Source organism: Engystomops pustulosus, chromosome 3 (genome assembly GCF_040894005.1).
Source record: "Engystomops pustulosus chromosome 3, aEngPut4.maternal, whole genome shotgun sequence".
In the NCBI taxonomy this organism is placed as follows: domain Eukaryota; kingdom Metazoa; phylum Chordata; class Amphibia; order Anura; family Leptodactylidae; genus Engystomops; species Engystomops pustulosus.
In genome coordinates, this window is record NC_092413.1 from 70,466,217 (window position 1) to 70,953,803 (window position 487,587).

A 487,587-nucleotide genomic window follows, 5' to 3' on the forward strand; every position below is an offset into this window, starting at 1 on the left:
GATCATGAGGAAGCCTTATGTTATATATCCGATCCATCAAATCCTCTGCCTCCTTCCACAAGCTCTCTAATGCTGCACACGACCAAAACATATGCCATCCATCTGCCCTCTCTTCTTGACACCTGGGACACCGTGCATCCTCCCTCAGTCCCATTTTCCATAGGACATATGGCGTCCTATATACTCTGTGCAGTAAAAACAACTGAGACCTCCTTTGTGCAACATTCATAGATAAGACACTGGGAGAACCCGTCGCCTCTGCCCACTCATCCTCGGACAGTTCCCCAACTTCCTCCTCCCACCTCCTTTTGGTCTCGGCCATAGGATCTCCTAATACTTTGGAGAGAAGGAAACCATACATCAAGGAAATCACCCCTCTAGTCCCTTGATTTTTGACTACGCTTTCCAACACTCCCATAGAGCTAGTTTCCAATGAACCGGACTCTGCTTGTGTCTGTAGAGCATGTCTCAACCTCAAGTATTGAAAAAACCAAGACTGCGGCAATTCAAACTCATCTTTTAATTGCTGATAAGACTTCAATACCCCATCAGAGTACAGCTGATAACACACCCCTTTACTACCCCACCTTTGCATATCCTCCAGCATAAACACTTCCCCTAAGACGGGGTTGTCCCACAGAGGCGTGTATTTAGTATAGTTTTCTACTCCCAGTTAATCTTTATATACTTTCCACACCTTCTGCAGCAACCCCAACGTCGGTCTAGCCCTAGCCATCCCCTGAAATCTCCTTGCTTCCAGCGCAGCTATCGGGCCCATGTCGCCTCCCAAGTGTAACAGCGTTTTCGGGCAGTCAGTCACCCTTTCCTCCCTGGCCCAACCACTCATATGCTGGCACTGGGCCGCTAAATAATACACCCATGCGTTCGGCAGTGCCAGACCACCCTGGTGTTTGGGGAGCTGCAGTTTCTTCCACACCAAATCCCGAAACAAATTGTGAAATCGGCGGAACCAGTATTTGGGAATCCACAATGGGGCATTGTGCAGAATATAAAGCAACTGTGGCATTAGAATCATTTTAATTAGATTAGTTCTACCATGGGCTGATAAGGGTAACCTATTCCAGACTAATATCATATTTTTAAAAATCCCCAACAATGGTTGCAAATTTAACTCGATATAATCCTCTACCTTCCCGGTAATCCGGATACCTAAATACCTAAATTCCATTACTATAGGAATATCTCCCACAGAAAGGGCAGGCAAAGTCACCTGATCAATCTTCATAAGAGCAGACTTAGTCCAGTTGATCATCAGTCCAGAATATCTCCCAAACCGTACAATCAAATCCAGCACCACTGGCAAGGTAAAGTCCGTTTCCGTCAGGAACAGTAATATGTCGTCCGCATACAACGCTATACGGTCTTCCTTTGCCCCATATTGAAATCCCGACAACTCCTCACTTTGACGGACCATACAGGCTAAGGGCTCAATCGCCAGTGCAAACAAGAGTGGCGACAACGGACACCCCTGTTTAGTTCCTCTCTCGAGGTAGAAGTTGTCTGAAATTACTCCATTGATGCCACCGGCACCAAGTACAGTAACCGTACCCACCTAATAAATACAGGACCAAACCCCATTCTTCTTAAGACCGCCCAAAGATATTCCCATTCAACACTGTCAAATGCTTTGGCTGCATCTAATGACAGTCTAGCTCTTCCCACAGAATTATCAGGGTCTATCTGTAGATTCAGCATAAGACGCCTCAAATTCTGGGCTGTCGATTTAGATGGCATAAAGCCTGATTGGTCAGCATGTACTACTGACCCTATTACTTTAGACACCCTATTAGACAGCACTTTAGCTAGAACTTTCACATCCGACGTTAACAAGGATATTGGTCTATACGAATCCACAAGTTGAGGGTCCTTACCATCTTTAAGCAGTGCAACTATTAAAGCCTTATAACAGGAGGTTGGCAGTCTCTTCCGTTCATAACTATTCTGCAACATCTCATGTAGCTGTGGTAATAATATGTCCGCATACTCCTTGTATACTTCTATAGGAAGTCCATCCATACCAGGCGCTTTGTCATTAGCCATACCCACCACTGCCTGCTCTAACTGCTCCATTGTTATGGGTGCCTCCAACGTCCCCTTCTCATCCACCGTTAACCTTGGGATTGCGATATTCCCCAAAAACTCTGCTAATTGTGTTTGGGTATGAATTGCCCTAGAGGAGTACAAGCTCTTATAGAAGTCCACAAACTGTTGCACCACTCCCGTTGTGTCTGTTATCAAGTGACCCTGTGAATCTCTAATAGCATGCACAAAATTGCTATCTGCCTTAGCCTGCCTCCATTCGGCCGCAGCCTCCTCTGTACCCAGCAAGATATATTGTTCTTCTTAAAGATACTCCCACCTGGTGCGACCTATTTTTCACCCAAGCAATCTCCCCTCTTCATGCCATCCCACAACACATCTCTTGGGACCTCATCCTTATTAATCTCTATATACTCCTGCAATTGAGCCGCGACCTTTCCCTTATCCATTAATTTAAGCCAGAACGCATTCAATCTCCACGGCATCCCTCTCTCGTCCCTAGACACCCTACCTTCAATGTGTAAAAGAATCGGAGAATGATCAGATAACATCCTAGGTAGATAGGTCACTCCCTTCAACATTGGCAGAACCCCACTAGTGCCCAGCACCATGTCTATCCTAGAAAGCGTGCCATGAGTTTGAGAGGCACAGGAATATTGCCTCACTCCAGGATTCTTATTTCTCCACATATCGTGAAAACCTACCTCCTCACACCAGTGAGCTAAAGGCGATAGTCCTCTTCCTACGGCCCCTCCTTCCCCTCTGCTGGAGAACCTATCCATATCCCTGTCCCATACCATATTAAAATCCCCCATCAATATTATAGGCACCTCTGGCAGTAGAGCCAAATTCTCCAGTATCTTGCGAAGCACCACATTTGAATATGGAGGAGGTATGTACACTACCACCAAAATACAAAACCAATGAAATATTCTGCAGTGTACTCCTACAAACCTTCCCTCCTCATCGGTAAAGGAGCTGAAACATTGAAATGGAAGTGACTTATGTATAAGGAGACTAACCCCCCTAGAATATGATGTATGAAAGGAGTGCACTCCGTAACCCACCCATGAACCTTGTAGTAAATGTACTGTATCCCTTGTCAGATGCGTTTCCTGTAATCCCATCACCAGAGCTGTCTGCTCTTTCAAGTACGCAAAGATTGCTCTACGTTTCCTTGCCTCTGCTAGCCCCCTGACATTCCAAGTCATGCATTTAAAACTCTCACCCATTGGTATCCTTGATGCTCACCACACCTCCTCCCTTCTTTAGTGCACATACAATTTCCAAAGCGTGACTAGGCCGGAATAAATCATTCACACCTCCTACCAGGCAGACCAAGGAGTTCCCTACCCCCACCCCACCCCCCGCAACCAAAAACAGAACAAATGTTAACCTCCTCTGTAACCAGAGTCAGGGCTACTACATCTCGTCCGAGCCCCCAAATAATAGGGAACACACGATCAACGCGCATCCTATCTCACATGCATATACATATACACCTCTATATACACACATAACTCAGGAGCATAACCTATAAAACACCCCCAACTATAACCTTAGAACGGCATTCAGTATAGGCCCATCACAGCAGAATCATACAACCTCCCGGGCCGGCAGTCCTAGAAAAGGATCACTCCGCTCCTCCGTCTTCAGCAGGTCTACGCAGTCTCTGCTCGTTAGTGTCCAGCCAATGTAGCGCTGATTGGGGGTCATCAAAGAAACGGGTACTCCCAAACGCCACCACTCTCAATTTTGCCGGATACATCATAGAATACTGTGCAGCAGCATCCCTCAGGCGTCGTTTGATATCTGTAAAGCGCATTCTTTTCCTCTGTACTTCGGCCGAAAAGTCCTGGAAAAAGGCAATCCGCGCCCCGTTGATGGTTATATCCTGCCGCTCCCTTGCTATCCGCAATATTCGATCTCTATCTTTATAATGCAGCAATTTGATCAAGACAGGACGTGGCGGGCGACCCGGTGGTCCCGGCCGGGTTGGTACTCTGTGCGCTCTTTCCACAGCAAATAGCGGCGTTAAATTATCACTGCCAAACACATCTTTCAGCCAATTTTCAAAATACTCATCTGGTCGTGCGCCTTCAATTCTCTCTGGCACCCCTACCAGGCGGACATTATTCCTGCGCAACCTGTTTTCCAGGTCGTCTGCCTTAGCTTGTAGGGCAGCTATTGCACGTGTATGCTTTTGGACATCCTGCCGCATTGGAGGGATAGCCTCTTCCACCTCATGTACACGTCCTTCAATGGCAGTCGCCCTTTCTGACATTCTTTGCATATCATGTCTAAGCAGCAGAAGATCCTCCTTTAAGCCACCTACTTGACCTGCCAGCTTACGTAATACAGAAGAATTTCCCTGCACAGCTCTCAGCACTTCAGCCAGAGTGGGTTCATGTTCAGGATCTTGAGGGTCCCTGTCAGGGCTGCTGCCAGGATCCATGTCTTCCCCCACATCCACCCCCAGCTGCTGCAGGCTCTGGCTGGGAATCCTCCACATCTTCCTCCCCACTGCTCTCCTCCCCCAGCACAGCATACCTGGAGCCTGTGGGGTGCTGTTCCTGTCTTGCAGCGCTCGGGGAAGGGGGCTGCCGTGGTGCTGCAGCGCCATGCTGGCTTCTAGCGAAGCTTCTCAGCCTTGCCGCAGTCTCCACTCTCAGGCCTGCAGAAGAACGCGCGCCACCTCCGCTCCGGGCGCCATCTTGGCCGGACCGCTCAGCCGTCTTACCGGCGACACTCTGCCGCTTGGGGCCTATACCTGCGCGGAATTCAGATACCGGCGCCCTCCGACCCTCCTAGGCCTCCGAATCCGGTATGTTTTGGGGGTCACAGCGCACCTCCACACTGTATTTAACAGGATGCTGGGCCAGAGCTCTGCATCTGGGCCAGAGCTCTGCGGTCACATAGGCAGCTAGGACACGCCCCTCATCTACTTTATAGTTCTGCATCTAGAAATCTCTATCATCTTTCATATTTATCTTATCTTATTTATCATAATAATTATAAGTAATAATTCCTTTACTGATATAGTACATACAGATTACGCAGCGCTGCACAGAACTTGCCTAATTGGTCCCTGTCCCCATGGGGCTCACAATCTAATCACCCTACCAGTAAGTTTTTGGAGTGTGGGAGGAAACCGGAGGAAACCCTCACAAACACAGAGAGAACATACAAACTCTCTTCAGAGGTTGACCAGCGCTGCAAGACTGTAGTACTAACCACTGAGCCACCATGCTGACCGTCAATCTCCCTATCATCTATCTCCTATAAAATTTTCCCATATTACAGTTTGTTTTACCATACTAAAGGGGCCTCTTACTGACTGTGACTGGGCATAAAGTAGTTTTATTTTGGGGCCCCACTTTTAGTTTTGCCTGGGGCCCCACATTGTCTAGGACTGCTATGCTGAGGACTTAAGATATAAATGCAATACTAACCACCTGAACCCGTGCGTTCCTATCATATGGATATTGTTCGTTCTGCTCTTTTATAATTGCGTAGTGCAACTGCATTTAGATTTTTTTTTCTAGCTTCCCAGTACTTTGCATAGAATAATAAATTGTGCTACCAAGAATTACAAATTGCAGTGCAGAAAAAGAGCTTTCATATGACTCTCTAATTTCAACAATAAAAAAAGATTTTGAAAAGCGGAGAGTAAAAACAAAAATGCAAATGTGAAAATTTTCTGCTCTCTTAAAAGGGTAAAGTTATAAAACATTTTCTATGGTATTTTACCCTATTTATACTTTAAAGTGGGTTATTATTTGCAAATAAATGTATCCTCTTACTGTACAATGTAAGTATGTTATTTTTTTTACTAAGCCACAATGAAACTGCCACAAATGAAGAGAGCGATCAAATATCTTTATACACAGCAAAGTTAATGTTTTTATTTCAGTGGAGCTTTTGAAAGAACAGAATAGAGCTCATTTCTACTGTGCAGGAGAGACTGTAACTGAATTCACTATGTATAAACATATGAATCACCACAAGCATCATTTTCCCATCTGTTTTACTTTTTGCCAGAGTTGGGTCTCTCACTTGGGGTCCCTGGGTACAGAGGGTAGTTATTACTACTCGCTGTGACCTGAAAAAAACTTTAAATCAGATAAATTAATCTAAAGTGAAACAAATTGAATATGTTATTTCTACTTGTCAATTGCCCATAAATAGATCTGCTAGGCTGCACATCTGCTTATATTATCTGCTGATTTAAAGGACATCTGCCATTTGCATTTATGCATTATGAACCAAACATACCTTGAGAATGCTGTAGCTAAACTGATGCAGAAACATATCTTGATTAATAACTGAACTGAGTGGTTTTGCTAAAAAAACAATTATAAAATTATGATAATGAGGCAGTGGCTGCCTGGGAGTTCTCCTCACCCTAATTATGCACTGCTCCAGCGTTGTGCTGCCCAGCATAAGCCTAGAATACGTTATCACTGTGTTGTCCCTGATAGGCAGAAGTAATCAATCGCTGCACCATTCCCCAGCTGCTGTTTATGAGTCATCCAGCTCAGGTTGATTTGTCCTGTCTGAACAGTTCAGGCTGCTCCTGTGTATGTGGAAGTAATATGTTTATGTATGGCAGCGTTCTGCACCTTTCCCAAGGTCCTGAATTTTATAATTATTTTCTGAGTTTTAAAAAAAACTGTTTCAGGATTAAACAAGATATGTTTCTGCAACAGTGTTGCTACAGCATTCTCAAGGTATGTTTGGCTCACAATGCATAAAAACAAATGGTAGATTTCCTTTAAGCCAGGTCCAGTATGTAGCGTTTAATACAGAACAATCATGAATAAGTATAATGGGTGACATTTATCAGGGCTTGTATGTCAGTTTTCTGGTGTACAAGCCTGTAAAAATTGTAATGCTTAGTGATCCCCCATATATTGCTATTATTTTTGCCTTTATACTGCATGAAGTAGCGTGATGCATGGAGGAGCAGAGCTGGCGCTGGCTCTGTAGGCTCGGCAGTCACGTGACCATCGGGTCTAAAGGGGTTAATCAGAGCTGTTGGGTACCCAGTACAGCTCTGACCAACATCAGCAGTCACAGGGGGTCATTTCTCCCTGTAACTGGGGCTCTTACAGATACCCCAGTTACAGGGGAAAATTTGTAAAAGGAAATTTTTTTTAAAAAAGAAGGAAAATGTCACCCAGGGGTCAGTGGTCATACACAAAAAATATTAAAAAATATTAAAAATACATTTGCATTTCCCTATATAATAAAAAAATCCCCTGCTACACTACAAAAAAACATCGCCATAGTTATGACCGAAACAAAATAGGTTACTACCACCACCTCTGTCAAAGATGCTGAACAACACAAAACCTGACCTAGTCGAAAAAGGAGGTGGAATGGACCACCCCACTACCAGCCTGGAAATCCATTCCATATAAATTTGGGGTTTTATTTTTTGTTTTCAAAACAGTGCAGTCGCCCGGTCCCTTTTGCAGAAAACCACCCCCAAAGTATGATGTTTCCACCCCCATGCTTTATGTTTGGGACAGTGTTCTTACGGTTCTACTCATCCTTATCCTTCCTCCAAACCCGGCAAGTGGAGATGATGCTAAAAAGTTTTATGTTGGTCTCATCTAACCACATGACCTTCTCAACTGCCTGCTCTGGATCATCATGGTCAGTGGAGAACTTCAAATGGGCCTAGACATGTGCTGGCATGAGCAGGGGACCTTGCAAGCCCTGCATGATTTTAATCCACGACTATGTAGTGTGTTACCTTTAGAGGGCACCTACCACCACAAATCTACCTATAAAGGTAGATTGGGTGGTAGGTGGATCAATGGGACGTGAGGATAGCCCTTTTAAGGGCTAATCCTCACGTCCCCACACTTTTTTGATAACTTTTATTACACATATATTCAAATTTACTTATGTGGCTAATGGGGCGTGGAGTAGCCGCATCTGAGGTTACACGAGGTGGCTACTCCACGCCCCGGTAGCCACTTTACCCCTCCTACTCACCCTCCTACTCACCCATCTCGTGTAACCTCAGATGCGGCTACTCCACGCCCCAGTAGCCGCATAAGTAAATTTGAATATATGTGTAATAAAAGTTATCAAAAAAGTGTGGGGACGTGAGGATTAGCCCTTAAAAGGGCTATCCTCACGTCCCATTTATCCACCTACCACCCGATCTACCTTTATAGGTAGATTTGTGGTGGTAGGTTTCCTTTAAGACTGTTCCCAGCTGACTTCAGGTCATTGACTAGGTCCTCCTGTGTAATTCTAGACTGATTCCTGACCTTTCTCTGAATCTTCCTTACACCACCAGGTGAAATCTTGCATGGAGCCCCAGATGAAGAAGATTCATCTAGTATTTCTTACATTTTCTAATTGTGCCAACAGATATGTCTTCTCAACCTTTATCCTGCCTATTGTCCTTTAGGCCTTCCAAGCCTCGTGCAGGTCTGCAAATTTGTCACTTTTGTCTATAGAGAGGTCTTTGGTCTTGCCCATGGTAGCGAGATTGGAGCCTTATTTAGTGAGTGTGTTGACAGGTGTCTTTTATGCAGGAAATAAGCTCAAACAGGTGAAATTAATACAGGTAATGAGTAGCATTGAGGGTGCTGTCACACGTCGCGTTTACCGCATGCGTTTAAAAACGCATTGCAATAGCTGGAGAGTGATTTGCCTAATTAAACAGCTGCTAACACCTGTGTTTACAAAACGCAACCGTTAACGCATTGTTAACGCATGCGTTAACATCGCGGTTAACGCATGCGGTTGTTAACGCATTGTTAACGCATGCGTTAACATCGCGGTTAACGCATGCGTTTTGTAAACACAAGTGTTAAGAGGTGTTTAATTAGGCAAATCACTCTCCAGCTATTCCAATGCGTTTTTTAACACATGCGGTAAACGCGACGTGTGACAGCACCCTGAGAGAGACAAAATTATTGCTCGTTGGTAAGGATCAAATACTTATTTAATGCAATAAAATGTTAGATAATTATTTAAACATCGGTGTGCCTTATAGTCCAAAAAATACAGTAATTTATATGCCTTATTACCAGCTGACTGGCTCTGGTCACTAAAATTAAGTTTACCATCGAACAATACCCCCAAGTCTTGTTCTGCTGTAGTTTTATCCAGTAATTTAATGTTTAAAACATAGTTGTACTTAGTGTTTCCTCTGCCCAAGTGCACACCCTTACATTTATCTAAATGAAACTTAATTAGCTAATTATCAGTACAGGCCTCCTCTTGTCTGCTTTGTATTCAGCACCTGCTGAGGAACAGCTGGTGACCTCCATTGGCTTGCCTTACATCTTCTACTTTGCTGAGGAGGCAGTGAGTAGGTTCTTCTTAGTTGTCCTCCTATTTAGCTGTCCAACTGCCAATCTCTTCCTCATGACTGACCACTCCTCCTGGCACCTGCACCTCACAATATTCTACCCCATCCCAGACTGATCATGCACACATTATATGCCTCTATATGTAGCTCAGATTTCACATGGACTCTTTTGCTCTTCTGCAGCTTCCTCGTGCCAGCTCCTGATCTCCTGATATTTCATCTATATAAATGGTCTCTTCATAAGAGGGCACAATGCATCATGTAAAGTAAGGGCAAAAATAGGTATAGTTCTAGGATAAACATAGACCCTGCCCACTTCTGTCCTGCTGAGGAAGATTTATGAGCAAAAAAAGCCATATCTTTGGAAAGAAATGGGTAAATCACAATATATAGGAATTTTTCTGTTTGTTTTGAAAGGAGGAATCAGATATTATAATATTTTTAAAATTATAATGACATTTAAGAAACACTACTTCAAAAAAAAATTCCTACTTCAAGGAAATCTACCATCAGGAATCTACTTTCTGTAGTAGTTCCTGTAGTAGATTCCACATCACTGGGCCATTCTTTAACACTTTTTAGCTAGTCCTTTTATGAAGCCCTTAGGATTATAAACTATATTTTATCAATATGCAAATTACCTGCAGGAGATTCTGGGTGTGGATTAGCCTCTGTGCACTACTATCTGCCCATCCTTGTCTAATGTGAATGCACAAGTCAAGAGAACCCTGCTCCCAGTGTCTTACCAGCATAGGAACAGGAGCTACAACGCTGCCCAGAAACCACAACACCTGAGCAAGCACAAGCAGGTAGGCAAATCGCAGAGGCTATGGTTGTGTGGAGAAGCCCCCAGAGCTCACAGAGACTACTCCACGCTCCCAGTAGCCCCTGTAGGTAATTTGCATATTGATAAAATAAAGTTTGCAATCCTAAGGGCTTCATAAAAGGACTGGCTAAAAAGTGTTTGGGGATGGTGCAGGGAGGTGGAATCTACCACGGAACTACTTCAGAAACTGATGGTAGATTGCCATCCAAGTCTATGTATAGTTAATACATAAACTGCTTTTCTTACTTAAACTGAACTTTTGTTTTCCTCAAGTTCAAATTCTTTAACCATCAGTTTTCAATTACAGCAATTTTATTTTTATACTAAGATTTAAAGCTGTCCTTATGAGTTACATAATAAGAGTCCAGAAATGCTTTTATAATTGTTTGTAGTCATGAAGCAGCAAAATGTGACCATTGAACACTAAATTGTGGCCACGTAGAACTCATTCAGAAATATTGTGATATCACATAAAATAAAATAAAAAATATTGCAAATAGTTCTTATTAAAGATATTATAATGGGTCAATTTTACAAATTTCCATGGTTACAGGACTAAAGTGAAACAGGTTTGTGTGAGATAATTTAATTATATTGGATTTCAAGGGCCATTCCCAAAACGTTATGCTCATGCTGCAAATGATGAATGAACAGTAATTTACACACAGAACAGTGTATACATACTTCCCTAGGAATGTAAAATTGGTAAGCAAATACATTTTTCGTGCGTTAAACATTGGGACCTATTATGCCATCTGGGAAGGTAGCTCCATATAAGTCACCTATTCAACCATTCCATTTCCCTAGTCATGGTTAAAAACTCTTTTAAGAGCATACTAATAGTGGCAGATTTATCAGGGCTGGTACACCAGTCTTCTGGCATACAGGCTAAGAAATAGTCAGAATTCCTTGGCGTGGAGGGGCATAAAGGGGGCCATGCTGGGAGCTGGAGTGAGTCAATGCAGGGTGCTCCTGCCCTGTGCCTGCCCATTATCTATAGCCTGCACCAGGAACTAGTGCAGACTATAGCGCAATCCTACTCCAGACAGGAACTGGCATAGAGCGCAGTTGGCTTCTGTATTTATCTGGAAGCCAAAGCCTCCTGATGGTGCGGTAACAGGGGCAGGTTTTAATCCAACACTATTTGCCAGCATTTGATAACACCCCCACAGAGAACATTTTTTCAACAGCAAGTAGAGCTAAAGTTAATTGTCAAATACTGTAGTTCTGGGAAAATCTGACTCTGTCCACAGTCTCTTTGCATTGGTTAAACGTCCTTTTTACGTAGCCATATTTGTCTCGTGTAAAAGAGCTTATTATGAAACAAAGCTCTGTACTAAACTAATATAATACTATCAAGCCAGAAATGACCTTTGGAAGTTATTTTGCACTGTGGTTTTGGGAGGGTTGTGATAAATGGTTCCAGTGTCATTAAATTATTTGCAGTTGTACAAGTGATAAATTAGTTGAGTTTAGTTCAGTCAAATCATGCTGTGGAGTATAGGGAAACAACATTTGACATCTGCAGTCCTGGAATTTCACTTGGCTCACCTCATTATTTCTACTTGTGAAATGGCCAATGCCCATTTTTGCCAGGTGTTATGTCATTTTATTAAGGATGAGTATCTATCCTGGGCTTTTCGGCATAATTGTTTAATTTCATTACTGTAGAGAGCAAAAGTCTTTGGCTTCAGGTGGTGGAAAATAATAACTTCTGTAAAAAGTACTGTTGATAAAACAAATACTGGTTTATATTTATTGCGCTATGCAAGCTTCCATGTTACATTATTCCTTCCAATAACTTACACTCACCGGCCACTTTATTAGGTACACCATGCTAGTAACGGGTTGGACCCCATTTTGCCTTCAGAACTGCCTCAATTCTTCGTGGCATAGATTCAACAAGGTGCTGGAAGCATTCCTCAGAGATTTTGGTCCATATTGACATGATGGCATCACGCAGTTGCCGCAGATTTGTCGGCTGCACATCCATGATGCGAATCTCCCGTTCCACCACATCTCAAAGATGCTCTATTGGATTGAGGTCTGGTGACTGTGGAGGCCATTTGAGTACAGTGAACTCATTGTCATGTTCAAGAAACCAGTCTGAGATGATTCCAGCTTTATGACATGGCGCATTATCCTGCTGAAAGTAGCCATCAGATGTTGGGTACATTGTGGTCATAAAGGGATGGACATGGTCAGCAACAATACCCAGGTAGGCTGTGGCGTTGCAACGATGCTCAATTGGTACCAAGGGGCCCAAAGAGTGCCAAGAAAATATTCCCCACACCATGACACCACCACCACCAGCCTGAACCGTTGATACAAGGCAGGATGGATCCATGCTTTCATGTTGTTGACGTCAAATTCTGACCCTACCATCCGAATGTAGCAGCAGAAATCAAGACTCGTCAGACCAGGCAACGTTTTTCCAATCTTCTACTGTCCAATTTCGATGAGCATGTGCAAATTGTAGCCTCAATTTCCTGTTCTTAGCTGAAAGGAGTGGTCTTCTGCTGCTGTAGCCCATCTGCCTCAAAGTTCGACGTACTGTGCGTTCAGAGATGCTCTTGTGCCTACCTTGGTTGTAACGGGTGGCGATTTGAGTCACTGTTGCCTTTCTATCAGCTCGAACCAGTCTGCCCATTCTCCTCTGACCTCTGGCATCAACAAGGCATTTCCGCCCACAGAACTGCCGCTCACTGGATGTTTTTTCTTTTTCGGACCATTCTCTGTAAACCCTAGAGATGGTTGTGCGTGAAAATCCCAGTAGATCAGCAGTTTCTGAAATACTCAGACCAGCCCTTCTGGCACCAACAACCATGCCACGTTCAAAGGCACTCAAATCACCTTTCTTCCCCATACTGATGCTCGGTTTGAACTGCAGGAGATTGTCTTGACCATGTCTACATGCCTAAATGCACTGAGTTGCCGCCATGTGATTGGCTGATTAGAAATTAAGTGTTAACGAGCAGTTGGACAGGTGTACCTAATAAAGTGGCCGGTGAGTGTATAGTGACGTTAGATTTCATTATAATTAGTGATGAGCGAACCAGTTGAATTTTGACTTGGTCCGAACTTGGACTTAGCTTTATTTTTAAATTAGAAACACCCATGGCACAATTCTCCTCAAAATGGCGCCACCGGCAGGTTAGTGCCATTGCGTGTGGCTATGGGTAATTTAAATTCAGCTGGGTTTTAGCAGCATTTAACAAGGGAGTTGAACTGAACCTGGCCAAGACCTTTTTAACGAAGTTCGGGGTCTGGTACAGGGAACCAAACCTGCAAAGATTGTTACGAACCCAGTTTAGTCCACTAAACACTAAATATAATAAATGTCAACAGTTACATTATAATATTCAACTAAATTCACTCTCTCTTAGACTTAAATAAAAAACTTTTATCAATTAACAGGCCTCATTATGATGTTGTCATTTCTGTGAACCATCCTAAAAATACACAATAAATTGTGCCTAAAAAAAGGAAAATGCACTGTGTGCCAAATTGTCTTACTGTTGTTATACTTAGAAAAACATGAGAAATAATTAGAAATGGGCATTGTATTTTTCTACTGCTGCAGCATTTGCTTTAGTATAGACAACAGTCCCAGTTGGACAATTTTACAGTTCAACTAGAGAGGAAATGCACAGTTGATCACATCTGAAACTAAAACCAACAAAGATGTTTAGAATGGCTTCTAACAACATGTTCATTGCACAACAGTTTTGAATTTTTCTTAGCCCCTAATAGTTTGCAATGGAGAAGATACAGTAGGTTCTTATATCCAAATCTGGATCAGAAATAGTTAACTTCAGTGATTTGTCAGACCCTCCTGTACTGCAGGAACTTTCTGATCATTGGGGCCTACAGCACAAGACAGAAAATGAATTACTGTAATTAACTCTTTTCTACATAGCTGCACGTCCAAAGTTGCAATGAAAAATTGTGCCTGGAGTTATAATTGCAGGACCCCGGGGCTGAAAGGCTACTCCTGCTCCAACAGTAGCATAAAATAGTTAGGGTAACAAAGGGGTCCTTCTCCATCAGCACACCTGAAATGTGAATGCAGGATGCAGATGGTTGTAATGGCAAATGGGAACCTTAAAGAGAACCTGTCACCACAAACCTCCAATGATTCTTTTGAGGTTTCTGTTTCTGATTCCGCTATGCCATAAAAACATCTTTTATTCTTTCTCAGTTGACTCCTGTATCCAGTCAAGGAGGCGGGGAGAGCTCTTGGATCCAGGCAAGCTCACTCTGTCTCCTCTCTGCCGGCTAGACACCTAAATGCACCGCCCCTCTCCCCTGCCCTCTTCTACACGTCACTATGTGCCCGCTCTTAATGGCAGCGCATGTGCGGTATGCATGTATCTTTGAAGCCAGCCGGCTCATCCACGCTTACCTCGCCGGCGCACTGCGCATGTTCACAATGTTGCACAGCTGACAAACTCTTTATAGCAGTGTGCAGTTTGCACACATTATAGGTGCACCACACTTGCTGACATTAGGAGCAAGTGGGTAGTGATGAGGGAAACAGGGTGATGTACTTAGGGACGAGCAGACTGGCTTCAAAGATACAGGTGTATCACGCATCGACCACCATCAGGAACGGGCAGATGTGTAGAAGAGGATAGGGTGTTGGTGCATTTAGTGGCTAGAGGGCAGAGTGGAGTTGGGAAGAGCTTGCCTGAATCCGCAAGCTCTTCCCATCTCCCTAACAGGATACAGGAGCCAAATGATAAAGAATACCGCAGACTCATACAGAAACATCAATAGAACCATTGGAATGCCTGTATCCCTGTCTCTAAGATATTTTTATAAGGTTTATAAAGGAGGTTTGTGGTGACGGGTTCTCTTTCAAGAGCTTCCATAAGTAAAGGCTTAGCAAAGGACCTAAATCAGTTACATCTGACAGTTTATACTGTATTTGTATATGCAGGGGTGAACCAAGCCTTTCTGCTGCTCGAGGCGAGCCATAGAGAGATGCCCCTCTATATGTAATGTATCAGGAAGTGTCAGGACCACATCCATCCTATTGGTTTGGTGTAAAAATAAAGCAATGCAAAATGCATACAGCATACTGTCATGTAGTATAAAATACATAGAGTACCGCCATGTAGTACAAAATAGATACAGCCAGGGCCGGATTAGGGTTGGTGGGGGCCCCTGGGCGCAAAATCTGGTGGAGTCCCCTATTGAATGTAGTCTAGACAGGGAACAGAAATACCCCCCCCCCTCCCCAGCAATCAATCACTGTATACAGCATCCCAGCAATCGCTATATAAAGCCACTAGCAATCACTATATACAGCCCCCCAGCAATCACTGTATACAGCTCCCCCAGCAATCAATATATAAAGCTCCCCCAGCAATCACAATATACAGCTCCTCCAGCTATATATATATATATATATATATATATATATAAATAAAATTATTACATGTCATACTTCTATATACACACACATACATTACACCTATATATAAAGCTATTATATGTCATACCTCTATATATACCCACATTACACCTATATACCCAGCTATTACATGTCATAATTTTATATACGCACACATTACACCTATATATACAGCTATTATATGTCATACCTCTATATATACTCACATTACACCTATATACCCAGCTATTACATGTCATACTTCTATATACACACACATCAAAACTATATATATAGCGATTACATGTTATACCTATATATATATATATAGCGATTACTTCTATATACACATATTACACCTATATATAAAGCTATTACATGTCATACCTATATATACAGCTATTACATGTCATACCTCTATATACACACACACACATTACACCTATACACTCACCGGCCACTTTATTAGGTACACCATGCTAGTAACGGGTTGGACCCCCTTTTGCCTTCAGAACTGCCTCAATTCTTCGTGGCATAGATTCAACAAGGTTCTGGAAGCATTCCTCAGAAATTTTGGTCCATATTGACATGATGGCATCACACAGTTGCTGCAGATTTGTCGGCTGCACATCCATGATGCGAATCTCCCGTTCCACCACATCCCAAAGATGCTCTATTGGATTGAGATCTGGTGACTGTGGAGGCCATTTGAGTGCAGTGAACTCATTGTCATATTCAAGAAACCAGTCTGAGATGATTCCAGCTTTATGACATGGCGCATTATCCTGCTGAAAGTAGCCATCAGATGTTGGGTACATTGTGGTCATAAAGGGATGGACATGGTCAGCAACAATACTCAGGTAGGCTGTGGCGTTGCAACGATGCTCAATTGGTAGTAAGGGGACCAAAGAGTGCCAAGAAAATATTCCCCACACCATGACACCACCACCACCAGCCTGAACCGTTGATACAAGGCAGGATGGATCCATGCTTTCATGTTGTTGACGCCAAATTCTGACCCTACCATCCGAATGTCGCAGCAGAAATCGAGACTCATCAGACCAGACAACGTTTTTCCAATCTTCTACTTTCCAATTTCGATGAGCTTGTGCAAATTGTAGCCTCAGTTTCCTGTTCTTAGCTGAAAGGAGTGGCACCCGGTGTGGTCTTCTGCTGCTGTAGCCCATCTGCCTCAAAGTTCGATGTACTGTGCATTCAGAGATGCTCTTCTGCTTACCTCGGTTGTAGCGGGTGGCGATATGAGTCACTGTTGCCTTTCTATCAGCTCGAACCAGTCTGCCCATTCTCCTCTGACCTCTGGCATCAACAAGGCATTTCAGCCCACAGAACTGCCGCTCACTGGATGTTTTTTCTTTTTTGGACCATTCTCTGTAAACCCTAGAGATGGTTGTGCGTGAAAATCCCAGTAGATCAGCAGTTTCTGAAATCCTTAGACCAGGGCTTCTGGCACCAACAACCATGCCACGTTCAAAGGCACTCAAATCACCTTTCTTCCCCATACTGAAGCTCGGTTTGAACTGCAGGAGATTGTCTTAATCATGTCTACATGCCTAAATGCGTTGCCGCCATGTGATTGGCTGATTAGAAATTAAGTGTTAACGAGCAGTTGGACAGGTGTACCTAATAAAGTGGCCGGTGAGTGTATATACAGCTTTTACATGTCATACCTCTATATACACACACATTACACCTACATATATACAGCTATTACATGTCATACCTATATATACACACACATTAGACCTATATATACAGCTTTTACATGTTATACCTCTATGCACACACACATGACATGTTGTACACATATATACATGACAAAACACATATACACAGGGACACATACATGTACACATTACACTTACCTGATATCCAGTAGTAGTCCAGGAGAGGCAGGGGATACATCATGGAGACCAATGGAGCTGTCCACCTCTGTGCTGCAGGCTCGAGCTGGTGGGCGGGGCTTCTCCTCTCAGCCTTGCCGGGGCCTGCACCTTCAGGAAGTCGGGCCACAGGTTTCAATGTGGCGCTCCTGCTCCCCCTCCTCCTCGCTCCAACAGGCTGCTTCTGCAGTAGTGACACAGCAAGCGCTATCAATCGCTTCCTGTGTCACAGGCACCGCACAGGTCATTTTCCGCGGTGCTGTAAGCAATAGTACTTGCATCTGAATGATGCAAGTACTACCGTTAGTATAAAACCAAAAAAGAATCAAGAGTATCCAGGTCCAATTAAATCAATACTTAATAAGAAAAAAGACATAAAAATAAATATTAATAACACACATTTTAAAAAACATCAGTGATGGTATTCCAAAATAGACTCTATTGCCATCTATACCGATTAGAACCCAGGAAATATGTTGCAGAACAAAGTGCAAGTGCATAATATATATAAATACTAATGGGTAAACATATTACTCTTTCAACATAAAAATCATTACGGCACCATGGCCATGTTGAAATACATCAACATATAGAGATTAGTTACCCATTCAAGAAAGACTCCTGAGTAATGGGCTGTGGTCAATATCTCCCCAACGCAAGTTTCGAGTTGTTGTCACTTCCTCAGGACATCCAAAAATTGCTGTAAAACGAAAGTGTGATAAAATTGCCCTGACAAAAATAATAGCATAACATAACATAACATAAAATAAATAATAAACAAAATTTTTTTTTAAAAAATAATAAAAGGATGTCAATGTCATTGTGCTAGAACACAGTTTAAATATTGATAAGTGGAGGGGGATCATAAAATGAGGGGGAGAGGAGAAGGCCAAACTATGAGGTTGGAGATTAGAGGGAAAGATCATAGAGGCCCACACTATTAGAGGGATATGAGAGGGGCAATACTATGAGAGGGAAGATGAGAGGGGCCAACACTATGAGGGTGGATATGATTGACCACATTAAGAGCAAGACCTAAGATGGGTTCACAATAAGAGGGGGGAGATAAGAGAGGGCCCACAATAAGAGCGGGGAGATGGGGGGGTCCACAATAAAAGGATGAAGATGAGGGGCCAAAATAAGAGAAGTGGATAAAAGGAGTCCACAATAAGAGGTATACGAGAGCTAAGAGGGGGGTGCAGAGAGGGATAAAATAGATAAGAGGGGGGTGCAATATGAGATTAGAGGAGGGGGCCACAATATGAAAGGCAGGTGAAGGGCCACAATATAAGGGTGGATGTGAGGGGCCACAATATGAGGGGAGATGAGGAGCTAAAATATAAGGGGGGGGGGGTAAGAGCGGCCACAATATGAGGGGAGATGAGGGGTCCACAATATGAGGATTGAGAATGGGTCCACAATATGAGGGGAGATGAGAGGTCACAATATGAAGCGAAAATGAGAGGAATCAAAATATGAGGGGGGGGGGGGGTGAGAAGTCCAAAACAATGAGGGGTAGACGAGAGGAGCCACAATATGAGGTGGAGATAGGGGAGGCACAGGTTGCTTTTTAAAATCAACAATGGACTTTATTAAGGGAATCATTGAGATATAAGATACACATTAAATAATACATGTAAGGATTGGTCTTGCAGGACCCAATGAATAAGGAGCAAAAAGGAGCATGAGTCCAAAATGAGCATGCATAGACCATAGCAAACAGGGGTAACAGGTGTAAATGTCCTCAAATTTGAGCGCAGAAAAAAAAGAACAGGAGTAGCTTTCAGACTGTACATTGAAAGAAAATAAACATAACAAGCAATGGTATGAACAAAAAAAGAACAAACAGGTTATACCACCATGCAACTACATCCCACCGCTGCCTCAAGGTTCAGCTCCGACAATAGCATTCAATGCAGATGGCAGAGACTACAATTGAGACTTAACTGTGTGACTTAGTAGGAATTTGAGGGGCAGCGGTATATGGCAATTCCAGCTATTTGTCCCAGATAGTGTGGAATTTCTTTTCCTTTCCTTTCCTGTGGACAAATATCCACTTCTTGAGGGGAAGAGAAGCATTAACTCACTTAATCCAGTCACAGAGGGTGAAGTGATGGACAGCCCGTCCAGAATCTGGCCACCAATTTCCTAGCACGGTACAGGACTTTAATAAGGAAAGTACAGACCAAGGTAGAATGGAACAGTTCTGGGTTTACCAGAAGTTGGCATAACATAGGGTCCTCAGAGACTGCTACACCCATCCTGTCAAACAGGAATTTACAGACTTGCCCCCATTGACCCTCAACCACAGGGAAGGACCACAGTAGGTGTAGGAAAGTGCCTGAGGTTGCAGAGCACTTATGGCACATATCTGGGAAGACAGGACATAATTGAATAAATCTGGGAATCGTTACATATCGCCGGTGGAGTATGTAGATTTGACACATTCTGTCTCCCGGGTTAGGGGTAACCATTTTATACGTAGAGAGAGCAATATCCCACTCCTCATCTTTCAGTGAGCCAAGCTCACTCTCCCTGAGTGCCCTTGCCGGGAGAGGTGTTTGACGTCCAGGTCCAGTATAGACAGGAAATAAGGGCTTCACCGAGGGCCTGTTGTAGAAGGAGAGGGATGGGGAAAGCATTGTCTACCAAGTGTTTCCCTGGGAACTGGGCATTTATGGCATGCCAAAGCTGAAGGTACAATCAGTGGAAGGAGTTTGGTAGGTCATATGATTCTTTCACTTGTTGGAACACAGGTTGCCAGTTGCTTTTAATAAGAGGTTCTACCTAATGCTGGACCTTAAGGTTGTGCTCATAAGATGCAATTGAATAGCATCTCTGCTAGAGATGTGTTTAGAGCTAAATCTTTGTGTTCAGTAAATGGTGCATTTGTTGCTGTGCTAAAAAAAATACTTGTTACTACTTACCAGATGCAAGAATTTAGGTATAAATTCAATGAGGAGTTATTACGGAAGCACTTGAAACTCAACTCTGTGTTTTAACCATCAATATTAATAAAAATGTGTTTTGCTTGATGTGTTTGCAATGCATTTCAAAATGCCTAAGATGTTTTATAAAAGTCTAGTCTAGGGAACTTTTAGGGTTTTTACTATTTTTCACAACCCTTAAGGTACTTTAGCCATAGGTGGTCTGCTCGATCCTACTATATTCTACCATGCAACAATAAAGTGTTACATGATCTGTTACAATGTGCTACCAGACATTGTAACAAATTTTCAGAAATAACAAGTCCTAGAGGCTGTTGTGGCAAACGATTGTCGCTCTCCAATCTAGTCACAGGGAACAAATATCACAGGAGAAATTATTTAACCACCTGTCCATAATCACAGCAACCAACTTTCCCTACTTCCCTGAAAAAAAGCAACCATTCATTTTGGACTTAGGCCCCTTCCACACTTGCGTTGCAGATCACGTCAGAGTTTGATCAGGGTGCGATCAGGGTTTGGTCAGTGAAAAACGCACATTTTGCATCAGAGTGCAATCAGTTTTCAAAGTTTGTTCAGTGTCTCAGTTTTTCATGCGCATTTTCAATGCAATTTCAATGCGTTTTTTACGTGCAGAAAATGCGCGTGAAATGGACTCAGGACTGAGCTCTATCTTTTCTATGGCAATTGATGCGTGAAAAACACATTGCACTTGCATTGCACTTGCAAGTGTCTCAGAGTGCAATGCATTTTTGATGCATCTCCATAGACTTTTATGGTGCATTTTTCAAGCGCGTGACTTGCAAAAGTAGAGCATGTCGAGATTTAAACGCGCGTTAAAAATAACGTGCGTGTGTGCGTGAAAAAAGATGCAAGTCTGAAAAGACCAATTGGTTACAATGGGTCAGAGTGCAATGCAAGTTCTGCACGTCAAAAGCATGTACAGAAAACGTGCGTGAAAAACGCAAGTGTGAAAGGGGCCTTATACAGCAGGGCCACATGTCCCTCTTAGCCAATTACACCCATGCTAAATGTGGTTGCTAAGGGATTGCAAGTTTTATGGATAAGATTATTTTAATTGATAGGATTAGTCTATCTCAACATCCAAGAGCCCAGGTAGGAATACACAAGGCTATTTTACCATCTTTCGTGTTAAAGAGAGGCACTGGACAATTATTCCTGGCTTGGACTCAGATAGGTATACATGGCCCCAAATTTGCTAATGTTTTTTATAAACATTAAGGACTATATTAAATTGAGCATTTCCTCTTTCTTATATGAACTTCGGCTTCTCTATCACCAAAACGAATGGAAGTTAATTAGTTAAAATTAACATTTTAATGTTAGAGATTTTTATCTAGGGCGTAAACTGCCCTTACTTCATGTTGTACAGGTGACTTTCAAATTAACTCTTTTATGGTCAAAAAATGGCTCCCTGGTACCAGGAGGAGAACAAACCTAGACACATCAGTCTCTAGTGTATGTAGAAATCTTCTCTCAGTTTATTAGTCTCAGCTGCATATATCAAAGAAGAAAAATCAGCATAGATGGGCGTGGAAAAGGTGATAAGATGCTTAGATGCTATAGGCTTAGTTTAAATGTACTACAACCGCCCCCCCCCATAATACATTCTAACAAAAGGTTAATAAATTGTGCTGGGTTCTCAGGGACCTTGTTTATACTAATTTCCCTGAGAAGAAGACTCAAATCAAAACAAGAGATAAGCTGGTGCTAGAGCAGAAATATATAACAAGGACAGACTGGCTTCTCATTAAATGTCAAGGGAATTAGCAGACAGGCAAGAAAGCAGGTTACATAAAAAATGAAGTCTGAATCATGACCTTAGCTGGACAGTGCTTGACCCTCGGCATGACCCCCCGCTAATACTTAAAATGGCTTCTGTTTGGTTCTCTTGCTCCAAGATGGCCGCCGTAGAAGAATATATCATTGACATTACCTAGATTCCTTATTTTTTTTCTTTCTGACATGGCTACCAAAGAAACGACTTCCACTTTGAGATCCATTGTAGGCAACCTGATTTAGTATCTATCTCCCTTTCTGACTGTCTCTGAAGGTATCTGACTCTAAGTATCTCTGACTGTCTCTGTCTGTGTCTATCTGTCTCTGTCTCTGATAAATCTCCCCCTATCTCTCCATCCCTATCCACCTCACACATTAGCTGTCTTATACACATTGTCAATAATAACCAAACAAAGCTCAGAGTTCATATTACTGACCTGTGGCAGAATAGCAATGAATCAGTGCTCAGCTTCTGACTGCCACAGCAGCAGCAGACAATGGCTTTTGTGTATGGTGGTTAATACGTGTATTTTGGAAACAAAAAACAAAATAGAATGGGTTAACAAAAAATATTTTATATGTATTTATCTCACTCTCTCTGACTGCCTCTGTGTCTCTCTGACTGCCCCTGTCTCTGACCTTCTCTTTCAGTGACTGTCTCTGACAGGGGCGGACTGGGAATTTAAAATGGCCCTGGAAAAAAATATAAAAGTGGCCCCATTTAACGGGCGGAGTCAAAACAAGTGGGTGTGGTCAGATAAAGTGGGTGGGGTTATAACAGACAAATTGTTGGTAGATGGCCTTAATGCAAAACAATAACATCTTTTGCTAGTAAGTGAATCTAATGTGCAAAGAATGTGACCTGTCGATTAGTAAATGATGCAAACACACAACCCGATAAGCCTTAAATAGCTTTCCCCTGTGCCATACATGTACAATTCAGAGAAATAATATATTGATACTGCCTCCTATGTACATGAATAATGCTACAATAACACATTCAATCCTGCCTTCTATATACAAAATAAAGCTACTACAATACCTTCTCCCATATACAAGCCAACTACTATAATACTGCCCCCTATGTGCAGGAATATAACTACTATAATACTGCCCCTATGTACAAGAATATAACTACTATAATACTGCCCCCTATGTGCAGGAATATACTATAACACTGCCCCTATGTACAAGAATATAACTACTATAATACTGCCCCCTATGTACAGGAATATAACTACTATAATACTGCCTCTATGTACAAAAATATAACTACTGTAATACTGCCCCCTATGTACAAGAATATAACTACTATAACACTGCCCCCTATGTACAAGAATATAACTACTATAATACTGCCCCCTATGTACAAGAATATAACTGCTATAATACTGCCCCTATGTACAGGAATATAACTACTATAATACTGCCCCATAATGTAACACCCCTACCCCAGACATATAATTAAGGGCCCCAGCCTACCCCAGACATAGAATTTATGCCCCCAACCTACCCCAGACATAGAAATTATACCCCCTGCCTGCCCCAGACGTATAATTAATGCCCCCCTGCCCGCCCCACACATATAATTAATGCCCCCTGCCCGCCCCAGACATATAATTAATGCCCCCTGACAGCCCCAGATATAGAATAATCCCCCCCACCCCTACCCCAGACGTATAATTAATGCCCCCTGCCAGCCCCAGACATATAATAAATGCCCCCTGCCAGCCCCAGATAAACATTATTGCCCCCACCATATAATTAATGCCCCCTGCCAGCCCTAGATATAGAATAAAGCCCCCCGCCCCAGACATATAGTTAATGCCCCCTGTCAGCCCCAGATATACAATAATGCCCCCGCCACATAATTAATGCCCCCTGCCCACCCCAGACATATTATAATGCCCCCTGCCCGCCTCAGACATATAATTAATGCCCCCTGCCAGCCCTACATATGGACTAATGCCCCCCCCGCCCCAGACATATAATTAATGCCCCCTGCCAGCCCCAGATATAGAATAATGCCCCCCCACCATATAATTAATGCCCCCCTGCCAGCCCCAGATATACATTAATGCCCCCCTGCCAGCCCCAGATATACAATAATGTCCCCTGACCGCCTCAGACATATAATTAATGCCCCCTGCCTGCCCCAGATATAGAAAAATGCCCCCCTGCCATATAATTAATTCCCCCTGCCAGTCCCAGATATAGAATAATGCCCCCCTGCCATATAATGAATGCCCCCCCCCCATATACAATAATGCCCCCCATTCTATAATTAAAAAAAAAACATAATACTCACCTCTTTGGAGCAGGTTTCTTCCTGTCTTCCCTCGGTCTCAGGCGGCTTGGTGCAGAGGCGCGGGATAGTGACGTCACTGCTCCGCGCCTCTTACACCAAGCCGCAGAGCTACACGGAGGCAGGCGACTGGACAGCTGACAGCTGGTAAGTCAGCCTCCTCCACACTACACAGGTCGCGCAATGAAGTCAATTGCGCGATCCGTGTAGCTGAATGTATACACAGACGCAGAAGCAGCAGTGCTGCGCTGCATCTGTGTACTAATTAATAGTACCTGCATCGTACGATCGTACGATGCAGGTACTATAGATTAAATCAAAAGTTGTAGGGAGTGCGGACCGGCCCCGGAGCAACTCTGGACCGGCCCCAGACCGGCCCAGGACCGACCGGCCCACCGGGAAAATTCCCGGTGGGTACAATGGCCAGTCCGCCCCTGGTCTCTGACCATCTCTGTTTCTGACCTTCTCTGTCTTTGATCATCTCTTTCAGTGACTGTCACTGACCAACTTTATCTATTGTATGCACTGCTTCAAAAGACTTAAAGAGTAACTGTAAATGTTTTTTCCCCATTAATCAATAGCTCTTGGGATGTAAAACAAATTAGCTCGCCCAGTGCTGACAAGCCGTGGAGTCCATAGTATAAACAAACTCTATGGACTCCTGGGAAAGGAGGAGTTGCTTCTGAGGAGGTCATGTGACAGAGCGCTCTATGTGTACGTTGCAGATCTGGATGTGTTGAGAGCTGTGGATACAGATGTCTCCAGCAAAGAATAACAAGGTACAAGATCTCCCCTGTTCCCTATCAGTGCCTCCATTCCAGTCTTAGATACTACAGAACAGTCTCTCTCTGCACCTCATGTTGTTCCCTTCCCTCACCTTGTCGTTGGCAGTATCAGCTCTGTGCAGATAAGCTATTAACCCTTAGTGCTCACACAGCACAGGCTATAGGCTTCATGTAACTGTAACATATAAATGTATTTCACTTTACATGTTCCCTGCTCTGTGTGATGGAAGCTGCCAGGTTTGTCACCATATTCATCCTGTATGTGCACTGTGCAGTGTTCAGTGGATTGTGGGAAACTAAATGAATTTAATGCTAAATTACATTAAGAGACAACACAAGGAATCACGGGATCTGTGGTCAAGCTAACTGGCCTCAGTTTGAGGGTACAGACAGACATTAGTCTCCGCCCACTCCGCCCATCCTCTGGTGAGAAAGATTTTTTTCAAACACTTTCAGAACAGAAAATTGCTTGTATATGAAGACAAAATAGAACTCACATAATAATACATAATAACTATACAAAAACATAATTTACAAAGTAAAATAAAAAATAAAAAGTAAAAATAGCCCCATACTCTGGAGACTCAAAAACTTTTTCTGTTATCACTTCAGATATAGACCTGGCCTAAGCTTACATGTACACAGGACATATTATGGAACATAATGGAACATTAGAACATAGATAAGAGGGGGGTGCAATATGAGATTAGAGGAGGGGGCCACAATATGAAAGGCAGGTGAAGGGCCACAATATAAGGGTGGATGTGAGGGGCCACAATATGAGGGGAGATGAGGAGCTAAAATATAAGGGGGGGGGGTAAGAGCGGCCACAATATGAGGGGAGATGAGGGGTCCACAATATGAGGATTGAGAATGGGTCCACAATATGAGGGGAGATGAGAGGTCACAATATGAAGCGAAAATGAGAGGAATCAAAATATGAGGGGGGGGGGGGGGGTGAGAAGTCCAAAACAATGAGGGGTAGACGAGAGGAGCCACAATATGAGGTGGAGATAGGGGAGGCACAGGTTGCTTTTTAAAATCAACAATGGACTTTATTAAGGGAATCATTGAGATATAAGATACACATTAAATAATACATGTAAGGATTGGTCTTGCAGGACCCAATGAATAAGGAGCAAAAAGGAGCATGAGTCCAAAATGAGCATGCATAGACCATAGCAAACAGGGGTAACAGGTGTAAATGTCCTCAAATTTGAGCGCAGAAAAAAAAGAACAGGAGTAGCTTTCAGACTGTACATTGAAAGAAAATAAACATAACAATAAACATAACAAGCAATGGTATGAACAAAAAAAGAACAAACAGGTTATACCACCATGCAACTACATCCCACCGCTGCCTCAAGGTTCAGCTCCGACAATAGCATTCAATGCAGATGGCAGAGACTACAATTGAGACTTAACTGTGTGACTTAGTAGGAATTTGAGGGGCAGCGGTATATGGCAATTCCAGCTATTTGTCCCAGATAGTGTGGAATTTCTTTTCCTTTCCTTTCCTGTGGACAAATATCCACTTCTTGAGGGGAAGAGAAGCATTAACTCACTTAATCCAGTCACAGAGGGTGAAGTGATGGACAGCCCGTCCAGAATCTGGCCACCAATTTCCTAGCACGGTACAGGACTTTAATAAGGAAAGTACAGACCAAGGTAGAATGGAACAGTTCTGGGTTTACCAGAAGTTGGCATAACATAGGGTCCTCAGAGACTGCTACACCCATCCTGTCAAACAGGAATTTACAGACTTGCCCCCATTGACCCTCAACCACAGGGAAGGACCACAGTAGGTGTAGGAAAGTGCCTGAGGTTGCAGAGCACTTATGGCACATATCTGGGAAGACAGGACATAATTGAATAAATCTGGGAATCGTTACATATCGCCGGTGGAGTATGTAGATTTGACACATTCTGTCTCCCGGGTTAGGGGTAACCATTTTATACGTAGAGAGAGCAATATCCCACTCCTCATCTTTCAGTGAGCCAAGCTCACTCTCCCTGAGTGCCCTTGCCGGGAGAGGTGTTTGACGTCCAGGTCCAGTATATGTACATGAATAATGCTACAATAACACATTCAATCCTGCCTTCTATATACAAAATAAAGCTACTACAATACCTTCTCCCATATACAAGCCAACTACTATAATACTGCCCCCTATGTGCAGGAATATAACTACTATAATACTGCCCCTATGTACAAGAATATAACTACTATAATACTGCCCCCTATGTGCAGGAATATACTATAACACTGCCCCTATGTACAAGAATATAACTACTATAATACTGCCCCCTATGTACAGGAATATAACTACTATAATACTGCCTCTATGTACAAAAATATAACTACTGTAATACTGCCCCCTATGTACAGGAATATAACTACTATAATACTGCTCCCTATGTACAGGAATATAACTACTATAATACTGCCCCCTATGTACAAGAATATAACTACTATAACACTGCCCCCTATGTACAAGAATATAACTACTATAATACTGCCCCCTATGTACAAGAATATAACTGCTATAATACTGCCCCTATGTACAGGAATATAACTACTATAATACTGCCCCATAATGTAACACCCCTACCCCAGACATATAATTAAGGGCCCCAGCCTACCCCAGACATAGAATTTATGCCCCCAACCTACCCCAGACATAGAAATTATACCCCCTGCCTGCCCCAGACGTATAATTAATGCCCCCCTGCCCGCCCCACACATATAATTAATGCCCCCTGCCCGCCCCAGACATATAATTAATGCCCCCTGACAGCCCCAGATATAGAATAATCCCCCCCACCCCTACCCCAGACGTATAATTAATGCCCCCTGCCAGCCCCAGACATATAATAAATGCCCCCTGCCAGCCCCAGATAAACATTATTGCCCCCACCATATAATTAATGCCCCCTGCCAGCCCTAGATATAGAATAAAGCCCCCCGCCCCAGACATATAGTTAATGCCCCCTGTCAGCCCCAGATATACAATAATGCCCCCGCCACATAATTAATGCCCCCTGCCCACCCCAGACATATTATAATGCCCCCTGCCCGCCTCAGACATATAATTAATGCCCCCTGCCAGCCCTACATATGGACTAATGCCCCCCCCGCCCCAGACATATAATTAATGCCCCCTGCCAGCCCCAGATATAGAATAATGCCCCCCCACCATATAATTAATGCCCCCCTGCCAGCCCCAGATATACATTAATGCCCCCCTGCCAGCCCCAGATATACAATAATGTCCCCTGACCGCCTCAGACATATAATTAATGCCCCCTGCCTGCCCCAGATATAGAAAAATGCCCCCCTGCCATATAATTAATTCCCCCTGCCAGTCCCAGATATAGAATAATGCCCCCCTGCCATATAATGAATGCCCCCCCCCCCATATACAATAATGCCCCCCATTCTATAATTTAAAAAAAAACATAATACTCACCTCTTTGGAGCAGGTTTCTTCCTGTCTTCCCTCGGTCTTTGGCGGCTTGGTGCAGAGGCGCGGGATAGTGACGTCACTGCTCCGCGCCTCTTACACCAAGCCGCAGAGCTACACGGAGGCAGGCGACTGGACAGCTGACAGCTGGTAAGTCAGCCTCCTCCACACTACACAGGTCGCGCAATGAAGTCAATTGCGCGATCCGTGTAGCTGAATGTATACACAGACGCAGAAGCAGCAGTGCTGCGCTGCATCTGTGTACTAATTAATAGTACCTGCATCGTACGATCGTACGATGCAGGTACTATAGATTAAATCAAAAGTTGTAGGGAGTGCGGACCGGCCCCGGAGCAACTCTGGACCGGCCCCAGACCGGCCCAGGACCGACCGGCCCACCGGGAAAATTCCCGGTGGGTACAATGGCCAGTCCGCCCCTGGTCTCTGACCATCTCTGTTTCTGACCTTCTCTGTCTTTGATCATCTCTTTCAGTGACTGTCACTGACCAACTTTATCTATTGTATGCACTGCTTCAAAAGACTTAAAGAGTAACTGTAAATGTTTTTTCCCCATTAATCAATAGCTCTTGGGATGTAAAACAAATTAGCTCGCCCAGTGCTGACAAGCCGTGGAGTCCATAGTATAAACAAACTCTATGGACTCCTGGGAAAGGAGGAGTTGCTTCTGAGGAGGTCATGTGACAGAGCGCTCTATGTGTACGTTGCAGATCTGGATGTGTTGAGAGCTGTGGATACAGATGTCTCCAGCAAAGAATAACAAGGTACAAGATCTCCCCTGTTCCCTATCAGTGCCTCCATTCCAGTCTTAGATACTACAGAACAGTCTCTCTCTGCACCTCATGTTGTTCCCTTCCCTCACCTTGTCGTTGGCAGTATCAGCTCTGTGCAGATAAGCTATTAACCCTTAGTGCTCACACAGCACAGGCTATAGGCTTCATGTAACTGTAACATATAAATGTATTTCACTTTACATGTTCCCTGCTCTGTGTGATGGAAGCTGCCAGGTTTGTCACCATATTCATCCTGTATGTGCACTGTGCAGTGTTCAGTGGATTGTGGGAAACTAAATGAATTTAATGCTAAATTACATTAAGAGACAACACAAGGAATCACGGGATCTGTGGTCAAGCTAACTGGCCTCAGTTTGAGGGTACAGACAGACATTAGTCTCCGCCCACTCCGCCCATCCTCTGGTGAGAAAGATTTTTTTCAAACACTTTCAGAACAGAAAATTGCTTGTATATGAAGACAAAATAGAACTCACATAATAATACATAATAACTATACAAAAACATAATTTACAAAGTAAAATAAAAAATAAAAAGTAAAAATAGCCCCATACTCTGGAGACTCAAAAACTTTTTCTGTTATCACTTCAGATATAGACCTGGCCTAAGCTTACATGTACACAGGACATATTATGGAACATAATGGAACATTTATGGAACATAAACAATGGATCAGTATCAAGTATGTGAGCTGTATGGTGCGAATACATCCTGTATGTTACCCATATTTCCTCTATATTTGTGATGTCATTGGCTTGTTCTAGTTCACTATTTTTGTTAACTAGAAACCAATTCGCAAATACGGACCGCATGCAGATGAAACCTGCGTGGCATCAGTATTTTTCACAGCTCCATAGACATCTATGGGAAGGCCCAGGTCACAAATACAGACAGGAATAGGACTTACTTTAAAACAAAAAGTTTTTGCATTGGTCTGTCCTTTTATGTGACTACATATTCTGCCTGTATGACACAATGGATTGACCCAAATATAGTAGTGGTTAATTGCAGGGAGGCTGTGAATGCAGGAGCATTACAAAAGCCATAGAAGCTGCTACGGGGCTCATGTTCCACAGGGGGAGGGAGGATTGAAGAAACCAAGCTAGTACCTTTATGTATCTATATTTATCTGTATATATATATATATACAGGTTGGACCCCTTTATTCTGAAAATGGGGCATCGGTGACTGGAGACCAAGAGAAGGCGGAGATACTTAATAGGTTTTTTAGCTCCGTTTATACAATAGAAGAGAGAACCTCTGACTTGGGTGGTGCCAGTGCGGGTCATGCACCATGTAATATAGTAGACTGGCTGAATGTAGGCATTATCCAATCTAAGCTCAATAAAATCAATGTGTACAAAGCTCCTGGACCAGATGGGTTACACCCCAGAGTCCTTAAAGAACTCAGTTCTGTTATTGCTGTACCACTGTCTAAAATTTTCAGGGATTCCGTAATGTCTGGTGTGGTACCAAGTGACTGGCGCAAGGCAAATGTGGTGCCAATATATAAAAAGGGCTCTAGAACTTCGCCAGGCAATTACAGGCCTGTAAGCTTAACTTCCATTGTGGGGAAAGTGTTGGAAGGGTTAGTAAAAGACTACATACTGGAGTATGTGACATCAAATAGTATAATAAGTGACAGCCAGCATGGGTTTACTAAGAATACAAGTTGTCAAACTAACCTTATCTGCTTCTATGAAGAGGTGAGCAGGTGCCTGGATGGAGGAGCAGCTGTGGATATTGTGTTCTTGGACTTTGCAAAGGCATTTGACACTGTCCCTCATAGACACCTGATGGGTAAAATTAGGGCTATTGGTTTGGCAGAAATAATTTGCAATTGGATTGAAAACTGGCTGAAGGATCGTATCCAGAGAGTTGTGGTTAATGATTCCTACTCGGAATGGTCACCAGTTATGAGTGGTGTACCTCAGGGTTCTGTGCTTGGCCCACTACTATTTAATATATTTATTAATGATATAGAGGTAAGAATTAATAGCACTGTGTCTATTTTTGCAGATGACACCAAACTGTGTAGTGTAATACAGTCTATGGAGGATGTTCATAGGCTGCAGGGTGACTTGGACAAACTGAATGTTTGGTCATCCACTTGGCAAATGAGGTTTAATGTGGATAAATGTAATGTTATGCACCTGGGGGCCAATAATCCAAAGGAAAAATATGTCCTTGGGGGAGTAAATCTGGGAGAGTCCCTTGTTGAGAAGGACCTGGGGGTACTAGTAGATCATAAATTGAATAACAGCATGCAATGTCAATCAGCTGCCTCTAAAGCTAGTAGGATCATGTCATGTATCAAAAGTGGAATGGACTCTCGTGATAGGGATGTAATATTACCACTATACAAGGCACTGGTTCGGCCACACCTGGAATATGCTGTCCAGTTCTGGGCACCGGTCCATAAAAAGGGAGCCCTGGAGCTGGAGAGGGTTCAACGTAGAGCCACAAAACTGATAAGGGGTATGGAGGGTCTTAGTTATGAGGAAAGATTAAAACAACTAGATTTATTTAGTCTGGAAAAGAGACGACTACGAGGGGACATGATAAATGTATATAAATATATGAATGGTCCATACAAAAAATATGGTGGTAAGTTGTTCCAGATTAAATCAAATCAAAAGACGAGGGGGCACTGTCTCCGTTTGGAGAAACCAAGGTTTAATCACCGGAGGCGACAGGGCTTTTTTACTATGAGAACTGTCAATCTGTGGAATAGCCTGCCTCAGGCGCTGGTCACAGCAGGGACAGTGGAGAGCTTCAAGAAGGGTCTAGATGCCTTTTTACACCTAAATAACATTGATTGTTATGCTATATAGGATTGTTTCCCCTAAATCCCTTCCTCATCCAATCCCTACCCTTCCTTGGTTGAACTTGATGGACAAGTGTCTTTTTTTCAACCGTATAAACTATGAAACTATGATATATACTTTGGCGTTTTCTTCGGGTGTCTCCTATTAGTCCCGTTCTCATGCACATGCGTGCAGATGTTATATCCAGATCATAACAAAGTAGTGAGTTGACTTCACATATCCATTAGTCAAGTTCTCTGATAGAGACTTCTTTTTAAAATGTTGTGTATACATCCTATTTTTACACTTCTTATATTTTTCGTATTTTTCTGGTATAATATTTTGTCAATTTCTGTGACCCACAGGGAATATTGCATTGTCAATAGTATAGAGGTATACATGTGTTTTAATAATAACAGATGTAATATAATATGTGTTTTTGACATTTAGATTAGAAAATTGGAATTTACAGACAGAGGTCTGATATCCACTATGGTGGTCTATGGTGCCCACATTGCCCAAATGACTGCTGTCATTTTTTTTTGTGGTAGCACATGAGATTGGAAGGTTAAACTGATAAGTGCCACTGAATACTTAGTTCAAACTATGCCAAGTGTTTTGCAATAACTGAGGGGTATGGTGAACCCCAATATACTATTTTGCACTTACTATGGTCCCAGTGACCCCCTCTTTGCTTGATGCTTTAATGAACAAAGGAAAGTGAGATTCCATATTACATAAACAAGCAGAAAGCAGTCGTCAGTACAGATCCAAAAAATGATGCCTGACAGTTTTTAGCAGTAAGATTTCTGACCCACTATGAGATCCAACACAATCTGGCCAGTAGACATCTAACCAGCCACAAGACTACTGTCAGATCCGCTGGAAGGAACACCATGTCTGCTGGTCCTTCCATCCTCCATGCTGACAATGCCAGTGGTCTTCCCCGAGTTTCTGCACGTCTCAGCGCTGGCTCCGCCCCTGTCCTTAACAAGTTACCCTTGCGGCATGCTCAGGGCAGCGGGCATCCAGGACACGTGCGCTTTAGGGAAGTTAAGGCTGTCAATCTTATGAATCAGCCTGGGTTCCTGCTCCTATGGGATTCTGGGGGCGGAGCTCAGGCTACATTAATTGGATCTGGACCTTCCACCTGTGCCAGTGTTTGTCCTTCTGGAACTCCCAGCCTAGCCGGATTCCTAGTGTCCTGTGCTCGCTTAGCGTTGTTGCTTCACCTCGGTATTATATTCACCAGTTAGGTTACTCTTCCTTGTCTAGTGGTTTTGACCTTGACGTACCCTCTAGTGTGTCCCGGCGGTTTTGCTCACTCTTCTATGTTTAGTGTCTGTACATCTTCAGTTCTCTTTTCTTGCGTCTGCTTTAGTTTCTTATGCTGTCTTGAATCACACATGTTTCATCATTGTTTGACCTGTTTTTTCCCTCTACCTAAATATTGTCCAAACGCCCACACTGCAGTTTTCTGTCTGTATCACCTCACTGCGGCTGACAGACCTTTTTGGGTTCCTCTCACCTCCCAGGGCCTTGCAGGGTAGATAGGAGATTCCTGCAGCAGAGGGTCCCTACCTTCAAGGGGGTTTCTGCCTTGGTAGGGTCTAGTCTGTAGATCAGTGCAGGGTTAGTTCTCCCTCTTGCTCCGATCTGTCAGCCTGCACTTAGACTAGTGTCCATTCGTGTGTTTTCCTAACACTATCCTTAACAATGCTTCCACTGTCCCTATGGCCTGTTGTATCCTAGCTCACAGTGTCTTTCCCTAAGCTAAATCAGAAGAGAAATAGCAGAAATGACAGCTGGTGATCTCACAGGGGTTGAGTAGCTGCTGGTTGTCTCTCTAAATGTCTTGACACATGATGTAGTGTTTCCCAGCTTTTCAGCCTTGTGTAAGCCGACATTTTACAAAAACTTTGTTTCAACTACAGGAAATTCACAAATTTCATTTGTGGTTAAACAAAATTTTCATGAAGTTTGGATCGATTTCCACTCCGTCTGAATCCGTTTACTCATCTACTTTTTATTTCCATTATTTCTCAATGTCTTTTATTAGTTGCATTCATAAATGGCTATGGACTCTGTAAGAATCTTTTTTCAGGGTTATTGATTGTATTCGGTAAACTAAGTGACTTTAATTTTGAAGCAATTGTCTTCAGAGTCAAAATGGTTACACACATGAAAAAATCAATGCAACATTTATAATTACATACGTAGAAACTGTGTACTTGTCACGGGTGCTCCCGCGATCCCTGTCACGGATCGCGGGCGCATCCGTGCTCCTTCATGTGCCCCCGCTGCTGCCCGGCGTCTCTTACCTCTCCCGGCTCCTGCACTTCCTCGGAGGCGGGGATGCGCGCGCGGCTCCGGCCGAAAATTTAAAGGGCCAGCGCACCGCTAATTGGTGCACTGGCTGAACACCTCACCTTTAAGAATCTGCCTCTTCCTGTGTTCCTTGCCGGATCTTTGTGCCTCATAGCCTTAGAGAAAGCTTCCAAGCGAGTATTCCTGCGTTCCTGTGTATTCCTGTGTATTCCTGTGTGTTCCCGCTCCTGAGTCCTGTGTTACCTGAGTTCCTCCTTGTTGCTGTGTTCCGTGTGCCTGTGTTCCCGTTCCCACCTGCCTGGACCTCCCGTTGCTGACCCCGGACTTGGACCTGACGTTGCATCTCTGCCGCCTGCCCTGACCCTGTGCCTGGACCTGTCTACGAGATTGTCATCTGCTAAGGTACCTCGACCTCGGCTGCCACCGTGGGCTAGTCACACCTGGGAACGACCTAGTGGTATCCTGCCGCAGCAAGTCCAACCCGCTTTGCGGCGGGCTCTGGTGAATACCAGGTGCCGCTGGGCTCCGGTTCCGGGTGTTGGCTAGTTACATCTCCCGCGGTGGTCCAGTGGATCCACTGATCCTAACAGTAAGATCCGGCCATGGATCCCGCCGAGGCTCCTTCTCCCAGTCAGCCTGATCTCGCCACCATCGTGATCCACCAGTCCCGGCAGATTGCAGCACAGCGGAATCAGCTAGAGCAAGTCACCGCCATGCTACAACAACTACTTGCTACCCAACATCAGCAACAGTTTCCTGAAGCGGCCGCTGCGACCCCTTCTACCCCGGCTTATCTTCCTGCTGCTGAACCCAGGCTACGCCTCTCTTTGCCCGGCAAGTATGATGGAGATCCCAAGATGTACAGGGGCTTCATAACCCAGTGCTCCTTGCACATAGAACTCATGCCGTCGCAATTTGCCACAGAGCGGTCCAAGGTGGCATTTGTCCTCAGCCTTCTTTCCGGGAAAGCCCTGGCCTGGGCTACTCCACTTTGGGACAGAGATGACCCGGTTGTGTCTAGCCTCACTGCGTTTCTGTCATAGTTCCGGTCAGTCTTCGAGGAACCAGCACGAGCCTCCTCTGCGGAGTCTGCATTGTTGAACTTGCGTCAGGGCAACTCATCGGTGGGAGAGTATGCAGTTCAATTCCGCACCCTGGCTTCTGAACTTGCTTGGAACGATGCAGCCCTCATCGCTACATTTAAGAAAGGGCTCTCTGCGCAGGTCAAGGACGCACTGGCAGCTCGGGATCTTCCATCTACTCTGAGTGACCTCATCACCTTCGCCACTCGAATTGATGTTCGGTTTAAGGAGCGAGCTGAGGAACTACGCTCCGAGTATCCCCTAGGCCGTGTTAGACGCATTCCTTGCCTGGCACCAGTCTTCCAAAGGCCGCTCCAGGTCTCGCCTGAATCTTCTGTTGAAGAACCCATGCAGGTTGACCGAACCCGGCTCACTCTACAAGAGCATTCCAGACGACGTCAGGAGAACTTGTGCATGTATTGTGCCAGCCCACAGCACTTCGTCGGGACTTGCCCTGTACATCCCCAACGCCCGGGAAACGCCAGCACCTAGGCTTCTCAGGAGAAGCGTCCCTGGTGTGAATAAAGCTTCTCCATGCTTGATTCTCCCTGTACTCCTCAGCATTGGCACCGGTACTCCGGTCCAGGTTTCTGCTTTCCTGGATTCGGGCTCCACAGCGAACTTTGTAGATGCTGCACTGGTCGCCCTGCATCACTTCCCCGTGGTTCGTCTTGAGAAGCCCTTGTCCATTGCCTCAGTCAGTGGCCAGATTCTCTCCGTGCCTATCTGGTTTCGCACTGAACCCCTGCTCCTTCAAGTTGGTGCATTGCATAAAGAGAGACTCTCCTTTTTTGTGCTGCCACAGTGCACTTCCACTCTCCTGCTGGGTCTCCCCTGGTTGCAGCATCATGCCCCTTTTCTGGACTGGTCTTCTGGGGAAATTCTCCGTTGGGGTCCGGATTGCTCTTCACGCTGCATGACGGTGCCACATCCGCTTCCTGTCAGGACTGCTACCTTGTCTCCCAAGCCTCTGGAGGGACTTCCAGCTCCGTACCGGGACTTTGCAGATGTGTTTTCTAAAAAACAAGCCGAGATCCTTCCTCCACATCGTCCCTATGATTGCCCCATTGATCTGCTGCCTGGATCTTCTCCACCACGGGGTCGGGTGTATCCGCTCTCGGTTCCTGAGACTGCCGCTATGTCGGAATATGTTAAGGAAAATCTGCAAAGAGGTTTCATCCGCAAATCCTCCTCGCCAGCTGGCGCTGGTTTCTTTTTTGTCACAAAAAAGGATGGCTCTCTCCGCCCCTGTATAGACTATCGCGGTCTTAACAAGGTCACCGTTAAGAACCGCTATCCTCTGCCGCTTATCACGGAGCTATTTGATCGTCTGCGGGGTGCAAGAATTTTTTCCAAATTAGATCTTCGTGGGGCCTACAACCTCATCCGCATCAGGAAGGGTGACAAGTATGTGAGACACTGAAGGGGTTAACTGTGGATGGGCGGTATGTTTCCCCTAGGTTTTGCTATTATGCAAGGCCTTAGTGCTGAGGTTGGGTGTCCAGCACCTTGGACACAGGTGATGGGAGCAGCCCAATCAGTCTTTTTTTTAAACCGCTCAGCAGAGCTGGAAGTGTTGTCTCTCTCTGGAAGGAGGCTGGAGAGCACACAGCCCTGACCTCTGTGCCTGGAGCAGCCAAGTGATTTTGTATAGTGGTGAGTTAGTGAACACCTGTATAGTTAGCACCCTGACGGGTAGGATTTTTGTTTATTTAATGCCTGAATGTAAAGGCTGTTTTATTTTGCTGCTACAATAAACGCAGGCGAGACCTGTTTTGGACTGTACTTTGGTGTCACTGTCTTGAACTGCATCACAGCACCCCGCTACCACGGTCTCTACTGGGCCAAATCTCCCACATATGGTGCTTCGGATTGCGGGCAGTTCAAAAAGACACACACCTGAAAGGCTCGCTACATCCTGCAACATTGCATGGCCTGGGTGAAAGCAGCAGGCAAATTGCAGGATAAAGCCAAGATGGAGGACTTTATTAAATACCTGCAAGAAGAGGCCAGGGCTAATCGACAGCTGCAGCAGGCCATGCTCCAGCAGCAGGAGGAGAGGTCCCGCCAGCAGCAGGAGGAGGCCAGAGCTAATCGGCAGCAGCAGCAGGAAGAGTCCCAGGCTAATCGACAGCTGCAGCAAGCCATGCTCCAGCAGCAGGAGGAGAGGTCCCGACAGCAGCAAGCCATGCTCCAGCAGCAGGAGGAGAGGTCCCGACAGCAGCAAGCCATGCTCCAGCAACAGCAGGCAGAGTCCCGAGCCATGCTACAGCAACAGCAGGAAGAGTCCCGAGCCATGTTCCAGCTGATGATGGAAAAGTTTTCTGGCGTTATGGCAGCACCGCAAGCGACGACTACTGAGGGGTCCCATACTGGTTTGCAAGGGTACCCGGTTGTCCAGCATTCCGCACGGGCTGCAGTGCAGAAGGCTTTACAAAAGATGACGGCGACCGACGACGTGGAGGCTTATCTCACTGTGTTCGAGCAAGTAGCTGAGCGAGAGGAGTTACCAGCTGAGCAGTGGGCAGATGTCCTGGCACCGTTCCTGACAGGCGAGTCGCAGAAGGCCTACTACGACCTGAGTGAAACGGAGGCCCGTTAGTACCCCCAGCTAAAGGCGGAGATTCTGGCTCGTCTTGGGGTCACCGTTCAAGTTCGTTCCAGCCGGGTCCACCAGTGGGCATACTCTGAAAAACTACCCCCGCGCTCACAAATGCATGACCTGATCCATCTTGTCAGGAAGTGGCTACACTGCACCCCAGCACAGATGGTCGAGAGAGTGGTTCTTGACAAGTTCACCCGTTCTCTGCCCTCTCGGCTCCAGCGGTGGGTTGGACAGGCCGGTCCCACAAATGCTGAGGAACTCGTGTCCCTAGTAGAGAGATATTGGGCTACGGAGGATCTTCTACTTATCCCTCCCACACGAAGCAGGGCCAGTGACAAGGCCATTAAACCATCTGGTAGGACTGCTACTGCAGAAAAAGGGAAACAGGTCAGGTTGGGAGGGGGTACACTGGGGGGCTTGGATACACAGAAACCCAGTGAGGCTCGTGACAGAGGTCATAGCCGTATCCAGTGCTGGCGGTGCCATGAAATGGGCCATATTGCTGCCAACTGTCCCCTGTCAGTGGAGCCAATGGACTGCAACCAGACCCGGCGAATGTCACTGTTTGCCCGGCCGGTTCTGGCTGCCGAGTCAGTCACGGATGCAGAACCCCAAGTGTGTATGGTCACAATTGGTGGTCACACGGTGGAAGCCTTGCTAGACTCAGGGAGTCTGGTTACCCTGGTGCGGGGAACTTTGGTTGATCCTGGACTGTACAGTGGGCGTAAAGTGGGAGTGTTGTGTATACATGGGGACACTCGCGAATATCCCACTGCTGTCATCAACCTACATACACCTTGTGGTACTATTACCCATGAAGTGGGGGTGGTGGGGACCCTGTTTCATGAGGCTATTATCGGCAGAGACTTACCGGTGTTTTGGGACCTCTGGAGATGAAGACCCACCTCAGGTGCTGTTGCAGATAATGGACGTCAGGTATGTCCGGCCTTGGCCCCGGAACCCTTTGAGGCCGATGTACCCACACCAGCAGTAGGGGTGACCCCATGTGATGAATTCTCTCCCCTAGAGGTCCTAGCTGGTGAGGTCGAGGGCCAAGAGGAGGTGGCCGACATGCCGGACCTTGAGTTTTCCCGTGAGAATTTTGGGGCTGCACAGCTACAGGACCCTACCTTGTTTAAAGCACGGGAGAATGTTAAGGTGATAAATGGGGTACTCCAAATACCAGGGGCTGACAAAATATACCCCCGAATGGTGATTGTTGGGGAGCTGTTATACAGGGTCGACCAGATACGGGGTGAGGAGGTTGAGCAACTTGTAGTACCCCAATCTCACCGTAGGCTGGTGCTAGAGATGGCACACAAACATGTGCTGGGAGGGCACTTAGGTGCTGAGAAGACCCGGGAGAGGATCCTGCAGAGATTTTTCTGGCCCGGGGTGTGGGAGGAGGTAAACCGGTATTGTAGCTCCTGCCCTGAGTGTCAACTTACTGCCCCGGTGTCCCATTTCAGGAGTCCTTTGGTCCCGCTACCAATCATAGAGGTGCCATTTGAACGGATTGCAATGGATCTGGTTGGCCCCATAGTCAAATCCTCAAGGGGGCACCAATACATCCTGGTTATCCTGGACTACGCTACGCGGTATCCCGAGGCGATTCCATTAAGGAACACCTCCTCCAAAAATATTGCTAGGGAGCTGTTCCAGGTATTCTCACGCACAGGCCTCCCCAAGGAAATCTTGACTGACCAGGGTACCCCATTCATGTCTAGGGTAATGAAGGAGATGTGTAAGTTACTGCAGGTTAAACAGCTCCGCACCTCTGTGTATCATCCTCAGACAGATGGCCTAGTCGAGAGGTTTAACAAGACCTTGAAGGGGATGCTAAAGAGGGTGGTCAGCAAGGATGGGAAGGACTGGGATTGTTTGTTGCCCTATTTGATGTTTGCCATACGTGAAGTTCCCCAGTCCTCCACGGGTTTCTCACCCTTTGACCTGTTATATGGCCGTTCCCCACGTGGGCTTTTGGATATAGCCAAGGAGACCTGGGAACAGGAGAGGACCCCCCACCGTAGTGTGATAGAACACGTCTCCCTTATGCAGGACCGCATAGCGGCGGTAATGCCCCTTGTAAAGGAGCACATGACAAGGGCACAAGAGGCCCAGTCTAGGGTCTACAATAGGTCAGCCAGACTCAGGACCTTTAACCCAGGCGACAGAGTGCTAGTTCTGGTGCCCACCGTTGAGAGCAAGTTCTTGGCAAAATGGCAAGGACCATATGAGGTCATGGAGAAAGTAGGGGAGGTAACCTACAAGGTATCTCAGCCGGGGAGGAGGAAACCTGAACAGATATACCACGTGAACCTCCTAAAGCCATGGAGGGAAAGGGAGTCACTGATGGCCGTGGGAGTATAAAAAGCATCTGTCCCCAAGAAGGGGACACCGGAGGTAGGTGTACCCGATGCCAAGGTGCCTGAAGTACGGATCTCGGAGTCCCTCTCCAGGGCCCAGATTCAGGAAGCGAAGGAGTTTGTGCTCCGAAATGTGGATGTGTTCTCTAAGTTACCGGGACGTACTTCAGTCATCAAGCATGATATCATAACCGAACCCCACATCCGGGTACACCAAAAACCCTACCGGGTCCCTGAAGCGCGCCGGCTTGCCATATCCGAAGAAGTCAGGCAGATGTTAGACCTGGGGGTTATCGAGGAGTCTAAAAGTGACTGGTCGAGTCCTATTGTGTTGATTCCCAAACCTGATGGTTCCCTACAGTTCTGCAATGACTTTAGGAAGTTGAACGAGGTGTCCAAATTTGATTCTTATCCCATGCCCAGGGTTGACGAGTTGATAGAACGACTTGGACAGGCTAGATTCTTCTCCACCCTTGACCTGACGAAAGGGTATTGGCAGGTACCCCTTACTGACAGGGCCAAAGAGAAGACCGCTTTTGTTACTCCTGATGGGCTTTTTCAGTACGTGGTACTCCCCTTTGGGCTACATGGGGCTCCCGCCACATTCCAGAGGTTAATGGATCTCGTGCTAAAACCTCACCGGAGATATGCCTCGGCCTATCTGGATGACATCATAGTTTATTGTAACGATTGGGAGAGTCACCTGGCCAAGGTGCAAACAGTGGTAGACTCCCTGAGGGCAGCAGGGTTGACAGCGAACCCCCAAAAATGTGCTCTGGGTCTGGAAGAGGCCCGTTACCTGGGGTACCGTATTGGGCGAGGTGTCATCAAACCCCAAGTAAATAAAGTGGAGGCGATCCAGCAGTGGCCACGACCTATGAGCAAGAAGCAAGTGAGGGCTTTCCTAGGCATAGTGGGCTATTATCGCCGATTTATCCCTGATTTTGCTACCATAGCGGCACCCCTGACTGACCTGACCAAGGGTAGCAGGGCGGTGATGGTAAAGTGGAGTGAAGAGGCTGAGGGGGCGTTTCAGCGACTTAAGACGGTTTTGTGCGAGGGACCGGTACTGATCACCCCTAACTTCACCAAGACCTTTATTGTGCAGACTGACGCTTCTGACGTGGGCTTAGGGGCTGTCCTGTCCCAAGTAGTGGAGGGTGAGGAACATCCTGTGACATTCCTGAGCCGCAAGCTCACACCTCCTGAGAAGAACTACAGTATAGTTGAGAGGGAGTGCTTGGCGATCAAATGGGCTCTGGAATCCCTGAGGTATTACTTGATAGGGCGACAGTTTACACTAGTGACCGATCACTCTCCCCTCACCTGGATGAGTCAGGCCAAAGAGAGGAACGCCAGGGTCACAAGGTGGTTCCTAATGTTGCAGAATTTCAAATTCCCGGTAGCACATCGAGCAGGAAAGCTGCATGGGAATGCCGATGCCCTGTCTCATACCCACTGTCTGATGGCCAAAAGTGTTCGCCCCCACAGGGTCAAACAGAGGGGGAGGGTATGTGAGACACTGAAGGGGTTAACTGTGGATGGGCGGTATGTTTCCCCTAGGTTTTGCTATTATGCAAGGCCTTAGTGCTGAGGTTGGGTGTCCAGCACCTTGGACACAGGTGATGGGAGCAGCCCAATCAGTCTTTTTTTTTAAACCGCTCAGCAGAGCTGGAAGTGTTGTCTCTCTCTGGATGGAGGCTGGAGAGCACACAGCCCTGACCTCTGTGCCTGGAGCAGCCAAGTGATTTTGTATAGTGGTGAGTTAGTGAACACCTGTATAGTTAGCACCCTGACGGGTAGGATTTTTGTTTATTTAATGCCTGAATGTAAAGGCTGTTTTATTTTGCTGATACAATAAACGCAGGCGAGACCTGTTTTGGACTGTACTTTGGTGTCACTGTCTTGAACTGCATCACAGCACCCCGCTACCACGGTCTCTACTGGGCCAAATCTCCCACAAGTGGAAGACAGCCTTTAACACCCGTGATGGGCATTTTGAATATTTAGTTATGCTCTTCGGACTTTGTAATGCGCCAGCCGTTTTCCAGGAGTTTGTAAATGATATTTTCCAGGACTTATTGTACAGTTGTGTCGTGGTGTACCTGGACGACATCCTTGTGTATTCTGCCAATCTGGAGTCCCACCAGTCTCATGTACGGGAGGTTCTCAGCCGCCTCAGGACAAACCACCTCTATGCCAAGCTGGAGAAGTGCCACTTTCATCAGAGGAGCCTTCCATTCCTCGGCTACATAATTTCTGATAGGGCAGATGGATCCTGCCAAGTTATCTGCGGTTCTTCAGTGGCCACGCCCAGTGGGACTGCGAGCTATACAAAGATTTCTGGGCTTTGCTAACTATTATAGGCAATTTATCCCACACTTCTCATCTTTGGTCGCGCCGATGGTGGCGCTTACGAAAAAGGATGCTAATCCCCGTGTCTGGCCACCAGCAGCAGAAGAAGCCTTTACGAAATTAAAAACTGCTTTTTCCTCCGCTTCAGTCCTTACCCAGAAGGGTCCCAGGGGACGAACATTCACTTGTGGTTTCTTCTCCAAAACCTTCTCCTCCGCGAAGAGAAATTATTCCATTGGAGATCGGGAGCTTCTAGCCATCAAGCTGGCTTTGGAAGAGTGGCGTCATCTGCTGGAGGGAGCCCGATTTCCAGTCAGCATTTTCACGGACCACAAAAACCTTCAGTACCTTCAGACGGCTCAGCGTTTGAATCCACGTCAAGCCCGGTGGTCCCTCTTCTTCTCTCGCTTTGACTTCCGAATCCATTTTCGCCCTGCAGAGAAAAACATCAAGGCTGACGCCTTGTCCCGTGCTTCTGATGTTATGGGGGAGGACTCTGCTCCGAGGCATATTGTTCCTCCAGAGAGACTTGTGCTTGCCGCGCCGGTGGACCTCCGGCAGCTGCCTCCCGGCAAGACTTATGTGTGACCTGGTCTCCGAAAGAGGATTCTGACCTGGGGACATTCTTCTCGTGTGGCTGGGCACCCTGGGGTGCAGCGCTCTGTGGCCTTAATTTCCCGATTCTACTGGTGGCCTGATTTGGTCAAGGACGTTCGGGATTTTGTGGGTTCCTGTGCCTCTTGTGCCCGCAACAAGCCTTCACGACTTAAACCTGCTGGTCTTCTGTTGCCGTTACCCGTGCCTACCAGCCCATGGTCTCATGTGGCTATGGACTTTGTTACGGATCTACCGCCATCTTCTGGCAACACCGTTATCTGGGTGGTGACTGACCGCTTTTCGAAGATGTCTCACTTTGTCCCTCTACCAGGTTTGCCTTCTGCTCCATGTCTCGCCAGCCTCTTCTTCCAGCATATTTTCTGGCTTCATGGTCTCCCTCAGCACATAGTCTTGGATCGAGGAGTTCAGTTTGTGTCCAAATTCTGGAGATCTTTGTGCAACCAGTTGCAGGTGAACTTGGACTTCTCTTCTGCCTATCACCCACAGACCGACGGCCAAGTGGAGAGGGTGAATCAGACTTTAGGTTGCTATCTCCGCCATTTCGTCTCTGCCCGTCAGGACGACTGGGCATCTCTTCTACCATGGGCGGAGTTCTCTTACAATTCCCTGGACTCCACTTCTGCCGGTTCTGCTCCCTTTTTTATTAACTATGGACTGCATCCTCGGCCTCCTCTTCCGTTACCTTCGTCTGCAGATGTTCCTGCTGTGGAGGACCTGGTACGTGATCTGAAAGCCATCTGGGAGCAAGTCCACACCTCATTGCTCCGAGCTACAGCCCAGACCAAGCGTCAAGCAGACAAAAGACGCCGACCATTCCCTGTTTTAGCTCCTGGTGACAAGGTTTGGCTGTCCGCCAAGTATGTTCGGCTGAAGATCCCGAGCTATAAATTGGGACCTCGGTTCTTGGGTCCATTTGAAATTCTCAGCCGCATCAACCCGGTGGCTTACAAGTTGCGTCTGCCTCCCAGCATGCGCATTCCTAATTCTTTCCACGTTTCTCTCCTTAAGCCAGTCATCTTCAACCGCTTCAACCGACAAATTACTCCTCCTCCGATACCACAAGCTGATTCCACCGATGTCTTCGAGGTGAAAGAGATTCTGGATACTAAGACTGTGAGAGGTAGACGGTTGTTTCTGGTAGACTGGAAAGGATTTGGTCCTGAGGAGAGATCCTGGGAGCCAGAGGATAACATCCTGGACAAGAGCCTGCTCCAACGTTTTCTCAGGCCCAAGAAGAGAGGGAGGCCGAAGGGGGGGGACTGTCACGGGTGCTCCCGCGATCCCTGTCACGGATCGCGGGCGCATCCGTGCTCCTTCATGTGCCCCCGCTGCTGCCCGGCGTCTCTTACCTCTCCCGGCTCCTGCACTTCCTCGGACTGCCGAGCGCGTGCGTCCCCGCCTCCTAGGGCATGCGCGCGGCTCCGGCCGAAAATTTAAAGGGCCAGCGCACCGCTAATTGGTGCACTGGCTGAACACCTCACCTTTAAGAATCTGCCTCTTCCTGTGTTCCTTGCCGGATCTTTGTGCCTCATAGCCTTAGAGAAAGCTTCCAAGCGAGTATTCCTGCGTTCCTGTGTATTCCTGTGTATTCCTGTGTATTCCTGTGTGTTCCCGCTCCTGAGTCCTGTGTTACCTGAGTTCCTCCGTGTTGCTGTGTTCCGTGTGCCTGTGTTCCCGTTCCCACCTGCCTGGACCTTCCGTTGCTGACCCCGGACTTGGATCTGACGTTGCATCTCTGCCGCCTGCCCTGACCCTGTGCCTGGACCTGTCTACGAGATTGTCATCTGCTAAGGTACCTCGACCTCGGCTGCCACCGTGGGCTAGTCACACCTGGGAACGACCTAGTGGTATCCTGCCGCAGCAAGTCCAACCCGCTTTGCGGCGGGCTCTGGTGAATACCAGGTGCCGCTGGGCTCCGGTTCCGGGTGTTGGCTAGTTACATCTCCCGCGGTGGTCCAGTGGATCCACTGATCCTAACAGTACTTAACCTTAATAAGTACATTGCAGTTGATAGCATGATATTGTGAATAGTGCTTATCCATGTTATGCAATTTGCAACATTACATTTAATTCTGTGGTCAGATGAAAAAGTAACAAATGAGATGAGTGACATCACTTCATTTAAATCTTAATAGAGATGTACATGTAAAAGCTTGGCACACTGAATTCAATTTTCATTTAGTCTAATAAAATCCAGTCACCAGAACTCCAACATCTTAGTAGTGTTCCAAAAACATATCGTATTTTCCGCATTTCTTGGATCGTGGTATTTGATGGAATAGAAACAAAGACAGAAAAGGGGAAGGTTTTGTACTCGACGTAAAGCCAAGAGTGTCTCATCACTGGATCGTATTTATTCTAAGTATTTCAAGTTCAGTTTATTTTGTGCAGGGCACCGTAAGAGCAAAATCAATGTGAGCATGAAATCTGTGAGACAAACTTGTATGAGACAAAATGATTGTAATGACTGTTGGAATGTTCAGTGACGTGTTGATTAACAAATAAGATATATTCAATACAGCAATCTGTCATGTAGCAAAACTGTTAGAACTGTATTTATTGTATTGCATCTGATGCTATGACTTCAATTATAATTAAAAATTATACATTGTGGCATTTTCTATATGATTTAGCATGGACCATATGAGTCCATTCAGGTCATTTCTGTGCATTGACAATAACAATATTCCTTTTTCATTATATGATTTATAAATGTTTTGCAATACAGGCTTTTCCTTGTGCTGGTGGGTGCTGATTAGTTAGCATTTACACTTCAGACAGAGAACAGAAAAGATTCCACTCAAAAACCATTTTACTGGGATATGCTGAAGTTTGCTGGCCATTCCTCTTCTTTCTATATACGACAGTACTACCATATTAAGTATATTTGTATCACATGGTTGCAGAGGTGTATATAGGATGTGCTAATATTTCAGTGTATTGATGAACTTAAAGGAAACCTACCACTTAGAATGGCAGGGGTAAGCTGTAAGTACCGAGCACCAGCTCAGGGTGAGCTGGTGCCGGTACTTACTTTCGTTAGTGTTATCGTGTTAGTGTTATTAGTGTTATCGTGGTTTTAACACTTTTTAAACTTTAGAGCAGAAGAGGCTTCGGCACTGCGTGCGCACGATCGTGCGCGTGCCTACATAGGAAATAGCGGAGATGTTGCGCGCGCGCGGTCGCGCGCAGCGCCGAAGCCCCTTCTGCTCTAAAGTGATACCGTGATACCGCGGTTTATAACACTAACGAAAGTAAGTGCTCGGTACTTACAGCTTACCCCTACCATTCTAAATGGTAGGTTTCCTTTAATATGGAAATTAGTACAACTATAGGTTTCCCAATGTTGAATTGGCTTCCACCACCAAGTTGACCCCACTACCGAAGTGTCCCTTTCTTACCTTTACTCTTAGCTGGACATATCCAAATATGCAATGACAAAATGATTACAAAATTCTCAATGTGTACCTCTATAGTGTTATGAATTTTACTTTTGTGTGCATGCTGCAATATTGTATTTAAATTTGGGAGAAATTGATGGCCATATATCTAAAGTATAGACACCCCTATACTGTTGGTTTCATGGGTGGAATAAGTAACTGCAACATCCCCCACCAGGGCCTAGCCTTTTCTTGGGGCCTGGAGGCAGACAGGGCCCAGAATACCAGAGTGTCTGGCGGCTGCGGCCTAGGCACACTGTCACGGTGCTTGGTATGGGGACCGGAGGGCTGTCCTACAGCCTGGCAGGTCTCCAGCAGGTTGTGTGTGCTAGAAAGATGGAGGGAGAGGCTGATGTACTGCTTCTCCCTGGTGCAACCCCTTAGTGTCTGTAAGATATGTCCTTAGGTAATGGATGGGGAGACCGTGATGGTGAAACAGCCATATCCAGGGATCAGACATAGGCAATGTTATGCAAAATAACTCATGGTTCTTTGTTGGAACAATTGCAGGCGACAGGCCAAATAGTCTTGTTATAGATGCCGGATTGTTGGAGATTCCGGATTACTGGAGTGGTCATGGAGAGTGATCCTCAGGAGTTGGTTCACCAGTCTGGTAGTAGAATCAGGCTGGGTGGTAGCTGTGTCCAATACTGGAAGCTGCAGCTTTGTCCTGGGTGTTAGTTCTATGTGTACCACTGATGGTGTACTATAACTCTCTTTCTTTCAGTGTGTCTTGTGGAAGATGAGCTGGGTTCCAAGATGTGCTCCTGTGTCAGGAGCTGGGGCCTAAGAGACCTTGCCCCTTCCTGTCCAGGGGTTTTGTTAAACCCTGGTCAGGTGGTGGCTCACTCTCCAATCACACTCCAGTTCACATAAAGGAATTCAATTGGACAATAACTTTAGAAAACTTAACCCTTGCCTGCACAGGCAGTATCTGCAGTTGCTAATTACCTTAATTGACTGCATTACCCTAAAAGTGAGTTGATCAGACTCCCCTAGAGGGGTCCTACAGGTAGAGGGCTTTATTCTCAAGCACTACCTTGCCTATACGTCGGTAGGGATGTTGCATAACTATAATGATCTTTTATTAATTCCATATCTTTTGCCTCATTCAGATATTTATTTATTTTATAAGGCCTTTTGTGAACTGCCAATTACAAATGTATAGTGATTGCTGGGACTGAATTATTTTTATTGTTTTGCAAAGGAAAATGGACTTCTGTTTCCCTACCGTATGGAACTACAGTAGATGGCTTAGAATTCTGTGCAGTTACCATTTTCATGGTGACTACTTAGAAAGAAATAATAATAGAGTAAGATAGGATTAGAGTTGTGTGCTCACTGCATCCTTTACAATACACAAGAGGCTATGATTGCATCAATGTTCTGCCAAGGGCCACATATTGGTGGTTACATTATCATTCTTGAGATCACATTCTTCTATAACAACAAACATATGTTATTTGAACATGTCAAATGTACATACAGATGTTATCATTCTACTTTAATGTGGATTCCAATAAATTACAAGGATTGATGGATTTTCTAATCCAAGTGCTTTGTTTGTAATGTAATCTAATAATTATGTAATATGTCTGAAACACATCTATTGTTATATCACTTGCATGAAATAAATAACCACTAACATGTACCAATATATGGAACAATTAGATCTTAAAATGCATATTTAATCCTTTTGACTGCAAAGTCCCCATATTTCAATTCATTCCAACTGTATTTATCCACTCCCCTCCAAGAAAACATAATGCTCTCTGCTGAACAACATTTTGAACTTTTAGGATAACAATTGTGTTTTTTTATTCAGCATCATTTCAACGATTTAACGATTCAACGATTCAATCTAACATAGTGCAGCCACTCAGCAACACAATCAGAACATATGGACATCAGAATACAAAAATATAACTACTATAATACAGCCCCAATGTACAAGAATATAACTACTATAATACTGCCCCCTATGTACAAGAATATAACTACTATAATACTGTCCCCTATGTACAAGAATATAACTGCTATAATACTGCCTCCTATGTACAAGAATATAACTATTATAATACTGCCCCCTATGTACAGGAATATAACTACTATAATACTGCCCCTTATGTACAAGACTATAACTCATATTATACTGCCCCCTATGTACAAGAATATAACTGATATAATACTTCCCCCTATGTACAGGAATATAACTATAATACTGCTCCCTTTGTACAAGAATATAATTACTATAATACTGTCCACTATGTACAAGAATATAACTACTATAATACTGCTCCCTATGTACAAGAATATAATTACTATAATACTGTCCACTATGTACAAGAATATAACTATTATAATACTGCCCTCTATGTACAAGAATATAACTACTATAATACTGCTCACTATGTACAAGAATATAACTACTATAATACTGCCCTCTATGTACAAGAATATAACTGCTATAATACTGCCCCCTATGTACAAGAATAGAACTACTATAAAACTGCCCCCTATGTACAGGAATATAACTATTATATTACTGCCCTCTATGTACAAGAATAAGACTACTATAATACTACCCCCTATGTACAAGAATACAACTACTATAATACTACCCCCTATGTGCAAGAATATAACTACTATAAAACTGCCCCCTGTGTACAAGAATATAACTACTATAATACTGCCCCAATGTACAAGAATATAACTACTATAATACTGCCTCCTAGCTGGGAGACTGAGCTCCTGACGTCTCCTCATGCTTAGAGATAGCCGAGGGTGGGGGCCACCCTAAGTGGGGAAGATCCCCAAACAAGGCCCAAACTCCAAGGCCTTCTCTGGGAGAAAACTCCCAGTCACCAAAACCTGTGGATGCAAAGAGTTTCAGTGGCTTCAGTGCAGCTGGAGTCTGTGATAAATCGTGGTAAAGAAATAAGCATCATCATTGAGTTCCAGTGTGGTGAAACCATCAATGTTAATGTGCAGCAGAAACCTGTGAGTGAGAGGAAAACTCTGTGTTATTCAATGGGGGAAGGTGTCCAGCAGCAACCACCATTACAGACCTCAGATGTGCTGTCTACACCTCCATCATCCAGGCAGAGGAGGACATCTCTGGAGAGTGTGGCAGGGTGGCTGCCACTAGAGAAGCTTTTGGGCATAAAATGTGCATTTTGCCTTATGAAAAGCTGAGTAGAAGACAGACCTGGAAAAGTTGGGTCTGTCTAATTAAGTTGATTAGTTTTCAGCTGGAGGGGCTGCACTAATACATGGGGCAGACTTCACACTGGGCTCCACCCTGGGGAAGAAACAGGCTACGGCAAAGGCCTGTGGAGCGGTGGCAGTGAACTGTTGCTGTGTTTTTGGGGGGGCTGGCAGTAGGCCAGCACCTGGTGAGGTAGGGAACCTCGATGTTTAGTTAGTGCCGGAGAGGCTTAGGTATTATTTTTATGTTTTGAGTTTGTGTACTGCCAAATAAAGCTGGCTGAGGCCAGTCTTAACCTTACTCACATTGTGTGAATTCCCTGTGTGTGCTGGTCGTCTGCTTAGGAGACGACGATCCCCGGAGCTAATCTCCTACATATGGTGGCGGTATGCTGTGGCATGGAAATCAGCACACACAGCGAGATTTAAAGGGCCAGTAACCCTCATGTGAGAGACTGTTGTTCCTGCTGCTGGAGGCGCTGTGGTCACGGAAAGATTTGTCTTGGTGTGAGAGATGTACAGAGACTGCTTGTTTGCTGTGGGAGTAATCACCATGGGTCCGATGGATGAGTTCCAGAGACGCTGGCGGCAGATGATGTGGGAGGACCTTGGAATGCCAGAAGCCATTCGGGTTATGGAGACCCCAACTGCCAAGGCGAGCGGATCCCAGCCGATGGTTCGAGATGTCTGTGATCGGTCTGCAGTTCCTGAGGAGAGGTTGCTATGTGCCGTTGCCGGGGGCAACCGACGGGAGCAGCTTTGCAGATGTCTACGGATGAACCGGTGTGTGGCGGAATGTCCGGCGGCCAAGTGGCCACGTGTTGCAACGTGTATGCAGCAGCGCAAAGATGTGGTTGCTAGGGGCAACCAACGGCGACAGCATGCGGCTGTGCCATGTGAGGTCAGTGCACCTCATTGTCCTCTGGTCAGGAGACCAGAGAAGTTGCCTGTCAAGACCTGTGAGATGATAGTGGGTGGAATCCCGCTGATGGTGGAACTGGACTGTTCTCAGGATGTCTCCAGAGTTAATCCGGACATCTTATTGTTCCTGAAGTACCAGCCAGGGAAGGGTAAGACTGTCTGGATTGACTTTGAAAGTGATATTGCGATTGTGACACATAAGCTGGAGATTTGTGCAGATCTGGAGGTGGAGTTCATCCTGGGGAAAAACCTCCCTTTTTTCTGGGACTTGTGGGAAAGTATTCCAAGTAGTGGGAATAGCTGCTTTTCCTGGGAGACCCCTCTGACATCGGGTACAGTCCCAATCTCCCCAAAGGACGATCTGGAGAAGTCTCAGCGACCTGAGGTGATGGTGGGTGGAGTCTCAACAGGTTGCAGTCTGAACTGTGACCAAGGGGTCTTGATCCCACAGAAGGAGACTCTGCCACTGAGACTGATAAAGTCTGATGGACTATGTGATGATGATAATATTTGTGATGCCTTAATTTCTGAAGTTAAACAAGAAAAGTGAATGGGAGGTTCACATGTGTACGTGTTCGGGGAACAAAAGAAAGTGCCAAAATGGTGATGCCGACCTCCAGGTGTGTTCTGTCTTGATGTGGCACCAGAAGTGTCCTAGGAAGGAGACCAGGCGTAAACCAGACCCCTGTACACCTGCTGATGAACCGCAGAATACGCATGATGGCGTGCTGAATGAAATTGTGTGTGAACAGGGTGGAAGCGCCACTCTTAATCATACACCTACGGATGAGGGGACCCCAGATCCCCAGAAGGTGGTGGAACATGTGATGCACCAGCCCTTTGGTAGTTCTGCCTGCAGTGTGGTGAGTGCAGTCTACAACTCTGTGAGGGAAGGTCGCCCATGCATCCGCAGTGATCGTGATGTTGCTGAGAAGGAGGAGAAGCCCTTGACTGACGTTACAGTGACTGGATCAAGGCCTCTCATAGGCATTCTGGAGCCACCGGTTGCCACAAGTAATGACTTTGCTCGCAAAGGTTTGGGGAAACAGGAGTCCAACCTGGCTTTTCTTCAGCAGCCAACTGGAAAAGCCGTATTGAAGACAAATACAGTGACTGGTGCCCGAGACACTGTTACAGGTGCGACGTCCGATATATTGGGCTGGGAAGCTGGTGCAGGACAAGGCGGTGTGGGTGTGACTAAGTCTGTAGTCTCAACCGTGATGGCCACCCAAGTGGGATCGCTTATAACCAGTAGTCTGAATACAGTCTTGGGAAAATCCGAAGAATGGGTTAATGGTTACCCCCCGAAGACAGGTGAAGAGCTGTCTCAGCCTGCTGAACCTGTGGAGAAGGTTGAAGTGGCGCCAAGTCTACAACAAAGGGACCAGCCGAGTTGCTGTGTACGTATGGAAGCTCTGTCGTCTCGTCTCTGTCATAGTGCATGCCAGCATTCTCTGGGCAAGTGGAGGAATACCCAGATGGGCCCTACAGAGACTCCAGCACAGCTGCACCCAACGGTAGATCTGCCTGATCATCTGAAGAGCGAAAGTGAAGATGGTCTGGATGGTGAGAAGTGCCTTGAAGATATACCGGTGTCTGATATAATGTCAACAGAGCCCTCGAAATTCCTACACAGGAAAGACTCGGTGAAGACTGAGGTGTTGGCCAGCAAGGCGTATGAAGGACTGACCGAGGAAGAGGTCAGCCAGGAACCTAGTGCAAGCCATGAAGAGCTTAAGGCTGCCATTGTGGAAAGTCCATGCCAGGACTTGGGTCCGAAGTCCGAAGTGTTAGCCGGAGGTGATGAGGATGATGCTGATGTTGAGATGAGTTTCACCTACACCGAGAGCGGAGGTTGTGACCTCAGAGGTAGCAAGCGCACAGCTTTGCAGACATGTGACCAGAAGCTCACCAATGTGAATCGTGCCCTGGTTCTGAACGGTAATGCCCCCTTCAATGACAAAGAAGGTGCCGAAGCTGAAGACTGGAAAACGGGCAAACCCGTGCGTGTCGTGTGCAATGCTAAGGGGAAAAAGCACAGTGCATATGCCTCAGTGGGTGGTAACCGGTGTGACGGCATCCACAAGGTGATGAAGAGATGGGGCCTAACCATGCCAAGCCCTGAGGGGTATGTGGAGTCTCCAGTAAAATGCAAGAGAAAGAGGAGAAGAAAATCTATCATTGTTAATAGAGACATGATTGAAGGAAGACATGCTGGGACTAATTTTGAGCTGTCTGTGTCTCCTGCAGTTAAGGAAAAAAGCTGTCATTTTCCAGGTATAGAATATGTAGTAGATAGTAGGGTCTCTACAGTGCTTCTAGGAACCGTAGGGATTAGACCCCAATATAGGAGCTTTGACCCCGGAGGGAGAATTAAGCTTATTGATCAGGCCTACGGCCTTGATCACAGGGGGAGGATATGTGGCAGGGTGGCTGCCACTAGAGAAGCTTTTGGGCATAAAATGTGCATTTTGCCTTATGAAAAGCTGAGTAGAATACAGACCTGGAAAAGTTGGGTCTGTCTAATTAAGTTGATTAGTTTTCAGCTGGAGGGGCTGCACTAATACATGGGGCAGACTTCACACTGGGCTCCACCCTGGGGAAGAAACAGGCTACGGCAAAGGCCTGTGGAGCGGTGGCAGTGAACTGTTGCTGTGTTTTTGGGGGGGCTGGCAGTAGGCCAGCACCTGGTGAGGTAGGGAACCTCGATGTTTAGTTAGTGCCGGAGAGGCTTAGGTATTATTTTTATGTTTTGAGTTTGTGTACTGCCAAATAAAGCTGGCTGAGGCCAGTCTTAACCTTACTCACATTGTGTGAATTCCCTGTGTGTGCTGGTCGTCTGCTTAGGAGACGACGATCCCCGGAGCTAATCTCCTACAAGAGGTAGAACCTGCAGAAGCCTGTACTGACCCAGCCTGAGAGAACATAGTCTGGGAGGGCAGCGAACAAAGGTGTGATATCTGTGGAGGCAGGGCTAGCCCAGCAGGGAGGCCTCAAGATGCCACCAGTGCTGCCCTGCTGCAGAAAAATATTGACTGCGCTTACCCCGAATGACATGCTCCCCTAGACAAAAAAAATGGGACAAAAAAAACTGTAAACATGTTCCTAATGGTAACACTGCAGCAGCATAGCGAAGCTCCAAGGTCACAACTGAGCAGGACCATTGTGACTCTGCTGTGCCGGATATGTCACTAACTGTTGAGACTTCTGTGTCTGATACTGCTGAGATTGTTGATCCCATTGTCTGTATTGGTGATTCCTTGGTGTGTGATAATTTTGCAGCAGGAGAGGTGGCTTCACAATCTATCTGGAATGTTGTTATAAAGCAGTCAGAGCAGTGAATGGAGGCTAGCGACATAGAGGTTGATGGTGGGGAGGGGGTACAATAGTCCATAGCTCCCAACCGTCCCGATTTTGACGAGACTTTCCCGTTTTTCGTACCTCTGCCCCGCGTCACGGGCAGCTATGATATTGTCACGGATTCTCCCCCCAGGTCCCGCTGTGTCCCGGCGCTGTGTCCGCATAGTAAATACTTTGAAAGTCTGAACTCACAGTACAGAATGGCTTCTACAGACATCGGGAGGGAATCCTTTTCAGAGAAGTGTCGGGCTTAGCGGAGAGAGCAGGGACCACGTCATCAGCTTCAGATCAGCTCTGTCCATATATGGTCTCCAGGGCTTCCCCAGACACAGGCTCTTTATATAATTAAATTACATAAAGTTTTGGCCAGGCTGAGATTCGAACCTGGGACCCTGTGCGCCATAGACAGGAGCTTAACTAACTGAGCTATAAGCCCAGTGATACAGAGCTGAGGATTTCTGGTAACTAAGACATGTTATCTGCCATTTACACTGTGACACAGACTAATGCCCTGATATATAGAGAGGGATCTTCTCAGAGATTATTGTAATTATTGAGACTATTATTATTATTATTATAAATTTTATTATTTTTATTATTATGGAGATGATTATTAATAATGGTAAAAATAATAATAATCATCTCAATAATAATAATTAATAATAATAATAATAATAATCTCCATAATAATAATAATAGTCTCAATAATTACAATAATCTGAGAAGATCCCTCCCTATATACCAAGGCAGTATATAGTCATAGTTCTTAGTTACCAAAATTCTCCACTTGTTAATCACAGAGGCTATAGCTCAGTGGGTTGAGGCGCTGTGTTATTATTGTACATGGACACTGCAGGTTCTGGGTTCAAATCCCAATGAGGCTATAGCTCAGTGGGTTGAGGCGCTGTGTTATTATTGTACATGGACACTGCAGGTTCTGGGTTCAAATCCCAATGAGGCTACGCGTGCCGCCATTTTGTCCCTCTTTCCTTTTCACAAATGTTGGGAGGTATGATAGTCTATTGCTCAGGACTTCAACCCTTTCGTTCCTGATGTTGGTGCAGACCGTGATAGTGCAGGTGCTTAGCACCCTCCACAGCACCCCAAGTCACAGCATGGTGCTGGTCCTGACCAGGCCTCTTCTGGTAATGCCTGGAGGCGTGGTACACCATCCTTTTCATCTGGCTCACATTACACCTGTTGGGCATTTAAGAGGAGGAATGTTGCTCTCTAAATGACATCTAAGCAGTGATAAACCTACCAGACCCTCAGGGATATGATATAAATTTCAAAATGATGTGTAAAATGGACAGGTTTGGGCAAATTTCTCCAGTTTTAGAGATTCTGAGGGTTGGAATAAATTCACCTCCATTCCCATTTGTAAGCCAGATACTGTTAATGTTACCATCATCTTCTAGAATGAAGCCGTCCCCCTGCAGGATATTGTGCTCTGGCTCAGGAGACACTGTGACCTAATATCAGAACTTACTAAAACCAGGGATGTTGATGGGATATGCACAGGAGGGCAGAAGGTGCTGGTGAAGTCACACCAGTACCATGACATAACTCAACATCTGTCCAATTCCTTCTTCATTGGCCATGAGAAGGGTGTATGTTTCTATGCAGGTCAACTGCACAAAATGCTGCAAATGTAGTAGGGCCTGTCTTGTGGCTAGTAACTCCCTGATAAAGTGCAGCCTGTGTGGGGACTTTGGTCATGTTAGTCTGGAGAGATGGGGCATGCCCAAAGGGATTGCCCTATTGCCTGGCATAACATCTTTGAGGACAGTCAGCAACTGCTTGGCAATGAAGAGGTGAGGCAGACATCCACTGCTTTGAGCAGTAGGCGGGAAAGTAGAGATGTGGAGAGTTGCAATTGCAAGTAGTCAGGCTGTGCATACTGAGACTGTTGAGGAGAATAGCAGTGACAAGTAAACACAAATCGATGATGATATAGCCGATCGCACTTGGGAGCTGGGTGAAGCAAGGGCTTCATTGTCATCATCCGGAAAAGAGGGTGTCAGCTTGGACATCAGGCAGCAAAGCAGGCAGCAAGCCGCTACTGTAAAAAACCCACATCGCAGGTCCAAGTAAGAAGTGGCACAGGGGCTCAGCAAGGCAGTGGCGTTAGTGGTCACTCAATGCAGAGTGTTGAGTGCAGAGTGTTGCTCCATCTGCCTCCCACCATCTCTACCAGGGACTGGAATTGTCACCCACCTCCACACTCTGTCATTGTGCCACTTTATGACCTCCGGCTGCTGCCGGCACCTCCACACTCTGTCATTGTGCCACACTGTGGCCTACCATGTTGTTGCCAGCTCCATAATTTGTCATTGTGCCACTCTGCGGCCTTCTTATTTCCATAAGATTTCCATAATGCTGTTTTCACCCTCTACCACTCTATGACGTTGCCACTATGTTTGGTTTTCCCCTTCATTTTATGTGTCAGAAGGAATGAAAAGCTTCAGGATTGATAGCCAAAAGTAGGAGTGGATACAGAACACACAGGATATGCAAATATCCCATTTACTGCTCATCTCTGTTTTGAATCAACTCCTGTTTTTTTTGGCTTTAGCAATACTGAGGGATTATTGACCGATTGAAAGCAGACACTGACGGATTAAAAGCAGGGCAAAATGATCAGTGACGTCAATGCAAAATTACTGCCAACACCCTCTCCACTCTTTTGGGGAGTTTCTACATGCATCAGTATTTAACAGAATAGGAAGTGTCCAGAGCACCAATATTCAAGCCCTATAACTGTTGCATGAACTGATTACCAGTAGAGATGAGCGAGCACTAAAATGCTCGGGTACTCGTTATTCGAGACGAACTTTTCCCGATGCTCGAGTGCTCGTCTCGAATAACGAGCCCCATTGAAGTCAATGGGAGACTCGAGCATTTTTCAAGGGGACCAAGGCTCTGCACAGGGAAGCTTGGCCAAACACCTGGGAACCTCAAAAAAGGATGGAAACACCACGGAAATGGACAGGAAACAGCAGGGGCAGCATGCATGGATGCCTCTGAGGCTGCTTAATCGCACCATTATGCCAAAATTATGGGCAACAGCATGGCCATGACAGAGTGACAGAATGAGGCTAGATAGCATCTAAAACATGCAATAATTGACCCTGACACTATAGGGGACGGCATGCAGAGGCAACGGCAGCAGTGGCAGGCTAGAGAGTGTCATGGCGACATACCCTAAATGGACTCAGGCTTCAAACCAATGGGTGGCAGAGAGGAACCAAAGGAGGTGAGCAAGAAGCGCTGAAATGATTTCCTATGTCAACAAAAGGTTGATGGTATATTTAGTCGATAACACAGCATGGTGGCGACATAGTGACCAAGTTCCATAACGTATCTGGTGAAACACCCGAAAAATGAGCCTGACACAGCTCTTTTGATAAGGGGATGACATGTGGAGGCAGCCATGGAGACGACTTCCATGATTAAGAGCGACAGTATGGGGCATTCATATTGCGCTGCTATGATTGCAACTTCAGGTCTCCAGCATGGTTGCGACAGATGGGCCGAGTTCCACTATGTATCTGGTGAAACACCTGAAAATTCTGCCTGACACAGCTCGTTTGATAAGGGGATGATGTGCTGCATATCCTCTCGTGCTCCAGCGTCTGAGGTATAGAGAGTTGAAATGAGACATTGGTGGACGCTGTGGAGGATCGTGGAGGCAAAATGGACAGGAAACAGCAGGGGCAGCATGCATGGATGCCTCTGAGGCTGCCTATGGGCCGAGTTCCACTATGTATCTGGTGAAACACCTGAAAATTCTGCCTGACACAGCTCGTTTGATAAGGGGACCATGTATGGAGGCAGTGAACTAGTAGTAGATTAAAGGTGCTGCAGTTAAAACTATGTTAGTTGGATCTTGGGATGGAGCTGGCGCTCCGCTGCCAGACGAGCTTTGGCCAATCCAAGCCCCTGTCTTTTGGCTACTCCCCAAACAGCACTTCTAAGAACCTTTTGTATAAGATCAAGTGTAGTAGCGTTCTTATAAGTTTGGGATAAGGCGGGTGAGGGGAATGTAAACAGATGCGCAAGAAGCACTGAAATAATATCGGTAAATGATAAAAGTTTGCCAGTATATTTTGTGGATTACACAGCAGGGTGGCGACAAAGTTAACAAGTTTGATGTGGAAGCCATGAAAACAACCCAAAATTCTGCCTGACACAGTTCGTTTGATAAGGAGACCATGTATGGAGGCAGCTATATGGATGACTTTTGGAGGCAGCTATGGCGATGACGTGTGGAGGTAGCAATGGAGACAATTTAATTTGGATAGTGCTTGTATGTGGCAGTCCAAAAAAGTTTTCAAACCAGAGGAGCAGGTAGGTGGTCCTCCAGAAAAATTAAATAAATTGAGTGCCTGTATGTGGCAGTCCAAAAAAGTTTTCAAACCAGAGGAGCAGGTAGGTGGTCCTCCAGAAAAATTAAATAGATTGAGTGCCTGTATGTGGCACTCCCAAAAATTGCTTAAAACAGAGGACCGGGTAGGTGGCCCTCCAGAAAAATTTAATACATAGAGTGCTATAGCTAGAGCCAGTTGGCCCTGGCAAAAAAATAGCCAGTTTCCTCTGCTTTAGTGTACAAAGAGGAGGAGAAGGAGGACAATGAGGAGGAGGAGTGCATACATTATTCAGGTTGAACTTCTTTCACCTGGTGGAGAATGAAAATCTGGAGAAATCCAGGCTTTATTCATCTTGATAAGCGTCAGCCTGTCAGCGCTTGCAGTCGACAGGCGTGTACGCTTATCGGTGATGATGCCACCAGCTGCACTCAAAACCCGCTCGGACAACACGCTAGCGGCATGGCAGGCAAGAACCTCCAAGGCGTACAGCGCCAGTTCGTGCCACATGTCCAGCTTTGAAACCCAGTAGTTGTAGGGAGCTGTGTGATCATTTAGGAAGATGGTATGGTCAGCTACGTACTCCCTCACCATCTTTCTGTAAAGATCAGCCCTACTCTGCCGAGACTGGGGACAGGTGACAGTGTCTTGCTGGGGTGACATAAAACTGGCAAAGGCCTTGTAAAGCGTACCCCTGCCAGTGCTGGACAAGCTGCCTGCTCGCCTACTCTCCCTTGCTACTTGTCCCGCAGAAGTACGCCCTCTGCCGCTAGCGCTGTCAGAAGGGAAATACTGTTTCAGCTTGTGCACCAGGGCCTGCTGGTATTCATGCATTCTCACACTCCTTTCCTCTCCAGGGATGAGAGTGGAAAGATTTTGCTTGTACCGTGGGTCCAGGAGAGTGAATACCCAGTAATCGGTGCTGGAATAAATTCTTTGAACGCGAGGGTCACGGGATAGGCAGCCTAGCATGAAATCTGCCATATGCGCCAGAGTCCCAACGCGCAAAAATTCACTCCCCTCACTGGCCTGACTGCCCATTTCCTCCTCCTCCAACTCCTCTTCTTCTGCCCATACACGCTGAACAGTGAAGGACTGAACAATGGTCCCCTCTTCTGTCTCGCCAACATTCTCCTCCTCATCCTCCTCCACCTCCTCCGATATGCGCTGAGAAACAGACCTAAGGGTGCTTTGGCTATCAACAAGGGAATCTTCTTCCCCCGTCTCTTGTGACGAGCGCAAAGCTTCCGACTTCATGCTGACCAGAGAGTTTTTCAATAGGCCAAGCAAGGCTGATGATGGCGGCATCGCCACTGACCATCTGTGTTGACTCCTCAAAGTTACTCAGCACCTGACAGATATCAGACATCCACGTTGTAGACTTGAGGAAGCTGACTGACCTGACTACCAGTTCTGGTGGAAGTTGACATCTGGCAGTCTACAATCGCTCTGCTCTGCTGGTAAACTCTGGATAACATGGTTAAAGTTGAATTCCACCTCGTGAGCACGTCGCACAACAGTCGGTGAGCGGGCCGATGGAGGCGGCGCTGCGCTGCCCTGAGAGTGGCAGCATCTGTGCTGGACTTCCTGAAATGCGCACAGATGCGGCGCACCTTCGTGAGCAAATCAGACAGATTGGGGTATGTCTTGAGGAAATGCTGAACTATGAGATTTAACACATGGGCCAGGCATGGCACATGTGTCAGTCTGCCGAGTTGCAGAGCCGCCACCAGGTTACGGCCGTTGTCACACACAACCATGCCTGGCTTCAGGTTCAGCGGTGCCAGCCACAGATCAGTCTGCACCGTGATGCCCTGTAATAGCTCTTGGGCGGTGTGCCTTTTATCGCTTAGGCTCAGCAGTTTGAGCACCGCCTGCTGTCGCTTAGCGATGGCACTGCTGCTGTGCCTAGAGCTACCGACTGATGGCGCCATGCCCACGGATGGTAATTCGGAGGAGGAGGTGGAGGAGGGGTGGGAGGAGGAGGAGGCATTGTAGGCCTTTGAGACCTGGACCGAGGTAGGCCCCGCAATCCTCGGCGTTGGCAGTATATGACCAGCCCCAGGGTCAGACTCGGTCTCAGCCTCCACCAAGTTAACCCAATGTGCCAACAGCGATATATGGTGGCCCTGCCCGGCAGCACTCGTCCACATGTCCGAGGTCAGGTGAACCTTGTCAGAAACGGCGTTGGTCAGGGCACGGATGATGTTCTCTGACACGTGCTTGTGCAGGGCTGGGACGGCACATCGGGAAAAGTAGTGGCGGCGGCTGGGGACCGAATACTGAGGGGCGGCCGCCGCCATGAGGTTTCGAAAGGACTCGGTCTCTACCAGCCTATAGGGCAGCATCTCCAGGCTAAGCAGTTTGGAGATGTGGACGTTGAGGGCTTGGGCGTGTGGGTGGGTTGCACTATACTTCCTTTTGCGCTTCAGCGCCTGGGGTATGGAGAGCTGAACGCTGGTGGATGCTGTGGAGGATCGTGGAAGTGAAGATGGGGTTTTCGCACAGGAGGTGTTTGGGCCGGGGTCCTGGGCAGGGGGCTGACTAGCAGATGACACAGGGGAAGGAGCAGTGGTGTGCCCGGCTGGAGGTGAACGGGCTTGGTGCCATTGAGTGGGGTGTTTAGCATTCATATGCCTGCGCATACTGGTGGTAGTTAAGCTAGTAGTGGTGGAACCCCTGCTGATCCTGGTTTGGCACAGGTTGCACACCACAGTCCGTCGGTCATCCGCTGTTTCTTTAACGAACCTCCAGACTTCTGAAAATCTAGCCCTCGCCACGGGAACTTGACTATTGGAAACATTTGGCGCTGATGCACCAGCTCTGGCCCTGCCTCTCCGTCTGGCCCCATCACTGCCTCTTCCAACCTGTTCTGCTATAGGACTCGCCTCCGTCTCAGAAGCACTGTGTTCACCTGGCCTATCAACCCAGCTTGGGTCTGTCACGTCATCATCCTCCGATCCCTCAGTCTGCTCCCCCCTCGGACTTCCTGCCCTGACAACAACTTCACCACTGTCTGACAACCGTGTCTCCTCATCGTCCGACACCTCTTTACACACTTCTTCCACTACGTCAATAATGTCATCATCACCCACAGACTGCGACCGGTGGAAAACCTGGGCATCAGAAAATAGCTCAGCTGCAACCGGACAAGTAGTTTGTGACTGTGGGAAGGGTCCAGAAAACAGTTCCTCAGAGTATGCCGGTTCAAATGCCAAATTTTGCTGGGAGGGGGCAGACTGGGGGGAAGGAGGCTGAGGAGCTGGAGGAGTGCTAATTTTGGTGACATGGGTGGACTGCGTGGAAGACTGACTGGTGGACAAATGGCTAGAAGCATTGTCCGCAATCCACGACATCACCTCTTCGCACTGTTCTGGCCTCAACAGTGCTCTACCACGAGTCCCAGTAACTTGAGACATGATGAACCTAGGGAGTGTAGCTCTGCGGCGTTCCCCTGCTCCCTCATCAGCAGGTGGTGTCTCACCCCGCCCAGGACCACGGCCTCTGACCCCTGCAGTAGTTGGACGCCCATGCCCTCATCCTCTACCCCTAGCCCTCAGGTTAAACATTTTCAAAATTAAAGTGTAAACTTTTCAATTTTTTTTTTGTGTTTATTTATTTATTTTTTTTTAAACAAAACGATGCTATCCTATTGCTATGGATAGTTTCTAACCTACACTGACAGCACACAACTGGATTTTGTGCTGTGCCTGATGACTTTGAGTTATAAAAAGAAATAAACGTAAAAAAAAAAAAAAAAAAGAAGACTGTGCCTAATTCAAATCAAACCCCTAATAAATTGTCCCACTTCGGTGTTTAAGGTGGATATGTGTGTCACTAAGAGCTAAACACAGCGGTCGCAAGTCTCCCAGCAAATTCCTCACAATATGGTACTAGCTGCACTACTAGTGGCAGCAAGCCCAGCCACAAGCAAACCAAAAAAAGTAAAATATAACGCTATTGTAGGCATAAATAAGCCGTTGGGGTTCTCCTATGGCTATTTTCTAGCCTACATTGAAAACACACTGCTTTGCCAGATTACTTTGAGTTATAAAAAAAAATAAACGTAAAAAAAAATAAATCAGCAGACTGTGCCTAATTCAAATCAAACCCCTAATAAATTGTCCCACTTCGGTGTTTGAGGTGGATATGTGTATCACTAAGAGCTGAACACAACGGCCGCAAGTCTCCCAGCAAATTCCTCACAATATGGTACTAGCTGCACTACTAGTGGCAGCAAGCCCAGCCACAAGCAAGCAAAAAAAAGTAAAATATAACGCTATTGTAGGCCTAAGTAAGCCGTTGGGGTTCTCCTATGGCTATTTTCTAGCCTACACTGAAAGCACACTGCATTGCCAGATTACTTTGAGTTATAAAAAGAAATAAACGTAAAAAAAAATAAATCAGAAGACTGTGCCTAATTCAAATCAAACCCCTAATAAATTGTCCCACTTCGGTGTTTAAGGTGGATATGTGTATCACTAAGAGCTAAACACAACGGTAGCAAGTCTCCCTGAAAATTCCTCACAATATGGTACTAGCTGCACTACTAGTGGCAGCAAGCCCAGCCACAAGCAAGCAAAAAAAAAGTAAAATATAACGCTATTGTAGGCCTAAATAAGCCGTTGGGGTTCTCCTATGGCTATTTTCTAGCCTACACTGAAAGCACACTGCTTTGCCAGATTACTTTGAGTTATAAAAAGAAATAAACTTAAAAAAAAATAAATCAGAAGACTGTGCCTAATTCAAATCAAACCCCTAATAAATTGTCCCACTTCGGTGTTTAAGGTGGATATGTGTGTCACTAAGAGCTAAACACAACAGTAGCAAGTCTCCCTGCAAATTACTCACAATATGGTACTAGCTGCACTACTAATGGCAGCAAGCCCAGCCACAGGCAAACCAAAAAAAGTAAAATAAAACGTTATTGTAGCCCTAAGAAGGTCTGGTGGGTTCTTGTAGAATCACTCCTGCCTAACACTATTCTGATAGAACACCCTAACGCTTTCCCTGACCAGCAGCAGCTCTCTCCCTAGCGGCATCCAGACAGAGAATGATCCGAGCAGCGCGGGCAGGGGCTAGTCTATTCCAGGGTCACCTGATCAGGCCAGCCAACCACTGCTATCGACGTGTAAGGGTACCACGTCATGCTGGGTGGAGTGCAGAGTCTCCTGGCTTGTGATTGGCTCTGTTTTTGGCCGCCAAAAATCACAACGGCAGGAGATGCCATTTTCTTGAGCAGGCAAAGTATTCGTCCGAGCAACGAGCAGTTTCGGGTTATAGTAGGCAGTATAGTATTTATTATCTCCCCTAATTTTTGGAAGAACGATATAAAACACAATGCTAAATTAAAAAATGCTAAATTAAAAATCCATCAAAAATTGCATGAAATATACAACAAAGGAAAAGGGTTTTTTTAAAATCAGAAAAGCCTGTAAACCAACATACGTGTTCCACAAACTTCAGTAGCTACATCTGCCATGGAGTGTCTCTATAGCGAAATGTCTCTGTAGAGGAGTGTTCACACTGATCGTGCCTAAATGGCAGCGTTAGATGGATATCAGAGTATCTCTAAGTATGTAACCAGATATTTATCAAGATAGCAGCAATTTTGTTGGTCAAGATAGCAACAATTTGTTGGTCCAGATAGCGACAATTATGGAAACAGCCACGGTTGTTGTAATAGTAGCAATTGTGATAAAGTATCTTTACAGGTGAGATCTTAACTGGTACATGTCTAGAATTTTCTTATGATTAATAAGTGCTCTAAATTCTTTATATATATGCAAGTAATATAAGATCTTTTGTTACTCACGAACTGTGCAATATTGTGTGCAACTTCTCCTACCACACTGGATTTGTGTGTGTTCCCCTTGGCGTCCTACAGGAAAATGCACAAATCACTATATGCTCAGCAGACAAAGGGGGGGGGGGTATAGTGGTCATGGACACTGACTGACAAATATACAATTGCAAAATAGGACTACATACATTAAACTCAAAGGATATCCTACAGAAGAGTTTCAACTGGGGGACTCAATACGTTTTTTTATGTTTTCTCCAACTCTCCTTGTCAGTTTTTTTATGACTTAAGCAGAGAGGATGATACAGTATCATCATTATAAAAGTGTCTGCATTACCATCCAATGTTTCAGGTTCTGATAAGCTGAAATTAACTTGTGATTTTGGTCATATACATATTTTGGAAATCTTTTTGTCCGCATGTTTTGTTTAATATCAATACTCCATTAGAATATTTCAGTTTGTCAGAGCCATTACACAGGCGATCGTGAATAAGAATATATTGCTTCATTTGAAATGTGTTGACTGAATCATCTCCATTGTAAATATGATGATGGATATGGTTTTAATGGAATCAAATTGAGAATGAATAAAGATTGAAAATTTTGATATTACCAACTAGTGCTGGAATCTTTTTGATGTTGATGCTATATCATCCTTCAGCCGCGTACACACGTAGCGTTTGTAAGTGCAATTCAACTTTGTTAACACAAAGTTAACACATTGTAAATAATGCACTGTTAATGCAATACAAACACAGCCTTCAGCATGTAAATAGATAACGTGGCCATATAACTTAAATCACTGATGGAGCATTTATATTGGGTTTAGAAACGCAATGCAAATCCCCAGGGGCGGGGCTTGGCCTGAACACATATGCAAATAAGCCAAGTCCTACCCCCAGGCATTTGCATTGTGTTTCTCACAGCAATTTAAAAAAGGAAAGCTGAGCTCTGGTTGGTTGCCATGTGAAACTAGAATAGTTTTGCTCTCAGACACTTCTGATAACCCCCCCCCCCCCCTCCCTATTAGTGTATTGTAATGTTTAATTTGCAATTATATCTATCAGTGATTTCTACTTAGAATGTTCCCCGTGTATGAGGTGTGTTGCTGGGCCCAAACTTTATACAAAGTTATGTAAAACTGGGCAGTCTATGGAGAAAATCAAATAACAGCAAGGTGACAGGGATACTGAGTGCAAGGAAGTTTCTGAGAGAATCTCCCAAAAGTATCCAACTTCTCCCCATAGAAGTGATTAAAGTATATAAAATATCCTGCACCCCCTGTTATTTGTTAAGGCTCATAGGCTGAAAGACTATGTGTACTTGTGTACAATGTGTACTTGTGAAAGAATAACTAAAGGACAGTATTGGCAGTCAGCTACTTCTAAAGCCAGGAAGATCTTATGCTAAAACATAAAAGGAATAAATAGAGAGATGTAAGCTTAATACACGATACAGAAGATGGAGATCTCAGAGGTAAGATGTAAATTATTCAATTGCTTTCAATGAGAGAAAAGATGTCCAATATTTGACAAGATGCATTTATATAAACTGTCTAAACAAAAAGGATAGTGTAAAGGAGCTTCTTGTAAAATTGTATCAAAGGACAAAGAGGGAGACAGAGGCTTGATATACATGTATGGTAGAATTGTTCCCCGATTCACGTTTTCCCGACGTGTTACCCGAATATTTCTGATTTGCGCTGATTTCCCCTGAATTGCCGCCAGATTTTGGCGCACGAGATGGGATTGTGGCGCATCATTGCTGGCATGCATGCGACGGAAATCGGGGGCGTGGCCGAACGAAAAAAACGGCACATTTTTTTTAAAAAATGTGTCACGGAGCTTGCACTTACCTTCACTAGGAATAGGCCGGTGAACTTGAGTGCGTTCCGATGCTCTTCAGCGCAGAAGCGCCACCTGGTGGACATCGGAGGAACTGCCTTAATGAATCCCGGCCGGACCCGAATCCACCTCAGAGAACGCGCTGCTGGATCGCGAATGGACCAGGTAAGTAAATCTGCCCCATTGTGTCTGAACGTGACAAAGTAGAGAAACACATTTGAGTTTAGAAGTCACTGTTCTCTTCTAATTTTAATAGGTGGACCGCCTCTGATTCTGAAAGGTGGATTGCATGATGGCAGTTGAGCTACAGGACCATCTGGGCTTTCCAGCCTAACCTCTCTGATGCCTAAGATGAACTAAAGAAAATCAAGCCCTTCCACCCTATCTAATACAAATATATAATGTTTTTTTTTTTTTAAAGTCGGTTGTAAATGTTGTGTCTTCCACCCATGCAAATATCAGGCATAGAGTTAGTAGTGCACAACAAGCAAGGCAGTTCCTTAGTTATTATTAAAATAATTCAATCTTTATCAGGCATTATAAATGGATCCTGTTAACTCCTGTTAGGGCATCAGCGGGAGCTGGTCCGGAGTCTGCAGCAATGTCTTTAGGTGCTGCCAGTGGCTCTATAGACTCAGCGGTAATGTCACCGTCGGGTGTAAAGGGGTTAACCAGAGCTGCTGGGTCTAATCTAAAACCAGTACAGTTCTGGTCAGCAAACTAGGGCATCTATAAAAACTTAAAACAGAAAAGAAACAACAGAAAAAATGTCCCCAGGGGTCTTTTATGACCTCATGGGGGACACACAAAGTAAAAACACTATAATCTTGGTAGTCTAAGAAAAACAGCAGCACTCACCATATTGGGGAGATGGTGCAGGAGGAAAGGAATCCACAAGAGCAACAGCCGTTCAAACAAAGTTAAAAAACACATATACAAAACAATTTTCATAAATATTCATAAAAATACATTTGCATTTCCCCATTTTATAAAAAAAATCCCAGGCTACACTACAAAAAACATCGCCATCAACACTAATAATAATTCCTTTAATTATATTGCGCACACAGATTACAAAGAGAGTAACAGAGCTTGCCCAATCGGTCCTTGTCCGCAATGGGGCTCAAAATTCAGTCAACCTACCAGTATGTTTTGGAGTGTGGGAGGAAAACCGGAGGAGCCAGAGGAAACCCACACAACACAAGAACATACAAACTGTTTAGAGATGTTGACCCTAAACATATTATATATCAAAACAACCGAAACAGTATACGGAATACATTAATAATGTTCATTTTGAGTTGTATATTTACACCATGGTAGGGGATAGGGACTATAAAATGTCCTTGCCTCTGACTGTGTTATCCTAGGAACCAGGCAGGTACTGTATAACATAGGCCCTGGGCTAGTTGCAAACTTGGCATCCTCTTCCCCATTAATTGATAGCTGATTGTGCCCCTGATGCCACTCCTTCCCTTGCTAATTTCAGCAGAATGGTTATCAGTGAAAGAGCAGAAATATAAATGAAGAAAACAGCAAGTCAACATTTTCCTCCAAAACTATTTATCAATCTGCTCAGCTTCTTCTGTTATGTAACATGCCTGTTGACAGATTAGAGATATGGTCATTTGTAGATTTCTACTATTGTTTGTTACTTTCCAAGAACTAAAGGGAAACGTCATACTTTCTTCTAGACAAATTAGGAACACTTGGTCTGAGCTGTTGTACTGTAGATCTGAACAAGCTGTATGTTCTCCTTGCATTTATGTATAACTCTCAATCACTTCATTCTTCTGATCAGTAACACTGTGTTCTAAAGCTAGTTGTGTGATTCTCTTATGATCAGTAAGAGAATCAGATTGATCAGATTGAAACAACATGAAGAATGCTGCGGCTTCTGTAAGGTCACGCATGAGGTGACAAGAGGCCTAATAAGATCTGAGTATGACTGTACCTCCTATAGTCACAGCAAAAACCTCCATTCTCCTGAAAAAAGCAACAAGTATAACAAAGCACATTGTACATTTATTTTAATATATACATCTTAATAACATAATTCCTTTATTGTGGATTATAGTGTGGGCACAGTAAAAAATTTAAATAAAATTTGGCACAATATAAAAACTGTAAACATCACCAAAAATTAATGTCAGGGTTGACTCAAAAGATGAAAGATTTTAGAGATGGATTCGTTGGAAAGCTGATTAACTCTTACGATATGTGTTTAGAACATTTAGCTACTCCCCGTAAACACAGCAACTTATGATGATGATGAGGATCTGACACGACTGAAAACATGTTTCCCTTTTGAAATATCTTTATTAATTTTTTATATGTTTCAAATTGTAAATATTAAATAGGATGACATTGTACCAATACATGTCCCCGACGTGTGTTTCAGCGCAAGCCTTCGTCTGGGGATGTTATGTGGATGAGTGCACTGGAGTTTTATGGCAGCCGCGGCCTATGGCGAAAGCTCCCACACACCTGTCAGGAATTAATAGCCCAATCCGAACGGCACTATCGGGCGCACGCCATCCGAGAGGGACACACCTCCCGCCTGTGTCCCGCCCAATGCACATGACCCAACACGTTATGGTGATGCCACGGTGGGACACGTCATGTGGGCTGCGGATCAGGTGACCGGGGGGTATCCCGCATCGGGCCCGTGCGCGCCTGAACGGAGGTTGACAGGTGGGAGGTCGCAGCTATACCATAAGGAACTAAGGGAAGAGCCGGAATTGTTAAAGAAAAGGGAAAAATATGGCCATACATATATAGGACAACTAAGGGGAGATAGCAGAACCAGAAAAGATGGGTCTAATACAAATGTAACGATTATGGCATCCACTGACCTGCACCGTATTTGCACAATACAAAAGCATACAAATTTACAAACAGCGAATGTTAATGGACAAATTTCATGAATATATTACATTGTCATTTAATTATTAGAGATGAGCGAGCACTAAAATGCTCGGGTACTCGTTATTCGAGACGAACTTTTCCCGATGCTCGAGTGCTCGTTTCGAGTAACGAGCCCCATTGAAGTCAATGGGAGACTCGAGCATTTTTCAAGGGGACCAAGGCTCTGCACAGGGAAGCTTGGCCAAACACCTGGGAACCTCAGAAAAGGATGAAAACACCACGGAAATGGACAGGAAACAGCAGGGGCAGCATGCATGGATGCCTCTGAGGCTGCTTAATCGCACCATTATGCCAAAATTATGGGCAACAGCATGGCCATGACAGAGTGACCGAATGAGGCTAGATAGCATCTAAAACATCCAATAATTGACCCTGACACTATAGGGGACGGCATGCAGAGGCAGCGGCAGCGGCAGCAGCGGCAGGCTAGAGAGTGTCATGGCAACATACCCTAAATGGACTCAGGCTTCAAACCAATGGGTGGCAGAGAGGAACCAAAGGAGGTGAGCAAGAAGCGCTCAAATAATATCGGTACATGATAAAAGTTTGCCAGTATATTTTGTGGATTACACTGCAGGGTGGCGACAAAGTTAACATGGAAGCCATGAAAACAATCCAAAATTCTGCCTGACACAGCTTGTTTGATAAGGGGACCATGTATGGAGGCAGTGAACTAGTAGTAGATTAAAGGTGCTGCAGTTAAAACTATGTTAGTTGGATCTTGGCATGGAGCTGGCGCTCCGCTGCCAGGCGAGCTTTCGCCAATCCAAGCCCCTGTCTCTAGGCTACTCCCCAAACAGCACTTCTAAGAACCTTTTGTATAAGATCAAGTGTAGTAGCGTTCTTATAAGTTTGGGATATGGCGGGTGAGGGGAATGTAAACATCTGCGCAAGAAGCGCTGAAATAATATCCGTAAATGAAAAAAGTTTTCCAGTATATTTTGTGGCTTACACAGCACGGTGGCGACAAAGTTAACAAGTTTGATGTGGAATGCCCTGTAATAGCTCTTGGGCGGTGTGCCTTTTATCACCTAGGCTCAGCAGTTTGAGCACCGCCTGCTGTCGCTTAGCGACGGCACTGCTGCTGTGCCTAGAGCTACCGACTGATGGCGCCATGCCCACGGATGGTAATTCGGAGGAGGAGGAGGTGGAGGAGGGGTGGGAGGAGGAGGAGGCATAGTAGGCCTGAAACACCTGGACCGAGGTAGGCCCCGCAATCCTCTGCGTCGGCAGTATATGACCAGCCCCAGGGTCAGACTCGGTCCCAGCCTGCACCAAGTTAAGTGTAGTAGCGTTCTTATAAGTTTGGAATATGGCCCGTGAGGGGAATGTAAACAGATGCGCAAGAAGCGCTGAAATAATATCCGTAAATGGTAAAAGTTTGCCAGTATATTTTGAGGATTACACAGCAGGGTGGCGACAAAGTTAACAAGTTTGTTGTGGAAGCCATGAAAACAACCCAAAATTCTGCCTGACACAGCACGTTTGATAAGGCGGCCATGTATGGAGGCAGTGAACTAGTAGTAGATTAAAGGTGCTGCAGTTAAAACTATGTTAGTTGGTTCTTGGCATGGAGCTGGCGCTCCGCTGCCAGGCGAGCTTTCGCCAATCCAAGCCCCTGTCTCTAGGCTACTCCCCAAACAGCACTTCTAAGAACCTTTTGTATAAGATCAAGTGTAGTAGCGTTCTTATAAGTTTAGGATATGGCGGGTGAGGGGAATGTAAACAGATGCGCAAGAAGCGCTGAAATAATATCCGTAAATGGTAAAAGTTTGCCAGTGTATTTTGTGGATAACACAGCAGGGTGGCAACAAAGTTAACAACTTTGATGTGGAATCCATGAAAACAACCCAAATTTCGGCCTGACACACCTCGTTTGATAAAGGGACGATTTATGGAGGCAGCTATATGGACGACTTTTGGAGGTAGCAATGGAGACAACGTGTGGAGGCTGCTATGGAGACAATTCAATTTGGATAGTGCCTGTATGTGGCAGTCCAAAAAAGTTTTCAAACCAGAGGAGCAGGTAGGTGGCCCTCCAGAAAAATGGAATAGATTGAGTGCCTGTATGTGGCAGTCCAAAAAAGTTTTCAAACCAGAGGAGCAGGTAGGTGGCCCTCCAGAAAAATGGAATAGATTGAGTGCCTGTATGTGGCAGTCCAAAAAAGTTTTCAAACCAGAGGAGCAGGTAGGTGGCCCTCCAGAAAAATGGAATAGATTGAGTGCCTGTATGTGGCAGTCCAAAAAAGTTTTCAAACCAGAGGAGCAGGTAGGTGGCCCTCCAGAAAATTGGAATAGATTGAGTGCCTGTATGTGGCAGTCCAAAAAAGTTTTCAAACCAGAGGAGCAGGTAGGTGGCCCTCCAGAAAAATGGAATAGATTGAGTGCCTGTATGTGGCAGTCCAAAAAAGTTTTCAAACCAGAGGAGCAGGTAGGTGGCCCTCCAGAAAAATTGAATAGATTGAGTGCCTGTATGTGGCAGTCCAAAAAAGTTTTCAAACCAGAGGAGCAGGTAGGTGGCCCTCCAGAAAAATGGAATAGATTGAGTGCCTGTATGTGGCAGTCCAAAAAAGTTTTCAAACCAGAGGAGCAGGTAGGTGGCCCTCCAGAAAAATGGAATAGATTGAGTGCCTGTATGTGGCAGTCCAAAAAAGTTTTCAAACCAGAGGAGCAGGTAGGTGGCCCTCCAGAAAAATTGAATGGCTTGAGTGCCTGTATGTGGGACTCCCAAAAATTGTTTAAAACAGAGGACCGGGTCGGTGGCCCTCCATAAAAATTAAATGCATAAAGTACTATAGCTAGAGCCAGTGGGCCCTGTCAAAAAATAGCCAGTTTCCTCTGCTTTACTGTACAAAGAGGAGGAGAAGGAGGAAAATGAGGAGGAGGAGGAGTGGATAAATTATTCAGGTTGAGCTTCCTTCACCTGGTGGAGATTGGAAATTAGGAGAAATCCAGGCTTTATTCATCTTGATAAGCGTCAGCCTGTCAGCGCTGTCAGTCGACAGGCGTGTACGCTTATCGGTGATGATGCCACCAGCTGCACTGAAAACCCGCTCGGACAAGACGCTAGCGGCAGGGCAGGCAAGAACCTCCAAGGCGTACAGCGCCAGTTCGTGCCACATGTCCAGCTTTGAAACCCAGTAGTTGTAGGGAGCTGTGTGATCATTTAGGACGATGGTATGGTCAGCTACGTACTCCCTCACCATCTTTCTGTAAAGATCAGCCCTACTCTGCCGAGACTGGGGACAGGTGACAGTGTCTTGCTGGGGTGACATAAAGCTGGCAAAAGCCTTGTAAAGCGTACCCTTGCCAGTGCTGGACAAGCTGCCTGCTCGCCTACTCTCCCTCGCTACTTGTCCCGCAGAACTACGCACTCTGCCGCTAGCGCTGTCAGAAGGGAAATACTGTTTCAGCTTGTGCACCAGGGCCTGCTGGTATTCATGCATTCTCACACTCCTTTCCTCTCCAGGGATGACAGTGGAAAGATTTTGCTTGTACCGTGGGTCCAGGAGAGTGAACACCCAGTAATCGGTGCTGGAATAAATTCTTTGGACGCGAGGGTCACGGGATAGGCAGCCTAGCATGAAATCTGCCATATGCGCCAGAGTACCAACGCGTAAGAATTCACTCCCCTCACTGGCCTGACTGTCCATTTCCTCCTCCTCCAACTCCTCCAACTCCTCTTCTTCTGCCCATACACGCTCAACAGTGAAGGACTCAACAATGGTCCCCTATTGTGTCTCGCCAACATTCTCCTCCTCTTCCTCCTCATCCTCCTCCACCTCCACCTCCTCCGATATGCGCTGAGAAACAGACCTAAGGGTGCTTTGGCTATCAACAAGGGAATCTTCTTCCCCCGTCTCTTGTGAGGAGCGCAAAGCTTCCGACTTCATGCTGACCAGAGAGTTTTTCAACAGGCCAAGCAGCGGGATGGTGAGGCTGATGATGGCGGCATCGCCACTGACCATCTGTGTTGACTCCTCAAAGTTACTCAGCACCTGACAGATATCAGACATCCACGTCCACTCCTCATTGTAGACTTGAGGAAGCTGACTGACCTGACTACCAGTTCTGGTGGAAGTTGACATCTGGCAGTCTACAATCGCTCGGCGCTGCTGGTAAACTCTGGATAACATGGTCAGTGTTGAATTCCACCTCGTGGGCACGGTGAGCGGGCAGTTGGAGGCGGCGCTGCGCTGCCCTGAGAGTGGCAGCATCTGTGCTGGACTTCCTGAAATGCGCACAGATGCGGCGCACCTTCGTGAGCAAATCAGACAGATTGGGGTATGTCTTGAGGAAACGCTGAACTATCAGATTTAACACATGGGCCAGGCATGGCACATGTGTCAGTCTGCCGAGTTGCAGAGCCGCCACCAGGTTACGGCCGTTGTCACACACAACCATGCCTGGCTTCAGGTTCAGCGGTGCCAGCCACAGATCAGTCTGCGCCGTGATGCCCTGTAATAGTTCTTGGGCAGTGTGCCTTTTATCGCCTAGGCTCAGCAGTTTGAGCACCGCCTGCTGTCGCTTAGCGACGGCACTGCTGCTGTGCCTAGAGCTACCGACTGATGGCGCCATGCCCACGGATGGTCGTTCGGAGGAGGAGGTGGAGGAGGGGTGGGAGGAGGAGGAGGCATAGTAGGCCTGAAACACCTGGACCGAGGTAGGCCCCGCAATCCTCGGCGTCGGCAGTATATGACCAGCCGCAGGGTCAGACTCGGTCCCAGCCTCCACCAAGTTAACCCAATGTGCCGTCAGCGATATATAGTGGCCCTGCCCGGCAGCACTCGTCCACGTGTCCGTGGTCAGGTGGACCTTGTCAGAAACGGCGTTGGTCAGGGCACGGATTATGTTGTCTGACACGTGCTGGTGCAGGGCTGGGACGGCACATCGGGAAAAGTAGTGGCGGCTGGGGACCGAATACCGAGGGGCGGCCGCCGCCATGAGGCTGCGAAAGGCCTCGGTCTCTACTAGCCTATAGGGCAGCATCTCCATGCTTAGCAATCTGGAAATGTGCACATTAAGGGCTTGGGCGTGCGGGTGGGTTGCACTATATTTGCGTTTCCGCTCCAGCGTCTGGGGTATGGAGAGCTGAACGCTGGTGCATGCTGTGGAGGATCGTGGAGGCGACGATGGGGTTTTTGTGGCAGGGTCCTGGGCAGGGGGCTGACTATCAGCTGACACAGGGGAAGGAGCAGTGGTGTGCACGGCCGGAGGTGAACGCGCTTGTTGCCACTGAGTGGGGTGTTTAGCATTCATATGCCTGCGCATACTGGTGGTAGTTAAGCTATTAGTGGTGGAACCCCTGCTGATCCTGGTTTGGCAAATGTGGCACACCACAGTCCGTCGGTCATCCGGTGTTTCCTTAAAGAACCTCCAGACTTCTGAAAATCTAGCCCTCGCCGCGGGAGCCCTCGCCACGGGAGCTTCACTAGTTGACACATTTGGCGCTGATGCACCAGCTCTGGCCCTGCCTCTCCGTCTGGCCCCACCACTGCCTCTTCCAACCTGTTCTGGTCGAGGACTCTCCTCCGTCTCAGAAGCACTGTGTTCACCCGGCCTCTCAACCCAGCTTGGGTCTGTCACCTCATCATCCTCCGATCCCTCAGTCTGCTCCCCCCTCGGACTTCCTGCCCTGACAACAACTTCCCCACTGTCTGACAACCGTGTCTCCTCATCGTCGGACACCTCTTTACACACTTCTTCCAGTACGTCAACAAGGTCATCATCACCCACAGACTGCGACCGGTGGAAAACCTGGGCATCGGAAAATTGCTCATCAGCAACCGGACAAGTGGTTTGTGACTGTGGGAAGGGTCCAGAAAACAGTTCCTCAGAGTATGCCGGTTCAAATGGCAAATTTTGCTGGGAGGGGGCAGACTGGGGGGGAGGAGGCTGAGGTGCAGGAGCTGGAGGAGTGCCGATTTCGGTGACATGGGTGGACTGCGTGGAAGTCCGACTGGTGGACAAATTGCTCGAAGCATTGTCGGCAATCCACGACATCACCTCTTCGCACTGTTCTGGCCTCAACAGTGCTCTACCACGAGTCCCAGTAACTTCAGACATGAACCTAGGGAGTGTAGCTCTGCGGCGTTCCCCTGCTCCCTCATAAGCAGGTGGTGTCTCACCCCGCCCAGGACCACGGCCTCTGACCCCTGCAGTAGTTGGACGCCCACGTCCCCGCCCTCGTCCTCTACCCCTAGCCCTCGGGTTAAACATTTTGAAAATGAGAGTTATAACTTTAATTTTTTTTTTACCTTTTTTTTGTGTTTTTTTTTTTTTTGTGTGTGTGTTTTTTAGTTTTTAAAACCAAACGATGCTATCCTATTGCTATGGCTATTTTCTAGCCAAGTATGAAAGCACACTGCTATGCCAGATGAGATGACACTGAGTTATGAAAAAAAATAAACGTAAAATAAAAAAGGAAATGGCAGACTGTGCCTAATTGAAATCCAACCCCGGGCCCTAATAAATTTTCCCACTTCGGTCTTTGCGATGGATATGTGCGTCACTAAGCGCAAAACACAGTGGTCGCAAGTCTCACTCCAAATTGCTCACAATTTGCTAGTAGATGCACTGCAGCAACTACAGCCACCAGCAGATCAACCAGAAATCAAATATATATAACGCTACTGTAGGCGTAAGTAAGCCGTTTGGATTCTCCTATGGCTATTTTCTAGCCAAGTATTAAAGCACACTACTATGCCAGATGAGATGACGCTGAGTTATGAAAAAAAATAAACGTAAAATAAAAAAGGAAATGGCAGACTGTGCCTAATTGAAATCCAACCCCGGGCCCTAATAAATTTTCCCACTTCGGTCTTTGCGATGGATATGTGCGTCACTAAGCGCAAAACACAGTGGTCGCAAGTCTCACTCCAAATTGCTCACAATTTGCTAGTAGATGCACTGCAGCAACTACAGCCACCAGCAGATCAACCAGAAATCAAATATATATAACGCTACTGTAGGCGTAAGTAAGCCGTTTGGATTCTCCTATGGCTATTTTCTAGCCAAGTATTAAAGCACACTACTATGCCAGATGAGATGACGCTGAGTTATGAAAAAAATAAACATAAAATAAAAAAGGAAATGGCAGACTGTGCCTAATTGAAATCCAACCCCGGGCCCTAATAAATTTTCCCACTTCGGTCTTTGCGATGGATATGTGCGTCACTAAGCGCAAAACACAGTGGTCGCAAGTCTCACTCCAAATTGCTCACAATTTGCTAGTAGATGCACTGCAGCAACTACAGCCACCAGCAGATCAACCAGAAATCAAATATATATAACGCTACTGTAGGCGTAAGTAAGCCGTTTGGATTCTCCTATGGCTATTTTCTAGCCAAGTATTAAAGCACACTACTATGCCAGATGAGATGACGCTGAGTTATGAAAAAAATAAACGTAAAATAAAAAAGGAAATGGCAGACTGTGCCTAATTGAAATCCAACCCCGGGCCCTAATAAATTTTCCCACTTTGGTCTTTGCGATGGATATGTGCGTCACTAAGCGCAAAACACAGTGGTCGCAAGTCTCACTCCAAATTGCTCACAATTTGCTAGTAGATGCACTGCAGCAACTACAGCCACCAGCAGATCAACCAGAAATCAAATATATATAACGCTACTGTAGGCGTAAGTAAGCCGTTTGGATTCTCCTATGGCTATTTTCTAGCCAAGTATTAAAGCACACTACTATGCCAGATGAGATGACGCTGAGTTATGAAAAAAATAAACATAAAATAAAAAAGGAAATGGCAGACTGTGCCTAATTGAAATCCAACCCCGGGCCCTAATAAATTTTCCCACTTCGGTCTTTGCGATGGATATGTGCGTCACTAAGCGCAAAACACAGTGGTCGCAAGTCTCACTCCAAATTGCTCACAATTTGCTAGTAGATGCACTGCAGCAACTACAGCCACCAGCAGATCAACCAGAAATCAAATATATATAACGCTACTGTAGGCGTAAGTAAGCCGTTTGGATTCTCCTATGGCTATTTTCTAGCCAAGTATTAAAGCACACTACTATGCAAGATGAGATGACACTGAGTTATTAAAAAAATAAACGTAAAATAAAAAGAAACTGGCAGACTGTGCCTAATTGAAATCAAACCCCTAATAAATTTTCCCACTTTGGTGTTTGAGGTGGATATGTGTGTCACTAAGAGCTAAACACAACGGTAGCAAGTCCCCCTGCTAATTCCTCACAATATGGTACTAGCTGCACTACTAGTGCCAGCAAGCCCAGCCACAAGCAAATAAAAAAAAAAAGTATAACGTTATTGTAGCCCTAAGAAGGGCTGTTGGGTTGTTGTAGAATCACTCCTGCCTAACACTATTCTAATAGAACACCCTAACGCTTTCCCTGACCAGCAGCAGCTCTCTCCCTAGCGGCATCCAGACAGAGAATGATCCGAGCAGCGCGGGCAGCGGCTAGTCTATCCCAGGGTCACCTGATCTGGCCAGCCAACCACTGCTATCGACGTGTAAGGGTACCACGCCATGCTGGGTGGAGTGCAGAGTCTCCTGGCTTGTGATTGGCTCTGTTTCTGGCCGCCAAAAAGCAAAACGGAGGGAGCTGCCATTTTCTCGAGCGGGCGAAATACTCGTCCGAGCAACGAGCAGTTACGAGTACGCTAATGCTCGATCGAGCATCAAGCTCGGACGAGTATGTTCGCTCATCTCTATTAATTATATAAAATTTTCATAAAGGTTTCGTACAATTTTTCACGAAAAAGGACATGATGACAGCACATATGTACCGCTGACATATAGGGATTGTATTGCACATATAAATTCATGTGGATGAAGTGCAGTGTGCAAAAAATGCGAAAAAAGTGCTGAATGTGTGAGAATGCTTAGTATATGAAAATGCAGTGAAAAGTGGGACAACAAATGTGAGAGGATGCTGATGAATGTTCATGTGTGCTTGGGGTTTACTTGACTGTGTAGTGTAAGTGCTGTGATGGACAGATGTACAAATAAATATGGGTGTACAAAAAATTAGTATACAATAGGGAAATAAAGTGTGTGTGGAGGGGTGGGGTGATAATGTGTAAAAGGAAAAGTTGGTGACTCGAATATGAGAGGTGTCATAAGAAAATGCTCACTACCAAGAATGGGTGTGAAGTGCAAGTGTGTCACGGAACACTGTAAGAAGTAAATGGGTTAGTGAACCACGTGAGTGGTTAGTGCATATTGTGTCCGTCTTCATGTGGAAAGAGGCACACCCCAGATGTTATTGACCCAGTGTGAACCAGGTCGGAGGTTAGAGGAAAGGTGCATAACTCAGAAACTCGTTTAACCCTAATGGGCTCAAAGTTTTCAGGGTCCAAATCCATTTAGTTTCGCACTGTGCGATTTTTTGTGCTACTGGACCTCCCCTGAGGTTATTTTTGATGTGGTCGATGCCACAAACTCGAAGGTACTTTGGATTGCATTCATGCCTGTCCCAGAAATGTCTGGCTATTGGGAGCCCGTCTGTACAGAATTCTGGACCATGAGCTGCCTTGATGTCACAAACATGTTCGCGTACCCTGACTTTAACCCCTTAACGCTCTGCGCCGTAGAGCTACGGCGCAGAGGTATAAGGGATGTATGAAGAGGGCTCACGGGCTGAGTCCTCTTCATACAGAGGTGGGGGTTTTTGCATTTTGCACAAAACCCCCACCGCTAATAACCGCGGTCGGTGCTTGCACCGATCGCGGCTATTAACCCTCTAAACGCCGCCGGCAAAGTCGCCGGCGGCGTTTAAAAGACGGCGGCGCGCGGGCGCCGCCATCTTTTTTTCGATCGCCACGCCCCCGAACGTCATCGGGGGCGGCGATCGGTTACCATGGTAGCCTCGGGTCTTCTTTTGACACGAGGCTACATGGTTTATGCAGGTTCGTTACAATGAGCCAGTGGCTCATTGTAATGTATGACCTGCAAAAATGCCATATATTGCAATACTGTAGTATTGCAGTATATGGTAGGAGCGATCTGACTATCTAGGGTTAATGTACCCTAGATGGTCTAAAAAATAGTGAAAAAAAAAATGAAAAAAAAAGTTTAAAAAATAAAAAAATTAATAAAATATTAAAAGTTCAAATCACCCCCCTTTCCCTAGAACGGATATAAAACATAACAAACAGTAAAAATCACAGACATATTAGGTATCTCCGCGTCCGAAAATGCCCGATCTATCAAAATATAAAAACGGTTACGGCCGGCGGTGACCTCCGAGGCGGGAAATGGCGCCCAAATGTCCGAAATGCGACTTTTACACCTTTTTACATAACATAAAAAATGAAATAAAAAATGATCAAAATGTCGCACCTCAAAATGAAAGCAATGAAAACGTTGCCTCATTTCGCAAAAAATGACCCCTCACACATCTCCGTGCGCCAAAGTATGAAAAAGTTATTAGCGTCAGAAGATTTTTGAAAATGTATTAAAACACAATAAAACCTATATAAATTTGGTATCACCGCGATCGCACCGAGCCAAAGAATAAAGTAGACATGTTATTTGGAGCGAAGAGTGAAAGTCGTAAAAACTGAGCCCACAAGAACGTGGCGTTTTTTTTTCAATTTTTCCACATTTGGAATTTCTTTTCAGCTTCGCAGTACACGGCATGTTAAAATAAATAACATCACGGGAAAGTAAAATTTGTTACGCACAAAATAAGCCCTCACACAGGTCTGTACACGTTAAAATGAAAAAGTTATGGATTTTTGAAGTTGGAGAGCGAGAAATCAGCCGAAAAACCCTGCGTCCTTAAGGGGTTAAGTTCCCTAGTAGTCAGGCCTACGTAGACCAGACCACAGGGACAGGTAGCATGATATATTACTGCTTTTGTATTACATGTGATGGAATACGTTTTTAAATGAGTCCGTTTGAATAATATTAGGACAAGCCACACATCGGCCGCAGGGTTTGCATCACCATTTGGGGCCTTTGGTGCTTAAGAAGGTACCGTTATTTTTGTTTTAATAGTGGCTTCTGACCAAGAGGTCCCTAAGGTTTTTAGACCTGATTGGCGCTATACCAGGGTGTTCCGGAATGTATTTGTAACGTCCGTGCCTGAATGTCCCTCTATCCGCAGTTGGTGGAATACATGGCGTATCTGTGGCTTAATTCTTGTGTTTGGATTTACTGCGCCACACCCTGCCCCTTGCATTTCTGTCCTGCCCAGCAAGGGTTACTAGCCTGATGGACAGTTCCTCCAGTGTGCTGCTGGAGGCGTGTCCGGGATCGGCTTTAAATACCTGCCCATTCCCATCATACCTTGCTGGTTATTTTGAGTTTGACCTGTGTTTATCTTGCTTGATCTTGATTTTGAGTCTGACCTGTGTATATCCCGCCTGTACCTGTATCCATCAGGCTTGTTGGTTATTTTTAGTCTTGTCCTATCTGTGTATCGAGCTCAGTTTTATCTGTCTCTGATTATCCTGCCTTGTACCTGTATCTGTACCTGACCTGTGTATATCTGCTTGACCTGACCTGTATATTACCCGTTTGATCTTGACCTGACCTGTGTATATCCTATCTGTATCTGGATCTGACCTGTGATTATCTGCCTGAAGTCCTGTATATATCTGTCCCTGTCTCAGTCCTGTGTTTGTATTCTGTGCACCAGTGTGAACACTGGTCTATTCCTGTATTCCGGTTTCCTGTTCTGTCCTGTGTCTGTATTCTGTGTACCAGTATGTACACTGGTCTATACCTGTATTTCCATTACCTGTCCGCTCCACCATCCAGCAGCTGCCAGACGAAGTAAGTGTCCCCTGTCCTGTTGTAGGGTCTCCCAGGGACCGTCAGTTAGGTTCCTGATAGTGGGTTCGCCCTTATCAGGGCGGTTTATCTGCTTTAGGCAGGGCCTTAGCCCGCAGGGACGTCGCAGGGTGAGTACGCCATCACTTACGTAGTCTGACAGCTAGCGCCAAGTCTGGTTGTGGTTGCGCATTTGCTGGACGGGTGCTGACAGTATTTCTGTAAGGTGGAATCAGATCTTAGTAATGGCCAAAATCGCTCCAAAATATGCTTCATCTGTTTCCACTGGGAATGGTAATCTGTGATAAATCTTACCTTTTGGTCTTCTTTTTCTTTTTTTCTCTGGGTAGAGTAGCTCAATACATGATGTCTGTTTGGCTCTATTGTAAGCCTTCCTCAGGGATCTATGGCTGTACCCACGGTTCCTAAATCTTTGTCGCAATTCTTGTGCCCAGTGCTCAAAAGACTCATCTGTGGAGCAAATTCCCCTCATCCGTAAATATTGTCCTATAGGGACTGCCGAGATGGTTTGTGGGGGGTCGAAAGATGAAGCATGCAGTAAGGCATTCACTGCCGTTTCCTTCCTGTGTACATCTGATTGAAGGTATACAAAATTGTCCTTTTCTAAGAGAACATCCAAAAAATCAACCTTATTAGCATAATATTTATATGTAAGCTAAATGTTTACATCATTGTCATTCAATTTATGGATGAATGTATCCAATTGTTGGGTAGTGCCCCTCCAGATGACCAGGATGTCGTCTATGTACCACGCCCAAAAAATGACGCGGTCCATCCCGACATCCGGGTCACCCATAAGGAGATCCCTTTCCCACATCCCCAGGAAAAGATTGGCATATGAGGGGGCACAAGCCGCCCCCATAGCTGTTCCCTGGAGCTGCAGGAAGAAGGACCCCCCAAAAAACGAATGCATTATGGACAAATTCCAATTTTTGGTATTTTGACAAAAAGTGCCTCAGCAAATTCTTTTGAAATCACTTTGTTTGTCACATTTTGTCCCTCAACTGTCACTGGGCTTCAGCCTCATACATCTGTCTCGGCCATAGTACTATGTTCCCCCCCTTGTACGCCTGTTTTATGACGGTATCTTCCAACTTCGCTAGCTGTTTTAGCGCCTTTCGCATCCCTGGAGTTAGATTGTCGCGATATATCTATTTGGAAATGTTCTCAAATTCTGTGGATACCAGTTTCACAAACAGGTCAATGGTGGGACAGGCAGACAGGGTAGGGAACCTACGAGAGCTTGGTCGTACGCATGCTGGTATCTTACCATATGTTGATGTCACATCTCTAGATTCTTCTTCTAGTTCTTCTAGTATGCCTACCGCTTTCTGATCCATAGTAGAAGAGAAGATGTCTCTAGGGTCCTCTACATGAAACCACTTTTTATGAATCAGAGACCTTGCAAATATGTTTAAATCCTTTATCGCTGTGAAAGCATTAAAGCGGGCACAAGGCGAAAATGTTAATCCTCTTTCCTAAACATGGATTTCATCCACAGACAATTTATGATTAGTTAAATTAATTACCTTCAAGGTAATCCAAGTTCACAGTCTTACATATCTCAGTATGGACCAATTCCCAAAAAGTGATCACATGTTTACAGTTCCAGACCATATGGAAAAAGTCAGCATTAGTAAGATCACATTTAAGACATTTAACACTTAGATGTTTTGAAAAAATTAATCAATTTAGGGGAATAGTACAATCTATAAATTACTTTCAATTGTATTAGCTTAAAAGCTTCTGAAACTTTCGGATTTTCGACATTTTAAAAATTTTAGTCCATTGAAATTCTGTTAATGTCACTACATCCTTGCACCACTTTAGCTTGCTGACATGTTGCACATTTCCCATTATATCATTAGACAAAAGTTTATAGATTTTGGATAGGGTTCTACTTGTACCCATTAGTTTCTCCAAAACTTCTAATTTTGAATATTTTTTCACTCTCAAATTTCCTTTCTCTTTAATATTGTTAACCCTATATGCCAACTGAAGATATTGAACATAAAACTTATCCTTTATAACAAATGTTTCTTTTATTTGTGAAAATGTCATCAATCTGCCCTCAATAAATATTTGTGCAATAAGGTTAATACCTCTATCCTGCCAAATTTAGCTCCGTGAAATTGTGTTAATTCCTGTAAGTAAAAATTCTGCCATAACCTTGTGTATGTCGTGCCACAATTAATTACTCTATATACTCGTGTATAAGCCGAGTTTTTCAGCACAAAAAATGTGCTGAAAATCCTCAACTCGGCTTATACATACTATGCACCTGACGGCCGGGAAGACAAGCAAAAGAAGACAGAAGAGGACCCGCGTAGGCATCGGGGCCACTGGAGGGTGAGTATATAATTTTTTTTTTTTTGTGCTGGGCTTGCTGTATACTACTGGGGGCAGGCTGGACTGGATGTATACTTAAGGGGACAGGCTGGGCTGGCTGTATACTTATGGGGGCAGGCTGGGCTGGCTGTATAGTTATGGGGGCAGGCTGGGCTCGCTGTATACTTAAGGGGGCAGGCTGGGCTGGCTGTATACTTAAGGGGGCAAGCTGGGCTGGCTGTATACTAAAGGGGGCAGGCTGGGCTGGCTGTATACTACTGGGAGCAGGCTGGGCTGGTTGTACACTAATGGGGGGCAGGCTGAGGTGGCTGTACACTAATGGGGGGCAGGCTGGGGTGGCTGTATACTAATGGGGGGCAGGCTGGGGTGGCTGTACACTAATGGGGGGCAGGCTGGGCTGGCTGTATACTACTGGGGGGCAGGCTGGGCTGGCTGTATACTACTGGGGGCAGGCTGGCTATCTACTACCGGGGACTTGCTGGCAATATACGGGGGGGGGGGGTCTGTGATCAATGCATTTCCCACCCTCAGCTTATACTCGAGTCAATAGGTTTTCACAGTTTTTGGTGGTAAAATTAGGGGTCTCGGCTTATACTCGAGTATATACGGTAAAAATTTATTTTAAACCACTTCCAAATTTTATCAAAACACTTACATATTGGTATGTGTGCAAGAATTGGTGACCCCTATAGACCGGGTTCTAACAAAACTAAACCATCCCTAGTGTCTAACTCCACTTTTTGTGCTATTGTCTTAATAATTAAAGCATTGTCTCCCATCAAAAACTGCAACATGGCAGCAGCAAAGTATCTAAAAAAATCTGGTAATGCCATTCCCCCTGTACCTCTCCGCTTACAAACATCAACTCATTTGTATATATATATATATATATATATATATATATATATATATATATATATGCATATATATATATATATACCATATATACTCAAGTATAAGCTGAGACCCCTAATTTTAACACAAAAAAATGGAAAAACCTATTGACTTGAGTATAAGCCGAGGGTGGAAATGCATTGGTCATAGCCTCCCAGTATATAGCCTGCCAGCCCCCTCTAGTATATAGCCTGCCAGCCCCTCTAGTATATAGCCTGCCAGCCCCTCTAGTATTTAGCCTTCCAGCCACTCTAGTATATAGCCTGCAGCCATGCCCTCAATATAATGCCTGTAAAAAAAAACCCTCTTCAATCCATAGTGACTCCAGCATCGGCTTTGTGTTCCTGCGCCATCTGTCATCATGACGTCAGCCGCTCACTGACATCATAGTGTGTGCCGATGCCGGTGCACATAGTAGAATGTCAGTGTGCAGCTGACGTGACGATGCCTGCGATTGATGGCACAGGAACACGAAGATTGACAGACGCTGGATTGAAAAGGACCTGCTGGGGGACGTCAGAAGGTGATTACACCTCAAGTATAAGCCGAGTTAGGGTTTTTCCGCACATTTTTTGTGCTGAAAAACTCAGCTTATACTCAGGTATATACGGTATATATGTGTATATATGTATCATATATACATGGTTGTATTCTGGGGGGCCAGCAAATGCTATATGGAAATCCTCCAGCATATAGCAGCAATGAAAAATCACTTAGATGGATAAGATATTTAACTTAGGCCGTAGCGTAGCATGGTGGGCACACAGCCGCACCTGGGAGAAGAGGAGGGGGTGAGCGCTTATCACCCCCACCCCTCTTTATTCCGGGAAGGGTAGGACTTGTCCTATCTTTCTCCCGGGTACCGAAGGGTAAGATGCCGAACTGCTCCCTATGGTGCCATGAGCCCATTGCCGGCCTATGGGGGATGTATATGCGACTTATAAACGTCGGCCATATATACATCCCCCAACAGCCATCTGAATGTAGCCTTAATATGATTCTACCATATCTGAGATGTATATGTAGTAACTGCAATGAGGCCCAGAACACTCTTAGGACTTCCAGACCCTCATTTACATAGTATTCTTGGGATATACAATAAAATATATGTGAATCCAAAATTCGTCAGCACTCCACACAGGTAGATGAAAACCAAGTGGATTTATTTAAAACATACCACATTTCAGCAATAACATGGTGTGTATTCAATGTGTATGTCCCAGAAGTCAATTAATGCAGTCACATGATCAGCTCAAACAATGTAAACATATATCATTTTCCCTTTCATAATTCATTTTACTCTTGTGACAATATTTGTGCATAATACCTAATTTATACATTATAAGATAAATGCAGATATACAGTAGTGAAAAGTGCTCCAGCATAAAGGAGCAGTATTTTTAAGTACCCTTTGGTTACCATAGACATTTATGTGCAGTAGTGACTGATACACACCCCTAGGCAGGAACATGTTACTTGTATGTTTATATACCCTTTATACACTGCATTGTTAATGTACCACTGTTCACTAGTGTATATCTGCATTGATCTTATAATCACTGATCATTTTAATGCATTATTATACACAAATATTGCCACAAGTGTTAAATTAATTATAAATGGAAACCTTGTGTATGTATATTCACATTGTTTAAGCCGATCATGTGACTGGATTAATTAAGACTCACTTCCTATATATATCTTGAATACACACCATGTTATTGCTGTAACGTTGTGATGTGTTTTGAATAAATCCCCTTGGCTTGCATCTACCTGTCTGGAGTGCTGCTGATTTTAATGAGTTAATTCAATTGTGCAGTGCTGCTCTGGACTTTATTCTTTACATATATTCTAGCTGTTGCTCCCGGCTTTGCCCGGGATAGTTAATAACTGTTCTTAGCTGTAACAAAATAGAATGGGTTAATGAAAAATATTTTATATCTATCTATAGACTGTCTCTGACTGTTTCTGACCCTCTTGGTCACTGAACCTGTCTGTCTCTGGAAGTCCCTTTCAGTGACTGTCCGTCTCTGGCAGTCTCTTTCCAGTGACTGTCTCTGTTTGTTATATGTTTTGTTAGACTGTGTAACAGCTAATATAAAAGGAGACTAAATATTACTATTACCCCCATGGAAACCATTTGTCAAGATCTTTGGGCTTAGTAATTTTACACAGCCCACTAAAGCATTCATCAATGTATCAGCTGCCAGACTTCATAGGCTATGCAAGCCTTTATTATGTCATGGAGTAAATGTGCTGGGACACTGCAAATAAATGAACTATCTTGGAATATGAACCATAGAGTTTAAAGATGAAATGTACGGTAACATTTAGACTTTCGGATTTTAAATCCAGCCCAAATTTACAAAGGAATGATTTTCTATATGTAACTAGAATTTGACACTTCAACATTAAGTACAGTTGAGATACCAATTTCTTTTTCATTTACAGCACATTTTCTTTTTGAATTATAGTCCTTGTACATAGCTTCAATGTATGCTCCAGCACTTTACAATAATTTACATACTATGCATAAACATTTTGACTCTTATTTTCAAATGCCACTAGTTGGTTTGCCTGAAATGAAGGTCAAAAGTTCAGGGTTTGCCAAAGTCTAAATTATTTTGCAATTTAGAGATTTATCCATTCTATACAAAATTGATCACTCACATCTACTACTGTTCTGGATCTCCTTGCATATTGATATTTGTGTATATTTTATTTATTTAGTCCCAGCCCTGTTTCCTAATTGTGATGTAATTCTATTGAAATCTAGGTGTCAGAGCTCAGAATTCAGATGCACGGAGTGGGCAGAGCAGCCTGACTGCAGGAGGTGCGGTTACCTGACTGCAGGAGGCGGATTTACCTGATTGCCTGACTGCATCCTACAAAAGAATAAAACATCAGCAACATAAAAATCTTCTAAAAAGACCTCCAAGGGATGTAATTATCACAGAAGAAGGCACTGTTAGAGGGCTTAGAGGCGGGTTGCAGCGGGGGTAGTGTGATGACAGGTTCCCTTTAAGTACCGTATAGTTTTTCCCTAGCCATGCAAGAATTATCTTTATTTTTCCATTTACAGAGACATATGATTGCTTGTTATCTGTGGAACAGATTGTATTTTATAGTAACACCATTTTATATTTTGTATTTTATTTTTGTGTACAGGGAAGCTGGAAAGAAATATTCCCATGGATGTTATTTTTATATCTTTTCCTGTGCATTCCAAATAACAGATCCCCTTAATTCATTGGGTCATTATGATTACAGAGATACCAAATTTGTATGTGCTTTATTATGTTTTAATAATACAAACATTCAAATATTTAGTACAAAAATTAAATTCTTAGTTTTGCCATATTCTGACACCAATAACTTTCCATACTTCAGCGTTCAGAACTGTGTAGGATGTCATTTTTTGCTTGACAAACGGACATTTTCATTGTTACTATTTCGGTTCGGGTAATTCGAATTTTAAGATTTTGACATTTTTAAAAATATTTTAAACTTTTTTTAAATTTTATTTGTACTACTATTTCAAGCCCACTAGGTTACCTTAACCCTTTAGGGTATGATTACTCATATATCACGCAGTACATTGTGAACATACTGTTTCCATATTACAGTTTGCCTGTGCAGTTTCCCAATGACAGTTATGGAAGCCGTTTACAGGTTCCCAGTTATAATGGCAACTGATCGGCACCGTCAAATGATGTCACGGGGTATCAATTGGCCAGCCAAGATGGCAGCTCACAGGTAACCAACTGCTGCAGTTGACGTCAGTTGTAAGCTGTATAATACAGCTAAAACCTGCTGCGTAAGGAGAAGGCTCATCTCTAGGAGGGCTAAAATACAGTACTAAACAAAAATAAAAAAGATAAAAACACACCCATTCCCTAGATCAGATATATAAAAAAAATAACTAAAAAAAAATGTTAGGTATCCTCGAGTTCCAAAGTGCCTCATGAAAATATTTTTTTTACCAGTAGTGAACCCCATAATGGAAAATAGTATCCAAATTTCTGAGCCACCACTTTTAAAAAGTGATTAAAAAGTTGTACAATCTAAAACTGGAAGCAACGAAAACATAATTCAATCCTGCAAAAAAGGACCCTTTATATAGGTTCGTACACCAAAGTATGTAAAAGTTATATTTATCATCGCTTCTAAGACAGTCTTCAACAAGTCATAAAAATGTCAACAAAGAATCTCTTTCTCCAAAAAGTTATTGTATTTTTATTGCCTGGTTATTTCCATTTTAATTAGTTTTATAGTAAAGCTAATTAATGGCATATTTTTCACATTCTCAAAGCACATCATCTCTATAAATCAAACTTTTAACTAAAGACTCTCAGGACTGAAAAAGGCTTTCTGGGAATAGGAAAATATTCTGCAAACTATTTTCCAGACTCTAAGCTAGCACTATAGAGGATGGACCTTAGCAGCCGGCTATCCACTGTGGCAATCCAACTGAAGATGCAAGTACATACAACATGGGCAATAAATACAGTCGTCATCACATTAAGTAGTCATCACATTAAGTATAAATGCCAAATTTCTTACCAAAGATTCTCCAATTTTGACAAATGCTTGAGCTGTTACACATGAGTTAGGGCACTCCACACTAATAACTATATGTTTTAATAAAATGATGATGGCTTAAAAGTAAAACATACTGTGCAAAATGGCACCCGAGGAAACCAGGCAGTGATACGTGTGGGACAGCCTGCCCCTTCTCCCCTTCTACACAGGTGATTATTTAATTTTACTATTATTGGTGCATTTTAGATACTGAACTGTTGTGGCACTTTGCACTTTATATCTTGCAAGATTTATTATTGATTTCACTAAACCAAACAAAAGAGAAGAGCATCACCAGCTCAAAAATAAATAAGAATAAATAATTTTACTAAGCATATATTAAAATTCATAAATGAAAACTATTCCAGAGATGAATACACAATAAAAGTGCTGGGCAACGTACTCATATAATTGAAGTCAATAATAAGAAAAAAACCATAATACAGATAAAGGGATATAGGGGATGACTCATGCTCTTAATAATGTTCCCCTCCTACACAAAAAGACTATAAGGCAACTTTACCAATCTGTGTCAGTCCCACTAACTGAATAAAGAAAAATATATTTTAGAAAATAATCCATTACAAGCGTTTAATGCCTGGCTAAATGGCCTCAATCCACCAGTAATCTATTTAGAATTGCCTACAAAACAAAATAATCCCATTATGATCCCTCAGCTAGTCTTTACATCTATATATAATGAATGACAATCCCAAATGGAATTTACAGCACAATGGGAATAATTCTGCTCTATAAATAAATGCATATAAGAATAATAACAGGTTTTAATGGTCAAATCCGTGATTTACTATTTTTAACACAAATTTCATCACATCTTTGCAAAATCATGCACTACTTCTTTTAGCCTTGAGTAAACTAGTTAAAAGTGGGTGAGGATCTATGCATAAAGATTTGTGTGGTTCAGGAGAAATATAATTGCAGTAGGGATATCATGTTGATCTAGGACACATGGCTCAGAATGAATGCGTAAATGGAGGGTTTCCAACAGCCAAGATTGCAAGTTCCCCTGTCCTTCTCCATATAAATCATGACTTCTGGGTTTCATCCATCCTGCTAGCTATTCTTGAAGTCCCATTTAAGTTAGTGGAGTGCACAGATCGGGCACTTTTATGAAGAAGTGAGAAGCTCCCTAGACGGAGGAGCTGTTGTGGTCTATTCCTACTCAGAATGGTCACTAGTTATGAGTGGTGTACCCCAGGGTTCTGTGCTGGGCCCACTACTATTTAATTCATTTATTAATGATATCAAGGTAGCAATTAATAGCACTGTGTCCATTTTTGCATATGATACCAAGCTGTGTAGTGTAATACAGTCTATGGAGGATGTCAGGATCATAGGCTGCAGAGTGACAAACAGTTATCCACATTGAAACAGAGTGTTCAATATGGATAACTGTAAGGTTATGCACCTGGGGCTAATAATCCACACCTCCCTGGGGGAGTACATCTAGGAGGGTCCCTTGTTGAGAAGGACCTGAGCGTACTAGTAGATCAATAAAATAGCAGAATGCAATGTATCTTGAGATAGGGATGTAATATTACCACTGTGCAGGGCATTGGTTCAACCTCACCTGGAATAGGCAGTTCAGTTCTGGGTACAAGTCCATAAATGGATGCCCTGGAGCTGGAGAGAGTACAACAAAGAGGCACAAAAATGATAAGGGGTGTGGAGGGTCTCAGTTATGAGTAAAAATTAAAACAACTAGATTTCTTTAGTTTCTAGGTTAAATCAAATCAAAAGATACGGGGCCACTGTCTCCTTCTGAAGAAAACAAGGTCTAATCACCTGTGAGAACTGTAAATCTGTGGAATAGCCACAAGATAGGTGACAGTAGGTTGTTATAATACTACAGACAGTGGTATGTTATAATATAGAATTGTTTCCACTAAATCCCTTCCCTTTATTGGTTGAACTTGATGGACATATGTCTTTTTTCAACCATATTAACTATGGTACTATGTAAAAGTTCCTAGCAAGAATTTGCTGCTGAAACCATGAAACTTAAAGGAAACCTAACATCAGGAATACATCAGGAACCAAGGTATTCTTGATGGTAGATACCTTTCTATCTACCTAGCCCTACAGTGCCTTCACCAAAATGTTTAACCATATCTAACTAACTAAAAACTTTATCCTTTATGCAGATTAACTTTAGAGGCTACTGGGGAGGAGAGTAGCCATTACGAAGTGCCTCTGTAGCCTCTGAAATATTACCTCCGTGTCCGGCCCCAGAGCGTTCTTCAGCGGTTTAGCAGTGCCCACGCTTGTGCATTAATTCGTTACTGTGCATGCATGGGCACTGCTGAATAGCTGAAAAGCACTGCCGGGCAGTGCACGGAGGTAAGACTTCAGAGGCTACAGGGGCATGGTGTAGAATTAGCACACAGTGCTCTGCCAGGCTACTCCCCGCCCCAGTATAAATTTTTGGCCCACTGCATATATTTTGCAAAGACTTTACTGGGTAGCACTTTGAATAATAAATGAATAATAAGTAATTGTTTCCCAAGGCAGTGGAACACTTGGTCCCAGATTTCAGAATTTAAAAAAAAAGAATAATCAAGATTAGTGCTGCTGCAGGAGAATGAGGTTTTCTCACTGTTGCTATTCACTTAAACTGAACTGTAGGAAACTGGTATTTTCAGGGAGGCGTTGTGGAGGTGTGCTGAAAGCTGCTAAAGACAGCTTGTACCTATTATGCAGTATGCTAGGAGAAGTCATTCAGAAGTTCTGTACTTGAAGAGTCATCGTCCCTTTAATTTAAATGAAAAGAATTACGGTACATGTAAAAATGATTACGACAGGAAGTAGTGCTCCAAAACTGAAGCATACTTTATGATAGAAAGGCTTCACACATTTAAACAAATAAATTTACAGGAGCATCTAAAGTTATTTGGGGTGATTTATCGTGGTTTGTACGCCAGTTTTCTGGCTTAGAAGCCGCAAAATAGTCGCAATACTTTAGGGGGGACACAGCCAGTGGCGGAATACGAACTTGCTATAGCCTGTGACTGTTCAAGCTGAAGGGTTGCTGACTAATAGCAATTTATATGACGGAGCAGCTAACAGATAGATACGGAGGCTGGAGCCTCCAGATATCTGGTGGCACTGAGGGGGTTCAAGGTTAATCACAGGAGGGTTGATAAAACTTCCCCACTGTCTTTGTTGAGGGTAGTCTATAAGTTGGCTTTGAATACCTTTAAAGTATACTGTACTTAAGCCATCATACATCAAGTAAGTCAAGATAACAGTTATTCTTTTCACAGATCCATTCCATACTGACCACAACACTGCTATAAGGCACATATGGTGACCTTCATCACATTTCTCAAACACTTTTGACAGGTTATCACAGTTTATGCAAATAGTTTGGAATGATCTACAATTCTTTGAGCCAAACAATGAAGAAAATGCTAGACCACATATTGCTTATGTTGTTTTTTACAGCTTGAGAGAGAACGTCTCAAAGTTGCTGACATTTTTGTCTAAATATGGCATCAGATACAAGATGCAGATGTAGATTTGTGGACTTTAATGTTAGTCCAAGATTTATTAGATTTGTTTACTGTACTGAAATTTTCAGAGAAATTATTAGTCTTTGTATTTTTTCGAACAAAATGTAACACATCCTACAAAGCTTATATTTTGGGTTAACTTTTTGGCATGACTACAAACATTTTAAATTACATTTCTAGATAAAGCATTCAAACATAAAATTGCCAACCAGTCTTACACCTTCAATATAAAAGTCTCTCCATTTATTGGTTGATTCACATAAACTGCCCAAATTATTGTGACAGATATTAATTGTTGGCACCTTAATTATTGTCTATATTTAGTGGCATAATTCATGGATTTGGTGTACTTGTTGACAAACCAAAAACTACCAAAAAATGTTATTAAGGGCAATTTACCATTCCTGCTTTATAGTTTTCTTGCGAAAATAATGTAAATTATTGAGCTCAAATTGTGATATTTGGATGCTCTGCACTAAATTGGGTACGGCTTGGGTAGGTTATCACAGAATGGATGTGGCATCCCATAGACAGAGTTACTATAATAGTTAATCTAATATACAAAGCTGAGTGTATGTGTGTGTGTATGTATGTATGTATGAGTCCACGGAAGGAATTTGCACCATCACGTTTAAAGTAATAAAATTTTGCACAGTCGCACTCTGTGACTCAGGGAACGTCACAGACTAGGTTTTGAGCCAAAATTTTCACCCCACGCTTTCCAAAATCTACTTATTAACAACCAAATACAGAAGCCATTGTCTGCCACTGCTGTGGCAGTTGGAAGCTGACCCGTAATTGGTTGCTGTTCTGCCATTAATATGAGCTCTGAGCTTTGATAGGTTACTAGAGGCAATTAGTATAACGCAGCTTATGCTTGAGGTAAGATGTGAAGTAACATGTGAGGTAATATGAGGTATATGATAAGGTAATATGATAACCACCACATACTAGGTGCCATTGTCTGCTGTGGCAATAAGCAACCAATCACAGCTCAGCTTCTATTTAGTCACAAATCATAAATATGAGCTTAGATCTTTGGTAGGCTACTATAGATAATGAGCATAATACAGCTTAGGCTTAGGCGTTGCATTTAGTTTGCGCTAACATATCACAACAGCCAAGAAGAGGAGATTGGCCTAATTACACTGTTGTCAACATTGTGTTTACAAAATGCAAGTCATAACACAATGTTAACGTATAAGTTAACTACTTTTTAACAAATGTATATGTTAACAAAATATTTTTACAACATACACAAAGGAGATTTTTCTTCATTGAAAGTTACTGGTTTCAAAAGGGTTACTACTCCAGCTAGGGGTGACAACAAGACGCACAAGTTACGTAATCGCGAGATGTTTTGGATTTTGAAATTGGACACAAGGATGCCATGGCTTTTAAATGGTAAAACTGACACGATGTATTTATACGAAACAAAATCTGTTTGATTTCCTTCATTATGTGGAAATGTAAAAGTATGGCGGTGGGTGCACGCTCACTGGGACCGGGCCCCAGGTCCTCCAACAATACAATCCAGAGAAGTAAGCAGCACTCCGAGACAGCAATGGTCAGGTGATGAAAAAAAGTGTTCCTTTTATTCCATGCTTCAAAAGTACAGTGAGGTACAGCAACGTTTCGGCTCCAGGGAGACTTTTTCAAGCCTGGATTGTATATTTACATACATATATGTATATATATATATATATATATATATATACATATATATATATATATATATATATATATATATATATATATTTGTAGTGTGAGACACTGAAGGGGTTAACTGTGGATGGGCGGTATGTTTCCCCTAGGTTTTCCTATTATGCAAGGCCTGAGTGCTGAGGTTGTGTTGTCCAGCACCTTGGACACAGGTGGTGGGAGCAGCCCAATCAGTCTGCATAAAGCAGAGCTAAAAGTGTGTTCTCTCTGAAAGGAGGCTGGAGAGCACACAGCCCTGACCTCTGTGCCTGGAGCAGCGACTTATTTTATGTACTAGTGGTGAGTTAGAGAAACTCTGTTTAGTTAGCACCCTGACGGGTAGGATTTTGTTTGTTTAATGCCTGAATGTAAAGGCTGTTTGATTTTGCTGCTGCAATAAACGCAGGCGAGACCTGTTTTGGACTGTACCTTGGTGTCACTGTCTTGAACTGCATCCCAACACCCCGCTACCTCAGACTCTACTGGGCCAAATCTCCCACATATGGTGCTTCGGATTGCGGGCAGTTCAAAAGACACACACCTGAAAGGCTTGCTATATCCTGCAACATTGCATGGCCTGGGTGAAAGCAGCAGGCAAATTGCAGGATAAAGCCAAGATGGAGGACTTTATTAAATACCTGCAAGAGGAGGCCAGAGCTAATCGGCAGCAGCAGCAGGAGGAGGCCAGAGCTAATCGGCTGCAGCAAGCCATGCTCCAGCAGCAGGAGGAGAGGTCCCGACAGCAGCAAGCCATGCTCCAGCAACAGCAGGAAGAGTCCCGAGCCATGTTCCAGCTGATGATGGAAAAGTTTTCTGGCGTTATGGCGACGACTACTGAGGGGTCCCATACTGGTTTGAAAGGGTACCCGGTTGTCCAGCATTCCGCACGGGCTGCAGTGCAGAGGGCTTTATAAAAGATGACGGCGACCGACGACGTGGAGGCGTATCTCACTGTGTTCGAGCGAGTAGCTGAGCGAGAGGAGTTACCAGCTGAGCAGTGGGCAGATGTCCTGGCGCCGTTCCTGACAGGCGAATCGCAGAAGGCTTACTACGACCTGAGTGAAACGGAGGCCCGTGAGTACCCCCAGCTAAAGGCGGAAATTCTGGCTCGTCTTGGGGTCACCGTTCAAGTTCGTTCCAGCCGGGTCCACCAGTGGGCATACTCTGAAAAACTACCCCCGCGCTCCCAAATGCATTACCTGATCCATCTTGTCCGGAAGTGGCTACAACCCGAGGACTGCACCCCAGCACAGATGGTCGAGAGAGTGGTTCTTGACAAGTTCACCCGTTCTCTGCTCTCTCGGCTCCAGCGGTGGGTTGGACAGGCCGGTCCCACAAATGCTGAGGAACTCGTGTCCCTAGTAGAGAGATATCGGGCTTTGGAGGATCTTCTACTTATCTCTCCCACACGAAGCAGTGCCAGTGACAAGGCCATTAAACCATCTGGTAAGACTGCTACTGCAAAAAAAGGGAAACAGGTCAGGTTGGGAGGGGGTACACTGGGGGGCTTGGATACACAGAAACCCAGTGAGGCTCGTGACAGAGGCCATAGCCGTATCCAGTGCTGGCGATGCCATGAAATGGGCCATATTGCTGCCAACTGTCCCCTGTCAGTGGAGCCAATGGACTGCAACCATACCCAGCGAATGTCATTGTTTGCCCGGCCGGTTCTGGCTGCCGAGTCAGTCACGGATGCAGAACCCCAAGTGTGTATGGTCACAATCGGTGGTCACACGGTGGAAGCCTTGCTAGACTCAGGGAGTCTGGTTACCCTGATGCGGGGAACTTTGGTTGATCCTGGACTGTACAGTGGGAGTGTTATGTATACATGGGGACACTCGCGAATATCCCACTGCCGTCATCAACCTACATACACCTTGTGGTACTGTCACCCATGAAGTGGGGGTGGTGGGGTCCCTGTTTCATGAGGCTATTATCGGCAGAGACTTACCGGTGTTTTGGGACCTCTGGAGACGAAGACCCACCTCAGGTGCTATTACAGATAATGTATTTTGCTTGTGGAACTTGTAGTAAGCTGGGTTAATATTTCTTCAGAGTATTACAGTATTACAGATAATGGACATCGGATATGCCCGGCCTTGGCCCCTGAATCCTTCGAGGCCAATGTACCCACACCAGCAGTAGGGGTGACCCCAGGTGATGAATTCTCTCCCCTAGAGGTCCTAGCTGGTGAGGTCGAGGGTCACGAGGAGGGGGCCGACATGCCGGACCTTGAGATTTCCCGTGAAAATTTTGGGGCTGCACAGCTACAGGACCCTACCTTATTTAAAGCACGGGAGAATGTTAAAGTGATAAATGGGGTACTCCAAATACCAGGGGCTGACAAAAAATACCCCCGAATGGTGATTGTTGGGGAACTGTTGTACAGGGTTGACCAGATACGGGGTGAGGAGGTTGAGCAACTTGTAGTACCCCAATCTCACCGTAGGCTGGTGCTAGATTTGGCACACAAACATGTGCTGGGAGGGCACATAGGTGCTGAGAAGACCCGAGAGAGGATCCTGCAGAGATTTTTCTGGCCCGGGGTGTGGGAGGAGGTAAACCAGTATTGTAGCTCCTGCCCTGAGTGTCAACTTACTGCCCCGGTGTCCCACTTCAGGAGTCCTCTGGTCCCATTACCAATCATAGAGGTGCCGTTTGAACGGATTGCAATGGATTTGGTTGGCCCCATAGTCAAATCCACAAGGGGGCACCAGTACATCCTGGTTATCCTGGACTACGCTACGCGGTATCCAGAGGCGATTCCATTAAGGAACACCTCCTCCAAAAACATTGCTAGGGAGCTGTTCCAGGTATTCTCCCGCACAGGCCTCCCCAAGGAAATCTTGACTGACCAGGGTACCCCATTCATGTCTAGAGTAATGAAGGAGATGTGTAAATTACTGCAGGTTAAACAGCTCCGCACCTCTGTATATCATCCTCAGACAGATGGCCTGGTCGAGAGGTTTAACAAGACTTTGAAGGGGATGCTAAAGAGGGTGGTCAGCAAAGATGGGAAGGACTGGGATTGTTTGTTGCCTTATCTGATGTTTGCCATACGTGAGGTACCCCAGTCTTCCACAGGTTTCTCACCCTTTGAGCTATTATATGGCCGTTCCCCGCGTGGACTCCTGGACGTAGCTAAGGAGACCTGGGAACAGGAAAGGACCCCCCACCGTAGTGTAATTGAACATGTCTCACTTATGAAGGACCGCATAGCGGCAGTAATGCCCCTTGTAAAGGAGCACATGACAAGGGCACAAGAGGCCCAGTCTAGGGTCTACAATAGAGCAGCCAAACTCAGGACCTTTAACCCAGGTGACAGAGTGTTAGTTCTTGTGCCCATCGTAGAGAGTAAGTTCTTGGCGAAATGGCAAGGTCCACATGAGGTCATGGAGAAAGTAGGGGAGGTAACCTACAAGGTATATCAGCCGGGGAGGAGGAAACCTGAACAGATATACCACGTGAACCTCCTAAAGCCATGGAGGGAAAGAGAGTCCCTGATAGCCGTGGGAGTAGAAAAAGCGTCTGTCCCCAAGAAGGTGACACCCGAGGTAGGTGTGCCCGATGCCAAGGTGCCTGAAGTACGGATCTCGGAGTCCCTCTCCAGGGCCCAGATTCAGGAAGCGAAGGAGTTTGTGCTCCGAAACGTTGATGTTTCGTTGATAAGTTACCGGGTCGTACTTCAGTCATCAAGCATGACATCATAACCGAACCCCACATCCAGGTACACCAAAAACCCTACCGGGTCCCTGAAGCGCGCCGGCAAGCCATAACCGAAGAAGTCAGGCAGATGTTAGACTTGGGGGTTATCGAGGAGTCTAAAAGTGACTGGTCGAGTCCTATTGTGTTGATTCCCAAGCCTGATGGTTCCCTACGGTTCTGCAATGACTTTAGGAAGTTGAACGAGGTATCCAAATTTGATTCTTACCCTATGCCTAGAGTTGACGAGTTGATAGAACGACTTGGACAGGCTAGGTTCTTCTCCACCCTTGACCTGACGAAAGGGTATTGGCAGGTACCCCTTACTGACAGGGCTAGAGAGAAGACAGCTTTTGTTACTCCTGATGGGCTATTTCAGTATGTGGTATCATAGTATCATAGTATATAAGGCTGGAAGGAGACTCAAGTCCATCAAGTCCAACCTTCAAGAATTAAATAAATGTTTTATCCCCATAACCCGTGATATTTTTTCTCTCCAGAAAGTCATCCAGGCCTCTCTTGAACATGTACATAGAGTCGGCCATAACAACCTCCTGCGGCAAAGAGTTCCATAGTCTCACTGCTCTTACAGTAAAGAACCTTTGTCTATGGTGATGGTAGAATCGCCTCTCCTCTAGGCATAGAGGATGCCCCCTTGTCCTGGTCACAGGCCTAGGTATAAAAAGATCTTTGGAGAGATCCTTGTACTGTCCGTTCAGGTATTTGTACATTGTAATGAGGTCTCCCCTCAGTCGTCTTTTTTCTAAACTGAATAATCCCAAATTTTGTAATCTGTCATTGTATTCTAGTCCCCCCATTCCCCTAATAATCCTGGTTGCTCTCCTCTGCACCCGTTCCAGCTCTACTATATCCTTTTTATACACTGGTGCCCAAAACTGTACACAATATTCCATGTGTGGTCTGACCAGGGATTTGTATGAGGGCAGAACTATGTCTTTATCATGAGAATCTATTCCTCTCTTGATACATCCCATTATTTTATTTGCTTTAGCAGCAGCCGCCTGGCTCTGGTCACTAAAATTAAGTTTACCATCCACCAATACGCCCAAGTCCTTTTCAGCTTCAGTTTTACTAAGTAATTGACCGTTTAGAACATAATTATACTTTTTGTTTCCATGGCCCAAGTGCATAACTTTACATTTATCTACATTAAACCTCATCAACCATTTCTCTGCCCATCCCTCAAGCTTCCACAAATCCCTCTGTAATGCTAAACTATTGACCTCAGTATTTATTACTTTACACAGCTTAGTATCATCTGCAAATATTGAAACTTGACTGTGTAAACCCACTACAAGGTCATTAATAAAAATATTAAAAAGAAGTGGCCCCAATACTGACCCCTGTGGCACTCCACTGGTAACATCAACCCAATCTGAGAATGTGCCATTAATGACTACCCTCTGTTTTCTATCACTAAGCCAATTACTTACCCAGATACACAGATTTTCTCCTATTCCCAGCAGTCTCATTTTATATACCAACCTTTTATGTGGCACGGTGTCAAATGCCTTTGAAAAGTCCAGATATACAACATCCACAGCGTCCCCCAGATCCAGTCTTGAACTTACCTCCTCGTAGAAACCAATCAGATTAGTCTGACAGGACCGATCTCTCATAAACCCATGCTGACGCTGGGTTATAAGGTTGTGCACAGTGAGATATTCCAGGATAGCATCTCTAATAAACCCCTCAAATATTTTCCCCACCACAGCAGTTAGACTTACGGGTCTGTAGTTTCCAGGATCGCTATTTGATCCTTTTTGTATATTGGTACCACATTTGCTATGCGCCATTCCTGTGGAACATAACCAGTCTTCAAATATTAAAAATAAAGGTCTGTCTATCACCGTACATAATTCATGCAGAACCCAGGGGTTAATGCCATCTGGCCCAGGTGATTTATCTATCTTAGTGGTTGCGAGGCGGTGCTGTACCTCTTCCTGGGTTAAACTGTTGACATTATAAAAAGAATTTACATTATTCCACATTGTGTCTTCCACCAGGGGATTTTCCTGGGTAAAGACAGTTGAGAAGGCGACATTCAGTAGATTGGCCCTTTCCTCATCTCCTTCCACCATGACCCCCATGTTATTTCTAAGGGGACCCACACTCTCTGTTTTTAATTTCTTATCATTTATATACTTGAAAAATAATTTGGGATTATTTTTGCTCTCCCTGGCAATATTTCTCTTAGTCTCTATTTTTGCGGCCATTATCTGCTTTTTACAGGATTTATTTTTCTCTCTATAATCCTGTAATGCCTCATCGCTACCTTCACGTTTTAGCACCTTAAACGCTTTATCTTTCTCGCTTATTGCTTTCCTTACAAGACTAGTTAGCCACATAGGCTTTTTCTTGTTCCTTTTATGCTTTTTCCCATAAGGTATGTGTTTCTCACAGGACTTTTTCAGAATATATGATTTTTGGGTGGTACTCCCCTTTGGGCTACATGGGGCTCCCGCCACATTCCAGAGGTTAATGGATCTCGTGCTAAAACCTCACCGGAGATATGCCTCGGCCTACCTGGATGACATCATAGTCTATAGTAACGATTGGGAGAGTCATCTAGCCAAGGTATAAGCAGTGGTAGACTCCCTGAGGGCAGCAGGGTTGACAGCGAACCCCCAAAAATGTGCGCTTGGTCTGGAAGAAGCCCGTTACCTGGGGTAACGTATTGGGCGAGGTGTCATCAAGCCCCAAGTAAATAAAGTGGAGGCGATACAGCAGTGGCCACGACCTGTGAGCAAGAAGCAAGTGCGGGCTTTCCTAGGCATAGTGGGCTATTATCGCCGATTTATTCCCGATTTTGCGACAATAGCGGCACCCCTGACTGACCTGACCAAGGGTAGCGGGTCGGTAATGGTAAAATGGAGTGAAGAGGCTGAGGGGGCGTTTCCGCGACTTAAGACGGTTTTGTGTAAGGGACCGGTACTGATCACCCCTAACTTCACCAAGACCTTTATTGTGCAGACTGACGCTTCTGACGTGGGCTTAGGGGCTGTCCTGTCCCAAGTAGTGGAGGGTGAGGAACATCCCGTGACATTCCTGACCCGCAAGCTCACACCTCCTGAGAAGAACTACAGTATAGTTGAGAGGGAGTGCTTGGCGATTAAATGGGCTCTGGAATCCCTGAGGTATTACTTGATAGGGCGACAGTTTACACTAGTGACCGATCACTCTCCCCTCACCTGGATGAGTCAGGCTAAAGAGAGGAACGCCAGGGTCACAAGGTGGTTCCTAATGTTGCAGAATTTCAAGTTCACGGCAGAACATCGAGCAGGAAAGCTGCATGAGAATGCTGATGCCCTGTCTCGTACCCACTGTCTGATGGCCAAAAGTGTTCGCCCCCACAGGGTCAAACAGAGGGGGAGGGTATGTGAGACACTGAAGGGGTTAACTGTGAATGGGCGGTATGTTTCCCCTAGGTTTTCCTATTATGCAAGGTCTGAGTGCTGAGGTTGTGTTGTCCAGCACCTTGGACACAGGTGGTGGGAGCAGCCTAATCATCTGCATAAAGCCGCTGAGCAGAGCTAAAAGTGTGTTCTCTCTGAAAGGAGGCTGGAGAGCACACAGCCCTGACCTCTGTGCCTGGAGCAGCGACTTATTTTATGTACTAGTGGTGAGTTAGAGAAACTCTGTTTAGTTAGCACCCTGACGGGTAGGATTTTGTTTGTTTAATGCCTGAATGTAAAGGCTGTTTTATTTTGCTGCTGCAATAAACGCAGGCGAGACCTGTTTTGGACTGTACCTTGGTGTCACTGTCTTGAACTGCATCCCAACACCCCACTACCTCAGACTCTACTGGGCCAAATCTCCCACAGTATATATACACTCACCGGCCACTTTATTAGGTACACCTGTCCAACTGCTCGTTAACACTTAATTTCTAATCAGCCAATCACATGGCGGCAACTCTGTGCATTTAGGCATGTAGACATTGTCAAGACAATCTCCTGCAGTTCAAACCGAGCATCAGTATGGGGAAGAAAGATGATTTGAGTGCCTTTGAACGTGGCATGGTTGTTGGTGCCAGAAGGGCTGGTCTGAGTATTTCAGAAACTGCTGATCTACTGGGATTTTCACGCACAACCATCTCTAGGGTTTACAGAGAGTGGTCCGAAAAAGAAAAAACATCCAGTGAGCGGCAGTTCTGTGGGCAGAAATGCCTTGTTGATGCCACAGGTCAGAGGAGAATGGGCAGACTGGTTCGAGCTGATAGAAAGGCAACAGTGACTCAAATCACCACTCGTTACAACCAAGGTAGGCAGAAGAGCCTCTCTGAACGCACAGTACGTCGAACGTTGAGGCAGATGGGCTACAGCAGCAGAAGACCACACCGGGTGCCACTCCTTTCAGCAAAGAACACGAAACTGAGGCTACAATTTGCACAAGCTCATCAAAATTGGACAGTAGAAGATTGGAAAAACGTTGCCTGGTCTGATGAGTCTCGATTTCTGCTGCGACATTCGGATGGTAGGGTCAGAATTTGGCATCAACAACATGAAAGCATGGATCCATCCTGCCTTGTATCAACGGTTCAGGCTGGTGGTGGTGTCATGGTGTGGGGAATATTTTATTGGCACTCTTTGGGCCCCTTGGTACCAATTGAGCATCGTTGCAACGCCACAGCCTACCTGAGTATTGTTGCTGACCATGTCCATCCCTTTATGACCACAATGTACCCAACATCTGATGGCTACTTTCAGCAGGATAATGCGCCATGTCATAAAGCTGGAATCATCTCAGACTGGTTTCTTGAACATGACAATGAGTTCACTGTACTCAAATGTCCTCCACAGTCACCAGATCTCAATCCAATAGAGCATCTTTGGGATGTGGTGGAACGGGAGATTCGCATCATGGCTGTGCAGCCGACAAATCTGCGGCAACTGTCTATGTCTCTCCCCCCTTTTTTAAGCGGTTTGTTGGTAGTCACACAGAGATGAGGACTAAGGACTAAACACTACAGTCTGAAAGGCGTAGATCTGGTGGCTATGGACGTGCAACATGTGACCTTGCGTTTTTAACATTATGAAATAAATTTCTTGGTTTTATGAAGACACTGTGAGTGCTGGAATATCAGTTTTCTTTTGCCTACAAGATTGTTCCTTGCACCGAGAGCTGCACGCGGTTGGATGTCTAACATGCTGGGAACCTACAGTATATGTGAGTGAGCGGATACTTTTTTCTTTTTTTCTTCACTGTTTACGGAATCCTTGTGAGCTGCTCTAAGTGGTAGTGACAGAAACAGTGAACTGATGACAGGTGTCCTTTAACTAATTCTATTTTGTTATAGCTAAAAGCAGTTATTTACTATCCCGGGCAATGCCGGGATTTACAACTAGTTACTAAATATAAGAGAGTGTGTATAGGCAAAATAGCACAAAATCCCTTTATTTTATAATCATGATAAATATACCACACAACACAAGTCAAGGCATTTAAAACACTTAAAAAGTACATAAGTACACATATCAAGAACCATATGTACCACCAAGGTAAGTCTGTACACTGAAACCCCTCACATCAATCAATATGATAGAATAAGATTTCCTCTACGACCAAATATCGAAAAATCACAACAAAGGATGCAAACATGCCCTATTGTCAACCCAACTAGTACAAAAGTATATTGTCCTAACCACAGGTTATAGTAGTGGTAAAGAGAGAACAAACCCTCACACCACTATATTTTCTCTTTATACCACACCACTTGGTATTCAATGCATCGAATCCATCTTTGACCAGGTTATTTTTCTATTTTTGGTTGTCCCATTTGTTCTTTTTTGCCATAATGCACCTTTTTGGTTGTGTGATGTTTGCATATATATAATGATAATTTCTCTCCATAGCAGGTAAGTCTTTGCTGCATATTACCGCCGGGAAAGCTGATCTTCACTCCCTTTGATGTCATTGGGGAGTGGCGATCCGTCGCCATGACAGCCTCGGGTCTACCGATGACCCGAGGCTCTCGTTTTAACCCCATTATTACAATGTCCTATCAGCACATTGTAATGAATGAGGAGGAAAATCCCCAAATAGTGCCATATTGTAGTATGGCAGTATATGATAGGATCGATCAGACAACCTAGGGTTAAAGTACCCTAGGTAGTGTGAAACGTAGTGAAAGTAAATATAAAAAAAGTAAAAAAATAATTATAGTAAAAAAAACTAAAAATTCAAATCACCCTCCATTTCCCTAGAACTGATATAAATATTAATAAACATTAAAAACCTGAAAATGCCGGATCAAAATATAATAACGGTTTTTCACTGTGTTTAACCTCGTAACGGAAAATAGCACCCAATGTCGAAAATGGCACTTTTTTGCCATTTTGAAAAATATAAAAAAAATCAATAAAAAGTGATCAAAAGGTTGCACAGTCCTAAAAATGATAGCAATAAAAACATCATCAAAAGTTGCAAACAATGACACCACCAACAGTTCCATACACCAAAGTATGAAAAAGTTATTGGCGTCAGAAGATGGCAAAATCAAAAAAATATTTTTGTACAAGAGGTTTTAAATTCCGTAAATGTATGAAAACATTATAAAACCTATACAAATTTGGTATCCACATAAGCGCGACGACCCAAAGAATAGAGTAGACATATCATTTGGGGCATACAGTGAAAGCTGTAAAATTCAAGCCCCCAAGAAAACGGCGCAAATGCGTTTTTTTTACCATTTTCACTGCATTTAGAATTTTTTCCTGCTCCCCAATACACGGCATGGAATATTCAATACCATCACTATGAAGTGCAATTTGTTACGCAGAAAATAAGAGTTATAGAGTTTTAAATGTGGGTTGTGAAAAATAGAATTGAAAAAACAAAAAAAGGCCAGGTCGTTAAAGGGAACCTGTCACCAGGAGACCCATTTTTAGCACTCCCCCAGTCCCCACAGAGCATAGTACATACACTGCCAAAGTGTTTTTGTATTAAAAATTGGTTTTACAGAAAAAAAGATATGTTATATTTAGAGATGAGCGAACATACTCGTCCGAGCTTGATGCTCGTTCGAGCATTAGCGTACTCAAAACTGCTCGTTGCTCGGACGAGTATTTCGCCAGCTCGAGAAAATGGCATCTCCCGCCGTTGTGATTTTTGGCGGCCAGAAACAGAGCCAATCACAAGCCAGGAGACTCTGCACTCCACCCAGCATGACGTGGTACCCTTACACGTCGATAGCAGTGGTTGGCTGGCCTGATCAGGTGACCCTGGAATAGACTAGCCCCTGCCCGCGCTGCTCGGATCATTCTCTGTCTGGATGCCGCTAGGGAGAGAGTTGCTGCTGGTCAGGGAAAGCGTTAGGGTGTTTTATTAGAATAGTGTTAGGCAGGAGTGATTCTACGAGAACCCAACAGCCTTTCTTAGGGCTACAATAACGTTATATATTTACTTTTTTTGGTTTGCTTGTGGCTGGGCTTGCTGCCATTAGTAGTGCAGCTAGTACCATACTGTGAGTAATTTGCAGGGAGACTTGCGACCGTTGTGTTTAGCTCTTAGAGACACACATATCCACCTCAAACACCGAAGTGGGACAATTTATTAGGGGTTTGATTTGAATTAGGCACAGTCTGCTGATTTATTTTTTTTTACGTTTATTTCTTTTTATAACTCAAAGTAATCTGGCAAAGCAGTGTGCTTTCAGTGTAGGCTAGAAAATAGCCATAGGAGAACCCCAACGGCTTACTTAGGCCTACAATAGCGTTATATATTTACTTTTTTTTGGTTTGCTTGTGGCTGGGCTTGCTGCCACTAGTAGTGCAGCTAGTACCATATTGTGAGGAATTTGCTGGGAGACGTGCGACCGTTGTGTTTAGCTCTTAGTGACACACATATCCACCTCAAACACAGAAGTGGGACAATTTATTAGGGGTTTGATTTGAATTAGGCACAGTCTTCTGATTTATTTTTTTTTTTACGTTTATTTCTTTTTATAACTCAAAGTCATCAGGCACAGCACAAAATCCAGTTGTGTGCTGTCAGTGTAGGTTAGAAACTAGCCATAGCAATAGGATAGCATCTTTTTGTTTAAAAAACAAAAAAAACACAAAAAAAAAAATTCAAAGTTTACACTTTAATTTTGAAAATGTTTAACCCGAGGGCTAGGGGTAGAGGACGAGGGCGTGGACGTGGGTGTCCAACTACTGCAGGGGTCAGAGGCCGTGGTCCTGGGCGGGGTGAGACACCACCTGCTGATGAGGGAGCAGGGGAACGCCGCAGAGCTACATTACCTAGGTTCATCATGTCTCAAGTTACTGGGACTCGTGGTAAAGCACTGTTGAGGCCAGAACAGTGCGAAGAGGTGATGTCGTGGATTGCGGACAATGCTTCTAGACATTTGTCCACCAGTCAGTCTTCCACGCAGTCCACCCATGTCACCGAAATCAGCAATCCTCCAGCTCCTCCACCTCAGTCTCCTTTCCCCCAGTCTGCCCCCTCCCAGCAAAATTTGGCATTTGAACCTGCATACTCTGAAGAACTGTTTTCTGGACCCTTCCCACAGTCACAAACCACTTGCCCGGTTGCTGCTGAGCTATTTTCTGATGCCCAGGTTTTCCACCGGTCGCAGTCTGTGGGTGATGATGACATTATTGACGTAGTGGAAGAAGTGTGTAAAGAGTTGTCGGACGATGAGGAGACACGGTTGTCAGACAGTGGTGAAGTTGTTGTCAGGGCAGGAAGTCCGAGGGGGGAGCAGACTGAGGGATCGGAGGATGATGAGGTGACAGGCACAATCTTCGCCTCCACGATCCTCCACAGCATCCACCAGCGTTCAGCTCTCCATACCCCAGATGCTGGAGCGCAAAAGGAAGTATAGTGCAACCCACCCACACGCCCAAGCCCTCAACGTCCACATCTCCAAACTGCTTAGCCTGGAGATGCTGGCCTATAGGCTGATAGAGACCGAGGCCTTTCAAAACCTCATGGCGGTGGCTGCCCCTCAGTATTCAGTCCCCAGCCGCCACTACTTTTCCCGATGTGCCGTCCCAGCCCTGCACAAGCACGTGTCAGACAACATCATCCGTGCCCTGACCAACGCCGTTTCTGACAAGGTCCACCTGACCACGGACACATGGATGAGTGCTGCCGGGCAGGGCCACTATGTATCGCTGACGGCACATTGGGTTAACTTGGTGGAGGCTGGGAGCGAGTCTGACACTGGGGCTGGTCATATACTGCCGACGCCGAGGATTGCGGGGCCTACCTGGGTCCAGGTCTCAAAGGCCTACTATGCCTCCGAATTCCTCTCACCCCTCCTCCACCTCCTCCTCTGAATTACCATCCGTGGGCATGGCGCCATCAGTCGGTCGCTCTAGGCACAGCAGCAGTGCCATCGCTAAGCGACAGCAGGCCGTGCTCAAACTGCTGAGCCTAGGCGATAAAAGGCACACCGCCCAAGAGCTATTACAGGGCATCATGGCGCAGACTGATCTGTGGCTGGCACCGCTGAACCTGAAGCCAGGCATGGTTGTGTGTGACAACGGCCGTAACCTGGTGGCGGCTCTGCAACTTGGCAGACTGACACATGTGCCATGCCTGGCCCATGTGTTAAATCTCATAGTTCAGCGTTTCCTCAAGACATACCCCAATCTGTCTAATTTGCTCACGAAGGTGCGTCGCATCTGTGCGCATTTCAGGAAGTCCAGCTGCCACTCTCAAGGCAGTGCAGCGCCGCCTCCAACTACCCGCTCACTGACTGTTGTGCGACGTGCCCACGAGGTGGAATTCAAGATTAACCATGTTATCCAGAGTTTACCAGCAGCGCAGAGCGATTGTAGACTGCCAGATGTCAACTTCCACCAGAACTGGTAGTCAGGTCAGTCAGCTTCCTCAAGTCTACAATGAGGAGTGGACGTGGATGTCTGATATCTGTCAGGTGCTGAGTAACTTTGAAGAGTCAACACAGATGGTCAGTGGCAATGCCGCCATCATCAGCCTCACCATCCCGCTGCTTGGCCTGTTGAAAAACTCTCTGGTCAGCATGAAGTCAGAAGCTTCGCGCTCATCACAAGAGACGGGGGAAGAAGATTCCCTTGTTGATAGCCAAAGCACCCTCAGGTCTGTTTCTCAGCGCATATCGGAGGTGGTGGAGGAGGATGAGGAGGAAGAGGAGGAGAATGTTGGTGAGACAGAAGAGGGGACAATTGTTCAGTCCTTCACTGTTCAGCGTGTATGGGCAGAAGAAGAGGAGTTGGAGGAGGAGGAAATGGACAGTCCGGCCAGTGAGGGGAGTGAATTCTTGCGCGTTGGGACTCTGGCGCATATGGCAGATTTCATGCTAGGCTGCCTATCCTGTGACCCTCGCGTTCAAAGAATTTTTTCCAGCACCGATTACTGGGTATTCACTCTCCTGGACCCACGGCACAAGCAAAATCTTTCCACTGTCATCCCTGGAGAGGAAAGGAGTGTGAGAATGCATGAATACCAGCAGGCCCTGGTGCACAAGCTGAAACAGTATTTCCCTTCTGACAGCGCTAGCAGCAGAGGGCGTACTTCAGCGGGACAAGTAGTGAGGGAGAGTAGGCGAGCAGGCAGCTTGTCCAGCATTGGCAGGGGTACGCTTTACAAGGCCTTTGCCAGTTTTATGTCACCCCAGCAAGACACTGTCACCTGTCCCCAGTCTCGGCAGAGTAGGGCTGATCTTTACAGAAAGATGGTGAGGGAGTACGTAGCTGACCATACCATCGTCCTAAATCAGTGATGGGCAACCTTTTGAGCTTGGCGTGTCAAAATTCGCCAAAAAACCATCCATAACTCGGGAAAAAAAACCCTTATTTTGTGATATTTAGAGTTTAAATAACAAATACGTATAGTTATTTAACTTACCTGCTTAGTGACTTCTTTGTTAATTGGTCAGTTGGTTTCTTTTGTTGGTCTTGCTGTTATTTAACTTGTGTGGGGTGCCATGAACTAAGATAAGTGAGGGTGAGGGGGAATTATTCCAGTGATGGCGAACCTGTGGCAGTCCAGCAACAGTTAGTTTTAAGGACATTTGTGTCCTGAGAAGTGCCCCCCAAAGCAGTGTACATCACAGCCCAGCCCGGCAGAGCTCAACTCAATAAATTAACTTACCTAACTGGCACAGGCTCCAATGACACCACGGACCTCCGTTACTCCTCTTCAGGCCGCTTCAGCTCCTGTGTAGATGTTCCCGCGGAGGCACAGCATAGGTTTCATCTTTGCAAGCTGGGACTGCTCCACTCTGGAGTCATTGGGCGGCCTCCGCAGAGCAGGACTGGAGGACAGGAGCAGCAGCTGCGATCTCTGTTACTGAGATGCAGCCGCTCGCTGCAGACCACAACACCGACCGACGGCCTGACCGGCCCTAGGAAACTGCACTCCAGCAATTTTTCTCCAGCAGCCGTGTGTCACTGAAAATGGCTACGTGTGTCAGTACTGGCTACGCGTGTCATAGGTTGGCCATCACTGTCCTAAATGATCACACAGCTCCCTACAACAACTGGGTTTCAAAGCTGGACATGTGGCACGAACTGGCGCTGTACGCCTTGGAGGTTCTTGCCTGCCCTGCCGCTAGCGTTTTGTCCGAGCGGGTTTTCAGTGCAGCTGGTGGCATCATCACCGATAAGCGTATACGCCTGTCGACTGACACGCTGACAGGCTGACGCTTATCAAGGTTAATAAAGCCTGGATTTCTCAGGATTTCCATTCTCCACCAGGTGAAAGAAGCTCAACCTAAATAATATATGCACTCCTCCTCCTCTTCTTTGTACACTAAAGCAGAGGAAACTGGCTATTTTTTGCCAGGGCCAACTGGCTCTAGCTATAGTACTCTATGTATTTAATTTTTCTGGAGGGCCACCTACCCGGTCCTCTGTTTTAAACAATTTTTGGGAGTGCCACATACAGGTACTCAATCTATTTAATTTTTCTGGAGGACCACCTACCTGCTCCTCTGGTTTGAAAACATTTTTGGACTGCCACATACAGGCACTCAATCTATTTAATTTTTCTAGAGGACCACCTACCTGCTCCTCTGGTTTGAAAACTTTTTTGGACTGCCACATACAGGCACTATCCAAATTAAATTGTCTCCATAGCAGCCTCCACACGTCGTCTTTTTAGCTGCCTCCACACGTTGTCTCCATCACTACCTCCACACGTCATCGCCATAGCTGCCTCCAAAAGTCATCCATATGGCTGCCTCCATATGGGTTGTTTTCATGGCTTCCACATCAAACTTGTTAACTTTGTCGCCACCCTGCTGTGTAATCCACAAAATATACTGTCAAACTTTTATCATTTACCGATATTATTTCAGCGCTTCTTGCGCATCTGTTTACATTCCCCTCACCCGCCATAACCCAAACTTATAAGAACACTACTACACTTGATCTTATACAAAAGGTTCTTAGAAGTGCTGTTTGGGGAGTAGCCGAGAGACAGGGGCTTGGATTGGCGAAAGCTCGCCTGGCAGCGGAGCGCCAGCACCATCCCAAGATCCAACTAACATAGTTTTAACTGCAGCACCTTTAATCTACTACTACTTCACTGCCTCCATACATCGTCCCCTTATCAAACGAGCTGTGTCAGGCAGAATTTTCAGGTGTTTCACCAGATACATATTGGAACTCGGCCCATCTGTCGCCTCCATGCTGGAGACCTGAAGTTGCAATCATAGCAGCGCAATATGGATACCCCATACTGTCGCTCTTAATCATGGAACCATTTCCGAAAAAAAAATTAAAAATAGAACCACTATGCTATTCCATTATTCCTAGGTGAAATATTCAAACGACCCGGCCTGCTTTGAAAATTATAATTTTTTCAAAGTAAACACTTCTGGCCCCCAGGCCCATTTTGGGTGGGGAGGAGCCGAGAGACAGGGGCTTGGACAGGCGAAAGCTCGTCTGGCAGCGGACCGCCAGCTCCATCCCAAGATTAGGCAGCCTCAGAGGCATCCATGCATGCTGCCCCTGCTGTTTCCTGTCCATTTTGCCTCCACGATCCTCCACAGCATCCACCAATGTCTCCATGCGCAACTTTCAACTCACTATACCCCAGACGCTGGAGCACGAGAGGATATGCAGCACATCATCCCCTTATCAAACGAGCTGTGTCAGGCAGAATTTTCAGGTGTTTCACCAGATACATAGTGGAACTCGGCCCATCTGTCGCCGCCATGCTGGAGACCTTAAGTTGCAATCATAGCAGTGCAATATGAATGCCCCATACTGTCGCTTTTAATCATGGAAGTCGTCTCCATGGCTGCCTCCACATGTCGTCCCCTTATCAAAAGAGCTGTGTCAGGCTCATTTTTCAGGTGTTTCACCAGATACGTTATGGAACTTGGTCACTATGTCGCCACCATGCTGTGTTATCGACTAAATATACCGTCAACCTTTTGTTCACATAGGAAATCATTTCAGCGCTTCTTGCTCACCTCCTTTGGTGAAGCCTGAGTCCATTTAGGGAAGTGATGGCGAACCTTTTAGAGCCCGAGTGCCCAAACTTCAACCAAAAGCCACTTATTTATTGCAAAGTGCCAGCACAGCAATTTAAGCAGTAATGTATTTCTCCTTGTTCAATGACAACTTTCAATCCTTCAGACTCCCAAGGACACCAACCCAGTTGAAAGGAGGAGGGCAAATCCGCCTATCATTGTAGGAAGGTTCTCCAGGCAGATTCTTTGAGTTCTATCTGGTGAACTTCATTCTGGGGTGATGGCCCGGGTGCCCACAGAAAGGGCTCAGAGTGCCCCCTCTGGCACCAGTGCCATAGGTTCGCCACCACTGATTTAGGGTATGTCGCCATGACACTCTCTAGCCTGCCACTGCTGCCGCTGACTCTGCATGCCGTCCCCTATAGTGTCAGGGTCAATTATTGCATGTTTTAGATGCTATCTAGCCTCATTCGGTCACTCTGTCATGGCCATGCTGTTTTCCATAATTTTGGCATAATGGTGCGATTAAGCAGCCTCAGAGGCATCCATGCATGCTGCCCCTGCTGTTTCCTGTCCACTTCCATGGTGTTTCCATCCTTTTCTGAGGTTCCCAGGTGTTTGGCCAAGCTTCCCTTTGCAGAGCCTTGGTCCCCTTGAAAAATGCTCGAGTCTCCCATTGACTTCAATGGGGCTCGTTATTTGAGAAGAGCACTCGAGCATCGGGAAAAGTTCATCTCGAATAACGAGTACCCAAGCATTTTAGTGCTCACTCATCTCTAGTTATATTGTACCTCATTAGCATCTGTTGTGTGACTAGGCAGTTGCCTTTTGGGAGGGGCTGGAAAGGAGCAGTTTCCCCCCCACCATTGGGGAACAGCTTCTCCATGTGACCTTTTCAAATATATGAAAACACCCATCACTGGGCTTAGCGAAGCCCCCTGCTCCTCTACAGCCAATCCCGAGTGTTGGGAGTTATTCATATATTTGAAAAGGTCACATGTTTCCCAAGGGTGGGGGGGAACTGCTCCTTTCCAGACCCTCCTAATTGGGAACTGCCTAGTCACACAACAGTTGCTAATGAAAGGTACAATATAACATATCTTTTTTTCTTTAAAACCTATTTTTTATACAAAAACATTTTGGCAGTGTATGTACTATGCTCTGTGGGGACTGGGGGAGTGCTAAAATGGGTCTCCTGGTGACAGGTTCCCTTTAAGGGGATAAACTGCTAAATTTTCATTCTGGCAGAGAGGAAAAGGTAGTTGTAAAACTTTTAAGAAATTTACCAAAAGATGCATGGATCCTGAAAACTAAATCAATAAATAATAAAACATTTTTTATAATAATTATACAATCATTTTTTTTAACAATAGTTTCAAAAATCCTACTAAGCCTGCTATGATTTGCACCATAAATCTTCACCTAGTTACAGTTCAATCTAAGATACTTTTGGTATTCCCAGCATGCTGAGCAAATGTTTGCTCTGGAATTCAATAGGAATAGATATCTCAAGGTTAAGCTGCCAAAAGAGGACATGAAAAGTATTTTCAAGATCCCATACCCTACCTGGTATTATGGTAATGAGGAACAGATGTTGCATGTCAAATAATGTGATCTCAGATGGAAACAATGAATGTACTACTGCATTTTAATTTCCTTTTAAGTAAAGTAATCTAGCTATTTCTTTACTGAAATATAACAAAGACAGTCCGTCTGCTGTCAGTAAGGCAAAAGGTAAGTAGAGTACAGCAAATAGAGCATTTTTTTGATTTATTAAATAACAAGTGCTACATTGAACAAAGTGAAGGAAATGGAACTGGACAGTAATCATTGTTCGGCAAGGGACTTGTGTGAAATGCACATGTCCACCGATAACTTTAATACACTTAAACAATAATGCAACATACCCCCCCCCCCCCAAAAAAAAACTTAAAACTTCAACTTCAACTATTATTCAACTTCAATAATATAACCAGTAGTTGACTGTAGATAGATACATAAAGCACAACATCTTATGACACAATATCACAAAACGATATTATCTAAAAAAACATGACTTATTTTCTGGCCCTGACTGAGGACCTGGCGGAAGCTAAAAAAGAATCTGTCATCCCCACACATAATGCCTTTAACTATTTCTCTATCTCAGTGATTTTCAACCTTTTTTGAGCCGCGGCACACTTTTTATACTTAGAAAATCCTGAGGCACACCACCAACCAAAATAGCACAAAATGACACTAAAACAGTCATAAAAGGCCTCCCTTTACTAATAAAAACCTCTAGCGCCCTCCCTTTACTAATAAAAACCTCTAGCGGCCTCCCTTTACTAATCAAAAGCCCCTAGCGGCCTCCCTTTACTAATTAAGAGCCCCTAGCGGCCTCCCTTTACTAATTAAGAGCCCCTAGCGGCCTCCCTTTACTAATTAAGAGCCCCTTAGGAGGGGTCCAGATGACTCCTACTCTTTATTTTTTACAGGGATAAAAAATAGGGATCACAGGCATACCATATTTATATAGGTTTTTATATAAGTTTTCAGAGATTTTAAAAACTTAAAACCTTTTGTACCAAAAAATGTGTCTTTTCGCCATATTCAGGCAGCAATAACTTTTAACAGGGTGCAGACCTGTGTAATTTCTTTGCAGAATAAGCTGATGCTTTCATTACTGCTATTTTTTCCCCACAAATCAATAGCTGTTTCTGCCTGTGCTGACAAACTCTGGAGTCCGTAGTATAAACAAACTCTATGGACTCCTGCTCTCAGGGGAGGAGGTCATGTGACAGTGCTCTCTCTCTTGGAGATCCTGAGGCAACCCAATATTCCCTAAACTTGGGGTTTTCCCTTAAAGCTCCAGATCCGCTACAGAGGCCTTTCATACGTGACCTGTCACCCCAAAGAAGTGCCTTCTGTGGCAGAGCTCCTCAATTTGTAAGTGCCAGAACTTCCAGAGTGGCCAATGCTGCCAATCCCTGCGGCGCAGGGACTACGCCCACTCCCTTAGACGTGTGCTTGCTTGATAGTTAGGCTTTTTTCCACCTAGGGTAGTGTGTTCAGCTAGGCTGCACACATAATATACACCTCCCTACTCTTGTTGTGGGCTTGGAATATAGCCCCATAGATTCAGTTAGTTCGCTAGTTTCCCTGTTTGCGTTATTACCCCAATTGTTTTGTCTTTTGTGAGTGCAAGTACTTGTCTACATCCAGTTTCCACCCAGTGTCCCTCCTCCTCTCTTCCCCGCTCTTTCATACGCTCTCTTGTACTTCCCCCCTGGGACTATCCACCACCACAGGCCCTCAGCCCTCTTCCCCCCTCTCCACCTTATCAGCCTAGGTTGGTCGCTTCTTGATAACAGCCCGACCACATACATCACATGGCAAACCTAAAGATTGGATCCCTGAATGCCCGAGGCCTGAATGTCCCTCAGAAGAGATCCCAAAAACTTTATGGAATGGATAGGCAAAGAATAAAAGTTTTATTTCTGCAAGAAACTCACTTCAAAAGTGGGCATTTCCCAGAGATCAGAGACAGATACTTCAACATCTGGTTCCATAGCTTCATCCTGATTCACGATCCATGGGCGTCTCCATTCCTATCCACCGTTCACTTCCTCACATGCTCCTGGACCGACTATTAGATGGAGATGATAGGCATGCCTTCATCAAAATACAAATATTTGATCAGGTCTTCACCCTGGCAAATCTATACCTGCAGGAAAATTCTACAGGAGCTAACAGGGGATGCTAATACTTCAATTTCCCCTTTGATGTCAAACCTGACATTTCCCCAGGGAAAAACCATATCCCCCTGCGACAACTGGGTTACCTCAAAAGGGACATGTATAACCTCTAACTAGTAGATGCCTGGTGAATTCTTTACCCTTGGGACAGGGATTATACCTACTACTCACCTGCTCACGACTCATATAGACCTTTTCCTGATACAACATAGGGCACTGACCTGGGAAACCCCAGCGACTATAGGCAACATCGTTCTCTCTGACCATGAGCCAATATATCTGACAGTCACTATCCCTAATATAACTAAGCCCGTGGTCCTGGTACCTCAATGACTATTTACTCAGAGACGCCCTTTGCATAGAGGAAATTAAACACACCATTTAGCACCACTCTCTATTGCTCGACTCCCGCTCTGAGGACTTAGTATTGAAGTGGGAAGCCCTTAAATGCGAGTTACACAGCCTCTTCACCGACCACGGGGTCAGGCTTAAGAGAGAAAACGCGTCCAAACTCACCTTCATTTTGCAGTGTCTATGCAATATCAAGCGTTAGAACTAGATTTCAGTGATACAGGCCATTCAAAACACCCCTGCCAGGAAAAGCCCGGGTCCTGATGGATTCACCTAGCCACAGAAACAATCCTAATATACATGGCATACAGGTGGGCCAGCGCCAGGATAAATTAGCCCTCTTTGCTGATGATCTCATGCTTTATGTCTCACAGCCAAGAATATCGCTCCCATCCCTGCTAAAAGAATTTGAAAGGTATGGCCAATTGAGTAACTTCAAAATTAACTTAAATCTGAAATGTTAAAAATATCCCTACTGCCTGACGACACTAAACTTGTCAAAGAACATTTCCCCTTTTGCTGGCGCCGCACATCCATTAAATATCTAGGAATTCAAGTACCAGTAGATCTATCTAAACTGAACACCCTCAATTATTTACTCTTGCTGGAACGCATGTAAAAAAGCATTTGTGACCATAATAAAACATAACTTTTATTCAATCTTATAAAAACCTAGCTGAGTCCTCATGACTCAATGTCAAGTGGAATGAATGACGCCGCATAACAGAAAAAAGAAAACCAATTTCACCAAAAACCAAGGTAGGTATGTACCCACCTCCTAGTCAGAGCAATGTGGGATGTAAGTATGGCAATAAATGGTGTAAAAAGAGCAACAAGTATCAATATACTGGGTAGGTACACTCTTGTAATAAACCACAATGCATAGAGGTAAAAAAATGGAGCAATCTCACCTAGTCAGGCGCCGGTCAGGTACACATAGTGGAATGGTCCTGAAATCAGTCGACTTGCTGGAACGCATGTTAAAGGACCTGAAGGGGTACAACAGAAAACGACTGGTTTGGCCGAATTAACATAATATTAAAATGGATATACAGCCCCGCTTCCTCTATATCTTCCAGGGAATACCGATCACCCACCACCCCCATCCTCATTCTTCAAATCAATCAGGTCAGCACTCACACGCTTTATTTGGGGTGCTACCCGCCCTCAGGTCGGATGCCGGTTCCTGTTAAAGGCTAAATCAGCAGGTGAAGCGGGTGTATCAGATTTCAAGCTATACAACCAGGCCTCCATATTGGTACAGTTACTTCATTGGCATTACCATTATTAAGCAGCAGGCTATGCCTAGAGCAATATAGCTCCCCAATTCCCATAAAAATACTACCCTGGGTGTCCTCTCAGCATTCTATTCCTAGCCTAAACTTTGAAGAACTCAACCCCTAAAACGCCTAAATCAACCCCTTAAACGCCTGAAATTGCCTGCCTTACTCTCCATGCTCCCAGGGGATATTGGAAAAAAAAATGTAATCTCCTGAGATTCTCTCTTATTTCCGTGCGGTCGGTAATCCCCCGTAAATGGTGCTCCAACTTGTACCCTACCATCTCAGAATGGTCACAAAAATTGCTGCACATCTATCGTATGGAAGAAATTATTGCAGGCACCTCAGAGCACTTCATAAAGCTGTGGCAACCCTGGATATTACTTCGTGAATCTCAGAGATTCAAAGACTTCTTAAGCTCAGACCCCCAGCCAGATCCATAACCATAACAACACCCCCTCCTCCCGGGGCCTATAGCATATAGCTATATAAAATCCACAGGAAAATCTTTTGTTCCCTTTTTTTCTTTTCCTCTGCCCCCCTTCCTCATTGTTCCCTCCCCAATTGCGTCCTATTCCCTCCCCCATGGGTCGACTGAACGTGCTTGTTTGTTTGTCGACGTTTGTCTCCTCATGGCTCCCCTGTAACTATAATTACACAAACACTGCGGACTCACGGTACCATACCTTTCATATGGCAACGCCAAGCAGTATCCTCTCAGCAACCACTTTACAGTCCATCTCGCTTCATGCACATAAGTGGGGCATGACCGCTCCGCCCTCACATCAACTCTAAACTTTGCCACCGAGTCATATCCAGAATCATATGATATTCACAGCACTATGCGCCTCACAAAGTTCACAAATATGATAAACTTGGAAGCCTCATCGGCAACACAACTCTATTATCTGACTATGGAGAGATGCATTTTTTTGTTGATGTTTACAGTTTATACTTGAAATTTAATAAAAAGATTGAACAAAACAGATCTCCCGTGTTCCCTGTCAGTTCCTCTATCTCAGTCTGTGATTCTACAGAACATTCTCTGTATCTCACTGCACCTTATGTTGCTCCCCTCCCCCATCTTGCAGTTGGCACTTTGTGCACTGTGTAGATAAGCTATTAACCCTTAGTGCTCACACAGCACAGAATTCATGTAACTGGTTTACTTATGATTTCTTTCACTTATTACATGTTCCCTGCTCCTCCATGTGATGGAAACTGCCAGGATGGCCATCATATATATCCTGCATGCGCACTGTGCAGTGTTCAGTGGATTTACTTGTGGGAATCTAAATGGATTTAATGCTAAATTACTCTGAAAGAGAACAAAAAGCATGATGGGATTTGTGAGCAAGCTAAGTGGCTTCAGCTTAAGGGCATAGACAGACAGACAGTCTCCACCAACTTCATTTCTGGTAAGAAAGATTTTTGTCAGAAAATACAGAAAATACCATGACTTTGGACAGAAAAGGGTGAGCAGCACAAAGTAGGCATCATTCTGTTTGTTTTTAAAGGGGGAATCACAGATAATATTTTGGTAAAATCATTATAACTTTACAGTTATGCCTTAAACTTTATTTATTGTTATGTTATACTTGAACCCTAGGGGTTTGGTCATTTCTACTATACACTGCAATATATCTGTATTGCAGTAAATGGAGATTGTGCACTAGATGTCCCAGTCTGAATGACTCCATAAAGACTACAGGCCGTAACGGGAATGGATCATCGGCCCCCAATGAGATCATGGGGAAAATTATGATCTCATTAAAATTTGGTTGCATGCACACACCACCAGAATTTTAAATGCCATGTATAAAGAGGGCTATCTTCAAACATCCTTTACAGCATCATGACGCACAGTTACATCATGATGTGTTAAGGAGTTAAAGGGGTATTCCCATCTGGGCATTTACATTTAATTAAATTCATTTGCCTCATGTAAACATTTTTTCAATTGGATGTTAATTAAAAAAATATTCCTGTGTGAAGATAATTTCTCATAAATGTAGTCATGTTGTCCCTTAGAAACCAGATAGCTTCCTCGGATACGACCACGTCACACTCTGGGAGCCGTGGCCAGACTTGCGCTATAAAGTCCCACCGGACTTTTGTTTTTTTGTGTACTCACTCCAGCAGAGGTGGCCATATCCGAGGACGCTATCTCGCTTCTAAGGGACAACATGACTACATTTATGAGAAATTATCTTCACACAGGAACATTTTTTTTAATAACATCTAATTGAAGAAATGTATATATATGGCAGATTAATGAAACTGAATGTGAGTGCCCAGATGAGAATACCCCTTTAAGCCTCAAATACCCATATGATCTTGGAGCTGTAGAAATCATGAATAACATAGTTCCCAAATCTCCCAATTAATATTGTGTGGATGATCAGCTCTATATACAGAATCTGATGGTGCAGAGGGAAATATGTAACTAGTCTACAGTAAAAACAAAAGCATAAACAATTCTTTTAAAGCTTTTTTTTTTTAATAAAGTACACTCTGACCACGCTATCTGCCTGCTTCTTTTTATGGTGTGTTGCTTTTATATATAAAAGTTCTCTATTTGGGGTGTTGTTAAAAATATGTTGTAATGCTGTAGGTGTGTAATACAGAACAAGCTCCTAAGGTCCAATGGGGATAAAAAGTTCTTATTTGCATCTATCACTGTCAGTAGTGGAAGTCTCCTTAGAACAACTGCACTTTCTTCTATCTTTATCAACCCCTTAATGACTTGGCTCTTTTTAATTTTTGTGATGAAATTTTTTTGTTCCCCACCTTCAAATATCCATACAGTTTTTATTTTTCCATGTACAGAGCTTTGTGTGGGTATGTTTTCTGTGTAACAAATTGTACTTTCCAGTGATTGTATCTAAAATTCCATGCCTTTCACTTTTCGTTCCAATTGACACTTCCACTTTATTCCTTGGGTTGGTATGATCACGGGGATATATGAGTTTTAATATGTTTTAATAGATTTTTTAAAATGAAAACCTTTAGTATAAAAAAATATAATAAGTTAATAATAACTGTTTCAGCATACAGATGTGTATGGTTTCCTTTTTTGCGGGATAAAATGACGTTTTCATTGCAATAAAACTGCAGTGCTTATTATTGTCCAAATAGTTATTTTCTTAACTACCGACAGATACAAACCAGTAATTTTCTATGTGTTTTTTTACATATGGTCACGTTGTACAGATTTGTATATATTAGTTTTATTATTATTTTTTATCAATACAACAAATAGAAGACATTTTCAATTGTATGTACAAATGTAAATACAATTTATAAAAAGAAGCAAGGAAAGGGGAAAAAGGAAGAAAAAGAAAAGCCAATAGACAAAAGACAGTCAATAGTATATAAGTGCATCGTAGTCTGACCACAATCCTAAATATATTAGTGTTTCAATACACTTTTATAAGTTGGCCACACCTTCCATTTTCCGTCAAAATCATTCACATTTAATACACAATGTTCCCACATGCATTGTTCTATCCTCCAGTTTTTGTTAACACCACATATTACATCAAAATAGTGGGACACAAAGCAGATCTCCAATTTTTGAAGATAGCTGCCCTAACTGCAGAGCAAATTTTATTTAAAACCCATAGAAATTCACTATGTTTGGATATATTACATGGCTTCCCACTGTATTTTTTAACTTAACTGTCATGATAGAAGAGAGGAGCAGGCCCTTAACTCATCCAAAAACCTTGTCCCCTATCTCCCCTATCTAAGAAGCTTCACAAACGCTGGTGGTTGGGGACTTCTGGTCAATAATCCCTACACTGAATGAGAACACAGGAAAGATAACAAGACATTGAGGGACAACACAGCAAATAATAGACAGACGAGAGATGTCAGGTAGAACCAGGTCAAATTCAAGATGGCTGTGAGGCACAGAAACGAATAGCAAGAGAATAGTCAAATAACATAGAAAGGGTCAGATATGCAGTGCAGCAAAACAATAAACAAAATTCAAGAGAAACTGACAACAAGTGTCAAAAGACTGAATTAACCAGCAATCTGAAATCAGGACTATGTAGATGTATAATGGAGTGTCCCCCAGCGGATGACTGTCTGAACACAAATTGAACTACCCAGCAAAATGACACACCCAGCTTTCCCAGGGAACAGATGTTGAAAAAAAGATGTCAATCAAAAGTAGTCATGGGAGTGGTTTTCAAGCACAAAACCCCGAAACCTGATCCCATACACAGGGTTCTGATATTAACTTCCTGTTTAAAAATAAAAAACGAAATTTTAACACATTAACAGACCAATGTAAATGGCCAAAAGAGTTGCTTGTTAGACACTGTGTATATGTCATGTCTATAACAGCCAATGGAAGCCTAGTTTCTGATTTATTCCAGACAGATAAAAGAAAACACTTGAACACTTGACTTGTGTCTGCACATTGAAATATCTATCTAATTATTTCCATCCCCACATCTGCTGGAGGCTAAGCATTGAATTGCAAGCTGTCTACTTAGTATTTCCACTATCTCTTTTCTATCTTGTTAACAAACAGAGCATTGTGTGAATTGTGAGTGATCTCACTCATTTCCAGTCAGTCACCAAGCTTTGCCTGTAAATGTTTTCAGTTTAAATATAAGGGATTATTATGGAAATAATATTATGACCTTGACAAAGTTCACAAAAAGTAAAAAAAATATATACGGTAATTATACATAGGACCTAATGGAAAAAAATGTAGCTAATAATAATTTCACATAGGAAATATTCAGTATTGCACGATTTAACACTTATTACACCACAACTGTCGCACAGAAGTCCTGAAATGTTCTTCTCCATTTTTGAGGATTTTTATTTTATTTCTTTTTGTATGCACATCTCTTTTTTTTCATTTCATATAACCACTTTCTGAACTTAAAATATTTAACTTACAAATGCACAATGTGTAAAAACAATTTGAACTATGGCACTAGAAGGGGGGATTTATTTAATTACTGATGCTGTTTTGGCCCTTTTTACTATTTATCTAGATGTTTTCTTTTCTACATTATCTTTTCTTTTATTATTGGACCTTTTTATGGATATCCCCATAGACAGTTATTGCGACTCAGCGGCTATTGCGACTACTAGTCTTGAACGGGTTAAAAATCCGACCTGGTGGAATACCACTATAACAAGGCACTAAACTAATAAAACATCGCAGTGGATGTAGTAAAAGGCAAAATGTTTTTTTTTTTTAATCTACAAAAAAGTATAATGTACATAATGAGGCTCATTTACTACTTTTGTCGGACTGTGCGCCTTTTTCAGGGATGCCATGGGCTTGGACAGGTATTTAACAGGTGTTAAATTTTTGGTGGGATTTTGGTGCACACAATCGTTTTTTTTTGGCTCAGCTGTGCTGCCAATATATTTTACAAAGATGTTATAAGGTAAAAAAAAAAAATTAAGGAGATGTCTACCTGGGTACAATTAATACAAGTGAATTTAATTAAGTATAAACCCTCATTAAACTGTGTTAAAATACAGGATGTACATACATTTAAAGAATGCTAGCTGTATTTGCCAAGCAAAGATTAAATTGACTGAAATTTGTTTTAGTAGTTTTGATATATAAACAATAATCACAGTGACAATAGCAAGCCTATGTGGGTGTTAAATTAATCTTGTCTCAGAAAAAGAAATATTCATTTTGGATAATTCATGTTGTGATTTACAGCCACTTCGGAGTCAAGATAAAGTGCAAGCTGTCTATTCTACTGGTTACAAAAAGAAACAAATAGAAAAAAAATAAAACAAAGTGCAAAAGCGTGGATCATGTAAAGCATTAATGAATTTTAATAGTTAAAGAAACATACTTTTCATTTTATGAAATCTGATATGACCTTTACATCATGAGAAAACACAGTAGAATAAAATTCCTTTCCAAAACTAAAATAAGCTGTGAGAAAGTGAGACGTATTGTTTGGAAGGACACGTTTGGAAGGGTGTGTGGTGAAAGCCCTGGATTTGTCTGCCATAACCTATGGGTTAAAGCAGACATATGATAAGCAGGTAGTATAGACCCTTTCTGAAGTCTGCACTAGGCCTAATGGGGTAGGCTGGTAGAGCGATGCCTACTCCATCTGGGTTTCGGTCCTGGGTTTTTGTATAGCTGTCACATGACTTATTTTAGCCTAATATAACCTGCATGTTGTAGCTGTGGCTGGACTGTGTTATGAAGGGCCAAAGATAACTGAGTGCCACCTTATCCTCAGCCTAGAGTGTACATATAGATGCACACTTTTTACTGTATTCAATATATTCAGTGCTCAGCTGAGCAGGATTTGTTTGTTTCTGCCTATGCTGAGGCAAGTGTGCAAATAAGTGTGCAAGTAAAACACTTGATTTGGACTATAGGACAGAGAAAAAGGAAACAGACGCTTCCTGTGTTTTTCCGATGTTGTAAAAAAAATAGGAATTTTTTGCTGCTCACCCTCGATGGTTGTGCGGGCAGGCACCACACTGTCAATTCACTGATTTAGACTATAGCTTGCATGTGTCCCTGCTTCCTTCACTAGTACATTGCATTGCATTGCAGAGCGAATTCTGACACCAATTTATATTTAAAATAGTTTTGAATATGTTATGTATTATTTTGTATGAAATATTCAGCATTCCTAAATATTTTAACCCTTAAAGATGTATTGACCAAGTAAATAGAATAGTACAAAGGCAATATAAATGTATGCATCCAAAGTTTACAAGCAAAACAGGACTCAAACATAAAAACTTCTGCTTTTTTAAAATACTAGCATATACACATTAGTGAGCTTGACATACTGTACTTCAGCCTATGTATTCACATCCTTACCAAGATCCCATTACAAATTAAGTAGAAAATGCTGTTTTCCCACCATGAACATGGGTAGATAATACGATTAATTCTCATTCTAAAATTCTGACATATTAATCCTAATAATTAAATGCAATATTTAATAAATGAGGAAAAAATCTCTTAACACCTTCATAATTTTATAAGTTGACGCTTATCAATGGCCAGGAAAAGAGGATCTTTAATTACAAAATTGCCCTAGGGCAAATGATACATTTGAAGATACTATTATGACTTAAGCATAACTTTTGTCATCCTATATTAATAAACACAACTCAAAGGTAAAATTTGAAGATATGAAATATACCAATGAGAGGATGTTTGTTTTATGGAAAATGTGGCATTTTAATTTCTTACATTCACCGGGTGGCAGTATCTATGACTGGAAGCCACTCCGATCAATGACAATGATAGTAAAATTTACCAGTAAAATTGTAACAACCTTACTTGGTTATGCTGAGTGCATAAGTACTCAAAACAATTTGTGGAGCAGTGGGATGCTTGTTGTTCTAGTCTCAGGTTGTTGTCTTAATCCACTGGATATTGGTTATATATACAGGCAGTCCCCGGGTTACGTACAAGATAGGGTCCGGAGGTTTGTTCTTAAGTTGAATTTGTATGTAAGTCGAAACTGTATATTTTATAATTGTAGATCCAGACAAAAAAAATTTTGGCCCCAGTGACAATTGTAGTTTTAACATTTTTTGCTGTAATGGGACCAAGGATTATCAATAAAGCTTCATTACAGACACTTCACAGCTGATTATTGCAGTCTGGGACTATAGTAAAGCATTCAGAGAGCTTCACCAGAGTTCAGAGGGGTCTGTCTGTAACTATGGGTTGTCTGTAAGTCAGGTGTCCTTAAGTAGGGGACCGCCTGTAAATGGAGAATTCTATCATGCTGCACAGAAGGAAGAGATCAGGACTCCAATCTATTTGACCATATATACACTCACCGGCCACTTTATTAGGTACACCTGTCCAACTGCTTGTTAACACTTAATTTCTAATCAGCCAATCACATGGCGGCAACTCAGTGCATTTAGGCATGTAGACATGGTCAAGACAATCTCCTGTAGTTCAAACCGAGCATTAGTATGGGGAAGAAAGGTGATTTGAGTGCCTTTGAACGTAGCATGGTTGTTGGTGCCAGAAGGGCTGTTCTGAGTATTTCAGAAACTGCTGATCTACTGGGATTTTCACGCACAACCATCTCTAGGGTTTACAGAGAATGGTCCGAAAAAGAAAAAACATCCAGTGAGCGGCAGTTCTGTGAGCGGAAATGACTTGTTGATGCCAAAGGTCAGAGGAGAATGGGCAGACTGGTTCGAGCTGATAGAAAGGCAACAGTGACTCAAATTGCCACCCGTTACAACCAAGGTAGGCAGAAGAGCATCTCTGAACGCACAGTACGTCGAACTTTGAGGCAGATGGGCTACAGCAGCAGAAGATCACACCGGGTGCCACTCCTTTCAGCTAAGAACAGGAAACTGAGGCTACAATTTGCACAAGCTCATCGAAATTGGACAGTAGAAGATTGGAAAAACGTTGCCTGGTCTGATGAGTCTCGATTTCTGCTGCGACATTCGGATGGTAGGGTCAGAATTTGGCGTCAACAACATGAAAGCATGGATCCATCCTGCCTTGTATCAACGGTTCAGGCTGGTGGTGGTGGTGTCATGGTGTGGGGAATATTTTCTTGGCACTCTTTGGGCCCCTTGGTACCAATTGAGCATCGTTGCAACGCCACAGCCTACCTGAGTATTGTTGCTGACCATGTCCATCCCTATATGACTGGTTTCTTGAACATGACAATGAGTTCACTGTACTCAAATGGCCTCCATAGTCACCAGATCTCAATCCAATAGAGCATCTTTGGGATGTGGTGGAATGGGAGATTCGCATCATGGATGTGCAGCCGACAAATCTGCGGCAACTGTGTGATGCCATCATGTCAATATGGACCAAAATCTCTGAGGAATGCTTCCAGCACCTTGTTGAATCTATGCCACGAAGAATTGAGGCAGTTCTGAAGGCAAAAGGGGGTCCAACCCGTTACTAGTATGGTATACCTAATAAAGTGGCCGGTGAGTGTATAATAAAACTACATGTTTAACCAGGGGAGTTACTACAGTGGTAGCAGGCATAGCAGTTGCTAGGGAGCCCACTTTGTAAGGGGGCCCGGCTACCCGACCTGCCGCCCTAACAAAATGGAAGATGTGCACCATTACATACATATTATGCTGCACAATGCACAGAATTATATGTATATTTTCTTCCAGACTACACAGCTGAGCCGGTATCTCAGATAAGAAATGTTGGGGAGGAGAAACAGGATGGCAGGACTAGGAATCTCTCATCTCTACTTCCCTCATGGGATTGGTAACTACTGGGCCCTGGGATAAGGAGACTGCCAGTGACTACATTATATATAAATATATCCAGAAAAGCAGGCAGCACTCCAATTTTCAGTATCAAAGGAGAGTTTAATTCAAGTGTGACAAAGTTTCTGTGTCCAAACCCCTTTGTCATGCTTTGATACTGAAAATTAGAGTACTGCCTGCCTTTCTGGATATATAGTTTGTAGGCCCTGCATGGACGTGCCTAGAACTTAAGCATATTAAATTCCAGCCATGAACGGTGTAAACAAGTGTCAAAACAAGGTTTCATTTATAGATTGATCAATAACTTAATTGTATAAAATATTAAAAATATATCTGAAAATAAGACTCCGAATAGTATTAGAGAGAAACTCAAGCTTTTTTGTTAGGCTAAATGCATAAAACTGTACAGTCATGCCCCAGTCCTCAGCAGTCCCTCCCTGTACCTTTTGCAGAATATCAGTCTGTCCCAGATGTTTTTTCTGGAGAAAAGTGGCTTCTTTGCTGCCCTCCTTGACACCAGGCTTTGCTCCAAGAGTCTCCGCCTCACAGTGCGTGCAGATGCACACACACCAGATGCACACACACCTGTGCAGGTTCCTCTGCACTGCTGGTAGCCGATCCCAAAGCTGAAACACTTTTAAGAGACAGTCCTGACGCTTGCTGGTCCTTCTTGGGCGCACTGGAGCCTTTTTGGCAACAATGGAACCTCTCTCCTTGAATTCCTTGATGATGCGATAGATTGTTGACTGAAGTGCAATCCTTCTCGCTGCGATACTCTTCCCTGTTAGGCCAGTTTTGTGCAGTACAATGATGATTGCACGTTTCTTTAGAGATAACCATGGTTAACAGAAGAGAAACAATGATGCCAAGCACCAGCCTCCTTTTAAAGTGTCCAGGGGTGTGATTCTTACTTAATCATGACAGATTGATCTCCAGCCCTGTCCTCATCAACACCCACACCTGTGTTACTGGAGCAATCACTGAAACGATGTTAGCTGCTCCTTTTTAGGCAGGCCTGCAATGAAGTTGAAATGTGTTTTGGGGGAAAAAGTTCATTTTGTAGGCTTTGCAATTAATTGCAATTAATTGCTGTTAAGCCGATCACTCTTTATAACATTATGGAGTATATGCAAATTGCCATTGTAAAACCTGATGCAGTAGACTTTGTAAAAATTAACATTTGTATCATTCTCAAAACTTTTGGCCATGACTGTAAATGGTGGCTGTAACCTATCCATAAAAATGGCAACTAGCTCACCACTGCCTCTAACTTTTATTATGCATGGTGTGGTGAGCGCACTGTGCCTAAGCCGGGAGGCTGTCCTGCATCCCCTCCAAACTCCACATCCAGTTCTAACTCCCACAGGCTATAAAACTAGAAAGCACGTATTTATGGGATCTTAAGCTTGGAAACCTGCAAATATATTTATTCTTTTAAATATCGGATTGTGTGACTTTAAAAAGGAAATTTGCACAAAAGTTGCAAGAGTAACCCCCTTTAAGCTTTTACCTACGTCTGGAGGAGGAGTTATTTTTGAACAAAAAAATGAAACTTTTTAGATGTCTACATCTGGATTTTAAAGATAAATCAGGTGCAACACAGAAAAGCTCTGTTGCGGCAAAATTTGCAGGGAGGCTGAAAAGCTCACAAATTTTAGCTCAAATCTTCAAATACATTCAAAAAAGTTACAAAAAAAGAGAAAACATACAAAAAAAGGTAAATGACCTCCTATATTAATATATAGTTATTGATCAGTGTATGCATAAAGGTAAAATATAAAGGTATGGCTTTTAAAGGGACTTCAGTCTGAAGGGGTTTTAATCCACTGTATTAAATACTCCAAAACATACTTTTAGGTTGATTAGATTGTGAGCCCCATGGGGAGAGGGTCTGATGTGACAAGCTTTGTGCAGCGCTGCGTAATCTGTGTGCGCTATATAAAGAATTATTATTATTACTGTACACCAAGGAAATGAGTATCAGGATACAGTAGCACTCTATATTCCTTTCACTTTCTAATAATTTCCTTTTCAAACATTTCTGGAATATATTTTTAGGATACCTAAGTGATCTTCCAAAGTGATAATTAAAAAGATGGTTTTTAAAAGACCAAAAAAGTTAATTATTTTTACTCATTATCTGTAATGCTGAAAATGCCAAACATTTCAAACATGTGGTTCGTTTTAAATGAGTGCAGGAAAGTGTTTTGTTCTAGAAAAAAGATGTGTTAACCTTTTGCACAGGATCAGTTTTTTATGTTCCACACCCTGTAAGGGCAGAAAGATGATCTAGGAACTTGCTTGATTATTTTGAGGGGGAGGAGGTTGGGAGGAAATATCCTATAGATTACATTAAATCATAATTTACAATTTTTTAGCTCTAAATTAGCCTTGGTAAAGAATCTTTGAAGGTAGTTTGCCAAGATAAGAGATCCTGGCATAAATCTGTTCAACAGTTAGGTTAGTATTGTACATTCCAATCTGACCTACAAGCCTACCATCAGCCCATCATGGTGTTACAGGACTTTTTGATAGACTGGGAAGATTTTTCTGTGTTGTTACCTTAAAAATACCACTACATACAAAGGTCTTTGTACCAAACAAAGTCAATGCCTTCCCTATCTTTAGCGTGCTTCTTTGGTCCTCTTAGCCGTTGGCTAACTTTGAAAGGATCTTTCACCACCTTTACCAACCCCAATGCTTTAAAAACATTAATGGGCATTGTTCTACAGATTCTGGAAAAGTTGGAATTTTGTTCCTTATCCTCACTGTTCCCAAGTAATAAATGTCATTGATATGGACTCTCTGCTCTGCTGGTGAATACCAGGCATTCCGCTGCAGCACAGGAAAGCCTAACTAGTATAATTTCAGTACCCATCTAACAGTAGAAAGCTTTGTTCTTTTTAGTGGTCTGATTTTAGAGCGCAAAATATTTGTTTATCACTTTTCAGAGCATTTTTAAAGGGTATAAATTAAAAATTATTGTCGCGGGTCGTGGGCTCACCCGTGCCTTCTGTCCCCCGCCAGCGCGCTGCAAGCGCCCCCTATGTGCCCCGGCTCCTGGCGCGTCTGCTTCGGCTCCGGCTGCTGCTGCTCCGTCCTCCTCGGCTGTGTGCGCGCGTCCCCGACACCTAGGGCGTGCACGCGGCAGCTTCTGCGAATTTAAAGGGCCCCCTTAATCTATTTAACCCTGCCTCTTCCTGTTACCCTTACCGGATCTTTGTGCCTTGCGCCCTAGAGAAAGCTGTATTTGATGCCTTGTGCTGTTATTGAGATTTCCCGTTGTGACCCTGGTTCCGTTTCTGACTTCGCTCCTTTGCCGCCTGCCCTGACCTGTTGCTACGACTCTGACTCCGATCCTGTGCTGCCTGTCCTGACCTTCTGCCTGTCCCCGACTACGAGTTTGCCTGCCGTTTCTGTACCTCGACCTTGGCTGCCACTGCGGACAAGTCACGCCTGTGGAACGACCTGGTGGTACCACGCCGCAGCAAGTCCAACCCGCCTTGTGGCGGGCTCTGGTGAAAACCGGGTGCCACTTAGACTCCGGTCCCAGGTAGTGGCTTGTGCCATCGTCTGCGGTGGTCCAGAGGATCCACAACCTCTAAGCCTGACAATTATCTTTTTTTCACAGAGTTTTTTGGAGTTGTTTTTTACGGGGTTCACTCTGCAAGTCCAATAACTATTCTGTTTTATATGCAGATTGGTATCACTGATGTAGCGATACCAAATATGTGGGAGTTTTGTGTATTTTATTCAATTTTACTGAATAAAACTAATTTGGAGAAAATCATGTTCATTTTAGCATCACCGTCTTTTCATAAGCATAACTTTTTTTATTTTTTGGCTGACAAATCTGGTTAAGGGCTTATTTTTTGAGAGAAGAATTCTTCGTTTAGTGGTCTTATTTTATGGTGCGTAACTTTTTTAAATCACTTTTTGGAGCATTTTTTTAAGGTATTAATTAAAAATTTTCTTTTTTTGGAACATTTTTTGCGTTTTTTTCACCCAGAGTTTACCGTGCAGGTCCAATACCAATGCCAGGCAATACCAAATATGTGTGTTTTTGTTTTTTTTTTACTTTATTAAGTGTTCTTATAGAAAAGTGATATTTTAGGGGCTTATATTTTTTATTTATTTTTTATTTATTCTCATGTTTAAACTTTTGTGTTCTTCCCTTTTTTTTACTTCTACAAACTTGAACTTGAACCAGTATTGCAGGGTATTAGCCGTGTCAGCCTATGCACATGCATAGGCTGACACTCTGCTTTTGAAGATGACCTCACAGACCTCACAGACGGAAGGCATGTTAAATGCCGCGGTCACGCTGACCACGGCATTTAACGGGTTAAACACCCGCAATCGGAGCTCACTCCGACCGCGGCTGTTAGCCGGGGATGTCAGCGCTAGATTACCGCTGACATCCCGCGACCCCCGATGCCGGTTTGGCTTCTGTGCAGAGCTGAACCGGCATCGTCTCTGCGCAGTAGCTGTACTTCACTGAGCGCTATTTGCAGGACTCAGCGCAGTACAACTACGGTGCAGAGCGCTAAGGGGTTAAGACAATTGGGCGCTATTTTCTGAACCAGGAATAAGCATTTTTATATATTAATAGATCAATCCTACCATATACTGCCATTCTATAGTATTGCAGTGTATAGTGTTTTTGCACATGATCTGTTATGATGTGCCACCAGCACAGCCACAAGGCTGTCATGACAATGTATCATCACTGGAGGATGGTGACACAGGGACGATCACAGCCGGCTGTTTCATGCTGCTGGCATTTGAGGGGAAAGAGACAGAGAAGAGCATGTATTAGACTTACAAAGATACCCAGAAGAGCAGTGTATACAGTATAAGATATGAGAGATGTCATAAAGAGTTGTGTCTAGAAAACCAGATAGTAAGTACTGCACATTTAATAACATCATCCTCAGAATTCCTGTGGATAGGCTATGCTACATAAGTGGACTATTATAGGTCAATCAGCTGAAAAGGTATAATCTTCTAGAATTTCACAACTAGATAAGAGGCACAGGGGATCCGATTCATAGGGGCAACACCCTTACACGCCGTGGTCATGCTTGACTGTGGCGTATAATGGGTTAACACTCGCGATCGGACTCAGCTCCGATCCCGGGTGTTAGCGTGCGCTGCCAGCTGTGGTATACAGCTGACAGCCACTGCTTCTGGTGCCGGCTCCGTTCATTAGTCGGTGCCAGAAGCTCGACTTTATAGCACGTCGTCTTGCGGGAAGTATCTTCCCCCAGGGACGTACTATAATGTCCTGGTGCACGTAGGGGTTAAATGATGATATCTGTTTAACTGCTTTACATATCATAACAATTTTTAATGACATGTGAGACTTTAACTTAAATAAATAAATAAATAATAATATAATAACAAACTAATTTAATAAATTAAAATAATGAAAAAATTTTTATTAAAAACTATTTTTTTTGTTTATAGAATTAGCAGACAAATAAAATATTTAAAAAAATACACTTTATTTTCATTTTTCCCATTAAAGTTTTTTGGTTAATTGTACAGTATCAACCTGCAATCATTTTTTAGTTTCAGAGACAGATGCATAATATCAAGATTGTGTTTCTATGTGACTCTGGAACTGGAGATATCCACTGTTAAATTTATACTGTTATATAAAAATAAAATTTTTTACTGAATCTATAACAGTAGATATCTCTGGTTCCATGGCACCTAGAAACACAATTTTGATACCATATTAATGAGGTTCATTAGATATAACCATCTGAAGTGGACACTGTCTTGGCATCTATAAATGTGCTGGCTTCATGAGGTATGTGCAATTATAATGTTAATAGCCGTATTACATCCATGAAATGTTACCACCTATTTTGTAAATGCACTAAAAAATGATAAGAATAACTGTTTAGTTTTTCACTTTATTTCATAATAACAATTATAACGTACAATTGTAATACAGATGCCCTTTGACCTTATGAACTTGTCATGCCATTGCCAGCTATCATTTTTTTTAAACAATATACGTCTGAAGCTTTCCATCCAAAGTACATGTTGTTAACTAAAAAGAAAAAAAAAGAAAATCAGAATTTTTGTAGAGAAAACAATGTCAGAAAATGACCTTAGCAAATGAGAAACCGATATGTCACCACATTAAATGTATACTGCTTAGTAAGCATATGAACTACAAGCAATCCATGATTTGGACTCTGATAACCATAATCATAAGTATTTTCAATTTCATTGTTCTATGGATACATATGCCAGTGTTATTTGAATTTATTTAATTATGGTTGTGCCACAAGGTCTTACATTTCATCAATGGAATTCATGCTTTATTTATTTATGCCAATTTTTGCTCCTATAAACAAGATTACAGACAGAGGTCTATGTTACAGTCACCTTACATATCCCTTCCACTCCCTGTAGTACAAATACTGACATTAAAGGACACCTGTCATCAGGTCTCTGCCACTAGTCCTGTCACTACTACCTGTTGGAGCAGCTCACAGGGATCCCATCCCAGCCTTTATCTAGTTATTTCATACATTATTCATTGTAAAATCATCTTTTCTTTATTATGTAAATGAGGCTGGTCACATGGTCAGAGGCAGTGATGTCACCCCTGTTACCCCTCCCCTCTCCTCCCCCTGCTCATGTCTGTGTGTAATGTAGAGTAAAGCATGGCTAGTGTGTGTCCTGCATCTGCTGACATGCTGCATCCTCCTAATACACAGAGACACAGACATCAGCTACACATGAATCTGACATGTTCTGCTGTAACATGGCTGCCTGGAGCTGCTGTATCTCTCCTAAACACACACACATGCACACACAGGCTGCAGGGGGTGTGGCCACCAGCACCAGGAAGCACATCATTATACAGCCTCACACCATTATACAGGCTGTCAGTCATGCACTGGGGGTGTGGCTGTGCCTCCCACTCATGAATAAGATGGACAGCTTGAATATGCTAATGCTTATTTGCATACAGCTTTAGGACCTCATTGCTTAGGTTTACAGGCATGTAGAGGGACAATAAAGGGACAGAGGCAATGCTCTCTAATGGCAGTTTATGAAAATATATTTAGTTTAGGGGGGTTATTTTGCATGACGGGTTCTCTTTAACAAGTTGATTTTCACATTAGCAAAAAACCTTCAGCTTTTGATACTGTGTTTCTTTTAGAAAAAATAGTTTAATCAACACAAGAATCCAGTATCTGGAATCCTAAGTAAACATCTGAGGAGAAAGTGATCAATTATCATGCAATGAAACCACAGAAAAAACAAGGCATCAAAATAATTCAGATGAAAACAGAGATTCTCTAAGAAGCATATCATTGCTCCAGCTAAATGATGAGGTTCCTAAATACAAGCATCTCTCAATATTTGATATTTGGTTAACCAAATAAAGTGGAGCCTTGGATTGCAAGTAACTTGGTCTGCAAGTGTTTTCCAAGACAAATTAGCATTTTTCAATAAATATAACTTGGTTTACAAACAAAATGTTATATTACAAGCACAATGCAAGCCCTTCCTACCCTCTACTGTACCCCCCTCTAGAAAACAACCTAAACAACACAATGGGGCAGATTTACTTACCCGGCCCATTCGTGATCCAGCGGCGCGTTCTCTGCGCTGGATTCGGGTCTGGCCGGGATTCATTAAGGCAGTTCCTCTGCCGGCCACCAGGTGGCGCTGCTGCGCTGAAAAAAATCGGAACGCGCTGGAGTTCATCGAGCCGGGCTGAGTGCAAGCTCCGCGACAGATTTTTTTTTAAATGCGGCAGTTTTTCCGAATCCATCGGGTTTTAGTTCGGCCACGCCCCCCCCCCCCCCGATTTCCGTCGCGTGCATGCCAGCGCTGATGCGCCACAATCCGATCGCGTGCGCCAAAATCCTGGGGCAATTCAGGGGAAATCGGCGCAAATCGGAAATATTCGGGTAACACGCTGGGAAAACGCGAATCGGGCACTTAGTAAATGACCCCCAAAATATTTTTGGTGTGTGAAATGAAGTGTTTTCATTTAAATGATTTCCTATGGGAAAATTTACTTTGATATACAAGGTATTTGGATTAAAAGCATGTTCCCACAATGACCCATGCTCAGAATCCAAGATTCCACATTAATTAGAAATTAGCTTTCTAAACTAAACAAATCCCTTAGAAAAAGTATCACCATGGGTCATCATAAACATTTATACCCTAAAAATACATTGTTTATCAAGCCGATGCCTTTTTTAGTTTTTACTTCCCTTTAAAAATCCATAATTTTTTTCTGTGTACGGAGGTTCATAAGGGCTTGTTTTTTGTGTAACAAATTTTATTTCCTATTGATGGTATTTCATTTTCCACGTTGTGTACTGGAAAGCAGGAAAAAAATTCAAATAAAACACCTTTGTGACATTCTCTTGCGGGCTTCCTTTTTACGTCTTTTACTGTACGCTCCAGATGACACCTCCTATTTATTATTTGAGTTGGGGCAATTACAGGGATACCAAATTTATAAAGGGCCTCATTAGGTTTTAATAGGTTTTTTTGGGCCTTTTGTCCAAAAAAAACCCCATTTCTTCATTTTGCCAGATTTCGATAGTAATGACTCTTGGATACTTTAGTGTATGGAGTTGTGTAAGGTGTAATTTAATGAACGAAGTGATGTCGTTTACGTTGATACCATTTGTGGGATTGTAGGACTTTTTGATCACTTATTATTTACATTTGTATTTACAAAGTGTTGTTTAAGACAGTTGGGCGCTATTTTCTGTTACGGTATTCACCACCAGGAATAAGCATTTTTATATATTAAGAGATCAATCCTACCATATACTTACATACTTTAGTATAGCAATATAAAGGTGTTTTTGCACATGATCTGTTATAATGTGCCACCAGCACAGCCACAAGGCTGTGATGACAATGGATCATCGCTGGAGGATGGCGTCACAGGGATGATCACAGCCAGCTGTTTCATGCTGCCGACAGCTGAGGTGAAAGAGATAGACAAGGGCATGTATTAGACTTACAAAGATACCCATAAAATCTGTGTATACGGTATAAGATATGAGAGATGTCATAAAGTGTTGTGTATAGAAAACCAGATAGTAGGTACTGCACATTTAATTACATCATCCTCAGAATTCAACTGCATAGGCTATACTACATAGTAAAGAAAAAAGTTTACAGAGCTGTCCGCTCACTCACGTGTGCCGCTCTTAGAAAGAGGGTGAGAGTTTCTGCATAGTCCCGGTGCACGAGTCCAATACGGCTTGTCGGAAACCAGTTGAAATGTCCAAGAAAGGTAGAATATGACCGGCACTCAAAATTGCTTTAAAACTCAAGGCTTTATTCCATATCCATTAAAAACGGGGTGTTACATTGCAGATGGCAGATGACCTACGCGTTTCGAACGTAGATATTTAGTTCTTATTCATGGTCTAAGACAAAACTGCAAGTGTTCAAACTTAAAAAGGCAGATAGCAGCTGCAGGGAAGCTGTATAATTAGCGCACGCGCAGAGTGTCCTAAACTCCGACTACTACAGCGCATGTGACTAATTATAGCAAATGACATAATACACAAGAAATATTGGTTTTGTCCGAATACCTGATACACCTTAAAGGCAACAAAGATTACTCTGTATGTGGAAAAAGAGAAGTACATGTAAGCTACCTAATATAAATACATTGTGTCCGTTCTGTGATTAAGTCCTTTAGGCATGCGTGTTTCCATCTGTAGTATCCACAGCATTTCCCTATTACGTAGCTTTTGAGTTCTATCCCCTCCCCTTTTGGGAGCGGTAACCCTTTCAATTCCAGTAACTACCAGGCTCGAAAAATCTCCTGCATGCTTTTGTGAAAAATGTTTGGATAATGTAGGTATATTCTTATCTGTCTGTTTAGTACCATCAGAAATATGTTCTGCAATCCTTTTTTTCATTGATGTAATTGTGCTACCCACATATTGCACTTTGCATATTGTGCATTCCACCAAATATATCAATATATTTCACAAAAGCATGCAGGAGATTTATCGAGCCTGGTAGTTACTGGAATTGAAAGGGTTACCGCTCCCAAAAGGGGAGGGGATAGAACTCAAAAGCTACGTAATAGGGAAATGCTGTGGATACTACAGATGGAAACACGCATGCCTAAAGGACTTAATCACGGAACGGACACAATGTATTTATATTAGGTAGCTTACATGTACTTCTCTTTTTCCACATACAGAGTAATCTTTGTTACCTTTAAGGTGTATCAGGTATTCGGCCAAAACCAATATTTTTTGTGTATTATGTCATTTGCTATAATTAGTCGCATGCGCTGTAGTAGTCGGAGTTTAGGACACTCTGCGCGTGCGCTAATTATACAGCTTCCCTGCAGCTGCTATCTGCCTTTTTAAGTTTGAACACTTGCAGTTTTGTCTTAGACCATGAATAAGAACTAAATATCTACGTTCGAAACGCGTAGGTCGTCTGCCATCTGCAATGTAACACCCTGTTTTTAATGGATATGGAATAAAGCCTTGAGTTTTAAGGCAATTTTGAGTGCCGGTCATACTCTTCCTTTCTTATACTACATAGTGTTGATATTGGACTATTATAGGTCAATCAGCTGAAAAGGTATAATCCTCTTGTGAAGGAAACCGCGATGTTCCGGACCCCTGAAGGGTACGTAAGGTCACTCAGATATCCTTTTACAGACACTCCCAGAACGCACAGGTTCTGGGAGGCGCAGGAAGTGATTTAAAGTTGTTCACACAACTTCCGGATATGGCACAACCCTAAATCAAATCCGTGAATGGCTATAAGATCCCTCTCACTAGCCGCAGTGAGACAGAATATTATCAGCCTTATGCTGCCACCAGTTCTCCTTTAATATAAGCCCGGTCCGTAACGGGATTATATAGGGTGAGGAACCAACCCGGTAGCATGTATATAAGTGAGAAACCCGGATGTAAGATTCGTGATCGAGATAAAAGAGCAACACAGATTAGATTTTATATTAAGGGCGGTCCCAGGAAGCGGCTCTCTGCGCGCTGACCGGGGAAAAAAAACACCTCACACAGTGCGGCCCCCGTATATCCGGCGTATAAGACGACCCCCCACTGTAGCCATTATTTTAAGTGGTTAAAAAGTAGTCTTATACGCCAGTATATACAGTATATACAGTAAACAGAGTACAAATTACACGGGTAGCACTACAAGTCTAAGCAGTTTGGTTAGTTAGTTACCTTTGTGTGTGTGTGGCCTAATGGGGATGGATAGTCCACACTTTTAGATCCTCCCTGCGCTTGGTTGATGTTAGTTTTTTCCCCCAGGGCAAAGACGCCGGCCCCTTCAATGGTGCCCGATTATATCAGGTGTGGACACACCTCTGTCCACCCTAAAGAGGGGTCAATGGTCCCTCCTACCTGATATTACATCCAGAGCCCTGGAGAAGCCACAGCCACCCCATGGGAAGGTCCTGGGGTCATGGCTCTGGCACCATTGGATCCAGTTGAATCCCAGGATCGCATTGACACCAAACCTGACCCACTTGCTATGGTCCTATCCAGAGATATTGATATCTCTGGATCTGAGCATCCTAGAGCCATGAACAATTGGTTGTTATGATTTACGGAGAATAACCAATCCAAAAATGTATTTGGTGTTCTGGTGAGACGGACCATAACTTCATAACTGTCTCTATTCAACCTGGTGATTTGAAAGTTTTAATGACTCTTTGTTTGAGACTTGGGAGGCGAGGGGGGGTGATGCCTGGAGTCGGTTTGTCTGTATAGGTCTTTGAAGCCCGGCCACATGCTGGTTTTGTCAACAAACTGACTCAGGTTAATTTACTGAGGCTGGGGGATGGGGGGGGGGGCTTGATGACCAAGACAATACCTGCAGGTTCCTCACACCTCCCTCCTAAAGAGGGCGCTAAGGGGTAATACCTTTGTGTTTCCCCGTGCGCCCACTCACTACCTCTCTATGCCTGAGAGATACCCAGCTTCAGCATCACGTCAGTCACCCAGCTGTGGCGCTGTTGCACCTCAGGAGGGACCCGGTATGCTGAAAACTGGGATGGGTTTGGTCCCCTGGGTCCATGTGATGGACTGCCAACGGGTTCCTTCCAGGTTGGTTGCTGAGCAACTCCCGGAAGGGGTGAAGGGTTGCCCGCAGCTGGGACCTTTGGTCCGCCCGGGGCTGCTGGCAAGCCTCTACATCCGCAATGGGTTCCTCTGCCCAAACTGGACATAGTACCATTGCCTGTGGGTCACTGGGCCATACCGCTGGTGTACCCTGCTGAATTGTCCTCTGGTACAGTCGCCCTTGGTCCCAGACCTGCTTGGAGTCGGAGTCCAAGGGAGACTCTACCACCTGCTTCTCCTTAATTTTCAGGCAAGCGTCAGCATCTACCGCTGCCGGAAACTCCTGGCTGGACGTGGCAAGAATTGGTGCAACTGCCCCATCTACTGCTGGTTTCCCAGGATCGATCTCCTGGCCTCTGTCTGACTTGGCAGCCAATTGGTCAGAAGGGAGGAAGGCAGTGGACCCCCAAAGGGCCTCGACACTACGCCTGCACGTCACCGCGGCGATGGTCGCCGTGACCACAGGTAGTGTCTGCTTCCTCTCAGCTTCCAAACCAGTCTCCAAGGCAGACAGACTGACCTGGTGCTGTGACATTCCAGTCCAGTTGGGGATGGGCCATGTAGCGAGTCCTTGCCGTGAAGACCTACCTCTCCCGGCACTTTCCCGTCCTCGCTGACAGGCCCTCCTTCCTGAGACCACTGACTCGATGTGAGAGTAGAAGAAACCCCCACGTCTTCTGCCAGTTCCCCCGGATCTGTCCCCTGGCCTCCATCTGACCTGGCAGCCACTTGATTAGAAGGGAGGAAGTCGGCGAGCCCCCGAGGGGCTACAACACTCCGACTGCGTGTCCCAGCGGCGATGGTCGCTGTGACCGCAGGTAGCGTCTGCTTCCTCTCCACCTCTGACCCAGTCGCCAAGGCAGACGGATGGGCTCTGTCCTGAGACAGTCCAGTTGGGCATACGCACTGCACAGAGTCCTTACCTGGGCTCTTCTCTAGTCCCGGTATTTTCCCGTCCTCCCCTGCAAGCTTTTCCCCCGCAGCTGTTAGCCCCCTGTCTCTCCCTACTCTAGGAGTGTCAGAGGACAACGGGTATCCAGAGGATGACAGGCCACTCCGCATAGTAGCCTGACCCTCTGCTTGGATGGTCCCCTCCCCCAAGGGCAAAGTGGGACCCATGACCCTACCCACTCCCACATTCCTGGCAGTAGGTAGGTCACAAACATCAGTATTATCATTGACAATATCAACATCAGAGTCATAACAATCAATCTCAATAACAGTTACAGCGGCCGGCTGCATATTGCTGTCTGAGCGATCAGTCCCTGATGATTCTGGGGTCACATACTGTGACACTAGTCGGCCCAAGTCTGTTCCCAGCAGAACACTCACTGGAAGGTCAGGTGACACGCCCACCTCCCTCATGCCCCTCCCCGCACCCCAGTCCAAATACACCTTGGCAATGGGCAGTGCCGGTTCTGTTCCTCCAATTCCAGAAACCGCGAGGGTTTTCCCAGGTATCAAATCCTGTGGGGACACCAGTTCAGGCCGTACAAGGGTCAACCCAGCACCAGTGTCTCTCAGTCCCATGGCCCTAGCATGGCCTATGGTAACGGGCTGCAAATTATCAGGGGACCTCCCACCACCCCCACCCACAAACAAAACAGGAGATGGTGTCAGGGACGGTCCTGGGCCTCTCTGGCGCTGTGGACACATGGCCTTTAAGTGTCCTGGTTGTCTGCAGAAATGACACAAATGGTTTTCACCCACTGATGTGAAGAGGGGAGCATGGGCAGGTGCCCCCTTGGGTGCAGGGGCAGGGGTAACAGGGATGGTGTTCGTCTTACCCCCTCTCCAACCAGCAGGTCTCCTGGTCTCCAGAGTCCGGTTGTTGCTGTATTCATCTGCCAGGCCAGCTGTTTCCAAAGAATCCTTGGGTTTCCGGTCACGAAGGTGCTGCTGTAACTCCTCCGGACAATTCCACAAAAACTGCTCGATGGCGATTAGCTCCTTCAGCTGCTGGAAGGTGGCAAGTCCCAGTCCTGAGGTCCACTGGTCCACTGCTCGGAGAAGAGCCCTCATGTGATCAGTCCAGCTGTCAGCAGACCCCCGCTGCAAACTCCGGAGCTTCTTCCGGTAAGTCTCAGGGGTCAGGTTGTACTGACGGACCAGAGCCTGCTTGATATTCTCATAGGTCAGGGACAAATAGCCAAATATCTCCAGGGCCTTCCCTCTGAGACGAGGGGTAAGGTACCGAACCCACTGGTCCGCAGGCACATGGTACTGTTGGCAAGTTTTTTCAAAAGCCAACAAAAAAGTGTCCAAGTCAGTACCTTTATCCAGAAGGGGAAAGTCCTCAGTCCGCAGCTCTCTGGCAACACTGGACTAGCAGGAGCAGGCTGTTGTAGCTGGAGCATCTGCAGCTGGTGTTCACGCTCCCGTTGCCTTTCTGCGGCCTCTGCTTCCACTCGCTCCCGCCGTTCTGTAGCCTCTGCTCGCTCTCGCCTTTCTGCAGCAGCCATGAGGGTCTCGTATGCAGCATGGTTCCCCGCCTGTAAACTGGACAAGGCAGCTTGAAAGATGGCCGCCGAGCCCATCAGACCATGTGGGTGGGCGGGCAGTGGGCGGTCCAATGTGGGACTGACCACTAGCGACTGGCTCCTTGGGGAGTCTGGGCAGAGCTCTCCCTCGCCTTGAACAATAGCGCCCCACCTCCTCCTGGTCCAACTGCGGTACTGCATCGTCCTCTGTAATGTCCACAGCACTGGTAGCATTCTTCCTGCCTTTGTTCCTACCGGCCATTATCACAGCTGTTGGTAACTAACAAAGAACTGCAACTTGATGTACCTCACACCTTACTGTAATTGTACTCTGCTTGTGTCTAATGCTGAATTGGTCTTAAGATCCCAACACAAACGCTGCTGTTGGCAATCTTTAGTATTTGAGAGTATGGATTACACAATCAAACACTATTATCTCGATTATCCCACCGCTTGCCACCAATGTGAAGGAAACCGCGACGTTCCGGACCCCTGAAGGGTATGTAAGGTCACTCAGGTATCCTTTTACAGACACTCCCAGAACGCACGGGTTCTGGGAGGCGCAGGAAGTGATTTAAAGTTGTCCACACAACTTCCGGATATGGCACAACCCTAAATCAAATCCGTGAATGGCTATAAGATCCCTCTCACTAGCCGCAGTGAGACAGAATATTATCAGCCTTATGCTGCCACCAGTTCTCCTTTAATATAAGCCCGGTCCGTAACGGGATTATATAGGGTGAGGAACCAACCCGGTAGCATGTATATAAGAAACCCGGACGTAAGATTCGTGATCGAGATAAAAGAGCAACACAGATTAGATTTTATATTTAATTGCCTTAAGGGCACACTAGACAATACAGTACACACAATAGATATATACAGTAAACAGAGTACAAATTACACGGGTAGCACTACAAGTCTAAGCAGTTTGGTTAGTTAGTTACCTTTGTGTGTGTGTGGCCTAATGGGGATGGATAGTCCACACTTTTAGATCCTCCCTGCGCTTGGTTGATGTTAGTTTTTTCCCCCAGGGCAAAGACGCCGGCCCCTTCAATGGTGCCCGATTATATCAGGTGTGGACACACCTCTGTCCACCCTAAAGAGGGGTCAATGGTCCCTCCTACCTGATATTACATCCAGAGCCCTGGAGAAGCCACAGCTACCCCATGGGAAGGTCCTGGGGTCATGGCTCTGGCACCATTGGATCCAGTTGAATCCCAGGATCGCATTGACACCAAACCTGACCCACTTGCTATGGTCCTATCCAGAGATATTGATATCTCTGGATCTGAGCATCCTAGAGCCATGAACAATGGGTTGTTATGATTTACGGAGAATAACCAATCCAAAAATGTATTTGGTGTTCTGGTGAGACGGACCATAACTTCATAACTGTCTCTATTCAACCTGGTGATTTGAAAGTTTTAATGACTCTTTGTTTGAGACTTGGGAGGCGAGGGGGGGGGGTGATGCCTGGAGTCGGTTTGTCTGTATAGGTCTTTGAAGCCCGGCCACATGCTGATTTTGTCAACAAACTGACTCAGTTAGGTTAATTTACTGAGGCTGGGGGATGGGGGGGGGGGGGCTTGATGACCAAGACAATACCTGCAGGTTCCTCACACCTCTAGAACAGTGGTTCTCAACCTTTCTAATGCCGTGACCCCGCTATACAGTGCCCCATGTTGCGGTGACCCCAAATCCTGTACAGGAATATTGTATTTGCACCCAAAACGCGATAAAATCAAGGCTCCGATGGCTTTTTGGCAACCCCTGTGTTTTGGTCGTTCGACTTCTGCCGGGGTCATGACCCACAGGTTGAGAACCACTGCTCTAGAATTTCCCAACTAGACCACCCACCGAGCCTAGGCACCGCCTTACTTCAAGAATTCTGTGGCTGTGTGAATACAATAAATATATTATATAGGCACATAACTGCAAGGTACGAATAAGGCACAATATTTGTGCCTATTTCTAACATTTAACATACTTGTCATATACTGGTACTGACGTCATTAGGTGAAAGGTGTCAGGAATATTCCGCCATTTCTTCACCCATAAAAGTTATATAAAAAGGTCAGGACATTTCTCTGAAAGAGACAGCTTGTTTAACATAAAATGACTCTTCACAAAGCCCTATAAAAATGTAAGCGATGTTAGCATGTAGCGATACAAAACACATTTTTTCCCCAAAAGATTTAAATTAGGAAAAGGAATGTGTCAATGTGTCAATTGGACTGTGCAGAAAAAGCCATAAAAGCAAATCCCACACCATTTTAGATTTTTCCATCTTTCCAGTAGAATGGCAATTTAAATGCTGATAATAGGAAATGTTCTCATACTGCAAGCCCTTATACTCAAATTCTAATTGGAAATGTACAAATATAAAAGCTGAAGTGGGAATGGGTTAAACAGGCAGCAAATTACCTAAACTTTACTGGATCTTTCAAGAGATCAGCAAGACCAAAAGACAAGAAAACCAAACTTAGTAGAGAGAAAATATATGCAAACAGAGCAGATGAAGTCTTCCTGTTTGTAACATTCAACAGGTATGATGAGGCTTCAATTCACAATAATTTCTCATCCAATAAAAGAACACAAGCTGGAATCAGATATCTGTAACCACTCTCATGGATGGGTAGAGAGGCAGTGTTTTACTGCCCTGATTGCTCCTCCTATTTAGGGCTCTGCCCAATAAATTTGACAACAAAGATGTTAAAACTTTACAGTCTAAATTATTTGGAATGGTAAACTCCCTAGAATCCAGAGGAAGACATTATTCACCCCAGGCATATTGGTTGGATTTCCAGTTTATCATCAACTTAAATATTTCTATGCTGCATGTCTAGATAATATGGCTTCTAAATACTAATTTGTCCATATTAACGACAATGGGTTCAGATATGGTTCAGACTAAGTCTGATATATGGTTAAAGCCTCAATAGAGACCCCCATCTTACCTCCGGACTCTCATAATTTTCTCTTTATGTGATTTTATTCTGAAGAGACATTCCCTGAGGTCTCCACATAGATCCAAAGCCACAATCTGTTGCAATCCAGAGTTTCCTCTAGGGCTACAGAAATCAGAGGAATTGTTTTTTATTGGCCTGGAAAGCTAAACATGGTGATATCACAACACTGACAACTCTTGAATATTCATTTAGATCGGCTTTGATGGTGGCAAAATCTCCCTTTTCTACTCTCACTTGACTGATCCTGACAGAAAATTGTTTCAAATGACTCATTGGAAGGGAGACATTAGGATGGAACTTAAAGGGGTATTCCCATCTGGGCATTTACATTTAATTAAATTAATTTGCCATCTGTAAACATTTCTTCAATTGGATGTTAATTAAAAAAATGTTCCTGTGTGAAGATAATTTCTCATAAATGTAGTCATGTTGTCTCTTAGAAACCAGATAGCTTGCTCGGATACGACCACGTCATACTCTGGCAGCGTTGGCCAGACTTGCGCTATAGAGTCCTGCCGGACCACCAGGATTCAGCAATCATTACCACAGGACGGCCATGCGACATGTAGTAACTCCTGGACATTTTATATACAATAACCTTTTGTTTCTTTGTGCAATCCCTCCAGCAGAGGTGGCCGTATCTGAGGAAGCCATCTCGTTTCTAAGGGACAACATGGCTACATTTATGAGAAATTATCTTCACACAGGAACATTTTTTTAATAACATCTAATTGAAGAAATGTTTACATCTGGAAGATTAATGAAACTGAATGTGAGTGCCCAGATGAGAATACCCCTTTAAACTGTCAGATTGGAGGAAGATTGTATTTTCTTTGGGTCAATACTTCTGTGGTGGAGACTCGTTATAAAGTGCTTATAAAGTGCTATATGGTCCCAACAAAACTTTTTCATATGGGATGTTCAAGTGACAAACTTTGTTTCAGGCAATGTGGACAGGAGTGGACTTTTTACTACACATGGTGCGCATGGTCAATAGTGTTATATTTTTGGTTTGATGTGTGGGATTTTGGGGCACTTTTACTAAGAACCATGCGCCAGTTTTCTGTTGGACACTGCATGTTCTTTTAGGTGCAAACTCCTTGCACAGGTATTTAAGAAGTGCCTGCACCACAATTGTGTCGCATGGGCCATTTTGATATCCTAGTCCATATCAATCAGTAACACATCTAGGTCATGTCAGAATAACAATAAGAATAATAAATAACAATAAATTAAGCGGTCCTGCTTTAACCCGTAATAGCACGTCACGGGTCGGCCGCGGGCGCATGGGCCCTCTCTATAGCTGGTAAGTCTTTGCTGCATATTGCAGCAAAGGCTTACCGGTAACACCCGCGATCAGTGCTAGCACCGATCGCGGGTGTTTTCACCTCGATCGCCGCTGGCAATGCTGCCGGCGGCTTCAAAAGGATGGCGGCGCGTGGGCGCCGCCATCTTTTCGAAGGTCGACGCTCCCCGTGACATCATCGGGGAGCGGCGATCCGTCGCATTGGTAACCTCGGGTCTCACGAAGACCCGAGGCTACTTCGGGTTAACCCATGCATTACAATGTGCTATCAGCACATTGTAATGTATGAGTAGTAAAATCCCCATATACTGCCATACTGTAGTATGGCAGTATATGATAGGATCGTGCAGACACCCTAGGGTTAAAGTACCCTAGGGAGTCTGAAATTTAAAAAAAAAAAAAATTATAATAAAAAACCCTAAAAACTCAAATCACCCCCCTTTCCCTAGAACTGATATAAATATAAATAAACAGTAAAAATCATAAACACATTAGGTATCGCCGCGTCCGAAAATGCCCGATCTATCAAAATATGATAACGGTTTTTCACTGCGTTTAATCCCGTAACGGAAAATCGCGCCCAAAGTCGAAAATGGCACTTTTTTTGTCATTTAAAAAAATTTAAAAATTCTATAAAAAGTGATCACAAGGTCATACAGTCCTAAATTTGATAACATTGTAAACCACCCACAGCTCAGTACACCAAAGTATAAAAAAGTTATTAGCGCCAGAAGATGGCAAAATCCCCAAAAAAAATTTTGTACAGGAGGTTTTAATTTTTTTAAATGTATGAAAATATTATAAAACCTATACAAATTTGGTATCCCCGTAATCGCACTGACCCAAAGAATAAAGTAGACATGTCATTTGGGGCGCACAGTGAAATCCGTAAGATCCAAGCCCACAAGAAGACGCCACAAATGCGTTTTTTTACCAATTTCACTGCATTTGGAATTTTTTTCCCGCTTCCTAGTACACGGCATGGAATATTCAATACCATCTCTATGAAGTGCAATTTGTTACGCAGAAAATAAGCTGTCACACAGCTCTGTACATGGAAAAATAAAAAAGTTATGGATTTTTGATCATGGGGAGTAAAAAATGAAAATGAAAAAACAAAAAAGGGCCAGGTCCTGAAAGGGTTAACCTGATCTATCCACCAAAAGTGCTGCGGTCTATCTATCATGGTGTAATCTGATATATTTAGAGATAGGATTATTTTTGTTGGTGATAATCGAACTCAAGTGACTTAAGATTCTTCTTGTATATTGTCTTATAGTTTTCCCCATGTATACTGTATACATGGGCATGCACACTGTGCCACATACGTAACCCTTGTACTCTTGCAATTCAGAAAATGTTTGATGGTAAAAGATTCAAGTTTTGCAGGATTCCCAAAAGTCTTGCTTCTTTGGAAAATGAGGAGTCCATAATTGTCAACCTGGGCCTATTCTCAGTCAGAGATGTGCCACGAAAATGACAAGATGAATAAGATAATCAAACAAATTCCATCCCCTTCGGTATGTGAGTGATGGTTTACCAGTAAGACCTTCGTTAATATCTGGATCAGAGGTAAGCATAGGCCAATATAGATGAAGAATCTTATAGATGGTATCAGCATACGTATCATAGGTACCAATGCACCTGATTACTTATTGTGACGCTTGTTGATGTCTATGCCAAAAAAAAGAGTAGATCTCTCAGTGCTTTTTGCTCTGTAAAGGCACTTCTTAGGGTAAGGCGGATTCCGCTATCCACTGTAGAGGTTATCACCCTTTTTCTTGAAAAATTCTTCATCTGAAAAAGCTTTGAGCTATTAAATGTTGTCTCATAGAAATACATGACTTCAAAGCCTGGGGATGTGAACTTTTCCAATACAGTAAGTTATTAGAACAGATGGGTTTCCAATAAAGTTCATAAAGTTCCATATAAAGTTCTTATATGTCCCTCCAAGTCGATAACAATTTTGATATCCAAGAAGTTAATTTGTGTTTCATGAATTTAAGGCATAAACTTCATTCCGATTTCACAATGATTAAGGGCTTCCACAACTTCCTAAAAAAGAGGTTAGTCAACGCCCCAGTAAATCAGGACATCATCAATATACCTCCCCCAGTAAAAATGTGTTTAATGTATCAGAGGAGGTTGCACAAGTTGCCCCTATAATGGTACCTCTAGCTTGGTGGTAGATGGAACCATCAAAAAGAAAGAAAATTCCTAGTGTGGACAAATCATAATAGTTTCAACATAAAAAGAAACTATCAGTCTACCTGGTATCAGAACATGTTTTTTATGCACCTTCGTTAGTGCATAGTAGTTAGCTATGGTAGGGTAAGCATTAAACAAGACTTTATATTTATCCTCACTCAATAAGTTAGCATTTTCCGCTTCAATGAAGAGTCCCTCAAGTTTCCCAACATAAATTAGTGTGGGGTCAGTGGAAAGGATATTTATATCAGATAGTAATCTTAGCATCATATCTTCCAGATTGTTAGTTTCCATCACCATGGTGTTGCCTCCTTTATCAGAAGGTTTCACCGTCAATTCCTTATCTGACCATAACATATCCAATGCAGTGAATTCATTTTGAGTTATACTGAAATACAGTTTCTTCTTGAACATCTTCAAGCCTTAAACATCTTTTGAGACCAGTTATACAAAAGTCTGAATATTTGGAGAGCTGTAGTGCTAGGACTTCTCTTCTAGCGCCCTTGGAGCTTCCACAGCCTGCGTTTTCCTTTGTTTCATTCTTTACTTCTCAGTTTCTTCCTCTTTATGCAACTTATATAGAACCAACTTGCGAGCAAAGAGGTTCACATCTTTGATCCATAAAAACTTATCACGGTGTAGGTATGAAGGACAGACCTTTCTGTAATAGTGAAATTTTGTGATGTGAAGGTGTTTTAGATGATATATTAATGACCAGGTTGTAAGAGGTCTGTTCATATGAACATTGTTCCATTACCTGCCACTGCACCCCCATTTCTCACGGTCCCTGAGCTGTACCTAAGCGGTCTGTGTGCCTAAGAAACTAAGGTGGTTGTGCAGTTGAAATTATAGTTCGCCGTTGGTTTACTGTTTTTGAGGTAATTGTATTTTGGGAACGCAATGTCACTGAATTGTTTTATCATGAGTGGAGATGATGGAAGAAAAAAAGGGCTGTCCCCCAGATACATTTTATTTGTCACTACACATGATTCAGGTGCTGTATTGTTATATAAATTGTGACCGTTTTTTGTTGGTCTCTTTTAATGAGGTGGTTTGTGGTTCCTGATATTTTTGCATTTTCTGCCACCTTGATAAGATGTCTTAATTGTCACCAAATCCTCTGAACCTAAAAAGTCTCAAGTATAGAGCAAACTGATTCAGTACATCCTATTATCAGGAAGGAGTACAATAGCAAGAGCCTTAAAGTCACCTTCTGTCCATATCCCACAACTCAATGGATAATGATACATGACCGTCTGAGTAGTTTATTGTTGGGACTGAGTAGTTTATTATTGGCCACTACCAATAAATTAGAGAGAGTGTGGGACACGCGGAGTTCGTCCCTACTAGGCAATCTGCAATACGGTACTACAGGAGGGGGGAAAGAATGTTGTTTGGTTTTGGTGACGAGAGCATGAATTTATGTGAGAACGTGAGTAGAGAAAGACCCAAGGTTTGTTTTCTATGTATAGTTTCTGTTTTACTGCTTTATTTCAAAGGATTATGTACATGTTGTTAGCCTGTCTTGTGAAGGTTGCCCTGTTCTTCCCTCTGGATACCTCTAGTCTGCATCATAATCATGACATGATGGCATAAATTTATATTTACTCTATTTGCATATTGCAGACTCAGTTCCCTACATTAAGATTTTGTATGTTTTCATTCACTCTTTTGAGCTGGGACATCCATTTTTTGCTCTTTAAAGAAATAAAAAATGCTTCCCTGTGGAAACCAATAAAAACCATGTTAAAACAAAATACCAAGGGAAAGAAAGCACAAAGCCTTTCCCTCCATGTGGTAATCATGCAGTAAGCGTGATGGAGCCTAATAGGAACTAGTCCCTCTTCTCAACTGGCCACACATTTGTTTCCATAGCTGTTCACTGAATGGCCTTGGATATTCTTTAGTAAAAGAATCATGGCTCAAACCCTATGATATCATTTAATTTACCTATAATACATCTTAATTTAGAAACTACCCTGTATAACTTTATGTAAAATGGATTCATGTCTTCAATAGAACAATGTATTTTCATGGTTTATTAGGAAACACTGTAACAAAGGTTTTCTTCAAAGTTTATACATACATGGCAGAGAAGTTATGTCACCACAGTAACCTATGAAATGTTAAAGATTATGCTATTGCTTTATATTAGTTTTATCTTTTAAATACAAGGTATTGTAATATTCAATCTAGTAGGATATGGAGCTAATAATAATAATAACAATCATGTGGCCAAATTGAATCCATACTTTGTAATCATGATCCACAGGGGAAAAGGTATGAAAGGGGAAGAATAGCAAAAAGAAATGTGTAAATATGGTTAAATATGTATTATTGAGGGCTTTATAAATATGTGTGATGAATCCCCACTTTATAGTGTTTTCACAGGGGTGGGTGCATTCACGCACAAAAATCTGCTGAGCTCAGTGGAACAAGATCTGGCTGCAAAACCCTTGTATAATGATAACAAGTTCAAAGAATTGCCAATACTACAGGTAAAGAGTGGCGGATAGAGGAGCTACTTAAAGTTGAATTTACTGGTGAGAGATGGAAATCTTGCTTGTTTAAAGGTGACCAAATACTTATATTCCACCTTAATTTGCAAATAAATTCTTTAAAAATAAGACAATGTGATTTTCTGGATTTGCTTTAACATTTTGTCTCTCATAGTTGAGGTATACCTATGATGTTAATTACAGCCCTCTCTCATCTTTTAAAGTGGGAGAATTTGCACAATTGGTGGCTGACTAAATGCCTTTTTCCCTCCACTTTATATGTATTACCGGAGGGACTGTATTATCCGGCCCTGTTAGTAAATATAAGAAGTACTGTATGTACTGCTCCTGTAAATAAGTACTTGTCAGCTTTACTGATGCCAGCTGTTGTGTCTGTTCTGGGGTCTCCTCTATTATTGTGTGCTCTTAATTTTATTGCTGGGGTGGTATTTATTGCAGTTTTATGATATTTTATTTCTAGGTTGGAATTTTGTACTGTGCTGTGGTTTTGGTGAATCTAGGGTGCTGGTTATATCCCTTGGACCAGTAACTGTTTCCATCTGGCCTAAATCCTTAGATGAGGAATAGAACAGACATTTAAAGGAAACTTCATAATTTTTCTAATTTATTATATATTTGTGGAGTTAGTTTATTTTATAAAGACTCCGAGTCACTGACTCTGACTTCAAAAGCCCTGTTGCTCGTCAAGTGAACATTTTGCTAATTTTTGCAATACATAGTCACAAACATGTGATCCGCAAAGATAAATGACCCGCAAAGTTAAAGAAAACCTGTCACCAGAATCTTACCCCTTACACCAGTAATACCTGCTGGAAAAGGGTTAAAAGTCCTGCCCATATCGCCTAAAATTATCTGCCACTGAGACACTGTAGCTTAATTTCCGCTGATATGCAAATGAAAGAATATAAGAGTCAATTCTGAAGCAAAGAGTCATGGTTTCTCCAAGCTGCCAGTGAACCACTCTCCCTTCTTTTGATTGACAGCTTGCCAGAATGCTGTCACTCTCACTGCCTGGGGTACTTAGTAGTGAGCACTGGGTGGGAAACTGCAGGTCACTATTTCACAAACCCTGTGATGGGCAGAGCCAACATAAACAATGGGTACAACATCGGGAGAGAAAAAGAACTGGACCGCACATCCACACATCACACAATGATCTACATTATATAACGAACTTGAGGTTCTTAGTTACATTTTGATCAAATTGCATAAGCACACTAACCACTTCATGGTGATCTCTGGGTCCCCGGAGCCATGGGGGCTATGCCTGCCAGTATGGGTGCTGGGGGGCAACTGGGTTCTGGCCCCTGCCGGTGCTGTGCTGCAGTGGATGCCATGTGATGCTGCACACAATAGCAAGGGGACCCACTACAGCAAGCTCACTGTGAAGTGGTTAGTGGGCTCATACAATTTGATCAAAATGTGATTAAGAACCTCGAGTTCGTTATATAAAGTAGCCTAGCGGCAGTAGATCATTGTTTGATGTGTGGCTGTGCGGTCCAGTTTTTTTCTCTCCCCATGTTTATAAACAATGAGTACAGTTACAAAAATCAAGCGCTACAAAGAAACTGTCTCACATGTGGACTGCCCCAGGAAAGTAAGACCAAGAGTCACCTCTGCTGCAAAGGATAAGTTCATCCGAGTCACCAGCCTTAAAAATTGCAGGTTAACAGCAGCACAAATTAGAAACCAGGTCAATGCTACACAGAGTTCTAGCAGCAGACACATCTCTACAACAACTGTTAAGAGAAGACTGTGTGCAGAAGGTCTTCATGGTAAAATAGCTGCTAGGAAACCACTGCAAAGGGCAGGCAACAATCAGAAGAGACTTGTTTGGGCTAAAGAACACAAAGAATGACACTAAACCAAAGCAAATCTGTGCACATGCCTGGGCAGGTCATGTGATCATCACTATGTGCTTGCTGGCAGTCCATTCAGTACGTTACTTTGGTGATGTAATGTACAGTGATGGCAGTTGCACATGATTACTGCATAAGCAGGACAGTCTGTTACCATCACTAGAAACAGAGCCTAAAAGGGAAGAGCTGTTACTGGGAGTTGTAGTTGGCGGTCATCTTGGAGACTACTCTTTAGAAAACCCATAAAAATGTGTTATTTTTAAAAAGCAAACTATTTAAGCTCCATTTTGAGATGCAACTGAGTTTTGTTGTATTCATTTATTTATAGCATTATGGGCTTTTATTTCATATACCCTGAATACCATTTAAAGTACGAACCTAAAGAATCTTGTACATACCCTTGGGACTGTCTGTATTCGGCAATAGCTTCATGGAAAACTAAAAGGTCACATCTAGTATTGGCAGAGACACTTTCCAAAAAGCAAATCACCTTTATCAATGTTATTGAAACTACTATTGGTAAACTAAATACACTCCAATGAACTCCAATACAATGTCGTATCACTTGACATTTAAAAATCAAGTTTACACCATTAAATAAGAAGCATGCGTAAAAGAAAAGTTTTTAGGTTTGTATGGAAAGTTGGCATTGTGATGGAATGAAAAGTTGTTATTAATGTTTATGCATAGAGTACATCTAGATTCTTTTCAGAACCTGTTTCTTTTTAGTCTGTTTATATATGACTTGGTAACAGGAATCAAAAGCACCGTCTCAATGTTTCCGCATTAGTAAATAAAAAGTTTCAGAAAAGCATTTTTTCAGAATTTAAATATTTTACAGGGAACATTTTTGAAAATCTCATGTGACAAGAACAAATGCCACGTTACAAGACAGTACAGGAAATATGTCATTATGCTGTCTCCTTGAGAAGATGCTATGTCTGTCTTTGGAGGTCTGCTGCCCTCAGATTTATTAAAGTGGCTTTTGGCCCTTGATAATTCTGCTGGCAGTGTTCTTATACTGTAGGGGTTGTTTCCATAAAAAGTCGCCACACGTAGACCATGGAGTCACTTTGCGACAAAACTTGTGCCTGAACAGAAAGTCACAATACTTTAATTAAATCCTGTTGTAAAAACTTGACTATGCAAGTTTAAAGGGGTATTCTAGGAATAAGTATAATTCATATTGAAATGGTTCAATAAAATATAAGCTAATATGCAATTACTTGTTATTTAAAACTTTGCTCCCCTTAGCAAAAAAATGTTAATGACATACACTATAATGAAAAAAATAAAATGCTTGTTGCCCCTAAGTGATATATTTACATTATTAAAATGGTAACAAAAGGCTTCTTGTTATCATTAAGGTAGAAAATAAGTCCATTGATAAGTCCATTGATTTTGTCCCTGTGGAAGAGACACAGGACAGAAGATGGCCGCTGGTCACATGTCCACATCACATGTCCTGCACCTGCCTGGGCAGGTCATGTGATCACCACTATGTTTGGATGTAGTCAGTTTTTTGCAGTGCATCCAGTATGGCCAGTCTTGTGGTGAGACGTTATCTCAGGGGGCAATGTGTAGTGTTGCCAGTTACACACACACATCGTTACTTTGTTAACAGAGCAGGTTAGACTTTTAGATCATCACTGGGAGCAGTGAATGAGATGACATTGAATTTTGTTGTATTTATTTATAGCATTGTGGGTTTTTGTATCAGACGTTCATATTCACGGAATACCCCTTTAATGAATTTAGTGCAGGCAGGGTCTATGTCAAAGTGACTTTGCATTGTCCTATGTTCATGTTGCATAATGGAAAGTTGCAAAATAGTAATTGCACCTCAACTGAGCCAAAACAACCCCAAACATAGACAAAAAGAAAATTATACATGACCCCCAGTATGTCTGTCTATGTCCTAACATGACATAAAGCAAAAAAGAAAGTTTGTGAAGGCAATATATGCCTTTACACCTGGCTCTCACCAACAACAACAAAATTAAATTCTCCAACGGTTTGTCTTACGGCGCACAGGAACTAGTCCAGAGCCCGAACAAACATTGAACACTTGTGAAGGATATACCCATTGATCCAGCATGACATAGGCAGTAAAAAAAAATCTTCTTTATTTTCTGATGTTAAAATCAACAAGCATCAAGGACACACAGCTAAGCGTCACACAGTTTTTACGTTTACATTTTTTACTTCCCAACTTCAAAAATCAATAAATTTTTTGCCACGTAAAGAGCTCTGTGATGGCTTGTTTTGTGTGTAACAAATGGCACTTCGTCGTGACGGTATGTAATATTCCATGCTGTGTACTGGGAAGTAGGAAAAAATTCCAAATGCAGTGAAACTGGTGAAAAAAGTGCATTTGCACCATTTTCTTTTGGGCTTAATTTTTACGGCTTTGGCTGTGTGCCCCAAATTACATGTCACCTATATTCTTTGAGTTGGTATGATCAAGGGAAGACTACATTTCTATAGGTTTTATTGCATTTCTTTGTTTTGTCTTTTTCATACTATTTCATGCTGTGTGAGGTTTAACTTTTTGGAAACTGTACGGCTAGAGATGAGCGAGCACTAAAATGCTCGGGTGCTCGTTATTCGAGATGAACTTTTCCCGATGCTCAAGTGCTCGTCTCGAATAACGAACCCCATTGAAGTCAATGGGAGACTCGAGCATTTTTCAAGGGGACCAAGGGTCTGCACAGGGACGCTTGGCCAAATACCTGGAAACCTCAGAAAATGATGGAAACACCACGGAAATGGACAAGAAACAGCAGGGGCAGCATGCATGGATGCCGCTGAGGCTGCTTAATCGCACCATTATGCCAAAATTATGGGCAACAGCATGGCGATGACAGAGTGACCGAATGAGGCTAGATAGCATCTAAAACATCCAATAATTGACCCTGATACTATAGAAGACGGCATGCAGAGGCAGCGGCAGCAGCGGCAGGCTAGAGAGTGGTATGGCGACATACCCCAAATGGACTCAGGCTTCAAACCAATGGGTGGCAGAGAGGAACCAAAGGAGGTGAGCAAGAAGCGCTGAAATGATTTCCTATGTGAACAAAAGGTTGACGGTATATTTAGTCGATAACACAGCATGGTGGCGACATAGTGACCAAGTTCCATAACGTATCTGGTGAAACACCCGAAAAATGAGCCTGACACAGCTCGTTTGATAAGGGGACGACATGTGGAGGCAGCCATGGAGACGACTTCCATGATTAAGAGTGACAGTATGGGGCATCCATATTGCGCTGCTATGATTGAAACTTCAGGTCTCCAGCATGGCAGCGACAGATGCGCCGAGTTCCATTATGTATCTGGTTAAACACCTGAAAATTCTGCCTGATACAGCTCGTTTGATGAGGGGATGATGTGCTGTATATCCTCTCGCGCTCCAGCGTCTGGGGTATAAACAGTTGAAAGTTACGCATGGAGACATTGGTGGACGCTGTGGAGGATCGTGGAGGCAAAATGGACAGGAAACAGCAGGGGCAGCATGCAAGGATGCCTCTGAGGCTGCCTAATCTTGGGATTGAGCTGGCGGTCCGCTGACAGGTGAGCTTTCGCCTGTCCAAGCCCCTGTCTCTCGGCTCCTTCCCACCCAAAATGGGACTGGGTGCCAGAAGCGTTTCCTTTGAAAAAAGTATCATTTTCAAAGCAGGTGGGGGCTACAAACAGCACTTCTAAGAACCTTTTGGATAAGATCAAGTGTAGTACTGTTCTGATAAGTTTTGGTTATGGCGGGTGAGGGGAATGTAAACAGATGCGCAAGAAGCGCTGAAATAATATCGGTAAATGATAAAAGTTTACCAGTATATTTTGTGGATAACACACAGGGTAGCGACAAAGTTAACAAATTTGATGTGGAAGCCATGAAAACAACCCAAAATTCTGCCTGACACAGCTCGTTTGCTAAGAGGACGATGTATGGAGGCAGCTATATGGACGACATTGGGAGGCAGCTATGGAGATGATGTGTGGAGGTAGCAATGGAAACAACGTGTGGAGGCAGCTATAAAGACGACGTGTAGAGGTTGCTATGGAGACAATTAAATTTGGATAGTGCCTGTATGTGGCAGTCCAAAAAAGTTTTCAAACCAGAGGAGCAGATAGGTGGTCCTCCAGAAAAATTAAATAGATTGAGTGCCTGTATGTGGCACTCCCAAAAATTGTTTAAAACAGAGGACGTGTAGGTGGCCCTCCAGAAAAATTAAATACATAGAGTACTATAGCTAGAGCCAGTTGGCCCTGGCAAAAAATAGCCAGTTTCCTCTACTTTAGTGTACAAAGAGGAGGAATAATGTGCATACATTATTTAGGTTGCGCTTCTTTCACCTGGTGGAGAAGGAAATCCTGAGAAATCCAGGCTATATTCATCTTGATAAGCGTCAGCCTGTCAGCACTGTCAGTCGACAGGCGTGTACGCTTATCGGTGATGATGCCACCAGCTGCACTGAAAACACGCTCAGACAACACGCTAGCGGCAGGGCAGGCAAGAACCTCCAAGGCGTACAGCGCCAGTTCGTGCCACATGTCCAGCTTTGAAACCCAGTAGTTGTAGGGAGCTGTGTGATCATTTAGGACGATGGTATGGTCAGCTACGTACTCCCTCACCATCTTTCTGTAAAGATCAGGCCTACTCTGCCGAGACTGGGGACAGGTGACAGTGTCTTGCTGGGGTGACATAACACTGGCAAAGGCCTTGTAAAGCGTACCCCTGCCAGTGTTGGACAAGCTGTCTGCTCGCCTACTCTCCCTTGCTACTTGTCCCGCAGAAGCACGCCCTCTGCCGCTAGCGCTATCAGAAGTGAAATACTGTTTTAGCTTGTGCACCAGAGCCTGCTGGTATTCATGCATTCTCACACTCCTTTAGTCTCCAGGGATGACAGTGGAAAGATTTAGCTTGTACCGTGGGTCCAGGAGAGTGAATACCCAGTAATCGGTGCTGGAATAAATTCTTTGAACGCGAGGGTCATGGGATAGGCAGCCTAGCATGAAATCTGCCATATGCGCCAGTGTCCCAACGCGCAAGAATTCACTCCCCTCACTGTCCATTTCCTCCTCCTCCAACTCCTCTTCTTCTGCCCATACACGCTGAACAGTGAAGGACTGAGCAATGCTCCCCTCTTCTGTCTCGCCAACATTCTCCCCCTCTTCCTCCTCATCCTCCTCCACCTCCTCCGATATGCGCTGAGAAACAGACCTGAGGGTGCTTTGGCTATCAACAAGGGAATCTTCTTCCCCCGTCTCTTGTGACGAGCGCGAAGCTTCTGACTTCATGCTGACCAGAGAGTTTTTCAACAGGCCAAGCAGCGGGATGGTGAGGCTGATGATGGCAGCATTGCCGCCGACCATCTGTGTTGACTCCTCAAAGTTACTCAGCACCTGACAGACATCCACGTCCACTTTTTATTGTAGACTTGAGGAAGTTGACTGACCTGACTACCAGTTCTGGAGGAAGTTGACATCTGGCAGTCTACAATCGCTCTGCGCTACTGGTAAACTCTGGATAACATGGTTAATGTTGAATTCCACCTCGTGAGAAAGTCGCACAAGTCGGTGAGCGGGTAGTTGGAGGTGGCGCTGCGCTGCCCTGAGAGTGGCAGCATTTGTGCTGGACTTCCTGAAATGAGCACAGATGCGGCGCACCTTCGTGAGCAAATCAGACAGATTGGGGTATGTCTTGAGGAAACGCTGAACTATGAGATTTAACACATGGTCCAGGAATGGCACATGTGTCAGTCTGCCGAGTTGCAGAGCCGCCACCAGCTTACAGCCGTTGTCACACACAACCATGCCTGGCTTTACGTCCAGCGGTGCCAGCCACAGATCAGTCTGCGCCGTGATGCCCTGTAATAGCTCTTGGGCGGTGTGCCTTTTATCGCCTAGGCTCAGCAGTTTGAGCACCGCCTGCTGTCACTTAGCGACGGCACTGCTGCTGTGCCTAGAGCTACCGACTGATGGCGCCATGCCCACGGATGGTAATTCGGAGGAGGAGGTGGAGTAAGGGTGGGAGGAGGAGGAGGCATAGTAGGCCTGAGAGACCTGGACCGAGGTATGCCCCACAATCCTCGGCGTCGGCAGTATATGACCAGTCCCAGGGTCAGACTCGGTCCCAGCCTCCACCAAGTTAACCCAATGTGCCATCAGCGATATATAGTGGCCCTGCCCGGCAGCACTCGTCCACGTTTCCGTGGTCAGGTGGACCTTGTCAGAAACGGCGTTGGTCAGGGCACGGATGATGTTGTCTGACACGTGCTGGTGCAGGGCTGGGGCGGCACATCGGGAAAAGTAGTGGCGGCTGGGGACCGAATACCGAGGGGCGGCCGCCGCCATGAGGCTGCAAAAGGCCTCGGTCTCTACCAGCCTATAGGGCAGCATCTCCAAGCTAAGCAGTTTGGAGATGTGGACGTTGAGGGCTTGGGCGTGTGGGTGGGTTGCACTGTACTTCCTCTTGCGCTCCAGCGTCTGGGGTATGGAGAGCTGAACGCTGCGCATGGAGACATTGGTGGATGCTGTGGAGGATCGTGGAGGCAAAGGTGTGGTTTACGCACAGGAAGTGTTTGGGCCGGGGTCCTGGGCAGGGGGCTGACTAGCAGAGGCAGCAGGTGACACAGGGGAAGGAGCAGTGGTGGGCCCGGCTGGAGGTGAACGGCCTTGGTTCCATTGAGTGGGGTGTTTAGCATTCATATGCCTGTGCATACTGGTGGTGGTTAAGCTGGTAGTGGTGGAACCCCTGCTGATCCTGGTGTGGCACAGGTTGCACACCACAGTCCATCAGTCATCCTAGACTTCCGAAAATCTAGCCCTCGCCACAGCAGCTTCACTACGTGAAACATTTGGCGCTGATGCACCAGCTCTGGCCCTGCCTCTCCGTCTGGCCCCACCACTGCCTCTTCCAACCTGTTCTCGTTGAGGACTCGCCTCCGTCTCAGAAGCACTGTGTTCACCAGGCCTATCAACCCAGCTTGGGTCTGTCACCTCATCATCCTCCGATCGCTCAGTCTGCTCCCCCCTCGGACTTCCTGCCCTGACAACAACTTCACCACTGTCTGACAACCGTGTCTCCTCATCGTCCGACACCTCTTTACACACTTCTTCCACTACGTCAATAATGTCATCATCACCCACAGACTGACCCGGTGGAAAACCTGGACATCGGAAAATAGCTCAGCAGCAACCGGACAAGTGGTTTGTGACTCTGGGAAGGATCCAGAAAACAGTTCCTCAGAGTATGCCGGCTCAAATGCCAAATTTTCCTGGGAGGGGGCAGACTGGGGGGAAGGAGGCTGAGGTTGAGGAGCTGGAGTGCTGATTTCGGTGACATGGGTGGACTGCGTGGAAGACTGACTGGTGGACAAATGGCTAGAAGCATTGTCCGCAATCCACAACATCACCTGTTCGCACTGTTCTGGCCTCAACAGTGCTCTACCACGAGTCCCAGTAACTTGAGACATGAACCTAGGGAGTGTAGCTCTGCGGCGTCCCCCTGCTCTCTCATCAGCAGGTGGTATCTCACCCCGCCCAGGACCACGGCCTCTGACCCCTGCAGTAGTTGGACGCCCACGCCCTCATCCTCTGCCCCTAGCCCTCGGGTTCAACATTATCAAAATTAAAGTGTAAACTCTAATTTTTTTTTTTTTCTGTGTTTTTGTTTTATTAACAAAACGATGCTATCCTATTGCTATGGCTAGTTTCTATCCTACACTGACAGCACACAACTGGATTTTGTGCTGTGCCTGATGACTTTGAGTTTAAAAAAAAAAGAAAATGAAAAAAAAAAAAAAAAAGCAGACTGTGCCTAATTCAATCAAACCCCTAATAAATTGTCCCACTTAGGTGTTTGAGATGGATGTGTGCGTCACTAAGAGCTAAACAGAACGCTCGCAAGACTCCCTGCAAATTCGTCACAATATGGTACTAGCTGCACTACTAGTGCCAGCAAGGCCAGCCACAAGCAAATCAACCAAAAATAAAATATATAACGCTATTGTAGCCCTAAGAAGGCCTGTTGGGTTCTCGTATGGCTAGTTTCTAGCCTACAATGACAGCACACAACTGGATTTTGTGCTGTGTCTGATGACATTGAGTTATAAAAATAAAAAGAAAAGTAAAAAAAAAAAGAAAAAGCAGACTGTGCCTAATTCAATCAAACCCCTAATAAATTATCCCACTTAGGTGTTTGAGATGGATATGTGTGTCACTAAGAGCTAAATATAACGTTCGCAAGTCTCCCTGCAAATTTGTCACAATATGGTACTAGCTGCACTACTAGTGCCAGCAAGGCCAGCCACAAGCAAATCAACAAAATATATATATAACGCTATTGTAGCCCTAAGAAAGCCGGTTGTGTTCATGTATGCCTAGTTTCTAACCTACACTGACAGAACACAACTGGATTTTAAGTCACTTTAAGTTTTGAAAAAAAAAACAAAACGTCAGACTGTGCCTAATTCAATCAAACCCCTAATAAATTGTCCCACTTAGGTGTTTGAGATGGATATGTGTGTCGCTAAGAGCTAAATATAAAGTTCGCAAGTCTCCCTGTAAATTCATCACAATATGGTACTAGCTGCACTACTAGTGCCAGCAACGCCAGCCACAACCAAACAAAAAAAAAAAAAAAAAAAATTATATATATATATATATATATATATATATATATATATATATAACGCTATTCTAGCCCTTACAAGGGCTGTTGGGTTCTTGTAGACTCACTCCTGCCTAACAGTAAACTAATATAACAGCCTAACGCCATCCCTGCAGCAGCAGCAGCTCTCTCCCTAACGGCATCCAGACAGAGAATGATGGGAGCAGCGCGGACAGGGGCTAGTCTATTCCAGGGTCACCTGATCAGGCCAGCCAACCACTGCTATCGACGTGTAAGGGTACCACGTCATGCTGGGTGGAGTGCAGAGTATCCTGGTTTGTGATTGGCTCTGTTTCTGGCCACCAAAAATCAAAACGGCGGGAGATGCCATTTTCTTGAGCTGGTGAATTATTCGTCCGAGCAACGAGCAGTTACGAGTACGCTAATGCTCAAACGAGCATCAAGCTCGGACGAGTGTGTTCGCTCATCTCTATGTACGACCTTTTGATCAATTTTATAATAAAATTTTTTATATTTTGCAAAATGGCAAAAAAGTGGCATTTTGCTAATCTAACGTCCATGGGCCCTCTCCATATACCTGTAGCTGATGTGTACCTGATTGATACGTCACACGTCTGTAAGGGGTTAATGAGGAACACATAATTTGGCTTTATGCTGACAAGGGCAATTACACAGCCATATGTATGTTCATAACTCAAGATATTATGTACTGTTGGAACATTCCCTTTATGCCCCTGGCTTGCCAAAAACAGTGGAGGTGGAACTCTGTTCCAAGTCTTACAATATTTAGCAAGTGATAGATAATAAAGTGCAAGTCTCACTGTAACTCCAGGAAATCGGCCTTTACACTGCAACCCCTTGTCTCCGGCTTTCTGTCTGACCGCTACTACAAGCAGGAGGCAAGTGAGATCAGCATGAAATTTGATCATTTGGAAATAACAAAAACTAAAGATTCTGAAAAAAAGACTGAATAACCTGCAAACGAAAGAAGCTTTATAATGCTGAAGGTAGTAATTTTAGGCAATCAGCTGCTATATCATAGCATTTTTTATCGCAAGGCTCCTTGTGATAGTTCTATGACTGCCTTCAGAACTTTAATAAATTTCTTGACAGTGTCTAGAATTTTTCTTTAAATAGTCTCAAAATAAATGCAAGAAGAGTAAACAATTGCAGCATATACCAGGTGGGGTTTACAGTGTCTATTGAGGTTTTTTTTGTGATTTTTCAAAATCTGGCTTTAGAAGGCATTGAAACAGCAGTGGTTCCATGTTTAGACCACTATTTGTGAGGGGGAAATGCCATTGGCAATATACTGAGGCAAAATTGACGATGTAGCTGGCTGTCAATCAATTTTGGCTCACTAGTGTCTTCTATGTAAGAAATCGTTTTTTAGCTTATATTTATGTAAATGTATATTTTTAAGTAAAAATTTTAAGGCCCGCCAGACCGGACATTGGTAGTAGCGTGACTGGATCACACCCGATTCCTGTTGTGCCGGTTTGTACCAATTGATGAAACATTTAGTAACTCACTTTTTAAATTATAAGGATTTTCTGCATCCATCATTAATAAAAGTTTTTCACTCCTCAAACCATTGAGACTCATTGGATATTGCTCCCTTCTCTATCACCCCTCTACCTGAGCCCTGGTCGGGAAAAGAGTGGAGCTGCCAGGTGAGACCCCATATTCAGACGAGAACCTTTGACACGGGTTCATCAAAGACGTTCCGGAATTCAGCAAAGAAGGAGGTAATGTTAGCTGTGACTGGGTCTTTTTTTGTGTTGGCATAAGTTCAATGTGCAAGGAGCACTGGGTGTTAAAGCCCCTGCACAACTTGGGGTCCCAATCATACTTGGACGGCATGGAGAGTCTAATCCTAGGTTCAGTGGAAGGTGGGCTGCTGTAGGAGCTGCAAGAACTTGACGCTGCTGCTGAGTAGCCATTAATTGTGGCAACAATTGGTTGACTTGCCCAAGCAGTGACTTGTCCAAGCTGTTGACCTTGCATGGCAATCTGCTGGGACTGCTGGACCTTGATTGTAAGATCAGGTAGTTCAGGTAGAGATAGGCAGAGAGGTACACGTTTAACTAGGAGTCGTCTATAAGTCTGGTGTCCTTAAAGGGGAACTACCATGTGATTTGATGCAAATCTTGGTTAATCCCTGAGCTGAGTGGATTTGCTGAAAAAACAATTATAACATTCAGGACCTTGGGAAAGCTTGGTCAGCATGGCTGCCTAGATCAACACATTAGACACTGAGCTTGTAATTACAAATGGAGGTTAGTCAAGCATGCCTAATCAACCTGAGCTGGATCACCCATACACAGCAGCTGGGGGCAATTATTCTGTCTGGCAGGGGGAACAGGGATTGCATAATCCTCGCCTGCAGAGTAAAACTCACTGCTAGGAGAAGCGCTCAACCAAGCGCTGAAGGAGCCATAGAAGCGAGTCAGCTTCATTATCATAATGTTATGGTCACCAGTTATGAGTGGTGTACCTCAGGGTTCTGTGCTTGGCCCACTACTATTTATTATATTTATTAATGATATAGAGGTAGGAATTAATAGCACTGTGTCTATTTTTGCAGATGACACCAAACTGTGTAGTGTAATACAGTCTATGGAGGATGTTCATAGGCTGCAGGGTGACTTGGACAAACTGAATGTTTGGTCATCCACTTGGCAAATGAGGTTTAATGTGGATAAATGTAATGTTATGCACCTGGGGGCCAATAATCCAAAGGCAAAATATGTCCTTGGGGGAGTAAATCTGGGAGAGTCCCTTGTTGAGAAGGACCTGGGGGTAATAGTAGATCATAAATTGAATAACAGCATGCAATGTCAATCAGCTGCCTCTAAAGCTAGTAGGATCATGTCATGTATCAAAAGTGGAATGGACTCTCGTGATAGGGATGTAATATTACCACTATACAAGGCACTGGTTCGGCCACACCTGGAATATGCTGTGCAGTTCTGGGCACCGGTCCATAAAAAGGATGCCCTGGAGCTGGAGAGGGTTCAACGTAGAGCCACAAAACTGATAAGGGGTATGGAGGGTCTTAGTTATGAGGAAAGATTAAAACAACTAAATTTATTTAGTCTGGAAAAGAGACGACTACGAGGGGACATGATTAATTTATATAAATATATGAATGGTCCATACAAAAAATATGGTGGTAAATTGTTCCAGATTAAATCAAATCAAAAGACCAGGGGGAACTGCCTCCATTTGGAGAAACCAAGGTTTAATCACCGGAGGCGACAGGGCTTTTTTACTATGAGAACGGTCAATCTGTGGAATAGCCTGCCTCAGGCGCTGGTCACAGCAGGGACAGCGGATAGCTTCAAGAAGGGTCTAGATGCCTTTTTACAGCTAAATAACATTGATTGTTATGCTATATAGGATTGTTTCCCCTAAATCCCTTCCTCATCCAATCCCTACCCTTCCTTGGTTGAACTTGATGGACAAGTGTCTTTTTTCAACCGTATAAACTATGAAACACAAAATCCCAAAACAGAGGTCCAGGTCATTGTGTAGTCCTATGTGAATATATCGTAACATAAGTAAAATAGTAGTGTTTTCAGCTTATTTCATAAATTGTATATGTTCTAAAGCACAGAATAGAAATGTAAATGAGATAATTGTAAAAAAACACTAATAAAAACTAGAGTACACTTTCAGATACCTGCAAGTCATTGGTGTTTTTCTGGCACCTGGTGCTAACTATCAGTTTTCACTCACTTTGCAAAAATGATGTGCCGTTCCCAAGTGATTTAAACCCTCTGGTTTGTCCAGATGCAGGCCAAAGTGGTGACCTCGGCAGCCATAGCAAGAGAAGTTGATTGTTCCAAGTCTGTGATTTATAATAAAGCGTTTAAATGCTTTAAAACCGTTTAAGAACATAACGAAGATAAGCACCGGCACCAGCTCACCCTGAGCTGGTGTACGGCATTTGCTGCCTAGAAGCCCTATCCGAAGTGGTAGGTTTCCTTTAAACCATCACAAACTCCCCCAAGTTCCCCTAGAGGGCTGGTCACTTTTGAAGCACAAATGCAAGAAAGGACAGGGTAATACGGAGAATCTCTATGTGTAATCGTTTTAATACTGCAGCATAAATTGCACACTAGATTAGCACTGAACAGTATAAGGATCTGTTTCATCATTCAGTGTCTCAACGTTTGAGAGATTTCGGACCTTTCCTGAGGAGCATGTTGTTTGGACAGAGGAGAAGTGGTACACAGTTCATTTTAGTGATGAAAGTAGTGATGAAAGTATTTGGATCTGATGGGAAAAATTATGTTCATTGACAAACTGGGAAAATACTGAACCCAAAGTGTATAAAGAAGTCAGTGAAGGTGGTGGAGGAAGTGTCAAGTTTTGGAAATGTTTTAAGAAGCAGAAGTTGGACCTCTCATACAGCTACATGCCAGAGTTAATCCAAGTGTACATCAAAACCTTCTTCAATAACACGTGTTTCCTTCCTTGCATTCTACACTAAATCAGCCAACAATATTTATGTAGGAGAATGACCACTTTCACACAGAACTGTGGAAGAGACTGGAAGATGAGTGGACCAGAATCACATCAGACCAATATGAGAGACTAGTGAAGTGATGTCCTATGGCCTCAGATTTGCTAAAGTCATTCAAAGCAAAGCCCTGTACACATCCTACTAATTTGTGATGTAATCTTCAGAAAATATGATATAATCTTTCATTGTTCTACAGCCATTGCTGTTCTCTGATTATGCTCATCACATTTTTGCATAATAAATCCTTTATGGTAATTTTGTTATTTTCCATATCACTGTTCTAGTCAACAAATGTTGATTAATGGAGATTACATTATTTCTAAAAAAAAAAAAATAATAAAGTGATCATAAACTGTTCTCTAAATTTCAAATGTAGTTAGAGACAGTGATCCAGGAATTTTCCCAACTGTGCAGATGGCTTACTACCAGCCACCTGAAACAAAGGCAAGTGTTTTACTTCACACAAATAATCACTATCCATAAACAGTCTGTTGGTCTCACCATCCCTCTTCTTCCTCTTCTTGTGCAATGAGCTCTTCCTGCTGTATTCTTAGCGCAGAAGGAGCAGAGGGAGAATGAGACAGTGTAAAAGTCTGTAAAGCCAGATCACAGACTACGGTAGACCCTCAGGCTCATTAGCATAATTTTAAAAGGAAGAAGTTCATGGGTAACAAATATTAGAAGATTACAACAGTTGCGGTGTCTGGATTTATAAGTCAATGTCCCTGGTTTCTCAAGCTTGCTTTTGATGGTAGTGTGATGTACAAGGGGGATTCACATGCCCGATTTGGTCTTGTTCATGAAGCCATCAATATCCCTCACTTGCCCCTAGCCCTATCTTGTATAATTAATGAGATCTTGGGAACGTCCTACTACAAAAGCTGCAGAGGGACTCTGGCTCTGTAGGGAGTAGCTATTAACTAACACCTTCGGAGCCTCAGCAATTCTGGAAATCTTCCTCCCTTTTTAAGACAAAAGACAAAGGAAATATTAATATTCCGTTCATGGAGTTATGGTCCATCTCAGCCCAAGGCCAGATACATTTTTGGCATAGGTATAGCCTGTATAGTTATGACTAAATAGGTTCTAGCTTTCTTGGACACAGAGATATAAATATCTCTGAATGGGAATGTAGCAAATGGGTTTGATATTAATGTGATCCAGGGATTCACCCGGATCCATTGAGACTAGAACCCTGACCCTATGCCTTCCCATTGAGACGCTAGAACCCCTCCATGGTCCTGGACTAGAGATGAGCGAACATACTCGTCCGAGCTTGATGCTCGATCGAGCATTAGCGTACTCGTAACTGCTCGTTGCTCGGACGAGTATTTCGCCCGCTCGAGAAAATGGCAGCTCCCGGCGTTTTGCTTTTTGGCGGCCAGAAACAGAGCCAATCACAAGCCAGGAGACTCTGCACTCCACCCAGCATGACGTGGTACCCTTACATGTCGATAGCAGTGGTTGGCTGGCCAGATCAGGTGACCCTGGGATAGACTAGCCGCTGCCCGCGCTGCTCGGATCATTCTCTGTCTGGATGCCGCTAGGGAGAGAGCTGCTGCTGGTCAGGGAAAGCGTTAGGGTGTTCTATTAGCTTACTGTTAGGCAGGAGTGATTCTACAACAACCCAACAGCCCTTCTTAGGGCTACAATAACGTTATACTTTTTTTTTTTATTTGCTTGTGGCTGGGCTTGCTGGCACTAGTAGTGCAGCTAGTACCATATTGTGAGGAATTAGCAGGGGGACTTGCTACCGTTGTGTTTAGCTCTTAGTGACACACATATCCACCTCAAACACCAAAGTGGGAAAATTTATTAGGGGTTTGATTTCAATTAGGCACAGTCTGCCATTTCCTTTTTTATTTTACGTTTATTTTTTTCATAACTCAGCGTCATCTCATCTGGCATAGTAGTGTGCTTTAATACTTGGCTAGAAAATAGCCATAGGAGAATCCAAACGGCTTACTTACGCCTACAGTAGCGTTATATATATTTGATTTCTGGTTGATCTGCTGGTGGCTGTAGTTGCTGCAGTGCATCTACTAGCAAATTGTGAGCAATTTGGAGTGAGACTTGCGACCACTGTGTTTTGCGCTTAGTGACGCACATATCCATCGCAAAGACCAAAGTGGGAAAATTTATTAGGGCCCGGGGTTGGATTTCAATTAGGCACAGTCTGCCATTTCCTTTTTTATTTTACGTTTATTTTTTTCATAACTCAGCGTCATCTCATCTGGCATAGTAGTGTGCTTTAATACTTGGCTAGAAAATAGCCATAGCAATAGGATAGCATCGTTTGGTTTTAAAAACTAAAAAACACACAAAAAAAAAAAAACACAAAACAAAGTTAAAAAAAAAATTAAAGTTATAACTCTCATTTTCAAAATGTTTAACCCGAGGGCTAGGGGTAGAGGACGAGGGCGGGGACGTGGGCGTCCAACTACTGCAGGGGTCAGAGGCCGTGGTCCTGGGCGGGGTGAGACACCACCTGCTTATGAGGGAGCAGGGGAACGCCGCAGAGCTACACTCCCTAGGTTCATGTCTGAAGTTACTGGGACTCGTGGTAGAGCACTGTTGAGGCCAGAACAGTGCGAACAGGTGATGTCGTGGATTGCCGACAATGCTTCGAGCAATTTGTCCACCAGTCAGTCTTCCACGCAGTCCACCCATGTCACCGAAATCGGCACTCCTCCAGCTCCTGCACCTCAGCCTCCTCCCCCCCGGTCTGCCCCCTCCCAGCAAAATTTGCCATTTGAACCGGCATACTCTGAGGAACTGTTTTCTGGACCCTTCCCACAGTCACAAATCACTTGTCCGGTTGCTGATGAGCAATTTTCCGATGCCCAGGTTTTCCACCAGTCGCAGTCTGTGGGTGATGATGACCTTGTTGACGTACTGGAAGAAGTGTGTAAAGAGGTGTCCGACGATGAGGAGACACGGTTGTCAGACAGTGGGGAAGTTGTTGTCAGGGCAGGAAGTCCGAGGGGGGAGCAGACTGAGGGATCGGAGGATGATGAGGTGACAGACCCAAGCTGGGTTGAGAGGCCGGGTGAACACAGTGCTTCTGAGACGGAGGAGAGTCCTCGACCAGAACAGGTTGGAAGAGGCAGTGGTGGGGCCAGACGGAGAGGCAGGGCCAGAGCTGGTGCATCAGCGCCAAATGTGTCAACTAGTGAAGCTCCCGTGGCGAGGGCTCCTGCGGCGAGGGCTAGATTTTCAGAAGTCTGGAGGTTCTTTAAGGAAACACCGGATGACCGACGGACTGTGGTGTGCCACATTTGCCAAACCAGGATCAGCAGGGGTTCCACCACTAATAGCTTAACTACCACCAGTATGCGCAGGCATATGAATGCTAAACACCCCACTCAGTGGCAACAAGCGCGTTCACCTCCGGCCATGCACACCACTGCTCCTTTCCCTGTGTCAGCTGATAGTCAGCCCCCTGCCCAGGACCCTGCCACAAAAACCCCATCGTCGCCTCCACGATCCTCCACAGCATCCACCAGCGTTCAGCTCTCCATACCCCAGACGCTGGAGCGGAAACGCAAATATAGTGCAACCCACCCGCACGCCCAAGCCCTTAATGTGCACATCTCCAGATTGCTAAGCCTGGAGATGCTGCCCTATAGGCTAGTAGAGACCGAGGCCTTTCGCAGCCTCATGGCGGCGGCCGCCCCTCGGTATTCGGTCCCCAGCCGCCACTACCCATCCAGTGACCAATGCCACATTCGAGATTAAGCATTACCTCACATGCGATTCCGATCACGTGATATATCTATTGGAATGCCCTTGTAATTTGTGGTATATTGGGGAAACCACTCTTGATTTCAAAACCCGGATAAACCAGCACTGCTACACAATCAGGGCTGGTAGAAAAGACCTCCCTGTCCCCAAACATTTCTATGAATGTAAACATAGAGAGGGACAACTCAGGTTTCGTCTCATTGACAGGATCCCGCCCCTGAGGAGAGGAGGGGATAGGACGAAACTGTTAAAAAGACGGGAACTGGAGTGGATCTTTAAACTTAATACATTAAAACCTAATGGACTTAATGTTGATTTTAAGACAAGTGGAATTTTCTGAAGTGATTGGTTTGCCTTGTTATGTTACTTACATTCTTGCGTTTTGTTACCCTCGGTATAGGATATGGTGTCTTTACCATATGTTTCTAACTAAAAAAAATTTTTTCTCTTTTTTCCTAGATCATCATATTCACTGTCACATCACTGTACCTTCATCTTCACCGCATGTGGATCTCTCCTCTTGTCTCAATGACCTTTTTTCTTTTTGTTCAATTTTGCATATAATTAATAAAATGATCATAATCATGTTATATTTTGTATACCTTTTTTCTGTGGCTTTTGAAATGGAGTAGCAGATCATACATTACAGTCCTTTTTCTATTTCCTAGGAATTACCCTCTGTGATCTATGGATCTTTCATGGTCCATTGAATAGATTCCCTTTTTCAATATGGCGCTGACATCAATTTTTCTTTGTTTGGCGCATGCGAGACATGCGCATATGATCTGCTCTCCACTATACGTCACAGTGATGCGCAGTCGCATTGTTAGTACGCGACGAGCGCCTGTTTTTGATTTCTGAGAGGAGACTCCCACACAGGTGAGATGGCACATTGTTTTTATTATTTCATTGAATCGTACAACACTTTTTCACTTGATTATAATGATGTATGATCCCTATCAATGTATTATTATATTGATTGCTGTATAATCACTGTAACATGTATGGATTAAGCACAAACTAGTGCACATTGTTTGTTTACTATTTGGATGATGTCATCACAATGTGACTATATATACCTGTATGTAAGTAGACACAAATTGCTTGACAAAGGCTGAACACAGCCGAAACATTGCGGGAGGTGGAATAAACACCTAGTTTTTCACAAGTTTGGAGTGCTGCCGTTTTCTTTGAAGTATATATATAGATATACATATATATATATATATAAAAACAACTCAAATTATTCCATTATTTTGGAGTGCCGTTCGTTTTTGTTTTTCTATATTTGGAAGGACATGGCTGTCCGGTTGCAGCGTGCACCAATCCTTTACTTTATTGCAGTGCCACTAAGGAAATCTTTTCTTTAAGGCAATTAAATATAAAATGTAACCTGTGTTGCTACGGCGCAGAGGTATAAGGGATGTATGAAGAGGGCTCACGGGCTGAGTCCTCTTCATACAAAGGTGGGGGTTTTTGCATATTGCAGAAAACCCCCACTGCTAATAACCGCGGTCGGTGCTTGTAAAGTCGCCGGCGGCATTTAAAAGACGGCGATCTTTGTTACGATCGCCGCGCCCCCGAACGTCATTGGGGGGCAGCAATTGGTTGCCATGGTAGCCTCGGGTCTTCGTTTGACCTGAGGATACATGGCTTCTGCATATCCATTACAATGAGCCTGTGGCTCATTGTAATGTATAGTGTGCAAAAATGCCATATATTGCAATACTGTAGTATTGCAGAATATAGTAGGAGCGATCTGACCATCTAGGGTTAATGTACCCTAGATGGTCTAAAAAATAGTAAAAAAAAAAAAAAGAAAAAAAAAAGTTTAAAAATAAAAAAAAATTAATAAAATATTAAAAGTTCAAATCACCCCCCTTTCCCTAGAACAGATATAAAACATAATTAACAGTAAAAATCACAAACATATTAGGTATCGCCGAGTCCCAAAATGCCCGATCTATCAAAATATAAAAACGGTTACGGGCAGCGGTGACCTCCGCGGCGGAATATGGCGCCCAAATGTCCGAAATGCGACTTTTACACCTTTTTACATAACATAAAAAATGAAATAAAAAATGATCAAAATGTCGCACAGACTTCAAAATGGTAGCATTTCACAAAAAATGACCCCTCACACATCTCCGTGCACCAAAGTATGAAAAAGTTATTAGCGTCAGAAAATGGCAAAAAAATTTTTTCTTTTTTGTAGACATTCGTTTAATTTTTGAAAATGTATTAAAACACAATAAAACCTATAAAAATTTGGTATCACCGCGATCGCACCGAACCAAAGAATAAAGTAGGCATGTTATTTGGTGCGAAGAGTGAAAGTCGTAAAAACTGAGCCCACAAGAACGTGACATTTTTCCACATTTGGAATTTTTTTTCAGCTTTGCAGTACACAGCATGTTAAAATAAATAACATTACGGGAAAGTAACATTTTTTACGCACAAAATAAGCCCTCACACAGGTCTGTACACGTAAAAATGAAAAAGTTATGGATTTTGGACACCTGTCCAACTGCTCGTTAACACTTAATTTTTAAACATCCAATCACATGGCGGCAACTCAGTGCATTTAGGCATGTAGACATGGTCAAGACAATCTCCTGCAGTTCAAACCGAGCATCAGTATGGGGAAGAAAGGTGATTTGAGTGCCTTTGAACGAGGCATGCTTGTTGGTGCCAGAAGGGCTGGTCTGAGTATTTCAGAAACTGTTGATCTACTGGGATTTTCATGCACAAGCATCTCTAGGGTTTACAGAGAATGGTCCGAAAAAGAAAAAAACATCCAGTGAGCGGCAGTTCTGTGGGCGTAAATGCCTTGTTGATGCGAGAGGTCAGAGGAGAATGGGCAGACTGGTTCGAGCTGATAGAAAGGCAACAGTGACTCAAATCGCCACCCGTTACAACCAAGGTAGGCAGAAGAGCATCTCTGAACGCACAGTACGTCGAACTTTGAGGCAGATGGGCTACAGCAGCAGAAGACCACACCGGGTGCCACTCCTTTCAGCTAAGAATAGGAAACTGAAGCTACAATTTGCACAAGCTCATCGAAATTGGACAGTAGAAGATTGGAAAAACGTTGCCTGGTCTGATGAGTCTCGATTACTGCTGTGACATTCAGATGGTAGGGTCAGAATTTGGCGTCAACAACATGAAAGCATGGATCCATCCTGCCTTGAATCAACGGTTCAGGCTGGTGGTGGTGGTGTCATGGTGTGGGGAATATTTTCTTGGCACTCTTTGGGCCCCGTGGTACCAATTGAGCATCGTTGCAACGCCACAGCCTACCTGAGTATTGTTGCTGACCATGTCCATCCCTTTATGACCACAATGTACCCAACATCTGATGGCTACTTTCAGCAGGATAATGCGCCATGTCATAAAGCTGCAATCATCTCAGACTGGTTTCTTGAACATGACAATGAGTTCACTGTACTCAAATGGCCTCCTCAGTCACCAGATCTCAATTCAATAGAGCATCTTTGGGATGTGGTGGAACGGGAGATTCGCATCATGGATGTGCAGCCGACAAATCGGCTGCAACTGTGTGATGCCATCATGTCAATATGGACCAAAATCTCTGAGGAATGCTTCCAGCACCTTGTTGAATCTATGCCACGAAGAATTGAGGCAGTTCTGAAGGCAAAAGGGGGTCCAACCCGTTACTAGCATGGTGTACCTAATAAAGTGGCCGGTGAATGTATATATATATATATATATATATATAGATAAAATGAGAAGAAAGTGAAGAAAAAGTTCTAGGGTAAACAAAGGAAAAAGGTAAGAACCCACCAAGTTATGTGATGCTCAGGAAGCTTTGTGAGAAGTAACTTCAGAGCAACAAAAAAAAGCCATACCTTTGGAATGAGAAAGGAGAGCAACACAATATAGATATTTTACGGTTTTCAAATAGATATTAGATATCACAAATTATTTAGGATCATCAAAAACAGATAATTTTTAAGGTGAATTCTTGATGCCTGGAGAAACAATCATCAAACATATCTTTTTTTTTTTTTTAATCTTTTTTTTAATTTTCTAGGATGGGGGGAACAGATACAAATACATTTTAAGTCATAGTATTATAGTAAAAAGGGTTAGAAAAAGACATAAGTCCATCAAGTCTAATGGCCAATTGGGCTAAAGGAGGGACTACCTATGATCAACAGAAACGAACAAAAAGTTTTATTCCCATACGATGTGATATTTTGCTCTCCACAAAGGCATCCAGGCTCTTGAGCATGTTTAAATTATCAGCCATTGCAACGTTATGAGGCAGAGAATTCCATAGTCTCATTGCTCACACAGTAAAGAACCTTAGTCTATGGTAACAGTAGCACCACCTCCTTTAGGTGAAGAGAATGCCCCCTTGTCGTTGCCACAGACGTAGGTATGAAAAAATCTTTGGAAAGATCTCTGTACTGCCCATTCAGTTATTTGTACATTGTGATAAGGTCATCCCTCAGTCGTCTGACATAGCAAAACTATGTCCTTATCGTTAGAATCTAAGCCTCGCTTGATGCATCCCAAAAATCAGTTTTACCAAGAAATGTATAATTTAACAAATAATTATAATTGTCCTTTCCTTGACCCAAGTGCATATCTTACATTTACCTACATTAAACCTCATCTGCCATTTTACAGCCCAGGCCTCCAGTCTCCACAAATCCCTCTGTAATATTATATATTTTAATATATAATTATTTTACTGAGCTTAATTATCTGCAAATATTGAAACTCTGCATTGTAAACCCTCTATGAGGTCATTAATAAAAAATATTAAAAAGAAATGTCCCTAACACTGTAACTTTAACCCAACTGACAATGTGCTATTAATGAAGACTCTCTGATTTCTATAACTAAGCCATTTGCTTATGTAAATACACAGATTTTCCACTGGTCACAGCAGTCTCATTTTATGAACCAACCTTTTATGCCACTGTATCAAATGCCTTGGAAAAGTTGAGATTCACAACATCCACCCCCTCCCCCAGGTCTAGTCAGACAGGACCAGCCATAAACCCATGCTGATGCTGGCATATAAGGTCATGCACAGTGAGATACTCCTGGATAACATCTCTAATAAACCCCTCAAATATTTCCTAACAACCAATGTTAGACTCCCAAGTCTGTAGTTTCTTGGATAACTTTTTGACCCTTTTTTAAATATTGGCACCACATTTTCTATGTGCCTGTCCGGTGGAAAAGAACCTTTCCTTAATGAATCTTCACATATTATAAATAATGGTCTATCACAGTACAAAATTCATGCAGTTCCTAGCAGTGTATGCCTTCTGGACCCTATGATTTGTCTATTTTAGTGGTGTTGAGGTGCCGCTGCACTTCTTCCTGGGTTAAGCAGCTGACATTTAGTGGCGGATTAAAATTTGTCATCTCCTGTGGGAAAACGACAGCTGAGAAAGCGACATTTCATGTCTCAAATCAAAAAACCAGAATGAAGGGCGAAGCGGATAAGTTGCCCATCTAGTGCAATCTAAGATGTTCTAAACCTCTAATCCATAAACAGTAAAATATCAAACACTACAACAAAATAGGTTTGTCATTCAAACTTAATTTGAACATTAATAGCAAATTATACCAAATTTTTTGGTTATGACAATCGAATATGTTGCTTCTTCTGTATATCAAGACAATTGTTTTCAATGTCCATATATATGAATAGTCCAGGTGTACAGTGGCGTAAAACATATCATGTGATATTTCAGGGGTCTTACCCCCTTCCTCGGACCACACCTGACTATTTATTTAAATAATATATAACAGCTGAACACAATTGATGTGTCTTAATATGTTTTACCAACTTTAGTTTGAGTGACAGGATCACTTTAAATGAAAACTGTCAAGATATTCAAAGTATTCCTTTTAAGTGAATATTTTTGCATTGAGATGCCTAACTAAATCAGAAACATGAATGGAATTTACAAGGACCACACAAAAGAACAAATATATTGTAATAAACATGTTCCACCAAGATTTCTTAATTGCCTTGCAAATGTCAACATTGTTTTTTAGTTGCTATATGGTGACAAGAAATCTGAGACAATTAAGTCATATGCTGTCATCATGGTCACAGAGAAGATATTGAACTATCAGGTTGCAGGCAGATGGACTTTTATGGCTGCTCTATAATAGTCTAAAAAAGTAACAACTAGTAGCTTATTTTGGAGAACACCGTAGGCAGTAAGACGTTGAAGGAGCTTACATTAGCAATATTTAATGTTTAAAATAGATGTTGCGTTGCAGACAATTGGAATTGTAGACAATTACGAAAATATTGATCAGATACAATGGGGCGCTGGCACTCGTGTCCCCCAAGATACATCAAGAGGCATAGGCCTGGCTCGGAGAAGATGTACAGGCAGCTGTGGCATCTTGTCCTTACAGACTGGACATGATTGACAATGCCTTTTTTTCAACCTCATCTACTATAATCAACATGCAGGCTTTGTGCACCGCCAGTATAGAATGTACCTTCTACAGTGGCGGAGCACACCAAGTTTCCAGCTGCCCTGTAGCAGTCTTCACTTGCAATCTGTGCAATATGATGTGTGAGGAAGCACCTTTTGGGACCAAAACATGAAATTGACTGCTATATTTTGTATTTCTACATCTTCTCAGTAAAAAATATGCCTATTTGCATTACAAAGAAGGAGTTGTTACTACAATTTTAAAGTATTGGTGTCCTAACTGAGCACCCTATTGCTTCCACGAAGTGACTGCACTATAGACAGAGATAGGTTGAGTTTCTATTCCTATGAAAATTGAACAGAAATCTATTCTGACATGTACCGATTATAAAATCCTACCACCATTCCTATGTTAGCATTTTTCCCTTTCGACAGCCTACATTTTCTCATACTAGGATATCTAAAAAAATATTTTACATTTTTCTTTTATATAATGCAAGTGATTGTAGTTTCTGTGAAATATTAACCAGAGTTCTAAATGAACTTGATTTGGATTACTGTAGTCTCGGATGATTTCATTTCCTATTCATTAAAAAAAGAAAAAAGAGAAAGAAAAGGAAAACCAAAGAATGCAATGCTTAATTCCTAACAATTATTTTCAATTTCCATTTACTTAAGATTTCAGAGAGGCTTAACTGTTCCCCATGTGCCTGATCAAACGTATGCTCATAGTTGTGCTATGTAATCACCAGTCATTTAATCGCATAACAGAAGCCTAAATCATCAATCACTACTGTTCATTACTTTAGCAGGCTAAGGTCCAAGCCGCAATGTCTTCCATCGAGTATACAATAATGATGTATGACAAATCATCATACGGCACAACATTTAACAGTATGAAAGCAAATGGTTCCTAGGGACAAAACCCAGAGAACGTGAAGTTTGTTTATAGGTACACCCATGGGTGTCATTTTTTTGGGTGATATATTGATTGTTACTACACCACATACAAACATAATGGGTCATTTTAATAAGTTACATATAATGAAACACTGGTATGTTATAATAGTATGCAGTTTACTAAAGATTGCAATAAAACCTACAGCATAGCTATAGCATTTTATTTAGTGTTCAAGAATTCAAAGGTTATTGAGAAGTTGTTTTGGGTGGCCCCGGGGAGCCCCACACTCCTGAGGGTCCATGGCCGCCAAAAATGCTCACAGGAATAATAGGAATCTGCCTTCCGCAGCTATATCAGAACAGTGGCAGACATGTCTATCTGTACAAAAGAAAAAGTGTTTTTGTGATGCACAGCTCCCTATAGGAGCTGCCAAACAGTCACAGATGGATCCCACATCTAGCAATTAGTAAAAATAAAACAGTCTGACCGGAGCTCCTTGTGTGTCCTTTTATATATCCTTTGATAAATCGACGATTTCACTCTTTTCCCAACTATGTTCCAAATTCCTCAGTACACTTCCACACAAACGGTATTTGAATGGGAATAGATCGCTATTCAGACAGTTTTAAGCTGCGTTTTCTTGCATCCTGTAGCCAAATAGTGTACAGCTACTATAGAAGAGATTAAAGGGAACCTACCACCACGAAACTACCTATAAAGGTAGATCAGGTGGTAGGTGGTCAATAGGACGTGAGGATAGCCCTTTTAAGGGCTAATCCTCATGTCCCCGCAATGTTTTGAAAACTTTTATTGCCCCAATATTCAAATTTTCTTATGCGGCTACTGGGGCGTGGAGTAGCCGCATCTGAGGTTACACGGGACGGCTACTCCACGCCCCGGTAGCCTCTTTTCTCCTCCTACCAAAAATCTTCTGCGCGCAGCTCCTCGTAGCTGCGCGCCCTCGTCCGACGAATCTGCTGTCTGCGCATGCGCCTCCGCGGTAACTGCTCCGGAGCCGGAGCTGCACAGGCGCGGACCTGCTGTTATGCGCAGACAGCAGATGCGTCGGACGAGGGCGCGCAGCTCCTCGTAGCTGCACGCCGAAGATTTTTGGTAGGAGGAGAAAAGAGGCTACCGGGCGTGGAGTAGCCGCCCCGTGTAACCTCCTTTGCGGCTACTCCACGCCCCAGTAGCCGCATAAGAAAATTTGAATATTGGGGCAATAAAAGTTTTCAAAACACTGTGGGGACGTGAGGATTAGCCCTTAAAAGGGCTATCCTCACGTCCTATTGATCCACCTACCACCCGATCTACCTTTATAGGTAGATTTGTGGTGGTAGGTGCCCTTTAAGCAGCAGATAGGGTAGTATGTTCAAATATATGGAATTTATTTTCTTAAAACATACTCACAAAATAGAATAAAATCATGCGCATATAAAATCCACCATGTGGACGCCAGACCCGCTAGTTCGCCCGACCCAGGGTTTCGCTACCACGGCTTCTTCCGGGGCGTTGCTGGCTAGTAACCTCTCAATCTTTTTATACCTTACACATAGCACAACTACTGTCTTCCATTCTATTACAAAATAGATACATCGGACCATTTAGCAACTATTTCGTATACATACAATATTAATATATATAAAGCTAACAAGAATGTTCTACCAGGAGGAAAATACAATATCTGTATGCAGTTTACTAAAGATTGCAATAAAACCTACAGCATAGCTATAGCATTTTATTTAGTGTTCAAGAATTCAAAGGTTATCTGTACGTGTGTGGAGCAGGAGAAGGGAGGGTGGGACATAGAAAAACAGCCAGGGCTCTGTGAGGTGTAACTGTTGATCCAGGGCTAAAGTACAGTAAATTACCAACATTCAAAAAGCTTCAGCAGAGGTCACAGTGAAGTGTTCAGCTTGTAACTGGGTATTGTAAAGTAGAGGACATATTAGATATCCCCATGATATAGCATAGATAAGGGAACTTGGTGGGAAAATAGAATATAACATCTATTGATAAAAAAGGAGGGAAAAGTCCAAATGTACAAAAACGCAAAAGAAATGGAATGTTGTCAACTAGAGCTGCCACACTTGTACAAGTACTGCTTCTATGTTCCCTTACATGCTACCACATACGCTGGAAATCACACAATTTCCTAAATTAACAGAAAACATTGAAACAATTAAATGGCCAGCCAGTTCTGATCTAAACCCAATAGAAAATCCTTGGTGAAAAAGTTTTGGCCAAGAAATGCAGAACTGTGGAAGAGACTGGAAGAAGAGTGGACCACAATCACACCAGAGTGTCCACAGAATGTCCTGTGGCTTCAGATGTGCTGAAGTCATTCAAAGCAAGGGCCGGTAAATTTCCTACTGGTGACTGTTGTAACCTTCAGAAAATGTAATTATAATATTTCTCTGTCATTGCTTTTCCCAAATTATGATAAGCAATTTGAAAACCCTTTGCTTTTCACCCAACGTCTGTGTTTGCACCCTTACATGAGGTGAACATTGTTGTTTCTATGTCCTTAACAATGGGTCACTTTCTACCAACAGATAAAGCCAAAGGCATTATGTCTGTTATGCAATACGTATGGAACTATTTCCAGATGTAAGAATGCCTTCTCTATGTACAGACTGTGACATTTTTCAAAGAACAAATGAAAGTAGGAAATGTTCCTGTGAAGAAGAGGACATATTAAAACGTGCAATTTTCCCATTTAGTCTTAGAATCGCCCAAAATTGTCTTCCCCAACTAAATACCTTTGTCATTTGCTTTTTTATAATGTAATTATAGCATGTATTTGTACAATTTCATCAACATAGAAGGCATGTGATATTTTCAGAGCCTTTGAAGAAATTAAAAGCCTTACATTATTGTATTCTCACCAATGACTGATTTGGAAATAATGTGTGTAAAATCTCAAAATATATTTAATGGAAAGTTCTTATGATTTTGAGCACCATAAAATACATCACATTATTCTAGCTTATGAGTTATATAAACAAATGTACTAAACTTAAATAATCCAGCAATGATATTATGATCACTGCTATGAAAACAGCTTACTTTAGTCCACATATCACTATGAAGAATAATTGGTTAAAATGAAAAATTCAAAAAAACTTAATTGAGGCCCATATAAGCAAGCTAGCCTTCCGCACACCCCTTCAACCAGTGTCTTTATGATAGGCAGTCCCTGGAGCTCAGGAGGAACAGGGCAGGAAAAGAGCTGGAGCAGTGCGTGGTACAGGAAGTGCCTAAGACAAGAAGACCAGGAGGTTCTTCCCAAGAAGACAAGATTCTTAAATGTACTCAAGATAACAAATTCTCTAATTCACTGTTAACAAAAATACAGCATTTGACAGATATAATTACGACCTGTCTCTATCAGTCCTGGTGTGCACAATTTTGGTTGCCCCTGGACCCAACCCAGGATCTTCTGACTTTAGGAACAGCAGACATATTTTTCTTCAGTCTAACAATGCACTGAGCTGAGTTGCTTTCTCCCTCTAGCCTCCACCCTTGCATTCCAAGAAGAGCTCACACAGACACACACACTGACTTCCTACCAGTACATGAGAAGACTAAAGCTACAAGCTACAGGCAGATCTGACAGTATGTAATGACTGTGATAGCAGAGGGGAGAATGCCATGTGTAATATACATCTCATGTATCTCATCATCTCTCATCTCTGATTTAAATCTCTCTTTCCAAGTATCAGATACTAATAGAATGCTCATAAGCTAAATGAAAGTGTATATAAACCTGTACCTGTAATCTAAGCACATTTACAGCCCACAAAACTATAAAAATCATGAAGTGTCTGGTTAGAGAGTGATAGGAGGTAAAACAGCAGTGAAACTGGACAAAATTGTAAAGGGCTTTAAATATTTATTGTGTAAACATCACTAGGGGATTGAAATTTGAGAATTTTCTTTTATTGACAAACCCCTTTAACAATGGTTTTTGCTATCCTGGAAGACACAGAGGATTAGGGGGAAAAAAGAGTTGCATGTATTGTAATATTTACTGTCATTTAGGATATTTTGCTAAATTTGATGTGTATGGCCGAAATCCTCTTTAATAGGAATAATCCTTAAATTGGATTTATATGGCAAATCTGCACAGAAATACACATGAAAATCAGATGTATGCACAAATTCTGCACATTTTGTTCACAGAAATTAATGACCTGTTTCCTTCAAAGTACTGGTTTAGTAACACAATCACCTCTTAGTTATGGTTGCTACAGACCTTTTGTTGCTCCTTTTTTAAAATAAATATTTATTACTATTTATTTTCTTTTTTTACATCATATATAATTACTTATGGGGAAAAATCCATTTTTATTTTTTAGCATTTCTCAAGATTATGACTAAAACTTTAATTTAAACTATTTGTGTACTTGCACATGCAATCAATCGATTGACTGTATAATACACTGTAATACATTGTTTTACTCATCTGGCTAGGCCTAATAGGCGTCTGTAGTTGTCATACCTGGAGGCCATGTATAGGCCTACGGCTGCTATGACAATCATCGTGCAGGGGGCCATGAGGAAGATAGAATGAACCCTTTTTCCCTTGCTTATCTCCTTAACTGCTGCAGTCACCATTGATCGTGGCAGCTAAGGGGTTGAACTTCCTTGAACATAGCTTTCTCAGTTCTTGGCAGATTCAGCAGGAGTCACACTGTGCAGTTCAACTGGTGTCCTGCTGCTGATTACACAGGTACATTCACAGCAACCCCGCAATCTGCAGGACAATTATACTCATCTTGAAGCATGAATTCCCGGCTAATCAGAACAAACATATTAACCCCTAGGCCCACCAGGACGTTATAGTACGTCCCTGTGGCTAGATACTTATCGCACCAGGATGCACTTTAACGTCCTGCTTCTGGCACCGGCTCACGAACGGAGTCGGTACCAGAAGCAGTGGCTGTCAACTGTCAAACTCAGCTGACACACGCAATCAGAACCGGCTCGGATCGCGGGTGTTAACCCCTTATGGATCGGATCCCCCGTGCCTCCGATCCTCTTCTGGGCAGCCCCGAAGTCTGCCTAGTGCTCCAGGGCTCCCCGATCTTCTGTGCAGTCAGGCCCCTTCTGGGTCTGACTGTAAATTGTCAGCGCATGCTCTGCATACTCAGACAGTTTACAATGCTCTACAATGAAAAAGTATTGTAGAGCAGTGTATTGGACTTGAACCAGCGGTCAAAGCATCACTGGTTCAAGTTTGAATAAGTAAAAAAAGTGAAAAACAGTAAACACATGAGAATAAATAAAAAATAAATGCATTAAAATATAAGCCCTTAAAATGTCACTTTCCCATAAAAAACACAAACACACAAAAAAAGCCACATATTTCGTATTGCCGCATCCGTAACAATCTTTATAACAAAACAGAATCGTTACTGCACCTGCACGGTAAACGCCAGGGAAAAAAGGCAAAAAACGTTCCGAAAAAAGAACATTTTTAATTAATACCTTTAAAAAAATGCTCTAAAAAGTTAATAAAAAATGTTATGCACTCTAAAATAAGACCCCTAAAAAGAACAATCCTTCCCGCAAAAAATAAGCCCTTAACCAGATTTGTCAGCGGAAAAATAAAAAAGTTATGCATATGAAAAGATGGTGATGCTAAAATGAACAAAATTTTCTCAAAATTAGTTTTTATTCAGTAAAATTGAATAAAATACCCAAAACCCCCACATATTTGGTATAGCTACGTCCGTGACAATCTGCATAATAAAACAAAATTGCTATTGGAGCCGCAAAATTAACCCCGTAAAAAACAACCTCAGAAACGCTCCGAAAAAAAGATAATTTTCAATTAATACCCTTTAAAAAAATGCTCTAAAAAGTGATTTTAAAAAAGTTACGCACTCTAAAATGCGTAAAATGCGACAGCACATTGTAATGAATGGGTTAACCCGAAGTAGCTTCGGGTCTTCGTGAGACCCGAAGCTACCATGGCGACGGATCGCCATTCCCCGATGACGTCACGGGGAGCGACGATCCACGGAAAGATGGCGTCGATCAGCGGTAAAACACCCGCGATCGGGTGTTTTATGCAGCAAAGACTTACCGGCTATGGAGAGGGCTCGTACTATTACGTCACATGTCGGTAAGGGGTTAAAAGTTCAGCAGGTCCATCTAAATATTAGTTTTGGTGATTTTCCCAAAAATTTGAAAAATGCCACCCAAATTCTGAGCCTCATAACATACTAGTAAAATATGTGGAATCTTAAAAACCATGCCAACATAAAGCAGACATTCAGATAATGTAAGTTATGAATTTATTTGGGTGCTAGGACTATCTGCATCAAAAGTAGAGAATAACTAAACACAAAAGATATTATCCAAATTTTTAAAATAATTTGAAGTACAATGTGTCACGAGAAAACTGTCTCAAAATCCCCTGGATATCTTATATCATTCCCAAGTTATAAGCACTTATAGTGACACAGAGCAGATTTGAAAAATAGGACCACATCCTTAAGGCCAAAAGAGGCTGAGTCCCGTAGGGGTTAACCCTACATCACCAAAACATAAACATAGTTACCATCACCAGGGCCGGTTCTAGACAAAGTGGGGTCCTGGGCAAAACTAAAAGTGGGGCCCCAAAATAAAACTATTTTATGACCAGTCACAGTCAGCAAGAGGCTCCCTTTAGTATGGTAGAACAAACTGTAATATGTTAGAATTTTATAGGAGATAGATAGATGATAAATGATCACATTATAGGAGATAGATAACTAGACAGATAGATGATATATAGACATGAGATAGATGTTAAGCATCTTCACCCAGTAATTCAACCAAGGGGTATTAACCCTTTCACTGCCAGGCATTTCTGGATATTTTGTCGCGTTATTGACCAGAGCAATTTTTACAATTTTGACGTTTAAAATTAAAATCGAAATTACAGCAAAAAGAATTAAAGTAAACCCAACAAACCACATATTTCCTGAAAGCAGACACTTGCCCCATTTTCTAAATTGCATTAAAGAGTTTATAGACATAGGCGCCTTCATGCAATTTTGATGCAAACTGAAACATTTTATAAAAAATACTTAAAACTTGACTTTAATGGCAAAAAATGTGCTCCAAACAGAAAATATTTACCTTCACATCTCCTAAATGTAATAGATGGACATGTATAGAGTTCACAAATATCCCATATTGATACATTCAAATAAATGAAATCCACATAATATCACTAAAACTGTAATAACTAGATATCTGCTTTTCAGCTACAAAGTTTAAGACAGTCACAACCTGCAAAATATAGCAATAAAACAGAACAAAAAGTAAAGGCGCCATAATACCAATATAATTTTGAAAGCAGACAACCAGGTGATGCATTTGGCAATTAACATTCAAAATTTCCTATATGTACAAATCCAGATACTTATATAAAGAAAATATAATTTCCTAAAACAGTAAGATGTGAGGAGATCATACAGACCCCACATGTGGATATTCACCAAAAAAATATGCAGCAAAGGGAACGTTACATCCACAGGGGACACCAAACAATTTTTGCAGAAAATTGCACAGATCTATCATTAAATGCTTTCTTACACAATGGTGACCCAAATAAATATCAATATATCCGTAAACTGAGCTAATGAGATAATAAAAGTCATGTTTAGATGTCGCCAATGTATTAGCAGCACAATAACAGAAACCCTCCGCGCTTCATAAGAATTTGAGTGAGAACATCATAACAACATTTCATGGTGGAAAATAAAAACTTCATTCCGGAACATGTGTGTGTTTTAGCTTTATGGACACGTTTTGGTCACGGTGTTGATATATAATAGCAACATTAGGGGAAGAGGATCGAATGTTCATCGTATCAGTCAATTTTCACAAAAAAAAACCCCAAATAAAAGGCAATTAATGAGAAAGTGTGTTCTTAGATAGTTTTGCATAGAGAAGGGTAAAAACATGAATATTAGTTGATATTATCCCTTCTCAAAATGTAGTAACATATAAAGAGAATATTTCCATTATCTGTGAGGTGCAGCAACTCCTGTGTGCAGCAAATTCTCCCTGTAGCCTGATGGCTAAGAATCTGGAGGGGGGACACACTTCAGGGGGCTGTATCTCTGGCTCTGTTATACTTAGAACCTCACTTCTTTTTTCCTATGAAAGAAATCTGAATTTGTGTTTCTAAGTGTCAGGAAAACGGAGATATTAACTGTTAAACTACCATTGGGAGTGATTTTTATATATAAAAATGGAACCTGATATTCTCACTTTAAACCTGCATATCTCTGGATCCCCGGCACCTAGAAACAAAATTCAAGATTCCTTTGAAAGAAGAGATTCTCCCCTTTTAGCGGGCACCTGGCAATTGCCCACTTTGCCTACCCATAGCGCCGGCCCTGACCATCACTTGGAGTTGAGGAAATGCTTTATTTTTCCCAGGTCCCACTGAATAGTGATTGTAGAGTGTAAGACACTGGTACTCATTTACTAAGGGTCCGAATCGCCCGATTTGCTCCGAATTCCGCCAGGATTTTGCCGCACGCGATAGAATTTCAGCGCAATCTTGCTGGGTTGCATGCAACGGAAATCGGGGGCGTGGCCGTCGGAAAACCTGCGGTATTTTTTTTTAAAAAGTGTCACTTAACACGCACTTAAATGCACCAAGAAATGAAGTAAGGTGAACTCCAGCGAACCTCGGCACAGCAGCGACACCTAGTGGATATCGGTGCACGGACCTTAGTGAATTCCGTCCAGACCCGAATCAGCGTCGGAGAACCCGCCGCTGGATTGCGACTGGACCAGGTAAGTATATCTGCCACAATGTGTTCTCTGTAACTTTCTGTTGCTTTTATACAAACCTTTTTGATTTTCATATAATGCATTTAATACATTTTTATACATTTTACATTCCTATGGGAATAGAAATTACAATGTTCAAAATTGATTGATTTTTAAAGAATTTAGTTGCAAATTATAGTGGAAAATAATTATTTGGTCACCTACAAACAAGCAAGATTTCTGGCTCTTGCAGACCGATAACTTCTTTTTTAACCCCTTAAGGACAAGAGCCCCTTTGCACCTTCCTGACTTGGCCCATTTATCCAAATCTGACATGTGTCACCATAAATAGTTATAGCATTTGAACGCTTCAATATCCAGGTGGTTTTGAGATTGTTTTCTTGTGGCACATTTTACTTCATGTTAGTTGAGAAATTTTGGTGATATGTTTTGCATTTATTTATGAAAATAATTGATATTTGTCAAAAATTTGGAAAAGTTCTTGATTTAACTAACATTTATGTTGACGTGGTTTTTTATGCATCCTCTCATTCTCATAGGATGTTATTAGACTTAGAACTTTAGGTTTGATTTTTCACGTTTTCATCAAAAACGCTAAATCATACTATTGATGGACTTGCTCAGCTTTCAATTCACGTTAAAAGTCCTAAATAATAGTAAAACAAGCCAAATTACAATATTTACTACTACACCTCTCAACGTATGTAAAACAACTTTTATGAAGATTGTTAACCCTTTAATTGTTTTACAGGAGTTAAAACACAATTGTGTGCAATTTTGACATTTTCATTTTCTTGGCTAAAGTAATGTGTTTTTTTTATAAAATGTACACATTCCCAGTGGATAAAAAGGAAAAAAGCTCCACATAGTTTGATACCTAATGCCTTTCGATTATTCCAAAACCCTATATGTGGTGGTAAACTTTTTTATATCACTTTTTGGAACATTTTTGTGAAAGGATTTTATGAAAAATGTACATTTTTTTTCAAGTTTTTCATTTTCTTTTACCAAGTTACAGATTATTACAGATGCAGTGATACCAAATGTGTAGGGTTTTTTGTGATTTTGAGGCTTTTGTACTTTATTACATGTGTATAGGGAATGTTGGTGTTTAAGGGACTTTTCCTTTCTTGGATTTTTTTATTAAAACAAACTTTATTGTTTTAAAAAAGAAATTTCCACTTACAGGTCGGCTTGAGTAAGCGATCCTGTGATTACTTGTCTAAGATTTTATTCACCTAACACAGTGTAAGGCTACATGCACACTGCCGTTGCCCGCCGCACTATAGCACGGTGGGCACACGGCAGCGTGCGGGGAGAGAAGGAGGGGGTGAGCTGCGCCCCTCTCCATAGGAACATATGGGCTACGGCGCCATAATACGGGAAAAGATAGGACATGTCCTATCTTTTTCCGGGCTACAGAGCGGTACAGTGCCGTTTGTGTGCTGCACCGTACCGCTCCCGTACGATGCCGAGAATCCATAGATGTGTATGGGGGACGTATATTGGCCGGATATACGCCCCCCATACATGTGTGTGAATGCAGCCTAATAGAGATGAAATACACTGTTTTACATAACAGGCTGAATATGCTGCCTGGAGGGCAGACTCCTGAAACACATCACACAGTGGAGCATCAGACGCCCCCAGTAGTGGCACGGGAGATTCCAAACCATGTCAGTAGTCCATTACAAGCTGTGGTCATGCGAGACCACGGCATGTAAGGAGTGAACACCCATAATCGGAGGAATCTCTGATCGTGGCCATTAAAGGTGGGTGTCAGCAGCTTTTGGCGTTCGGGAGCCGGTGCAAAAAGTGGGATGCAAAGGGGCAAATTTATCAAGCTGTCTGAAAGTCAGAATATTTCTAGTTGCCCATGGCAACCAATCACAATTCAGCTTTCATTTTACAAGTGCTCATGAATATTTTTAATGGGAACTGTGATTGGTTGCCATGGGCAACTAGAAATATTCTGACTTTCAGACAGCTTGATAAGCCCAATGTGTCCTTATATGTCCTAGTTAATGGTCACTGTCGACAGTGCAGTACTATTACATCCTCCATTGTTAAGGGGTTAAGAGACCCCTCTTTCCTCCACTGATTACCTGTATAAATGGCACCTGTTAGAGCTTGTTATCAGTATAAAAGACATCTGTCCACAACCTCAAACAGTCACACTCCAAACTCCACTTTGGTGCAGATCAAAGACCTGTCAAAGGGCAGTGAATATGAAACTTGGCTGGGTTTTTCAGAATGACAATAATCCCAAACACACTGCTAGGACAACAAAAAAATGGCTCGTAAGTAGAATTTCAAGGTCCTGAAGTGGCCTAGTCAGTTTCCAGATCTCAACCCCGTAGAAAACCTTTGGAGGGATCACAGCTCTAGAGGAGACTTGCATGGAGCAATGGGTTACCATACAAGCCACAGTGTGTGCCAACTATGTGAAGACCCCTGAGGAAGCCTGGTGACACAGGCGAAACGCGTGGGGATCACTGCCCCCAGTGCCAAACATTGACATCTCTTATCCAGGTAAACGGTGGCCATTGTTAGCACCCTATATATTGTATACTTGTCTGATTACCTCTCCTGCATTTTGTTGCATGGATGGTGCTTCTTTGATGTACTTTGCAACCTGTTTACCGGTTACTATTTGCTTATTATTGTGCACTGGGGACATGGGTATTAGTATGGCACCTAGGGTGCTTTTTAATTCTTTTTAATTTTATCTTTGTATTTGCAAAATTAATTAATAAAGATTGCTATTTGTATCTATTCATGAACATCCGCTTTTTCTTTAAAATGCCTTAATATTTTTGGATGTTTTATTCTATTCCTGACCCATATTTGCTGGGTAATCCAACTATGTGAAGACTTACAGAAAAAGTTTGACCTTTGTTGTCATTACCAACAAAGATATATGTCAAAGTATTAAGATGAGTGACACCAGAGATCGGAAAGCATGAACGCTGCATGTAAGTTTCCCCACCGTGGATCGGACACCCCTGGTGAGCGTACCATGCCTCAACCCTCATCCCTCGCGGGACCCTGAAGGATAGCGGTATGACAATGCGGCCTGCAGACCGAAAAAGGTGGTACACCTCTTTGTAAATGGAAAAATAAAAAGAAAGAAAAAAATCAGGAACAAAAAAATTAACAATATAAAAATGTCCGAATCACCTATTTTTTTTCCATTTTTACCACCCATAAGAATCGGAATAGGAAATAATAAAAGCTTTTCTTTAGATGTCTGTCGGGAACAGGCGGATTCAACATTTTAACAATTAAAAAAGATGTGCAGAAAAAACTTTCACAAACATTTTCAGTCTTATATTTAATATCAATAGATATCAATCTTGTGGGTTTTTTATGTATTAGGATCCTACTTCACATAGTCCTATTGTCATGAGCCTGATGTAATGCTATGTATATGAAATAAAAAATAATAAAACCTTTTATTCTAAACTATACTATACTACATTTTTATGTAAGACTTTTTTCTCTATTGGTTTAATCATTTATCTGCACTGGTCATGCCACCATATAAGAAAAGCAATTCAATCTAGCCCAAATAAACAGATAAGCATGTATAATCAGAAAGGACCCTTTGTTTCTTGACAACACTGAAAACCATACAATGCTTTGGAATGTGGCCAGTGGCAATATGGTAATCGTCTGTAACATGTTGTTATTTCAACTGAACATTTGATACTCTGCAATGCTGTGATAAAGAAAGGAAATGATGGAATCCAAAACAATGACAAAAATGTAAATAAAAGATAAACAATGATTCCTAGTAATGCAGTCATGAACAGCAATTCACAACCTTGAGTACAAAATAGTTCAGAGCCCAGGGTAAAGTTTCCAATTTTATGCACTTGTTAAAACCTGACGTTTCAGGGAAGATTTAGATTTTTTTTTTTAGCTTTAGAAAAAACAGAAAGAAAAACGTCTAAACTTTAAGGTCATCATTATCAAATTGGTGGCGTATTTACATGGGTGTACCACTCACATTTGGCTGAGGGCTCCTGGTAAAGATTTACTACAGGCCCTGCTTCAAGTTATATCTCTGTCTATAAATGTATAAATTTAACTTGTTTGCAAGGGCTAGACCTGGCATACAAAAGACTCCTCCTTAAAGGGGTTTTCCAACAAATTAAAAATCCACGGAATAGGGCCTAACTTGCTGATCAGTTAAGGGTCTCTGTGCCCCTTGGAACCCTTGTCGCTCTGTTAGATTAATGGAGCAGACAGCTGCGCATGACCGTTCTACTCCATTAATCTCTATGGAGCTGACCAAGATCGTTGAGCGCAGTGCAGCTCCATAGAGATTAATAGAGCAGAACAGTCATGTTCAGCCATCTTCTCCATTAATCTATCGGAGCGACGAGGGGTCTGATGGACCCATCATTCTCACGATTTGTGGGGGACCCCCAGTGATCAGCAAGTTAGGCCCTATCCATAGACAAAGATCTTTTGGTGGCCAGGGCGCCTTAGCGCCAACATCTTCCGGCTGCCTAGCACACCCACCCATCCTCTGTAAAGGCGCTGTGGAAGGATTTGATGAAAAGTCATCTTTGGAAAGTGTTTATTTTCTTTTTTTAATAGTTAATTCACTTTGTAGGTCCATTAATGCTTCAGATTTATTGTGCATATTGTTACAGCCACAGCATTATCAAATATGTAGGGGGGGAGTTTATGATTAAGTGTTTACTTTGATTTTTATATGTATAGGCAGTGTTTGAAGGTCTTTTTTATTTTTTACTAAATCATTTTTTTTATTTATTTTTTACTTTTTTATTTTGCTCTACACTTGGATCTAAACAAGCAAGTTTTTTTTAATGCCCATGAAGAAGGTTAAATAATGGTTTACATTACAAATGCAGCAATTCCAAATATTGGAGGCTTTTATTACAATTTTTTATGTGTTATCACAATTCTTGATACTTTGAAATTTTTTTTTTTTTTTTTTACATGATGCACTAGTACACCGGTTACCTTGATGTACAGTTACATCATATTGCACTTAAAGTTCAAATAATATTATTAAGACTGCAAAGAAAAAATGATATGGACACAAAATAATGTAAAGATACGGTCCATATAAGCGACTAGAATATAGAAAATAAATAAGCTTGTACTTTAAAGCCCAGAATTAAACTATTTAGCATTTTAAAGCATTCTAAATAAAAGTGACTATTGTTGATAAGCAGTGACTATTGACAAAAGACCAGAAATCTTTAAAAAATGTATATAAATTATGAGACTATGCTTAGTACATCAACAATAAAAAAAATACTACCATAAAAGTGTAATTAAATCTCTTAACTAATATTCTTATAAGAATATACTATTATTTCAATCTTTGCAAGGTTAAACATTGCAATGTTAAATGGTTTAGAAAACATCTTTATTTTAGTTGTGGATTTAACATGCTGTGAGCAAAGTCAACATTACATACACATTGCTGAATATAACAGGTTAACCAGTGTTAAATCTGTTTTCCAGATAAACCAAGTAACTTTGGTGTATCTTGGCAGTAGTTGAATACAGTTTAATCCACAACTTCCTGTCTGTGTTGTCTCCAAGGAATATGACCTTATTTAACCAGCTGTGTAAGACGTTTACCTTGAAGTGTCAAATTCAGACTATAAAGTAAAAGTACTAGACAGAATTCCGCACCACCGCTAACCATGATTATTTTTGGTCTTGTAGGAAACCCTAAAGTGGTACTGAATAAAAGATCTTTTGTAATATATTAATTTGGCAGTTGAATGACATGGGCATTATCATTCTTTAACAACTAGAAAAGCTATTTCAATTATAGGTTAATAATGTTTGTAAAGCAAATTATGCCAGGAAAACAGAATGATCACTTCATAGCTAGTTGCTGTGCACTTGGGGAAATTGTTTGACTTTTATAAGAAATTCAACATTTAAGTACTCTCTAAAAAAAAAGCCAATTTTTTAGAGGAATTAGAGGTCCACAGCCTAGGACCTAGTGCTTAAAGTGGTAAAAAGGTCCCTCTGAGATGTAAAATGATGCCAGTGTAAAAAATGAAAGGTAGAGGTGGAACTATTTTATTAATCTTTCCTTTGGGCATAGGAGATAAAAGAAGGAGAAAAAACATGATCTTGGTGAAAATATCATATTTTTACAACAGATACTCCTCAGTTGTGACAATTAAATTGAGACACAGGAGGTATAAATTATGCCTCAATAAAATATTACATCACTAACAATGTACCATATTTTCCCTGATGCACCTTGTATATGAAACGGCAAGAGCTCTGGGCCACGCCAGTAATATCCTTCCAACACCCTGCAAACACTGCAGACGGGCACAATACACCACACTGGTGCCCTGGCACCGCAATAACAACATTGTGCCCCTCCGTGCATCGGAGCAGGGCAGTAGCATGAAGAGAGCCGCAGCCCTGCATGGCCGGCAGTACCAGAGGGGGACTCGGCAGTGACTGGAGGAGACAAGGTGGAGGAGGGCAGCGGACTCTACTTACATGGGTCCCCGCTACCAAAGACGGCCCTTTCACAGCAAATCTCCAGCGGGAACTGAATACCACGCGGGGAGCGAACAACAGACGCCATAGCGCTAACTACGGGGCTTCTTTATCTGCCATGTGCACGGACCCCTTCTAACCCGGTGTCATCTCCCTGTATGACCGCTCACATCTGATCCCTGTGTCCTTGCTGCTGCTTGGGGAGGATGGTGCCAAATACGGTCTGCGGCTATTCGGGATGTCGCTCACATAGGTATGTACTCGGGGTGCTGACAGTCGCCGGGTCACTGCTGTTGAAAGTCACTTTACCAGAGCTGGTGACAGAGCAGGCTCTCTATGCGACCTCTACGCTCGGCATCCAAACCACGCCCACGGAACCCCTTCTAACCCAAGCAGCCACCAGGAAACTGCCTGCGCCTTTGAACGGTGCGCCTTATCATCCGAAAAATACTGTAGACTACTATTTAAAATGTAAATTAAGGTAAATGAGTATTTCACTCTCTACCAACTTATTCAGATGCTGGCATAGCCAAGTCACGTGCTATCCATGCCTGGTTAATCTTATTGAATGTGAGGGTGCCAATGTTGGCTTTGAATAGGTGGATCCTCTTGTTGGTGAGAACACCAACAGTGGTGCTGAACACATGCTCTAACAGCACACTTGCCACAGAGGAGGTCAGCAACTGCAAGGCATAAGGGATAAGCTCTGGCCATGTGTCCAATTTTCCAACAGGGAAGACCGTTCCTTCAGTAACAGGAAAGGTTTAGTCAAATAATCGTCCAACAGCCACAGTCTGCCTCCTGGAACTATGTGCCTCATCTGACAGTGATGGAGGTTATTAGAGTAAAAGATCAATATTTATTGACACACTACATAATGAAAAATACAATAACATAATCAGATAAAAGTAAAATCTGCTGAAACACAGATTGATAGCAGCCTGATGGAATGGCTGTGAAAATACAAAAACCTCCCAAAAAAAACTTTGCATGCTGCCACTTATGTCACTATAATAGAATACTTAGAAAGCAAAAAGTAATGCTGTGGTGAAAAAACACTTGAAAATGACAAGTGATACCAGTTATAACATACTTGAAAGCACCAGTGAAATATATACTTCTCACATATAAAGCAATTGCATGGTATACACTATACATACAATGTGATTCGAAAAATGTTTGCCAGGATCACCCCCAATAAGAAATCATAGAAGGTACCTACATAATGAACTAAATATACAACTTGAATAGTGATATAAAGACTAAAAAAGGGGGAGGCAAACCTTGTGATGGAGACAGGGAGACAGTTTGCAGGGTTAACACTCACTCAAGTGTATAAACAACATGGGAAGAGAGGAGAGAGAGACCAGTCTTCCATCTGGTAGACAGATTTGCCATAGCAACGTAGAAGTAACATTATAACTAAGGGGCACTTAGCAGCCTGTTTCTTAACAAAACTAAGGCGAATTACTTAATGAAGTATATGTTTCACAACACTCCCCCACACAATATTAAAATAATCTAAAATTATGGTTACACGGAGCCCCAACTGCTATAAGAATATGTATTAAGAAACAAGTCAGCACATAATACAAGAATCCATACAAGATCAACCTAGATCATAGTTGGTTTAAAAAGATTTCATGAATATTGCCACATAAACAGCCTATATTATTAATGGATATATAATAATTTCTATGCAATGGTGTTATTTGTCAGAACTGTGCAAATATCAAGGATTCTTTCACTAATGCATTGGGATTTTGTGTGTCAGAGGAAAAATAATGATCTTGGAAAGTAGGAAAGAAAATTGTGTGAATGAAATGCTGAAAATGAAGACATATGTGCAATAGGTCTTCATTTCCGAACCATTTTCCAACAAACGATAGAAGAGAATACAGCTCTTAAAAACAAACAGATGTGAAAATCCACCCAGTAGGCTCCTGCATTATAGAATGTGTTGCTTTCAGCTTTCTATACCAAAGCATCATTTTAGAAGTAGGTGCCAGGAGATTAGTAAAGCATTTGGCAAATAAGGTCACTCTTTGATATATGTGGTGATTCCACTATTCTGTGTGAGAAAGTGTAAGTAATATAACATAGTATAATGGCATCATGGGACACAACTGTGGCAACCAAGCCACACAAGTGCTGGCTTTAAATGAGAGATAATAACATGAAGCTTGTGAGTAAAGCTTTCCCAGAAACTTTTGTGCTGTCCAGATTTATGCATTAACAAATTGTGTTTTGTTTAGTTCGTTTCACACTTAAAATCTACCATCAAGCTGAAGCATGATAAATCAAGGGCACTCACCCTGTTTCCCCTAAAATAAGACATACCTGAAAATAAGACCTGGTAAAATTTTGTTCAAGCTTAGAAATATAAGGCCTTCCCTGAAAATAAGACCTAAAGCTTTACATTAGGATAAGTAGATCATTTAGATACTGCAAAAGGCTGTGACATGGGTGAAGAATTCATGGGATAAAATGAGAACGCTGCATTGCAAATGTGCTACGAGCAGCTACCTGGACAAGGAGGGGGTCACCATTGCTTAACATGATGTCAGGATTCGGAAACAGTGGATCCTCTGGACCACCCCGGGAGATGGTACTAGCCGACACCTGGGACCGGAACCTAAGTGGCACCTGGTCTTCACCAGAGCCCACTGCAAAGAGGGATGGTCTTGCTGTGGCAGGGTACCACCAGGTCGTTCCACAGGTGCGACTAGCCCGCGGTGGCAGCCGAGGTCGAGGTACCTTAGAAGACAGTCTTGTGATCCGGTTCAGGCAGAGGGTCAGGCAGCAGAGATGCAAGGTCAAGTCCAATCCGGGGTCAGCAACGGGAGGTCCAGGCAGATGGGAACGGGAACACAGGAACACAGGAACGCAGGAACACTCAGGAACGCAGGAACATGGAACACAGCATTCAGGAGCAGGAACACACAGGAACATGGGACTCAGGAGCAGGAACACAGGAACGCAGGACTCAGGAGCAGGAAAACAGGAACGCAGGACTCAGGAGCAGGAACACTCAGGAATGCAGGAACATGGAACACAGGATTCAGGAGCAGGAACACACAGGAACACGGGACTCAGGAACAGGAACGCAGGAACACGGGACTCAGGAGCAGGAACACACAAGACCACACAGGAACGCAGGAATACTCAGGCATGTTGTAGGGAAGCTTTCTCAATTGCGTAGGCACAAAGATCCGGCGCTGAAGGAAGGGAGGTGCTGTTTAAGAAAGTGGAGGTGTTCAGCCAGCGCACCAATCAGCAGTGCGCTGGCCCTTTAAATTTCTGACAGCTGGCGTGTGCCCTAGGAGGCTGGGACGGGGCTGTCGGAGTGGGGCACATGGAGGGACATGGGTGTGCTGGATCCGAGACAGGGATCGCAGGAGCACCCGTGACACATGACAGATCAAGGCCAATGATACCAATAGAAATGGCATCACAAGAAATTCGGCATGAACTTCAGAGTTTGGAGAGTTATAAGGATGTTAGAGAAGTTGATTTTTGTTCAACAATGAATGTGAACTTTCCATGGAAAAATAATACATTCCCTGAAAATAAGACCTAGTGCTTCTTTAAGAACATAAATTAATACAGCACACTTATTTTCAGTGAAACACAGTACTCATAGATACAGGCACTGACTGAAATCTTTTTACATTTGTTATCAAATGCCTCCTTCCACCTAACATCAACTTTTAAAATTATCCTTAACAAGGATCTGCTTGTGCTGGAGGAATCTTTAGTTTTTCTTCCGAATTTGATGCTGTTTCGGTGAGCCCCAGATACAATACCCATCACCACTGAGAACCACAGATTTTGCAATACTATCACTTTCTCTCACATGCCTTCTCACCAAATATATGGTGAGGATTGTCAGCACTCAAACTATTGGAAAGCAGTTGGATATTGAATGTACTCCACAAGTAAATGTGTTTCACAAGGTACATTATACTCTAACAAGTAATAAATAGAGTAAATGCATGACTATAATAAATTTGCACTCCTACATTTATTAAAGCATCTATGAAAGAGGTTCACCACTAATACAAAACTTTATTGAGTAAATTTAAGACCCTCACAGAATCACCCATACCCTGGTAAACTTTATGTGTAGTTCATGGGAGCCGTGACCAGCAACAGGGCTTGGCACTTCTTGTGATGTCCTGTGTCCTGAATACTTCCTGCAGATGAAGGAGGAGCACGGGGATATCCTTAGCATTCCTCTCCAACCATTGACATTTGAGTGGATGTGCATAAAGTAATGACTGCTCGATCCCCTTCACCCACTGGAAGTCCTAAGTTATGCAGGTGGTAGATAAAAAGACATGCTCCTGGTGGCTACACAGAACCTTGAGGAGAGTAAGTATGACATGGGTGACCCTATTAGAATCTCATATTTACCCTGGTAAAGTTTTGCATTAGTGGCAAACCCTTTAAAGGAAAACTACCATGTGAATTCATGCATTATGAACCAAACATACCTCGAGAACGCTGTAGCTACACTGATGCGGGCATATATCTTGTTTAACCCCTTAACAACATGGCCCTTTTTTGTTTTTCCATTTCCATTTTTCACTCCCCACCTTCAAAATTTTTTTTATTTTTACACGCGATGTGATGGCTTTTTTTCTACGCAACAAATAGCACTTCATGGTGATGGTATTAAATAGTCCATGGCATGTACTGGGAAGCGTGAAAAAAAATGCAGTGAAAATGCTGAAAAAACGTATTTGCACTGTTTTCTCGTGGGCTTGGATTTTACGGCTTTCACTGTGCACCCCAAATGACATGTCTACAGTTTGTACAGGTTTTATAATGTTTTCAAACATTTACAAACATTAAAACCTTTTTTTTATTTTGCCATCTAATAACTATATCATACTTCAGTGTGCGAGCTGTGGTTAGTGTCATTTTGTGCAAATTTTGATGACGTTTTTAATGCTCTAATTTTTAGGGCTGCACAACCTTTTGATCATTTTTTATTGATTTTTTAAATAGTTTTTAAAATGGCAAAAAAGTGCAATTTTCGACTTCGGGCGCTATTTTCATTTACGGGGTTAAACACAGTGAAAAAACGTTATTATATTTTGATAGATCAGGCATTTTCGGACGCGGAGATACCTAATGTGTTTGTGATTTTTACTGTTTATTTATATTTATGTCAGGAAAGGGGGGTGATATGAATTTTTAGTTTTTTTAATTATAATTTTTTGTTTTTAACTTTCTTTTATTTTTACTTTCACTATTTTTCAGACCCCCTAGGGTACTTTAACCCTAGGTTGTCTGATCAATCCTACCGTATACTGCCATACTACAGTATATATACATATATGGGGATTTCCCCCCTTATTCATTAAAATGTGCAAATCTCGAATTGTAATGAATGGGTTAAAACAAGACAGCCTTGTTCCCCATGATGAAATGACGTGACGGGGAGCAACGATCATCACCAAGATGGCGGCGCTTTGTCTGCAGTTATTGCGGGTGTTACCGTTAAACCCCAGTACAGACACGACAGAGCCTCATTATTATAATTTATAATTGTTTTTTCAGCAAAACCACTCAGCTCAGGGATATGTTTCTGCATCAGTGTAGCTACAGCATTCTCAGGGTATGTTTGGTTCATAAAGCATGAAATAAAATGGTAGATTTCCTTTAAGCGTATAAAGTCAATTATATTGTTTTATATATCAGAGGATTTAAAAAAAAAAAAAAGGTTGTTAGAAGGTTTTAAAAATAGATAAATTCAATACATGGCTATGTAGAGCAGTTCATTTTCTAATTTTAAAGGAAATCTACCACTGAAATACATCATGATAAATCAGGGACACTTACTCGTAGATCCAAGCACCATAGTTGTGGTAATCTTTGTATATGTGCTACCCATGGTTTCATTCCTTTTCAAATCAACATTTAAAAATATGCTAATGAGCCAGAAGTTCTCTGGGAGGGGTGGTACCAGAGCCCATCTGTGCTGCAGATTCACAGGCTGCTAACACTGTGGGGAGCACTCCCTCCTCCTACTGTGTGCCGTCATCAATATAATGTCAGTCATCCCAAGGTCAGATCATGCAATGCTCAAAGTAATAGTCAAAAAGACTAAGAGCTCCATATAAGACACTACAAGTAATTTTAGTGTATTATACTTCTGAGCCTATATCAGTTCGTCAGGAAGCACTCCAAGGATAATGTAGAAACATCCCAATCTTTATTTCTTTCATTTAAAACAGGAGCATAGAAATGGTGGATTCTAACAATGAGCCAATGAGCTGCCTGGTTTGCTCAAATAGATGATGAATCTGAGACTGATAGCTTTATACTAGTGAAGTAAGGCAGAGCTAAAGTGAGGTAGTACAACCACTACATAGAGAACACAATTGTGCTAATGTTTCAGTTATGTGAACTGCTAAACAGTGCACATGATAGGTTATCATCTATTGATAAGTCAACAAAATCTTTAACCCAGGAAACCCCCTTTGAAAGTTAGATTATCAATATACAGATCCCGGAAAACATGTTTTATTTTTCATGGGAGGATTGCACAACCATGCAGAGTCACAGGGGCTTATTTACTAAGGGTCGCGGATTGCACTTTCATCAGTTTGTTCGCTGTTTTCGGGATTTGTGCAGCTTTGACAGGTATTTAACAGGGGTTTGCGCTGTGATTGTGTTGCGCTGTGATTGTGGCGCAGCTGCGCTGGCTTTCATGTGACAGCAATCGAGGGGGCATGTCATCGGACAATCCGAATGATTCGGACTGAGCGTGGGATTTAATTTTCAATTTGTGTTGCAAGATAATGCAATCACATGCACTAGGAAAAAGAAGGTAAACTCTGGCGGACCTGAGCGACACATGCAGGATATCGGGCGCACAATCTTAGTGAATCATAGCACAGTGCATTATCGTCCGACGATGCACTTTCTGTGAAATCCTCGGACTGGGTAAGTATATGTGCCCACTATGTTTCTACCCAAGAAAATCTATTTGTCAGTGTTCGCCTTCTCCCCTCCATGTCATTGCTACAAAATAAGAAAACTGAAGGAGCTCTCAAGCATCAGAACCCTGTAAGCAACAGTGCAACACATATTTCAAGTTCCTGGTCCCCTGTATGATAGAATTCTCTGTGACAAAAATAGGCTTACTTTGCTCCTTAAAATAAATTTTAAATGTCTTTATCACTTGTAATTGTATTGTAAATACACCGCTGCTTAGTCTACCCCCAAATAAATTTTAGAATTAATGAAGTATGCTTGAAGACTTCTGATGCTGGGAGAGCAAATGTCTTCACAATGTGTGATCCCGGAAAGAATGCAAAGCCAATGTTGAGGTAAAGCTAAGATTGATTTTAGAACAACCAAAGCCAACGTTCCATAAAGACAAAATCTAAAGCAGACTTTTCCATATCAATACAAAAAGTGCTTTGCTTGTGGAAAAGAAGAACTGCCAAACACTGAGTGCTCATTTAGTGGGGTATTCATTCAAGACACCAAGCACAATTTAACCTGTGGTTTGTTTAATCCATGAAAAAGAAACATATGTGTTAAAGTTAGCAAAGAATTTAAATAAAGTATTATTCAAGTACATAATATAGCACAATTGTTCTAGGGTCAGGAGCATCAACAAAATGTGATAAAAAGAGAACATACAATTGGCTGTAAAATTAACAGATTCACTGCAAGGCCTTTCTAGAACACACACATCTCTTACAATTTTAAATCTTATTATAAAACTTTACATGCTGAGGCTTCATTTTCAGGAAAGCATATAGGCATGGGATGAAAGACAATAACCACAGCACAGAGGCAGGAAGCTTTAAATAACAAAAAACATATGTTATAAGTGTGATAGAACACAAACTTTACTTTCTAGAAAACTCCAATAAAACAGTTATAGAAAAAGTGCATGGGATATAAGGTAAGTTTTACAATATAAAAGAAACTGTATGTAGTTAAAATGGTTGTCCACTCTCAGGAGATGATCAATATTGTTTTTGTAATGTAAAAATGTACAATTTTCCAATATACTTTATGCCTCAATTCCTTACAGTTTTACATCCTGTGGATGTAAAAAACAGGTCCATCCATAGAAAATAATAAGGAATTAATATAGAAGGGATAATGGACAAGTTGTATAACTTTTAATTTATTTATAGAAATATTGATATTGTCGTTGATGCCCTTATAAAAAAAAAATATAACCAACTAAATTAAAAAGGTGCTTTAATGTTGCAGTGCATAAAACAAAATAAAAATACCATACCTGTCAGATACCTGTCCAGCAAACAGCGCAACCAGACATGGCGCGAGCTGACAGACTGGGTAAGCGGTGGCAAACTCATCCCGCAATGTCCTAGCTACCAACTGAATACAACAAAGAACTACCTAACTAATGAACGTACCTAACTAACAGACCCTGAGAGACCTAGAGACAGGGAAAACATACATCATCTGACAGCTGTTGAGTGATAAAGCAGACAGGTGACAAGAAGTAAGAGACAGACCAGTGGTCACGCTACGACATAGAAATGTGTCAAGGCAGTGACACAAAAAAAAAAAAAGATTCGGGAAAAACGGGGACACACCGGTAGAGAGAAGACAGATACAGACAAACGGACAGAACCGGGTCAAACAGAGGTCGAGAAAACATAGCAGAGGTCAGATACACAGAATAGCAAAGCAATAACTGTCAGGAATAGGGAAAGGTAAAAGGAGACTAGTAGAACCAGCAAGGTTAAGGTATATAAAGGAGTTACCGGATGCCGCGCGGAGAAGCTGTGTGCGTCACTCTGGTAACCCCTGCTGGACATGGCAGGGCTCAATCAATCCCAAGTACAGGAGTAACCTTAGCCACAGTTAACACACGCAAAAGACAAAGGTAAATTTACGCACCTATGACGCACTCTGCGGAAAGAGTTAGACTTTGGCAGGGATATTACAATATCTTTGTTCTAGCATCAGTTGCTGGATACAGACTACTCCTTACTTCAAGCACAGGTCCATCCTGAAACAATTTTACGGCCTCAAGTGGGGACCACCACTGAGGCTACTCATTTCATAAATGACACAAAATAAAGGCATACGAAACTTCTACACCTTCACTTTTTGGTTTACCTAGGACTGCAAGGAAAAGCCACTTATTGTTCATGTACAAATGTGCACAATCCATAGCATAAACACTTACAAAATTCCCTTTGCCACACAGTGAAAACACCCAACTTACAATGTAAAAGTCAATATAGATGTTTGTTTTTTTTTTAATTAAGGACAGTGCTACAATTCTACACTGTTTCTGCACTCTATCTCCCTCTGGTGGCAAGTTTACAGATTGTTTTCTATCATGATTCTGCATTCCGACTCCCTTTGGTGGCGAATATGCAGATAGTTCTCTGGACTCCCTCTGATGGCTGGTGCTCTGCAATGCAGCCCTATCCTCTGCTGGATGGGCTATAAATTTGTTTCTTGAGCTATTTCTATTTGCTCGAGTATAAGGTCTCTACCCGGTGCTCCAGCCCCCTGCCTGCTCTGTGCTATAGTGTCTCCCAGACCTAGTATTTGTGACCACTACCTGCAAACTGTTCCTGGCTCCGACTCTGGATTTGTCATCTGCCTGTCCTTGGCCCCGGACTTGTCTCAGCTACTATCTGTTGACCTTTTACCACCTGCTGCTTCCCTACAAGCTAAGTGTCCTTCAGGACCCTGGTAGCAAAATCCATCCCGCTTTGCGGCAGGCTCTGGTGAAGACCGGGAGGCTTGTAGGTTTTGCACGCTGACACTTATAAGTGCTTACAGAAGCTGGCAAAGCGGCATTACATCCGACCAGGTTAGTCGCTGCGGGGACAGACAGGCTGTTGATACCATGCACAATTTCCCTTTTTAGTCTTGGACTAAAATACATTTCATAAAACTATGGCTCAGAAATTAGTATTTATAGCAATAAAAAAAAAGTACACAATAGCTTGGAGGAGCTCTAGTCAAGTGCATGCTAACAATTTAGTCTTATAAAGAGGATCTGTCACCATTCCTTACTTTCTGATTTAAAAAACTGTTGTAATCCTCATGAAATAACATCTCAAAATCATCACATTGCCAGTTGGGATATCTGTTCCTGCCCAGACTGGTGCTGTCCACTTAATTCTAACAGTGGCAGATACACTAGGAGCTGGTAATGGCCAGTGGACTTTTGAGTGAGTGGAAGAGGCAGTGCCTCGGACCCCCCCTCATGAATACGCCGGACAGCTTTGAGAGCAGTCCGGGGTTTGTAGTGTACAGGTTTCCGAAAACGCTATCATTGTAACACTGCTGTATACGTTTCAACACTAGGAGCTGCTTACTTTAGTAAGCAGCTCCTAGTGCCATTTTTAAGGGTGACAGGTCCTTTTTAAATACTTTAAGCAAAAAGAAAAAAAGAACAAATATAAAAAAAAGTGACACAATAAAAACACTTCATTAATATTTGCATCATAATCTTCTAAAAGCAATATTTACATTATTCTTTAATTTTTATCAACTTTGGCAGGTCCTAATAGAAGATACGGTAAATAATGCCAGACATTAGGGTCATCAGCTGCAGAATATATTGATGCCTTTATAGCCATATGGGGGGTATGATACAGGCATTTTTACTTATAGGAACACTGTAGATGCTATGGATAATACTAACTGCACCATCTAAGGGTAAATTGGACACAATGAGAGTCATTACTGATCATAATAATTATAAATAGTAGTAGCTATGTTTCTTCTTCTAAGATTAAAATTTATATTCTTCATATTCTACATATTTAAATTTGAAAATAAAAAATATATGTGGAAAAAAATCAAATTCACAAAATGATTTGTATACTTTGTAATATTTTGCAGAATATGCGTGATACTGTAATAAATTGCTGTTTTTCCTATTCATTATAAAACTTTACTTAGGCCAACATTTAAGTTTGACAGTGCCAAATGCCAGCAGACCATCAAACAGAAAAGTGCAGATGTGAAGTAATGACAAAGATTTTCACAGGTCTACAAAATGGTCAAGTAAGTACCATTGGCACTAAAGCATTTTCAAGAGGAAAATATTATGAAAAATGCATAAAGAACACAAAATGATTCAAGAAAAAAAAGTGATTGTTGGGAACCCCACTTTTCTACTGTAATTTACATTTAACCACAGCAAAAAAAGTTTAATAACTTCAAATAGTTTTCTTAATGTATGTTCCTATCTTAATATATTTCATATAAAACATAATAACGATTGATAGAATATTCATAATAATTATCCAATTACAACAAAGAAAACTGTAGTGTACTAGCTAGTCATTACTGATAAATAAAAATAAGGAAGAACTGCATATCCTGGATATTGGTATGCACATACTGTAGAGGAATACCCCTTTCATGTGTTAAACTTAACCATTCACTTCAACCTACTATCCTACAATCCTAAGCCAGAGAAAGGTGAAACCCCATGAGATGCTTTGAAGCCATTTTTCCTCATTTTAGGGGAAAAATTCCTTCTAAACTCCAAATACAGCAATAGAAATGATTCATCAGATCAACAAGCAATCTCCATATTTCTAGTGACAAACCTGTAAGGCTTAGCTTACACTAGTATCTGTTAATCTAAGTCATTATGAAAAAATCCCATACACCGAAAAACGTTTCTTTTTACTTACTATCCATTTAAATTCGTTATGATTTGTTATTCACACTGGCAAAAATAGTTCTGCTACCAGAATTATTATTTTACACTAACAGTGGTACTGATCTGGGCCTTATGGACCCATTTATGTATCACCAGGGACGTAACTACAGTGGTAGCAGCCATAACAGCTGCTATGGGGCCCGCGGTGTCTGGGGGCCCCGTCTTCCGACCCGACACACTGAAGAATGAAGGATGTGCACCATTTTATACATAACATGCTGCACATTTTACAGCATAATATGTATATAACATGTACCGCATATACTTGTATATAAGCCGAGTTTTACTGCACAAAAAAAAAAACTTGCTGAAAAAACTGAGCTTATACACGAGTCAATAAAAAAAAAAAACTTGCATACTCATCTTCGAGAGGTCCCGATGCTCGGTGGGTCCACTTCTGTGTTCTCCGCGATGCCCCAGTCACCGCGGCTCCTGTTCTTTCTTCTGGCTGCTGTAACAGCTGGTAAAGCCGGCCGGCAGAGCGCATGGCCGTGCCTCTGCCGGCTGTTACATCAGGGAGAAGAGAAAAGAGGAGCCGCGGGGATGGGAGCATTGGGGAGCTGTGCCGAGCATCGGGACCGCCCTAAGGTGAGTATATAAGGTTATTTTTTTTAAGTACTAGGCAAACTGGAGACTGGCTGTATACTAAAGAGGGCTGGTTACTAAAGAGGGCTGGCTGGCTACTAATGGGGCTGGCTGACTGTCTGACTACTAAAGGGGGCTGGCTGGCAGTATACCACAGGTGGGTGGCTGTATACTAGAGGGGGTTGACTGTATACTACAGGGGGATGGCTGTAAACTAATGGGGGCTGGCTGGCTGTAAACTACAGGGGACTTGCTGGCTATATACTGGGAGGCTGTGACCAATGCATTTCCCACCCATGGCTTATATTTTCGAGTCAATAGGTTTTCCCAGTTTTTGGTGGTAAAATTAGGGGCTCTGGCTCATGCTTGGGTCGGTTTATACTCGAGTATGTACAGTATATGTTTTATATATATATATATATATATGCTATATTTATGATGTGTATATGCTTTATGTGTATGGTGTGTGAATATACTGTACGTGTGTGTGTGTATATGCTGTATGTCTGTATATGGCACTGTATGTGTGTGTATATGCTCTATATGGGTGCTCATGAATGCATAAATCTGTGTAAGTATTTTTAAGTGGGAAGGGGCCCCAATCAGAAGCATGCTATGGAGCCCTGCCTCTCCTAGTTACGTTCCTGTGTGTCACAAAGTTACGTAGTTAATAAGTTGAAAAAAGGTAAAGTATGGCCATTGCACAGTAAATGCAAAAATGTTCACACCCGTTAAATTAGAGTTATGTGAAAAATGAGACCATGATCATTTTAGATTTACTGTAGTTCCACCTTCAATGTGACCTACAGGACACTAAATACTGTGGGAGCATCTTTCCTAATTTTACAGTTTAGACAGAAAGTCAAACTTTAAAGCTTAGACAAAACTGAATTTTTCTAACCACAAGTAGCACCCCTATTTTTTTTCTGAAGAGCAAATAATTTATAGCAATGGGTTTTTAAGAAACATTTACATATTTATATAGAGTTAATCATATCCTTCTTTTCTCCAGACTAAATAAAGTTTGTTTAGTGTAATACTGGTGTTTAGTGACGTCAAAGATGGAAAAGGAAAGAAGAACTCTAAAGCCAGACCCAACCCAGCTGTCCCTATACGGTAGTTGACAACTGGTCAATGTTCCCTCACTGTGCTAAAGTTAAAACAAACAAAACAGGACAAAACCAGCTCAAAAGTATGAGGGTCAGTACCAAGAGGATAAGGTATCCATAAGGTATGCAAGGGTCAGAAGATCAAAAATATGGAAGTAAAGCAAACACTACCAAGCTCTAGAGAAAACCTAAAGCATACACAGGGAATCAGGTAGACAATTGAGTTGTGATATATTAGTCTAGAGAGTGACTGGGCCGAACCCTTGATATCGAGACTAACTAGGCTAGAAGGTGAGGAATCTGAGTGGTAAAGGCATCTGTCCATCACAGCTAGCTTAACAATCTGCAGTCCAAAAAAGAGTCCGAAGGAGACAGACGGGTGTTGTGGGAATAAATTAAAACAGCCAGGTGTGAAATAAGGCATTTTTCAGAATAGTGCAGGACAAATAGCAAAGTACAAAATTACAATAAGCAGCACATCTTCTGCTGTAGTCTACAGGTAGCATGGTGCTGAAGCCCAAATGTTCACAAATATTACATTTAGAAACTTTGATTATCTCTAGTTCTGTGATGTTTAGTTCCCTAATGCTTTACAGAGGCATAGATTAGGACTTTTCTACCCTAGAAGCAATTCCTTTGCAGGTCAATGCAGTAACTACTCAATGGGGCACATTTACTAAGGGTCCGCAGCCGCGAATCAGTCGGGTTTTTCCCGAATATTTCCGCTTTGCGCTGTATTTCACGGGATTGTGGCGCACGCGATCGATTTTTGGCGCAATCGCGCGACAGAAATCGGGGGCGTGGCCACCGGACAACCCGAAGGATTCGGAAAAACCGCAGAATTTAAAAAGCCATTTGTGTCGCAAGATCAAGCACTCACATACACCAGAAAAAAGCAGGTGAACTTCGGCGGACCTCGGCGCAGCAGCGACACCTGGTGAATATCGGTGCACGGACCTTAGTGAATCCCAGCAGAACCCGAATCAGCGTCGGAGAACGCACCGCTGGATCGCGACTGGACCAGGTAAGTAAATGTGCCCCACTGTGTCAAAAGTTCTTTTTGTATCTGAGCAGGGTCAGAGAGCAAGAGTTCTCCATATGGAAACTTTGCCAATTAAGGCTGCCTTGGAGACTTATTGCCATTGATGCTCCACTGGGGAATTCTGGAAAATATGCAAATAAGTTTGCAATGATGGAGCAAAGTAAACAATGCATGTTTTGCTACATTTACACAACCACGTTGAAACAGTGTCATTTACAGTTGGGAATTCTGGAATAGATATACTGTTTTAGTTTAATCCCAAAACATGTCATTAGGCTTACTGAAGGTCATGCTTGAATGACCTGCCCAACAAGGTAGAAAAAGAGGCGTGGTTTTCCTTTTGCCATCCTGAAAAACGTATCTGCATATTTCCCAGAGACATCTCGTGGAGCATCAATGGCTATAAGTTTCCATATGCCTGCAAGGAAACCTTAATTGGCACAGTCTCTGCAAGTAGAACTCATACTTCCTGACGCTAGTTAATAGTCTCTCACTCTAACCAGGTAAACCAGTTCACTACACTGTAATAAAAAGACACAGATATTCTGGAACAGATATATTGGTTTAGTTTTAATCCCACTACATGTCATTAGGCTTCCGATAGTCATGCTTGATGGTAAGGGGCAGCCCTACAAGGTGGCAAAAGAGGCATGTTTTTTTCTTGTCCCTTGTCCTGGAAAATGTATTTGCACATGGTTCAGGCAGCAGGGAGGCGGAAAGCAAAAAGCAGGGGGGCATACAGCAGTGCCTGGACTGCCAAAACAGCAGGCTTGCTAGACCTTGCAGAGCCTCCAGTGATGATTTCTGGGGCAACAGGAGCCTGCAAGGGGTCAGTGTAACAGGGATTCCCCTTGTCAGCGCCAGAGCCTCAGTAAAACTTGGCCATGCTAGATGTCCTGCCTCCAGAGATCCATATTAAGTGGATGTCAAAAAGAATTAACCAGAATAGAAGTTCTTTAGCATAGTAAGGCCTTTAAGTACCCACACATAGAAGGTTTGCTGAATTTCTAACAGCAGTAAAATTATTAGAATTGGAAGTAAAGACTTGGTTTGGATTGCAGGAAACATTTTTTACATCACCCTTGGTAGCCACATACCAGTAAGGCTTGTTACAGAAACATCATTTTATTTTTACTCATTTTGTAGCCGTTATTCATTTCAAAAAGTAAATAAAATACATTATAAGTATCATTTCAAACAAGCACACGGTATTGATAATTACTTTCAAAGTCCTTTATCTGATGCACTGACTTTCCTCAACAACCTTCTACCATCCAGAAACAGTGATGTCTATACTTTGGTGTCATTTGTGTATCAGGTTTGGACTAATTTTCATAATTGTCCCATGGTGAATTGCAGAATTATAAGTCTCCCTTCACCATTGTGTCTCTACAATTAGAAACAATCCCTAAGCTGTATCTAAGATTTTTCACAAAGTAATACAGTAACATGGTAGTGAAAAACGACCCAAAACATGTATCATGTTTTGTATCATGTACCACTACCCATGGTAGTGAAAAACGACCCAAAACATGTATCCACAGCTGTTTACATCCTCCTCAACACCATACTATAGTAGGCTACCACTTAATTCTTTATAGCAAAGCATAAACATATTGAAATGACAAAATTATTTTAAAAGAAGGAACAGACAATGTGAGCTGGAATCTGGCTTTACCTCTGTGTGGTTTCGTCTGCCTGGTAATGAAAATCATTTTGACTGTATAATTTAATCAAATGTTCATTTGTTCTAAACATTCTTTCAAGCGGAAAAAAAAGTGGAAAATATGTCCTATTGTGAACATCTTGGAAATGTGTTTTTGATTCTAATTTTATGTGAACAGCAGTTTATAATAACATTTTTTTCAGCAAGTGGAGACTGCAAATTAAGGGTACAGTCCATTTTGCTGCCAGTATCTACTAGGATCATATGCTGCTTTACTAGGAAAAAGATAAAAATGCTATTATACTGTATGCTGTATTGTTGTTTCACAACATCGATCCTTAAGACAATGAGGCTTCTAAGCAACAATAGAAAATGGGCACATTTATATAATACACTACTTTTTATTATAAAAATGCCATTCATATCTTTCGAACCACATTTAAATATTGTACTGAGTGAAGCAGTTACAGCAAACTGTTAATACTTCCCTTTTAAGCATTGCAGAGAAAAATGGCAAGGCTGCAGGGAATGGAAAAAACAATTAAGCATTAATCTGAGTACCAGAATGCTTTCTAGTGAACTGCAGTAACCTTAGCACTGATACAATGCTATGTCTCCTACACACATTATACCAATAAAACACACAAAATTATTTTAAATTAGTTTGTATGAAAGCAGCCTCAGGGTTCTTGCATACAAACATGTGCAGCCCGTGTAAATGTGCCGCATGGTGGCACAATCCCACGGGCTGCACACGGTTCACTGGATGGGATTCCCTGCATTATATAGAAACATAATGCAAGAAGTGCCCATAAAGTTCTGGACCTGAATAGTCACAGGGTCAAAAAAAAATTTGTCCGGAGAACTACAAAACCTACCTGTTTCGACTTACCTACAAATTAAGCATAAGAACAAACCTTTAGAACCTATCTTTGTAAACCAGGAACTGCCTGTATACACAGTTATTCTACAACTTATTCTGTTAATTTAGTTTAACAAGAAAAAACTATCAAGGTTTGACAGGATTAATGAAAATGGACATCCTTCCCTACTTTCTGTATGTTTTCCAAGGTGTACCGATTTTCCACCCGGCAAGTTTTTTCCGGTCCTTATGCAGTGCTATGCTCCAATTTATTTGGGTGACCCTGTTTCCCAGAGTCAGATGGAAAATATTAATCAGACCAAAATCGGTGGGAGGGGCGGGACTGTCAGACCTAAAGGGGTATTCCCATCTGGGCATTTACATTTAATTAAATTAATTTGCCATCTGTAAACATTTCTTCAATTGGATGTTTATTAAAAAAATGTTCCTGTGTGAAGATAATTTCTCATAAATGTAGTCATGTTGTCCCTTAGAAACATAGCTTGCTCGGATACGACCACGTCATACTCTGGCAGCGGTGGCCAGACTTGCGCTATTGAGTCCTGCCGGACCACCAGGATTCAGCAATCATTACCACAGGACGGCCGTGCGACATGTAGTAACTCCCGGACATTTTATATACAATAACCTTTTGTTTCTTTGTGCAATCCCTCCAGCAGAGGTGGCCGTATCTGAGGAAGCCATCTCGTTTCTAAGGGGCAACATGGCTACATTTATGAGAAATTATCTTCACACAGGAACATTTTTTTAATAACATCTAATTGAAGAAATGTTTACATCTGGCAGATTAATGAAACTGAATGTGAGTGCCCAGATGAGAATACCCCTTTAAAGTTGTACCACCAGGCTGCGATTTTTGCTACGCCTACTATACTAGAGATACCATTCACTCCCCAGTTCTCCTACGGCTTTTACCATGGCTATCCTCTGAGTTGGGCACTCACATCGGCCCTTAGCCAATCTTCTTGAAAGATGCTCTATGCCTATGGAGATCATGTATCCTTTCCCCCTCACACCGATTTTCCGTGATCCGGGCTTTCCCCCGGACATGACCGGACTGTTGTTTCTGGGGTGGAGTCTCCTGGAAGACCCATGAATGTATGATATACTCAAGGGAGCACCTCTACCATCTTTTGTGGACTTCCACCAAAGAGGTGACACTGCTGCCACCTCGTGGTTTGAATACTTTCAGTTGCACCCTTTTGTGTCTAGGGCAGGGTCAGACGCAGCTTATGCTAAATCCCTTACGGCATTTGAGGAAATGTTTTGCTTTGATGACACACCAAGGCACACTATCTCACAGATTTACACCCTTCTTTCCAGTGGCGCAGACATCTCTGAGCTCCCGTAGGTAAAGAGCTGGGAAAGGGAGTTGGAGGCCCCATAGAGGAGGAGGATTGGGAGAGATTTATTCTCTTTACGCATAAAATGTCCTCGGCATGTACGGTGCAGGAAAAGGGGTACAAGGTGGTGTCCAGGTGGTATGGGGTGCCGACGGTGCTGCACAAGGCCTTCCCTTCCATATCAGATTTATGTTGGCAATGCGGGATAGGACAAGGGAAATATGCTGCATGTATGGTGGACCTGTGAGGCTCTTAAACTGTTTTGGGACCAAACATATGATGCATACCAACAGATCTCAGAACAAACAGGCACGTCCTTCCCCCGAGGTTGCACTTTTGTCTATTCTTCCGGGGTCCATAAGTGCTCAAAAGAAATATATTTTAAGATTTTGTCTGGTAGCTGCACAAGCGGTGATACCGCACCATTAGTTTTTTCATGTGGAGCACACAGCAAATGCCCATGAGAGGTTTCTGTAGGAATATTGGACCCTTTTTGGAGGCTAGACTCTTTTGATCATTTATGTTTGTACTCACTCCCTTATGTAGATGTCACCGCAGTTACCCCTGCCTTCTCCTGCCCTGCTCATGTCTGTGTGTAATGTATAGTAAAGCATTGCTAGTGTCTGTGCTTTATCTGCTGACATGCTCTCCCTCCTAATACCCATGTGTGAGACACAGACATCAGCTAGGCATATACCTGACATGTTCTGCTATACACATGTGTGAGACACAGACAACAGCTACACAAGTATCTGACATGTCCTGCTATAAAATGGCTGCATCCAGAAGCAGTTGTATCTCTCATATACACATATATAGGCTGCAGGGGGCGCCAGCACCAGGAAATATAGATAGGAGCCATTACACCATTATACCTCTCAACCTTTATACAGACTGTCAGTCAAGCACTGGGCCTGTGACTGTGCCTCCAACCCATGAATAAGGTGGACAGCTGAATATGATAACGATTTATTGGACATCTCTCAGGTCATTTGCACACAGCTTTAGTACCTGATTGCTTAAGTTTACAGGCATGTAGAGGGACAACGAAGGGATAGGGGCAATGCTTTTTAATGGCAGTGTATAAAAATATATTTAGTTTTGGGGGTTAATTTGCCTGACAGGTTCTCTTTAAAGGGGACCTGCCATCTTGAACAGGCACAATAAAACTTTATCAACCCCACTCCCCCGCACTGTTCCTTTGTTGAAAAGTGCAGTGGTCCCTGCTCAGCTTAAATCTGCCTCCTCCCACCAGTAAAAACGAATGAATGTGAATTTTTGAGACCACATGAGAGGGGCCGAAGCAGAAGAACTGGGTTATAACTTGAGCACCTTCTTTGACACTAAGTGAAGCATCCAGATGAAAAGAAAAACAAATGTTAAAAGATGTTAAAACAAATGTTTTGTTCCACAAGAACAAAAGTGTAAGACATGAATACTGCATTCTATTCATGGGTCTGGAAAATAAATCCACTTGTGTCAGACAACTTTGCTGTAAGTGAAAGAGATTCTGTATTTTTACTTCATAAACAGTCTGGTATTAACATTATCTCGCTTACTCCAACTTATTAAGGGAGAACTCGCCTTAAGCACTAAAATTACCTTTGGTGCACAGGAGTATTTATTTTGGGAATGATAAACTAAACTATTATCCCATTATGTTTAACCACAAACAATTTTTGAAGTTACTGTAATTATATTAGGGAATTGCCTTACAGACAGTAGCGTGAAGCCAGCCAACACTCCATGACAAATCCATTCTGAACCCCATTCAACGAATATAAGACCTTATTGTGCCGATAATAACGGGGATTCAAGTTGCCGGACAAAAATATTTTAAGAATACTCCAATAATACAATAAAAGGGCCTACTCAGTTATCCCATTGCCAAATCCACAATAAAGAGGGGCTCCTACCCTGGCCCCCAAAGCTAAAAAACAAAAGGGGAACAGATGGTGGGTGCTGCCAATCTACGCCCCATTGTACTACGGCTCCACACGCCCACCAACCAGTACTCTCCTGGCTACCTCCGGGCTACACCCTTCATACAGCAAAAGCCGCCTCTGGCTCTGCTTCCAAGACCCCCTAATCTACCATCACTGCTGGAATTTATCACAGGGAACTGATAGACAAACAGGAAGCTGCCCTGTTAGCTAACCCAATCAAAAGATACCTGCAAGCAAGGCCACTGAGAGAGAGAAAGGACCACTAGACCTCCACATGTCATCTGTGATCTGTGGTGTTAAGTACTCCACGACCCATGGGCAATAGCTAAAAGGTACTAATAGGGACTGCTCCCTGCCCCTTCAAACCCCAGGCTGGACACTTTAGATACGGAGGTATTTATGATTATGCTTAAGACTATACTATGATTACTTTTTTGTAATTTATGTTGCTATATTTCTATCATACCTCTCGTGGACTTATACATTATTTGGTTAGTGGGGCTTGTGTAGCACTTAGTTGTGCTTTTTAAATGTTTTTAAAACGACCTTTGTGACTAATAAAGATGTAATTTTCATTTTTGAAAAATATAGTGGACATCCGTCTTTTCTTTAAAACTTGAATATGATATAACTTGGGAGTCTTAAATTCTCCTAAACATAGACCCGCTTATGTAAAAATTGTATAACAATAGCTAAAAGGTTCCATGTTATTTTGCTAAACTCTCTGCCTGATGGTTTGTTTTTGGCGGAAGAGGACAGAAAGGCGCTCCTTTTCTCAGATCTTGTTCCCTCTTCTTGACCTTCCTTCAGAGGTCATTGAAGGCCTCAATGCTCATTACCCAAAAATAGTTTGCAACAGGGCTGTCCACTTTCCCCTCTCCTGTTTATACTCTGCATTGAGCCTCTAGCATCAATAATCAGACCCAAACATACATGGAGTTAAAGTGAGGGACAAGGAATTCAAAATTGCTGACAATATCCATCTCACCTTAACCCAGCCTTTAACCTCTTCCCACCGATGCCCTTTTTCGTTTTTGCGTCTTCATTTTTTACACCCCACCTTCAAAAATCTATAACTTTTTTATTTTTCCATGTACAGAGCTGTGTTATGACTTATTTTCTGTGTAACAAATGAAACTAAGCTTAAGCTAATAACTTTTTCATTCTTTTGTGACTTTTGATGACGTTTTCAATACTACTATTTTTAGGACTCCCTAGGTACTTTAACCCCAGGTTGTCTGATCGAGCCTACCATATACTGACATACTACAGTATGGCAGTATATGGGGATTTTCCTGCTGATTCATTACACATTGTGATGAAGGGGTTAAAACGAGACAGCCTTGGGTCATGGCGACAGATAGTCGCTCCCTGATCCTTGGCAAGATGGCGGCGATTGGCGGGAAAACACTTTACAGGCATGCTTACTACAGTTTGGCCATCATTCTGGGTATAAAGTAAACACTACCAAGACTGAAGCTTTGCCGCTCATTCTCCAGCAGGATATAATGGAACACCTAAAGCCACATTGTATAATTGGAGTGAAGAAACAAACAATCACATATGGACCCCGGGCCTGACTCACAGATCTCACATTCATAAATAGCTAAGTGGGAACGCATAGTGGGGGCTCCTATACCTCAGTAGACATGGAAGCTGATTTGGCAAAGGGCAGCCAAAAACTCTTTGTTTACTACACACAAGGAAAATAAGTATAAGTTGATGTTACACTGTTACCACAGGTCCACCCTCCTACAAAGGTTATCCCTGATACTCCAGATTTGTGTTGGTGCTGCAGTTTAGCCAGAGGTTCCCTACAACATATATTCTAGGCATGCCCTCAGATGCAGCCCTATTGGCAACAAGTTCGGCCTCTTCTCTACTTGTGCTTGCAGTGGACATTCTACTTTCACCCCTGTTGTATCTGCTGAATGTCTCCCCCCGACCTATGGGCTACTAAGTTAAGCTTACACATTGTTACTGCTGCGAGAAGTTTAATATCAAAATTGTGGAAGAGAACAGAAATCTGCAGTATTAGAATCTATGACTGTTTCCCTAAATAATCAGATTCCATTGTTTAATAAAACCTGGGAACCTTGGGATAGGTTCTGGATGGAGGACCTCAGACAAGAAGGAACATAATTGTGGAGTAGCCCACATGGTCCCAGTGTGCCATCCTGTCATAAATAAGAAGTATCCGTGTTTATTAATTTGTTGTGTTAAAGTTTTTTTTTAATATCCTTTGATGATCACTGCCTAGTGTGTATAAAATGCTGTGAATTTTCCGTTTCATGCCTGACGAAGAGAACAAGTATTTTCGGAAGCTCACCATCAAATATAGTCAGCCTCAAAAAGGTATGCCTGATTGTTCCACTCTTCTGCTGCTCTCCATGGCTAACATGGTACAAAAAGTTGTAAAAAGGCTATTCTATTGCTTATGACTACAACTTCTAGCCTAAAAACTTTGTATGCTGCATTTCATGCTAAGTATTGTAGGATTTTTTAAAATAATTTTTAAAATAAAAACATGATTAATTTAAAAAAAAAAATAGAATAAACACAACTTAAAACCAGCCTTATTACTTTGCTAGGGGCTGAATGAGTAAAGAAAGGAGAAGCCTAATTTTATCATCTTCGGCACCACAATCAATATAGATAGCTGTCACAGGTGGTCCCGCGACCCATATCGCAGGTCGCGGGCTCACCCGTGCTTCTCTGCACCCGCCAGCGCGTCACCAACACAGCTTACCTCTCCCGGCTCGCTCCCTTCCGCTGTGCGCATGCGGCCCCCAAATGCTGGGCAGCTTCTCAAAATTGGCAACAAGTTCAGCCTCTTCTCTAAATGTGCTTGCAAAATGCCCCCTATGACAAATCATCCCTAAAGAGCAATTTCTTAAACAAAAGAAGTATACTATAGTCATTTGGCTGATCTGTATATTCCTCCATGTTTACATACCATGTTGGAGTTCCACCATATTGGAAAAGCATATAATTCCTAAATAAGATTGACAGAATCATCCTCTTAAATTCGTGTCACAGTATATACTCACATGTATTACCTACATATTATGGTAGTATGTCTGTAAATGTAAAGCTTGTGAAAGAAACAGTAGTTGATGCAAAGGAGTCATGCAATAGGAGTCATACATATCTTACCTTTCTGTTAGATCTTACCATTTTAAAAATCAATTAAAAGAAGTAAAAAAATAAAAATACTTTAAATATCAGCTTAAAGATACCTGTGGAGATGATGGATGGAATGCTACATTGATGACAGATTCTGAGTGTTCTGGAAGCTTATGCAGGTATGTGCTGGATCGCATTTCATAAATGTATGCCTAAAATAAAATAAGAATACACAAGATGTTCTAAACATAATTTCAAAATGCAAAACATGGTTGGCACATCATTTGTACAGTGGGGAAAAATTAGCAAGTGATACATTGACAATTTTGCTAATTTTCTCACCTACAAGGAATGGAGATGTATGTAATTGGTAACAGAGCCAATGTAAAAAAAAATATCCAGAAAATCACATAGTGGGATTTTTAACCCATTAACGTGTCAACATTAACCTGTCAATTTTTCGTTTTTGCATTTCCATTTTGACTCCCCACCTTCAAGAATCTATAACTTTTTAATTTTTTCATGTAAAGAGCTGTGCGAGAACTTGATTTCTGCATTACAAATTGAAATTCACAGTGGCTGTATTTAATATTCCATGCCATGTACTGGAAAGGAGGTCAAAATTACAAATGCAGTGAAATTGGTGAAAAAATGCATTTGAGTTGTTTTCCTGTGGGCTTGGATTTTACAGCTTTCACTGTGAGCCCCAAATGACAGCTCTCCTTTATTCTTTGAGTCAGTACAATCATGGGGATACCAAATTTATATTTTTTCATACATTTACAAAAATTAAAGCCTCCTATACAATAAAATCTTCATTTTGCCATCTTCTTGCAATTTCAATTTTTAGGATTTTTTAAAATTTATTTTAACTTTTTAAAAATGTTCTTACTATTTTTCAAACCTCAGACATCAACACCTGTGATTGGTGCTATGACTGATTGCGGGTGGTACCGGTGGGTGTTTGCTGCAATATGCAGTAAACACCCAGCATGTATGGAGAGTGCTTAGCCCATGCAGCCAATGTGTGACTTGCTAATAAGTCACACGTCGGTAAGGGGGGGTTAAATAATATTTATCTATTTTTGTATGAAATAAGTGTTTAATACAATAGAAAAACAGATATTAATATTCCATACAGAAACCCTTATCTGAAAATGCATAGGTGGATCCAAAAGATGTGGAGTGTAATTTCCTCAATGGATACCAGATAAAAAAATAGGGACTTCTTCTGGCGCAGCCCAAGGAATCACGGCTATACGTAAAGCTCAATCGTGACTCAATTTAATATTATAATCAGGATAAAATACATACAGATAAAATCGGATGAATAAAAATGACAATGCGTTTCGCGCCACCACCGGGCGCTTCGTCAGGTCTATGTGCACAGTAATAAGCATTTGTTTGGTTTTATAATACACACCAGGAAGTGAGGTCATTGTTTCAAAAAAAATAATCCTATGCCATAAACGACATTCAGAATATCAGCATACACCCATGCTCGCAATCCAACGAGAACAACGAGATAACAAGCACAATATACTCTGAGGTTGAGAACACCATCATCAATTCCCCACAAGTCCCCTTATCAGTACACAGGGCCACATAGACCCAACACCTCCGCAACCAATACAAACCAAAAAGATTGATTCTTTTTTTCAACCCATCCGCCCACAACGAAAAAGAAAAAAGCAAAACGTGGAACACGAGGGGGCCACAAGAAAAAGAAGCCCGCTGATACCATTGTCAGGGCTCAAACCCCCATACAAAATAATACAGTAAAAATCTTCAATCTGACCGACTATGAGCTAACATCCGATGAGATATCACTACTATCAAAAGGATTGTCTTTCTGTCCTAACAGATCGCCAGATGACTTTGAGCTTTTCCTAGACATTAAAACTTCACATTAAAAGAAAAATTGGAAATTAGAAATGATGGGTCTAGTGATGCAACCGGGAATAGCTCAAGAAATCACAACGAACGTCTGATCCTCATACACAACAAGTCGAAATTCTGACCCTTACATAACCAAGGTCATTACATCAAAATGTTTAATGACCTAGTACAAAAGGATTTTAGATCCCTGGCCCAAGCAAAGGGAAAGGAGACTATGAAGAACACAGGAAGCAAATGTAACCTCAGTAGAAGGGAAACTAGAGCCCTCAAGAATCTAGCGGACAATAGAGCTATAGTCCTCCGGCCAGCAAATAAATGGGGGGACTTGTTATCTTACCATATTCATACTACGAACAAGAATCATTACGAATACTATCAGATACACATTATTATACCAAAACCAAAATAAATCCCATACCCACCATAAAAAGTACATATTGGATACAGCGGTTAAACAAAAAATCATTTCCAAAGAAGAATCCAGATTCCTTTTTATTCTATTCCCCACCACATCCTATTTTTATTTCCTTCCGAAAATCCATAAGGATGAGAAGAAACCACCCGGTCGCCCTATTATATCAGGTATTGGTTCAATTACAAGCAACATTTCCCAATACGTTGACCTATACTTACAACCATATGTTACGAAACAATCGAGTTTTCTCAAAGATTCAGACCAACTAATAAGTGAGCTAAGCAATCTTACGCTACCCACTTTGTACTCCTTCCTGACCCTCAGTGCTCTCTATTCTAATATAGAACACAAAAGTGGTGTAGAATGCATCAAAAAATATCTACACAATGACCCCACATTGACAGACAATTTCAGAGGTCTACTGGTTACATTTTTAAAAATAGTATTGGAGAATAATTACTTTACCTATGGGTCAACAACATATCATCAGAAATGTGGCACAGCCATGGGCACACGGTTGGCACCTGCCTATGCCAATTTATTCATGGGCGTTTTTGAAGCCCAATATATACAATCACAACATCAATTCAGCCATTTAATCCATAGATGACCTGTTCCTGATATGGACAGGTACACAAACGGAAGCTGAATCTTTTTCGAAATATCTAAACAATAACGACTGGGGGATTTCTTTTACGTCAGGACACAAAACAACATCCATTACATTTTTAGATCTGAATCTATGTTATAATAACGGCTCCATCTCCACATCAACATTTTTTAAAAAGGTAGACACCAATAGCTACCTCAATTATGGTAGCTCACATTTTAAAACATGGAAGGACAACATACCCTTTAGCCAGTACAAGAGGGTTAGGAAAAATTGCACTGAACAATCCGTCTTTAACCCCTTAAGGACCCATGGTGATTGCACCTTAAGGACCTTGCAAGATTTTGAAAATCTGGAGTATGTGGATACTTTATGGAATAACTCTGCAACATTTTAACATATCCAAGTCATTCTGGTGGGGTCTTTTTTTGTAACATGTTGATTTATCATTTAGTGATAAAATTAAATTCATATGATTTATTCTTACTTTTTAAAACTTGCAAAAATTGGCAATTTTTGGTTAAAAATGCAATTTTCTCCTAAAATTAATCACAATATGTCACATGGAGTAAAGGAAACTGAGAAAATGGTCTTCAAATTGTATTTCACTGTTCCTTCTGTGCCGAAAAATGCACTCAACATGGCCATCATCTGCTTTTTGGACAATTGGCAGGGCCTACAATGGAAGGAGCGCATTTTAGCTTTTCTGGCAACAATTCAGGCTGCAACCAATTCTAGACCCTATCCACCATTAGAAGAGAAATTTGGCAATGAAGATCACAGAAATCCCCCAGAAGTGATCCCATTTTGGATACTGCACCCTTTTTGGTCCATATATATGGGATTATCATGTATTTAGACCTTACCATTTTTTTCAGAATTAATGCAAAGCAAATATGAAAATTAAAAATTTTCATTATTTTCAGCGATATCTCACATTTGGGACAGTTTTTTTTGGCTCAAAATAAAGAGAATGACCAAAATGGTTCCCAGATTTAATATTTTAGTGTCTTCCATGATGAAAAATGCACTCAACATGGCCTTTATCTGCTTTTTGGACAATTGGCAGGGCCTACAATGGAAGGAGCGCATTTTAGCTTTTCTGGCAACAATTCAGGCTGCAACCAATTCTAGACCCTATCCACCATTAGAAGAGAAATTTGGCAATGAAGATCACAGAAATCCCCCAGAAGTGATCCCATTTTGGATACTGCACCCTTTTTGGTCTATATATATGGGATTATCATGTATTTAGACCTTACCATTTTTTTCAGAATTAATGCAAAGCAAATATGGAAATTAAAAATTTTCATTATTTTCAGCGATATCTCACATTTGGGACAGTTTTTTTTGGCTCAAAATAAAGAGAAAGACCAAAATGGTTCCCAGATTTAATATTTTAGTGTCTTCCATGATGAAAAATGCACTCAACATGGCCATTATCTGCTTTTTGGACAATTGGCAGGGCCTACAATGGAAGGAGCGCATTTCAGCTTTTCTGGCCACAATTCAGACTGCAACCAATTCTAGACCATATCCACCATTAGAAGAGAAATTTGGCAATGAAGATCACAGAAATCCCCCAGAAGTGATCCCATTTTGGATACTGCACCCTTTTTGGTCCATATATATGGGATTATCATGTATTTAGACCTTACCATTTTTTTCAGAATTAATGCAAAGCAAATATGAAAATTAAAAATTTTCATTATTTTCAGCGATATCTCACATTTGGGACAGTTTATTTTGGCTCAAAATAAAGAGAATGACCAAAATGGTTCCCAGATTTAATAGTGTCTTCCATGATGAAAAATGCACTCAACATGGCCATTATCTGCTTTTTGGACAATTGGCAGGGCCTACAATGGAAGGAGCGCATTTTAGCTTTTCTGGCAACAATTCAGGCTGCAACCAATTCTAGACCCTATCCACCATTAGAAGAGAAATTTGGCAATGAAGATCACAGAAATCCCCCAGAAGTGATCCCATTTTGGATACTGCACCCTTTTTGGTCCATATATATTGGATTATCATGTATTTAGACCTTACCATTTTTTTCAGAATTAATGCAAAGCAAATATGAAAATTAAAAATTTTCATTATTTTCAGCGATATCTCACATTTGGGACAGTTTATTTTGGCTCAAAATAAAGAGAATGACCAAAATGGTTCCCAGATTTAATATTTTAGTGTCTTCCATGATGAAAAATGCACTCAACATGGCCTTTATCTGCTTTTTGGACAATTGGCAGGGCCTACAATGGAAGGAGCGCATTTTAGCTTTTCTGGCAACAATTCAGGCTGCAACCAATTCTAGACCCTATCCACCATTAGAAGAGAAATTTGGCAATGAAGATCACAGAAATCCCCCAGAAGTGATCCCATTTTGGATACTGCACCCTTTTTGGTCCATATATATGGGATTATCATTAGAGATGAGCGAACACTAAAATGCTCGGGTACTCGTTATTCGAGACGAACTTTTCCCGATGCTCGAGTGCTCGTCTCGAATAACGAACCCCATTGAAGTCAATGGGAGACTCGAGCATTTTTCAAGGGGACCAAGGCTCTGCACAGGGAAGCTTGGCCAAACACCTGGGAACCTCAGAAAAGGATGGAAACACCACGGAAATGGACAGGAAACAGCAGGGGCAGCATGCATGGATGCCTCTGAGGCTGCTTAATCGCACCATTATGCCGAAATTATGGGCAACAGCATGGCCATGACAGAGTGACAGAATGAAGCTAGATAGCATGTAAAACATCCAATAATTGACCCTGACACTATAGGGGACGGCATGCAGAGGCAGAGGCAGCGGCAGCAGGCTAGAGAGTGGCATGGCGACATACCCTAATTGGACTCAGGCTTCAAACCAATGGGTGTCAGAGAGGAACCAAAGGAGGTGAGCAAGAAGCGCTCAAATAATATCGGTACATGATAAAAGTTTGCCAGTATATTTTGTGGATTACACAGCAGGGTGGCGACAAAGTTAACATGGAAGCCATGAAAACAACCCAAAATTCTGCCTGACACAGCTCGTTTGATAAGGGGACCATGTATGCTTACAGTTCATGCCAGTCGCTGCACTGGCTGCCAGTCTCCTTTCGAATACAGTTTAAAATAATAATAACCCTCATCCATAAAGCTCTGTATAATGCTGCACCCCCCTACCTCTCCTCTCTTATCTCAGTCTATCGCCCAACCCGTGCTCTTAGATCCGCCAGTGATCTTAGATTAACCTCTACCCTAGTGCGGACCTCCCACTCGCGTCTCCAAGACTTCTCTAGAGCTGCACCAATTCTATGGAATGCTCTGCCCTGGACTATCAGACTAATACCTAACCTCCAAAGTTTCAAACGTGCTCTTAAAACCCATTTCTTTAGGCAAGCCTATAACACTCATTAACTGCATGAAGTTTTAACTCTTCTACTAACCCGTCCTGTGTCGTCCTCCCATCTGTTATCCAGCAACCAACAGGCACCAGACTTCTCTGCAGTCCCATTCACCCTGGACCTGGTATATAAGATGACGGCTGAGTGGTTCAAGCGACAGCAATTCCATTTATTATATTTTTTTCTATTCCCTAAGAAGAATGGCTTGACCATTAAATATTCTTTTACCTCGTGTTACCCCATCATCTTCATAAACCGTAAGCTCTGGCGAGCAGGGACCTCACTCCTGTTGTTCCATACAAATGTTGTGCTCTGTTACATTACATTTGTATTTGTTTCCTATGATTTGTAAAGCGCTACAGAATATGATGACGCTATATAAATAAAGATTATTATTATTATTATTATGGAGGCAGTGAACTAGTAGTAGATTAAAGGTGCTGCAACTATGTTAGTTGGATCTTGGGATGGAGCTGGCGCTCTGCAGCCAGGCGAGCTTTTGCCAATCCAAGCCCCTGTCTCTAGGCTACTCCCCAAACAGCACTTCTAAGAACCTTTTGTATAAGATCAAGTGTAGTAGCGTTCTTATAAGTTTAGGATATGGCGGGTGAGGGGAATGTAAACAGATGCGCAAGAAGCGCTGAAATAATATCCCTAAATGGTAAAAGTTTGCAAGTATATTTTGTGGATTACACAGCAGGGTGGCGACAAAGTTAACAACTTTGATGTGGAATGCCCTGTAATAGCTCTTGGGCGGTGTGCCTTTTATCGCCTAGGCTCAGCAGTTTCAGCACCGCCTGCTGTCGCTTAGCGACGGCACTGCTGCTGTGCCTAGAGCTACCGACTGATGGCGCCATGCCCACGGATGGTAATTCGGAGGAGGAGGAGGTGGAGGAGGGGTGGGAGGAGGTATAGTAGGCCTTTGAGACCTGGACCGAGGTAGGCCCCGCAATTCTCTGCGTCGGCAGTATATGACCAGCCCCAGGGTCAGACTCGGTCCCAGCCTGCACCAAGTTAAGTGTAGTAGCGTTCTTATAAGTTTGGGATATGGCGGGTGAGGGGAATGTAAACAGATGCGCAAGAAGCGCATGATGCGCATGGAGCTGGCGCTCCGCTGCCAGGCGAGCTTTCGCCAATTCAAGCCCCTGTCTCTAGGCTACTCCCCAAACAGCACTTCTAAGAACCTTTTGTATAAGATCAAGTGTAGTAGCGTTCTTATAAGTTTAGGATATGCCGGGTGAGGGGAATGTAAACAGATGCGCAAGAAGCGCATGATGCGCATGGAGCTGGCGCTCCGCTGCCAGGCGAGCTTTCGCCAATTCAAGCCCCTGTCTCTAGGCTACTCCCCAAACAGCACTTCTAAGAACCTTTTGTATAAGATCAAGTGTAGTAGCGTTCTTATAAGTTTAGGATATGCCGGGTGAGGGGAATGTAAACAGATGCGCAAGAAGCGCATGATGCGCATGGAGCTGGCGCTCCGCTGCCAGGCGAGCTTTCGCCAATTCAAGCCCCTGTCTCTAGGCTACTCCCCAAACAGCACTTCTAAGAACCTTTTGTATAAGATCAAGTGTAGTAGCGTTCTTATAAGTTTAGGATATGCCGGGTGAGGGGAATGTAAACAGATGCGCAAGAAGCGCTGAAATAATATCCCTAAATGGTAAAAGTTTGCCAGTATATTTTGTGGATAACACAGCAGGGTGGCGACAAAGTTAACAACTTTGATGTGGAATCCATGAAAACAACCCAAATTTCTGCCTGACACACCTCGTTTGATAAAGGGACGATGTATGGAGGCAGCTATATGGACGACTTTTGGAGGTAGCAATGGAGACAACGTGTGGAGGCTGCTATGGAGACAATTTAATTTGGATAGTGCCTGTATGTGGCAGTCCCAAACATTTTTCAAACCAGAGGAGCAGGTAGGTGGCCCTCCAGTAAAATGGAAAAGATTGAGTGCCTGTATGTGGCAGTCCCAAAAATGTTTCAAACCAGAGGAGCAGGTAGGTGGCCCTGCAGTAAAATGGAATAGATTGAGTGCCTGTATGTGGCAGTCCCAAAAATTTTTCAAACCAGAGGAGCAGGTAGGTGGCCCTCCAGTAAAATGGAATAGATTGAGTGCCTGTATGTGGCAGTCCCAAAAATGTTTCAAACCAGAGGAGCAGGTAGGTGGCCCTGCAGTAAAATGGAATAGATTGAGTGCCTGTATGTGGCACTCACAAAAATTGTTTCAAACAGAGGACCGGGTAGGTGGCCCTCCAGAAAAATTAAATGCATGAAGTACTATAGCAAGAGCCAGTGGGCCCTGTCAAAAAATAGCCATTTTCCTCTGCTTTACTGTACAAAGAGGAGGAGAAGGAGGAAAATGAGGAGGAGGAGGAGTGGATCAATTATTCAGGTTGAGCTTCCTTCACCTGGTGGAGATTGGAAATTCTGAGAAATCCAGCCTTTATTCATTTTAATAAGCGTCAGCCTGTCAGCGCTGTCAGTCGACAGGCGTGTACGCTTATCGGTGATGATGCCACCAGCTGCACTGAAAACCCGCTCGGACAAGACGCTAGCGGCAGGGCAGGCAAGAACCTCCAAGGCGTACAGCGCCAGTTCGTGCCACATGTCCAGCTTTGAAACCCAGTAGTTGTAGGGAGCTGTGTGATCATTTAGGACGATGGTATGGTCAGCTACGTACTCCCTCACCATCTTTCTGTAAAGATCAGCCCTACTCTGCCGAGACTGGGGACAGGTGACAGTGTCTTGCTGGGGTGACATAAAGCTGGCAAAAGCCTTGTAAAGCGTACCCTTGCCAGTGCTGGACAAGCTGCCTGCTCGCCTACTCTCCCTCGCTACTTGTCCCGCAGAACTACGCACTCTGCCGCTAGCGCTGTCAGAAGGGAAATACTGTTTCAGCTTGTGCACCAGGGCCTGCTGGTATTCATGCATTCTCACACTCCTTTCCTCTGCAGGGATGAGAGTGGAAAGATTTTGCTTGTACCGTGGGTCCAGGAGAGTGAACACCCAGTAATCGGTGCTGGAATAAATTCTTTGAACGCGAGGGTCACGGGATAGGCAGCCTAGCATGAAATCTGCCATATGCGCCAGAGTACCAACGCGTAAGAATTCACTCCCCTCACTGGCCTGACTGTCCATTTCCTCCTCCTCCAACTCCTCCAACTCCTCTTCTTCTGCCCATACACGCTGAACAGTAAAGGACTCAACAATGGTCCCCTCTTGTGTCTCACCAACATTCTCCTCCTCTTCCTCCTCATCCTCCTCCACCTCCACCTCCTCCGATATGCGCTGAGAAACAGACCTGAGGGTGCTTTGGCTATCAACAAGGGAATATTCTTCCCCTGTCTCTTGTGACGAGCGCAAAGCTTCCGACTTCATGCTGACCAGAGAGTTTTTCAACAGGCCAAGCAGCGGGATGGTGAGGCTGATGATGGCGGCATCGCCACTGACCATCTGTGTTGACTCCTCAAAGTTACTCAGCACCTGACAGATATCAGACATCCACGTCCACTCCTCATTGTAGACTTGAGGAAGCTGACTGACCTGACTACCAGTTCTGGTGGAAGTTGACATCTGGCAGTCTACAATCGCTCTGCGCTGCTGGTAAACTCTGGATAACATGGTCAGTGTTGAATTCCACCTCGTGGGCACGTCGCACAACAGTCGGTGAGCGGGCAGTTGGAGGCGGCGCTGCGCTGCCCTGAGAGTGGCAGCATCTGGGCTGGACTTCCTGAAATGCGCACAGATGCGGCGCACCTTCGTGAGCAAATCAGACAGATTGGGGTATGTCTTGAGGAAACGCTGAACTATCAGATTTAACACATGGGCCAGGCATGGCACATGTGTCAGTCTGCCGAGTTGCAGAGCCGCCACCAGGTTACGGCCGTTGTCACACACAACCATTCCCGGCTTGAGGTTCAGCGGTGCCAGCCACAGATCAGTCTGCGCCGTGATGCCCTGTAATAGCTCTTGGGCGGTGTGCCTTTTGTCGCCTAGGCTCAGCAGTTTGAGCACCGCCTGCTGTCGCTTAGCGACGGCACTGCTGCTGTGCCTAGAGCTACCGACTGATGGCGCCGTGCCCACGGATGGTAGTTCGGAGGAGGAGGTGGAGGAGGGGTGGGAGGAGGAGGAGGCATAGTAGGCCTGAAACACCTGGACCGAGGTAGGCCCCGCAATCCTCGGCGTCGGCAGTATATGAGCAGCCCCAGTGTCAGACTCGGTCCCAGCCTCCACCAAGTTAACCCAATGTGCCGTCAGCGATATATAGTGGCCCTGCCCGGCAGCACTCGTCCACGTGTCCGTGGTCAGGTGGACCTTGTCAGAAACGGCGTTGGTCAGGGCACGGATGATGTTGTCTGACACGTGCTGGTGCAGGGCTGGGACGGCACATCGGGAAAAGTAGTGGCGGCTGGGGACCGAATACCGAGGGGCGGCCGCCGCCATGAGGTTGCGAAAGGCCTCGGTCTCTACTAGCCTATAGGGCAGCATCTCCAGGCTAAGCAATCTGGAGATGTGCACATTAAGGGCTTGGGCGTGCGGGTGGGTTGCACTATATTTGCGTTTCCGCTCCAGCGTCTGGGGTATGGAGAGCTGAACGCTGGTGGATGCTGTGGAGGATCGTGGAGGCGACGATGGGGTTTTTGTGGCAGGGTCCTGGGCAGGGGGCTGACTAGCAGCTGACACAGGGGAAGGAGCAGTGGTGTGCACGGCCGGAGGTGAACGGGCTTGTTGCCACTGAGTGGGGTGTTTAGCATTCATATGCCTGCGCATACTGGTGGTAGTTAAGCTAGTAGTGGTGGAACCCCTGCTGAGCCTGGTTTGGCAAATGTTGCACACCACAGTCCGTCGGTCATCCGGTGTTTCCTTAAAGAACCTCCAGACTTCTGAAGATCTAGCCCTCGCCGCAGGAGCCCTCGCCACGGGAGCTTCACTAGTTGACACATTTGGCGCTGATGCACCAGCTCTGGCCCTGCCTCTCCGTCTGGCCCCACCACTGCCTCTTCCAACCTGTTCTGGTCGAGGACTCTCCTCCGTCTCAGAAGCACTGTGTTCACCCGGCCTCTCAACCCAGCTTGGGTCTGTCACCTCATCATCCTCCGATCCCTCAGTCTGCTCCCCCCTCGGACTTCCTGCCCTGACAACAACTTCCCCACTGTCTGACAACCGTGTCTCCTCATCGTCGGACACCTCTTTACACACTTCCACTACGTCAAGAAGGTCATCATCACCCACAGACTGTGACTGTTGGAAAACCTGGGCATCGGAAAATTGGTCAGCAGCAACCGGACAAGTGGTTTGTGACTGTGGGAAGGGTCCAGAAAACAGTTCCTCAGAGTATGCCGGTTCAAATGCCAAATTTTCCTGGGAGGGGGCAGACTGGGGGGGAGGAGGCTGAGGTGCAGGAGCTGGAGGAGTGGCGATTTCGGTGACATGGGTGGACTGCGTGGAAGACTGACTGGTGGTGGACAAATTGCTCGAAGCATTGTCAGCAATCCACGACATCACCTGTTCGCACTGTTCTGGCCTCAACAGTGCTCTACCACGAGTCCCAGTAACTTCAGACATGAACCTAGGGAGTGTAGCTCTGCGGCGTTCCCCTGCTCCCTCATCAGCAGGTGGTGTCTCACCCCGCCCAGGACCACGGCCTCTGACCCCTGCAGTAGTTGGACGCCCACGTCCCCGCCCTCGTCCTCTACCCCTAGCCCTCGGGTTAAACATTTTTAAAATGAGAGTTATAACTTTATTTTTTTTTTTACTTTTTTTTGTTTTTTTTTGTGTTTTTTTTTTTTTTTTGCGTTTTTTGTTTTTTTTTGAGTTTTTAAAACCAAACAATGCTATCCTATTGCTATGGCTATTTTCTAGCCAAGTATCAAAGCACACTACTATGCCAGATGAGATGACACTGAGTTAGTGCCTAATTGAAATCCAACCCCTACTAAATTTTCCCACTTCGGTCTTTGCTATGGATATGTGCGTCACTAAGCGCAGAACACAGCGGTCGCAAGTCTCACTACAAATTGCTCAGAATTGGCTAGTACATGCACTGCAGAAAGTACAGCCACCAGCAGATCAACCAGAAATCAAATATATAGAACGCTACTGTATGCGTAAGTAAGCTCTTTGTATTCTCCTATGGCTATTTTCTAGCCAAGTATCAAAGCACACTACTATGCCAGATGAGATGACACTGAGTTAGTGCCTAATTGAAATCCAACCCCTACTAAATTTTCCCACTTCGGTCTTTGCTATGGATATGTGCGTCACTAAGCGCAGAACACAGCGGTCGCAAGTCTCACTACAAATTGCTCAGAATTGGCTAGTACATGCACTGCAGAAAGTACAGCCACCAGCAGATCAACCAGAAATCAAATATATAGGACGCTACTGTATGCGTAAGTAAGCTCTTTGTATTCTCCTATGGCTATTTTCTAGCCAAGTATCAAAGCACACTACTATGCCAGATGAGATGACACTGAGTTAGTGCCTAATTGAAATCCAACCCCTACTAAATTTTCCCACTTCGGTCTTTGCTATGGATATGTGCGTCACTAAGCGCAGAACACAGCGGTCGCAAGTCTCACTACAAATTGCTCAGAATTGGCTAGTACATGCACTGCAGAAAGTACAGCCACCAGCAGATCAACCAGAAATCAAATATATAGAACGCTACTGTATGCGTAAGTAAGCTCTTTGTATTCTCCTATGGCTATTTTCTAGCCAAGTATCAAAGCACACTACTATGCCAGATGAGATGACACTGAGTTAGTGCCTAATTGAAATCCAACCCCTACTAAATTTTCCCACTTCGGTCTTTGCTATGGATATGTGCGTCACTAAGCGCAGAACACAGCGGTCGCAATTCTCACTACAAATTGCTCAGAATTGGCTAGTACATGCACTGCAGAAAGTACAGCCACCAGCAGATCAACCAGAAATCAAATATATAGAACGCTACTGTATGCGTAAGTAAGCTCTTTGTATTCTCCTATGGCTATTTTCTAGCCAAGTATCAAAGCACACTACTATGCCAGATGAGATGACACTGAGTTAGTGCCTAATTGAAATCCAACCCCTACTAAATTTTCCCACTTCGGTCTTTGCTATGGATATGTGCGTCACTAAGCGCAGAACACAGCGGTCGCAAGTCTCACTACAAATTGCTCAGAATTGGCTAGTACATGCACTGCAGAAAGTACAGCCACCAGCAGATCAACCAGAAATCAAATATATAGAACGCTACTGTATGCGTAAGTAAGCTCTTTGTATTCTCCTATGGCTATTTTCTAGCCAAGTATCAAAGCACACTACTATGCCAGATGAGATGACACTGAGTTAGTGCCTAATTGAAATCCAACCCCTACTAAATTTTCCCACTTCGGTCTTTGCTATGGATATGTGCGTCACTAAGCGCAGAACACAGCGGTCGCAAGTCTCACTACAAATTGCTCAGAATTGGCTAGTACATGCACTGCAGAAAGTACAGCCACCAGCAGATCAACCAGAAATCAAATATATGGAACGCTACTGTATGCGTAAGTAAGCTCTTTGTATTCTCCTATGGCTATTTTCTAGCCAAGTATCAAAGCACACTACTATGCCAGATGAGATGACACTGAGTTAGTGCCTAATTGAAATCCAACCCCTACTAAATTTTCCCACTTCGGTCTTTGCTATGGATATGTGCGTCACTAAGCGCAGAACACAGCGGTCGCAAGTCTCACTACAAATTGCTCAGAATTGGCTAGTACATGCACTGCAGAAAGTACAGCCACCAGCAGATCAACCAGAAATCAAATATATAGAACGCTACTGTATGCGTAAGTAAGCTCTTTGTATTCTCCTATGGCTATTTTCTAGCCAAGTATCAAAGCACACTACTATGCCAGATGAGATGACACTGAGTTAGTGCCTAATTGAAATCCAACCCCTACTAAATTTTCCCACTTCGGTCTTTGCTATGGATATGTGCGTCACTAAGCGCAGAACACAGCGGTCGCAAGCCTCACTACAAATTGCTCAGAATTGGCTAGTACATGCACTGCAGAAAGTACAGCCACCAGCAGATCAACCAGAAATCAAATATATAGAACGCTACTGTATGCGTAAGTAAGCTCTTTGTATTCTCCTATGGCTATTTTCTAGCCAAGTATCAAAGCACACTACTATGCCAGATGAGATGACACTGAGTTAGTGCCTAATTGAAATCCAACCCCTACTAAATTTTCCCACTTCGGTCTTTGCTATGGATATGTGTGCCACTAAGAGCTAAACACAACGGTAGCAAGTCCCCCTGCTAATTCCTCACAAAATGGTACTAGATGCAAATTAAAATAAAAAAAGTAGAACGTTATTGTAGCCCTAAGAAGGGCTGTTGGGTTCTTTGAGAATCACTCCTGCCTAACAGTAAGCTAATAGAACACCCTAACGCTTTCCCTGACCAGCAGCAGCTCTCTCCCTAGCGGCATCCAGACACAGAATGATCCGAGCAGCGCGGGCAGCGGCTAGTCTATCCCAGGGTCACCTGATCTGGCCAGCCAACCACTGCTATCGACGTGTAAGGGTACCACGTCATGCTGGGTGGAGTGCAGAGTCTCCTGGCTTGTGATTGGCTCTGTTTCTGGCCGCCAAAAAGCAAAACGGCGGGAGCTGCCATTTTCTCGAGCGGGCGAAGTATTCGTCCGAGCAACGAGCAGTTTCGAGTACCCTAATGCTCGACCGAGCATCAAGCTCGGACGAGCATGTTCGCTCATCTCTAATTATCATGTATTTAGACCTTACCATTTTTTTCAGAATTAATGCAAAGCAAATATGGAAATTAAAAATTTTCATTATTTTCAGCGATATCTCACATTTGGGACAGTTTTTTTTGGCTCAAAATAAAGAGAAAGACCAAAATGGTTCCCAGATTTAATATTTTAGTGTCTTCCATGATGAAAAATGCACTCAACATGGCCATTATCTGCTTTTTGGACAATTGGCAGGGCCTACAATGGAAGGAGCGCATTTCAGCTTTTCTGGCCACAATTCAGACTGCAACCAATTCTAGACCATATCCACCATTAGAAGAGAAATTTGGCAATGAAGATCACAGAAATCCCCCAGAAGTGATCCCATTTTGGATACTGCACCCTTTTTGGTCCATATATATGGGATTATCATGTATTTAGACCTTACCATTTTTTTCAGAATTAATGCAAAGCAAATATGAAAATTAAAAATTTTCATTATTTTCAGCGATATCTCACATTTGGGACAGTTTATTTTGGCTCAAAATAAAGAGAATGACCAAAATGGTTCCCAGATTTAATAGTGTCTTCCATGATGAAAAATGCACTCAACATGGCCATTATCTGCTTTTTGGACAATTGGCAGGGCCTACAATGGAAGGAGCGCATTTTAGCTTTTCTGGCCACAATTCAGGCTGCAACCAATTCTAGACCCTATCCACCATTAGAAGAGAAATTTGGCAATGAAGATCACAGAAATCCCCCAGAAGTGATCCCATTTTGGATACTGCACCCTTTTTGGTCCATATATATGGGATTATCATGTATTTAGACCTTACCATTTTTTTCAGAATTAATGCAAAGCAAATATGAAAATTAAAAATTTTCATTATTTTCAGCGATATCTCACATTTGGGACAGTTTATTTTGGCTCAAAATAAAGAGAATGACCAAAATGGTTCCCAGATTTAATATTTTAGTGTCTTCCATGATGAAAAATGCACTCAACATGGCCTTTATCTGTTTTTTGGACAATTGGCAGGGCCTACAATGGAAGGAGCGCATTTTAGCTTTTCTGGCAACAATTCAGGCTGCAACCAATTCTAGACCCTATCCACCATTAGAAGAGAAATTTGGCAATGAAGATCACAGAAATCCCCCAGAAGTGATCCCATTTTGGATACTGCACCCTTTTTGGTCCATATATATGGGATTATCATGTATTTAGACCTTACCATTTTTTTCAGAATTAATGCAAAGCAAATATGAAAATTAAAAATTTTCATTATTTTCAGCGATATCTCACATTTGGGACAGTTTATTTTGGCTCAAAATAAAGAGAATGACCAAAATGGTTCCCAGATTTAAAAGTGTCTTCCATGATGAAAAATGCACTCAACATGGCCATTATCTGCTTTTTGGACAATTGGCAGGGCCTACAATGGAAGGAGCGCATTTTAGCTTTTCTGGCCACAATTCAGGCTGCAACCAATTCTAGACCCTATCCACCATTAGAAGAGAAATTTGGCAATGAAGATCACAGAAATCCCCCAGAAGTGATCCCGTTTTGGATACTGCACCCTTTTTGGTCCATATATATGGGATTATCATGTATTTAGACCTTACCATTTTTTTCAGAATTAATGCAAAGCAAATATGGAAATTAAAAATTTTCATTATTTTCAGCGATATCTCACATTTGGGACAGTTTTTTTTGGCTCAAAATAAAGAGAATGACCAAAATGGTTCCCAGATTTAATATTTTAGTGTCTTCCATGATGAAAAATGCACTCAACATGGCCATTATCTGCTTTTTGGACAATTGGCAGGGCTTACAATGGAAGGAGCGCATTTCAGCTTTTCTGGCCACAATTCAGGCTGCAACCAATTCTAGACCCTATCCACCATTAGAAGAGAAATTTGGCAATGAAGATCACAGAAATCCCCCAGAAGTGATCCCATTTTGGATACTGCACCCTTTTTGGTCCATATATATGGGATTATCATGTATTTAGACCTTACCATTTTTTTCAGAATTAATGCAAAGCAAATATGAAAATTAAAAATTTTCATTATTTTCAGCGATATCTCACATTTGGGACAGTTTTTTTTGGCTCAAAATAAAGAGAATGACCAAAATGGTTCCCAGATTTAATATTTTAGTGTCTTCCATGATGAAAAATGCACTCAACATGGCCATTATCTGCTTTTTGGACAATTGGCAGGGCTTACAATGGAAGGAGCGCATTTCAGCTTTTCTGGCCACAATTCAGGCTGCAACCAATTCTAGACCCTATCCACCATTAGAAGAGAAATTTGGCAATGAAGATCACAGAAATCCCCCAGAAGTGATCCCATTTTGGATACTGCACCCTTTTTGGTCCATATATATGGGATTATCATGTATTTAGACCTTACCATTTTTTTCAGAATTAATGCAAAGCAAATATGAAAATTAAAAATTTTCATTATTTTCAGCGATATCTCACATTTGGGACAGTTTTTTTTGGCTCAAAATAAAGAGAAAGACCAAAATGGTTCCCAGATTTAATATTTTAGTGTCTTCCATGATGAAAAATGCACTCAACATGGCCATTATCTGCTTTTTGGACAATTGGCAGGGCCTACAATGGAAGGAGCGCATTTCAGCTTTTCTGGCCACAATTCAGACTGCAACCAATTCTAGACCATATCCACCATTAGAAGAGAAATTTGGCAATGAAGATCACAGAAATCCCCCAGAAGTGATCCCATTTTGGATACTGCACCCTTTTTGGTCCATATATATGGGATTATCATGTATTTAGACCTTACCATTTTTTTCAGAATTAATGCAAAGCAAATATGAAAATTAAAAATTTTCATTATTTTCAGCGATATCTCACATTTGGGACAGTTTTTTTTGGCTCAAAATAAAGAGAATGACCAAAACGGTTCCCAGATTTAATATTTTAGTGTCTTCCATGATGAAAAATGCACTCAACATGGCCTTTATCTGCTTTTTGGACAATTGGCAGGGCCTACAATGGAAGGAGCGCATTTTAGCTTTTCTGGCAACAATTCAGGCTGCAACCAATTCTAGACCCTATCCACCATTAGAAGAGAAATTTGGCAATGAAGATCACAGAAATCCCCCAGAAGTGATCCCATTTTGGATACTGCACCCTTTTTGGTCCATATATATGGGATTATCATGTATTTAGACCTTACCATTTTTTTCAGAATTAATGCAAAGCAAATATGGAAATTAAAAATTTTCATTATTTTCAGCGATATCTCACATTTGGGACAGTTTTTTTTGGCTCAAAATAAAGAGAAAGACCAAAATGGTTCCCAGATTTAATATTTTAGTGTCTTCCATGATGAAAAATGCACTCAACATGGCCATTATCTGCTTTTTGGACAATTGGCAGGGCCTACAATGGAAGGAGCGCATTTCAGCTTTTCTGGCCACAATTCAGACTGCAACCAATTCTAGACCATATCCACCATTAGAAGAGAAATTTGGCAATGAAGATCACAGAAATCCCCCAGAAGTGATCCCATTTTGGATACTGCACCCTTTTTGGTCCATATATATGGGATTATCATGTATTTAGACCTTACCATTTTTTTCAGAATTAATGCAAAGCAAATATGAAAATTAAAAATTTTCATTATTTTCAGCGATATCTCACATTTGGGACAGTTTATTTTGGCTCAAAATAAAGAGAATGACCAAAATGGTTCCCAGATTTAATAGTGTCTTCCATGATGAAAAATGCACTCAACATGGCCATTATCTGCTTTTTGGACAATTGGCAGGGCCTACAATGGAAGGAGCGCATTTTAGCTTTTCTGGCCACAATTCAGGCTGCAACCAATTCTAGACCCTATCCACCATTAGAAGAGAAATTTGGCAATGAAGATCACAGAAATCCCCCAGAAGTGATCCCGTTTTGGATACTGCACCCTTTTTGGTCCATATATATGGGATTATCATGTATTTAGACCTTACCATTTTTTTCAGAATTAATGCAAAGCAAATATGGAAATTAAAAATTTTCATTATTTTCAGCGATATCTCACATTTGGGACAGTTTTTTTTGGCTCAAAATAAAGAGAATGACCAAAATGGTTCCCAGATTTAATATTTTAGTGTCTTCCATGATGAAAAATGCACTCAACATGGCCATTATCTGCTTTTTGGACAATTGGCAGGGCTTACAATGGAAGGAGCGCATTTCAGCTTTTCTGGCCACAATTCAGGCTGCAACCAATTCTAGACCATATCCACCATTAGAAGAGAAATTTGGCAATGAAGATCACAGAAATCCCCCAGAAGTGATCCCGTTTTGGATACTGCACCCTTTTTGGTCCATATATATGGGATTATCATGTATTTAGACCTTACCATTTTTTTCAGAATTAATGCAAAGCAAATATGAAAATTAAAAATTTTCATTATTTTCAGCGATATCTCACATTTGGGACAGTTTATTTTGGCTCAAAATAAAGAGAATGACCAAAATGGTTCCCAGATTTAATATTTTAGTGTCTCCCATGATGAAAAATGCACTCAACATGGCCTTTATCTGCTTTTTGGACAATTGGCAGGGCCTACAATGGAAGGAGCGCATTTTAGCTTTTCTGGCAACAATTCAGGCTGCAACCAATTCTAGACCCTATCCACCATTAGAAGAGAAATTTGGCAATGAAGATCACAGAAATCCCCCAGAAGTGATCCCATTTTGGATACTGCACCCTTTTTGGTCCATATATATGGGATTATCATGTATTTAGACCTTACCATTTTTTTCAGAATTAATGCAAAGCAAATATGGAAATTAAAAATTTTCATTATTTTCAGCGATATCTCACATTTGGGACAGTTTTTTTTGGCTCAAAATAAAGAGAAAGACCAAAATGGTTCCCAGATTTAATATTTTAGAGTCTTCCATGATGAAAAATGCACTCAACATGGCCATTATCTGCTTTTTGGACAATTGGCAGGGCCTACAATGGAAGGAGCGCATTTCAGCTTTTCTGGCCACAATTCAGACTGCAACCAATTCTAGACCATATCCACCATTAGAAGAGAAATTTGGCAATGAAGATCACAGAAATCCCCCAGAAGTGATCCCATTTTGGATACTGCACCCTTTTTGGTCCATATATATGGGATTATCATGTATTTAGACCTTACCATTTTTTTCAGAATTAATGCAAAGCAAATATGAAAATTAAAAATTTTCATTATTTTCAGCGATATCTCACATTTGGGACAGTTTATTTTGGCTCAAAATAAAGAGAATGACCAAAATGGTTCCCAGATTTAAAAGTGTCTTCCATGATGAAAAATGCACTCAACATGGCCATTATCTGCTTTTTGGACAATTGGCAGGGCCTACAATGGAAGGAGCGCATTTTAGCTTTTCTGGCCACAATTCAGGCTGCAACCAATTCTAGACCCTATCCACCATTAGAAGAGAAATTTGGCAATGAAGATCACAGAAATCCCCCAGAAGTGATCCCATTTTGGATACTGCACCCTTTTTGGTCCATATATATGGGATTATCATGTATTTAGACCTTACCATTTTTTTTCAGAATTAATGCAAAGCAAATATGAAAATTAAAAATTTTCATTATTTTCAGCGATATCTCACATTTGGGACAGTTTATTTTGGCTCAAAATAAAGAGAATGACCAAAATGGTTCCCAGATTTAATATTTTAGTGTCTTCCATGATGAAAAATGCACTCAACATGGCCTTTATCTGCTTTTTGGACAATTGGCAGGGCCTACAATGGAAGGAGCGCATTTTAGCTTTTCTGGCAACAATTCAGGCTGCAACCAATTCTAGACCCTATCCACCATTAGAAGAGAAATTTGGCAATGAAGATCACAGAAATACCCCAGAAGTGATCCCATTTTGGATACTGCACCCTTTTTGGTCCATATATATGGGATTATCATGTATTTAGACCTTACCATTTTTTTCAGAATTAATGCAAAGCAAATATGGAAATTAAAAATTTTCATTATTTTCAGCGATATCTCACATTTGGGACAGTTTTTTTTGGCTCAAAATAAAGAGAAAGACCAAAATGGTTCCCAGATTTAATATTTTAGTGTCTTCCATGATGAAAAATGCACTCAACATGGCCATTATCTGCTTTTTGGACAATTGGCAGGGCCTACAATGGAAGGAGCGCATTTCAGCTTTTCTGGCCACAATTCAGGCTGCAACCAATTCTAGACCCTATCCACCATTAGAAGAGAAATTTGGCAATGAAGATCACAGAAATCCCCCAGAAGTGATCCCATTTTGGATACTGCACCCTTTTTGGTCCATATATATGGGATTATCATGTATTTAGACCTTACCATTTTTTTCAGAATTAATGCAAAGCAAATATGAAAATTAAAAATTTTCATTATTTTCAGCGATATCTCACATTTGGGACAGTTTATTTTGGCTCAAAATAAAGAGAATGACCAAAATGTTTCCCAGATTTAATAGTGTCTTCCATGATGAAAAATGCACTCAACATGGCCATTATCTGCTTTTTGGACAATTGGCAGGGCTTACAATGGAAGGAGCGCATTTCAGCTTTTCTGGCCACAATTCAGACTGCAACCAATTCTAGACCATATCCACCATTAGAAGAGAAATTTGGCAATGAAGATCACAGAAATCCCCCAGAAGTGATCCCGTTTTGGATACTGCACCCTTTTTGGTCCATATATATGGGATTATCATGTATTTAGACCTTACCATTTTTTTCAGAATTAATGCAAAGCAAATATGAAAATTAAAAATTTTCATTATTTTCAGCGATATCTCACATTTGGGACAGTTTATTTTGGCTCAAAATAAAGAGAATGACCAAAATGGTTCCCAGATTTAATAGTGTCTCCCATGATGAAAAATGCACTCAACATGGCCATTATCTGCTTTTTGGACAATTGGCAGGGCCTACAATGGAAGGAGCGCATTTTAGCTTTTCTGGCCACAATTCAGGCTGCAACCAATTCTAGACCCTATCCACCATTAGAAAAGAAATTTGGCAATGAAGATCACAGAAATCCCCCAGAAGTGATCCCGTTTTGGATACTGCACCCTTTTTGGTCCATATATATGGGATTATCATGTATTTAGACCTTACCATTTTTTTCAGAATTAATGCAAAGCAAATATGAAAATTTAAAATTTTCATTATTTTCAGCGATATCTCACATTTGGGACAGTTTTTTTTGGCTCAAAATAAAGAGAATGACCAAAATGGTTCCCAGATTTAATATTTTAGTGTCTTCCATGATGAAAAATGCACTCAACATGGCCATTATCTGCTTTTTGGACAATTGGCAGGGCCTACAATGGAAGGAGCGCATTTTAGCTTTTCTGGCCACAATTCAGGCTGCAATGATTACAGGTCCCATCTTCCTGGCAGAGGAATTGAGCAAGTGAATTATAGAAACCCTTCAGAAGTCACATCAGTGTGGAAATCTTATATTCCCAACCTAGTTACTTTTGTGAGTTTTGGGTAAGTGAAGTGAAGTAAGTGAAATGGAACCCAATTTTTACAATCCGCATAATATTCATCTAGAGGTATAATGAGAATTTTAATTTTGAAGTGGCCAATAAATGTGAAGTGGGGGCACGGCATAAATATGTGGACATTTCTGAATGACTAAATAAAAAAAATTTATATTCTAGTGAGGTATGGTATTTGCGGAAACATTCATGAATGCATAGCCCTGGTTGGTCATGGCATGTCATGCACTGATAACCAGTGTCCTTCCTAATCCCATTTTTATAGCAGACACGGCATCTTTTTTGAGGACTGGCCTTTTTTGCAGTTGGTGGGACTTGGGATGGGAAGTGCTGTCCTGCAACTATCCTGCTGGCATCACTTGATGTTGTAGCCCTTGCTTCGCTACTCAGGTCTCCAAAAATTAAATTTTTTATTACTTTTTCCTGGTAGTCCAGGTAAGATCCCTGGTGGCCGGTCTTTTTGTAAATGACAAATGAATTGTACAGGGCCATTTGCACCAGATTAATAGCCAGTTTCTTGTACCAGACCTTGGACTTCCTAACTGCGCTGTAGGGCTGCAGCATTTGATCCGCAAGGTCTACCCCTCCCATGTTCTTATTATATTGTTGTATGCAGAGAGGTTTTGAAGTGGTGGCATTTCTACCACGGACAGAAACAGGGCTGCTCTCATTAGCATGAATGGTGGTTAGCACATGCACATCCTTTTTATTTCTGTATTTTACCAGCAATAAATGATCATTGCAAAGAGCTTTGCATTCCCCGGCTTTTAATTTAAAATTGACCAGTGCCTTTGGAAGGCCTTTTTGCGTCCTCCTGATGGTGCCACAAGCCACAATATTTTTTGGAAAAGGTCTCTAAACAGGGACACACTTGTATAAAAATTATCAACAAACAAGTGATACCCCTTGTCCAACAGTGGGTGAATTAGGTCCCAAACTATTCGGCCGCTAACATTAAGGTTGGGGGGACATTCAGGAGGATTAATTTTTGAATCTTTTCCCTTGTATACCCGAAAATGGTGGGTAAAGCCACTGTTGCTTTCACAGACTTTATAAACTTTCATGCCATATTTGGCTCTCTTGCTTGGGAGATATTGTCTGAATTTTAATCTCCCCTTGAACAACACCAGGGATTCGTCAATTGCCAATTTCTTGTCAGGCATATATACCTCTGCAAATTTTAAATTAAAATGCTTCATGAGAGGCCTAATTTTAAATAGCCGATCATAGCTGGGGTCACTTGCTGGGGGACATAATGAGTTGTCACTGTAATGAATGAAGCGCATTATAGCCTCGAAGCGTTTGCGCGGCATCACGTCCCGATACATAGGGGTGTCGTACAATACATTGGTTGACCAGTATGATCTGATTGTTGGCTTTTTTACAAGGCCCATATTCAAAAGAAGGCCCCAAAATATCAGCATTTCTGCCTGGTCAACTGGCTTCCACATGTTATCACGAACATAAAGTGATTCAGGGTGTGTAGCCAAAAATTGAGCGGCGTACACAATTGTTTGTTGGACTATTAGATTTATTAAATCTTCTGAAAAGAAGAACTTAAAAAAATCTGCCTCACAATAACCTGTGGTGTCTATCTTAACGCCGGGCACAGAAACAAAATCTGGAATTTGTGGGGCATATGATTCTGCGGACAGCCAGTCTGGGTCATTACAGCTAGTACTTGGCTGACTTTCGCTCAGCCTGGAGCGCATTGCTACTGGCTCATCGCTGTCACTAGATGACGATGAAGGAACGAAAAGTTCATCATCAATTTCACTTGCGGCATCTGTGTCTGAACAGATCATAGCATAGGCTTCCTCTGCAGTAAACATCCGCTGTGCCATTCTTTGAGACATATTCACAAAGTGTATATCTATACCTAGAACTACAACTGTATAGCTGTAAAAAAAAAATTATTATATTTTATTCTTTTTTTTTTTTGTAGCTTTTTTTTCTTTTAGGTAACAAACAACAACTAGTAACTAATATTCAGTGACAGGAGCAATCACGGTATCACTGGACACTATATAGACGCTGGTCAGTGACAGGAGCAATCACTGTATTATTACTAGACACTATATGGACGCTGGTCAGTGACAGGAGCAATCACGGTATCACTGCATACTATATGGACGCTGGTCAGTGACAGGAGCAATCACGGTATCACTGGACACTATATGGACACTGGTCAGTGACAGGAGCAATCACTGTATTATTACTGGACACTATATGGACGCAGGTCACTGACAGGAGCAATCACGGTATCACTGGACACTATATGGACGCTGGTCAGTGACAGGAGCAATCACGGTATCACGGGACACTATATGGACGCTGTTCATTGACAGGAGCAATCACGGTATTATTACTGGACACTATATGGATGCTGGTCAGTGACAGGAGCAATCACTGTATTATTACTGGACACTATATGGACGCTGGTAAGTGACAGGAGCAATCATGGTATCACTGGACACTATATGGACGCTGGTCAGTGACAGGAGCAATCACAGTATTATTACTGGACACTATATGGACGCAGGTCACTGACAGGAGCAATCACGGTATCACTGGACACTATATGGACGCAGGTCACTGACAGGAGCAATCACGGTATCACTGGACACTATATGGATGCTGGTCAGTGACAGGAGCAATCACGGTATTATTACTGGACACTATATGGACGCTGGTCAATGACCGGAGCAATCACGGTATTATTACTGGACACTATATGGACGCTGGTCAGTGACAGGAGCAATCACGGTATCACTGGACACTATATGGACGCTGGTCAGTGACAGGAGCAATCACGGTATTATTACTGGACACTATATGGACGCTGGTCACTGACAGGAGCAATCACGGTATCACTGGACACTATATGGACGCTGGTCAGTGACAGGAGCAATCACGGTATCACTGGACACTATATGGACGCTGGTCAGTGACAGGAGCAATCACGGTATCACTGGACACTATATGGACGCAGGTCAGTGACAGGCGCAATCACGGTATTATTACTGGACACTATATGGACGCTGGTCAGTGACAGGAGCAATCACAGTATCACTGGACACTATATGGACGCAGGTCACTGACAGGCGCAATCACGGTATCACTGGACAATGTAACTGGAAGAGCTGGTGAATATGAGGGGGCACACTAAGGGGTTAATCGAACTCTGTGGGGCAAACTGCAACAAAGTTTCGTTCTGAGAGGAGGCTCAGCAGACACAGCTCCGATCTCATCCACAACTCTGACTGAAATGACGAGATCGGAGCTGTATTCCAGCCTCCTCTCACAGGATACAGCTATGATTGGTTGGTGTGACGTCACCAACCAATCATAGCGATCGCCGGACAGGGAGCGCTGTGATTGGTCCCTGCACCGATGCCTGTGACACTCGGCTGTCTATGACAGCCGATGTCACAGTGTAGTCACCGTGTGTTTACACACGGTGACGATTTAAATGGATGACGAAAATGCACGTCCCGGTGCCGGAACGTGCACCCGACTTGGACGTGCATTTTCGTCATTGGTCCTGAAAGGGTTAAATAACAAGCATTGATCCTCAAAAACCGCTTTTTCCATCCCATATTTTAAAACAAGCGTATCAAAAAACTGTAAACCTTTTACAACAAGAATGTCTGTCAAAAAATGCAAAGAAAAAGAACGAAGAATATACCCTGAATTTCATCACTAGGTATAATGACAGATCAAAGGAGATCACCAATATTCTAAAGAAACACTGGCACCTACTGGAAAAAGACCAACTATTAAAAGCCCATATCCCTATGAAAATGGCTCATCTATTTGTTTGTATGTTTTATTAAATGAAAATAAAAAAAAATTCAAATGAAAAAAAAGCCCGTATCCCAAAGAAACCAATAATCACATATAGGAGAGCAGCCTCACTTAAAAATGTATTGGCCCCCAGTCAGATAAAACAGCACCAGCATGAAATCATCAAATCCCTGACAATGGACACGATCCCTAGGATCAGGAGATGTGGCCATAAATTGTGTCTCTGCTGTCCCAGTATTAACAATAACGCCACTCATATAAAATGAAATATCACACAAGAATCATTCCCAATTAAGACCACAATGACTTGCCGATCCAGCTATGTTATATATCTAATCGAATGTCTGTGTGGCCTACAGTACGTCGGCAGAGCCACACAACAATTACATGACCGTATTACCGGCCACAGGGGGAATATCAAGAAGGGCTTTTTAAAACATGGCCTCTCGAAACATTTTGCCTTCAAACACCAAAAAAATGAAAAACAAATACTAATCAGCCCCATAGATCAGATAAATACAAATGTCACCAATCGATACCAAGCCCTATGTCGCAGGTAGGTATATTGGATGTACAAACTACGTACCCTGAGTCCTGAGGGCTTGAACGAAGCATCAGAAGCAGTGGTGTAAGCTGAAGCCCGATGCCAGTTCATCCAAGTTTCATTCACACACGACAGTCTTTTCTCCTCTTTCGGCCACCGTAGTTGATGCGTGGCACTGAACTCCATCCGCTCCAACAGTGCACCGCACCATCATTTCCGCCCCCACAACCACGTCACAAGGTGCCAAAATGCGTCCAAGTAGCGGTCCAAGATTAAGTCAGGCAAGAAGAAATCTAACCTGTCAAAATATGTCTTTTTTATATAATATGCTGTATGTCCAAGTATGATGATTTGGACTGAATATAAGTGTAATGTATGCCTTTATATGTTTACAAGTGGCCCCCACTAAACAATCAAGTTGCTGGGGAAAAAATTAAAAAATATATATATATTTTTTTTTTTTTAAACAATGACATCACTTCCTGGTGTGTATTATAAAACCAAACAAATGCTTATTACTGTGCACATAGACCTGACGAAGCGCCTGGTTGTGGTACGAAACGCGTTGTCATTTTTATTCATCCAATTTTATCTGTATGTATTTTATCCTGATTATAATATTAAATTGAGTCACGATTGAGCTTTACGTATAGCCGTGATTCCCTGTGCTGCGCCAGAAGAAATTGTCCTCCAACATATGATAAGCCTGTGCGGGGACATGGGGCCGATGCCTGAGTGTCGCGGTATAGAAGAGGATCTGCCGGGGGGGGGGGGGGGGAGTCAGGGAATTATAAACTGAGGTGAAAGTTTTTCAGCACATTTTTTGTGCTGAAAAACTCAGCTTATACTCGAGTATATACGGTATTTGGTATTGCCATGTCCGTAACTAACTAAATAAAATTATTACTGCGCCTGTATGGTGAATGCCGTAAAAAAAAAAAGTTTTAAAAATCCAACCTTATAAAAAAAGGATAAAAAGTGACCAAAAAATAAAATTTACCCTGTCATGATAAAAAAGTACAGCTTGTCGTACATAAATGGATCTTAGAACATGGTCGACCACCAGGTCGTTCCACGGGTGCCACTAGCCCGCGGTGGCAGCCGAGCTTGAGGTACCTTAGCAGGAGACAGTTTCGTGGTCAGGTTCAGGCACAGGGTCAGGGCAGGTGACAGAGATGCAAGGTCAAGTCACGGGAAAAGAAATACACAGGAGCACGGGAACAGGAACACAGGAACATGAAAACAGGAACACAGGAACAGGAACACGGGACACAGGAATGTAGGAACATGGGAACTCAGGAACACACAGGAACCAAGGAATATTCAGGAATATTGCAGGAGAGCTTTCTCTAAGGTGTAGGCACAGAGATCCATCAGGGTTTTCAGGAACAGGCAGGCTTTAATAGATTTCCTGAAAATGGCGAGCACCAATTAGTGGTGCGCTGACCCTTTAAATCATAGAGTGCGGGAACATGCGTGGCTGGCTGCCGGAGCAGGATGGGTAAAGTACTGAGGGGAGCCAGGGGCCACGGGGAGGCACCCGAAGTAGGGACTGACAGGTCTGTGCCCAGATAGACCTGAGGTCCTGCACCAACAATTCCACAACAGGAACATCCGAAGGAACGGATAGAGGAAGAGGTGGGCGTGGAATTCGTCCATAGACAATAAAGAACGGGGCTTAACCAGCAGACTCAGAGTCCAGGGAGTTACAGGAGTACTCTGCCCATGGCAACAAAGTGGACCAGTCGGCCTGACAGGAGAGACAAAATGACAAAGGTAAATGCCCAGAGTTTGGTTAATTCTCTCTACCTGTCCATTAGACTGTGGATGGTACGCAGAAGAGAAGTCCAAAATTTACTTGCAGCTGATTACACAGAGATGGCTAGAAGCGGGAGAAAAACTGGACCGCTCGGTCTGAAACTATGTGCAACGCAAGTCCATGTAGTCGAAAGATGTGGGTGAAGAACAGGCTGGCAAGGTGAGCAGCAGATGGCAGACCTGGCAGCGGGACAAAATGGGACATTTTTGAGAACTGGTCGGTTACCATCCAGATTTACCAGAGGAAGATGGAAGGTCCATGACAAAGTCCATGTCCACGGGTTGCTGGGTATCAGCAACGGCATCAGGAAACCAGCGGGTTTGAGGCACGATGGCTTATTACAAGCACAGGAGGTGCAGGAACCCACAAAATCCTGCACGTCCTGGACCAGATCTGGCCATCAATAGTAACAGGAAATGAGGGTTACAGAGCGCTGCACCCCGGAGGCTATCAAAAAGATGCAGGGACGCAAAGAGCTGTCATTCTTAGTCACAAAAAAGAACTCTGCACTGGCTGGAGAGGAGGACCTACGTACAAACCCTCTCTGTAGGTTCTCTTTAATATACTCTGTCATGGCAGCCGTTTTGAGTAAGGAGAGAGGGTACACCCAACCTTGGGGAGGAGAGGTACCCAGAAACAGATGAATAGGGCAGTCATAGGGACGATGTGGTGGGAATGTCTCTGCCGGCTTCTTAGCAAACACATCGGCAAAGTCCCGGTAACATGTAGGTAGGCCCTCTAAAGGCTAAGATGTTACGGAGAAAGCCAAGACGGGCACTGGCCAAGACGCTTCCATACAGCAGGACTGACTCACTGGACCCCAACGAAGAATATCCCCCGTCATCCAGTTGAGAACAGGTGCATGAAGCTGCGGCCACGGAAGACCCAGAAGGAGGGACAAGGTAGAGCGGGGCAGCACGTAGGGGGACAGCCTCTCCTTATGCAGAGCACCGACTTGCAGGGAAATTGGCACAGTGCTATACCTGACCAGATTGGAGAGGATTTGTCCGCTGACCGAGGAGATGACCAGAGGCTTCTCGATAATGGCCACAGGGAGGTTGTGCCAGGAGACCAGAGCGCATCCACAAAGTTCCCCGCAGAACTGGAGTCCAAGAAAGCAGAGACCTGGATCTGGGTGCAGGTGCCAACGCTGAGGAATAGTCAGGCATGGAGAAGCTTTGCTCACACCTAGGGAACCTAGGTTCTGGCATTTCCTGGACGTTGGGGACAGACAGGACAAGTGCTCTGGGTGGGCACAATACAAGCAGAGGTTCCCCAGATGTCGTCTGGAATGCACCTGAAGGGAGAGTCGCGTTCTGTCCACCTGCATAGGTCCTCAGCAGACAATACAGGCGGAAGCTGGAGGGGCTTTTGGAAGACGGGGAAACCGTCTAACCCGGGCTTGTGGGTGCTTAAAGCATAATTCCTCAGTGCGCTGCTTAAACCACACGTCAATCCGATTGGCCAGTGTGATGAGACCACTCGGAGTAGACAGCAAGTCACAAGCAGCCAAAGCGTCTTTGACTTGAGCAGGGAGTCCTTTTTTAAAGGTTGCGGACAGAGCTGCATCGTTCCAGGAGAGTTCCGAGTCCAGGGTACGGAACTAGACAGGTGCAGGTTCAACAATGCAGTCTCAGCAGAGGAGTCCCGTGCAGGTTCATCGGAAATGGACCGGAACTCCGCCAGAAATGCCGTGAGAGTAGCCGTGACCGGGTCGTCTCTGTTCCCAGGGAACACTGGGTTGTAAAGCCCCTGCACAGCTTGGGATCTCCATCATATTTGTCAGGCATAGACAGCCGTAGCCTAGGTTCAGCGGCAGAAAGACAAGACGGGGTAGCAGAAGTTGCAGGAGCAGTTTCAGGAACCTGTTGCTGATGCTGACAGGCTAGCAGCTGTTGCAGCATAGCAGTGACTTGTCCCAGCTGTTCGCCTTGTGCGGCAATCTGCCAGGATTGCTGGACCGTGATGGTGGCAAGATCGTGCCGTCAGGGAAGCGGAACCTTGGCAGGATCCATGGCCGGATCTTACAGGATTTGGGATCAGTGGATCCTCTGGACCACCGCGGGAGGTGGTACTACCCGACACCCGGGACCAGAAACTAAGTGGCATCTGGTCTTCACCAGAGCCCACCACAAAGTGGGATGGCGTACCACCAGGTCGTTCCACGGGTGCAACTTGCAGGTAACAGCTGAGGTTGAGGTACCTTAGAAGGAGACAGTCTCATGGTCAGGTTCAGGCACAGGGTCAGGGCAGGGATGCAAGGTAAAGTGCAATCCGGGTCAGCACCATTTTGAAAACTGTACGAGCTTTTGATCACTCTTTATTCCAATTTTTATGAGTTGCAAAATGGCAAAAAAGCAGTTATTCGGACATTTGAATATGGAGTTCACCATTGGAAATGATCGTCTTTTTATTTTGATAGAGCATGTTTATGATTATATCAGTTCTAAAGGACTTTAACAAGATCCATAACAAAGCTTACTATTATCTGCATTACTGATTTATTAAATTTTGTGAAAAGTTTAGTTACTTTTTACTTACACCGTCTAAAGCCAAAAACTGGTTTAAGTGTTAGTCCAAACATGTCATAAGTCAGTTCAATGGGCTTCTCATGGACAAAATCTGCTCCAAGCAAGTGTAGGTGTTATTCTTGTATAGATAAGTACAAAACATTTGCTCTCATCATTGACTTACAGAAGCTCTGACCTCAGCAAACACTTGGCAACAATGTAGACGAGCCATTGTACATTTTACAAAATTCTTTCTTCTGTAGGTTAACAAGACCATTTAATCATCTTGGCAGACACTACATTGACCTCAATATGCCTACCTTGTGATTTTTCTCATACCAAAATTTCTACTTGACTTAAATTATGAAAAAAAAAATGTTTCCATTGTTAACATTCAAGTTCAATCATCTTCATATTTTAAATACCACTTAATGCTTTTGACTTTGCTTTAAAAACACTAGCAAATCACTTTTACTCATGAATATGCAGTTGTCCTCTCATCTCCTTGGAAGACCAAATCAGGGGCAATTTTTTTTTTTTATCCAACTATTCCATGGATTTGCTTCTGCCTGACTGTCTGATCCTCATTCTGAATCTCTCATATGTCAGAAATTATAAATCACAGTTGCAAAAAAATCCTTTGCAGTTTAATCAAAAGTGTTCAATCCCTTCATTTTGACTCCTAGGATCCTTTTACTATAGAACACAGTGTAATGAACACTTAAAAAATACAAAACATTGGGATGCCAAGGATAGGTTGGTAGTATAAGAAAAGAAAAATTAGGCACCCCTAGTACACATGAAAACTTGTTGGTGTATATGTCTCTAAAACATGTTTATATTTTGTTTAAATTGAAGTGTACAACTAGAGCATGTATTGTTATATGATGGATTTTTTTCCAGTGATGGTATTTACTATTCCATACCGTGTACTGGAAAGTGGAAGTATGAAAACTTTTTCATACTTTGGTGTACGGAGCTTGTAAGGTTTCACTTTTTGCAGGACTTATTGATGTTAACATTGGTACCATTTGTAGGACTGTATGACCTTTTGATCACTTTTTATTTAAATTTTTAGAAATTGCAGAATGACCAAAAATTTCTGCCATTTGGGTGCTATTTTCCTTTACAGGGTTCACCATCCAAAATAACTGTTTTATATATTGATAGATTTTGGGATTTGACGATATGAAACATGATCATGTTTATGATTTTTACTGACACCACTACAATATGCATTATTCCAAATATTCTTTATATATATTTTTTATAAATGATCGCATATCAAATATCGTACAAACCACATATATCTTTATAAGTTCAAAAATGTCCTTAGCAATATTCAGGATATTTTCCTCTTTTCTACTAATCTTCAGAAGATAAGTAAATAAGAGTGAAATATCCTGAATATTGCTAAGGACATTTTTTCAAGATATATGTGGTTTGCACGATATGTGATATGTGATATGCAATATGCGATAACTAATAAGAAGATATATAAAGAATATTTGGAATAAAGTATATTGTAGTGGTGTTGGTAACTTAGCATTGTTACAGAAAACAAGCCCACATACAAGCTCTGTACATGGAAAAGTGTACAATTTTTAAATGGGGGAAGCAAAAAACGGAAAAAAAAAAGAAAAAGGACCAAATCGTTTAGGGGGCTGCAATGGGGGAAAGGGCTGTCATTTAAGATGAATCTATCTTTGGTTTTGTAATACCTAGCAACATGTCTTAATAGATGTCAATTGGAGTTCGGATAATACTTTAAAGATTAGTATTGTGCACCTTTTTTTTCCTAATTTGCCTACTGTATTTATAAAGAGACAAAAATCATTTTACCAACAGGGATGTAATAAAAATTTCCTAACCTTTGTGCTAGGCAGTTTACATGTTTAGCTTAATGGGAAGAAGATGACAGTGAGTCGAGTTTTGGGGTGCTGTGGTGTGGTTACCTGTTTTTTGTTCTTCATGCTTGCTGAGCTATGCATCTATTGAGTAAGTACTGTTTTTATAGTATACCAGTCACTTTCTTTTTGAATGTGGTTATGCTTATATGTAAGGGGAGAAACTCCTTCAAACCTGTGAATTATGTTTTACCATGCCAATCGCCTAGTCTGTTTTTAACTAATTAATAAAGCCTTTTTTATTGTATTTTGAAACAAGCTACAATCCCCTTCACGCTCTGCGACGGGATATATCCGCTGCAAAACTATGAAGGGTGTATGAAGAGGGCTCACGGGCTGAGCCCTCTTCATACAGAGATGGGCTCTGCTGCCTATTGCAACAAAGACCCATCGCTATCACCCGCGGTCGGTTCCGATTGCGGCTGTTAACCTCTTGTATGCAGGCAGCAAAGACGCCGGCGGCACTTAAAACATGGCGGTGCAAGCTTTAAGTCGTGTCTGGTTTGGTTTAATACCCTTAATAATGGGTACTAAATTTCTAAATCAAGTATTCAGCAGAATAGCAATTAAAGACAAAGATTTTTATATATAGTTCTTATTTTAGTTATATATGCTGAGAGAATGTTACAAGATAAAGACTTACACATCTATCTTCAGATCCACAAGCAATGAACCTTCCACAAGGACTCACTGTCACTCCACAAGACTGGTATCGATTTAGGTGACCTTCAAAACGGCGAATACATCTAAAACAATATAAAAAGACATTGAAACAAAGATTATCTGTAACATACACATTGGGGCTTATTTATCAAGGGTCCAACGGATAATTTCGTTGGACTTTGCGGTGTTTTCGGGTTTTGCCCCCCTTTGCCAGGTATTTAACATTGTGTTTACGTGATCAGATTGTAGAACAGCTCTGCTGGCTTTCATGTGACAGAAATCGGGAGGGGGGGACCATCAGACGATCTGACTGGTTCGGACTGAGCGCGGGATTTAACTTTCAAATTGTGTCGCAAGATCAAGCACTTACATGCACCAGGAAGAAGAAGGTGAACTCACACATGCACGATATCCGGCGCATAATCTTAGTGAATCGCGGCAGAGTGCATGATCGTCGGACAATGCACTTTTTGTGAACTTCTCCGGACGGGTAAGTAAATGTGCCATGTACATGGTGCTGTCAATATTTTTTTCCTTTCCTATGCTAACTTGAACAGTATTCAAAGGGTTAACATGGTTCTAAGTAGCAGCTTATATTTATATTTATTGGATATACAAAATCCAGTACTTCTTCTGTTCATTAATTAAAGTTTTTAGGACCTCTTCGTGTAATATTTAAAACTGGCTAAGATATGTGAATACGTATTTTAATATTTCTGGAATTAAAATGCCACAGATATCCTAAATAGGCTTCAGTGTATGCCAATATTATTAGCACAATCAAATTATGAGCAAAGTTCCTTATATTCTTTGCATTTGGTATATTACAATGTAGTATTGGATCAGTTGAAAACTATTATTAGTAAATGACTTTACATTTGAGAACATAAAAACCAAGCACCATTTTAAATTTAGTTTATTATGAAATTATGTAGAATGCATACATGCTTGGTTTTCTCAAGTAATATCATATAGAATCATTTGTTCATTGATTGAAAATGTAAAATATTTTAAAAACTAATACACTTGATGATTTACCAATGCCTATGATCTTTCTGAATTTATAAAAGGGTTTTCCCATGAAAGAAAATTCTCACATTTCAATACCCTAGTGATAAATAAAGATCATTTTTAGCTCCTAACACTCCCTAGGCTGCTCAGTTCAATATCCCAGGATGTGGGCAGGGACTCTCTAAAACACATTATAATCCATCTAGTTTTGTTAGGTGACAATGTGGTTAGATTATCAGGGTACATGTGTATATACACTTTCATCTGGCTTCTGACATTGTACTAGTATCTTACTGTCATGGCGAGGACGCCGCTGCCTCATCATGTGACTTGGGGTACAACTGCACAGATTAATTTAGCCTACTCAAACTTGCGCTCACCTTTCTCTCAGGACACAAATCACACCTTATACAGCTCCAGCACCCCAATTATTAATCCGCTGCCACCATTTATTGCATTTATACTGGGACCAATAAGAATCCCACTCAACATCCACTCTTGCTTCTCAAGCAGTCACCTTGTTACACCACTAGACATCCACAGCTCTCTAGCAGTTACACAGCTAACCACACTTTACAAGGCTATGAGTTCGCTGAGCATACAGGGACCAAAATTAAAGGGGTATTCTGGGAATATGAACATCTGATACAAAAACCCATAATGCTATAAATAAATGACTGTAACAAAACTTAATGTCATTAGTCACAAAATGGAGCTTAAATAGTTTGATTTTATGATTCACAAAATTTTATGGCCTCTCTAAAGTTATCACCAAGATGGCTGCCATTGGAAACTACAAGTCCCAAGATCCTTTAGTTCCCAGTAACTCCTGCTCCCAGTGATGATCTTACAGGTTTTCTTGCTCTGTTACCATAGTAATAATGTGTAACCATCACCAAAACACCGGCCATACTGGATGCGCTGCAACCAACCGACTACAACCAAACATAGTTGTGATCACATGTCCTGTCCAGGGAGGTGCAGGACATGTGATGTGGACATGTGACCAGCGGCCATCTTCTGTCCTGTGTATGCTCTACAATGGACCTTGCAGAGGAAATTAACGGACTGATTAAAGGGCCAGTAGCATTTAATTCTTCGTTACAGTCTATGTCATCAGCATTTTGCTGCTAACGGGAGCAAAATTTTAAAAATAACAACAAATTACATATAAGAGTGAACCCCATTTCCTGGATCTCATATTGTTTTATAAGATCTCTGTTTAGTTCAGGTTTCAAAACCTCCCATTCATTAATTAGTCCACAGGGTCATTCAGGATTGGACAAAGTGTTAATGTGGGGGGAGATTCCAGGAATATTTAAATAATTATTTGTTTCCAAGTCCAAATGCAGGAATGTAGTCATTCTTGGAAACATTAATTATTGTTCATAGTCTTCTACATTGGACATAACTGGTTTCATAGACCGACTGAGACTAAAGGGCATTTTAGCAGTATTTCTCTGAGCTCTACCTTTCATTGTTCTCCATTGTTTTCCTTGATTCTACTTCCCTGTGTATCTGTAGGACACCTTAAGGACACCAGGTCAGCACATAACCTCATGGAACACCACAAACACAGTAGTATTGCAGTATAATGGGAGTTATCTTCCCTTTCGTGTCTGTGTTTTTCAATAAAGATTCGGTCCAGATAGCATAATACCTTGCACCCCCATTTTCCTCTCTTCCCTCTCCCCATTTGTGTTTATCCCGATTTTGTTGTCACTGAATGCACATGTCTTTTTTGTTTGGGCCTGTTTGTTTGCTAGAGTAGCATTGTGTTCTGACATAGAGAGAATGTTATTATCTGTGCTTTGTGTTTGCAATGCTTAGAGTGAAACTAAACTTATTGTGTTTTGCGTCATGGCACACACTGTATGAAAGATTTTCTGTGTGAATCTTGAAATAAAAAAAATGGGAGTGAAGATTGGAATCCAGAATTTGAAGTAAGGTAATAATTCAGCTAGCAGCCAACCATTCTGAATGTCCAACAGATGATGATTCTCCGTTTGTTTTATACAAGGGAGGTTGAAACAATGAATCCCACACAATACAAGCAGCTGATTTTTATTTTGTTGCAAATGGGTTCCATAAATGATACCAGCTGAGGACCAGTTGATCACAAGGAATAAAAATAAAAGTATGGAAATAATCTGATAAATGTCTGCATTCTGGCTACTTTTGAACTCTTTTAGAAGGTTTAAAATGGCCACTAGTAAGTACACCACCAACCAATACAGTTGCATGGATTTGGCTCTGATGGTGGTACAGTGTTTACTTCTAGGGTGTAGAAACCACATGTTCTGCTGTCTTGCCAACTTGTTCCACACTCCTTTTTATGGAGCTACCCTAGATTATAGAATTGGAAGGCCATGAACTATATTCATGGTCCCCCTGGATACTGTGTAAGTGCCAGGAGTGCACTTGGACAATGCAGCCCAAAGATTATTCACTCCACCCACAGAAATCATTTTTGTGGAGAAAAAGAGGAATATTTAGACACACCACATGTTTTAGTCCCAGTACAGCTTGGCCACTAAGGCAAACCTCCTGCCTTTTATGTTGAAATGTTTAGATATAGGTGCTCTTTATCAATAGTTACAAACCAGTCCTCAACCACTGAAAATCAATGATTTCTGCTTTCCTGCAGCTCCAACATTGTTGCTCTAAATCAGTGGACTGCCTTGACAATACATTGGAGCTAAAGGTACAAGCAAATAACACTGAAGGTAAGTACTTACAGCACTTGCAAGTATTTACAACATACCTTTAAATTTGACAGTCTGCTCTTTGTTTTTGTTCTACAATGCTTTTTTATTGAGCAGAAAAATTTGGAACTTGGATATTATCCTTTAATTCCTGAATATACAGGTATGGCGATTTAAACTTTTTCAGACTACTATTTTTAAATTTAAAAAATATGTTTGCATATTTTTAGAAAGTATGCATGCATTCGGCAGGCTCTGTTCCTGCCCACTCTGTGGGCAGCCGCGTCCCTCCACGTCTCCTCCACTCTCACATGGCGTGGAGGTGGCGTAGGCTCAAAAATAAATACAAGGTTTTGCAGCATGCAAGAAATTGCTTTTTTCAGTGCTTCTACACCAGAGAACATTTCCCCTATGCGTTTAACACAAGTCGTGGCCTGAAACAAGTCCTGTATGGATACTTGTACAATACATTTTTTATTTTATTTATTTCTTACCTACGCAGTAAAAATAGAGTACTTTATCTTGTCTTTGTATCAGCTTTCAAGGGACACAGTGTACAAATTGTAACCCATTAAACTACTTAAACCCCTCAGTTAAATTATAAAATATACTTTCTAGGATTTCCTCTTTTATGGGAAATCTCACGTGTTTACCTACAGAAAATCTTCACCAAAGTCATAAGCAACCGACCAGAGAAGAGTCATATTTTAGGGGCTTAGGTTAGTTTAGGGGCTTAGGAGGGAGTGTGACTTCAGACACCCCTATCTTTAGTTCCATAGTAGAATCATCCTTTTGGTGTCAAAGATAGGTACCAGACTAGTGATTCTACAGAACCTGAGATACAGACAGTTAAAGACTTTTCCTGACTATTTCTTTAACTATTTTGGCTACATTCACATGGACATATGAAAACGGCCACATCCGTGCCGTACCGTTTTTTTACGGATTACATACGGCCACATTCATTTGAATGGACAATACTTCCAACCATTTATATTGCCGTTTTTGACACCGTAGCGTATCGTGCCGTATACTAGCCGTATAAAAATATAGAGTGTGTCCTATTTTCTCCTGTATATATTTTCCGTATGCCCTAGAAGTCTATGGGGAAGTATAAAATACGGGTTACATAAGTGCTGCATACGGATGAAAAACATCACTTATATACAGGTATAAAAGGCCCGTAAATACGGGACTGGAGAAAGCATACAGTCATGTGAATGTAGCCTTTACCTCATGTTCTATAGCTTACAGTACCACAAGCCTTGATCTGAAATATGAGATTCTTAATTTAATATGGTACCAAAAACATATTTCTAATCACTACAGGACCGAGGACAAAGGTGAAGTGATAACCCCACCTGCAGCCTCTAAATTTGACTCATCTCATCTTTGTGACTATCACTCTTCTAAGAAGGGTCTAGTTTTCACATAAAGGAGATTGTCTCATAGGTAAACGGGTGAGATTTCACATTAAATAAGGAATTACAGAAATGACATTTTATACCCTACCTAAGGGGACTGGTAGTTTAATGGAGTAAAATCTGGTAATAGAGACCTTTTAAGTATCTTACATTTTTCACACCAGATGTGTGCCTAGACTGGTTTCCTACAGTAAATTTGACATCTGGGACTTATTTCTGAAAGCCAATAACCTTATATATTCTTATACAAAAAGGGAATCAACTTTTTTATGATTCTGTAACTATATTCATGTTTCAACACGTCAACATCGCTAGAACTATAGGATATAGAATCACAATGCTTATTATAATGCAAAGAGTCATAGCTATTAAATGACACCATACGTGCCTCAAGGTGATATACAGAACAAAAGCAGTTTGTAGCAATACCTCCTTGGTTAACTCCTTAATGACTCCCATGTAGCTATATACGTCATATTTGCACATGCCCAGTGCATATACCACGCATATACACGTCATAAAAGTGTCCCACTTCAAATGATCATACATCCTGAAACCTAGAAACGCAATTCTGGTGTCATATTAAAGGGGGAAATTAAAATGGAAAATTCTCTTCTTTAATGGGACATCAGAATTGTTTCTAATTGTTTGAATTGTTTGAAATGAGCCACCACCCAACCTGTCAGCTTTGCAAAAGTACATGCACCGTTTGCCTCAAACAGACCCTTAGTTATAGATAGTGAGAGGTACACAGGTGGAGATATTTGAGCAAAAAGGCCCAGCAAAGCTCCACCCATCACTAGCTACAACATGTAAATAGACATAATGGGGCAGATTTACTTACGCCGTCCTGTTGCGATCCCTGAGGTGCATTCTCCTACAAGGATGAAGTCCGGCGTGATTCTTCAAGATCGTGCGTCCATTTTCCTGCATCTGTCGCTTCCCCGCTGAGGCCACCGGAGTTCACCTTCCTGGTGTATGTGAGTGCATTGTTTTGCGACACAATTTGAATTGTAAATCCCGAACCAGTCGGGTTGTCCGTCGGCCACGCCCCCCCATTTGTGTTGCAAGCAAGTCAGCATGATTGCGCCAAAATCTGATCACTTGCGCCAAAAACCCCACTTAAATGCGGCACAAATCGGAAATAGTCGGGAAACCTGGCGAAAATGCGCCATGCAGACCCTTAGTAAATCTGCCCAATGTATACAAAATAGCAATTGACAAAATACAAAAAAGAATTCAATAATTTAAAATCAAAAGTGCTAAAGTTTTACTAGATCAATTATTTATAGAGTTGACTGTACTGCTTGTGAACTTACTTACTTTGGCTGTACCAGAAGGCGGTTGGGTGTCAGATCCAACCAATACAAATATCTGTAGTGTCTCCAAACATTTGAGATACACTCATGCAGGTGATTTGACCTGCATGAGATTTAATGGTTTGGAAAGAGTTAATAGACCCATGAGAGGAGGAGGCCTTAAATGCCTCCTACTCAACAGGGATGGGTATTGGATTTTGCATTTCTCCAAAAGGCTTAAAACATAAGAAATGATCTGATTTTTAATTATTGAATTCTTTATTGTATTTTTTTAATTGCTATTTTGTTTACATTGGGGGAGATTTATCATTAGGCAGTATTTTAAGCAGTTGTCTATTGGGCAGATTTACCTACCCAGATTCGGGTCCGGCCGGGATTCATCAAGGCAGTTCCTCCGACGTCCACCAGGTGGCGCTGCTGTGCTGAAGTTCCCTGAAATGCACTGAAGTTCACGATCCTATCCTGGATGAAGGTGAGTGCAAGCTCCGCGACAATGCGGCGGTTTTTCCGAATCCGTCGTGTTTTCGTTCGGCCAGGCCCCCCGATTTCCGTTGCGTGCATGCCGGTGCCGATGTGCCACAATCCGATCGCGTGCGCCAAAATCTCGGGGCAATTCAGGTACAATCGGCGCAAATCGGAAATATTCGGGTAACACGTCGGGAAACCGCGAATCGGGCCCTTAGTAAATGACCCCCTATGTGTTAGACTGGCAGGTTTCCATAAGTCTGATCTATTGTCCGGTGTATGTCAGCTGTGAGTGCTCTATGCGTATAGACTGCACATATGTTTAACATCTACTCTATTTCTGACTTTTTGCAATGTTTTTGCACAGGAAATTCTCAGATACCTCAAACATAAAATTGAGCAAAAAACTTCTAGTCTAGTAGCATTGGACCCACATACACCACCTCCTACCGTGTTTCCCCGAAACTAAGACAGTGTCTTACATTCTTTTTACCCTCAAAAGTCCCACTATGTCTTACTTTCGGGGTATGTCTTAGAAAACAAAATGTCGATTTTTGTTTTAACCATAAAAACCACAGTATCCCACACATCTCCCATAGAGTTACAGCCCCATACAGTATCCGCCACATCTCCCATATGGTTACAGCCCCATACAGTATCCCACACATCTCCCATAGGGTTGCAGCCCCTTACAGTATCCCACACATCTCCCATAGGGTTACAGCCCCATACAGTATCCCACACATCTCCCATAGGGTTACAGCCCCATACAGTATCCCACACATCTCCCATAGTGTTACAGCACCTGGTACCGTAATGGCGATCGGATCAATTCCTCTGCGTTGCTGGGTAGAGGTGTGGCTTCTTCTTCCTCGTGCAGGAGCCACTGGTCCAATCAGAGGCAGCACATGAGGGCACGGAGGCTGCGTGTTTCTGTATGCCCCGGCCCCGCGATCTCCAGCCTCCGCCGGCATCAAGCTCCCGCCCACCCTTTGGCCTGCTCCAAACCGCCCCCCACATACAGTACCTCCGCTTTCCACCCCTCCACTCCCGGAACCTGCATCGTGCTCCCGCCCCTGCCTGCCGACATCAGACTGCCGCCAGCAGCCACCAATCCCCCCCCCCGCTCCCGGAACTGCATCGTGCTCTCGCCCCCGCCGGCCGACATCAGACTGCCGCCAGTGGCCACCAATCCCCCCTCCACTCCCGGCTCCCCCTGTTGTCCATGGTCCTGAAGCAGGTACCGTACAATTTGCTACATCTAACTTTCGGGGTACGTCTTACATTAGACGTCCCCCCTTACACCCCTGCTACGTCCTACTTTCAGGGATGTCTTACAATCGGGGAAACACGGAATGTGATGTAGATCCGCAATTAAATTTGCATTCTTTTGAAAATTCTCTGTTGATAAATCTGGTGTTGCACACTCTGTGGTGTATTATTTCTACCATTGCATGACTTTAGAGTTGTGTTTTTTTCTCGCTTAAAAAACGCACAAAAATGATGCGACAATTAGCTACATATAATTAGCTAATGATAAATCTCCCCCATTATGTCTATTTTTGTACATGTTGTAGGCAGGTGATGGGTGAAGCTTACACAAATATCTCTACTTGTGTACCTTTTACTTTCTGTGACCAGAAACGTATCAGAGAGTGAGTTTTGTTTTGATTTCTGCTCTTAACCCATATGTGTACCAGGACGTACTTTAACATGACGTAACCGACATGGAGGCGGCTGTAGGAGGGCAACAACCCAGCAGCTACCTCCACCTTTGTTCAAGGAGGAACAAGAGGAGCACTGCCAGCCATGCAAAATGACCTCCAACAGGCCACTTCATGAGGATGGCATGAGGGCCCAACATCCACAGATGTTAATATGTAATTAATTCAGATCTAGGGTGTGTTATTTGAGGGTTCCCTTTATGAGCAGTGTAGTTGTATTGCAGTGTATGGTAGGAGCAATCAGACCCTGCCAAGGAGCCTTGAAAAGTGTAAAAACAAACTAATTAAAAAAAACTGATATAAAACAACTGATATAAAAATAAAAGGGCTTGCAAGCACAGGCAGAGGAAAAGCTACTTCAGCACTGAGATAATCTGAGGAGTATACCAAAATAACTGCTGGATATAGGTAACAAAGATAATAGGCAAAGTTGTTCTACATCCCATGAGCTAATGATTTGTGAAAAAAACTTTACAGTTCTTTAAGCTTTGTATAAAAAAATTAATGAGGGACGCTCTAATACAGTGACATACGCATTTTACTTCAACATGTCTCTAAGGCAAGATGAACGAAAACTGCTCAGACGAATACAACATTTTTTGTTATCATGAGAGGTATGTGTGTAACTATTTATCTTTTCATCTATCTATCATATATATCTATTTGGACACTTAAAAAAAGAAATAGCATTTTTATCTTACCGTAAAGTTCTTATATCCCATAATTTTAAGGAGTCCCCAATGGCCATGGTAACAAACAGATTATAAGCTTCAGCTGGCTGAGTACTAAATGCAGAACCCTATGTACAAAAAACATTTAAATGATATAAGTCAAAAATGCTGTACCAAGTGGATCAATACAACAATTTTAATGAATTTTTAAAAACACTGATAAATACTGCACACATCTAACCTATCAGTAACTAATAATTTTGGTAAAAGGAACCTGTCCCCACATTTTTCACAAACACAACTAGTGATAGGTTCCCTTAGAGCCCTTTAAACTGAATGCCACACATCTTTTAGCTAAAAATTGTTTCCCTCGCATCCCCATAAAATCAACTTATCATACCTGGTATACAGGTGAAACAACACATATTTGATTAGGTAATTATATAGACCTCCTAACATTGCACCCAACACATATGTGCAGTATGCAGAGATCGCATACATTTTTTTACTCTCAGTATTTCTAAAGAGAATTTTTAGTCAAGGAAGAGTACGTCAAGGAAGTTATAGTAATATGGCGGCTGCACACCAACATGATTGGTCCATAAAAATAGGACTATGTGCTGGTCTAATCCCAATGACAGAGCACAGTGCACTGCATCACTATTCCAGCACTTGTGTTCAGCTGGCCGACCGGTAATCCTAGCATCAAATTTCTTTATGAAGCAAGGAGTCCGGTCCAGTGCACTATGCTCAGTCCATCCACTTTGCAGATAATGGAAGTTGCAGAAGATCAGACAATTCATGTGTGGCTATCCTGCAGCCAAGCCCTATGTGTCTCCTGGCCTAGAACTGCTCTTACATGGGAGGGTTAAGCCCCTTCCACACTGGCGTTTTTCACGCGCGAGTTCTGCGCGTGCATTTGACGCGCAGAACTTGCATTGCACTCTGTCCCATTGTATTCAATGGGTCTTTCTTCATTAGCGTTGGTTTTCACGCGCGTGCTTGCGTTCGTTTTTCACGCCCCATTCAAGTCTATGGAGATGCATCAAGAACGCATTGCACTCGCAATCATTGCAAGTGCAATGCGAGTGCAATGCGTTTTAAACGTAAGGGTTGCTAGGTGACCAGAATAACAGTATTTCCCCTGCTCGAGAACGATCATTTAATTAGAAAAACACAATGAAGAACAGTGAAGAATAGAATAAAAACAGTGAACACAGGATCATTTAAGAGAAAAACACAGTGCAGAACACAGTGCAGAATAGATTACAGATGTTCGGCACATCTGCTTACTTGTCGGGAGATACGTGCGGAACGGTGCGCCCAAAATAGCATGTGAAGAACAATATATATGTGTGAAGAACACATTGCAGATGTATTTAAACATCTGCAATTTGTTCTTCACACACATATATATTGTTCTTCACATGCTATTTTGGGCGCACCGTTCCGCGCGTATCTCCCGACAAGTAAGCAGATGTGCCGAACATCTGTAATCTATTCTGCACTGTGTTCTGCACTGTGTTTTTCTCTTAAATGATCCTGTGGTCACTGTGTTCACTGTGTTCACTGTTTTTATTCTATTCTTCACTGTTCTTCACATCTGCTAACTTGTCGGGAGATAATATACACGGGGAACAGTGAAGAATAGATCGCAGATGTTTGCAACTTATCAGAAGACATTATTTTTCAATTAAATAACACATTTTAATCCCAAACCATGGTCCCTTTGAAAAATGCTCGAGTCTCCCATTGACTCGCGCGTGAAAAATGCGCCGAAAACGCAAAAAAACGCTAACAACACGCGCGTGAAAAACGCAAAAACGCTAATTACTCCAAGGAAAAATGGAACAAAAACGCAGCCAAAAACGTCAGTTTTTCACGCATTGCACCCTGACGTGAAATGCAACGCCAGTGTGGAAGGGGCCTTACCCTGCATTTTGTTATGTATTGAAAACAAAGGATGACAAAATACATGCATTCTGATAAGAAACATTTGCTTGGTAAAATGACTGAAAATCAAAATCAAGCATGATAAACCAGGGACTAATAAATCCAGGCTCCATGACTGTGGTAATCTTCTTATATTTTTTCCATGACCTCCTACCTTTTAAAAATCAATTTTTAGAAATATGCAAATGTGCCTGAGGGGTTCTGGTGGGTTTTTACAGAGACCCTCAGTGCTGTAGTTTCACAGGCTCTTACAATGCGCAGAGCAGGTCTCCCCTCCCCCTGTAATTCTTGTTGCTGCTAGATCAGAAAGGCAGAGGGAGGGGAGAGAGCAGGGGTCACAATCATGCATCAAGCATATTCTAATCATTGTCACAACCTGTGATGCTGCAGCAATGAGGGGCTCATTAGCATAATCGTAAACATTTATATTAGGAAGGAAGACATGGATAACAAATATAAGAAGATTACCACAATCATGGTGCCTGGATCTATGAGTAATTGCCACTGGTTTATCATGCTTCATTTTGTTGGTAGATTTTGTTTAAGTCAATTATGATGCCATGGTAATAATTATGCTGTATACAGCAGCATTTATATCATACAGAGAAAATAACAATAGAGAAAACAAACAGCCTCTTGGTTTGCATTAATACAGTACTGTTTAGTTACGCATCCATTACATTTGTTAAGATGGGCATCATCCCCCTCTCAATTATTACGATTGTTCTCAACTCGTGACCTCCCGAGAGTGCCCTTCAGATTTTCTGAATGGTACCATGTGGTGTATTGATATATGGACCTTCAGCATCTGTGTCATTCTGAGTCAGATGTGCTACTATACATATTTTATATTTCTTAAAAAATTATGCCGTTCTGATGTATGTAGATACTCTGTTCCCTGACTCATCTGTCATTAGTTTGAAAACATGAAATAAGAGAAAGAGGTGTAGACAGAATTGCATCCCGACATGTGTTACAAATAAGCTCTCGTATCGCCTCCCAATATCTTTGCATGGGCAGCACTGCCACAGGCTATGCAAAAGTTCAGAGGCCAGTAATTGCCATTTTGGGCATCTCGTATGGCATATATGGTGTATAATGTATAATGTATAATTGTATAATGAGATTCTCTCCAAAGCTCAGGGCCCATGGTCCCCACCACTTTGCCCTTAAAGGGGCCCCCACTAAATGAACGCACGAATAGCCCAAAGTGTATTTGGGTCCGGGCTCTCTAGGCTATATCCACCAGACATGTCCCAAATACAGTCTATGGCAGAGCAAGAGAACAATAAGTTCCCTTCTCTCCCATAGACGATCAGAGGTAAAACAAGATGGCAGCAGGGCGGCGCCAACTTGGTACACCTGCGATATCCAGTAGTATTGGGGGAACGATGGTAGGTGAGTACAATTCTATTATTTTACCTAGGATATATAGTTATATGGGGGTATATAGCTATATTAGGAGTTTCTATATAGTTAGTAATTATAGGGGGTGTATATATATATATATTGTGAGAAGGTACAAGGGGCCATTATTGATGGCAGATATGTGTCACCGAGGTGCCTGGCCTCAGTGAAGTGAGCCGGTTAATGTTTGGTCAGGAACCTTGGGTTTCTGACAATATTTAATGTAGCAAAGCTGCTTAATGCAGTTGATCCGGGCCGGCTTTCATTGGAGTAGTCAAGAGCAGGGTGGGTGACTACTCCCACATATCCAGGCCAGGTTTTGGCTGACAGATAAAGCCAGGAAGCTCAGGTGAGCTGGGGATGTGTGTTTGCAGTCTGGAAGTCTCTGCTATACTGCATGCAGAGCTGGAGGTGTTACACAGCCAAGGATCAGCAATAGTGACATTGTTTGGTTATGCTGCTGGATGGAGACACAACCTACAAAGGACTGTGAGTCAAGCCTGTTTATATGGACTGTATTTTCTGTTATATGCTGAAGCAAGCGATTCTGTTTCTTTAAACTGTTTTGGAAAGAAATAAAACAGCTACCTGAACTGTTACTGAAGTTGCCATTTGAGTTGATCCCTTACAATTGGTGCTTTGGATGTGGGCATAATCCCCTGGATATATTGTTTGTTTAGAGCAAAGGCTTCAGCTCAGAGCCAGCACACAGCAGCTGCCATGGAGGAGGTGATCAAGCACCTTGTGCAGTCAAACTTGCAGCAACAGAGAGCACATGCTGAGGCTTTGCGAGCCCAACAGGAGACCAACAAGCTCCTTGTCCAGCAGATGGCAGTACTGACAGACGCCGTCCGCATGCAGGAGAGTCCAGTTCTGCCAAACCGAGATGATGGTCACCTTGTCAGAAAGACTGTAAGGGAAGCATTGCAGAAAATGACCCCGGAGGATGACGTTGAGGCGTTCCTCACAGTATTTGAGAGAGTGGCTGACCGGGAGAAGCTGCCGCCAGGCCAGTGGGCTGAAGTACTGGCTCCATATTTAACTGGCGAGCCCCAAAAGGCGTATTATGACCTGGCCCTGCAGGATGCCAAGGAGTACCCCAAATTAAAAGCAGAGATACTGGCACGGCTTGGTGCCACCTTAGCAGTCCGAGCACAGAGGGTGCACCACTGGGCCTATAGCTTGGACAAGCCGCCAAGATCACAGCTGTTTGACCTTTTGCATCTAGTCCAGAAGTGGTTGCAACCAGACACCTGCTCTCCAGCCCAGATTGTCGAACAAGTGGTTGTAGACCGATTTATGCACTCACTTCCCCGTGCCATACAGTGCTGGGTTGCACAGGGTGACCCCCAGAATGCAGATGATCTAGTGGGATGGGTGGAGAGGTTCCACACTATGGAGAAATCCCTGGGAGGGCCAGGGGATATGAAATCCGTATACTGGGAGCCCCTAAAAGATTGGAACTGTCAGAGACTGGGGCCTAAAACCTCTCATGATGGTCGTACCAAGGACAAAGGGGGGTACAAAACAGTGACCAAAGGGATACCCCGGGAGGTAATCTGTTGGAGATGTCATGCCCCGGGTCATATGGCGGCCCAGTGTCCCCTCACCCCAGAGCCCATGGATTGCTATGTGGGTCGCTGCAGTTCCCTTTTTGCCCAGCCTGCATGTAGTGCCATACCAGCCAAGGGGGAGGGACCACAGATGTGTACCCTGATTGTTAATGGGACTCTTGTTTCAGGACTGTTGGACTCAGGGAGTTTGGTCACTCTCATCTCGGCCACTCTCCCTCACATTATGGCCCCTGGGAAAACTCTGGGTGTCACATGCATCCATGGGGACACCAAGGTTTACCCAGTGGCTCAGGTTATGCTTGGGACTGACCAGGGTACTGTGTTGCACAATGTGGGGGTTGTTAAACAACTGATGTATGAGGTAATTGTTGGACGTGATTGCCCTCTGTTCTGGGACCTATGGGCCAAGGCAGCTGTGCAAAGTTCCCCAGAGAACCCAGTCAGCTCTGTTGATGAAAATCCTGAGGAAACATCAGGGTTCCCTCTGAATGTCCTAATAGGGGAGAATGAGGAAGATTCAACTTCAGAGGAGGCAGCTGTCCCTGACTTAAATGTATCCAGGGAAAATTTTGGCACAGCCCAACTCCGGGACATGACCAATTGACTTTGCCAATTATTGAGGTCCCATTTGAAAGAATAGCAATGGACCTGGTAGGACCCTTAGTGAAGTCAGTTCGGGGGCATCAGTACATCCTAGTCATTGTGGATTATGCAACACGTTACCCCGAGGCTGTCCCCCTAAGGAACCCCTCCTCCCGAAATATTGCCAGGGAGTTGTTCCATGTTTTTTCCCGCACAGGGATTCCCAAGGAGATCTTAACGGACCAGGGAACCCCGTTCATGTCAAAGGTGATGAAGGAACTGTGTAAGGTGTTAAAAGTCACCCAGTTGCGCACATCAGTGTACCACCCCCAGACAGATGGTCTTGTGGAGCGATTTAATAAGACCCTGAAAGCCATGCTGAAAAAGGTGGTAGAGAAGGATGGGCGAGACTGGGACTGTCTTTTACCATATCTTTTGTTTTCGATTAGAGAAGTGCCCCAATCCTCCACCGGGTTTTCACCCTTTGAATTACTTTATGGCAGGCACCCCAGAGGTCTCTTGGATGTGGCAAAAGAAACTTGGGAAAGTGAGGTTACACCATATAAGAGTGTGGTTGAGCATGTAGCTCAGATGCAGGAAAGGATGTCCAGGGTGATGCCAATTGTAAAGGAGCATCTTCTCCAGGCCCAAGAGTCACAGGCCAGGGTCTATAATAGATCTGCTCGTGTGAGACAGTTCCATCCAGGAGATCGCATACTGGTGTTAGTCCCTACTGTGGAGAGCAAGTTCCTAGCAAAATGGCAGGGGCCCTATGAGATAGTGGAAAAGGTTGGGGAGGTCAACTATAGGGTCCATCAGCCAGGGAAGAGGAAGCCCTTCCAGATCTATCTTGTCAATCTGATCAAACCCTGGAAAGAGAGAGACCCCCCCGAGGCTTCTTGCCTAGTGACTCAATCGGAGTCAGCCATCAAAGCCGTAAAAATTTCAGAGACCTTATCCCCTTCCCAAAAACAACATTGTAGGGAAATGCTGCAGAGGAACAAGGATCTCTTCACAGAAAGCCCTGGTTGTACTAATGTGATAGAACATGAAATCCTCACAGAGCCTCATGTCAGGGTAAATTTAAAGCCATACAGGATCCCTGAGGCCCGTAGGGAGGTAATCTCCAAAGAAGTCCACAGGATGTTAGAACTGGGAGTGATTGAGAGGTCCAAAAGTGGGTGATCCAGCCCCATAGTGTTAGTGCCAAAGCCAAATGGTGAATGGAGATTCTGCAACGACTACCGCAGACTCAATGAGTCTGGGAAAGTCACCTCATTAAGCTTCAGGCTGTCCGGAATTCTCTAAGAAGGGCTGGATTTACGATTAATCCAAATAAATGTGCCCTAGGAATGGATGAAACCAGGTACCTGGGTTACATAGTGGGAAGAGGGGAAATTAAACCCCAACTGAATAAAGTGGAAGCTATTCAGAATTGGCCCCGCCCACTTAACAAGAAACAGGTCCGGGCATTTCTAGGAATTGTGGGATACTACAGGCGATTTGTCCCCAGGTTTGCAGAGATAGCAGTTCCTTTGACTGACCTCACAAAGGGTACAAAGTCGGCAATGGTGCAGTGGTCTCCAGAAGCAGAGGGGGCTTTTAAAGAGTTAAAGGAAGCCTTGTGTAGTCAACCAGTGTTGATAGCTCCTGACTTCTCCCGTGAGTTTGTGGTCCAGACAGATGCGTCTGATGTAGGTCTGGGTGCAGTTATGTCTCAAGTAGTAAATGGGGAAGAGCACCCAGTAATTTATCTTAGCAGGAAACTGTCCCCAGCGGAGAGAAATTATGCCATCATTGAGAAAGAATGTCTGGCCATAAAGTGGGCACTAGACTCCCTCAGGTACTATTTATTGGGAAGGAGGTTCAAACTAGTGTCAGACCATGCTCCACTAAGATGGATGCGGGAGAAGAAGGGGAAAAATGCCCGGGTCACCCGCTGGTTCCTGGCCCTACAAGATTTTTCTTTCACAGTGGAGCACAGGCCAGGAAAAATGCAGGGAAATGCAGACGCCCTGTCCAGGGTGCATAGTCTGGTGGCTAAAGGTGCCAAAACCCCCGGCTTTTGTCAGAGGAGGGGGGTATGTGAGAAGGTACAAGGGGCCATTATTGATGGCAGATATGTGTCACCGAGGTGCCTGGCCTCAGTGAAGTGAGCCGGTTAATGTTTGGTCAGGAACCTTGGGTTTCTGACAATATTTAATGTAGCAAAGCTGCTTAATGCAGTTGATCCGGGCCGGCTTTGGCTGACAGATAAAGCCAGGAAGCTCAGGTGAGCTGGGGATGTGTGTTTGCAGTCTGGAAGTCTCTGCTATACTGCATGCAGAGCTGGAGGTGTTACACAGCCAAGGATCAGCAATAGTGACATTGTTTGGTTATGCTGCTGGATGGAGACACAACCTACAAAGGACTGTGAGTCAAGCCTGTTTATATGGACTGTATTTTCTGTTATATGCTGAAGCAAGCGATTCTGTTTCTTTAAACTGTTTTGGAAAGAAATAAAACAGCTACCTGGACTGTTACTGAAGTTGCCATTTGAGTTGATCCCTTACAATATATATATATATATATATATATATATATATATATATATAATATATATATTAGTTGTTATATAGTGATTACTGGGAGCTGTATATAGTGATTGCTGGGGAAGCTGTATACAGTGATTCCTGGGGAAGCTGTATACAGTGATTACTGGGGAAGCTGTATATAGTGGTTGCTGGGGGAGCTGTATATAGTGGTTGCTGGGCGAGCTGTATATAGTTGTTGCTGGGGAAGCTTTATATAGTGATTGCTGGGAGTCTGTATGTAGTGATTACTGGGAGCTTTATATAGTGATTGCTGGGGGAGCTGTAAATAGTGATTACTGGGGGAGCAGTATACAGTGCTTTCTGGGGGAGCTGTATATAATGATTGCTGGGGGAGCAGTATATAATGATTGCTGGGGGAGCAGTATATAATGATTGCTGGGGGAGCAGTATATAATGATTACTGGGACCTCTATATAGTGATTGCTGGGGGAGCTGTATAGAGTGATTACTGGGGGCTGTATATAATGATTACTGGGAGCTGTATATAATGATTACTGGGGAGGCTTTATATAGTTATTGCTGGGGGAGCTCTATATAGTGATTACTTGGGACTGTATATAGTCAATACTGGGTGCTGTATATAGTTATTGCTGGGGGAGCTGTATATAGTGAATACTCTGCGCTGTACATAGTGATTACTGGGGAGGCTTTATATAGTTATTGCTGGGGAACAGGATATAGCGATTGCTGTTCCCTGTCTGGACTACATTCAATGTGGGCCCCCACCAGATTTTGCGCCCAGTGTCCCCCACCAACCTTAATCCAGCCCTGGTTATTCAGCTTTCTCTAACAGTAGGATATCAGATTCAGTGAGACTCCTCTCACTATCAAATATTCTATATACTATAGATATAGAGAAAGGTAGCCATGCTGAGGTCTATCCACTTATCAAAGACATTGGTATCAATTTCACTAGCTAAAGTCTGCATGCACAAATTAAAACAACTACAATTGTGCATAATGAAAATATTGGGAGCTGGGAGACCGAATTCTTGCGTCAATTTGAAGAGGGACTCGAGTCTTGGCACTGTCTGGTGCAAGCAATAATCACTTTCCAGGGGGCAAACAGTCTGCTATTCATTTGAGGAGAGAACTCATGATGCTCCAACAGTGGGAGGTAATTGGAGAAGAGCAGTCCAGTGCCGCTATGAGGTCATAAGGGGCCGGAGGGCCTGCTCCAAGTGTAGATTGGACTATCGGTTTGAACCATAAATCAAATCTTGTATGTACCTTCCTAAGCATATCAAATTGTATCTATGTGTATCTGGGAAATGTAGCCCACCGACAGTGATTGGAAGCATCATTTTGCATAAAGCCACTCTAGACCTTCTACCTTGCCATAAAAACCTACCAAACCAGCTATTGAGTGAATTAAGGTCCCTGCGTTTTAATAAAAGGGGTTAGTTTGGAGGGGGTATTGAAACCTAGCAAAGCTGATGATATTCGCCAGGAGTACTCTTCCTGTGAGATCTAACAACAAATGTTCCCATCACCAACAATGGTCGCATCACATAATCAAACGCATTTTTTAAAAATCTAATGTAAGTTAGTAATAACATTTTGTCCACTGGAGCTTCTCTTAGTCCAAAACAGCCAACACTCTCCTAAAATTTGTAAATGACGCTCGACCCTTGACAAATCCTTCCTATGCTGGTGTGATGAGGTATGACAAGATGTGGGCTATACGGTCCACCATTATTTTTTTTAAAGTTTCAGGTCCTGGTTTATCAGCAATATAGGGAGTTATGGACTCAAGATATCCAGTTTCCTGCCTGGTTTAGTTATGATCTTTATATAGGCTAGATTAGCCGCCTGTGGTATTGGAGAGCCCTGGAGCCAGGTGGTAAAGTATTGCCATTAGTGATTTCAGGCCATTGTGCCCTATAAAACTCTGCTGGGTAGCCACCTGGGACCGGGGTTTTGTCATAATGCAGATGTTTAATAACCTTTGGACCTCCTGTTCTTCTATGTCATCATTCAGGTCTGCTAACTACTCCTCTGAAAGTCTCTGTAAATGAAAGGGGGGTTAGATATTGGGCTTCTTTTTTCTGCATCATACGGGGCTGAGTCAGTATCCAAAGATTTATAAAATGCCCCAAAAGCAATTGCTATTGCTCTCGGGTCTGCTGTTTGCGTGGCCCCTTTCTTGTCAACAATTTCCATGTTGGAATAGTGCTTCATAGTATGTGTGGTACATCTATTCTTTCTCCTCAAATTCTGCTTCACAAGCTGTTCTTGCGCAATTCCATTTTTGTAATTTCCCTGGGGAAAGGGTTTACTGGAATGTGTCATATGCCTGTCCCAGCTTTTCACTACATGCAGTACGCTTGGCATTGTTGGTTTTACGAAAGTGGGTTACATAAGACATAATTATACCCCTTATACTTAGACGATTCCCAGTAGAGTGCTATATCACTTTAGTATTGTGAGTGTTTGTATTCATACTCTAGCCACCAGCCATAAAGCAACTGCAAGAAGGCATGATTCTTGGCAAGAAATCCTGAAAAGCGATGCATTCTATCTTGGCCTAACTCAAGCAAGTAACTGTGTATGATCTGATTTAACCAACTCTGAGATGTTACGACGTATTACCATATTGATAAGTGCTGAGTTTACAAAGGTGTAGTCAATTATGACAGGGAATGCTGAGAATGGGAAAAGTGAGAATACTCACAGGTTGGACCTAAGGAAGATAATATATTCCGTCTGCGCTCTCAAGTATCTTGGTGCGTCTGATCCAGGGATCCAACCCTATTTACAGTAAAGTAAAATTGGGACCACACACTCCAATGGGTTTTAACATGCATTTAATGCCTTCAAAATGATACTTGTGTGACTTTTCAGCCACAGGGGCCTTTCTCAAACACAAAAGCTGTCTACCAAAAAGTATCTTGGTGCTGGCGCTTAGTACTGTGCTTGCTGCACACAGGAGGATGCGCTAGCATCTGTTCTTAATTCTTAATCTGTTGAAACACACTACACCATTTGCTGTATGTTCCTCGCAGCAATATCGTCTGACAAGAATCAATTAAGAGACGAAAGGGGAACAAACGCGGTGGTGCTGGTCTGAACTGAGGCATAATTTCATCAGAAGGATCTGTCATTGCTAATGCTGGATTTCATTGAATGGATGTCTAACACTATAGGAGAAGAATTAGAAGAACTCTGGAGCTCCGGCTAGAAGGAAAATTGATTATTTTCTCTCAAAAAACTATTTTACTAATGTGACTTTCTATGGATTTTAGCACTTGGTCACCATTCCCCTACTTGTATAGTAGGCATGGCTCTTGGTAGCTTTGCCCATTTTGACCCGGCTATAGAGAAACAGCATCAGGTCAGGGAGGGGGCTGCACTGCTCGGGGTCTCTGGTGGAAGGAGGTGCAGGGAGCTGTAACAGCCTGTTATGCTACAGCATAACTGTGGTAACGCCTGTGGTAACGCCATTCAGGCTTATTAGCATACTTTTTAAAGTTGCTTTTAAAAGGAAGGAAGTCAAAGATGACAAATATAAAAAGATTACAAGTGGTCTCAAACAGAGGGGGGGCGTAGCCATACGGAGTAATGGCTGCCGGCTCCAGGCTCTGACGGAGCTCTCTACTTCCCTATCCCTATCGCTAAGCCTCGTTCTGCCCCACTCTGCCCCACTCTTACCTGATCGGATGGGCTCGGGGGCGCGTTTAGGGAGGTGTGGTGCCTCTGGTCCGCGGTGCCGGGAGGAGAGGCGCAGGTGACGCGGCCGCGATCGGGGTGGCCGAGACGCTGGCCGAGACGCTGGAGTCTTTCTGACGCGCTGGCCGAGACGCTGGAGTCTTTCTGACGCGCGGCTCGCGTCTCGAGTCTCCTCTGCGGCGGCCGACAGGCATGGGTCGGTGCCGCACATAGCACTGCACGGCGTGCCGGGTGCTAAGGATCTCTGAGGAGAGGTGGTCCGGCGCGGGGTGCGCGAAGAGTGCAGAGCGCCCCCGATGCTGACGGGACACCTGTGGCTCTCTGCATGAAGAGGACGCTGAGGGCGCTAACGGCGACCTGGAATGCAGGAAGCAAGAAGAAGCCGGACCTGGATGCACCTCTGGGTGTCGTAAGGAGAGGAATACTGCCGGTCTCTGCCCTGCTATGACTACAGTGTCGCTAAGTGAGTGAGCGAGCGTCTGGTGAGTGAACCCTGCGCCCTGCAACCCGCACCTTGGACACTCAGAAGAGGGACCCCACCGACAGAAGCGACACCCGGACCCCCAAAGCAATGGTACAGTACAATTTATAGCTATGGAACTCAGCAATTGTTCTTCATTCTATTTGCCCACTGAGGACCCCTGAGTCTACCTGGGGATTTATGATTTCCCCGGCGGCTATTCTGTGCCCTCTCGCTTCATGTCTTGCTGTTTGTAATACTAGCAATAACATAGGAATGTGCTGGACTAACCTGAGGTCTCAAGGCCACTGACTAACCATCTAACGAAACTTCTTCTAACCACTCTCTAACTAACTGCTTACCCTTTGACTAATAACTTACTACCCTGGAACTAATGGACTAGGTAAATGGGAATGTGAATGGAGCTGTCTCTGGAACTAACCTCCTTTTCCTGAAAGTACATTTGACCCTTGAAATGGATCTCACTTATTTCTGCTGTTTCCTTGCTTGATTGGTAGACTGTGAGAAAAGTGTTGGGATATTTTTCAGGTCGCTCTTAATAAGAAATAGCTAAGTGAACTATTACTTGCCATAATGGTTAAGCGGGAAAAGGGTATAAAGGTTGTGTTCTCGGTCTGCCATCTTAAAAATGTGGTGATATTATTGAGAATATTGCTGGGATATTTTTTGGTGCCTATAACCAGAAATAACCAAGTGAACTATTATCTGCCATAATTGTGAAGCGGGAAAAAGCTACAAAGGTTATATTTTAGGTCTACCATTCTAAAAACGTGGTGATACTATTTAATGTAGAAGAAGTGTTTTTTTTTTTTTTTTTTTTTCCTCCTCTTTTCCCCAGCTTGTGGGTATAATGACGAGAGGTAAAAACCTGCTAAAAAAAAATACCCCGCCTAAACTAAAAAACCAACTGACACGTGCCCAAAATAAATCATCGGTACGTGAACCTATTTCGAGTATACCAAAGGGGATTAACTCCTTACGTCTTAATTTTCAGCCAAAACTAACGACCCAAGACTCCACCTCTCCTCAAGCTGATTCCCAACCGACAATTATGGCAACATCTCTGAGAGAGGCGCATTCCGCCTCTCCCTCCCCAAATCCCCAAGCTGTACTTACTGTAGAGGTAATGCAAAGTATGCTAGACAGATTTGAAATAAAACTCTTATCTAGAATGCAGGATATGATGGGGGAATTACAAAAAGAAGTAAGGTCGATTGGAGAAAGGATAGACCAGGTGGAAACTAAACTATCGGAAGTGACAGTGTCTCAAAATAGTTTAATGACCTCGCATACCGAAATGGAACATAAGATAACGGATTTGGAATTAAAAATAGGGGATTTAGAGGACAGATCGAGGAGAAACAACGTTCGCCTTAGGGGCATCCCTGAAGCTGTTCCTGACTCAGCACTTGAGGAATACGCAGGCAAATTTATTTCGGCTATACTACCAGAGGCAAAAGAGTTAGATGTGACAATTGATCGCATCCATAGGATTCCGAGACCAAAACATTTAAAAGCAGATACCCCCAGAGATACCATCTTAAGGATGCATTTTTTTAAAACTAAAAACCTTCTAATACAGGAGACCCGTAAAAACCCCAGGTTTCCACCACCCTACGGGAACATTGAGATTTTTGCGGACCTATCACCAATAACCCTAAAAAAGAGGCGCGAATTCGGGGAAATAACTAAAATCCTAAGAGATGCAGGTATGGCCTATAAATGGGGTTTCCCAGTAAAATTAATTGTGACAAAGGATAAGTCCACCTATACATGCAGTAATGTGAAGCAAGCTGAAAACCTAATGGAAAAGTGGGGCTTGCTAAAATGTAAGGACACTGAAAAAGCTAAAAGTAATATAGATCAGGAGTGGTCCGTAGTAAAATAGGGAATAATGGGGAATGGTAGGGAGACTAACCCCTCATTTTGGAGACACCAAGGGGACGGAACTCTTCCACCTTACATAGGAGGCGGAGTCCCATCTCACTGGTGACTGTTTGCCCCGTATCCAGTATACAAACACTGGATTTGTTTAAGTCTAGGCCGGCTAATATGTTAGCTGGTCAGTTAATGTATTTGTATATTAAATATGTTGTTGTAGTGGTGTTTTGTATTTATGATAAGGCATGCTCTGGGAGGGGCAGTTTAATTGAAATAAATAAGAATGTATTAATAGCATTTAAAACGTGACTAAGATATGGTTATTGAAATAATGTCATTGAATGTTAATGGGTTGAACACTCCACAAAAGCGTACTTCACTTTGGAAAGAAATAATTAACACTCAAGCAGACATAATAGGGATACAAGAAACTCATCTACTTAAAAAAGATGAAGTCCGCCTACATCATCGCGACTTTCCTACGATTATATTTGCAACTTCTAACTCTAAAAAAGCAGGGGTGTGTATGATGTTCAAAAATACTGTTATATTTGATCTTACTAGGAAACTGATTGATGAGGAGGGGAGATACATTATAGTTCTAGGTAAAATAAATGATGTCCCTTATACTTTCGTAACAATTTATGCCCCAAATAGAGGGCAAAAAACCTTCTTTAAAAAAATGGCTAGCCTGTTAGAACAAAATGCAGAGGGGAAAATTGTTATGATGGGAGATTTTAATATCCCTCCAGACAGAGAATTGGACTGTTCTTTGAACATGAGAGGTGGTAGAGAAGACTTAGCACAAATAATAACTGAAGAGAGGCTACATGATGTGTGGCGGTATCAACATGCTGAAGAAAGGGATTATACCTTCTTTTCCACTAGACACCTCTCGTATTCAAGGATAGACTTTTATCTAGTAAATAATTTAGCATTAACATCTTGCTTACTCTCCAAGATAGGTCAAATAACTTGGACGGATCACGCCCCTATATTTTTAACTATTAAGGAAAGCTCCATTGCTTTTACGAATTCTCCCTGGAGGCTAAATAACTCTCTTCTAAAAAATGAAAACACACAGAACTTGATCTTGGAGGTCACAGAGGAGTTTATTAATATTAACGATAATAAAGAAGTTAACGATGAATCCTTATGGTCGTCACTTAAATTACATATAAAAGAAGTCTTTAAGCAGGTAGCAGCAAGGGAAAAAAGAGCAAAAAATATTGAAATTCGCGAAATTTTGTCACAGATAACTTTATTAGAAAATTCTAATAAAATAAATCCCTTAGCTTCCACTAGTAACAACCTCTCCTCACTTAGAACCATGTTGAGAGCACGGATGCTATCAGATTACGAGAAATCATTAAGGAAATTAAAATTACAAAATTACTCACTGGGAGATAGAGCAAGTGGGATTCTTGCTAAAAAAATTAAGAGAAAAATAGCTAAGGAACGAATAAATCTTATACAAGAAAGTAATAATGGGCAGATAAGAGATCCTAGGGAGGTAGCGGAGGCCTTTAGGAAATATTATGCAGCATTGTATAACTTAAAAGATAATAAAGATATACTGCAACCAACTATAGACGAAATCCGCCATTTCCTTTCTTCAGTCTCCCTTCCAAGTATATCAGAAGATCAAGTTGCATACTTGGCAATGCCATTTAATCAAGAGGAATTAAACCGAGTTTTAAAGGGCCTTAAACTTAATTCTGCCCCAGGGCCGGATGGCTTGACAAATATGTTTTATTCTAATTTTGCTCAGGTCCTGAACCCGCTTTTAATAAGAACTTTCAATTTCTGGCAAAATCAGGGCAGGATTTCAAAGATGAATGCTGAAACAATAATTAGAGCAATACCAAAGCAAGATAATCTTAATCCTCTCCCAGAAAATTATAGACCAATAGCATTAATTAACTGCGATTTAAAAATTTACGCTAAGTTGCTGGCAAATAGATTGGAAAGAATAATTCCCAGCTTAGTATCTACAGATCAAACAGGGTTCGTATATGGGAGACAAACTAAAGATGCGACAAGGAGGATGATGGACCTTATTCATCTAGCAAACTCAATGGGAGCCCCGGTTGCATTCCTGTCACTAGATGCTGAAAAAGCTTTTGACAGGGTGCACTGGGGCTACCTAAAGGAGGTCCTGTCCAAATTTGGCATTGTTGATCAAATTCAAAAATCAATTTTAGCTCTCTACTCGGCCCCTTCAGCGCGGGTTTTAATTTCAGGTTTTTTATCTTCACCACTTAACATCTCTAATGGTACCCGCCAGGGGTGTCCCCTATCACCGCTAATATTTGCGTTGATAATGGAACCACTGGCGGAAATGGTGAGGTCTAATTCAGAAATTGTGGGTATTCCAGCGGGTAAAGAAAGACATGTAATCACCTTATACGCTGATGATGTCATCATCACATGCCAAGACCCCGAAAAATCGCTCCCTAATTTGCTAAACACCCTAAAGTTATTTTCACATATTTCATATTATAAGTTGAATATTAAAAAATCGGCTGCTCTCCCAATAAATGTCCCACTCATAGTATGTAGGGATTTGTGTAATACCTGTGGCATAACCTGGAAACCAGAAGGCATAAAATATCTGGGGGTTATTTTGTGCCCAACAACAAATGAGACAATAAGGAAGAATTTAACTAAATTAAAAGCAAACTTGAAAACAGATTTTGATAAATTAGGCAAAATTTATTTATCTTGGGTGGCAAGAATTCAGTTTTGCAAGATGACAGCTCTGCCTAAGATTCTGTATGTCTTCCGATGCCTCCATGTACTAGTTTCTAATAAAGTCTTAAAAGAGATCCAGATAATCCTTAGTAATTTTGTGTGGAATAACAAACCCCCACGAGTAGCAAAGGCGAATTTGCACTTTCCACTTAACAAAGGAGGCATGGCAATGCCAGATATTGCAACCTACTATAAGGCTGTTGCCATTGACTCATTGAGAGAGTGCTGGAACCCGAAAGAAAACCATAAATGGATGAGATTAGAACAGTACATTTTTGGTGGGAGATCTCTTAGAACAGTAATGGAGGCAGTCTATTTGGGGAATTTAACGTTTTCCACTAACATGCCCTCATTACAATATACTTTAAAAACCTGGAACGAAGTAGGTGGCAGCATAGGCTTAAAAAGAGGACAGATGTCTATTCGAGCATTGGAATTACTCGGCCCTAATATGACACTAGAGCTGTGGGCCAATAAAGGCATATACACTATTTCAGACCTTTTTGAGGGTAATACGATAAAGTCTTTTGAAACCCTTAAGGACCAATTCGATTTGCCCAATAAGGTATTTTTTCAATATTTACAAATAAGAAGTATATTAGCAGAAGGGGAAAAGCAAAGCAACACTCACCTGTACCCCCTGAAAAAACTATTTGAGCCCCCTGAGAGAAAAGTAAGGGGTATATCAATTGCATATAATATTCTTAATTTACAGGGGATAACAGACAAGCTGAGCTACATGAAAAAATGGGAGTCGGACCTGAATGCAGAATGGGATGTTGAGCAGTGGGCAAAAACACTTAGATGGACAGCTCAATGTTCGCCATGCATAAACCACTTAGAACAAATAAAAAAGATGCATATGAGATGGTATCTTACGCCAGACAGATTGTCCAAAGGAGGCACATCTTCTCCTCTATGCTGGCGTGGATGCGGTATTAAAGGAGACCAAGTTCATATGTGGTGGTCATGCCCTAAATTAACTTCATTCTGGTCACAAATAGGGGACCTGATTAACACAGTCACACAAGCTCAGAATGTTATTTCCCCACAGCTAGCTCTATTACATTTAGGGACGGATAAATTCCCAAAGTCCCAGAGATGGATTATGACGTATATCCTGATTGCAGCAAGGCAATGTATAGCTGCAAACTGGAAGACGGCACAAAAACTAAACCTAACAGAAGTATGCAACAAAGTAAACATGTATAGCCATTATGAAATTATGATGGCCTCAAATTACACGCATCTTTGCAGAACGAAAGAAAAATGGGATATATGGGAGAAGTCCCCCTTCTCAGTAAAATAGTTTGGCCCTTGAAAGATACCCTAAAGTGCTCAACCCACAATATATTTAATAAATGGTCACGTTTAACTTGAATGGAAAATTAAAAATCTAAAATTCTTGTTACTTCTAAATCTTGAGTTTGAAACGCCGCCCCTCCCAGGATGCAGCTGCAAAAAAAAAAATTTTTTGTGTATATGTCTATTTGTATTGTCTATATTTGTTTATATATTTGTATTTTTGTATAATAAAAAAAAAAAAAAAAAAAAAAAAAGATTACAAGTGCCTTAATTCTCTTTGATTTTTACATTAGTTTGTATATCTACTATATTTCCAAGAAGTATTTACAAGATTTTAGTTCACCTTGAAACTCCAATTACAAAAAATATGTGGTCAGTGACAAATAAAAATCATGGCTTAAAAACACATTAGTGTAATACTGTTATACTTAAAACCCCCAAATACTAAGAAGGATTTAAGTAATGGCTTAAGAGAATCATGCATTCACTAGTAGGTGGTAAATCTACACTGGACAATATTTTCCTTTTCTACTCTTTACCATGAAATTCATCAGCATGCAAAAAATAGAGCAGCTTTCAGGTCAGAATGTTCTTTTACGTAACGTTAATGTATTCTACTTAAACTAAATGATTTATAACTTCCATTAATAGTTTTTTGACTAAAGAAAACAAGTGAGGATTTTCTTTCTAAACCACAGTCTATTCTGTGCCTCCATTTCAGCCACAAGAGATTTCATGTCGGCAGCTTTGACAGCATCCAGTGCTTTACCAGGCCAAAATCACTCAGCTGACTGAGCATAAGACTAGAACACCAGTAGCAGAATTACTGCACACGTGTTGTAAGTGATACGCAAGCATCTCAACACTGTTAAGTATTTTACCAGATCACTCTGTCCATAAGTATATGCTTACATATTCTTAGAACTGTTGAAACAATACCAATTCAGCATGAACTTGAGCTTTAAACAGACATAAAAAATAATGTTCTTTTTAAATGCAATATTTCATTAAACTACCACAAATGATGACTGGTTTAGGTATAATGAAGTCATATCCAGGAAGAATTCAAATACACAGAAGTTTTTATATAAAAAAAATAATATAAAAGCGAAATAACCAACAGAAATATTTAAACCTAAAAACAATCGAACTCTAGCTCTTACTTTATTTTTGTGAAATAAAGTCCACCATTGCAAGTGGGGCTTTAAAACACATAGCTTACCTGATTTTTTTTATTAAAGAGAGCCTACCATGCAACTTAACCCAGCCAAAATAAATACATCATTAAAAACGGTTACTGTTACATTTGCAACATCTACCCCATCTAAGTATCTTATCACATGAAATCACAGAATGTCTCCATGGAGAATAAGGAGGAGTAGAAATCCATGGAAGATGCGGAGGAGTAGAAATACATAGATACATGCTGTGATTTCATATGATGTTGCTAAGGGGTACATAGATACATGCTGTGATTTCATGTGATGTTGTTAAGGGGTAGATGTTGCAAATGTAACAGTACCTTAGATGACATCATCCTGGACACATGACATGCTGTGAAGAGGCATGGGAGATGGAGAGGAGTAGATGGGAGGGGTCCCCGGGCAGGAAATGCCCCCTCTTATGCCAAGTGATATAAGATAAGATTATAAAAGTTGATTTATGGGAATGTAAGGGAAAAAAAATTCCTAAAAGAAGGGTGCTAATAGGAAACCTTTCACTAGCTGTATTTGTGAAAATGTGGAGACAGGATTCCTTGAAGGAGAATTTAACCAGCCTCCTGTTAGTTAAATAATCCCGAGACAAGACAAGCGGATTGGTAAGACTGTCTTGTTTTAGCCCATGTATTACAATGTGCGATTTGCACATTGTAATAGATGATGTGCAACTATACTGTAGTATGGCAGTATATGGTAGGATCAATCAGACAACCTAGGGTTAAAGTACCCTAGGAGGTTTGAAAAAGAGTAGAAAAATAAATTTAAAAAACTAAAAATAACTAAGTCACCTCCTCTTTTAGGGTGAAACACTCGTTTAACAGGTGTGACTTAGAGACAAGACGTGTTTTTATGATGTATTTCTTTACAATGTTTAGAAACTGCTGAAATGTTTTGTGAATTACATATAGTATAAGAAATGGAAAAATAGGGGCAAGCTCTAGATATGTGTTCACCTGTTGAACGATTGTTTCGCCCCAAAAGAAGTGGTGACTGGGTTAAAGCTTTACGCAATTGGGAAGCCGTTTGGATTCAGACTTTACAAACTAGAATTCCCCGTAGCTTAAATCAAACAAATGATGTTATGTACATACAGAAAGTCCCCGGGTTAAGTACAGGATAGGTTCTGTATGTTTATTCTTAAGTTGAATTTGTATGCAAGTCGGAAATGTATACTTTAAAATTGTAACCCCAGTTAAAATTTTGTATATTGATTACATTTACATATGTTTTATGTGATTTCCAATTTTGTGCTCTTTTTTTAATATATCCTCTACTCTCATACAGTTATGTACTTGGAAAAATACAAAAATTATGGATACATGAACGTGAGGTACACGTTTTCCACCTTCCATTTCAATGATTATGGGAGTGTCATCTTGCCTGATCTCTAGTAACAGAAATAAAATAAGCAAATAGTCAATATCATAGAACACACCAAAAATAGCAGTAATGTGCACAGGTAAGGTAGATTCTTGTTGGTACTGCAACTAACAGACTACAGTTCGTCCTTTCTCAAATACCAAAAAATTACCAGTACTGACCACACTAAATTGAAATACCGTATATATAGAAGATTTAATACAAAAACTGAATGACACCGCACAGCCAAGAGGTATATGTTACTCAGTCTAATATAGGACACACAGGGCAAGTGTGTTGCCTACAGTGTAAGTGTGTGGCAATAATAGGATATATAGATGTACAAATAGTTTGCACAAGTAACATTCATGTAGCGAAAACAATCACTGATACAAATAACCACAGCACATAAAAAAAGAGGAAAATTGGAACAATCTCACCAGATCCTGCAGTGTGCTCAGTCAGAGTTCAGTTGATGCGATAGGATAGCCTGAGAAACTGTTCCCCCGATGTCTAAAACATCCCTAGTATAGCTATAGCTATCACCCGATAGAATTGCTCCCGCCCTGACTAGGACGGTCCCACATTTGTCCATAGGGTACAGGAACATATTACATCCCATCCCAACGAGTTCCCCCCCCCCCATTTCCTTTGGGGTTCATCAGGGGATATTGTCTTTAGAAAAACTTTGCAATCTACTGACTCAAAGGGGGTCATTTATCTTTAGTCAGGACATTTTGCACATGTCTTTCTTGTTTTTTTCTGGGTTTTGGACTTGCTTGATTTATCTTAGGGGTTGATATATCACGCAGCTAAGTCTGTGGGTTTTCGCTACTTTTTATTAAAAAGTCACACAAAAGTCTCATACTCTTCTGTAACTTCTTCTAAAGTCAGGAATGGTCAGGACTGGAGTTTGTTTGCAACTTTTTAAACACAATTTGCACCAAAATTGCGACTTTTTCATACCCCCCAACTTTTGAACAAGAGAAAGACAAAGAAAAAAGCCCCTTCCCCTTTTTTTCTAAACCATGCCCATTGTCCCACCCACAAGCATACTATAATATCAACCCATATAATATACCCTCTAATGCAACTCTGCAACATATAAAACATAAAATCCCTCTAAAATTTTATCCTCCCTTTACATGTGGTTTTCCAATCAGTATGTTTGGCATTGTTATACACAGCATAGTCAAACATTTATTTTTTGGTACAAAATTTTTGATAACATCCATTATATTGCATAAAAATGAAAAAAAAGTAAGTTATTTTTTGTTTTTCCCTTTATAAAACGTAAAACACATACAGTTAAATCACAAAAAATGTATTACCTCTTAAAATATTTTATTTTAGAAACAAGAAATTTCGATGTGGACATCTAGTCATCAAAGCACCTTGGCCACAAAAGGGTTAAACCTGTTAAAGGGTTTAAGACTAACCTAAAAGCTGACAGTGTAAATATAAAACTTAGTACAACAAAAATATCACAACAATGTTTTAAAATATTTTTTTACCTTGTTTTGACAGATTTGATGAGGAGCTCTTGGATGGACATCTGGAATTGTTGCTATTCTGGTCCCTATATTCATATCAAAAATTTCTATATCCCGGTTACTTCCTGCAGTAAGTACAATATCTAAAGGATTCACGTTAAGGGCTTGCTTAACTATATATAATGAGAATAACATGTTTTATCTGAACAATCTGCGATAAAGCATTTTAACGATATTATGCTTCATAGATGAAGAAAAAAAAAATCGATTAACTAAGGTCGTAAATCCATTTAAATTACAACACCCATGTACATTATATGCACCATGATTACTATGCCAGATGGCACAATGTAGGAAAGGAATGACAGTTCATTGGGTTGATTTCTTTTGCAGGATTTTATATTTCTTCACTGGACATATACAACATTTAATGAAAAATGGGTAAATTTCCAATAATAACAATAACAATAAATGAATATAGCAAGGTTCAGATTTTTACATATAGCCTCAACAATCAAGATAAAAAAGCATTGAAAACTTTCATCATTTTTAGTTCATTTTAAAACACTAGACAAATTCTTTAATAAATATCTGTCTAGAATAACAACATCTGATGTATATGCAGGGCCGCCATCAGCAATTATGGGACTTCAGTGCCAGAGCCGGCAACTAGATGGGGCCCGAGCTGCAATCCTGATGTCAACAGTGTCAAAGGATCCTCTTCTAGGAGCTTACCGTATTTTTCGGACTATAAGATGCAATAAAAATCCTTTGATTTCCTCAGAAATCAAAGGTGCGCCTTATAGTCCGGTGCGCCTTATATATGAACCTAGATGTTTTAGCAGGCATTTATTGATGGTGCGCCTTATAGTCTGAAAAATACTGCAATAGGTGCACCCACCAACAACCTTTCCCAAATTTGCAATTTTTCTTAAGGCTTTGTTGACATGTCACTTTTCATTTGGATAACGAAACACAGTTTAAAAGCAGATGGGAGGAGATTTAAACATGTGTTTAAATTGAAACGCTTGTGATCAGGATCGCAAAAAATGCAAATCATATGGTCCTTCTTTCTGTTCACAAGCATTACAGTAAAATGCATTTTTTAAAAATCAAATACATTTTTATTGAAAGTTTTATGGTGTTTTACAACTTTTTTTGGTTTCCTCAACAAACAGAGACATTCCCCTTATTCCCATATCCCTACCCCAAATAAAACTTCCATTTTCCCCTCTGATCCGATAGATTGTGATACAGCATGAACAGACTGTTATTAAGGCACCTGCAGAAATGCCTTACTAGCGCACCTCATAGACCTCCCTATGCCACCTAATGTAACCACAATTACACCAACCATAATCAATTGCATTATCCCAACATTTGTACTCCAGACCAATCATCCTATGCACTTCATATAAACCCCCTTTTCCATTTTAATCAGCTGTGATACATTTTAACAATACTGTTCTTCTAGAGATGGTGAAACAGAGCTCAAACATTTGGATGCAATTAGTTTTCCTGCCTGATACAGTACCCTTTAACAGTGAACTTTACATATTCATCACCTGGGACATCATCCACATACCCCAGAACACATCACACCAGGGTCGCTGGGATGCATAGCTGAAAGACCAGATGTGCAAGATCCAGCACATTCCTCGAGAAATGGTCCAGAGAAACACAGCTCTAGAACATATAGATGTGATCCGCTGGCTCAAAACTACATCTGGGACATTCAGCCCAATACCGTGAAGAAATTCAGGATTACTATATACACCTGTCGAGTAAATAGAACTGCGAGATCCTCAGAACCTCACTGGTGGATATCTGAGTAGCATCAGACAGTATTCTCTCCCATTGCTCCTCCAATAAAGGTCCCACATCAAATTCTCCCTTTGTTTGACCTGAAGTGTGTAACTGTAAGTGTGAAATGTACACCTCATGCATGGGAGACAACGGAGGCGAGCAACAAGTTACCTGGCTTTGACATATCAACAAGTCCCCACCAACGTAAATGTCGGAGCTGCAAGGAGATTAATTAGAGCCATGAGTTAGGAGAAGACAAGGCCCCTTAGTCCTTAGAGCATTGCAACATTTTGTATTTAATGTGGGGGAACGCCCTTTTTGCAGATTAGGTCTCTAAATAGTGGCCAGTGGTTCCACTGCTAGGGAGAACAGGTGGGGTGACAAAGTTTAAAAGAGTCCGATAGCACAGCATTGGCTCTAATGCGAGCACTGGAGTCCGTATATAATATTGCTACCCATTTCCTAAAACTTGGCACAAAGCCCATGCTTTCCAGGACTACCTCAAGGTACTCCCACTCAACACTATTAAAGGCTTTTGCCGCATCTAGTGAGTGCACCACCCTTTCCCTGTCATTATCATGGGTATGCTGCAGATTCAGAAACAACCGACGTAGATTGATTGCCCTCTATCTGGCATAAAGCCCAACTGATCCTCATGCACTAAAAGTATCACCACCCCTATTAATCTTTTGGCTAATGCCTTTGCCAATATCTCGACCTCAATTGGCAGGAGTGAAATGCACCTGTATGATTCCGCTAGGTGTGCAGGTTTACCTGGTTTTAACATGAGTACAATTATCACTTCTCTCATGCTTGCCGCTTTAACTTGTCCAATAGGTGTTTTTTAGAAAATCTTTAAGCTCCTTAAATACCTCTGCGGGAAGACTGTCCATAACCTAGGTTGTATTATTTTGAAAAGTGGCTAATGCCTCCTCTAGTTCTTCTAACATTAGCGAGGCTTCCAGTGCCTGCCTCTCTTCCTGTGAGAGATGGGACATTAATGATACTTTCAAGTATTTCTTGCCAATTTGTCATTAATTTTGAGATATATACAGTAACTTCTGATAAAAAAAACCTTAAACTCATCAGAGATATTGTTTGCCATAGTTAACCTTACCCTGGAATTAGAACCTCTTGCTTGTTGATTGCTAGAGTAAATACTACAAAAGGAGTCTTAGGGCCTTGTTCTAGTCTGCCCCACTGGCCTCAAAAGGGAGAAGCAATAAAGGCCCCCTCGTTGTCATCCACCCACTACATCAATGTGCTTTTAAGAGCTCAGGTAAGCTTCTTAGTTCTAAAGATATCCCTCATAAAAATTACCCTCAGATATCCCTTGGCAGAGTCCCAAAGAGTAGCAGTAGAGACTGAACCCACATTGTCTAGGAAAAACACAATTTCTGTTGCAACAGTAGTAGCATTATTAAGCACTGGCAACCATAAGGGTTTAATAACCCGGTCACTAGGGACCTAATTTTCACTAAAGACAGGATGCAGGGTTTGGTCTAATGCCAAGAAACTATCAGCTGCACTGGGCACCCTTGTTCATGTTCCCCTCTGGTCCCACCCAGGTTTGCTCCATCTCTCAGATTTGCAAGATGGTTCATACTGGACCGCCAAGGGTCTAGTGAACATTGCTCAACTTCTTGGGGAGGATGGGGAGGCTCTCTCTGTGGAGGCAATTACATCCGCTTTTGATGTTCCAGATAGGGAAGTCTATCGTTGCCTACAGCTAAGGCACACTTTTCTGGCTCAGTTTCCTCCGACAGAGACTGCTTTCTCCTTTCTCCACTGATTGGAATTCTGCGCTCTCAGGGTCCTAGAGGCCTGGTATCTGTTATCTATACCCACCTCCTTTCTGAGCTGTTGGAGGGTCCCCCTCTGCCAGTCACAGCCCGATGGAAGGCTCTCATTCCCTCACTATCAGATGAAGACTGGGGAGCGGTCCAGGACTCTCACACATCAATACCACTGTAATATAAACTCTGCTTCTCAACACCCTGCAAACCTGAGAGACCTCAATCACACCCCCTACTCTTAACTCGCCCACTACCCATAGGGCAAACAAAGAAAGAAATACTAGTAAACTGAGTTATGTACTACAATCAGTGTCTAACGCAGTGGTAACTCTAGGAGAAAGACAGTCACCTTAATGCAGCATGTTACTCAATGCTCCCATATGGAAAAACATAACATAAACGCACCCACCAGAACTCACCAAAACATCATGTTAAGCAAACACAAATAAAGCCAAACAGAGATGGCGAACTGTCACTCTTAAGTACAGCGCTACATAGATCTTGTCAATGAATCCGCTTAGACCAGCCAAAGGGCTGCATTATGGCTTATACAGTGCTTGTTTAGCGAGCTGGGGAGAATCTTCTTGGTAGCAAACAGAGCTCATTGGCATCAATCCAGAAGGCGTCAACCGCCATCTCAAAAAAATTATGTATATAAAAACAACAAATCTTAACACAGCGCAAGTTGTATGATGATAATAAAATACACAAATATACATTTATATATACATATACGTATGTATATCTATAGTAGTGGCAGAGAGATAAGTGGTAAACGTAAGTGATAAGTGTCTCACCAATCAGATGTTGACTATATCGCCTATAGGCACACCGATCGGATGATGACTATATCACATGTATAAACACAATAAGAGCTGCTGCAGTGAACCTGTCATCCAATACTATTGGCTGTAGTGGATGATAATGAGGGGTTTGGAAGGGTAAAAAACAGGCTGAGGCCGCGCTGCTCAATTTTCCATATTTAATTCAGAATCACAGTGGACTACGCGTCTGGACTACGACTAAGCAGGACGTCTCCTTCATCAGGTCCAAAAATACAATTTCTAAAATTTGATACATAATCTAATAGATAATGACCAATTAAGCATATTTCAAAAAATACACATAGATAAGAATGAATAAAAAGAAGTGACATAAAATCATAAAAAACCATCATAATTGTAAAAAATATATTTCTGCATATATATAGTGAACCAGAGAAGATAAATGTAGAACAAATAAATAAATTAATTTAGTAATTTGACAAATATATGAATTTATAATAAATTAATTAATTAAATTAGTTTAATAAATTAATGAATTAATGGGTCAATAAATTAGTAAATCAATAAATTAGTAAGTGAGTTAATCCCTACCCTATAATTCTCTTTTGGGTGGTCTGCCCCAGATGGATATGGTATGGATACTCAAGCTGTCCTATAGGCTGTGTTGTTTACATAGAGGAAGGAATATAATTAATTAAATGATGAATGTACTGTGATAAGTGATAAGTAAATTCAGACATAGAGATACCTGTAGTATGGATCAGCATTGAATATAAAGGAATCTGAAATAACAGGAGTATATTCAGATTTTTGGATTGCTTAATGTAGCTATATGAGGTGGTAGTAGATGAATGGAGTACTTACATTATTAGGATCGCGAGCCGGCAAGGGCGCTGTGTATCGTGTCCCCGCCGGCTCTGCGGGAGGTTTAAATAGAGACTGAGAGGCACAATGTGCGCGTGCGTGCACGGCGGCGCGCATGCGCGGTGACGGGACTTATGTAATGCATGGAGTGCTTACTGCGCATGCGCGTATCGTAACAGTGCGCATGCGCCTTGAGAGGAAGATCGGACTTCTAGGTAAGAGTGCGATCGTGAGATGAAGTATTCGCTGGATGAGTGGATAGATGAGTAGAAGTTATGGAGCTGTTCCTGGGTACTTAGGACTGACATGGTGTAGAGACAAACATGGTAAGTGGGGTAAATATCATGGATAGGATTAGTAAAGATGGGTACTTTGGATTAATATGAGGCAAGGATAAAAACAGAAATGGTAAATAGAATACCATAAATAAGGATTAGTATGGAGAACAACAATAGTTTGGAGGATACAGAAAATATAATTATAGGAGTGTGATGAGAGGAGGATTCCTCAAGGAATATAATTTATATCGGTATATCAAATACTGATGATGAACGGGACAGTAATATATTGATGTATGAAATTAGTAATAATGACAGAGTCCGTGGTATTTTGTGCTGAAATATAAATTAGATGCGTTCCAGAGATTCGTTAAGTCCATATGGACACATGGTATTCAGCTTGAATATCCAGTAATTTTCTCTTTTGATAAGTTGTAAACTAATAAGTAAGATTAGTTTACATAAAGACATGTTAAACTAGTTTGTCTCTGGTTGATACAGTGCTTTTCTTCTGATGTTCTGCTATGGTGCTGAGACTTCGCGACCTTCTGTACTTGACATGTCACTGCCTGATGGAATCTCTGTTCCTTTGTAACCCGTTTTTCTACCTGTATTCAATAAAAAGAAATTATAAAAAAAAAAAAAACAATCCCTGTATTATTAATATGAGTGCCCTTACTGGCTTAAGTTTAGTTAGTACTGTACTATAGTTAGACACCATTTGCAGCACATTTATTAACATTTTAGACCCTATGGTGACTGTTATGATAAAGTTTTGATCTCTGTAAAATGGGACATTGACTTAGGTTTTCCACAAGAGCCTTAAAATCTGGCATATTTTGCTGCATAAACTAAGCCAAATAGTCTTACACTACTCCAGATATAGTATTCTGCAACAATGCGATATATCTGGTGCTGTATTAGATAGTCTGTATGCTTTACAGTTCAAATGTTAGTTTGGTATTCTTTCAGTTGAGGAGTGTGCCCCAAAAATGATTTCCTGTAGTGGCTCAAGGTATTACAGTCTGAGTATACTTATATAGAGCTGAATTATAGTCTAAAATTAATCTTTAGCCTCTTGTCCTTATCTATCTAAAACCCTACTCAGTCAAGGAAAAGGAAGGACCAGATATATTTTGAATGGTTTAGTTACTGTGCATATTTTTATAATGACTCAACTCTCTTGAGCAGGGAATCAGTTCTTTGTCGTGAATTTCTTTCTTCAACCACAAACCCCTTCTTCCCCAGCATTTACTTATCCTGCATTTATAAATAAGGGCACCTACACTGTACATGAGGGCTGTAGAAATATGTCAGCTCTGAAAACTTCCATTAGCTATAGATGTTAAAAACATATTTCCAATGACCTAAGATATTGCAAGATTTCTTTCTATCACAGACCTATAACTTATTACCTGTGTAAATGACACCTGTCTAAAACATCAAACAGTCTCACACCAAACTCCACTATGGTGAAGACCAAAGAGCTGTCGAAGGACACCAGACACAAAATTGTAAACCTGCACAAGGCTGGAAGGACAGAATCTGCAATAGGCAAGCATCTTAGTTTGAAGAAATCAACTGTGGAAGCAATTATTAGAAAATGGAAGGTATACAAGACCACTTATAATCTCCATCGACCAGGGGCTCCAAGCAAGATCTCACAAATGATAACAAGAACAATAAGCAAAAGTCCCAAAACCACATGAGGGGACCTAGTGAATGACCTGCAGAAAGCTGGGACCAACATAAACATCAGTAACACACTACACTACCAGGGACTCAGATCCTGCAGTGCCTGACGAGTCCCACTACCAGAACAACTCCGGGCCGAGATGTTATTGGGCGAATGTCATATGGTCAGATGAAACCTAAGTGGAACTGTTTGGTAGAAACACAACTCATCGTTTTTGGAGAAAAGTGAATGCCAAGTTGTATCCAAAGAACACTGTCACGGTCACACAACAGAACTAGAAGTCTCTATGGGAAGAGTCCGAAGGGAGGAGTCTCTGGACCAGTGGACCCTCTGGACCACTGCGGCAGATGGTATGAGATCCGCGGTGGCAGCCAAGGTACAGGAAACAGTCCGAACACTGGTAATGCTGGCACAGACTTGAGACACACTGCTGGACTGGAACCCTGGGAGGCACAGTAGGAAGCACGGAGGCAAACTAAAGACTTGACACAGGATGGCAGGAGCACACAGAGGTACACTGATAATGCTGAAGACAGGAACACGGAGGCATCTGGGAACGTTGGGGAAACACAGGAACATGGAGGCATCTGGGAATGCTGGAGACAGGAACACAGGAAAACGTCTTATATAATGAACACAACCGTGTACCTAGAGGACTACGTCCATATAAAGAAGCATCACAGTATCAGGATGACCCGAATTTCCTGGAGAGGTGGAACAGCATCCAATTAACTTGCTCCCTAGAACTTATGCGTCTCGTGTTAAGCAAAAATGAAGAAGAGTATGAACACATTACCTCTGATTTATGCAGAGCCAAGATGAGGACCCGCCTCACGGAAAAGCAAAATGAGACTTTCTACAAAAAACTAGAAAAAAGATTGATCCCTTTACAGGCAGAAATCAAAGAAAGGAAACATGACAAATTTATACGCGACAAAAGCGACTTCGAAATGGGACGCATTTTTAGCTGGCGAACGAAGAAATCTACAAGACGAACCAAACCAAATAAACGCCGTGCCACGGATTTCTGGACGACTGAGTCGGACTCCAGTAGCTCCGAGGAACGAGGTCCCTCCACAATCGAAGGTCGAGACGAGCCTATCACTCCAACAGTAGGAACCCCTTTAGGGGGAACGAATCGAGACGCAGGATCCGGAGGGGAAGATGCAGGAAGAGGCAGAGGAAGATGGAAGCCGAGACAAAAGAGAAAGAAGGTTTCCTGGCGATAGAATCCACCGATCCAACCCCAGATTCTATGTTGGACTGTAACGTGATTAACCTATCCGAAAGAACTCTGGACAGTGTCTGTATGTCAGCCCTCTCTAAAGGCTTAAACTATAGTATCCCTAGGAACTTCCATTAGGAAAACAGCATTGAGAAAGTTGTTTGACAATAAAAACTCTAGGGACACACTTCACGAGAGAAAATTAGAAGGTGAGACACCTTGCATAGGACCATTAGGTTTTCACATCAATAGTCCTCTTGAGAATACAGATTTAATTTGCCTAGACACACTGCATGAGCTTCTGACATAAAACGATGACAACACCTCGGCACACTACGTCTCCAACATCTCCGAATTTAGAGGTGGAAATCGATCCACCTTTTGTCCTCCCTTGCCGGCCGGCTCCCCCATTGACATATTTTACGATCAGGTCTGTAGAGATGTGAAGGCCTTGATCTATCCCACTCAGGCCCCCAATCTATCTACGGAAGAGTGGAAGGCCTTACAAAAACTAAGAAAGGATAAATCCCTTGTTATAAAGCCGGCCGACAAGGGCGGAAACATACTCATTATGCAGGAAGAGTTTTATGTGGCCGAAGCCGAAAGGCAACTTAATGACACCTCTACTTACATACGATTAGCAGGAGATCCTACATCCAAATACTTGTCCCTTCAACGCTCTGTCTTGAGACGAGCAGTAGAGAAAGGGGTACTCTCAGACAAAATGGCGGAGAAATTACTCCCCAAATTCCCTAAAAAACCCTCATGGTATTTCCTCCCCAAAATTCACAAGTCACCGAGCCAACCCCCCGGCCGACCCATTGTCGGGGGGATTGGCTCGGTGACTGAATCATTGTCACAATTTTTGGATTGGTTGCTCAGACCTATTCTAGCTGATATTCCTTTGTATTTGAAGGACACCAACTCGTTACTACGGGACGTCGAGGGCATCCCTTGGCGAGAGGACCTCAAGCTCACATCTATCGATGTTGAGAGCTTGTACACTAGGATCCCTCACCAGGAGGGAGTGGAAGCCATTTGCCTTGTTTTACGTAAGACAAAGAAAAGTGATGCCCTTATAGAATTTGTACGTGAAGCTCTATTGTTTATTCTTACCCACAACTCGTTCCTATTCAATGGTTTAATCAAATTACAGGAACGGCAATGGGCACACCTGTCGCATGCACTTTTGCCAATATCTTTTTGGCTGTCTTCGAGAGTAGGTATATTTTGAGTACGTCCAATCCATTTATTAAATATATACATACGTATTTAAGATACGTGGACGATATTTTTATAGCCTGGTCCGGGTCTGAGCAGGATTTCAATGGGTTGGTAGACTATCTCAATAAGGGGAATAAGATGAATATGCACTTTACCAGCGTCTTCGGTAACACACACCTTGAATTTTTAGACGTTCAGGTAGATGCGGTACACGATCACATCCAAGTAAGTGGCTTCCGTAAATCCACAGCAACCAACGCATTACTGCATTACGATAGCGCCCACCCAGATCATGTCAAGAGAGCTATCCCCTACGGCCAGTTTGTTCGCCTAAGGCGTATTAATGACACACATCAATCTTTTTTGAAACAAGCAGTGGAACTAAGGGACAGACTTAGAGCCAGAGGATACCCCGATGACATCATCGGAAAGGCCTTTGAAAGGGCCTCACACTTAGAGAGGAGTCAACTTATTCATAAGGGACATAATAAGGAACACAAGAGAAATAGATTCACGTTTACCTTCGATTTTGGACCCAATGGGACCAACATCCGAAAAGCCATTCAGAATAACTGGAACATACTAGAAAGAGATCCAGAACTCAAAACACTCACGGCCAACAGACCTATAGTGGCCTTCAGACGCAACCCCACGTTGAAAAACCTCCTCGTCAGAAGTAGATTTGGAGACGATAGAACCACATGGCTAGACAAAGCTACTCCACAAGGCAACTTTCCATGCTACCACTGTAATTTCTGTAAATTCCATATAAGGGACAAGAGTCTCCAGATAGGAGGGGTCACAACCACTGTCAAACACTTCATCAGTTGCAAAACAGACCATGTAGTCTATGTTATCTTCTGCCCCTGTTGACGATTCTACATAGGAAAAACCATCAGACCTCTCTTCATTAGGTTTAGGGAACACCATCGCTCGGTGATCACAGGTAAAGGATCCCCAAGACTGATACAACATGTACACACTAAACATGCAGGCAACCCCGATGTATTGTCCTTTGCGGGGATAGAAAGGGTACCAGTGAACACCAATGGAGGGAACTCCTCCGGTGTGAGGCTAGATGGATCCTTAAGACTGAAGCAGAAGGTCGTGCAGGACTAAATGATAAAAATGACATGGCGGTTTTCCTATAGTTTACTAGGTATCATGTAGGCTGTTTGGCTTATTGTAACTCTCTTTGATATATCACACTGCGAGGAAATTGTTTTTAACTATGTGATACTAATAGGTTGATGTGTTACTTACTTATTTCATTTCCTTTCTTTTTTCTCCCCTTTTTCCTTTTTGTGGGTGTTTTTGTTGGGATGTTGATGCGTTGTGGCGACGCCCACACCGTGACTGGCCAGCTGACGGTCCCGGGCGGGCACCGCCCACGCCTCTACACACACCCCCTTTGTTTTTCCCGATCACATGACTTCCTCGATCACATGATCTCCCCATGAGTGACGTCAGAGGGAGGACGTTTATAATCTCGCCTCCACTGGCGTCCCTCATACGGCTTGACGAAGCGCAGGAGTGCGCGAAACGGCCCGTCGCCGAAGTCTTTCTTGTGCTGCACCTCCCTGTCACATGCATAAAGCAGAATAAAGAAGATTCCTGGGTGAGTGCCGCTATCTTTTGTCTTTATTTGTATGGACCTTCTACCTGGTGTAACAGCAGTGCACCACCCACACAGTCTCAGCTACCCGGCCCCAAGTATTGTGTCCGTGCCTACATTCTATCTTTACAATTGACTTAATGCTGGCACAGACTTGAGACACACCGCTGGACTGGAACCCTGGGAGGCACAGTAGGAAGCACGGAGGCAAACTAAAGACTTGACACAGGATGGCAGGAGCACACAGAGGTACACTGATAATGCTGAAGACAGGAACACGGAGGCATCTGGGAACGTTGGGGACACACAGGAACATGGAGGCATCTGGGAACGCTGGAGACAGGAACACAGGAAAACGTCTTGGAACGCTAATGGGCTTTCTCTTCCACAGGAAGGCTTGGGGAAGCCTGGTATGGAAACCATAGGAGATCCAAAGAGAAGATCCGGCGGGGAGTGAAGGGAGGTGCCGGATTATAAGGGCGAGACGGATTAGTAAGAGCCAATCAGGAGGACGCTGGCCGTTTAAGTCTAAAAGAGCCGTTGCACGCTCGCCCTAGCAGTGGGAGCGCGCGGCCTAGCAAGAGTACAGCTAGGAGTGTGGGGAGGTCCAGGCTGGGCAGCGTGGACCGCGGCACATAGAGGGACGTCAAGGATCTCGGGTGCATCTGTGAAAAACACCATACCTGAAACAATTAATGGAGCCATGTATCGTGAAATTTTGAGTGCAAACCATCTTCCGTTAGCAAGGGCATTGTAGATGAAATGTGGATGGGCCTTTCAGCATGACAATGATCCCAAGTACACCGCTAAGGCCATGGAGATGTGGCTGCGTAAGAAGCATTTCAAGGTCCTGGAGTAGCCTAGCTAGTCTGCAGATCTCAACCCCATAGAAAACCTTTGGAGGGAGTTGAAAGTCTTTGTTGCCCAGCAACAGCCCCAAAACATCACTGCTCTAGGGGAGATCTACATGAAGGAATGGGCAAAAATAGCAGCAACAGTAAGTGCCAACCTTTTGAAGACTTACAGAAAATGTTTGACCTGTGTTATTGCCAACAAAGGATACCTAACAAAATATTAAGACAAACTTTTGTTATTTTGTTATTGACCAAATAAATATTTTCCACAATAATTTGCAAATAAATTCTGGAAAACTATGTTTTCCCATTTTGTCTCTAATAGTTGAGGTCAATTGATGTCAATTACAGGTCTCCCTCATCTTTAAGTGGGAGAACCTGGACAATTGGACAATTGGTGGCTGACTCAATACTTTATACCCCTTACCAACATTGGACGTAGTACTACGTCATGGGCTGCGGGTACTTGCCGCATCGGGACATAGTACCATGTCCTGCTTTTGTCACAGGCACCAGTGGCAGGTGCTGCAGGTGGTCGGCTGTATATTATACAATTTGCAATATGCAATACAGTCCTTCAAGGAGGAACCGGTAGGAGCACTGCAGCGCTACATCATCTCTTGACACACTCTGAGTAGTTATGCACTACCCCAGGTGAGAGCATAACTAACCTGACCTTAGTCACCAGAAATAGGATTTCCTTGAACCAACGGGTGTTTGCCCTATGAGCCCCTTTGTGTCCTTTTATTTTTCCTTTTAGTCTAACAGGCATGACTGTGGCATTTAAGGGCCACGTGTACCGATTTGGACATCCCCCCACTGTGCTTCCCGGGGAGGGGGGGTCTGATGCTTGGATGGCTGCCCCAGGGTCTGACAGTGCCCGGGGCTGTGCGATCTTCTCCGGGAGCATGCAGCATGCTCAGTGTGTTACATAAAACAGTGTGACACATCTCTATTACACTGTGTTATAATTATAAGATGTAGATCTGCAGGTAATCGCTTGTTTAAGCCAACCTTTAAAAAGTAAAAAAAAAGTTTAAACACTTTATAAAAACATTTTTGAATAAAAAGAATTCAATAACATTATAACATTCAATAACATATATAGTATATCTCCGAAAAGATGGCAATACAAAAATAAATGAGATTTTCACATTTTTTCTTCAGTAAAATTGTAAAAATATCTATAAAACTACAGGCAGTCCCCTACTTAAGAACACCCGACTTACAGACCACCCCTAGTTACAAACGGAGCTCTGGATTTTGGCAGTTTACTTAACTTTAGGCTTAGGCTACTATAAACAGTTATAACAGTTATCAAAGGTGTCTACAATTAAGCTTTATTGTTAATCTTTTTTCTTAGGACAACCAAACAAGGCAATTAAAATCTAATTGTCACAGAGACCAAAAACATTTTTTGCTGGAGTTACAATTATAAAATATACAGTTCCGACTTACATACAAATTCAACTTAAGTTTTTGTACATAACCCGGGGACTGCCTGTGTATAAATGAGGCATCACCGTAATCATAGTGATCAATAGAATAAAGATGATACGTTATTTTAATGGTACGGTGTACGGCCCACAAAAAATACAAAAAGAAAGGAGACCTAAATTGCTGATTTTCTTTTCCTCCATACATTCAAGAGTTAATAAAATCTCATCAATAAGCTAATGACCTTCCACAATGAAGTATTTTTAAAGTGCATCGAATGTCGTAGAAAATAAGCCCTTATTGGTCCAAATTGCCAAAAAAAATAAAGGTTGTATAGCCATTAAAAACTGCCAATGCAAATCTGCTCTGAATGGCGTAGTTTCCCTTTGATGCCCTGGCTATTGTTATACTCGGAAGAGATTAGGTATCAAACTTTTGGTATTTTATCCACTGAGAATGTGTACATTTTTTGAAAAACACATTCATTTAACCAAAAAAATGTAAATTTCAAAATTGCTCGCAATTTTATTTTAACCCCTGTAAAACAATTAAAGGGTTAACTGACTTCATAGAAGTTGTTTTACATGTGTTGAGGGATATAGTTGCTATAATTGGGTAATTTATGGGGTTTTACTATTATTTAGGCCTCTTAAAGTGACTTGAAATCTGAGCAGGTCCCTCAAAAGCACATTTTCTGAAAATGTGAAAAATCGCACCTAAAGTTCAAAGCCTCATTCACCTCCTTCAAAAATGAGAGGATGCGTAAAAAGCCATGTCAACATAAAGCAGACATTGTTTTAATGTTAGTTTTTAAGTATTTTTGCTGTTATGAATCTGTGTTGAAAAAGTAGAACATTGTTTATTCATAAATAAACGCAAAACATACCACCAAAATTTTTCAACTAACATGAAGTACAAAGTGTCACGCGAAAACAATTTCAAAATCACTTTGATATGTTGAAGCGTTCCAAAGTTATAACCATTTATAGTGACTCATGGCAGATTTGAAAAAATGGTCAGTGTCAAAGGTGAAGGTGAAAAGTGGCTTCGGCGGTAAGGGGTTAAATACTTAATATTTTCATGTCACTGAGATTTACATTAATCAAACTTGGGCCTCCTAACATAAAAAATACTTACAGATGTTTTTTCTGTATCTCCAATTAAGAAATATGGATACAGGAATAAAAGTCATTCACAGCAGCAAGTCCAGTGATCTCCATTGCTGATTCCATGGAAAGTGTTTGCACTGATTTACATACACTATTTTGCTTGTATCTATGAAAGAAATGATAAAATTAATTTATAAAACTCAAGTCTTCATGCTTTACATGTAGTGTAACGGTACAATAAAAGGAAATGGGAACTTTATTATTTTTAGTTAAAGTTTTAATTGCAGAAATAATTTTTTTATACATTTTCAAGTCACTCCCTTTAGGCCAATCGGACCCTTTTCCTAATAAGAGGCAGTTTGCCTAACACTAAGTGCATGAGCAGTACAGTTTGCAGCAAAGGTTAAACAATCTGTTGTAGAGTTGCTTCCGACGTTCAACCTAATAACAATAATGAATACAATTCAAGTCCTAATGAATACAATTCTACAATTTAAGGTGCGTATTTTGAACAATTTAGTTTGTTTAAATGTGAAACAAAATTATAAGGGAAGGTCACCATAAGGCAAACTTACAGATGACATTTACAGAGATGTTGGACTCGATTTCTTTAAAAAGAAGCTTTCATCTCCCCTGACATGTCTGTTTTAGTGAAAAATTTGATTTAACCGGAAATTACAATTTAGGAACACATGGTCTGAAAACTCTACATCATTCTTTCTATTAGCCCCAATATCAAACCAGGTAGGGGCAAACACCTATAAAAAGGAAAATGGTAAAATTCAGTGGTCAACTTATTCATTTCTAGGTGTGATAACAGAACATAGGCACAGTGACCTCTGAAAATATGCTTCAGAAATGGTATATTATGCGGAATAGAATTTTATCTTCTAAAATAGCAGTGGTGACATGTCAGGAGGGACGACATGGCCTCTTTGAGGGGGTTTTAGGCAATAGTAACAATATTTCAGTTGTCTTAAATTTGTTAATGTAACCCATAAACCATGTAAAACTCTGTCTCTAACACCCTCATTCCAGTGACTGCCTGTCTCTGACACTCTCTTTCCATTGACTGTCTGTCCCTGGCAGTCTCATTTCAGGGACTTTCTGTCTCTGACACTCTCATTCCAGTGACTGTCTGTCTTGTGCACTCTCATAACAGTGACTGTCTACCTGACTGTCACTTTGTTAGTGGGGAGATTTATCAGAAGTGTCTGAGAGAAAAACTACTGTAGTTCTCATGGCAACCAATCAGAGCTCAAGTTTCATTTTTCCACAACTGTTTATAAAATTACAGATGATCTCTGGTTGGTTTGCAGCGGCAACTGGAACAGTTTTACCTCTGTTTTTACATTTCTGATAAATCTCAGGTTATACTCGGGTCTATAAAAAAAACAAAACTTAATAGTTCCCTTTCCGACACCACCCACAGGCCCTCCTCTTCATTGCTGTTGGTGGCTGGTCATGGGTGCTTGCACGCTGGCTGTGTACATACTAAGAGGTCATCTGCGGCTCACATTATAGTTTGTGCACTTTCAATGACAGGTCCTGGTGTGATTGTGGCGCACAAACTATGATGTTATCATAGTGTGTGCATGGCCAGTGCGCAATGACCAGTGACCGGACGCAGTCAGCAATGGAGAAGACGTGGGGCATCGGAAAGGTGAGTATTGAGGCTAGATATATACTGTGAGTAGGGGGCTGGCTATATACAGGGGGACATGTAATGGCAAGATATATGCTGGGGGGCCATGTGCTGGATATGTACTTGGGGCATGAGCTGGCAAACTATATACTAAGGGCCTGAGCTGGCTACATACTGGGGGCAGGGGGTTGAATAGCTATATACTGGGTGGAAGCTGTGACCAGTGCATTTCCTACCTTAGGCTTATACTCAAGTCAATAGGTTTTTCCAGTTTTCTGTGTTAAAATTAGGTACCTCGGCTTATATTTTGGTTGTCTTATATACAGAAATTATAGCTGAAATTGAATAATCTGGATGAGTTTACACCTTTGGATAAGAACGGAAATGAGTTCATAGAAAATAAGTATTCATGGATGACACTGCTGAAAATTCACACCATGTATTTTTCAGTGTGTTGGAGAGCAGGAATTATACAGGTGTCAGTTATATTCACATTGATAACTTGATCCAAACTTTCAGTAAAATAAAAAGAATGGCAATAACCTCTTCTTACAGAGTTATTTATTACACAGTAGTGTAGCAGCATCAGCTGTTTCGCGACTTTTTCCGGCTCCAGTACTGAATACTGAGTATCAAAGTTGAAAGAAGCACAAGTCACAAGTTGGCCGTCACAAGTTCAGACATTAAAAATAGAATTGAGATCAGAAGATGTTCATTACAGTTATGTAACATATACTCTGAGATCACAAGAGTGTCGCTTCCATGGCACACATGTCCAAAGAAAGGGGTAGTGAATGTTATAGCAATCTGAATAGCAGGTGACTATCCCCTACTCCAGTGATGGTGAACGTTCTAGAGCCCGAGTTCCTAAACTACAACCAAAATTCACTTATTTACTATGAAGTGCCAACATGGAATTTTAAGCAGTAACTTATTGCTACCTATTCTTCCTCATCATTTAATCGACCCCCTGAGGCCATTAACCGGTTCGCGTTGCGATGCATGGAGAGGGCTCGCGGGCCGAACCCTCTCCATAGCCGGTAAGTCTCTGCTGCATATTGCAGCAAAGGCTTACCGGTAACACGCGGGTGTTTTCTTGCTGATCGCCGCCGGCAAAGCGGCGATCTGTCGCCATGGTAGCTTCGGGTCTCACGAAGACCCGAAGCTACTTCGGGTTAACCCATTAATTACAATGTGCTATCAGCACATTGTAATGTATGAGGAGTAAAATCCCCATATACTGCCATACTATAGTATGGCAGTATATGGTAGGATCGATCAGACAGCCTAGGGTTAAAGTACCCTAGGGAGTCTGAAAAATAGTAAAAATAAAAAAAAAGTTAAAAAAAAAAAATTATAATAAAAAAAAACCTAAAAATTCAAATCACCCCCCTTTCCCTAGAACTGATATAAATATAAATAAACAGTAAAAATCCTAAACACATTAGGTATCGCCGCGTCCGAAAATGCCTGATCTATCAAAATATAATAATGGTTTTTCACTGCGTTTAACCCCGTAACGGAAAATCGCGTTCAAAGTCAAAACTGGCACTTTTTTGCCATTTAAAAAAAAAAGTAAAAATTCTATAAAAAGTGATCAAAAGGTCGTACAGTCCTAAAAATAATATCATTGAAAACATCATCAAAAGTCGCAAAAGATGACACCACCCTCAACTCCATACAACGAAGTATGGAAAAGTTATAAGCACAAGAAGACGGCAAAATAAAAAAAAAATTTTGTTCATGAGGTTTTAATTTTTGTAAATATATGAAAACATTATAAAACCTATACAAATTTGATATCCCTGTAATCATACTGACCCAAAGAATAAATTAGATGCGTCATTTGTGGCGTGAAGTGAAAGCCGTAATATCCAAGCCCACAAGAATACGACACAAATGCGTTTTTTCACCATTTTCACTGCATTTGGAATTTTTTTCCCGCTTCCCAGTACATGGCATGGGATATTCAATGCAATCACTATGAAGTGCAATTTGTTACGCAAAAAACGAGCCATCACATAGCATTTTACTTGTAAAAATAAAAAAGTTATAGATTTTTGAAGGTGGGGAGTGAAAAATGGAAATGAAAAAACGGGAAAGGGCCCGGTCCTTAATACAGTTGAAAGAAGGAAGGCAAATTCAGAGTCTTGTTGTAGTTTCTCTCCAGGGTCCAGTAGGAGGACCTCCAAAGACATTGCAGTTCTGTCAACACCTTCTCGATTTTCCCGCAGTTCCAGACAGCTACTGAAATGTCGCTTTAAAACAGCGCTGAGAGCAGCATCTACTAAGTTGTCTGGGACTGCAGGTGGATTTGTTCCTATTTGGTGAACTCTGCCCTGGAACGATGGTCAGAGTACCCACAGAAATGGCTATGAGTGCCACCTCTGGCACCCGTGCCATAGGTTTACCACCACTACCCTACCCCCAACAAGAGGATGTAAAATCCTGCATGAGGATTTTTTAGTGGTCCTCTTCGGACCACTACCCTAAACCTTCACATCTCAGGACTCATAAATATATCTATTATAACATGCAATCTTGTATAGCAAAGCCCATGATGCCATTAAAAGTACAAGGTAAAGAATTTAGAAAACCATGAAACAGTGATGACTGATGGCAAGGAATAAAAAAAAAAAAATCATACACGCGTGCTCATTTCCAGTTTGAATCTATTTTAGTATCATTATCAATTTCAGCATTTACAGGCAAAATAGACCACAAATGATTATTTGTGCTAATAACCGCTGTGAAAGCATATCTTTCCAAGTGCGTGCATGGAAAAGAACATTTTCGTCACATTAAAAAATGTTCTGGGCTAGGAGTCTATTCTGGCTGCTTTGCCAATAAAATATTCAAATTACAACCAAGGAAAACATGGAGGTAAGCAATTTTGATAACCTAAACCAAAAGGGACTATTTTAATCCAAAATTTTAGGAATTGCTAAATATTTGTGTATTTTCCAATTCATTCAAACCCACAGAGCAACAATGTTCAGTTTCTTTTCTTTGTTAAAGAGAAATCCTGCTAACTAAAATTTTCACAAAACTGTTCACTGATGTTCTATTTTCTAAGATTGCAGGGTTTCATTACCTGCTCAGTACATGCAGAAAACATAATCGGTACATCATCATTGGCAGCATTACATATATTTTCAAATGAGGAAAAACAAATATAAAAAAAACTGGAGAAACCATAATCGGCTCAGCAAGGGTAAGAAATAAAAGCTTACTTAACTTGCTGTAGCACATCCGTTTTTTTAATACTCAAGTGCCCGGACCCGCTTCCTGTTTCTTCCTTGTTTTTTTGTGGCCCAAGGAGGTTATTCATTAGGTCATTTCAAGTGTTGAAACCCGGAAGTGCAGCAGCGATTTAGGAAACAGGAGGTGGAGCAAGGGTAACTCAGTGGGTTTTACAGGAAACACATCTAATCACCACATTTAATCTAATTGAATTACCTTTTAATCTCATCCTTGAAGTCATCAAGATAATATCTCATTAACTGAATCTCTGCTCCACATGATAACAAAATAAACTTGTCCATATAATAAAACTGAGGAAAATGAGCAGTTCCAGGGAATTTTTCTTTTTCCTGAAATGAAAATACTTCACTTAGGCATTTTGCAAAACTGTGACTTCTTGAGAAAGACCAGCGGGTTGAAACGCGCGTTGGGGATTTTTTCTGACTAGGTAACTTTGAATACAGGGTTCGGTGTACAGCTTTTTATATTGCATATGTCCGTGGACTAGTTTCTGGTCATGGTATCACATTGTTACCGCTGTCTAACCGTCTGGGCACATACAATGCTGTAACTCTATTTTGAGACTGTCAATAGCATGCCTGTTATATGTAATTACTCTTTACCTGTATTTCATATGTCCTGGTCTGTATGAACTTCTGTCTCTCCTGTAGCCATCCTTTTTATCCAGTATGTTTTAAACTCACAATGTATCCAATAAAGTCAATAAATTTTTTCACCTTCAATACATTGTATTTCTTTATTACATTCCCCTTCCCTCTTTGTTTTTTTTTATTGTGTTTAATAGATAACCAATAGTAATTATTATATTATTTTTTGTTAGATACTTCTGTTCACAATGTAGTCCCTTTATTTTTTTCCCGTATTGGAGGTTTATCTTACTGGTCTATAATTAATGGGAAAAATTTTAAAGGGTTGTTTAGGAATCACCAGGAAACACTGGTGGTAGGTCTTTCTAGTGACAGTATTTCATTTTCCATTCCGTGTACTGGTTAGTGGGAGAAAATTCCAAATGCTGTGATTTTGACAAGAAAATGCATTTGTTTAATATTGTTGTGAGCTCTGTTTTTTTCAGCAATTACTGTGCGCTCCAAATGAAACATATAACTTATTCTGTTTCGGTACAATCACAGGTATACCAAATTTATCCCCTTCACGCTCCGTGCTGGATATATCTGCCATGGAGCTATGAAGGGTGTATGAAGAGGGCTCATGGGCTGTTCATACTAATGCACTGCAATAGCCGTGCATTTCAGTGCATTAGAAATGTCAGCCAGGGTCTGGATTGACAGACCCAGAGACATTCATTAGGTCCCTGGTTATCCATAAGAGAAGACCACACCCCAAGAAACGATCATGGGGTGCCGGGAGAAAGAGAGAGGGAGCCTCCTCCCTCACCAGGTACTTAGAACCCGCGGTCACAGCACTGACTTTCAGGAAGAAAAAGATTGTACATGTCTTACCCCAGTAATAGGAATCACACTCCACTGTCCGGGACGGCATCTTCCCGGACAGTGGAGTGTGATTCCTATTACTGGGGTAAGACATGTACAATATTGTAACCTTGTGTTGGGCGTATACCTGTTTGGATATTTATTCGCTTTAGACATGACATCCTCAAATTGATTGCCCACATTCAAGTTTGTCTACACCCCTTTGTACACATATACTTATTATCCCCCATGTGCTGTCCGGTGATGCCCCCTTTTTCCTCCTTTATCATCACCTGATGTTTTACAACAATTTTAATGTATTGTATGCAATAAAGTTTTCTATATTCCTACATACTCTTTAGTTTGGCTTCTTTTTCTTTTTCTTTTTATGTTTAGTTATGTAGCCATAATTCCAGGTGCAATATCTAGGGATCCACAATTGTGTTTAACTACCATATGGTCCCATCTTTCCTGTTCTAACATTGTGTTTCACAGCACTGACTGTTGGATCGGATGTCATTGGAGAAGGGACCCATGCAGAACTTAGGCTAGGCCGATGGGGAGGTGGTTAAAAAACATAGAGCCTCCAAAGGTTGCACATTGGATTGCAAAAACAAACAAAAGATCTCTTGTACGTGGAAGATTCGACTTCCTCTATCCACAGTTCAGAAATCTTCCAAAACCTAGCAACTATGGCTGACTACCACAACTCCTTGTAGATTGTTGCGATGGTTTTATTTTAAACTTTATTCATCTGCTCTCTGATCCACTCCTGCTTCCCCCAGATAAATTCCCCTAACGATCTACCCATTCCCTGCTTTGTCATGTGTCACTCCTGGTGCTGGCTGCCACTATGTGCTTCCTGGTTCTGGCGGCCACTTCCCCTGCAGCCTGCGTATGTATGAGAGACACAACTGCTACAGAAAGCAACCACATGTATAGGAGAACACAGTAGGGCATATTTACTTCCCGAAATATGGAGTGTCTGACTCAAAAGAACTCCGGCACGATTCACAAAGATCGTGTGCCCGATTTCCTGCATCTGCTTCTTCCCAATGTATGTAAGTGCATTGGTTGCGACACAATTTGAAAATTAAATCCCGGGCTCAGTCCGAATCAGCCGGATCGTTCGGTAGCCCCCCGATTTCTGCCGCATGAAAGCCATTGGCGATGTGCTAAATTTTGATCGCGTGCAACACAATCTCCTTTTAAATAGCTATCCCAACTGCGCAATCCCTGAAAATTTCTAAAATCCGACGATCCGTGGGACCCTTAGTAAATAAGCCCCAGTATGTCTGGTACTTGTGTACTTGTCTCTCACATGTGTATAGGAGAACACAGCATGTCAAGCACTTGTGTAGCTGATGTCTGTGTCACAGACATGAGCAGGGGAGGAGAGGGGAGCGATAACATTTGCATAATAAAGAAAATATGTCTTTAGAATGATTAACGTATGAATTAACTAGATAAAGGCTGGGACAGAATCCTTGTGAGCTGCTCTAACAAATAGTGGTGACAGAATTAGTTACAGAAACCTGATGACAAGTGTCTTTTAAGTAAAATATGTAGCACACCAACATATATCTTCAGAACACTAAAAAAGATATAAAAAGCACACAAATTACCAGAACCAAGGCCGAACTTGCATTTTTCACATTCCAAATTCTCAGGGTTCTGTCATCAGCAGTAGAAACTAACCAATTCCTGTCATAGCTCCAACCAAAGCCATTAACTGTACCATCATGGCCTATGAGAAAAACATGCAATTGTAACATGACAATTATTATTATATATGCAAATGTTTTCAGTTTAATATTAATAAGAGATCTTACTAAAACGTTAATTAAAATGATTTTCTTAATGACCTTATTTAGGGTTTGCAGGGTAAAATTTCACTATTTGCTGTTGACACTAAGTTTTATAAAGTAAACATAGTACAGGCATGTTTACTTTATTTACAAGATAGGTTATTTTGGTTGTTCTTAAAGAACAGCTGTAGATGTTGTTTTTTTTTCCACAAATCAATAGCTCTTGGGATGTAGAACAACTTTGCCTATTATTTTTGCTACCTATATCCAGCAATTTATTTGCTATACCCCTCAGATTTTCAGTATTGAAATAGCTCCTTCCTCTGCCTGTGCTGACAAGCCCTGGAGTCTGTCCTGTAAACAAATCTATGGTCTCATAGGAGAGCAGGGGTTGCTGCTCCCTGCTCACAAAGGGGGAGGTCATGTGACAGTGCTCACAGTCAGTGTATGTAGCAGTGCTAGATGTGTTCAGGACTGTGGATACAGATGTCTCTGACACAGAATAGTAAGAAACAAGATCTCCCATTCCCTATTAGTTCCTCCATCCCAGTCTTTATTTCTACAGAACTTTCTCTGTCTCACTATGCACCTCATGCTGCTCCCCACTTATTAACCCTTAGCGCTCCCACAGCACAGTCTATACACTGCATGTAACTGTTTTACTTATGATTTCTTCCACTTATTACTTATTACATGTTCCATTATTACATGCTCCTCCATTTTCTGAGAGCTGACTAGTCACCATATACATCCTGTATGTACATTGTACAGTGGGCTTACTTGTGGGAATCTAAACGGATTTAATGCTAAATTACTTTGCAAGAGAACACAAGGTATCATGGGATCTGTGGACAGCTTGAATTGTACTCAAATTGAGGGCAAGTACAGGAAGAGCTATGTCACCGCCATCCGTGAGTTAAATTTTTGTCAAACACTTTTGGAACAGAAAATGTCATAACTTTGGAAAGAAAATAGTGAGAATCACAATTCTTCTACCCCTGATGAAGTCCACCATTTAGGGGACGGAACGCGTGGGGAGCCCTCCACCTCCTTCACACAAATCATAGCACCCTAAGGCTATCTGACATGGGATGCCGACTGAGACTTCCCTGACGTATACTTGGACATGTAAAGTATTGAGACCAGTTCACACTTAGGACTTACCTTTGCTGACCTTTTATTTTTTCTACATCAGGTTCTGTGTATTGTTCAGGTTTCTACTCAGCATTGACTCTGATTACTAGGGATTATGGGTGCTTTTGGAGTACTGTTATAGTGTAGGAAGTGTTTTGCCAGTTATCCTCACAGGGAATTGTGGCTAATGAATTTACTATTGTATTTGGTACAATTTTAATTGTTTTTAATCTGTCTTTCTTGTCTGTGTCGCGATACAAATAAATTTCATGTATGCCTTTTTGTTACTTCAATAAAGTGATTTTGTATATTGTCAGATGACACATCTCTTTCTCTTTTTGTATATATTGATCCTAGTTTTGATGTGTTGACAGATACCGCTTGTGACAGAATTTGGTGGTTGTGCACAGTCCATTTTTTTAATTTCGAGCATCACAATAAGGGCATGCTTCTCTGTATGTTTTTAAGAGGAATCGCATATGAGAATTTTGTAAAATCATTATAACTTAACAGTTATGCTTTAAGTTGAATTTGTATGTAAATCGAAACTGGTATAATTTTATTATTGTAACTTCAAGAAAAAAAAAAAACATTTTTTGTCACGGTAACAATTGGATTTTCTAAATTTTGGGCTGTCATAGGAACATAGATTGTCAATAAAGCTTAATTACAAATAGCTGATCATTGCAGCCTGGGACTAAAGTAAAGCATCCAGAGGGTGCAGTCACATACAGCATTTAACACATGCATTGCAAAATGCATTGCAACAGTTGATGAGAGATTTGCCTGATTAAACAGATGTTAACATTTGCGTTTACACAATGCAACTGTTAACATATGTGTTAAGATTGTGGTAACAAACACATTCGTTAAGATAATGTTAACATGTGCCTTAACATTATGTTAACGGTTTCCTTTTTTAACCGCAAACGTTAACAGTTGTTTAATTAGGCAAATCTCTCTTTGGCTGTTACAATACATTTTGAAACACAGACAAAATAGTTTATGCATTTTCGTCACATAAAACAAGATATGATTATGTATTAAATTGTAAAACACTGGGTGAAATTAGATTGTAGAGTGTATAAAAAGATAAATAGATGCTCAAGATAAAAATATATTTTTGCCGTACAAGTTTGGTCACTAGCGCATCAGTAGGAGACAGCTAAACTAGATTGAGAGCAAAGAAGGCGTCTGTGTAAATTCAGGGAATTGGTTCATTTGAAAACAAAGATAGGTAGGCAAACTTGGAGTTTGAAAAATGACATTTATTATAATATAACTGTGGGGGCCCTGTATAAGTACAGCTAATATAAGTATAACTAAACTTGGGTATTAATTGAGCTGGGCGTTGTGCTGATTGGGTACCGTATAAAACTTAACTGGGGGGGGGGGGATTGTATTTGGGGCCAGAAGGGGAGCATTTATGGGGAAGGCTGTTATGGTGTACTGTATATATTAAAACTGGGGGCTGCATATAATTAGAATGGGGGTTTTGTCTATAGGGGCCACATTTTAATTACAGGATGGGGGTTGTATGTGGGGTTTTGTGTATAATTAAACGTAGGAGGCTGTATTTAATTAAATTGAGGACAGAATATGAGTTTATTAGTATGGCACTATTTATTAAATTATTAGGTGGTTTTAATTCTGTAAATTAGAGGGAACTATATATGAATTTAGTGGGTATATGCTATAATAATTTATTCAGGGGAATGTAGTATATATTAGAACACATTCTGAGGGCCACACAGTGAATGTTTATAAATGGGGGAACTTTTTAATGTTGTGTAGTTTGTAGTATATATTATTTAGGAGCAAATTGTTAGACATTAGATATAGACAGATACATAGACATTATACTGTAAGTGACTGTGGTATTTTTACGTTTGCAGCACGGTGATGTGCTGCATGAAGCTGAAGACATCTCTCTTCCTGATGGAGAAGATCATCACGTGCAAAGTACTAGATGTCACTATTGTCTGTGTCACTAATATTAGGGTGTGAGACAACTAGTGTCCGCCACAGGGTGTCAGTGATCCGTGGGGCTGTGTGAGGACATTAGTATTGTTGTCAGCATACTTCAATCAGGTTTTAGCTGCTTTTTAAAGATGTGTCATCCAGTGTCAACCATTTTTTTAAGACCCCGGAAATGAACCTGTCTGCTAGTGCTGCATCAAAGTGTTTTTGTGCTGCTGGAGGTACTGGTGGTAATGTGTAAAAGCTGAAAAGGGGGGCATGGGAAAAAAACTTTTCCACTGTTAGACCTCATGCAGAAGATTCAATGAGGTGCATAAAAAAGAAGGAAGAGCACTCCTCACCACTCTCTCCTTTCCATTGAAAGAAGAGTGGCCTGTGCCGTAAAACAGCAAAAAGTAGGACAATTACGGTGAGATAGTGTGTGCTTATCACACCGTGACTGGGTGCATGAGGCCTAATGGCAGTGAAACTATGGAATTCAAATTTTGGAAACTATGGAACTTATGAAATTGTAATTGTTGAGACGATGGACAACTTCAAGATGGGCCTGGATGCCTTTTTTGAAAGGAAAAATATCACAAGTGGGAGCTAATTTCATGAGATCGGACATAAATCCAGGGATTCCATCAGATGGTCATATTGGAACTAGGGTTGTTATGATTCCAGAATCTTAAGTGCAATACAATTCTTGGAAAAGTATCACCATACTAATACAATACTTTTCACGAAAATAAAAGACAGCATTATCTGAATTCAAAATGTTTATTAAAACACACAAAAATCTGGTAGCAGCTGCGGGAGCACACGAAAGCCTTTGAGGCCGCACTCACACACTGCAATGTAAAATATAACTCAAATGCTGCAGGGAGGAGTTTGTACTAATCTCAGCTGCACAATACAGCATTCATGTGACGTCATACAGCCTGCCATTGCTATGACTTCATACAGTGCATAATACAGAATTCAAAATACCATGCAGCAAACAGTATCCATACATCAGACTGACCATCATACAGTGCACAACACAGTAATCATGACACTACTGACACATAGTACCCTGCATATTTACATCACATGAACTCACAATTTTGGTGTGAATTCGGCCATATTAGGCATCCACAGTGATGTAACGCTACAGCTGTGACCAGTGGTGTGGGATATGGCGACAATGATACAAATATTTCACATTTTGGAGTAAATTTGCCATCTGATCCCATGCCATATCACACAACCATTGTACCTGCACCTGATCAGGAGACCACAGCCTTGCACTTGTGACCACACCTTCCAGGGTACAGATCAGCTCATGCAGTTCACTACTCTTCTATGCTCCCCCTTTAAATTTCGGCCACATGACTGTACACTTAGTGCAGAAATTACGCACAACAGGAGCGAGTCCCAGCTATACTCATGCTGTATGCCTGCACATCACACTACTATGAACACACACCAGCCAAAAATATGAGTAAGAGTCACTGTCGTAAAGAGGATGAGTAGAAAGATTGCACTGTTCATTGTCCACCGCCATGGCGACTTCCAGGGGCTCTAGGTGTGTGTGTGTGTGGCGTGTGGTGTGTGTGTGTGTGTTGGTGTGTGTGTGTGTGTTGGTGTGTGTGTGTGTGTTGGTGTGTGTGTGTGTGTCACCGGAAAATTACAGAGGTATAAATATATATTGCACAAAAACACAGTTGTTCGTGGTGCACAGTTTGCCCCTTAAGGAGCTACTCACGGTATAAGACCAGTCCACACAGTCTTTGAAAAAGTCCACAAAAATAGAGAAAAATATTTTCACTATGACCGGAGCTCCAAAAATTCTTCTTCTCCCTCTTCTTCTATCTTAAAATATCGATGAACAGCACCAATCTTCCGTTTCTCCTGCTGAAAGTATGTCACCATTCAGACTAGCACCATCGCACTCTCATTCTCCTCCTTTAATTGTATTGTAACTGGAAGAAAATATGCAGGCAGATGGTGTGGTACGTTCCAATAAGGTTAAAATTTATTTCAGCAGGAGAAACTGAAGATTGGTGCTGTTCATCGAGAATAAGAGGGAGAAGAAGAATTTTTGGAGCTCCGGTCATAGTGAAAATATTTTTCTCTATTTTTGAGGAATATATATTATATATATAATTGGGCAGTTATTATCAAAATTTTTCTTGACTGACCTCCTGTTTAAGCTGTACGATGTTTCTTTTACAAGTATTATGAAATAAAATGTTTTTAGTATTGCTTGTTTTGCAGAATTTGGTTATAGGTTCCATAGTTCTAGGTACCTGCATGTCATAAGAATTTAAATTAAAAAAAGGACCATGTTAAATTCAAATCAGTTTTTTTTAAATTTTTACCGGTGTTTTGTATGCGTTGGAAAAGGGGTAGTCTTATACGGCGAATATATCTTAAACTCTATATTTTATATTCAATACGGTTTATTTAGTTGAAAAGTGTTAGCATACAGTTCAGGAAACAATGTAAAACATTTTTGGTAATAATGACAGTATGCATCATAACAGCAGTGGGACACGCAGGTCCCAATAACGATAAATGTGGATCGGGAGCCTCCGCACGCCGCAAACATACTGCAGCGGGGTGATAACACGCCGAACCTACACAGAAAAAAAAAAAAAGCCTGACTCCATAGACCAATTATGACAAATAATGAATAAGAATAAAAGTGTAACTATATAGTCAGAAGTAATACGTGTTAATATGTTCATGACCTTTAATGCAGGACCGGCTACACAGTCCTCATTGAACTAATAATAAGGGTAGGGGAACTAAGAGTAAAGGAAAAGGAAGCTAAGTGGGGGGGGGGGGAGGAAGGGGGAAACAGGGGGAACCCGAAAGGGGTCAAGAGTAGGGAAGACAACATGATGGAATAGGGACACAGTACAACTGTCACTCGCAGACGGCTCAGGCGAATAGAGCTACATACTCTGGTGTGCCTTTAAACAGGAACCATGGTTGCCAGATTCTAGTGAATTTCTCCATGGTTTGATTTACCTCTGCCGAAAGCTCCTCCATGCGACATATATTAGAGAACTCATGAATCCACTCGAGGAAGGGAGGGGGGGGGGGGGGATCTCCAGTGGCGGGGGATGACTGTGCGAGCAGCTGTGAGGAAGAACCTCAATAGGCCCTTTTTCTGTGACCCTACTGTACCCGGGAGGATGGACAGAAGGCCAATCTGAGCTTGGGTCTCCACTGAGCAGCCTGTGACCTTTTTGTAGGTAGCAAACACTCTGTCCCAGAAAGGTTTGAGAGCAGCACAATCCCACCAGACATGCAACATCGTTCCTCTGGAGTCATGACACCGCCAACACCTGTCAGACACTGTAGGGTAAAATTTGTGTAGGGCTGTTGGAACCCGGTACCATCTTGTCAAAATTTTGTAATTTTTCTCTTGTGCGGAGCATGCAGAAGATAATTTGTGGGTAAAGATAAATATTTTCTCTTTTTCCCGTGGCCCAAACTCAACGCCCAGCTCCTGCTCCCAGCTCTCTACAAATGCCGGGTCTCCCGGATGTAACTCGTCCTTTAAGATAGCGTAAATTTGAGAAATAACGTGCATAGGTGGAGTGGATGATTTGAGCATTTCCTCAAATGCAGTCAGATTAGCTCCAAAAGTTGCCTGATCTCCCTGTGTGCGTATGAAGGATTGTAGTTGGGAATATTCAAGCCAAGAAAGCTGAGTGTCAGGGACCTGGGCACTTAGATCGTTAAAGGAGGGTAGGGATCCGTCCTTGAGGACCAAATGCATGCGTGGGTCATCAGATAGACGCCATATCAAGAACGAATCTCTACCCAGACCTGGGGGAAACAGTGGATTCTTGAACAACGGAGTTAGGGGCCCTAAAGGGCGGGTTAGAAGACCCCGGCGGAGTAACCTTTTCCATAGCACCAATGCGGCCCGAGCATGAGGTGTGTAACCCACTAAGGATTGTGCTATATCTCCCTGGATCCAAGGCACAATTTTCAGGGGTAGGGGTGTAATATTCTGTTCTAAGAGTACCCACTGTTTAGAGGTAGAGTTATACGTCCAGTCCACGAAGCGCATTACTACAGTCGCCCAGTGATAAACCTGTAGGTCAGGTAATCCTGCCCCCCCCGGAAGACTTGGGTCGGGTTAAGATTTTCCATCCCACCCTAGGTCTAGAGGACCCCCACACAAAACGTAGCATTGCTGATCGAAGTTTTTTAAAGAAAAGAGGAGGGGGGAGGAGAGGTATTCCCTGAAAAAGGTATAAAAACCGCGGCAGCACGTCCATCTTAAGGACGTTAATGCGTCCAAACCAGGAGAGCCGTTTTTTATCATATGTGGAAAGGTCCACCAGCGTGCGCTCATGCAATGGGGTGTAATTAAGAGAATAAAGTAAACTCAAATCTGCCGGGATGCGTAGGCCCAAGTATTTAATGGAGTCTGTACGCCACTGAAATGGAAAGTGTGCCATAGTATGTAAAACCTCCGTCTGAGGTAGAGAAATGTTCAAAGCTTCGGATTTCGTATACTTAATCTTAAAATTACTAACAACACTATACCGCTCAAACTCTTGGAGTAAGGATGGTAGCGTAATCTGAGGCTGAGAAACATACACCAAAAGGTCGTCAGCATATAATGCTATCTTGCAATGCATGTCTCCCACTCTCACTCCATGTATATTTGGGTTTTTTCTTATCGCCACAGCCAGGTGTTCCATGACAATGGCGTACAGCAAGGGAGACAGCGGGCAGCCCTGCCGCGTCCCATTATGGATATGTAGGGGGGAAGACAAGGCACCATTTATCCTGACCTGGCCGAAGGTTTAGAATATAAAGCCGCAATCTTACTCACAAACCCCTCACCTATTCCCAGTCTGCATGAACCCCCAATGCACCCTGTCGAACGCCTTTTCGGCGTCAATAGATAGCAGAGAGAATGGCGTTTTGGATGTTTTAGCATGGGAAATCAAGTGTACCGTTTTATTAAGATTGTCCCGGGCCTCGCGACCGGGGACAAATCCTACCTGGTCGCTATGTATCACAGAGGGAAGGAGCGGACCCAGTCTGTTCGCTAAGATCTTTGAGTATAACTTTATGTCTACATTAATTAGCGATATTGGCCTATAGCTAACCGGTGTCGCAGGGTCCTTACCAGGCTTCGGTATAACACTAATTGTGGCCGCTAAGGATTGGGGGGCAAAAGGGACCTCATTGGTGACGGCATTAAATACTTTTGTGAGAAAGGGAGTCAATATTTCCCGTGCAAACTTGTAAAAAGCGGGTGTGAACCCATCAGGACCAGGGCTCTTTCCTACTGGGGTCTCTTTAATAGCGTGATGTATCTCACTTTCGCTTAATGGTTGTTCAAGGAGTTCAATTGTGTCCCCTGAAAGTGCCGGTAGCGCAGTGTTACTAATATAAGTATTTATTCTCTCCTTTTGCTGATGTTCCTCCATGTCTGCAAACCGAGTGTGGATGTTATACAAGTCAGCGTAGTATGAACGGAATACATCTAGAATCTCGAGAGGGTTATGTGTAAGGGTCCCCCCCCGTGTTTGAATTTTGGGGATAAAAGTTGCCATACTGCGTGGATGTAAAAGTCGGGCCAGAGAACGGCCACATTTATCAGCATGGTCATAAAGGTATCTGGAGAACTGTGCCCTGTGCTGTAAGTGTGTCTGGTCAAGTAACGACCTTAAGCTCTCACGCTTCTCTGTGAGTGTGGCTAACACTTCATGATCTAACGTGTCCTTATGTCGCAGTTCTAATTCGCTAATGGCGTGCAATAGTGCAGTGATTTTAGCCGCCTTCTCCCTTTTCAACCTGACGCCATGTCGAATAAAAACTCCCCTGAACTCTCCCTTGAGGGTTTCCCACACTAGGGGGAGGGGGGTGGAGCCATCAGAGTGCTCTTGCAAAAAGCGCTCTGCAGAGGTCTGCAACTCTGCCGCACACAAGGGATCTTTTAGAAGATTGTCATTAAGCCTCCATGCCCATTGCCTGCGTAAAGAGTCTGGGGGTGAAAATGTTATAAAAACCGGGGCATGGTCTGAAAGGACCATATTCCCAATCGTGGCGGTGGGATGCCATCCCAACAGTTTGTGGCTCACCCAAAAGGCATCTATTCTGCTATAAGTTTGGTGGGCAGGCGAAAAATACGAGTAGTCCCTACCCGACGGATGGAGAACCCTCCAGATATCTGTTAAACGCAGGGCGTGTAAGTCCTGATGCAGGAGACGCATTAAGCGCGCAGAGGTGGCAACGTTACCTGAGGTGCTATCAATCTGAGGATTCATTGTAAAATTGAGATCTCCCCCTATGATGAGCATGCCCTCTGCAAACTCCGTCAGAGCTCTCAGAATAGTTCGGCAAGCAGGAACCGGGCGTGAGTTGGGCAGATACCAATTAGCAATTGTATACACAGTGGTATTAATTCTCAATTTAAGGAACAAGTACCTCCCCAGGGGATCCATTTTAGTGTCTAGAACAGAGTGTTGCAGTGATCTGTGTATTCCTATGGAGACCCCCTTTGAGCGTGAATCGGGATTGGTGCTGTGGAACCATATAGTGTAATGGCGGTCCCGTAAGACCGGCACGTGTCCTGTTTTAAAGTGTGTTTCCTGAAGGAGGAGGATTTGCACTTTCTGTTTATGCATCCCATAAGTAATCTGGGATCTTTTTTGCGGGATGTTAAAGCCCCTTACATTAAAGGATCCCAGTTTAAGGGATGCCATGATACCAAGCCTTCCAAAGCGAGAGGTAGTACCAGAGGACAGGGTAACCTAAGACAGTGGACAGAAACACGAAGGGAAATCACAAGGGGAAAGTTAGGCAAGGGATAACTACACAAGGGAAGGGTAGGAATTAGTGCGCTTAAAATAAAAACGGTAAATAAATCTGAGCCTCCGCTAAGAACAGTGGGGTATATACTTTTAAAGCTGCAAACAGACCAGCTGAGCGCAGCACCCCTGAGGAACGTAGAATTGCCAGGGAAGGTGCCCCCGGGTCCCCGGGGAGATCCAACCCAGACACATATAAATCTTTAACCTGATATAAACCTGCTCTTAACCCGAAATCCCACTAAGATGGGGAACAATCACAATATACAATATAATGTTGAACTAACTCACAACGTCCAGTTCCAGAAGATGACAGTCGACCTGCTTATCGAGGAATAGGAGATGCAGGCGGGTGCTTATCCTGGATGCTGCAAATCTGGAGCAATCTGACCCTGGCGTGGATCAGGAGCTGCTCGTTGTGGGCGCTCAAGTGCTGCCTGCTCTGGGTTGCGATGGTCGAAGGAGCGTCTTCGTTGTCTGCGACGGGGATGCCTTTGAGGTCTCGGAGGTGGTCCTCCTGCAGCTTCCGCCAGAAAGGAAGGCCATTCCGGTAGGGTAACCGGAGAGAGGCCAAGTGATTCTGTAAATGCACTCAAATCACCAGGGTGTCGCAGGATGTGCATCCGACCGTTGTGGCGCACTTGAAGTTTAAATGGGAACCCCCAGGAGTACTGGAGGTCTCTTCGTTTGAGAGCTTCTAGTAGAGGACGCAATGCCTTGCGCTTCAGCAGGGTCAGTCTGGAGAGATCCGGAAGGAGTTGTACTTGGTAGCCCTTGAATCTAACGTCTCCTATGTTTCTGGCACTATTCATAATTGCCTCCTTGATCTGGAACCGATGTACTCTACATATTATGTCCCGTGACCAACTCGGGTCTGGAGGTTTGGGACCCAAGGACCTATGAGCACGGTCAAGTTCCAGAGGGGTATCAACAGGGACATCCAAAATTATATTGAAAAGCTCTTGAAGTGTCGAGTGTATGGCAGAAGTTTCTACAGATTCAGGGACGCCCCGAACTCTAATGTTGTTCCTCCTACCCCTATTTTCTAAATCATCCAGGTGGTCAGATAGGGCTTGTAACTGAGAAGATTGCGAGGCCAACTGTGAGGAGTGAACGGCTAACTGTTCATGAACAGAACGTTGAGAGGCCTCCACTGTTGACACCCTTCCCTCCACTTGATATACTTCGTCCCTGAGAGCAGACATTTCAGACCGATAAGATTGTTCCAATCTAGAGATATAAGACTCCATATCATCCCTGGTAGGGATAGTGCGAATATGTGCCCGCAATGCTCTTAGGTCAGATAACACTTCACCATCTAGAGAAGTTTTAGCATAATACATGTGCGCTGATGATGTCTGATGCAATATATCTTCAACATATTCAGCCTGTTGTTCCAGAACAGGAGTGGGGTCCATCCCCTGTGACGAGGGGCCAGGACTGCCTAGCTGTGGGTGCCCCAGGGCCAGCTGCTGAGTTGTCCATACGGGTGCATGGGGGTTAAGCCCCTGGGGTGTTGAGAGCCACAGTGCTTGAGAAAGCTCATCCACAGGGGGTGATGCAGAGCCCGTAGAGGACCCCCAATGAGGAGATGCAGCCAGTGACCTACTGGGAGAGGCCGGGGGTGCTGTTGCCCCTGCAGGGCCTGGACCTACCATGCCCCATGCTGATGGTGTGTGGGAGGTGGATGTGGGCGGTAGGGCTTCCCCTGCCTGGGGAGACATAGTGTCCCGGGGTATCTGCTGCTGTGGGCTACCTCCCAGCCCTTCCCGCTGTGTAGGCCCGTCTCTGGCCTTACCTTCACTCCGGGCCGCCATCTTAGCCTTCGGAGCATCTGGCAGTTGTGCAGGGGCTGGCAGCGCTGCTGATGTTCCTGCTGCGCCGGGGATCGATGTCTTCACCGGCCCCCGTCGCCACCTTCTCTGGCTGCGAGGTGCCTGTCATGCGCACTTGCTGCATCTTCAGGGACGGCGGCGCGCCAGCTCCGCTGCCTGTCCCACACTGCTGTGGGTCTCTGCACCCACCGGATCTCGCCGCCGCCATCTTGAGTCCCGGAGAGGAGGCCGGCGTCATCGGCTGTGGTCCCCGCTCCGTATTCGGGGAGTCCAGAATCGCTCTACCGGGGGAGGCAGCAGACGGAGTGGGAGAGATGTTCGGCCCCGAGGACCTCGGAGGAGCTGTCAGGTCGATGATGTCCGCCATGACAGGCGCGTCGCTCCGATCTTCCCCGCGGCCCGTCCGGTCATATAAGAAGCGATGTGCCTCGTCGAGGAGCGGGTGTGAGTCGTGGCAGTGGCCCCTGCTCCTTTCTTCTTCTTTGCACCCATACAGGTGAGGATTTCAGGTACTTTTAATAGATATCTGGGCTAGTTCCCCGGGTCCAGCGCGGGAGCTCACAAGGAAAGCAGCCTCACGCTTCCATGGCCAAACCACGCCCCCTAAACTCTATATTTTAAACAGGAAAGTAGGGGGGTCGTCTTATACACCAGGTCGTCTTATACGCCGGAATATACGGTAGGTATTTATTTGCTCTACATATCCAGTGCTATATTTTTACATATGTACAGTGGGTACAGAAAGTATTCAAATCACTTTAAAGGGAACCTGCCATCAAAAATTCGTCTAATAGAACGTCCCCTTCACTGTAATTGATATTCCTGCATTCAGGGACATTATTGCTCAGATCTCCTGAAGTCCAGTGCATGAAGTCAATCACATAGGAGGAGCTGTTCAGAGACAGGGAGAGCCTAACTTCAGTGTTAGACTCTCAGCCTCACTGACCTTCTACATCATACTTACATCTCAAAGTTGATGTTCTGAATGATGCCACCTATTTGGCCCATAAAAGAAACATGATCTAGAAGCTGTTCAACTGCTTGACAATACACTGGTAGTGGTTTATTAGGCACATTTTTGATGAAAGGTTCCCTTTAAATTTTTGACTCTTTGTTTCCTTGTAGCCAATTGGTAAGATCAAAAAGGGTTTTTTTTTGCATATTAATTTACACTCTACACCCAATCTTGGCAGAAAAAAAAACAGAAATGTAGATATTTTTGCTAATTTATTAAACTAGAAACACTGAAAGATCACATGGTCATAAGCATTCAGACCCTTGCTAAGTATTGAGTATTATGTAGTATTGAGTAGAAGCACCATTTCAGCTAGTAGAGCCACGAGTTTTCTTGGAAATCATGTTTTTCACACCTGGATTTGGGGACCCTCTGCAATTATTCCTTGCAGATCCCATCCAGTTGGAGTTTGGATAGTGGATACATCCTCTTTAGGTTGGATGGTGAAGTCTCTCCAGAGATGCTCAATTGGGTTTAGGTAAGGGCTCTGGCTGGGCCAGTCAAGAATGGTCCCAGAGTTATTCTGAAGCCACCCCTTTGTTATTTTAGCTATGTGCTTAGTGATTTGGTGGAAGGTGAACATTTGGTCTAGTCCGAGGTCCAGAGTGCTCTGGAGGAGGTTCTCATCCCGAACATCTCTGTACTTGGCAGCACTCATCTTTCCTTCACTTGCAAAAAGTCATCCTGTCCCTGCAGCTGGAAAACAACCCCATTGCATGATGCTGCCACCACCATGTGTCACTATTGGGATTGTATTTGGCAGATGATGAGTAGTGCCTGGTCTTCTCCACTCATAGTGCTTAGAATTGACACCAAAAAGTTTAGACCAGAGAATCTTATTTTTCATAGTCTGGGAGACCTTTGTGTGTTTTTTTACAAACTGTATGGAGGCTTTCATATGTCTTGCACTGTCAGCACACTGCCATAAAGCCCCGACTGGAGTGGAGTGATAGTTGACCAATTGAAGTGGAATGCTCATTTCTCTACTTAATCTCTGGAGCTCAGCCACAGTGATCTTGGGTTTCTTCTTTACCCCTCTCACCAAGGCTCTTCACTAACAATTGCTTAGTTTCACTGGAATGAAATGGACAGTATGTGCGATAAATATGAATGTCACAGCATAGGGTTGAATATTTATGACCATGTGATATTTCAGTTTTTATTGTTTAATAAATTAGTCAAGGTGGGATGCATAGTTTACATTAAAGCGGTATTCCCATATGGGCATTTACATTTAACTGAATTCATTTGCCATATGTAAACATTTCTTCAATTGGATGTTATTAAAAAAAATGTTCCTGTGTGAAGATAATTTCTCACAAATGTAGCCATGTTGTCCCTTAGAAACAAGATGGCTTCCTCGGATACGGCCACCTCTGCTGGAGTGATTGCACAAAGAAACAAAAAGTTTTTGTATATGAAATGTCCGGGAGTTACTACATGTCCCACAGCCCTCCTGTGTTAATGAACGCTAAATGTGGACAGGCAGGGGGCGTGGCTTAGGCATGGCGGAGTAAGGACGCTCTCTGCAGGAGCTCCGTTCTTGAAGGCGCCCTTATCGGTCCCCTAACAGGATCCCCCCCACATACCGGCATGTCCAACAGGAGGGGAAGAAGCACGGCACGTCCGACTCCTGCAGAAGTCCGCGATACGGCACCGGAGCGGAGTCTGGAGCGCTTCAGGCACCAGCCACGTGCAGTGTCCATCCCGCCGGCCGGATCCAACATGGCGCCCGCTCCATCTGCAGCACGTCACCGGACCGGGGGAGCCGGCAGGGGAGCTAGGAGTGGCGCGGACTCAGCGCAGGGAGTCGGCAATCCCCCTGCAGGTCAGGAGACAGCGGAGGAGCACAGGTACCGGGGACCGGGGGCAGGAGCGCAGGGACCTGGCTTACTATCAGAAACTGACATGGCGCCAGTCCCTGTAAGCTACTGCCCTCCAGACACCATTACTGGGAGACAGGGGCATAATGACCCATCCGCCCCACAGGAGAGCCCACACTCCTCACAAGTTGGGGAAGATGCCCAGCCACCAAGCCCTGGATGGATAAGCCAGCAGGCAAGCCCCAGGAGCCATGCTACCTCCTCCCCTCCTCCCCTAGGCGAACACAGAGGAACGATTCACTCTGAACTGCAGCTCCTTAGAGAATTGATTCAGGCTCTCCCTACACGACAGGACTTGGATTCTGTGCTTCAGAGAGTAGAGGCCTCTCACCAGCAGGCTCTTGAAGGCATTAGAGAGGATATTGAAGCGCTCGCTACTCTTACTGGGAACACTGAGAATGCCACTGCCTCCTTGGAAGATAGAGTCTCTGCCCTGGAACAAGAGGCCAGCAGCTCCAGACAACATCTACAGCGTCTGTCCCTCCTCTTAGATGATCAAGAGAACAGAGGCAGAAGGGCCTACCCGAGAATCTTCCTCATGACAATCTCCCAGAGAGGGTAACGTCCATCTTCAACAAACTGCTAGGCCGTCCACCTGACACGGAACTACTCATAGATCGTATTCATAGAGTATCTAGGATGTCAACTGTGGATCCTCCCGTACCCAGAGACATACTTTGCCGTCTCCACTATTTCACGGATAAAGACAAAATTATCCGAGCTGCTTGGTCCGAAGGCACATTCCGGATTGATGGTTCAGAGATCAATGTCTATCCAGATGTCTCCACCCGCACACTCAGCATGAGACGCATGCTACAACCGCTGCTACAACGTGTCAAGGAATTGGGAGCCACCTACCGCTGGGGACACCCCTTCCACTTAATAATCAGATATAATGGGGACACTTTTTTCCTAAGAAAACCGGAAGATTTGCCAGACCTTTTTCTCTTCCTGAACATGGCTCCAGTTATCGATTGCCCTCCCTTTAGAGGCCTGAGAGTCTCTCCCGCTGCAATGGACTGTCCTGGGAGCAAGATCGACCCCCATTGACACTGCAGCTTGACTTTGCCCTGACCCTGAAGGGTTCCAGATATCGCCACACTAGGTCTATGGCATCCGACCTATAAAGGTTCTTTTCTTTCTTTTTCTATCGTTATTTGGGACTGTTAATGTTGGTCTCTCCATGGTTATCAGTGATGATTATTGTCATGCAAATTGCTAGTTCTCATATATCTAATGTTACCATGCAATGCTCCTTGTTGTTTTTTTTTTAAGCCTGTGCCTCCCCCTCTAGCCGGCCATATAATACACTGGTTTTTACGGCCGTTGCTATGACGGGGATGATGTTACTGGACCATGATGTATACTTTATTGACATTTACTGCCTTCTAGTTCGCAAGCTCCGCCTACGCTTTTCTACGCTTCCCACTCACACCAGTTACTGGTGTTCCCTCGTGCGTACACTTGGGAGTTAGGGGAACTCTCCATTCCCCCTCATACTCACTCTTTTCTGTCTGTGCCTCTTCCCGCCCAGGCTTTGCCTCTCCTTCTGTTCTACATAGTTTCCTATCTCAGCCACTTTAGTCTCTTCCCCCCCCCCCTTTTTTTTTTTTTTCCTCCTCTTCTTATTGCTTTCCCCTAACCTCCTTCCCTCATGTCTCACCCAGGGGGCTCCGTGGGCTCACTGACTGTGGGCTCCCTAAACGTGAAGGGGCTTCACAGCCCTGAAAAGAGATCTATTCTCTTTAATCTACTCAAACGCAGAAAGATTCAGATCGCTTTTATCCAAGAAACCCACCTCACTGAATCCAGGCCATACAATTTTAAACACAGGTGGTTCCCGCACGCGTATCATAGCTATACTGACGATGCGAGATCCAGGGGAACGTCCATCCTTGTATCAAGCTCACGTCAGTGGACGTTCATAGACACCCGCAGCGATGGTGAGGGACGCGTTGTCATGTTAAAGGGTAAAATAGTGGACACCCTATTCACCTTTGCATCTCTTTACCTACCGAACACAGGGCAAGCGCAAGCTATCAGTTCATTCCTTGACATGATAGATGAGTTTGCGGAAGGCACTGTAGTAATTGGGGGAGACTTTAATGTAGCGCTCGATCCTCTGATGGACACGTCTACTGGCACCTCAGCAGTCACACATGCCAGTCTACGTAGAATAAAAGGCCTTCTACATGAACATCAGTTGATAGACTCTTGGAGACTATTCCATCCCTCCAACAAAGACTTTACGTTTTACTCAGCAGCTCATGACAACTATTCCAGACTGGACTACATGTTCGTACGACATAGTGACTTAGGCCTACTGCAACAGGCTACTATAGATAACATTACTTTCTCCGACCACGCGCTGATTTCTATTACCATCTCACTTCCAAACTCTTCAGATTTCCAGTGGCAATGGAGGCTCAATGCCTCCCTGCTGGAAGACCCTCTAGTTTTAGAGGACATTAAGAGTTCGATAACTACCCACTTTGCTAGAACTGTGGCAGAGGACATAGACCCATGTATAGCTTGGGAGGGACATAAGTTCAATGTCCGTAGTGTGTTAATCACACATGGTAGCCGGCGTAAAAGAGAGAGGGCCCAGGCCATTGTCTCATTATTGGACCGAATTAAGACATTAGAGCTTTCTCACAAGAGATCGCCTACCTCTGATGTTAGAGTTGCCCTCCTGACAGCTAGAGAATCCCTGCGAACGTTACTGATAGACAAGGCTAAGAGTACCCTTGCAAAATGCAAACAGCATTTTTATGAATACAGTAATAAATGCGGCAGAACCCTCGCCAGGGCGTTGAGAGAGCAAAGAGCCCACACTTATGTTCCCAAAATCTCTTCCCCAACTGGTAGAGTTCTACACCTCAGTCGAGACATAGCAGCAACCTTTAGGGACTATTACCAATCCTTATACAATTTAGAACAGCCGACATCCCCACAACTCAGAGAAGAACTTTGACGCAAAATACGTTCCTCTATAGCGGAGTCCGGTCTGCCTTCCTTGACGGCTGAAGAAGCAGAGACTCTTGAGACACCCATAACGGGAATTAAATTCGCTACTGCCCTTCGGGAAACGCAAACAGGTAAAGCCCCTGGTCCAGACGGCTTCTCGTTTCCTTACTATAAGACCTTTGCGGAACAGCTTGAACCACATTGGACGAAGGCATTTAATGCCGTGGCCTCTGGATCCTCTCTCCCTAGAGAGGCACTACATGCTACCATCACTGTCATAGCGAAGCCGGGGAAGGACACAACCTCATGCTCCAGCTATCGACCGATTTCACTGCTGAACCAGGACCTCAAGCTGTTTTCAAAGGTCCTTGCAACGAGACTGGCCCCGTTGTTAATGCGAACCGTCCATTCAGATCAAGCGGGATTTATTCTAGGGAGAGAGGCCAGGGACAATACCACAAAAGCTATAAATCTCATACATAAAGCGCATTTGAAGAAAATCCCTCTCATGCTTCTCTCTACAGACGCTGAGAAGGCATTTGATAGAGTTAACTGGGCCTTTATGTCTGAAGTACTATGCTATTTCGGATTACGCAACCGTATGCTTGCTTGTGTGCTGTCCCTATACTCCTCCCCTTCGGCGGCAATCCGCGTGAATGGTATCTTGTCAGATAGCTTTTGTATCCAGAATGGTACACGACAGGGCTGCCCGCTCTCTCCATTATTGTTCGTCCTGTCGATAGAACCCTTCTTGCGCAGAATTCGAGATAATTTAGACGTCTCGGGCATCACAACTAGCGGCTCCACGCATAAAATAGCAGCTTATGCAGACGACCTCCTTTTCTTTCTCTCCAACCCGCAGGTATCTCTACCTAACCTTATGAAGGAAATACGCAACTTTTCGCTGCTCTCCAATTTTAAAATTAATTGGGGTAAATCTGAAGCACTCAATGTATCGCTTCCCACCCCTTTGCAGGAGAAGCTTCAAGCCTCTTTTGGATTCAAATGGGCTGCAGATAGCATCAAGTACCTGGGAATTAACCTTCCGGCAGTACTATCCAAGCTGTATCTGCTTAATTTCCCGCCCATACTTCAAAACATCCAGAGGGATTGCTCTAGATGGCCCAAGGGACTTTTCTCGTGGTTTGGGAAATGCGCCATTTTCAAAATGAATGTCCTTCCACGCCTCCTATATTTATTCCAGGCCATTCCAATCCACTTGCCCACAGCCTTCTTTCGCTCTTTGAACGCCATACAGCATGGCTTTGTTTGGGCAGGCAAACCAGCGAGAATCAGCCGCGCAACCTTATTTAGACCTAAAAGAATGGGCGGTCTGGGACTCCCTGATCTTCGGAATTACTATAATGCAGCACATATGGCGAGGGTTCTTGACTGGTGCTGCAATCAGAATTCTAAACCCTGGGCCCAGCTAGAGCAGTCCTTCACTCAAACGCCCCTACAGGTCTTCTAAGACCCTACCTTTGAAACGCCACCCTACTTTTGGCCCTACTTTGTCGATATGTCAGTCTAAGTCAGTTCGAGAGAGATTGCTGCCGCTGAAATCTCCTCTTACCCCGATCCTTGGTAACCCTGACTTCCTGCCTGGTTGTGAAGAAATAGTTTTTCAACAATGGAGGAGGTCTGGGAAGTTCAGAGCGGAACACTTCATTAAGGACACGGCCTGGGCCACAACCCAGGAACTGACTGCGCAAACAGACCCCTGCCCCCTGGACATTTGGGAGAGCTGGACAGCTTAGACACTACTTGACATCCTTACCCCCATGCGAACAATACACAACGGAGAAAACCTCTTTTGAGTGCCTTTGTGCCAATGCAACTGGCCTGAGACATACACTATCTTCGTCCTACTCATGCCTACTTTCAATCCCAAATGACCCAGGCCCTCCTTACCTCCAGCATTGGGAGGAAGATCTAGACATCTCATTGACGGACGAACAAAAAGACAGGATCTATGAACTCTGTCACTACGCAACGATCAGTTCTCGCTACCATTATTAGGAATTATTGGCAAGATGGTACAGGGTACCCACTAGGCTACACACGATTTTCCCTCAAGTCTCTGATATCTGCTGGAGATGTGGCGAGGAGGAGGGCTCTTTCCTACATATGTTCTGGTCCTGCAGAGTTTTAACACAGTTCTGGCTCGATCGATGGCTATGTGGACAGCGAAGGTGAACGATCTGATGTATATGGAAGATCTCACCTCCTCGGTGCATGGTACACATGATAAGTTTCTCAAAACATGGCAACCCTGGATCCAAATTAAGCTATCTCCCGAATATAGGGAGCTACTGTAAAGCATTGCGTGACCCTCATCCTTCCTGGTCGAGACAACCCCGCCCCCGTCCCTTTCCCTTTACTCCCTTCCCTTATCACCTCTCTCTTCCTCCAATACCCTTATTGAATGTTCCCCCCACACCTTTGCCGGCCTCTCCCGGCAAAATGCAGAACTTTTCTTTTATTCTTTTCCTTTTCTACTTCTTATTCTTTGTGCCCCTGGCAGGCCACTATGGGGCCACGGGGGCCTACTGTTCTAACTCTCCCCTCGATGGAGAATAATAGAAGGACGGACAGGCAGATTCAATGTGATTGCACAATTTTTGACGCTGAACCTCACAATAAAGTGCAGAAACCTCTCTCATTATTGTATCCCACAGTCACTACTCATCCTTTGGCATTTAGCTTCTAGATTTTCTTCTGCTTGACAGCTTCTGCTCTGTAAACATTATGTGAACTCATGTTGTTGTAATCTGCTCTGTTGTTCGTCAAATAAAGAAAATTATTAAAAAAAAATGTGGACAGGCAGGGCTCAATAGTGTATGTCTGGGCACTGCTGCCTAAATGTGAGGTGGTAGTAACCGAGGCAGCTATCTCGTTTCTAAGGGACAACATGACTACATTTATGAGAAATTATCTTCCCACAGGAACATTTTTTTGAAGAAATGTTAACATATGGCAAATGAATTTAATTAAATGTAAATGCCCAGATGGGAATACCCCTTTAATGATGTAAAGTGGCCGCAATGAAACAAAGAGTGAAACATTTTAAAAATTTTAAATTTTCCATACTGACTGTATAATAGAATACTTCTGCACTGAAATACATACCGGTAACATAGAAAGTGCCATTTGTTCCCGCCTGCTTTTTAACATGCCCAATGTGCTGCTTTTGCTTTGTGGCCATAGCTGATGGTTTCCTGATTCCTCCTCCTACTCAGCATGATCGGAGAGTGATGTAGTAAGGGATGTGGCCACACTGAGCTGGAAGCATCCATCAGCAGGACATCACTGATCATAAGAAACTGGTGCATGTAGAATGCAGATCACTGGTCACATGACTCTCTATGAGCGATCATGTTTGGCACAAAAGAACCTACTTCTAAATACAAAATCTCCTAAAAACAATACATTTGCAAGAATATTAAAATGCTGAAAATGGTCTTAAATTTGTCACATCTTCTTGAGACAATGAGAAGTGCAAGGAAAATTAAAAAAATATTTAAAAAGTAAATCATCAGAGGAGTAAATATGTAAAAGTGGTTGTCCACTTTCAGCAAATTATTGATATCCTTTGTGTATTGAAAACTTATACAATTATATCCCCAAACCTCTACATGCATTGAATCAGCCAGGAATCACGAGCCGTGGAGAGCTGGTCTGCCTATTTTTTCCTTTATAAATAAAAGCAGTACTTATATTGACAGTAATGACAGCCAAATGTTTCAATGCTGCGAATTCTAGGAAGGAACTTTTGCCCATAATTTCAACTGTTCTATGAAGTTGTCATTGGGTAACAAAATTTGAAAAAAAAACAGCTACAACAAATAAAAATGAGCATTTACAGCCACAGACAGGCTATTGTTGAATAATGAGACATTTATTTCGTAATAGAATAACAATTTTTGGAAATTATTTATCCTTAAATGTTTTAAAAGAATATTAGATGTCTGCTATAAATTAGTATCTTCTATATTAAAACAACATTTAAAACACAAGAAAACCTGAAATATCACATGGTCATAAGAATTCAGGCCCTTTGCTGTGACAAACGCATGCTGTGGATTTCCTTCTTATCCTCTTTGAGATGGTTCTACTCATTCATTGGAGTGCAGCTGTGTTTAATTAAACTGATTGGACTAGATTAGAAAAGGCAAACAACTATATATATAAGACCTCACCACTCACAGTGCATGTCAGAGCACATGAGAATCATGTGGTTTGAGAAACTGCCAAAGGAGCTCAGAGACAAAATTGAGGCAAGACACAGATCTGGCCAATATTACAAAATAATTTCTGCAGCACTCAAGGTTGAAGGTTCCCACAATGGCCTCCATAATGCTTAAATAGAAGAAGTTTGGCACAACCACAGCTTTTTCTCAATCTGGCTGTCCAGCCAAACTGAGCAGTCATGGGCGAAGAGCCTTGGTGAGAGAGGTAAAGGAGAACCCCAAGATTCCGGTGGCTGAGTTTCAGAGATGCAGTAGCGAGATAGGAGAAAGTTCCACAAAGTCATCTCTCACTGCAGGCCGCCACCAGACATGGCTTTATGGCAGAGTATGCAAACTGAAGCCTCTCCTCACCGCAAGATATATAAAAGCATGCACACAGTTTGAAAAGGACTCCCAGACTATGAGAAATAAGATTATCTGGTCAGATGAGATGAAGATTGAACATTTTGGTGTCAATTCTAAGCACTACGTGTGGAAAAAAAAACAGGCACTACTCATCGCCTGCCAAATACAATATCAAATAGTGAAACATGGTGATGGCAGCATCATGCTAAGGGGGTGTTTTTCAGTTGCAGGGATAGGATGACTGGTTGCAATTGAAGGAAAGATGAATATGACCAAGCATAAAGATATCCGAGATGAAAACCAGAGTACTCTGGACATCAGACTGGGACGAAAGTTCACCTCCCAACAAAACAATGACTCTAAGCACACAGATAGAATAACAAAGCAGTGGCTTCAGAACAACTTTGTGGCAATTGGTTGCAATGAAACAAAGAGTTAAAAATTTAAAGGGGTCTGTATACTTTCTGTAACCACTGTATTTATTCATTTGTAATTGGAAATGAATCTTGAGGGACATTTCAAATATGTTTTTAAACCTACAATAAAGAAGGACTGCGTCATGACAGAGTCATGCCGATTACCTCTTTCACACATCTAATATAATATAATTATAATAGCATATAATATAGAGATACACATTGGGGGATGTACTAAGACTGGCGTTTTAAATGCCAGCCTTCATGGTTCCTGCCTACCAGCATACTGCATGCTGGATTTACTTAGAGGCTCCAGCCTTTTAATTAATCCGACATGGCGGTCCTCTCCTTCTTCCTGCTTTTTTCAAGGTTTGACTTGTTTTGAACAATTCACACCTGGTCTAAAAGTCAGGAGTAGTCATCGGCATTTTTAGGTGGAAACTAATGCAACTTTGGGGTGCTGGGGGTTCATGCCCCAGCCCGCTCTATTTCTTCGTGCTAATAGCAAAAAAACAGCTGCAAATCTGGTTTTAATGAGCCTTGTCCAGCAGACAATAAAGTCATCATGCATTCAGAAAAGGTTTTTTTAATCAGTAGTAGGCACATTCTTTTTATATGCAATATTTAACCAGTCTGATCATGTATTTTGTTTTATGAGTGCCATAAATAGCATCCCAGAAAGTGCTGTAAAAATACCTGTAAAAACTGCCGGTTCCCCAGTAAAAGAAGAACTAAACACCAGTAAAGATTTGTCAGCTAATCCGCACGCAAGTTTCATTCCATCACCTAAGCAAAACATAAAAAGAGGTTAATAGCATGCAACTGTATGACATAGCAACCAACTACCAATAAAACTGCACATCACTATTACTGTCCTACAGCCACGTGTAGGCATTTACAAATATATCATTATGTTTATTTACAATAAATGCTGTACATCTGACTGCAAAGCTTACAAGCCTACCAATCCACACTAAACTTATATTTCAGCTATTTCATTGCTAGTACAAAGAGTATGTTGTATTATGGGTGTTTGGATTCTATTACCTTACATGGAGCATTTGGGCTCAAGAGAATGGTATGTGTTTAACATATGGGCATATTTTTACAACCTGGTTATGAGGAAGTCGAGACAAGGGATGAACAGGATGTCTTGTTGTATACAGTGAACATAATGTAAAGTTCAGTTTTTCCTATCCTCAGACGAACCCACCATAGGCTATATTTTATTTAAAATGAATGGAAGAACCTGTCACCTTAAAAACAGTGGTTCCAGATCTATATATTTGAAATGCACGGACAAAAAAGCATTACTTTTAGATGATCTGTATATCCACCAGTCATAGTGTCAGCGATTGTTCCAGTGCTAAAAACATGGCTGAATAGGGCAGGATCCTTAGGAAATCTACCATCAAAATCAAGCATGAATTGTAAAGCGCTGCAGAATTTGATGGCGCTATATAAATAAAGATTATAATAAATCAGGGCACTTCCTCATAAATCCAGACACCAAGACTTTGGTAATATTCTTATATTTGTTACCCATGGTCTCCTTCTAAAATCAACTTTAAAAAACGTTTAAAGATGGCTAGGGGCTACCCTAGACCCTTTGTGACCTGGATTTCCAAGCTGTAGCACTGTATCACCCTTCCCTTGTTCCCTCCGCACTTGTGCTCATAGCAGGAAGTGCTTAATGCAAAGTGCGGAGATATTGAGAGAAGGGTGATAGAGCCTGGAATGCCAGATCACAGAAGCGTTTCGAAATGTTCATTTCCCTGAGGAAGAAAGCCGACGCTTTCAAAACGCGTAGGAAAATTCCTCCTCCTCTGGGTCTGTGGTTGATTATATTGGTAACATTCTACATTTAAGGCCACAAGGAGAAGAGAATGCAAAAAGGGATCAAAAGACTAGTTTGTTGGATGGTCTTAATAGCAGTGAGTTAGGTTTGGGACATACAGTACGACATTGCTGCAGGACACCTATGTGCTGCGTTTTTTAGCTGCAATTGTTCTGCAACTGGGGTGAGAGGTTTGGCAGGAGGAGTTCAATTTCTGCATCTACAGAGACATTAGTAGACATTGGCTTCCACGGCTTGTAGAAAAGAAACTTATATAATCAATCCAGCGCACCTGGCATTGCACGGTTCCAAAAGGCTGAAGTGCTGGCAGCACACAAACAATAGGAGTGGTTTGTTGAAATGAACCAGCAAGTCCACAGGGATTAATTCTCAATGAAACTTTTTCTTTATTTCTTCCTCATAAACCAGTAACAGACAAATTGCCAACATCAGAGAGTAGTAGATCCACACATCTCACACGTTTCGAGTCCTTGCGACTCTTAATCATAGACACTGATACAAAACCATGTAAGGGTATATAAATGCCCAAAAGTAAGAGAAGGAAAAGAAGAAAAAAAAAACCACATAATTTCCTCTTTTTCTATTATAACCCTATTTAGATGCAAAACATATAAAAAACATTAGTATACTAAAATCAAATCGTTTATGACATTCATGCCATGTGGTAAAACACTGTTCAATACTAAAAATCCAGAAACCTTCCCTATTCAAAAGACATATTTTGTCTCCACCTCTTGGTGGGAAAGACACCTTTTCAATGCCGGAAAATTTTAATCCCAGAGTCTCCCCATGGTGAATGGTACGGAAATGATGTGTGGTACTGGACAGGTTTTTCTTATTGGCTTTTGTAATAACATTTACGTTTTCAACAGTGCGTTTTTTAAATTTGCGTGCTGTACATCTGATATAAGATAAAGAGGTGGAAACAAAAGAAGATGTCTTTTGAATAGGGAAGGTTTCTGGATTTTAGTATTGAACAGTGTTTTACCACATGGCATGAATGACAGAAACGATTTGATTTGAGTATACTAATGATTTTTATGTTTTGTATCCGAATAGGGTTATAATACTAAAAGAGGAAAATTGTGGGTTTTTTTTCTTCTTTTCTTCCTCCCACTTTTCGGCGTTTATATACCCTTACATCCTTTTGCGTCTATGATTGCGTCAAAAGGACTTGAAACGCGTAAGATGTGTGGCTCTACAACTTTTTTTGAGAATTCATCCCTGTGGACTTGCTGGTTCTTTTCAACAAGCTTCTCCTATTCCACGGCTAGTGTTAATCACAGACAAAAGAAAGAAAAGAAGGAAAAAGAAGTATTGACCAGAAGAATATTTTTATTTTTCTGACATAAGGGTATCATTTTATAACATGAAAGATAATATCACTTGGTAGATTTATATTTTTGAATGGTTCATTTGTTCATTGTGGCCCATTTTTCTCATCACGAACCCAAGGAGCAGGAGTACGTAGGAAGTCAGAGCACAATGAGTCCTATAGAACACTCTAAAGCAGAAGATGAAGGCTCTACAGTTCCCACATAACTAATTGAATCTTCAATATGCATCATGAAGTGATAACACTCTCCCCATCCTCCTACCAATTAGGATGTTATTTTTCAGATTACCAGGCACTGTGCAAATGTGTATACGCTGTCCCCTGTCTATACACAGTAAGCTATACACTCCATGCCTTACTGGACCTAACAAAATTTAGAGGTGTAAAGGGTTAGCCATCCACTGGTGTTCTCCCTCAGGCCCTGCCAAAGGCTGCAAAGAAAGGGGCAGTGCATATTAGGGGAAATGAACTTTAGACCCGGGGTACAATCCCCAGATCTCAGTTCCTTGCGATACCTCTGGTTTGCAGGAATTGTAAGTCTTTATATGGTAGTGGAAAGGAACTCTATGGAAAGGGGATGTGCTCAGGGCAGGAGTAACATATCCTGTTCTTGCCCTGGCCTCAGCCCTCTACACAGGTATGCAAAGCCACACATACAGCTGTTCAAGTTTCAGAACTGCTCTCTCTGAAGGAGGAAGATTGAGGGAGACTGTTGACTATTAGCACAAGTTCAGAGAATAATCAGGATTGGAGGGAACTGTGGCAGATGCATTAAAAAGGAATGTACGAAGTACTACACAGTCCCTATAATATGCAAAAATATTTCACACAGATATCCTCTTCTGGTCCCATTAGCACAGTGTTCATACCAGAGTACTGAATGCCGCATGCAGATGTTGGCTTGTTGGACAGCGTTATCTGCTTGTGAAAGATGTGGGGTGCTTCAACATCCAGGGGATACTCTTTTCTGGCACCACTAAAAATAAGAGAAAAAAAAATATTTATCATTTCTTACAAGATTTACATGAAATATTTCCTATTGAATGCAGCTAATTTTCAAACCCATATATTTGCATATAAAGCTTTTATAGCTGTGCTGACAAAGCTTGTTATAAAAAGTCTGTCTACTGCATTTTAAAAAATAATTGTAAGGATAACTAAAAAGTCACTTATAGGGCAATCCGGTGACATACAGAACTTGCACAGAACCTGTAAAACATGTCGTGCATGCAGGGGCGTAACTAAGAGAGGCAGGGTCCCATATCAGACTTCTGAATGGGGTCCCTCTACCCCCTTAGCTGCTGATTCATGCTGTGTACTGTACAATGTGCAGCATGTATTTAATGGTGCACAGTCTTCATTCAGTGTGTCAGGTCAGATACTGGGGTCTCCTGAAACTGCGGGCCCGATGTAGTTACGCTCCTGTACTTAGACCACTGTAGTTATGCCCCTGCTGCAAGAATTTATAATGGAATTTAAAGAAATAGACATTCCATTTTTTGTAACATATTCCTTGATATGTTGATGCCTTGATGCCCACTATTCTATACATGAGGTTGTGTACTGAAAACCATCAATGGTGGCAAAGCAAGGAACCACCACAACTAAGAAGTCATTACCTTGAGATCTCCTTCTTTACTTTTGAAAGGGAACTTGTCTTTATATTTGTCTTTGGAGAAAACATTTTCATTCTAAAACAAAGAAAACAAAGTTACTACAGAAAAGGAGTGAACTGGCACTATAATTCACTGCTTGTTACAGGGGACAGATATGTGTATATATTGAGGTCTTTATTTAATAAAAACAGGGTGGGCTCATTGTGTTCATGCTAGCAGTCCCCTATACCTGAACAATTGTTAAAGGAATATACAGGAGGCACCAGTGGCGTTACACCACATACCACAGAGATACTTTTGGAGGGAACTTAGTGGTATTCTAGGTGCTTCTTAGTTTAAGCCTCAATATCTTCAGAGATTAGCATCAATATTCAGCATTGAATACTCTGACAGGGCATCCTGGCCACTGTCTCTCAGATATTTCTCAGCTATTCAGAGATGAGATTAGAGATAAATTTGAGAAGCATAGTGTTCCTATGCTCATATTTCTATCAGTTATTTCAGACATAATAGGATTAAGGTTTAGTTTACACATTGACCCACATTTATTAAAGTGTTTGCACCAGTTTTCTGTCTGACTCTGCACTACACAGAACGTGCAAACTGCTTCCACATGTATTTATAAAGTGTCTGCACTGTGTTCGACAAGACAGAAAAAATGTGCTCCAAAAGGGTGGTGTAAGTGCTTAGTTGGACCATGCACCACAATTGCGTCTGCACCACAATTCTGCAGCGTGAACAAAGAGCAGAAAAAGAAATGGTGCACACTTTCAGAGCAGTGCAGGGGACGCCAGATTCATGAAGAACGAGCACCACAATTCATGAATCTGGCGCACTCTGCACACTTTATGGGCCAGTGTGTGAAATTTCATGGTATAATCCCTTCTCACTGAAATCCATAGGATCCATATAAGTGCTCATACATAGCAACAAATTACAATACAGCTTACATATGAAACAAAACCATCACTGTAATTTATAGCTATGGGCAAAAGACACACTTACTGTATATCACCCCTAATATGTAAACCATACTCCATAATCCTCCAAAATAATACCTACAATCGAATGTCGGTTTTACATTTTGTCAACTAAAATTAGAAAAAAAACCATTAAATAAAATAAAATTAAATTAATAAGACCTCTGTATAACAATTTGCATGACTAGAGGTAATAATATAATGAAGTTATGTATAGGATTGCAACTCAATATCATTGTCCTGCTGCCAAAATAAACACACTTTCTTCCAATAAACTTCTCTACCAAAAGTGAGAAACCTCTAAGATTACATGACAAATTACTGTCTCGGTTGAGGTCAAGGTCACTGGCAATATTACAGTAAATGTTTAGTCTGCAAAGGATCCAAACATTATTCCATATTCTCGGGATATGTAGTACAATATAAGACAGATCACATCTACAAACCACAAATGGAAACTGATGAATGACACCATCTACACATTATATTTAAGAGATGCTTTCTAAAGTAGTTTTTATTGGTTATTTGATTATAAATTTATGGACTTAGGAACATTCAAAACTTCTTCCACAAAATGGACCTTAACAGACAAAATAATCCACAGTGGCCCCATAACTGGAAGTTTCCAGTCAAACATATGTCTCCACCACTTCACAAAGATGATGAGGTCTGGTATGTGAATTACTCAGAGAAGTATAAATTACACTCTGTGCAGCTCAAACATAATTCCTTCAGACTTTTCCCTCAAGATTTACTTTATACAGTCATAGGGTATATATTGTGCTAACTGAAATAAGGTTTCTACCATGATACTGTTTGCAAACAGAAGACAAATCATTGGTTATTTTTGTATATATTATATGTATTTCTTAATATTGTTAAAAATAAATGATGTGTCTAAAAGGAAGAGCAAATTTAGACAAATCTGCATCAGATATGTCAAAGTGTCTCATGCTGAATAAGTAACCTGGCCTAGATTAATCACTGTTTCTGATGCTGGATGATAAATCTAGTCTAGTATAAGACAGTTGAGTCGTACTGTGTACCTCCTATTAGTAGGTCTAGTGTGCTGTGCCAAAATAATAGATTTTTCTGTTGCAACAACTTTTTTCGTACAAGTCAAAGAGCACCTAAAAAAGGTCTGAAACCTCTAATAAATATGACAAAAGGCATGTCATACAAGAAGCCGGCTTCTGGAGATTTCAAGGGCCAGCACGCCACTAATTGGCGCTGGCCATTTTCAGGTAATCTATTTAATCCTGCCTCTTCTTGCAAACCCTGTCGGATCTTTGTGCCTATGCCTTAGAGAAAGCTCCCCAGCGACATTCCTGCGTTCCTGCTCCTGAGTTCCCGTGTCCTGCATTCCTGTGTGCCTGTGTTCCCACAGTACCCTGCCACAGCAAGTACATCCCGCTTTGCGGCAGGCTCTGGTGAAGACCAGGTGCCACTTAGACTCCTGTCCCAGGTGTCGGCTAGTACCACCTCCCACGGTGGTCCAGAGGATCCAGTGATCCTGACATAAACCTCTTATATTCACCCCTCTCCATGCTTCCATTCTGCCATGGGACCGCCCATTTGTATACAGAGGTCTGCATCTGCTGCCACAACCACAGCCATTCTCCAGGCTGTGACTGGCCTTGCACCTGCTGAACGGGAACATTTCAGTTTCCTAGAACTGAAATCTGCAGGAGACTTGGCGTGCAAATATGCCAACCACATGAACTAAGTGACTTCAACTCAAGCATACTTGCATGCTGGCGTGTGCCCCTGATACAAAATCATTCTTCATATAGCTGCAAATGAGCCTTAGGCTACATAAGACACACATGTGCCCGCACAGTGAGCACACGTCGGCGTCAGGGAGAGGAGTAGGAGGTGAGCGCTGCTCACCCCCGCCCCTCTCCATAGGGATATATGTGCCCAGCGCCATATGCCGAGAGAAGATAGAATATGTCCTATCTTTTAACGGCTAAAGAGCGGTGCCACACCTGTGCGACACCGTACCGCTCCTGTAGGGCGCAACCGCACCCATTGCCGATCTATGAGGGACGTATATCCAACATATATCCGTGTGAATGAGGCCTTAGGATCTGCTACTCCGTTGGCTGTTATTAGCTCCCTGGCAGAGTAAGGGAGGAAGTAGGTGGAGTAAGAAGGGGCTTCTGTGATGTACACAGCAGCCCAAGGCTCATTTGCTTTTTCATGTAAAATAAACCATAAACAGCTAAATGAAGAATGGATCCTGTTTAAGGGGACACACACCAGCCTGTAAGTATGCTTGGGTTAAAACCACTATATCCATATTGTGGATTTACTTTAACCTCTTTTATATCACAAAAACATTCACAGAAAGAAACATAGTCCTAGATTCCTCTTGAAGGTTGAAAGGGGAACTATGCACACATCAAATAAAATGAAACCTCTTCCAAAATTTATGTACATGTTTTTAGAGGAAACACAAAGTGAAAAGCCAAATAAACTAACTATTTCACAGACACACATACTGTACATACATACACACACCCTGCTACACATTGCTCTAATTATATAGATGACAGCTCTTGATATTCTTGGTGCATAGTATTGCACATTTTATGCGACAATTGAGAAGGCAAAAGCTCCATAAAAGGGTGTTCAACCCATGCCTGCCATCCATGCTCTAAATAAATAGTATAGTACGGATTGTTCAGCAGTATATTAGTGAGTTGGCCATTTTCTCAAATTTGAATACTTTTTATTCTCGACTTAAAAAGTCAGTTCTTTACATTTCTGATTGACAGTCTTTTGATTGATAGTTTCATAATGGTCTATACACATGGTCTAGATACCTTGGTGCTGTGGTGTAGCCAGAGGACTTGATCTTACAGTGGAAAACAAGTGGTTGGTCCTTTAACTTGGATTTTGGTCCTGTATGGAACAAAGAAAATATAAGTTCATCAAATTTTGACCAACACAGTCACTGGTGTTAAAGATATTATACTGGACTCAGACGCCATCTTACAGATTGTCGGACATTTTAGAGATTCAGCATTATTTCACATAACTTTGTGTAGTGATAACTAAGTTTGGGTGTTTCCCTCAGCACACAAAAGACTTAGTGCCTATGTATGTTGTAGAAAAAGGTCTGCAGTGCCCTCTTGTGAATTGTTGATGTAGTTCAGAAAGTTTGTGATGGTGTTGAGATTAGGTTCATGTAAGTGCGGATAGAATCTGGAAGTTTGCAGAGACAAATTCTGGCCAAATTTACGTATCGTTCCTTCGGGATTGATGCGGCCCCGTGATGCGGAAAGGACAGTAGAGACAAGAGGGACACTGACGGGAATTTTACAGTTGAGCGTTAACTCCTTGATTTCTGAAATATTGTGTGAAGGTCTCTAATTTGTACTTACTGATAGTTAGCGGGGTATTCTGGAGCTGTATGTACGGAGGATATCTATAGCCCTTGAACAAAATCAGGTATTCCACAGATTCCACAAAATGGGTAGTGAGCAAAGTAAGACTGTAGCTGGACACTGCAGACCTAAAAGGCAACTGACATAGTGTCACACAGGAAAGGTAAAGAGTGGGTAAAAGGAAGTTATGAGGTATTGAAGTTTTTGGGTATGTTAGATGATTCCCTGAGTGTGCAGAGGTAGGAGACAGCACTTGATGTAAATGGTGGCTGGCTCAAAGACAAAAAGTGGCACACCCAGGCAGAAGGTTGTTTTGATGTAAGTAGAGAGTTAATGACAAAGGAAAGTGGATGGGGTTGATTACTGGAGACTTAGACCAGTGACTACGGATGGACCAGGACAGAGGGACAGGAATCCTAGAGAGTGCTCATTAAAAAAAAAAAAAAAAAATCTTTTGGAATGCAGACCAGCACCCTCTTAGACTCCACCCCCGTATCTGGGGGTTAGAGAAGATGACACGCCCTACCATTTTTCAGTGGGGCTATCTTAAGACAGTATATTCTTTTCAAGTCCCTGAAAGTTAATTGCCTATAACTCTAAACTGTAGGCTGGTTGTAGGATAGCAGCCGAGTCACCCTTGAGGCATCCTGGCGGACGTTTGAAATAAATGCCGGCAGGTGAATATTTTCACCAATTTCAAACATTTGCTAAGGGTCTTGAGTGTGCAACGCTGTTTGTTTATTTTGTTTATTTTATTTTTAAACTTATTTGATCTTGCAGAAAAATTACTAGAAAAAGTGTTGCAGTCTCTGGTACCTGCTTTCTGGAGTTGAACGAGTTAATCAGGGGGAGATCTCTGTGCAGCTGGGTTTTGCTTTGCCTTATCTGTGTCTGTGAGAAGTGGCCTTGAAGCGCACAGAAAGCATCTGTGTTGAGTGGGGGAAACAGAGCTGACAATCTAAAAGACTTAAAGGAATTTGCTTGTGATAAGAATACAAAGAGACACACTCTAGGAAACGTAGACAGCCCCAACAGGGCGGGACAAGGGGGGTGGCAATGGACAAGGATGTCAGCAAGAACAGTCCCCCTCTTCTGAAAGCCCCCCCCCCCAAATAGAGTTAGTGCATTTCATTGTAGAACTCTTCCCTGTTGGCAAATGTTTTCCTCTCTGTGCCCCTACATGAGGATTGCCAGTACTTATTTGCCTTTACCAGTTCAGTATTCCAGTATATCTGATGTAGACTCCCACAAGGGGGGTAAAACTCCCCCAGCCAGTACTCCATACTACACGGCCCTATAGGGAGTAGACTGGCAGACTAGCCCCTTACTGGATGTTCTCCTTTTCAGTATGCGGAGGACCTACTGTTGTTGTTTGCCAGGATGCATTTATTGACCTTATTTGTTTTCTGTTCCAGAAGGGTTGCAAAGTTTCCTGAGACAAACTCTGGTACTGCCAGGAGAAGGTGGTCTTCCTACGCCACTGCTCCTCAGCCACAGGCAGCTACCTGACAGAGGAAAGAAAGCTGGCAGTCCAGAATATGCCCCTGCCCTGAGGCCCTAAGCCTCTTCACATGTTTCTAGGACTGGCCAGCTCCTGCAGCCTGGGATAAGGTCTGCCTCCAGCCTGATGTTGCCCCTTGATAATTGAATTGCCTCTTCTCCATTTGCCCTTAGTCAGGAGGCAATTGATGCATTCTATAGCCTTAAGGTGGCAAATCCTGTGTGCCCCGGCCCTAGGCACATTTCACTGAATCAAACTTTTGTTTTATTTTGCATTGAGTATCTAGGCCACGCCACAGGTGTCTAGTCCAGGAACGTGGTGGCCTTACCAGTGGCCCACTATTAGGCCCGGTTAGACTCAGTCGTGAGGGGAGCCCCTCATGTGTCAGTAGCTGCAGCAGCAAGGCCAGTGAGTTGATCCTAGATTACTCAGTTACAGTGCAAACCCCACATACCTTGCACAGTGTCCTCACCCAAATACAGCCCAAGCATCTGAGCAAAGGCCAGACAGCTCAGACTCCAGTGTGCACTCCTGATGCCCCAGGATGCACTGATAAGGTGCACAGCTCTGAATCCTTCATTCTATCGTCAGTCTTTCAGGATTCAGAGAGGGGGGGAGAGAAGGGTGAGTAACACAGATGTTGAGTTTTTTCTCATAGATGGCTCCAGGTCTGCAGGAGAAGACAGACGGTTCTACACTGGATATACAGTGGTCAGTGGCGCACATGAGGTAGTACAAGCAGTACCACTCCCTCCACACAGGTCAGCGCAGGAGGTGAAGTGATGGCACTCAGGGAAGCGCTACAGCTGGTGGAAGGTAAAAGGGCAAACATCTATACTCAAGGTATAGTTCTGGGGTCTAAACACGACTATGAACCCATATGGAAGGCTAGAGATTTCCTCACCTCTGCAGGGACCCCCTTTAAGCATGGCACGCTGGTTATAGAGCTCATGGGTGCTCTCTTACTTCCACAAGAGGTGAGGATAGTAAAAGTAAGAGCACACACAATTTGGTAATCCACAAGCCAAGGGCAGGTATGTGGCTGACGGGATGGCGAAGGCAGCTGCACAGATGGAGCCCAGAGACTGTCCTGAAGTCTCAGCGGTGAGTTCTGAGCTAAAAGTTTGATCCACAGGTGTTCCAGTCCCTGGTGGCCCGAGAGTCATCAGAAGTGAAGGGAGTGTGGAGGAAAGCTGGAGCCCAGATGCCTATGGGACCTGGATGCTGGGAGAGAGGGTGTGCCTGCCCGGAGCCCTGCACCCGACAGTAAGTCAAGTAGCCTACGGACACATACACATCCAAAATGGCCATGCTAGTGCTCATAAACCACCAGTGGTTTGCCCCGGGCATTACTACCCCCGTCACTAGACTAGTGAAAGCCTGTATAGTCTGTGCCCGCCACAACCCGGGTAAGGTGGTAAAGACCCCACGGAAGGTGACACCCAAGCCGCTGTATCCCTTCCAAAGACTGCAGATGGATTTTATCCAGCTACCAAAAGTGGTACGTAGGAGTACGTGCTTGTGTGCATTGATCTCTTTCCAGGGTGGCCAGAAGTTTCTCCCATGACCATGGCTACTGCCAGAGCCGCAGCCAAGAAGTTGGTGAGTGAGATTTTTCTGCAGGTTTGGACTTCCAGAGACCATAGAGTCCGGTCGCAGAACCCACTTCACTGGACAGATCCAGACAGAGACCTCAGGACGCATAACCTGAAGCCTGGAGACTACGTGGTGGTAAAGAGACGCACCAGAGAGACAGCCTGGAGCCTCGCTATGACGGTCCTTTCCAAGTCCTGCTGACCAGTGCCACGTCTGTGAAGCTAGAGGGAAGTCAGCACGCTTCCACGCTTTCTATTCCATGCTTACTTATTCTTCTTGCTAGCTGGTCTCTTCTGACTGACTGTAAGCTCAGGGACACCCCAACCATGACTATCACTGTATCTATACGGGTGACCAGGATGCCCCCAGGGTAGGAGACTTTACCTATGGTTGGTGCAACAAGACAATGACCTTCTTTAACATTGACAGCACAGATAACCCTGTATTAGCAGTGTCTGATGTGTACAGGATTTGTGGGGATAGGAGAGTCAGGTCAGGCCTAGAGGCCGGGAAGGTGAGTGTACGGTGATAACATTTGTGCATTCCTTCCTTGTGATCCCCAGGGATAAGTTTGATCGGACACATAAAGTAAAGGTAGAGAATCCCAAAGGATTCTGGAGGTCGGAGAGAAGCACCTAGATGACAACGTTTATATAGATACAGTGGGAGCACCAAGGGGGGTCCCAGATGAGTACAAGGCCCACAATCAGATATGGGCAGGTCTAGAGTCCATTATTCCCCAGATAGCTATGAGCAAAAATGTTGGTTGGGTTAACTGGTGTTATTGTAATCAACAGAGATTTATGAGTTATATCCGAGATGCTTCCCAGAACCGCACGGCTTTGGACATGATCCTTGCTGAGAAGGGAGGAGTCTGTAAGATGGTGGGAGTGGCCTGTTGCATATACATCCTAGATGACATCGCCCCCTATGGATCCATTACCCATGCACTTGAAGAGATTGAAGGACTGTCCAGGGAACTCGAGAGAAACTCTGGGGTGGACACTTTGTCCTTCACTTTGTAGTTGGGGGATTGGAAGGGTTTCCTTTAAGTGGGGGTGATATTGGGGATTGTGATTTTGCTCTCGTCGCTTATTGCGTGTTGTGTGGTCCCCCTCATCAAGTCCACCATGTCCCAGATGGCCGTCCAGGTGGTAAGAACCATGACAGGAGAAGTCCCGGTGTGGAGGATACCGTCTTGTTGAAGAACCAGCCTGTTAATAAACCCATAAACTATGGAAACACAATTAAGTAATTTGAGTATGCAGGCCTGTAACCCCCGAGTGACTGGCCTCCAGGAGATCTGGTGAAGAGTTAACAAGTCCAGCAGGTAAGGGCTTAGCCTACCTGTGGGTACCTGGAGTTTGAGGAGGTCACTCTGGACAACAGTTACAGGCCATGCAAAGCTCAAAAGGGGGGAAATGTTAAAGATATTATACTGGACTCAGACGCCATCTTACGTATTGTCGGACATTTTAGAGATTCAGCATTATTTCACATAACTTTGTGTAGTGATAACTAAGTTTGGGTGTTTCCCTCAGCACACAAAAGACTTAGTGCTCGCTAGCACCACCTAGTGGAAGGTATCCATGTGGACATCTGGACATTTGGTTTATGTGAAGTTTCAGTATTTGCATGTAGCCAATAGTATTAGACTCCTTTGTGTGCTTACATCCAATAGTATTACATTTCCTGGGTGAGAACACCCAATTATAGTTGCTGCTTTCCTACTTACACGCCTTATGTAAAGTACCTTATGGTTTTCTATAAATGTGTCAGTCCCACAATAAAGTAGCAGTCTTGTTGCTAACTTCCTGCAAGGACAGGTCTTGTCTTTTCATTCAAGTTAGTCAAATTCCAGCGCTGGACACAGACTCATTTAATTTGAAAGTCACCTTACAATGATTAGGGGTTTGAGCCCCAGATATAAATCTTTAAGACTGGTAAGGACACAGGATTCAGATATTGATGGACTATACCATCAATTACACATGCTGGAAAAAAAATTAAAACTTTCCTTTCTATTCCCTAGGTTTATATTACAGATTTACCAGACTCTTAACCCCTACGGGACACAGCATCTTTTGGCCTAAAGGACGCAGCCCCATTTTTCAAATCTGGCCTGTGTCACTATAAGTGGTTATAGCGTGGGAACGCTGTGAGATATCCAGGGGATTTTGAGATTGTTTTCTCGTGACACATTGTACTTCAAATTAGTTTAAAAATTTGGATGAAATCTTTTGCGTTTAGTTATGAAAAAAAACAAAATTTGGCAAAAATTTTGAAAAATTCTTTATTTTCAACGTTCTAAATTCTCTACTTTTGATTCAGAAAGTCATAGCACCCAAATAAATTCATAACTTACATTTCCCAAATGTCTGCTTTATGTTGGCATGGTTTTTTAAGATTCCACATATTTTACTAGAATGTTATGAGGCTCAGAATTTGGGTGCCATTTTTCACATTTTTTGTAAAATCGCCAAAACCTGTATTTAGATGGACCTGCTCAGTTTCTAATTGACACTGAGAGGCCTAAATAATAGCGAGACTCGTAAATTACCCCATTGTGGAAACTACACCCCTCAACGTATGAAAAACCACTTTTAAGAAGTTTGTTAACCCTTTACGTATTTTATAGGGGTTAAAATAAAATGGAGGTGGAGTCTGCAAATTGTAATATTTTTTCACAATACACTCATTTTGGGTGGAAAATTTTACATTTGTAATGGATAAAATGAAAAAAGGCTCCACAAAGTTTGATACACAATTTCTCCCGAGTACACCGATACCCTACATGTGGTGGTAACCTGCTGTATGGGCGCACGGCCGGGCATAGAAGGGAAGGAGGCGCCATTCAAATCAGATTTGCTATGTCACATTGTACAGGCTATAATTTTTTTCTTTTTTTTATTGAGGACCTATAGGGGCTTATTTCTTTTGCCACATGAGATGCACTTTTCTAATACATAATTTTGGGGCATCTATAGCTAATTGGTGAGATTTTATTAACTCTTTGTTGGTGGAGGAAATGAAAATCATCAATTTTTAGGAACATTTTTATGTGTTTTTTTTTTTGGCCGTTAACCATACCATGAAAATAGTATATTATTTTTATTCTTTGGGTCGCCACGTTTATGAAAATACTTCATTTATATATATTTTTTTATTTTTTCCCATTTTTACTGAATAAAAAGTAATTTGGCAAAATTGTTGTTAATTTTAGCATCACCGTCTTTCATATGCATAACTTTTTTATTTTTCACCTCAAAAATCTGTTTAAGGGCTTATTTTTTGCAAGAATGATAGCTCTTTTTAGTGGTCTTATTTTAGATTGCGTAACTTTTTAAAATCACTTTTTTAGAGCATTTTTAAAGGGCATTAATAAAAAATCATCTTTAGCAGAGAGAGTTTTTTTAGGTTGTTTTTTACGGGGTTCACTTTGCGGATCTAATAACGATTCTGTTTTATTATGCAGATTGTTACGGACGCAGGGATACCAAATATGTGGGGGTTTTGTGTATTTTATTCAATTGTACTGAATAAAAACTAATTTGGAGAAAATCTTATTCATTTTAGCATCACCATCTTTTTATATGCATAACTTTTTTATTTTTTGGCAGATAAATCTGGTTAGGGGCTTATTTTTTGCGAGAACAGTTGTTCTTTTTAGTGGGCTTATTTTGGAGTGCATAACATTTTTTAAATCACTTTTTAGAGCATTTTTTATAGGGTATTAATTAAAAATTATCTTTTTTCGGAATGTTTTTTGCGTTTTTTTCCTCCGGCGTTTACCGTGCGGGTCCAGTAACAATTCTGTTTTATTATGCAGATTGTTACGGACGCGGCAATACCATATATGCGGGGTTTTTTTGTGTTTTTATGTTTTTTATACTTTATTAAGTTTTTTTATGGGAAAGTGACATTTTAGGGGCTTATATTTTTATGTATTAATTTTTTATTTATTATAATGTGTAGTGTTAACTGTTTTTGCATATTTTTACTTCTACATACTTGAACTTAAACCAGTGATGCTCTGATCACTGGTTTAAGTTCAATACACTGCTCTACAATACTATTTTATTGTAGAGCAGTGTAAACTGTCTGAGCAAGCTTGCGCATGCTCAGACAGTTTACAGCCAGACCCGGAAGGGGTCTGGCTGCCATGGAGACCGGGCAGCTCCGGGGCACATGCCAGTCCTCGGAGCTGCCCGGAAGAGGATCGGATCCCCCGGTAAGCGGCACGGGGGATCCGATCCACAGCGCTAACACCGTTACACGCCGCGGTCATGTTTGACCGCGGCGTGTAAGGGGTTAACACCCGCGATCGGAGCCGTCTCCGATCGCGGGTGTTAGCGCAGGCTGTCAGCTGTACTAGACAGCTGACAGCCGCTGCTTCTGGTACCGGCTCCGTTCGTGAGCCGGTGCCAGAAGCAGGACGTTATAGAACGTCCCCGTGCGCTAAGCATCTAGCCCCGGGGACGTACTATAACGTCCAGGTGCGCCTAGGGGTTAATAAAGTAGCTCTAGCCTAAATAGAAAAATGTTATTTTGGTCTTTTTCATACTATTTTCAGACCAACAAAAATTATTTACAAAATATGCAACAGCCAGGAGGCTGGCAAAATCTCTGCCAATCTTCATTAAAGAGAACCTGTCTGCAAAATTAACCCACCCAAAATAATACCTTAATTAAAAACTATGATTAAAAAGCATTGTTGTTATCCCAAAATGTTTCCTTAGAGTGCATCACTTTTTAGAGCATTTTTTAAAGGTATTAATTAAAAATTATATTTTTTCAGAACGTTTTTTGCGTTTTTTTCCTGCTGTTTACCATGCAGGTCCAGTAACAATTCTGTTTTATTATTGTAAAGTCGGAGAGTAAACGTTGCACTATCCGCAGCTGCAAAATAGATGACGTTTATTTGTGTGTGAACTGTGGCTTAGTGTTTGTGTTTGGATTAACTGAGTCACACCCTGCTCCTTGCATTTCAGCCCTCCCAGAAAGGGTTACTAGTCAGTTTCCCTTAGTGTGCTGCTGGAGGCGTGTCTGGGAACTGCTTATATACCTGCCTATTCCCATCATACCTTGCTGGTTAATTCAAGTCTCACCTGTGTATCTTGCACTCTTGTTATCTTGTTTGGTATTCTGTGTTTTGTCTGCCTGTATCTGGACCTATATATAACCCGCTTGATCTTGACCTGACCTGTGTATAACCCACCTGAAGACCTGTATATAACATTGTTTGTCCCTCAGTATCGTTTACCTCCTAGTGCAGTGATGGTGAAGCTTTTAGAGACAGAGTGCCCAAATTACAACCAAAATCCACTTATTTAGCGTGAAGTGCCAACATGGAATTTTAAACAGTAACTTACAGCTACCTGTTCTTTCAATCGTATCGCCCCCTGAAGCAACCATTACATTTGAAAGGAGGGCAAATTCAGACTATCATAGTTGCTTCTCTCCAGGCTCTCTCTCATACAGGAAGAATGGTGGGTCTAGCAGGAGGACCTCCAAAGACATTGCAGTTCAGTCCACACCTTCTAATTTTACCTGCAGTTCCAAACATCAAATGAAGTGTTGCTTTAAAGTAGCGCTGAGAGCAGCATCTCTTCAGTTTCCTGGGACAGCAGGAAGATATGGTCCTGTTTGGTGAAATCTGTCCTGAGTGATCACAGAAATTGCTCTGAGTGCCATCTCTGACACCCGTGCCATATGTTTGCCACCACTGTCCTAGTGTTATCCCGCTTCCCCTGTCTCAGACCTGTGTTAGTATTCTGTGCACCAGTGTGATCACTGGCCTGCACCTGTATTCTGGTTACCTGTTCGCTCCACCATCCAGCAGCTGCCAGACGAAGTAAGTTTTCCCTGTCATCTTATAGGGTCGCTCAGGGACCGCAAGTTAGGTTCCCGAAGTGGGTTGGCCCTTATCAGGGCGGTTTATCTGCTTTAGGCAGGGCCTTAGCCCGCAGGGACGTCGCAGGGTGAGTTTGCCACCACTTACCTAGTCTGACAGCTAGCGCAAAGCCTGGTTGTGGTTGCGCGGTTTGCCGGACAGGAGCGGATAATTATACAGGTTGTTACGGACGCGGCAATACCAAATATGTAGGGTTTTTTTGTGTGATTGTGTTTTTTATACTTTATTAAGTGTTGTACTGGAAAGTTACATTTTAGGGGCTTAATTTTTATGTATTTATTTTTTATTTATTCTCATTTTTAAACTTTAGTGTTTTTACCTTTTTTTTTACTTATACATACTTGAACTTGAACCAGAGATGCTCTGATAGTTGGTTCAAGTCCAATACACTGCTCTACAATACTGCTCTACTACTAATTTATTGTAGAGCAGTGTAATCTGTATGGTACGCAGACGCATCCGCAGACATTTTACAGTCAGCTGTAATATACAACTGACAGCCACTGCTTGTGGAGCTAGCTCCATTCTTGAGCCGGTGCCAGAAACGGAACGTTATATAACAGTCACGGCAAACGTTTTAGAGGCCGAGTTCCCAGACTGCAACCGCAAACCTACTTACATATCGAAAAAGTGCCATACGGAAATGTAACCCTGAATAGCCTTTAACTTATACAATAGGGAATGAGCAAAACTTGTTTAGTATTGTTAACATGCAAAACATTTGGTGCTTGTTTACGATTGGGGGCAGTTCCTCCCTGTTGCGTTTGAATTCTGTTTCCCCTAAAATAAGACATCCCCCGAAAATAAGACCTAGTACAATATTGATCAGGCTTAAAAATATAAGGCCTCCCCTGAAAATAAGACCTAGCGGCAGTCATTAAAGCAGCGCCTCCCAGAAGATTGTGACATGGGGAAGAATTCAAGGAATTAAATCACTGGTTGTTGTGCTGCAAATGTGATACCAACAGCAACAAGGATTAGAAGGGGTCATTTATGGAAAGTGCTTTTACTAAACATGAGAGATTGAGGCCAATGATCCTAATAGAAATTGAGTCACAAGAAATACAGCATGAAATTCGGTTTGGAGTGTCATGAGGATGTTTAAGAAGTAGATTTTTTGTTCAATCTTAAATGTTAATTCTTGTTCATGGAAAAATAAGACATTCCCTGAAAATAAGACCTAGTGCCTCTTGAGAAGCAAAAATTAATATAAGACACTTTCTTATTTTCGGGGGAAACAGGGCACGTCATCTGAACGCAGCCTAATATTGCTATTAGGATAACTAGAAAACCTGCAGCACTCCTGTGTTAAAAAAAATAAATAGGGAGCTACTAAGTTGAGCAGTGCTGTTTAAGTTTACATGGGACTGCTGGGATTTTTGAACCCCACAGGACTTTGGCGGTCTATCCCTTTTATTTCCTTATATAGGACTGCTGCCTTTTGTTCCATGTCAAACAGTCAGTCATGTGTTAAATGTCATACTTTACACAGAGAAATAAGCAGCAGTCCTATGTAAAATATGGTGCAATAGGATGCAGAAGTCCTTTGTTGGGAAAAAGAAAAAGATAAAGTTTCAGCTCACCATTTGTTGGTTTTTCATTGTGCTGGCTGCTACTCCGGGACCAGGAGGGTTAAATCCAAATATTGTAGAAGAAGAATCGCATGCCGCACCAAAAATTGTAGATAAAAGCATGTAGTTTTATTCCAAAAAAATTTTTCTTTAAAAGACAATCATAAGATAACAATAAGTTTAGCGAGACAGCCTGATTGGCATAGAGTGAAACGGCTGACTGGATCGCCTACGTGTTTCGGGCTCAAAAGACGCCCTTACTCATGGCTGACTTTCAAGTAAATGTGATGTGAATATATAGTCTTGTTCACCTGTCTCACCGGTGCGCTAATGATGAGCATCCGGTGAGAAGGGCAGACTTCTTACCTTAAAAACATACAATAAAACATTTACTAAGAATAAAGCACATAGCAAAAAATACCAACACTTACTTCCTCATGTACATCATATATGTATATACATTTCGTAGTACGAAGAATGTTCGCTTACATGTGAGTTGTGACGCTCGGAAAACCTGACCGGAAATACATCTCTAATTGCATGGCAGTGTGGACAGGAAGTATGGCTCCACTGTTCCCATGACAACGCGAAGCCAAAGTCACCGCGGACCCAGATACAGAAACACCCGGTCCCGTCAACAAAAGTATGGTAAAATCGACATTGATGTTAATTTTGGTGGCCCGGATTTGTTCCGGCCAAATGATAGTAGAAGAATAAATGCTGTGGAAACCGGGTTAGTTACTATAGAGCTAGCTCGCAAGCGACTAGAGAATGAGGGTCAATTATGTAGGGCACTAAGGGGGGAGTGTATACTATATCCTACGCACATTGTTGTGGGCATAATCACCAGACATGTACAATATTCTGGACGTGTGGGGAAGCATGCAGAAGATTGCATTACATCTCCCCACACGTATGTAAGACATAATAGTCAATAGTGGAACATGAACTCCCGTCTGAAGTTCATGCCTTCCGGAAATCTAGTATTAAGAACAAGAATCCAGTATGCCTCCCTGTCTAATAGCATTTTGTGTCTGTCCCCGCCACGTTGGGGCAAGTACACCTGTTCAATGGCGAAGGTTTCCAAAGAAGACACCTCTCCCTGGTGAAAATCTATAAAATGTCGTGCCGCTCCAGAGAGGGATCTCCTCCTATCGATTTGTTGCAGTGCATTAAGTTTATTCCAGTTGCGTATGTCCCTAAGATGTTCTAAAAATCTTTGTTTCAGTTTCCTAGTTGTGCAACCCACATACAGCTGGGTGCACAAGGTACATTTAATTATATATACTACATAGTTTGAGTTACAATTCAGGAATCCTTGTATATCATATGATTGTGTATTTGTATTATCAGAAAAAGTTTTGGTGGGTGTGACATAGGAACAAGTTTTACATGGGTGAGAGCCACATTTAAAAAATCCCTTATGGTGTAACCAGGTTTGTTTATGCCTATTTTTCGTACCAAAATAACTGGGAGATATTCTATTACCTATTGTGGGTAGTTTTTTGGGAATAACTCTGACACCATTGGTCAATAGGTGTGATATTTTTTCATCACTTTGTAAAATGGGTAAGTATTTAATGAAAATATTTTTGATATCGGCAAATTGATTGGAATATTGCAACGTTAGACATGGAGTGTTCATGTTATTTTTAGGTGGCCCACTGTAACCTTTGCGTTTAAGCATGTCTGTTCGGCTCTTCTTACAGACAGCGGCTTCAGCCCTATTTAGCATCCACTGAGGATATTTGCGATCCTTAAGTCTGTTTTTGATCTCAGAAACCTCCCGTCTGTAGTCCATTGTATGGCTACAGTTCCGGCGTGCTCTGTTCATTTCTCCTATGGGGATGGCTTTGATGACATGTGTGGGATGTGCACTGTGTGCATGTAGAATGGTGTTTCCAGCTGTTTTTTTACGGTGAGTACATGTGGATATGATTCCAGACTCATCCGCTTTGAGTTTTAAATCAAGAAATTCTACATATGTCCTATTTGTCGAGAAGGTAAATTTTAGGTTATATTGGTTATCATTGATAAAATCCATAAACACCGGTACGGCAGACACATCTCCGACCCACACCAGTAGCAGGTCGTCGATGTATCTGCCGTACCAGTGCAGAGCATCACAAAAAGGGTTATCAGTGGAAAAAATATATTCCTCTTCCCACATTGCCATGACAAGATTTGCCAATGAGGGGGAGAACTTAGCCCCCATCGAAACTCCCTGGGTTTGCAAATAATAGACATCATTAAATAGAAAAAAATTATGTGTCATCAGGTACCATGTCACTTGTTTGAGAAACAATTGTAACAATTGTAAGAAGTCCTTTGTTAGTTATTTACAGCGTCTTCCGCACCATGTGACTCTATATTCTACACAGGGTTGCTGCAGCGTGCTTCCTTTTTTATTGCGGTTGTGTTTCCCTCCATGTAAAGCAGACATTCCTGTGTAACATGTAAGTGACAGGACGGCCTGATATTTATGGAGGAAGACGTGGCAGTCTTATTTAAGTAAGTTACTTAGGATTGCTGCTTTTTTACAGTCCTGTATAAGTATGATAGTGTTTTACACAGGACTGTCTGCTATGGCTTGGAATGCAGCAGTCTTGTACACATTGAGTGACTAATGACCAGGGATGTTTATAGTGTCCAGTGACACAGGAGACGCATCAAATGGCATGAGGATGAAGCTCACCCGTTCAGTTCATATGACGGCCAGCTTCATCTCTCATCTGCAGCTCATTCCTATAACATGTGGGGATGAATGAGCATACGCTATGATAGCATCCTGCAACAGGGATTCCACCCACACTTAACCTTTGACCTGTGGCTGGATGTCGCTCCTTGCTGAAGTTCTTATGACTGTCAAGCGTCGGCCAGCCTGCAGAAACTTCATAAAGAATAGGTAGTGTGAGAGCAGGAAGCTCAGCTGGAGGTGGCTGGGGCCACTGAGCATGTGCCAACAGAGAGGGTTCTGCGTGCCATAGGTTCGCCACCGCTGTTATTGAATGTCCCCATGTGGGAAGTATCTTCCCGTAGGGACGTACTATAATGTCCTGGTACGCATAGGGGTTAAAGGTGATATTCTCCTGTTTGAAAAACAGATCAATTGTGTTTCCAGGTGACACAGTTCAGGAGATGTAGGCATTTGAAAGACCCCCACCCCCCTCCAGCCTAACAGCCAATGGTAAAATGTAAAAGGAGCTGTAGGAAAGACTTAGCTTACAGTTTGCAACATTCTGCATTTGTATCTAAACTTGGGGAAAGGGTGATAAAATGGTGCTTTACATATTTATAGAATATTTTAGTAAAGGTTTATTCAGTTTCGCTGCTTATTTAAAGAAAACTTTAAATCGATAAAATGACAAAAGAGTAATTTATCTGCCAATTTAAAAAAAAAAATGTAATTAATAAAACTACATTAGCAAGTTAACGTCTCACATGTCATGAAAAAAAAACAAAGTAAAAATTGTTTTGATATGTAAAGCTTTTCCAAATATATTGTTATTCATTTTTAAAAACCAGGGCATAAGAAGCTTAAAGAAGAGCAGATCCTACAAGAGGGGACACACACCAGTATGTCAGTGTGCATGGTTTACAATTCTTCATCCTGGTGGTAGATGTCCTTTAAGGGGGTTTTCCCAAGAAAGAAAATTCTCACATTTCAATCCCCTAAAGATGTTAACACAATACAGATCATTGTCACCCCTTACTTTACAATTTTACTCAGTTTGATAGCTGTTTTAGCTCCTATGACTTGTTGGCTGCTCAGTGCAAAATCCCAGTGTGTGGGTGGGGACTCTCTAAGCAGACACATTATAATCCATCTAGTTCTGTGGGGTGACTTTGTGGTTACATCATCAGGGTACAGGTGTATATACACTTTCATCTGGCTTCTGACATTGTACTAACACACTGACACATAGAAGAGGAGACAGATGAGAGATGATGAGATGCATGAGATGCCTATTACATGACAGACAGAGGCTGACAGACTTTTACACTGTTACAATTTTAGCTCTGCAACATCTCACAGATATGTGCCTGGCTCCCCCTTCCCTTGTAGTTTGCAGCCTCTCTCTGCTCTGTGCTGACAGGAAATGATCAGTGTGAGCTCTGTGCAGGGGGCGTGGCTACAGGCACACAGAAGGGAGACAGAAATCTCATCTGCATGCTGTCACATACAAATCCAAGATGGCAGCCCGACCCCAAGTCAGAAGTTACAGGGTCATGTCTAGGGGCAACTGAAATTGTGTACAGCAGGACTGATAGAGACAGGTTGTGAAATTTTTGTGAATTCGAGAATGTGTTATTTTCTTATCCTGAGTACATATAAGAAACTTGTCTTTGTGGGAATACCCCTTTAACTCCTTTAATATTTTGGTGAATAAGCAAATGCTGCACAGTTCATTACTAGCAAGCAGCTAATAGACTTTGCATGAAATTGGTTGATAAAAATATCTTTTTAAAAGTATGGTTTGCAAAATTGCTTATCACGCACATATTTTAAAACCCAATGAATTTGGTAACCTGCAAAGATACTTACAACATAATTCCCTATGCTTAAATAAGTAGCAGAAATGCCATTTTGTACAATTCCAAGCCGAGCTCGTAAAAGCAATTATGGATTGTCCTGTGGGCAGATAATAGATTGTTTTTCCAGCCGAGCAGAGTTGATGTAGTGTCTCACTTTAATTAAGTGTGAGCATTGATCATCTTAGATGGTCTTTTATGCATACATAGTTCACTGGCAGTGTTGCAATTCATTTTAAGGAGCAAAGGTTTTGGTATCTTGGGCTGCATTTTTGTGGTTAGCTGGTGTGAGCTAGAAGCACGCTCATTTGTATGCCTCATTCCATTTTATGTGGAAATGTGAATGACTTGCTTGATGTGAATGCCTTATAGTTACTTATTTTTAGATCTAAATTCCATCCTTTTAAGTCATCTTCATGATATAAAATACAGACTACCTCATTTTTCTCACCACTCAAAAAACATTGTATTGGCTCTAATTTAACACATGAGCAGCATCCACAGCATTATGCATTATTGTGTGCAATAACAAAATGTAACATAAGATGCAGCATGAGAAAAGATACTTAAAATAGTAAACCTATGCATAGACATCCAGCATTTCATATATGGAAGAGCCACATACAACATTTCATCCACCAAGCTTGCAAAGTAAGTATTAGCATATTCTTTCTGCTGCTCATACTCTGTATAGGTAGCCCTCTGGAACTCTCTCTGATGCCAAGTATCAACCTAAAATGACTACTATAAAATTGTTCACTCATAGATATGGTTTACATGTGATAACTTCCCCCGTAAATTAGTTAATGGTATAAGAATGTTATTCACAGCTTTGCATCAAAATATTAACATTTTAATGAGGTCAATAAATCTCCAAGCTAATCGCTGAAAGAACACATCTCAAGAGCACAATCACTACATAATTTTAGAGTCTGCTGGGGGTCCCTACTAATTCTTTCTTCATACAGTTCATACAATAGCAGAGTTACCATCCAGCAATATTTAATAAACATGTATTTTACTCCAAAATTCAACAATTCTATGCATTATTCTGTAAGTTACATTTAATGTGAACTTGTCACAAGGAATGCCATCTTTATCTGGTGACAGGTTCCAAAATCCTATGTTAATTTTTAAAATGCCTTCGTCAGCATTCTGAATCATTTCAGTAGTTTATATAAGGTTACTTCGCATTACCTGGCTCCCTGCCAGCGGCATATGGTGAGTCCCGGGAGGGGCCAGGTGCCGCCTGTGTGCCTGTGTAGTTCTAATCTCTTCCACACTTATGCAGCTCCCTCACTCCTCCCCACTTCCCATCATGTGCATTGAGCAGGCAGGGGAGCTAGGGGGATGCTCTGGAGTAAAGGAAGATACATGAGGAGACGTCCCCAGGGACTCACCACACACTGCTGACAGTGAGCTAGGTAATTTAAATTTGACTTGCATAAACTACTGAAATGATTCAGAAGGATGATAAATGTTTTTTTAAAAGAAGAACATAGGTTGTTGTAATGGGTCACCAGCTAAAAATGGCATTCCTGGTGACAGGTTCGCTTTAATATAAATTAAGTAGCTGCAAAAGCCATTTCCATGTCATGCATATCCAGTGCCTTCAACCGCTAAAGCTCATCATATGGAGTAAGTCTTTTGGAGACTTGAGGCCAGTGATTGGCTAAAGCAAGTCATATGACAACAGCTGGAACAAAAGAGTTAAGGCATGTTTTTTATTCTAGAAGCTTTTTATTTTAGTTGGACAACCGCTTTCAGAAATACCAGATATATAAACCCCAAAGACTGACTAACACCCATTGTGCTTTTAGAGAAAATGGGCAATTTTCAAAACTATAAGCTTGAATATGGTCTAATATTTATAGCTCAAGTATCCCAGCAAATAAACATGTGAATTCTGAAACAGACCCCGGTTTATAATTCCTTTCAATATAAGCGAAATCTGATCAAGCAGAAGCTACAGTCTCACAAGATTTATGGAATAAGCTGTGTGTGGCTGTTAAAGTCTTTCAATGTAAATTGTGCCAAAACCTGTGGAACATTTGATGTCCAACACACACAGCTCCGACCATTCCAAAGCTTGCCTTTCATACATTCTATATTACTCTCTTCTACAAGGCAAAGTGATTTTATTTCATTCTTGCTAAATGATCTATGAGCTGAAAACATGGCATGGCCAATGAATGTCTTTGTTAAAGTCATTTAGTATGACACATTTCACAGGCTAATAAAACAGAGAAATTGGGATAAAGCTGTTAGAATTTGTAATGTTAAGACAGGCTCTTTATACTATATATGTTATATAATGAGTAGAGATGAGCGAGCACTAAAATGCTCGGGTACTCGTTATTCGAGACGAACTTTTCCCGATGCTCGAGTGCTCGTCTCGAATAACGAGCCCCATTGAAGTCAATGGGAGACTCGAGCATTTTTCAAGGGGACCAAGGCTCTGCACAGGGAAGCTTGGCCAAACACCTGGGAACCTCAGAAAAGGATGGAAACACCACGGAAATGGACAGGAAACAGCAGGGGCAGCATGCATGGATGCCTCTGAGGCTGCTTAATCGCACCATTATGCCAAAATTATGGGCAACAGCATGGCCATGACAGAGTGACAGAATGAAGCTAGATAGCATCTAAAACATCCAATAATTGACCCTGACACTATAGGGGACTTCATGCAGAGGCAGCGGCAGCAGCGGCAGGCTAGAGAGTGGCATGGCGACATACCCTAAATGGACTCAGGCTTCAAACCAATGGGTGGCAGAGAGGAACCAAAGGAGGTGAGCAAGAAGCGCTCAAATAATATCGGTACATGATAAAAGTTTGCCAGTATATTTTGTGGATTACACAGCAGGGTGGCGACAAAGTTAACATGGAAGCCATGAAAACAACCCAAAATTCTGCCTGACACAGCTCGTTTGATAAGGGGACCATGTATGGAGGCAGTGAACTAGTAGTAGATTAAAGGTGCTGCAGTTAAAACTATGTTAGTTGGATCTTGGCATGGAGCTGGCGCTCCGCTGCCAGGCGAGCTTTCGCCAATCCAAGCCCCTGTCTCTAGGCTACTCCCCAAACAGCACTTCTAAGAACCTTTTGTATAAGATCAAGTGTAATAGCGTTCTTATAAGTTTAGGATATGGCGGGTGAGGGGAATGGAAACAGATGCGCAAGAAACGCTGAAATAATATTGGTAAATGATAAAAGTTTGCCAGTATATTTTGTGGATTACACAGCAGGGTGGCGACAAAGTTAACAAGTTTGTTGTGGAAGCCATGAAAACAACCCAAAATTCTGCCTGACACAGCTCGTTTGATAAGGGGACCATGTATGCCTACAGTTCATGCCAGTCGCTGCTCTGGCTGCCAGTCTCCTTTCGAATACAGTTTAAAATAATAACCCTCATCCATAAAGCTCTGTATAATGCTGCACCCCCCTACCTCTCCTCTCTTATCTCAGTCTATCGCCCAACCCGTGCTCTTAGATCCGCCAGTGATCTTAGATCAACCTCTACCCTAGTGCGGACCTCCCACTCGCGTCTCCAAGACTTCTCTAGAGCTGCACCAATTCTATGGAATGCTCTGCCCCGGACTATCAGACTAATACCTAACCTCCAAAGTTTCAAACGTGCTCTTAAAACCCATTTCTTTAGGCAAGCCTATAACACTCATTAACTGCATGAAGTTTTAACTCTTCTACTAACCCGTCCTGTGTCGTCCTCCCATCTGTTATCCAGCAACCAACAGGCACCAGACTTCTATGCAGTCCCATTCACCCTGGACCTGGTGACGGCTGAGTGGTTCAAGCGACAGCAATTCCATTTATTATATTTTGTTCTATTCCCTAAGAAGAATGGCTTGACCATTAAAAATTCTTTTACCTCGTGTTACCCCATCATCTTCATAAACCGTAAGCTCTGGCGAGCAGGGACCTCACTCCTGTTGTTCCATACAAATGTTGTGCTCTGTTACGTTACATTTGTATTTGTTTCCTATGATTTGTAAAGCGCTACAGAATATGATGGCGCTATATAAATAAAGATTATTATTATTATTATTATTATGGAGGCAGTGAACTAGTAGTAGATTAAAGGTGCTGCACTTAAAACTATGTTAGTTGTATCTTGGGATGGAGCTGGCGCTCCGCTTCCAGGCGAGCTTTCGCCAATCCAAGCCCCTGTCTCTAGGCTACTCCCCAAACAGCACTTCTAAGAACCTTTTGTATAAGATCAAGTGTAGTAGCGTTCTTATAAGTTTGGGATATGGCGAGAGAGGGGAATGTAAACAGATGCGCAAGAAGCGCTGAAATAATATCGGTAAATGATAAAAGTTTGCCAGTATCTTTTGTGGATTACACAGCAGGGTGGCGAGAAAGTTAACAAGTTTGATGTGGAATGCCCTGTAATAGCTCTTGGGCGGTGTGCCTTTTATCGGCTAGGCTCAGCAGTTTGAGCACCGCCTGCTGTCGCTTAGCGACGGCACTGCTGCTGTGCCTAGAGCTACCGACTGATGGCGCCATGGCCACGGATGGTAATTCGGAGGAGGAGGAGGTGGAGGAGGGGTGGGAGGAGGAGGAGGTATAGTAGGCCTTTGAGACCTGGACCGAGGTAGGCCCCGCAATCCTCTGCGTCGGCAGTATATCACCAGCCCCAGGGTCAGACTCGGTCCCAGCGTGCACCAAGTTAAGTGTAGTAGCGTTCTTATAAGTTTGGGATATGGCGGGTGAGGGGAATGTAAACAGATGCGCAAGAAGCGCTGAAATAATATTGGTAAATGATAAAAGTTTGCCAGTATATTTTGTGGATAACACAGCAGGGTGGCGACAAAGTTAACAAGTTTGTTGTGGAAGCCATGAAAACAACCCACAATTCTGCCTGACAAAGCTCGTTTGATAAGGGGACCATGTATGGAGGCAGTGAACTAGTAGTAGATTAAAGGTGCTGCAGTTAAAACTATGTTAGTTGGATCTTGGCATGGAGCTGGCGCTCCGCTGCCAGACGAGCTTTCGCCAATCCAAGCCCGTGTCTCTAGGCTACTCCCCAAACAGAACTTCTAAGAACCTTTTGTATAAGATCAAGTGTAGTAGCGTTCTTATAAGTTTAGGATATGGCGGGTGAGGGGAATGTAAACAGAAGCGCAAGAAGCGCTGAAATAATATTGGTAAATGATAAAAGTTTGCCAGTATATTTTGTGGATAACACAGCTGGGTGGCGACAAAGTTAACAACTTTGATGTGGAATCCATGAAAACAACCCAAATTTCTGCCTGACACACCTCGTTTGATAAAGGGACGATGTATGGAGGCAGCTATATGGACGACTTTTGGAGGTAGCAATGGAGACAACGTGTGGAGGCTGCTATGGAGACAATTTAATTTGGATAGTGCCTGTATGTGGCAGTCCAAAAAAGTTTTCAAACCAGAGGAGCAGGTAGGTGGCCCTCCAGAAAAATGGAATAGCTTGAGTGCCTGTATGTGGCAGTCCAAAAAAGTTTTCAAACCAGAGGAGCAGGTAGGTGGCCCTCCAGAAAAATGGAATAGATTGAGTACCTGTATGTGGCAGTCCAAAAAAGTTTTCAAACCAGAGGAGCAGGTAGGTGGCCCTCCAGAAAAATGGAATAGATTGAGTGCCTGTATGTGGCAGTCCAAAAAAGTTTTCAAACCAGAGGAGCAGGTAGGTGGCCCTCCAGAAAAATGAAATAGATTGAGTGCCTGTATGTGGCAGTCCAAAAAAGTTTTCAAACCAGAGGAGCAGGTAGGTGGCCCTCCAGAAAAATGGAATAGATTGAGTGCCTGTATGTGGCAGTCCAAAAAAGTTTTCAAACCAGAGGAGCAGGTAGGTGGCCCTCCAGAAAAATGAAATAGATTGAGTGCCTGTATGTGGCAGTCCAAAAAAGTTTTCAAACCAGAGGAGCAGGTAGGTGGCCCTCCAGAAAAATGGAATAGATTGAGTGCCTGTATGTGGCAGTCCAAAAAAGTTTTCATACCAGAGGAGCAGGTAGGTGGCCCTCCAGAAAAATGGAATAGATTGAGTGCCTGTATGTGGCAGTCCAAAAAAGTTTTCAAACCAGAGGAGCAGGTAGGTGGCCCTCCAGAAAAATGGAATAGATTGAGTGCCTGTATGTGGCAGTCCAAAAAAGTTTTCAAACCAGAGGAGCAGGTAGGTGGCCCTCCAGAAAAATGGAATAGATTGAGTGCCTGTATGTGGCAGTCCAAAAAAGTTTTCAAACCAGAGGAGCAGGTAGGAGGCCCTCCAGAAAAATGGAATAGATTGAGTGCCTGTATGTGGCAGTCCAAAAAAGTTTTCAAACCAGAGGAGCAGGTAGGTGGCCCTCCAGAAAAATGAAATAGATTGAGTGCCTGTATGTGGCAGTCCAAAAAAGTTTTCAAACCAGAGGAGCAGGTAGGTGGCCCTTCAGAAAAATGGAATAGATTGAGTGCCTGTATGTGGCACTCCCAAAAATTGTTTAAAACAGAGGACCGGGTCGGTGGCCCTCCAGAAAAATTAAATGCATAAAGTACTATAGCTAGAGCCAGTGGGCCCTGTCAAAAAATAGCCAGTTTCCTCTGCTTTACTGTACAAAGAGGAGGAGAAGGAGGAAAATGAGGAGGAGGAGGAGTGGATAAATTATTCAGGTTGAGCTTCCTTCACCTGGTGGAGATTGGAAATGATGAGAAATCCAGGCTTTATTCATCTTAATAAGCGTCAGCCTGTCAGCGCTGTCAGTCGACAGGCGTGTACGCTTATCGGTGATGATGCCACCAGCTGCACTGAAAACCCGCTCGGACAAGACGCTAGCGGCAGGGCAGGCAAGAACCTCCAAGGCGTACAGCGCCAGTTCGTGCCACATGTCCAGCTTTGAAACCCAGTAGTTGTAGGGAGCTGTGTGATCATTTAGGACGATGGTATGGTCAGCTACGTACTCCCTCACCATCTTTCTGTAAAGATCAGCCCTACTCTGCCGAGACTGGGGACAGGTGACAGTGTCTTGCTGGGGTGACATAAAGCTGGCAAAAGCCTTGTAAAGCGTACCCTTGCCAGTGCTGGACAAGCTGCCTGCTCGCCTACTCTCCCTCGCTACTTGTCCCGCAGAACTACGCACTCTGCCGCTAGCGCTGTCAGAAGGGAAATACTGTTTCAGCTTGTGCACCAGGGCCTGCTGGTATTCATGCATTCTCACACTCCTTTCCTCTCCAGGGATGAGAGTGGAAAGATTTTGCTTGTACCGTGGGTCCAGGAGAGTGAAACCCAGTAATCGGTGCTGGAATAAATTCTTTGAACGCGAGGGTCACGGGATAGGCAGCCTAGCATGAAATCTGCCATATGCGCCAGAGTACCAACGCGTAAGAATTCACTCCCCTCACTGGCCTGACTGTCCATTTCCTCCTCCTCCAACTCCTCTTCTTCTGCCCATACACGCTGAACAGTGAAGGACTCAACAATGGTCCCCTCTTGTGTCTCGCCAACATTCTCCTCCTCTTCCTCCTCATCCTCCTCCTCCTCTTCCTCCTCATCCTCCTCCACCTCCACCTCCTCCGATATGCGCTGAGAAACAGACCTAAGGGTGCTTTGGCACAAGGGAATCTTCTTCCCCCGTCTCTTGTGACGAGCGCAAAGCTTCCGACTTCATGCTGATCAGAGATTTTTTCAACAGGCCAAGCAGCGGGATGGTGAGGCTGATGATGGCGGCATCGCCACTGACCATCTGTGTTGACTCCTCAAAGTTACTCAGCACCTGACAGATATCAGACATCCACGTCCACTCCTCATTGTAGACTTGAGGAAGCTGACTGACCTGACTACCAGTTCTGGTGGAAGTTGACATCTGGCAGTCTACAATCGCTCGGCGCTGCTGGTAAACTCTGGATAACATGGTCAGTGTTGAATTCCACCTCGTGGGCACGTCGCACAACAGTCGGTGAGCGGGCAGTTGGAGGCGGCGCTGCGCTGCCCTGAGAGTGGCAGCATCTGTGCTGGACTTCCTGAAATGCGCACAGATGCGGCGCACCTTCGTGAGCAAATCAGACAGATTGGGGTATGTCTTGAGGAAACGCTGAACTATCAGATTTAACACATGGGCCAGGCATGGCACATGTGTCAGTCTGCCGAGTTGCAGAGCCGCCACCAGGTTACGGCCGTTGTCACACACAACCATGCCTGGCTTCAGGTTCAGCGGTGCCAGCCACAGATCAGTCTGCGCCGTGATGCCCTGTAATAGTTCTTGGGCGGTGTGCCTTTTATCGCCTAGGCTCAGCAGTTTGAGCACCGCCTGCTGTCGCTTAGCGACGGCACTGCTGCTGTGCCTAGAGCTACCGACTGATGGCGCCATGCCCACGGATGGTAGTTCGGAGGAGGAGGTGGAGGAGGGGTGGGAGGAGGAGGAGGCATAGTAGGCCTGAAACACCTGGACCGAGGTAGGCCCCGCAATCCTTGTCGTCGGCAGTATATGACCAGCCGCAGGGTCAGACTCGGTCCCAGCCTCCACCAAGTTAACCCAATGTGCTGTCAGCGATATATAGTGGCCCTGCCCGGCAGCACTCGTCCACGTGTCCGTGGTCAGGTGGACCTTGTCAGAAACGGCGTTGGTCAGGGCACGGATGATGTTGTCTGACACGTGCTGGTGCAGGGCTGGGACGGCACATCGGGAAAAGTAGTGGCGGCTGGGGACCGAATACCGAGGGGCGGCCGCCGCCATGAGGTTGCGAAAGGCCTCGGTCTCTACTAGCCTATAGGGCAGCATCTCCAGGCTGAGCAATCTGGAGATGTGGACATTAAGGGCTTGGGCGTGCGGGTGGGTTGCACTATATTTGCGTTTCCGCTCCAGCGTCTGGGGTATGGAGAGCTGAACGCTGGTGGATGCTGTGGAGGATCGTGGAGGAGACGATGGGGTTTTTGTGCCAGGGTCCTGGCCAGGGGGCTGACTATCAGCTGACACAGGGGAAGGAGCAGTGGTGTGCACGGCCGGAGGTGAACGGGCTTGTTGCCACTGAGTGGGGTGTTTAGCATTCATATGCCTGCGCATACTGGTGGTAGTTAAGCTATTAGTGGTGGAACCCCTGCTGATCCTGGTTTGGCAAATGTTGCACACCACAGTACGTCGGTCATCCGGTGTTTCCTTAAAGAACCTCCAGACTTCTGAAAATCTAGCCCTCGCCACGGGAGCTTCACTAGTTGACACATTTGGCGCTGATGCACCAGGTCTGGCCCTGCCTCTCCGTCTGGCCCCACCACTGCCTCTTCCAACCTGTTCTGGTCGAGGACTCTCCTCCGTCTCAGAAGCACTGTGTTCACCCGGCCTATCAACCCAGCTTGGGTCTGTCACCTCATCATCCTCCGATCCCTCAGTCTGCTCCCCCCTCGGACTTCCTGCCCTGACAACAACTTCCCCACTGTCTGACAACCGTGTCTCCTCATCGTCGGACACCTCTTTACACACTTCTTCCACTACGTCAAGAAGGTCATCATCACCCACAGACTGCGACTGGTGGAAAACCTGGGCATCGGAAAATTGCTCAGCAGCAACCGGACAAGTGGTTTGTGACTGTGGGAAGGGTCCAGAAAACAGTTCCTCAGAGTATGCCGGTTCAAATGCCAAATTTTCCTGGGAGGGGGCAGACTGGGGGGGAGGAGGCTGAGGTGCAGGAGCTGGAGGAGTGCCGATTTCGGTGACATGGGTGGACTGCGTGGAAGACTGACTGGTGGACAAATTGCTCGAAGCATTGTCGGCAATCCACGACATCACCTGTTCGCACTGTTCTGGCCTCAACAGTGCTCTACCACGAGTCCAAGTAACTTCAGACATGAACCTAGGGAGTGTAGCTCTGCGGCGTTCCCCTGCTCCCTCATAAGCAGGTGGTGTCTCACCCCGCCCAGGACCACGGCCTCTGACCCCTGCAGTAGTTGGACGCCCACGTCCCCGCCCTCGTCCTCTACCCCTAGCCCTCGGGTTAAACATTTTGAAAATGAGAGTTATAACTTTAATTTTTTTTTAACTTTTTTTTGTGTTTTTTGTTTTTTTTTGTGTTTTTTAGTTTTTAAAACCAAACAATGCTATCCTATTGCTATGGCTATTTTCTAGCCAAGTATGAAAGCACACTGCTATGCCAGATGAGATGACGCTGAGTTATTAAAAAAATAAACGTAAAATAAAAAAGGAAATGGCAGACTGTGCCTAATTGAAATCCAACCCCTAATAAATTTTCCCACTTCGGTCTTTGCGATGGATATGTGCGTCACTAAGCGCAAAACACAGCGGTCGCAAGTCTCACTACAAATTGCTCACAATTTGCTAGTAGATGCACTGCAGCAAGTACAGCCACCAGCAGATCAACCAGAAATCAAATATATATAACGCTACTGTAGGCGTAAGTAAGCCGTTTGGATTCTCCTATGGCTATTTTCTAGCCAAGTATGAAAGCACACTACTATGCCAGATGAGATGACGCTGAGTTATTAAAAAAATAAACGTAAAATAAAAAAGCAAAAGGCAGACTGTGCCTAATTGAAATCCAACCCCTAATAAATTTTCCCACTTCGGTCTTTGCGATGGATATGTGCGTCACTAAGCGCAAAACACAGCGGTCGCAAGTCTCACTACAAATTGCTCACAATTTGCTAGTAGATGCACTGCAGCAAGTACAGCCACCAGCAGATCAACCAGAAATCAAATATATATAACGCTACTGTAGGCGTAAGTAAGCCGTTTGGATTCTCCTATGGCTATTTTCTAGCCAAGTATGAAAGCACACTACTATGCCAGATGAGATGACGCTGAGTTATTAAAAAAATAAACGTAAAATAAAAAAGGAAATGGCAGACTGTGCCTAATTGAAATCCAACCCCTAATAAATTTTCCCACTTCGGTCTTTGCGATGGATATGTGCGTCACTAAGCGAAAAACACAGCGGTCGCAAGTCTCACTACAAATTGCTCACAATTTGCTAGTAGATGCACTGCAGCAAGTACAGCCACCAGCAGATCAACCAGAAATCAAATATATATAACGCTACTGTAGGCGTAAGTAAGCCGTTTGGATTCTCCTATGGCTATTTTCTAGCCAAGTATGAAAGCACACTACTATGCCAGATGAGATGACACTGAGTTATTAAAAAAATAAACGTAAAATAAAAAGTAAATGGCAGACTGTGCCTAATTGAAATCAAACCCCTAATAAATTTTCCCACTTTGGTGTTTGAGGTGGATATGTGTGTCACTAAGAGCTAAACACAACGGTAGCAAGTCCCCCTGCAAATTCCTCACAATATGGTACTAGCTGCAAATAAAAAGAAAAAAAGTATAACGTTATTGTAGCCCTAAGAAGGGCTGTTGGGTTCTTGTAGAATCACTCCTGCCTAACAGTAAGCTAATAGAACACCCTAACGCTTTCCCTGACCAGCAGCAGCTCTCTCCCTAGCGGCATCCAGACACAGAATGATCCGAGCAGCGCGGGCAGCGGCTAGTCTATCCCAGGGTCACCTGATCTGGCCAGCCAACCACTGCTATCGACGTGTAAGGGTACCACGTCATGCTGGGTGGAGTGCAGAGTCTCCTGGCTTGTGATTGGCTCTGTTTCTGGCCGCCAAAAAGCAAAACGGCGGGAGCTGCCATTTTCTCGAGCGGGCGAAGTATTCGTCCGAGCAACGAGCAGTTTCGAGTACGCTAATGCTCGACCGAGCATCAAGCTCGGACGAGTATGTTCGCTCATCTCTAATAATGAGCATAAAAGACAACTGGACGCAGCAGTAATCCATAATAATATTTATTGAGGAGTTGGCACTAGCAATATATGCACCACTAACCTAACAAGCACAAAGAGGAAAAATATGCCTTTCCAGAAAAAACTGGAAAAAAGGTGTAGGGGGGGATCAGTTTCTACAAAGCATTCCTGACAATAAGAAACTGGTGCTTCACATACCTGTTGTTTTTGGTTTGTCCTGATTCTTAGGCAGTTTACTCAGTAAAGGAGATGCCAGCGACAGTGGATCACTTGGAAAAAAAATATGTAATATAATTTTAAAATATCAGATAAAATGGTTCATAGAAATAGTTTTTCAGTTTTCGGTACCAACAACCTTAGCCATGTAGTAAAAAGCAAAGTCAATTGTGATCACTTATATGATGTCTGTCTGGCGTGTTGTCACTTTCATACATAGAGAAGACACAACATACAGAGTTCACATCCAAAATAAATGAATCATGATATAACAACAGAACTTTATTAAATATAAATTTTAAAAAAACTGCAAAAGAACATATATAAAAAACCTAAAAGTCCAAATCACTCCCCTTTCCCTAGAATATGAAAATAAACTAATAAAATCATAAACATGGTAGGTATCCAGGTATTCCAAAATGCCCAAATTAATTACCGTATTTTTCGGCCTATAAGGAGCACTGGAGTATAAGGCGCACCTCTAATAAATGCCTGCTAAGACATCTAGGTTCATATATAAGGCGCACTGGAGTATAAGGCGCAGGATCAAATGCAGTACCTAAAAATGACCAGCAGGTGGCAGACCTGTGCACAGTTCTAGCCAGCTACACTTCCCAAGAAACTTGTCTTCAGCGTGTCAGAGAGCTCCGATCTCAGAGGTATGGGCTGCTGGGGGTTAATGCAGGTTGATGCAGCAGGGGTTAAGCGGTCTCCCTCTGCCCCTTCTCCTTCCCTCCTCAGCCAGGGTGTTATTCCTGTGGGGTTCCCTGTGGCCCCTTCTCTTTCCCCTGTTACAGGGCTGTCAGGTATGGGGGATTGTTTACTGATGATGATGATTGCCTCGTGGTCGGCACTATGGCGGCTCCGGTCTCTCCGTGCTAGGGGAGGGCAGGATGGGCACAATGTTAGTTGTGGTGCCAGGGCACTTCAGGAGCTAGGGACCCTGTATACTGTGTGGGAAGGTGCAGGAAATTTCTGGGGATGGAGCTATTAAACACTGGTAAATGTACAGTACATCTTGTCTATAGTACATTTCTGTATAAGTTCATATATAAGGCGCACTGGCCTATAAGGCGCACCTTTGATTTCTGAGAAAATTAAATGATTTGTGGTGCACCTTATAGGCCGAAAAATACGGTAAAGAGTATTCCCGGCGTTGAACCCCGTAGCGGAAAATAGAACCCAAATCTTTGAACCGCCACTTTTTGGCCATTTCGCAACTCATAAAAATTTGAATAAAAAGAGACAAAAAGGTATGGTAGTCCTCAAAATGGTAGCAATGAGAATGTCACCTTGTCCCGCTAAAATAAGACCATACGAAGATCTGTACGCTGGTAGTATATATATATATATTTTTTAAAGTCAACGTCAAAATGAAGAATTTTTTTTTCCATACAAAAGTTTTTAGTTTTTTAGAATCTATCAAAACATATTAAACCCTATATAAATGTGGTATCTCCATGATCATACCAACCCAAGGAATAAAGGGTAGGTGTCATTTGGAAAGAAAGCGGCAAAAATGTGGGTTTTCGTCAATTAAACCACCCGCTTCCCAGTACATGACATGGAATATTTAATACTGACACTGGAAAGAACAATTTGTTACGCAGAAAACAATCCCAAAGACAGTTCTGTTCATGGCAAAAGGGGTTTACAACAAAGAAAATATAAACAGACATGCTCTTATCATTACTGTACCGTTCACAGCTACATTTTAGGACCAGTGGTTCAGATCATACAATGAATATCACCCCTAGTTATTAGTTATCACAATTGCTTGTGACAAACAACCTCCCAAAAGTACCTCACAAAAGTGTGGTACCATACTGTATAGGGTATTGAAACTTTGTCATCAGCACCTGCATCTCATTTTGGGTGATAGTGTACAGAAAAAATGACGCTGTTCTAGTGTTTCTCTCGTGTTCTGCCTCGATGTTGTCCACTGACTTGACCTAAGTGATAACTTCTTGTATGAAATGAACTGATGATTGCAGCCAATGATTGAGCGGACATCTTTTTGCTACATTTAGCAGGACATACGTCAGTGGGGATACTCTTTTTCTCTTTCTGAATCAGCTGAGTAAAGGCATGAAACAAAAGAGAGAGGAGTTGATCGGGTCATGGTCTCCACAGGTTTTACAAATCAAATCTTGTAACGTGTCCCAGTATCTTTGTACTGGTAGGCATTGCCACAAGACATGGAAAAGATCAGAGGCCGCTAGTTAAGATTTTGGACATCTCCTCATACTCTCTGGTTTTATAGAAGATGGGGAGAGATTGAAGGCATACGGTATATCACATTATTGATCATTTTATAATGCGTTTCTCTCCAATGGTTATTTATTACATATAATGGTGTCCCGCAGTAACGCTGACTTCTTTGCCGTATTCAGAAGATTTGTATGAGAACATTGCAGAGTTGCTACAAGATCATTGGGGACCAAAAGGGTTCTTTTAAATGTAGGTTGGAATATTGGTTAGTTCCATGTATCCAATTCCTAAAGTGTCTTCCCAGGCATGCTGGATTATATCTAGTTGTGTTTGGGAAATTTAGTCCTCCCGCACTGATTTGGAGCATCAACTTGCGAAGAGCTGCTCTGACCCTTCTACCCATAAAAATCTATAGAACCTGCTATTAAGGGCATTTATGTCTATATGTTTTAATAGGAGGGACATGGTTTAGAGCAGATATAGCAATGTAGCAAAACTAATCATCTTCGCTAGGTGCACTCTGCCTGTCAGGATCAATGGCAAATTTTCCCATCTCTACAATACTTTATGAATTTTTCATAAAAAGTGGTGGGTAGTTTAGCGTATACAGTGATGCCAATCTGTTGCCTAGTTTGATCCCCAAATATTTGATAAACGAAGGCACTATATTAAAGCCTTGCTATTTTATCACCTATAAGTCCCCAGGCATTAAGGAATCTAAGCACAAAACTTATGACTTAATGGAATTTATAGAATATCCTAACGGGCCAAATTGTGTTATGTGTCTCATTATGCGATATAGGCGATTAGCTGGATCAGAAATAAAATAGCAAGACATCATCTGCAAATAGTGCAGAATTTCTATTTTGAGCTCCTACCATTATTCAATCACATAGTTCCTCCAATTGTAGCCTGCGGGTAAGCAGTACTAGTACAAGTTTAAACAAGAGAGGGGGGGGGCAACCTTGTCTTGTGCCCTTTTGAAGGGCAATGGGGGAGGAAAAATGCTAGTTATGGAAATCACGGCATGCGGGGAGGAGTATAGCGCTGAAATAAAATTATGAATACTACCCATTTTGTTCAATTTGTCTAAGACCTGGCCGAGCCATCGCCAGCAGACATTATCAAACGCTTTTTTAGTGTCTAGCACAGGGGTAGGGAACATATGGGTCGTGAGCCAGATGTGGCTCTTTTGTTGGCTGCATCTGGCTCTCAGACAGATCTTTAATAAATAGTGATGGATGCTGTGTGTGTCTTAGACTGATCACTGGACACATGTTACTGCTGCCTACGTCCTTTGTACGACACAGGTGCCACGCCGCCTTCGTCTAAGCCTGGGTCAGAGAGAGGAGCATGGGAGCAATGAGGAGCTGGCTGCAGTAGGTGAATATTCATTACTTTTTGATGTGACTACCTATCTTCTGGGGGCATGTGCTGTGGCTACCTATCTACTTGGGGGCAAGTGCTGTGGCTACCTATCCACTTGGGGGCAAGTGCTGTGGCTAACTATCTATTGGGAGGCATGTGCTATGGCTACCTATCTACTGGGGGTATGTACTGGGGATACCCATGTACTGGGAGGCATGTGCTGTGGCTACCTATCTACTGGGAGGCGTGTGCTGTGGCTACCTATCTACTGGGGGTATGTGCTGTGGCTACCTATCTACTGGGGTTATGTACTGGGGCTACCTATCTACTGGGGGTATGTGCTGTGGCTACCAATCTACTGGGAGGCATGTGCCATGGCTACCTATCTACTGGGGGTATGTACTAGGGATACCCATCTACTGGGAGGCATGTGCTGTGGCTACCTATCTACTGGGAGGCGTGTGCTGTGGCTACCTATCTACTGGGGGTATGTGCTGTGGCTACCTATCTACTGGGGGTATGTGCTGTGGCTACCTATCTACTGGGGGTATGTACTGGGGCTACCCATCTACTGGGAAGCATGTGCTGTGGCTACCTATCTACTGTGGGTATGTGTTGTGGCTACCTATCTACTGGGAGGCATGTGCATATTGTAGGGCTCTTACGGAATAACAGCCAAAAAGGTTCCTGACCCCTGGTCTAGCATAAGCAATATCCTTTTGTCTGCTGGCGATCACTGGAGTCCCATCTGGTCCAGGACTGCCAATACCCTCCTGACGTTTGTTACACAGCTAAGCCATTGAGGAATCCTATTTAGGCTGGCGTGAAGAGTTTTGGCAAATTACGAACTAGCCAGTCTGCCATTATTTTCACTGCTAGTGTCACATCCTATTAATTAAATTGGGCAATATGAACCCAAATTGTCCAAGCCTCTGTCTGGCTTTGGTATGATCTTTATGTAAGCTAGATTAGCTACCTGTGGTACCAGGGGGCCATGCTACACAATGGTAAAATATTTTGTCAACAATGCAGATATTTGCGGGAGGAACTCCATATAAAATGTCTGCTGGGCAGCCATCTGGGCCTGGGGTGTTATAACACATTGGTGTACATTTATGAAAAACAGTGCAAACTGCACTATTGTGTATAGTGCAGAGTGTGTCAGATTCCGGATTCTGGTACTCCCTGCACTGCCCACAATTTTTTTGGTGCACCTTTAACATGGGGTGTGCAACACCATTCTATCAGTCTTTGCATGTTAAATCTGCTGCATGGTCCGTCTGCGCACGGAAAGGCCCCCTTCTGTACAAAAATGTATGTTGCATGAAGGCTAGTGCAGCCGGAACACAAAAGGGTCTCGTTCTGCTTTATAGGCAGTCCGTTCCTCACTCCTTTTGCTAAAATGCAACAAACAGGTTTCCCAACACTTTACTACATTTAGCATGTTTAGTATTATAGGTTTTACGATGGTGGGCTACATAGGACATTTTTCGTCACCTCACATACATCTTAGTAGTAGAACACATGTCACGGGTGCTCCCGCGATCCCTGTCTCGGATCGCGGGCGCATCCTTGCTCCTCCGTGTGCCCCCGCTGCACCCGGTCTCCTCACTCACCTCTCCCGGCTCCTGCTCTTCCCCGGACTTCCTGTGTGTCTCCGCTCCTGAGTCCTGTGTAGCCGTGTTACCTGAGTTTCTCTGTGTTGCTGTGTTCCGTGTGCCTGTGTTCCTGTTCCCACCTGCCTGAACCTCCCATTGCTGACCCCGGATTTGGACTTGACCTCGCAGGCCAGTGGCGCCTGGGAACGACCTGGTGGTATCCTGCTGCAGCAAGTCCAACCCGCTTTGCGGCGGGCTCTGGTGAAAACCAGGTGCCACTTGGATTCTGGTCCCAGGTGTCGGCTAGTTCCATCTCCCGTGGTGGTTCAGAGGATCCACTGATCCTGACAACACTTATCTTCTAAGTGCTGCGTATATTGATATTTGTACTCTTTTCACCAGTGGCAGAAAAAGCATCATCCTTAGCAAGAAACACCAGGAACGTTTGATCCCCATTTCGAGTGACCAGGTAACCATGAGCACAGGTTTTACATTTACAGCCATGTGAAATGTACAGAGCTAATGTCCAGATCAGTTACTTGACTATGTATATGCAACTGTTATTTCACTGCTGTTAATTACTTGGGCACAATCATTGCTGTAGCCTATTCATTGAAGTCTTGTTATTGGCATGCCTTTTACTTTGTAGCATTTATCTCCTGTGCTTCATAGGCCCTGGTCCACATGAATTTCTGTCTCCTGTAGCCATCCTCCTTTTTATTCTTTGTACATGTTTTTAATATTCACTATGTAATTAATAAAGTCATAACTTTTTCACCTTTACTTAATGAATTTCTAGTCTTCATTTTTCTCCCCTCCCTTTCTATGTTTTTGTTTTATATCTAATAAAAATGCTAAATTCTCCTTAGCCCATGTACTATATACTTTTTTATGTCAGCTCCTCTGATGCGGAGAAGCCCAGATGCCGGAGGACAAGGATTGGGTCGTCAACAGCTATGTCGGACTAACAGGCTCTTCTTGGGGAATAAAGGTGCCGGTATATCTCACAGAGTGTCTTCCACTTTCTAGGGATTCATAAAGACTTGCTGTTTGCCATCACGATAGGTGACACGCAGTGTTGCTGGATACTGGAGCTGGAACTTCAATTTCCTTTGAAATAACTGTGCATATCTTGCTAGTGGCTTTGCGACACCTGGAGAGGTCTGCCAAATAGTTTGGAAATAGTAGTACATTTAAGTCCTCTATCATCAAGGGTTTGGTTAGGCGACAATTGGCGCTTGGCAGAGCTTCTTTCTCGGAAAAATCAAGATACTTAGATATTGTCTTTCTTAGATGTGCTGTCCGCAATCAGCTTTTCTGTATCCAAGGGATGTGCTCGCTCCACTTTGAAGGATCCAAGTATATCTAATGCCTCTTTCAGTTGTATGGAGAATATATGTTGATGGGTAATAGCTTCAGCCAGTCCTGCCAGCCTTAAAGGGAACCTGTCACCAAGGCACTATTTTCCATCTATCACAGGTTCCAAAATTTAATAACATCACAAAAGCATATATGCTTTTGTGATGTTTGTGGGATGTGCAATATCGCCATTATAGTACAGCACCTGGCTCCCTGCCAACATCCACCCTGAAGTCCCGGGGGCTGGGATTCAAATTCAAACGCAGATTTATTGTGTAGCCTATACTTTAGTATGGCAGTATATGGTAGGACCATTCAGACAACCTAGGGTTAATGTACCCTAAGCAGTCTGAAAATTAGCAGAAAAATTAAATAAACGTAAAAAAAATAAATAAAAATAAAATAAAAACTCAAATCATCCCCCTTTACCTAGAACTGATATAAATAAACAGTAAAAATCATAAACAGGTATCTCCGCATTACAAAATGTTCAATCTATCAAAAATAATGGTTATTCTCAGCATTTAACCCTCATAAAATTGCAACTTTTCCACTATTTTGCAACATATAAAAAATAAAATAAAAAGTGATTAAAAGGTGTACTGTAATCAAAATGGTAGCATTGAAAATGTCATCGTATTTCGCAAAAAATGACACCACACACACTTGGTACACTGAAGTATAAAAAAAGTTATTAGCACCAGAAAGTGGCAAAACGAAGAATTTATGTACAGGAGGGTTTTATTTTTTGTAAATGGAGGACAACAGTGAAAAAACCTATACAAATTTAATATCCCGGTGGTCGTACCGATCCAAAGAATAAAGGAGATGTGTTGTTTGGGGCACACAGTGAAATCCGTAATATATCCAAGCCCACAAAAAAAAAAGGTGCAAATGCATTTTTCACCAATTTCACTGCATTTGGAATTTCTTTCCCACTTCCCAGTGCATGGCACGGAATATTAAATGCTGTCACTATACAGTGCAATTTGTTTGGCAGAAAATAACCACTCACACAGCTCTTTAAATGGAAAACTAAAAAAAGTAATAGATTTTTGAAGGTGGGGAGTGAAAAATAGAAACACAAAAACGAAAAAGGGCCTTGGTGTTAAGGGGTTAAACCTTGTGGTAGATTTCCTTTATGGTTCAGAGAGAAAAACAGGAGACACGATACAGGCGCCACATGTGTGAGTCTGAATTTTTAGAAATTGGTGAGATGATTCTTTAAGTGGAGAGGTACTCACCTATTGTGGTTGTACAACCGGTACAACACGAGAGAGTCGCTTTAGGGTTATCTCCAGAGTGTTATTCGGCAGCTATCCTGGCTATCATGCAGACAGATTGTCACATGAGACGAGTGCAGTAATCCAATGGGAAGTTCCAGGACGGTGTCAGCGCCAATAACTCGGTTTAGAGAAAGTTCTTATCTTTGTATAGTTTAATTTTATTGAGCTTACTAAGACGCGTTTCGAGCCCGGACCGGGCTCTTCATCAGTTAGAACAAAGCATGACATACAAACTCTATAAAAAACCACAAGTTTATTGTATGTCATGCTTTGTTCTAACTGATGAAGAGCCCGGTCCGGGCTCGAAACGCGTCTTAGTAAGCTCAATAAAATTAAACTATACAAAGATAAGAACTTTCTCCAAACCGAGATATTGGCGCTGACACCGTCCTGGAACTTCCCATTGGATTACTAGATTTCCTTTATGAAATTCTGCTAAATTTCTAAAAGAAAAAAATAACAATAAAACAATCTGCTAAGTCCCTGTATAGTATGTGTCTAGGGTAGGCTGAATATGGTTTCTCTATCCCTTTTTATGTTTATACAGTGCTGACCAGCGAGTAACTATTTCTGCTCTCTCCCTGGATATACTACTCTATAAACAATACTTTCTAAGTGTTTTAGGTCCTGTTCAAGGCTCAGTACCATGAAAAAGTTCTTTTTGCTCTTAACAGGCAAAGGAAATTAAGCATTTTGGGATTATGATACCTTTTATTGGCTGAAAGAGATACTGAACTGACCTAAGTAGACCTTACAGTCAGTAGCACAGAAGCTGCAGGAAAGAGAAAGAGGAAGAAGCTGCAAGAAGATAGGGCTGACACTTTCCGCAGGCCCGGCGCCAGCACCCGGCTAACCCGGGCAAGTGCCGGGGCCCCGGGGTACTGGAGGGGCCCACCCGGACCCCTGGATCTCCCCAGGTCAGCAGGACATCTGCCCAGCTTGAAAAAGAGGAAGAATAATCCAGCATGCTGCAATCTTTGTTGCTTTATTATGGACTTGTAGTCCGAATATAAAAGGAAACGCTTGGCCGGAGAAGGCTAACCCATACCATCTGCAGTTTCGCTGTGCTGTGACTACGACGGTAGTCGCATTTTTATTACTAACTCCTTTTATATTCGGACTACGAGTCCATAATAAAGCAACAAAGATTTTTACCACCCGGATGCAGCACGCTGGATTTTTCTTCCTCCTTTTCAAGTATTCATTCACGCAGTGGTCCGTGCGGAATCCGTGTCGTGCAGCACTGGCTGGAAGCATTGGGTGAGCAATACAAAAAACGCACAATATTTTTTCATCTGCCCAGCTGCCTGGGAGATTCCTTTCCTCTCTCATCGCGATCTGTGTCCTCGGGTCACAGATCGCGATGAGAGCATTTGCACTCACTGCTTTCCCCGGAGGCTGAAGGACCTTTGATGATGTCATGGTCACATGACCTGCCGGGGAAAGCAGTGACCACACGGAGAGAGAGCTGCATCAGGTGAGGGGAAGACATGACAGGGGCCAGGGAGGGGGGCAGTGTGTATACAGGAGGAGGGGGGAGGTGTGTATACAGGTGGAGGGGGGAGGTGTGTATACAGGTGGAGGGGGGAGGTGTGTATACAGGAGGGGGGCAGTGTGTATACAGGAGGATGGGGGCAGTGTGTATACAGGAGGAGGGGGGCAGTGTGTATACAGGAGGAGGGGGGCAGTGTGTATACAGGAGGAGGGGGGCAGTGTGTATACAGGGGCAGTGTGTATACAGGAGGGGGGCAGTGTGTATACAGAGGGAGTGTGTATACAGGAGGGGGGCAGTGTGTATACAGGAGGAGGGGGGCAGTGTGTATACAGGAGGAGGGGGGCAGTGTGTATACAGGGGCAGTGTGTATACAGGAGGGGGGGCAGTGTGTATACAGAGGGCAGTGTGTATACAGGAGGGAGGCAGTGTGTATACAGGAGGGGGGCAGTGTGTATACAGGAGGGAGGCAGTGTGTATACAGGAGGGAGGCAGTGTGTATACAGAGGGCAGTGTGTATACAGGAGGGAGGCAGTGTGTATACAGGAGGAGGAAGGGCAGTGTGTATACAGGGGGAGGGGAGGAATGTGTACACGGGGATGAGGGTGGGCAGTGTGACTACTGGAGGGCGGCCCACTAGGGCTCTGTCGGCAAGGGGCCCACTAAAACCTGGAGCCGGCCCTGCTTTCCGGATGCACTCTCCACATCTGTTGCTGACCCGGAGGAATGGTGATGGAAGGACGATGTACATATTTTTTACATATTTTGTTAAAGGTTTATTGCGTTTCACTGCTTATTAAAAAAAAACTACTTGAAAAATGACAAAAAAAAATTTTTTTTTTTCATTTTTAGCTAATTGTCTATAAACATGACTCTTGGTCATAAAAGGATTACGGTAAGTATCCACGGAAGCACAAGAACTGCTCTTGTAGAGTTTAATGGGTATTGTTGCTGACCATATCCATCCCTTTATGACCACAATGTATCCAACATCTGATGGCTACTTTCAGCAGGATAATGCGCCATGTCATAAAGCTGGAATCATCTCAGACTGGTTTCTTGAACATGACAATGAGTTCACTGTACTCAAATGGCCTCCACAGTCACCAGATCTCAATCCAATAGAGCATCTTTGGGATGTGGTGGAACGGGAGATTCGCATCATGGATGTGCAGCCGACAAATCTGCGGCAACTGTGTGATGCCATCATGTCAATATGTCAAAATCTCTGAGGAATGCTTCCAGCACCTTGTTGAATCTATGCCACGAAGAATTGAGGCAGTTCTGAAGGCAAAAGGGGGTCCAACCCGTTACTAGCATGGTGTACCTAATAAAGTGGCCAGTGAGCGTACGTGGCACTCAATAAGTGATCAGGAAGGTCCATCCATGCAGCTGCCTGTAGCAAACTAAGTAAGGGCATTCAGGAATATTTTTGATGACAATAAAGTCTATACAGTATTGAACAAGAGGCAAAAAGCAGAACTATATGTAGGCTGGTAATGGACAATAAATGTTACTCAGGAAGTTTTAGAAAAACTGTTACCTAGAAACAATGGACAAATTTGTTCCTGATCCAAAATGATGCAGGCCCCTCCTCTGATGTTGAAAAAAGGCATAAGTATCAATCTCTATCAGCGATATTTTGCATCCAAACATTGAGGCAATTAAGCACTTATCCTGTGAAGGATAAAATGTTGTAAGTAATCTATAAGATCTATAAGAAATATAAACTATTAGTACAAACAGTTTACACAAGGCATGAATGTACACAGTTAGATTAAATAGTCCCATGATGTATCAATTTATTTGATTATCCTGTGATGAAGCTCATAATGGAGAAAGATCATCCCTGAAACAACTCTGTAAATAAATAAATAGAACAGTTATGACTTTTGGATGGTGGGGAGTTTAAAAAACGTTGTTAAGGCATACCTCCCAACATTTGTGAAAGGGAAAGAGGGACAAAATGGCGGCACGCATAGCCACACCCCCAATCACTCCCTGGCCACGCCCCAAATTTTAGCCATATTATAATAATAAAAATCATCTCAATAAAGAAAATAATAATTATCCTCTATGGGATTTGAACCCAGAATCTGCAGTGTTCATGTACAATAATGACACAGCGCCTCAACCAACTGAGCTATAACCTCTGTGATTATCAAGGATTAGAATTTTGGTAACTAAGAACTATGACTACTGTTACATTGTGACACAGATTTAATGCCTTTCTATATAGAGAGGGATCTTCTCAGAGAATATTGTAATTATTGAGACTATTATTATTATTATTATGGAGATTATTATTATTATTATTATTATTATTATTGAGATGATTATCATTATTTTTACTATTATTAATAATCATCTCCATAATAATAAAAATAATAAAATTTATAATAATAATAATAATAATAATAATAATAATAATAATAATAGTCTCAATAATTACAATAATAACCTCTGAGAAGATCCCTCTCTGTCAGTGCATTAGTCTGTGTCACAATGTAACAGTGGCAGATAACACTTCTTAGTTACCAGAAATCCTCAGCTCTGTATCACTGAGAGTGTAAAAACAGAGAGTGTGGGTCCCCTTAGAAATAACATGGGGGTCATGGTGGAAGGAGATGAGGAAAGGGCCAGTCTACTGAATGTACCTTCTCAACTGTCTTTACCCAGAAAAATCCCCTGGTGGAAGACACAATGAGGAATAATGTAAATTCTTTTTGGAATGTCAACAGTTTAACCCAGGAAGAGGTACGGCGCCGCCTCACAAGCACTAAGATAGATAAATCACCGGGGCCAGATGGCATACACCCCCGGGTTCTGCATGAACTATGTACCGTGATAGACAGACCGTTATTTTTAATATTTGAAGATTCACTGAGGACTGGTTATGTTCCACAGGACTGGCGCATAGCAAATGTGGTACCAATATATAAAAAAGGATCAAATAGCGACCCTGGAAACTACAGACCCGTGAGTCTAACTTCTGTGGTGGGGAAAATATTTGAGGGGTTTGTTAGAGATGCTATCCTGGAGTTTCTCACTGTGCACAATCTTATAACCCAGCGTCAGCATGGGTTTATGAGAGATCGGTCCTGTCAGACTAATCTGATTGGTTTCTACGAGGAGGTAAGTTCAAGACTGGATCTGGGGACGCTGTGGATGTTGTATATCTGGACTTTTCAAAGGCATTTGACACCGTGCCACATAAAAGGTTGGTATATAAAATGAGACTGCTGGGAATAGGAGAAAATCTGTTTATTTGGGTAAGTAATTAGCTTAGTGATAGAAAACAGAGGGTAGTCATTAATGGCACATTCTCAGATTGGGTTGAGGTTACTAGTGGAGTGCCACAGGGGTCAGTATTGGGGCCACTTCTTTTTAATATTTTTATTAATGACCTTGTAGTGGGTTTACACAGTCAAGTTTCAATATTTGCAGATGATACTAAGATGTGTAAAGTAATAAATACTGAGGTCGATAGTTTTGGATTACAGAGGGATTTGTGGAAGCTTGAGGAGTGGGCAGAGAAATGGTTGATGCGATTTAATGTAGATAAATGCACTTGGGCCATGGAAACATGGAAGTATAATTAAGTTCTAAATGGTCAATTACTTGGTAAAACTGGAGCTGAAAAGGACTAGGGGGTATTGGTGGATGGTAAACTTAATTTTAGTGACCAGAGCCAGGCAGCTGCTGCCAAAGCAAATAAAATTATGGGATGTATCAAGAGAGGAATAGATTCTCATGATAAAGACATAGTTTTGCCCTTATACAAATCGCTGGTCAGACAACACATGGAATATTGTGTACAGTTTTGGGCACCAGTGTATAAAAAGGATATAGTAGAGCTGGAACGGGTGCAGAGGAGAGCAACCAGGATTATTAGGGGAATGGGGGGATTAGAATACACTGACAGATTACAAAATTTGGGATTATTCAGTTTAGAAAAAAGACGACTGAGGGGAGACCTCATTACAATGTACAAATACCTGAACGGACAGTACAAGGATCTCTCCAAAGATCTTTTTATACCTAGGCCTGTGACCAGGACAAGGGGGCATCCTCTACGCCTTGAGGAGAGGTGATTTTACCATCACCATAGACAAAGGTTCTTTTTTTTTTTTTTTTAACAATTTTTTCTTTATTTTTTCCACAAAGAAAGGGAGGAATACACAATACATTAAGAAGAAGAAATTCTTGTCCAAGATATAAAACAATTTTCTGCTTACAAATATTTTATGAACAAGAAAGTACCATTCCTTTCATAGTCGGTAGGTTCCAATTCTTAAGAAGTGCGAGGCCAACTGGCCCAGAATGTGGGGTAAGATCAGACGTACTATCCCCTACTACATATATACCCAAAAAAGAAATGAATGGTACATAAATATCTCGGCATTTCAATACCTCCAAGGTGCACCCCACCTTATCCCCCCCACCCCACCCGGCTTCGGACGAAGCCCCTCCCTCCCCTGCCGAGAAAGAAAGAAGGGGAAAATATATATATATATATTTTAACTTGTTTCCTCCCTCCATATCTTCTCCCAGAAGTCCATTCTGTTCTGCATTCCGTAATAAAGTTTTTCATACAGCACAATTTTGGCCCGAAGGGCTTCCCACTGTACTATAGTCGGGGCATGGGGTTTCATCCAATTCCTTGCAATTAGAACTTTAGCTATGAGTGTCATTCTGCAAATAGTAGCTCTTTGGGTCTTTGATAGCCCCCTCTTATGTCCTGCCTGTAAGTGATTCAATAGGAGAGTCTCCATAGAAAAAGCAATTCCAAAACCCAACCGGTCCTCAATTATTTTGTGCACCTCTTTCCAGAGGGTGTTAATTTTTGGGCATGTCCAGCTAAGATGTATAATGTCTGCATGTATGTCCCCGCAGCGTCGACATTTGGATTCCTCATATACCCCCATTTTTTTGAGGCGTACTGGAGTATAATACAATCTGCGAATAAAATTAAATTGAATCATCCTATGGTTCGTGTTTAGTGACGAAAGAGCCACATTTTGGTATGTCCCTTTCCATTGATCTTGTGTAAGGTGAATACCATCCAATTCCCACTGTGTGACGTTCTTCAGTACTGTGTCCTTAGTGTTTTCTCTAATTAATATTTTATATATTTTCGAGACCGACATCTTCCCCTTCCAATTGGAGAATATCCAATCTATCAACGTATCTCTATGGATAATAAAGTGATTCTTATCTTGTGTCTTATTAAATGCATCCCAGATTTGTAAATAGTGAAAAAAAGTGCTTCTACCCACCCCATATAGTGTTCCCAATTCTCTATAGGAGAGTAATGTTCCATCTTTAATTATGTGGCCCACCTTCGTGATCCCCAATTCCTTCCAAATTTGTACTTCAGTTAACTTCCAGAATTCCTTCAAATTTTTGTTGTTCCATAATGGGGTGAACTCCAATGACCCCGTCCCTGCCCCCTGCCGCCTAAGGCGCTTCCAGCATTCATTGATAATTTTACAGACCGGGAAATTTTTTTCCAGTTGCCCTAGCAGTTGGCCTGATTCACAGACCTCTGGAAAGGGCATATTACCCCTAGTTTTTCTGAAGATCTGTGTTAGTGCCCTTGTTCTACACCATTTTATCATGAAGCGCACTTTGGCTGCTACAAAATACAATCTAAAGTTAGGTATCATTAATCCTCCCTCTGCGTGTGTCCCGTATAGATAGCTAATTTTCATTCGAACATGTTTTCTCCCCCATATGAGATCATTACAGAGTCGCTCGATTAGTCTGAAGAGTTTCTCTTCCACCCATACCGGAGACGCTGAAAGCACGTAAAGTAGTTGTGGCAATACCACCATCTTCAAAAGGCCTATTCTATCGGCTCTGCTCAAAGGCAGCTTGACCCATACTGATATTTTGGATCTTATTCTTGCAATCGTTGGCACGATGTTCAGTTCAGCGTATCGGCTGAGGTCAGCGGAGATCCGTATCCCCAAATAATCGAATGCTGAGTGAGGCTCCAACACCTGTAGTTCCCCCATGCTCTCAGTTGGAAATACATCAATAGGGAGCAATACTGTTTTTTTCCAGTTTATTTCTAATCCAGAGTAACTACCGTACTCTTGTAGAAGCTGGATTACTTTCGGGACAGAGCGCTCTGAATTTCCCAGGCACAGGAGGATGTCGTCCGCATAGAGTAACAGTTTGTCTGAGCTTCCATTACAGCCACAACAAACTATGTCTGGGTTTGATCTCACCAGAGCAGCCAGGGGTTCCATGAAAATATTAAAAAGTAATGGGGATAGGGGACATCCCTGACGGGTTCCTCTTTGTGGTTTGATTTTTTCTGATAGAACACCATTGGTAATAATCCTAGCCTCTGGATCTTTATATAGCAGCTGGACCCAAGCTATAAAAGCTTCCCCGAAACCGAATTTCCTCATAGCAGCCCAAAGGAAGGGCCACTCCACCCTGTCAAATGCTTTAGCTGCATCTAGTGACAGGATGGAGCGACCCCCAACCCCAGCCCCTAGTTGCATATTCAAGTACAGTCTGTCAAAGTTGTCACTTATGAGGCGCCCGGGGATAAAGCCCGTTTGATCTGGATGGATAAGGTCGTGTATTACCCTCTGGAGTCTCCTAGACAAGATTTTAGCAAGGATCTTTGCATCAGTATTGAGCAAAGATATGGGTCTATAAGACTCCCTCTCTATAGCGTTCTTGCCTTTTTTTGGAATGAGAACAATTGAAGCCTCTCGCATTGACTCAGGGAGCTCACCTTTCAATCTGCTCTCATTAATTACCTCCAGTAAAAGGGGGAGCAGTGTTTTATTAAATCTCCTGTAAACTTCAAATGGAAGGCCATAGGACCCGGGGCTCGTGTTACCTTCAATAGATCTAAGTGTCTCTGTTATTTCCTCGATGGTCAATGGGAGGTTCAGTAACTGTACTTGTGTCTGCGTGAGGGTAGGTAGGGAGATTTTTGAAAGGTATTGATCCGGATCGAGGTCATCCTCTTTAAGTTCGGATGAGTAGAGTGTGGAAAAGAAGTCCACAAAGGCATTACTAATGTCCTGGGGGGAGTCTACTAATTCGCTGTTCTTATTAAGAATCTGGTTTATATGTTGGGCTTCCCTCTGGCACCGAACTATAGAAGCTAACAATTTCCCTGGTCGTCCTGACTCACAGTAATGTTTCTGTCCTTGAAAGAAGGCTTGCTGTTGGGCCTTCTCTCCGAGATATTTTTCATATGCTGTTCTAGCTTTTTGCAGAGCCTCCTGTTGGATCTCTGAGGTGTGCTTAAAATACTCCTCTTGGGCCCTGATCATTGTATTTAATAGTAAATTTTCTTTTTGGTGGAAGGTCTTTTTCTTGGTACGGATCTCCGACTGCCACCACGCTCGCATATGTACTTTCAGTGCGTCCCAGACAACTCCGATATGGGTGGACCCGTGATTGTCCTTCCAAAAGGTGAGAATCTCCTCCTCAGCTCTCTCATCACTAGAGAGAAGAGGTAGCCAATGGGGGTTTATCTTAGGTGGTTTCCTTCTATACGTGCTATCTAGGTTTAACTCCAGCACCAATAGTGAGTGATCAGAGTGGCTCGCAGCCTGGTACCTCATTTTTTTTATATAGGGGAATGCGTTGTCTGAAGCCAGGATGAGATCGATCCGGGACATCACTTTAAGGGAGCTGGAGAAGCATGAGAAGGCTTTCTATCCCCGTATTTCTCCCGCCATACGTCTCTAAGGCCTGTCTCCAGACAAAACTTATAAAGGGGAGAAGTAGCAGACCGCGAGCCACCACTCCTACCGCTTCCCACCCTATCGAGATCAGGGTTCATGGCACAATTAAAGTCCCCGGCGATCCAAAGAGGGCATCTATCCCTCTGATCTCTGAAGACCAACAATGCCTTCATTTGTTCAGGAAAGGGGGGGGGGAACCTTACCCGGCAGGTAGCCCTCCCCCCCCCCACCTCCCATAGCCCAGCCCCTGAATGTATACAGTGTAAACTGAATACTCTTCTCCCCTAGCAATCCCACGAGACCGTCCCCTCCCTCCCCCCCAACCATGCCACTACAACATCATTGGTAATTTTATAGAAAAAATAAGTCATGTCAGCTATCCTATATTCCTTTGGTTTCCAGCCAGTTAAACCCCTCCTCAGGTGAGGAGAAGAAGAATGTCTTCCCCTGAAAGACAACCCTCAACTTGGCTGGATATATCAGTGAATAAGGTAGGTCTTTTTGCACTAGTTTTTTTTTAGCTCTCTAAACTCTTTTCTTTTCATCAGGGTATCTATCCCTTGAAAAATCTGGATATGCAGAAATTTTGGAGCCATTATAGAGCGTTTCTCCCCTTTTTCTGAGCTCTCGGAGAACCATATCCATGTCCCTAGAACAGAGTAATTTGGTCAGTATGGCACGTGGGTATGCTCCGGGCACTGGTTTTCGGCCTGGGACCCTGTGAGCTCGCTCTACCACAAAATATGAGTGAATGTGTTCCTTCCCCAGCACTTCCGAGAACCAGTTGTATATGAACTGCACTGTATCCTCTTGCTCCACCCCCTCAGGGAAGCCCACCAACCGAACATTACACCTTCTAGACCGATCCTCTAGATCTATTATCTTGGCCTGCAATTCTTTTTTTTCTGTCTCCATTCTCGAAATTGCTTTTTGTTGTCTATCTAGTGTTCCTTCTATTTTCGACAGACGTTCGCCCTGGTCCTTGATGCGACCCCTAATTTTATTTAGGTCCTCACGGATTCCCAGTATGTCCTTTCTAGTATCCTCTAACTGATATTTTAACCCCTCCATGGATTTATTTGTTTTGTTGACAGCTTGGAGGATTTCGTCCCAAATGGGGGGGTTGCCTTCCTGGGGTTCCTCTCTGTCCGCAACCAGGGGAGAAAATCTAGAACCTGTTTCGGTCTCTCTAACGGGCTTCGTCTGCTTCCCCGGGGGTGTTTTCAGAAATTTATCTAGCTTAGTATTAGCTTTTTCCTTAGGGGAGCTAGCCCCGGTGGATTTGCGCGCAGCTTTTGGTGGCATATTGCCTGTCAAAGGTAGAAGGGTCCAATGTTTCCACTTCTGTCCCCTGTACCTCTGTTGTATTTTCTTCCAACTGTACCCTTACACTCCCTTGAGCCTTCTAAGTTGTTTTTAGCATTAATTCAACAACATTACATTTAACCGATGTTATGGTAACACATATACATATACAATCAAGGGCAGGGAAGCCAGACAGAGTTCAGAAGGCAAAACACGGATATAAGTCACTTGGCCGTCCTAGTTCCAGGACGGAAATAAAAGCCAGATAGGGCTACTACGAAGTCACGGGATAACAAAGTCTCCAAGGGGGTTCAGTCCTTTATGTTGAGCCCAAGACCGGCTTAGCTCCGCAGGGGAATCTGATGACTATCTGAGCTGCTCTCCCGTGATGAATCAAACAGGTCCCAACTATAGGAGGGATATATGGCTGCACCACCTGCAAGGTTAGCAGCCAACCATTTATGCTCGTACTCCAGGGCCCAGCAAGGCCGTATTCTCCCACACCGACCCCTGTCTTGGTATTGACGGGTAGCAAGTCGCCCTGCAGATTTTTTTTTTCTTTTCTTTTTTTTCTTTTTTTTCTTTTTTTTTTAAATTTTATGTCTCTTTAACCACCATCCAGGTGAAAAGACAGCCCGCTGCCCCCACCAAGTTCAGTTCTGTGGTGATGCGTGATAAAGAGTGGCCAAGAGTACTGTTTTTTTTTTTTTATAGACAAAGGTTCTTTACTGTATGAACAATGAGACTATGGAACTCTCTGCCACAGGAGGTTGTTATGGCGGATTCTATGTACATGTTCAAGAGAGGCCTAGATGCCTTTCTTGAGAGCAAAAATAGCACGGGTTATGGGGATAAAACATTTATTTAATTCTTAAAGGTTGGACTTGATGGACTTGCGTCTTTTTCCAGCCTTATATACTATGATACTATAATACTATGATACTGGGCATATAGCTTAGTTAGTTAAGGCTCCTGTCTGCAGTGCAGAGGGTCCCAGGTTCGAATCTCAGCCTGGGCAAAACTTTATTTAATTTAAGAGCTTGTGTCTGGGGAAGCCCTGGAGACCATATATGGACAGATGCTGATCTGAACCTGATGACGTGGCCGACACTTCTCTGAAAAGGATTCCCTGCCCGATGTCTGCTCTGGGGAACCCTAGGAGATGCAGTGACCATATATGGATAGAGATCTGAACCTGATGACGTGGTCCCTGCTCTCTCCGCTAACTGACACTTCTCTGAAAACGATTCCCTGCCCGATGTCTGTAGAAGCCATTCTGTACTATCAGTTCTGGCTTTCAAAGTATTTACTATGCGGACACAGCGCCGGGACACAGCGGGACCTGGAGGGAAAATCCGTGACAATCTCATAGCTGCCCGTGACGCGGGGCAGAGGTAAGAAAAACTGGACTTTCCTGGCAAAATCGGGACGGTTGGGAGCTATGGTTAAGGGATTAAATGGGTTTTCCGTCAGCTCCATAGAGATGAATGGTGCAGAACGGTCATGCACGTCTGTCTGCTCCATTCATCTCAGGATGCGACAAGGGGTCCGACTGAGATACCTGGGACCCCATCAGACCCAACGTTCTCATGATCTGTGGGGGTCTCATCACTGAGCCCCCACCATGGATAGGGCCTAACTTGCTTGGTGGGAAAACCCCTTTAAGTACGTAGTGAAGAAGAACTGGGGTGGAGGAGCTTAGCGAGAGATCTGGTGATGGAGAAAACATCATAAAATTTTAAATCCTTTGTGTGACCATAGCATTATAGCCAGAGTAAACATCCACAGTTCAGAGAAAAAAGGTGAAGTTAACCTTTGAATTTAGTACAGTATACTGGATTCTACTTCAGCAGCTATAATCTCCACCAAATGTTTCATATACTAACAAGAAAATGTAAGAATCTATATGGACGGAACACCCCTAGTAACAACTAGTTATCAATTTATTTATAAATTTTCATAAGGAATAACCGAGGAATAGAGCTGTCAGAAAAGTTGCTAGAACATTATAGCAAATAATTGTGTCATAAGAGACGACTACAATGCCCTTTCACTGTATATGAGTGTTTTAGGAAAATATGCAAAATTTTCCAGGATGGGATAAGGAAAACCACGCCTCTTTCAACTGCCGTGTAAAGCAGCTCCTTTGACATCAAGCATGACCTACAAAAGGCCTTATGACATAAGGTGGGAGCATCGATGGCTATAAAACTCCACACTCCTACTCGGCAGCCTTTATTGGCAGTCTCCATAAGGAGAACTTTTACTTTAGTCACAAGCCTCTCACTCAGCCAAACCAGTTCCCTACACTGTACTGAGGAGACCCAAACAGCGTTGTCTACAGTTGGGAGTCTGTTCCTTCTGGAATAGATATACTGGTTTGGCTTGATGTCATGGGAGCTGCATTACAAAGGTAGCTAAAAGAGGTGTGGTTTTCCTTATCCCATCCTGGAAAACTTTGCATAATTTCCCAGAATCCCCCTAGTGGACCATCAATGGCTATAATGCTGAACACGCCTATACGTCGGCCTTAATTGGCACTCTCCCTAAGGAGAACTTTTAATTTGAGTGTTTTACGCAGTTATATAAAATTCAACTCACTCACACTAACATCTGCTTAAAGAAATACATACACTACTCCAAAATGTTAGGGATTACTGTGAAAAGTAATAAGTTATCATGAAAGTGGAAACATGCATGGTCATCTGAAACAATTTTTTAAACAGATGTGTTCACCTCCAAATGAAAGTTCATTTCATGGTTAGTAAATAAACTAAAATATCATGTAACCTACCTTTTCTCCATGTTGACTAGAAATAGAGATTGAGCCAGCTAACTGAATGCTTAGGTTGTCATAATCTTAAAAAGAGAAACATGCAAATAATTTAGAAGCCTAACATGGTGGTAACAATCTGTCATATTCTACATATAACTTGAGCATCTCATTTAATTTGATTATATTTCTTATCAGTTATGTGTCTTAAAAAGTCTTCAGACAATATAAAACAATGTCATATTTTATAAAAACACATTTACCTTCTAAATGTAAAACACTTTCAACTTCTGCATTGGCTATATTGACTAAAAGCAGATCAGTGGAACTTCCCACAATCAGCCTTAGAACCTTTCCACATAGTGGCCTGTTAAAAAAAATAAAAATATAATGATAATTATATTAAAATTATAATGATAATAATCTAGATCACGTGATCACCAGATTTTATCCCATATCCATGCCCCTGTGCAGCATTAGCCGGGAGCGCAGAATAGGCGTTTGAGTACCTGGATACTCAACTTCCCTTGCTCCTCCGAAGCAGTGGCAGTCTTCTTCTCTTGTTGTGTGCGGAGCTTACTCTGAAGCCAGATCACATCTGCTAGTGTTGGCGCATATAATGACCGCACACAGGAGAAGACTGCTGCTGCTTGGGGGCTGCGGGAAAATATACATTGGGGCAAATATATGGCAAATATATTTTAGAAATTATATTGATACGATATGCACCTAGGTAAACATCCTGACTCTTTCCAAGGCACTTCAAAATTTGTTTCTTTAAGAAATAAAGACTTATAAGAAAAAAACCCTAGTGCAACCTTATTGTTGCAATACAAATTGATTTATTTTTTACTGAAGAATTTCTAAACTTTTCTCACAGTGAAAAGCCCAAAGACAAGGGGACACTATAGATGTGGCTTACTATGGAAAAAGGGGTATTGTAATGTCCCTTTTCTGTAGCCATCTTATTATTAAAACATTAAAAGGGGGGATACAGAAAAAAGGACAGCTGCAGTAAATGCCACATTATATGGGTTGGGGTTAGCTGTGGACTATATGCGAGGAACACAATTTTATTTTTCAGGGACTATGGTAAGAGGGTTACCCAGCCCGGTACCTGGTAAAAAAAATGTGGGTGTTGCCGGTCCCCTGATACAAAATGGTTGAGGAACACTGACCCAGAGCGGTACACTCTGACTTGAACAGATTTAGCCACTAGCTCGGTCTGCCTTTGTGTTCAGCCCCATCGTAATCTCACCCTTCTAGACCTACCGATTTATTTGGTACCTAAATACCTGAGGTTGTATGTGTTGTTTGACTTCCCATAGTAACTTATAGGAAATCTTCAGCCATTTTAAGGGTGGAGCCTTTCCCATACAGGTACTAAGGGATTACTGCTATGTAGTAGTAGAACATGCAGGTTAAGGAGAACACTTTGTGAAAGGGAAGACATTCAGTTAACTTACATGTCCAATTCTTTATTTAGCTGTGAACATTTCTGTATGTGTAATATCGGAAGGCCAGAATCCACTATATCCTCAAGATTCTTGTCCTTTAAAGAAGGGTTGTTATCTATGGGAAAGAGTGGAAATGTAGAAAAAAAAATCATAATTTATATTTTCACAAGGTAGCGCAACATAGTACACCACAAAGCTATTTCCAATGTAATCTGAAGACTTTCAGTATCATGATTAACCATGGGTTACGAAACTATACATTACAATCTATAACTTTATGCATTAACCTACACTAGAAATCACAATTAGAGAACAATGACCCACATTGTGTGTTAAAGTGTTTGCACAAGTTTTCTGCCTGATTTTGGACTGAATGTGCAAACTGCTTGCTCCAGAAGTGTTTGCTCCAGTATTGTGTTCCGGCTGCACGGTGTCCGCCGCGCCAGAAAATTCTGTGGTTCTGGTACGGATTCAGACCGTGCACCAGGTGCAGTTTGCTCGGCTTTTGATAAATGTGGCCCAATGTATCATACTTGATTCTTTTAAGAAATAATGTAATCTCAATTGATCACCATTTGATGTATTTTTGTAAGGGGTACTCCATGCAACAGTAACAGCGTTTTACAAAATTACTAAAGTATATCAACATAAAGCCTTTATTTAGCAAAAAATGACATCATAATTAGAGAACAATAATAACTATTGTGCAGAGAAAAATTAAACGTTTCTGAAAGTTACAACAGTCACCAATCAGTAGGAAATGATTGAGTGACTTGAGCACATCTGCTTCCAGTCTCTTATACAATTCATAGTATCATAGTATATAAGGCTGGAAAAAGACGCAAGTCCAACCTTTAAGAATTAAATAAATCTTTTATCCCCATAACCCGTGATATTTTTTCTCTCCAGAAAGGCATCCAGGCCTCTCTTGAACATGTACATAGAGTCCTCCATAACAACCTCCATAGTCTCACTGCTCTTACAGTAAAGAACCTTTGTCTATGTTGATGGTAAAATCGCCTCTCCTCTAGGCGTAGAGGATGCCCCCTTGTCCTGGTCACAGGCCTAGGTATAAAAAGATCTTTGGAGAGATCCTTGTAATGTCTGTTCAGGTATTTGTACATTGTAATGAGGTCTCCCCTCAGTCGTCTTTTTTCTAAACTGAATAATCCCAAATTTTGTAATCTGTCAGTGTATTCTAATTCCCCCATTCCCCTAATAATCCTGGTTGCTCTCCTCTGCACCCGTTCCAGCTCTACTATATCCTTTTTATACACTGGTGCCAAAACTATACACAATATTCCATGTGTGGTCTGACCAGGGATTTGTAAAGGGCAAAACTATGTCTTTATCATGAGAATCTATTCCTCTCTTGATACATCCCATAATTTTATTTGCTTTAGCAGCAGCCGCCTGGCTTTGGTCACTAAAATTAAGTTTACCATCCACCAATACCCCCCCAAGTCCTTTTCAGCTCCAGTTTTACTAAGTAATTGACCGTTTAGAACAGTGGTTCTCAACCTGTGGGTCAGGACCCCAGTGGGGGTCGAATGACAAAAACCGGGGGTCGCCTAAAGCCATCGGAGCCGCAATTTTACTGTGTTTTTACTGCGAGTTGCACGGTTTGGGGTCACCACAGCATGAGGAACTGTATTGCGGGGTCACAGCATTAGAAAGGTTGAGAACCACTGGTTTAGAACATAATTATACTTTTTGTTTCCATGGCCCAAGTGCGTAACTTTACATTTATCTACATTAAACCTCTGTGACTCTTGTGGGTTTCTTGGCCATAACTTTGTCTGGCCATTGGATGGCCATTTCATGGTTTCAATGTTTTATATTTTGATGAACTGCTTTACCCGTTTTGCTGTGTCAAAATCGCTGGCTGTTTTAGTTATGAACAAAAAAAAAGGAACCACTTGTTGTTGAAGAAGGTTCTGACACACTTGCATTTACTCTGCCATGTACCTGTATGAGAGGTCCAACACAGAATTGTGTTGCACGCTCTACTCCATCAGTGCAGCTTAGCTGGTCCTCCACACGGGGGATCAGTAAATATCTCACTGGCCTTGCCTCAGGCCCTCAGAATGGGGGCCACTCCATTGCACACACCGGCAAAAGTATCAGAGCCTGGGAAAACCTCCTGCGAGGCTGAGCCGTCGGGTGGATCATTGGTGGGGGAGTCAAAGCTGGCTGTCTAGGCGACCGCAAGTCGCAAGTTAAAAAATAACATCTACTGTGCGTTTCGGCGCTGGACAAGCGCCTTCGTCAGGTTGGAAATAATAAAAGCAATGCATAACCAACAATGCTTGAGCGGTGACATTTATGTTGGTATACGGAGCCTCAATTCCAGGTTGAGAAGTGCGTCAGAATGTTGATAATGGTATGATAGTAGAATTCATCTGTCCATCAGCACCATCCTGACTAGTACACGGGGGATAAAGAAAGACAATGAATAGATTTCATTGTAACACTGATGTTAATCAACGTATGCATGCAGAGGCTTTACTTAAGATAAAAGTAATAATATCGATACGATAACTTTTTAAACAATATTTACAGAATATTTACACAATGGGGCTTATTTACTAAGCCGCGGCCGCACTTTCGTCTTTTTTCTGACATTTCGGGATATACGCCCCTGGGACAGGAATTTAACTAGGGATTCCGTCGCACACGATGAGATTGTGCGCCCCAATATACTGCATGTGTCGCTTTCCCGCTCAGGTCCGCCGGAGTTCAACTTCTTCTTCCTGGTGCATGTAAGTGCTTGATCTTGGGACACAATTTAAAAGTTAAATCCCCTGCTCAGTCGGATCGTCCGACGCCCCCTCCCCCCTTCCCCCTATGATTTCTGTCGCATGAAAACAAGTGCGGTTCCAAAATCAGAGCGCTTGAATTCTTACCTTAGAGATTCGAGCGCTCTGATTTTGGAACTACAAGAACTCAAAATGGATTCAGACTTCCCCTTTCTCATTTTGGATGTCTCGGCTTTCTACTCAAACATTTCACATAACCAGCAGCTTATTCATCTTCTTCACCCCAAGTTATGCCAACTTATTTATGGGGCGGTTAAAGGCCCAATATATTAAAGCCTCCCCCTTCTGGTCAAGAATCAAATTATATAGACAATTCATCAATGATCTGTTCTTTATTTGGTGTGAGAATGAAGCTGAAGCCAAAGCCTTTATTGAACATGTGAAAGATAACCCTTGGGGGTTACAATCACCTCAACATTTGACTCCAACACAATAATTTTCTTAGGTTATTAAAAAATAACCAGTACCAAATCAAAACTAGAACACATTTCAAAAAAGTTGATGGGAACAGCTATTTAAATTATAAAAGTGCCCACTATAGCAAATGGCTGAAGAATATTCCCTTCAACCAGTTCTGTAGAATAAGGAGGAACTGTACCACTTTGGCGGACTATAAAGGCCAGGCCAGAATCATCTATAACAGATTCCTGAGTAAGGGATACCCCAAAACGCTCATCTAAAAAGCAAATACAAGGAACTTATACACATCACAAAAGGAGTGTCTATTCCCCAAAAAACCCACCACTCTAAATCAAAAACTCACACAATTCAATTTCATCACCACATTTGATAGGGGCAATCAGAGACTTACAAAAAAACTGGAAAATCCTTAAGAATGACCCTCATTTGGAAAAAAATTTCCTAATGTACCAGCAATTACATTCATGAAAGCCCAAACCATAAAGAGCATCATTGCACCAAGCAAACTTAGATGAATAATAAAAAAAAAAAAATTTGTAAAAAGTTCCTATAGATGTCACCATAAGAAATGCTTATGCCGTCTAACAATCACAGACAAAAAAACCTTCTTTCATTCAAATATCACTAAAGAAAAATTCTCCAAACAAAGAATGACCTGGGATTCTAATTTTATTACATATCTAATTAATTGTAGTTGCAGCCTCCAACGCGTAGTTGATGTTATGTTTTTAATTGTAATAATAAAAGGACGTGATAAACATGAAGATGTGCTAGTGATGTGGAATACTTCAACTTGCAAATACAGAATACTTCTAGCTATGGGATAAACCGGTGGACGCTTACTCCTCGTGGCCCCGCTCCTCCACAAGCAGTTCTTTGATAAAACTACAGGCTATATAATCAAGACACCTTAAACTTCTAATTCATCCAAGTGAAATCTATGTACCACATGTGAGTCTTTGCGCCATGTGTCCCTTCTTTTATCTGTGATTCAGTGAATCAGTCCATCTCAGATCCCATATGGGCACCAGTCACTGTAAAGCAGCCTTATATGCTGACGATTACTACTATTTGTATCACAACCACAAAAGTGACACCACACACAGCTTTACACTGAAGTATGAAAAAGTTATTAGTGCCAGAACATTTTTTTTGTTTTTGTTTAGGAGGTTTAAAAGCTTTTTTGTAAAAGGCTAAAGATAGTAAAACAAATCCCAAGAAATTTTTTAGGTATATCAATGCAAAAAAAAAATATGGATCAGAACAGGTTGGACCCCTTTATTCTGAAAATGGGGCATCGGTGACTGGAGACCAAGAGAAGGCGGAGTTACTTAATAGGTTTTTTAGCTCCGTTTATACGATAGAAGAAAGAACTTCTGACGTGGGTGGTGCCAGTGCGGGTCATGGATCCTGTGATATACTAGACTGGCTGAATGTAGACATGATCCAATCTAAGCTCAATAAAATCAATGTGTACAAAGCTCCTGGACCAGATGGGTTACACCCCAGAGTTCTTAAAGAACTCAGTTCTGTTGTTGCTGTACTGCTGTCTAACATCTTCAGGGATTCCGTAATGTCTGGTGTGGTGCCAAGTGACTGGCGCAAGGCAAATATGGTGCCAATATATAAAAAGGGCTCTAGAACTTCGCCAGGCAATTACAGGCCTGTAAGCTTAACTTCCATTGTGGGGAAAATACTGGAGGTGAGCAGGTGCCTGGATGGAGAAGCAGCTGTGGATATTGTGTTCTTGGACTTTGCAAAGGCATTTGACACTGTCCCTCATAGATGCCTGATGAGTAAAATTAGGGCTATTGGTTTGGCAGAAATCATTTGCAATTGGATTGCAAACAGGCTAAAGGATCGTATCCAGAGAGTTGTGGTCAATGATTCCTACTCGGAATGGTCACCAGTTATGAGTGGTGTACCCCAGGGTTCTGTGCTTGGCCCACTACTATTTAATATATTTATTAATGATAAAGAGGTAGGAATTAATAGCACTGTGTCTATTTTTGCAGATGACACCAAACTGTGTAGTGTAATACAGTCTATGGAGGATGTTCATAGGCTGCAGGGTGACTTGGACAAACTGAATGTTTGGTCAACCACTTGGCAAATGAGGTTTAATGTGGATAAATGTAAGGTTATGCACCTGGGGGCCAATAATCCAAAGGCAAAATATGTACTTGGGGGAGTAAATCTGGGAGAGTCCCTTGTTGAGAAGGACCTGGGGGTACTAGTAGATCATAAATTGAGTGTCAAGCAGCTGTCAAGCAGCTGCCTCTAAAGCTAGTAGGATCTTGTCATGTATCAAAAGTGGTATGGACTCTCGTGATAGGGATGTAATATTACCACTATACAAGGCATTGGTTCGGCCTCACCTGGAATATGCTGTCCAGTTCTGGGCACCGGTCCATAAAAAGGATGCCCTGGAGCTGGAGAGGGTTCAACGTAGGGCCACAAAACTGATAAGGGGTATGGAGAGTCTTAGTTATGAGGAAAGATTAAAACAACTAGATTTATTTAGTCTGGAAAAGAGACGACTATGAGGGGACATGATTAATTTATTTAAATATATGAATGGTCCATACAAAAAATATGGTGGTAAGTTGTTTCAGATTAAATCAAATCAAAAGACGAGGGGGCACTGTCTCCGTTTGGAGAAATCAAGGTTTAATCACCGGGGACGACAGGGCTTTTTTACTATGAGAACGGTCAATCTGTGGAATAGCCTGCCTCAGGCGCTGGTCACAGCAGGGACAGTAGAGAGCTTCAAGAAGGGTCTAGATGCCTTTTTAAACATAAATAACATTGATGGTTATGTTATATAGAATTGTTTCCCCTAAATCCCTTCCTCATCCAATCTCTTCCCTTCCTTGGTTGAACTTGATGGACAAGTGTCTTTTTTCAACCATATAAACTATGAAACTAAATGTATATAAATATTATAAAACCTATCAAACCTAAATTTGGTATCCCCATGATGGGACCAACCCAAAGAATAAAGTAGATATGTCATTTGTGGTGCACAGTGAAATCCAAACCCACAAGAAAATGTTGCAAATGCCTTTTTTCCCTACATTTGGAACAACAAAAAAGGACTTGGTCGTTAAGGGGTTAATGTATATTGGAAAATGACCTAAAGTCCTGCCCCCCACACTTACACTCATATTAAAAAAAAACATGAGATAACATGGCCAATCCCTTTATCCTGTTAGGTGCAGTGGTTGAAATTGACAGCAGCACCTTAAAGGGGTTGTCTAATGGTATAACAACATGGCTTTTTTGTTCCAAAAACACAGTGCCTCACCATGGTGGAATGGTGGAATGGCGCTGTAATGACCTCTCAGCTGTATAAAAATCAATAGAGCTTAGTACCCATTGTCAGAAGTGAAACTGTATTTAGAAGAAAGCAGCCCTATTTTTCAACCCCTGGACATGACTACGGGTATAAGGAGAGATTTTAAGCATCTGCATGCAAAACTAATTCTAGTTCTAATTTGCTCATTGCATCAGAGCTCAGCTTTCATTTCATAAACTGCTGTTAAAAAGAAAAAGCTAAGCTCAGTTTTACTCTTTTTTTCTCATAAATCTCCCCCTATCACTTGTTAGTTTCACAAATTACAAAGAAGTTGCAGAGCCTTTTAAGTGTGGAAATATTTCTTTGTCAAAGATCACAGAGTTCAACCAAGTTACATTTATAAGGAAATAATTTTCACTTTTACCTAACACTATATATTATAAAATTATCTGATTTCTGTCATGATCTAATATACATTAAATAAGTAACTGTGAATGTTTTCTCTAGTTACCTTAAAAAAGTACTTTTCTGTATAATGTACATTTGAAAAAACAAGTTTAGTCATGCAAAGGAAAAGATTTTACCTCTTTTTCCATTCTGTGAAGTTTTATGAATTATTCTGCAGAATTTCTGTTTCTCTTTTGGAAGGTTTATATGGCAAATACTTCGGAAATGATGTTCCTTTGCCAAACTAAAAACTCTTAACTAGAAAAGGTAATAAATGCAGGTTAAACATATTTAGTTACAGCATTGCAACTACAATTTTAAGCTTTTACCTGAAACAGTATCTGTCACCTCTGTTGACACGTCTGATCCAGTACTTTGTTGTATTTTTCATAAAACAATGACACTGTAGCATCTTTTCATGCTGTAGCATCTTTTACAAGACCAAATGTTTGGGCTTGTACAGTGGATGTCATAATGAGGGCAAATAACTGTGTGAGGACATTTTAAGGTATGGGGTCCTCAGTTCATGATGGTATCTTAAAGTGGGGTCACAATAGGGGGCATTTTTAGGTCTCTAATGGAAAGTATTGGAGCCATATACTGTGTGAGGATATACTATGTGGTTGTTATAAAATGTGGGTGCCACAATAAGGGATCCATGAAGGAGCTGCAGATCTAAACTAAAAGCTTGTGTTTCATAGACCCTTCTAATGTTACAGCAAATACTATGTAAACGTAAAAGCAATGTAATGTAGAAAAAATTTAAAAGCAAATGTGATGTAAATGCAATGTGAACTCAAACATGATGTGAACATTGTTAGCACATATTAAACTTGATGTGAATGCTAATACAATATAAAAGCAATCACAATTCTAGCACAAATGTGGTGTAAACATAAAGTGAATGCAACTGAAATATTATTATTTATAGGGCACATTAATTCCATGGTGCTGTACAATCAGTGAGGGGTTCTCATATATTACATTAAGACAAGAACAAATGCAAGTACAAGATACAAAGCTACAGTGATCAGGAGACAAGTGGGAGGAGGACCCTGTCAATCCATATGGGAGAGAAGATGGAGACACAAGGTAAGGGAACAGGGCAGTGCAGTTATTGCACATTATAGATGATCCTGAACAGGTGGGTTTTCATATTAAATTTAAAAGTTTGGAATGTGGGGGACAGTCTGACACATTTTGGTAGAGAGTTCCAGAGTATGGGAGATGACACCAAGGTAGAAGGAGGAGGTTGGAGCCATGAATTGTGACGGTTTGGTCTGGTGGGAGGAATGTGTTATGTGGAAGAAAGATTATAAATTCTGTTTTGTCCATGTTAAGTTTTAGAAAATGGGAAGAGAAGAGGGAGGGCATGGCTGACAGACACTCTGGAATTCTGGCAAGAAGAGAGGAGTTATCCGGACCGAAATATAGATCTAAGTGTCATCTGTATAGGAGTGGTATCGGAAGCTATGGGACTTAATTAGATGTCCCAGGCCAGAGGTGTAGAGGGTGAAGAGTAGGGATCCAAGGATAAAACCTTAAGAGAAGAGGGAGGGCATGGCTGACAGACACTCTGGAATTCTGGCAAGAAGAGAGGAGATATCCGGACCGAAATATAGATCTATGTGTCATCTGTATAGGAGTGGTATTGGAAGCTATGGGACTTAATTAGATGTCCCAGGCCAAAGGTGTAGAGGGTGAAGAGTAGGGATCCAAGGATAAAACCTTAAGGGGAGCCTACAGAGAGAGGGTGCGGTGAAGAGGTGGTTTGAAAGTGATAGACACTGAACGTCCGGTTAAAGAATATAAGGAGATCTAGGACAGGGCCACGTCAGTGGTACCAAAAAAACATAGCAATTGCAGCAATAGAGAATGGTCAATAGCTTCAAAGACAGAGGACAGATCAAGGAGGAGCAGAACAGAGTAGTGATGTTTTGCCTTGACTTACAGTAGGTCATAAGAGACTTTGGTCAAGGCAGTCTCAGTGGAGTGATTGGGTCAAAAACCAGATTGTAGTTTGTCAAGAAGCAAGTTGGACGAAAGGTAGGAAGATAGTTCTAGATGTTGCTCCAGGAGTTTTGAAGGAAACAGAAGGAGTGAAATAGGACAATAGTTCAGCGGAGTACAAGGGTCCAGAGAAGGCTTCTTTAGGATGGGTGTGACAGTTGCAGGTTTGAAGGAAGATGGAAGAATAACAATGGATACAGAAAGAAAGAGATGAGCTAGGGCTCAGATGAGCACACTGGTGATGTTGGGGATAAGATGCGCACGGAATTGGATCAAGCGCACAAGTAGTAAGATGTATGCTTGACAGCATGGAGGAAAGTTAGTTGTCTTCACATTGTTTTACATGTGATTACATGGGATTTAACGTCGGAAATTGTGTCGCAAGACAAGCACTTACAAGCACCGGGAAGAAGAAGGTGAACTCCGGCGGACCTCGTCGGGGAAGCGACGGATGCAGGAAATCGGGTGCACGAGCTACGTGCATCGCGCCAGACTTCATCTTCGTCGGACCGTCCAGATCGGGGATCGCGACAGGACTGGGTAAGTAAATGTGCCCCATTGAATGTTCATCCCATTTGCAGCTCAATTAAGTAACATTGCGTTTATATAAATGCAATGTTAAAGGGAACCTTTTTTAACAGGGGATATGTTCCCGCAGACACAGGAATGTAGAATCTAAACATGTTTTTAACCCTTTAAAAACTTGGCCCTTTTTTGTTTCCATTTTCCACTCCCCACCTTCAAAAATCCCTTTTTTATTGCACCATGTACAATATTCCATGCCATGTCCTAGAAAGTTAGAAGAAATTTACAAATTCAGAGAAACTGGTGAAAAACCGTATTTGTGCCATTTTCTTGTTAGCTTTTTACGGGTTTCACGTTGCGCTCCAACTGATGCCTCTCTTTTATTCTTTTGGTCAGTACAATCATAAAGATATCAAATTTATATAGGTTTTATTCTGTTTTAATACATTTCAAAAAATTAAAACCTTCTGTTCAAAGAAAATATTCTTCATTTTGCCATCTTCTGGAGCTAATAACTTTTTTTATACTTTTCAGTATAGAGCTGTGTGAAGTGTAATTTTTTTGCGAGTTGAGCTTATGTTTTTTTGCTACCGTTTTGGGTACTGTACCACGTTTTGATCACTTTTTTAATAACATTTTTATATGTTTCAAAAGGGCAAAAACGTGGCATTTCGGACATTTGGGACGGGGGGATCTCTAACAAGTTTATGATTTTTACTGTTTATTTTTTTATATATATATTTTTATTTTTTTACTATTTTTTAGACCCCCAATGATACTTCAACCCTAAGTTGCCTGATTGATCTTGCCATACACTGCCAAACCATTGGGATTTTATAGCTCATCTGTTACAATGTACCACTAGCACATTGTAACAAATGCTCAAAAACTATACAACCTCGGGTCTGAAATGCATACAGATCATAAGCTCCTTTGCCCACACACCCTAGGGACTCGCATGTGAAAGTTGTCAGGGAGTCAGGTAAAGTTTAAAATAGTTTTATTTTTTTTTAAAAACCATACAATTCAGAGCTTTTTTAAAAACATGTTTTGATAATACATTCCTGTGTCTGCTGGAACCCGTTCCCTGTTAACATCACCTGGTGATGGGTTCCCTTTCACAGAATATTAGTGGAATGTAAATGCAATTAACATTAGCATTAAGATGATAGAGAGAACACAATCCACCCTAGCTTAACATTGCCCGATGCTGATTGGACAGCATCAGAGAAAATTATTATAACCCCCCCCCCCCCCCCCTCTTCTCCAAAAAGAAAATTCAAAGTGTCCCGGATTCTGCCCCCCCCCTTTTTTGGGGGGGAGGGTTATTTTGCGAACTCATGAAAGTTTTCAATATAAACATAGTAATTTGAACTACCGGTCACAGTTTCCATTCATGAAACAATACTCCTGGCTACAGAAAAATGCAGCTATTTTCAGTGACTAACCAATTCGTGTAGGTGTGATAAACCCAAATCCCTAAAAGCAGCTAAAAAATAATTACCATTCCATCTGCACAACCAGTAACAAGCTGCATGTTTTCAGCATCAATGTACATCTTCAGAAGAGGAAATGCTGTGGACACCAGATAGTATAATTACATGACTGATTTACAATTAAAAACACCATCATACTTAAAGGCATATTCCCCCCGCAGATAAAATTCTCAAATATAATCAGATAACATATTCTGTAAGTCAATGTTAATAAGAAAAATAGAGCATTTGTAGATATAATTCCAACCTGTCAGTCCTGCTGTTTTGCTTTCTGGTTGCCTTTGGATGTGACCATAAACTAAGTCCTTATTTTGGTTGTATTCCCTTATATGAAAATGCATCTCCTCCGGATAGGGAAGCACTGGGTATTTGTGCATGGACAGTTTATTTACATTGGTCTACAACACTAGCAGCACAGTGATGATGGCGCTCCGCTCCCTCCTTTGGCGTAGGGAAGTTCACACTCCATCATGAGTTGCCCATTCACCACCTGACCTTGTGCAAGAAAACCCTGCAGTAAACTGAAGCAGCAGCTCTCTCCACAGTAGTCGTGCACTACGTCTGCTGCTGTCTCCGGCCTTGTCTGTCCTCCCCAGCATGTTGTGATCTTGGAACATGGGTAGTAGAGAGAATGTGCAATTCCTCCTGCTTGTTACTCCACTACAGGGGTTGTAGGCTTAGCTGAGGGTCTTCTTAGTGTGGGTCGAGTGTGGGAACATGGTTGGGGCACTGCATGGAGTCTGACAGCATGTCATGTCCAATTAGGGTTGTCAGACCTGTTTGACCTTCCTATCCCAACCGACCAACGTAACTGCAATAAGGAGGCCCACCATCTGTAACTTTCACACGTCATTAAAGCTAAACTTCATTTCTATTGTAAAAAAATTAACTTGGCAACTTTTTGGACCCTGTATGTGTGAAAAACTAAATTTGGGGGAAGAGTCATAATGTTCACGATTAGGGGATTAAGATTTAATGACTTCCTTTTGTGGATAAACTCCTTTGAAAGGTTATTTTAAGACAACATGGTCTTTATTAATAGCCTATCCTATCCTATGTTGAACAAAATTGTTATTTCATCTTATAAAAACTTTGTTTTCACAGTTAAAAATCATTATGAAATGTCCTCTGTGAGAAAGTAAGAGGTGTCATGTGGGAGAACCCCTATCTGCCCTACAGACCGATAAAAAGCACATGGTAAAAGCCCCGGACGGACTCCTACTCCATCCGGGCTTTAGTCCTGGGTTTCTGTATAGCCCACAGGTCCGGGTCACAGACCTCGTTAGAGCCTGATTTAGACTGCAGGCCAGAAGCAGTAGGAGAAGCACTACCTGGAGAGCTGAAGGCTGGACCGTGTTCACACAGTAAAGGTAACTGAGTGCCTCCTGATATTCTTCTGGCCTAGAGCGTGTGCCAGGCAGCCAGTTAGGTGATGTTATTGTATTAGGCAGTGCCCAGCCGGGCAGGGTTTATTTTATATTTTGTATGTGCCAAAGCCAAGGCTGAATGTTTATGTTTTTACAAAGAAGTGTGAATAAACACTTGTTTTTTTTACTTTAACCCTGCATGTGCCCTACTTCCTGCACTGCTGCAAGGCATCTACCAAAGCAATTCCCCACACCTCCGATAGGGTGCTCCTTTCTTTCAAATATCAGTTTGCCCTCTGTTACTAGGTCTATTCCAACTATAGAAGGACATGGAGACAGAATACAGGAGGTGTTGGGCAGCACTTAGTGTTTCTGTCCCCTACTATAAGTTCAGTGTATGTATCTCAGAAAAACCTCTAGCCTGCCTTCCTCAACCACCTGTTTACTTTTACATCTTCTGCTCTCGTCTCCACCCTTGCAGATAGCAGCTGAAGACATCATCACTCCTCTATCCGCTGCTCTATACAGCTGGGACTCTCCCACTGTGGATTTCCTGATGTCTACAAGTACTGTATATTCTAAATCCAAAATCAAGTAAACTCCTAATGTCTCATTTTTCTGATACTGTCCAGGAGATACTTTTTGCTTACAGCAGAAATTTATTGAAATGTATGCTCTCTTCTCTGCCTGTTTCACTCTCTATAAGGGTGATGCCACACATGGCGTTCTGACCCGTTTTTGGTCCTTTTTTAAGCAGTCTGTTAAACGCATGCGTTAAAACACATGCGTTTTACCAATTATGTTAATTAAAACTGGTCAGAAACTGATGCGTTTTCAAAAAAACGCATGCATTTTTCAAAAACACATGCGTTTTTTAATGCATGCGTTTTTGGACGGACTGCTTAAAGACGGACCAAAAACGGGTTCAAAACGCTATGTGTGGCATCACCCTTAGGCTACATTCACACGATGTCAAAGATATAAAATTAGTGCTCTACTCCTTATACTGTTTGTCAAATGGCTAGAGCCTCTCACCACCTCTTCATGGACTGGAAATAAAAAAAAATCCCCGACTCCTTGCATCGCCAATCGTCCTCCTTTAGTGGGTTGAAACACAATCCTCGTCTCGTTACCGTGTCCACGGTGTGTTCCCAATCCTACATCAGGAGGGTTCTGGTTATGCTTCTCACGAAAGTGGGCAGACGAACTGTGTGTCTTTAAACCCTTTTTTATATTTCTAACATGCTCGCCGATTCCGATGGGAGGACGGGGAGAAAGCTAAAAATTAGAATCGGCGAGCATGTTAGAAATATAAAAAAGGGTTTAAAGACACACAGTTTGTCTGCCCACTTTCGTGAGAAGCATAACCAGAACCCTAAAGATTTAATTTTTTTTGGTCTGGAAAGAGTTGAGGCACATTGGAGGGGAGAAGACCTGAACAAGAAATTGAATGTCAGGGAAGGTTTTTGGATTTACCACCTGAACACCCTCCAACCATATGGCCTTAATATAGACTTTGAACTAAAAAGTTTTCTTGTATAATTATTTTAGTAATCACTGTATTTCTGTATAATGTTTCAATGCTGATATAGGAATGATATAGGAATGAAGGAGGCGATCTTAATATGTAAAGCACCAATATTGAACGAACATTTAAAGTTTTTTAAATTTGTTTTTTAAAATTTGTTTACATGTAAGTAAGCTTTTGTGTATTTTTGTATTTTGATATGCAAATTAACATTGGCTTGTATGGCAATACATGACATCATGTTTATGCGGATGGAAGGTCTTGGTCTCCCTGAGTTAGGGGGGAAGTGGTTTTGTGTCGGTGTATGTGATTTTGGTATAAAAACTCCAGTGATGACGCCAAACACCATGCCCCGGAAGAAGCCTGAATAGGCGAAACCTGAGTCGGGCGAGGTGTTTTAGGCGTCTTATGCTTTTATTACATGCGCGCTTTTAAATTGGAATGTGTGAGTATATACAATAAATACTATTTCCTTTTTGAACCTGGCAATCTGCACCATCCGTTCGCATACCTCCTGATGTAGGATTGGGAACACACCGTGGACACGGTAACGAGACGAGGATTGTGTTTCAACCCACTAAAGGAGGACGATTGGCGATGCAAGGAGTCGGGGATATCTTTTATTTCCAGTCCATGAAGAGGTGGTGAGAGGCTCTAGCCATTTGACAAACAGTATAAGGAGTAGAGCACTAATTTTATATCTTTGACTCTGTGACTTTGTGGCATATACGGGAGTATGCTGTATTAGTGGCTCCTCCATATTTTTTATGTTACATTTTCCATCTTTCCTGGATATTTTATTATTTATTTCTGTATACATTCACACGATGTATGCCCGCCGTACCGTAGTACGGCGGGCATACATCGGTGCTGCGGAGAGGAGCAGGGGATGAGCGCTGCTCACCCCCGCCCCTCTTCATAGGAAGATACAGCGCATGGCGCCGTATCACGGGTGAAGATAGGACATGTCCTATCTCTTGCCGGGCTACGGAGTGGTATGGTGCCGCACGTGTGCTGCACCGTATCGCTCCATACAGGGCTGTGAGCCCATAGAAGTGTATGGGAGACATATATCGGCCGTATATACGTCGGCCGTATATACGTCCCCCATACATGTGTGTGAATGTAGCCTTACACTGTACAGAAAAAGACGTTCAATCCACTAAGCGAAGCCTCATGGGAAGTTCCGGACCTCTCTGCGAGAATTTCAGGCCCCTCAAGCTCAGAGTGCTCTGCATTCAATATAACCCCAAGAAAATGTTCCAGCAAGATAGGAAATGAAGGATTTCCAAGTACTCTAACGTAAAATGAATCATTGCAGAACAAATGCAAGGTTTACTACCTTTTTGCAATTATTTGACATATGTAAACACCATATACATATATCATTTGCACAGCTGTATGTGACAGGGCTACAAAGCAGACCCTATGATAAACATTTTGTTTAAAAAACACTGCCATAAGACAATATCAGGCATTTTCTTGATTGCTGACACATAATAAATCTGATTTTTTTCCTTTAATTATTTACATTATATTTTAAAGCTCTATCTCTATCCATTAAATAACATTTGGCTACATAATCTGTTTTAAAAGTCAATATTTTATGAAAGATATGAGTAAGGGTTAAATGAAGGTACACAGGGAACTCTTTATGTTGACTTTTCATGCTTAATGTATAGATGATTTACCTTTGTGTATACAGGCAGTCCCCGGGTTACGTACAAGATAGGGTCCGGAGGTTTGTTCTTAAGTTGAATTTGTATGTAAGTCAAAACTGTATATTTTATAATTGTAGATCCAGACAAGAAAAAATTTGGCCCCAGTGGCAATTTGAGTTTAAACATTTTTTGCTGTAATGGGACCAATGATTATCAATAAAGCTTCATTACAGACACCTTACAGCTGATTATTGCAATCTGGGAGTATAGAAAAGCATTCAGAAAGCTTCACCAGAGATCAGAGGGGTCTGTCTGTAACTATGGGTTGTCTGTAAGTCGGGTGTCCTTAAGTAGGGGACCACCTGTAACTCCTTAAGTTTGTAAGCACTGTCCTTTTTGAAAATAAAACTTCAATTTAGTAAGAGCATTCTTGTGTTCTAATGATTTCATAACTCAAAAGACACGTTACCTGAATTGATTAATTTAAAGGAAATCTGCCATTTACTTTTATGCATTATGAACCAAACATACCTTAAGAATCAAACAATAAAACTGGGTTGCACATTAATTCCTCATTAAGAGCTACCCAAACAGTCAAGAACCGATCCCAGAGTCCACACAATTTAAACAAAAATAAAAATACTTTGACCAGAGCTCTTTCAATGTTTTCTTCGTCTTTGTATGTAGATCTAAAAGTTTCTTTCTCCTCCAATCATAAAATATCTTTCAGACGCCTTCCCGCAATAAATGATCCTCTGATGAGAATAGACCAATATTCAGATATAACCGCTACGTTTTCTCTATTTATGCATCAATAGCAAAGTATGTTTAAGCAGGTCTCAATTTATTCAATAAAATATACTTACAAACATAAGTGTAAAATTGCGCATATAAAAGTCCACGGAAGAAGCCGTGTTGGCGAAACCCAGGGTCTACTTTTATATGTGCATTATTACACTTATGTTTGTAAGTATATTTTATTGAATAAATTGAGACTTGCTTAAACATACTTTTCTCTTTTCTAGCGACCCGCCACAAATTGTAGTGGGATCGAAGGCGAGAAAACGTAGCGGTTATGTCTGAATAGTGGTCTATTCTTATCAGAGGATCTTTCATTGTGGGAACACATCTGAAGGATTTTTTATGATTGGAGGAGAAAGAAACTTTTAGATCTACATACAAAGACGAAGAAAACATCAAAAGATTTTTATACCTTAAGAATGCTGTAGCTACACTGATGCAGAAACATATCTTGTTTAATCCCTGAACCGAATGGTTTTGCTGAAAAAACTATTGTAAAAATATGATAATGAGGCTCTGACGCTCCAGTGGCGCCCAGGTGCTCTCCTCTTACCCCAATTATGCAGTGCTCCAGTCAGTCCCACCCAGCATAAGCCTAAAATACTTCATCACTGTGTTTTTCCTGACAGGCAGAAGTAATCAATCGCTGCACCATCCCCCAGCTACTGTGTATGAGTTATCCAGCTCAGGCTGATTAGTCCTTTCTGGACAGTGCAGGCAGCTCTGTGTATGTGGAAGTAATGTGGTTATTACCACCAAGTTCCTGAATGACATTGCAGCATAATGATCTGCAAGATACTAGGAAAGCTGGATGACGTCACAGGCTCTTAACCCCTTAACGACTTGGCCTTTTTTAGTTTTTTCACTTCCATTTTTCACTCACCAACTTCAAAAATCTATAACTTTTTTATTTTTCCACATAAAGAGCTGTGTTATGGCTTATTTTCTGCGTAACAAATTGCACTTCATAGTGACGGTATTTAATATTCTATGGTGTGTACTGGGAAGCGGGAAAAAAATTCCAAATGCATTGAAAATGGTGAAAAACCACATTTGTGACGTTTTCTTGTGGGCTTGGATTTTACAACTTTCACTCTGCGTCCCAAATGACATGTCTACTTTATTCTTTGGGTCGGTACGATCACGTGGATACCAAATTTGTATAGGTTTTATAATGTTTTCATACATTTAAAAAAATTAAAACCTCCTGTACAAAATATTTTTTTTTTATTTTGCCATCTTCTGGGGCCAATAACTTTTTCATAATTTGGTGTACGGAGCTGTGGGTGGTGTCATTTTTTGAGAATTTTGATGGCGTTTTCATTACTATAATTTTTGGGACTGTGCGACCTTTTGATCACTTTTTATTAATTTTTTTATATTTTTCAAAATGGCAAAAAAATGCCATTTTCGACTTTGGACGCGATTTTCCGTTACGGGGTTAAACGTAGTGAAAAAACATTATCATATTTTGATAGACCGGGCATTTTCGGACGCGGCGATACCTAATGTGTTTATGATTTTTACTGTTTATTTATTTTTATATCAGTTCTAGGGAAAGGGGGGTGATTTGAATTTTTAGGTTTTTTTATTATAATTTTTTTTTTTTAAACTTTTTTTTATTTTTACTTTTACTATTTTTCAGACTCCCTAGGGTACTATAACCCTAGGTAGTCTGATCGATCCTATCATATACTGCCATACTACAGTATGGCAGTATATGTGGATTTTACTCCCCATGCATTACAATGTGCAATTAGCATGGGTTAAAACGAAGTAGCCTCGGGTATTCGGAACACCCGAGGTTACCATGGCGACGGATCGTACTAGTACGGCGCGCGTCGGAAAGGGGTTAAGAAGACTTATTGGGGGGTGGGATGCGGCAGCCGCATGCATGCTGGAGGAGTGCATAATTAGGGCAAGAGCCTTATTATCATAATCAGGGATTAAACATGATATGTATCTGCATCAGTGTAGCTACAGCATTCCAAAGGTATGTGTGGTTCACAATACATAAAAAAAATTGTAGATTTCCTTTAACCAGTGAGTATTATATTGTATTTATGGTTTTTCAGCCTTATGTATAATGATTGGTGGCAGCTAAATTCACTAAGGTTCTGGAGGGCGGAGATCTGTCAGTGGATGTTCCAGCGTAAACCAATAGTCTCCCTTCCTTAACCCAAGTCTGTGATCCTAACAGGTTCAAAAAGCTAAATTCCTGTTACTGAAGTCTGTAGTCTAAGCAAACTCAGTTCTAGAAATTAGTTGTGAACTGTGATTAGTAAGATCACTTACTAGCAATGTAACCACTTGTGTATGCATGATATTAACAAGTAAGAATAAATACAAGTATTCTTAGTCACCTATAAGTACCTGATATTATACCAGACTGATAAATGAGGTGCTGTAAGTGATAATCCCATACCTGAAAAAAAAAAAAATTATGTTCAGTGCAAGGACATTACTACAGTGACACATAGAAAAGTTATTAAATAAAGACCTACATTAGAAAACATCAAGAAAGTCTACCAGTAGTTTTGTAGAAATACCAAGCATACTATGTTAGGTAGATGCCCTGAAGGAGCTGTAAATCCATATATTTGTGTGCATTGGAAGTAGCAGCAGGGCTTCAAAAAAAATAAGATTTATATTCAAGGATTGTACTGGCAGTCCCCTACTTAAGGACACCCAACTTACAGATGACCCCTAGTTAAAGACGGACCCCTCTGCCCACTGTGATCTCTGGTGAAGCTCTCAGAATGTTTTACTATAGTCCCAGGCTGCCATGATCAGCTGTAAGGTGTCTGTAATGAAGTTTTGATAATCCTTGGTCCCATTACAGCAAAAAACTCCAATTGACACGGAGGCAAAAAAATTTTTTGGTCTGGAACTACAGTTAGACAATATACTGTTTCGACTTGCATACAATTCAACTTAGGTTCCATAGGTTTGTTCTTATCTTGTACATAACCCAGGGACTGCCTGAAGTTGGATTTGGAGCCCTGTGGAAGTCTCCTCAAACTTCTGTATTCTTGGTTTCTAAATTAACCCCTTAAGGACCAGGCCCTTTTTTGTTTTTGCGTCTTTATTTTTCACTCCCCACCTTCAAATTCCATTTTGAAGTGACGGTATTTATTATCCCATGCCATGCACTGGGAAGCGGGAAAAAAAATTCCAAATGCAGTGAAAATGCATTGCACCATTTTCCTGTGGGCTTGGATTTTATAACTTTCACTGTGAGTCCCAAATTACAAGTCTACTTTATTCTTTCAGTTGGTGCGATCACGGGGATACCAAATTTGTATAGGTTTTATAATGTTTTCATACAATTACAAAAAATTCAATTTTCTTTTATGGGGTTAAACACAGTGAAAAACAGTTTTTATATTTTGATAGATCATGCATTTTCACAATACCTAATGTGTTTATGATTTTTACTGTTTATTTATATTTATTTGACTTCTAGGGAAAGGGGGTGAATTGAATTTTTAGTTTTTTTTTAATATATATATATTTATTTTTTATTACTTTTTTTTATTTTTTACTATTTTTCAGACTTCCTAGGGTACTTTAACCCTAGGTTGTCTGATTTATCCTACCATATACTGCCATACTACAGTAGATTTTGCACATCATCTATTACAATGTGCAAATCTATAACATGATAGCCTCAGATCTTTGTGTGACCCGAGGCTGTTATGGCAACGGATCACCGCTCCCCGATGATGTCACGGGGAGCACCGATCTGACAAAGATCCGGCAGGGGCTAGAGGAAGAGGCCGGCTAGTTATTAGGTCAACGCCAAATAGTGGTGCGATGGCCCCTCAAATCTCTCAGAGCTGGCACATGCGCCCCAGGAGACAGGAACGCACGTGCAGGATCACAGGAACCGTCGCTGGATCGCGGACGGGTAAGTCAGCCTGCCGCAGCTGCAATGGGGACACTGAGGTACAAAGGTCCGCCTGAAAACCAGGACATGGGTCGCGGGGGCTCCCGTGACAGTACCCCTTTTATTTCAAAGACATTGGTGGAATCAGCCTCAGGAGCGGGAGGTGGTACTTGCCAGGAGAAACTATTCAGGGTGACATTCTTTAAAAGAGAACTGGAAGGAGTTTGGGATGCGCAAGATGGAAGGAAGATGAAGCTTGTAGGCCACATGGGTTAATGTGCTTCTGTACCTCAAATAAAGGACCGAGTTTGTAGCTGCGGTTGCCAAAGTAGAGAACGAAGAGTTTGCTCCCAGATGAACTTAAGATCTTGTACCAATTGTTCCACGGCAGGAACATCAGAAGACTCGGAAAGAGGATGAGGTGGGCATGGATGCCGTTCATAAACAATAAAGATGGGAGCGGCACCACCAGATTCCGAGTCTAAAGAACTCAGAACCCAAAGTAACATGGTGGACCAGTCGTCCTGTCGAGCGGAAACATAGTGCCGCAGATGCCAGCCCAGAGTCTGATTGACTGCTGGTTTAAGACGTGATGACTTATTTCGGGCACAGGAAGTGCAGGAACTCACAAAGTATAGTAAATCCTTGACCAGACCTGGCCACCGGTATAAAAGAGACATGTAAGCGACAGATCTCTGCACCTCATGGTGCCTAGACATGCAAGAGCAATGTCCCCAAGTTAGTACCCTATTCCGAAGAGCAGCTCAGACATAGGTCTTGCCAGGAGGAATTTGACGGAGATCCACAGGGGCAGCAACAACAAGCCGTTCAGGAGGAACGATATGTTGAGGAGCTGGTTTGTTCCCATTTACATCATAGGCATGAAACAGGGCATCAGCTTTGATATTCTTCTCTGCTGGATGGGAATGGATCAGGTTAAAGCGAGAGAAGAAGGGGGACCAAAGAGCCTGCCATGGATTGAGATGCTGAGCAGTCTAGAGATATAGGAGATTCTTGTGATCAGTATAGATACAGACCGGATGACGAGCTCCTTCCAGAAGATAACCCAACTCTTCCAAGCAAGCTTTATGGCCAGAAGCTCCAGATCACCTAAGGAGTAGTTCCTCTCTGTGGCTTAGAAGGTTTCGAGAAGACGCCGCAAGTGAGAGTTCAGCCTTTGGGTCCTTTCTGGCACCAGCTCCTACCGAGGAGGCATCAACTTCAGGCCGAGTGAGTACAGGAGCAGATACAAAGGCAGACTTCAGCTTGGATAACTTTTTCAGCCGCTAGAGCTTAGGAATGGCTTTTTTCTTGGTCAGCGTGACAATGGGAGACACAAGGGAGAAAAAATGTGATATGAACTGTTGGTAGTAATAAGCAAAGCCCAGGAATCTCTGGATGGCCCAAAGTCCTACTGGGCGAGGCCACTGAAGGACCGCAGACAATTTTGTGGGATCCATCTGTAGTACCCTGTCAGAGATGATCTACCCAAGGAAAGGCACTTCTTGAGCTTGGCATACAGACGATTGGCCCTTAGGTGCTGAGTACTAGTCGTACTTGAGCCTGATGGGGCTCGAGGTCCACCGAGAACACCAGGATATCGTCCAGATATTGTCCAGGTATATAGCAACTCCTGAAATATGGCTGCTACGTTACAAACGGCATGAAGAGATAATCAAACTGCCATTCATCTCCGGCGGATGAGATTTTCCGCCCTAGGTATGTCTAATTTGGTGAAGACCTTGGCTCCAGGTAAGCGGTCGACAAAATTCTGTGATCATAGGCAGTGGTTCTTCCCTGTAATTTTGTTAAGACCGTGATACTATATGCATGAATGGAGTGTACCATCCTTCTTGGCCACAAAGAAGAACCCAGCAGAGGAAGAACCCCTTCTGCAGATTCTCCTTCACATAGGCTGACATAGCCGTGGATTCAGGCACAGAAAGTGAATACACCCGACCCCGTGGGATGTACCTGGCAACAGGTCCATAGGGCAGTCATAAGGACGGTGATTCTCAGAGAAGAGTCTGGTCCCCAACAAAGAATTTCCCCAGTCTCCCAATTTGCAACCACGTAAGGCCAGTAGAACAGAGGATGTAGACTGAGGTAGCACATAAAACGTCTTTCCTTGTGCAACGCCCCAACTTGCAGGCACAGGGGCTCGATACGGTACTGGACCGGATCGAAGAGGATCTGCCCACTGATGGATGAAATGACCAGCGGCTTCTCAAGAAGGACCACAGAGAGATAATGTTGGGAGACCAGGGCAGCATCCACGAAGTTCCCTGCAGAACTAGAATCCAGGAAGACAGAAGCTAAAAACTGCTTACTTGTCCCAGAGCTGAGAAGGGCAGGTATTTCCTAAGTGATACTTTTTTTCTCAAAGCTCTCCTGGCCTTGAATCTCAACCCACAAAGTTTCCGCCTCCTCACACTCTTCATTGACTATTGTCTCATATATAAACATACACCACCTCCTCTCCTATTTGCCCTGTCTTTTCAAATGAATATAAAACCTTGAAGACTAACAACCCAATCATACTTCTGTCATTTGTGAATATACACAATTTTTTGCTTTCTGCCTTCAGTTGACAGGCTGGAGGTGGGCTCCCTTCAATTGGTCATATGTCTGGAACCGTGGCACCTAGAAACACAATTTTGATGTCCAATTTAAGGGGTTGTCCGAGTTTAAGGAATAATTTAGGGTCGGGCGGGGGGGGTATTTAAAAAAAAAATAAATGTGTACTTACCTCCTCCATCGTTGCTGATCTGTCTCATCTGCGTTCCAGTTTGTTTACAGGGGCACACATGGAGCTTCTGGCTGGCTGGAAACTCCCATCCGTCACCATCTCCAAGTGCCCTACAATGCTGAGAGATAGGGATGGATGGGCGTGGCTGGCTACCTTGCTGACCGGAATCTCCCCGTGTACAGCTTCTGTGCCACTGTAAACAAACAGGGGGAAGGACCAGACGGATCGCGGCGCAGCACCAGAGGAGGCAAGTTCCCTTTTTTTTTTTTAAATAGCCCTCCCCAGGCCGACCCTAAGTTACTTCTTAAACTCATATACCCCTTTAATACCATATAATACCAGGATTGTGACAATACAATAGGATTGTGTTTCAAGGTGAAAAAGAACCTGAGACATCCACTTTTAAAGTTACAATCAGGAAATAACTATTTAAAAATCAAATTTTCTACCGTTAATTTAACAGTGCATTTCTAGCTGCCATAGTTCAGAAGATATGACTGATTAAAGTAAAACACTGTCTTGGCATCTATATACTTGCTATCTGCACAAGCCTGTGCAAATACGACATACCATATATACTTGAGTATAAGCCTAGTTTTTCAGCACAAAATTTGTGCTCAAAAATCCTAACTCGGCTTATACTCGAGTTAACTAAAAAAAAAATAAAGTCAAAACTCACCTATCTGACGTCACCCATAGGTCCTCTTCAGTCTGAGACAGTCTGAGATAGAGAGGACCTACTGGGGACGTCGGAAAGGTGAGTACAGTGTTATTTTTTTTCCTACTACAGGTGCTGGGCAGGCTGTATGCTATAGGGGCTGGGCAGGCTGTATATTACAGGGGCTGGGCAGGTTGTATATTACAGGGGCTGGGCAGGTTGTATGTTAAAGGGGCTGGGCAGGCTGTATGTTACAGGGGCTGGGCAGGCTGTATGCTACAGGGGCTGGGCAGGCTGTATGCTACAGGGGCTGGAGTCGATAGGTTTTCCCAGTTTTTTGTGTTGAAATTAGGGGCTTATACTCGAGTATACACAGTATATAACTATATGGCAGTCGTAAAAGGGTTTATAAAAAATTACACGCTTCTGTCATTTTAAATGGATAAAATAGATTATGTAATTTCCTTTTTATGAACGATTGTCAATCACATTTTTACAATCTCACAATACATCCCTCATTGTTCAGCATAATTTACAGTACATTACCGAAAATGTTCTGTCTTCAGATATGCATATAAGATGATTATTGCACCAAAACTCAGCGGCAGTCACTGGAGCCGAATGAACGACCAATTCTGTAAGCATTTCTTCTTGCTGTCATTGAGCAAAATCAGGAAATTTTAGCATAAGAGAATATAATATTATATATTCGCTACTATACCAGTAAAATATAGTAAATATATTAAAAAGTAAAAAATATTTCTTTATATTTCGCTGAAAGGGCAAAACATAGCTTTTTTATTATGGTGGAAAGAATAAGAAATATTTTTTCAAGGAGTGCTGCTTCGCTACTATATTTTTCTGGTGAACTTTTGATGGGTCTGGAACAGCCGCTTTTGAAGACTTGCACCCGTGATTTACCTACACAAGTGCTGCTCCAATTTTCTTGCTTTCTTCTATGTATACACACATACACACAAACATCAGCAAACACAGAAGCAATACAAAAGAAATAACATATTGTAAAAGAATTCCTTTTTCACAAGAACTTGGAGTGCCACCATTTTTTGATTTTTAACCTGAAGGTTGAGCACCCGATTTTTCTTAACTGGTGCAGCTGAATTGTTTTATTATATATACATATCTATATAATGTTAATAATTTACAGGATCACCATCAAGCGTTGAACGTTAAAGCAAAAGTAATCTAAAAATTACATCTTGTGAAAGGAGCGGAGTGAAAAAAGGAAATGCAAAAAAAATTTAAAAAAATTGATCCTACAGGAGTTAGGAAAAGTGTGCAGGTGTCAAATACAATAAATAAACTACTGGGGTATTCACACGTAGAAAAGATTATACTCAGAAAAACAAAATAACACATTCTCCAATTCACTGTTATAACAAATACAGCATTTCAGAGATAGAATTCCAATCTGTCTATCAGTCATGGTGTACACAATTTCGGTGGCCCGAAAGCCAACCGTAAATCTTCAGATTTTTATGGTAAGGCAGAATAGCTTCTTCTATCTGCTTCTGATTCAGTGTGCCCTTTGCCCCTTCCCCCTCCATTACAAGATGAGCTCACACACAGACCCTTCCTCCTGGCAAGCAGTAGTGTGAACAGCCTTTCTATACAAGCTATAGATAAGATAAGTTATTTATCCAGGGCAGGTAGCACTCTGTCTATGTTAAACATTATCTTTATTGTGTACACATCACTAGGGGATTCAAATTTGCAAACTTTCTTTCATGGGAAAACCCCTTTAAGTGTATGCACATAAACGTCAGAAAGCGCTACTGGAACTATGCACAGTTGAAACCAGAAACCTTTCCTTTTTGCCAAGTAAAAAGTTTACATACACTAAAATTGATATTCATTTAACAACCATCTCCGCATCAGTTTTACACATTAATACCCAGGACATTTTTCAGTAATTTTCGTCAATTTCTTCGACAAGCTATAACTTTTATACTTGTCTGTCACTATAGCTGTATGGGGTCTTGTTTTTTTTTTTAGGACGAAATGTAGTTTTCTGCTTACATCATCGAACCCAGGTGCGTAACTACATTGGTAGTAGCCATAACAACTTCTATGTAGCCCACAGTGTCAGGGGGCCCCGTCATCCGACCTGAAACATTAAAGAATGAAGGATGTGCACCATTTTATACATAATGGGGCATATTTCTCAAGTGTCTGAAAGTAGGAATATTTCTAGTTGCCCAATGACAGCTCACAGCTCAGCTTTCATTTTACCAGTGCTCATGAATATTTTAAAGGGGAGCTGTGATTGGTTGCCATGGGCAACTAGAAATATTCTGACTTTCAGACACTTGATAAATATGCCCCAATAGGTCTATAGCATGTATGTGATGTATATATGCTGTATTTGTGATGTCTATATGCTGTATGTATATGATGTGTGTATATACTGTATGTAGGTAAATATGCTGTATGTTTGTATATGCTCTATATGGGTGCGCATGATTGTAGAAATGTGTGATTGTTACTCGCACGTGTCAGTATTATAAATATGTATATTTTTAAGAGAGAAGGGGGCCCTGTTCAGAAGCATGCTATGGGGTCCTGCCTCTTCTAGTTATGCTCCCGATCGGACCTAAATAACATAATAACCTTTTATTCTGGGTTAGTATGCAAACAGTGATACAAATTTATATATATTACATCCAGAAAAAAAACATGCTAGCACGATAAACGTGAAATATAAAAGGTGATGTCTATATTCCATCATGATAAGTGGAAAAGTTTCGGCTCATTCTGAGGCTTTCTTTAGATTATATATACATACACAGACATTTTTTTTCAATGATCTTCCTTTGCATATTTAAGTACTCTTGGGAGAAAAACATTTGTATCGTCACCTTCCAAGTGCCACAGCTTGCCTTTTTTTTCAATGTGGCTGTATGAGGGCTAATTTTTGGTCAAAAGATCTGTCAATTTTATTTGTACGTATTTTGTGTTCATAAAGTTTTTCAATTGCAATTAATAGAATTTTTTGAGTTATGGATGATTTTAAAAATGTAAATTTGGCCATTGTTTTTATTTTTACATTTTTTTTAGTCGTATAGGATAAATACTTGTATAGTTTTGTGTTTGTTTGTTTTTGTGTGTGCTTGTATTACATTGTCCAATGAGAAGACACTTACATGAGATTGTTTGATCTTTTATATAATGCACTGAACCACTTATCTAGTGCAGTGCTTTTATACCTGCCATTAACAGACAAATGGAAGCCTAGCCAAATGTATACTCATCACAACAGCCCTGGAGTCCTTCACTGGACCCCAAGTTCCGTGCAACATGATCAGTCGCAGGGTGCACTCCCTCAGCAGCTGCTTAGACAACGCAGTCCATGTTTATCCGCAGTGACTAAGTGGTTGAACACCCGAATATGAGTTTTCCCAATCCTGGGGGAGATCACAGCCCAGCCCGGGCACTAACTCAGCCCAGTTCCAGGTCTAGCAGCTCGCAAGGTCCTGAAATCTTCTTCTTGCATGGCGCCTTAAAAAGTCAGTGGGGCTTATTTACTAAGGGTCCACTGCTGCACTTCCGTCGGTTTTTCCTTTTGGGATTTGCGCCACTGGGACAGGTTGTCATGTCTTTGAAAGCTTTTGATTATTGGCAACATTGGAATTAATTAGATGTGGATGTATTTGAAGGCACTCCTTAAACACATGAGAAAGTCTAAAGAAATCAACCTTGATGCCAGGAAGTGAATTGTGGACTTCCACAAGTCTGGTTCTTCCTTGACTGCAATTTACAGATACCTGAAGGTGCTTTGTTTTTTTTTTTACAAAAAATTATACACATGTGCAAACAAGGTAAGAATGTCCATCCATAATACCGATCAGGCAGGAGGCCGGGTTTAGTGCCCCAGAGATAAATGTGCGTTGGTCTGAAATGTGCACATCAACCCAAGAACAAAAGAAAAAGACCTAGTGAATATGCTGGCTTAGGCTGGTAACACTGTGTCATTATCCACAGAGGAATGAGTACTTTATCAACATGGGTTGAAAGACCACTCTGCCCGGAAAAAGCCATTACTCCAAAAAAAACATAAAAAAAGATAGATTAATGTTTGCAAACGCAGACAAGAACAAGCACATTTATTTTTGGAGACATTTACTGTGGTCTGAAACTAAAACTGAACAGTTTGGCCTTTGTTACATTTGGAGAAAAATGGAAATGCCTGCAAGCCCGAGAAAACCATCCCAATTGTAACATGCCGGGATAGCAGCATAATGTAGTGGGGTTGGTTTGATGCATAAGGAACTGGTGCACTTCAAAAAGTAGAAGGAATAATGAGGAAAGAACATTATTACCCAAGTCATACAGTTTAAGGGTAATGGTAACAAATACTAATGAAATGTATGCAGACTTTTGAATTTCCAGAAATTAATAAAAATGCCTTCACAAACTCCCTCATTATTCCGCCATTTGGCAAGTAAATAATTTTGGTAAACCTCATTGACGTAAAAAAGGAAAGGTTTGTTCTGATTTCATGTCACAGTGATAAAAACATGCATATGTGTCTTTTTATATAGTGTTGTAAACTTCTGGTTTCAACTGTACATACATTTGAACTTGAGTGTATACATGCTTGAAAAATTGAAAAATCTATATATGTACGTACACAATGTTAGTCATGGCTAAAATACTGGTCTGACAAACATAGAAATGGTCCACAAGTCACTTTGTAACTTATAAATGAATCTAAGTTGAGAAATCCCAAATTCCAGTGATGTATAGTCATATGTAAATGGTTATCATAGGCCCAATACGTGCGTACTGTATGGCTTTCCTTACAGGGGTATTGCTATCTGGGCATACACATTTAATTCATCTACTAGTTGATGTAAAACTTATCAACCACATGTTATTGCAAAAATTTCCCATAAACGTAGTCATAAAGTACAAACAAGATAGTTGTCCTCGGATACGACCATGGTGGCAGCAGTGCATGCACCACCTGGATTCATTGTTCATTACCACAGGACGGCTGTGGGACATGTAGTAGCTCCTGGCTATTTCATATGTAAAAACTCTTTGTTTCTTTGCGCAATCTCTCCAGCAGCGGTGGTTGTATACAAGGACAACATTCCTCCATTTCTAAAGAACCATATGTCTACATTTATGTAAAACTTTCTTCACAGTCACATTATTTTTCATAATTTTTCATCCAATTGAATACAGTATATATGTAAGGCAGATGAATCAAATCTTTAATGTGCACCCTATAGATAAAACATACTCAGGCCATCATAACCTGTTTCTTTTAACATTCAGTTGTTTTGTGTAGTTTGTTTTCTTCTTTACACTGGAGAAAATGTATTTGGGTGCACACTAATTAATGATATTATTATTATTTACTTAGTTCCGTGAGGTGAAGACCTGCCAGTGCCGACCATGGGTGTTATCCCCTGCTCAGCCTGTGAGCACTCCTTTACGGTACCATAATGTACACTTACGTCATGATTCTTAGGTAGAGTAGGTAGAAAATATTAATACAGAAAAATAACTAACCTCGCATTTTTATTTTCATCTTAAGGTTACTCACCTTAGTATTAAGAATACATACTCTTGTACTTGCACACACTGCCACTAGCTGTCTTTCAGCATTTACCCCCAAATGCTGAACAGTGCCTAGTAGTGTTCCAATGACACATCCGCGAGGAAACATTCCTAAAAAATCCAAAATAATTACAGATTTTTATTTATGAATAAAGCATGTATCTGTAAGTATTTATACAATTATCTGGGTGCGCGTCATACTTTTTTCCTAAACCTTTAGTTTACTCACCTAATTTTAGTTTTTTCTTAATTGAAATTTTTACAATTAATAAGATTAACAAGAAAATACCGGTATATAAACAGAGCACATCCAATTAGGCTATATTCACACTGCCGCTGCCTGCCGTACCGTTGCATGGCAGGCACACGGCAGCGCGCGGGGAGAGGAGGAGGTGAGCGCTGCTCTGTACCGGTCCTTGAGGACGCCGTGCGGCCATTGCTGTCTATGGAGGACGTATATTGTCCGTATATACATCTGCCGTATATATATCCCCCATGCGGCAGTGTGAATGTAGCCTTTGAGGATCCTTATCCTGGTTATTGGAGAAGCGTACTCTAACTAAACATTCAGTGAAAAAATAAAAAAAACAAAAGGTAAATAACTTACCTTGTTTTAATGGCACTATAAAAATAAAGATTATTATTATTATTAATTGCACATGTCATCTTAATGTGACTCTTGGGAATATGAGGTCATGTGTACTCATTAAAAATAGCATCATGCCTGTGAAGCCAGAACATCAAACTCCATAATTTCCCTAACTCCAGCTCCATTTAAATGGTTACTGACTCCACGACTCTCACTCCCCAGTCCTGTTTTCCTGTTGACTCTTTTGCAGATGAGCTTCACTACTGACCATAAAATGCAGCACCTGTTCATCTCACCTTATAGCATAGAAGAGGGGTGCATAACCCACATGTGGCCTGTCAAGGCATGAGTAGTGGTCCACACTTCGATGGAAGTGTTCATTGCTGCAGGAGGCCAGGTAGTGAGTACAGGGAAGTCCATACTGCCCCTAGGACCTCTCCTGCCACTTCACTCAATGTAGGACACAGAGTGGCCCAGGGGAGCCAAGGGGACCCAAGTTAGTACTTGTCAGCTGTATTTTACTGCTTCTGGGTCCCTCTACCTTTCTTGGCACAGAGGGACAAGGGGGAAAAAACATAGGGAAAAACTCATATTCGGGTGTTCAACCACTTAGACACTGCGGATAAACATGGACCACGGCGTCTAAGCAGCTGCAGAGGGAGAGCACCCTGGTGATGTCGCACGGCGGCTTGGGGTCCAGAGGGATATGGTGGTTAATAAGTGTATTTTGGAAAACACTGTGTGAAAAATTTGTCTCAAAACCTAGTCTACACTGTTCCCTGACTCAAAAAGTGGTTATTGTAATAGTGCAGATTCCTTTGGCAGACACACACACACTCAGCTTTATATATAAAATGTTTTCCTTTTTTTTTTAGCAATTCTAGCAAAAAAGCACCACTGAAATGTTTTAGTTTTTTTCTTCTCACAATAAAAAAAAGTTAATCGGTGCCCAGTGACATTGCTAGTTACTTGTCTAATGGTAGTTTTCAAAGGTTAAGCAAGTGGTTTATAGCATATATTGCAACTTTTTGTATATTTGCCTGCACAAGATGATTTCTGCTAAGTTTGTTAAAAACATTAAATATTTTTGCCATGATCAAGTCTGTCAGTTCCACTGTTGTCATGAAGACATCATCAGATGCAAAAACATTGAAGCAGCAGTCGTTTTCTGTGTGTATGAGCAGCTGTTTAAAAACTTGACAACAAAGTCTCCATAATAACATTCATTAGACAGAACAGGAATTAAAATTGAAATAAAACATGAATCAAACTTGACTTTCAGTTTGTAACACCAGGGAATCATAGCGTCTCACTACAGAACAAAGACGAAAAAAAAGACATTTATCTTGCATTTAAATGCAAGGTAAATGTGTTTCCTTTAACACAGACTGAGAAATTTCCAGTTAAACTTTTAATGTAAAATAGATTTTCTGTAAAGAAGTTTAAGCTCGCCATCTAGCTGAATTAGTAAAAAATAACAACCATTTAAAAATGAGGCACATTTATTTTTTAATTCAACAATACAAAAAAAAACTTCATTCACCTTGCTGTGCCGCTTGGGTGCACTCATGTAAATTCCAGGTTATGACATAGTCTTGTGATGCAGAGTAAGCTACACACTGCCCCCTGTCAATCTTCAGTGCAACAGCAGTGATTGGCTCATGGTGTCCTTTCAGAACTAAAACCTACACAAATAAGAGAAAATAAAAAGATATCACATTCATGCACAAATACTTAAAGGGGTATTCTCATCTGGGCATTCACATCCAGATTAATTAATCTGCCATATATAAACATTTCTTCAATTAGATGTTATTAAAAAAAAATGTTCCTGTGTGAAGATTTCTCATAAGTGTAGTAATATGGTCCCTTAGAAATAAGACTGTGTGAGGGGCGTGGCCGGATGTCGGGCTGAGAGGACGCACGGCGACGAGCTCCTGGGATCCTGATTCTCATCCTGAACAAAAGGCAGCCATCCTGCTACTCAGTTGCTCCCCTGCTACTCCTCTCTCACTGTGGAGTTCCCGGACCCCATCTGGACAAAAATTGGGGAGCGGAGAGCGGCGGTGAGTCGGCAATCCTGCCATCTGCCGCGTGGTCATCACGCCTTGTACCATCACGCTACCCGGCTCCCACCTACCCGCCTGCTGTACGGTGCATGCCTCTTCGCCTGCTGCCTGGAGGTCTCTGGGTGGCCGGCGGCTATAATTTGAGCCTTCAGCCTTCTATCCGGTGGTGCTGCCGCCGACCGGAAGTGCGGGCCGCGGTCACTTCCGGTCCCCCGCTGCTGTGTCGCGGGCTTCTCCAACGGACGCTGGGACTGTCCGGGCGCATATTCAGTGCCTGCTCCTCACTATCCTTCCTGGCCTGTGGAGCTGTGAACGTCCTTTGGTCCCTGGATGCCAGTCAATGGGCAAGTACATATTGGCTGTATTGCCAGACTGCCTCTGCCAAGGTTAGCCCGATACTACTGTGTGTGACTTCTATCTGTCTGGCATTTTCATTTACACTCGCATTTACCCAGCTGTGGGATCTGTCAATGTGACCCGGTATCTTCCATAGTTCTTTCTCTCTATTGGAGGACTGCATCAGGAGACCCCTGGGTCCTCAGGCATACTCATAGATCAAGCCTGATTAAGCACACCTGCTCAATAAAAGTGGGCCATCTCCTAATCTATCTCACTGAAGTTATCTGGCTGATCGTCTGACCTACCTGCTGTCTCTGTTGTGTATCTGCCTCTGCTTTGTACAACCCCTTGCTATGGGCAATAAACGTAGGACTGCTAAACAGAAACTGGCGCCTGGTCCTTCGGCTCCGCCATCTGACGACGAATCTATTTCTGGGGACCCTCCATTTCACTCATTAGACCCTCTGGACTCTCAACCAACTACCACATCGCAAGCGGTGCTGGCCCAGATACAAACGCATGCCGCTCAAAAGCTGGAGAGGTTCTCGCGGGCGCAACCCCAGTCACCTACAAGATCTCTGGACTCTTGTCCTTCTATGTTCGAGGGCTCTCAGAGCCCCCCGCAGCCGGGCTCTCCTACTAACCCTGATGACTCTCTGGACCCCTCTGCGGTGTTAGATTTGAAATTTGCTGAGGTCCTGGCAGCCATAAACTCTTGCCAATCCCTGATGGTTTCAAAAGTGGATGAACTCCGGCAGGATTTTGTTCTGCTCCGCCATGACGTTCATAAGGCCAAGGAAAGGATAACGGAGACGGAGCGTAGAATCTCAGAGGTGGAGGATGTGCAGAGACCTATGCCGGCTCAAATAAGAGATCTGCAGCAACAAATGAAAGCATCCATAGAAAGAGCGGACGACTTTGAGAATCGCCTAAGGCGCAATAATATTAGAATTGTGGGACTGCCGGAGAAAGTGGAAGGCGCGGATCCTGTTTCCTTCATGGAGAGATGGCTTCGAGACCTCCTACCGGCCGATACTTTCTCCCCCTTTTTCACTATTGAAAGGGCCCACCGAGTTCCAGCTCGGCCAGGTCCTCCGGGGGGCTCACCCCGTCCCTTTCTTGCCCGCCTCGTACATTTCAGGGATAGAGATGCCATCCTGAGGGCGGTCCGCATCAAAGGCGAAATCCTGCACAGTGGTTATAGAGTTTCCTTTTACCCGGACTTTTCAGTTGCTGTACGGAAGCAACGCACCCATTTCACAGAAGTCCGCCAACGTCTCCGTGAAAAAGGATATAAATATTCAATGTTGTATCCAGCCAGGCTACGAGTCGTCGATGGTCAGGTTTCTAGATTCTTCACTTCCCCTGCTGAGGCCCTGCACTGGGCGGACGCGGCTCCTAGAGCTGCTGCGGCCCCTCGTCCTCCGGACTAAATCAGATTGCCAACATATGCCTTAACAGCTGCTAATGCCTACTTAATCTGAATTATTCATGCTAAGGCTCACATTGGGAGTTACTGTACTTGCATTAATCTAGCATTCCAAATGCCCTCTTCCTCTCCCTTCTTCCTCCCCCTTACCCTTCTCGCCCTCCCTATGACAATGTCCCTACTCTGCCCTTGCCCTCCCCATCTTCCCTACCTCTCTCTTTCCACACCTCCTTACCGCTCCACTCCGTTATATAAGTACTGCTTTGAATGCTGCCTTAAAGCTATATGTATATCTACATTGTTCAATGGATCAGGGTCCTGGGACAGGCTGAGGTTGTTCTGTCTTAGCTAGGGACCACTGTCCTGTGTTAGTTAATTGTTCTAGGGTATAGGTCTCCACTGTTGTGGGTTAGACAGGGGGTTACTTAGTTGGGGAATAGGTTGTTTTAGTTTTGTGTCTGTATTGTGCTGTTGGCATCTAGTATGGTAATTGTGTGGTTTGTGAGAGTGAATGGATGGCTGACTGTGACTCCTCCCCCCTTGAGCTCTATTGGTATATGGATATCAATATCCTTTCTTTTTCCTTACCCCTTCAGATAATATGGCTCCGCTAAAGATACTAAGCTGGAATGTGCGGGGTCTTAATTCTAAATTTAAGCTAGCCTTAATACTAGATTCTATTAAGAAACAGTCACCACATATAATTTGTATTCAGGAGACTCACTTGAGTGGGCAGAAGGTACTAGCGCTAAAGCGGGCTTGGGTGGCAAGGGGGTACCACTCCTCTTACTCCGTATATGCCAGGGGAGTTTCCATATTAATCACTAAGACCCTCCCTATCGAGGTAACTCAAGTAGCATGTGACCACTTTGGAAGATTTGTCATACTGCACTGTGTTCTGTGGGGTACTGCCTTCAATATTGCTTCTATTTATGTCCCTCCGCCAATGGACCCGACACTGTTAACCCTTATTTCCAGTAAATTAGCTGGTATGCCTCCTGGTTCATTGGTGTGTGTGGGAGACTTTAACGCTGTACCGGATCCGTCTATAGACCGTACTAGTGGTATTGATTCCGCTTCAGCACATTTAAATGACTGGGGCACTGCCCTTAGTCTGGTGGATGTTTGGCGGAGGAAATTCCCCATGGAACGAGTGTACTCTTTTTATTCTTTGGTTCACAAAAGTTTTTCACGCATCGACCTAGCTTTTGTTTCACCTGATCTACTCCCAGCAGTGGACACGATCTCCTACTGTCCCCATAGCGCAGGGGTCCCCAAACTTTTTACCTAGGGGGCCGTTCACTGTCCCCCTCAAACCGTTGGAGGGCCGGACTAAAGTTTAAAAATAAATAGCGGTCCATGTGACCGCATCCGCAATACACTGGTACCCCCTCAATTAATTATTTAACATACTGCACCACCTTGTGAACTATTTTATATATTGCCCCAATTAATTAATTAATTGGGCCAATTATTAAATATACTGGGACCCCTCTCCATTAATTATTGAATATGCCTCCCCCCATTAATTACTAGACTGCCCCTCATAATTAACTATTTCCTATACCCCCACCATTAATTATTTCCTATTCTGCCCCTCCCCCATTAATTAGTTCCTATGCTGCCCCCACCATTAATTATTTCCTAAGCTGCCCCCACCATTAATTATTTCCTATGCTTCCCCTCATAATTATTTCCTATGTTGGCCCCAACATTAATTATTTCCTATACTGCCCTTCATAATTAATTATTTCCTATTCTGCCCTTTATAATTAATTATTTCCTATTCTGCCCCTCATAATTAATTATTTCCTAAGCTGCCCTTTATAATTAATTATTCCCTATGCTGCCCCTCATAATTAATTATTTCCTAAGCTGCCCTTTATAATTAATTATTTCCTATGCTGCCCCTCATAATTAATTATTTCCTATGCTGCCCCTCATAATTAATTATTTCCTATGCTACCCCTCATAATTAATTATTTCCTAAGCTGCCCTTTATAATTAATTATTCCCTATGCTGCCCCTCATAATTAATTATTTCCTAAGCTGCCCCTCATAACTAACTATTGGCCCCCAGTCGCCACAATCTTTTTTGATAAAAAATAAAAACTGTCCTCTACTTACCTAAGTCTTCTATCTTCTTGCCGCGTCCGAGTAGGAAGGGGTGCGCGGCCGCGCGATGACGTCATCACGCGGCCGCGCAGCCTAGTTCATGGAGCGATGTGCGCCGGGGTTGTCTTCCGGCCACATCGCTCCAGTAATAGTGCTCGAGCGGCCGTTTCCGGCCGCATCGAGCACTATACAGTGACGGGCAGGAGCTTCCTGTCCGGACGGACGGAGGCTCCTGCCCGACTGTCGAAGGGCGTGGGGGACCGGCGCCGGTGCGCCAAGCGTCGGGGCCGGATCAAAACGGTCCGCGGGCCGCATGTGGCCCGCGGGCCGTAGTTTGGGGACCCCTGCCATAGCGCATCGGATCATTCTGCTCTGCTTTTAACCCTATTGATTGGTCCTCCAGTAGATTCTCGTATATGGAGGCTACACCCGGCCTGGTTGACCTCCCCTGTAGTCAAAGAGGTGGTGCAAGCCACGCACCTAGAATTCTGGAGTAATAACACTGATCATCCTGATCCGCTGGCCGCGTGGGACTCGTACAAATCTAGCGTCCGGGGGGCCTTCATTTCGGGGGTGGCTGGACAGAGGAGAGTGTACAGACAGAGAGACACAGACCTGACAAGGACTTTGGGGGAGACGGAGAGGGAATTTCTAGATAACCCTAGTCAGGAAAACAAGCGCAAATGGGCACACGCTCAAAGGGAGCACCTGGGTTTGGCCAAGGACCAGACTAAGAAACGGTTGATTGCCACTGAGGCATCAGTATTTGAATTCGGGGACAAGAATGGGAAGCTGCTTGCCTATTTGTCCCGAGTTGAGCGGCCATGCGCCTCAGTTCCATCAATTATTAATACTGATAACAATCTGGTGTCTCTTCCCAAGGAAGTTAATGCTGTATTTAAGGAATTTTACTCCTCCCTGTATTCCACCAGGTCCCCCGCCTCTGCCGAAGACACGGAGCTCTTTTTGGGAAATCTTCCCCTATGGATTCTGTCCCCCTCGCAGTCCTCTGAACTGGATGCTCCGATCTCGGCCGAGGAGGTGGAGCTGGCGATTAAATCTCTCCCTCTGGGTAAGACTCCCGGGCTGGATGGGTTGGGGGGGGAATGGTATAAAGATAACAGTGACATCCTGATCCCCCATTTGGTTAATCTTTTTTCTATAGCTCTGGAGAGGGGTTCTCTTCCGGACTCTATGCGGGAGGCCCTAATTGTGGTCCTGCTTAAGCCAGGAAAGGACCCTCTATTCCCCGATTCCTATCGTCCCATTTCCCTCCTAAATTCGGACGTTAAAATCCTTGCAAAAATATTGGCTACACGGCTAAATAAAGTGATCACCTCCCTGATACATCCAGACCAAACTGGTTTTATGCCTGGAAAGAGCACAGACATCAATATTCAGAGGTTGTTTTTGAATATAGCGGCTGCTGGGGATGTCTCTGATCCTGGCTATGTGCTATCACTAGACACTTGTAAGGCATTCGATTCGGTAGAGTGGCCGTATTTATGGCTCCTGTTATCGAAAATAGGGATCGGCCCTAGATTTCTTGCCTTTGTAAGGCTACTATACCACGAGCCCAAAGCCAGGATCAGAACAAATTTGGATGTTTCTGGGACATTCTCTATGGGGAGAGGCACAAGGCAGGGTTGTCCATTGTCCCCTCTCCTGTTTGCCCTGGCCATAGAGCCCCTTGCCCTGGCGATCCGGGAGTCTGTTGACATACGTGGCATCGTCCGTGGTCCAATAGTAGAAAAGGTGTCATTATACGCAGATGATGCTATTGTATACTTGCAAGATGTTGGGCCTTCCCTAATGTCCCTTTTATCCCTGATTGATAGGTTCGGTTCATTCTCGGGTCTTAGGATCAATTGGAGCAAATCTGTGTTATTCCCATTATCAGAAATAAATGTATCATCCATGTCTTTCCCGGTTCCCCTGCAGGTTGTCTCTCGTTTTAAGTACCTGGGTGTATGGGTCTCTGGGAATGTCCGGGCATACCCAGAACTTAACCTTGAGCCTCTAATGACAGACACAGAATCCCGCTTACGTAGTTGGTCCTCTCTCCCACTCTCCCTACTGGGCCGTATCAATATCTTTAAAATGATATACCTTCCCAAATTTTTATATCTTTTTCATGTCGTTTCAGTCTGGAACTGTTGCAGGCCCCGAAGGAAAGGGGGGGTATGGCAGCCCCAGACATGTATCTGTACTACTTGGCCTCCCAACTTGTTTACGCTAGGTGGTGGATCGATATTGACAGATCAAACGCGGCCACTGCGCTGGCTGGGGCTCTCCTGGGATCGTATGAAGCCCTCACTAGCTTACTATACAGATGCAAGTAATCTACATCTATCCTTGTTCCGCTGAGAGCAGTTGCAGTAAATTGGCAACGGGCTCAGGGGTTGGTCCATACTGCTACCCCTGCTCCTCAGTCCCCTAGAACTCCTCTTTGGCGGAACCCGTGGTTGGTCCATTTTGTCTCCCTCCCTGGTTGGACCATGTGGGGGTGTGCAGGAATCAAATTCCTTGGTCAGCTCTTGTCTACAACCTCTGAATTTCTTTCCTACACTGAATTAAGTGAGTAATTTAACCTACCGGCAATAGCGTCTTTTCATTACCTCCAGTTGCGCCATGCATTCCAAGCACAGTTTGGCTCCCTCAACTTGTCTGTAGAGTTTACTTCTCTAGAAAAACTACTGAGTTCCCCGGAACTGTCTAGACCACTTACCCAATCTTACACTCTTCTTCAGTCCACGCGTAGAAGGCCCTTTGATAAGGCCCTTTTGCGTTGGAGGGAAGATATCCCAGACCTTTTGGATGAGGAATGGAAAGAAGTTGAATCATCCTTCTTTGAAAACATTGTAAGCGCTAGGGACTCTCTGGTCCAAACAAAGTTCCTTCATCGCATTTACTATACCCCTGAAAAACTACATCGTATAGGCGTTATAGAGGAGGACACTTGCTTCCGATGTCAGGCTGCCAGTGGGTCCTTTCTCCATTGTGTGTGGACTTGCAGCAGGGTTCAACCATTCTGGGCCGCAGTTATGGAATTTCTGCATACACACTTTGACATGCCCCGTGTCCTATCACCCAAAGTTTGCCTCCTGGGTATAATTAATGAGTTAGTTCATGGGCATTATGATAAGATCTTCTGTAGATTTGCCCTTTATTATGCACGTAAGGTAGTCGTAATGTCATGGAAAGATCACGACATCCCCACCATAAAGCGATGGATCCTACTGATAAATAAGTTTGTACCCCATTACCGTACAGTCTATCAACACAGAGGTTGTCCGCAAAAATTTGACCTGGTCTGGGCAAGGTGGTCTAACACCCCGCGTACTGCTGCGTAAGGGTATTGACTCTTGTTTCTAGCACCTTCAATCCCACCTGATGTGTCAAGGGGGGAGGGGGAGGAAGCGAATGAATGGAGTTGTTGTTGATTTATGTGTGTTGTATGAGTGTGTAGGTAGCATGGGCTGCGGTAGCGTTCCATTTACACTATATCATACCTAACAGCAATATTGTGTCTAATTATGTTTTATAAGGCCAAGGCACATCACTCCTGTCAAAATATTGTTGCCGCAATGTATGTATGATACTGTATTTCTGTATTAAGTTGGATTATTGTTGTTCCTACAAATGTTCCAAAAAATTCCAAAAATAAACACTTTAAAAAATAAAAAAAAAAAAGAAACAAGACTGTGTCCCTAGATACGGCCACCACTGCTGGAGGGATTGAACAAATAAACAAAAAGTGTGTTCCGCAGCTGCGCTGTAGTAATGATTGCTGAAGCCAGGTGGTCAGGCAGGACTCAATAGCACATGTCTGGCCACTGCTCCTGGAGTGTGATGTGGTAGTAACCGAGGAAGCTATCTCGTTTCTAAGGGACAACATAGCTACATTAATGAGAAATTTTATTCACACAGGAACATTTTTTTATTAATAACATCCAACTGAAGAAATGTTTATAAATGGCAGATTAATGAAACTGAGTGTGAATGCCTAGATGAGAATACCCCTTTAAAGCAAATCTTCCATCAGAATTTCTGATGGTAGACTGGCCAAACTTACTTGGCCGTTGTGTTTTCTACCAAGAACAGTTTTTGTTAACTTCAGGAACACAAGGAGCCGTCATGAAAATATGCTAATGAGCCGACAGGTGGCTCTTGGCTCCAAAGACTAATCATATATGCACAGCCCCACTCTCAGGCTATATTCACACGATGTATGCCCGCCGTACCGTAGTACGGCGGGCAGACATCGGCGCTGTGGAGAGGAGCAGGGGATGAGCGCTGCTCACCCCCGCCCCTCTCCATAGGAAGATACAGCTCACGGCGCCGTATCACGGGAAAAGATAGGACATGTCCTATCTTTTCCCGGGCTATGGAGCGGTACGGTGCCGCACGTGTGCTGCACCGTACCGCTCCCGTACAGGGCCATGAGCCCATAGAAGTGTATGGGGGACGTATATATCGGCCGTATATACGTCGGCCGTATATACGTCCCCCATACATGTGTGTGAATGTAGCCTCAGAAGTTGAACCTGGTCCCAGCCGGCGATGTCGCTGGCTGTCTCAGTATCAGCAGGCAGGCTCAACTTTAGAGTGTGGGGGCATACATATAAATGGTCTTACGAGCAAAGAGGCTCTCCGGTGACGTAAGCTGCATCCCCTTCAACTCATTAGCATATTTTTACAAGTTCTTTTTCGGACAGCTGCTCAAGTTCCTGAAGTTATGAAAAGTATGTTGGGCCAGTAATTCTCATGTAATTCTGATGGTATATCTCCTTTAACTATCTACATGTTATACTGATTTCAAAACCTCAGCAAGAAGTTCAGTTGTAGATTTTGCCAAGCTCAGAAACTATTTAGCCTTATTTACACTTGTCAAAAATGTGAACATTCAAGAGTTTTGTTTTTTTCTTCACACAGGTCATTAATCTCTATCACTGCCCGATCTATACGTGATCAGCTGATAAACAAATGTGCATTTGTCAAGTGACCACATTTTTAAATGGTTATTGGGTCAGGAGACAAGCCATGCAGTAATATTTCTTCAAGCGTCAGGAAGGGGCTAAACTAACTTTCAGGTTGAGTTTTTTCTTTGAATCAGATAAAATAGAAAAATGTTCAATAAAAATTTACAACACAAAACGTACAAAGCAGAATTACCCGCTCTTCCCCTGTCCGTAGAGTAATGATGTGTTGCAACCAATAGGCAGCAGTACATTGAACATTCACAGAGTACATGACATGCCCCGCATTTCCCACTTATTTAGCAATTATCGGTCGATCAGCAACTACCTTCTATCACTAGGCAAGGTGCCCCAAACCTTCTCAATCTGAAAAGGTACTACCATTCACACCTTGAACTCCCGTAAAGTGGGTGGGTCTGGGCTCAGCCATCTCTGAGCTATCAACTTCCTAGCTTGATGTAAGGCTCTCTGAAGAGTCATTTTGACCCACTCGTTAGTCAAGGTATCCCAGGAGACATTGCAGTGGACTTCTTGGTATGTCTGCCCGATATATCCCTTCTATATACGTTAGGACTCTTTTCCAGAATCATTTCAAAGGGACACAATGCCAGAAAATATGAATGTGGTCGGCAGTTCCCCTTGCACACCTAGGGAAGGCATCATCCACTCAAACCCCAACGTGACACAGAAAGGAGGGCGTTCTATATATCCTGTGTAGGAGAAGAAAATGTGAGACCGACAAAGTCTGGCTAGAGCTAGAGCAGGGCCAAGTGTGTATATCAGTGTTGAGTGTGTTCTTAGGTATGTGTGTATAGCAGTGAAAGTGTGTTCCTATTTCTGTTCCTGTGTGTATAGCAGATATGTGTATGTGAATGAATGGATGTAGCAGTGCTGTGTATGTAAATGTAAAAGCAAAAAAAATGGCAGCACTCCAAGGAATCGTGGAAAAGTGTGAGGTTTATTCCATCTCTAGCAACGTTTCAGCTGTTAGTCAGCCTTTGTCAAGCTTGTGCTGCTTTGCAATTTTTGTTTGATTATGTGTATGTAAATGTATAGATATAGCAAAGTGATCTGTGTAAATGTATGGATGTAGCAGAGCTGTGTGTGCTGTGCTGCTGTGCGACCAAGAGGGATATTTTAATTGGTATAAAATATATTTTTCCAATTATGGAAGACAAAATCTGGGGTGTGTCTTTTAGTCCGTCTTTTAGGCAAGTCAGTGCTTTTAGACTAGTTTTCTTCTCTATACTGTACTGTGGCTTTCGCTGTGTTTTGATCCTTGTGCCTTTAAGTATTGTATTAAGTTACAAGTCTGTACATCGCTACCATCTTGGTTTTGACACGGTAAGTCTGACCTCGCTATTTGTCTGATTTCTCTGTTGTTTGCCTGTCCCAATGTTCTGTGCACACCCCCATGGTAGGGACCATCACCCAGTTGTCTCCTGTAACATAGCAAAGTGGTGGAAAGTAGGCAGGGATATAAAGTGGAAGTGCAAGTATTGAACGGCTTCCCTGTATAGATACCATCTGGGAGTTTCCTTGAGCTGTGTGTGTTGGCTGGACTGAGTAATGGATGGTAGCTCAGTCAAGTCATGCACAGATGTCAAAACTAGGACCTTGAGGTTTAAAATTCCCAAGAGATTGTGGGGTACACCTTGCACCTTGACTTATTGTAAGGCATTTTCCAATGTTTTACAAACAATAAAACCTTGTTGAAACTACATTTCCCAAGAGATTTCTAACAGCTCGGCTGTCTCCAGAGGATAGGACTGTGATGCATTTCTTATCTGTAGAGAAATGTAGACAAAAGGGTAATAACCATCTATTTGTACCTTCTGCTCTCATAGCACATCTCTGGGGTCTCTTCTCTTGGATAAAGTGATACTAGTGAGATCTTGGTAAAAGGAGATTTTGGAGTCCTCCCATATTATAAAAATATCATCCCTGGTACCAGAATCAGTTAATTAGCAGAAAATGTATTTGGTGGGTTTTGTAGCCATTTTGTGCATATGCAGTTTGCCTTTAAATACTTCAATCCACTTACTTTAAGTTATGCTTACCCTTTCAGCATTAATCAATAGCAATGCAGCTGATATACTTCGCATTTTAGCACAGTGAATTAGATTCAAGCCTAACTTTTGTAGGGGAGAGGACAATCCAACTTGGCAACACCTGAAAGATCCTGAGAGATTGCTGTCCTTCCCATGCGAGCTCTTTGGGAGCTTGATGCTGCAGCAGGGTCTTCTCACCCTACGCATCGAGTTGAATCAGGAGATCCTAGCTCATAGGAGATTGCTTCAATTAGGCAAGTTGTAGTCAGTTTTGCTATCCATCCACAATTGCCTGGAAGCAAAGTTGGTTGGCACTCCATTCCCTGGCTTCTGCGCGAGTGGTAGAAAAGTAGGCCGCAAGCTCCAGATCCACTTCAGGCTCAGCAGCAGATTCCAAAACCATGGACGGCTAGGTATTTAGCACAATCTTTTTTTCATATTTGATTTGACATCCCCCTTTACCCTGTGTCATACAGATTATGCATTCTGAAAGTGCCTGAATGCCTCCTGTGACAAATAATTTCATGAGGTCTAAAATGATTTTCAGCTGTAGCTTTAGCACATTTCTGGGGATGCACTACTGGCAACTTAAAGGCAGTCTACCAGCAGAAAGTTTCCTCAAGCTGCTGTGCTCTTTGATCTCTACATTACATTGCTACACAGCACTTTCCCCCTGCTGTAATATTCCACCAGAGACCGGGTAATACTCAGAGCAGCCTGGAGGGGCAATGGAGTGTTCAGTGAAGAAATCCAAAACAGGAGTACAGCTACAGTCCATTGTCCAGCTATTTTCCAAGAATATTAACCCTTTGCCTAAGGGATTGATCACTTACACTGATTTTATATTATACTGCAATATAACGTGTATCCATAAAAAAAGAGGACCTTAACAGCGGGCACAGTTACATATCCTTCTATAACAGGCAAAGGACTCTCAGTTAATGTCCCGGCTATCAACCATCAACCATATTCAAGATGGCCATGACATGCACTGTGGTCATTTAAGTGCTGCCATTGCATTTTATGGCAGCACTTAATGGGTTAACGCCTAGCAAGAATCACTTCATAATGCAGCTAACACCTACCATGTATAAAGCAGAGTCTGTGAGCCTGCTCCATACATCTTTAACATTAGGGTACATTTCAAACACATGTGCCAGACTTGGCACACAGAGTCCTATCAGTGGGCACCCCAGAGTTCAGCGGACAGGACTCAATGCATCCTCCTGCAGTTTGAGGCAGCCCAGGATCAGTGCTAGTGTTATTATCCTCAGGATGTTGATGCGACTAAAAGCTGAAAGAGGGAGAAATAAGTTACTTCATTAATTGCATTGTTGGGATAAATAAGTAGGTAAGGTGGTTTGCAAAAAAAAGCCTGTATCTCACCTACTCTTCTTGCCATGGTGATGGCCAATAAAAAAAAAGCTAATTTAAGCGAAAGACATCTTAGAGAGGTTTCTTGTATGGGCTTATACAGATAGATCCCAAGGGGGGACACTGGAGTGGACAAAGGTATGTAAGGGATGTATCTTCTCAGAGGCTTTCAAAAACCTTTTGAGCCAGCCGTTCTCAATGAGTCTTGTATCTAAGAATGCACTGAGAGATGAAACTTGTACTTTTAGAGCGGTAGTTCTGAGACCCTTCTATAATCAGAAGTATAATCTTCTGAATTACTCCTGGGATGATGGAAAATGGAGGGAATGCATACAGTTATCACCAAGGTCACGGCTGGGAGAGAGTGTCCACCCCTTCGGGGTTATCCACCTGACACAGGAATAAAAAAAAGCTGTGACTTGCCGGTTCTTCATGGATGCGAAAAGAATCAGAACACCCCACCTCTTTGTGATTTGAAGGAAGATTGATGGAGATAGAGTCCATTCTCCCCTGTCCAGATGTACATGGCTCAAAAAATCTAGTTCGGTGTTCAAAGAGTTTTTTTTTTCTTCCCATCGGAACATTTGAGATTTTAGATCATTTAATCTCTTGCTCCGCGTGTCCCTTTGCTTGTTTAGATAAGCCACTGTGGTAGCATTGTCTGACATGATTTTCACATGACAGGAACATTTTTTTGAAGAAAATGCCACAAGAGCTTGATCCCCCCCTGACAGTTCTCTGAAATTTGAGGTGGCCCTGCTTGTCTCTTTATTCCAAGCATTGTTTGCACTGTAGCTGTTGAGGTGTGGGCAGCCCTCTTTGCAGGCATCTGTGAGAAGGTTTCCAGGGGACACCCATTTTTGGATTTTTTTTTATGAACCACCAGTTTAGGGATTTCTTTATTTCCTGTAGTATCTTTATCTTTTCTTCCAGGTTCCAAACTGACAGAAGGAACATCTGAAGGGGTCTCGTGTGTGTCCGTGTCCATAACCGAAGGTATCGTGGATGTCAGAAGACCAAGTAGTCTCATCACTTCTCTGATCGAAGGCGTATCTTATTTGGCTGCAAGTGTCTAGTAACACCCACAGGAAGCATTTTTGTTGAGATGGCCACAGGTCTGATTTTTCTTGATTCCCCAGCCAACCGAAAAAGGAGGTTTTTAGGGTGAAGTCCAGATTTTACCCTAGGAGAAAATCGTCTAGATAAGGGACAATTTGTATTCCGTTCAAGTGCAAAAAAGCTGATTCTTCCGCCATCACTTTGGTGAACACCCTTAGGGCTGCTGACAGGCCAAAAGAAAGTGCCCAGAACTGACTATGCCGTCAATGCGCATTGCAAATCTTAGAAACTTTTGTGAATTCTCATGGATTGGAATGTGATAATATGCATCCCCATAGATTCATCTATGTTCAGCAGACAAGTAGATTATTTTATCGTTTCCATTTTGAATTTCTCGTAAAGTAGATATTGGTTCAACTGCTTCAAATTGATTATAGATCTGAATGTCCAGTTTGTTTTTTTCCCTCAAGAACATTGAAGAGTAAAATCCTCTCTTTTCCTGTTCTTGTGGAACCCTAAATAATACATTCTTGTTCAACAGGGATGAGACTTGACTTCCGGGGCGGCACCCGATGGCAGCATGCAGGTGAGTGTACAGGTGAGCTCCTCCGGCCAAGTCTGAGGTGGGGAGATGTGAGGAGAGAGGACGCCGATGCTACGATTCGATGTCGGAACAGGGATGTGTAAGTAATGCTGAGACCCTGAAGGTGATGCCGGCGAGTGACAGAGAAAACAGCTGTCATGCCAATGGGATTACACAGTGAAGATTTTGGACGCATAGGGCCCGAGAGGCTGAAAGAGCGGTGCCTTGATGGAGTGGCAAATGATGGGATTAGAAGACCCTGTGGTTTATCCTCTGGCTGTATGTCTCCTGCCAACAACACACTACAATTCCTACAAGGGAGACCGGGTGATCCAATGAGTGGATGAATAGAATTTTTTTTTTTCATTTTTTGTCTGGCTTGGCAGGTATTTTGCTAGTATTAAAACCAGGGGCAGTATCCCTTATATCTGGAACGGAATTGGAATACGCAGTCATCTCCACAGAAAATTTGCTTTCTTTTTTTATATATAATGCTGTGACTGTGCGATTATAACTCTGACCCCGTGGGTATTTCTACACTCGTCGGCCACTTTATTAGGTACACCTGTCCAACTGCTTGTTAACACTTAATTTCTAATTAGCAAATCACATGGCTTTGAATGTGGCATGGTTGTTGGTGCCAGAAGGGCTGGTCTGAGTATTTCAGAAACTGCTGATCTACTGGGATTTTCACGCACAACCATCTCTAGGGTTTACAGAGAATGGTCCGAAAAAGAAAAAACATCCAGTGAGCGGCAGTTCTGTGGGCGGAAATGCCTCGTTGAAGCCAGAGGTCAGAGGAGAATGGGCAGACTGGTTTGAGATGATAGAAAGGCAACAGTGACTCAAACCGCCACCCGTTACAACCAAGGTAGGCAGAAGAGCATCTCTGAACGCACAGTACGTCGAACTTTGAGGCAGATGGGCTACAGCAGCAGAAGACCACACCGGGTGCCACTCCTTTCAGCTAAGAACAAGAAACTGAGGCTACAATTTGCACAAGCTCATCGAAATTGGACAGTAGCAGATTGGAAAAACGTTGCCTGGTCTGATGAGTCTCGATTTCTGCTGCGACATTCGGATAGTAAGGTCAGAATTTGGCGTCAACAACATGAAAGCATGGATCCATCCTGCCTTGTATCAACGGTTCAGGCTGGTGGTGGTGGTGTCATGGTGTGGGGAATATTTTCTTGGCACTCTTTGGGCCCCTTGGTACCAATTGAGCATCATTGCAACGCCACAGCCTACCTGAGTATTGTTGCTAACCATGTCCATCCCTTTATGACCACAATGTACCCAACATCTGATGGCTACTTTCAGCAGGATAATGCGCCATGTCAAAAAGCTGGAATCATCTCAGATTGGTTTCTTGAACATGACAATGAGTTCACTGTACTCAAATGGCCTCCACAGTCACCAGATCTCAATCCAATAGAGCATCTTTGGGATGTGGTGGAACGGGAGATTCGCATCATGGATGTGCAGCCGACAAATCTGCGGCAACTGTGTGATGCCATCATGTCAATATGGACCAAAATCTCTGAGGAATGCTTCCAGCACCTTGTTGAATCTATGCCATGAAGAATTGAGGCAGTTCTGAAGGCAAAAGGGGGTCCAACCCGTTACTAGCATGGTGTACCTAATAAAGTGGTAATTGTGAAATTACAATTCTACCAAATACCTGCAATAGGTCATCGGACAATGCACCTATCAATGGAAAGTTTTTTGTGTATATAAAGTTGTGACTATGGGATTTTAATTCCTATTCAGTTCGCACACCTGTGCGGCGCTTGGCACCGATTGGGGTGTGTGAAATCGAAAACGTATATGTTTTGACCAAACAACCGCATCATGTTATGAGATTGAACGCATCTGCCATGAGGATCTGAGATTCTGAAAGACCTGTGACCGGTTGGGTTTTCAGGAGTAAAGATAAAACTATTGAAAAAATATCTATGCAGGAAACCACATGGATACGTTTTAGTACAAATAACTGAGGGAGAACTGTATAATCTAGGTGATAGGTTGGTTTAGTCCTTAGGTGATCATTTTGAGAACAAAGGCAGAGGTGTAGTGTGAACTAAGTTCTAGCAGGGAAGATAGAAAGACTTGTGGGTCAAACATTTCCGGTATTTTTGTCCTCCCTTGTTCTGCTGATGCCTAATTCCTATCCTGTTGACACACCTGTGTGGTGCTTGAGAGGCACCGATTTGTGTGTGTGAAATTGCAAACTTATATGTTTTGACCTAATACCCGTAACAGGTTATGTGATTGAATGCCTCTGGCATGAGGGTCTGTGATTCTGAAAGACCTGTGACTGGTTGGGTTTTGAGGAGTAAAGACTGGTCCAGTCCTTAGGTGATAGTTTTGTGAACAAGGGCAGATGTGTAGTGTGAATTGAGTCCTAGCAGGGAAGATAGAAAGACTTGTGGGTGAAACTTATTTGGTATTTTTTTGTGCTTCCTTGTTCTGCGGATGCCTTTACTTACTCAGAGACCTGTCCTTTCTCTGACCGCCTCTCCCTCGCATAGGGATGTTTTTTTTTGTCTCCCTCCTCTCTCACTATTCCTATTCCATTTAAGAAAAATGACATTTCTAGAAGAGAATCAACAAAGATATCCCCTGAAAAGAAAGATGTAACAAAAATGAAAAGAGAAGAGTGGGGGGCAGAACAGGAGGAGAACCCCCAGGAAGCAATTAATGTAAAAGAACTGGCTGAAGCTGTAGCGAAAGAGATATTACCAACTTTATACAGCGCATGCAGAAAGTAAATGCTGAACTGAATGAGCATAGGGATAAGATTGACTATTTGTAGCATAAACTCATAACAATGGAGGACGAAGTAGAGAATTTACATGCTCAACTACAGAAGATGCAGAGAGAAAAGAAACAGATTCGGGACAAAGTGATAGACCTAGAGAATAGGTGGAGACAGAATAATATACAAGTGATCGGCGTTCCAGAGTCAGTCGCAGTAGAAGAGCTTAAAAATATTATTGTGAAAGATTCTGGGTATGAAGAGAGAAATAAGAGTGGAGAGAGCTCATAGATTTGCACCAAAAAAGACGGATGAATCGGAGGGGACTAAACCTAGAGTGGTGATTGCAAAAATTCTTGATTTTCAAGATAAATAAAAGAGACCTGAGTTGGGAAAATGAAAAACCCTTAATATTCCCTGACTAGGCAGCAGAAACAAGCATGAAGAGGAAACAGTTTGGTATCCTATGTGGAAAACTCCATAAAAAGGGTGTGAAGTTCCATTTACAAGCTCCTGCCGTCCTGAAGATCTTTGGAGAAGATGGAAGCATAAAAACTTTGTGTAAAAGAAGCAGAGGAGTTCTGCAAAAATGTTTGAAGATTGAGGAGGGAGATAAGGAGACCAACAAACGTGGTAGATGATGAGGATAATTGCTCCCATTCGTGTCAAAAATTATTTTTTCATTATTTCAGAGAATTCCAGAGAATTGGAGCAACTCGGGAGAAGTCCTGGAGATGTGCATGAGAGGTTCGAATTAAGTTAGAGATTAATCTAATGTCACTGGCAGATCGAAGAGCATGGGAAGGGCAATAGACTGAGATGATAGAAGAGAGGGAGGTGTAGCATTATTCAGAGCTTTGTGGATTAGGGTTATTATTTTAAAGTGACTACAGAAGGAGACAGGCAGCCAGTACAATGATTGGCACAAACTGGAGGCATCGATGTAGCGTTTGGCTACAAGCCTGGCTGCTGCATTAAGACGAGATTGAAGAGAGAGTTTAGCGAGCGGAAGACCGATTAGTAGGGAGTTACAGTAGTCTAGTCGAGAGTGAATAAGTGCAACAATGAACATTTTAGAAGTTTCAAATGTCAGAATTAAATAGGTCTAGAATTAATTAATGACTCTGGACTGGACCGAGCAAGGCCACAGGAGAGAAAGCATGCAGCAATAATATCAATAGATGCGGAAAAAGCTTTTGCCCTGGCTCAAAAAGTTAATGATAAAGGTGAATTGGCTATTTTATAAAGCAATTGATACAATGTATAGTGAACCACAGGCACAAGTGGTGACACAGGAAAATTTCAAAGAGATTTAATTTAGGTAGACGTACACGCCAAGGGTGTCCACTCTCACCGTTGTATTGAATCTCACTATAGACCAGTGGTTCTCAACCTGTGGGTCGGGACCCCAGCAGGGGTCGAACGACCAAAACCGGGGGTTGCCTAAAGCCATCGGAGCCGCAATTTTACAGTGTTTTTACTGCGAGTTGCATAGTTTGGGGTCACCACAGCATGAGGAACTGTATTGCGGGGTCACAGCATTAGAAAGGTTGAGAACCACTGCTATAGACCCTCTATCTAGGACAGTGATGGCGAACCTATGACACGCGTGTCAGCACTGACACGCGTAGTCATTTTTGCTGACACGCGGCCGCCCAGCGCCCGCTGTCCGCCCCCCTCCCTGTGTAATGTGCTACCCCTATGTTAATGTCCCGCTCCCGTCCTTGTGTTTCTGTCCCTGTGCAATGTGCTCCCCCTGTGTTAATGTCCCTGTGTAATGTGCTGCCCCTGTGTTAATGTCCCGCCCTCGTCCCTGTGTTTCTGCCCCCTGCTTACTTGTCCGGCGCCGCGTTGGTCCGCCCACCTTCTGCAACTCCTCCGGCTCCTCCAGGCTGCAATGCGCGCTGCTCGTCACGTGCCTGACGCGACCTGACGTCAGGTCACTTCAGTCACGTGACCCGAGGCGCGCGGTGCAACCTGGAGGAGCCGAGCCGCCTGCAGTACAGCTACAGGGAAGAAGACATCACTGGGTAAGTATGTAAGTTTATTATTATATTATATTTAAAGGGAGGGCACTAGGAGTATTTTAGTAGTAAAGGGAGGCCGCTAGGGGTAATTTAGTAGTAAAGGGAGGCCGCTAGGGGTAATTTAGTAGTAAAGGGAGGCCACTAGGGGTATTTTAGTAGTAAAGGGAGGCCGCTAGGGGTATTTTAGTAGTAAAGGGAGGCCGCTAGGGGTATTTTAGTAGTAAAGGGAGGCCGCTAGGGGTATTTTAGTAGTAAAGGGAGGCCGCTAGGGGTATTTTAGTAGTAAAGGGAGGGCGCTAGGGGTATTTTAGTAGTAAAGGGAGGGCGCTAGGGGTATTTTAGTAGTAAAGGGAGGGCGCTAGGGGTATTTTAGTAGTAAAGGGAGGGCGCTAGGGGTATTTTAGTAGTAAAGGGAGGCCGCTAGGGGTAATTTAGTAGTAAAGGGAGGCCGCTAGGGGTATTTTAATAGTAAAGGGAGGCCGCTAGGGGTATTTTAGTAGTAAAGGGAGGCCGCTAGGGGTATTTTAGTAGTAAAGGGAGGCCGCTAGGGGTATTTTAGTAGTAAAGGGAGGCCGCTAGGGGTATTTTAATAGTAAAGGGAGGCCGCTAGGGGTATTTTAGTAGTAAAGGGAGGCCGCTAGGGGTATTTTAGTAGTAAAGGGAGGTCGCTAGGGGTATTTTAGTAGTAAAGGGAGGCCTCTAGGGGTATTTTAGTAGTAAAGGGAGGCCGCTAGGGGTATTTTAGTAGTAAAGGGAGGCCGCTAGGGGTATTTTAGTAGTAAAGGGAGGCCGCTAGGGGTATTTTAGTAGTAAAGGGAGGGCGCTAGGGGTATTTTAATAGTAAAGGGAGGGCGCTAGGGGTATTTTAGTAGTAAAGGGAGGGCGCTAGGGGTATTTTAGTAGTAAAGGGAGGGCGCTAGGGGTATTTTAGTAGTAAAGGGAGGCCGCTAGGGGTAATTTAGTAGTAAAGGGAGGCCGCTAGGGGTATTTTAATAGTAAAGGGAGGCCGCTAGGGGTATTTTAGTAGTAAAGGGAGGCCGCTAGGGGTATTTTAGTAGTAAAGGGAGGCCGCTAGGGGTATTTTAATAGTAAAGGGAGGCCGCTAGGGGTATTTTAATAGTAAAGGGAGGCCGCTAGGGGTATTTTAGTAGTAAAGGGAGGCCGCTAGGGGTATTTTAGTAGTAAAGGAAGGCTGCTAGGGGTATTTTAGTAGTAAAGGGAGGCCGCTAGGGGTATTTTAGTAGTAAAGGGAGGCCGCTAGGGGTATTTTAGTAGTAAAGGGAGGCCGCTAGGGGTATTTTAGTAGTAAAGGGAGGCCGCTAGGGGTATTTTAGTAGTAAAGGGAGGCCGCTAGGGGTATTTTAGTAGTAAAGGGAGGCCGCTAGGGGTATTTTAGTAGTAAAGGGAGGCCGCTAGGGGTATTTTAGTAGTAAAGGGAGGCCGCTAGGGGTATTTTAGTAGTAAAGGGAGGCCGCTGCTGGACATGTTATTAATAAGGGGAGGCCGCTGCTGGACATGTTATTACAAAATTAGGTTTTTCCTAAAGGTGACACAGCACCCGAGTTATGCTCGTTTTTTTGGCGAATTTTGACACACCTAGCTCAAAAGGTTGCCCATCACTGATCTAGGAGGATCCACCAGGGATAAATTTGGGAAAAAGACATCTGAAATTATTTTATTTGCAGACAACTTGGTATTATTTGTAAAAACTGTGAAGAAGGAAATACAGGGGGTTCTAGAGTTTTTGGAAAAATATGAAATGTCATCAGGGTATAGAGTTAACACTCACAAAACACAAGTGTTGTTATTAGATGGAAATGAAGATACAGAGTGGAATAAGAGCTGGGGATTGAACACAGTGAAATAGAAGTTTAAATATTTAGGTATTTGGTTAGGTAGGGATAGTTCAGTGGTATATGGGTTTAATTATGTTCCCTTAATCAAGAAAATTAGTAAAGATATAAGTAAATGGATGGTAAAGATATAGGTAAATGGATGGAACTACCACTGTCTTTGTTTGGAGGGAAAAATTTGATAAAGATGGTGCTATTTCCAAGATTGATGTATACTATGCAATATCTTCCCCTCCTATTAAAACATGTGGATATTAGGAAAGTAAACGGTCACTTTCAGAAATTAATGTGGAATAGAAAATAAGCAAGAGTAGCTTGGAAGTATATGCATAAATCACAAGGGCTGGGTGGGCTCCCCTCCCCAATTTGAGTATAACATTGCATGTATAGCTTAGTTTGTGGCCCAATAGGTCAACGGGCAGGAAGTATTAGTGGATCGAATGGCAGAGGAGAGCTTAGTAGATCCCATCTCATTAAATTCATTTATGCAAGAGGAAACAGCAAATCTGAGCTCCATATTACTGAGACACACAAGAGTGGTATGGAAAATATCACGTAGAAGGTTCGGCCTGCCAGTGGAGATATCGGAATTCCTGACCATCCGTGAAGTGTTGGAGAAGGAATGGAAGGGGCCCAGGAATTGGATAAAGGAATGGGAATAAAACAGATTTTCTAAAATATCAGATATATTCAATAATGAAAAAAGGAAATTAAAATCCTTTAATCAGATAAAAATAGGACATAAAATAGTAGACTCTCTTTTTTGTACTACTTACAGATAGGGGGAATATTGGGAAAGAGTGAAAATATGAGTGAAAGTCAAAGACAATTTTTGAAACTCTTAACGGGCAGGAACGGCTATCCGTCCATAGCATGAATAAGAAAAGGTATTAGCCAGAAAGAAAATGTGTTTCAGGGAAGGATAGCAAAAAAATGGAAGGAAGAGATTGGCACTGAATTAACGAGAGAGAAGGTGGGAAGAAGATAGTTAAAGGGATGGAGACATACACAGTAAACCACCGCATCTGAGATGCTGAGAGAGTTCCAGTGGAGCATAGGAAATAGGGCACATTGGGCCATTAACAAGCCATTCCTAAGTACATTTCTGGAGTATAGGAACAAATCTGGAAAACCAAAGCAGATCTCACAAATTGTTTGTGGCACTGTCAAGCAACGAAAAATGTATGGAAACTAACATCCCCGTTTATCGAGTTTGTACTGGGGGAATATGTGGAGATCGATGTGTGGAGGGGCATTTTTCAGTATTATGATGGAAGTATCAATGGGCAGAAGAGGGAGTTGGTGGACTTACTGATAATGGTGGTCAAAAAGATATTGCTGCCAGAATGGCTCTCCACACACCCACCTACATTAATACAGTTGCGGAGAAAGTGGAAAGAATTTCTGTATTTTCAGTGGGTAGAAAAGAACTATGAATATAAAAAGAACAAACCAACAAAGTATAAATTAGTTTGGCTCCCATTCTTTAGAAATGAGTCCTTGTATATTTGCATGGACAGGAAACACTTTTGACTTTTCTCCTAATTCCTGAAACAGAAAGCGGTTCTACTGGAATAGGATCTAAGGGAATAGGATCCATTGTTCTGAGGGTATCCTCCGTTAAGGCTGTGAAAGAAGTAGAAAGTTTGAGAGATTCCTTCCGTTTCCCCACTGCTTCACCAACTTCATCTTTGATGAATTTTTTAAACATGGTAAATGGAGATTCATCAAACTCTGTATATATTTGGAACATAAAGCCTTCTTATTTGAGGATGAAAGCGATTTCTTTCAAATCCCGCACTTCAGTCACCGAAATGTATAAAAAGACACAATGTAGGCCTATTGTTATCTTCCATAGACATATACAGTATATGCATGTAAGTGTATAGATACATACACACACACACACACACACAACATACACGCATAAAATACATTTTTTTTTCCGCCATCCCTATAAGGAGGAGGGACATACCTGGGCAAGGGCTTGAGAGGGCTCTACAGACCTGCTGGCATCGCCTACTGGCACAGACATTCTGCCTGGAAGTCAGTATAACAACAAACACCTTACCTAGAACATTTCAAATGTGGTGTGTGACGTCATTGCATATCCTCAACTTCCAGTCCGATGTGTTCCACTGCGGAACACAGACGCCTTCCATAAGGTAGGCACACCTGGGACCCCAAGCCAAGGAATCTTTTGTAGGGAGGTATTGCCCTATACCTCCCTGATCTGTAATCTGCTGCCCGTGGCAAGCCCCCACAGGAATACTGTTGTCTGCACGCACTGCCCAGGCCTGCCCTCCAGGAAGGACTCCCGGGGAGGGAGGACGAGCCCCCTGTGACTCCACTCCCTGAGGAAGGCCGACAACCCCGGAGTCCAGTAGGAAATTTGCTTCTAAGGAGCTTTTGAGGTGTGAAGTAATTAAAACTGAATAAGTAACCACCAACATACAATGCGATGGCTCATATGTAACTCTACATATCATCATCAGAAAAGAAAATATTGAAAAACCTGTTGCCAAATGTGGCCACAACATGTGAATAGGATTTTTGGCAATGTCACACATTATCAAGTAGTACCATTACAATTGTAACACTACCTGTTGATCATCAAGTGACGCTGTGCTCCAGATGCAAAGCTCATTTCCATTTAATGGGAAAGCGCAAAACTGGTGAGTACATGCCAGCTGTACATGGGAAAGAGGAGAAGTGGATGCTGCAGATCGCACCTCAAAAACCATATTGGAGGATCCAAGCCCTTCAAAGCCAGATGTGTTGTTCATTATTTTCATCAATACAACCTGCAAATATGTGTAAAGAAACAGACAGCAAATTATAATCCATTATAGAATAGAATTGTGTAACAGCACAAGTCTAAAGCTGAGTTTTCCATCACATTTTCAACCTCCCTTCAGTGAATTTGTTAGAAAACAGGATACGGGTCATGGAAAGGAAAAGCAGGTAGAATTTGACACTGATTTTTTTGGAGAAAAAGATCTTTATTTAAAGGAAATCAAAATAAAGTATGAATAAACCACCGACATTTACTCATAAATACAGGCACTGCGGATGTGGTAATCAACTTATATTTGTTATCCATGGCCTCCTTCCATCGATAATCTACCTTTAAAATGATGCAAATGAGCCTGAAGAGCAACTGGGGTAGTTACCACAGACTCTTCATGCTATAGATTCACACCTCTCTCACCTCTCCCCTTCTGTCTGATGTAATCTCACTGGAAATTTCAGCACACAGTGGGAAGCGGAAGTACACTGTAACAGCCTGTAAATCTGCAGCATATGAGGGGCTCTGGTAACACCCCCAGGAGCCCTTCAGGTGCATTATCATACATTTAAAAGTTAATTTCAGGAGGAAAGAGGCTATGGATAACAAATACTAGATTACCACAATCACAATGCCTGGCTGTTTGAGTAATAGAAAGTACCAAAAAAAGAGAGAGTGTGTCATAAGGCAAAAATGTAGCACAAAATAGAAAAATCTATGGATTACACATATAACGTACAAGGAAAACTCTACCCCTGGGGAAGTCTCCTAAAGGAGACGGAACGCGTGGGAAGCCCTCCACCCCCTCCACTACCATTCTGCCGCTTTACAGACGGACTCATGCTGACTGGAACGCTGTGGTCCTGTGTGTAATGTATCATGGCATATTTAAGACCTTACCGACCTTTTGTATTGCACATGTAGATTGGTTATACTTACTTTTTGACATCCTTTGAATAAGTCAGAGCACACAGTCAGGCGCTTATATCTGATATTGGCATTGGTATTATCTCTTGTGAGAGGGGGTGTTGTTGGTTTATACCTACCAGCATAACCAACATTGTGTTTCATACATGTACTTGGTACATTTTTAAATGATTTTATTACTGAGTTTTCCTTGTACGTTATATGTGTAACCCAATAAAGATTTTTCTATTTTTTGCCTTATGACACACTCTCTTTTTTTGGTACTTTCTATAGTTGTTTATGGTTTGTTGGCACTTGCTACATTTTATTGGGCTGTGCAAGGTTCTTGTTGTGATTGTTATTGGCTGTATGAGTAAGTGTCCCTGGTTTATCATTCTTGATTTTGATGGTAGATTTCCTTTAAAATCCACTGTGTGAACTAGGTCTCATATGGCTAGAAGTTGATAACTAGCTCTGTAATGCTTTGTAGCAACTGTTTCATCAGGGGCGTAAATAGTAGAGGCTGGGCCCCAAAGCAGACTTCTGAATGGGACCTCCCCTTTAAAAAATAAATAAATAAAAAATACATATTTGTCTATGAAACAATTTCACACATTTATATACATACAGCATATAAACATCACATACAAAAAAATGCAGACATACAGTATTTACACACACCAAATAGCTCAAATGCTGGGGCCCCATGACACTTTGGGCTCCATAGCAGCTGCTATGTAGTTACGCACCTGTGTTCCATAAAAAATGTCATGCTTTTTCTGTGAAGTATTAGTATGACCACTTTTTCTCCATTTTGCAACATATAAAAATTTCATAAAAAGTGGATTGAAAATGTTATCTCATCTCACAAAAAATGTCACCACACACAGCTCCATACACTGAAGTATGAAAAAGTTATTAGAGCCAAAAATGGCAAAATGAAGAATGGCACAAATGCAATTTTTCTACTTTTTTCATGCTTCCCAGTACATGGCATGGAATATTAAATACTGTCACTAAGCAGTGTAATTTGTTACTCAGAAAATGCCCTCACAAAGCTCTGTACTCAGGAATATAAAAAATTTATAGATCTTTGAAGGTGGGGAGTTAAAAATGCAAATGCAAAAACAAAAAGGGCCTGATCATTAAGAGGTTAATAGGAAAGTCTAAAACAAAATCAGAAAAAAAAAGTCGAATGGCCTCCCTGAGGTAAAAAAGTACAAGAGATCTGTCCTGGATTATTCCAAAAGGGTTCATAAAGATTTTTGGATGTTTTCAGCGGTTTTTGGTGGTAGAAAGGGCCCATTGAATTCCATTGCATAAACCCCCATCAGGCGCAGCTCCGAGAGCTGCATTGGTAAAAGAAATCATCCATTGTCCTGAATGAACACCTTGAACACTCAACTCCAGAGAGCCAAGAAGAGGCTTTTAGAAGCGGAGCTGAAATATGCTTTATTATTGTTTCCCCTTTAAACTGCAGATCATTTACAAAGATAATCAATGTTTTTTACCTCACTGGAGGAAGCTTCCAAATGGCTACATCAGAAAGGCCTGTAATAGTTAACTTGTGTATGTAAACCTGGGCTTATAAGTAATTTAAGAATATGGTGGAGGGGGACACGGTTCACTGACGGTATTATTATATTTTGAGGGGGATTAGGTGGGTTGGAGGTAGGGGTAGGATGGCTTTGGGCTTGTTTGAGAGACTTGTGGAATACGGCATGGAAACGGGTCATAGGTGGGGGCCCGCTGGTGAGGGGTGAGGGGTGCGGGGGCGTTTTGCTGGGGGTTTTTTTCTTTCCTTTTAAATGTCAAAAGGAAGTTAGAATATTGACTTGGAACATTAGGGGATCTAGTTAAAGAGTAAAACGTTGTCAGATCTTTGATGTTATGCACAGACAACTGACAGCTATTGTGTGCCTTATGGATACCCATTTGACTGAAGAACGTGTAACTCGATTTAAGAGGAGTTGGATTGGTGCTGGGTTTCACTCTTTGGGCAATAATTTTTCAAGGGGGGTATCGGTTCTTATCCATAAGGATATAGATGTTATTGATTGTATTTGAGGAAGTGTTGGCAGAGGCTGGTATTGTGCTAATTCTAAAGCGGGGTAAGGACTCTCTGGATGCAGCCTCCTATCACCCTAAATACCGTTGTCAAGATTCTATACAAACTTCTGTCATTAAGAGTGTATAAGGTTATTATTATTCATCTTAGTCAATTCAGATTTATTCCAGGTAAGAGCACTGGGAACTGCAGAGGTTATTGAGATGGAAGAAGGGGATCGCCACTCCATGCTGACGTTGGATTAAGAGAAGGGGATTGGATTTAATATTTTCAATTAACTCACACTTTAAAAGGTAATAGTCACAGTACCAACTTACAGTTGAAATCACATGATTAAATTTAATTAGAACATCAAGGATTCACAGGAAATTGATTTTCGAGATATATAGGCACTCGGTCATTAGTTTGTCAAATTATACGGTGCACAAGTCCAAAAGTAATTGGGAAGGAGAAATTGGGCCGATCGGAGGGGATAATTAGATCAAGATTCATAGGAGCACAAAAAAAGGTTCTCTAAATTGAAACCATAGATTTATTCCCTTTAATATTGTGCATCAAGTAGATTACACTCCACAAGACATGCTGAAAATTGGGATTAGGTCGGATTCCCAATATTTTTTTCATGTGGTATGGAGATGTCTGATGCTTTTGAATCTATGATATTCTTGAGATGAATCTATCATTTTCTAGTCACACAGCCATTTTCAGATTATTTGACAATCATGACATTGATAGGCATCACAGAGTTTTGATTGCTAAATTGATGAACCTGGCGTTTACGTTTTGTGCATAAGTGGGGTTCGAAAGATTCTCCTTCTGTTGAATAATAGCGCAAACTTTCTCATCAAGTTAAAAACTTTGAACAAATAGTACACAGAAATATTAGACCAATGGGAAAATGGGGAAAATTTGGCCTAAATGGCACTAGGCAGATTAGTAGATTTGTGAAATATAATAAATAATATAAAACTTAGCTTTTTTTTTTTCTTCTTCCTACCAGTGGACCTGTGAGGGGGTGGGGGTAGAGTAGATGTATAGTTGCACAGTTCTTTGGTATGTATTTCTTGGTTTATGAAGGTATAATGGAAATGCATCGACAGAAGAAGAGACCTTTAAACTATTGTTCTAAATTTTGTTAATATTGGTATGCAATAAACATTTTGGAATGAAAAAAACATGTAATTATTATATAATGTGCTTTCTTTAAATTTAGCCCATGTGGTACAAGAAAAAAGAAAAAAAAAAGCCTGCCTTATTTAGTCTACAAGAGGACTGACAATGAATGGACCCCATGATAATTTAAAAAAAATATTTGAACTATGGAGCAGAACAGCGATGAAGCATGGATGTGAAAAATGTGAGTGAAGTTGCCCCCCACCATGTTCAAATATAACAAACAACAAAATTGGTGTCAAACTTTTATGCAGCAAAAATTTTTGTTTGCGCCAATAGAAGTTTCCAGAGGTCAACCAGCCCTCCCTCAATACCCAAATAAAACAAAACTTGTGCCAATCAACTGTATTACGTTTGTGTTGCTCAATACGTTTGTGCTGCATTTGTTTTTAAGGTATTATCCAAATTATAAAGGTCAAAAGATCAGTCTGCTTCCCCCACATTAACTGAATCAAACATAACTGGTGTCAATTGTTTTAAGTCTGAACACGAATGCATTCATTGTAACATGGATTAAATGAATTATGAAGCAAGTCTCGTTTAGGATCAGCTGGGTAAAAAAAAGCAAACCTAGTGACATGTCTCTGTTTTGATCACCAGGGGGTGCTACTAAACACACTGGGGGAGATTTATTAATGCACTTGCACCACAATTCTGGTGGCTTTGAGCCAAAACACTGTCTCAAATGCCTTGCACCTCAGTTATCAAGGCTTTTAGACCATTTTTTGGCAGTTTTACAACTTGTCCAAATAAGGGGCATGGCATTCGGGAAAATGGATGTGGCCTCACGAGAAAGGGGCGTGGCTTGCAGGAAATCGTCCATGCACCCAAAATTCTGGTGCGCAGTTTAGACCAATAAAAGTAAGTCTAACATAGAAACAGACAGTCTTATCCTGCACCAGGATTCATCATCAAAGTGTTAAATATGGGGAAGCTAGAAACTGGCAGAACCTGAGACACATTGTTAAATCCCGCACATTGTAGAGATAAAAGTATACAGACAACTCTGCTGACCTGTGGAGGAAATGATCAATACCTATGTGGGGGATGTTTGATTTTTGAAGACCTCTGAAAACTTAAAAGGAACTTGTCACCAGGGACCTAATTTTCACTAAAGACAGATTGAAAAAGCCCATGACACCTGCAGTGCAAAAATGCCCCCCTGCCTTTTCTAAGCATTTGCATTACAATATAATTGTGTGTTATAACTTACCCTTGCATCCTGACAAAATCCTGGGGTAGTCACAGGGGCTGGACTTTGGTTTGGATGCATTTCAAAAAACAACATGTGACTTGTCTGAGCTGCAGGCTCCCTCCATCTTTGTGCTCCTGTACAGCTTGTCCCTCCCCCATTAATGCCAGCCTGACCAGGCTGTGACCTCTTAGAAGGAGAGGGAGCAGGAGGTAGAGCTGTACAGGAGCACAAAGGTGAGGGCCAAGCTCTGAGGAGTGGGTAAACACTGACAAGGCACATGTTGTTTTTTTAAATGCATCCAAACCAAATGCGCCCCTGTGACTACCCCAGGATTTTGTCAGGATGCAAGGTAAGTAATAACACACAAATATATTGTAATGCAGGTGTCATAAGCTTCTGCAACCCGTCTTTAGTGAAAATGAGGTGCCTGGTAACAGGTTCCCTTTAATTAATATCTTAAAAAGCAACACAAATGACAATTTCTGCTGCATAAACCTATTTTTTCTAATTTTGTTAAATTTGATCTAGGTCATACACCCATCAATGGCACATTCATCACCTAGGTCAGTGATGGCAAACCTTTTAGAGACCGAGTGCCCAAACTTCAACAAAGACCCACTTATTTATCGCAAAGTGCCAACACAGAAATGTAATTTGTGATTTATACTCCCTTCTCTGTCACAGTTTTCATTGATAACAGCCCGAGGACACCAATAAAGCAGAAAATAGCACTGTCACTTTAAAATAGCTCTGTGCACAGCAAGTCCTGGGCTGTCTGGGACAGTAGGAAGAACCTGGAGTCATCTCTGGTGATGGCCTGAGTGCCCACAGAAAGGGCTCTGAGTGCCACCTCTGGCACCCCTGCCATAGGTTAGCCATCACTGACCTAGGTGATCAGGTCTTACTATACATACTACATGAAGGTTGTTACATTAGTAATGCAGGTCAGACTGGACAAGGCGGCAGTGGGTAGGCCAAACAATGTGATAAGCAATGACGATGCCGTGTCCACAACTAGCCATGGACACAGTGGCAGATTTAGTATCGCAGGCTAGACAGACCCAATGTAGTAAAAGGCTCAGGCGCCTGAATGTGCACCAGAGAGGGGGAACACCCTATTTCTGCAGGTTTTCTGCCATCATCTGCCTGGGAAGCGTTGTACCTGCTTAGTATATAGGCGGCTGTGTGCCTGCAACTCTCTCCTCGTGCAGCTGTATATACATAGGGAGGCTGCGTATCCTAGCAACCAAGTGTGTGTACGGCAGCCGAGACGGGCCAAATTCAAACTGCGTTCTCAAGTAATAGTAATTCTCCAGAATTAACAAAATGACATCTTTAGGAAAGAGGCGATATTCGAGCGGTCCAAACAAAAAAAATCCCTGTTTAGCCGCAGGTAATCCTCTAGCTGGTGTGGAATAGGGTAAAGCTCATCTCCAGATGGTACTGTTCCACTGCCTCAGTACTTGTGATAATGGCATGCAGTGCAGTGCAGTGCCTGTGAGTGTACATGGTGACGCTGTACATCACTGCTGGGTATAAGTGGATGTATGTGATATCATGGCGGCAGTATATTACTGCGCTTATCTACATTTCTGACTGTTACGTGTAGTAACTCCGGGTGCATGTGTAAATAGACGCCATGTGTGAGCGGCACTTCCTGCGCCCTCCTCCTCTTACTACTTCCTGCCAGTGATCTGTGACAGGACGCGGCGGCTGTAGGCGGGGTGTGCGGCGCTCGCCTCTGGGGGGATTGCTCTTCCTCTATGGTGAGTGCTGCCTGTGGCATGCTATGGCTTCCCTCTGCCTCTCTAGCTCACATGGGCACCAGACTGGCGGCAGTGCTGGAGCTGTCAGCTGGTGTGGCGGCTCCTGGGTGCACCCTGAACCCTGACCCTAGGGCGGGGGCACAGCTCTATGTGCCAGGGCTTGTAGTACAACTGGTCTCGGGGCAGTAATAGGTGACAGGAGGAGGGGCCACAAACATGGGGGTCACTATGGTGGAGCGCCCCTTTATTACTGGTTCTTCAGAGTATGAAGAAAAGTCCAGGAGTTTACAACCATATGAGATCAGGGCTGCACTATTACAGTGTGTTAGGTCCTGTTCACGTCACCTATTGTGGAGACCACAACAGTTCTCTGACCACCTCCAACATTCACACACCAAGCACCTGTTTACTTCGGATAAATCCTCACCTGCAAATCTTTTTACTTTACTTTTACCCACAGATATAATTGCTACTTTAGTGCGGCTGTTAGCGACGAGCCGACACTTTCATGTGAAAGATGGGACTTTGCTCCCTGCACTGAGCCCATGACTAAATTAACCCTCCCCTAATCGGGTAACCAGGCATCCTTTAACCCAATAAAATTGCGTTAAAAGTAGTGTGGAGAGGGGCGATTAACTGGTGTGAGGCTTCCTATTATACATTTAATAGGAAGCCAGAAGAGCCGGCTCTTTTTAGTGAGCGGAGCCTATCGATCCAGATCACTAAAAAGAGCTGAACTTCACATCACTAGCGGCCATTGGACATTGATAAATTTTGGCCAAAAATTTGGTTGGTATCAGTCAGGATTTACAGTTGTACTGGGTTACTCCATGTGTGACGGCCTTTAGTTACTTTTTGTAAAATAAAGGTTTAACTCTCATCCAATGTGCAGATGGTAGAACACAAGTGTTGCCTTTCTATACCTGAACAGTAACTTGTGCATTCTGTAGCCTCAAACAAATCTGTGTGCGCTATATAAATAAAGGAATTATTATAAACTATCAGCATGTGAGGTCCACTTGCACACCTACGACAGTAGAAAAAACTTCCTTAGCCACAAACATGAGTATGAATAGGACCTGCTCTGAGGTTTCATTCCTGCTGCTGTGGCCCTGGCTGGGGTGTTAGTAAATGTTTATTTTCTTTTTATCCTAGACCTGGTGCATTAAAAGCTTTCAGTAGATTCACTCCTGAGGCTCCTGGCACATGTTATATTGTAATTCTATGCCAGCTGATGCCTCCTATTATGTCCAGTGCAGCGGTGGGTACATGATGTGCCAGCTCTTAATTCCCCCACCTGAGTAAGTTTACCTGACCAAATAAACTTTTGTACAACCAGCCAGCTTGACAGGTACAGTAGGAATATTCTTTACAGTAGATCAGTGTAGTATAGACACAGATTATATGCCTTCTATCTATTCCTAATGAATCTGTCATAACTTGTGGGACACACATGTAACAATGTTGAAAATGGAAATCATAATCCGCTAAAGAGTGGGGCTTGGAAACCAGAAGGAGAATATTTGATTTATTTGTGTCACAACTTATTATGGCATTGAAGTCCATACAAACTGCGTTTGTACATATACACTTATACGTTTTCTTTAGTTAATGTTTTAGCTGCTGTCGGCCTTTGATTAACTAATGTCTTTCCCCCATTTTTCTTCTTACTATATTCATGCCATGTATATTAGAGAGATGGTGACCCACTGGAAAAAAGGCTTTCTTACGCTGTTCACACTGTGCACTTTATCCTCCATTGAATGTTTCACAGAGGATGAAATACCAGATGAGTGGATGCTCCTCCATGTGGTCCAGGGACAAATAGGCGCAGGAAACTACAGTTACCTGAGACTTAACCATGAAGGGAGGATTATACTGGAGATGAAGAGCCTAAAAGGTGATGCAGATATCTATGTCTCTGCCTCAACTCTCAATCCCAATTTTGATGAGTATGAGTTACAATCTACAACATGCGGCCTTGATATCATAATAGTCCCTGACCATTTCAGCCGCCCAGTGGGAATTGGAATTTATGGGCATCCATCTCATCTTGAAAGTGAGTTTGAAATTAAAGTGTATTACGATAGAACTATTCATGAGGACCCCTTCGCAGAAGCATCTTATGATCCTGAACACCTTGAGGCAAGTCACAAACCAGAAAGACAGACCCCACAGGATGCATCTCAAGAGGAGGAATCAATGCTGCGGACTATACTAATAGGAATTCTCAAGATTGTTCTAGAGATACTTTTCTAGTTGCTGTTATTTGCATTCTCTAAGAAATACTCACATTTATACTTCTAACTGGAATCTTATATAAATAATAAAGGACAGAGTCCAGGATGAAAAATGTTTTTTTTTTCTTTATAGTTTACATAAAACTCCTAAGATCAAAACTGGAATCTACTACGATTTAGAATTGACCACCTATAAAGTTTAAGCCTGCTGCAAAGGTAGTAGAATAGCTCTACAATGTACTTCAGCGGTAAATGGTCAGCCATTGCTTCGCTTAGGTTCGGAGCAAAACTGTTCTAGTTGCTCATGGCAACCAATCAGTGATCACCTTTGATCTTATATAACCAGGCATTAGTGAGGGCCAGTCCTGCTCGGCCAGCCGCTTTCATCTACTCCTCCTCATGCCTCCTTACTATTTAGCAGTTCACGTCATGTGACTAGGGTGACATAATCTCAGGTCCTTTAGCTTCCAAACATTAGCAAACTGTACCCAATGTATCTGATTACATCTATGGAGTCCCAGAATTTAGCCCTTAAGCTCCTCCCAACCACAAATCGGCGTCTTAACGCTAAATTTTCTCCACACAATCTCGGCACCCAGATCCAGTCACTCCCACCATCCATGAATTACTTACGCAAAGAAGGCTGTAGGCACCTCAACCACACAGACAATGCGCACTGATGATTTACACAGCACATGCACTCATTAATTATACTATATTAAAATGATGGATTCACACAGAACATGCAACATAGACTATGCTAAAAATGACCTCTGGTAACGTAATTCCCTTTGAAGACTCAGATTCTTTAAGGCTACAAGCAGAGGCTTATTAAAGTTAACACTTTAATATACATAAAAATACAGTACACTCCTTGGCCCGAGGACAGGGAGTGGAGAGCGATCCAGTCCTCTAATGAATATAGTCCTCAGAACTGAACCAAAGCCATGTGGCCGCTTCACTAATTTTTGACCCCCACCCCTGGCTGTGATGTCACTGTGAGGGGGAGTTTTTCTATCCCTCTCCCATCAGAGAGGTACTTTCTGGGTCTAGGGTGCCATTGCTTCCAATCAACCGGGTACCTTATTACCATTTTCCCCATACCAAACTCGGGGTGTCTAAGCCTAATATTAGGGGTGTTCTGCCATTGGCTGGCTTCACTTGCGGCTTGGCTTTTGAAACTCGGTCCAAGAATGTATCTAGATCCCATAACTGTCCTGTGTAACTGGGGGCCCATAATTATGAATTATGCCCCAGTTATGGACAGCTATGATATTTCGTTTGTCTGGATTTTGGAGAGAAAATGCTACACAGTATGCTGTTTCTTTCATCCACCTTCCTCCACCACACGCTGGCCCAAGGTGTAAATTTTCCCTCTTAGTGAAGAGCATGTTTCTCTGATCAAAAAGACCCTGGGATTTTGAGACTCACTGCCTCGCCCCTCTTCCTGGCTGGTTGTAAAGCAATGTGCCCCTTCAGCCATTTGCTCTGGCCAAATGGAGCCTCATGACCCATAACAGAACAAAAGTATTGAAATAAATTTTTGCATACTATTAGCTAAAAGCTCTAAGTCGGTGGTATAACTTGTTGCATAGACTGTTGATTTCCAAGGGTGCCTCATTGTAAACCCTGATGGAAAGTTTGCCATACACATTGAAACACATTTTATATATTATATGGACTTGATGATGTCACTTTGATCACATGACATGAATGTACCACAAGGTTCTGTGTAAAAAAAATGGAAACAATGGGGGAGATTTGTTAATCTGTCCACGACAGAATTCTGTCGTATTTTGGATTAAAAAGGGTTTATTAAGGGTTGCAGACCGTTTTCTGTCTCTCCTATGACTAGGCGTAAGGGTGTGGCATAAGAAAAGGGGCGTGGCCCAGTGGAAAAAAATTAAGAAAAGGGTGTGTGCCAGAAACACCGCTAACCCCACAGAATTGTGTCCTTACTTTCTGGCGTAAAGTAAGCCAAGTAATAGGAGGTGCAGAGTATGAATATACAGTCTTATACCAAGACAGATTTATCAATCAGCATTAGACACATTTATAAATCTGGTGCAGAATAAAACTGTCTAGTCTAACTCTGCACTGTACCCCAAAATTCCCTATAAGTAAATAAAGCTTTATTTAAAATCATATTTTCTATACTATGTAAATGAGAATGAGCACATGGAGAGATGCCCCTGTCAACCCTATTACCCCTCTCCCCATGTCTGTGTGTAATGCATAGTAAAGCATTTCTAGTGCTTGAGCTTCACCTGCTGACTTGTTCTCTTCTCCTATACATATGTGAGACATAGGCATCCGCTACACAAGTATCTGACATGTTCTCCTATACACATGGCTGCATCCTGGAGCAGTTATCTCTCTCATACAGGCTGGAGGGGGCGCCAACACCAGGAAGTATAGATGGGCAGCACCAGGAGTGCCACACCATTATACAGACTGTTAGTTATGTGTATAGGAGTTTCTCATACACATACAGGCTGCAGGGGTTGTGACCCCAGCACCAGGAGTGTCACATCATTATACAGACTGTCAGTCATGTGTATAGGAGTATCTCATACACATAAAAGCTGCAGGGGGTGTGACCCCAGCACCAGGAAGCACATAGAGGAGCCAGCACCAGGAGTGTCACATCATTATACAGGCTGTCAGTCATGTGTATAGGAGTATCTCAGGTACTGGGGGTGTGGCTGTGCCTCCCACTCATGAATAAGCTAGACTGTTGAATATGATAATGATTCATTGGACATCTCCTGGGACATTTGCACACAGCTTTAGTACCTGTTTACGTTTACAGATATGTAGAGGGATAACAAAGGTATAGGGGCAATGCTCTTTAATGGCAGTTTATGAAGATATATTTAGTGTGTGTGTGTGGGGGGGGGTTGTTAATTTGTCTTTTCTCTATCAAGAGCTGCCAACTTTATGTGCAATGACTTTCTACTCACCCTTGTATGTGTCTATTCCTTTCCGTAACTTGGCATATAGCCCAAGACATTGCTACATAAGTCTTCTGGTATCCTCTTCACTTACATGTTCTGCTGACAATAAGGAAGTGCAGCAAGCATTTTGTCAGGTATAGAGACTCAATAAATTCAGCTGGTGACATCCATTGGAAGATGATTATGGCCATCGTGTCATCAGTTTTTTGTATCAGTCAATTTGAGCCAAAATCTGTTAGAAAGATTACACAGGGAGGGTATGATGAATTTAAGGCGTTTTGTCACATTCACTGATGGACAGAGATGTAAACTGACCCTTATAAAAGACGCTGCAGATGAACAGTGGAACCTCATCTGAACTGCACTGAAATTATAGGAGCGTTAGAAATTATGAAAATTTCTCTTAGGCTTCTTTTACAAGAACGTCTGAAGATGGCTGTATGCTGCCATCCATTTAAAAAGAGAACATGTCACCAGAGTTTTCCCCACTCAACAACTAGCCCCATCAGCGAGGGGAATGAAATGTCCTTTCTAAGTTCCCTCTTATGTTATCTCTCACATCCAAAGTCAGGCAAATATGACTCTTCTCGACTCCTCTAATGTAACAATAAGGCAAGTTTAGGGGTAGTGTCACTTCAAACACTCTTATCTGCTGTTCTATAGTACCTAGAAACATGTTTTTTGTGTCTTATTAAAGTTACAAATCTCATCTTTTAATTCCCATCATTAACTACAACAGAACCCTTGTGGTATGATCATATGTACCAATTGCTTACTGATCACATGCATTTCACCGGAAACGCACATGCGTTGAGGCAGAGGCCTGTACCCCTCTCCCCCCCAATGTGCTAGCGGTACATGTGACCTTACCCTTTTGGTTCTGGGAGTCCCAGAACTGCACATAAGGTCGTACAGGGCACTGGTCTACCTACAGACCCCCTTGAGTAAGCAACGGTGAAACGTACATCAGGGTGCTGTGGTGGTGGTCCGGGGTTAATGACCTCCCTCTAAGCCATCTTTACTATGCAACGCCCGGGTGGGTAAAGTTACTATGTATATTTAAGGTATACCTGCAGTTTACATTTTCAACTATGTCTGTATCTCGGGTTCTGTAGCACACAAAGCTGTAATCCTAATTTGGAGAATTGCCCAATGAGATCCTCATCTTTAATATGACACAAAAAGCATGTTTCTAGCTACTAAATAACAGAAGACAGTGTGGCAGATTTATCAAGCTGTCAATGCCATGGCAACCAATTACAGCTCAGCTTTCATTTTACCAATGCTCATGAATCTTTAAAAGGGGAGCTGTGATTGGTTGCCATGGGCAATTTAGAATATTCTGACTTTTAGACAGCTTGATAAATCTGCCCCATTGGCTTCTGAAGTAACACTATGCCTGAAACAACTAAACTTGACTGAACTGATGTGGAAATGAGGTAAAGGGAGTCATATTTACTTGACTTTAAGGATTTTTTTTTTTATATATATATAGGTACACGGAAGAAGGAATTTTAGGAAATACATTTCTTACCCTACCCAAAAGGGCTAGTAGTTTAAATGACCGTATATCTCCTCCCCTTGTCTTTCAACAAATTCAATAAGCCAGTGTTCAAACATGAGCATCAACATTGTTACTTTTTGTTATGTAACTTTAATAATTCTCTGGTAGATTCCCGCTGCAGGCTCCATCTGTAATGACTGTGGCACTTGAACCCCATAGATAACTTCTGTTTAGTTTTCTAAAAACTCTCAAATGTTTTTTTTTTTTTTCAAAGAATTAAAAAACACACAACTCTGTTCAGTATGTTACATTTTAGCTTTAGTTGGAAACTTGCAACCAGCAGAATCCATTAGGTCAAAAATTCATCCAAATCACTGACAAAGCCTCCGAAACAAAAACAAAAAAACAGAACAAAAAAAACACCAATAAAATACATACATAGAAAAACATGTCATGTTGATTCTGGGCTTTAAAGCGGATTTAGAGGATTTGCTATGGTTTATGTAAAAAAAAAAAAAAAAAAAAATAAAAAAAAAATTTGAGCACAGTACAAACATTAGAAGGTATTGAAAAAACTGGTTAACAATATATTCCTTGAGTTTTAATTTTATTTGTTTACAGAATGGGAAGTCATTTTGTAATATACATGCATTTAAAATTCTTGTCACGTACCTTAATTATATCAGTGCTGTCGACCCCCATCTGCATAACTTGGTACAGCCCATTTATCATTTCTGTCCATAATAAGCCGAACAGAATACCGTATTTTTCGGCCTATAAGGCGCACCTCTAATAAATGCCTGCTAAGACATCTAGGTTCATATATAAGTCGCACTGGAGTATAAAGCGCAGGATCAAATGCAGTACCTAAAAATGACCAACAGGTGGCAGACCTGTGCACAGTTCAAGCCAGCTACACTTCCCGGGAAACTTGTCTTCAGCGTGTCAGAGAGCTCCGATCTCAGAGGTATGGGCTGCTGGGGGTTAATGCAGGTTGATGCAGCAGGGGTTAAGCGGTCTCCCTCTGCCCCTTCTCCTTCCCTCCTCAGCCAGGGTGTTATTCCTGTGGGGTTCCCTGTGGCCCCTTCTCTTTCCCCTGTTACAGGGCTGTCAGGTATGGGGGATTGTTTACTGATGATGATGATTGCCTCGTGGTCGGCACTATGGCGGCTCCGGTCTCTCCGTGCTAGGGGAGGGCAGGATGGGCACAATGTTAGTTGTGGTGCCAGGGCACTTTAGGAGTTAGGTACCCTGTGTACAGTGTAGGAAGGTGCAGGAAATTTCTGGGGATGGAGATATTAAACACTGGTAAATGTACAGTACATCTTGTCTGTAGTACATTTCTGTATAAGTTCATACAGGCGCACCTTTGATTTCTGAGAAAATTAAAGGATTTTTGGTGCGCCTTATAGGCTGAAAATTACGGTAGTGTACGGTGCAAGTCCCCCAGGTTACAGACATATATGCATTTGGTTGGCAAATGCACACACATTGGGTTGTCCCACGCATGGGTAAACAGCAGAAACTGATTTTTCCAGTATTTACACTAGGTTTAGTCCATTTCTGTTCCACAGCTGCATTTCATTAAAAAAAAAAAAACAACTTATTTTTAGAGACTGGTACTGCACTTATAATGGTGTGTAGGTATAGTCAGCAATGGATACAAAAAAACCCCCAAAAATTACCAAATTAAATCAGAAAAGTGTATGATATACTATTCTCTAATCAACTACATTACATCAAGAAACACCAAATTGCCCCTCTAAAGTGGTTGCAGAGAGGTCCAAAATGAGGAGGCTGCAGCTTTCACGTGTACATCGGTTGTGCCTGCCATTGCAGCTTAGTCCAATTAAGTATTAAGTTGAAGGGGAGTGAGCTACCCATAGGCCATGTGCAGCATGAATGTGGCATCACTGGCCTCCAGTCAAGAATTGGTGTTCAGCATGGTGCCACAGCATTGGACCCACACAGCAATGTCCAATTGATTATCTTAAAAATAACTGCTAAAAACCTGCCATGTGCTTTCCGGTTTTTGAATGGTTGCACTAAAAGCATTTTTTTTCCCTGGATCTATACACATGTCCATGATTTTAACAGACTGTGCAAATAGCAGAGAACTTCCTAATCAAGTCAATTTTCACCGACACATCATTTAAAAGATCCATGTGGAAAAAAAAAAAACGGACTGCTCCAGGATAGCAGCCAAGTGCTGTCCATGAAAAACAGGTTGTTGTTACAGCTGCTGGAGGACATTCACGTGACAGCTGCAGGTAGCCGACATTTCCCTACACAGCGCACCAGCCCCACAGAAAAACGTACCCTAAAGACACTGACGTTGTAGGCTCCCATTTTATACCTGTGTGTTTGAGGTATGTTTTTTAAGTCAGTTTTACAAAAGACACACAAATGTTAAACCCATAACATGCATTCATCTCAGGCCCTCACATGCCAGGAAAGTTCAGTAAAATTTTAAAATATTTTATTTGTTGTAAAAATGTGAAAAAAGTGGTACATCTGTGATCTTTCCAAAGACCACACCAGAGTATTTTATTGTCTAGCACCTTTATGAAAAGGATTGTGCAATTTTCAAAAAAAAAAAAAAAAAAAAAAAAGGGTATAAATAGGGGTTCATCCTTCTTTACTATTTTTGCCTCTTTTCGCTCCTTTTTTTGGTGTTGCCGGGACATTCTGACAGCAGTCACATATCCAGGGACCTAAAATAAAAGAATAATGTAGATGAGACATTTAGTATCTTTTATTCTCCACCTTCCAAAAGCCACATATTCTTATCTTCTGTATGAGGCTAATTTTCTGCAGGACAAATTGTACTTTCATGTAGCATCATGTATTGTGAGGTGAAAGGTACCGGAAATCAGAATGTACCCAGTTGCACCATTTTCTACAGGTTTCTTTTTATTAACCCTTTTCTGACCTTTAATGACTGGGGCATTTTTAGCGAATTTCCATACTTGGTCGGTCTAAGGGCTAGAATTTCTTTCCTTTTTTTGTGGAGTACTTTTTGTGATACATAGGATAGTTACAATTTTCAAATTAACTAAATTGACCATTATAAATGAATTCCCTAGAGTGCAGCGTTATTTTGATTTAGGCTTGGGCGGACAGGGCGATCAGCTCTGCTTAACCCTTTCAGACCTGGAGATCACATGATTACATGGCCATTTCAGCGCTGTTATAAACCGCTTCTACCCTCTAACTAGGGGATTAGGAGACTGGGGACCCCCACTTGTTGAAGTCTTTCATCAGCAGAAAGTGACCTAGTAAACTAATACTAGTTTTTGTCAAGCAAGTCCACATCTTTCAGATCATGTTTCTGTTATCACCCAGTGGCATCATCCAGAAAATCAGATTTGAAGCGATACGTAAATAGGTTGTATAAAGTCATGGAGGTGGCAATTTAGCACCGAAGAATCTGCACTGTAAAACATTTGTGTAATCTTATTTCCAACAAAGACTATATTTAAATGCTTCCACTCGTTGGTAAAATCATCGGAAATATCATCTTAATCATTGCAAAAAATCCAAATTTGGGGCAATTCACATTAGTGATTAGTACGGAGCCATCAAGCCATTAGTAGAGAATGACAGTGTTCAGTCGCTTATTGGCTATAGCAGCATGAGCCCCTAGCAACCCAGAAGATACTGTAGGCAATTATAAAATAAAATTCAGCTCACAATTTTGCAGAAAAGGGTTATTAAGTGTTCTGCTGAATATTCAATTTGATTTCATATTTTAGCCTCAGACATGCATCTATATACATTTACTTGCTGTAGTATTCTCGCAGAAGCCAGATTGATCTAGGATGGTCAGATCTCGAAGGGTCTGTTACAATATAAGCTACAAATACATACCTGATGGAAGGGCACCAAGGCCAACACAAAAAGTATGGTAACCACGGTCACAGTGGTCACAGAACATCATTTCTTCTTCATGGTGGGGCTGTCCACATATAATACATGTTTTACACTCCATACATTGCCAGGGATATTTTTTGATTACAGCAACTAGTTCAGGTGACATATCCAGGCATGATGGGTGACCTATGGAGAAGCGACAAAGTGAAATCATCAAGAAAAACAGGAAAATGAATGGTCACAGAATTCAAAATGTAAAAGAAATTCTGTTGGGGATGAACCAGTGATCACAGGATAACAGCTTGGTTGTTTGTGCCGTAGAACTCATTGAGGAGATTTATCAATCTGTCTACAACTGAATTTCTCTGCGCCACATATAGTAAGGGTTTTAGACCATTTCTGGGCAGTTTTCCAACTAGTCTGAAAAAAAGGTGTGGCTTAGCGTGCCAGAAAATTCTGAAACTAGACCAACAAATAGCTGGCCACAGTCGTACACACGTCCGAACACATCATCCAGCATGATTTATCTGGTGCAGAATAAGATGCACGAAAGATCGTTTTCCTGAACATCATGAATGAGTGACATTCTAATGTAACCAAATTGGCACTGATCAGTATTTGTTACAGGCATCTGATCAGCCCATGTAGGCAGTTTGCTGAGCAATCGAAGAACGACGGCTGCCGGGCATCTGCAAAAGCCAGGTGACATATATATGGATCTCCTCTTCTTCAAAAAGATGGGGACAAATAAAAAATCCAGGTGCCCTGTTGTACCCCATGTATAATTTGACATGCTTTGTGCAGCGCTGCGTAATCTGTGTGCGCTATAAAAATTATTATTAAAAATAAAAGAATTATTATTATTATTGTAACAAATACATGCAAGTGACATGTTGGGAGCAGTAATGTGGTACAGAAGAAATATGTTACAATTTATCTAGTAAGTGAAGTACTAGGAATGATCATGACTTACCACTGTTATCACACTGGGAGCAGTGTATAAGCCTTTCGGACTTTCCCTTCTTGGCGACGTCCTTACCCTTCAGACAAATTCCACAAATTGCATTTGGAATGGACTTAGGCTGGAACGGTAGAAAAGGGCAGTAATGTCACCTCATACACACCCAGTTGGGGCTCTTCATAATTCCAACAATGCAAGAACAATTATCTACATCACGTACAATGCAGGAGAGGTACAGAGCTACAGCTCAAGCCACATTTTATTTCTCCTAGGAGCCTAGAACTGCAAGCTGCGAGGACTCTTGGAACATGAACATGTGTCTGTAAAGCGGACAACAGCACCCGCTTTACTGTGCATGTACAATGAATGAAGCAATGAGAAATGTCCTCGTCTTCAACAATGCAAAGTTCATGGGCTGAGGAGACCAAGGCAAGTTCAAAGGCAGAGGGAATGGATATTAACAACATGTTGGTGGTTTCCTTCACTGACTCTGCATGTCATTTGTACATTTAAAGAAAAAAGGGATTAAAATAAATTTTTAGAGTAGTTTGAACTAGAAGCCTCGTATGGGGATATGGCCACTACCATTAGCCCTAACAGGATAATGCACATTAATGGGTATGGAGTGGACAAAAAAAACTTTTTAGATTTGTGTGTTGCCGAATTTAAAGGACAGCAATATTTTGCCATATCTATCCAGATTAATAAAAACACACTATAACGGTATGACTTATCATTTAGTGAATAACAATGTATTCATTTAAAAATGTTCAGTTTAGCAGGTGAAGTTTTTAACACGGTCAAACATACATTTTGATTACGTGTTTTATTACGAAATCACTAAATTTGGGGACAAAACACAAAAATGGATGTTATACACATAATCATATCAATTTAACCAAATTACACTCATCTACAAAATAGGTTTTTAAAATAGATTGATAATACAGCAAAACCTCAAACTTTTTAAAGCCCAGATTCATCTCAGCAATTATCACATTACTAAATTATACAATTGTAACCTCCAACATGTGTAGTGGCATAGGACCAAATCAGATGATCTCAAAAAAACAAAGTTTAAAACAGTAAAACATTAGTAGGTAAATAATAATTAACAAATATTATCACTCAACTGAAAGCTGGTTTAAAGACAGGACAGTTCCATGCTCAGCTTTGTCTACCAGCTTAAAAAACATTGGGGGCATTGATCATGTACACCAGTTTTCTGAGCCTACAAGGGATGCAAAAGTCGCAATTCCTGGTGCACAGAGAAAATTGCAATATTTTGTAAGGGTTTTCCGCCCCAGGTCAGGCAGGACAGGATATTGATTAAATATGAGCCAATGACCAGGTTCAGGCGGTCCACGACTTAAGGACGACCCCTAGTCACAGATGTACCTCTCTGGAGACAGTCACCTCTGGTAAAGCTCTGGATGCTTTACTTTAGTCCCAGACTGCAATGATCAGTTGTACGGTGTCTGTAATGCAATTTTATTGATCATCCTTGTTCCCATGACAACACAAAACTTTGCCACTTTGCCACAGTGACAAAAATAGTTTTGTTTGGAGATCTAATTATAAAATATACCGGTTACAAATACAAGTACAAATCAATAGAGCCTATCTTGTATGTAACCCTCTTAACTGAGCAACCAAAATCAAGAATAAAGTAAATAGACTCAGATCTTGGACACTGATGTTCCAGGTCCATAAAGGGGTATTCCCATGGAGACAAGATTCTTAAATATACTCAGGATAATAAGATAACACATCATCTAATTCAATCCTATTAACAAAAATACAGTATTTCACAGATATAATTCCAACCTGTCTCCGTGAACACAATTTTGGTTACCCCTGGACCCGATCCCGAATTTTATGACTTTAGGGTCGGGAGGACATATTGTTCTCCTGTCTGATGCTGCACTGAGCTGCTCTATGCCCACCAGCCCATATCCTTGCATTCCGAGACACGCTCACACAGACTATCCAGCGAGCAAAATCCTGAGGAGAGTAAAGCTATAGACCAATAAGGTCTTTATACAGGGGAGGGATGCATATAACAGAGATCGTAGTGCATGTCATGGCTGTTATAGCAGGGCTGAGAATGTTATGTGTAATATGCATCTCATCTCTCATTCTATGTGTCAGCTACTAGTGAGTGTTCAGAAGCTAAATGAAAGTGTATATAAACCTACACCCTGATAATCTAACACATTGAGAGCACACTCAATGGACCATAATGTGTTTGGTTAGTCATAGGAGCTAAAACGGAGTACATTGTAAAGTAAGGGGTTAAAAATTATCTTTATTGTGTAAATATCACTAGGGAATTGAAATTTGAGAACTTCTTTCATGGACAATCCTCTTTAAGCTTAAAGTCCTGATGTAGATACAGGCAGTCGCCAGGTTACGTACAAGATAGGGTCCAGAGGTTTGTTCTTAAGTTGAATTTGTATGTAAGTCGAAACTGTATATTTTATAATTGTAGATCCAGACAAAAAAATGTTTTGGCCCCAGTGACAATTGGAGTTTAAACATTACAGACACCTTACAGCTGATTGTTGCTATCTGGGACTATAGTAAAGCATTCAGAAAGCTTCAAAGGTCAGAGGGGTTCATCTGTAACTATGGGTTGTCTGTAAGTCGGGTGTCCTTAAGTAGGGGACCGCCTGTATTGTTGTGGATGGATTACGCTTCTATTAAAACAGTGGCATTGGGAAGCCAGCGGTCTATACTTTCATCCAGTCTGTATACTCTGTATATCTCCTTTGTAAATTCTATACTTTTATTCATTTTAATACCTATTTTAGATCATTTTGGAACTGATGATCCAAAGAAACAATTGATCAAGAAATCAGGTTGATGCCAGAAGAGCATGTTTTGGAAACAACATTATTATTAATAAAATCTATATATTTGCATACGTATGATCTGTCATGTAATGAAGAGCGCCTCTGTGATATCTAAAAAGATGACAGAACCCATCAGAATGACATTAACACTATTTATTTAAAAATATAGCATTTCAGCCTCTTTTTACACAATAAAAGCAAAAATACGCTAAACATTCATAAACTACAGCTAGAAAATAAATACTATATAACGGAAATGTCACATTTTACAGAACAAAATCCCTATATCACACTGTTCTCTCATCAATTTTTAGATACCCATAACTATTTCTTCTGTAATTTGAACAACAAACCTTTGGCATTTTCTGGTTATCTGTACACGCCTGAACTAAGGGAACTATACAAAACCTCACAAATGAAGTAAGGCACACAGCCACATTTTCAGGGTCCCCAGAAACACTAATATTGTGGCAGCTAAATGGAGTGAAATGGATATGGAGGAGATAAGTAAACAAAGCCCATTGGTGTAAATATATGTTCCCCCAATGTCCCATGAGAAAATGGGCATTCTGTGTTAATTTTACATCACCAGAATGGCACTGCAAAAGCAAGCAGGCTGCATCTATTCCCCAGGTTAAAAGGTATAGTATAATAAGAACACATAGACATTGCCATTTATATAAATGATTCTTGTGCATAGGTGTTATTCCAATATGTACACAAGTCCAAGAAAGCACTTACATTGTACTTGTAAGGTGCAGAATATCTACCCACTAAACATACAACAGCAAAATATTGACCTGCATGTAATACAGTTGTAAAGTGCATATGGCTCCAGCTAGAAATAACAAAGGTTACAAATCATGGATTTCACAAACCACCACCTATCAATGAATACTTGTTATTGAGACTTGCCACAAAAGGAAACTTTTCTTGCCAACATAAGACTGTACGCTGCCATTACCAGCATACTCCGCTACTTAGCGGTATGTGGATAAGGCCCAGATCAAGGTTAGACCTTCAAGCATTACTGTCATTTGAGATAATGTTTTATATTGTGTGCATAGGAAAGTGGTAAATATTTTTCTAATATACTTCACCAACAAATTTTGCTTGGCTTGTTAAAAGGAAAAAAAAAAACTGCTACCACCCATAGAATTCAGCCTTTATACGGTGTCACTCACACACACAAAAAAAACCCCATCTGAAACAATGGTTACTCTTTCAATTATTGTGAATCAAAACCAGGTCTGGTCAAACACACAGAGCAAGGATAAGTCTTGGTCCACAATAACCGAAGACAGTAACTGAAGTACTTACTGAGATATGTACTGGCCCTACGGTCACTGTGGCACATCCCAGTGAACAAGAGCTTTCTTTATGCAGAATGCAAACACACTGAGGTTTTCCTATAGAAAACCCTGTAACTCCTGCTACACACAAATGTGTTTAGGCCCATGTACACAAGCCATATGGTGGTCCGATCCCACAGGCTGCATTATATGTAATTGAACAGCTGCGCCGAAACTATATTAACTATTGCAGTTCTGCAGAGTAAGGCCTGTTACACATGAACGTGTAAGTAGAGTGGACTATTATTAACTATTACAGTTCCAGCGCCACTGTTCGGCCAGCAGAGGGAATGTCCTTGCATCATTTTTCTATATAATGCAGGGACTTCCAACCACTGCAAAAGTTTGCAGCCCGTAGGATCGTGACACCATACAGGCAGCACACATACTAATGCAGTATTTACTCTAAAACCTCATGCCCACAAATGTGTATTTTGGCCGAGAGCCAGCCACACAATCCTTTCCATTAGGCTCCGTCATTGCACTTCGCCCCTAAAGATAGTGCACAAGATATTGTGGCTTGGGCAGTCATTTTCTATGGACAGTGTGGTGTAAATAGTGATCACATGCCAATGTCAGATGGGCAGAAATCAACGACACAATGCCCATTGCTTGCTCCCCGCCAAATGCACACAGCCAAGTACATAAGGCCTTTTTCTATGCATATCACTCCTTCAATGTCATGAAATCTGCAGTTAAATATCTAGGTTTTGTAAGCTGATTCAACAAAGTAAAACCACTGGATTCACAGCAAAATATTTCTCTCTGTATGGCATGTAGTCTTAAATTGTAAATAAATCTAGTTAATGAAATAAACGTTCTTATGAACTTGCTCAAATACGGGACTTGTATGCTTAAAGAGATGCCGGATAAGGATTTTTTGGTTACTTTGTCTTATCCAAGATTATTGTACGCCTGTACAATAAATGCTTTATGAAGCTTCTGCTTAGGGGGAAAAAAAAGATATTTAACACTATTTATTCCACATACTAAATCAAAGCCAAGGAACTATTAAAACATGTAATATTCAGTAATATCAAATCACAGTAATCCTCATACAGTCCCTGTAATAACTGACTGGTGACTAACCTGGGATTGTACCATATTTTCTAGGCAAAAAAGCACACACACGCAAGCAATTATTCAAAAAACAATACTTTGTGCAGTCACACCAACACCATTCATACAACCACCAGAAACCAAACCTGAAGGATAAACAGACCTTTTTAAGCAGACGATAAAATGAATACATACTGCATAAAAGGGCCTGATCCTCATCTTCACCAATATCTGCCATCAACGTGAGAGCCAAGACTAACTTCAAACTTCCAAATAAGAGGTTTCACGGTGCGGCTACATGCAGCCACAACATTAAACATTGCAAAATACTGGGTGTTGTTTACTGACCGATTGGACCAAGATCCACACCCGAGCAGTCACATTGCGTTTGTGGCGGCACCCTCAGCGGTTTGTCCTTTGAGCATTCGGGTTTTGTGAGGCTGATGCCATAGGGCCAAATCTTGCTGCACTTATTGTTTGTATATATATGGTTGCACCTACCCAGTTTCCCGAAAATAAGACACAAAATAAGACCTACCGTAGTACAATTTTGTCCAATCTTAGAAATATAAGGCCAACAATGAAAGTAAGACCCAGCCGCAGTCATTACTACAGTGCTCCCAGGCCATATACGAGTATTAGTAGTTCATTAAGAGGTTGTGACAAATTCATGGGATAAAAATCACTGACTGTTGCACTGCAAGTGCACTACAAGCAGCTACCGGAGCAAGAAGGGCTCATTGAAAGAAAGTGCTAAAAATAGGATATTGGGGCCATTGATTCTAATAAAAATGGAGTCAGCATGAAATTCAGAGTTTGGAGTTATGAGAATATTAGAGAAGACATTAATTTTTTGTTCAACAATGAATGAGAATTATTTTTAATTTTAAATAAGACATTCCGTGAAAACAAAAAAAAGACCTAGCACCATTTTTAAGAGCAAAATTTAATACAAGACACTGTCTTATTTTAAGGGAAACACAGTACTAGGGCAAGTTCCATCCATTAAGCGCAATCTCAGCCACGGCTATTAAATAAAGGTCGGCTACTTGTCTAATGAGTATGGGAGCCACAAAGGAAGGGTCAGTGGAATGAAGAATCGGGCATCAGATTCTTTGTTTTCATGGGAGATAAGCGACCGGCAGCTTTCCCCACTTTTCTCTAGAAGGAATAACCTGTCCCCAGATTTCTCTGAAGCCAACATCTATTCCTTACGTGGATCAAGGTAAAAGATCACCTTAGTAAAAAAAATAGAATTTGGTTGCAGGATAAGAGTATAGGTACAAAAACAAGCTGATAGTAAATGTTTTTTTTTGTAAAATGATTTTTTTTGCTGTGAGATTTGCTTATAATCTGCAATAATAATTGCAGGATACCAACTGCTAATTACTATGCAGAAGTCTAACAAGTTTTCATTGAATAGCATTCCCACTACAGTTTTTGCCAGATTGAGTACATGAAGCCATCCATGTGTTTTAAGGGTTTTTCTGAATCTATTCAAAATAAGTGCTGGAGTGCTGTAGAATGGTAGAAACATCTCCAAATTCCAGTCCAATGGACCAGTAGTGCTAGAAAAGAGGGACTTTAACAAAGAAAGCCAAGTGTATAAAAGAGAAAGAAATAGTCTCTTAACAGATGTCCGGTATTCTGAACTAAAACATGCCTTTATTGTCAATGTGGGATAACAGCAGAGGTGTCTGGCCAAGCCTTCTCTCCCAATTAAAAAAAATATGCACACTCAGCGGAGTGAGCATGTTTATTGGGATGGGGATGATGGTGGTAACGATTATGCTTGTGGTGGGGATTGTCCAGGGAATATAGCAAATTTTTGTGCTTTATAAATAAAGTGAACTGGAGATCTATAAGACTAAAATGTTTGACAGTCATAAGGGGGTTTTCTTTGGAGAAAGGATTTTGCAGGAATCCAGGAGAGGTTTTCCTTTTTTTGGCAGTGTCTGGTTTTGTAGTTTAGCACAAGTAACATGAAAGAGTATGAAGGAAATCTGTTCTAGACCCCTGGTTGATAAGTCTTGCAATTAGATAATTTTAGATTGCCTCATCCTACTGGCTCATGGTTATTAAATGTAGTTTTACGTTTATATCACTTCCCTTTTATGCTCCTTTACCTTGCCAATAATGAAGCCACATACAAACAAGTAGGCAAAGCAAAACGTGCAAATGTTTTACCTACAATGTTTGCCGTAGATGCGGTTACCTGTATTGTCAAACTACTAACAAGAGTTCAAGAGTAACCTTTTCTGAATATTTTCAGCTACATACAGTTTGTAGTAAGAAATTTGTTCCCGCCAAATGCCTGTATCATTTTTTTTTTTAAACTTGCAAACGTTAAGTGCTGGACATGTACCATCAGTGAAACAGATGATGGCTGTCCTTTAAGCAGTCAGGAAAGCCAATAAAATTGGAATATTTTTTTTTTCTTAAACTAAGGCTGCTTTCACATGATGCCGTTGAACTACAGGAATATTTAGCAACACATGCTTTGCCATTTCACAAGGTGAAACACACATTACTACTTATTGCCCACAAGACTTTGGGTCTAAATGCACCTCCCTATGCAATTAAAGGACATCACCAGGCTTTAAAAATTATGCAAATGAACCTGAGGGGCTCCAGGCTTCATTAACTCCTATGAAGACTGGAGCCCTGCAGGCTCATTTGCATATTTTATAAAGCTTTTTTTCTTAAAAACTAGGGCATAAAGAAGCTAAAAGAAGAGCAAATCATGCCAGAGAGGGCACACCAGTATGTGAGTGTCCCTGGTTTACAATCCTTGATCTGGTGATTTCATTTGAATTTCAAAACACATCATGTGAAAGGTGTAAGACAGATGCATACAAGAGAGTTTGCGCTGACAAACTACAGTATCTGCCGAATTTACTTGTCTGAGTGGCTTCATAGAAATGATTTTTTTTTTTTTTCTAAAATAATTTCAAAATGGGAAAGAAATGTTTGAAAAACTTAAAAATGTGCCTTTCAGGGATAATCTGGACAAAGGTAGTCTCCTTTTAAAAGATAGAAGAAGTTTTCCCAACAGCAGAGCTCAACATCTGTAGTCACTCGCCAGCTAGGGAGAGTTACAAAGACCATTTATGGGGACATTTATCATTCCCCCAGGCTCGTGCACCAGTGTATAATGAAGTCCCTGCCTCCTTCACGCCTACTTGCCATATGGAGGTGGCATAAAGGGGGAAAAAAAATAAATAAATCACAATTACTGGCGGTCAACCGGTAACTGCAATTATTTCCCTATGTGCTTATTTTTCTCTACACACATTGGCAGAGACTACTTAGGATGGTCATTTATTTACTGCAAATCCATACGCAGAATTTAAAATTTAGCTACGTGCTCAACGCTGCAAAATCACAGCATAAAAAACACATAAGAAACCAGACAATGTTGCCTGGTTACTGATGCTTGTGGAATTGCTGAGGAATTACCACTGGGATACATCCCTGACACATTCCACTTCACATACAGATAAAAATTTAAGTGAACTTGAGTAGATCAAAATGGTTCTTTTCTGCCCATTAAGAAAGTTACAGCACATGTTAGTGGACTGAAAAATGTGCATACATATTTTATGTCTGTGAAGGGAGATCAAATAGAAAAACAAACTTGTTTGTGTGTCACTGACCTAAGATGAAGGCACATGGCAGGCATTACCGAGGAGAACATGGACACTTCCAATTATCTCCTCTTATATGATAAGACATCTCAGCAATCAGTCAATATACAGCTATGGCTGTATATTGTTTCAGTCCACTGCCTGGCAAACTCATTAGAAAAATGGGCAAGAAGGGACTCATTTAATTTGAGAAAACACAAGTCGACAGACACATCTTGGTGAAAAAGCAAGACTTCCAAGTCCTAAAGACTAATGCAGTTTCCCTTCAAACAAATGGCCTACATCTCTGTAAATCTTCAGCAGCTTTTTGCAAAACGTATTGTTCAACAAGTTCAAATACCTGGGTACATACAATTTTTGGCTTACACTATAAAACAGGTCTTAGAGTTGAATGTTAGGCCTAATATTGATGAAAGAACATAAAGCGAGCAGGAATTACCTTGCTTAAATAAAACTGAATGTTACAATGTGTAAAGCAATCAAGGGGAAAAAAAAAATCTGTTAAAACTCTACTCATATAGGATTTCCCATTTTTTGGTTATGTATGCAAAAGTACCAAAGTATCAGCCTGGAAACAATAAAGAGGGTGTTAAACCTTAATTTGTTGCTTTGAACAGTCTTGAAAAGCCCAACAGCCTCTCCAAATAAAGCTTATAAAAAGCAGATGGGGTTATAGATGGAATAGGAAAAAAGTGAAAAAAATAAAACATGAAAGAAGGAAAGATATGCTTGGAAGTAATAAATAAATATATATTAATATGTTTCAAAATAAAGTCAGCTTTTAAAATGGAGGGAAAAAAATAAAATGTAAAAAAAAGCAAGAGCATTTCAGGTAGAAAGGCTTGTCAGTAAAGAAGCCGAGTCAGGGGCTTTTTTCTTCTACCTTGTACCCAGTTGATTTGGACGATGCAGAACGTTTGGTGCCCTCCTTTTTGGGAGTCGATTTTTCTTTTGCTTTCGGTTTTCCCTGAAATGATTCTTCCTGTGTATCCTGTGCGTTTTCGCCTTCAGACACATTGCCAGATGAACTACCCTAAAATGAAAAAAATTGTATGTAAAACTCTAAACCAATTAATCCAAGCCATAACGTAGTAGTCCATTACAGAAAAGAGAGAGAGAAATAAGTGTGGGCTCCACATTAAAATGCAGAATTTGCTCCTCTAAGCGGCCAAATCCTTGATCCCATTCCACTGGATGAGGGGACTGCTCTATAGCTACTCCCAGGGAACGAGTGCTTAGTCACACCAGAGCCCATGGTATTAAAAGGTACTATAGAGCATATCTTTTTTTTTCTTGTAAAACCTATTTTTTTTTTTTTATCCAAAAAATCTTTGGCAGTGTATATACACTATGCTCTGTGGGGGACTGGGGAGGTGCTAAAAAATGGGTCTCCTGGTGACAGGTTCCCTTTAAATGAAAATCTAACACCAGGATCAAGGATTGTATAACACACTTACATGCAGGTGTGTGTTCTCTATGACACCATTCACTCTTCTTTAAGGTTTTTATGCCCCTTGTTTATAAAAAAATTAAAAAAATAAAATAAAATATACAAATGAGCCTAAGGGGCTCTGGCCTCATTTAACAGATATGGAGGCCAAAGCCCCAATGGCTCATCTGAATAGTTTTGAAGCCTTTTTTGGTAAAAAGCAGGGCATAAGAAACCAAACGAAAAGCAGATCCTGCAAGAGGGGGCACACACCAGCATGTAAGTGTGTTTGGTGTACAATCCTTCATTCTGGTGGTAGATTTCCATTAAGGCTCTTTAGAGTCAAAATGCTGCAGCTACATCTAAAGATGAAAAAACTAGAAGAAGAAAAGGCTAGAAGATTTTTACCAACAAAAAATATTTCCTCTTGCTTTTTTTCACTCTCAGCACAAGCTATTGTTTTAGCTTTGAGATATGAATTTGGAGAAAATGGAGGCAAAGTCAACAACCTATAATCCCTTTGAAAGAAGCTAGCGCCATTAGGAAACACAACTTTCATGATATGGTACTCCGATGATTTTTCGTCAGTAAGCGTCTAAGTAACACCCAGAGCACCAACTGCTTCGGTTGACTAGTCCTCTTCCATACTGCCTGCTGATGCCATTGCTTGATCAGGTAACAAACACACACACGTCACCTTTTCTATTGGTTGTGTGGCCATTGGTGGTGATCGCAACTCTCAACAGGGGCAAGCATAGGCATACCAACAACTCTAACTATGCTGCTCCAAGCCCAGCAAACAAATGGCGTGTTCAATCACCTTACTGTCAGAGTTTACACCTTCAGCAATTTTTGCTGCTTTAATTTGTATGGGCAGCAGACAAGTGGAATATGCTTCCCTATGCTTCCCAGTTGCATAAACGAGCCTTGGTCAGACCTGAACCGTTTCGAAGTATGACCACTTTTGGTAAATACAAACCAATTCATAAAGGGAACACCACAGTATCTGCTGTTTTGGAGCGGCTCTGACACAGTCCTCTATGGCATATGTGGCCATATGGCCAGAAAGGTCAACATGCTTGGCCAATTTTCCGATTACAACGCTCCAACTTCAAAATGTCTAAATATCAGTAGTGGAGATTATACATATACATTTTATACAAACACATCAAAAAGTATTTTAGAATGGTTTGTATACAGTATAAAAAAATAAAGCCTTACTGAAGATTTCGTTTTCTTCTTTTCACGTGCTTCATCAATCTCATCAGAATCGCCATCACTATCAAGTGCCAGCAGTTCAGGGTCCAGTGGATCTAGTGGCGGCTCATACAATGCTGTATTTAATGGCAAGTATCGTAGTTCATTAGGAGAATACCTGCAAAGGAATTCGACAACAGTTCACAGGATAAAAAAAGAGCCAAGTTAGTAAACATTTTCTGCACAGACGAGGGCAATCTTGGCACACGGACAAAACTTGTTTCCTTCAGCAGTGCTCCAGGATTGGTAGAGAAAATCATGCACATCTGCAGACTTCCTATACTTCAAAATTTATGCTCAAAACCTATAACTCTGCCCTTCACCTTGCCAATATCCTCTCCAACAACCTCAAAAAGGTTCTTTGATACTGTTTACTCCTTACTAACACCAAAGGTGCAGGCATCCGTCAGAGACCGGGAGGCTGAAGATTTGGCCACCTACTTTCACCCCTTAACGCCGAAGCCACTTTTCACCTTCCTGACACGGCCCATTTCTTCAAATCTGCCCTGTGTCACTATAAGTGGTTATAACTTTGGAACGCTTTAACATATCCAAGTGATTTTGAAATAGTTTTCTCGTGACACATTGTACTTCATCTTAGTTGAAAAATTTTGGTGGTATGTTTTGCATTTATTTATGAGAATCAGATTTTTGGTGAAAATTTGGAAAAATTCTCAATTTTCAAAATTCACCGAATGTCTACTTTATGCCTCCGTGGTTTTTTATACATACTCTCATTTTTGTAGGATGTTATGGGGCTTTTGAACGTCAGGTGCAATTTTTCACATTTTCATAAAAAAAGCAAAATCCTGCTATTGAGGGACCTGCTCAGGTTTGAAGTCACTTTGAGAGGCATAAATAAAAGTAAAACCCCATAAATTACCCAGTTATAGAAACTACACCCCTCAACGTACGCAAAACGACTTTTATGAAGTTTGTTAACCGTTTAATTGGTTTACAGGGGTTAAAACAAAATCGGATGCCATTTTGAAATAAATTTTTTTTTTTTTACTAAATTAATGTGTTTTTCATAAAATGTACAAATTCTCAGTGGATAAAATACCAAAATGCTCCACAAAATTTGATACCCAATTTCACCCGTGTATAACAATACCCCATATGTGGTGGTAACCTGCTGTATGGGCACACGCCAGGGCATTGAGGGAGGAGCTGCGCCGTAAAGTGACAATGCATAATGCAGATTAAGCATTGTCACTTTATAATGTTTATACAATCTTTATTTTTTTTTGCAATTTGGACATATAAGGGCTTATTTTTTGCGACATGAGATGCAATTTACAAATACTTCATTTTAGTGGGTCTGTAGCTTTTTGATGAGATTTTATTAGCTCTTTAAATGTATGGAGGAAAAGAAAATTGTCAATTTTGGGTTTCTTTTTTTGTATATTTTGGGGGTTGTACACTGTACACTAAAAATACTATGATATTTTTATTCTATAGATCACTACGATTACGGTGATTCCTCATTTATATAGTTTTTTTTATATATTTTACAATTTTACAGGAAAAAAACGAATATAAAAGAAAATCTCATTTGTTTTTGCATCGCCATCTTTTCGGAGATATAACTAATATTTTTTGGTTGACAGAGCTAGTTTAGGGCTTATTTTTTAAGTGTTGAGGTGTCCTTTTCAGTGGTACCATTTTGGTGCACATAACTTTTTTTTTAATCACTTTTTGGAACATTTTTGTGAAGGGATTTTATGAAAATTTACATTTTTGGCGAGTTTTTCGCGTTTTGTTTTTACGGCGTTTACCGTATGGATCCAATAATGTTTCTGATTTATTGTACAGATTGTTACGGAATTCCAAATATGTGGGGTATTTTGGTGATTTTCAGGTTTTTTCACTTTATTAGATGTGTATAGGGAATGTTTGTGTTTAGGGGACTTTAACTTTATTTAATTAATTCTTTTTATTCCAAAGTGTCTTTAATTAGTGTTTTTTACTTTTATTCTTTACTTTAACAGGTTAGCTTGAACAAGCAATCCACTGATCGCTTGTTCAAGCTATTCTTCACCTAATACAGTGTAATACAGATGTATTACACTCTATTATGTGACACATGTGACATCACCTGCAGCTTCTGGCGCTAGCTCCGTTCAGGAGCCGGCACCAGAAGCTTGACGTACTATTACTGCATTTTGCGGGAACGCACCTCCCGCCATGCAGTAATAGTACGTCAAATGTCGGGAAGGGGTTAAAAATCAAATTGATAGCAATCGCCATGAAATAATTTCTTACCCCACTAATCCCTTTCCCTTCAGTATCTTACCCTGTTTTCTCTCTTGCTTTGAGTCAGAGTAAGAAGTGTCCAGGCTTCTTTTCCTCTACCTGCATCCCCTCACATCTCATACAGTCCCCCCTCACCATGTGAAGGACAGTATTGGCCCATTATGCTAGAGACATACATTATGGAGGAGGGAAATTGCGAACAGCTTTGTAAATCGGTATTAATATTGAAAACGGAATTTGCTGGGAAATTTGAGACAATGGCAGAAAGGAGAAGTGACCTTACAGCTTACTGTAGGTTTTCCATTAATGGCTTGATATATTAATTTATTGGCACCATTCTAAAAATGAGTTAAAGGGGTATTCCCATTTTGGCAAATTAATGTTATAGTTTGAATGATAAAAAAAAATATATACAATTTTCCAATTTACTTTCTGTATCAATTCCTCACAGATTTCTAGATCTCTAGTTGCTGTCCTTATATAGAAAACTTACATGTTTATTTCCAGTGAACAGAAATCTGACCATGGTCACACAGGTGTCTTCCACTTCTGGTGCAGAGTTCTCAGGCATGCACAGTGCACCTGTGAGTCCTCATCATCCACGATGTGCACATGCACATCTAAGCTCAAGGTATAGTCCTAGAGGACAAAACTACTCCCTCAGACTGACCATTTTTAGCTTCATCAGATCACTAAGCCCCCCCGATTTCCTGCCATGTAGAAGGCACCCCACAATCGCTGTACAAGGTGCCATAAAAGCCAAGATGCATTTAGTTATGAATGCGCACCGTAGTAGTAAACATGCATTATATTCATTAACATACTTCTTACTTGGACTCCCACATTAACGCATATCCCACTAATTGCCAATAGGCAGAGCGTATATATTGCAGCATATTAATTAATAAAATTAACCTGTTAGAAAAATCTCTAGGCAAAACAGCGACACTGATTTAGAGTGAACAAGTACCTCTTATAATACTCCTGAAATTGTCCTGGTATAAGGGAAACGGGGTAAGGGCTGACTTTAGTTATTTCCGAAGGTAGAATCTTGTACTTCCCTTGAGGAACTTGGATTACCTGGGACATCAAACAAGGTGGAAAAAAAAAAAATGTGGAAAAAAGGCAAATATAGAACTTTACTAATCTTGAAATTCTGGATTTCAACAACAGCAGAGCCCACCTTCAATATAACCCATGACATCTTTATGCTTTCACTTATACTTATCCCCGATCTACCCAAGACATTTATGCCTGACATTGCAATTTTCTTTCTGTATTTTCTGTTATCTCCAATATGGCACCGCAAGCCATTTTTTGTATTTTGTTGTAAAGCTTGATAAAAATGTTATTAACACTTTTGGAAATAAGCATACCTTTCTTGCATTAAAAATTTGGGACAATTTAGCATGCAGCATAAACATTTTACTTTGCCTTGGTTTTTGCAGGAGGAGCTGTCCATTTTTATTTGCTATGTAACAAGGTACAGATCATCTTTTTGGCAGCCTTAACTCCTTCCCGACGCAGCCCTTTTTCATCTTTGCGCTTTCATTTTTCACTCCCCACCTTCAAAAAGTTTTTTTTATTTTTCCATGTACAGAGCTGTGTGATTGCTTGTTTTCTGCGAAACAAATTGCACTTCAATATGGTGGTATTTGATATTCCATGCCATGTAGTGGGAAACGGGGGGGGAAAAATTCCAAATGCAGTGAAATTGGTGGGGGGGAAAAAAAAACGCATTTGCGCCGTTTTCTAGTGGGCTTGGATTTTATGGATTTCACTGAAGTCCCAAATGACATGTCTACTTTATTCTTTGGGTCGGTACGTTTACGGGGATACCAAACTTGTATAGGTTTTATAATGTTTTCATACATTTACAAAAGTGAAAACCTTCTATTCAAAAAAAATATTTTGTTTTTGCAATCTTATAGCGAATTCCTTTTTCATACTTCAGTGTACGGAGCTGTTGGTGGTGTCATTTTTGTGGCGTTTTAAATGCTACCATTTTGAGGACTGTACTATATTTTGATCAGTTTTTATAGAATTTTTACTTTTCAAAATGGCAAAAAGTGCCACTTTCGATTTTAAGAGCTATTTTCCATTACGGGGTTAAGCGCAGTGAAAGGCTGTCACGGCGACCAATTGCCAACCCCCGACTGAAGGAACGGGGAGCAATGATCCTCGCCAAGATGTCGGTGCCACCATTTTTTTTAAGCTGCCGGCAGCTTTATCGGCGGATGTTACCTGTAAGCCTTTGCTGCAATTTGCAGCAAAGAATTAACGGTTATGGAGCACTCTCCATGCAAAGTACTATTACGTCACATGTCGGGAAGGAGTTAACACTGCATAATAAATACCCAATGCTATAGTTATGCAATTGCACTCTAAATGTACAGTTTGTATTCTTTTTATTGGGATTTTTTACTTGAACTGCATTTTTAAAGCAGTCATATTCTTTCTTAATTTCCAATATACACAGGCATTATCAAAGAGGTTCCTGTTATGACATTGCCAGCAACAGGAGGTAGTCTTCTGCTCCCTTCCCCGACTCCCGAGCAGGGAATACAACTGGATTCTTCTCCAAAAGCTAAACACCCATCATCCTGTTCCTGCCTCTAAATGATTGCATTTTATTTGAACTGGGAGCAAGGGATCAAATCTTTCTCCTTCCTGAATTGATGTACAAAGTAGTTTGCAGTTCTGCAATATTTATTGAAAAGTAAACATTTTAAATGGTTGTTAAACTTTACTTGCTTCTCCCATTTGTAGTTTTGACAGCTCCTCACATTTGTTTACAGAGCACCGGCTAATGTTAGCACACTGAGGAAAGAGAGTACCTGCAGCCCTTTGGGAAAGGAGTTATATAAATATTTAAATGGTCTCTAAATTTTCAATAAACATTGTTTTTATATATTATAAATTTTCTTGGAGTTGACTATTAACTGATTTTTTCTTTTATTTATCATCTCTGGGTCTAATTGTCCAGCCTCCTTCCCTTCTCATCTGCTTTTCACTGTGAAATACAGACAGAATTTCATCTTGCTAGACTTCTTACTGAAATGGAACCAGGATGGCAGGTTACATAGAATCTCTATGCAGGGGAGTGAAGAGAGACTCAGGCCAGGTACATCTTCTCCCAGCAGACTGCAGTTAGATACACAAATATACCTTTACTCCATCAAATTCTTATCACATTTTACATCATACTCAAAGCTGGCGCTTACATGTGTTTGTAAATCAAAGTAAGCTCTTCTCTCTTCCATCCTTTCACGATTTAAGTTACTGTTAAATTCTGCAGCTTTCTTGGCAGCTTTTTTGATGTACTCTGGGACTTTACTCGCTTCCACCTTTTGTGTGTTCTGTTGCTGCTGTTGCTGAAAAACAGCAAGATTTTTGTTACAGATCATTTCATTCTCCCAATGTAAAAGTAAAGAAGATAAATTTACAGTAAAACTGATTACTTTCCCAGTTTCATCCTGATCACATACTTCATTCTGAATATCTTCAGTAGTTATCTGTTATGGAAAAATATTGGTGTAAAAACAAGTTTGTGCTGTGGTTGGTAAATAAGCCACCCAAATAGTCTTTCCCAATCCCTCCAACAAAATAAGAATTAAGGGATTTTAAATAAACCATACAATTAAATACAAATCCCCAGGGGACACAGTTTCACATAATCTAGAAGTCCCACAAATGTATCATCCATTCACAGAATGGTGGATAAGTAATAAATTGCTGGGGAAGAGACAGTAATCACAGTAGGGGCACAGTAGTATGTACACTTCATTCACTGCTGTGAGACCAATAGACCAGGGGAACTCTGTGTTAATCACTAGTATAGCTTGGTTTTTATCTCAAATTAAGGCTATATTCACACTGCCGTTGACCGCCCGTACCGTACCGTACCGTAGCGGGCAACAGCAGTGTACGTGGAGAAGAGGAGGAGGTGAGCGCAGCTCACCCCCGCCCCTCTCCATAGCAACCTATGGCGTACGGCGCCATATTACGGGAAAAGATAGGACAGGTCCTATCTTTTTCCCGGGTACGGAACGGTACCGTACCGCTCCCGTAGGGTGCCGTGCGCCCATTGCTGCCTATGGGGGACGTATATCGGCCGTATATACGTCCCCCATACGTTAGTGTGAATGTAGCCTAAGAGTCTCAAGTATGCATTTCAGGCTATGTCAGAACTCCGGCATGAGGAACCTCTAAGAACGGAGCCCCTTTATATGGGGATTCAAATCCCTGGCTTACAACCACAGGGAACCTGTCAGGCACTTTATAATTCACAGAAGCCGCTGACAATTCAATATTATGTAGAGCAACTCAGTACAGAAAATGAGGTAGAGCCTTTAGTTTTTGGGGCTAGAGGTGACTGACAGTTTCCCTTTAAAAATGTTTCCGTGTTAATATATATTTTTTTTTAATTATTATTAATGGGCCTAAGGAAAATAATAGCCTTTACTTAGTATAACGGCGTGCACCCAAAGGGAGCACACTTGCATAGCAACATCACTACTATACTCCTCTGTACTAATATATATATATACACACACACATAGATGGCAGAACTGGCGCCCTTCACAAGACCCACAGCTGCCATGTCACTGACACCATTCATACGCATTGTGCGGGGGCAACAATGGAGTTATTTGCCTTTAATTTCTTATGCACAAAACCTTCAGGCTTAGGCTGCATTCACACGAATGTTTGGGGGGTGTATATACGGCCGACATATACGGTGTAAATATGTCCCCCATACACATCTATGGGCTCACGGCCCTGTAGGGGAGCGGTACGGTGCGGCACTGTACCGCTCTGTAGCCCGTAGAAAGATAGGACATGTCCTATCTTTCTATGTAATACGGCGCCGTGCGCTGTATATTCCAATGGAGAGGGGTGGGGGTGAGCTGCGCTTATCCCCTGCTCCTTCTCTGCAGCGCCGATGTATGTCCACCGTACTACGGTACGGCGGGCATACATGGTGTGCATCTAGCCTCAGTGTAATTTGACCAACCTAGCCAACAAATTGGCCATGTTTCATAGCACCATCTTCTAGCTGATGTGGACACTATGGACCCTGGCATCAAAGGGATTAAATGACTAGGATTTAAGTTCTATTTAGGTTAATATTGCTTCACAAAAAACAAGGAGCAATGCAGCCTAATATGTAATAGTAAAATATACTCGTATAAAATGGAATTCTAGTCAACCAACTGATATTGTGAAATAAAAAAAATAAAATGTATATTATATATATGGCGTTTCCTAACAACAACTTCCACAAATGAGCAAATATAAAACCTATGAGACGGTCAAATATTTTCAGCCATTTCTTAGTTTTCCGTTTTGCAGGTCCCCTCTCTACTACTCTATGTGCAGGTGAATGAAGCTTTATGTTGTCGCAGAGGTAATGAGCAGGTCATTTAGAGTAGTACAGAAAGTATGTGTCTGACGTATGTAAGACTTGGAAGGGGGGGGGGGGGTAAATAATTTCTATTTGGCACCAACAACACTGGCCCTGTTCACTTCAAATCTTACTGTTCTCCTACAGTGAGATAAGTGGAGAAATAAGCATTTGTCTCATACTGTACAACATTTGTGCACAACCATTGTGCTTGTACTATGGATAAATGCAGTTGATTTTTATTTTAAAAATTCTGGAATTAGGAAACTTCTGCAGTGTACACATTATTGGAATCTGTACTTCAATAGCAAAACGGCTTGTTTTAAGGGCCTGGAAGAATCAAAGTTATTTTGTCATATTTTTTTGCATTAGTTAGCATGGACAGCCTATGACCATGGATAGTCATTGAATCAGACTGTGCACTGGCCGGAAAATGGGACATGGAGATATATGATGCAAGAAGGAACTCCTTTCATCATATATAAATATAATGTAGAGTCTAGTCCTCTGGACGGTCTATAAAATCTGACCAGCATACGATCAGTGATTGACGGAAGGACCAGGGCCACGTGCCCTGGGCCCAATTGTGGGACAAAACAAGGATTGGTTAAACACACCAAACAGGTGCAAAATTATACCATACGCTTATGTAGTCTCCATAACTGATGTGAACTGGCCTTAAATGATGTAGTAAGTACAGACATCTGTTTCTCCATGTCTGTCTACTGCCTCTTTTACTAAAGTAGGCAGCTCCTAGTGCTTGATCAAACGCCGCAGTGTTATAGTGATAGCGTTACCGGAAACCTCTGCGGCGGGGTACAGTGTAATCATCGGACAGCTTGCAAAGCTGTCCGATGTATTCATGAGGGGGCGGTCCAAGGCGCTGCCTCTTCCCCGGACCGCCCCGCTAGCTCCATAGGCCGGCAGTGACTGCCGCGCGCTAGGCAGCATTCACCGCCCCTAGCCACGCCCCAACCCTGCCCCCTCATGAATACGTCGGACAGCTTTGCGAGCTGTCCGACAATTACATCCTACCCCGCCGCAGTGTTTCATACCGTTACCGGAGGTTTCCGGTAACGCTATCACTCTAACACTGGGGCTTTTGATTGAGCACTCGGAGCTGCTTACTTTAGTGCTGATAAATTGGGTGACAGGTCCTCTTTAATATACTAGTTAAAAATAAATGCAGTCTCCAAGTTAAACTAAAGCACTTATTGGAAATTGTTACTTACATGAAATGTTAGTTTTCTAGAAGTGTGTAACTTACCGAGTATTCCTTGTAATGATCTGTGATGCGCTGGCGCTCTTTTTCCTGAAGAATAACAGAGTACTCCGCATGCTTGGTAGGATATTCTTTAATCATTAGGTCAATTACTTCATCACTTCTTAAAGCAGTCAGACCTTCAAAAATGGCAAGGAGAGAGGAGTCCGATATTCTAATAGCAACAGTCATTGATTTAAAAAAACAAAACAAAACCTGGAGCTGTTCGAGTTTGTATCCCCAATCATACCCAATATAACTGGTATATAAATGTTGTCCCTTCAGAAACCACAAACTGCAGGGCTGCCATCTAGTAATGTGCCTGACATAGGCTAAGCAATACTTGTTATAATTGTATAGCGCTGCTAAGACTTGCTTGATTTTATGGTTCAATAAAAAGACTTGGTTGATTTTAAACCTTTACTATAAAAAGGAGTTGATATACGGAGTTGAGCACTGACATTTACTTTGAATTTGCTAAAGAGCCCAAGCCTGCCCCTACACTTCAATTTGTTTATTCCATTCCATTATCTACTGGCCAATCATGGCACCGGGTTATAGGATTGCACTTGAACCAGCATGACAGCATACAGGCAGGACCCCTATGGAATTGTGTAAAGAGCAGAGGGGATGGCAAAATGAGGATTCAAAATACCTGCAATTAGCACTTGTACCACTCATTAGCTGAAGCAACTCACATGTTGCCACAAAAGGGGCTGGATCCAGTACCAAAAACAGAAGTACCAGATCAATGTGGAAAGTATGAACTGGAGCAAGTTATGCTTTCTATTTACCCCCCACCTCTGCCCTAGCCCCACATTCGTTTTCCAGGAAGTTAAGCTAGAAACATGACGACACGGTAACTAGCACTTCCACCATCACACCAGAAGAACTGTCCCCCTGCATTGGCCAAATACACATCTTCCGTGTTAAGCAGCTTTCATTTAAAACATTATTTCACATGCAAAATGTTAATTTACTAGGTAAAATAATTTAATGCTGAATATCTACAGTGCCAAAAAATAGTGATGATTGAAATACTAAAATTATGGTTCAGTAGCCCTGCCCGGAGCTCAGAGACTCTCACTGATTCACTTCCTGTCAGGAGATACTGAGCAGAGAGAAACTACAAACTACAAGGAGATAAGTGATCTGAGGGAAAGGGGAGACAGGCACATGCCTGTGAGAACACAGATGTAGCAGTGCTGATAGTGTGTAATAGGCATCTCATGGATCTAATCTATCTCTTTCTATGTGTTAGTGTGTTAGTGCAATGTCAGAAGCCAGATTAAAGTGTATATACACTCACCGGCCATTTTATTAGGTACACCATGCTAGTAACGGGTTGGACCCCCCTTTTGCCTTCAGAACTGCCTCAATTCTTTGTGGCATAGATTCAACAAGGTGCTGGAAGCATTCCTCAGAGATTTTGGTCCATATTGACATGATGGCATCACACAGTTGCCGCAGATTTGTCAGCTGCACATCCATGATGCGAGTCTCCTGCTCAACCACATCCCAAAGATGCTCTATTGGATTGAGACCTGGTGACTGTGGAGGCCATTTCAGTACAGTGAACTCATTGTCATGTTCAAGAAACCAGTCTGAGATGATTCCAGCTTTATGACATGGCGCATTATCCTGCTGAAAGTAGCCATGAGATGTTGGGTACATTGTGGTCATAAAGGGATGGACATGGTCAGCAACAATACTCAGGTAGGCTGTGGCGTTGCAACGATGCTCAATTGGTACCAAGGGGCCCAAAGAGTGCCAAGAAAATATTCCCCACACCATGACACCACCACAACCAGCCTGAACTGTTGATACAAGGCAGGATGGATCCATGCTTTCATGTTGTTGACGCCAAATTCTGACCCTACCATCTGAATGTCGCAGCAGAAATCGAGACTCATCAGAACAGGCAACGTTTTTCCAATCTTCTACTGTCCAATTTCGATGAGCTTGTGCAAATTGTAGCCTCAGTTTCCTGTTCTTAGCTGAAAGGAGTGGCACCCGGTGTGGTCTTCTGCTGCTGTAGCCCATCTGCCTCAAAGTTCGACGTACTTTGCGTTCAGAGATGCTCTTCTGCCTACCTTGGTTGTAACGGGTGGCGATTTGAGTCACTGTTGCCTTTCTATCAGCTCAAACCAGTCTGCCCATTCTCCTCTGACCTCTGGCATCAACAAGGCATTTCCGCCCACAGAACTGCCGCGCACTGGATGTTTTTTCTTTTTCGGACCATTCTCTGTAAACCCTAGAGATGGTTGTGCGTGAAAATCCCATTACATCAGCAGTTTCTAAAATACTCAGACCAGCCCTTCTGGCACCAACAACCATGCCACGTTCAAAGGCACTCAAATGACCTTTCTTCCCCATACTGATGCTCGGTTTGAACTGCAGGAGATTGTCTTGACCATGTCTACATGCCTAAATGCACTGAGTTGCCGCCATGTGATTGGCTGATTAGAAATTAAGTGTTAACGAGCAGTTGGACAGGTGTACCTAATAAAGTGGCCGGTGAGTGTACATCTTGTACCCTGATAATGTAACCACATTGTCATCCCACAGAACTAGAGGGGTCATCAATTGTCTGCTTAAAGAGGCCCCGTTCACAGTAATAGGAGCTAAAACAGCACTAAAACTAGTAAAGCGATTAAAATTGTCAAGTAAGAGGTTAAAATGATCTAATTGTGTTAACATCACTAGGGGATTGAAATGAGAGAATTTTCTTTTGTGGGAAAACCACTTTAATGGCTTTTACTGTAAAGTCCATGTGACATATCCCCACCATTGTTTAGGTCAGTGCAATCACTGAAAGTCACCATATTTCGACACCAGTAACTTTGTTATACTTCCGTACCCAGAAATGTTTATGGTACGTTTAAGGGATGGGCAGACTATTTCATTGATGCCACTTTGAGAACTGAAAAACTGAATGTTCACTTTTATACATATTGAACATTTTTGTTTGTTACAGCATTCACTATATGGGAAGAATGTTATAATTTGATAGAACAGAGTTATCCATCTCTATTTGATTTGTTCATTTATATATGCATTATAGGGAATTTTTTATTTAACTATTGTTCAGACCACCTAGTGTTTTGCATTTTACAGATATGATGCAAGGACTCTATGTTGACCACCTGACCTGCAGTATTAGCAATCTAACTGTTACAGAGGTGCCTGGATCTAAGAGTAAGTACCCCTGGTTTATCCATGCTTGATTTTGATGGTAGATTTCCTTTATAGAATATCTGTCATTTCAGATAAATTTTTGAGTGTGTGTGCACGGAGGTTGGGAATGCTGTAAACATTTTTCCAATAATCTTAAATAAGAAATTCTGCTTAGACTGTAAAGAAACAGAATGCAATGTGCCACCTACTAATGGCTGTACTTCTCCAACGTCAAGGGCTGCCAGGTTGAAGTCTGACTCGCTCTTCTCTGGCTGTAGTATTCCATGAGCATTATTTTCAAGCTAAGTGAAGGGGTTAATAGCTCAGTACACAAACACAGGGAGATGAGATGGAACTTATTGTTAGCCTCACAGACGCACGCAGAATTTCTTAATAAAATATATTACATAAATGTTCACCCCACGCACAATATTAAAAATTATCTTTCACGACTGTTACACTTTAAGCTGTCAAAAAAAAAAAAAAAAAAAAAAAACCACACCATTAAGAAAACGAAGAAAAACTTAAGCAATTACCAAGTGTACACTGAGTTTCTGTAATGACATTTAGCTCTCTCAGGTAAAGTTTCTCCTTGTGTGAAAGATCTCTTCGCTCTAAATCTTTAAAGTAAAAAAAAAAAAAAAAACACAATTACAAATTGCATTTATGTCCATATAAATATATACGTAAAGCGAATCAGGCAAGAAGTAAAGATGTAAAGTTGAGGTTTCTGTAACCTTTATTTAACCCCTTCCCGCTGCAACCCTTTTTCATTTTTGCGGTTTCATTTTTCACTCCCCACCTTCAAAAAGCTATAACTTTTTTATTTTTCTATTTACCATTTCTATTTTATTCCGAAAGCAGTGAAAAACCATTATTATATTTTGACATGAAGTCACAGGGAGCGACAATCCTCGCCTAGATGGTGGTGCCCATGCGCCACCATTTTTTTAAGCCGGCGGCGATCAGTGGGGAAGAACATGTGAACGAGCTTTATTTCTCCCTGGATAAACCTTTCAACCAGCTGAAAAAAAAGTCTGGATAAAGAATTCTGCAAACCTAACATGTGTTCCCTGCAACCCTTATAATGTCAGGAACAGGTACAAAAAAATTCTGTGGGGAACACAACCCTTTTACATTCACCCCATTCTTTCCAGATTACTGCTCTTCTATAAAAGATAATAGAACAGCCAGGTCTTACAATGTAGCGCATCAAATAGAGTGAATAAAAGCTTTTTGTATATGAAATGACAAAAACTTCATTACCTGGATATTTACGCTTGAAAGAGGTGACACCAAGATATTCACTGACTTGTTCTTGTAACATATAGTACTCTCCCGTTTCATCTGACGGCCACTTGTATTCAACTAGATTTTCTGCAGGGAAGTAGCTAGAGCTAATAAAATATAGTTGAGTTAATATTCATAATATCAGAGAAAGTTAATAGCTCTATAGATCGAGAGAGTTATATATCATGTATAACAAGTATTACTACCCACCTATTACTGCATATTTTTCAAAACCAGCACGTGTTACTTTACACGGTAATAACAGTAGAACACTAACTTACCCAGCTGTTTTTAAGTTTGTTTTTTCCATGACATTGTATAGTGTCCTTTTAAAATTTTAGAATCAATTATTTTAGGGACCATTTTATTTCTATTGCGGTTTTGGTAGGTCTGTTAATAGAAACCAACAACATATCACCCCATTCTATTAACTTCACCCCTCAATCTTTCCTGTAATGAGATGGCATTTTCATTGCTAGCATTTTGGGGACTGTGCAACCTTTTAATCTCTTGCAATTAAATTTTGGTGCGTTGTGAAACGGCAAAAAAGTGGCAATTCGGACATTTTCCGTACGAGCTTTACCGAAATTAGTATACGTTTTTTTATTTGTATAGATGGAAATTTTGGGATGCACCGATACCCAATAGTTTGTGTTTTTGTTTACATTTTCCACATTTTTTAAAATGATTTATTGTTTTATAGGTGTTAGGGGCTTTTGGGACATTTTAGTGAGTTTTATTTAAAAATGATCACAACACTAGCATATGAACTAGGGATCATGTGATCACTAGTTCATACTAATGCACTGCAATAACCATGCATTGCAGTGCATTAGAAGTGTCAGCCTATGCACTTGCACAGGCTGACAGGCAGACTGCTCGGTCCAGCCAGGGGCCAGATCAAGCAGGCTCTGCTTCAGACAGACCCAGGAACCTTCATTAGGTCCCCAGCTGTCCGGCAGAGGAGACAGCACCCTGCAATGGCATTGCGGGGTGCAGGCAGAATGAGGGAATGGAGTCCCCTCTCTCAGCAGGTATGTAGACTTGACTGTGGGATCTAAGGGGTTAAACAGGCCAGATGGGATGTCATCTCCATCGGATTGTTAGAGCAGGGGGTCACTGTTCTTCCCTACCCGGGGGGACCCATGCAGAACTTGGGTTAGGCAGACGGAAAAACCGGTTGGCCTAGCCCAAGGCCCCTTAGTGAACGACAGAGAAATCCGTATGGGTGGTCCCTAAGGGGTTAAAAAAAACCACATGACTTGTCTGTGCTGCTCAGTCCTCAGCTTTCAGCCCCCCCCCCCCCTTAATGCTCCTGTACAGCTCCTCCCTGTTCCTTCACTCACATATAAACAGAGCTTATGGCATGGTGAGCTGATATCAATGGGGCAGGGAGGGGCTGAGAACAGCACAGACATGTCACGTCTTTATTAAATGCATCCAAAACAAAGCAAACCCTGGGACTGAGCAGAATATTTTGTCAGGAAGCCAGGTAAGTTAAAACACACTGTTACATTGTAATAAAAATGCTGAGAGAAGGCACAAAGACATATTTGCAATTTAGGTGTAATGGGTTTTTGCAACCGGAGTTTAGTGAAAATGAGGTTCTTGGTGACAGGTCATCTGCAGAAATTGACACCTCATCTGCCGCCGTTATCAAGCTTTTTAAGCAACTATGATAAATCTGACGTGCCAGAGACATCTAAAGATCCTGCCTAATGATAAATCCTGCCTGATGATAAATCTGTCCAAAAAGGTGATGCGAATTCTGGCAAGTACAACCGTGACCAATAACACATTAGTATCATTAATAATTAAACTCTAAGATCCAAAACACAATTGATACTTGTGTCTAAGATCATAAAGCTCATTCCCAAAAATATTATGTTTTAGTGGTGTACAACACAACAAATAAATTTACCCAAAATCTTGGTTAGAATTTTCACAACTTGGGGTGCTTTCTCCAGATGCTGTGCGCCTTCGTTTGGGAGCTTGACTTCCATCATTGGAGGTTTCCTCCAGATCTCTTCCATCATTTGAATTTTCTTCCTGAAAAACAGCATCCAAAACATCAAACGAAGATACAATGGAAAAGCTGGTTTATGTGCTACCACCCGCCTTGCAGTGAAAAGGTCAAAGATGAGGAGAAATTATAGGTGTGGGGGAGCTAGTGCAAAAAGGAAATAATGTCACCTTTTCTGTAGCCTCCCTTCTTATAAACACAGGAGCCACAAACAAGGAGCACAAGGGGGCTTCATAAAAGGGGCTACAGAAAAGGAAGGGGTTATGGAAAAAGAGGTTGTGGAAATGGTTGTAGTAAATATTTTGTATTATTAGTGCAGGAGTGAAGTTTTGTACTGTTCTGTGGTTGTTGGTGCATTTAGGGTGCTGGTTACTGATGTGGCCCCTTCTAGTTGAGAAGTATGACAATTATATGTCTGTGGAGTCTGAATCAGTCCATTTTATCAAAACACCAACTCCACCAAAATGCGCACTGACTGACTCCACAGCTTCCTTCCATAAAATAAGTACAGTGCTGCAGATTGTGATATATAAAGATGCATTATTGTATAAATCCACACAAACATTTAGGACAACCCCTTTAAATCCCTGTTGGGCTATTGGGTACAAAGCTGGAGGCCAGATAAATGATAATCCCCATGTACAGATTGACAGCAGGGGGCTGATCCCTGAGGCACCAGCAGTTACCCAGACCTCCCCAGAGCATATACACATGGGGCGTCTGGAGGGATCCTTCCCCAGCAGATTCTCATGTACTAAACATATCCCCCTTGTAGCCTTGAAACTTCCATTGATAAGTGATTTCTCTGTGAACCAGAACACTAACACCACATCATCACCTATGATATACAGAATGGTGAGCACTGGTCAGGTAAACCGAAGAGTGTGTACAGCACACCATGCAATGTACAAGGACGATGCTCTGAGGAGACCCGGGACGGGTATGGAGCGTACACGATCTCACCTTCAGGGACGGCGCAGCCGGAGTGGCCGGATCACTGTCGCACAGAGGCCTCGCCGGTGACATGACGGCGGCCATGATGATCCATCCAGCGTAAGAAACAACAACACGGCCTGCGGTACTAGCTACAGCCACACCCCCTGTTATCTCCGCCCCCAAAGTGATAATGCTTCTTGTGCATGGTGGCCCACGTGACTGGCACACATCCGGTGTTCGTTCTGCGTAATGACGTCAAAGATAGGGAGGGTCCTACGCGCTAGTATCAAGGTTGAATCTAGCATGGAGGCGCGGCATTTCAGACCATTCTGCAGTGAGGAGACTATACCAGGAGTACTTCCACTCTAGTCAGTTTTATGGTGAGGAGACTAGAGTGGAAGTGGCAGGACCTAGTGATGGGAATTCCGGCTCAGCTCACTAAGAAGAGCCGGCTCTTCTGGCTCCTGAACAGCTCCCTATTACATGTATAATAGGGAGCCGCAGTCAGTCACCCCACATCACACCACTTTTAACCCGATTTTATCGGGTTTTTTTCTTTAAAGAAAAAAATCTTATTTATACTTAAGTATAGTTGAAATAACATATTCACAATCTCCCAAAATAGGTTTTTATTTTTTCATTGCATATTTTTTACCTCATTTAACGGAATGATTAGTATAACTTGTATGGTTTTTCTAAGGCTGATGCGCCTGAAAGTAAGAAAACTTTGCAATTTTATATTTTTTTAGTGGACAATTTTTTATTCTGTTTTGCCAGTTACACCACACATGATAAAAAAATGAGAGAATCCTGCATGGCCCGGCAGTGTATAACACAAATATATAAAGCACCTTTCTGAATACAGTGTTGGAAATGAAGGGGTGCTCAGCTGGCAGTGGTGTGGCCGGTGCTGGACATTCCTGTCCCCTGCTTGTGCACTCACTATAGCCTGCAAGTACAGTATTTTTTGGACTAGAAGGCACATCGGAGTATAAGGCGCACCATCAATAAATGCCTGCTAAAATGTCTCAATATTCAGAAAACAATGTCATATAACCAAGCATCTGATCACGATATCACAGCAACCTCCATTGAGGATGGGAAGGAGTAGAAGTCCAAGGAGGCATAATGTAATTTCATGTGAACAGATACATGCATAGGCTACAGATTGCAAATGTTAGGAGACAAAAAGACCTTAGATAATGTCACCCTGGTCACGATCCCTCGGTAGGTGAGAGAATACCAAAGGGCTGGCAGACCTTACATACTGTGGTATTAAATGAGCTCTGGAGAGATTTACAGT

At 42.5% G+C, this 487,587-nt stretch overlaps 3 protein-coding genes across 11 annotated transcripts; 1 reads left to right on the plus strand and 2 right to left on the minus strand.

Annotated features, from left to right (window-relative positions):
- Positions 1 to 132,160: 132,160 nt before the first annotated feature.
- Positions 132,161 to 446,856, minus strand: WDR27 (WD repeat domain 27). Of its 7 annotated transcripts, XR_011854092.1 has the most exons (28): positions 446,197 to 446,856; positions 439,508 to 439,708; positions 415,812 to 415,953; positions 413,666 to 413,790; positions 408,637 to 408,744; positions 403,168 to 403,219; positions 395,446 to 395,516; positions 391,544 to 391,664; positions 384,432 to 384,537; positions 383,229 to 383,332; positions 382,987 to 383,051; positions 372,707 to 372,840; positions 361,832 to 361,902; positions 334,232 to 334,310; positions 330,427 to 330,498; positions 329,677 to 329,783; positions 326,310 to 326,399; positions 302,791 to 302,912; positions 299,931 to 300,064; positions 294,895 to 294,992; positions 280,159 to 280,280; positions 257,896 to 257,993; positions 248,527 to 248,629; positions 214,824 to 214,922; positions 143,828 to 143,941; positions 142,858 to 142,957; positions 135,091 to 135,241; positions 132,161 to 132,320 (listed from the first exon to the last, which is right to left on the minus strand). XR_011854092.1 is itself a non-coding variant. In XM_072141007.1 (25 exons), the coding sequence occupies exons 2-25, from the start codon at positions 439,697 to 439,699 to the stop codon at positions 132,273 to 132,275; spliced, it is 2,463 nt and encodes an 820-aa protein (XP_071997108.1). In that variant the 5' UTR covers positions 439,700 to 439,708; positions 446,197 to 446,856; the 3' UTR covers positions 132,161 to 132,272. The 7 variants fall into 7 exon arrangements, 2 of the variants coding, with proteins under 2 accessions (XP_071997108.1, XP_071997110.1); XR_011854090.1 differs by lacking the exon at positions 143,828 to 143,941 and having other exon boundaries at positions 135,095 to 135,241; XR_011854089.1 differs by lacking the exon at positions 143,828 to 143,941.
- Positions 446,277 to 449,157, plus strand: C3H6orf120 (chromosome 3 C6orf120 homolog). Of its 2 annotated transcripts, none has more exons than XM_072141011.1 (2): positions 446,277 to 446,427; positions 448,495 to 449,157. In XM_072141011.1, the coding sequence occupies exon 2, from the start codon at positions 448,499 to 448,501 to the stop codon at positions 449,057 to 449,059; it is 561 nt and encodes a 186-aa protein (XP_071997112.1). In that variant the 5' UTR covers positions 446,277 to 446,427; positions 448,495 to 448,498; the 3' UTR covers positions 449,060 to 449,157. The 2 variants fall into 2 exon arrangements, with proteins under 2 accessions (XP_071997112.1, XP_071997111.1); XM_072141010.1 differs by lacking the exon at positions 446,277 to 446,427 and adding an exon at positions 446,641 to 446,800.
- A 4,872-nt stretch (positions 449,158 to 454,029) lies between these two features.
- On the minus strand, positions 454,030 to 486,493 carry PHF10 (PHD finger protein 10). 2 transcript variants are annotated; one of them, XM_072141012.1, is made up of 13 exons: positions 486,312 to 486,493; positions 485,247 to 485,374; positions 483,302 to 483,432; positions 482,572 to 482,655; positions 478,865 to 478,998; positions 475,652 to 475,705; positions 475,415 to 475,564; positions 473,161 to 473,270; positions 469,899 to 470,052; positions 468,132 to 468,281; positions 458,348 to 458,456; positions 457,372 to 457,560; positions 454,031 to 456,215 (listed from the first exon to the last, which is right to left on the minus strand). In XM_072141012.1, the coding sequence occupies exons 1-13, from the start codon at positions 486,384 to 486,386 to the stop codon at positions 456,130 to 456,132; spliced, it is 1,554 nt and encodes a 517-aa protein (XP_071997113.1). In that variant the 5' UTR covers positions 486,387 to 486,493; the 3' UTR covers positions 454,031 to 456,129. The 2 variants fall into 2 exon arrangements, with proteins under 2 accessions (XP_071997114.1, XP_071997113.1); XM_072141013.1 differs by lacking the exon at positions 475,652 to 475,705 and having other exon boundaries at positions 454,030 to 456,215; positions 486,312 to 486,492.
- Between the last annotated feature and the right edge of the window lie 1,094 nt (positions 486,494 to 487,587).

Bases quoted from the DNA above. Each gene is read 5' to 3' on its own strand.
- WDR27 (XM_072141007.1), bottom strand. From the start codon at position 439,699: ATGAAAATAATGAACAACACATCTGGCTTTGAAGGGCTTGGATCCTCC. The intron at 415,954-439,507 runs GTAGTGTTACAA...TTATTTGTGTAG, and splicing joins CGTCACTTGATGATCAACAG to GTTTTAGTTCTGAAAGGACA. The intron at 395,517-403,167 runs GTACTTATAGGT...TGGTGTCCACAG, and splicing joins TCAGTCTGGTATAATATCAG to CATTTCCTCTTCTGAAGATG.
- C3H6orf120 (XM_072141011.1), top strand. From the start codon at position 448,499: ATGGTGACCCACTGGAAAAAAGGCTTTCTTACGCTGTTCACACTGTGC.
- PHF10 (XM_072141012.1), bottom strand. From the start codon at position 486,386: ATGGCCGCCGTCATGTCACCGGCGAGGCCTCTGTGCGACAGTGATCCG. The intron at 457,561-458,347 runs GTAAGTCATGAT...GCTTCTCCATAG, and splicing joins CTCCCAGTGTGATAACAGTG to GTCACCCATCATGCCTGGAT. The intron at 456,216-457,371 runs GTATGTATTTGT...CTTTTATTTTAG, and splicing joins CCTTGGTGCCCTTCCATCAG to GTCCCTGGATATGTGACTGC.